This window comes from Erithacus rubecula (genome assembly GCF_903797595.1).
Source record: "Erithacus rubecula genome assembly, chromosome: 15".
Taxonomy (NCBI): Eukaryota; Metazoa; Chordata; class Aves; order Passeriformes; family Muscicapidae; genus Erithacus; species Erithacus rubecula.
Genome location: NC_136667.1, coordinates 14852088 through 15360000, shown reverse-complemented (window position 1 = coordinate 15360000; position 507913 = coordinate 14852088). Strand labels below are relative to the sequence as shown.

Here is a 507913-nt window from a genome sequence, read left to right as displayed (position 1 = left end):
GTGGGGGGTCCAGCCAGTTGGTGGGAAGGATGTCCCTGATTCCCAGAACTCCAGCTGTTCTCCATGCTGTGGCCAACCCCTACTGAACCACAAGCTGTAGCTGTGCAGTGCAATCTCTGGTGGAAAGCACATCCTGGGTTCATGTCTGCTGAATGAGACCTTTGCCTGCTCAATGGAAACAAGGTCAGCTACACTACTGTCTCTGGAGCCCAAAGGTGCTGAATCCATCCTGGTGAAGATTTCCATGAAAATTGGGCAACTTCTCCAGGAACACAAGTCCTGAGCCTTCCATCTTCTTCTCAGGTGGGTGTTGAAGGACCTTTGGTAGTGTGGGAAGCCCAAGCCGACCCCCATACAGAGCACCTAAAAGAGCTGTACTGAGCCCTCCTTAGCTCACTACCCTTTTTGTAAGGGGTTGGTACTCAAATCAGGTCAGGTCTCAGGTCATCTGAACTCTCTGAGGTTCCTGCTGGCCCACTCCTCCAGCCACTGAGGTCCCTCTGAATGGTGGCTCTGCCTCCCAGTCTGGTGCCATTCATATGCCAACAGGGCATGTCCCCAAGCCCCAAGGGTTAACCCATGGGCACTGCAGAGTCTGCAGGGCCACCTCAGCACTCCCTCTGGCTGAACTCCAACAACGGAGGGAGATTTATGGTTTTATAGGAAATGAGAACTTTCTACTCACCATGATGACATCCTGAACTTCTGCCCTGATGTAGGGCCCAAGGATGCCCAGGTGTTCATCCAGCTCTCCCCGCTGCACCGGCTGCATGAAAGAACCATCCAAGTACTCTCGGAAAACCACCTTGCGATACTGCCAGGAGTGCTTCCTCCTGCCTCTGCGGGGGTCCCTGCAGGGCATGCCACTTAGGTAAGTCAGGTGACTGTCCCATAGGGACAGGGTTCTTACAGGTCAGGGGGATACAGAGCCAGAGCATCCCACTTGCAAGGAAGCTCAAAGTTTCTGGAGGTTTAAACCCCAGAGGAGAGGAGAGATGCTGGGAGCATCCATCTCCTGGGCTGTTTGGCTGGGTTGTACTGGTACAGAGCTCTGATCCTGCCTGCCAGGATATGCCATCTCATGCATCATGCCATGCCATGCAGTGCAGGAGGAATACATGCAGGAAAATTACACTTACATTACTTTCAGGAAGTGCTGGGGCCTCTGGTCCCCATATTCCCACATCACCTCCACTGCTGCAATGAAGTATTGCCGGATCGCTCCCTGGAAGGAGCGTGGGTCCTGCTCCTCTTCCCCATACATGTCAAAATCCTCCATGGTCTGCTCTGTGTCAATGTACTCATCATAGTCTGTCTTGGCAGCCTTTGAGGGGCTGGAATGTGTCCCATTGTTCAGGGCTGGTTCCTCCCTGTCTGCTGGGATGTGGCTCCTCTCCCCAGCTGTGCTGTTGTTTTCCCCATCCTCCATAAGCTCTCCTAGGCTCTGGCCCTCTGTCTTCCCTGTTTCTCTGAGATCATCTTCCCTGCTGAGCACCTGACATCCATGAGGAGTGTCTTGCACGTTCTGTGCTGGCTTTTTGGTGCTGTTGTTGACAGAGGGACTACTTGGAGACAGTGAACAGTTCTCTCTGATGGCTGATTTCAGAGAAGTTCCTTCAGGGCTTTGTCCAGACATTGTCCTAGACACATGGTCCTCTGTGGCATTGGCCTTAAGCTGCTGAGGCTCAGGGCTGAACCTACCCAGCTGCTCCACAGAGTTTGTCTCCTCCTCCATCTGGCTTCTCCCCTGAGCTTGCTCCCTCCCAGGAGCCCCCCACACCACAGCTCTGCCTGGCTGCAGCTCGGCCAAAGCTGGGCTGTGCAAGTCCCCCTTGTTCACCAGAGCCCCTGTGGAGACTGGGTCCCAGTTTGAGGCCAGGTCTGCAGCCTCAGCAAGGACCTGCCTTTCTGAGCTGCTCACTGCTGCTCCCATCCCCAGTGCTCCCTGTGAGGGGAGGGAGCGTGTGCTGTGCTGAGCGCCCTCCCTGCTGCCCTGTGCCCCCCTGTCTGTGCTCAGCCTCTCCTCAGGATTCCTCTCACCAGCCTGTACAGCATCCCTGCCTGCCTGCAGCCTCCTCTCAACCATGTTGGATTTTTCTTCCAGGTTTTGTGGGGCCACCATCACCTCAGGCAAGGTGTCGCTTGATACCAAGGACCTCTTTTTGAAGTGAGTGATGCAAAATGGGGAATGAGGTCCACATGCCTCTGGGGCTTCCTTATTCACTCCTGTCTCAGGGGGAGGGCTGGCCAGATCCTGCTCTGCTGTCTTTCCATCAGAGAGGGGCTTCCTGCTGCTGGTGTTGGGAAGACCCAAACCTCTGCTCTCCAGTGACCTGGCTTGTTTCGGTCTCCAGTCAGAGCCACTGGTGCTTCTGGCTGCAATTCTATGTCTTGGAAACTGCTCAGAGCTCTTTAAGAAACCATTTGGGAATGGCCTGGTGTCATTGGTCACAACATTCGATTCAGAAAAGGCAATACTGTCCAGCTCTGCTAACTCCTTAGCATCCTGAAACACTTCTTTCAAAATTACTTCATCCCTCTCTTCTGTCATTACATAGCTGGATGGCTCAAGGTCATTAGTGTCCAGAAGGCTGGAGCCTTTGGCAAGTCCACTGGCTTTTTCTGTGCCACTTTTCACAGGCAAGGAGTTACTCTCATCTCTGAAGATTTCTCCTTGTACAGGTTTGTCTGACAAAGAAACATTTTGGTCTTCAAAAGTTTCATAAAAGCCTTGTGAAACCACTTTGTGAAGCCTTTTTTCCAGCCTGGCATCTAGGTCATTTGATGAATAATTACTTTCTATGGCGTGACTGTGAACCACAGCATGAGAAGTCCTATTATCTTCTGTCTCATCTGGAGATGCAAAAGGATTGTTCAATGTGGAGGAAGAGTTGTGATCAATACTTAAAGATGGTGCTGTACTGATTGTCTCCTCTGAATCATACAGGTTAAAGGATATTTTACCAGCTCCTTTTAGCAGCTTGTCCTCATTGCCCTGTGAAGACAAATCTTGACGTGCCAGGTTGTGCTCCAGATCATTCTGGTGAATTGAGCTCCTGTTCTCCTGAAGAGGGGCTTTGCCAGCAGCATAAGCAATAGAGTCCCACAAGCTTGTTGTGTGAGTAGCTGTCTTTTGAGACTCTGCTTCCAGGTTTTGTATCAAGCCACCAGACTGGACTGTCATTCCTTTTACTGGCTCCTGCAGCTCTGGGATTTTTGTCACTTTTGTTCCTGCCAGAGCATCTTCTGGAGCTGCCTTGGCTTGCAGCCATTGCTGATCTTCTTCTGAGCTCACAGTACCATGGGCCCTTCCACTGTCGCTCACTAAGTGTTCTCCAGGTGGGGTTGCTCCCAACCCTTCATCCTGGCTGATGATTTTCGACAACTCTTCATCTTCCAGGAAGGCCTCATAGGACACTGGCTCATAATTAGTCTCTGGCAGAGAAGACATGGAAATATCATGTGGATTTGGCATTGTTCCTAAAAATGATGTGCCATTGGAAGAGGGATCAGAAATCCTGCTGCTGCTCAGGACAGCCCCATGTTCCATCAGGCATCTTGTCTTCTCTGTCTCATTTCTGGAAGAGGTGATGCTGTTCAGTTGCTCATTCACACATGACTTCTTTCTTTTAGAGAAGCCTCTGGGTTGGAATTCAAAGGCAACCTCCTCATCATCAGGATACACATAATCTTCCCCATCAGTGTATTGCTCATACTGGCACTGTGAGACTGTGAACTTGGCATGCATCCCTCGGTCTCTGAAATCAGGATTTAGGCACCCCAGCGTCCACACACCTGTCTCAAGAGAGGGCAAAAGGACACCATCAGCCCACTTCAGTGGCAAACTGGAACAGATGTCATTCCCATGCTGCTCCCTTGCTACTGAAACCTATATTTTCAGGCATTCTCTGGCTCATGGTAGTGATTCCATGCTTTCATAGTCCCTAGAATGTCTTATAGCCAGATTCAGAGAGCTGCTGGCAATATGAGAGCCTTACAAGCACCATCAGCAGGGCTGGTGTTTCCTGGCAGAGCTTAGTGAGCTACACACACCAGTGAGGGCCCAAGAACAGCTAGGTGAGAGCAGTTAAGGCAGTGAGAACCCATGGAGCCTCCAGCAGCAGCAGTCACCATAACCCACCCCCAAAGACAGCCTGGTGCTGTCAAACACAGCTCTCTCCCAAAGACAGTCACCACATCTCTCCCACAGGAGGAAAAAGAAATGAGAGCTGCCTCTCACTCACATCTCCAGCCAGTGTGTTTGCTCCCAGCAGAGAGGGTGAGATGTGTGAATTCTGGGCTCTGCTGCTGGAGAGAGCTGCCACCTGCTGCCAGCTGAGCTGCTGCTCTGCTTCTGAGCAGCAGGCAGGAATCCAAGCTCAAACGGATGTGAGGCTTGGCTGGGTTGTAAAAAGCTTCCTGGGGTGTCTAGAAACGCTGACAGCTTGGCTCAGGTGCAGTGCTCATGACCATTATATCAGTGTTGCAACCACATGGTAAATCCTGTCTTCTCTGTGAGAGAGGAAATGGTTTGACAGCATTGCTTTTGCCAGAGCTAAGGAAAAAGTGCTGAGTGGGGGGAATATAACAACTCTGAAGCAAATATTTTCTAGGACTTTTCTGTGGCTGTGGTTTCTGTCCTTGCAAAAATCTGGAGATAAATGGCACGACAGCAGCTGAACCCACAGCAGGGACAGCACTGCCACTCCCCTTGACCTCTGAACTTGGAGCCAAGATTGCAAATGTCCACCAGGCTCATGTCACTGCAGCCAGCTTACTGGTTTGGCAGCATGCATGACCTTAACACACCCTACTAATTAAGTAAAATGCCCTAATTCCATTTATTTGATTTAAGCTTTGAAAGATTTAATCACTGCCTGTCACTATGCTGTTTTAGCAGGCTATGGATCCCTTTGTTCTCAGAGCTGTCAAAAAGAATTGGGCACCAGAGAACTGGCTGGAGGTGCTCACTGATCTCTGCTGGGATGCCAAGCCTGTTGTTTACAGGATAGCCCATGCTACTAACCTGGCTTTTCCAAACTCATGATGACTGTTTCTCCAGAAAATGGGAAAAGAGTAAGCACATCCTCGAAGACCATGTTGCGCTTGAAGGTGTTTCCAGAGAAGAAGATGGAGAGGAAATCTGTTTGGGCCCCAACACTCAGGACATACCAGTACACAACGTCGTTCAGGCAGAGTTTTGTTTGGAGGTTGTCAAATACAAAGCCATTAATAGCTGGAAGAGGGCAGGGGTGAAACATTTCAAGAACAAATTCCCCTCCATGGCTGCTGAGCTGCTGTGTATCCCCTGCTCCTTCCCTGGGGCAGGGGTGAGCCTGTGTCTGTTGGGGCTTTGCAGGGAGCCCCTGGCTCAGTACTCACTGTGCATCACATTGGAGGCATAAAACTGGAGGTCCTGGGTATCCACATGGGCTGCATCAGAGCAGAACCTCTTGATGTTCTCCTGCAGGTACCAGCTGTGGTTCTCATCAAAGACTGAAAACAGCACCAACTTCATGTTGTCTGACATTATCTGGAAAAGAGAGGAAATTATTCCTGGTCTGATCAGAGGGCCCTGGTGCCTAGTGTAGCTGTCAGGTCTAAGTCTGGGTGCATGGAGAAGTTTACTGCAATTTCACAGGAGCTAGGGTGCAGATTTGAGGAAAAGAGAGCTTTCAGGGGAGGATGGGGAAGGCAGAGGCATTAGGACTGCTGTTAGGGTTGAAGAGAAAAGGACAGACACATTTGGGTTTATTTAAATATTTCACCCACCATAGTTATGCCAGCCTTTCTGCCTAGAAGTTGAGGCAACAAAGGAAAGACCCACCTGATTCCCCCTCTGATCCATGGACTTCTTGGAGCAGATGAGGAGGGGCCCAATCAGGCCTGAGGCTGTGTCTCGGACTGGGTCGATGGAGCTGTAGTAGAAACGGGTGAGGCAGCGAGGATCTGCCTCTGTTGGGCCATCCTCAGTGGTGAGACTCCAGCTGTAGGTGAATGACTGCCCAGGGGGAATAGGAATATCCTTCACATCTTTCTCTGGCAACACACAACCCAAGAGCAGACCAGTTATGTCTGGGCTGCTCCTGCAAGGGGTGATCCCACTTTTTAAAAGAGCTCAGAAAGGTTTCCTAACCACGGAAGTTGCACCCATGACCATCCCAGGATTCTGGTGGGATGTGGGATGACTTTGCATAAGCCGTGGTCCTGGGAGCACAATAATAAGGGTGAAAGCAGTTCTAGGAATGAAACTTGGGGGAAAAAAGCCAACCCCAGAACAAAAACTACAAAGCTGCAAGAGGGAGAGTCTAAATCACAGTGAACCCTGACATGAATACAGGTCAGACAGAGCCTGGGGAACGAGGGCTGTAAATAAACTGCAAACACAGGCAGGATCACCAGGATGGTTCCTGCCTTATCAGAAAATGGAGGCCTTCAGGATGAACCAATTAACACAGTCCCAGCTCCCTGGTTAAGAATGCCCCTTCTCCAATTCATTGAAGCCCTCCTTAAAGACAGGGTTACATGGCACCAATGGGAACGTGAACCTAGAATCATCATAATTCCTGGGATTGTAGAGTTTGGGTGTTTGGATGAATGGACAACCAGTCTTTCCACAAGCTTCAGGAAACTCTCCTGGCCCAGAAAAATGGCAGTGGCCAGGTGATATCCCAAGTTGGCATGGCCTGCCTTACCTTGTGAGGGTCTCATGGCATAGTAGGGCCTGACACTGGTGAGGCCGTGAGGGTAAATGTTGTAGGGCCGGCTGGCCAGATTCCTGAACACGATCTGAAATGAGGACAGGCAGCAGGATTGCTTGGACTTTTCTGATCACTGTAAGCCCTTGAAGCTGCTCTCAGTGTCCTTGCAGAGAGGGAAACAATGGACAGCACTGCCCAGGGGTTAGCTACCTGCCAGTGGTCAACAGGAGGGACCCAGACATGTCTGGGACCACAAAGTCAGAATACAAGAAACTACAATTTCTCTGTGATGAGCCTATACTGTCCATTGTTCTGGGAGGTATCTGTTTTAAGGAGGGCATGAAAATATCTGATTTATTAAAGAGGAAATTGCTTTCTTCAGCCTTACTTTACATGAGTCAAAAGAGGGACATCAATCCAGAAACCAGGACAGCAATCAAGAGCTTTAAAGTGCTCCCCACTTCACTGGATGAAGCCCTTCCTTTATTTCTCTAAATAGCCCTGTCACATGCCCACAACTACACAGGGAACCCCAGGGAGGGAGCAGAAATGTGAAGCTGCTGGAAACCATCCCATTCCTCCCAGCTGCAAACAAGTCAAGTGGTCGGGAGAGGCACTTTGGGAGACAAAAGTGACAGTCCCCAGTGCTGTGAGGTAACAGCAAAGAGATGGAGAGGAGCAGAGGATGAGAGGACACTCGTGCCTCAGAGGAAGGTGCTGGATGTCATGTGTCTTGTACAAACTCACACAGTTCCCAAGACACCTGCAGCAAAGCCAAAATCAGTCTTGTGCATCTTACTGAGAGGATTTACTTTAGGCTGCCAGTAACATCTGCCTTTGCAGTGAACTTTGATCATTGCCAAACATGAGAGAGCACCTGAATGACTTAAGTCAGACCTTAGCCACAAGCCAAGATTAGTAGGAGCAGCATCAAGCTCTGAAGTTTCCACAGCGGAAAGCTGTGCTTCTCTTACCTTAAACTGATCTCCCACCTCCCCCTTGATGACAGGCCCCAGAATTCCCTTGTCCTGTGGGTTGGACACCTTGCGCTTCCTGAAGGTCGCATCCTCATACTCCACAAACACCACTTTCTTGTACTTTGAACCGATGCGCCGCGGGCCAGGCTCCAGGTACAGGCTCGCCGTGTTTCTGCAGGCAAAGGCAGAGAGAGAGCCAGTGGCCACAGGCAGGACACTGTCAGAAACAGAGCAGGACCTGCCATCGTCCAAGGACCTGGCAGATGGCTGAGAAAGTCATGAGGAGTTGTTGTCTGCTCAGAAGGGACTGATTCCAGAGGCCTTGGTGACAGAGACAAATTTGGTAAAATGGAGCAAAACCAGGCCTGACTTCCCATGGCCTCCCCAAGACCATTCTTGTCCTGCATCCATACTGTTAGTGTTAATAAAGAAGAACAAAACTGTCCAGGTTGGGCAGAATGAAAAGTAATTTCTGTGGAAAAGGGGAAGAGCTGGCAGGGCTGCCTTGAGGAGCAGCCTCGAGCACACATGCCCACTCTCACCTGTCCAGAGCCACTGGCTTCACAGGGGCATAGTCCCAGTCCATTTCCTCAGCTGCAATGTAGTAAGTCCAGGTCATGGGCTTGTCTTTGGCAAAAGAGCGCACTTGGATCACATGATAAATTTCCTCATCATCCTCAGGGTAATCTAGCTCCTCTGGCTCATTCAATGGCTTCCCCATCTTCATCAGGCGTTCCTCAGGACACTCCTCCACCTTCACAAAGGCCTCCATGCCAGCTGGGTTCAGACAAGCAGGCAGAGAGGGTCACACTGATGTACCAGTACAGGCAGGCACTCACCCAGGCCCTGCCTGGGAGAAATCTTCTCTACTACTGTTCCTATCAAATGGGCCAACATGGATCACCCATGCCATCTGGTATGGGCCAGACTGCAGGAGGATGTAACACCAGGGAGCAGGAGGAGCCTTGGAGCCACAGCACCACACAGAACCCTGAGCCCAGGCCATCCCCTGAACTGCTTTTCCCCCCAGCTCTTGGAAAATAAGGTTACCTTGCTGATGGGACAGTATCTGGCAGAACATCCGAAACCAGCCAGCAGTTCCTGGCGTGGTCTGGGCTGTGAGATATGTGGCAGGGGAGATTTCCAGGCTGCTCAGACGGTGGCTTCTCACCAGGAATGTGTGGCCTTCAAAGAAGATGGAGTGGACTTCTGGCCCAGAGCCCAAGCCGATCACATGCCAGTGGACCTGCTTCTTGAGGCACAGTGTGAGACCTGCCAGGACACAAGGAAAGCACCAGGAGTCAGCATTGTGTCCAGCCTTTGTTCCCACTCTTGGTGCCACAGACTCAGTGTTTACACATGCTGATAGCCTCCCCTGCTCCTGTGCTGGCTTCAAGCTGGGGAGATCACACATGGATGTGGAATGTCTGAGCAAAACAGAGGCACAGGTCACATCATCCCCCTGAGACAGGACTAGATTTACAGACTGGGGGACTTTGGGAGGGTTGCTGGTAGGAGCTCACAGTGGGATGCAGTGGCAAAAGAGAGAGACGTGCTCCTTGACTCTATAAACAGGAAAACTGGGCACCAGACAGGAGAGTCATTTGTCCGATTACAACACTGGCAAGCCTGATACTAAAGCATTGCATCTGGAGCAGGACTCCAGCACAACCTCAGCAGTAGCTGAAATACCACAAAGGGCAGAGGGGGGTCACCAGGATTATTTGAGTGCTGGAGAAAATTCCTTCCTCAGAGACACTCAAAGAGCTCAGTGTGCTTAGGAAATGGGAAAGAACTTGACTGAATTGTAAAAATACTTTCTTGGGGAGAAATTGATGTATGAAGGGCTCTGTAATCTAGCAGGGAAGTGAATAACAGGTTCCTGGAAACTGAAGCAAAACAAAGTCAAATACAGAGTCAAGAGCTTGGTTTTGGCAGAGTGCAAAGGTGGCTGGAACAGATCCCAAGGGTCTGGGAGGAAATTGGGTGGAGGTTCCACCCTGAGGGCCTCAGCTCTCCATTTCCAGCTCTCCATCAGACACCTCTCAGGCCAGGTCCTGCATCCAGGGAACGGGGATGCTGAGAGGAGGTGGATAACTTCTCCAGGAAAAACCCACTGTGCAGAGATAGCAGTTCACCATGAGGCTTCCTTGGCTCTTAATCTCTACGAACCCATCAGGACAGGGAATTTAGGGGAGTTTTGCTTTTGCCGTTTACTGGAGAATGGCCAGACCCAAGTGGGAGGTTTTAGGATGTGGTTAACCAAAGCTGTTGGTGGCAATGACTCTCCTGACAGTGTTTCCCAGTTTGCCCTGGAGATTCCTCAGGCAGCTCTGGATCTTTTCCTGGGACAACACCAGAAAACAGCAACTTTTGTGTTCACTGAGCTCAAACCCAGCTTTTTATTTTGATCTTCTGAAGAAGAGGAGTCTGAGAGAAGACCTTATCACTCTAGCTGCACTGGAGAAGTTTATGCCAGATATTGGGAAAAATTTTTTCACAGAAAGGGTTGTCAAACACTGGAACAGGGTGCCCAGGTATTTAAAAGACTTGTATATGTGACACTCATGGTTTAGATTTGTCAGTGTCAAGTTTACATTTGGACCCGATGATCTTAAGGGTCTTCTCCAACCTAAATGATTCCATGGTTCTATTCCCAAAATCCTATGAAGGTGTTTTAGTGAGACCTAAATGTTACTTCTATCCTTGTTCACAGGGCTAGAAAAGACAAAACTTTGCTACCAGCATTATTCTTGGAAACCTCCAAGGAAGTCAACTACACTTGGCAACACAGGCAGCTGGAAACAGGTCCTGCCCTGTTGTAAATGGGAAAGCCAGGTCAAGGAGCTGCAATATAAGACTCCCTCTGAGGTGAACACAGCCTAACAGATCCATCACCTGGAAACTCCTCTTGATCTCTTTTCTTACATCCTTTCCCAAGCTATCTCAAGTTTACAGATCTGGCTCCACCCCTGCTCCTAGCAGCTCCCCACCCCACTCCCTGTCCCAGCAGGACCCACCAGGCAGTGAGCCATTGATGTAGCCATTGATGGTGTGCAGCTCTGTCCTGTTGAGAGCCTGGGGCTGAGCAGTTGCTGGGGAACCCTGCTCAGAGTACCAGCTTTTCCCTGTGGAGAGAGGAGGGTGCAGTCAGCTTTCACTTGATAGCATTTCAGAGTAAAAGTGAACCTTCTCAGGGAGGTCACATGTGGGTGCCTGTGGAAATCCACAGCACACCTGGCCATGGCTCTGCATGGGTGTGGGGGTGACCAGCACACAGGACAGGGAATGGCTCCCCTCTTAACCTGTGTGATGGGAACAAGGCCAGGGCATGGGATGGCAGAGCTGGGAGGGCTGCAAGCTCCCTGCACCTGGGGAAGAGAAGGAGGGGCAGTACTGCACCAGGAGCACACTGGCTGGGGGGATTGCACAGGTTTAAATCCTTGGGGGGAGGTGTGGGTGCTGAGAAGCTGTGCTCACACATGGCAAAGCAAATGCCCCAGACCTGTCTGAACGCAGGGTCTGGCACCACTCAGCCAGCAATTACCTTCATCAAACACTGCAAAGAGCAGCACAAACTCTTTCTGCAGGCCTTCATTCCCATCGCTCGCCAGGGTCCCTGCAAGATGCAATGAGATGGATTTCTTTAAAGGTCAGCAAGCACCACCCAGAAAATTCCCTTTGTGCTCTTCAAGGACTGGTAAACCAAGGCCAGGCTGTGGTTTGCTTTTGTCATGTCTCACAATTGCAACAGCCGTGTTTCCAGTCTTGTGGTCCCCAAAAGTCCATGGTTGAGAGGCAGCTGCCCCTAGAAGGCATCAAAAGGTCAGTTTGTACTGCCTCCTCTTAGACCTTTGCTCAGTGGAGAAGCTGCTCCTGGTGAGTCACTGGAGCGTGCAGATGGTGCCCAGTAATTTCCAGTGACTACAGAGGGGTCTGGAGAACTACCTCCAGAATATGTCTCAGCCAGGGCCACAAATCCTACTCCAGTCACATCTTCTTGTACCTTGTGCCGTCAGGATTTCAAGACTGAACCCAGGAGTGCTTTCATTGAGCACAGCTCACTGACTCCACTGCCATGCTCTGCCTCAGGAAGGCATCTGTGATTACTCTGCTTTTCAATTAATGGTTGCATGTGGCCTGTCCCCACCCTGTGCTGTCCTTACCAGGTCGGCACACGAGCAGGGCTCCAATCAAACCAGAATTGATGTCCTTCACGCTGTTGGTGTTGGAGGAGTAGGAGTGGGTCAGGCACGTTGAGTCATCCTCTGTTGGGCCCTGGTTTTCCTGGATTTCCCAGACATATGTGTGTGTCTTCCCAGGATCAACCCTGTCACCCTCCTTCTCTGGCTGGCTGGTCTCATCCTCATACCCTGCTCCTAAAACCAAAAAAATGGCCAGATGTCACTGAGGGCTCACCCCCAGTGCACTGTGGCTACAGAAATGCCCCTTCCTCCAACCCAGTCCCTAAGCCCTAAGCATCCAACCTTAGGTTTAATCTGTGTATTATCTCTATAACTGATACAGATTTGCTCTGCACTGTTTGCTCAGCTCATTTGTGGGCTGGGCATATTGCTCCCCCAGGTGAGGTCATCTCTGTGACCATCTGTCCTCACAGAGGGACATGGATAGCAGGGTGAGGGAGGGATGCACACCTGGCAGGCAGGTGGCAGAGCAGGAGGTGCTACACAAGGACTTGCAGCACCTGATGATGCCCAGCTCACCTTCTGATGCCTTCCAGTAGGACACCCCGACAGCATGGAGGTTGTACGGGCGGGAGGCCAGGTTTTTAAACGTGATGACCACTGTGTCATAGACTTCTGCTCGGATGGTGGGGCCTAGAAGACCTGAAGGAGACAAGACAATAAGGTCAGGCAGGCGGGGTCAGGCAGCTCACACCCTGCCAGAAGCCCCAAAGGGTTCTGACTTTCCACAAGCCCAGTTAGTGCTTGTCCCTCATACAGCACAGCAGCATCAACTGCATCATCTCCAGCAAGGCTCTCTGCATCCCCAGGAGTTCTGCATCCCCAGGATCCACCCAGGTGCTTTTCTGCTCCTGGCTGAAGAGCATCCAATACCCAACCCAGGATGAGTTTGGTGGCTGTCAAGTATTCCTGGAGTTCCCCATACTGCAGGTGCTTCTTACCCATCCACGCTGGCTTGAGCTTGGGCTGTGTGAATGAGCCATCAGGGTACTCCACAAAAACAGCTTTCCTGTACCGGGGAGGGACACCAGCCGGAGGGGGACGTTGGCCTGCGTGCCCCAAAATGCTGCAGGAGGAAGGAAAAGCCAAGGCTGATTGCACAGATCCATGCATACATGGGCAACAGCCATCCTCTTCCTCCCCTTCCCTCCAGCTTGCTTACTGGAGCCCAGGGGATTGCTCACCCTGCTGTGTCCTTTGGATTTCCTGGCAGCTCCCAGGTATGACTGGAAATGTTTTGCTCAGCGTGCAGATGACAACAGGGCAGTGATTAGTGTTGTGGTGTTAGTCATGATGGAAGAAGACACAAGGCCATAGCCAAATGCAGTTGGGACAGGGCACAGCAGCAGGCATTGCTGCCTGTCTCCTGCCTCATGCCTTGTCCAGCTTCACGCTCCCCTGGCAGCAGAGACAGAGCTCTGGCAGTGCCATGGTGACCTCTGCCCTGCAGCCACCCCAACCCCAGCACCTTCAGGTGCGGCAGACAGACCACATCACATGCAACTCACATCCTCCCCAGCTGCCCCCCCAGGAAAGAGACTGTCAGCTGCTGGCAGGTAGGGGCTTTGTGTCTTGCTTTGTGTCTGAGCAACATGTTTCTTTTCTGCCCAAAATGGGATTTACACTTCACAGGAGGAAGATAAAGGAACCTTGAGTGTACTTCACACCCCACTTATCTCTGCTGGCCACTTTCTGTCTAAATTCATTTTCCAGAAGGAATCCAGCACATTTATCAGGATAACAAAGACATTAATTTCTTCAAGGATTTTAGAGGCCGACTTACCAGCCCCAGGACTAAGATCATTTCCAGTAACCAGACAGACCTTCCCAGCCTTGTTTTGTTTGGAGCAAAAGCCAGGTGTATTTTCTTCCCACTGAAGAAGCAGGGAAGGTTGCTGTCCTGCTCTGACTAAGCTGTGATTCGAGCAGCATTTCCCTTTGCAACTCTTCCTCAAGCGGAAGAGGAAGGAGACAGAGTGACTCAAATTTAGGAAAGGCAATACACACTCCCCCCCACAACACTGGCTGGAAGCCACCTGCAGCTGGAGGGTGCAGTGGGGAGAGCAGGGTCCTCTCTCCTCAAGGGCAGAGCAGGATGGGAGCCCATGAAAACCCCACAGCTCCTGTAATCCCATGTCCAGGCTGGCAGGCAGCCCTCAGCAGGCTGTGAGCAGTGTCACTGCATTCAGCTGGTTTTGCCCATGAACCATTATCATTCCTGGCTTGATAGCAGTGGGGTCCAGCCCCAGCTTTGCTCTCCAATGTGTCCCTACACTGGGAGGTAGCTGAGCTGCAGGGCTGCTGGCACTCAGATGTCCCCTCTCAGGAAGTTGGACCTTAATCTCTAGCTCACAGAAAACCCAAATTTGAGAATGCAGCCCTGAGATATGATGGTTGGGTCCTGCTAATTCTGCAGTAAACAAGGCAGAAATCCTCTGGAGCCCAAGGGATTTTGCTGGCTTACAGGGGCATGGCTGGGAGGGGACTTGGTGACAGCAGGGCTTAGTGCTGGGTCCCAGTCCTGGCAGAGCAGAGCCCACAGGAGACAAGCAGGCAGAGTTCAGCCCAGGGATGTCTGATCAAAGTTCTTCTGGCCAGTCCTCTGTAATTGGGGTCCCCGTGAACTTCCTTCCCCAATGGCAGCTGAAGCTGAGACAGGACAATAAGTTTCTGGCATCTGGGATCAGCATTGTTAGCCACACTATCAGTTCATCTCTTGGAGCTGGGAGACATCCTGCACTGCCAAAACACTCAGACATGGGCTGGGGCTACGTGTCCACCAGCTCCGTGTCCGAGCTGAGATCCCTGGGGCTATTGCAGGATGTTCTGGTCCTGGCTCTGACTCTGCTGGTGGGATTGTGTTTGGGAGGAAGAGAAACTGAAATCATGGGGAGGGTGGGAGCAGCTCTGGCCTGGTGTGTTGTAGCCCATTAATTTGACAGAGCTTTCTACAAACATGTCAGAGGAACCCCTGGATACATAGAAGGGGTTTGGAGGTCCTGCCTGGAGATGGTGGTACACTGAGGGAGAACATGTGGAGCAGAAGGGACCATGCACACAGCTCAGAGACAGCCCACCTCCAGGGGAAGCTCTGCCTGCCATGCCTTCCTGGCTCACTCCTGCATGCCCCTTATATCCAGCCTGGCTATTTTCCTGTGTGCTCCTCTGTTGCAGGGAACTGGGCTGAGGTTGCAGGGCCAGGGAAAAGGCACCATCATTCAGCTGGGAACAGCCAGGACAAGCAAGCCCTGGCTCCCATCACAGCTTCCCCAGGAGCTGCACTGCCTGGGAGTTCTCTGTCTTTCCAGGCTGGAGCACATCAGCAAGTCCCTCTGAGACAGCCAATGTTGTCTTCCCCCATTTTAGAGAAGGACAAGTGACCTCACATTGCCTGCCAATGCCCCACTCATCCCCAGGCAGGGTCAGGTCCCTGAGTCACTCCAGGGTCAGAAATAGTGCCCAAGTCCATCATAAAGCCAGTGCTGAAATGGAAAGCCACAGGGTTGAATTAACAGTGTGAGTCATCATCTCTACCATAGCCTAACATCTGAGGGCAACATCAGTGAAAGCAGTGCAGAGGGAATTAATAAAATGGAGGGTGCTGGATGCAATTTTCCTACTGAAGCAATCAGAAGGGGGAAAAGCAACGAAACAGGGATACAGTGACTACAGCAGCTGGTCAGGCTGATCTGGGTCATCTGTAGATCCCTGCTTCCATTTCCTGATCTCACTTCCTCGCTGTTCAGGCCACTGTGGGTCTGAGATGGGATCATGGGCTGATACCACCTCAACAAAGAGTCTGGGGAAGGGGATATGGAAACAGGGCAGAGGGAATGGGCACATCTTGATCCACAGGGGTGCAGCCATCCAGCTCCATTCTTCATGCTAACCTCAGAACATTCCAAATCATGCATGTCCAAGCCAGCTATGTCTTCAGACAACACCATCCTGGTGCCTGAGCAATGCAACTCCCATTTTTCCTTCCTACTTCAAAGCACAGAGGCAAAACCACCGTGCTTTCCTCCTTCTTGCCACTGTGCATGAATATCATTCTTTGCCCAAACACTACAAATTATTTTAGTTTCCTTAAGGAAAAATTCCAGCCCCAGCAATGCAATGTACATAAAGATATAAATAACTAAAGCTGGATTTTACCATGGGGGAGACACAGTGGGAAGCCTTTGCTGCTCAGTTATGTCAGGGGGGCACAGGCAACCTTCCTCTGCAGTGCCCAGGGAGTCACAGTTGCCTGTCTCCCCTCACACTTCCCCAAAGCCCCACGATGCAGAGCAAAAAAAGAAAGCACAGGTGGAAAATCAGCTCATGGCTCCTTAGCACAGAGTTTAAAGGGTCCTAAGCAAATGGCATTAAGATAAAGCAGTGCAGAACAGTGATGCAGAGCAGGTATGGATCTTTCTCTCTCAAACCACCTGTCCCTCATCAGGATTGCACTTTGTGACTCCCCATCACACCACCCCTTCCCAGCTGTGCCAGCAGCTCAGTGCACCCACCTCGCCAATTTGCCCCATGTACCTGCCTACCTGGAGCCAAGCTCACAGTGACACATGCCAGGGTGGGAGAGCAGCCAGGACAGGGTTCTAGAATTGCAAAAGGAAGAGCTTTACCCTGCAGGCGCTTGCAGCACGGACAGCAGGTCGCTGTGTGTGTAGTCCCAGGCGGTTTCCACTGCAGCAATGTAGTATCTTCTCACTTTGCCCATGCCCTCCTCAACCAGGCAGAGGAGCAGGAGGCTGCACAGGGCTCCCACCAGCACCATGCCTCCTGGCAGGGAACTGCTCCGACTTCAGGAGAAAAAGTGAAAAGGAAGAAATGAGAAAGGAAAGAGGAAGGAAAACCTTTATCTTCTCGTCCAGCCGCTGTAATCCACCGGAGATGGTGACTTAAAGCCAGCACCCACAGATGCACTCGGAGCACTGAAGAGTTTCTCAAAGATGTCAACAGGGGAATTGCTTGAGCAGGTCTGTGCAAAGAGCAGTGTGTGAATGATGGGCTCTCCTGCTCTTCCTCTGGCAGTGGCAGGAGGAGAGGAAAAAACAAAAGGAAAGGGAGGGCAAGCACAGCAGTAAGTTCCGCTGCAGGACCCAGCTGGCTCAGTGTCCTGGCTCCTGTCTGGGAGCAAGATGAGGAAAGGGAGGGTTTCAGAGGCAGCAGAATTTAGGTGTGGTCTTTGCCTGGTCTCACCTTCTCTATAACCTCTGAAGACGAGAGCAGGTTGTCAGGGATGCAGATGTACACACGCGACTTATCCCTGTCTCTGGGATGCCTGCACCCCCATGATGATTTGGCCACACAACCTTGCCTCAAGCCACATGGGAGGGAGTGGGTTGGGGTGATCCCTGGAGTCCCCTTCCCACCAGCTGCTCCTCTTCTCTCAGGGTCCTGCAGTAGAGCTCAGAAAAGATGCACTGAAAGGTTTTTGCAAGTTTCTTTCATTTTGCTCACAATTGTTCAATCTCTCTTTTTAAAAGCCCATGACATCACCCTCCCCTCATCAATGCACACACGTGTGCTCTGGCACACACACTACCACGTGGCTGTCCCTTGGCTCACGAAGGCAGGAAGATGAGGAGGAACGCCCTGCATGGTCCCAGCATCCCCTGGATGAGTGAGGTGGGAAATGTCCCACAAATCATCTCACAGGGCAGCAGGAGTACCACAGGGGCAGTGACCCCTTTGGTGACAGTCCCAGTGTGTGCAGAAGCATCCATGTGACAGGTTTTGTTGATTGGAAACAGAGGGACACAGTGGAGATGGTGGAGGGATGAGCTTTTGGGGTCTTTCACATGAATTCTCAGCACAGGGAACAAACTGATTGCTTCACACCATCCACCTTGCTCCTGGGGAGGCAAAGAGTGAGTGAGAAATGTTTTCTCCAGCTTGTACACCCACACTTGGCTCCATGACTAGCCTGGGGCTCTTTTTCTTTGTGAGCAACAACTCACCTCACTTTTTCCAGCAAATATTTTGGGGCGAAGCAAGTGATGTGTCATATTTGGGGATGCACCAGGGTTCTTTGCATCCTGCCCTACTGCAGTGAAGCAGAAGAGTACTCAATACTGGTAGGAAGAGAGTTTTTTGGGAAAGATACAGGAGTTCTGGGCTGTGCTTCAGGCACCAGTGTCCCCTGCTATGGATGTGACTTTTAGTCATCCCATCTGGGAATCTCCTGGTGCTGTGTGGCTCACCTGGAAAGGATTCCAGAAACAAGCAGATGGGGAAAACGTCGCCAAGCAGACAACATAACCACAAAGAGGGCAGCTGAGGGGTGGCAGCATGGGATGGACACGTGGGAGGGATGGGATAGGCTGCCAGGAGGGGTGCTCCAACTCTGGTGCTGGAGTTCTGCACAGGGAAACACAGAAGCTTCTTCACTCTAACCTTGGCAGGGATGCTCTGGGCATGCCAACATCTAGAGATCACAGAGGACAGTCAGGAAAAGCATCCCTTGGGGGCTGCAGTGGCAGAAGCTAGGACACAGTCAGAACTTAATGGTTGTGATACTGATAAGTGCTGAATTAACCAGCTTTCAGCTACTGGGAGGCAGCTCCAGGGTTCCTGACCCAGAGAAATAAGAGTAAACCTGGGAGACAAGGTCTAACCCAGAGGGTCAGAAAGAAAATAGTATTGAGATATTCAAGGCTGTGGGAAAGGGAATCCAGATGTGAAAACTGGAAGTAACTTGGGGAGGGGGCCCAGATCCTGGCCTTAGCTGCACACAGCAACAGCTTTGTGCAGACACATGAGAGCCAGTGTGGAGCAAATCAGGCCAAGGACAACTGGACATCAAGGGGGAGCCCAGCTCCTCCTTGGCCCAGCATGCCAAGCTGGACCCCACGTGCCCCAGCAAGAGCAAGCATGGTCCCAGCCCGTGGGTGCCATTAACAGCCATGGGGCTTCCAAGGGCTCTGCAAACCCATGTGGGAGCCCCTGCAAACTGTCAGTGTGACCCATGGCTGGGCCAGGCAGCAGCTGTGCCTTTGAGAAAGCTGCAGAGAGGCATTGGTATTCCATTCCTGCCTGGAGCTCATCTGCCCATCCCTAAGGACACTGTCCTCTGCAAATGTGATGGAAAAGCCACAACAGGCTCCTGCCATGGAGACTCCAAGAGAAACATATTTTGCCAGACCCAAGGACCCACATGCACGCAGCAATTGCTGGTTTTTTCCCTGAAATGTGCAGTTCTCAGAACAGTAACAGAATTTACCCAGAATAATTTGAACCGTATCTAATCTCTTCTGGAATTTTTTTTTTTTTGTGTGTGTGAGAGAACAAGTGGTTCATGACAGCTTCTCAGGAACACGGAGTATCTCGGAAGCAGCAGCCGTGCACAGGGCACTCACCTTTCCCAGCACCAGGAAAACAGCTGTGACACATGGCACAGATCTGTCTGGAGGACCAGCAGGCCCCTTATATCAGCACTTTGAAGCTACTGCAGCCCAGCAGCGATGGAGCCAAGAGGGGCTGCAGCTCAGTGCAGTTCTTGTATGGGCAAATTCACAGATACAGGGACCCCAGGGAACAGCAGTGCAGGGCTGATGCCATCAACACCCCTGAAATCCAGGAAATCCATCCCTGATGGATCTACCCTAGCATCAGAGTAGGAATACTGGCATGGAGGAAGTCCCAAACCTAAGCCTGCTTTCCTCTGCTGGATTTCCCTACAGTAAGTGGATCAGTGGAGCATTTCTGCTTTCTCTCTTGTTCCTCTCATTAGAGGCATCTCTGAACAAGTCAGGCACCAGAAGCACTCACTGGAAGCTCCCATGGGCTGGTGAATTCAGCCTGGCCATGGGGGCTGGAAAGTTCTGGTGGTGCCAGGAGGGAGAGAAAGCCTTTGAGGTGGTGAATGGTGTTTCATGCCTGTGCCTCCAAAGCTGAACATCAAGAAGGCACCTGGCAGGGAGCTGCAGTGGCTGTGGGCTATTGAGGTGCTACTGCTGGGTTTGCTCCTTGCCACCACCCCTGTGCCACCCACTGCACCAGGCTGTGCCTGACCCCACTGCACAGGAGCCCCCAAGCCTGAAGCACCTCCACCTTGTCAGCCCAGATTCTTCTGTCCTGCTGGAGGAAGCTAAGTGCCTGCACCAGATGAAGATGCACATGTGCTAGGAAAGATGAGGCCGTGTTGCAGGTGCCCAGGCCATCATGTGTGCAGGAGACCCACAGCTGGAGGTACTGAAGGAGACCTGCCTGGCCCCAGGGCATGAGGGCATCCCTTTGTCAGGGCAGGAGAGACAAAACCAGGGACATGTGCTGCACAGGAATGGAAGCCTGTCATGTATCAGACACGCAGGACACCCCAGTGCCACCTGACATTGCTGTTCAGTTTGGATTTCTAGGGGCCAACCTGCTTCCAGCCATCCCATCCCCAGCCACATCTTTTCCTCCCATGCCCAGGGAAGTGCTGTCCTATCACTTCAGTCTGTGTACACACTGCTCCAGCCAGTCCCCCTGATGAGGACAGTGCAGGAAATACGTGGGATATTGCTGCACTTCCCAACATGTCCCGACCTACGTGCAAGGGGCAACGAGGTGCTGGGATGTTTACTAGTGGGATGTCCTCACCAGTGCAGATAAATGCTGCTGTTAGTTCCTAGAAGAGTGTTTAGTTCCTAGAAGATTGTTTGTTCCCCTGCCTCCCCCATGCTGCCTACGTTCCTGCTCCCACTCACACACTGCTTTCCATTAAGTGCAAGTAAGGGTCAAGTCTCCTCTGTCACAATCTCTCCATGAGACTTTCTTTTTTTGCTTGTGTGTCAGAATTTCCGTATTTGCTACACCCTGGGCAGCTGCATCCCCAGTTGGGAAGTAGGTGGCATTTTTTCTACAGAAGCTCAAGTGAGTAATTGCCAAGAAATTAGAGGTGTCATTACTTCAGGGGAAACAGTAAAACGTCTTCCTACCAGGCAGCATGCCCAGGTTGCCCAAATCGGCTCCGGAGCAGAGGCACAAGAAGTCACCGTTGGGTGTTCTGGCTGAAATCGCAGCAGCATTCGGGACCCCCAGGCTGCTTCCAATACACCTGAGCTCCAGGTGTGCCAGGGTGCTCAGCTGCCCAGAACGCTGCTGGGTTTGGGGTGCTTTTAGCAAATGGCAGCTAATGACAGCTCGCAGCTGGAGCTCCCATGCCAGAGGAAGAAACCACCACAGGCTGTATGGACCCCTCTGTCCCTCCCTGAGTGCCGCTGTGCTGCACACCCGGCAGGGTGACCCGAGGGGCCGCTCCGGGCGGGCGGTGCTGCGGCAGCACAGGAGCCCTTCCCCAGGGGCAGCGGGGGCAGCGCTGAGGCCCGCCCGGGCTGCACCCCCGTTCCTCCCCTTGCGCCCCTTTCCCCTCGGGCCCGTCTCCCCTCAGGCCCCTCTTCCTTCTCGGCCCTCTCCCCGTGTCTGCCAGTCTCTCCGCCTCTGTACCCGTTCTCTCCCCTCGTCCTTCTGTCCCCTCGTCTTTCTCCCCCTTCATCCCTCTCTTCCCTCGTCCCTCTCTCTCCCCTCGTCTCTCTCTCCCCTCATCCCTCTCTCTCCTCATCTCCCTCTCCCCTCATCCCTCTCTCTCCTCATCTCCCTCTCCCCGTCCCTCTCTCCCCTCGTCCCTCTCCCCTCGCCGCCTCCCGGTGACGCGCGGTCCCCGCGCCTGCGCGGAGCGCAGCGGCGTCATGGCGGTGCCGGGCGGAGGTGGGCTGGGCTGGCCGGGCTGGCCGGGGATGGCTCGGAGCGCGGGTCCCCCCACCCCTCTCCCCTGGCAGCGGGTGCCTGGCTGCCCCAGCTCGGGCTCCCCCAGCTCGGCCTCCCCGCTGCAGAGCGCGGTGTCGTTCTCTCTGCGCCGCGCGGCAGCGGCTGCCGGGGCCTGGCGCCGCCTGAGGGCCCGAGGGGGCGGCTCCAGGCACGGGCCCCCAGCCGCCGCCGCTCTGCGAGGGGCGTCCCCGAGGGGGTGAGCGGGCACGGGGTCCCGGAGGCCCGGGGAGGGAGCTGAGGGCCCTGGGAATTGCCAGAGAGCGGGGAAGTGCCAGTCCCCGTGAGCTGCGTGTGTGGGCAGGGTGCTGTGCCCCTGGGGAGGCAGCGGGCAGCTGCAGGGGCTGCGCCACGGGAGTCCCAGCACTGAGCCTCTGCAGGTGCCTGCAGGTGCGAAGGACGACACGTTCAACGTGCTGGACCTGGCGGAGTACACCAAGAACCGGCCCTGGTGGCGCAAGATCTTCGCCCCCAACTCGGGGTCGAGCGCTGAGAAATACAATGTGGCCACGCAGCTGGTGATCGGAGGGGTCACGGGATGGTAAGATGTGCCGGGGTTGGCCTTGCTGCTCATGGCAGGCGCTGGCTGAGTCTTTGGGGACACGCTGACAGGTGCTGGGTCATGTGGCAGTCATTCAGAGAAGGCAGGTGCTCAGCCTGCTGTCCCCTGGCACCATCTGCTGAGGTCTGGGAGGTCTTAAGTGCTGTCTATAACTTGAAGAACTGAGACTGTCTTGAAGGGAAGAAAATTGCACCCGTCTTATTTTTAACTTCTGGCAAAAAGTAGTGCTGTTGAATTAGGACAGGCAAATATGAACCCCTTGAAACAAGGATGCCTTCCCCACTGGAGGTGGATCAGGAATCTGCATTAAAAACCTCTTGGGATCGCAGTTCCTGGGATTTCCTGTAACTTGTAGCTGGGATTGTGAGTTGCTCTATTTGCAACTTAATTCCCACAAGATTGTTTAAGATTTTGTGTAATCCCTGCTTTGCCTCTTACCATGCCCCTCATCTTCATCTGGATCAAGGTAATTATTTAACAGTGTATGGCAGAGCTTTGTCTCCTCACAGAAGTGTGACCTGGCCACCTCTCTCTTGTGTCTTCACTAAGTGTATTCAGAAATGGGCAAAGGCAGGTTGCTGTGTTGTTTGCAATGCTCATAAGGAAACCATGTTCCAAGGAAAGTGTGGTTTGGGTGGCACAACACACCAGCCCATGGCTGCATGACTGAGCAATGGGGTGGTGCTGGCTGCAGTTCTCGTGGCTGCAGGAATGTGTTTCATGTCAAAAGCAGGTAACCCATTTTGGAGACCAGAATAGCCTTAGATCACTGCTGTGCCTGTTCCATCATTTTTCTCTTCTGAGAAATGAAAATGTAAAGTAGGTAGTTGTTTACTGCTTACTTTACAAATAAGTAAGAAAGAGGCTTGTGATTTGTTCCCCATGCTCCAACATGAGGCTCCCTAATTTCCCCTCAGAGATGATACCAGTTTAAAAAAAACAATATCAAAACATAAAATCACTTGTTGATTTTGGTGAAATCACAGGTTTCTGGCTCCACTTTTGGGAGAAGGATGAGGTTGAAGAGATAAGAATCAAACTGAAAAATGCTGGAATGTGACAGCACAAAGTGAAAAGCCACAAAGCATCAATTTTGGGTGGCTATAAATCCTTCTCTCTGGTTGGACATGGGTTTCTTCTGCTGTTTGTCAGGCTGTCTCCAGTCTTGGGTAATTCCTGCCAAAGGCAGCCTTGCCTGTGGGAAGCATAATTAGTAGAGTGTGTGTGTTGTTTCATTCTCCTGACTGAATCCTGGTTGATTTGTAGGTGTACTGGATTCATCTTCCAGAAAGTTGGAAAGCTGGCAGCGACAGCAGTGGGAGGAGGCTTTTTCCTACTTCAGGTGTGTATGAAGAGCAGCCCAGGCTTTCTGAGAACTGTGCTGCTGGGGACAAAGGTCTCTCTGGGAAGCACTGCTTGTTGGGATATGTGGGGTCAGTCTGCCCCTCTGCTGGGGGCTTTGTGTTGCTGTGAATGTCAGAGGTGTATGTTCTCCAGGGCACGTGGATGTAACAGCAGAGCAGGGTCAGTGTGCATAAACTCCAGGGTTCCAGTGCACATCCACTGAGGATCCTCTACCAAAGGCCAGGCCAAAGGACAGGAGAGCTGCTACTGCAGGGGCAGCTGGGTGGAGTGTGAGACAGCCTTCAGCTGCAGTGAGCCATGCTGCTGCTGCAGGACAGGCTAACATACTGAGTCCTGTGGCTGTGGGCATAGTGTCCCTGGAGGAACAGCCCTGGATGTCAAGAAGGATTTATCTGTATCTGTGAAATGCTTCCTGCCCACCTGGCTTCCCTAGGAGTCCAGCCAGCACAAATGGGGCTTCCTGTAAAGCACTGGGGAAGAGGAGAGAAAGATCTCTCTCTTTCCTTTACCACTTCAGCTGGTTTCCAAGAGCCCTGGCATTGAGGGAAGCTGCTTGGACGTGTTCATGTATCTGGTGCATCCTGCAGGTAGAGCAGCTCTCAGGCCTTGTTCAGCTCTCACCTGTTTGCTCCTCAGGCAGACAGGTCTTGTGTGTGATTCATTCTCCCTCACTCTCCTGGTTCTGCTTGTTCTGATGAAAGTCAAAAGCTTGCTCTGGGCAGAGGGAGTTCCACAGTTGAATCACCCTGAGCAGATAAAACAGTTTGAGAGGAATGGGCTATTAATAGCTGTGTCCACCCACAGCAGCAGGAGAACTGCAGGGAGTCCCAACCATATCCATGACAGTTGTGTGGGGGAGGTAATTTACTCTGGGGAAGAGAGGCTGAAGCAGGCTAAGCTGCAGTGTGTGCCCAGCTGTTGGGGGATTACTGTGGGAGACAGATGTTCCAGGAGTGGTGTTCTGTCCAATTTTTAAGCCAGCTGGACCAATCGGTAGGAGGTGGCTGTGGTCAGGGAAGGTGGGTGATAAGGGGTCTGTTTAGCCATGGTCATGCAGGATTTCAGGAACTTTTTTCTAATCCTCAAAACTCTAGATTGCAAACCACACGGGATACATCAAGGTGGACTGGAATCTAGTACAACGGGACATGAACAAAGCCAAGCAGCAGCTGAAATTTCACAGCAGTGGTAATAAAATGCCTCCAGAAGTGAAAAGCAGAGTGGATGAGGTGAGACAGCTCTCTCAGGGCGTGTGCTGGAGGGACAGCAGAAAACAGGATTGATTCTTGAGTTGTTCTGGATGTTCAGTTGTGCAAATACAAGGAGGGAATTCTTGCTTGACAGCAAAATTGGAAAGATAGAAGAAGCTGTGGATGTTGTCTACCTAGAGTTTAGGAAGACATTTCCCATAGCTTTCTCCTGGAGGAGCTGGCTGCTCATGGCTGAGCAGGGTGAAGATCTGGCTGTGTGCTGGTGCAGTTGGGGAGGGGAGGTTGTTAGGTAGGAAGCCTTCCCAAATCTGAGCAGTGGCATCTCTGTGAGCATCACTTGCCTTGAAGAACAGCCTGAGGGATTTCTTCTTAGCAGGAGGGTCAGTGGGTGGTCTGATGTTGAACAGTGTTGTCTCTTCTCACTCTTACTTAGGTGGTCATATTTCTGAAGAAGAATGTTGTCCTGACTGGAGGGTTTGCCGGAGGATTCCTGCTTGGAATGGCATCCTAGAAACTGCACTCCTCTCATGCCTGACCTCCCCTCCCCTACTGCTGTCTCTCACTTAGAAGTCAAAGGATGTTGCCAACAGAGTCAGTTCCATCTGCTCACAGGTTCCAGCCTGTATTTCTTACAATAGTGCTTCTGACTTCCACGTTTTTCTTCTGTCTGGGCTGTTAGTGTGCTGGGGTTGGTCTGGAAGCTTAAAACTCCCAGTGTGTCGTGATTTCCCACCAAATACGCCCAGTCTCAAATTTTCTGATGAGTTTCAACTTCATAAAAATGTAGTGGCAGAGGAACCTCTTAAATGTGCTTCTTCCAGGTGCTCAGGACTGTTGGTGTACCTTTGTCTGCCAGTATATGTGTCAAACAGCTGTCAGCTCTTCACCACAATTTAGCTTTCAGTATTCCTGCCCTGGTACCTGGAAAACTTCTCTTCACCTCTCAGAGGTGATCTGTGCAATCCAAAATGTGGTTGACTGTCCTGGAGTGGATGCAGAAGTGTCAAAGGACAGCCTGAGGTGTGTCCAGGACAGGAGAATATGGATTTTCCTGCCCTTCCCCTGCTGATGCACTGCACATAGATGGCCATTTGGCTTTGTCTCTGCTGGTATCCTTCCCCATACTGGAATTGCAGCACTGGCACTGCTGATGGAAACTGCACTGAGGCTGACTCTCATCATGTGTTCTGAAAGTCACCAAGTTCTGTGCTGTACAGCCACCTGACTGCTCAGCCTTGAGGCTCTCTCCTGCTTCCAGCAGGCCCAACCTGGCTGCATCAGATGGGGCACTGTAAATCACCCTGGGCCTCTGGCTGGGGTTTCCACATCTACCACGACCTTCTCTGGTCGCTTTGGCGTTGCTGATGCTCTTTGAGCTGTAACCATGTGGGACAGGATTGCAGACAGGAAATGCATCCCTGCTTAGGGTATATTGTACTGGTCCAGGTCCCTGTTGCCAGCTGTACTGGAGAAAGTGGGATGATGTGAAATTTGGAGTGCAGTTGTTTACTTGCCTCTGAAGAGCACAAATTCCTTCTCCGTGGTCTTGGCAAGCAGCTGAAATGACAAAACTTGTGAAAATCAGACTGTGCTCTTGTGAGAGTGGTTCATTTGCATATCTGCCTCAGTTATGTTTCTTCCTGCTGTGTGTTTGCCATTTCTGCAAGAAAAGCTGTTTGCTTAATTCCATCAGCTGCAGCCCTTCTACTGCAGGAGGTGAAACAGCCCAGGTGCAGAGCTCAGCTGTTTTTGGACAATCTGACTCAGTGTAGTTGTGTGCAGTAAAAACAGACATACTCCAGAGCTGTTCTGCAAGCACAGGGACTTGCCTGATGGTCTTGCCAATGTGGTGATGTCCTCCAGCAGGTATAAGTAGGAGTTCTTGCTCAGAAGGGGGGGTTTTATGTGGAAGTTAGCTCATCCTTCAATGGGAAACATGGTAGAGAGCAATGACACTCATAGGTGGGTGGTTTGCAGCACCTGGCTCAGCAGCTGCACCCCATTTCCAGTACTGTGCAATAGCTTTGTGATCTGCTGCTCTCAGTATGGCTGGAAAGGGGATCTTCCCCTGAGAGCTGCTGGCAGAGCTGAAATGGTGGGTTCTTCCACCAGAAGGTTTGGAATGAGCACTTGCAGTTGATAATTTTGTTTCATCTCTGTTGGTTAAATGTTAAATTGATTAGGCTGAGGTTTTTCTCACCTTCAGAATCTGGAAAGATGGTGCAGGTGATCAAGAGATAGAAGTTGCTGCCTTTGCTCCTGTCCTGCCATACAAGGCCAAGGAGAATGAAGGAAAAGGTGGGCTCACATCCTTTTAACAATGGCCTTCCTAGGACTTCCTAGTCCACTTCCTGGACTGCAGGAGTGATGGGATGCAGCAAATAGGTCTTCAGTAAATTGGTGTTTAGCGGTGGAGTGACAGATGGTGGTGGTGGTTTTTTGGGATTTGGTTTGTTTTTCTGTAGGATCTGCAGACATGAACATGACTGAATTGATCCACTGGTCTTGCAGGGTATCTCTTATTCCTGCAGGACAACACCACTGCTATTTTTTGGCTGGGTGGGCTGTAAAACACAACTTCTGAGATGCACTGATCTCCACAAAGCTGTCTCCAACGACAAAGCTCAAAGCAAATCATTAACAGACCTTAGGGATATTTTTTAGGCTTGAGTAAGTCACTACTTCTGCCCAGCCCTAGGTGGGGTGAATTCTGCTCAAGTCCCAGCTTGCTGCTGCAGGGAGAAATGGCCCAGAGAGGGAGCTAAAATGCTTGTATTGCTGCTGAAAGGGGAAACAATTAGCAGAGTTATGCTGAGTTTGATGTGAATGTAGGCAGGGGATGGACAAGGACATCAGGATGTGGCAAATCTTTCTGCTGTGCTGGTGTTGGGCTCATGGCTGGCACTGTTTGATGCTGTGGGTCAACACTGGAAGCTTTGATGCTGAATCAGTTTCTGTGGAGATGCATTTTCATTGCTGCAGGTGCCAAGATGAGGTGTTCCTTCCCCTCCCCACTCCTGCTTCTTTTAGTCTTGTTTCAACAACTCTGACATCTGTTACAGTATGTAACTATCTGTTACACAAGATTTCAGACACATAAGGCTTTTAAAGTGGTTTTATATATTGTATGTAAATGCTTGTTGAGGTGATATTTTATTAAACAGTTTTGCTCTAAATGTGTCTCTGCGTGAGGTCTGTTGGCTTCTTGGGAACCAGCACATTCCTGTCTCAGTGTGACTGAGGAGAGCATCTACAGCCAGACCAGCAGCAGGAGTGTAGCAGGTAGCACTTGGGGACATGGGTTAGTGGCCAGCTTGGCACTGCTGAGGGAATGGTTGGGCTCAATCTTAAAGGATTGAAGGATTCTATGAGGGCACCAGCCTCCTCTCACTCATACAGGTAACCTGGGCTATCTTAATAAATCCCTCTCCCTGATCATCCTGGCACCAATCACCCGTGTTCCCAAGGAGCAGGAGGTGGGTTTGTAGCCAGCCTGGGTTGCCTTTGCTCAGCAAATTTGTTCCACCCCACTTCAAATGGACATGTAGACAAGGCCATTTCTTAAGTACGAGGCTATTTTCATAAGTGCAACAGAAGCCTACATATATATATATATATATATATATTATCATCTATTAATGACTTTTTTGCCACTGTTCATGCTCAGATAGGGCAAAAGAGAAAAATGAGCTATATGTCAGTGTTTGAGGTGTTTCACAACATTGTCATAATTTTTTCCTATTTTTCAGGGACACTAAACTCCCTATTTTCTCTTAAGGGTTTTTTCTTGGAGGGGGAGGACATTGGGAGGGGAAGACAAGCCCTAAATGATTCTGCTCTTCAGCCCCAGTTACAAAAATATCAAGCAGCTTCTATTTAAATATGACCACACGTGGTCCTGGGCTGTGAAGAGCAGCCAAGCCTGCCTGGCTTGCAGCTCAACAAACAACCAGAGACCACAATTTGTTCCAGTCGTTTATTTTGTACCATGGTATTTCAGAGCAGTGAATACAGATGGTTTGCTCTTCTAGGCTTCAGTACACACAACTATTGTGCCTAGACCTCAGTGGTTTATAGAAGCTCTATTTCATAAGTAAGTTGTACTTGATCACAGCACAAAAGTCCTTTACGGCTAGATCTAATACAGAGTTAGGGCTAGTGGGTTGGGAGCCTGGTATGTGGGTGCCTGGACTCCTGCTACAGGGGACAGCGAGACAGGCAGCTCTGAAGGGTGGTGCAGGAACCTGTCTATGAGCTCTTCCTACAGGTCACAGGAAATTCTGCTGCATGGCCGAGAGCTTCTGGAAAGCCATCTCACCTGGGGTCCAGACAAAGCCTGCTTGGGAGTGAGTCTGGAATGCTGTGTGGAAAATAACTGCCTACAACTGCTTGTTGAGTAAGCAGCACCTAAGTCAGTTCTTGGATCTAGCCCAGGGCTCTGTGACAGGCCTTTGGGTATCAGCAGTTTTAACTGGACTTAGATTGAAAGCATATTGCTTAAAGGTGTTCAATTAGACATAAATTTATAAATTTTGTATCAACAGTCAAATCTTTCAAATGAATATTGCTTTTTTAAAAAAATACTCTATCCCTGTAGCAATCCCTGAAATAATACTCCTGTAACATCTTTATCATGCAAATAGCAGCGTGTAGGCAATTCAAATATAAAAGAAACAACTCTGTCCAGTGGAAAAGTGAGGCACTTGGGCAAAGTGACTTATAGTCACTCATGGTCTATACAAGACTTACAAACAATCACCAGACCTGATTCTCATCCTTGAGCTTGAACCACTGGACAGGCAAATGTTGTCTTGAACTACTGCATGGTGGCAGCAATACCTTTGTTGTGTCAAGATGGGTTTGTTTCATGTTTAAACTCACTCTTCTGAGCTCATTTCCTGTACCTCTCACTCCAGAAGCCAGAATAACTCGGTTCCAATTCTCCATTTTTAGAGCAAGGATGGATTAGAGTAAGGTAAGCATCCTAAAAACATCAAGTTGACATTTCACAGGTGTGATGCAGAGGCAACATAGATCATGTTTTCATACGGAAAATAAAGTTTGTTAACCAGGCCATATGTTGGTACTGTGTAATGCTTTTTGGTGTGCTGAACGGTGTGTTCCAGGAGCAATCTGGCTTTTCTGAAAGTCTAAAGAAGGCTTGAAAAAACACACACGAGCTCTTCAAGTGAGTCCATGCTCCAGCATCTGCTGGAGCTGCATTGTGTTACTGAGGTGGTGGGGAAAATCCTTCTGCAGTCAACTTAACCTTTTCTCTCTCCCTTTCTTCTCTCTCAAACCCTGAACAACAGACGGATCTGCCCTTGGGGTACCGAGCGCAGCATTTCCGCATCTCCTGAAGCACAGCTTCACACCTGGACTCCAGGTAGTTGTTCTCTGGAAAATAAGGAGGAGACACCAGGTCTGCAGAGAAGGACAGGCTTTGTTCCCTGAGGGAGCACACCCAGCCCAGCTCTGCAGCTGCTTACAAACATTCCATCATTTTCTTGCTCACAAAAACCTCTCTTTAGTTCCAGCTATCTAAAGCTGTGGCCAGAGCTCTTGGAGAGGAGACCTGCAGAGACTGAGTCTGGTTTGAGTTTAGAACCATCTGCCTGTCTGCCCAGAAACACAGGGCATGCAGAGCCACCTGCTCTGCCTTGGATGAGCTCTGCAACCATTACACAGCTGTACTCACATCCACACTGACTTTTAAAAGGCTAAAAGCAGCAAGAGCAGCATAATGTGAGACACAGAACACCCATGGAGAGCCCAGAAAGCAGCAGCAAACATCTTCTGGTTAATAAGCAAACCACACTGCTGTGATCACTGGGCTATGAATTTCCTGACTGGGTTGGTGGGTGAGCTGCAACACAAACACAGAGATCACCCCTGAGAAGAAGGTTGTGGTGATGTCTGCAAGCTGGCAGCCCAGGAGGCATGGCAGGCCCTTGGAGAGGAGAGCTGATCTCTCCCTGCCATAACCTGCAGCTGATGAGTGCTCCAAGGCTCTCCTAACTGTCTCTCTGCCTTTGCAGCTTTATTTCTAAAACTGTAGCTATGTACAGGCACAACATTATCTGTCAAGAATGCATTCCTGAAAGTCACACACAGATAGGAAAATACAAAAGAGATTTACAGCAGGCATTCAGTCTCAGAGAGGAAGCAGCAAGATCTTTCGGAAAAATGACTTTTCAGAAGTCAGCATCTCTCAAAGGTCCAGTTCCTACCCTCCCACATCACACACTGGGTGCAGTGACTGTGCATTCCACAGTTAAGGCTCTGTACTTTAATTTTTACAGGGGAAAATTGCTTTGCTTTCTGTCAACTCAGCTGTTTCATCTGTGCACATCAGACAACTCCACAGCACCATACGTGAACAGCAGCTCATGAACTCCAAAATGACAGCTTGAGCAGCAGTGAGTGAAGTGTACATGCAGCAAAGAGCTTCTCTGCCAGCACTTAACCATTCAGATCAACACTGTACACAAATCTACACAGGCAGAACACTTGGAATAACTTTCACAAATGTTATAGTAAGTTATAAATGTTAAAAAAAGAACATTGTCACACCATCAGCTTAAAGTACAGTACTACAGGGAAAGTAGTCCTTTGTGTGAGAATGCTCCAAACCATGAGGACAATAAAAGTCTCTAGACAAATGCTGGGGACATGAAGACCATCTCATACCACCTCATAGATCATCTAACCTGTTTCTGACAGACTTCTGTCTCACCTGCTCTTGAAACACCTCTGGAGCAGCTCTGCAGTCTTCTCATACATTCCACCTACTCCCTCACAAACCACACTGTAACAGAGCTTATTATAATGTCTAGCTCTCCCTGCCCACAACTGAGTCCCAAAAATACACCTGGGATCTCACTGCCAGCATGGAGAACACTACAAGCACATTACTGTTACTAATGCTCTGCTTTATACTAAAGATGTCTCATTATTTACAATTAAGCACAGAGCTATTCTATTAAAATCAGAGATTATAATTTTGTTCATTTTGCAACCAGGCAATGCTAATGTGCTTCATTCCTTCTCAAGGTGAAGGAACAACAAGCTTAAGTCAAAAGAATTAAATTCCACCAAAAATCAAGACATAAAAGACAAAATGACATTTGGTACCTTGCAAGCATTTCTGTATTTCACAGGCTTGTTTCTGGCAGGGATCCTTCCGGGACATGTTGAAGAACTAAAATGATAGGAAAATGTTACTGTAGGTCAAGGTTCTTTTCAGGGGGTGGGGGAAAGACAATGTCCTACAGCCACATCTTTCAAGAGCCCCCAGTTTCCCCCACTGTCATAATTCAGGAAACATCTACTGCTGCTTGCAGGTGCCTGCCAACATACACAAGAACTCTCTGTGTCTGACTAAAAGATGATGATGAGGACAATGAATAGGGGAAGTTTTATGTCACTAAGTTTAAAAGCCTTTTTCTTTTCTCTAGTTAAAATGTGTCCTTTTCCCAAAGATTCCAGAAGATATTCAAATTAACATGGCTGACTAAATTTAAGAGTTTTCTATCTCTAGACCTTATACTCATGTTTATGTGAAATCCACCTCTGTGAGCTTTACACAATCAATGATTTGGTGGCAAGTCATAGAACTGCAGCTAGAGAAGGCATTTAAAAAAATAATCAACCAGACAACTCAGTTGTGTGCATGCTATAAAGCCAACAAGAAGGGCTTTTTTCATTGTGTTTCAGAAGAAAGTCTCTTGGAAACCATCTCCCTCTACCCAAAAAAACCCTCAACCAGATTGGAGGACAGCTCCATCTTGTTTAAATCCAATGGAAAAGGATTTCAGACACTCAAGCTGATTTTTCTGCAGCTGTGACACCTGTATCAGTGTAAGATTAAAAGCCAAGCAAAAGCTGGTGGTACCAGTAGTTGAATGGGAGACCTCTAAGGAAAAACCAGTGTCACTGAAAGTGGTGGTGAGACTGAACCCTCTGAGCCACAGTTCAGCCTCTGCTCAGAGCTGGGAGCTGCTGCCTTTCTAGTGTCTGCCAAGTCACCAGCTCACAGCAGTTTCCAGTATCACTAGGGCATTATTTGCAGGATCCTGGCCAAATTCCACTTGGGGCAATTACATTCTGCCTACCTAGAACTCCCCCTGATGTTTCACTTGGTCACAATACTCCTCTTCACTGCCTGTCCTAAACTCTTGTGTGATGTTGCTGTGTGTTGCTTAACTGCTTCCACCTCAAAAGGTGGCTGCATTTCAGTGGAGAGAGAACCTTTTATTGTACAAAACAGACAATGGCATCTTCCTAGAGCCACTGCTCCTGAAAGACAAAAATTCGTATTAAAGAAAGACTGGGAGTAAACCGTGCACAGTACAAAGCAGGGGTAATGTCTGCACGTACCAGATTAATCCCCAGGCACGAGTTTAAGCAGCAGTTCTTCAACACCACCAAGCTGTAAGTGACAAGGAAAAGTTCAATACGTCTACAGTTACCGTGGTTGAGCTAATGGACTTCAACAAAATAACAGTCCTCTGTCGTCCCTCAAGGATCTCAAATGACTTCACAAACAGGCATGACTATGGTCTATTGTTGCCACCATCCTTACCATGAGATGGTGCTCTATCTCCCAAACGCGAGAGTTACTATCCCTGTACTGCTCACCCTGGGACAGCTGCCACATGTGAGGCAGCCGGGATGGGGGGAGCTGGCTGGGTCGCAGCGCCTCACCCAGGGGAACCTGAACTCTTTGGATCCGAGCCCTCAGCATACCTTCCTCCTGGGGGAGAGTAACAAACAGAGCACGCAGTTACTGGCAGAGGCACCTGCAACAGCAATGCTACAAGCACGGGGAAGCTCAAAGCGCACACTTGCCTCTTCTGCAGCCACGAGCCAGGTTTTGCGGTGCTCATCGCAGTAAACCCCCACGCGCCGCACCCAGAGCCGCACGGGAGGAGCGCCAGCCTCCCCTCCCTGCGCCATCCCTCCGCGGCTCAGCTGCACGGCATCGGCCCGCGGGCTGCACGCCTGCTGCCTTGAGCTCCCAGCACATTCACCGAGCTCCCGGAGCCGGCAGACAGGTGGTGTCTGACTCCTCGGATGAGATGCTACGTGTGGAGATGTCCCTAAAAGTCAGCTCGGGAGGCTGAGGTGGTGCCTAAGCCAGAGGAAACGTCAGGCCACGTCGTACACGGGGACACGCGTGTTAGGTGGCATTGGTAAGGCATTCTGGGGCAAAGGTGCTATTGGTACAAAGTTAAACCCTGTGAGTATTGGCTTTGCTCATTCCACTAACAGTCCTATTAACAGTCTTTGTGTAAAACGGGGGGTAAAAGTGAGGTGGTTTAAATCCCAAAAGCAAAACTCGTGACCAGCAGCGAGGTGAGCTTAACAGGAACGAAGATCAGTCTGGAGACAAAGCATGGAACTCGGTGTGCAGGACTCTCATCTTTGGAGCTCGCAGAGCTGTCGGGGTGCAGGGTCCTTTGTCTCATCTCTCAGGGCTGGCAGCACTGTCCATTCACACCCAAACTCCTCGGGAGCAGCATTCAGGACTGCGTTGCTCAGCTTTTGGCTAGTCACAGAGAGCCACCAAGGCGGGCAGAGGAGCTTGGGGCATTGAGGTGGTTTCTGCTACTGTAACTTTTGTTTAACAGCACGTTTATCTGTGTGCCCCTTAGATCAAGCTGAGCCATTAGCAAATGGAGGTCAGGGGAAATTATTTTCTTTGAACCCTAGAAGAGGTAATCAAAATGGTATAGACAGTCTTCATCCTTTATCTAGGTGTAAAGTAGAACAAAGTTAAGCTGTAACACATACAACATCCTCCTGCTATGAAGCAGATGCAATATTCCTTATCCCAGTGAAACACAGTGGTCTTCTGAAAACTTGCAAGGTTATAAGGCATATTTCAAACAGGAGCAAGAAAATCTGGGTACAAAATAAAGGAGGGAAAGTCAGGGAGAGAAAAAAAAAACAAACTGTTATACACTGGGATGCATATATAACAGAAAATTCTCTTCCATGATGCCTTCCATATCTTACATCAGTGTTTCTCTACCTTTTGAGAACAAAACACCAACCACGGATCAGCCTGAACAACACCATCACAAAGAAAACTTTGAGTGTTCTTTTATTTCTTCTTCTTTTCACCCATTCTGTTTGTTTCCCCGCTTGACGTGCGGGGATGTGTATGTGCCCTACACAAAGCACCACTGTTCTGACAGGCATTCCAAGGAATGCCCCACCAGCTGGATCACTGGCATTTAGAGGAATGTGACAGCAGCCTGACAAGGCCTTTCTGCCATTCTTTTCCTTTCTGCTTTGCCCTAAGCTTCATTACAAATTTAAACCCCTGTGTGGAACTCTGCCCGACAGTGAAATGCAATTGCCACTGATCATTTGCAGTCAGCTGAATGTAATCACCCCAGGTGGAATTTGGCCAGGATACTCTCCTACTCTGCAGTAAACTGCAAAGTGTTCCATCATGATCAGAAATGCCCAAGAACTTGCTTTTACTCTGTTCAAAGCTGGAATTTCTATGGGTCATCATCCCCAGAACCAGAAGGCTCAAGACTGGTTCCAGTAATAGAAAAATACGTCTCAGTAAGTGAGCTGTAAGTAGACCCTCCTGGAAGGTCTCCTATCCAAATACTGACCTGGTTCAGCCTGGCTGAACTACAGGTAGGCAGACTAAAGCACAAAATGCACATTTGTGTTCATGGTTGAGTAGAGATTGCAGCGATGACAGGTCCAGGACAACAGAACAAGGTCTTGTGCAGAGGACACTGTGCAGAATGGGCAGAGGTTAATGTGTGTTTTCACTCTTTGCCCCAATGATTTGCCCCAAGCTTTCCCAGAACTGCAAAGCTGAAAGGCTCAGCCTGGCCTGTGGACATGCCCAGGCAGTGCCACATGGAAAATCCTGAGGTCAGGCAAAACCGTCGATTGGGTTTGGGGTGGGACAGGAAAGGGGTTTGAGTGGGACAGGAATGGGGTGTCTGCAGCACCCAAACACACCAAAGAAACCACAGAGATTCCACAAGCACACATTCAGACAGTGACCTGAAAACATACAGTGTCTATTTCTGCAGGTTTGATCAGAAAGCAAAAACAAAGCCTGAAGGAAGACATGGGTGGAAGGAGAAAAGAGCTTACTAATATTTTAAACAAGTTTTAAACCTGGATTCTTACACTGCTTGCTTCATGACTTATCAAAAACCCCACCACAACCAACAAAAACCCCAACAGCTCAAATTTGCAGGATTGCAGCATCATCCTTTGAGACTTTAACATTCCCATGAAAACAGCTGTAGAAGGCTGAGGTGTTCCAAGTGTTGTTTTGGGGAGATTCAAATACAAATTCCCACAGACAGGAATAATACTGCTAGATCTTCTGTCCATCTTAGCATCAATCTAAGAAGTTTAACACTGTTCTGGGACCTGGATAGATTTCTCAGCCATAATATATGGATAAATATCAAAATGGCCAGGAGGAGGAATGCAGCTTGTAGTGACGACAATTTATTTGGTTCTAAGTTGGGTACATTAAAATATTTTATGGAAACAGTGACAGAAATTGCTCCAGATGCTGCTTGGACCAGCCCAGAGCTGGAGGCCAGTGTACTGAACAAACTCCACCCTTTATCACCTTCTGTTCTAAAAAGCAACTGGAAGTTCAGCTGCCATTTAGGCACCAAGGAAAAGCTCAGCATTGCTGTGCTGCCACAGTTACAGCCCCCAGAGCAAGGCTGGCCTGTCGGGCCATGGCAGCTGCCTGCACACCTCAGCACGATGGTGCTGAGCCTTCCTGAAAAACCCAGCCCGGCTCAGGAACAGCTCAGGGATCTGATGATATGCTGACTTAAGGGCATGTGGAGACGCTCTAAAGATTCTTCTTGGGGGTTTAGACTCTACTCTGCCTGGAGCAAGCCCCTGTGACTCCACGCTCCGCTCTGCCCGACCTACTGAGGGGTAGCAGATGCTCACCGACCAGCCGGGCAGTCCAGCAGCGTGGGGAGGGCAGGCCGAGCTTTGGTGGGATCTAAAAAAACAGGAAGACAAAAAGACGGACATAATGCGGGGGGAGGCACGCAGAGGGGCGGGGAGAGCGAGGGAAAGGTGCAAGAGCCGGGGCGGGGAGCAGCGGGGCCGAGCGGGGCGGGAAGGGCCGGAGGGGAGGGGGTGTGGTGCGGGCAGGGGCCCGGATCGGCCATGGCGGGGCGGGAGGAGGGCACACGCCGAGCCGGGGCCGCGGGGCTGGCGAGCGGCCGCGGGCGTGAGGCGGCCCCGGGCCGGGCCCGCCATGACCTACCTGCACCCGCGCCGTGACCGCCGCGCCGCGTGCGCCGCGCAAAGCCGTCCCCCGCCCCCCGGACCCGCCGCCTCCCCGCGCCTGCCCGCGGGACCCGGCGGCCGGGCCGCGGGCCGAGCCGAGCCGAGCCGGGCCGGGTTAAGCCGGATCGGGCCGGGCCGTTCCGTTCAGGCCCGGCCCTGCCGCCCCCCGCCGCGCCGCCGCGGGCATCGGCCGCCGCGCGGACCGCGGGCGGAACCCCGGCGCTACCGCTCCCGTGGGCGGCACGGCCTTTCCGCCGCGCCGCACCGCTCGCCTCGGCGGAGGCTGCGGCGATTGGCTGGCGGGGCTCTCGAGCGCCGCTGCTATTGGTCCGTCCGCCGAGGGGGCGGGGCGGGAGCAGGCGGCCGGGATCGGCAAGATGGCGGTGCAGGCGGTGCACCTGGAGGCGGACGCGTTCCTGGTGTGCCTGAACCACGCGCTGAGCACCGAGAAAGAGGAGGTCATGGGGCTCTGCATCGGAGAGGTACCGCCCGCGGAGGGGCGGCCCCGGGGAGGGGCGCGTGGCGGCACCGCTGTCGTGTGCGGCCCAGGGTCGCTCCGGGGAGAGTCGGAGCCCAGAGTCAGGAAAGCGTCCCCTCCTCGTACCCGCGGCACCTTGTGATGCTCCGAGCAGCCGGCCGCGCCCTCGGGTGTTTCTCTAGCAGAGGAATGACTGATTTCCCCTCTGTGCCCTTAGGTTGACACCAGCCGGATCGTCCACATCCATTCTGTGATAATCCTGCGCCGCTCTGACAAGAGGAAAGACCGTGTGGAGATCTCGCCAGAGCAGCTCTCAGCTGCTTCCACTGAAGCAGAGATATCCTTTAGCAGAGAGCAGGCTCGCCAGGGAAGTGCTTTGCCTTAGAGCTCTTTTCACGGGCTGTATTTTAGGCTCTCAGCTGGGAGGGCTGGGCTGGCAGTTGCCTTTCCCTGGAGTCTTTGTTGGTTCCAGCGCTTGCAGAGGAATTGTGTTATAAATTTTTTATCATTGTTTTGTATTTGGTCACAGGTAAAACTGCACTGTGTTTGTGGAGGGGGGTGGCAGTTCAGCAGGGTGGAAGGTGAAAGGTCAGCAAGGCTCCAGGTGCTGCACTGGGGAGCCTCTTCTCCACACACACCCAGGGATGCTGGTTTGGGCAGCTGCTGAAATGTTGTTTGTTTCCACAAATGTTGTTTGTTGTGACTCCTGATGGTGCTGGAGAAGAGGCTCCTATCAGCTCCCTGCACTGTTTCTTATCATTTCTCCAAAGGGATCTGGAATTCTGTTAACTCACAGGGAGCCCTTTTAAAACTCTGGTGATTTCCCTTGTACATCCAGCTCCTTCCTTCGTCTGTTGTTTCCAAAAGCTCCTTGACCCCCACACAGGTTGGCTGAGATGACAGGACGCCCCATGAGGGTGGTGGGCTGGTACCACTCCCACCCCCACATCACTGTGTGGCCTTCACACGTTGGTAAGAGCAGCCCTGGGCTGGGCTCTGGGGAAACTCCCAGCTGTGATCCTGGGACTCAGTCACTGAGCTCCAGAGCTGCACATTCCAACAGTTCTGAGTCTGAAACATTCCCTGATAGGACCAGATTGTCTGGGTGGGCTTCAGGGGCCCCTGCCAGCTCCATTCCTGTGTGTGCTCTCCAAGGGCTCAAACATGACTCAGGAGTCACAGATCAGCTCCTGCTGGTACTGCTGTTCTTACAGATAGAAAAAACAGACCTTGGGTGTGGGGAATAGCAGAAAAAGCTGTGTGGATCCTAGGCTGCTGTGATGATTTCTGACTTCTATGAGTGTTAATGCTGAGCTGAAAACTTTCAAAAGAGCACATGAGTACCTTGTATGTGTTGGACTTCATGGTGACCTGTGGCACCAGGCTGGCTGTGAGATAATTTCTTGGTTTTGTGAGCTCATCTTTAAGATTTGCTCTTTAAGTACATTATAAATTGGATCAAGTTTTTTATTCAAATTCAAGTCACACAGAGTAAGGATGTAAACATAAAATTTGTGACATTTGTCACCAGGTCACCCTTCAGAAGGTGGCAGATCATTTCCCAGTCCTGCAGTGCAGCTCTCACTCCCATTTCTGTCCCTGCAGATGTCCGTACACAGGCCATGTATCAGATGATGGACCAAGGGTTTGTAGGGCTGATTTTTTCCTGCTTCATTGAGGACAAGAACACCAAGGTAGGCAATTTAAAAATGGCAACAGACCTTCCAGGGGGTCATGAGAAACATGAGGGCAGAGCTGAAGCCCTTGGTGCAGCCTGCAGGGAGGGCAGAGCTGTGCTGGGAGCACATGGAAAGCACAGTGGGAATGGTTTGGATGGTGATCCAAGGGCAGGAGAGCAAGTGATGGTTGCTCTGTGCTGTCCCACAGCCCAGGGGGGCTGCAGCTGCTGCAGAATGTGCTCTGAAATGGGCCAGGGCTCTTCCCTCAGGTGTCCAGCCCAGCACACACAGCTCTGCCCCTCTTCCTGCCTCTCCAGGAGCTGTAGCTGTCATGTGAGATAAGCTGACACTCAGGTCTAGGCTGTCCAGGCAGCTGCTGCTTAAGAGTTTTTTCATCAGTAAAGGGTTTATCAATGTGTGCTTTAAGCACCTCCAGCAAGAAAATCACAGGAAAACATCTGGAATTCTGTTGAAAGCTTCCTAAAGGAATGTGTGGTTTTAGATGTCTTTTGCCTTTGGAACCTGACTTTTGCTGTCTCTCTTAGACAGGCAGAATTCTCTATACCTGTTTCCAGTCTATTCAGGCCCAGAAGAGCTCAGAGTGAGTACAGCAGAAGAATATTATGTCTGATTGTATTTTGTCTTGTCTCTCCTTTCTCTGGCTCTCTCTAATAAGAGGAGCAAATGTACAGAGATGCCTGCACAGGGTTTCCTGACTTATGCTCATGCAGGCTGCTGGAAGAGAATTTAAAGATTAGGAGTGATTAGTTTAGCCTAGATAATTTATTCTTTAAAGATTTGCTGAGGTCAGGATGGGGATTTGTCCTGCAATTCATTGTGTAGCAGCACCATCTTTTTGCTTCCAGCTCTAGAGGTCGAGCCCTCAGGTTTGCACCTTACAATTAAAATTCAAGACAAGTATGTGGATATAAAATGCTTCCCTTTCCCTGTCAGCTCAGGCATGTGTTCCCAGAAGTGGATGTGCAGCACTGCCAGGCCTTGGGCAGACAGTTGCAAGGTTGTAGAAGTAATTTTTTTGTTCTCTGCTTTTAATTATATCTCATACCCTTCTAGATACGAAAGGATTGAAATTCCCATTCATGTTGTCCCTCATGAAACCATTGGGAAAGTGTGTCTGGAATCAGCTGTGGAGCTGCCCAAGATCCTTTGCCAAGAAGAGCAGGATGCCTACAGGAGAATTCACAGGTAACAGCCCTGGGGCTCTGCCCCTCTCCAGGGCTGTCTTTGCTGACATGTTCTACTGTTGCTGTTCTTGGACTACCAAACCCTTAGCAAAGCTGTAGAAATTAAGGACTAGCAGCTCCTGTGCCTCTCTAGAACTTACTGAAGTCTGTAGTCTGGGGTTAGCAGCAGAATGTTCAGGTTTTGTGATCACAGGTTGTTATCTCTGTGAATGTGCAGGGCTTCAGCAGGTGAAGAGGTTTAGGTGTACCTGTGGTCTGGGCAGTCATTCATGGGCAGGTGTTTTTACAGTCTGCGTTTAATACACAATTCCTGCTGTCTTGGCTCTAATCTGCTTTCTTTTCCTTCCCTTAGCCTCACCCATCTTGACTCTGTAACCAAGATCCATAATGGCTCAGGTAAGGATTCCATTCTTGCATGTGACAATCAAGGGTGCTGCTCCCAGAATCAAAACGGTGGAATTTTGTTACATAGGAACCAAATTATAACTAGGAACCTAAAATAAAAACTTCAAAAGCTGTAAAACACCCTAATCCTGGGGTTCATGAACATTAGGCTTTGTAGAATTGGTTTAGATTACGAAAAGACTTTGGGGTTTGGGGGCTTGGTTTGTTTAGGTTGTTTTTTCTATTGGAATAGGACAGGGGATTTGTTGAGTGTTAAAGAAGTGTCTGGCTGGCCTGCAGGCACACTTCTCTTTCCTGACACTTCATAGGTGTGACATGGGTGTGACATCTTTCCTTTTGCCACTGTGATGGGGTGAATCCTAATCCCACTTCTGTTCCAAGTTTATTACCCCATTGTCCATTCTCATACGTTTAGGGAATGAGGCATTCTGTGATGCTTCTAAATTTAGAAATCAATTAGCATCAGTGATTAGCTGTGTGCAGATTTTCATCATAGGTCTGTCACCCCTGCCTGAAATGGTGTTTCCTGCCTGTGCAGATCTGTGGTTGCCATGGCCAGGATGCTGGAAGGTTTCCTTGGCTTTGGGGGTGTTGCAACACACTTTGTGTGTTGCCCTGGCCTGATGTGTTGTTGCTTTTTGCAGTGTTCACAAAGAACCTCTGCAGCCAAATGTCTGCCATCAGTGGGCCCCTGCTGCAGTGGCTCGAGGACAGACTGGAGCAGAACAAACAGCGTGTGCAGGAGCTGCAGCAGGAGAAGGAGCAGCTGCTGGAGGAACTTGCTGCTTTAGAGTGAGGAGGAAATGCAGACCCTTCAGGAAAGTGACATGAAAAAATCTTCAAGAACTACTCCAGGCTGAAGGGTGGCCCTGTGTTGCCTCAGTGAAGGTACTGGCTGTGCCTCTTCTCTTGCAGCAAAGAGCACAGCTCCAGGATCAGGACTTTACCTGCCCCAGCTTGGTGCAAAGGTGTGCTGTGTCTGCAGTTGCTGCACTTCTGTCTCAGTGGTGGGGCTGGGCAGCACCTGGACTCCTGTTCTGGAAGACACACACCTAGGGAACCTGTTGTTTCTCCCTCTGTATTTTGACAGAAGTCCTACTGCTTTACTTTTATTCCAGGAGCCTGGAACACAAGGGTTAGAGGGGAAAAGTGTGTCCCTGCTGTCATACCTAATGCTGCCACCTTCTGCCTTCTCTTAGTAGCTATATTTGACCATGATCTTATATCTGGTAATGTTCTGGATTACTGGTCATTAACCCAGGCAGATTAGAGGTGGGAGGGAAGCCTGGGAACAGACCTGGAAGATCTTTGACATAGGACCTGTGTTCAGCATATGTCAAACCAAATAAAAAATTCCAAAGCTAGAGCTGTTTGGAATAGAAATGAAATGAATGCTAAAAAGTGCCAGTGCCTGCATTTTCTGGTCAGTCTGTGTTCTCTTACTCCATGCAGTGCTGGTGTGTGCCCAGCACTGAGGTTCTCTAGAAAATGACCTGTTTCTGCTGGCTCAGTGAGAGGACTGTGGTTTCTTCCCAGAGGAAGGAAGGTTAAGATGCTGGGCAGAGAACTCATAGATACTCAAGTCTGACATTCTTTCATGCTGAACTTAACTGCAGAAATTTCTTAAGACTGGAACAAAGCAGCTGTTGTCAAATTAATGCCTTTAAATGTTCTTGCTGTTGCATTTCACAGCATCTGCCATTGTGTACATCCTCATCTGTGGTGTGAATCTGTCTCATGTGAGCAAAGGATGGAACAATGACAGTGACAGAGCTGAGGCAGAGGCACTCCCTGCCAGTGCCAGCCAGTATTGATTAGCAGCTGTAAAGTGCTGTCAGATGTGGAAGCCCCATAACCCCATTGTTTTGTCTGACTTGACTTTTCAATCTTTCTACATTTCTACTGACAAATCCCCTTTGTAGAACTTCCTTGAAGTAAATTGCTCACTACTGTTTTCCTCAGAAGTGCTGTGAACAGTAATTAATCAGTTTTTGAATGGTCAGTGGTTTTGTGCTGTTGTTTTTGCTATTGGTTTCTAGTTCCAGTGCTCACCTTTCTCATTTCTAGAGAAGGGAGGGTGGTGCCTCAGTGCCCCTAGGCTTGATGAGGGCTCCTGGGAGATGACCCAACAGCCCTGGGTCTCCTGGAATGGGCATCCTTGGATTGCAATCCCTGTGACCAAAGGATGTTAAATGACTGTGCTGATCACAGCCAGGAGAGCTGGGTTGATACCAGGGTTCTGTATTCCTACACAGCCATGATTAAACTGAAACAAAGCAGCCTGGTTCATTGCAAGAGTTTGATACAAAATGGCATTTATTGATTATCAAATTTATTAAGCCCCTGAGCAATTTGCTTTCAGAAGACACAAATACTGTAACACATATTCAGTTGCATTTTACATGAAAGCCTTAAGCCACGACAAGATCTCCTCATTCTGTGGGGGCAAGTGAATCTGCTTTCCCCAACCTGACCACCTGCATCTATTTTAGTTTCTATTAAATCTCAGTGATAGAGGTATACTACATGCAAATTCAATCAAAGAGCTTCAATCTTACTGAGGACTAAAGGGCTTTGGAGAAACTCGCATATTCTGTTAATGGATTTAAGGCACCATCTAACTACCACTTAATTTTAATAAAAACAGCCAAGGATCACTCAGGTATGCCCCTTCTCCTGCCTTAGAGTTAGTTACTCAGAGTCAGGGGACTTGGGCTGGTGGGCCTGGACTTTCTTGCCTCTGGCAATCCCAGCCAGAGGCACACCAAGCAGTTCTTCAGCACACACAGAGTCTACAGCGTATCAGCTGCCCAGATGAAACAGTAAATCCCTTACTCATTAGAGTCACTGAAGACATGCTCTGTGTAAGTGCTGCTCAGAACTTTTACTACTCTCTATACAAAATTTAAGTGGCACCAAGAAAGGAGGTATATTGAGATATTAAAAGCAATCTTCCACCTTGGTTTTCAAAGCAAAATCAGCACTGAGCTTCCTCATGACCTCTGCATGACTCAGCCCGTGCTGCTCTCTCTTAGCAAGTCCATAGTTTTCCTTCACATACTTGGCAAAGGGAGTGAGCTGTGTCCTGGCAGGGGTGCCCCCCTTGGCCAGGGGCTGCCTGAGGAGCAGCTGCCCCCCGCAGAAGGCGCACACGAACCGCGCCGTGTCCAGGGACCGCGAGTGCCGCCCGATCCTGCAAGGCAAAAACAAACACCTGCATGGCACAGGACTCTCAGGAAAGGGCTCCTTTCTCTGCTGCTCGGGTCAGATTTCTCAGGCAGTATTTAGAACAGGGAGCAAACAGTACATCACACAATGGTACAATCAAATCTCTGTTATACTTCTCTACCCTGAACCTGTTCCACTTGGTTCCTTTGTGCCTTCTACTCTCAGCCTACCAGTATGAAGTGCTACATTTCCAAATACCTCCACAAGACATGTATCAACTGCCCCTTGGAGTTTCTCCTCAAACACATCAACTAAAAAAGGAAAAAAATCTTCTGAATGCTCTGTTGCATCTAAGCAACTACTGCATTGCACAGTCCTAATAAACATTTGAGGATATGTGGTATGTTTCCTTCCAGTACTTCTAGGAGTCATATACAATCCTGAGGTTAAAAAAAAGCCGTAAATTGTGTCATTACAGGCTGTGTCCTAGTGTCAATCCTTCCCATCAGAGTGCTGCTCACATCTGTGAGGTTGCAGTTATAATTTAAAGTCATTAAGAATTAAAGCTGGAAGCTTCCTCTAGTTTTATCTAGTATCTAATCACTATCAAGTATCCTATGCCCAGTTTTTATGGGGATTTGTTCCTTCAAAGCTTATGAATCTTACTGCTTCCCAAAGACCTTCCCTTATCACCAGTGGCCCTCAGATGACATTTCAGCCTGTCCTGACCTCTGAACTAGAAATGAAACTACCTGGAATCACATACTGAGGTCCCGTGGGCTCTGGAAAACATCAGAGTATCCAAACTGCTTTAAAATTTCAGAGAACCCTGATTTCCAGACACACAGACTGACAAGTTAGAAAATTAATACACAGTTACATGCAAGATGAAAACATCACTCACGTAGCTTTGCAGCGAACACACTCATAGGTGAATTTGTAATTAATTTCATAGCTGTGGCAGCGTGTCACCACTGGCAGCTCTGGATGAGTTAGAGCTGATTTGTTGGCATAGAACCGCCAGAAGCGGCCGTGGCCGTCCCGGACGCCGCTGATGAGCCAGGTGGCTGCGTGGCAAACCTCATGGATCAGCGTGTCCCGAAGGCGATCTGGTAAAGCAAAGACAAACAGCACTCAGGTGTGGGGAAAAACACACTCACCTTTGCTCACTGCTTTAGGCCTCTGGCATTCATTCTGTATTAAGGTACAAGTATTATTTGGAAGGTTAGAACTACCAATGTCTTGGTAAGATGAAAGGCTCCTAAACAAGGTTTTACTCGCTGCATTTCCAGTTTTGTGATCAGCCCCAATTCTGCATCCTAGTTATTCCCCCACACACCTCATCTGTTTGGGTTCTTTTGGTTGGTTGGTTGGTTGGTTGGTAAAGCTGCCCCATCCCTGGAAGTGTTTAAGGCCAGGTTGGGCAGAGCTTGGAGAAACCAGTTCTAGTGGAAGGTGTGCCTGCCCACTTCAGGGAGTTGGTACAAGATGGTTTTCAAGATCCCTGTCAGTCCAAACCATGTCACGATTCACTTTCCCATATTGGGAGGGGATGAGGGAGAAGTAAATCACAGTACCACATAATGGAACTTAATTTGGCACTGACCTGTCTTTATTCCAGCTTTAAATAATACCAACAAGGTGTCTTGCTGTGATGGAATAAAGTCAAATTTTAGACTGCCATTATAACACAGAATTAGAGTAACACCATGCCTATAGGTCTTCCAATAAAAAAATTAAAAAAAATACTGCAGTTAGTGTGACTACATCTCTATTCTCACATTTTGTATATTTGCCCAGCCTCTTAGAAGGGCTCTGGAATGTGGATAAATCCATTCATGTATTTATTTATTTATACAAGACAATATGAAATTTCAAAGCCAGCTTCAGTTCCAAATCTCTTAATCATCAGATTTATGTTTTTATCTCTAAAACTTGCTTCCTCAAAGAAGAATCAACACATCCTCAAAAACAATCCACACACCCTTTCTTTGACCTACCTGCAGAGTCACAGACTTTCTCAGAGAGTTCAATGCGAGCGTAACGTTTCCCTTCTTCCCTCTGCCCTGTTACACAATACCCTGCTGTCTTTCTCATTTTCTTATTCCAGATTATTTCCATGTTCTCTGGTAACTGAAAAACAAAACAGTGCATGTATTCTCCCCTCTCCTATCTCTCCTCTTACCTTCTGGCCCTCTGGCTTTCCCTTGTATCTACTGCAAAGCCAGTGCAGGATGTCTCTCTTGGTGCCCTTAACACTTCAGATGCCAACTCCCCTCCTTGGCTTCTTATTCCCACCATCAGTTTTTCTGTAACCAACAATGGGAGTTTCACAATGCAGGGTGAGACAAAAGTCCTTGGTTCCTCTATTCTACCTCCAAGTACCTCAAGGTACAGGGCTGAAGCACTGGGCAGTAAGATTTTCTGCTTCAGCAATACTGAGTCTGTTCAGTTCAGTTTCCTGTGAAATCATGACCTCAGCCTGTCAGCTCAACAGTGTTTTCTCCATAATAAAAACACTTTCCTTCCTGGGAAAAATCCCATTGGAATTACTGAGGGCAGTACCCTTCCTTTCAAGGATACTTCTCACCACAGGAGAGTCCCCAATATCCCAGATGATGATCCCAGGTCAAGACATCAGTTCTCTGAAACTGAACCTTGAATTTGAAACACAACTTGCAGCTTTATGCTCACCCTAAAGTGTGATTTGAAGGATCACCTTTTTAATCTCTTCCAAAAGGCAGACATGAACATCCAACAGGAAGGAATAAAGACTACATGCAGCATTTCCATTACATCTGGGAAAGCAAAGCCAAGCTGAAAAGTGCTGCTTCATGCTGGTGACCAACCCCTCTGGAAGAAATTGCTTGGAACTAATTCAAACATAACCCATTGCTAAAAAGCTTAATTTCTACAATCTGAAGAGGATAAAGAGCAATCACATCAAAAAGTGAAAACATATTAACCAACATTTTAGAATGTTAGTTCTTATTTTGAAACCAACCTTTTGTTCAAAGATGGTAGTATTAAACAGGTTGTAGAGCTTCTGGGCCAGCTCCTCTTTATTTCTCTTGAAATATTTCACATACTGGGAAGCTGGATTTGAAAGATCTTGCAAGAAACAACCAGGCACTGAGCATACCCTGACCCTGCAAGAAAAGCCATTAAGGAGTTTGCTGAAATACAGAGATATGGAAAAGTACAGGGAAAAAAAGTGGCCACCTGAAAGCCAATAAAGATCTCAGGGATGCTTCAAGTGGCATAAATCTCTCCTGACTCTTTCCATCAGCTTGCCCTCATGAGACCCATGACTGTCCCCTTCCCCCTCTGAGGACATGAAAGGGCAGAGCTCTTGCAACAGTCCTGCAGTTACTTCATTAATTGACAAAATTATGAGGACTCCTCAGACTTTGTGACACAGCAAGCCACACTATACCAAAATTTAATCAATGTATCAACAGCCCTAATGTGATCATCACAATAAAGGTGTATTTTCAGGTCTGTAGAAACAAAGGTAGTCCAAGAATGCTCAGGAATTATTTCAGGGAAAGCATATACTCCACCAGGATTACTAACTCCAATGCTCCAGCATTCTGACAAAGTCTCACCTTTAAAGATATCATTTAAAGGTTTGGTATTGCATACACCATTATAAAATCATTAAAGGAAACAGCATATGGCTAGAAGGCATAACAAGGGCAACTATTAAAAATGAAAACTGCATTATTTTGAAAACCCTAAGCTGCATCCACATAGAGAAGAAGAAACATGAATTCTCCAAGTTATAAGGATACAGATTTTTAAAAAATCAATACACTCTTGTTTAAAAGGCATTAATTACTAATAGAATTAGTTCTGATATCTTTTCAGAGGTAAGCAGCTGGTTATATACAATCTGTAGAACCAGCACATGCTGTACAAAACAAGGAATAGTGAGAGAGATAACATTTAGACAGAAGATTTGTATTTGTCAGATTTATTTGTCATCAATTCCCCTTGGCAGAGATCAGTCATACTGGAGACTGAAAACTCTGGTTTCCAGCTATTCAACCATTAACAAATGCTGAATTACCAGAAGTTTCTAGGTAGCAGAAGAATCACATGACCCTATGCAAAATACTCAGCATCTCTGTCCACCTGTAATTATCCTATGGGAGAAACACTCACCTTCTCTCTGTCTTTGCTGACTGTGAGCAACTGACTGATTCATTCCCAGTAATTCTTGCAGGAGTCCTTATCATGGAAGGTGTTTCTTGAAGTGAAATGGATCTGGGCTTTAGTGTCTTGCCTCCCTCCCCTTTCACAGGCTGTGCATCTTTGCAGGGTGGCTTGATGTTTTCTAGTTCAACAGGAAGAGTCATAGGATTACACAGCACACATTAAAAAAAGAAATCACAGAATCATTAGAAACCACCAAAGGATCCACCAGATTTGCTTTCAGAATAATTTTAAAAACAAAAAGTGCCTACAATGATAAAAACAAGCAACAGTGACAAACTCACATCTTGATAGCACAAGATTACTTTTCTGAATGCCCAAAGTAATTTTTGATTGTACCAAAATGCTCTGCAAGTTGCTGGGCTGTACCTCAGAGGCTGATGCCACACAAATGGAAAGGAGCAGGCAATTGCCACTGCAGGTTAGCTCAGGAGTGCTCACCTGTTGTGCTTGGCTCAAAGACACTTTTGCTGGTGCTTAAGGCTGGTTTTCGGGGTAGACTTCTCTTCTTTATCCGTTCCATTAAAGATTCAAAACTGTCATCTGAGCTATCTGATTCCACCCCTGTACCATGTGCTACTGCCACACTTGGCAATTTATTTTCTGTATTTTCACAGCTTCTTTCTTTCCTTCTAACAAGTAAATCTGGACTGCCTTTGAAAAGTGATCCTTTCTGATTTTGTGGAGGTGAAAGATTTATGCACTTCTGACTCCCTTTTAAGTCTTTCACTCCCTCTTTTTGGTGGTTATTGCATGGAGTTTCTACAAAGACAGAATCTTCAGTGTCACTTGAAGTATCTGGATATTGCAATTCTTGGCAGCAAGTGTTTCTCTTTCCAGGTGTCATCAGCTTTTTTGGGGTCTGAAGATCTTTCTGTGCTGCAATTCAAAAGAAAGAGCTTAAAGTTTTGGGAGTTGCATTTAGGAGACTTGCCTTTGTCTTAACACAGAAGAAAACCCTTGAAAAACAGGAAAGCACAAAGAACAGTAACTTATATATATATATTTTTTTTTTCATTATGGATGATTGCTTACCATTCTTAGTTGTCCTCTTTTTTACTTTCATGTCCAAGAAGAAATCATCTGAGTCATCAATGAAGTCTGTCAAACTAAAAAAAAAGGCAAATTGTGTGGAATAAAGGTAGGAGTAAGCAGAAAAATAGACAGTAAGTTTGCCTTACTAAAACAGCAATCCAAAAAAAGCCACCCAATATAACATTATCAACAGCTTGCAGCAAATGCCACCAACTGCATCCATGAATAGGAATGTCAAGAGCAGCTCCAAATATCCCATTTTACATTTGTCCTGAACATGACTGAAGATGCAACAGTTCTGTCTGCACTCTCTCCTAGCCTGGCCTTTGAATCAATACAACTTTAGATTGTTTTCCTGTATTCTGATTAGTCAATATGATACAGGAAACTACAATATGAAGACAGAAAATTCATTAATGACAGCACCCACCTTGTATCTGCCTTTTTAGAAACAGATTTGGGAGTTTTCAGTCTAGCTAAAACTGAAACAAAAGAAGACTCATTAAGGACAAGGTTTTGTGTCTCTTGTTATGCATTTTTAAAAGTTTGCAACTAGTAAAAATTTGGTCTAAAGTATTTTCAAAAAATAAACACATATAATTCCAACTCTCAATTCCTCATAGCTGGCAGCAGCTTCCTATTCTCTGGAGACTAAAAAGGAAGCAAGTGAGTGACAGGGAACAGACAAAACTGGGGCAGTAAGAAAAATGTAATGCAAGGCAAAAAGAGTCAAACTTGAGGCAATTCAAGAACACTCCCTGTGGCACAGAGACCAAGACTGCACTGCAAGGAGAGAATTACTCTGCAGCAGAAGCAAGGAAAGAAAGTAACATGTAAAAATGCTTCACTATAATTAGACAGAAATGTGTCCTTTTCATACTCCTTCATAACACAAACCAACATGTCATTACTTACAGTTTTCAAATTCATCATCACTGCTGGAAGAGAAGTACAGGGAACTGCTGCAAAAATGAAATGCAGAACTTTAGGTCACAGCAGGATCTGCATCCCCACTGGTCTGAAACACCCATGAATGCTGAGAACTAAAAACACACTGGGAAAAACACTTGAAAGTCCCAAATATGCTGAACTATTTTAACTCTTTATAAAAGCTTCTTTCTTGTTTTACACGTGGTCTATGATCTGTCAGAGAAGTGTGTTATAGTAAGGCTGAAACCTCAGCTCACGCAGCAATGAGTAAGAAGCTGCTTTTGCATAAAATGTGCTTTAATAGAGCTGCCATGAATGTTTAGTAAAACACAGCAGCTGTCATGAAGCTATTTCAAGAGGCAGAATGGAGGCATTACCACCTGGACTGCTATGCCCATGCAAATGTAGAGGCAGCCCACAATACCCAGAGCGAGTTATTTATTTCGTTTTATAGGAGCATGAACCAATCATTACCAACTTCAAAAATACGTTATGAGCTGCTTAAAAAAACAGGAAGATGGACGTCATTTAAACCTTAAAGACTGCAATTCTGTAAAACTATTTGCTAGTACCTAACAACCGCCATAAAACAAACGAGGCCGTAATCTAGAATTATAAATATATATATGTGTATGTACTACATGCCACGTAGTAAGACGTATTTATACATACACACGCACGTTATAAATATATATATATACACACACATACGTATGTATATATACATACATTAGTTTAGATTATACATTAGCTCTAAGTTTTAAAGCTCTCTAAATTAACAATTTAATAAAGATACGTCAGGACACGCGGCTTGGGGCGCTGTTTCCCTCCCCCGGCGCCCCCTCACCTGCCGCCCCGCCAGCGCTGGCTCCCCGCAGAGCCTCTCCCGGGGCTCCTCCCGCCCGAGGCCGGTTCCCCGCTCGCTGCCCGCCGTGCCCCGGGCCCCGGGCCCGCGCGGTGCCGCCACTCCCGCTGGCGGGGCCCCGGGCCTGCTCCGAGCGCGGGGCCCGAGCGCGGCGCCGCTCCCGCCATGGCGCTCGAACGGCCCGCGCACTTCCGGGGCACCGCGCATGCGCACGAGGCCGGAGCCGGCAGCGCGGAAACTCCGCCTGTTGCAACCCAAAATACCCATCTCTGCCCAAACAGCTCCTCGAAACATTACACTAACATAAAGGCCAGCAAGGTTTTCTTTCAGCAGCACAAAACGGGAAACACCAGTCAAATCAGTCAAACTGGCAAACCAAAGCTTTATTTTTTTTTTTTAAAGTCTTTGCTACAGTACCTAGGACTGCACCCCTATACATAATTAACAATCATTCCTGAAAGATCTGTATTTGGCACCAGTTTGTGTTCACCTCAAACACTTGTGGGGAGGATTAATTTCAAATCAAATTTGGTTTTTTAACAGAATAGGAGCTGCCATCATGAAGCCAATTAGCTGAGTTATTGGAGAAGCTTAAAAAACAAAAGAAAACAAAAAAAAATGAAAAGTCATTATCTTAACCAACACATTACAGAGAGCTCCAAAACAGAGGTCAAACATTAAAAGGCTGATATAGGCTCAAGTGGTTTATAAAACCTATAAAAAAAGACTACACCAGCACATACGCCCTTTCAGTCTGCACAGTTTAAAATTAACACAGGGAGCAACTCGCTAGCTGGAAATCTTGTCATGGGAGAACCACATATATACCAACAGGAGTACCCAAAATCAAATGTTAAAATGCTCCAATTCCCAATCCACATAAAAGGAGAGAGGTTTGTAGGAAGATTAAATCAATCCATGATATCATATAAACTGGTTGGGCAGTTCAAAACTGCCCCCAGCAACCACTTTGCCACTCATACACACAGGCTCACATGTACACGGCTCAATCCCATCCAAATTCCTCATGGAATAAAGGATCCCAGGCTCTACTGAGTCTTTCCCTATCATGCAAGAAGTCTGGCTGTGCTTTAATCACCATCATGTATTACTTCAGCCACAGAGTACCAGGCATATTAAGTAGAAATGCACAGTTTTTAGCTCATCATCTCTGCACAAGTGTTGGAGAGGCTCAGTTCCTGGAGAGTTCCTGGTGGCACACCCAGTCTCTCTTCATGCAGACTCGCTGGCCTCCACTGGTTTGATCATGTGGTCTGGTTTGTTGCCTGCAGCGTAGTGATCCCACATCTGGAGGTACAGCCGCTCCAGGTCCATCGTGTACTGCTTCGTGTTGAACAAAGGGCTGGATATTCTCTGCTTCCAGACTTTGCCACGGATTTTTTTCAGGCTACAAAAGAGAGTTAAAGCAGTCATGAGACGTTCTGAACACTGCACAATACTGTTTACCCTTGAAACCTGCTATTTTCAGCTAATCCAGAACCGCCTGTACAACTGTTTCAAAAACAACTGCCACCCCCAACTCCACCAAATTCCTGCTCTATCTCCTCTCATTTCTGATACAGACCAGCACCACCACTTCAAATGAGAAGAGCTGCAACATTAAGTTGCATTATCTGCAGTGCAGTAAAACTTTACAGCATCATTTTAATTTGAAGCGACAAACTGCTTAATCTTCAATTTAAAAAGAACAAAACGTGGACTGTATTGCACTTTTCCACATAAGCAGTTTCTTCAGAATTGTTACTCAATTAGGAGTGCTATTCAGTTAACATAAAAGCAGAAGCTGAATTAACTGCAACACCAGACACCTCTAGAAGAGGACTGTCCAGCTGTTTTACATATAAAGTATCTGCAGGATTAAAACTACTGCTGTCTCAGCACTGTGCCCAAACACAGTACTCTACATTCTTGATGTTCCCACATTACAGAGTTGAAGTTTGCTTACTATTCCAGGTCAGTTCCCAGTTTCACAGCAATATCCTCATACTCCTGTCTGCTTTTTGCAATGAGCTCAAGACAACCCAGGCAAGTGAGCTGTGAGGCAGCAACTCGTGAGGCAAGAGTCTCACCTGAAGGAAAGAGAAAATGCAAATCAAAACCAACAAAAACAACCAGGAATGAGTTTATCAAGTAATTAAACATACACTATGAGTTCAAAAAGCAAAGTCTGATGTGATTGCTGTTACTAAAAAATTTCTAATATTTCAACCCATGCACTCAATGAAAGTTCACTGCTGCATTACCTGGCATAGTGACCATTGGAGTCCCAGCCCAGAGCACATCCATGCCAGTTGTGTGCCCATTGCAAAGGGGAGTGTCCAGACAAACATCAGCCAACTGCCCTCTCCTCACGTGTTCTTCTTTGGGGGCAACAGGTGAAAAGATGATCCGGTTTTGGGCAAGACCCAAGTTTTGTGCGTACTGCTGGATATTGGGCTCTCCTACAGCTGGGAAACGTAGCAGCCACAGCACACTGTTGGGAACTCTTTTTAGGATCTGTAACAAAAGTAAGAAAATACAGAAAGTTCAGAAAGGAACATTTACTTTTCAGAACAGAAAATGTCACATACTAAAACGAAGTAGAAGGCATCACCACTCAGTACTTCTAGGTATAGAGCAGAAATTAAACAGATCATTACGAATGAGATCACTGGGATTGCATTTCTGATCCCACTGAAAGAGACAGCAACTTTGAGCCAGTTTACAGAGCAGTTCCTTAAGAGAGTAAGTCTTGAACTTTATGATCTCATTTACTTATTGGCCCATACTATGGAATATAAAAATATTACCCTCAAGTAGCTCTCAGCAATACACTGTAAGCTGGAACTGATACGTGTGCTCTCCACTCAGATTTATCAATGTATCAACTGCAAAGGCCAGTTATAACTCAATCCAAGAGACTAAGGAATTACAAAATTATTTCACAATGGAGAATCAGCATACTTAAGCTGTCCCAAACATAATTTTTCACTAGCTAGATACACAGATATTATTTGAAATACATCTAAAACTCTCTATATTCTACTAACACTAAGCCTTGCAACATAAGCATTGTAAGGATTCAAATGGCTCAAGGTCAGTGTTTTCTACAGAGAAGTCACAACTTAACTTGCATGAAGTTTCTGCTAACCTGAAGAGCCTTGCCAGAAGTCTGACCTTAGATTTCCTACTGGATACTCACATTAGCCCACATCTGCAAAGTGGAAGGATCAATCTTATAGAGCTGATTGAAGTTACAGTACACAACAGCATCCTCTGGTAAGCCGTACTGAGAACGTGTGGTAACAATTATAGTCCGTGGAACTTCTTCACCAGTTGCTGCTTTGTTGTTTATCTAAAAGGAAAAAAAAAAAACAAACTACTGAAACACTGAAACTGCAAGGAACAAGACTATGCCCTGTGGAATTGTCCTAAGACACGTGTTAGCATAACAAATTACTGTAAGCATATCTTTGGTTTTATGATACAAAACAAAATTGTCTACTTACCCACCGCAAGAATTTAACTGGTATGTGTACACGCTTGTGGATGCCACAATGTTGCAACCACCAAGGCAAAAAACACTGGGCATTTTCATGCCCTTCCTATATCTCCCCGAAATTCCAAGTAACTGGAATAATTGGAAAGAAGAATCATATAAAGAGGCATTACACATGGAATCCTATCCTCTTTAAGGTCACGTAATTTCCTTGAGACCAAAAAGGAAATTAAAACTGAAAGACAGAATAGAAAGGTATTTAGAAAGCAAAGGTGGGGTTTGGTTTGTTTGGATTTTTGTGGTTTATTTTTGACTGGGTTTTTTGTGTCTTTTTTCCTTTAAGATAGAACACAGTAAGCATAGAACAGATAATCAGGAGATGCAGACTCATATGTAACTGATAAGACTGTAATGAACGAGTTGACAAGGAAAATGATGAAAATGCTGAAAATAAGAAGAGTTAATGACAAACTTAAAAAAAAATTATCTTGCAGCCTTCACAAAGAATAGGAATATCCTAATAAAAAGCAGCAGAGGATGAAGTCGGAATAATCAAGTTACCATGCAAGAGTCTTGAGGATTAGTAAAATGGAAGCAGGATTTAAATTTTTTAAATAATGGCATGCAATGATGAGATCAAAACCACATAAACAGAGAGGGCAACACAGCCACTTAGAGCTTTTTTCTTACAGATATGTATTTTTACATACATAAGTATTTAAAATTTAGACAGTGGCATTGCAGCCAACCACTGATGACACACTTGATGTGAAATGACAATGACTCACTGTCACTGACTGTTGTAAGATGATCAACAGCTCAGCAGAAGTTGATAAATATACTAATCATCCAGGTCATTGAGACCTCAAAAAAAACACAATACTCAGTTCTTGTTGACCTATGCCCAAAAGTAGCTGATCTCAGCATAAAGAACTGCTATATTAGCATCACTGCAAGAGAAATCCTGTTTTAGGAGTGCACAGACAGAGCTGAGAGTGTTTCATCTCAGTGGTGGAGTGTTAAGACAAGAATTCTCTCTGATTCTCAGGAGGCAACTTCAGGAAGAATTGCTAACAGCCTTACCAACCAAACTATAACCAACTCAAAGAAAAGCCTCAGTTGTGAAAAAAGAACTCAAAAAATAAACTAAGATATGAGATTATGAACAGAGCAGGAGTACATCATTTTGATACATTTCATTAAAGGAGCCTCCCAAGGGACTGCAAACAGTAAAATTCACAAAATAATGAGTTATGCCAATGTCAGAATATGGCATTTCTAAAAGGGAAAAAAAATGTTCTGTAGTGGAAGAAGGATTAAACAACACCAGTAACTGTCACTAAAATCCCATGAACTGTTAAGCACTGAGAGGTGGTAATACAGTGCAAAATTCTGAAATTATGTAAGGATATGAATAAATATTGCTGAAATACAGCGGAATAACTTTGCCTCTATTGTATTACTCAGCAATTTTTTTCTAACACAAAAAACCACAACTGACACTGAGTAACAGGTCACAATCTTGGAAGGCTACAGGTAATAAGGAAATCTTGGCTTCAAATTCAGAACAAGTAAATATCTTCTTTATGCAACAAGAATTAATTTCTTTGGACTTTAGATACCTCTAGATACAATTCCTCTATCTTTTTTTGGGGGGGAGATCATCTTCCAGTACATCTGTGGCTTATAATGAGCTTCTTTCAGTATGACAACTAAACTAATCAATATGACAGAAAACACATTTGCTTGGAGGCTTTTCTTCATTGTCATGTTAAAACATACATATATAACATAAACACCAAGACAACAGTGTCATGAAGTGCCTCACCTGAGTAGTTGCTAATCCATTACTGATGTTGAAGCCATTGATAGTAATCTGAATTTGCCCACGGTTTATCATCTCAATCACAGCCTCTGCAATGGTGTTCATAGGGATCACTGGCATGCTGAGGGCAGCATTGCCATCAGCGTTGTCACAACTGTCAGGACACTTCATCTGAGACAAATCACACAGAGATCAGAGAGAGTACTACCTTCAGTCCTCAGGACAGTACAGAGGCAAGAGTAGCTCTCACCTTAACAATCTTGACATCAGGAAGGCTGTCAAGGAATGCCTTCAAGTCAATGCCATTCAAAACAATCCTGTTATCATAAATATGACCATTGGACTTGAAATCAATGACTGCTTTTTTCTGTCAAAAAAAAAAAAGTCAGGAAGTTACAAGATCCCTTACCAATACTGTAAGTGTCATTTCATAAAGACACTTGTGGAAAACACCTACTTTTCTTGCCCTATCTTCCAACGTACCTTCAGATGGGGAAACATGTTGGCGTGGTCGCCAATAAAGAATGTGTTTGGCATGTAAGCTAATTTCTCTGAATACTGCTCAGCCACCTCAACTGGTGAAGTTTCTTTATCTGTGATGATATAATCCATGAACAATGCCCCACTGGTTCCAGGATACCCTAGCCACATTGCCTAAAAACAAACAAACAAACAAAAAAAAAAGTAAGGCTTCATTTCCATGTGCATTGCAAAAATAAAGGCAGTTAAAAACCAACAAATTTTAAGCTACATTTACCACAGGTTCAAGTCCATTCTTCTGCTTTACCAACTGAAGATCAAACTCCAAACTTTCAATACCAAGACAGTGAACAGCTCAAAGATGTTCTAAAATTGATCTCTCAAGTGAATTTTCCTCACAATGTGCAGCTTGAAGCCAGAACACCAACCATCAGTGATAACACGTTCTTTCACCTACCACAACTCCTGTAGTCTAGACTCTGATTAAGGTTCCTCTCACTCTCTTTCCACAGGCATTCTAGAAAACCAAACCTCCCCTCCCAGAAAAAAAAAACCTCTGAAGAGCCCTGTAACTTAGTTACCTGAATAGGTGCTGGTCTCAGGGCAAACAATTCATTTCGGGCTCCTTTGGTGTAGCCATTCATATTAATGAGAATGTGAATCCCATCCTGATGGATGCGGTCTGCTGCTTTTCCATTACATGGTATCTAAGAATAAATAATAAATAAATACATAAATATATCTTCTTTTTGTTTTCAGTCTTCCAGTAATAAATGTGGTTAGTCATCAGTGTAACAATGGATAGATGCCAACTGCATAATTTAATTTACGTGAGACTTAAATCTTGTTATTGCTGGTTTTACAGAAGCAAAAATCATCAGCATTAGCAGTAAAGCTCAGTAGCAGTAAAACAAAAGCTAAAGGCTAGAAACTGAGGTAACACAAACCAGAACACCCTCCCCCACATCCACTTTTCTAAGGCTAATTAGAAATTAAAGCTCACATAAGGCAAGTGGCACATTCAGAAAATAAGGCAGTACAGAAGATTAAAATGAAGATCAAGAATAAGCCAGTTAACTACTTTACAGGGTTTTGCCTTGACTTCTGTGTATACTGAAATCCTGGTCAGTTTTCACACTGAACGTAAGGCAAGCTTAAACCTATTTGCTGTTGTGATATCTTGACTTCTCCACAACATTTAAACATGACTTATCTTGAAATCTAATGTGAGAGTTATAAAATATTGGTACTATTACTTTTTAATAATCAGAGGTCACAAGATAACCACCACATCCTATAATGCCAAGACATCTGCAAACTTCCAAATTCTCAAGACTAACATCAGCCAAATTCAAGAAATAACTGCAACAAAGAATCTCAAACTACAGGTCCATCTCTTTCTTCATTTAGAAAAATTTATGTTTGCTAAAAAGTCCATGCATAAAACAAGCTCACCTGAGATAAGTCAATGAAATGATTTGCTTCAGCCATCACTTTTACACGGAAGTTTGTCCCATCATCAGGACTCAGGGCGTAGCAGAATACCTAGAAAATGAGGAAACAAAAACTGAGCATCTGTGGTAGCTTGTCCAGAAAATAATTGCACTATATTGTGATTTTAAATTGCATCTAGTTTCACACAAAATATCTTTATTTACGTGGCATTTGTCAGTTGAGAAAGAAGTAAAAAAAAAAAAAAAAAGAGGCACTGGGCTATTTTTTACACCTTTGAACCAGACCTAGTTCTGGTGCCAGAGTATGGCACTGCACGCTGCACATATACCCAATGTTCTCATCAGTACAAGACAAAGTAACTTTAACAGACAGATCAGCATAAGAATTAAATCCCTAAGAATGCCTTCAAGTCACCTCTGACTTCATAATTAGTGAGAATCATAACTATGAATCAGTTTGAATAGACAAGCTAAGCCTCGCGGAAGCTTTTTAACAATGACTAGTTCTCCCAAGTACAAAACTGCAAGTGTATCTGAAAACAGCACTTCATACTGGTAAAGGAGGATGACTTGTTCTGAAGAACTCTTCAACCCATAAAAAAACATACCCAAAATTTGCTCTTTTCTTGTTAAATTGTCTGCAATTAAAAAAAAAGTGCCCCTTATAGGCATATTTAAAGCTTTAAACATGCCATTTTTATCTTTACCTCGAATTTGTCTGGGTTATGCATGCCTGGAATTGACTGCATTAGGTGTGAGGTTGGATGGTTTCCAAAATCAGAGCTCACATAGCCAATACGAAGTCGACCTTCACTGGCCTTCAAATCCTTGGGATGTTCATATGGTGGCTTGTGAAGAACATTAATCTGCCAAGAAAACACAAAAGTGTTTACAAATTCAGGAACTAAAATCTAAACAAAGGGACAAAAGGGAATTTGCAGAATTAACCTCATCCCACATTCATGCAAACAGTCAGGGACATGTGCTGTTCCAAACCTGCATTCTACATATTCCACTGGAGCCAAGTGCAGTGCCCACACACTGTGTCACAAGATGTGATGTCTCTGCTCTCAAATACAGACATCACTACTGCATTTTTGCTTTTTTAATAGCTTCAGTATTCCACCCTTTATTATTAAATATACTGATACAACACCACAATCTTCAAGTTCTCAAACCACAAGGCATTTGTGACCAGAACAGGACTGCTGTGAGGCACCACAGCATTTGTTCTGTTCTGTGCTCTCCATCTTGCCCAGGCATCAGCTTATAATCACTAACTCTGACAGGATTATCAGGCTACTCAGACAAGTCACTTTGACAAAGTGTTATCTTCCATTAGTTAACCAGACCCTCCCACCAGCTGACAGCACGTTTTCAATTATAAATGGCAACCTGCACAAGTAGTCTGTCTCAAAACTCACGAGCACTAACAGCCTTGAACATTACATCCCATCTCTTCACGTCAGTGACTCAGAAAGCTTACAAAGGCTAATACTGACAAACCTGAGGATTAGATTTTGAGTAGAAACAGGCAAAACCCCAAAGAACTTCAATCAATAATCAACAACTATATAGAACTTCCTACCTTGTCCAAACAGAGATTTCCATGTCTCTCAGCAATTGCCTTCCTAAAACTGTGAGAAAGGGGATACAGCATGCTATGATGTGGGTGTACAGAAGGCAGTCTGTTTTTCTCCAGCTGATCAGCTACAATGCTAACCAGCTTCTTCATTCTTTCATCATAGTCTGTCCAGTCACAGACAATCTATAAAAAAAGAAAAAATAAAATATATAAAAGAAAAAATAAAGTAAATAAATATTAGGAGAAAGGACAGCTTCCTTTGGCCTTATCACTGATTTCACAGGTTGAGATTAATGTTTCTTCCAAAAAAGGGAAGTGAGAACTTATGTAATTACTGTTGATGACTGTATAATCTATCTCCTGATTTAAGACTTAAGTCTAACTCTTTACATTTAAGTAAGTAATCTCCTGCAGAGGCATCTTAAGAATTACAATCAAAGCCTCATCTTCCTCACCTGCAAACAGTGGGCCAAGTTGCAATAGGCATCTGGGAAATCAGGTTTAAGTTTCAGAGCAGTGCGGTAAGAGGCAATGGCTTCTGGTATATTCCCTGAATCCTGTGAAGACACAGAAATGAGTCAGCAGGTAAAAATATCCTCAGGGTAACTACTCACAGTGCCCCACCACACTCTAAGAGTGAATCATTTGCACGTGTTACCTTGTGAATCGAGGCCAGGTTGCTGTGGGCATCAGCAAAAGCTGGGTTTATCTGAATGGCACGGGTGTAGCACTGCAGAGCTCCTTGAACATCCTGCATCTCCTTCAAAGTGTTTCCCATATTAGAATATGCATCTGCAAATGTGGGGCTGATTCTGAAAAATAAAGAGAACATGTCATGAACAAGAAAAGCTCCTCCTCCATACTCATACACAGACTTTTCCAATGTGAAGAGCAACTATGGAAATAACAATACAAGACTAAGCCATCTTCTGTACAAATCTAGGCACTTTCCTTTTAGCAAAGGCTGGGGACTTTTGCAGGGAGCATTCATTTACCTAATAGCCTCTTTGTAATGCATCAGAGCTTCCTGTAACTTTCCTTGCTGTTGCAGAACACTTGCTAAGTTTGAATGTGCTGCAGCAAACTCTGGAAACACCTGCAAGAAAAAGAAGTTTACGTGCATTTATTACTGTATTTTCTTACTTTTTTTTTTAGGGAGAGGGAAAAAAAACTTAGTCTTATTACATATTCCCAACTTGAACCAGCCAGCTCTCCCTCACACTGGACTGTACCTCAAGAGCTTTCCGATACAGACGCACAGCTTCCTCAATATTGCCCTGCTCCCGCTTGATGTTTGCCAGATTGTTGAGAGAATCTGCATGAGTGGGACAAAGTCGAAGGGCTGTGTTGTAGCATTCTTCTGCTTCTACCACCTTCAAAAAAAGGGGCACTGTTTTATTATAGTAACATTTATTGTAAAAGCACCGTTTATGAGAAGTAGTTATACAATCCCTTTTAAAAGGTTCAAGATGGAGATTTCATCCATCTTAACAACTTGCCCAACAATTGATCAAATTGGTGACGGCTGGTGTCTATTAAAAAAGCATTCACTGTAATTTTATGAAGAAAGAAGTGCTCCTTACACTGCCTTTCTCCTTCAAGGCATTGGCCAAGTTGCAGTAGGCATCAGGGAAGTGGGGCTGGAGCTCAATGGCCCTCCTGTAGGTGTCTATGGCCAGGTCTATCAGGCCCTGCTCATAGTACACACAGGCAAGGTTGCCGTGAACAACTGCGTGATTGGGGCTCAAACTCAAGGCTCGCAGGTAAGCTGCCACAGCTCTGTAAGAAAATAAAGGGGAAAAAAAGCAAAGGTAAACCAGAGAGCAGGAATTATTTACCTTGGTACAGTGGTACAGTGAACAGTGTTAAGTCTTCTGGTAAACAAGCAAAGCTTTTGGCTACTTTTTATAAATACTTATCATTACTAGAAAAAACACCTTTTTTCCTCACGTCATTTTCTGCCAATTTATTATTGAATTTTAACAAGATAAACAGTATCACATTATTCTCTCCACTAACCTACCATCATTTACTTAAGACTTAAATCATCACTTTGTGCAAAAGTGAAGTCTAATTATATGCTCCTATAGCACTATATAGATGGCTGATGTATTCAAATCCAGTTTCTAGAAAAACTATAACAGTATGCATAAGTAAATGTTTAAAAGGTCATTTAAAATCTGAAATTATGGAAAAACATGCCTCAATTTGTTTGGTCCACTAAGTGATGGTTAAACCAGACATCACTGAATCATTTAGACTGTGTGCAATGCAGATAATTAACCTGTTCCCTGCAAGCTTTTATTGAATTTGAGGCCACAAACCACAGCTATCAGAAATTAAAAACCAATTACCAGATGCAATATGGTACATTGCATGTAAACAACACAGCCTGGATCTTTTCCCAGAAACAGAACATCTGTGTATCAGATTAGAGGTCTCAGAACAGGTTAGTTCAACAACACAGCAACACTACTGCAACTCAAGGAAATAACACGAGGCAGACATGTCACAAATACAGAATATTCAATCAGATGTTCAGCTGAATTCCAGCCCAGTTTGTCTCACATAGAAGGGAAATTTTAGAAGAGACACACTTGCAAATTATATTCTGTATCACACAATGAAAACAGAGAATTCAAGCATTCGGGTATTTCTTGTGCATCTGATTTTCACCCTCCTCATCCTTAATTTTAAATCTATTTTCATCAGAAACTCTCGGCTTTGACAATGCATTAAGTACAAGTAAGCAACATGAAAGAAATACATTTCACTGGAACTTTTGATTTTTATTTAAACAGACCAGAAGCCTGGTCTATCTGCACTTCAAAGCCATTTGCTTGCCAAGCTTACAGCTGAGGTTTTTGCTACCCCTGTCCATAAACACTTTACAGAAGGAAGGTAATCTGTATGTTGATACATCTGATAAGCCACAGAGAGCAACAGTATTGATCTGCTTACCTGTCAAATATCCTTGCCTCCTTCAGAACATTTCCCAGATTGATATAAGCATCCAAAAAATTTGGGTCAAGTGTTACAGCCTGAAAATATTTTTGAAGCAGAAGTTTTGAGCATTAAATGCAAACACATTTTCTATGAAACTGAGTTGTTTGCTGCTTTTGAAAAATTTGATCAACATCAATAACCCAGTAAGGAAGGAAAACATACAAAGCCATCACAGAGCAAACTTACTTATCTGTAGAAATGACAGTATGTACTACCTTCAAATTTATCTGTCTGCTTACCTACTGAGTTGCAACTTCTGCAGAATAAAGTGTTAGGTTGATTATACTTAACACTTCTGTGTACTGATGCTATGTTATCTCTACCTTGTTTTTAATGAAGAAACCCTAAAAAACCTTACCTGTAACCGTAATCTACTGCAAAGTAAGACAGAATTTTAAAGCTTTACCAGTGCAGGAAAACAGGCTGTTCACAAGAACAAGGGAACAGCAAATGCATCATGTGAATGGGAAATCCAATATCCATGTAACTAAAACATCTTTGCTCCCTTCAAAACTAATAAAACACAAAAAAACCACTTAAACTGAAGTTATAAAACTTGCAGTACAAAGCTACTCAAGCTCCATTCTTACAGTCTCATGGGAACTATCAATTCCAATTTGAAATACTTCATCTATCACTAACTGCACACATGTATAAAAAAAAATAAAAAATAAAAAAAGCCTTGAGGAGCTAGACTCTTTTCTATAGATTTAAAGCCATGCATTTCAGGAAGAAAGTGCTGCCACATCTTAAATTCAGCTTTAGGGCACTCTAGAACTTTAGAGATGAGAACAAAATTAATTACGATGCCATTTAGACACTAATTGGAAGGTATCACACAACTATTTAATGACACTAATCTAGAGAAGTCTGAACAGTAGTGAAAAATAACCCTGGAGAAGTGGAATTAATGTGTCACTTAAAACTGCTCTCAGTTACTCAAAGGACAGTAATACCTGAAACAAAAATCACAACGCAAAATGATTTTAAGCGCCAAGTTGATTCTTTCTCTCACACACAGAACATGCAAAACAGTATTATCACATCAGATTTTTTAAAAATTTAGTCTGGGAAAGGACTGAAGAATAATTTAATTAATTTTCTCATAACTGGTATGTGTGAAGTCTTAGGAGAATTTTAAGTGTCTCTCATATAGGTAGTTTGAAACATCAGCAAATTTTAAAAAAACTATTAACATGAGTTGTTAACTAACAGGATCATACAAAGTTCTCCACTATCAAACTATTTTATCACCTGCAAGCACCCAATTGTATGTACACCCAAATCCAGCAGTGAAGCTGACCCCCTCAGGTAGTTACCTTTTCAAAGTGATGAATTGCAAGCCAAATTTCTCCTTGGGCATTGAAAACACAGCCAAGATTACTCCAAGCCACTGCAAAGTTTGGTTGAGTCTCAATTGCTTTTAAGTAACACGCCTTGGAATAGTTAAAGAAGAGAGATACAAGGGAAGGGGAATATTTGTAAAAAGAAAAAAATGAGAAAAAAAAATTGTTAGTATGCCTTCTCTAACCAGCCAAAAGTGACCCTGCAGTATAGGCTAGCTTGCGCCAAAACTAATGCGCTGCAAACTGTTGTTGATCCTGCGCCAGCGCAAACCAAAACCCAGGTGCAAGCCCACCATTTTTCAGTTATGCTGGTAACAGATTAACATTCCTTCAGACACCAGATTGCCACAGAAATCATCTTAGAAATAATTCAAGTAGTTCAACAGGAACATCTGCCGCCCTTAGGTGCGTAAAAATCAAAAAATTTCCGTGTGAGAACAACTTCAGTCTGAAACAAGATTTTCAAATATTCTAAATCAGATAGAAATTACTTAAAAAAAAAAAAAAGAAAAAAAGAAAAAAAAATCGACTGTAAAAAAAAAAAAGTCAATCCTCAGTTTCAAAAGTGCTTGTCAAATGAGACACACCCCATCCATATCCTGTTTCCCAGTTCCTTCAAATACAATTTAACCTCTCCTGCAGCTTCAAAACCTCAAATGACAGGATTGCATGAAGGTTTAGGTCCCTGTAATGCAAGCGCAAGAAATCGCTGCGCATCCTACCCAGCACGGCGCCACGCTATCGCTGCGAACTGCTTGGCTCTAGTGATTGCCCCAAGGTGCAGTGAACAGCCAACCAGAATCATTAATCTACCAGACAGGCCCACATAAAAAACTCGCATCTTAAATTTGATGTCTGGACTTTGCACAATGCGTTACAAGCCAATTTCATCCAAAAGGCTGCAGCCTGGAGCTCGGGCAGTCGCCCGATGAGAGATTAATCATCGAGTCAACTGTTCACGGGGGCTGTAATCGCACGCAATGCGCGTTACCGCTGCGCAGCCTTTGCGCTACTGCAGGATCACAGCGCATCATCAGAAGAGCAGAACGCTGCAATCCAAACAAAGAAGAAAAAAGGAAAAAAATGAACAACCGGAAGAGTTAGAAGCTTTTACTATTAACTATCTCCAATTATTTCTTTAAAAAATATTTTAATTTACTTTTACTTTATTTCTTTGAAAGAATTTGTGGCTAATAGTATAAAATATTCTTACATTACTTGCTTGTAATTAAATATTTTAAGCTGTTTCTGAAGCCACAAGACAGAAGATTCAGGCATGGAGGCAAATGGTTTTGCTGTGGCAGTTACAAACCCGTTACCATATTTCTCATCATGTGACTTTTCGGTGCGTTCCTTGCTGGAAGAGGAGGAGGAGGTGTGTGTCTGCCCTAGATCCAGGCCTCGAGCTCCCTTCAGCGAGGCACCTTACGCATGGAATAGGAGGTTTCACCCACCTGAAACCTTCTAAATACAATATCAGTGGTGAAAAACCAAAAACAAGAGAGAAAATAAAACAAGATCATTAGTAAGAGTTCAACAAAGCAATTGCATTTTTTTGGATATGTCTTAACACATGGGAATGAGGATAATCTGTCTGTAACAAGGGAGACATGCAGAAGGGAGAGGGTTAATCGGGCAATTGCATACAGCAGGGACTTTTTTTTTTTTTTTGGAAGAAAGGCTCTGAAACATCTACAAAGAAATTAAATTTTAGTTCAAACTGTAAGGAATCTGCTGGCTTGATCTTTCAAATGGACTGATAACCAAAGAAACACATTGCAATTTACTCAAGATGTTTTTCCTCGTTTATTAAGTTCTCACAAAACGGAATAACACTTTCAAACTAGGTGTCTCCAGAGCTCTGAAACAAAGAAGTCAGCAACCTAAGGCAGGCGCAGTGTCTTGGCCTATACCAGTCACACTAAAGCTGCAGTGAAGTGCAATTCGTGTTAGCTGTCCGCTTGGTGGGCTGAGAACCAAGTGTCTCAAAGACTGTTCAACACTGAATGCTGCTACACAATGTTTTCAACCTGGATCCGGCCAAATCAATCAGGCTGCCCTAGGGTGGTACACGCATCCAAGTTGTTACGAAAAACAAAGCAATATTGAATTTTGAACCTGCAGTTCCCCGTTACCCCACAGAGATCCCCACCCTCCCCAAATGGTGCTGCAGCCAAACAGACAGCTACGCTGTTCATACACTCCACTTGTGAGCATGCGCGTGGGGCTTGGAGCGACAGCCGTGGAGCCCAGAGTGGCTCTGGTTTCTCCACACTCCTCACCCCTGCAGCGCGGACGCGTAAGGTGGCTTGTAACAAGACAATTTCTTTCTGCAATCCAAATTTTAACGTGCCAAGAATTTTAAACTCATCTTGGTGTTCGAATTCTCAGTTTAGGAAATGCACGACTGCTAGAAGCCACCTTTCCACTACAGCAAGTTTTCTTTTGATCAGTTCATTTACCAAACAAACCAGCTTTGTCCTTCCGATTTCTTTATTTTGGGGGAGGGGAGAGGGAAGACATGAAGAAAAGATATTGGGGGATGGGGGTGGGGGGGTGGTGTATGTCGCATACTGCAGCTATTATTTACTAGCCTTTCTTCCACTATCAAGGGAAGGGAAAAGTTAAAAGAATAAAAATCTTTAAAAGCCAATATTACAAGGTAACATTTGGATAAGTTTCTTCTCCACTTACAAGCCACAAAGGACTTTAGAAGAGCAGCCTTTTCAATAGCACCTGCATCGTACAGGGATCTGGAGCTAACCACAGGCTCTCTGCTTGGCACCAGCAGGCAAGCCTCAGATCTGAAGGATTGTTACTTATTTCCAGATGGAAGCATGATGGAGCCCCTGCCCAATACTTCAGAATGGTATCAGATAGTCTAGTTCAGCAGGAAGGCTTGGTAACTTTCCATTTCTTGACTTAAAACAACTTTTTAAACATGGACATGCCATATCTTGCCCTGCAACTACTCTGGGGTGTTTCAGTGCCTTCAGTTTTCAGAAGTTTCTTGGACTGTCTGTAGATCAGCGCAGATTTGGAGACTTGGTGCAAAGTTCAAGTTTTCAAAACACTGACGTTTACATGTATTCTACCCAACACCTACCTTGGCTTCTTCCAAGCGACCCAGGGCTTTGAGCAGGTTCCCCAGGTCACTACGAACACAGTACAAGTCCTGAAAAATCAAAATCACACCATCAGCTTCAGGACTTCAGATTCCCCACAGGTCTTCGCAGAGAATTTGCAAGGAACAACCCAGTTTCATTCTTAATAGATACATCACAAATGTAAATTATTTTTCTTGACCTAAGATTACAAACAACAGATAAACCGAGTGAATTTAATACTCTATAAGTACAACTGTAGACAATTAAAAGGAAGTATTTAATACATTCCTATTATACAGAAATTTAAAGAAACTGAAAACAAATGCCCCCCCCCAGCAGCTTAAGTCACATGTAAGCATTTCAAGCCCCATTTACTTTTTTTTTTTTAAACCACAACTCTGAACCCGTATTCTTAAGATACACCATTGCCATTATGGCTTTTAAATACATATATAAAGTGATTTTGCTGCCTGTATCCCTAAAGAAGTTTTCCTCCCTGTTTTTCCCACTAGTCCATCCATTTCCAACAGCTTTAACACTTGTTCATATTCTTTTATTTGTTTGAAAAGAAAGCAAAGTCTGCAACACCATTATCCAGCAGTAAAGACCAGAGAGAATGTAGAGATTTTGTCAACACTAATGAAAAGATTTACTAACCTAAACAAAACTCAACTAGTGAAAAAAACCCCACCATCTCACATTATTCTAACCAGTGCATCCACTAGTCACACCACCAGGCATATTAAATTAGACACTGGCTTATAAACATAGAGAAATAAGGTACTGGGCTCCTGCTGGACTGGGTTTGCTTCTGCTTTTCCTACAGAAAAAGGATTTATGTACACGAGACCAATGCTGTACTTGAAGTACTTCTTATCAAAATGTGTGACCAAAGAGAAAGCAAATACCTTTATCATGCTGAGCAATACTATATAAACTTAATGAGCATGATGCAAAATAAACAGACTACAGCAGTCTGTTTACAAAAAATGTCCATATGAAAGTTACAACCGAAAATCCAAACACCAGCTCAATCAACCTTATAGGAGTCACTTACAGGTCAGTCCATTTCAGCCTATAAAACCTCAACTGATGGTCCTGTAAACCAGTCCACAGTGTAAATCTAACTCAGTCTACAGCAGAAATATTAGCTAGGCAACACTTATCACTATGAAATTTCTACTTCATGATAAAGTAATACCTGGTTCTTTTCCAAGATCTCTCATTCAAGTCTAAGCATCTATTCTCTCACCGTAGTAGGACCTTAAAGCACACAAAGCTAAACATGGGGCCACCCACTGAAGCTTCTACCTTCAGAAAAAAAGAGAACCAAACCTTGCTTTTCTTTTATCTAAAAAGGTATGTTACATATACAGAAAAGCAAACAACCAGTAGCCCTTACTGCAATATACAACTTTTTGTGACAAAAGCCTCTCAAGATCCTTAAAAACAGCATTAACTGCTTCATTAAGGTTATGGTGCACAAGTAGGAGAAGTTATCTTGTGTTCATTCTTTGCAAGCTGCTACTTTTGTGTCCTAAGGCAGTAATAAAGAATGGACTTTTATAAAACAAGGCATTACTCACAGGATTGTACTGAAGGGCAGACACATATGCCTGTACTGCTCCTTCCATATCACCTGCAGCTACGAGTGCAGCAGCCAAATTAATATATCCATCAATGAAATCTGGTTTGAGGCGCAGTGCGTGTCTGTAATGTTCAATTGCTTCCTGCAGCTGTCCACGCTCCTTGTACACATTGCCTAGATTTGAGTAGGCTTCGGCCAACAGTGGATTCTGTTTGATTGCCAAAGTGCTGAAATGAGCAGACCTGAAGAAAACATAGACAAGTTAGCAAATAAGAAACCACAACCCAAAACAAACAAACAAAAAAATCAAATAAACCCACCCTTCACATTCAGTGTTTGTCTGTTTATCTAGTTACTCTAGTGAATATTCATGCTTAGGTGAGCCAAACATACAGCCAGCAAATCTGGACTTACAGAGCTGTCCTGTATCTTTATGCTCCCACTTTAAACTCTGATCACCCTAGTTCCCATTTTAGGCTGTACTGAACCAAGACAGCTCTCATTTACAGCCAGAAGGGTTCAAGTTGCCTCACCAAACGTGAGCTCAACACAGTTGGAAAAACCACTGCAGGAATCCCTTTTCTAGCATCTGTACGCTTTAAGCAATGTTCCACTTGATAGTCTTTTCAAGAGGCAGGACATGACTTACATGTAAAATTCTCTTTATCCTGACTCATTTTATTTTTCCATATCTGAACTACTACAACTTCAATCAGAAGACTGTATCAAACATATCTAAGTCAAAAGTTCTTTCTTCCTTCACCAGCAAAAATGAATTTACAGCTAGAACAAGTGAAGCTCAAAATGCTACAGGCACAGAAAGCAAGATCAGGAACAAGCAAGCAGAAAAAACATAGAAACAACTTTCGTATCACAAAATTCCGTTAACTAAACATGCTGTTGGGCAGAAAAGAGTCTTACAACCTAAAGAAAAAAAACCCCAAAACCACAAATCCTTAGACAGTAGGTGAAATCAACATTACACACGCATATTCTGCCAGTACACACCAACGTGGCTGATGTTGCAACGTTAACACACAATAATAAAATAACACGACAATAACTGCAATGCCTCCTGCTTGTTGTAAAGCTGCTGAGTCCAATCAGTATTTCTCTTACCCCAGCAAAACTGCAGAGGGAAGAAAACCTACCTGTCCAGTCGGCGACACTGGAAGTGAATGGATGACAGTAACAAAAGCACACCAGTGTTATCAGGCTCCTGTCTCCAGAGCTGCATGCAGTGTCTCTCTGCTGCTTCAAAGTCTCCTGCCTGATACTCACGGTGAGCCAACTCCGCTAACCCTTGGAAGGAAAGCATACGTTTCGTTGGTTCTGGAGAATCACCAAAACATTTAAAGGGGGAAAACAAAAAGTTAGATGATGGGAAACAAACAAAACCAAAACAAAACAAAGAAAAAAAAATGTACACAACTAATGGATGATAATGGATTAAATGATAAGGAACACTACAGGTGGTGACAGTTGGACTCTAAGATCTGTACCAGTCCTTGACTCCATCAGCTAATAATGGCAAAAATGCAGACTGTAACGACTGCAAATATTTGCCAATCACTTTCCATTATCCTGAAAGAGACTCCTGTAACAATATGATATTTTGGTTCCTAACAGTGGAAGTGTTGTTAACAGAACAATGACTCTCTTCACTCTCCCACACAACTGAAAAATCCTATGCTTTGCTACATTAAAAAAAAGAGTTCTAACCATTTAATAGGGAAATGAAGGACAGGAGACAAAGACTTTATTAAAGGACAAACAAAACGAAGTTTTGATGTGCAAGTAGTGAGAGCCCTTAAAAAATACAAAAAAAATCACAATGGGTAAAATTCCTTGAACCCTGCATACTCCTATATTTTCTCTGAGGAGTCAAAATCCCTTCACAGAAAAAAAAAAAAAAGGTCTTGGAACAACAATATCTGAGAGACAAACACACACTTTAATGATTATGCAACTGGCCTACAGGAAGAACCATTAAGCAGACTGGGTAGAGGAAAGGAGTTACTGCTCCTGGAGGCTTAGCTGGAACAGGAGTGACAAAACAGTTTTAGTATTTAATACCCAACTGTGGAGAATAAAATACTTAAACGAAAACACCACCTGTTTTAGACAAAACAACCGGAAGTCAGAAAAGTGAGTAAAATCTCTTAACAAGTAATAAGCAAATGCAGCTTGGAAAAAACCTGCAAGTATTCATCCTACAAAAAAGTGCTGGCCTTCAAATGCTGCCTTTATATCAACAATTTTTACTATTAGAATGTTTGATTACCACAAATATCTCTCATTTTTCCTCCTGTACTCTGCAGTCCCTCAATTCCATTCACTAAACACTTCCCACTCCATCCTACACTTTTAAAATCTGGAATCTAAATGAAACAGATAAACCTTTCCTAATACAAGAAAACACGTCAATAGCTGAGCTTATGTTTTTGTAGTGAGGTAGTACAAAAGTCCAGAGTCTCTCATGCTTTTCTGAGAACTTAAAAGACATCCAAAATAATCATGAAGAGATTAGGTACAGATTCACTACCTAGTGTTTATTTTATGAAACTGGGATTGATGCAATGTATTTAAATTACTTTCAAATGTGGGGTTTTAGCACCAGTAGGTTTTAATATAAGACTGAGAGTCCTCTATAAGTACAGCAGTTTATCCAGATAGTGTATTGTCTCTGTCAGTGCCATAAACTCTTACACAGTAAATTGGAACTACTACTGCCCCTCATTTTCAGATAATGGACAAATTAATAACCAAGTATGTTCATCTAGATTAGATTCCTATTTTTCAAACCCTAAAGGCAAAGCGGACTTCAGGATCTGGTTAAACCTACTGGCGAAGATAAAAAGCTACAACCTTCATTCAACATAAGAATGTTGAACGGTGGCTGAAAACCACCCCACTAATAAATGGTGCTGACAGTCACACGGTGACAGCGCAGCACGGGCAGACTGCTCCCCACTTGGCCCCTGTGCTGTTAACAGGTTCTGCCCTTCTGGCAGTCACCGTATTTGCAAGTTCTGCTGATGGCAAAGAGAAACCAGAAAGAGGAAGAGCATGTTTCAGGAACTCAATTTCCTCTTCAAATGCATTCCCATTGTTTCAATAAATTTCAAAGCAAGAAAAAAACAAAAAGTACCCCAAAACAAAATAACTTGTAAGTTTACACTTGAATACTAGTGACTGTAGGGAAACAAGCTTTCAAGCATGATCTAAATAGTACATTTTGACTACTTAAAGCAAGAAGTCAAACTGAAGTTGCAAATTCCAGGGCAAGAGAACAGGCACTGCAGATTTAATACCTGGGAATGAGAACTTAACAAAAGCAACAAAAGAAGAAACGTTGACATTTTCTTTCGTTTAGCAAGTGTCTCTGTTTACAAAACAACCCACCCTTTGTCTCTAGAGAAAAGATAAACTCAGTGTAAAATTGCTAGTCATCTACCTTCAAACATTTATTTTATAAACGATTGTGAAGAAGTTCACTAAAAAGCAGGAAGTTGACAGCCATATCATAAAGTCCAGAACAAGTGAAACTTTTAATACAAAGTTGGCTGGAAGTTATGCAGTGCAAAATATCCCTAATACAGCCCACTAATAGATGCTCACTGAATCAATTCGTAAAGAAAATAATTGCAGTGAGGAGTCACAGCCAGGAAAATCCCTTATCAAGTCTTGCATAAATGAATTTCTGTACCTAGGCTAACTTGTGCTGCATGCTTCGACTATGACCTTGGAAAAGTCTAGTACAGTACTGTGACAATGACCTTCCCTGAGGCTTCTAGACAATATAAGCAAAACAAAAAGCTGCATAGCACCACCAGAAACATGCCCAAGGCCATTTTCCCCCCAAAAAATATCATCCTAAACATTTGCGATACACTCATGCTCAACCTTACATTCAGACACAACCTAGTTCCAGACAGCAGCAGTGGTTACCTCCAGCTGGGAGGTGCTGGATAGCACAGGACTTTCTCTCAGCGTGCACGTGGCTCTTTTTAGCCCCAGGGATCCAGGCTACAAGAAGATGCTGCAGCCTCGCTGACCACACACAGCTCTAGCTGAGAATGCCCAAAATACCGTACTGCAGCACTTTTCTCTATCACTACCGTTTCTCTTTACATCCCTATCTCCGCACTGCTAGTTTCTTTCTCCAAAAATCCTCCTTTTCCTAGGCATCATTTTCAGCTCTTCCTGCCCCTCTGGTTAAAGAAACCCCCAAAATCTGGGGGTATGGAGGTGTGTTTTCCTTTAATCCTTACAGTAACCATAACACTTGGTTCCCTTGCTCTACAGAGAAAGATTTCTCCTCCACTCCTCAAGTTCCGGATCTTCGAACTAAATTTAGGGTAGGAGCTTTTCTCCATACAACACGCTACCTTGCTGTTCATAAAACCGCTTTAGTGCTCGGCCATGCCATGGAATCACAGAACTATTTGGGTTGGAAGACCGTAAAGATAATCTCGTTCCAACTGCACCGCCATGGGCAGGTACACCTTCCATTCGACTAAACTGCTGAAATATAAAGTCCTCCCCAAGTGCAGCGAGCGATTCCAGGCAAACCAACACAATTTTTGGGTCAGGCTTTTACCCTACTTCGCCCTCTAACGCAGTCACCTGATAGTCTGATAAATATAGCAGCGATCCCGCCGCACTCACACCTCCCCGGCAGCGGCCCGGGGGCTGCCCACGGGCAGCGCCCACCGGAGCGCACCGGGACCGCGCTCGGGCCCGGGCGCACAGACCCCACAAAGGCGGCGGGGACAGCCCCGCTCTGCCGCGTCTGGAAACTTCCGCCGAGCGCGGGCCCGGCGAGCGGAGAGCGGCTCCGGGGGCGAGGGCACGGCCCGGGCCCCGCTATCCCCGGCCAGCCCATCCCCGGGGGTGCCGCAGCGCACGGTACCTGTGCTGTCCGCCACGTTCCCCACGGAGGTCGCCATCGGGACAGGGGTCGGGGAGGCTGTGGCGGCGACGGCAGAAGGTGCGCTCGGGCCGGGCCGCACCGAGCTACCCGCGGTCGCGGCGCGCTGAGGCGGCGCTCCCGAAATGGCGGCGGCGGCGGCGGCGGTACCGAATGGCCGCGGCCGGAACTATCTCCGTGGAAAAGAATCCGGGCGGCGCCGGGCGGCGCTGCTACACGGCAGGCGGAGGGACCTGCTGGAAGCGGTGCACTAGACCACCAAGGTTATCCTTCCGCGCGCAGCGCTGCGCCAAAGGCGGCGGGACTGCGCATGCGCCGCCACCTCCCGGTACCCCCGCACGTGGCCCCGCGGAACCGCCGCTCAAACAGCGGGACCGGAGCCCAAACAGCGAGACCGGGGGGCTCAAACACGGGGACAGCAGAGTTCACTGAGGAGTCGGAGCTCAAATATCGGGATAGTGGAGCTCTTAAGACCACGGCAGCGGAGCTCACTGGGGCATCACAGTTCAAACACCGGGACCGTGCAGCTCACTGGGGCATCAGAATTCGAGCACCGGGATAGCAGAGCTCAATAACCGGGACACCAGCGCTCTCATTGACGGAGCCCCAGCCACCGGCGCACGGAGAGAGCAGCAGAGGCGCCTGAGTCCCGTTCCTGCTGTGCTGCCGTGAGCTCCGGCAGCCACACGCCGGGACTCGGCACGGAGCCCCGGGGTCTGCACGGAGCTTCCCCGGGACACTGGAAATTAGCAGTGACCAGTGAATCGAGAGATGAAGTAATTGCAACTTATAGACAAAGTAGAGCAGATGTTTCTGAAGTATTGGTAGTAGACAGGCAGTTCCCAAAGCCACTCAGGGGTCAGACATCACTGTATTTGTGGTCCCAGAGAAAAAATTCCCCTTCACGAAAGGAAAATTTCCTTACAGTTGTTCATCAATAGCAAATACTTCGTTCTGAGCAAGTATTTTTTCCTCACAGACATGCACGTGTCCAACAGGCCAGTATTTCTGAGGAATTACTTGACATCTATAAAGACTGAACAACAAACCATTCAAATCTGTATCTGGATTCTGGAGCCAGTACAGGCTACAAGAACTCAAAGCTTCAGCAGGACACGCTTGTTTAAAGCTTATTTTTCACCATTTACTCATTCATATAACATGTTTTATCATCAATTAAAATATTGTATCTAAAAATAAAGAAAAAAAATCTTGTTAACACAGCCCACACTACACTGTTCCTTAAACCAAACTGGGACAAGAGAAATTCAGGAACCAAGAGTGGTGTAGGATGACCATCATCTCAGGGAAGGGAGTTCATTCATCTGAGTCCAGGTCACTGTCTCCTGCAATGGAGTGAAAGTCCTCACTGTCCTCCTCATCCTCAGACAGATGGACCTGACTCAACACACTTGGCCCAGAGCGCTGCTGTTCTTCCTCTTCCTCCTCCTCTGAGATCTCATACCCTCCAATGCTGCTGAAACTCGTGTCTCTTGTGTTGGACTTTGGGTCTGGTTCTTCATAGCTGCCATAACTAGAAGAAAGAAGAAGATAATTTCAAGTTATCTGCTGATACCAGCAATTTGGTATTTAAGTGCTGTAAGTGTTGGCTTAAAGTCCTGTGAACACTAGGAACCACTGTGCATTTCAATTCTGTCACTGGCCAGCTTTTTAAAACAGAAACTAAAGAAAAAACAGTTCCCCAATGAAACAATTCCAGTATCTTCACTCAACTCTGATACATTCCAGGCAGGAAAAACTGATTGCCCCAACAGCTTCTGTCACTTTCACTGCAGACAGAAAGTGCAGGACTTTTTTCAGCCCATTCTCAACTTCTCTAGCAATTCCTGCTGACTCTTGTCAAGGTCCTGGGCTGGACTGACCATTGCCTGCCAGCCCAGCTACCTATCAGTTCTGATGCCTGTGATTTATTAGGCAAATATCAAAAATGGCACCAAGGAACTGAATTCCACAAGTAGAAGAACAGAGAATCAAATACTTATACTCTAGAGAATGCCCAGAGAAGGGAGAGTAGGATACTGTTCTCTTGAATGCAAAAAAAAATAAAATTCATAGTGTTGTACTTTTAATTTTCTAATAATTGAACACTTTCCAAAATACAAAATATGCATATTCCTGTACTTCTGGACTCCAACTAAGCAATCGCATTTCAAGTCAGGACATGCTTGTTCTTAGCATGGGAAAAAAAAAAATTAATCTGCTAAATCACTTTTTAAATTCAAAGGCATCTTGTAGTTTGAGATAACTTGTAAAAACCATTATTTGTCCTGCCATCAAAAACCACTATGTACAAGAAATCATCCAACCTAAAAGAAGGAACTGGGTGGGTTTTTTGTAATTTAACTGATATTTTTATTAGTGAAAAATCTCACAGCAACCCCAAACTTCTGTCAGTAGGAATCACTGGTAATTATGGTTGCAAGAGCAAGAGCAGTCACAAGATAACTTTAAGAAAAATGTGAAATTTTCTTCAGGTTTATACAATGAACACTTAAAAAAATCTTTAAGAGAAGGGATTTAAAGAGGATTCCCAGCTCTAATTACCTGATATTGCTGTCCTCCATAACATGAGATGTCTCCCCACCATCCCCTTCATAGGACATCATGCTTTCTTCATTGTCCATGCCCATCCGTGTGTTCTCTTGAAGAACATGAGGCTGTTTGGGTCTCACTGCATTGGGCTCCACATCTGAGTCACTGCCACTCTCACTCAGCTGGATAGCTGTGAAATGAACCAATGCTTGGTCACCAATTGCCAGGTTTGTGCTGTCACTCACATGCCCACTGTCTGTGTTTAAAGGCTGCAGTATTGACTGGAAGGGATGTTTACAAAGTCCTGTCTCCACAAGGCAGCAGAAAAGGTGTCTGGGAGGTGACACCACCTACTGACTGCCCAATTCTGATGTTATTCCAAAGCAATCTCATTACCAACATTACTCAAAAAGGCCTTATGTCTTGTCTACTCTGAAAAATTCCCCCTTCTTCCCTCTTAATAATTTTCAAAAGTCATTGCTAAATATCACTATATGCATAAGTTTGTATTAAAACATAGAAACAGTCTGAATAACCTTTGTACACCTCTTCTTGTTTGTGATAACATTGTTTTAACATTAAGATTTTACATTTAATGTTGATAACCCTATTTCATATGAAAATAAATGCACTTTTACTAAACTACCCATTCCTGGCTCTGCATACCAAATCACACTTAGAACGTTTTCAGAATCATTGCAGTTTCACTTTATGAAATACAATCAACAAGATCTTAAGTTTGCTTGCTTTCATGTGTGAAATGAAGTACTTACAGCATTCCTATTCCACTTTTGTTTTCAATCCCATTTGTGTTCACCCAGTTCCCTCATCTTGTCCCTTGGTCTCTACTCTCTATGCATGTTTTTGTGATGGAAGCATGAGAGCAGCTGGGTTAATGGGCACTCAGAGAAGGACACTTACACGAGAATGGATTATCTCCCTCTTCATCACTCCCATCATCATCATCTTCTCCATCAGACATAAGCAAGTCTTCATAGAGGACACTGGCCTGGGGCTGCTGGGTTGATCCTTCTTCTTCATCAGCAAGGTCACCATCTGCATCTTCAACTTCCTGGGCCACACAAACAGGGATGGTGAAGATCCAGCAGCATGCTGCCTTTTCTATCACAGATTTCCCACTCTGAACATTCCCTCATTTCACAGTGCTAAATTTTCCAAACTGCATTTCAGAGCCTGTCTCAGGGCAGCAGACACAACAGACAACTCTGCAAGTCAGCACACACAATGTGGCTGGAATTTCTGTAGATATACTCACTGGGGCTGGGGTCTTAGGCTTCCCATCATCATCCTCATCAAATCCTTCAATGTCCACGTCAGAGTCCTCCTCGCCCAGCCGGCCCCGGCCCTGGCGCATCTGCACAGAACACAAAGAGCAGGGGCATCAGGAGGGCCCTGGACACCACCCAGGGCTGTGAGGGACACCTGGCCACAGAGCAGGAAGGAAAGACAGAAAGGAAAATATCCATGTGTCACTCTCAGAGCAAGGATCCTTTTTATTGCAAGATCAGAGAGCACAGTCTCCACACGCTTCTACTTGATGTGCTCATCCTTGAATTGGGAATCTCCAGCCCTGCAGCCCCAGAGTTCCTTGTTTAACTAGTTATTTCTGGAAAATAGCACTAGGTTGTAAAAAAAGTGCTTATTGTCATAATGTATTTTAAAAGCATACAACATTTTCCTCAAATCTTTTCCTGCTCCTAATTGTCATTGAATGCAACCATAATAATCTAAGCATGATCTTCTGATTCTGCAGAATATCCTTCACAATTTCCCTATTCAGAATTAACAAGGGATTGCATATTAACCCTCAGTAGCATGAGTCACCAGGTTTCTACTTCCAGAAGTAGTGAAGCAAACAAATACCTGGCCTTAGGCAGATTCTTTTGCAGCTTTTGATTCTCTATTCTTTGTTTTGCAGTGCCTCAATTCCCAGCTCTCCTTAATATATATATTTTTTTTACTTTTGCCTCAGAGCAATCAAAAGGAAGAAAAAAAAGAAAATGTTTGGAAGATATTCCCTTCTCTGCTTGAAAAACTTGATCTTTGTCACCTGTTTCCTACAAAGTCATTGCCTCCTTTTAGTAATTTGCTCATACAAGACAACTCCCCAACCAGATGAGAAAATGGAGGATTCTGACCTGAGTTCCTCGCTTCCCTGTGGTAGTGATGGGAGTGTCCATAGCAGACAAATTGCTTTCATCTTGATAGAATGAAGCACCATGGGACACACTGAGGGAAGTGCTGGTATCATACAAATCTGGTGGCTAAAGTATAGGTGGAAACAGGAGACAGAACATTCTCAGGCACTCAACTGAGACTGGAACAGTATCTTGAGAGGCAAGACTGGGATTTCAGGACTAAATGCATCTTTTTGGCATGGTGTTCATATTATTACACACTGTTTAATATAATTATTCTTAAAGAAAAATAGGGGTAAATGCAATGGCTCACAACCTCAGCTTTGAAGTTTGATTTGATTTGAACTGATTTTAAAACAGAAATCAGTACTTCTATACAGTGCTATTCTACAGGGGTCAAAATCATAAATGGGCTCCACAAGAATTAAATACATTTATAAAGAATAGACTTCTCTGCAGCTCATGAATACAATGTTCCAGGTGCAACACCAGTTTAAGGTGCCTGAACAACCAATTCCCAGAAGCAGAGGGTTTTGCTGTAAAAATTATTACTGCATGTTTGCATCCACCTACTTCTGTTCCCTGCCAGAGACAGGAGACTTGATTACATCAACCTTTGGTCTGACTCAGCATGGCCCTTTGCATTTACTTCCTACAATGGGAAGGGTGTTGCAGCCCCAAATGCTCCAATCAGAACTGGGAAAAGTGTAGCACATATGAAACAGCAAAGCTTCAGCTTCCAATCAGTCCTATGTAAATTACTGTCTCCACCCCTAAAGCTGACACAAGCAAGAAAAAGGGGATTTGGATAAAGTGTTTCAAAAGCCAACCTGCAGTTTGCATGCAGATTGACTGCTGAAGAGTTAATGAAGAGCTACATATTAGGATTTTTATAAAGTTGCTTTACAATGCACAGTTCACAGGTCATGACAATACTGAAAGTCTTAAGAACAACAGCAATAATTCTTAAATTAGGCAAAACAGGCTTCCTAAGAATTTAAACAGATGTGTAAAGCAGACAGGTCTCAGCTGTATTTGCTTTTTATATCCTGGAGGGCAACCTCTGAACACACATATGGGGAGATAAATGTTGGCTGTCCCATCTGCATTTAAAATAAAGGGGACTAAAGCCAAGCAATGTCCAGCAGACCTGCTGGCTGTGACAAGTTTGGCAGTGTGGGAAGTGGGACTGTGCCTAGGAGCAGAGGGAAAGGGTGGCCTTCAGGTGACAACTTCAAGGAGAAGCTCAGAGAGCTCTTTCCTCTTACCAAGGATAGTTCCCTGCTCAGGCCTCCTCCCCTCTCTTCTGATCACCAGCTTGGAATAAAACCAGCCCAAGTAACATTGCTCTTGGAAGGAACCATCAGGCCAGACAATGGCATTTTTGTCCCTTGCTCTGATGCATTGGGATCAGCACTGATGCCATTTAATTCTTGAAATATGCCAACAAATAGTTTCAGGAACTCATCTCCAAAGACTCTTGCAACCCAATACATCCTATTGGCAGGAAGGTCTTTTTCCATGATACTCAGTTTCAGTATTCCCAGTCTGCTGAATTTGATAATTCCTAGCAATCACTTTCTGCCTTCCTAAAATGCTACCAAATTTTTATTTTTGTGGGGAGAAATGGATGGGAGGGTGTTAAATATTATCCCAAACCCAACTGTGTCCTGCTATCCTGGCTCAGCCATGCAGTCTTTGTATACTTCTTGTCCAAACAAATTTTAAACTCATTTTTCTCTTAAAAATAATCTTCATAAAGTGTTCCTGAACATCACACCCTTTTCTGCTCTGACTTTACTAAAATTAAATGCAACTTTCCAGATGCAATTACATCAGACTTGCACAGAATCAAAAAATTATTGATCTACAACTGAGATGAACAATTGCAAAGAAAGCTTTGATTAGTCTTCCTATACCACAACATTTGCATTTTATCATTCAATTATTAACACAGAGATCTTTCCCAGGGCCTTTGAACTTTCCCAAATAAACAAAAGACACATCTCATACACTAGGATGACATTCCTTCCTTTCCTAGGCAAATTCCAAATATAATTTTAGTTTTCATGAATTAATTTGTCATTCCTGGTGAAAGTTTTTCACTGATGTTTTTAAAAACAACCAAACCATCCAAGATAAGATGAATTATTTTTTAAAAAGTCTAAGTAGCTTACAAGTCTTTGCCAAACTGTAAACAATGAAAAGAAGCCTGGCATGAACTTGCTGTGTAACACATAAAAAAAAACCTGAAACACACAATTGTCTGCTATAAAATAATGATAAAGGTTAAAAACCATTATTTTCCACTAGAACAGAGATGTAAAGGATCCCAGCCATGAGGGCACAGTCTGACTTTGCTGACCATATTAGGCAGTTTCTTTACCCACAGCAATGAGCCTTTCCAACAATATCACTACCAAACAGTTCCCTGGATTCCTCTCAGCACTACATCCATGTTTTGTCCTCATGTTCTCCTTACCTGTCCACTGCTTGACTTCTGAGGGTTTATAAATCTTACACCTGCACAGTCCTCAACCTTCCAACCAACACTCAGCTGTACCTGACTGTACACAGCTCATCTTTAGACCAGTTTTAATACTTGCTTGGGAAATGTCTCTTTGTCTTAGGTATCCCCACTCTCTGAAGCAGCAGAACTGCTTCTTACATTTATTCTTTAAAAGTAAGGGTTAGCACACCATCCAAACAAGATACTCTACTAAAAGACAAACTGCAGACAGATGGAGAACACAAAATAAAGAGGAAAATTGGGATCAAACACTCAGGAGATTGAAACTAAAAGAAAGTGAAAGCCTTGCTTGGTCACTTGCCTGTGGAGTGTAGGGACCAGGGGTCATAGGATCAAGACTTTCCAGATCTGCCTCCTCCAGTGCTGCTTCCTTAGCTGTAGAGATGTCTCTCTCGAGTTGAGTCAGGTGCTCATCATACTAAGAACAAAAAAGCTTGTTAAGGTTGCAGAACAGAAAATTCAAACTGTAAATATTCCAGTAAAGTTGTTCACATACCTCAGCTAAAGTCTGGTAACAGATGTTTACAATCTCCTGGGCTGTTTTTGTGTACTGGCTGTCTGACCCTACAGTAAGAAACAAATCTCTTTAGACGTTCTGATGTTTTTTCAATTCCAGATGTCAAGACAGCAAGACAGGTTTTGGTTACACAGGTCCCTAAATCCCAACTCCTGATGTGAGGAGAAATACAAAGCAGGGCTCACATTTGGCTAAAATAGCACAACCAGTTTGTTCTAGCATTGAAAGCATGGTATAGGACACAGGAAGGTTGTACCCTGTCTATCTCAAGGAAATTCCCAGAAACAAATCATTGGAGTACTGAGCAAGCAGAACATCCTCCCCAAATGTAACTGTCCCATTCTGCACCAGATAGTAATAAAGCTTCATGTGACAGTGAAAACAGCACTGTTTAAGCATCTCTATCCTCAGGAAAGGAAAACAATCATCAAGTCCATAATTCACAGCCTCAGGCTTCAACACACTTTGGCAGTACAGGTGCCCAGATGAATTAATTTAAGTACAAAAGGCACTGAAGCCTCATTTCCACCACCTACCATTGTACTTAATGCTGTTGGCAAGGATGAGGTTAACATCATCCAGGAAAGTCTCCCTGTTCTGGTATTTGTGTTTGGAGATATTCTGGAAGAGAATTGTCACCCTGTAAGTGATCAGGACTAAAGACCAAGTCTACACAAGAGACTGCTCAGGTCAAGCTACACACCTTACGGATGGTCTCCAGATCCATTGGATTAGCAATCACCTTGTAATAATCAGGAACAAACTTTTTGTTAACTGGATGGTGAAATGGCCAAGACTGAAAGAAAAAAAAAGAAAACAGAAAGTTTAGAAAGCATCTGTGTAGAATTTTCTACAGTTTGAGCTACAAATTTCATAAAACAAGTCTCCAGAACTGATTAACACTCCAAATGTATTTAAGGTATTTATAACAAGACCTCTTGAATCCAATCATCTAAGTTCAGGAGGGACACTGAGAAAAGATCTACCAGCTGGATTTTTAACAAGACCTGTTGATATCTATTCAGCAGTAGGAACATATAATACAAAATAATAATTTTACAGAGGACTTTTCTATTTAGTATCACTGTTTTCTCCTCAACAAGATCAGCACATTTTGCACATAATGCACACAGTCACTCAAGCTACATACATCTGGAACTGCCATCATCTTTTGAGTCACAATGTTATCCAAAATGAAGGAAAAGGCCACTTGATCATCATCATCCAGGAGAGGATTAATTGCTTTTTCTAATCGAGCCAGTTTATCTTCCTTCTGCAAAAGAAGTGGGGAACATCAGGGGCTGACCCTAAACTAATAACTGAACTATCATGATACTCTGTCCCACAGAGACTCCCATGCACCTTTTTATGAAAACACTTTTAACTAACAAGGGGTAATAGCCAATATATAAACCTATAGATAAGATAAAGGAACTAGAATAAGAAACAAGCATCTATTGTTTTCAGAAATGCTCCCATGGGAACTGTTTAAATGGTAAAAATTCAAATTCCTTCTAGGGTAGGAGGAAGAACACCCTTAATTTTCTACTACTCTCCCTAAACCCCTGTGTTTTGCCTATGCACATTATCTATTCTCAAAGTCTTCAACCACCCCTGACTACTCCTCCCCTTCCATTCTGACCACAACTCATTCACAGAACTTGCCTCTTTTAGCTTTTCATCACACAGGTCGAGCATGGACTGGGATATCTGTGTCAGTGAGTGCTTTGGCCCTGCAAACATACACAGCAAGTGCAGCTTGATTAAAAAGGCCCAATATGATTTAAAAAGTCACAATATGATTTAACTTTACTCCTAAAGCATCACTGATTATATTTCTGGCAGAGGTAGGAGTATAAACTTGAGTATATTCTCAATACATACAATTATTCAAGGTCAACATGCATTTTATATGAGAAAAAATTTCTTTGCAGTAAATAACATTCCTGGCACACATTCTGGTAAAGTTTGGAAAGCAGCTGTGCCTATGGCAGGCTGGCCTCCAAGCCCTCCACCTTTGCCAAATATTCACAGTATAAATCATGAAATTTCTGTTTCCTTCACTAAGTCCAGTCAGTGAAGCAGAACTGCTAAGGAAGGCAATATGGACATTTCATGAATATTCAAAAACCCACAGCTTTAAATAATTTCAGGATTCCTCAGACATGGAAACAAACATTTGCAAGAGAACTATGAAATAAAAGGATCTTACTTATTAGGATAGATCAGGGATTTAACTTTCAAAATAATAAAGGAAGCAGCAAACACACAAACCCCATGCTGCTGGTGTCACCCTCAATGCTGCACAGCCTAGATAGACTCAATGCAACTGGGAGGTTCTTCTGTCAAATTAGTATATTTTGGACAAAGACCTTTCTATCAGCAGTCAGACTAAAGCTCACCCCCAATGAATCAGCACTTTCCCCCAGCAGATACATGCACAGAATCTATGCCTTTATTTTAAACTAGTTTTCTTTCATTTTTTTAAAACTAATTTCCTGACCCTCCCAAATGGGAAAAAAGTTTATTACCACTAAGAATCAAATTATGCAAAATCATGACAGCAAACTCTTCTTAAGGCACTGGTTTCAGTGGTTGTTAACTATTCCTATTTGCATTGAAAGATTCATTCAATAAAGCACAACAGTGTAATCTACTGAAAACAATGTTTTGCTTAGCTATGAATGAGATAGGCAGGACTTGAAACACACAGAGGTTTTCAGTCATTGAGTCACCCCAAGACACAGACCCATAATTGAATTTCAATTACCACATTACAGTCATCATTTAGTTGTTGCTACATGCAGGAATTAATTTCTTTCTTATTTATTAATTAGTTCATCAACATTAATATAATCTTACAGGTATACCTGGAAAAATACACGTTCACTATTGTCATCTAGTAGTGAATTTGTTCTGCTTTTGTTGACTCTAAATGTTCCACACTATCCATGCACAATGTAATAGCAGAAAGAAGATTTCCCAGTGTTTTTACCATTGTATGTGGCACTGTTCTTCACAATGAGCTCCAGGTGCTCCCTGAACTCCTCCCGGGATGGGTACAGCCTCTTACGCACGTTCTCACGCAGCGTCTGCAAATCCATGGGCCGGGTAATGATCTTATAATAATCTTTGACAACTTTTGGATTTACAGGCGTGTGGAAGGGGTATGTCTGAGGAGGAAAAGAAATAAATGTTTATTAGCACAGTTCTGGTACAGCTCATCTCAGTGTAACCTCCACGACAGCAAATGCTTCGTTCTACAAAATATTCTCTTACACCATCATAAGAAAGAAAATCTCACAGAGAATTCTCAGATGGTATTTTTGATTGCAGCACAAAAGTCAAGAAACTGAACTTTAAAATTCTCATTTCAAGTCAATTCTTCCATTTAATCTTTTGATTTTGCAAATTTCTGGAAAAGTCTGGTGAGAAAAGAGTTAAGTACAGATCTTCTCCAGTGCCACATATATAAAAGCATATATGGCATACACTACTACATTTCATGCATCTTACCTGATTTTGTTAAAAAAAAAAATTAAAAATCACCTATGAGCTTTGAATATGTATCCACACAAAACTAGCCAAATTCTGGTGTCTACAACACATACCCTACTTCAACCATATTGCTTGAGATGCAGGATTTGGGTGTCATAGCCTAAACTTACATTGGGAAGATCCCTGATGTCGTTGATAATGCCCTCCAAGATGGATGAGAGTGTCACCATGGGATCTGTTCGCCGCCGGTGGATGGATTTATGGGGACGCTGAAGAAATGAGAGGCAGAAAAATGAAGACAGTTCCAAGATGCTAAACATTTACTCACAGAAATCTGGGCAGGCACAAGGAGGCAGTTAAGGGCCTGGCCAATTGGTACAAACAGAAAGGGAGGTGCTGCAATCAGTCACTCACATTGAGATAATCACAGTGCACCGTTGTCCCCACGCGGCGCTTCTTCTTCGGAGGAAGCTGCTGCTTAGGGAACTTCAGGACCAGGGATTTCCTGCGAACCTCATCAGCACTAGGCACAAACACAAAAGCACAATACTTCCTTCAGCCCTCATGTGAGCCAATGTCCCCCAGTAATAGCTCCATCAGTAGTTCCATTTGCCCTGATACCAAAAGCACAATTGAAATGTTGTAGTAACAGGTTTGTAAAGCCCTGTCACTTAATTCCTGTGACTAATATAAATATGAGTATTCTGCATTAAACTCTACATTGTTTATTTTTACTATCCCTACCTGTTGCTCTGTTTTTTCCCTTACCTCTCAATCAGTTGTTTGCCCAGTACAATTTTCGTTCCTTCAACTTTGATGAGTTCTTCATTGTCATTGTGAATGACTGTTTTTTCCAGCTCTTCCTCCTGCTCCTCTGTCATTGCAACAGGATTAGAAGGTGGGGCATTTGTTTGGTAGTAAAGAGGACAGAACTTATTAGTCCTCATGTGCCCAATTGCACCACATGCTCCACATTTCAGCTGCAAAAATAGAAGGTGACACATCAGAATTCATGTATGGGCTCCTAGTTTTGAAGCAAAGCATCATTAAAATCCCCCAGTGAGATCTTCAGTACATCACTAGAACTAAAAACTTCTCCAATAGCCAAAACCTGTATGGATCTGCTTACTTTCAAGTCTGGACGCTCTTTCATTTTCTTGGGCTTCTTTTCAGGAGGGCCCTTGAGTTTCTCTTTCTCTTGGTTCCGCTTTAGCCGCCGTAATTGCTCCTGGATCCTGCGCCGCTCCTTCCGCATCTCCTCGCGGTGCTGCTCGTCAAACAGAGCAAACTTCCGTCTGGGTGGGGGAAAAACAATGCAGAAGTTTTCCAGCCTAGTTCATGATTTACCAGGTACCCTTCTGGCAGGTCAACCACCACACAAAGTTTGTGACACCCTCCAAACGGACAGCCATTAAACCTCTCTTCCTCTCCACAATTACAGCGCCAGGCTCCTACTCTCCATTGCGCATTTCTTCGCTCTGCCAGTGGAATGGAATAAGCCTGTGGCAGAGTCACAAGGGGCAGGAGGAGCTGAGGAAGCCTTACATGAACTCCTCGTCCTTGGTGGTGCGGATGCGGCAGTAGGCGTCGATGACGGCGGCTTTCCGCACCGTCTCGCACCGCACGTATTCCTTCCCGTCCTCGTCCCTGAACGTGCGGTAGATCTTGAGGCGGCGGCCGGTGGCAGAGGAGTTCAGGCTGGTCACAGAGGCAGTGTCATCATCCTTGTGAGAGTTTGCTGAGGCTGCTGAAGCTGTCGCCACAAAAAAAAAATGCTTTATTTGCTTCTCGTTTTTTTCCAAGCTGTAGAAATATCATTGTTTAAATACAGCAGATAGTTTGGCTTAAAAACTTTCAACACACACACACACATTCAGGAAAATCTAATAGAAGTCTTTCCCTTGCTTGCTCATATTCTCTTATCATGGCATGAAATCGAGCTGAAACAAAGATATTGAATTATCCACACAGATTATAAAGCCAGAGGGAACAGCTACACTCAACGTGGACCCACAGGTGCCACCTGCAATGCAATTGCATTCTGGCCCTGAAGATGGATTAGTTACAGTGCTTTTTATCATAGCTGTGGTTATCTGGCAGAAACTGAGGGTCAAGAATTATCCAGTTTTTCAAGGAGTGCTCCAACCCGTGACCACAGAATGTTTTCAGCACCATTCATAACTCTGGTTGAGAGGTTTCGTACAAAGTAACACTGGATATCTTTTCATGAGATAATAATCCTCAAAAAATCTTCCACATATCCCTTATAGATGATTTGAGTAACTATTAATTGGTAATTTATTCCCAATTTGAGAATAGATGGCAACAATAACACTGATTAGGATGCAGAGCTCAGCTTTGCTCGCACATATTCAACAACTAACAGTGGTCATGGGCACCTCATGAAGTTCATTCACAGGTCAAACATTTTACCAGCCAGTCCAGGACATGTCAAGCTCTCTGTTGGAATGCACTTAAAATAAGCACATCTCCAGGAGAACCAAATCTGGCAGCTGCCCAATTTACCTCCACAGCACACAGTGTAACACACTGCTATCAGCCTGCAGACAGTGCCTGCTTCACACACACAGCTGTGTGTATGCAAAAGATCCAACTACACAACTATAAGAAGGTTGCAGGAACTGCGTATGAAAGCATCTTGAGAAAAATACTGAAAAAACAGTTCCCCTTACCCCACCTTCACTCAAAAAAAAAAAATAATTTAAAAAAAAACTTTAGCAGGAAGCAGGAAAGCAGCAGTGACTATCTAAAGAAATACCAGAGTAAGTTTATAGATCAAAATAAACAAAAGATATGAGGCAGAGAATACGCTTCACATGCACTTTCAGCCACTAAGTGCTCAAGAGAAGGAAGAACCCCTGGAGAGGGAAAAGCCCCAGATAAGCATGTTTATACATTCTCCCTGTAAAGAATCCACACTCTCTTGAGAGGCAGATCAGCGCACTTTGCAGCCTGACATAGACCCCTGCCTCCCTTCCCAGGCATAATTCTTGTGGTTGCAGTTACTTACACATTCCCTTTTTGTCTCTCCTGTCCTTTTTGCCCCTGTCTTTGTCATTGCCACTGTCTTCTCCCAGCAGCATCCTTTGCAATTCCTTCCGTTCCTGCTCTTCTCTTTCCCGAGAGAGTTGAGAACTAGTTTTCTTGTTCTGTAACATATTCTCAATGTTCTTTCCCATCTCTTCAAAGTCACTGTCTTCAGCTGAACTGCTATCTGTGTCTGTTGACAGGATCTCAGTGGATTCCAGAACCCTAAAATAGAAGGCATCCTGAAAGTCAGTGAGTGTTGCCCTCCCAACTAAAAAAAATAAAAAATCAGTCTGTCACCTTCCCAAAAATACAAAGTTAAAATGATGCAGAAGTTTGAGAACTAATGATACAAATCACTATTACAACAGGCATCATATATTCCCTTCTCAGCCCTTCTTTTAACCCTCATATCTAAAAGATCACCTACTTCTAGACAATCTTTTCCAAATCTCTTTCTCATTAGTAATACTTTATTCCCTCATCACTCTCAAGTCTCAGGCCAGAACAAGGAATAATGTATGAATTCTTCTGGCATTTCTGAAGTATAAGACATAGAATTGGTACCTGCTACCCAAGAGAGAGATGGCATATTGCTCATAACAGAACAAAACAAAACAAAAAAATGAAAGGAAATAAGGTGGTGAACTACTGATGTGTGGAACTGCAGAACATCTCATGTTGTGACTCTGCAACACATTCCACCTTTCCCAAAGGCCTGTGACAGCAAGACACTAAACCTGAGGGTTTCTATTAACAGCCAAAGGCCTGTTTCTTAGTGCTGTATTTCATGGGCTCAACAAGTTGAATCAACATCAACATCTGCACCATCACATATCAGCAACCCCAGGCATGCAGAGTGCTGGACTTTGGAGGTGGGGACAGGGTGGGGCTCAAGGCTGTGAACACGGGATAAGAACTGACTTATTTTGTAAGTCAAAGATGCGCTGGCACTCTTCTTTGTATCTCTCCTGGTGTTCTGCCACGGAGAAGCGAGAGCCACGGGCGAATTTGCTCATGGGCCCTTCCCCTGAGCGTGCCTGCTCCGTGGACATGGTCCGGACCACATCGATCACTTCCCACCGCGACAGCTTCTTGATCTGCCAGGAGGAACAGGGAGTGGCTTTAGAGACACACAGCTGAGGGAGCTGGCTATGGATCCCAAGTCCTCTCCACACGAGGTCAAAGTGGAAATGTATGTGTCCCTTCCACCATCAGCTGCTAGAGCCATCAATGAAGTGTGCAGCCTGCTCTGGGTTCACACTCACCTCCTCCTCAGGCACTCCAAATTTCCGCAGAAGCTGTTTGGCATTTTTCAGGGAAAGTCGGCGCAAATCCGCATCTGTGCCAGTCACTGTCTTCTTCACTGGCTGAGGTTCTTTATCGTCCTGTTCAGAGGAACATTCAGCCTTTTAATGTCATAATAGTCTTTCCTAGACTCATTGATATTTTCTCTTCCTTATGTCCCGTATTTAGTCCACTTCTCCCACATGCCTTCTCAGCTATTGCTCCTTTGGAACTATACCTTCTGCTGGGTTGGTTTGTTTGGAATCTTGACATAAGAAAATCCTTCCCCACAACCAGTGGGATCTGCAACACCAGTCACTTCTAGGAGGCACTTGCCCTTCATAGCAGCAATGAAGGCTCGTGTGGTGTTCCAGGGAGCCGTGCGCACCTGCCAGTGAGAAAATAAACAATCATAACCCTGATACAGTCCTGGCTTTTATTATGGAATTCTTCAAGTCATACTGAGAACTTTTCAACTGACACAATGAGGGTGAATTCCTTTCCTTGATCCTTCAGCTGCCCTGATAACACTTCAATGAATAATCAAAGTGCTAAGGAACTCACAAAAAGGCATTTAAGGTAAAAGAAGCCTAGTCCTGAAAGGACCTGCAAGAACAATCACCAAAGACAGGTATGAGCTGCCAGCAGAAGTACCCAGGAAAGCTGTGTGAACATGTGAACCACTGAATCTTACTTTAAATATGTCCTTTAAATATAAAGACCTCATTTTTCTCCTGCCATTCAAATTTATATACTGGTGTACACACTCATACAGCACTCTGATGATACCTCATCATCAATCTTCATTTGGAAATCCTCTTCATTCTCCTCTTCTGGAGCAAAGAAGGATTTCTCCCCATAACCTGCATCCTGCAGAGAAATATTAGGGAAAAAATGAGAAGCTGAAGTCTTATAAAGGTTACTAGAGAGAGAACTAGAAGTGTCTCTGTGGAGACTTGCCATGCAGAACGAGCAAACTTCCACAGACAGTTGTCTGCAAGATTCACAGATGTCAAACTGCCCAATATTTTGACAACCTCCATAACTAAACAGTGCGATCAACTTCAAAAAAATAATCAGAGTCTCTTACAGCCACCTGCTGGTTACTTTCTGCTGTAGACTCCAGGTATAAACAGAAGACCTTTCTTGGACCTTCCCTTTGGTACTTTTGAGCACAGCTAATTCAATATTCAGATAATAGGTGGGGAGAACACAGTGTTTCTCTCTTTAAAACCTAACTCCGTTTTCTGCAGCAGCAAACAGCAAGTGACACAACAGTCAAGGACCTAACTTGTCTACTTTATAGCAGAATTAACTTTAGCAGGAGGTGTTACCCCTCCCAGGGTATCAGCAATTTGCCTTGGAGCCAACCAGGATTTACCTTGAGCCTCTGCTCAGCAGCAATCATGCTGTAATAGGCACAGCACTGCTCTGGGGACACCATGGCTCTGATCTCCTCCTCTGTTGGCAACCTGAAATCCGGCTTCAAAACCCACCAGTTTGAGTCCATCCCTGAAAAATGCACAGGTCAAACACTGAGCAGCTTCCCACGTGTGCTGGATGACACCACAGTCCCAGCTTTCATTTGCATGTATTTGCTTGCAAAACACAACACAGCCACACACAGAGGGAAGGGAATATGTTTGTGTTGTGTCTTTAATGAGCAAATCACCGCTCAAAGGGTTATTAAAAATATCTAAACTGTAGGCACTTCTCACCATCAAGCACACTTATGCCAAAATAAAGTATGGTTTATCAGGGACTGTTGCCTCCTTCTGCTCTGTCTGGAGCTCCAGGAGTGTGGGAGCCCAGGGCGTTGCCCTGGCCTCCTTGGGGGTCTCAAAACCCCCCTGGCAAGGGTCTCAAAGACCTCTGAGTGAGACTCTGGTGTTACAGGTGCTGAATTCTAACCCCTGGGGGAAGTTGTCAGCACAAAGAGAATGGAAACAAGCTACCAAAATTAGTGAAGTGTAAATGAGATTGTTAGAATGTAGATAAATAGGTTTTTTTGAATGTTTATGAAAAGGGACACATGGCCAAGATGGAGAATTTGGGGGGTGGACACCTTTTCCTCCTCCTTCTCCATGTCATCCATGCTGGATGACACGTTGGCACTCTTGGATTGGATGGGGTCAGGGCTGGACCATTTAATAAAATTGTATTATATTGGGAAAATTTTGTAAACATGTAATACATAGTACAAACTATATAAGATAAGCCCTGCCTTCACCAGGCAGATCCCACCATGGATGCCAGGCTGAGCAGACCCTGCTGGCCAGGCAAAAAGTCCCCGAGATATTAAACAATAAACAATCCTTGGAAAAAGAGAAAACCGTCTCTGGCAATCTCTCTTTGGCCGCTTCAGAGAAAACCAGAGTTTGAACCACCTCATGTCCCTCTGGGGTGATCTTGGGGCAAAGGAGAAACCCCAGAGTGGGACACAAGAGCAGCAAGGGATGGCTGAGCAGCAGGCAGGAGCCCTGCAGTACCTGTGCGTTTGAAATCGGCGCAGAGCTTCAGGCGCTTGCGGATGCTGCTCTCGGAGTGGGAGGGAAAAGCCTTCTTGATGTCCTCCATGCGGATCCTGCGCGGACGGTCCCGGCTCTTCCAGAAGAGCCGGTAGATAAAAACCTACAAACAAACCCATTCGTCCAAAGAAACCACAAACCAACCTGCACACGCAGTATAGATGATGGTTCTGGTGACTGCTTCAGACTCACTACTCGAAAAACATTGTTTCTCATAAATTTATTGAGTGAGGTTTTCCAAGCCACGTGTCTGCTTCAGGTTCAGCTGTTTTTGAGAATGCGGTGGGGAAGAAATATTTGTCTTGAAAGGTTGTTTTATCCCATGAGAAATGTCTGTGCTTTGGCACAGAAATTCTGTGAACAGCAGGGATTTTCCTGCTCTGCAAATACCTCTGGAGTTATAATTTTAAGTTAAATTGACAGTAAATTACTAGAAATTTTCTCCAAAATCTGAACTTGGGGATAATTCCTGGAAGTTCACGGACTGTTCTAAAGCTTAACCATCACAAGATCTAGAAAATTAAGGAAGACCTATGGAACAATTCCAATCCCATACTGTTCAATAGCACTGTGATAAAATTCCTTAATTGTTTTTTAGTAAAACCCATCTAAGTGTCATTTTACACAGCACACATTACTTCAAAACTCACTCTATCTTCTTCAGTTTTGTACACTTATATATAAACTTGTAACCTGTTATTCTAATAATAAATATAATAACAATAGGAAGTAATAAAAAAACTGTTATCATTTACTTATCAGATAGGATGCCATTAAAACAGAAGACACGTTATAAATCTTTGGTTAAATGAAAATTAAAATAGTCTGCTGGTTAACATGCAACTCTTGCAGTGCTCTCACCTCACAAGAAAACAAACAAAAAGGAGTCACAGCAGGACAAAAGACCCTCCAGATCCCCAAATAATCTATCACATACCTGCAGGAAGTCTCTGATATGTGTGTTAGCTCGCTTGGAGTTGGGACCAGGTACTTCATAGAGTGGGCACTCCTGGCCAACCACAAAAATATCCACCAGTTCTCGAATGTAGTAGCCTTGTCGTGTCCTGATGATCAGGAAATCTGTTTCAGGCATCTTGTGTAAATAGATGGGAGCCCGGAAAAGATTGTTCTCAAATGCCTGTTAAAAGAAACAAATCAAAGTTCAAAAGTCAGGTTTTGATCACATCTCCTGTGATACAATCTACAAAAATGCTCTTAAAAAAACCCCAACACCCCAAGGTTCATTGCAATGGTATACCACCATTTTTATCACAGTATATGTAGATACGTAGGGAATAGTCAAGGATGAAGAGCAAAACCTTAAGAAACACTAGAACAAATGCAGGGATTGAAAGGCTCTTTGGACATTTGGAAGTACTTCAGGACCATTAAGGAGGTACTTTCAAAAAAAGACAGAAAGAACAGATCTGCAAAAGAGCACAACAACCACAGAAACCAGCCTAATACACAATTAATATTGTTAGTTCTGTGATGAATCTCTAGTATGAACCTTTACATTACCTTTCTCCTGTGGTACAGAATGAAAGAATTATTGCTGCAGCAAGAGCAGCTAGCATTAACTGAAATCCATTTATATTTACATTTATGGATTATTAGCCAGGTAGTCTTTGTAACACTCTTAGTTCCTCTTCCCATCTCAAATGTATATATTTTAACAACAGAGAGAGGCTCATGAAAGCAGAAGCCTGTACACCTGACTGGTATCCAAAAACCAGAAGTACAATCCCCAAAAGGTACATATAAAATACTAGACTATGAGAAATCCATGTTTTTTATCCCCTCCAGCACTATGCATTCAAGCAGCTTTGGTTTTCCCCTCAATCCTCTCTAACACTATTTCTATTTGCAAAACAGCAAAAATTCACAACTCTTGCAAACTCCTACAACAATTTTAAAAAGCATACAATAGAGATTAAAAAAAAAAAAGCAAGGAACTGAATTACTATCATCATTTAATTACTAACAGTAATTACTATTACTAGTAAGCAAAGAAACATAAACTGGAACTGAAAAGGAAGCCGTTGTTTTTTTTATTTGTGATTGAATAAATAGGGCTTGTAAAAAGTACTCTGCCTATTAAGCCACATCCAATTTATTTGTCTTTTAAATGCAAAAACGTCATTCCTCACCTGCAGTAACTGGCCTGGATGCAGAGAACCCAGGAAGGGAGAAGTGTGACAATAAACAGTCTCTCCATATTTACAGTCTGGAGCTCCTGGATCTTTGCCAGGTTTCTGGAAGGTGCAACGGAGGTGCTGTTAGCTCTCGGCGAGAGGCAGAGGGAAATCACCGTCCAGCAGCACAATCTGCATACTCACCCTTTTGTAGTAGTTTTTAATCTTTGTTGCCATGCCAACCTGCATCATCAGAGGGGCGTTCTCCTCACTGTACTCGGCCAGGATGAGATCTCCATCCTTGCCCGTGAGGTCCTGCGGCGTGCGCATGAAGAACATCTCCCCCCCTCCGGAGGCCTGGCGCTCCTGCTCCCTCATCTGCGCCGGGACAAGGGACAGCGTCACAACAGCCCACCCGCAGCCTGCAGCCACGGCACGCCCTGCAGCAACTGCACCTTGGCTTTCTTCTTGATGTGCTTCAGCAGGGGCTGCACGGCGTGGGGCCCGGGCTGCGACAAGGCACCAAAGGAGTATTTCTTCAGGGGAGGCCGATGGAACTGCCGGAGCTTCATGGGACCCATGTGGGTGGGGAAGAAGGGCTGGCGGAGCTCCACGGCTGGGATGGAGTGCTGATACACAACAACAGCTGGGTTAACAGGGAGTGCACCACCTCAAAGGTAAGAACATCTTCCTATCCTCTGAAACGTTAAAGAAGACAGCCCAGGGATATTTTTAGGTCTCCTAGCAGTAATTGCATTGGAATTTACTTGTCTTCATAAATGTTGCTTTTTGACAGAAAAGTGCTTACTTCTATATAAAGATCTTTCCTTTCTGTACAGAGATTACTTCAATTTTACTATTTCAAATGGTACCAAATGATGGGATCTTTTTACTAACTAGGAATTACATCTAAAGCCATTATCCCTATCAGTGGGAGAGAAATTCATTTTGAATTACATAGTTTTCCCATTACAGAAGATGCTGGAGTCAGATGAGGTTTTAGAAGTTACTGAATTCCACCAAGAAAGAAGAAAAAAAACATCACCTCCTCACCTAGGGCTAGTGAGGCAGTAATTCAAATTCATCAGTAACTAAATTAATTTTATAATATTCAGACTGGGACACACAGTAGCAGCAGAAGCACAAACTGCACCTCTTTCTCCCCTCCCACTATTGGTTTACAAAGAATACTACATAATAAGACACCAAACAAAGCATGGCAAGGACACAGCAAGATCAAGCAACTAAACCTCAGTTTGGTGGGGCAATCAGTAAAAAGTTCAAATTCCTAATTGTAATTGAACATTAAAAATATCTCTCATGAACACTTAATTGACCTGGTGTAATCTAAATTCTGTTTTTCTACAAATTCTAAGCCCCACTCTTAGCTAGAAACCTCCTACCAAGATGCTCAAGCTGTCTCATTCAGTGAAGACTATTGTGACTACCTGGATGATGTTGCCTCCAAAGGTTCCTCGAAGTCCCTGCTGTTTGGGGTAGTAAAACTCATCATTGGAGAGGTTCCAGGGATCCTTCACCTCTGGCTGAGACATGTTCTAATTCAATTTTAAACACAGGGAGAGAGGTGTCACAAAAAATAAAACTAAAAATAGAAACCTCACTCCTTCCTCACCATTCCTAACCCTGGAGATGATGCTAAAGCTTATGCTGACCTGCTGTGGTTCTTCCTTGATGACACCTGTTTTTCCCAAAAGGATTCTACTCTTCTTCAGAGAAGATTCCTTCTTGTTCTCCTTGGATGGAGAGTTCAAAGTCATCTCTTCCTTTTCATCAGGAATTTCTAAAAGCACAAGTTTACATCCCTACCTTCCCTCTTCAAACCAACATGCATGCAATTCAAATCAAGACAGTCATTCCTAAAACACATCAAGAGTCAGATTAATCACGTTAAATTTCACTTTCAATGCATCAATTTTTGCTTTCCTGCCAGTGCATTTAACTTGCAAGTTGAATATGTACACCACACCAATAAAGGTTATTAGCATTGCCACAAATTAACTTCAACAGCCAGAACAAAGGAAGGCTGCAAGTATTGCCCCAGTCCATTTATTTCCATTACAGTGTGATTATAAACCCTTGCTTTCATTTCCCCTTGTCTTTTCCCACTCAAGTCCAATTCCTGGGTGCCATAAACATACCTAGAATTATGTTTTCATCATTTGGATCAAGTGTTAAGACAGGGGGATCCAAGTATGTTTCCATTGCCTGATCATCCCAGATGATATTGTCTTCCCAACGGCCATACACTAACTCCTCATTATCAATTGGGAAAATGGAGTACCAGGGCTTGTCTTCATCCAGGGAAACTGCAACAATCATAAAGTAGAACCCTTGAGAATTTTATATACAGACTTGGCAGAAAACTATTTCAGAGTTCATCCCCACATCTTACTCCCTCTACCTTCCCCATCTTTCAGGCTTCCTGAGGCAGGACCTCTAAAAGGCAAAAGAAAACTAATCTTGAAAGCAGAGAAGTAAAGCCCCAAGTCTGAGCTTTACCAAAGCTGAGCAAATTTGCTCTACTGAAACACAGCCTCCAGAAAGTTTTAGAGCAAACAAATAACCATTCTACCTAGAAAATGTGTGTCACATCCTACTCATGGGCCATTACCTTGCTGTTCAGGAGCCTTTTCCTTGCACTTTGCTATGCCCAGGACTCCTGCTACGCTGGGTTTCTGTGCTAGAGGAATTGGTGAATTGAGCAAAGAACCACTGCGGTTCAAACCTAGAGAAAAGGAAAACAAAAGCACAGTCAGCTTGAGTGGGAGGGTCAGGGGACACTGCAGTACCTTAAACCAGGACTGGGGGGTTGCATGGAGAGTAAATTTCAGCCTGATGGACCTATTGCTCATATCCCAAAGAGTGACATGTGTCATTAGAACTGGGAAAGTTTAAAAAAACATACTTCACACAGAGATGACTGCTGGAGTCTGCAGCCTATTCAAAAAATTACAGTTCACCCACCCAACACCTCAGTGTCTTGTACTCACAGCTGAACACTAAGGAATTCACAAAGGTACCCCATAAAGATCTGACATTCCCATTAGTCTTTCCTTGTAGAAGCAGGATAAGATATAACAAACAGAAGGCAAACATTCATTCTATGTGAACAATTTCAATTTAAAACGCATCCATGTCTAAAAGAAGTCTGAGGCTTGTAAGAATTGTTATTTCCTATCTAGAAAAAAAATATCATTTTTAGTTGAGGAGAAACTTCTGAAGACTTTTACATAATTCTTCCAATTAAAAAAAAAAAGTAAACAAAATTCCACTAGCCTATAAAAAGAGAAAATCCTAAGGGTAGCTTCACTTGATATTAATATAGTTGGATCCAGCATCTGGTATTCCACAGGGAAAGAAGAAAGACTGAGCTGAGATGGAGGTTTTTCTAGCAGAAGTGACCTACTCTGTGTTTGGAAATAAACCAAGCTTCAGAATTCTCAGCGGAGCTGTGATTTTGCCAAAAAGCATTCCCTGACAGGGGGAATTATGTTCTACATTTGAGACATGCAACTATGTATGTACAATTTTACAAAGTGCTGCAGTTGAGCATGTAATGAGTCAGCTCAACTACAGCAAGTAAAGTTGGTGCCAGACCCCTGGTGACCTTGCTGGGCATTGTAGGCAGTGGCATTTCTGGTCATGCTGGATGGCAGCCAGCCCGCCAAGCTCGCACGCTGTGTCTTAGTCCCTTTGTGCTTGACATCCTCCCCATTCCAGATGACATCATCCTCCCACTGGAGCTGTGTCACCATGAGGAAGTGCTCATCAGCTAGCAGATCATCCTTCTCCTTCGTCGACTCTGCATCCTGGAAGGGAGCAATAATTGTTGGAAGACCTGACTTGCAAAACATCCTCTTTTAGCAACAGAGGAAAATTCAAAATCTCATTTTGCACAACAACCCACCAGCCCATCCCCAGACCCTCACTGTGCAGCAATGCCCACATCCATCTCCACACTTGGCCCCAGGTTCCCCTCTCACCCCCTCCTCTGAGTGTCCTCTAGCCTCCTGCTCGCCCTTCTCCCTCAGCTTGAAGCCGTAGTCGAAGCCGCTGCCGTCCTCGGGGATGCCCAGCATGTCGTACCAGAGCTGGGCGGGGCCGTAGCGCCACTCGGCCACCTTGGGCTTCGTGTCTGTCACCTTGTCTATGTCCCCAGTCGACTGGGAGAATTTCGACTCTACAGGTGCCATCATGGTAATCTGAAGCACAGCAATGGAGGGAATGCTTACACTGGTGGTTTATCTAAGTGTCACTAAGAGGTCTCTTCCTTCAGAGTTTCCCAGTTTATTCTCATAGAAGCGTTTCTAAGAAGTTATTTTCCATACTTACTGGCTCCCTCAAGATTGTTCTGCTATTAGACTTCCAAGAACACAGAGATTTCTTCTTGAAACAAAGAGGGTAAGCTCTCCTACTGATCCTGTACCATGGATGCAGCCTTCTCAGTAAGCAGCAATCACTGACTAGTATTTGGAGAAGAGCTGCTGCCCAGCTGGAATACAAGCCAACTCTGTTCTCCACTTTTCTTTTGAGGGAAAAGCTCCTTCCTCTAAAAGTCACTGTCCAATCCACTACTACCTCCAGCACTAGCTGGTGACCCTCTCTAAGTCTCAGATATCCCACCTCATCATCTGAAAGGCACTGCTCAGGAGGGGGAGGAGCAGCAAACTCATACTCCCAAGGAGATTTTCCTTCCACTCCACTCTCAACCACAACTTCACCCTCCTGCATCTGCACTTCCTGGGCCAGCTCCCGATGCTTCTTCTTGCGCTTCCTGCGGGCGCTGCGCCAGACGGACGGAACGTTCTTCCCTGGGCCGAAGAGACGCAGGAAACGCAGCACCTGCAGCAGGAAACACAGCAGGACCAGATCAAAACACACTGGGGAATGCTTGCCCTCACCTGAGGAACAGCAATGCAAGAGAGCGCTCTGAAATTTAGAAGATTGGCCTGTGGTACAATCCCAGTTCCCAATGCAATCAAGAATCCCTTGGTTATACTTGAAAAAAAGTTTCTGATCCTTCTGTTTGATGGATCCCTCCCTTTCAAAAGGACATATTCTTAATTTCAGACACAAAGTAAGTTAGAGAGAAGAAAGACTGCCTTTACATATCAGACATGTGGTTAGACAACAACTGGAAATAACTGATTTTAATTCTGAATGATCCACAATCTTCAGAAAGACAGATGGAGATTGAAGAAGAGTTAATAAAATTATCAGAAAGACATAAGCTAGAAGAAAGTTATATAGAGATTTCTTAAGCAAACAGACAAATAATATGGTCCAGAAATAATACACTTATTTTAATTTCCATTGTCATGTAATTCCCCTACACTGCATACTTCCAAAACCTGCACTAATGGTAATGATACATCTTCTCCCCTGTTCCTTCTATGGGTATGATTGCTTACTTTTTAAGCACTTAAATTTATTTTCTTCTAAGAACTCTTTTAAAGAGGTAAATAATTACTTCTAAATTAACTGACATATTTAGGAAACAGGAATTAGAACCAAAAATTTGCAGATACCCTATTAATGTTCTCTGTTAATTTGTTTCACTGATTCCCAAAGGAATTGTTTACATCACCACTCTGTCTACGTCTGCTTATATTCATGTAAACCTTTCCAAAACTCCCACAGATTATTTATGAACTTTTTATCCAGCTTCAATGACCTGTCATGAAGAGCAAAGGTCTCAGACATAGTTAAGCTGCTAACAGGTTAAATGGACACAAAGTCTGCTTCTGCCCATGCTATTTTAGGAGATTTCATCCAAAAATACAACGCTATATTAACATGCACACCAACCCATCCTCATAGCAGAATCTACAGGCCTTTAGGCTTTGCCAGCTCTATTGCTCATTAAGTAATCATGGAAAGTGCTCAGCATTAATTGCTTGCACTGATTTCTGCACCTACTGGGCACACCCAACACTGAGCCAGGCTCTGACATTACGTGTTGAACATTAAAGAAATGGACACACCAACTCATACACAGGAAACATCAAGTTTGCAAAACCCTAGAAAACATTGAGAAGGGAAACTTCTGTGCTAGAGTCTCACTACCAATAGACAATGGTTGGCTAAATCATTAAAACATTACATTTAATTACGTAAATTATTCAGCTCCTTACACAAATTCTCTGAGGCACACATAAAACCAAGCTGTCTCTGTCCATAACTGTTTGGCAACTATAAGCCCATCTTCATTGTCCTTCTCCTCCTACCTTTTCTCTCTTCTCAACAGCTTTAAAACTTCCAAATTAATTACTGAAATCCATAAACTGCATTTTCTATTTGGGAGCATTTAGAAAGAATTGTAATGAATTCTCTTTGTGCAAAACCCAACCATTCTTTGAACCAACTTGTTTTGAGGTGATTTCTAATCTATGTTCAGAGCAGCTTCAAGAGAGAAGTAAAGACAGACACCACAAATTGTTACAGGAAAAGCATGCCAAGTTCAGGACAGCATAAAAGGAGGAGCAAGTATTTACCAGAAAAGCCAGAAAACAGAGAGATTAGCACTGGTTTTTAATCATCTGGCAAAAGTAACAAACCAACAGGCCTTTGCTATGGTCAGCAAAACATTCGCACCCTCATTTATTCAACATTTTTAAAGAGATTCCTGCAAATGGCAGGAAAATTATTAGATAAAAAGCAATCTGAAAACAGCAGCACACAGAAACTAAAGAGAGTATTGAGTGAGCAAGAACATCTATGTGATTACTGAGTGACTGCATACCCTTAAACAATGTACAATGCATATTTAAAGGGCTTACATGACACAAATCTCTTCCACGTATCTCTCACAATACCTTGCCTGGTCGAAATTCTGGGAAGAGCTCTGTAACACTTGGCAACTGTTTGGTAGCATCTCGCTGCATGATTCCTGCAAGAGGAAGTGTGAGTTTGCCTTCCTTGGATTCTGCCTGCCTGGCTTCTTGAGGTCCCATCTCTGACTCAGAATCAGAGCTGCTGCTGAAATCCACCTTGTCGGAGGCAGCAGAGGAAGGAGCAATGATGGAGGGCAAAATGATACCGTCTCCATCTTCAGATACTACAATAGAACAAGCACCTCATAAACAAATAGGTCTCCTCCCTCTCCCCTAGAATAACCCCCTTAGTGACATATTTACTTTTTATACCGAGTTATGCAAGAATTAAGCCTGTGCAGATGTTTTAAGTACCATTCCTGTTTAACCTTCATTTTATCCTAAGCGCTCCAGGTGAGTTCCCCAGCCACAACTGAGAGGATGAGATAAAAAAGCAGTTTCATTGTCAATATAGGTATTTCAACAGTCACTGGAAATACAAAACTACACCCTAGATTGCAGGCAATCCTGCAACATCACACTCACCTTCAGATGCATCCTGCAGACCAAGCTTTGGTGAGGCGTGGTGCCGCAGAACTGCAGCGTTTGCTTCCTTCAGACATTCACATTGCCAGAGAGAAGAAGAAAGCCCTCACTCACCAGTGGCAGCTGCATCCTTTTCATCTTCTTTTTTCCCAGGTACTGGAGGAGGTGGTGGTGGTGGCATCAGCTTGGAATCAATGTCTTCACAGTCAGCATCGTAATCATCCTCATCTTCATCTAACCAGCAGGAGACAAAACCATGTGTTAACCACATAATAAAACAAAACCAGGCATCCTTCCCATTTATTCCATCTCAAACTTGATGGCATAGACATCATTCTCATCTTGTAACTAGATGAAAACTCTTACCAGTTCAACTTCCTGCACAACCTCATTTTTAAGATGTAAATTTTAAAAATAATGGGAAGGAAGGACAAAAAGAAACTGACAGAAAGATGACTGAAGCACTTAAAATCTATGTGTGTGTATATATTCTGATATGATCTCCTTTTATTCACAATTTGCCTATATGTTTATATATCCTGCTATCACATCCTTTGATTCACACTTCATAGAACAAATAAAGAAAATTTGGGTTCAAAAGTCCAAATCACCTTTATATCTCACTAACCACAGAAAGTCATCAGAAAGGTTAAGACACCTTTAAAGAATATGCCAAGATGTAACAGTTACACCAGCAGCTACTGAAATGGAAAAGCTGCTTATTTTTGAAAGCATATTCTAGGCCAGACAGAGACATCTGGGATGAACAAAAGAACCAAGGTGCAGAAAGTCTTTGAAAAAAAAAAAATAAAACAGGAGAGAGATACTAAGACTGACGTGACTCCAATGAGGAACTGATTCCTTAAAAGAGGAAAACAGCAAGCAGTGGCTTCATCCAGTGAAGACAGCTTCACAAAAGCTGATACTGGGCACTGGAAGCAAGGAGTGAAAAGCACAATGCCCAGGATCCCCTCCTACACTGCAGCTGTCTGCAATGCTGATCCCCTTACCTGGCCTTCGGGCTGGCTGCAGGCTGCCCATCGCCTGCTTGTACCGCCGGCTCTCATCTTCTGCCACTTCAGTGATGTCTGAATAATCAACGGCATCCTCTGTGCTCTTAACCCAGCCTAGGAAGGAAACAAAACTTTACCCTAATTTATATTAGTTACATCAGACTTCACTAAGTGCTTATGAAGCCTTTGCTATTTAAAGGGACAAAAGTACCTGATTAACACCTCCCACCAGAGTACTTTTCCTGTCATTCTCATCAAAAGCTCTCATTGCTCTAAATTTCCCCTAAAAGATTGATAACCAACCAACTTGAGCTCAAGGAATAACTCTCACTCATTAAACTGTTCAACAAGTTCAGAAAGAGGTATTGTAACACTGTGTGCTAAGTAGGCTTCTTTAATACAAACATAGACTAAATTTATTTATAAAGGAGAAGAGATGAGTAAAAGAAAAAATATTTATAAAAAAATCAAAGGGAACGAGTGCAAAATTGATCAGGAGCTACTGTGGGATTTTGTTCGGCAAGGTGGTGAAGGCATTTGACAGAGGGCTTCTGACTAGGGAACACTGCGATCCGTGTGCAGTTTATTCTCTCGGGCAGAGCTGTGTCCCTGCAGCCCCTGCCCATCCGTGTGCAGTTTATTCTCTCGGGCAGAGCTGTGTCCCTGCAGCCCCTGCCCATCCGTGTGCAGTTTATTCTCTCGGGCAGAGCTGTGTCCCTGCAGCCCCTGCCCATCCGTGTGCAGTTTATTCTCTCGGGCAGAGCTGTGTCCCTGCAGCCCCTGCCCATCCGTGTGCAGTTTATTCTCTCGGGCAGAGCTGTGTCCCTGCAGCCCCTCCGCGACCCGAGCCCGGTACGGCAGAGACGAACCTTCCTCGTCCAGGTGCGCTCCCTCGCTCTCGGCGCTCTCCTCCTCGCTGGCGGTGATCTCGGTGATGAGGTTGCCCAGCCCCAGCACGCCCAGCCCGGCCAGGTGCTTCTTGGATTCCTGGGGAGACCAGCGCTGGGAGGCTGCGAGCCCCTGCTGGGTGCTGCCCCAGAGCCCGCGCCGAGGATCCCCGGGACAGCCTGGGGCACCCCGGCAGAGCCCAGGATATCCCGGTAGAACCCGGGTCATCCTGCCTTCACCCCGCTATACCCCCGCCTTCCCGGAGCGACGCGGCCCTACCTTGTCGAGGACGCTGTCCCCTTCCAGCTGCCCCGCCTCATTGATGTTGCCGAAGAGGAAGCCGGCCAGGGAGAAGGGCTCGGCGCGGCCGCCATCCGCCTCCTCCTCGCTCTCCGAGTCCGACATCGCTGCCCCGACACCGAGGCGAGCCGGAAACGGCGGCGGGAGCGGCCCCGGGAGCGGCGGCGCCCACAGCGCCCCCGCGCGGCCCCGCCCCGCGGCGCAGCAAGGAAGCGCAGACGCTCCGCCCTTCCCAAAAATTCCTTTATTGCCTCGAGGAACCGGGTCTGGCTTTCCACAGGAAAGAGCTGCCTTCAGCACAGGTACGGTACAAACAGCAGGGCGAGTTAATGCGACAGCCAGAGTGGTGAGGAAAGGTTTATTACAATGTAATTATGTATAATTTATTTAAAAAAAAAGGAAAAAAATCCTTAAAAACTGTTAGATGCAATACAAATTATAGCATAAAATCAAGTTGCCAGTGTATGTATCAGTACCACACTTCAGAGTCTTGGGCTCCCACTGCTGATGGGTGGTCCTTGCTGCCCACTCGGGGGGTTGGGACCCGCTGAGATCCATCCACTCCTCGGGGTCAGCCCAAGCAGCACCAAGGTTTCTACAGCGAGGTTTTAGCACCCGGAGACAAAGCACAGGGAGGTTCTTCTAGTTTAAATTTCATAGAAATAGCTACAGCTGTAAACTGAAGAAAGCACTTCCACATCTAAGCACACCTCATGGATATCCTTTGGACATACAATTCCTGAACTGCTCAGCTTCAGCTGTATTTAAAAAAAAAAAAACTCCAAGTAGTTCAGAAATCATTCACAAAGCAAAGGTTAAAATCTGTGTCTTCACAGTGAGTCTCTTCTGTGAATTAAGACATACACATTGCATCTCTATTCAGTAACAAACCAAAGGATCTTGAACCGTTCAGGAAACCCACACTGAGTTTTCTGACCTCCCAAAACAAGACAAAATCCAGCCATGGGATTATGTGAAGTCTGTATTTGTCAGTTGCTCACAGAAGAAAAATAAAGCATGAGAGAAACAGAACTGATTGTAAACTGAAGCACTGGACTAATTACAAGAAAAGGCACCAAGAATTCCAGGGGGGGAAAAAAGGAAGGAGGATCATGAAAGGAGAATGCCCACTGAATGGAAAAGCTCACTGGATTTTCCTGAAGCTCACCCTCATGAAAAGCAGAGGCTGGAGGAAACCAGCTACCAGCCAGGACTTTTACTCCTGTCAGAGAACAACAGAAATACAAAGCATTTAAATAACCAGGTTCTCCAAAGTGAGTAACAAGTCTTTGATGGTTCAAAGTTCCCTCTGCTCATTTTCAGCTCTATCATGTTATTCTCCTCAGCACTGTTGTGCAATCCATTTACTAAGTAATCTAAGAGGGGATAAGGTGTTCTGGCATAATGTAATCAACAGTGTAGCCAAATCAAATAAATTGATTAAGCAGTTGAATTTTATCTCGCTATACTCTTCCAGTTCACTCCAGGATGGCTGCTTGAGCCTACAGAAATGGAGGGGTTGTGCAATAATACTTGCTCACAAGATTTCTTCTCCACAAAATGCTTGTAATTCAGTTAGGAATAACCACAAAAAGACGCAGGATTAAAAGATTTCAGTATGTAAAAAAGTAAAAACTTTTAAAAACAGTAGTAGCTTCAGTACAAAACTGCAAATACATGTAGCCAAAAAAAAAAAAAAAAAAAAAAGTAGACTTTCAATTTCAGGCACCTCTTAAGACTAGTTCAGGCATATCACAGACTTTAAAAAGTACATTTGTGAATAAAGCAAAGGTTATGGGCTTGCACCGGGGTCAATAGACAGTTGATTCAGGTCTGACCAGCATTAAAACAAACCATGTGCACTGGCTTAAATAAATACATTTTAAACATGATAAAGTCTATTTACTCAGTTACTGAAATTTACCTACAGAAAATAATCTTGAATTACAAGGCACAGAGTTAATTGTTGCCTGCAAGTCGAGCCCACACTAAAGGCCTACAGCTAAAGCAAAGGCAGAATGTGGTAAGTAGAGGTTATCTCAGTGAATTCTCAACACCCTCACAGCCTTCAGGTCAGGAACCACATCTGGAACAGCACTTCTCTGCAAGTGCAAGAGACACAAAGACACTCCAGGCAATGGCACTTGGTGAAGAAAAACGTGCAGGCTTCTGTAAATATCCTGCAGAAATGGTGTTTTGGTACTGCCTGTGCTCAGCATTTGGAACTCTCTGTTGGTTCCCTAACCACAGGTACCAGTATTTGGATTAATTGCAGTTTATAATCTGTGGGTTGCAATTGGCTAAAGCAGCATCAAAATGAGCATGCCTCAGATTGAAAAAACTGCAGTTAGTGTCAGCATCAGTTACACCAGCTGAAGAAAGGCACATCCTCTTCAAACAGTAGAATTAGGGCACAAATACCAACATTTCTATCCAAATAGTGGAATTAGGGCACAAATGCAAACATTTCTATCCACTTGGGACTTTTGCCAGCATCAGATAAAGCAAGGTCAAATTAACACGAGATCCCTAATAGCCTTGTTGATGTATTTTCTGTTATGTTGCTAAAATGAGGCACTTTTTTCTCTGACCAGGGTATACACCAGTGCAGTTTTGCATGTGTGGGAATCACAAGAAAAAGCAAGTTCTGAATGACCAATTGAGGCTGCAGCTAGACAAAGACAGCTCTGTCAACTTCAGACAACAAAGCCCAGTCCAGCACCAGTGGTTTCACACAAAGTATCTTTGAAGCATGCTGCTTTCATACCACGGAGCTGGAAGGTTGAGTCTAAGGAAGGGCTCATGTGCTCACTCCTCAGCTGGTCCCGGAACCACACATAAAGAACAGTGCACATCCTGAAAATAAAAGCCAGCTGCCACTTACTAGAGCTGCTAAAGAAGGTTAAAAAGTATGTAAATAGAACTGCAGTTAAAAAGAGTTTATAATAACTGAGCATCCAGGAGAGGAAAAAAACCACCCAGGTAATCCTATCCAGTGACTGGCTAACCATTACAGACTGAACTGAAAACAGGAAGGAGCACGGATTCCTGTAAACAGAACCTCCAAATTTTCTGTCAGTCTTCTCACAGAAAAACAACAAAGGAATTTGTCATGAAAATCTCAGATGGTGGCCCCGAGAATGTTAGGAATTGAAGCAATTCCTCAAGAGCAAACAGGCTGCTGTCAAGTCTCTGGAATTCATCAAAGGGATTACACTGAAAATCTCATTTTGTGAAGTGTCATCCCAAATACCTCAGTCAGCCTGACAAGGTAACTGTTAAAACTTTATGCTCAGGGTGGAAAGTCTCTTTGGACAGTGAAATAAAATCTCAGTTTGGAAGATTATGGAAGACTTGAATCCAAACTGCTCTTCCACTTCTCCACCTCAAAACTATGAAAATCACTCATTTGAGTGAGTCATCATTATTCTAAGTTCCTTATATAAGGAGAAATCAGCTCCTGCTTCTATTAATAAATCATTGCAGGTATTCCCTTGGTCTTGCTCATTGCATTAACCATGCCTAATGCTAACTCTTCATACAATCAATCACAGTTCACTAAAAGGTGAATCTCAGTAATAGTTCAGGCATTTTTGCAAGTAAACAAATTGTTTTCAAGCTTTAAATGGACAAAACAACTGGACAGCCAGACTTCTGTTTGAAAAACAAATTCAATCAGTAAATAAAGAATGAGAAAAGCAGCAGCTACACTTAAAGCAAAGTTATTAGAATTTGTGCTTTTCAGCAAATCTAGTAACTGGTGGCTATCTAGTAAAGAAGTGGCTTCAAAGAGGTCTCCTCTTTTATTTTCCTCCACTAAAATAATCATGTGATCCCTGGAGAAGCTGGAGACTGGAACTTTAGAAATAAAGTAGGTATTTGACCTCTCAGTTGAAAAAAAAAAAACCTGTCCTGTTTCAGTTTCCCTGAAGCAGTAAGACTGCAAGAATATTCATTGTAAAAACCATTTCTGCTTAGAGCTGTTAGTGCAAGATGCAAATCTTCAATTTAACTCGTTAAAAAGCCCTCCAAGATTCTAGTCAACTTCCAACACCCACCACCCAAGGCAACTACAATAAGACACATTTTCTTGTGTTCTTCTTTGTCACAGGATACAGAACTGCACGGACAGCTTCAGCAAACACCTCCCGAACACCCTCCTGATTCAATGCTGAGCACTCCAAATATTTGACTGCTCCAATTTGTTTAGCCAGTGAAGTCCCCTGCTGCGGGGTAGTGGGAGCCAAGCTCTGCTCTTTCAACTTTTTAACCGTTTCCAGGTCACTCCTCAAGTCTCTCTTCGTGCCCACTAGAAGGATGGGGACATTTGGACAGTGGTGAGAAACTTCAGGGTGCCATTTGTGCCTGACGTTGGCGTAGGAGGAGGGGCTGCCAATGGAGAAGCAGATGATGAAGACGTTGGTCTGGGGGTAGGAGAGCGTGCGCAGGCGGTCGTACTCCTCCTGGCCAGCAGTGTCCCAGAGATTCAGGCTGACTGTCCGCCCATCCACGGTCATCTGGGCACTGTAGTTGTCAAACACAGTGGGGATGTACTCCTCTGGGAAGGCATTGGTGGTGTAGCTGATGAGGAGACAAGTTTTTCCCACTGCGCCGTCTCCGACGACCACGCACTTTATGGTCTGCATCCTTCAGCCAGAAACAAAGTCCTGCACAGGGCAAGAAGAGAGGGGTTAGACAAAGCATACCCAGTGGTGGCCACTGTAAAGATAAGCTTTAGCAAGTGTTTTTAATATAGCTGAGGATTTCTTATCACATTCAGTGTCTCAAGCCACTCTGAAGGGCTCGGGCTAGAAAGACAATAGTGAAATGGAGATGCAATGAGTGGAGAGCTAAGTGACAACTGGCTGCATTCCAACCATGTAAGTACAAATTAGCCAAATTCCCACAGTCTTGCCTTACTGCCAGACTTTCCCACAGGCAAAAGGACAAGGCCTTAGAGGCACCTGCAAGTGGAAAGGGATTGTGACCCAGTAACAAGATACTCTGTCATTTGTAGGTTCACACATCCACCTCTGTAAATACACTCACACTTGCCTACACAGACTGCTACCTAATCAGTTTACCACAAAGAAAGGTCCAAAAGTTACAAACAAAATCAAGATATTAATTTCTGGGCTGCACTGCTACTGTTTACAATAATTCACTACACTCAGATCAATCAGTCCTGAATAAACTACATTATTTACAGGACACCAGATAAAAGGTTCAGAAAGTAGCACGTTCAAGAAAAGCTGTTCTTTGAAATCTAACTAGCCATAGTAACCCAGATTAGAATCTATAAAGAATTTTTCTAAAGAAGCCAAGAACAGATTACTCTCACTAATCACTGACAGAACAAATAGGACTTAATAGGCTTGAGTTACTTGGTGTCCTCTAAATAATGAGCATGAGAAAAATACATATCCTAAAAGACCAGCAGTCAAACAGCTTTCCTGGGGAATTGTCACTTTGGAGATACTTGACACTTAGAGGTTTTCCATATCCTTTTCCTGATATGTGAAGAGTAAGTTTGACAATCAAATAGCTACAGTGAAAAACAATCAATTTTAAACTTTCATCATATGAACAGCAAGAAGTTTGAAAAAAGCATGGAACTAACTACAAGCAGTCATTTGTTGTACATTTCTTGTGTGCTGGAGCTTCCACTGCTAGCCTGAACAAGAAGGAACTTGCATCTGCCTTCTCAGCCAAATGCCTTTGAGGTTCTATCAGTAATCCTCAACTTGCAACCAGCAGAAAAAAACCTGCTTCAAACAGAAGAAAATAGTGGGAAGAACTTTTTAGCAGGGCCTGTTATGATAGGACATGGGGTAATGGCTTAAAACTAGGATGAGATTGATTTAGATTAGATATAAGCTAGAAGTTATTTACAGTGAGGGTGGTGAAACACTGGCACAGGTTGCCCAGAGAAACTGTGGCTGCCCCATCCCTGGAAACATGGAAGGCCAGGCTGGATGGGGCCCTGAGCAACCTGATCTCACTGAAGATGTCCCCACTCACTGCAGGGTGCTTGAACCAGATTACACTCAAAGGTTTCTTCTAACCTAAACTACTTCGATTGCATATTCCAGAAAGATCTCAGCTCCATCACCATCAAAGTACCAAAGGGAATACAGAGCTTCAAGACCATCCAAACAAATCAACAATTCATTCCCATTTAAGCCTCAGATTTGTCCTTTTAGATGAATTCTTTATTTGCATCCACATTCTCACTGGGAGCACACGGTTCTTCTGAACTAAGTGAAAACAGGTTACCTGAAGCTTTGGCACAAAGCTGCAACAGGCAACTGGGGAGATACTGACTGGTCACTACACCACACAGTGCCTAAGGGAGTATCAGAGTACCTACACAGACACTACAGAAACCCCAAATGGTGAAATGGTAACCCCAAAATGAGAATCTGCATTTTATTCATGGTGGGAAGGAATCACCTTATGCTGCTACTGCTGCCAAAGCCTGGCTGGACTGCAGCATGCAGGGCAGGTTTTAAAGCCCACTTCTGCATTTACATCAAATCCCTGATGTACCACAACATGCTGTGCCAGAAACCTTATGGTGATCAAAACACTGTTTCCAGAGCAAAGGTTTTTTCCCAAATGAACTATCTGTGCAACAGACAACTCATTTTGACCAGTCAGTAACAGGTGACATCACAAGGCTGGCAGAGCTAAGTCAGCAACAAAAGTCTCATGAAGAATGAGATGATACACAAAGAGTTTTCTATGCCCAACCCTAGTTTCTAAAATAAACAAACTGCAAACAGATCTCTCTTTAAAACCCCAGGACCTACATCTCTTAAATCTCTGTGCACTTCTGTCCAGAGCTCTGCACAGAATGAGAGAATATCCCCAAAGTGCACAAGACTGGCACTGCCTGGAGGGCTCATCACACCAGCACTGTCAGGCAACACAGCTTCTAAAATTGATAAACACCAAACCACCTTTATCCAGGACCATCAGCAGCTCACACAGTCTGATTCAAAACGTCTAATGAAACTGTGTTACTCAAAGATTACCTTGTTGGTGTTTTATTTATGAGGTCATTAGAGATTTCAATTTGGAAATCCGTAATAAAGTAACAAAAAAACCATGAATGCTCTTTTCAGGGCACTAATACCTTGAATTACCTCGGATTTTAGAAAAGCAACATTTGCAAGGGGAAATAGCTCCATGCAAATCTGCCAAGGCATTGGGCAGAGTATTAACTACACAAACACAGCTAAAGAGCTTTTAGGCTTTAAGTATGATTCTCAGAAGGGCCCCTTTAAAGGAGGTTGCCTGAGCTGAAAGGAATCGTGTGTGGCATATGCAATACAGAAAAACAAACACACGCCAGGAGACACATTCTTTGTATTGGAACACAAAATTCAGATCAATTAATCAAAAAATAAAGGGTAGAAAGAAGCTACTTGACTCCAGAAAACTATGTTGTGAGCAAAGGTAGTTTGGTTGAAGATTTATATATGGAAGACAATGAGTTTTTTAATTTAAATCACAACCAAGCAAACTAATATTACCTCCATCAGGTCTTTTCTATTAAATCCATGTACTTAATGACTCATAATGTATAAAATCTCTAATTATTTTTTTCGTATACAATTTGCCTGCAATAAAACTCTCATAAGATAGTAAAAAGCAGGGGTTCAAATTTGCATGGAAATGTCCTAATTTTTAAGCACCCTTGAAGCTGGAACTACATGCTATCTAAATATAAATATACATTGAAAAAAGAAAAAAAAAAACACATACTCCAAAAACAAAATCACCAACAAATATTACCAAGAGGAGGAAAATTGGTTTAGGGTTGGTTTGAGAATTTTTTTTGTGACCACAAAAAGAATTTTTGGGGAAACTTTAGAAAAACTCCATATACAACAAGTCACAAGAACTGAAAGAGAGAAAAATAATGATTAACACGTCAACACATTAAAAAAACCAGTTTAGAAAAAGAAAGCTGGGCACAAGCTTCAAAGCCAAGTTGAAAGGTTACGGAGCAAGAGAAACAAGTGAACGGAAAATCCAAAGTACTGAGAGGTAATCCAGGTTCCTCAGTCCTTGCAGAGAAAGGACTTTTATTACAGTTGAGGTTCTAGCAGTTACAGCAAAATGGGAATAATTTTCAAATTAAATAATATATTTTTAAAAAGCAACAAAAAAAACAAACCACAAAACAAAACAAAAAAAAAAAAAACCCAATCACCCCACACAGAAGTGTTGTGCAAAAAATACTTAGATAAGAGTTATTTCTATCTTGTCCATCAATGACTTTGAATTTGAAAACTGGCATTCCCTGTTTGGCTTAGTTTCCTTCTCAGAAGATGCTGCTGAGTCTGACTTCACTGCCTGCACACCTGGCACTTTCTTCTGGAATGTGCAAGATTTCAATCAACATGTCAGGACATCATCTGAAGAGCTGCTCCTGTTCTGACCTAATTAAGTATTTTTTGGTATCATTAACACGGACAGTTTGCTCTCCAGAGGAACATTTGCTGGGGAAATTCACTACTTGGAACACACACACAGAGTAACTTCACGTTGCATCAAAATTTTTTTTGTGGTAGAGATCTTCCCTTCAATACTCCTGACGGGAAGTCCCTGTCTGCTGAGAGAAGGGAGAATATAGTAACAGAAAACAGAGAAAACAGGAACCCAGATCCTTTTGTAGTTTTCTAGATTTATGCTTTTTATACTTCCTACACTTCTAAAGCTTCTTTGCAGAACTACTACTTAGCAGGACACACCTCTGCCTTTTCTCTGTTAACATCACATGCTTCTTTGTTAGGTGGATTTTAGCTTTGATATTGCTCTTTGATAAACTCACTCTCACTGAGTTTGTCAGCCCTTGCTTCCTCCTCTTTGCAGTTTAGCTAGGGCCCCATTTTGGCCAAAACTGAGCAGAAAACTCTCTAGGAGTTCAGCTGAAATCAGCTGTACTGAGCTGGATCATTCTGCTCAGCCACCAGGTTTCATCAAGTCCTCACTGTTTTGGAGAACCAGATCCTGCTTTACCAGGGGCAGACAGGAGTTTAGAAATCTAAACAATTTAATTGCTCATCTTTCAGTAGCAAAAACTAGATCAGAGAGGATTAAACACAAAGTCAGGCAGGAACTTTCAACAAAGAACTGGGTGGATAGAGCCTTTCTAAATATATCACACCATCCTCACCCATGCAAAGGAGCTAATTCACATGTGCAGCTTACCCACCAGGCATAGCAGGGAAGAGAAAGGGGCTCTCAGCAATGTAATCAAGACTCTGCTACTATCCCACAACAGCTCAGCTTACTGGCCATTGTTTTAGGCAAGTGCCAAAGGGATGGAGAAGTGCCAGGCTTTCAGAATGTGTGCCAAGAAAGAGCAGAAAAAGTTAAATGGGAGACTTCATCCCTCATATCCTTCAGCAATGAATGACCTACTTGGACTTCTCAGTGCCTCTCAAAGTTTGCACACCACTTTCTGTCCTGCCATTTACCTGCAAGAGAAACAAAACTGCAAGAGTCTGAGTGGCTGCAGAGAGGGAAAAAAATCCACAAGGGAAGGCAGATTTCAGCAGCACAGCAGGAATTGTGCAGTCCATCAACCACAGGAACAACAGAACTGAGGAAGCTTGCTCTCTCCTAAGCTCTTTGACTACAAATTCAGCTCCCAAGCACATAACAGGAGTGCAATTCTCACTGGTTGTTCCTTCAAGCCAATGCTAGACAGCCCTTCATGCCTTTTGACACAAAAAGTTGTTTTCTAGGAAATAAAAGAAACCCCTCAAAACCTTCCGAATAGTATTTTAAAAACTTCTACCTCTGTCAAATATGAAACGCATATAAGCAATATTTCTTAGGAAAGTACAGTGAAAATGAAGTCTTCTGCATGAGGTATTTAGGCAACTCAGCTACACTCTTACTAGAGGCACTCCAAATTTTATAGCAGAACGATATTAGTGACCTAACATCAATCACCTTAAATACTATGAATCCAAGATACAGAATGGATAATTAATATTTCCAAAGAGCATTAGCTCATGAAAGAGCTGCACAGCTGATGAAATAACACAGTGACAAGGTGCAGCTGCACAGCCCACAGGAACTAAAACCCAAACTTCAGCAGATATCTGGATCCCCAGGATGCAAATGTGACACACATCCTGCCATAATCAAAAGCTGCAGAGTATTAAACTCTGCATTTTCCTCCTGTAACCACGTGCAGAGGCATGGGTTAATCAAGACAGGGACCCTTCACAGTTTATTTAAACACAAGAGACCCTTTGATGGAGAGCACAGCAAAGGTGAAAGAACAGGAGCCAGGGCTGCAGGGTGCTGTGCCCACACCCACTAACTCCTGGGTGACACAACTTGCACAGGTCCTGGGTGTCACAATCAGCTCACAAAAAGTTAATAACCATGTCCTTCCACCTTCCATAGATTCTGACAAGGCCTTAGTCACTGCTGTTGACTAAAAGAAACAAACAGTACCTCAGACATAAGGTTTTGTGGAGAGGCGTTTTAAGCACGTTGCAGGATGAATGACAAATCCAGTTTAAGCATTCTTGATTCCTATTTGAGGTAAAAAGAAAAACAAAAAAAAACTGTTAGTGTTTTCCTATCATCTCTTGTCACCTGGCATTTGCTGGCACTCTCAGTTACAACAAAGCCACTGTTGTACATGAAGGGCAATGTTACACCAGGAAAATCTAAGCTTCTTTCCGTTAGAAAAAAAACTTTTCATTGGATTTCACTTCTCTGATTCCTCCTCTTCCACCCCCAAATTTCACTGGAAGGCAGGAGGAGGGAGATTTAATAAAAAAATAAAAACACAAACAAGAATAAACAAAGAAAGAACCAAACAAAACTCAACCAAAAACAAAATCAAAACAATCTCAAACAAAAACTCCCAAATGAAAACAGAAAAACCCAAAACACAGAAACCAAAACAAACAAACAAACAAATAAAGCCCCAAACAAAAACAAACAAAAATGCACTTGCTCAATCAATACCAGTTTTTTCAGAGAGTTTTGGTATGACTAAGACAGGAGTTAATGCATGCACTCGGTGTGTATTTTATCATGGCTTGTGCACTACAATACTGCAACAATTGCCAAGTCTCATTTGCATCAAATATTGCAATTCTAAAATGTGAGCAAAAGTTACCAGAGTCAAGGAGTGTCTCAGCAGTTCATCAAATTTACCCATACAAGCATGCAAAGTAAAAAAATATTTCCTGCAAAGGTACAAATCTTTACCATGGCACCAGATTGTGTGAAAATACTTTGGACCCTAAAAGAATCACAGCATCACCAGATAAGCAAATCAAACCACACGTTCAGTTTCCTCCTACTAATTGCAAACCACATATTTAATTGCTTTCCCAGGATCTCTGTAAAGTTCCTTCTATGAATAACATTTAAAAGCTTTTTAAAATGGAAATACTAATCTAAAATATGTCTCATAATCTTAAATTCCATGCAGAAAAACCGCTGTGCTGGTGAATAGCGAACTGTCTCCAAAGTATGCCTTCAAGTGATGTATTTTACATCTAACAAGGAAGAGAACGTGAGCTTTTTAAAAATCAAAAAAGGAGCTTGGGGCAAAGAGCTAACGATGCTGCCACAAGAAGTACTGCACCCCAGCCCAGGACACACGTTGCAAGCATAAAGAACATTTAAATTAAAGCATTTAAAGCTTTTTTATAACACAGAGTAATTATGGTGGGAATCACATGTGTTTATAAAGAATAAACAGATACCGATTACTCACTGGTTCCTGAAAAAAAAAAAAACAACAAAAAAACACCAAAACCAAGACCAGAAAACAACACGGGGGAAAAAACAGAGAGAAGCCAGAACAAATAAAAAGCAGCATTGCTTCTCGGGGTTTGAGGTTAAGCAGGAGCTCAGTGCAGGTTGTTGTAAAACTGAAAGTTCACAGCGCTGCAGAAGAGAGCCGCTGAGCTGATATGGGGAACTCCGAGGCAGCTGCTGAAAGAGACAATACCTGGCACACCTCAGAGTGCTTTAGGTCACCACCTCGCACTGCTCTTCCCGAGACAGCACTTTGCCAGTTTCTAGAGAATAAATCCAACCTTCCTGTCCTCACGTATCCCTCACTCTCAGCAGCGAAGCAAGAGAACTTTCCAAAGGCTATCTTATCCTGTGCCAACTTTTTATGGCACTCGCAGGGGGCAGAGGTCGCCGTAAATGTGTGGCGGTGCTCCGGGTAGGGATCAGCACACAGCTACAACAGCGGGCCCACCCTCGGCACCGTGCGGGAGGGGAAGCGCGACCCGCCCTGCCCTGCACATCCCCGAGCGGACACCGGCCCGTTCAACACCCATCGCCGGGCCCCGAGCCGCACTCACCGCCCCGGCGCTGCGCAGACCCTGCGGGCACGGAGCAGCCAGCTCGCCACGCGGCTCTGGAGCCCCCGGTACTCCCGGTTCTGCCCCGCCCGCAGCCGGCGGGACAGGTGCCGCCACAGCCTCCCCCGGGCCGGCGGAGGCCGCGGGCCGCGCCCCGCTGTCAGCGCGGGTGGCGGGGCCGGCCCGGAGGATGTTCGGGCACGGCCGGGCGGGAACACACGCGGCCACGCGCGGGGCCCGCCGGGGCCGCTCCCCCGCCGCCCGCCGGGCCCGCCGCTCTCCCGCCCGCCCCGCGGGCTCTCCGGGCCCCGCCGCTCCGCTCCGCCCCGCCCGTCCCCGCCGCCCCCCGCGCTCACCGCCTGCGCGGCCCCGCGGCCGCCGCTGCTCCCCGCGCTCCCGCGGCCCCTCCACCCGGCCGCGCCCCGCGCCCGCCGCCGCCCGCCGCGCGCACGCGCGCTCCGCGCCGCCGCTCCCCGAGGGGCCGCCAGGGGGCGCCGCGGCAGGCGCGGCCGGGGCGGGCGGAGCGCGGGGAGCGGCCCCGGCCCCGGGCGGGAGGAGCGGAGCGGGGCATCCCCTCGGGCCCGGAGCGGGGCCGGGGCCGCCGCCGCAGTGCTCCGATGGTCCGATACAGCCCCGCCATCCGCCCCCTAAGATCCTGCTGGGGCTAAATTCGTTATTTTGTAATTGGGCGTTGTCCGAATATAGCTTGAGCGATGGTGTTTGGTCTGGTTTGGAATTTCTCAGTTGATTCACTTCAATACCCATGAGCAGAAAGCACGCAGTCACAAACATGTAACACGTATCCTTTAACAAGGACAATATATCCTTAATAAAGATAATGCTAGCAGAAGGAAAGAATGGCAAAACCCAACGATTGCTTTTGCCTTCTCTACACAAGACCGCCCGATTAAGTGGCTCTGTGGCAGAATAATTTTCACACGGGCGAACGCTCCGGTGCACGGCGTGCGCCGCCCCCGCCCCCGTTGCCGGCGCTGTGCCGCGTTACCCGCGGAGATCCCGCGGAGATCCCCCGCCCCCGCCCGGCCCGGGAGCGACCGGCAGCGCCCGCTGCTCCCCGGGCGGCCTCTCGCCTCTGCGGGGCTCTGCAGCAAACGCCGCGGCTCCGCTGGAGCTGCCGGCGGCGGTGACACCCCCGTGCCCGCGGTGACACCCCCGTGCCCGCGGTGACACCCCCGTGCCCGCGGTGACACCCCCGTGCCCGCGGTCACCGTCTCCCGACAAGCGCCGCAGGGCTCGGCTCCCCCCCGCGCCGGGAGAGGAGGAGGCAGGAGCTTACACCCAGCTCAGCCCGGGGCTCAGCACCCTCAGAAGCGGCAGGGAAGGTGTGCGCATCCCCAGAATGGCAGGGTCAGGGAGGATGCTGAGCTCTGACCACCCAGTCCGCAGGGACAAGGTGCAGGCACGGTGTCTCCTCCTGTTGTACTGCCCCAGGCACACAAGAGGAAGTGACAGAAGGCAGGGTTCGGCCCGCTGATGTTTCTCAAGCGCCCCTCGCGGGTTTCAGAGAACAACCTTTGCTCTGGGCGTTTATTAATTGTCCCTTCTGACCCAGGGAGAGGCCGTGCTGCAGCCTGCACACGGTTCTGGACTAGGTCTGCTCTTGTGGAGCTGGTGCCGAGGTGCCCAGCAGCTCAGGAACCGGCAGCACTCAGCTGCTGAAGCACTTGACCATCAGTTACTCGGTGCTATCATATCCGGTGTTCCCATCTCCAGCTCTTCGTATTCCTCCTCGGACCAGCTCAGGCTGTCATCAGAGTCCTCCTCCTGCACAGCCCCAGGCTCCTCTGTGTTTGCAGCTTCCTTCTCTTGCTCACCACAGGACTGTGACTTGCTCTGGGGGAGCTCCAGCCTGGCCCAGGAGCCAGGGCTGGCTTTGCAGAGAGTGATCTCCACCTTGGCTGGGACCATGCTCACAAAGCTCTTCTCTACGTCAATGGTCTAGGGAGAGGGAAAGGTGCAGTGAGCCGGGCAGGGGAAGGCAGGCAGCACACACTCAGCCTTCCCCTTACCAGCAAAGCCCTGCCAGACGAGAAACCTCCTCCTGTGCCAGGAGAAGCCTGGGCTGCAACTGAGCTGAGCTTCACATTGTTATGTCTCAACAGCAGCACGGCGCTTGTACCGAGCTCAGGAGAGCTCAGCTTACCTCAGCCACACTCGCAGCTGCAGCACAGCCTCTCCCCAGCAGCGAGCTGTGCTGAGACACAGCCATACCCACACCTGTCAGCCCTCTGCTGACAGAAATACAGACAAGAAATGCAGATTCCTCAGCCTCACTGCTGCTCCCCAGCCAGCAAGCAGCTGAAAAATCAGTCCCATGCTCAGCCCACAGCCTGCCTGCAGCTCACAGCAGGGTTGTGCGGGAGACAGGGACCTGCCGGGCCAAAGAACATTTGGGGCAGCCTGGGAGCAAACCCAGAGCACCCACAGGGCTGGCAGTGACCTCCAGCTCTGACCTTAGCCCTGCATCAGTCAGTGCAGGCACCTCAGCCTCCTCACAACCCCTAAGGCATTTCCCTGCAGAGATGGCCATAAATGCCTGTATCTGGGCAACCCAGCCCAGGATGAAAAGCTCAGGCTGCCTCAGAACTGCAGCCCAGCCCCGTGCAGACTGCTGGAACAGGGAAATCAAAGCAAACAGGATCTTACCCCCCAGAGCTCCAGTTCCGCCTGGAAAATCTTATTCCCTTCAAAGATGATATGAGCCTCAAGCTGAAAGGTAACAGAAAATTATCTGAGAGGGTAACACAGCACTGCCAGAGCTCTTTCCCCAGACATTGCAGCTGCCCTTCAGCACCACACTGCATCCCACATCCTGGCTCCAGTGAGGGTCCCCTCAGCACCTGGCAACATTTCACCCCTTTCAGAGCATGAGAGGTTCACCTCTGTCACAGGTCAAGGGACTCAAGGGCAGCAAATGTACCCCAGAGCTGCTGGGCAGATGCAGCAGTGAAGGCACGGGGCTGTCAGCTCAGGGATGGCAGGCTGGCAGTGTGTACTAACACGGAACATTTCTGTGCCACAGTGACATGTCTAAACAAGTCTAGGCTGTGGTCTGTATCGTATGCACCAGCCGAATTATATTTAGCTGGTTTTCTCCATATTTTGCTGCTTTGTTGTTTTTCTGCATCTTTTGCTGTTTCTTCACACACTTAATTGTTTTTCTGTATATTTCTTAGTTTAAACCAATGTTTATAATAAGTGCACAGATGAGCCATTTTTAAGTGTTTTTCTGCAACTTGTTGAGACCCTTCAAGACCACTGAAACATAAATTTTGCTAAACTGGGAGAGAAGGAGCTGAAAAACAGAATACCAAAATTAGGAAACCGAAAATAAAGATGGGCAGTAAAGTTCTAAACAACCACCAACCACCTAAAGGGCTCGTGCAAGGCACGTAAACAGCATAAAAGCACCAATCGAGAAATGTGTAATCACTTGCACAGTAGTCTTAAAATGTATAACTAAAGCTAAAAAGTAAACAATCAATCAGCTCCTGCATAATCATAGCAATTTGCTGTCCAGAAGTCCTGTTTCTCCCACAGCAGAGCCAGTCCTGCTTGTAGCAGCAGGGCAAACAGGCCCCCAAGGAGCACCAGGCACGCAGCTGGCTCCGGGGTGGGCAAGCTCAGGTGGGCAGTGCCCATCCCCACCCCACTCACCACGGTGTGATTGGCCTTCACACTGCTGAGGGCAGGCAGGGGGGTCTTGGCATAGACTGTCACCACCACCTGGCTGCTGGTTTGGTGCCAGTCCTGCCGGCACAGCACTGCCTTCTTGTCCTGCAGGGAGAGGAACCATCAGGCACAGCTGGGGCTCAGGCACCCCCCAAACGGAGGGGATGTCTGAGCCAGAGGATGCTCCCTTGCAAAGCTTTGGGATGCTTAGTTCAAGTTGGCAGCAGCTCAGCAAGAGCAAACTCTGCCTTTTGTGCAGGTTTTTGAGGGGAGATGGTTTGTGCAAAGGTGGGCAGCCTCTGCTGTCTGTCCCATGCAACATGGGGCATCTGCTGTGCTTGGGGGTGCTTCAGGACGCTCTAAGGTCAGAGACATCTCCTTCTAGTTCCAAGCTTCACAGTTGTTGAATTGCTATGGCCAAGCTCCTAAGTGCTGTGTACAGCCAGGAAACTCAGCCTGGAGGGCAATGCAGGGGCAGTTACTGGACATGGGTCATGCTGCATTTGGGAGTCAGATGAGACACAACTGGCCACATTTCACCTTTGTCCACCTTGCCAGCACCTCAGGCACTGACAGGCTGTGTCCCCACCAGGCTCATTTCTGACCATAACAAGGAGACAGAGCCCCTGAAGCCCCCCACACTGCCAGCCAAAAAAATGCTCCAGGAGGAGTCCTGGCCTCAGACTTAGGTGACAATTAGCACAAAATATCTGCACCACAACATCACAGCTCCTTCACTGCACCCTCTTTCACATTCAGAATATGTTATCTGCTCCAGAACCAAGAAGAGATTGGGCTCAGAGAGGATTGCTATGAGCAGTGCTGACTCAGAGGAACACAGTACACTTTCAGGGTTATCCTGGTCTGCTTTGGTGCAACTTTCCCAACTCAAGCTTGTTTCCAGTTGAAACTTAGAGAATTGGAATCTTGACCCCCACTTCCCTGCCACAACACCATGCTGGTATGTGAATGAAATCCCCCCTGAGAAGCAGCTACAGAGGGAAAGCCTCATTAAAACCAAATTCAGTCATCTGTCATCATTCAGACATTCACCTGTCAAAGCCATTGGGGTTTTTTGTAGGACTTTTCCTGTGTTCAGCCACCTGTCTCTGTGTGGCAGCCTGCAATGCTGGCTATGCTATGTCCAGGACCAGGTCCTGCCTCACTCAGCTTTCTATTGCACATCTGCCCATTGGGTGTGAGAGCTGACACATCTTGTGAATGCAGAGCAGCATCTTAAAGGGCAGATGGGTGAAGATTAGGCAGTCAAACCCTGTGCAGTCATCTGTCAGTAATTATTATTTGGACAAATGTGGAAACCTGTGTGAATGCAGAGTAAGGGAAGGAGCAGTCTCAAATGCCAATAATGCCAATTGCCCACATGAGTTGCCTCTGCTAAGAGCCCCCTTACCTTCTTTTCTGTCCAGCAGTGACACCCACGGCTGCAGCCTGGTTGCTCCATGAAGGCGCTGAAATCCGTGGTTTTGATTCCACAGCAGCTCCAGTACTTCATCCTGAGGACAGCAGGGTGACCTGAGTGGGGTCAGGAGCAGGGACCACAGCAGGGTGGGGAGGGAGGGGGGCTCACAACCCAGAGCTCCCCCTGCCACCTGTCCCCTTGTGGGACATGGTGACATGACCCATGTCACCCATGGCTGCAGTGGCCACGCTGCTGGGGCCACATGGCCTTGCCATGCAGCATTTTCAGCCCATGGCAGGGTCAGTTTGCTCTCTGTAAAGGATTGTTTTTTACCCTTCATGGAAGACAGGGACGCCAGGATGAAATGTACAAACTTCTGTGTTACTCTCTGGGCCCTGGTAGATCTGTGGAGAAAGAAGCAGAGGAAAATTCTGTCTGTGTCTCTGGCACAGGTGTCCATTCCTCAGTGCCCATCCATGTAGAGGGTGCAGCACAATGCCCAACATCACTCTTTTGGCAGGTCCAGCATCTGTGGAGACTCTGGGACCATGCCCAGCCAGCAACCCAGCCCTCATCCCTGCTCCCTGCTGGCAGGGCAGCCACCCTGACCCTGCCAGGACCACAGTGTCACCCCTGAGACCCTGTCAGCAGCCCTTCTGTACCCTTATCCCAAACACAGCCTGCTCCCAGCCCAGGGCTTGGCAACACAGGGACAGTTGTCAAGCTCCAACACTGCAGAAATTCACCCTGAGGTGCCAGAGGTTATCTGTCATTCCTGTCCTTTCCCCTCCTTCCCAGAGCATGTCAGTCTGATGTCCTCACCCTCCTCCTGCCTTTTTCTCCCCGCTCCCTCACTGCTGCTTTCCAAGCATTTATCCCTGCCACAGCTCAATCCCTCCCAATCATCCTCGAGGCAAGCAGCGCTCCACAAGGCAGCCTCGGGCAAGAGAGAAATTGGGCTGTGCTGCATCACTTCAATGCAGGTGGGAATTGGTCCACATGCATTTTGCCCACATGTCCAGCCCTGAATATGTGCTATACTTCACTGCAAGCAATCAGCAGCAGTGAAACACAAATGTACAAACACTAATCTGGAAGCCTCTTGCAGGAAGGTAGTTGGGAGGTGACAGAGGTGGTTGCTCCCAGGGCAGGATGAGAATATGGAGCAGGTGGGCACTGCCACCTTCCACCTGCCTGGTACCTGCCCTGAACCTGGACCTGTGATGCTCCTGGCCACAAGGCACAGGCTGGGTACAGATGCCAGGTACTCACCGCCTTGCAGGCTGCGTTCTTACACGTGGTGCCAGCTCTCACCTGGGCAGCCTCCTCACCTGCAAGAGCACCACAACTTCACCCAGGACCACACACTGCCCATGCCTGCCCCCAAATCCTCCCCCAGCCCTCTGCCAGCTCCCCAGCTGGGCACAGACCATCCCAAAGTGCCTCCAAGACACAGTTTTGCAGGTAGTTGGACACACAGCACTGAGCCTGCCATGCAAAACCCTGTGCTGAACTTGCCATGTGCAACCCTGGTGCCATCCATCAGCTCGTCCTTACCTGTACAACTGCTCTCCAGTGTCTTGTCCTCAGAGGACACGTTCAGTTTCTCCAGTGCCTGCTCCAGAGACCTGGATACTTTAATTGGCAGCAGCTGTCTTGGCTCATCAGAGCTGGGAAACAGCAGCAAAGGCCAAGTGGGTTTTTCTGTGATTTAAGTGCCATTGCTTCTCCTGAGAGAGCAGCAGGGCAGGACACACACAGAAGTGACACAGAAGGGCAAGACTTAGCTGAGCCTATCTCACCTTGGTCTTTCCCGCAGCATCTTCTCAGCGGATTTTGGTCCTTGGACAATGAGCTCCTTCACTGGTTTGGCCTTTGGTTCATCTGAGGTCTTCTCTTGGCTGGAAGGCTCAGGGGGCTTCTCCTTGCTGTGAAACCCCTTTGTGCATCCCTGAGCAGCAGAGACAAGCCTTATGACTGTTTTGTCCTCCTCTCCTGGTGGCTGCTCCCAAACCCTGTGAGTGTCCTGAAGAGATGGGCTCTGACCTTGCACTTTGGGAGCAGCACCCTTGCTTGGAGGGTTCTTGGAAGCAGATAGCAAATCCCTGGCTGGCAGGGCAAAAGGGACATCCCTGACACAGGACAGGGGTGGGACAGGACTGGGCAAGGGCCAGAAGGAAAGGATGGAGGAACAGTGGGTGCATTTGGGCTGGCAGGTGACTCACCTTTATGGAGAGGAACTCAGAGAAGTCTGTAGTGCGTTTCTTACAACAAGACCAGCCCTAGACACCAGGACATGAGAGGCTGGTCAGGTTTGAGCAGTTCTGTGGGCACAAGGTCACTCCCCACAGCTGCAGCCCCAGCTCCTGCCACACTCACCTTCAGGGCATCGTGGAAGATGGGAACACCAGGGTGATACAGGCAGGAATCTGAAAAGGGAAAACCAGGCAAAAGCTTTCAGGAGAAGCAAACCTGCAACAGCAGCAGCTCCAGAGCCAGCTCTGCCATATGGGCTGCCCATGCTGGGCTTAGCATTCCTGTGCTGGGCTCAGCAGCTTGGCTGCAGCGTGGCAACTGAGGCCACACTCTGGGAAAGCAGCACACCATTCCCATCCCCATTCCCATTCCCTCTGGTGCAAGGCACACAAATTCACTCACCCTCGGCGTTGTGCTCGGGATCAAACCTCTGCCCGCAGCCCTTGTTGTAGCACAGCAGTGCCATAGCTCAGGGGTGCTGCAGTGTCCTTCACTCCTTCCACAGAAATCTCATCAGTCTTCTTCCTGTCTGGATCTCTCCTCTGCCTCCCCACTGCCTGCAGCCCAGGCAGGGGAGGGAGGTGGCTTTGCCTGTCTTTGGAGCAGCTGTGGAGGTGGCCGGTAACCGGAGACCAGGCTAAAGATGGACAGGGCAGCTGCTGGGGCTTGGCGCCTGTGATATCTCCACAGGCATTCCTGTGCTGGCCCTGAGCCCAGCAGAGGGAATGGCCCCACCCCGGGGTGTGCAGGGTCCTGTCCCAGTGCTGCCACCCTGCCAGCCAGCACCCATCACACAGAGGCATCAGCATCGCCCCAGCGCTCACACAGCCTTTGAGCAGCCATGCTCAGAGATCCCTGAAACCACAGGGAATTCCCAGAGTCACAGGGCAAAACTGCTCATCTCCCCCAGCCCCAGAAGGCACAGCCACCTGCTAGACAGAGGCACCAGCAGACCAAGGCTGTGCATGTGGCCAAGACATCTTTTGATGCTGGTTTTGTGCAGCCCAGGAGTAACAGAGTGGTCAATGAAAGGTTCTTGGCCAGACATGAGAAGTAGGACACAGTGATTACATGGGTGATTATGATTAGATTTACGGCTAATAAATATTTTAAATATTGCCAGTGCAGTATCTAAACCAAAACTCTACCATCTATTAAAAAACATGGTATATACAGGAATGGTTCCTCCCATTGAGTCACAAGCTTAAGTGAGACCCCCTCAGTTTCTAAACTTCTCAGAGAAATCTCGGTGTGGCTCAGTCCATTTAGTCTCAGATTTGGTTAGAGTCTTGGTCTAAAGGATTATACTATTCACAGATTTGGCTAGAAACATAAAGAATTACAGTCTTTGACCTTGCAGAATTCACAATTACCAAGTAATCAGGCAACTTTTAGAATTGTACCTCTCTATGTGACCAGATCTTCTAGTCCTTCACTACTCCTCCAAAGTGAGTATTTTGTGTGTTCCTTGCATTCTGTCTGGATGTACCCTGCAGGTGTCCCCAAGAGGGGCAGGGATGACAAACACCATCCAGAAGCTGCCTGTGTCCTTGGGAGGGCAGTTTGCTTGGTTGGCCCAGACTCCAGCAGCATTTCACACACTTTTGCAGGTCGATGTGCACCACAGTCAATCACAAACAGCTCACCTGCCCTGTCTCTGGAATACATTAATCATGCAAGCATTTTGTGAGTTCCTCCTGCAAAACATACCTGATGTTTTCATCTTATCTTAGGACAAACCACATTGCCCAGCAGAGTGTGGAAAGGGAAGGGAGCACACACAGACTCAGATCTGACTATCTTCCCTTGTTGTCACATCACAGATAAAAATTGTTCCCTGGAATATCATTATAATCACAGAAGAACACAAAATGCTACTCAGGTCCCCTGTATACAGAAGGGGTTTTCTCAGACCCCTGCTCCTCTTCTGAGACCTAAGAGTTTTCATCTATGAACAGGAAACCCTCCTAAACCCTCCTGAGATCAAAGGTTTTACTTAGTTCCTTTAAGTGTCTCAATCAAATATTTTCTTTGTGCTGTTCCTGTTTGCAGGGACAGCTGTTTCCTGGGTGCTTCCCTGACCTCCTGGAGCACACAGCATCTGGGGACCATTTCTGTTCAGGAACTGTGGTGGATATAAGTCCTTGGCACTATCAGACAGTACAAAGAACAAGTCCTGCAGGCAGAAGGGAGTCTGCTCAGGAGGGGAGCCCACAGGGTCTGCCATGGCTGATGCAACCCTAACCCTGTCCTACAATATTTGTTTAACTTATTTAATCCCTCCACAAAGCCTGAAGAATTTTCTGTCATCTCAAGGGGATCTCCAGAGTTCGGAGTTAGGGTGAACTATTGCCAGAATTCTGGAGGTTATCAGGGAGAACACTCCAGATTATTTCACACTGTCCTGCTACTTCACCTCCAGCTCAGTTCTGCCACCCCCACCTTGAGATGGACCAGCCAGCAGCAACATCAGGCTTTTGCTTGTCAGCTCCTTAGCAAGGAGCCAGCCCTGCTGCAGGGCAGGACAGGTATCACTGTCACACCTCTTTATACCTGGGTCACCTCTGTACAAACCTGCATCCACCCAAAAGCTGGGAGGGAAACAGGAGGGCAGTGGGGCACTTGTCACATCAGCATGAGCCACATGGCTTCAAAGCACTGCCTCAGGTCACAGCTGACCCAACAGCCCCAAAGGTGGGTAATAAAAATGCTGCTGGCATCCAGAGCTCTGCTTTGGGGCCACAGGAGCTGGGCAGAGGCCTGTGACAGGGGAATTTGCCATCCTGGGGGCTGAGCAGAGCTATAGTGTTTCAGATCTGCCTGTTCTTTCCACGAGCTGTCAGCAAGGCTGCAGCTGTCACCAACCCTGTGCCAGTGAGAATGTGGAGCTCAGGTTACCCTGCACACCTCAGAGGAAACACCAGCAGGCTGATGTGGCTGACACACAGGGCAGAGACAAACAGCAGGTACCCAGGGGGACTGAGGCTGTGGCAACTCTGTACTCTGCACCTGAGACAGGAATCGAGCTCCCAGCTGCTAATTAAAAATAGAGCCTGTTTGCTTTGTGTACACTTAATTTCATACAGCAGATCAAAAAAGGAAGTAGAAAAAGACAGAATAAAGAATTCTCAAACCCAGGTTAATCTCTTTGCCCTTGAACAATTAGGGTAAAACAGTCCTGCAAGGTCCTGAGGAGAACATGCTGGATACCCCCAGGAAAACAAACCCAGCTCACCCCTGACCCTTCAGTCATTCAGGATGCCCTGTGGAACTGGAGTAGCAGCAACACACTGCATTTCTAAAGCACAGAGTAATTCCTCCATACAAAAGGCTTGTTAGGTGAAGGGATATCCCTGAAAAACATATTATGACTATGTATGCAGTAGGCAGGATTCATGTTTTATTTATTTGGGCAATAAAGTCTTTCTCAAAAGAGCATGTGTTGAGCAATTCTGCAACAATTCTGCCTGGCCACTCTTCAGATGGCACTGCTGAGGAATTATGTACCACCTGTCCAAGGGGTCTGCACTGCTTGTGCTCAACAGTTCAGAGAACAGGTTTGAAAAAGACCAGAAAACTATCAGAAATGGGGGTATGAGAAACCTCTCCATTCGAGACCACTGTTTTTCTGCAGCTTGGGTTATTACAGGACTATTGCTGCAGCACTTCAGTCTCATTGGATAATTACAACCTCAAACTGGAACCAGCTACCCAGCTGATAAGGATTTTCGCCCTGCAGTTCAGACATTGTCCTGCTCCAGAGACAGCTCAGTTTCTGTGGAGCTGAGTTGCTCTTTTAGGAGTCAATTATTCATTCTGGTGCTCACTCTGAAGGCACTTGCAATATTCCTCATCAAAAAGTGCACTTTAGTCCTCAGCTGGAACCAGTCCAAAAAGAAGAGTTCAGTCTACTCCTAAGAGTCAATCATGTGTCAGTAGCTGGCATCCTGAATCAAAAAATACCCTGAACTTGCACTGAGTATGGGCTTTTAGCAGTTTTCCTTTTGAGGGTCCTGTTGCCTTCATAGCAAGGTCACTGTAAGCTTAGTTAGGGCAGAGTGGCCAAACTGTAATGAGGGAAAGTGCCCCAAAACCAGTGCTGTGCCTGGCTGAGCTCCTTGCTTTCTTACTCTTTTTACTTACATCAGGTAGCCAAGTCATGACCAAGAGAAAAGAGAATGATGGTTCCTTTCAGCAAGGCCATAGAAAATCACATCTTCCTTCTTCCAGCCCCCAAAGGCAGCTCACTGGAAAAGTAGTTTAGCACATGCTATCACTTGCAGCTTTCTATGATATATTACAGCTGCTAGTAAGAGGCACTGTGCCAGGAAAACAAAATGAAATGTTTGTCTACTGCTTTGATATGACAAAATTATCCACATACCAGCTGCATTTTTCAGATTTATCTTTAATTCTTGCAAATACACTCACTACTGCTGAAGAGGAAGCTGCATAAAGCACAAGTTGTAACTTCTGAAGTCCACAGATGATGGGGGTTTAAAGTTAAGAGCAAAATGGTAAGAACCAAATTGCTCATCAGTCCTTGGTGTGATACAAACTGATACTGGAGAACTGCATTTTAAACCAGCTCATCAAATATGACAGCAAAAGGCAACTCTTATGAGGTTTCTCCTCATAAGAGCCAAAATATTTCATCAGTCTGCAATTACATAATAGCCAGCACTCTGGAAAGGCATGCAGAGGGAAGCACCCCCTTCTGCACAGTGGCTGAACCTCAGCACAACAGTGCTGTGAACAGCCCAGCCTCAGGAGCTGCATTTATTACCTGAAACAGGCACTGCAAGCACCAACACCAAACCCAAAGAGCTTCAGCAGAGCAAAGGATTGCTCTGGAGTGAGGCAGCCTTGCTTGCTCCTGTGCCCAGCTGTAAATGTTTCTGCACTACACTCAGTCTGCCCCTGACACACATCTCTCAAAATCTTAGTAAAGGTTTGCTTTGCAATTTCCTTACTCAGCCACAGGTTTTCAGTTTCCTCCTTTAAATTATGAATAGTTACCTAGCATTCATACCAGAATTCAGTTTTATTTCATTGCTGCCACTGGATCTTTAATTTAGATTTTTAAATCTTGTTAGATGGGTTTTGAGCAGTGCTAAATTCCTCCTTCCCTATGATTTTACACACCCTTTTCTCCCAGGGAAAAACAGTAACCAGACCCATCCTTATCTTACACTTGCTCAGGACTGAGGCAGCAGCAGAGTAATGCTGAACATGAGCTCTGCTGTTTCACTGGGACAGCAATTTCTCCTCTGACTGCTCAGGAGCACACAAGCCAGCTGAGCAGTGGACAGGTGAAGGAGATAATACAGACACCAGGATGCAACTTCATGGTTTCTTCCCCTCATATTCCACACTTCAGAATTCAACAATGTACTTACCCAAGAGCCGTGGCACTAGTGAATGCCTGCCAGCCTCATTCCAGACACAAGCCTAAAAGAACAGATCCATTTTCCACAAGGCAACAGAAAAGCTAATTAGCATTCTCACTTGAGATTTTGCAACAGCGAGCTGTTCTAGCAAATGAGCCAGATGAAAAACATCACCAAACTCTTCATACTTCACAATCAAGCTGATAACCACCACTAGATACCATATAATCTCAGCAAACCAGCTGCTGACGTTTTCAAATGTGGAAAACAAATTAAGAAACAAAGAGCATTGGCTGCAGCCTCTCTCCCATACATCTTATCATCCCATTCCAGATTAATTAAAAGCCATCGAAAGACGGGCAAACCAATCAAGGCTCCAGAGTAATTATTTCACCTTTCCCTATTTAAAGAGTACCTACAGGACCAAACCTTAATTTAAGGTTCTTGCTTAAAATGTTTTCATCTTTCCTATGATTTCACAATTCTTCAAGGCACCTTCTTATGCTTTTAGGGTGTAACTCTTTCTCCCTCCTCCCTTTCCCATCTAAATTTATTTCTAAACTTCTCCCTTTGCAGTCTCAACTCTGAGAGTCGGTATGAGAACACAACTCACAGAAGGCTCCTGTCCCTACAGAATCCCTCGTGTATTACACCAAATAAAGCATTACTGCTGCCATCAGTGAGTCCCCTCCTTCCTATCCCAGCACAGGAGTTCTGGAACGTCCCAGCCAGAGGCAACTGCAGCACAGAGCAGAGACAGACACCTCTGTACTCTGCACCTGAAAAAGAAACTGAGCTCCAGGCTCCCAGCGACACATGGACAAGTCTAGCACCTCACCCCTGCAACCACAACAGACACATCCAAGGTGTGTCAGCAGCCCCTTGCTGCATTCTAACCTGCTGACGTTGAAGGTCACATTCCATCACTGTTGGGGGTTAGGTTTCTTTTCTTTTGTTATTTCTTACCTGTAGAATTTTTCCCATGAGTTGCTGGGAAACACTGACTGCTGGTACTTATGGGTACTTGAGAAAACAAAAGGGAGGCTGGGCTCAGGTAAAAGGAGGGAAGGAAGCAGCTCCCGCGGCTTCTGAGAAAGGACAGAAAGGACACCGGCTCTTGGGGCTTGAGAAATTTGCCATAACCCTGCTCAGAACTTCTGTGGGGTGAGCCTCTGCTCGTGAGATCAGCAACTAACCTGGGACTTTATTACCACCTGCCCCACTAAAAGCGAGACCCATCCCCACCTGCTGGTGTTCCCGGAGTCCCGAGCCCCCTGTCCGTGCCCTGCTGGCAGCCAGGCTGTGGCTGTGGCTGTGGCAGTGGCTGTCGCTGTCCCAGCCCCGCCGCTCCTCCGGCGCTCTCTGGGTTTCTCTGCGCCGCAGCCCCGCAGCGCCTGCCCTGCCGGGACACCCCTCACTCCCGCTGCTGCCGCGGGCTCCTGATACACCCACCAGCCCGGGGTTTCTGCCCATTGCAGCCACTGCCGCAGGGTTCTGATACACCCACCAGCCCGGGGTTTCTGCCCATTGCAAACACTGCCGCAGGGTTCTGATACACCCACCAGCCCGGGGTTTCTGCCCATTGCTGCCACTGCCGCAGGGTTCTGATACACCCACCAGCCCGGGGTTTCTGCCCATTGCTGCCGTTCCAGCTCAGTGCTCCTCAGAGTCCTGCAGGAGCCAGGGATCGACAGCCCCGGGGCTTTGTGGAGCCTCTCCCTCCTTCCCCTTCTCAGTCAAGAAGGCTGTCACAGAGTCCTTGGTTCTGTTTGTTATTAATTCCACAGCTGTTGTTTTGTTTGCCATATTATACATACTAGTAAAGAACTGTCATTCACATCCCCTTATTTTCAAAATTACAATAATTCAGAGGGAGGGGGTTTACATTCTCCAATCCAAGGGAGGGTCCTGCCTTCCCTAGCAGCCAGCTGTGTTTCAAACTGAGACAAACACACAAATGAAAGTCATTCTGTGAGAAGGAAAACTGCTAGAAAATTTTTAGGGGTTGAATACCCTCTTCACAGAGCTGTGCAAGAAGAACTTTCATGCCATAACCTGAAGTATCATTAAATGCAATCCACATGTAGACATTTGTACTAAAAAAACAGAAGAGACAAGACACCAGATAAAAAAGGCTTAAAATCCACTTTAATAATGCATTCCTGTAACATTCCTCAGACAAACTCAAACTTTTTAGTGGGACAATTACAGTTTGTGTTCAAACAGTTTACACTAAATGAAAAATCTTGTAGTACTCCTACACAAAAGACAGGCAAGGTTAGGATTATACAAACATTTGTTTCAGTTAAATCTTCAGCATGAGATACAGTATCTTTATCCAATAGATTGTACTTTACTACCAGTAAAAATAAAGAGATACAACACGTTATCAAAAAAATCCATCCAAACAAGAACCTCCCAGCCATTCAGGCTGCACGACTGTCAACTACTTCAAAGAAACAAATGGTCCAGGTAAAAAGAGTAACTAACAAGTTAGGAGAAAAAAAAAAAAAGAAAAAAAAAGAAAAAGAAATAAAATCTCCCCCAAGTCACTACATGACAGATCATTTGGAGCTATATAAATTTACAAAATCATGGAAGCTGCAAAGTACCCAAATGCTGCCCTAAGTACTCCAGAGACCACCCCTGTGCTCTTAAGCAAGGTACACTACATCAAAAAAAATGCCAAGACATACTGAAGTTTTATCAAATTTAGTCTCATGATTTCATCTGCAAATAGGAAACCTGGAATGGTCAAGGCATTAGGATCCTTGCAAGATTTTACCATTACTGAACCATGGCAGCTTCCCAGAATCCATTTTTCACTTTGAAATTAGGAATGCACCACATGAAATTTTCTAAAACCTTTACCAGTCAGACTGCACTCCCCTTGTCCTAGAGTGGCTTTACCAAAACAGGCCCTAATTAACTATCTTTAAAATGTCCCCCCTCCCCCCCAGTTGAACCCTGTGTGGCCTGCCAAGATTTCTTTCTTTGGGGCGTGTACAGGGGATAGCTTAATCCTGTCAGTATCTGCGACGCTTGTTAGGGCCAAAATCTCCCCCTGGATTTCCTCTGTTGAAGGCAGGTGGGTTCCCTCCCATGGCTCCAAGGCCCTCCATGGCTCCACCCTGGCCAAAACGGTCTGGAGGTGGTGGTGGAGTCTTGGAATGAGGATAAGTGCAGAAGACACCAGAAGAAAAACAAAGAAGAACAAATGGCAGTTAAAACCCATTTGAGATGACTCAAATTCTACCAAGATGCCAAAATTCCAGCTGACCTTGCAGCAAACCTTCACCCCACCAACAACATTCCCATTATGTACAAAAGCTTTTAGACAAATAAAACTGCACTTCATGATAAAAAAAAAAAATCTGTCATAGCAGTCATGACAGAGCAAGAAGTCTGAGTAGGAATTTTTGCAGAAAAATTCCAGATTAGACAAATTCATAACAATCACTGAAGGAAGATGAACTTTCAGGACAAACTCTACTATGACTGCTGCTGTTTCTGCTGGTGACTGGAAGTTCTGACACTGTGGGAGGACCAATCCTCTATGTGACAGAGAGGAATGACAGATGCCACAAAAGACAGAGTCTACTGCAAAGCCCTGCAGTAAAGTTTAAAACTAAATCAAATACAGAAATCTTAAGAAGTCAAACAAATAATCCTGAACTCCACTGATTCCTCACTCTTGACCTCCTAAGCAAACTAGCTGAACTCATTCTGGCCTATAAGAACAGGAGATAACTGTTTTCAAAACTGGTGATGAACAGAACACTCCTGAAAGCTTGGCTTTTTGCCTGCAAGAATCTACTCCCAAAAACCTCTCAATTTAACAAAGTGCTTCCTATTAGGTCATTTTAAAACCACCATATATTACTGCTAAGATCTTTCTGACAAGCAATTTTGCACTAGCTCTCCTGGAAGTAAATTAAGCAGTTATTCGACTTGGCTCAATCTCCTGAAAATTATCAGTTAGTATCAAGGCAAGACTAAATTCTAAAGATTTCAGCAGAAGTGAAACAACAGCTCTGGGCAGACAAAGAATCTTCAACTTCAGCACCTAGTGCTTAATACTGGAAACAACATAACATGCATTTTAAAGGTGTGCATAAAAAGCAGATGGAGATACACTACCATTCCCATGGCTCCATCAGGGATCATAGCTCCAGGGCCAGCAGCAGGAGGTGCAGGAGCTGGGACATTGGTACCACCCATAGCTCCTCTATTGTTCATGCCAATGGTACCTGGAAAAGAAAACTGAGGAATAATCCTGGCACACACACATAGTGACTGGGGTCTGCTCATTACCCCAGAACCACAAAACACCATTCCATGCAGCTATTAACCAGCTTTGCACTATCAGCTCAAGATCAACTGATCTTCTTTTACATGATACTGTGTTTCCTGTCACATGAATACTTCCTCTTTCTAGCCTGGGAGATTAATTTGATTGAGTTTCTAAATAAGCAGCCAATTAAAAAAAGTGCAGATTTTGTAAGAAAGGAAATGAACATGCACAGGAACAAAGAATATTCTTACCTCCCATACCCATCTGTCCCATTCGCATGTCTGGTGGCTCCCTCTGGAAAGACAGACACTCATTTCAACTGATAATCAAGCTTTTAAAAATGTAATTATACAAAATCAATGAGCTCTGAGGATTTACTGCTGAACAATGTGTAGAAAAGTAATTCCCAGGGTAAATTTCAAAGAAAGGCAGAAGCAACCTTCACATGATAGCTGCTGAATGAACAGGTCTTATTTTAAATATCTTATTATAAAAGGTTGCTTTTCAGAATTATAATAAAACATTCAGCAGCAAAGCTGCACATGCAGACTTCAGCAAAGACATCTTGATGGAAAGATGTGCTGAGCAGTAGTGACACATTAGATAGAATTAGTTTTGCTACTCTTTCAGCATAGCTAAGAAGCTTTTCCTGTTGAAAGGAATGCAAGCTTACATAAAGACACAGTACTGGGTCACTTGCACTAAAGTAACATTTAGTGAGCTCAATTTCTCTTTTATTAACCAATCAGAAACACCTATCACAGATTTCTCTCACTGCAAAACCTCCTCACTTCAGTGAGGGCACTGCTTTTTTCACAGTGGTAAGTGAAGACAACTTTCACATAATCTGTAGTCTTAGTGCCATTATTTATCATATGAAGGCAGTATTTAGGAATCAGGGTATCTACTGCACAAGAAGAATATTCCCACATTTGGCTCTGTCATGCTCTTAGCCCTTTGGTTTCACACATATTTAGCTATTTTGCCCAGGGGCCAAGCTTCACTGGTAAGCATTAAACACTTATCTCCAGCTGCATTAATTCCTTTATACCACCTGAATAGCCCTACAGTTGTCTTCACTATAGAAAGTGGCTGGGACTGGAAACAAATTGTAAGGCATTTCTCTATAGAACTAGAGATACTTGTATTAAAATGCAGGTTACAAAAAAAAAAAAAATCTGACTAACTGACTTTTAAGTACAAGCATATACCACACCTGCAGTAATGCCTCCAGTTGGGACCATTTTATCATGACTAAGACAGACTGCAAGCTAGGGATATTGCCAGTCATATAATCAAAATAAGGTTCTGCTGCAGTGCTTCAGGACAGTGAGTGCTGCTGCAAGAACAGAATTAGTCAGCATACATTTTTCTATACAGCAAGACAGCTACAGAGAGTCCTACATAAAGAACTGGAACAGAACTAGGGGATTTACAGTTTCTAGGCTAAACTGCATTAAGATTGGAGGGAGTCAAGAATTCAGGGTAGAATGCACTACTGATGTACAGTCCTCCAACCAAGTTGAAAATTGACAAAGCTGTGCTGTGGAAGGGCAAAATCTGCTGTGAGTGTACAGATGTAATGGCAATGCAGAAGCACTCGTACCGCATCAGCAAAATTCCCTTTGAAGCCTTCCTGCTGGCGTCTCATCATCTCCTCCTGCTGCCTTCTCATCTCCTCCTCTCGGCGCCTGCGCTCCTCCTCTTGCCTGTTAACAAAGTCCAAGGATGCTCAGCACAACAAACACCAACCACCTGCATCACTGTGTTGCAGTGCTGCCTCATGGATCTTCACTGGAAACTTTACATGTCAAACTTTGTTTTGAGGAGCTCATTAAAAAAAACACACACTTGTGTGTTTGTCTCATGAGGAGCAGCTGAAGGAGCTGGAGTGGCTCACTCTGGAGAAAAGGAGGTTCAAGGAGAACATTATAACTCCCTACAACTGCCTGACAAGAGGGTGGAGCCAGGTGGGAATCAGTCTCTTCTCCAGATCAGAAGTGACAGGACAAGAGGAAATGGCCTACAAGTTGCACCAGGGAAAATTTAGATTTGATATCAGGGAAGATTTCTTGACCAAAAGGGTTACAAAGCATTGGCACAGGCTGCCCAGAAAGTGGTGGAATCACCATCCCCAGAAGGATTTAAAGGATATGTAGATGTGGTGCTTAGGGACATGGTGAGCTTGGCAGTGTTAGATTTACAGCTGAACTCACTGATCTTAGCAGTATTTTCCAAGCCTATGCACACAGCAGCTCCCAAATGCATACTAACTACATGTAGGATCATGCATCAAGCCTGACTGCTCTCAAGCCCCTTTCTATTACAGCCTGGTAATCTTTCTGGAGTTTCTCAAAACAACACCAAGACAAGGAAGTGCTACAATGGAGAGAAATGTCTCTTTGAGAGAATAAGTTACCACTCAAATCAAAATGCTTAATGGGATCTACTGATCTGCAGCACTGAAGCCACTAAATTACAGCAGAGATTCTGATTTTTCTACTTGCCCCATAAGGAAGCTTAACCGAGACACAGATGTGAAGAAACAAATACTAATCAATGCAAGAAACTCCTAACTCTTCCATCTTAAACTGGGTGTACACTCTTCCCTACAAACAAACAAAGCCCAAAGTAACAGCCACACTTCAGGCAGTAATTAAATTGTCACAATGAACAATTAGGTGGAGTGAAAAGGTGTTTTATCCTTCTATGGATTCACAGCATTTCACAACCTGTCCCTTTACCTGAGTTCCAACTGTTTACGTTTTTGTACTTCTTGGTTATGCAATTCCTCCATTCTCCTCAGCTCCTCCTGGCGTCTCATTAAATCTGTGTAAGACAACCATAAAAGACACAATCAGACTCATCTCCCATGCCACCTCTTATGAATTCCTGAACTAGAACTGTAACACAGAAGAGAAAAAGGTAACAGAGCCTTCATCAATACAGTGGTATTTCTCCACATTAGGTTCAACAAGATTCAATGTCAGGTCCTGCCCTGGGGTCATAACAACCCCTGCAGCTCCAGGCTGGGGCAGAGGGGCTGGAAAGTGCCTGAAGGGAAAGGCCCTGGGGGTGCTGGTCAACAGCAGCAGAACGTGAGCCAGGTGTGCCCAGGTGGGCAGGAGGCCACTGGCACCTGGCCTGTCCCAGCCATGGAGTGAGAGCAGGGCCAGGACAGTGACATGCCCCTGACTGGGCATTGGTGAGGCCACTCCTCAAATCCCGTGTCCAGCTCTGGGCCCCTCATGACAAGAAAGACACTGAGGGGCTGGAGCATGTCCAGAGAAGGGAACAGAGCTGGGAAGGGTCTGGAGCACAAGGCAGATGAGGAGCAGCTGGGGGGGCTCAGCCTGGAGAAAAGGAGGCTCGAGGAGACTCTTATTCTACAAGTACCTGAAATGAGGTTAATGGTTGCTGATTTCTTCTACCTACACAATTATATGATTCCATTTATTTGCTGCTACCATGCTTGGTTAGAAGACAAGCCACCAGCATGGCTCCCCTTCAGAGGTGTCTAGCAAGTCTGTTGAGCCACCCACTCCTGGATGGTGCATGGCCCTGACCCATGCAGTATTTATCCAATACCTTGCCTCATGAGCATCACTTGGTGCTCGTGGCGAGCTGCTTCCATTTCCATTTCCAGCTTCTCTCGAGCTTCCTTGATGTTGCGATCTACTTGTTCCTGCTGCTGCTTCTCCATCTCTATCAAAGCCTTCCAACGCATGGCATATTCATACTCAAAGCTGCCAGGCTGTGCAAACCGAGGAGGCTGCTCACGCTCCCTGCCAAACAATGAGGAGCTAGTGAATGCTTCAAGAGAGCAAGGAGGAACCCAGAAAACTCCATTTGTATGTCAAATGCAATAGCAGGTCCTTTCAACAGTTAACTGTGCCTGAGACACCAGTTTGTCTGCTCCTCATCATCTTATTCCTGCATGGAAGCTGTCCCCCTCCCTAACAATGACACTGCTTTCATAAGACACCAAAAGATTCTGGGTAAAGAGATTTAGAAATACCCTTGAAAGCAACAGCCTTTGCTCCTGCTGCACATCTTATAGACAGATGCACTCCAGAAACAAACACTGCCCCAAAGTTCAAATTATTATCACTCTGCACCTGCAGAACAGGACTATTTCTAATTCCACCTCCTAAAGCTCTCATCTTCCTTACTTGAAAAATTCATGAGCTGACATGGCTTGTTAATGCCAACTGCTCAGATCACAGGATTCCCATCTACACTGTGAAGCCTTCTAAGACTCTGGTCTTGTACCTGGATAGCTCTAGAATCTCCTAATGCTAGTCACATAATTCCTTAAATTTCTATTGTGGGCTCAAGTGTTTCCTAAACAGACTTTCTGTAATACTTCCCAGGGAATCTCATGTCATCTGTGTTATCTCAAATTGACCTAAATTTTTATTTCAACAACTGAAATGAACTTATACAAAATATGTGAAGGCTGCCAGTCTTATCCAGCAGTGTGGATTCAAAATCACTGTTTTCTTTTAGCCAGTCATGGCAAGAGAACAATGAATACAACTCTCCCCTCCAAAGTCAGGTCACATTTATGGAAAAAAAAAAAACAAAAAAAAAAAATGAGGACCTGATGAGCCACCCTTCTAAGACTGAGACACTAGCACATAGGCACTCTCCTATCCTGTTGCATGCCAGGCACATACTTGTGATATTGCTGGTTTTTGATGACTAGTTTCTCTGGTAGACCCTCCTCATCATCATACTGGTCCATGGGCTCCACAGTGACAGGGCGAGGGAATCTGTAAAGAACAAGTGAGGTGCTTTCAAGAAAATTCAAGAACAAGCTTGTAGTTTTGGACAACACAACTTATATTGCTTTTAGCACTGCTCAAAGAAACTCAGAGCAGGGGATCTCAACCAAAGTGAAACCACAAATCACTATGAATACTTTCTTCTTTCTTTCTAGAATAGGACTGTAACTGTTAATCAAAATCCTTGTTTAATCCAAACCAAAATTGTACTGAAAGAATAATATTTGTAGTTACTTGGTTCAAATTAACAGCTTAACTGGAATCCTGATATGCTCCAACAGGATCTACTCAGCATGAAGTCTTGTCTCTAGAGTGTCACAAGTCCATCTGTGCCTTTTTATGGCTGTCTAAAGCAAAGAGTCACTAGACACTGCTCACTGGAGGCTGCAGGCTGTACCATCCAGTCACACCCTCCTGCTGAGGCCACCATATGCTACTGTTGCTTGGCAACAGTGCTCTGGGAAGGTGCACTGGGCTCTCCTCTGAATTTCCACCCCCAGGGAATCCACTGGTGCACTTCACAACAGACACTGCAGATGTGTGCTTCTGTCTTGCTGGCTTCTGCATGCAGAAGGAAGTATTGACGTGGTCTCTGAATCAGCTCTCCCCCAGAGCTCTGACACTGCTCATCCCCAGCACACAGCAGCACCCCAGCTTCCCAAGAGCTCCTCAGTCCCATGTCAGGGCTGGGGAAATGGAGAGATAATCCTGTTGTGCCAAGGGGCAATGGGTACCCAGGCTCCAGCAGGACGTGGAAGACTAAAATCCCCTTCCTCAGCTGAAGATCCATAATGTAGCTTTTCACTTTGATGTGACATATTCCATTATTAATCATCTTATTTTCTAACATGAACCAATTTCAAACAGTTTATATAGCTTTCCTGGTTTGAACTAGGACAAACCAGAACAAGTTTAATGAAAACCAAACCACAACTGGAAAGAAATAACAGACTTGTTTGTGGTCTTATATATCAGAACCAAATGTACTGATAGTTATAAAGAGACTGAATGTCAATCTTAGTTATGAGTTGAAAGTGATTAGTTTTGCATGATCACTTTTAAAAATCTGTTTGCATGGTTCTTTCAGGTACAGACTTCTGAATGAGCAAAAGCTTTCTAACAGTAATCCTCCTGTATAGGACTATTCACTACACTGGTTATCCTCAAAGTGTCAGGGAGAAAAACAGGTATTAAAAAAGAAATAAGCAAAACCTGCTTTTTGAAAAGGAATGTGCTTGTACATTCAAGCTGTGCCACTGTACAGCTTGTGCCACTGTAGAGCCACAGGTGAGAAGTAGGCAGCTTAAAAAATATTACTTGAAAAATGAGCAATATAGCCCCATTTCAGGAAGTGCTCTAATGACAAATTCTAGGAGCATAATACAAAATAGAGTAATTTTTTTCCAAGAGGTCAGAAATGGCTCCCTCTTAACAGAGCAACAAACCACTTTGTGGAATGCAGCTGGAATTGGGCATTTGCTTGAGCAAATTCACATGATTATGGAAGAACAGGCTTCTCTGCTTTATTACATTCAAGCACAGGGAAAACAGTTTAAAATGGTGAAAACCCCAAACAATTCAATCTAACTGAGCAGCTTCTCCAACAGATCCCATGCCCAAAGTGGCATTCCACCCCAGCAGTGTATGCTACAAGTGGAATCCCATGCCAAGACTCTCTCCTCTAGTGACCCAGAGTGTACAATTAAAACACTTGCACTTGGTTTCCAAACAAGTTATGTGGATGGTCTCTGAAATAGGTCCTGTTCCTAAAGGTTGCTTTAATTGCCCTAAGGTTGTTTTATGGAGAAAGTTTATTTGGAAGTTCTATGCACTTACCCCACTAGCAGCTTCCCAGAAAAAAAATTTCAGACCCAGACTGTCTCTTGTTGGAACAAAGCTAAATTAAATTCTCCACAGGCCAATCCCCTAGCACCTCATGCCCCACTGTGGTGTTAAGAACCAGCATTCACCAGCCAATGCCACCCAACCAGCACATGGCAGCAGAGCACCTCTCCCTGCCCACACTTACGTGGTTAGCAGGAAAGAGCCATCACTACATCTATCCAGCGCCTTCCTAGCAGCAGGCTTCCCTGAGAACTCCACAATGCCTTTCCCAGAGGACCGTCCTCTGTCATCCACAATAACCACAGCCCTTTCCACCTGGCCAAACACTGAGAAGGCTTCCTCCAGGAGCTCATTGGACACAAACTGGGGCAGGTTCCTGACTGTCAGCGAGGCGCTGTGGCAGGCAAAGCGCACTCGGAGCTGCTTCCCACGGAGAGGCATGTTGTCCAGTTCCACCTTGGCAATCTCTGCCAGAGTGCGAGTTTCCTGCAGATAAAAACAGCCACCATCAAATCTCAGCAAAGCACGGGATTAGACATGAGCTTATTTCTCTGTAACAAGTGCTTCTGAGAGAAATAAATGATTCTCCCCAGCTTGGTAAGGAGAGTGCCAAAAAAAAAAAAAAATCACAGTATTCCTTATGACTGAACAGCCGGAGTTTGGGGACAGGAAGGGTGAGAAATATATAACAAATACCTAAGTTTAGTCCAATGGCTAGTATGACCTAAGCAAACATCAAAATTTTCATTATCATAAATAATTATATTAAGGCTACAAAGCACCTTTATTTTAAAAAAACAAACGGATTTTTAAAAAAATAACCAAGACTCATCTACTAACCAAGGAAATGCTGATAGTATGACAATCCATGAAAGACCACCTATGCCACTTTCACACCTTTTCACTCATTTAAGTCATCATCAAGCAGCTGCACTACATGAAAGCAGCCCAGATGTGGGTGTGGGAACCTCAATCACTCACCTCGGGGCTCTCAGGTGGTGCATGAGCCACAAAAATCTGAAAAGCACTCTATGGTGGTAGCTACTTTCCATCCAGACACACTTCAACGTGATCATCTAGAGATCCCCTATCCCAAGAGCGTTAATCACACCAGAAATACTGCATGACAAACTATGCCCATAGGAATTCCATATTCCAGAAATAGAGAAGTTCACTTTGTCTATAATAGCATCACATTCATGTGGGGCTTTTCTGCTTTCTACCAGCCGATTTCAAAATAAATTCATCAGGTCTCTTCGTAACTGCTGCCACAAGCTACCTAAATTCACATTTCTTTTCATGACAAGCTCTAGACAAACCACTTGGAAGATAATCCCATATTCCAGGTTACTAAAATCATCAGGAGGTGTAATCAGCAAGACAGCTGAACATCTACTTTCAATTAGCAATACTGCTCCAGTGTGAGCCATTACCACAAAAACTCCCCCAAAGGTGCCAAGTCACTCACCAGCCTGATAAAACCAAAGCCTTTGTCCTTGTGTATGAAGACTTCCCCTGCCTTGCCATACTTCTCAAACAACTTTCTCATCTCTTCCTCTGTAATATCTGGGGGCAGATTCCCCACAAAGAGGCGGCTTCTTTGGGTGAAGGTCTTTTCACCGGGTTTCCGGAAATTCTTCAGGTCAATAGTCAGGCCTTCATCTGAGGGGAATAAGGTACACAGCTGCTCTACAGTTGGGGGGATAAATTTTATTAGGTTTCATCACAATGACCACAGAGACACAGGATAATACAGCTAACACCACATATTAATTAATTCTGGTATTAAATCTCTCCAGCTATCTCTCCAGCAACATGGGGATTTTATTTCAGAATGGCCCCATAGGTTTTTTTAAAGAAAACTGAACCTCAATGCTCATTAACACTAGTGAATGACAGTCTTGAACTGGAGAAAACAATACACTGCAGCTTGAAATGACATGAGGTATTTCACTCAAACTTTTTGGTATCTGGTCAAGATAACTGGCCCACAAAAAAAAAAAAAAAATCAACTGTAGTCACAGCACAGGATTTTGCTATCACAACACGAATAATTACAGAAAAGCCACAGTTAGCCAGAAAACATATTTTTACTGAAAAACACACCAAAACAACTCCAGATTTCTAGAAAAACAGAGGAAATTTTGTTCAGAAAGATATAATTTCAGATAGCTGTCATTCTAGGAGATGGGTTCCAGAGTATGAGTTTCCAAGCTGAAGAGAAGGCTGGAATAGTGAAAATAGTGGGGAAAAATATCAACCCAAAATTAAAAAAAAAAACAACCCACACCAAAAACCAGACATATAGATGAGGCCTCAGAAAAATTACAAGATTAATTACAAAGGAAAAAATCCCTATTTACTAAGTTATCCCAGAAGGGATTTTTAAAGTTGGAAGAGACCTTGGAGATCAAGTCCAAGATTAAAATATCTTCTAAGCTATACAATAGAAACAAAGACAAACAGTAACATTCTCAAATCCCCACAGGCATATACAATCTTTAACCCTTAATTCAGCAGGAGTCCAGCATGATCCTGAAAGCTCTGTTATGTTCCAGACACAGGGGTGGATTTAGCATGACTTTATCTTATCTTCCCATGCCCCATTTCTTTAAACACACATGGAACTACACCACCCAGGACTACAGGGAACAGAAAGCAACAGAGGACACAAGTCATGGTCAAGCACATGAAATAAACTGTGAACATCAATGGCTTGATTCCAGCTACAAAGCAGGACACTAAATGAGAAAGACTCTGCATGCAAAGACAATTCACTGCAAGGACAACCCTTTGATAGGGGTAAGCACACCTCTATGGCAAACACTAAATAGTCAGACTGAGTGTGCCCAGAGAAGAGCAGTGAGAGTAAATTATCTACTTCACACAGTGAAGATGCAGGAGTGAAATGTTTTGCCTTGTTCGTAGCATTACTAGGAGTATTTGGAGATAATTGCAAGGCCTGTGGATACAACAGGAGGTGCTTGGAACAGTTACACTCAGGGGTGCACACAGTACCACTGTTCTGCCTCAGGAGATCCACCAAAGGAGTGAGACAGTCACTCACTACAAGCTGATCCCTGTGGGAATTCCCCAGTACAGCTGTTATTGTTTGCAACCTGACTGGAAACATCTGCTCTGCCACCCTTGTCTGTTATTGTCTGGGAACTGATAAAGAGCCTGTACAACTCGACCACCTAACAAAAGCATGCCAGATTTTTACCAACTCAGTATCCTTGACATAAAAAAAACCCCACTCAGAGGAATCCTGTGCAAAGGTGACTTCTACACACTTTTGTTTTAAACAGCCAAAGTATCCCAACTTAAACAATAAGAAAATCCACATGTAATAAAACTAAAGCACTTTCGCCCCCCATCCACGCCAAAAAAAAAAAAAAAAAAAAAAAAAAAAAAAAAAAAGCTAACGGCTTTTGCCTCCGTACTTCTAAACGATCAGGTTGGATCAGTTCAGGCCCCCGAAGCCACGATCGCGTCCTGTCCCAGCTCACAAGCACCCCCTCTAGAGCGCCAGTCCACACCGAGCAGGAAAACCCGGAAACCCGCTGGAGCAGAACGGCTTTCATCACTGTCCACTGGCATTGAACAGTAAGTAAAGCCTAGTTCCTCATTATAAAAAAAAAAAAAAAAATTAAAAAAAAAGCAGTCTTAAGGGGTGCCTGCAGATTGCTGTAACAACGTACTCACTACAACATAATCTTCACCGAGAGCAAACTTACTTCTGTATAACCTAGCAATTGCTCCAGCAATCAAGCTTCCTTCTAGTTTCCTAAGAAAACCTGTTTTGAAAAGCCGTCTGTTATGCCCGGGGAAAAAAAACAAGAACCAGACAATGAAAGACAAAGCTGGTTATATTCGCAACGCTTACAACCACATTGTCAAAAACGCATTGACTTCCAAATTGTAAGTGGTCTTTTCCTGAGATTTTTAAGGCAAAGGCAGAACCTCTACATCGTTGCCCTGGTTTTGGGAACGCACAAAACTTACGAACACAAGAAACTTAGGAAGAAACACCACAAGAGTCACGTGTACCTTCGAGCGGACTGAGCAAAACCAACAGAAATTCCACAAACACAACCTACACGCCATTTAAGCCGTGATTTCAACAACGGGGGGAAACTGATATAGCAGGACATGCTTGGGAATCCAAGGATTTATTGCTTTAACTTGGAAAGCCGGGTTCCTTTTGTTCCTGCCGAGACCTGTTGCGCCCCGAGGGCCGGAGCTAACGCGAGGTTTCCCGCGGCACCGAAGCGGTCGCTCAGCGCCTACCCAGAGCGGGGCCGGGCGGGCCCCCGCGGCGGGCCCGGGACTCACTCTGGCTGTTGGCCTGCTGCCCGTTCGCGGGGATGGACGGCGGCGGGTGCTGCTGGTGCTGCTTGCGCGGAGCGTGGTTCTGCTTCTCCATGTTGAAGCCCTTGTTGCCCTGCATCTTCCCCACCTAAAAGCAACACATGCACGGTCGGGAAGCGGGTCGGAGCTCGGACCTGGGTGGCTCCCGCCGGCCCGGCGTGCAGGGGCGGGGCGGGCCGCGCAGGCCGCGCCGGGCCCCGGAACAGCCTCGGCGGCGACAGAGCGGGGCCGAGCCGCGACCCTACCGCCCCCGCGACCTCACCTGGCGGCAACACCGGACAGGGACACGGACACCGGGACAGGAACCGGCCCCGGACACAGACACGGGCACCGGGACCGCGACGGCCCTGAGCGGAGAGCGCGCGGCCGGAACTCGCGCAGCCTAACACGGCGCCCCTCTCTCTGAGCTCCTATTGGCCACCCGGCGCCCGCCGCCGCGCCGCTAATTGGCGAATACCGCCATCACTCACAGAGGCCGCCGTAGAAGGGCGGGACCAAGAGGCCGTGCGCAGATCCCATTGGCCAACGGAGCGGCCGCGCGCGCTGCCAATCACGGCGCTGGGTACCAAGCTTGGGTGAGAGGCGAGCGGGGGACAAAGGGAGCGCCTCGAGCCGCCCCGCGCGCGGCGCGCAGGCGCAGTGCGGGCGCGCGGCGGCCGCGCGCTTTTAAAGGGCCAGCGGCGGCGCCGAGCGCGTGCCGCCCCGCCGCGCCCCCCGACGTGCGCCCGCGATGGCGCCGGGGCGGTTCCAGGGTGGTCTTCTCCACCCCGGCGGGTGAGCACCGAAGACCGGGGAGAGCCGGGGAGCCAGCGTGTGCCGATCCGGTCTCCTCCAGGTGTCCTCCAGCCCCGTGCCCGCTCCTTGCTGCGTCCAGCCGCGGGCGACCCCTCGTCGTCCGGACCCCATTCCCGTCGCTGCCCCGCTGCGGGAGGGAAGGCGGCTCGGTGCAACTCGGCAGAAGGGTCCCACCGTTCCCGCCCCTGGGAACGCACCGGGCGCTCTGGAAGCGCGGTCGCATCCCGCCTCGGGCGGGTTTAGTTTCACCGCCTTGCAATAAACGCTCCTGCTTCCTGCCGCCTCGGCGGTACAGGTGCCCGCGGCCAGCCCGGCCCCCGGGCGGCTCGCTGCCCTTGCCCGTTTTCCCCCAGCTCCGCCGCCCGCTCCCGGCCGTGCCCCCGGGTTCCAGCCCACGCTCAGCGCTGGCACCCCTGTGTGCTCGCAGCCTTGGGAACCGCAGCTTCCCGGGGGCGGGAACGACGGGAGAGCCCCCAGTGCAGTGGCGCGGCCAAGAGCAGGATGCTGCCTCGCTGAGACGGAGGGGGCCCGGGTCCCGCCGGCAGGGGAGCCCCCAGGGAGGACGGGGCCAAGCCCGGTGGGGCGGAGCAGCGCGGGGGGCACGGGTGGAGGCGGGAAGGGGTAGGGGTGCCGCGGGCGGCGAGGCCAGGTGGGCGCTGCCTTGGCTGGGGAAGGGCACTCCGGGCTGTGCGCGCTGGGGCGGGGGCGCAGCCCGGGCTCGGGAGGGGGATTCGCGTGAAGGCAGTGCCGGGAATGAGGGGCTCCGGCCCAGGCGGTCCCTCTCGGGGGCGGTGCCGCGTCCCGGGCCCCCGCGGAAGCCCCGCCCGGCCGCGCTGTCACTCACCGCCCCGGGGAGACGCTCCAGCTTCGGGGAGGCGGTGGCGGCACCCGGGCTCGGCCGGGTGGCTCTCGCCCTGTGCAGGTAGAGGTCGTGGTGGCGCGGCCGGACCGGACCCCCCGCGACGGCAGCGGGGCTGGGGCCGGGAGAGGCGGCAGCGAGAGGGTTAAAGGGGGGGCGGGGAGCGGGGTGGCGAACCCATTCCGTGCGATCCGCTCCGCGATTTGCGGGCGGACGCGCGGGCACCGGCGGGAACCGGGGCGCCCCGTTCCGGCCCGCGCCCCGAGCCGTGCTCCCCCCCCGCACCTCGCCGTGCCCCACCAGACCGCGGCCACCGCCCGCGCCCCGCTCCATGCTGCTCGCCCGCCTGGATCCGCTCCGCCAGGTGGATCCGCCCCAGGTTTTCCAGTTGCCCGCCGCGGTCCGGGCTGTCGCGCCGATCCCGCGCTCGGGGCTCCGTTCCGCGTTTCTTCGGCAGCCGCTCGTGAGCGAGTCTCGCGAGCCCAGGCCCCACCGCGGCCAATGAAAGCGCGTCCCTCGCTCCGCACAGCCAATAGGGCGCCGCCGCCGCCCCCCCGTCGGGTTGCAGCGCGTTGAGGGCTCCGAGCGGCGCCTCCATTTAAAGGGGCCGCGACCCGAATCCGGGTTCTGGGTAGAGCGGGCGGCGCAGCACGGGGAACGCCAGGTATGAGCGGTGGCGGCCGCGGGGCGTACCCGGCAGCGTCCGGGGAGGTGCGGATGGGGCCATGGGCCGGTCTTGGGGCTTCGCGAGGAGGGGGCGGGGCGGGCGCGTGCGGCGCGGGTACCGGGGGTGGGGGGGCGGTTGATCTCGGGGGGGGCGGGGGGGCATGGGGCGCCTTGCGGAGGGGCGTGGCTGATGCCCCACGAGGGGGCGTGGCCGGTGCCGCTCGCCCCCTCCCCGGGGCGGCCGCTTGGGGGCGCCCTGCGGCGGGTCCCGGGGGGCTGAGGGGGGAGCCCGACGCGACCCTCGCCCCTTATGGGGGATCTGGGCTATGGGGCCCCCAGGATGGATGGGGAGCCCCAGCCTGACCCCCGTGCAGCTCCAGTCCAATGGAGACCCCAGTGCGACTTGCGCCGCGATGCGGAGGAGGCGGTGGTCTCTGCACCCCTCCCTGTATGGCAGGGGAGCGCGTTTGTCTGGACCCCATCCCCGCCTCGGTTCCATGGAGATCCCCGTGCGGCCCTCGCTGTGCAGGGGGGTGGTCTCTGGAGTCACCTGGCATCGATGAGGACCCCCCCCCCCGATGTGATCCCCATCTCCGACCCGGTGCGGAGCGCACCCTGCACCCCTTGCGTTGGGGGAGGATCGTGCGACCCTTATGGCTTTCGGGGCGGGGGTCTGGGCTCTGGGTTCCCCTGCTGTGGCCTGACCCTCATTCCCACCCCGCTTCCATGGAGACCCAGTGAGATCCTTGCCCCTGATGCAGGAGGTGGTCTCTGGGCCCCCTGCGATGGAGGGGGAGCCCCAGCCTGGCCCCCATCCCTGGTGTGGGGGGCAGCCGTCGTGGGGGCGGTGGCCAGCTGTGCCCCCAGCCATATCACTGCTCATGCACAGGCTGGGCCCTGGATCCATGGCTCTGGGAGGCCCTGGAGCGCTCAGCACAGCGGGGCCCGTCCTTGCTGAGGGGCTGTGCTGAGCAGTGGCAGCAAACAGCCCTGGCACTCTCTGCCCCAAAGCTCTGCCCTAAAGCTCTGCCCTGGCACACACCCTGGCTCGGCTCTCCCTGTGTCCCCAGGGGGATCAGCCTTTATGGTGGTGTCACCACACACAGGAGCAAAGGGAGCAAAGTCTGTGGGGTTCAGCAGCTGCTGCTTTGTGAACTGGACAACCTTTCTGACATCCTCCTCCTGTGTGTGGGGGAGTCTGGAGCCTCCTCAAGGCCTGGTGGGTATGTGTATCCCTGGACACCATGTGCTGCTCTCGAGGATCTGTGTCCGTGAGAGAAAGGTGCAGCCCCACAGGGCTGAAGCTGCCTTGGGCTGCCGTGAGAGGCCCCAGTCTGCTGAAGCCTTCCCATGTGGGCAGTGTAGCTGTGGCTAGCAAGGTGCCCTGGGGAGCATCAGGTTCCTCCTGTGTGATTTGTAGAGGTGGAGGCAGGGAGCTGGCTGTGGTGTGTGCCTGGCATGGGAAAAGGCCCTGGCAGTCAGATACGCTTGTGTGGGCAGAGGCAGCACTGGACGTGCTCTGTGTCAGGTGATGGTGGGGGTAGGATTTTCATCTGAGTGCTGAGGGATGGTTCCTGGAGTCTCTTTTGATGAGGATGAGAGCTGCTTCATTTGTGCTCTCCTCTTCTCCTGCTGTGCTTCCAGGTATGGCTTTTGTTCTAGGCTGTAACTTCTTTCCCTTTCATTGCAGCTGCAATCCCCAAGAAAACTTTTAATCTGCATTTTCTCACCTAACCCTGCCTAGCCTGGGATCAAAGCTGGTTATAAGAGCATAGCCCTGTTGTTATTGTGAGCTCAGCCTTATGAAAGGAACATCCACAGCCTACAGAGCTGTAATGACTAACCTGAGCCTCACAGCTCCATAGTGCATATTTGCACAACCTCTTTTTCTCTCTGCACCTGCTCACATCCCTCTCACTGAGTGCCCTTGCTTTGGAGGATGACAGTAACGCCACATTCTTCCACATCTCTGCAGCCAGAGCAAGGGCCCAGGCTGAGCCCATGGCCAAAGCCCCTCGTATGGTACCTTTATGGATGTCTTGCAGTCAGTGATGCTGGGATGTTCAACTCTGATGGACACAGATGTGCTGGCAGAATCCTCATTGCAGAAGGGTTGTGGTCAAAGCCATCCAATGGAAATATGGAATAGGCTACAGCTGTGACAATGCATTTGTTAGCTTAGCGAAGGCAGTGCTAAGGATTTGACTGGATTTGTGTTTTAGTCTCAGTTTTATTAACTTCTTCCTCTGCTGATGGTACACATCAGAAAATGGCAGTGTTTGAGACCATCCTCACCAGTTCTGCTGGCCATGGGCTCTGGTGCTGTCTCCTGGGCACTTACTGTGAGCCTGCTCTGCTGGCCCAGCCCTGGGCAGCCCAAGGGGACAGGAGGTGGTCTCTAGACAGTGTGATATATTGCTCTGTTCAGTACAGCCTTACCCAGGGCCAGTTTGAACAGCTGCATGTGAGGTGAGCCCTCCCAGTGCTGAGATCCCTTTTCTAGTCCCTGGTGGCAGGCATCTTGCAGAGGGGTCTGGGACTGTCAGGGGAGCAGAGGAGACAGCTCACACTGTGTGTTTGGCTCTGCAAGGCCTCTTCAGGAAAATGACGTTTTGCCCTCAAAGATACATCCTCTCAGAGACTCTGCCCTTTTGTCTTCTCTCTCTTCCCTGTGCAGTAAGGTTTATTCACAGAACCACAGGCAGGTTTGCATTGTAAGTGACCTCAAGAAGTGTCTGGTCCAACTGACCTCCTCCTCACAGCAAGGCTGACTTGAGGCCTTGTTTGTTGTTCAAGGCTTTGTCCAGTTGGGTTTTGAGAACCTCCAGGCAGTGTGTGGCCTGTTCCCAGGCTGGAACACTCTTCAGAAGAGTCACCTGCTGTCCATGCAGCTGTCCTCTCCAGCTGTCTGTAGCTGTTTGTGGAATGTGCCAGAACACTTTGTCAGGTGTTCTGATGGCTCCCTGCAGCATTTGGGCAACAGGTAGAGGGACCTGATAACCATCTGTTTTTTACTACTTCCAGGTCTTCTATTTAATTTAAATCATTGTCTTGATATTATTAAGGCAGCTTGGACACACTCTGCTTTAACATGCTGTACCTCCAAACCTTTTTTTGTTGTGCTTCTGATAGTACTTCCAAAGCTTTTTTACCCACTCAACCCATTCCCCTGCATTTAACACTATTTTGGCTGTACAAACACCAGGAGAATTTTCTCTTGGACTTGATCACTGAGTGGAGTTGGTTCTTGAAGCTGAATTGCTCTCCAGATAGCATTGCTGCTAAGGGTGTACTTAGACTTGTTACTCCTTTCTGTGTTGCACAGACTTGACATTGCTTTGGGAGATCCTGGTCTTACAAGATGTGAGGGCATCCAAGCCATTTCAAACTGCTACCAGGATGGCATCTGGATGGATGAGGATGCTCCTGTTGCCTGTCTTAGCATTTACTGCTATGGTTAGCAACAGATAATGCTGAGATTGAGAAATGTTGTCAATTATATTTGAAGTGTTGCAGAGAGTCTCCTGGTAAACCTAATTCCAGGCAATTCTGTGAGATTTCTGAAATTTGTCCTTCCACTTTCTTGAAACTGAGGTGAAGTTTCTGGAATGTGAGCTCAAAATCCAGTTTGGTCATTCCTTTTAGGAATTTACAGGAGACTTATGGTTGTGTTTTGCACAGCAGCACCAGCTGCTCAGTGCTAGAGGATTTAGGCTTTCTGAGTTCAGGGTGATACTACATTTGAGGCCTGCAACCCTGAGCTGGGGCTCCCTCAATAGGAAAATCTAGTGGTGATCTTTTGCTGGATTTGTGACTATCAAAAAACAATTGTGGGAGTCTCGATGCTGCTGGTGAAATTCTGGAAAGACCCTTTTTTCTCCTCTGTACCAGTTACTGTTGTGTAGACAGTCCCAGTGCATGTGAAGACTGGCCTGAAGGGGATGTGGTGAAAGCTGCTGCAGTTTGCACTGATTGAGAGTGAATAAAAAAAAAAAAATATATATATATATATATATAATAAAATAGGTGAGAAATGTTCACCAAACCCTGCCTGCAAAGCACAAGGATTTGACCAGTGGCATCTGCAGGAGCTGTAACTGACTTGGAGTGAGTCATTGCATGTAAAACCTCCAAGTCACAGCAGGCTTACAGATCCTATGGTCAGTTGTTTAATCATGTGTTTATGAGATTTTTCAGCTTTGATTTCCAGCTTTTTGCATCCTTGTGTGCATCTGTCTGTATCTCTAAGGAGTTGTCTGCCATAGATCTTTTTATGATTTTTTTGAGATGGGTCATGTCTCCCTGTTTCTTTTCAGTGAACAAAATAGGTTTAGCACTGGAAAGTGTTTTCTAAACCATGGCTATAAAACAGTGGGATTCTTGTGACAGATTCTTTTTTTTTCATTTGAAATATCTCAGTTCTTCCAGTAAATGATATCAGTTGTAGACAGTAGCCAAGAACGTGACACTGACAGTGATGGTCTAACATGGCACTATGTGCAAGTAGCACTGTACTGAATGTCACCAAGTGGGCTCTGTGCTCTTTGAAGTCTGAGTCTGCAGCTCAAAGAGCTGCCTTTCCAAAAACACTAGTAAGTAACAAAATCTTTTCTGCTCCTTTCTGAAGAATTTCGACTGGACTGCAGCATGGTCCACAGTAGTGTGCTTAGTTTACTGGTGATTCTTTGTAAATTCATTTCAGTGGAAGTGAGTTAGCCAATACATAATAAAGGTTTGCAGTGCTTGAATTTAGAATGCTATCAGCTGTCCAGATAAACTCAGATAAGTCACAGCAGAGAGTTGGCTTCTGCTCAAAGTATAATATTGTTAATGTAAAATATGTTGACTAAAACTATGCTGGTAGGACATGACACTATTTTCTTAATGTTTTATTGATGGAACTATATATTGACACTGTTGTTTTTGTTGAGAAATACTAGGTGAAGTGTTACTGTTTTTTTAAAAATCTGGCACAAAAAACTAGAAGCTTCTTCCAGAGCTCTGCTTATGTCTTACAGACCTTGTAGATTGGAGGTGGCTGAAATGTTGATTAAAGTGTCTTTTGTAGTTACTAGTTAATTATTTTTATATTTCAAATGATCTCTAATAGTGAAAATCTGATTACCCATCCATGAACAGAAGTCCAGGACAGATACCCAAGCAGTTGCTGTTCCTTTGCTAGAGGAAAGCAGTAGCTGCATGGCTGTGGGATTTTTTTGTGGGCTGTAAAGACTTCTGAGATGTTCCCTTCATCAGAAGGGAGTAACAACAGCAGTTTTCTTGCTGTCTGTTTTTAATTAAATGTTTGATGGTAGATCCTCATTTCTGTAGGTAGGCCACATATTCCCCTGCTAATGGTTACCTGAGTTACAGCACCACTGATATCTTTAATAAGCTGGATAATGTCCCAGGTAGTCACTTGGATGTGCTTAAGTGGCCTGGCAGAGATGCTGCAGTTTGAGCTTCCAGATCTGAGAGAGGATCCCACGTGCCCCTTTTGGCAGGAAGAGCTGGGCAGGTCTGCTAGTCACAGGTACTGGGTTTGGCAATCAGTGTCTTGTTCTGTGCCAGTCCTGCACACCTGGGGAGGACCCTCAACTGTCTCATCACTTCTTTGGAAATGCTTACTTTCTACCTAAGGAGCATTCTGCTGCAGACTGATGTGCAAGAGACTTGGCTCCTTCTACTTGTTCTTCCCAAGAATATATCTCTTACTGAATACTCCAGGGAGTACTTACTCCTAAGTAAGGAATAAGTTCCCAAATGGAGCAGTTACATATGCTGCTAAGTGCAGGATTTCAGCACACTGCCTCCTGGTGGTCATGCTGCACTGTACTCTACTTGCTGCCATGGAAAAGAGGAAGATTTTGAGCAGACCAGTGACCAAACTGTGGTGACTGAGCTGTGCAGTTAGCTGGTCCTGGGATAAGAGGGGTGATGACTTGAGGTAGATAATTTCAGCACCTGCCAGAAACAATAAGCTATTCTCTTTCTGTTGTAGAAGGTGAGAAAAGACTTTATCAGAGATAAAGTGCAGCTTAACTCACTGTGGAGCTCAACAGAAGGCCCAGACAAATCTCACTGCCTATGGCAGACAGAAGTAGAGCTTCTTACCTTGCTGCAGTAGAGCAGCTCTAATTTCTTCAGGTTGAGCTTGTTTTCAGAGCAACCCACAGAACTGGAAAGTACCATTCTTTCCTGTTTTGAGAGCTGCCTTCCTCATCCTTATCAGCTGGTATTTGGAAGCCACTGTAAAGAATTCATTGTCAGGGACATTCCGTGCTTTCCCACTCAGACTGTTTGTCAGCATCACCTTGGGTCCAGCCTCAACTCTTAACTCCATCAGCTTCTGCAGATTCTTTTAAATATATCAGGAGTTGGCATTCATCTGCCTTGTATCACCTTGGAGTTCTGCTGCAGCAGGTTGAAAATAAACAAAAGGAAAATACTTCTAAAACTAAATGTTAAGCTGCAGGACTTAAAACCACTGGAATTTTAGGAGGTCCAAAGTTTAAATTGGTTCAAAGTCGGATTAGGCAGATTCACAAAGGATTTGCCTGGTACAAACTCTTAACAGGGACACTGGCAGTGCAGTTCAAGGCAAGTGGTTCTTCAGCAGCTGAGCCCTTGATTGGAGGATGTGCTGAAGAGGAACATCCTGTTAGTTGTGTTTCTTATTCACTCTCCCCAGGTATCCATTCTTGGTGTGAATAGGAGCAGGATATTTGAGAACATGGTCCTTTCATTGGACTGCAGCAGTCCTTAGCTTTGCACATCCTAAGAAGAAGTTTTGTTTCCTTTTCCAGAACGTGAGAGCTGTTCTGCTGGGAGGATTCAGACAGAGCTGATGAGAGGGGACAGGACCTCGAGCACAGGGGGCTGTGCTTCCAAACAGAGCGTGCGAGTGAGTGCTCTTACTGCAGCCTTGCCTCTGCAGGAAGGTCTGTCCCAGCCACATCCCAATAGTTTGGAGTTGCCTTAATCTGCAGAATTTTTGTTCTTTCAGACTTTTCTGTCGGTCCAGGATGTTGCCATTTAGTCAGAGTTTTGTCTTGCATTGTTTTACCCGAGGTTTGAAGGCAGTGTAAACCAGATACCTTTGGTCCACTTGTCGGGCACATGAGTTCCATGGATTGCTGCTTGCATTGTGCTCTGGGAGGGAATGCCCAAATGGATTTCCTAGGCTGCAAATGTTTCCAGGGTCTATTTCTACCAAGCAAAGACTAGGCCAGCTGAAAGTGGGAAATACTTTAGAAGCTTCACCTTAGTGGTTCATTGCAAACTTGTGCAGTGTCTGAGGTGATTCTGAGTGGTATGTTAGCTCTGTTAAGTATACCTATAAATAAATTCTCCTTCTTCATCTGGACACTTTGAGTTGGTTTTGCTTATTATTGTACCATCTGTGAAATTGGGTGGGGGATATCTTTGAGCAGGAGACATTGTTCCTATTCTGAGCAGCAGAAAAAAACCCCATGTTTATCATCTTGGGAGGATTCTCATCTGCTTCAAATCCTTAGAACCTTTCTTTCAGACATCTTTGTTTCTATTTCACTTTGTTCTTATTTCTGTCAACCAACCTAAATCATCTATTAGATCCTGTATTTCTCTGGAATTGGCTTATTCTAAAAGTTTTGTCTTATCTTGTAACTAAAAGTGAACAAAAACCAAAGTCTTTAGGGGTGAAAGTTGCTAAGCATTTCTAAAGATTACATTTGCTTTAGTTTCTGTTTGTGGTTGTGGGAACAGTGCTTTATCTGCCACCAGGAAACAGAAAACATCATTGTGTATTTAGATAAAATAGGGAGGCAGTGGCTTTGAAATCCAGTTGTTTGGTATGATTTCCTTAAATTTCTGCTCGTATAAGTTTCAGAAGTTGAGTACCTTCTCTGTCCAGGTATGTTCTGTTCAGTTCAGAGAAAACCATTTGTGAGGGAACTTGGTTGTCCTTTCAGAGGGTAGGATATAAAAAAAGAGTTAAAACAGCTATCATCAGTGAAATTATATCAGACTTCCTGCTTCACTGATATGGATGAATTATGCCCATTGTAAGTCCAAATATACAAAAGTACCATGTCTTCTCCTTCAGGTCTTAGAACAGTGCTAAATTTAGAATTTGAATTAGTCTGATAGGGAGGGATAGGTAGTTGCCACATAATTTGATTCTAGTGTCTTTTTTGTAGTGTCTACTTAGAGCCTGTTTGAGGACATGATGTTATTTCAAGTCTTACACTACCTTGCCACTTGCAGACTCCAGCTCCTTCTCTCTTCCTCTCTTTGGGTTTGTCAACCATTATCTCTTTGCAGGGGTATAATTCAGTTTTAGACCATATTCCTTGCCTCATCTCAAAGTCTTGACCTTTGTCTTATGATAATGTCAACCATGAGGTTCTGGGCTGTTAACTTTCCCTCTGAGGCTGGCAGTCTGCATCACACCTTCCTGTTCCAGTGCATTGTTTGTGCCCTGCAGAGTCACACTGGTCTTTTTTCCTGACTCTGCATTGCATGCTTGTGTCTATCTTGCTACTTGTTCTTCTTATGACTACTTTTAACATCAGAGTTTTACCACCTTTCTTCTTGCCACTCTCCAGAACTCCTCCTAGTTCTAACTTAAGCTTTTCCAGTTATTCCATGCCTGAATATTAGCCTACATAGTTTTGGGGCTATGCAGTAGGCGTAGTTATACTGTAATATTGTTTATATCTGTTGTCTGGCAAGATTAATGCTTGTTGTCATCCTGGATCTTGTTAAGACTCACACTTCGGGGCTTGAAAGGAGTTATTTCTACCTCTGTGTTTAAGAGGAAAAAAAAAAGGTATTTTAAAAATTAAAAGTGTGTTAGCTACATAAAAACAGATCACGAGAAAGGACAGACCAGATTACTGGGATAGAGAAGAAGGCAGGGCTGGGGATATTGCCACAGAACATCGGTGTGGAGCCTCCTGAATTGGTGTTTGACCCATTTCTGATACCCCTAATGTCTCATTTAGCATAAGCAAATTTCTTTGCTGTGCTGTGGTGAGGGCTATTGAGTTCCCAAAGGTCTGTTATACCAAACTACTGCATCCTGCTGCTGACCTTTGTACCCTCACAAGTAGAGGTGATTCACTTGCTGATGTCTTGGTATCCTGGTATAGCCTGGCAGCATTCATGAGCCTTTACTCCAGCAGTGTTCAGAAGAGTGGACATTCATATCCTATGTTAGACTGCTTTTCATTAACTTGCAAGTCTCTCTCTCATTTCCAGTTGCCATCTTCTAAATGGATTCCAGTGAATTTTCAGGATCTTTGGACCCCCTGTCCTTACCTGACAAACCACTCATTGGTGATCTCCCTGCTGACCTGGAGTTTGGTGAAGATCTCCTGGGCTCCCAAACAGCTTCTACTCAGGAAGCTTCAGTTCTTCAGCCCCCTGCCTGGGATCAGTCCAAGCAGATGACTGCAGATGAGGGCTTGGACCTTGTAGTGAAAGCAGACAGTGTGTCTGAGCTAAATAAATCAAATGACTGTGTTCTAGATAAACCTGGTGTCTTGGATATGCCGGAGAAACCTGGTGTCTTAGATGATTTGGGTAAAACTTCTGACTTGGTGGAACTGGATAAACCAGAGGATCTGGATGGGCTGTGTAAGGCACAACCTTCCCAGGATGTGGAGGGTGGACTGGCAGATTCCTCTGCCATGTCTAGAGAAACTGTTGATCCAGAAACAGGGAAAGAAGGAGAGAATGCACCAAAAAATCCTTCTGGGGATGCAAAGGAAGATGCTGCTGCTGCTATTCCCACACTGTCTGGTGACAATCCCCCTGAATCACCCCAACAGCCCATCCCTGACTCCAGGGACCTCAGCAGTGCCCCAGCCAGGGAAGAAACCACAGCACAGTCCTCGAGTCCCACAGTGCCCCCACCTCAACTCAGTCTTAAACAAACAAAGAAGATGAAGTTGAAAGCACCAAGGAAAAGCTCACCTGTGCAGAGGGAAGGGCTGGCACGGGAGGTAGAGGCACAACTGAGCCCAGACAAAAGAACTTCAGCTTTGCCCTCTGAGCCTGTGGAGGAAAAGCAGGCAGAGGATGGGGATGATAATAGGAAGAACTCACTTAAAGAAAACACTGTAGTCAAAGCACAGGAAGCCTTACCATCAACCGGTAAGTTGTTGGCTCAGCAGAACCTGGATTCCTTTTGCTCAGGAGGTCATCTAGCTACACACTGCTGAAGCTGGAATCTGCTTTGCATTCCAGCTCATCCCCTGCTATGGAAATAGCCAGCTCTTCTGAAGGTCTAGTTTTGGGCAAAGCCTCTCGTGTAAAGGGAGTAATGTTCTGGTGTGCACAAGCTCTTGCTCTGGCTTTCTTGGCTTTAACTGATTTTTGGTGCTTGTTGGTAGCAAGAAGCTTCCCCAGTAAAGCTGTGGCTGCACAACAACTTAGCTCATGCTCTTCATTGCTGGAGCCTTTACTGAGGGTCACCAGCAGGTGTTTCCAATAGGCAAAATTCCTCTGCCCAGGCTGGCCATCCCTAGGAGATGCTCAGTCTTGATCAGAAGCAGTTGGAGGTAACTGCCCAACCAGCCTGCCTCCCCCATACAGGGAAGTCTCCCCTTTACAGGGCTCCTCCCAAGCTGTGGGTTTGGATCTGCAGGTGGTGGATTTAGGAGCCTTCCACCACCAGAACTGTACTTGATAGCCAGGACAGGCTGAGGCTTCATGTGCTGACTGACCCAAAGGGTGGCTGAATTTGAAGAACACGTGTGCTCTTCTATTGGGGAAAAGCAAGATGTTAGATGCAAACTTCTTCTATGCTTCTGTTCCAGGAGAAAGCCTGTCTGGGAAGGGAAGCGAGCTGCCGACTGAGAAGGTGAGGAGCAGTCAAGTATGCATGGTACAGGAGCATAGAGCAAGGCTGGCTGTTGTCAGACTCTGAGGGACACTGGCTGTCTTGCCAGCCCTCTGGAAAGGAGTTTGCATGACTCCTGTCCACTGCCACTATGCTGTAATGTGGCTTCAGTGTGTCCCTGCTACCCTCAGCTGTTATAAGCCTACTTACCTCTCTCCTCTGTCTTGCCAGCTCTGATCAGGTACCCATGGAGTTTTATCCATTTTCAGCTAGGTTTTGGGAAGCCAAATCCCAGAAGTTGGAATTTCATCATAATCTGGTATATTTATCCATGGTTGTCCTAGCTGATAGTTAACCTAATTGTTTTCTGAATGTCTTCTAGGAGCAGAAAAGAAGCGAACGACCCAGAAGATCAGAAACTGCCAGGCCTGAAACTGTGAACTCCTCTGAGAGCAGTGAGTAACCAGGGCTGGGCAATCCCTGTTTTCAGCCAGAGAGAGGCCCAGATCCATTGTGAGCAGGTAGTTCGTGGTGTGAGTACAGTGGGAACTCTGGAACTTCCATACACACTTTCCTTCTACACAGGACAGATCATTTCATCCCACAAGTCTTCATCCTGGGGTACTTGCCTTGCCTGCTCAGGGCATTTAGGTCAAAACAGGGAGTGTTGTAGTATTTTTAGAGTGGTGTATGGGCACCAAGCACTAAGTAACAGGATGAAATTTGGGGGTGTTCCCAGGAAATCCATCTTCCATCTACTCACCCAGGAACTTTTTTCCTTTCTCTCTATGAGAGCAGGCTGTCTGAAGGAAGGTTGTATCTTGGAAATTTTTCTGGAGAAGTTCATGATAAGGGTTGTTCTTTGACATATTGAATGTCACCCTGCCATTACCTAGTATGTGTGTGTTGCTCCCTTATTGCCTGCCTGTGCTAGAATCTGGTGATCAGCACATTCCCTTTCAGGTCTAAGGTACATGTTCATGCTTTGGGCTTCTGTTCAACCTTGGCATATCATGACTTCCTAGATAGAAATTGTATTTAAACCTTGTTTATTTAAACAATTGATTCATTTCTAGTTACAACAGAATTTTTTTTAAGGGTCCCTTTATCATTCCTCTCAGACAGGAATAAAGTATAAAGAGGGACTCTAGAAAGGTGACTCAGAAAATCCCAGCATGTGTCTCATGGCAGAGTTTCTCAGTTCCTCTGCTGCTTTGCAGTTCCGGTCTCTGATGAGGACTCGGATGCGATGGTGGATGATCCCAACGACGAGGATTTTGTTCCTTTCCGTACGCGGCGCTCCACGCGGATGTCGCTGCGCGCGCAGATGGCGCAGCGAGCCGCCCGCTCCAGCTTCACCAAGATGACGTGTGCCAACTGCCGGACCCCGCTGCAGAAGGGCCAGACTGCCTACCAGCGAAAAGGGCTTCCTCAGCTCTTCTGCTCCAGCTCCTGCCTCACCACCTTCTCAAAGAAACCGCCTGGCAAGAAGATATGCACCTTCTGCAAAAAGTGTGTGTTCATTCCCCTTTCCTCAGTGCTCCCATGCTTGTGACCCCACTCACCTGCTCCACAGCTCTCCTGCCAGTCCCCTTCCTATGGCCCTCATTCACTCATGTCAGTCCTGCCCACTGCCAGCTGCTGCCCCATGTCTTCTTTCACACACTGCCTATCCCATGCTCCCTACACCCCCTTCACATTCTTGCTTTCCTTGCCTGTCCCCAGACTTAATGCCCCATATTCCAGCCTCCACTCAAAACAACCTCCTGCATGCTCTGTCTTCAGACACCACTCCCCTGTGCCAGGACAGAAGCTGCTGTGAGACAGCAGCCAACTTTTTGGGACAGCAGAAAGTCCTGTGCATTGCAGTGAGCCCTTTGTGACAGGACACACGTGTCCCTGCACTAACACATCTCCTCCTGATCCCCAGGGAGATCTGGAACACCAAGGACTCTGTGGTTGCCCAGATTGGTTCAGGTGGCTCTTTCCATGAGTTCTGCACCTCTGTCTGCCTTTCCCTCTACGAGGCCCAGCAGCACAGACCAGCACCTCAGTCTGCAGATGCCTCGGACACCAGCCGCTGCAGTGTTTGCCACAAACCTGGCGAGGTAAACAAATCTCTTGTCCTTCCCATGTCCTGGATGAAGTGTTTAGGACCTGTAGCACTTAGTCTTGGTCAAGACCATATATTTGCCAGGTGTGAGGCCTGAGTGAGCCAGCCCCTGAGCTGTCTTGAGCTTATTCCCAAGCTTTTCCTTGCCCTGAGGCTCACTGCTTTCTGCTACTCTGCTCAGCTGCTACTCTGACTTTTGGCAAGGAAAGCCACTCTTGAGTCCACACCAGCTTCCAGGATGGCACTTCCCAAAGTTTTAGTGCCTGTTATCCCAAGGGCTGTGCTTGTAGTGGTACATTGGAAGGAGGCTCATGGTGGTTTTGGGAGTGACAGCAGTGATGTCTCTGCAGATCCAGCACGAGGTCAGCAATGGGAACGTGGTTCACCGCATCTGCAGTGATGCCTGCTTCACCAAGTTCCGGGCCACCAAGGGGCTGAAAACGAACTGCTGTGACAACTGTGGACTTTATATCTACAACAAGGGCTTGCCCCTGGAGTACCTCTTCCATGAAGGCCAGCAAAAACGCTTTTGCAACTCTGCGTGTCTCAACAGTTACAAGAAGGTGTGTGGGGGCAGCTGCCTGGGGTGGGGAGGTTCTCTGTGGGCACACAGCAGCTGTGCTTGGTGTGACACAGGGCATTTTATTGAATAGCAGTTGACTCGAATCCCCTTGGTCTTTTATTGCTGACAAAGCAGTTTAAAGATTGCTATGAAGAAACTGAAGCAGGCAAACAGAATTGATTTATTCTGTGTGGGGCCTACCATGGACTCAAGCATGGGTCAGAAAGTCAGTGAGCTGATGGCAGTGACACTGGTATATGCAGTTAGCATGGAGTGGTTTCTGGATGTCTCCCTAAAGGTGGGCTGGACATGTTCCTCTGTCACCTGAGCAGTCTTCACTTAACTGTCTTGGAAGGGATTGCCAAACTCTCTATTCCTGCCAGGCTACCCTTGAAATGAGGAGTTGAAGTGCCAAAGGCACCTTTCTTTGCTACCACCACCTGAATCTGCAGACTGTGAGCCTGTCCCTGGCATCAGGTGTTCAGTGCAGGAGAGCCATCCTGTAGTGGATGCAGCAATGGGGTGGGATGTGGTAGCTGGACATTGCCAGCTGAGATGGTCTCTTGGAAGCTCTGTTCTGCTCTGTGTTTGCAGAAGAACACTCGGGTCTACCCCTGCATGTGGTGCAAGACGCTGTGCAAGAACTTTGACATGCTGCCCAACGTGGATCGCAGTGGCAAGATGGGCCTGTTCTGCTCCATTTGCTGCACTACATCCCACAAAGTGAAGCAGTCAGGCTTAGTTGGTAAGAGCACCGTGTAGAGGGAATCATCACCTCTCCACTCTAAATCCCTTCCTTAGTATTGTTTATTGCTTGTGGATGGGACTGAAAAGAAGGTAAAAGCCTGGGGGGAAGAATCCAGTGAGACAAGTGGAAGTACAGAGGGAGGAGCCCTTGCAGCATGTAGACATCTGAATACAGAGGGTAGTGTATATTGCTGTTCTTGAGAATGCAGGGAGCAGTTGTAGTGCTGGATTGTGCTGGTATTGCCCTTTCCATTACATGGAGTGCTGGGGTGTCCAGAATTGGGCCAAGTATTGCAGCCTGTTTTGTCCAAATTCCTGCAGAGCCAGGGTCACTTCCTTGAACCTCTCTGCTCTCCATCTGTTTAACATTTCTGTCCTAGCAGAATCTGGTGCTCTTAGTGTCCTGGTGTTCTTGTCCCTTCCTTTTTGATAATAGCTTGACAGAGGATGAGTGAGTAGTTTGCATGCCATTCTCAGAATCCAGTCCCACATCCTGTGCTGCTGTCCTCACCAGTTCCTCTCTGTTTCATCAGGTCCCCCTAGACCCTGCAGCTTCTGCAGAAAGAGTTTATCTGAACCCTGCTATTACAACAAGACAGACCGGGTTGTGTACCAGTTCTGCAGCCCCAGCTGCTGGACCAAATTCCAGGTACTGAAATATCTTTCATGCTGGGCTGGGCTGTGAAGCTCATGCCTCCTTTTACACTAAGGGGCTCCTCAGGGAACATTGCTAAGAAAGTCTCTTCTGGAGCACAGGAGTTGCAGAGACTGTAATTGCTGAAATACCAGCCTTGGCCCTATCTCCCCCATCCTCCATGGGGATAAGGATGGTAATTCACTCCTGTCTATGGTTATGCCCAGCAGGAGGGCAGTGCAGAGGTGTGCTGCACGAGGTTTGAGATAGAGTGGCCTTATGAGACCACAAGCAAATGCACAAGTAAGCTAGCAAAGCACAAGTGCACACCTGATAGTTGGGTGGAAAGGGGCAGAGCTGCCCTCTCAGCCAGGTGTCACTAAGAAAAGTAAATCTTCCAGGATGTGTTGTCTAAAAATTTACAACTAGCAGGCCTTGGATACCTCTTGTTTAATAATCCTCAAAGGCTTGACTGGTGATTTTTAATCTTCTGATGTTAAGTTTGAGCATATGTGAGATGTCTGTGGTATTCATAGGCAACTTCAAAGATACTAGTTTTGTACAGTTGTCAAAGAACAACCTAACAGCCAGGAAGACATGAGAAACTAATGCCAGGACAAATCTTGGGCAACTGAGAAAACATAGAGAATCTGGAGGTAAGAGTTAGTTACTGGCAGTTGCAGCATTTATTTCTGAGATTTGGGTTGTTTGGAGTTTGTAGGGTTTTTTTGGGGGAAGAGGGAGGCATTTGGTTGGTTGGGGTTTTTGGTGGGTTTATTTTTGTTTCTTTTTGTTTGTTTATTTGGGGTTTTTTTATGAATCCTTGATGTCATCCTTCACTGGGGTCACAAATAGTGTGAGTAGTGTAGCTATAGAGGTTTTAGCACTGTAGACTTCATAAGACTAGAATCATAGAACAGTTTGGTTTGAAAGGGGCCTTTAGATGTCACCTAGGCCAACCTCCTCTGCAGTGAGCAGGGATGTTTTCAAATAGATCAGGTTGCTCAGAGCCCTGTCCAATCTGACTGTGAATATTTCCAGGGTTGGGGTACCTACCTGTGCCAGTGTTTCACCATCCTCATTGTAACAAAAACTTCTTTATAGCTAATCTCAATATGCTCTCTTTTAGATTAAAGCAGTTACCCCTTGTCCTATCGCAGCAGGCTCTGCTAAAAATGTGTGTCCCCATCTTGCTTATAAGCCCCTTTTAAGTATTGAAAGGCCACAATAAGGTCTCCCCAGAGCCTTCTCCAAGCTGAATAATCCCCTCTCTCAGTCTTTCTTGATAAGAGAATTGTTCCAACCTTCTGGTCGTTTTCATGACCTGCTCTGGACTTACTCCAGCAGGTCCATGTCCTTCCTGTGCTGGGGACCCCAGAGCTGGAGGCAGCACTGCAGCTGGGCTCTGACCAGAGTGGAGCAGAGGGGCAGAATCCCCTCCCTCCCCTGCTGCCCTCAGGGCTTTTGCTGCAGCCCAGGACACACTTGGCTTTCTGGGCTGTGAGTGCACATGGCTGGTCATGTCCAGCCTCTCCTCCCCCACATCCCCAAGTCCTTCTCTGCAGGGCTGCTCTCCATCTGTTCATCCCCCATCCTGGATCAATACTGGGGTTGCCCTGCCCCAGGTGCAGCACCTTGTACTTGGCTTTGTTGAACCTCATGGGATTCCCATGGGCCACTGTTCGAGCTTGTCCAGGTCCCTCTGGATGTCACTCTGTCCCTCAGGCATTTCAACTGAACAACTCAGCTTGGTGTCATCTACAAACTTGCTGAGGGTGCTCTCAATCCACTGTGTCCTTGATGAAGACATGAAACTCCTGGTCCCAGTACAGGCCCTGAGATTCCCCACTTGTCACTGATCTTCATCTGGACATTGAACCTTTGGCCACTACCTTCTGGATGCAACCATCCAACCAAATTCCTCATCCACCAAACTGTCCAGCCATCAAATCATCCTTCTTCAGCTTAGAGAGAAGGGTGTTATAGGAAACTGTGCCTAAGGCTTTACAGAAGTCTGGAGAGATGACACCCACAGCTCTTTGCTTCTTCACTGATGTAGTCTCTCCATTGAGGAAGACAAGTAGCTTGGTCAGGCAGGACTTGCCCTTGGTGTAACTGTGCTGACTGTGATGGTGCTTCCTGCCCTCCATGCGCCTCAGGACAGCTTCTGGAAGGACCTGTTCCATGATCTTTGCAGGCACTCCTGCAAAGTTCAGTTGTTTCCAGGGTCTTCCTTTCTACCCATTTTAGAAATGGTTGGAACTTTCCTCCTTTTCCCAACTGGGACTTACATTAATTTACCATATAAAATCAGCATTGTAAACATATGAGTGAACCCATGCATCACCTGGATTAGGAACTGTCTTGCTGGCACATCTCAGAACACACTTGTCAAAGAAAAAACACTGAAGAGAATGTTTCAAGATGGCTTCTTGAGGATCAGTGTTAAGCTCAAGGACTTCAACATCTTCATCAATCATTTGGCAATAAAGTCAAAGTAAGCATGATGAAATTTAGCAGATGAAACAAAAACTGATGAAGTGTTAGCCCATGCTGCATTCAGGGTAGTCACAGAAAACAAAGCAATTGGATTCATTGACAAGGCTGGTTCTTCCTAATGTGTGCTTAAACACAGTTTGAGTCCAAGATCCGGGGAAAGTAAGGGTTTTGAAAATGCCATGGAATTACAGCAGATAAACTATTCAGTATGAGCATCTCAGTTTACAGCCACACAGAGAATTAATTTATTGCAAGTACAAGCAGGTGAACATAGAGTTACCATTGAGGGCCAGGGAGCAGAAGAGCTACCTAGAGTGATGCACATATAACAAGAATGTTCTCCAATGTCCACTTAATTTTCAATGCTGAAGAAAAGTTAGAAGTATTCTGAAAAAAAAAAACCAAAAATTAAATTTGGGCTTGGAAAACGCTTGTACTGAGGCACTTGCAGAGTGTCTTATCTGAGGTTATCAGAAAGAAAACCAGGAATGATTTTGTTAATAAATACTGCCTTTTGGATAAGACACGAAATGCTAAATGCATTATGGACAGGACATGAAATGCTGTTTAATCTAGCAGAAAATGGGATGAGAGACTGCTTGAATTTTTAAGTTGCATTATCTTGGAAATAGAAATCAGGCATCTGTGCATCAAGAACTTGTAGAGAAATCCTCATAAGAGGTAGCAGAGCCCTCATCATTTAAGTTTTCAAATCCAGCAGCATGGCAGCTTGAAAGCTTTCCTTCCTGGGAAGAGCTGGAGCCAGCACACTGGAAGCAAAGTGAAATTGCTCTCAGGAATTAGCAGCAGTGGTGGCAGTGTGAGGCAGGTGCCTGCTGCCCTCCAGGTGCTCTCCCCCCATGAGCTGTCTCTGTCTCCTGCAGCGCACCAGCCCGGAAGGGGGGATCCACCTCAACTGCCATTACTGTCACAATCTGTTCAGCGGCAAGCCGGAGATCCTGGACTGGCAGGTGAGGACTTCCCCCGGGGGGATGTTGAAGTAAAAGCCAACACTGCTGAGAACCTCTGTGGTACTTCCTCTCTCTGCTCTAAGCAGAGCTCCTCCTGTGCCTGTTCTCTGAATGCCTTAGCTGCAGAGATGTGCCTGGAGACTGTGCTGAGTGCTGCACTCCTGATGTTCAGCAGGATGTCAGAAGGGCAGGAGACCACTCCTGCCAAATCTTGTGCAGGAGAGTTGGGGACTTGATTGATTCAGCCCCATAGTCTTTCTCTTGCTTCCCTGAGAAATGTGGGAACCTCCTGCCAGCCTGGCTGACCTGGCTGTGGTCTCTTTGCCAGGACAAGGTGTATCAGTTTTGCTGCAAGGACTGCTGCGAGGACTTTAAGAGGCTGCGTGGGGTGGTGTCTCAGTGTGAACACTGCAAGCAGGAGAAGCTGCTGCATGAGAAGATCCGTTTCTCTGGAGTGGAGAAGAACTTCTGCAGTGAAGGTACTTGGGGAAGACGTGGGAGAAGTTGGCCCCCCCATGCCAGCCCATGCTGGGGGAGGAGAAGAGAGCATGGAGAGGAACAGAGGGGAGATTGTCTTAGCCAGGCCCTGGGGCAAGAGCCTTGCCATGCAGTGAAGGGAGGACTGTTGTGGGGATGGCTTGCTGTCCAGCCAGGCCCTAGGGCAAGATCTTTACCGTTCATTGTGTCCTTGGGGAGGGCTTTCTCACAGCTTTTCTCTCTCTGGGGGCTGGGGAGACAGCAGGTGGCAGCTCCGCTCCTCCTGTCATCATGCACTTCTACGCTCTTGCGTCTGGGCTGGCCTGACCTGGCCTTGCCCTGCCTGCTGGGTTCCTGCACACAGGAGGTTGGAGTCAGACTCTTCCTAGAAGCATGGAGGTGAGAGATGGCAAGTCCCCGTGAGGTCCCATCTTATCCCAGCCCCAGGGGCCAGTGCTGGATTGTTCCCTACAGTGTGTTGCGTGTGCTCTGTTGTCTCCGCAGACCTGGATTCTGGTCATGTTTGGGTCAGGGAGGCCCCCAGTTCATCCTGGGAAGGTTTCACTCCTATTGTTTCTCCGCAGGGTGTGTGCTTCTTTACAAACAGGATTTCACCAAGAACCTGGGCCTGTGCTGCATCACCTGCACCTACTGTTCTCAGACCTGCCAGCGGGCGGTCACCGAGCAGCTGGAGGGCAGCACCTGGGACTTCTGTAGTGAAGACTGCAAAAGCAAATACTTGCTCTGGTACTTCAAGGTCAGTATTGGTACTGGCAGCTTGTGCTAAGTGCTGTGGTGGGCACAGCACCCAGATAAGTGGGCATTGCACTGAGGAAGTTCGCACTGTTGGAGTCTGGCTGGCACTGCTGCGGAGAACCTGGCACTGCTGGAGTCCTGCCTGGCAATGACGGGACACTGCTGCGGGGAAGCTCACGTAGCTGGAGTCCCCAGCTGATCCTGCCAGACAGAGCACTGCACTGAGGAAGCTCACAGTGCTGGATCCGCGGCCAGTGCTGCTGTGAGAAGTTCGCACCGCTGGAGTCCCTGGCTGGCACTGGCAGGGCACTGCTGTGGGAAGCTCACTGCACCTTGCGATGTGCACCTTTCACTGGAGAGTTGTGTTGCACTCGGAGGGGGTGTGGTTAGTTACTCGTTGTTTCTCTCCTGCTGATGCGGGCTTTAGGCAGCTCGGTGCCATGCCTGCAAGCGTCAGGGGAAGCTGCTGGAAACCATCCACTGGCGGGGGCAAATCAAACACTTCTGCAACCAGCAGTGTCTGCTGCGATTTTACAATCAACAGAACCAGCCCAACCTGGACACGCAGAAGGGGCCCGAGAGCCTGCTGAACAGTGAGTAGGAGGGAGGGAGGGAACCTGCATAGCTCAGTCTGAGACTCAGGGAAGACTCAACAGCAGGGGGTGGAAGCTGCCTGCCCGGGACTGGAGGAGACGCTAGGGAACAATCCTGCACTGGCCCCTGGGGGGGAAAGGACGGAGTGGGACCTAATGGGCTTCTCCATCTCTAACATCTATGGTTCTATGACACACAGGGCCCAGACGGGAGGAGCCGGTGCCAGCGTGCTGCCTGTAGCTCACACTCTTAGCGAGGATACTCAGGGATTTAACATCCTCAAGTTGCCAGCGGAGAGCTCGATTTACAGGGTTAGGGGACAGCGTGGTTTGGCATGACAATCCACCTGCAGCCTCACACCACCTCCGAGCTGTGACCTTCTCAGATCTCATAAACTAATCTGGATTGGGCCAGGTCAGTGCTTGGATGGGAAACATTCAAGGACAAAGAAGGGTGCTGCAGGAAGTGGTGCTGGTGATGCTGTAGGTGGGCTCTCCTTCAGCCAGCGCTGAACCTAGAACGGTCTTGAGGGAGCACTGAGCTGCTGGAGGCACTGTGTCTTGTTAGATTGGAGTCCTACCACTTACCCAGAGTTCACCGCAGCTTGGGGGAGTTGCCAGCCCTGTGTCCCAGATAACCCCATTCTGCATCCATGGAGTTCCAGCTGGAGAGGAGAGTTTCGCTGCCTGTTGCCCCATTTCCCATCATTAACTCGAGCCAGTTCCTTATGGAAGATTGCAAAGTGCTTTGGGATCCCTCAGGATGGAAGGTGACAAGACACCGCTTGGCCCTCGGACACCTGCAGTCTGATTCTGCTTGGTCTTTCATAGGCCATGATCTTCTGGTGAACTGGGGGATATAGTTAAAGTGCTTGCAGCTTTTGGTGGGACTTGCTTCAGTGCATCAAGCTTCAACACATACCTGCATCAGAGGTTCAGGGCTTTGCTAGCCTCCCTGGGATTTCATGATGTGTAAAACCCTGGCTAGGGTGTGCCAAGGAGGGGAAACCAAGACAAGGACCTTCACATGAGAGGCCTCATCCTTCATCTCCAGACTCTTGAGGTTCCTCCCCTGACTGTCGTGCACTGATCATAGGACAGGGGAAGCTCCTGATGTTGTTGCTGCTTAGGCAGCAAAGCACAACAAAGCACAACTGCTCTGCCAGGAGCAGCAGGTTCCCCCAGCTAGGGGAAGCCCAACCTACCCTCAAAGAGCCACGCTCTGTAACAGGCTGTGTGAAGTGACAGCTCAAGTGGCAGCACAGTGGAGTGACATTGATAAGGAACTGTTGGTTTCTGCTGCCACAGGGGTGCCCATGGGAATTCTGCTTGGTTCACAGTGTTCTGCTGCCCAAGGGAAGAAGAGGTGTGTGATGTGCTGGTTCCTATAGCTCACCAAGTGATTCCACAGCCCTAGCCGTGCTGTTCCTTTTGTCCTCTGCTGTCAAAGCATGTCACTTTTGAGACATCTGTGACATGGCTTTTGGGACAGAGTGGGCAAGCTCTGCCTGCAGAGGGAAGCATGTTCCATACTGTTTAGCCGTTGTCTCCTTGGAGCCATGGACCACTGAGACTGAGAAGAACCTTCACTGCCAACAACAACCATGGGAGTCTCAGGCCTCCTCCACCACATCTCTGGAGGCCCTCTAGAACTCTGCTGCTTGGCATGTGGGGCATCACTCTTCACCATGCCACAGCTACATGTCTCTGCAACCCTTGAGGACTAAAGGGAGCCAAGGAAAAGCTCATCATCAGTTGTCAGTGCTCAGCTGAGCACAAGTTCCAGACTGCCCCAGCAGTTGCTGTGCTTACTGGATGCTGCTGGTGCAGTATGCTACCCCCAAATGTGGGGTAGCTGTGGACATCCTTGCCCCAGGACTGTAGCATACTGCTGAATTTGCAAAGGAAGGATGCTGATGCCAGGATCCACTTACACAGGGAGCTTTCCAGCCCAGCTGTGCTGTGCAGGGGATTTTGGGAGGATCAACTTTTGCATGGTCTCCTGTGGACCTGACAGCTGCGTTGCCAGCTTACAAGGGACTACCTGGATTTCAGGCTCATCTTGGACAGAGCTGCTTATTCTTGCTTACTCTCTTGCAGCCAGTGATTGCCTGAAACCATAAATTCCTGTGATCCAGTGGCTGCTTCCAGTCTGGTGATCCTGAGAGTTCTTGTCGCTGATCATACAAGGATCATTACCTTGTATGATCATTCCCTTAATTGGAACAGTTAATGTCATGTGGGATTGAGGGGCTTCTGCTTCAAAATTGTGCCCAAAGGCTTCCAAGAGGAGCTGGCTCTGCACTGGACTGTCCAGCTGGAGAGGGTAGTCGTGGCAGGCAGTACCTTGACAGTTCCTTGTTGGTGTTGGAATGAGAATCAAAACAAACTGCAGCTCTCCTGGAAACCTGGACACATAGCACATGACAGGAGAATCTTGTTTTCTTTATTCTTTAATATTTGGCCAGTGGGGCGATCATGTTTGCTTTAGATTCTGCTGCAGCAGAAATTCTGCTTATATGCCATAGCTTGTCTTTTCTCATTCAGGCCATTGGTGTTTCCTACCTGGACCTGCTGCCCATCCACTTTGGGTTGTCAGGGTGAGTTCTTGGCCCCTGAGACTGCTGCAGTTCCTATGGCTGAATGCTTAGCTGCAGACTAGGGAGCTTCCTCCAACTGGGATTTATCTGTTGTCCCCTGTGGAGGTCAGCAAATGGAGCCTGATGGGCCTCTAATTGTACAAGAATTATCCTGAATTTCCTTGGGTCAAAGGAAGTCTTCACAGTGTGAATGTCCTCGTGTTGGACCTTTAGGAATCTGGGTCTTTCCTGAAGGACCTGTCTATGTGTAGGAGTTGTGAATGGACCTGCCACTGCCTTTGGGTGCTGGGATCTGCTGTGGTCCTTGCAGGGGTCTCCTTTGTGCATGGCCCACTGGTAGAGGGCAATTCTTCTTGCCAGCCACGTGGGTAACTAGGGGTCACTGGAGGCTGGGATGAAGCTGCTCTGTTAGCTCACCAGCCTTTGGGTGCAGATTTTCTGCAGAGCACCTGATCTGGAATTACCATCCAAGGCAGGGTGATCCTGTCCCCATCTGAGACCAGTGTCTGCTGCATGCGCCTCTTACCTGCAGGTGATCCTCTCTTTCCTCAGGGGATGGAGTGCATCCCTAGGGCTGGGGCAAAGCTGTCTCTCTGCTTTCTGGGACTTCTCATAATGCTGCTACTAGCTCTGTCACCTTCTTCCTAGGGATCTCGAAGCACTTTGCCAAGATATTTGTTGCAGGGATATGGAGGCACAGGGAAGGGCCATGGCTCGGTACAGCAAGCCATTAGGCAGAGCTGGGATTATAGCCCTGGATTCCTCTCTCTACAAGGGGCTGGGATTTCTCCTGACCTGCTGTGATGGGGAAGGGGTGGACTGTAAGGAAGCACAAAATGACATGGGAATAACTTGATTTTGGAGTTTTAGTGTCTTCTGAGGTGTTAGGGCTAGAGATTGTGGAAACATTAACTGTTCCTGGAGTGGCCAGGAGCAGTTTCTGGGGAGCCTGTCCCTGCTCTCTGGCTGCTTGCACCTCCAGTCCCAGCAGTGGGACATGTTGGCCCAGGAGCTCTTGAACTTAAGAGTTGTTGCTTTCTCTTACAGGTCAGACTTCAGAGCCAAAACCAGCTGTCCCTTCCCCGAAGAAGGCAGAAACTAACTTGGTAAGACCCATGGGAGGTAGGAGCTTGCAAGACAAAGGGGCTGTCACTGAAGAGAGGACAGTTCTGCCATTGCTCAGGGAGATTTCATTCTTCTACAAGCAATGCATTTTGAGATGTCTGGGTAGTGGGACATGAAAAGAACTCTTAGGAAGGCAACATCAACATGTCTCCTGGAAGTGGAAAGAATAACTGTTCCCCAGGAATCAGTTATGAACTCCAGAATATCTTGGCACTCTTGACACTAGCTCCTCTTTGCTTTCCTGTGCCTGGGTATAGTTGCTGTCCCACTGTTCCCCTCTACCCCATGGGACAGGAGCCAGCATTGCCAGACTCCTCGCACAGCAGAGGCAGCACACAGGCTTGCTGCCTGCCAGGAGCAGCTTGGCAGTCCTTCATCACAGCCTGACCATGGGAGTGTCCATGTGCTGGGGACTGTCAGGCTCCAGGAGGTGCTTTGGGAGTCATTCCATCTGCACCTGTAGTAGGGAAGAGATTGTGCTGGCCTTAGGTGGACACCAACCTCCTGCTTTCTGCATTTCCCCAGCTGTCAGCAAAGGCCTCCTCAGCCCAAACGTCTCCAGCTGTGCCGCCTCCTGCCCCACCTCTGGTTCCAGCCACGCCTCGGAAAAACAAAGCTGCCATGTGTAAACCACTGATGCAGAACCGGGGTGTCTCCTGCAAGTTTGAAATGAAGTCCAAAGGATGTCAGACAGGTAGGAAAACAAGACTTAACTGTAGGATTACAAGGGCATTTTGGAAAGGCAAGTGGCACATCCTGCTCCAGACTAACTGTGAATCCAGCCCGAAATAGCGGGCTGGGTGTTTGGCACAGTGCTGAGGAGTCTCTTTGGAGGTGCAGGGCACACATGGCAGGGCTGGGGGTAGGGAGCCCATTTCCATCACCAGCAAAAGGAGAGAAGTAGAGAGCTCTGTAGCATGATCTTCCTCTTGTGGGACAGCTCCTGTTCCTCTGGAGATCATTAGCTTGTCTGAGGGCCGTCTGCTAAACGGGTTCCACTCTAGTCTCTGGGTGTGTGTATGGTCTGCAGCATATGCAAGGTAATTTAGACCTCTTAGCAGGGCTGTGTAAGAGCAGGATTTATACTTCTGGCTGAGGCAAGCATCTCTTGTTGCTGGCCCTGGATGGCTGGGGGCATGGCAGCATGCAGCAGGGCTGGGTGGAGGAACTTGTGGGATTAAGGTCACTGATGTATTTTTGCTCTTGTCAGAGGCTGACTGGAAGCCCCAGCTGGTTGTGTTGCCAATCCCTGTCCCGATCTTCGTGCCTGTGCCTATGCATATGTACTGCCAGAAAGTACCTGTGCCTTTCTCCATGCCTGTCCCGGTAAGCAACATGCTTCACCTGCTTGTGTTCTCCTACTATTGTAATCCTGCCTTGCTGAAGTCTCCCTGCTTCTCTGTTCATGCCCTTCTCCTGCCTCTGCTTTGATGTCAGTCTACTAAGTGTCAGTTTTCTGCCTGGTGTGCTGCTGTCCACAGGTGCCTGTGCCAATGTTCCTGCCCACCACACTGGAGAGCACAGAGAAGATTGTGGAAACCATTGAGGAACTGAAAGTGAAGATCCCCTCTAATCCCCTAGAGGCTGACATCCTGGCCATGGCTGAGATGATTGCAGAGGCTGAGGAACTGGACAAAGCCTCTTCAGATCTATGTGGTAGGTTCTGCCATGGCTTGGTCTGGTCCAACAGCTGGGGATCAAGGGTGGTTTGCCAGCTCTTGGAGCTAAAAGACCTGCCAAGATTGTGGCTCTCCCAAAGCCTTTGAAAAGGAAGCAAGGAAAAGGAAGTCCTCGACTTCTGCTGAGGAGGTACCAGAAGGGAAGAGCTGCAGCAAGGAGCAGTGTCTGATACTCTCCCTTTTGGGGGTGCCAGTCATGTGGCACATGAGCAGCTCTCTTAGTTTATTTCAGGTGGCTGTTCAGATTCTTCCCTGAAGCATCTTCCATGATACAAAGGGTAGCTTCATGCAGCCCTGGTCTTGAAGGTTTTTTCACTTGGGGGCTGCATTCCTACTAATTGCAGCAATGGGGGTTGTGGCTGGGGAGACAACAACTTTCCAATGTCTTTCTGTCCAGGGAAAGCTGGACAGCTCAGATGTCATGGGGCTGCTCTGAGTACAGGGACCCGGACTTCATTTTTCCACCTATCACAGGGATAACAGACAAAAGACTTTCAAGAAAGTTTGGCTTATGATGAATTTCTTCATTTCAGACCTGGTGAGTAACCAGAGTGCAGAGGGTCTTCTGGAGGACTGTGATCTGTTTGGACCAGCACGGGACGATGTGTTGGCTATGGCTGTCAAGATGGCAAACGTCCTCGATGAACCCGGCCAGGACCTGGAGGCTGACTTCCCTAAGAGTAAGGGCTGGGTGACACCGTGGTGCTGCAGGGCTGCTGAGGGTCCTCCCACACTGCCCTCAGCTGTGTGCACTTACTTCCCCATGCCCTCTGACCAGGTGTGAGAGTCCTGCAGGGACTGCTTGCAGCAGGGGTGGGGAGACCACAACTTCTTCAGAAGTGTATGTTTGTCCAGACTAAACTTTCCTGTAGTGAACATGAGACCTAGAGAAGAGGGTATGAAAAGCTGATTTTAACAACACAAAGAGCAGGGCAGCAGCAGTGGTGTGTTTATGAGTGGTGATTCCAGAGGATCCAGCAAGACGAGAAACCAACAAAAAACTGTCAGAGAGGAAAATGTGGAGTTCTGGTTATTCTGAGAAATTTTAGCATCGTGTGCCAGAGATGTATTTCCTTTGTTGGGCTAAAAGTTTGTGCTAGGCAGTGTTAGAGGATGTGAAGTGTTCTCTCTTCATTTTGGTGTAAAAATCAGATCAGCCCAGTGGGCAGGATGAGAAATCTCAGCTGAGCCCTTCTGCCTGTGTTTCCTTTCAGACCCTCTAGACATCAACCCCAGTGTGGATTTCCTCTTTGACTGTGGGCTAGTGGGACCAGATGATGTGTCCACAGAGCAAGATCTGCCTCGAGCTATCCGGAAGGTGAGTTCTCTGTGGGTACTGCCTGCCTAAAGCCCTTTGGGTTTGGAGTGGGAGCTGCCACCTGGGATGTATGAAGCAAAGTGTGCCAGAGTCTTTGGTGTGCTAGGGAGGTTATGCCCTCTCCCTTCAGGGCATGGTTGGCTTTTGGGCTGCTCCTTGACTGAAAACACTTGCTTGTCACTTCGGAGGAGCTTTGAATGCTACAAGTAATGGGACAGCTGGTCTCTTTTTCTTGCCTGTGACCCTCGTAATTAATGAGCTTTGTTGGCTTGGCTGCCAGCAGAACGGTGCCTGCTGCCATGGCACACTGTAGGGAGCTGTCAGTCAGCAGGTGTGAGGGCTGTCCAGGACTCATGCACCTGTCCCAGGTAGGTTTCCAGTCTCACAGAACACCTCTCTGCAGGGGCAGAAGCGCCTGGTGCTCTCTGAAAGCTGTTCCCGGGACTCGATGAGCAGCCAGCCCAGCTGTACAGTGCTCAACTACTCGTACGGTGTGAATGCCTGGAAGTCCTGGGTACAAGCCAAGTATGCAGGGGGAGAAAGCAGCAAGGGAGAGGAGCTGCGCTTCGGCCGTAAGTGCCTTGTCTGGATGCAGTGGAGTGGCAGAAACTGCCCAGAAGCTGGACCTTGGGGTGTTGAGGTGTTCCTGACCTTGTAGACTGTTGTCTGAGGCTGCTATGCTTGTCTCTGCAGCCAAGCCCATGAGAATCAAGGAAGACATCTTAGCCTGCTCAGCAGCTGAGCTCAACTATGGCCTGGCCCAGTTTGTCAAGGAGATAACCCGGCCCAATGGGGAGCGCTATGAACCAGACAGCATCTATTACCTCTGCCTTGGCATCCAGCAGGTGAGGGAGGTCTTGGTGCCCTCAAGTCTTCTACAGCCAGGGGGGTCAGATTTGGTGAGGGAAGTTCATACCCTTATTCTGCCTTCTGGGCAGAGAGGGTGTCTGGACTCTCCTTTAGTGCCTCATCCCAGGACAGCATGCCACCTGCTTTGGTCTTTGTTCCCAAGCTCAGAGGGTAGGGTGGCAACTATTCCCCAGCCTTGTACCCTCCTTGCACATCTCTGAGGAGGGCTGGGGGATCTCCCCAAACTCAGGCCCTTCTTTAGCACCAAGTCTGCTTTGTCATGCCCCAGGGTTTTCTTTGCAGCACTCAGAAGTGTCTGCCCAGCAGCTCTGGTGGTGCAAGAAGGGGTGCTCTGCATGTGTGCCCTGGGTTCTGGGGCGGATTTGCATTTCAGATGCTGCTGTGTTTCTCTTGACTGTGTGTTCTGTCCTTTCTAGTACCTGCTCGAGAACAATCGTATGGTGAATATATTTACAGACCTTTACTACCTGACCTTCGTGCAGGAGCTGAACAAGTCCCTGAGTGGCTGGCAACCCACAATCTTACCAAATAGTACGTGTCTACAGAGTACCTTCAGTTCCTGCATATATCCACTTTGTGCATGTGGCCTTGGATCCTCTGGCCTGATTATATTCCCCCAGCTTCAGGGGGAGGCATAGGCAGCACAGCCCTTCTGTGTGTTGAGGTCATACTGACCCAAAACAACTGCAGAGCCAGTGTGGTTTACGCTTCAGCAGCTTCTGTTGCCCACAGTCAGGGTAGCTGGGAGCTGAGTGCATGTGCTTTGTATCCTGGGAGGATTGGAATCTTTACAACACTTCACAGTGATGTCTCCTCCCTTTGGCAAGGAGGATGCCAAGCCAGGAAGCACACTGGTGCATATATTGGTGTTCCCAGCACATGGATGAGCCCTGCATAAGGTGCTAGACCTTGGCCAAGGTTGCTGTGCTGCTACCTTGTGAATGGACTAACCTGTAGCTCTGCAGAGGCTTTTCATGATGCTATGGTCTGGGCTGCTTTCCCTGTGGTCTTGTCAGTAGTTAGTGCATAGATTGTGCCTCATCTCTGCAGATTGGCTATCCCAGGCAGAGCCATTTGATTCCAGACCTGTATATCTACGCAGGAGCTGGCCAGATCTCTCCTGCCTGCTGCTTTTCCTTAATCTCTCACTGAGTGTGGTGGAGCACTGACCTGGAGTTTGCTTTTTGGCCATCTGTAGTGATGAGCAGTTAGGATTGATTTGGGTTCTCACCTGTGGTTTGGCTGTGATCTGGGGAGGCTTATGGATGGGCAGAGCTTTGCTGATGACACTGAAGAAATAACCTTGTGAAAAAAGAGATGCTGTGAAGCATCAGTCTTTTGCAGTGAGCTTTCCTGGGTAGGGTGAAGGATTGTCACAAAGCCACTGCTGATGTGACCTGCTTCTCCCTCTTTCTGTTGCAGACACAGTTTTCTCCCGTGTCGAGGAGGAGCATCTCTGGGAGTGCAAACAGCTGGGTGTTTACTCACCCTTTGTGCTTCTCAACACCCTCATGTTCTTCAACACTAAGTTCTTTGGGCTGCAGACAGCAGAGGAGCACATGCAGCTCTCCTTCACCAACGTGGTGCGCCAGTCCCGCAAGTGCACCACGGCCCGTGGCATGACAAAGGTGGTGAGCATCCGCTACTATGCTCCTGCCAAGCAGAAGAAAAGCCGAGGTGGGTCTGGGGGAATATCTCTGTTCCTCCCCTGCATCCCCCATCAGGATCCAGCCACCATCCAGCTCTCTTCCTCTCTGCAGATAGCGGCTCTGGAAAACGGAAGCGTGAGGAGGAGGTACCGATGCTGGAGCAGCGGGAGAACAGGATGAATCCCCTCCGATGCCCAGTCAAGTTTTATGAGTTTTATCTCTCCAAATGGTGAGGTTTTCTCTGGAGAAGAGGCATGTGCCATTTTGGGGCAACTTCTTGGTTTTGATGGAACCCTGTGGAGTGACTGCTGCTCTCCAGACATTTGTACATGAGCATGCAGTCTTGCCCAGGCTCTTCTGCTTGACTAAACCAAGTTTGAGAGAATGCTTCTCTCTGGCCTCTTCCAATTCTTGTCCTTCTCCAGTGTGGCAGGAATGTGCAGTAGGAGTCCAGTGTTTGTGTGGTTAGGGGTTTTGGCCTTGAACAAGGAGCTGTAGGCTGAGTTTGTGTCCTTATCCTACTGAATGATGAGAGGCTGTGATGAGCTGTGAACACCCCTTGCTAAACACATCATCAGGCCAGGCTGTCTGAGCCCCTGCAGCTGATGTGCCAGGTCTCACCCTCCTCTCTCTCTCTGTCTCTCCACAGCCCCGAGAGCCTGCGGAACCGCAGCGATGTGTTCTACCTGCAGCCCGAGCGCTCGTGCATCGCCGAGTCGCCGCTGTGGTACTCGGTGATCCCCATGGACCGGAGCATGCTGGAGAGCATGCTGAACCGCATCCTGGCCGTCAGGGAGATCTACGAGGAGCACAGCCGGCTCGGCAGCCTGGAGGATGACATGGACTAAGGGCGAGATGCTGCTGAACTGGCTGCACTCCAGCCCTGGACACCTCATCATGCTGCTTCCCATTGCAGGGCAGGGGCCGTGCAGCATAGGAAGGGATGGTGCTGCAGCAGTGCTGTCCCTGCATCATTACCAGACTTGGACCTCCCATCCTGCTCTTTACAGGCATCCCCTACATACGTGGCCCCCGCACTCAGCTCTGTCTCCAGTTTTGGCTGCTGGGTGAGCCATCTTCCCTAGGGCCCGTTGCCATGGCACAGGAGTGGCAGAGTCCCTGGGGCAGCTCCCCTTGCCCAGCCCTGTCCCTCCCCTACCCCAAGCCCTGCTGCTACCCCTCTGTTCCCAATTCCAGGGCAGGAATTGCACAAGATGGAGTGCACCGTTGGACCAGTGGCCCTCAGAGCTTTTACTTCCCTGTTCCTTTAGCATTCCCTCAGAAGGTTGGAGGTATCAAGGCAGGAACAGTAGCTCTGCTGCTGGGGCAGGATTGTGTTTTCAAGCCAGTGAGCATGGGTCACAGGTAACCTGGGAGTTGTTGAGTCAGGGGAAGAATTTTTGTCCTAGGGTGGGAGAGATTTGGGTTGGTTGCAGGGAGTGGATGGAGCTCGCACTGTAATTTGTGGGCAGAGATCTGGCCTTGCCACAGGGACACCTCCCTTGTGTGCAGCCAGGATGCCTCCCTCTCTTTGGTCAATGTTTTCTGACTCTCCTGAAAACTGATGGGGATGGGCCTATGCTAGTGTTGGTGCTGCCCCTCTCTCCCTTTGTTGTGGTGTAAGGATCCTCCCCTGTGCAAGGTGCCATCAGTGGCTCTGCTCCAGCCAGGGGCCCAGGCATTTGCTGGCAGAAGCAGGGAGCCCTGCCTGGCCTCCCCCTCCCTCCCACAGCCACAGGCTGCCAGGACTCTGCCCAGGGCAAGTCTGGCTCCAGCTGTGCCACTCCATGCTGCCTCCTGCCCCTTCTTGTGTTCTGGTCGGTTTTCTTGAGCTGTACACGGGTCTCCTGTTGAGCCTGTATATATTGTTCTGGGCCCTGGCCTGGAACCATCTGTTCTGTGTCCATGTGGAGAGTGAGCTGCTCACCAGTCTTGTTGTAGTGATGCCAGGGCAGTAGGACTAACCCTGTGTCTCTGGAAACCATTCATTTCAAATAAAGATGTGGAAAACTTTGGCAGCCCCTGGTTTTTCCCCCTGGGCAGGATGAGCACTGTAGGAGAACAGGGCCAGTGTTCCTTGTGCTGCTGTGCACCTCGCTGCTGGCCATCCCAGCCTGTGCTGCCTGCACTTCCTACCTTGCCTGGGCCCTGCTATCCTGCCAACTCTGGCAAGTGGTGGTGGCCCCTGCCCTAGTGCCTACTGGTGCCAGCATGGCATGCCCTGCCTGACCCTGCCCTGCAGCCACACCCAACCCAGCAGTGGCCTTGCCCTGGCCATGCAGTGTGTCCATAGGATGGAGCAGTTGGAGAGCAATGCCACAGTGCCTGTGAGCAGAGCAGGAGTCAAAGTGAGGCGCAGTAAGTGTTTTATTTTCTCCCAAGTTCTACTCGCAGCCCTGCTGCTCCCAGGAGTGCCAGGAGCATCTGAGCAGTGTCCCCAGGGCTCTGCCCAGCTCTCATGCTGGCCTTGGGCTCCAAGCCTTGGGCCTGGCAGAAACTGAAAACGCAGCCACCCATGCATTGCCCATCCCTGATCATCCCAGCAGGGCACATTCACACTGCCAGGTCTGCTGTTCTTGTGTCCCTATGGGACCCAGCAGCCACCCCTAGCCATGCACCTGCCTTCTTCAGTGGTGCCAGGCCATGGGGGGCTCTGCCAGCAGCTAGGGGGCTGCCACCCCTGGGCAGAGTGACATAGGTGCTGCCAGGCCCAACAGGCCCACCAGGAGTGGTTAGGATACGGGACTTGGAGCCTGGCCCCCGACGGCACTTGGTGAGACCCAGGTGGTAGATCTCCACCAGGTTGAGCAGCAGGGACACGCAGGCCACCCCCAGCATGAAGAGGATGAAGATGGTCTTCTCAGTGGGCCGGGAGATGTAGCAGTTGACGGTGTTGGGGCAGGGCCAGCGGCTGCAGGTGTAGAGGGGCTTCAGCTGGAACCCATACAAGGCGTACTGGCCCACAATGAAGCCCACTTCCAAGAGAGCCTTGAAGACGATGTTGCAGATGTATGTCCTCAGGATGGCCCCCCGCATGTACACCCGAGCCCTGGTGCTCCCTGCAGGGAGCTGGGGCTGCCTGGGGCGCTGCCGCCTGGCCCCGCTGCCAGCCCGTGCTGCCGCCTGCTGCTGTGCCTTCTCATCCAAGTGCACCAGGTGCAGGATGTGGCCCAAATACACAAGGCTGGGGGTGGAGACAAAGATGATCTGCAGGACCCAGAAGCGGAGGTGGGAGATGGGGAAGGTGCTGTCATAGCAGGCATTTTGGCAGCCGGGCTGCTGCGTGTCACAGGAGAAGCCAGACAGCTCATCACCCCAGACCCGCTCCGCGGCTGCCCCCAGCACCAGGATGCGGAAAACGAAGAGGACGGTGAGCCAGACCTTCCCCACCACTGTGGAGTGCTCCTGGGCATTCTCCAATAGCCGGCCCAGCAGGCTCCAATCCCCCATGGCACGTGCTGTGGTGCCCTGCAAGACAGCCACCCTCCAGATAGAGCCACCCCACAACCCACCAAAATGCCACCCCACTTCCCAGTCAAGCAGTCACAGACTCAATCCAAGGCTGTCCCTGGGGTGTCCCCATCCTGTATCCTAGGGGACCCCCTAGCCTGTCACAAGGAGGGCAGGGGGAGCAAAGATCTCCAGCAGAGAGCTGGGAGCACCACGGGGAACAACCGCGGTGGCGATCCGGCATGGGGACCTCTCACCGTAGATGGTGTGTGGGGCAGAGCCCAGGGCTCCCACGCTGGCTGCTCCTCAGTGGGGTGATGGGGGATGCTGCAAGGCCCCTTCCCAGCTGGGCCCCAGCTCCTCCGTAGGGTGCGGACAGGTTCTGCTGCTCCGTCTGTCCAGCCACCCAACAGCAAGCGTGGGGTTATTGGGGCATGAGGCAGCTGCGTGCCCCATTGGTTTTCATTGTGACTGGCACATGAAACAGCCACTGGGAAAACTTTTTCCCTCTATTTTTGGTCTGGGCACTTTTCTAATTATATTCGGGGCTGCAGGGGCTGGTGCTGGGTGAGTGCAAGCCCTTGGACACTGATCAATGCCACCCAGGGGTCACTGGTCGCTGCAGGCTGCCAGGGCAACACAGACTCAGCCCTGGCACTGCAGCCCCCACAGCCCCTTGTGGCACCCACGAGGGCTTGGGTGCAGGCATGGACACCCCACAGTGGCACCCCAGCTCCTGGCATATCCCAGCCAGAGCAGAAAGGAGGGAGGCAGCACCTGAGAATGGAGATTTAATGGCCCACGATGCCCTCCTGGCCATCAAGAAGAGCCAGACTCGCACCTGAGCGATGCCACCCTTAGGACAGAAACAGTAACATGGCCACGGGACAACTGTGGGGCCGGAACCCCTGCAGTGGTGGCCCTAGCAGGCAGAGCAGCGGTCACCCTTCTCCTGCAGCCCAGAGTTGCGGCGCAGCATGTCCTTGAGAGAACCGTCCTGCTCTGTCAGCAGCTGGTTGATCTCGTTCTGCTTGTACTCAGAGGAATGCTTGTGCCCATAGAAGGAGCTCTTCCCCGAGGAGGGGTTGGAGTGGTGCTGGCCTCGGCGGGCACAGGCCCGCACCACCAGGTAGACCAGCTCTGCCATGTTGAGGACGATGCAGACACTGGAGGTGACCAGCATGAAGACAGTGAAGATGGTCTTCTCGGTGGGCCGGGAGATGAAGCAGTCAACAGTGTTGGGGCAGGGGTAAGCCTCACACTTGACCAGCCGCATCATCTGGTAGCCTGGGTAGAGCAGGTAGAAGATGTACATGAACACAGCCTCAAAGAGCAGCCTGAAGACCACGCTGCAGACATATGTCCACCACAGCGACCCCGCTATGCGCATCTTGTGCTTCTTGACTTCTTCCATGTGCTTGGCATCCCCGTGCCCTGTCAGCATCAGCAGCTTCTTCTCCTGGTGCTGCTGGTAGGCCACGTGCATGGCCACGAGAAGGGCTGGTGTGGTGACGAGGATGAGCTGCAGGGCCCACAGACGAATATGGGAGATGGGGAAGAAGTGGTCGTAGCAGACGCTGTTGCAGCCAGGCTGCTGGGTGTTGCAGGTGAAGGCGGATTTCTCGTCCCCCCAGACACTCTCAGCTGCCACCACTAACACCATGATGCGGAAGATGAAGATGACGGAGAGCCAGATGCGCCCGATGGCAGTGGAGTGGCGGTTCACCCCGCTCAGCACCGTGTACAGGCCGGCCCAATTCATCGTTTCTCACGTCTGCAGGAGAGAGAGGTCAGAGATGGTGTTAGGAGCAGGACGGGCCCCTGGCTGAGAGCCAGCAGGTCCTGGCTCCAGTGGCAGCAGCCCCAGAAAAGACCTGGGAGCAATTGGGTGGCAGCCCTGGCTTGGGTGGACAGGAGGACTGACAGACGGGAGGTTGGCAGCATGGCTCCTGCTCCTGACACGGCTCAAGGCAGCATTTTGGCCAGAGCAGGCAGGAGACTGGCTGCCCCAGCAGTGCCAGATGCTCCACTCCTGCCACCCCACACTGGCACAGGGATCCTACAGCTGCCACAGAGAATGGGAGTGAAGCTCCCACAGCTCCGCAGGGATCCCCAGTACCCAGTGCTGAGCTCTTTGGCTGGGAATGGTCCCAAGGAGCTTTATGTGCTCCACTGCACCCGTGCCTCCCTCTGTCCTCCCATTATCTGCAGGAGCAGGGCCAGGGAGCCCTGAGCTGGGGGCTCCCTCCGTGCAGCCCTGCACTGCCACCGTCCCGGAGCCATCCTCGCCCAGGGAACCGAGGGCGAGCCCACACCCCAAGCACAGACCCCTGCCCCACCAGAGGCACCCACCGGCACTGCGCAGCCCCGGGAGCCGCTTCCCACCCCTGCGTGAGTCTGGGGGGCCGGACCAGCCACCCCCAGTGCGGAGGAGCCTGGTGACGCGTACCTGCCGGTGAGGAAGGGTCCTCGCAAGCTGCCCCCAGTGGCCCCTCTAAGATCTCATGCCTCCCGCAGGAGAGCTCTGCTCCGCCTGCCCTCGTCTCTCTCTGCCACTGCCCTGCACTGGAAGTCATATGCTGCTTTATAAACTATTTACATACAATGGGGCCTTTATCGGTCCATGAACAACACACTTTAGCATTCAGATCTAACGCCCTGACTTCCGCCCACCCTGGCCAAACAAAGTGCCTGTGTGCTGCATTCCCGCTGCTCGGCCCTGCACCCACCCCCCTCCGCACCACGCCCCGCACGACCACGGCCGCAGCCCCACCGCCGGGACCCACGGCACGCATCGCTGTGCCCGCCAGGCCACCCGCCGCGTCCGCAGGGCCTTTCCCCAGGGAGCCGAGCCCAGCTGCGTGCCCAGCCCGCATGGACGGCACAGGAGCAGGGCCACCGAGCACTCGGTGGGGCCGCCGGGGGCTGGGTGGCGCTGGGCACCGCTGCTGTGAGTCCTGCCATCTCCTCAAGGCTCCGGTGCCAGCAGAGCAACGTCTGTGAGGGCATCGGAGCTGCCCCGCGTGTGGCGTTGGAGACACGGGAGAAAGTCCGGAGCAGTGACGCTGGTGTGCACTGGGGCACAGCTCCTCCCCGAGAAGGACTCACTGTCGCTGCCCTACTGCTCGGACATGCTGCTGGGACAGCAATCCCTGTGCCCGCACAGCCCGTGCCCCTCAGGGCTGGTGTCCCAGCCACACCGTCACATTGCGCCCCATCCCTGCAGGGATGGCGCCATGTGCCTTGGGATCTGTCCCCAGCCTCAGGTGGGGAGCAGCATATCCACTAAATCCTACCAGCTGGGTGCCTGTAGGTTGGCTGGGCAATTAATGCCACCCCAATTGCCACCTCCTCCCCTTAGCCCAAGGTGCAAGCACCCGGAGCCGTGCAAACGGTGGCCAAAAACCGTCCAGCAAAACTGTGAGGCCGCCACTTCTGCCCCCATTCCCACCATGAGGGCCGCCTCTCCTCCCCCAGGCCCAGAGCCCTGCTGTGGCCCCCACTCCGGCCCCGCTGGTGCTCCCCAGCTGGGGGACATGCGGCCACCCCCGTAACGGTGCTGCGCACCCCAGGCTCTCACCTCAACACCAGGACAATCAGCGCTCTTTGGGATTGCAGCAGACAGCCTCCAACGCAACACCCCGGACTTTATACTGCCCTGCGGCACGTCCCCCGCCCCCTCCCAAAGCCTCGCTCCTTGCACGGCTCGCCAAGTAAACACCGCAGGTGTGTCCAGCCTGGCTCCCACCCACGGCATTCACCCCCCGGCTGAGCATCCCCCGGGGCCACTGCAGCACCAGGGCAGGGCCAGCCCCTCAGGATGGGCCCGGGGAGATTTCTGATCGCCGTGGCCCCGCTCCCCTGCTGTGAGCATCCTCCCCGCCGCATTCCTTGCAAGCCAGGCACATGCACCGTGGTGGAGCCCTGCTCTCCACCCGGAGGATGACCCCAGCTCCTGGGCACCTTGATCTGCTGCTGCAGGCTGCCGGCTGGTCCCTGGGGAGCCACCAACTTCCAGATTCAATGTGTAAAAGTGCAGCCGGGAGAAGGCAAACAGCCTGTCAACGATTAACTCGGCCGGCCCGCTTCAAGGTCCCGCCGCCCAGCACCCCGTGTGGGACATGGCGACCCTGCCGCTCATCCTGGACCCCTGGGCCGGGCTGCAGGGGCCCGAGAGGATGAGGTGGGCACCCAGTGGTGCCGGAGTCTCTCGCATGGGGACGGCGGGGTGGCACTGGAGAGTGGCTGGGGGTCGCTAGGGGTGCCCCGCAGCGGGACGGGAGGCGGTGGGCAGTGAGATACCGGCGGTGGCCGGTGGCGCAGGGCGGGTTGGGGCCATCGGGGCCACAATCTCAGTCTGTGAGATAAGCCACCGCCACCTGAGTCAGCAGCGCTCGGCGAGGATCGGGAGCGGCGGCACCGCCCAGGTCCCGCACCCCGGGCAGCTTCTGGGGGGTTAGCGGAGGGCATCCTGGGGGATACTGTGGGTCAGGGACTAGTGCGGGCAGGCTGGCGGGATGAGGCTGGGTGGGGGTCACTGGGGGGGATCAAGAGGAGGGCAGACTGGGCTGGGCTGAGCTAAGTGGGACAAAGCACAATGGGAGGTTGGCGCGGGGAGAGGGTCCCTGGGAGCCAGTCCAGGGGTCTGAACGGAGGGCGCTGGGACCCAGGGCGGTCACTGGGGGCTACTGGGAACCAGGATAGGGATGACTGGGGGGCGCTGGGATTACTGGGAGCCAGGTGAGCGGTCACTGGGGGTTACTGGGAGCTAGAATAGGGGTGACTGGGGGTTACTGGGAGCCAGGCAGGCGGTCACCGGGGGGCGCTGGGAGCCAGGTGAGGGTCGCGGGGGCTCGGGCCGGCGGGAACGGGGGGGGTGGTCGCCATCCGTGGCACCAGGTGGCGCTGCGGGGCCGGGCCGGGCCGCACCTGCCCGCGGCAGCGCCCGGCGGGGCTCGGCGTGGGAATAACCTGAAATATAGTAAAAATGGATTTAAAAAAACAACAGGAAAGAGGAGGAGGAAGCCGGGGCGTTGCTATCCAGCACGGTGCCCGCCCGCTGTCCTGGCAGGGAGGTGGCGGGGAGGAGCAAAGCCCCGAGGGTGGCCGGAGCGCGGGCAGCCCCCTCGCCTTGTTGGCAATAGGTTAAACTGCAAAAGCCATCGGTGAAGGACGGGCTGGACCAAAGAGCCGCTGCCTCCAGAGCCCAGAAAATGCCCCGCCCGCCACCACGTGGGCCAGTAACGGGCTCTTTGTTAATCACGATAATTGTTGCGTTAATTGATGTCTGAAGTAGCAGCGAAGAGGTCAAAGGCGTGGGCACGCCTAACGCAGACAAGCTGATGAGATGGGCAGGACTGAGGCAGCGTGCGGATGGTGGGACTGGGGTGACGCACTTGCTGGCACCCTGCTAGGGTCAGAGAAGTTGCAGCCTGTGTACGATGGATGAAATCAAGTTTGAACCATCACTCAAACATCTCCATTGTCAGGGGGACTGCGGAGGAGGCTTCCAGAGTCCCCTTTCCCAGGTCATTCTGCTCCAGGTCATTCTGCTCCTCTGTGAATGGCTCAACCTCGTCACTGGATGGCCACTGCAGTGCAGGGGCTGCTGGGCTTCCAGGCTTGGACTGGCAGCAGCACAGGCATCCCTGGATCCAGGCTGCTGTTCTCAGAGAGACAAAACCTTCTGCTCTGAGTCAACTGCCAGGAAGGTCACTGGCAGTGGGTGAGCACAGAAATCCTTTGTGTTGCTGCAGCATAGGCCAGAGGCTGTTGCAGCTTAAGGCTTAACAGCTTGTCCTGCCTGCCAGCCTGTCAGTCTGCTCTCCTGTGTCCTGGGTGCATCAGAGGTGTGGGTAGCAAGGCCAGGGTGCTAACCCAGTGATGTTTCTGTGAAGAGCAGCATCCCTCCCCTCCTGCTGGCTGTGGATCCTCGAGGAGCCAGAGGCCAGCCACAGGTCACTCAGTGCCTCTCATGCCAGGGACACCTTTGCAGTTGAGTTCCCTTATGGTTCTCTTTGCCAACAGCCCTAAATATGTCCCCTGAAGCAGAGGATGTCCCACAGTTGTCACGCAGTTGTTAACTGTTCATACCCTCTGGGATACAGTGTCCCTTGAGTTTTGCCATGTCTCCAAAGAAAAGCTGTTGATGGTCAAGGGCACCCTGGACAGATGGCAGCCTCAGGAGTTTTGCAAAGGCAATAGCATAATAGCAGTGGTTGTCTGTCACCAGCTTGCCTTGGGGTCCTAGCTGGGTTGGCCATGCTGGCACATGTGGCAGCATGCAGCTGGGGCCATGTGAGGATGAAGAGAGGGGACAGAAGGGCAGGGCAAGCTCCTAATCTGGGGCAGAAAGGGATCACCCCTTTGAGAGGGCTCTTGGCACCCTGTGGGATGCCACAATGGGCAGCACCAGGGCTTTTAGGGGGGTCCAGCCCAGGGTCTGGAGCACAGTGCTGAAAAGGGTAATGTGCCCATGGCACTGGAGCTACAAAGGTCCCCCGGGGGAAAAGAGCAGAGCCCCACACTCAGCTTCCTACACAGCCTGTGCCCCTGCCTGCCCCAGCTCCCCTGGCTCGGGGCCTCGGCTCTGGCTCCAGTGTTTGCACGCTGCCTGGTGGCAATTCAGCCCCCCCACTCCGTTCCTGGTTTCCATGGCAACTCCAGTTGAAATTACATTAAAAAGAAATGAAACCAGCAGCTTTTCTGTTTGGCAAGTAGGGGGAGGGGAGCTCAGCTGGGAAAGGCTGGGGAAGGGGTTTGAAGAAGTTTGGAGGGAGGGTACTGTGGGACAGGTGCATTCCCACATGGGGTCCCAGTGCTGGGAGCAGCAGGGCTGGGGGGATGTGGGGACACCCCCGCACTGTGGCACTTGGTGTTGGCAGTCCTGGATGGTATGGTGCCAGCTTGCTGCACTGGGGGTCCAGCACTCAGACATGGTGGGATGGTACCAGGCTGCTCCTGCTGCCTCTGTGGGGTGGATGCCAGGGACATGAGGGCCAGCACAGGGCACCCAACCTAGCCCTCATGCTCCAAGAAGAGGCGAGACACACTGCTATTAAAAATATCACTTCTGTTTTATTTGGAATTTGTTACTCTGCGCGGGTGACAGGGTATAAATACATTCTCCAACGAGCATCCTCACCCTCAGCCCTGCACGGGTGGGGGCTGGGGCAGGGTGCAGGGCGTTGTTGCACTGGCCCGGGGCAGTAGGGCCAGCAGGGCCATCGATGTGCTGGCCCCAGGCAGTAGGGCCAGCAGGGCCATCCATGTGCTGGCCCCAGGCAGTAGGGCCAGCCGGCACCGGTGCGTCACGGCCGCCAGCACAGGCAGCGTCTGCCAGCCGGACCGTCTTGCACAGGGACAAGATATGGTGTCCCCACAAGGACCTGTCCCTTTCTCCTGCCTCCCCAGGCCCCAGGTGCTAGTGCTCACCTTGGGGGCCTGAGATTGGGGTACCCCACGTGGGATCCCCTGCAGCTCCTTCTCCATGCCCGACCACACCAAAGCCACTTGCCTAGAGCCACATACGGCTCTGTGGCCACCGCAGCCCAACAGACGCCCCAGCACAGGTGCTCCCAGCCCCACACAGGCTGCATCACCCCCAGAGTCCCTACCCAGGCGTCTGTTCCAGCTGCATGTCCCGGATGCCAGAGCTGGGGTCACCCCACGATGGGGTAAAGGCCCCAGTGGAAGCAACCTAGGAGGCAGAGTTGATGGTGGTGAGCAGCTCACCCTGTTCCTGTCACCCCACTCCTGCCGAAGGCTGCAAACCACTGGCTCTGCTTTTGGGCGACAGCATGGGCAGGGAGGGCACAGCACGGCCCTGGGGCAGTGGTGAAGGGGTGTGGGATGCTCCTGGGGGGGCAGGGCAGGGTGGGGAGCATGGGGGCTGTCCTGGGTTCATGGGAGTGAACAGACAGTGCTCGGAGCAGGTGATGCCCACACGGGGCGGCGTGTGGCACTGGCCGGTGGTGGCAGTGAGGGGCGGGGGTGCTCGCAGGCAGGCCGTTGGATAGGCTTTTTGGCTGAGATACGTGGGCACGGGTGACAGAGGAGGGAGAATATCAAAAAATACAAAAGAGCGCAGCCCCACAGTGCAAGAGGCACTGCCCTGCCTGGTGCCCACCCATGGCAGGCGGGCGCCATGGGGGGCCGGCACCGTGCGCACACGCTGGCTTCTAACTGGCTTTTTATTTTATATCAAGAACACTTGGTTTTAAAATCTTTACAAAGGACAAAACGCGGCGACTCCGTTAGTGTGTAAAGAACTAAAGATCTGCTTAAAAAACGTCTCTGCAAAGAGAAATGACTGACACAAAAGAGATTCTCTGCAGCGCAAAGAGGGGCAGAGGTGCCGAGTCTCCGGCCCAGGATCCCACTCCAGGGTCCCTGAGCCCTGGCACCAGCCCCAGTGCCTGCATCCAGCACAAGGCCAGGTCCCTGGACCCTGCCCGTTCCCTCTGCCTATAGCACCATGGCCTGGGGCCACTTCTCAGCACAGTGAAGGAGCCTTTTCCAGGGCTGCCAAGATGCCTGGGGATGTCTGGACACTGGCCGAGAGGGATGCCCGGTCCCGCTCCTCATCAGTCCCAGGATGCTTGGTGGGCTCAGCACTGGGGATGTGATCGCCCCACTAGGAGGCACAGCCATGGCACTGGGAGCCCCGTGGCCATTGACAGTGGGGTACCCCTGCCCACCTGCACGGGTGGGCTGTGCAGGGTTACACAGTGTCCCTCCTGGACCCCACCGGCGTCCCGGGGCAACCCACGGGGCCCTGAGGCCAGGAGAGTCAAAGCACTTCTCAAAAGTTAGATAGGAACAAAAGAAAGCGCTGGGGCCGCTCTGGGACCCCACAGGTCTCTGAGCTGGGAGCTGCACCGTCCGTGGGCGCTGCCCCTCCATCCGGGGGCTCCGTGGGCCCCGCCGGTCCCTCTGCCAGTGTCTGCTGCGTGTGTGTGCGTGCGTGCATGCGTGTGCGCCGGCGGCGGGCGGCTATACCCTGGTGGTGGAGTGTGAGTGCGGAAGCCCCGTGCTGTTGAAGCCGGCGGTGAAGGTGTTGTAGGGGTGCAGGGTCTGCAGCCCCACCAGCGAGTTGGGGATCATGGTGATGGTGTTGGGGGTCATAAGCGGGATGTCGTCCGGAGAGCGGCGCAAGGTGAGGGTGTAGTCGGGCAGAGCGGCCAGGCGCAGGGTGTCGTGGGATGGCACAGCTTCGCACTCGTGGTGCCCCTGGCTCACCTGCAAGGAGGGCATCTCCTCATCAGGCGCGTGGGCGATGTCGTTGGAGGCGCCGCGCTGGGGGCTGGGCTGCCGGTGCGTGTCCTGCCGGCGCTTGTCCTTGCGGTAGTAGAGGGCGGCAAAGGCCAGCACGTTGAGGAAGAGGAGGGAGGCGCCCACGGCGATGGTGACGCTCAGTTCAGTGGAGTAGTCGCGGGGGCTCTCGAGCAGCGTGCCCGCCTCTTGCTCTGGGCTCCACTTCTCCTTCCCGTTCTCGCTGTTGTAGGCGGGAGAGATGGCGGGGCGCTTGGTGGTCCAGATCTTGCTGTTGGGCCGGCGGGTGATGTGGGAGTTCTGCGTCGTGTCGGGTGGTGGCACTTTGGTGGTGGTGGAGGTGTAGTGGAACATATCGTGCAGGTTGTACAGGTGGGGAACCAGGTGCTTCCAGAAAGCCACCTTGGTGGCCCGGTAGTGGTCGCGTACCCGTGGCTTCAGCCCGATGTGCAGGTACAGCTGGTCGCGGGGGTTGTACTTGGACCAGGCCACCTCCTCAAACCGGTTGGCCTTGGTGTGGATGAACTTGGTGTCCTGGGGAACAGGTTTGTTGGGGTCCCTGTGAAACACAGGCAGAACAGAACTAGCACTGGGAAAAGCCAAAGAAACAAAGAGGGACAGCGGGATGCAGAGACAGAAACTGAGGGGACCTTTGCCAGTGGTGGCACAGGGTAGGCTGGCAAAAGGTCTTGAATGACTGGGCAGCATCCAACCCTGGGTCAAGTCTCACCAATGATAACCAGAGACAACAAGGCTCCCCACCCCAGGCTTGGCTGTGTCCTGTCCCAGGGGCTGGCCATGATCTAAGCTTCTTGTTTTGTGGTTGATGCCATGGCTCCAGGGAAGGTGCAGCACATGGGGACCTCAGGGCACAGGGGTTCAGTGTCCCACACCAGGCGTGATAACCCCCCAACCACAGCACAGCCCCAGGGAGCACAGCTGCAGTGAGTACAGACCCCCAAGGTATGGCACCCATCCCCACTCACCCTGTCTTGGCAAAGTTGGTCCAGTAGGTCATCACCACAGCGCTGAGCATGACGTCGTTCTTGGAGAAGTTGCAGGGAAAGAGGTCTGTGGGGCCAATCATGGGGATCCCAAACACATAAGGCACCTCATCCCCGTGGGCTGCATCGGACCATGCAGGCTTCATCAGGCTCTGGCAGTGGTGGTAGAAGGCATAGAAGTAGGTGGGGGAGCCGTAGCGGGCGTGCAGGTCAGCTGTCACCACCGATGGCTCTACCCACTGGTGGTCAGTGAAGAGGGCCACCAGAGTCTTGCGCCGTGTCTCGGGGTTGTCCCGGTCGGCCCAGTCCGTGTACATGAACTTGATGGTCTCCCTCAAGGTGTCCTTGCCCTCGGGGTAGCCGTACAGGTTGTCTACAAAGTTGGAAACTGAGTAGTCAAAGTCACTGCCTGAGACGCCGTCCTCAGGGTCCACCACACCCTCCACAAACTTCAGCCCTTCACCCTGGTTGACCCCCAGCATGATGTCATAGTTGAGGAATTCGCCCTGCTCCATCAGGATCTCTGGGTCATCCGGGATCACATCCCCGTCAATGACTGGCCCGAAGGCCACATGGTAGCGAGCTGGCTGGATGTCCTGCTCTACCAGCTCCTTGGCACTCTTCTGCCGCAGGCAGTCCACCATGTCCACGGTGTCCAGCACATTGCAGCCCACCTTGTCAGCCAGCATGCTGGTGTACTTCACAGGCTGGTAGTTCACTGCCCAGCTGGAGAGCGCCGAGCCGCTCTGGATGATAGCTCTCTGGAAGAGACCTGCAATACAGGCAAGGAGTGGAGGATGCTCTCAGCAGGGTTCCAGCATCCCAGTACTGCAGTGCAGGATGCAGCATGCAGAAGGGATTGGATTGATGCTCTTGTACCCCTGCAAGGACCCAGCACTCCACAGCTGGCCTTGTCCCTGAGCTGTGCTGCCTGCTGAGCTGGGCTCACACAGGGGGCTCAGCTCAGGGCTGCTGTGGGGATGGCAGGATGGCAGCTGGGAATGCAAGTGGGTGGCCCTGGAAGCAACCAAGGGTTGCTATGTTCCCTGAGGATGACCCAGCATCCCTGTCCTGATGTGTGGAGAAGAGGTGGCCGTGGTTGCATCACAGCCTGGCCTTGCTGAGCAGCCCGTGCTACCCCAGCCACCCCAAGGATGTGTCACCTGAGCCCCTGAGGGACACATCTGCCCCTGGCTCAGCATCATCCTCCAGCCCAGGCTGACACCTGCTTCACTGAGGAACCAGGCTGTGGGCTGGCAGCAGTGGGAGAGTTAATGCCTGCTTGGGGACACTTAACCCTGCCGTGTCCCACCCCAGTGCTTTGTCAGAGTCCCCCTCGACCCCCTCCCTGCTGCTTCCTGCCCAGCTGGGGCTGCTCAGTGCCAACCCGGCCCCGCAGAAGCACGCTGCCAGATGCACAAAGAGGGCCTTTCTGCCACCAGGAACACAGAGGGAGTGGACTTTCGCCCTGGAAAACGAGGCCACAAAGGCCCTGGCCCAGGCAGAGAAATGCATGGCTTCGCTCCAGTCCCATGTCAATAGTGCTTGTGCTCAGAATACAAAGGGTGGTGAGGAAGCAGAGCCTCTGGGCCGTGAAAGGCAGCCAGTCCAGGGTGCACCCAGGGGTCCCTGCTCTCTGACCAGCCCTCTTTGCACCCCAAGTGCTGCCTGCACCCCTGCCAGACCCCAGCACTTGCTCGCTGTGAGGGACTGTTCCCTCACAGTGATTCAGGTGATCCCTGAACGGTGCTGGCACAGCAGTGGGGTGGCCATGGGCCTGCCCCTGACACCCTGAAACGCAGAGAACCCCTGTGCAACCAAAGCTGTGCCACTCTGCAGGGAAGCAGAGCAGCACCTTCCTGCAACACAAGTGTTCAGAGGCTCCTGGCTCCCAGCCACCCTGTCCAGAGCTTTTGTCTGCACACACAGTCCTCACTCTGCCAAGTACCTGACGTACAGTCCCATGCACTGGGACAAACAGAAGTCACAAGCTCTGTTTGTCACCTCCTGGTGCCCTAGAAAGCCATACCCAGCCTACCGGCTGGAGACTGGCCACAAGCTTGCTTGTTCTGCACCATCATCCACGTGCCAAGGAGCCAGGATGGGGTTTCCTGACTCTCTGGAGATGCTGTCCCAGCAGCAGCTATTGCGCCCTGCCAGCAGCATCACTTCCCAGACAGACCCACCAGGCTGGGCTCTGGCCCTGCCCACACTGCCTGGGGAAGTACAGGGCAGCTGATGTCACCAGTAGCTGGTCAAGTCCCTGATGGAGCCCCTTTGCCATGTCTCTGCACAGCCATATCCTGTGATCCAGGAGGACGCAGGACTCTGTGAGAGCCCAGACTCATCATCATGCCAGCACCTGACAAACACCCCAGGGAGGTTTCAGCACATCTCTCCAGCCTGCTGAGGCCTGGGCAAGAAGGTGAAGTTCTGCCTTTCCTTGCTGTTCCCCTCCAAGGTGAGGGTCCCAACACGCCCTGCCTCCTGCAGGACTGGCTGCCATGGCACAGTGGAATCAAGTGGTGAGGCCAGGGCTCTGCCAGAGGTGGCTGATGCTGCAGACTGCCAGCTGCTGCCAGCTCCTATTTCCTCTTTGCTTTGCCCAATAGTTGAGACTGGAAACACTTTTGGGGGTCTCTGGGAAAAGCCCTGATCAAAACAGGGTGCTGGGTGCCTTGTCCAACTGAGATCTGGAGAGATGGCAGCAAAGCACAGAAGCCCCCATGGAGACGGAGATGGGGCAAAGGAAGCACAAAAAGTTTTCCTGGCAGAGACTGCTGCTGCCCTGGTATGGCTGTCTGGGGAGAAAAACAGCACTTTGGTCACTGAGGAGGAATCAGAGTGACCCTACAAGGCCTGAAGCTGGCAGGGAGCTGTGGATTTCCCCAGCAGCCAGACCCAACATGTACCAATCCTCCAGTGTCTGCCTCTTGCAGCACATGGCAGAGCAGGCACAAATCAGCAGCTTCATTAATAGCATGTGATCACTAGAAATTTTATTTTGATGCAGTAAAAACAAACCCACCTGTTCTGCCAGGCTGCAGCTTAGCATTGCTCCCACACATGTTCCAGAGCCAGCTACCCATCCCTGGGGATATGGATGCTCTGGCACAGGGAATTTTTGGAGGTCATTTTAGGGCCATTTGGCTTTCTGAGACACTGGCTGCAGCACTGAGCACTTCCCTCCAGCCTCACAGCATTCACAGCCAGCAGCAGCTCCTCTGCCCCAGCAGTGAGGGTACCCAGCACCTCTGAGATGCAAGGAGGGCCACACCAGAGGCACTGGGGCTGGATGGGCAGCAAAGGATTCATCATGCAGGTGCAGGGCTTAGTGTAGCATCACCTGAGAAGTGCATATACTGGCAGGACTATATTTCAAGGCTGGAAAGTCATAAAGAGCAGCCCCTCCAATCCTCCCTCAACCTCTCTCCATGCTGCTCCATTCTGCAAGAGACTGGGGCCACCTGAGCAGCCAAGCACACTCTCCTGCACTCCTGTGATAGAAAGGACCACCCTTAGAAGCACTGAGAATAATGTTCCCTCCCCAGCCTTTCACACTCAATATGGGCAGAGAAAACACTTTTTCTTTCTGCAGGAGTTTCCAGCCTGTAAAAGACTCCCCATCATCAGCCATCAGCCCTGCTGAGGTTCTGGAGGTCTCCATTCCTGTGTGATTCCCAGGCTGTTGAGCAGGGCAGCAGCTCTTCACATCAGCTTCGAGTGCAATTTGCTGTGTCTCTGAAGGGCAGACTCATGCCCATGTCTGCTGCTCACACATGTTCTTTTCTCCTCAGCATCACACCTGGGGACACAGAACTGAAAGATGGCTGCACCCTCATGTAAAGCTCATGAGCAGGTCCCTGGCAGGCTGCTCCCCTGTGGACCATATCCACTTCAGGCTTTGCTCCTATAATTTCCTTTAGGAAGTTTCTAAAAAACACCTCTAGTCTCACAGTTATTTTTTTCCCTCTCAGTGCTTGATGTAAATGTCTTTGCAGGTGGTTTACATGCATTTGCTCTTATTCCAACACAATCTTTTAGCATAAATAATTCCCTTCTTTATTTAGAGTAAACACACTGCCTTATTTACAGATATTAATCACATTACTTCCACCTGTGTTTTGCTAAGCTCAGCACTTCCAGCTCTCCCAGTCTTACAACACAGAGACCCCCATCCCTCCCCAGACTCAGAAGGGATGTCTGGGGTGCTCTGTTTTCCTCCTATTCCAGTATGACTACATTTCCTAGCACTGAGATCCTTGTTCCCAGTGCCCTGCCCTACAACCCTTCCACATCTGCACTTGGAAAACCTGAGCACCAGGGCAGGGCACTGCAGGAGGGGTCCCCATGCCAAGGTGCTGGCCCTGGGCTGCACCTTGTGCACAGGGAGCACTCACTCCATCCCTGGCTCCCACACGCTCTGCCACTGGCCTCCTTCTGCCCATGATGAGAAGGTTTTGTTCCCCAGTCCTGGTCTAGGCTCTCACCAGTGACTGATTAGACAGCAGCCCTGGCTTTGTTAGGCTGGGAGCAGGACCCGGGTGGGCTCCCCTGCTGGGTTAGCACAGCACGGTGTCTGCTGGCACTGCAGCACCCTCGGGCGTGGCTGACACCTACCTTCAGAGTGGTGGGAGAGGGTGAGCAGGCTGACACAGGAGGCGCCGATGCCGGAGCCGAAGACAGTGATGCGCAGGGGGTCTCCCCCAAAGAAGGCGATGTTCTCGCTGACCCAGCGCAGCGCCTGGATCTGGTCCAGCAGCCCGTAATTGCCCTTGGCAGCCTGGTCCCCCGTGCTCAGGAACCCTGGGGGCCAAGGGGAGCCCGGTTAGGGATGAGGAAACAGGACAAATCCTGATTTCCCATCCCCCTTCCCCAGACATAGGGCAGCCTCTGTGAGACTCTATCCCACCGTGAGACCACGCTACGGAGAGAGTTTTGTGAGTTCTAAGCAGGGACACCACTGAGATCCAGCCACCCTCTGAACAGCACAGAGGGGTGAAATGCTGAGAGAGCAGCTGCAGAACTCGGGGAGCCTCTTTGGCCAACAACAAGCAGTGCCAGGGTAAAGAGCACAAAGGTTTGTCCTGCCCATACCACCACCTGTGCTAGAACAGCTCAAGACATCTCAGACAAGCCCAAGGAAAGCTCAGAAAGCATCAGTGGCTGCAGGCAGGGCGAGTGTGTGCACAGCCAAGGCTTTCCATGGACTAGTGTGGACTGGGGGAGGCTCTATAAATGTAAGGAGGTGGGCTGGGCAGAGAGGAACCGACTGCAGCTTAAAACACAAAGGCTCTCAGTGAGGAAGAAGGTGAGAAATGCTTTCAATAGCACAGGAAACACCCAAGATAAGTTATCACTCTTTCGTTTGCTTTGACTCTTTAAGCAGGAAGCCAAAACCATGGGCCTGAGCTAAAATCGAGGCAGGTAACCCCAGCACTCAGGGAGCGGCCCCAGGGCTGTGCTGGCACCTGGAGGTGGTCTGGCTGGGTGTGGTGCACCACCTCAATGGAAATGATGAACGCACCACTTAAGTCTAATGTCCTATTGTGACTCATGTGTCTTAATTTCGCACCTAATCATCTTAAAGGCCGGACTATTAGCATTAAAAGGTTTTGAATAGGTTAACTATCATCTTCCCCAAGAAACCGTGGGCTCAGGAGGCCAGTACAGGGATGTGCTGCCCCAGGAACCAGAGAGGGGCACACAGCTGCTAAGGGACAAGCACCACGCTGGCTGGATGGCGAGGAAGAGAGCCAAGGCTTGGCTGGAAAGCTTTCCCCAGACCTCTACACCCCTTGTTCTCATGCTGCTAAGGGAAGCAGCAGTGGTGTTCCTCACAAACCTCCTGTATCTCAGCCCCTGGGGGTTTCTGCTTCTTCAGCCTTTTGCACTGTCTTTTGACCCTCTGTCCTCATTTTGCCTAAGTCACCAGTGCTTTTGGAAACAGAACTGCCACCCTCCTCTGCATGGCACCCGACACCCTTCTGTGGTCCCCACTGCAGACAGCCACATCAGAGAGGGTTGTTGAGGGGGTCCCAGCAGTGCAACTGCCTTGGAGGCTGCGTGTGCCCAGGGAGGGAGAGCTGCCAGGTCCCCTGGACAGCCAGGCAGCACCCGCTGGCACCTCACTGCTCTGAGCCCTCTCAGGAGGAGATGCTGGGTAAACACATTTATTATTCATTTAACCACAAACCAATATTTGCTTTCAGTTGAGCCAGTTTGTGTAAATGAGCCGGGGGGGCTGGTGCCAGGACCCAGACTGGGCTGTGCCCGTGTGCTGGGGGCTCTGCCACGTGGCACCGCTGGGCTGCCAGGGCGGGAGGCAGGGCCAGCGCCCACAGCGCGTCCCGCCGGCCCCACGCCCCCTCCCACCCCCCTGGCTGCTCCAAGTCCGGTCAGACAGCAGCCCAGCCCAGCCAGCCAGCCCGTACCGAGCACTCCAACGCGGTAGTTCAGGGTGATGACAATCACGTTCCCGTAGCTGGCCAGGATGCTGCCGTCTATCATGTTGCCCGTGCCCTCCATGTAGGAGCCCCCGTGGATGTACACCATCACCGGCTTGGCCCCGCTGTCCCGGATGTCTGGAAGGAGAGGTGGTTAAACACAGCACTGCACTGCTGGCCGCAGCACCCTGCCCGACAGGCAGACCAAGTACAAGGGCAATGCCAGCTGCCAGGACCAGGGAGGGGGCTTAGGAGCCAAAGCCAGAGCTCTCCTGGCGGCCACAGCACGGACCCCCAAAGCCAAACACTACTGAACCAGCCCTGCCAGTCCCTCTCCAGGAGGTGGCTATTGCTGCACTGTCCCCACACTGCTGCCCCCTCAGGGGTCTGAGCACGTGAGGGAGGGACGCTGGCTGGACCCGCTGCTCTTCCCCAGAGCTGGGCTCTGGCATTGTGTGGGAGCCAGATCAGGTCTGCTGTGGGTGGGAGTTCAGAGTCCAGCCCCAGGATGCAGCCCCACGTCCTGCCTTTGGCTGGACCCAAGCACTCCGTGAGTCCTGGGAGCTGGCATTGCGGAGGGGGGCAGGGATGGGGGTGTGCAGGACCTAGAAGGGGGTGGGGGGGCACTGATGTGTGCTCCAATGTCTTACTCTCCCACTCCCCCTTCCCATTCCCCTGGGAAGGCAGAGACCTGCCTGTCTGGATGTAAACCCACGGCACCCCAGTGCCCAGACATAGACATGGTGATGAGGCAGACAGTGTATGCACGTGTGAGTGTCAGGGAGGTGAGCACGGCGTCTGGACGAGGACAGGGCATGAGGCATGGAGTGAGGATGGGGAATGGGACCCCGAGGGCCGCAGAGGAAACACTGTGGGAGCCTAGTGGACAGGGAGCAGCCACGCTCCCTCTCTCAACTTCTGTCCAGGAAACATCCTGCCCCTTCTGCCCCACGGGCTGGTGATCCCTCATGGACCATGGCCTCCCACAAGGGAATAACACCTGTGCTTGGGCTCCTGGTGCCTCTTGCCCATGTCACACAGAGGAGGCAGTCGCAGCCGCCCTGGAGACATTGCCAGGTCCCACATGCCTGCGCTGCCCAGCCCTGTCCTGGGCTGGCGATCCAGCACCGCTGGACTTTGTCCTGCCCTGTGCTCACTCACACCCAGCACCTTGCTCAGGTGGGCTGGCAGTGCCTGCTCGGCCTCAGCTGCCCCAGGCAGCTGCTGCTCCCTGCCTGCCTGGCTCAGCAGTGCACACAGCGTCCCACTAGGAGCGGGAACTCCTGGGGCACAGCGCACCAACGCCAGTGCCCGGCCGGGCTGTCCCTGCTCCTGCTCCCTCACACCACCTAACCCTGCCCACGTCCACTCCTCCCTGTGCCTAGCCCACTGCAGGGGGCTGCAGGCCAGGCTGATGGGGATCTGTGGCCATTCTCCCCACCAGCTGTGGCCCACAGCATGGCTAAAGGTGGCCTCCCATACAGAAAACCTCTTCCCTCCAGGAGAATGAGGCTATGCCAAACCCAACACCTGTGCTGGCTCTTTTCCTATGTAGCCAGACAAATGCACAGACCAGGGGAGCAAAAAGTGCTTGCAGCTCCTCCAGAACAGACATTGCCTGTGTGGCAGAGCTACATCAGGACAATTTTTTCCAGGACCACCTGCTTGAAATGTGAGGGGCAGGAACCTGTGCCTATGTCTTCTCCTCCATCCTGCACCCACTCCCTGACATCCAAAGGGCCTTCCTCACAGCAGAATGGCACAGTGTACAGAGATGTACCAGGAAACAAACAGCTCTGAACTGCTGCAGCACATTTTGGTGTGGTGGATTTAGCATAGTCCAGTCACTCAGGCTGAATGCCAGTTTACACCCTGGTACGAGAGATCATGGGGCACAGGTTAGCTGGAGTAAACAACAGGGTTTTAGTTATTGCCAAGGAAAAAATTTTTCATCTATTTCCCAGATCCTAAATGCCATCTGCCAGGCCTTGTTTGAGCTGCCCTAGGCCTTCTGCACATGAGGCTTTACTGTCCTCAGCACATGAGGGCTTGCACCCTGGCCAACCCTTCCTCCTACCTCCCCATCACATCTCTGCAGCCAAACACGCCGACTCCGTAACCTGCAGACAAACCACCCGGGTTTACTAAAAATAGCCTATTCTGCAGCTTGCTTTGTCCTGGCATACATCTAAAAGCACATCTGCTTGAAAGGCCACTTGCTCTGTCTTGGCTGGTGCTTGCAAGCAAGACCTCACTTCCACTGGGTGAGGAAGGAGAGAAGTTAACAGAAAGCAAGAGGACCCTGGGTCTCCTGTGCATGGCCAGATGCCCTTTGGGTGCCAGGTGTTCAGGCTGGCAGGGCACCAGGCAAGGGTGGATGGGGAGGTTGCTGGCTCCCAGATGCATGTCACTGACTCTGGAAGGATGAGGCTGGAGGTGGGATGTGACCAGGCTCAGGGTGAAATGGGCCCAGGTGCCCGAGGGCTTCTCTCCTCCCAAGCTGCCATGCTTCCTCCCTTGCCCCTCGCTCCAACTGAGCGGGAGCAAACTTGTCCTAAAGCGGAAAAACCCCACGAGCTTTCCCCGCCGTCAGGAGGAGGGGAAGGTGCTGGGTGCCCTGCACAGCCGGCCAGCCTGCCCCCCACCCCACACAGTGCCTGCAGGCAGGCAGACACACACAGGACTCCCTGGGGTGGCAGCGGGTGGCAAACGGAGCTGCTTGGCGTGTCATGCAGTGGCAGCCTCGAGCACACAAATACCTTCGTCTTCATCACCGTCATTATCCGCTAAGTCCTCGCCCTGTTTCTTAGCGCTGGCTCCTAGGGACCAAACACGAGGAGACAGAACAAAAAAGGAAAAAAAAAAAAAACAAAAGGAAATAGAAACAAAACAACAACAAAACAAAACAAAACAAAACAAAACAAAACAAAAAAAAAAAAAAAGAAGAAAGAAAAAAAAGAACACAACAAAAAAAAAAAAGAGAATTCAAAAATAGCATGATAGCAGAGGCAGTGGGGCCACACCTGTGCCCCACAGCACTGCTGGCTACTCACACTGCACCTCTCCCAGAGCCAGGGCAGTGCAGGGCATGGGCAGGACTGCCCCAGGAGTGTGCCAGGATGCTGCTTCACCTGGGCCCCTTCCCAGATCCTCCCTGGGGAAGGCTGGGGTGGCAGGGAAAACGCAAGTGGGGCTGTGGCAGCATCAGCACTGGCGGTGGATGAGTCTCTCAAAGCACTTGCTGATACTCCTGCATCCCAGCCGGGCCCCCACCTGGTCATGCACCCCCAGCTCCAGGCATCCAGGTGTGAACAGGAGCCCTGCTCCCAGCTCTGCTGCCCCTGGGGACAACTGTCCTCTGCAGAGCTCACACCAGGGGTTGCCTTGCATGGCCACTGACAGCCAGGCAGGGTCCTGCCCATCACCCCCACATGGTGTGTGGCTCCTTGTGCCTGGCCACAAACCACTTGTTCCACTGCATGAGACCACTACAGCACACAGGGATCCCTCATGACAGGTGCTCCCCTGAGCTGCCTGGCCCCATCCTGCACCAACTCCCTCCTTACAAGACGAGTTCCATGTTTCACTGAGGATTTCAAAGGCACCAATCAGCTTGACCTGACCAAGCCAGAATCCTAAACATATTAGTTTCTGTAACATCCTGAGTGCCTTACAGTTATTCTGTGTTCCTTCATCAACCTGCAGTGCGGGGTCATCCCAGCAGCCCCAGCTGGGCACTATGGAATGCTGCTTTGAATGGTTTGCAGTGAGCCTGGCACACCCCAAACTGCAGCCAGCAGGAGCCAGGAGGGGTGTCCCGTGGGCTGGCAGGGAACAGGGGTGATGGAAAACCTGTGCCAAAACCCCATCCTGCAAAGGACTGCATGCCAGTGTGAACACAAAGGCAAGTGGTGCCATCCCTGCTCTTGAGCTCTGAATTTCAGGATGAGGCTGGGTGTTCTCATCCCCTTAGAGCTGCAGAGCCCTCTGCTCCCTAATGCCTGCAACAAAAGGTTCCCCAGGTGATGGTGACCAATGGGGAAACAGCAGGACTTACCCACCCAGTGCCTGCACTGCCCAGTGACTTTCCCCTGAAACAAGGGGCTCTGACACCCTGCCAGGCACCTGGCTGATCCAGGGTCCTGCTGCCACCAATGGGCCCCATTGCCCCAGCAAGGGCTTTCACAGCCCTCAGCAAAGCTCCCACGAGCAAAGGGCAAGCCTGTGGCTGCATGGAACTGCAGGACTAAATGCACAAAACTGGTCAGAAAGACAAAACTGGGAGCCCTGTTCACTGTCAGGCTGGGAGTGGAATTTTGCAGGTGACAGAGGAGGTGGATAACAGAGACGGCAGCATGGCAGGATTTGAATTTAAAAGGAATCTGTGATGGGGAAGGAAGAGATCTGAAATGACTGTGAGGCAGCTCCATCAGGGTGAGAGGCTTGTAGAATGCCTTAAGCTGCCATGACCTGCTGGAGAAATCTGGAGGAGCAGCACCAGAAACCTCGAAAAATCCAGCAGGCATGAAAGCCTGCAGAAGGCTGGGTCACATGAATCCTGGGAGCAGGGGCACTGATGGGAACTACAGCAGCATCCCAACACATGAAAGACTCCTGTGAGGTGTGAGGTGGAAGAGCAAGTCCCTCTCAGGCTGCCCTGGGGCTATGAAAGGCAGGATGAGAAGAAAACCTTTCTGGCAGAAAGGGCAGGAAGCACTCCAAGAGGCACCTGGGGAAGTGTTTAAAACCAGGTGGGACACACTGCCAGAAGGAGGTGAGGTAGAGCTGTTCCTGCCAAGGGCAGGGATGGATCAGCTGTCTCCTGTGCTGTCCTGATTTTCTCCAACACAGAGTCTACCCCCTGACCTACCTCCACCTTGCTCCAGCCCCACCCAGCCATCCTCTGAACATCACACATCCTTCTCCTGTTTTCACCCAGCACCACCCCCATCCCTGTCATCTCCTGCCCCAGCACCTCAGCCCCAGCATCTCCCCTTCCTGCTGCATCCTCCCCCCACTGCCTGCCCAGCCCACCCCCAGCCACACGCTTGGCCTGGCGTGTGCAGCCACTCAGCCTCTTTGCAGGAGGCTGCAAGCTTGACCTACTGTGTCTTCATTAGGAAGAGCTGCAAGCCCAGAAAGCACTTAAATGACGAAGCACTCATGCAGCATTTGCTAACCAGTGTGATGCACCAACCTCTTGGTACTTCTAAGGGATAGGGATTTTTCTCTAATGAAGACCACAGCCAGCAAGCCTTGATCCACACTGTGCTGCAGAGTTGAGAAGCTAACCACAGGCAGCTGGAGATTATTTTCCACTGTCAAAGGCCCTGGTGCTGTTAAAGCCCTGGGACTGGCCAGGCTGCAGCCCTCCAGCCTGGTCTCCTTCAGGGGGCAAAAGTCTTTGTGCAGATGGGAATGGAAGAATCAGCTATGAGGGCTTATCAGGTTGTAAAAGAGGGCAGTGGACAACATCTCTGTGACCTGAGCAAGTGTCCTAGCTGGGCAGGGAGGGATCCAGCTGGAGACTGTTGCTGCAGAGCTTAGGGATGGCTGGGACAAGCCTCCAGCACCCTGAGCTTCAGGCACGGCAGAAGAGATGGCACAAAGCAGCACTTGGGAAGCTGAGCAAAGCAGGAGTGCAGTGATGCAGGCCAAGGGAAGGGGAACAGCAGTGGCATGTGTGTGTGGCAGATGCAGAGCACAAGCCTCACCCATCAGCAGGAAGGTGCCAGGGTGGTTATGGCCAACAGGCTGTTGTGACCATGTGAGCTTTTTGCCTCTTGCTGCAATGTTCACCTCCAGCACAACCCACCAATGCCCCACAGCTCTTGAGAGCAATCACAGCTTCATTTCCCTCACCCAGTAACACTTTCCACTGGCTACTGCCATGCTCAGGGACACCCAGCCCAGGAGATCTTCCTTTGCTCTAACAAAGGCCACCACACAGAGCCCTGCACCACCCACTCTCATGGTGGATAGGTTTAAGCCTGTGGATTCACAGTTAGAAAAACTAAAAGGGCTCATGGCTCTTATTCTCCTTACCCATCAAAAACACCCTCCACTAAATCAGGAGGTAAATGTCTGCTCTGCCACTTCACTTTAAGCTGACTGCAAAGTGACATTGTTCAGGCCGATAGGAAGGATGCATATGCTCTTATCTGAAGGCTCTAGGAAGATTTAAGTTCAAGTTTAGTAAAAAAATAACATAAAATCACTTTTCCTGAAACAGGGGCACCCATGCTGGATTTATGCTATCTTAAGTAAACCATACCAACAGCACTGACACCAGTGCAAACAGAGATAAAGCAGGGTAAGGAGCCTCAGTCCTTGGAGCCTTCTTTCTCTGCATGGTGTGGATAAGAGAAGAGCAGGAGCCTGAGATGACACTTTTCCAGATCCAAATGTCTGTTCAGGGCACCCATAGGCAGCTCCAGCACCCTCTCCTCAGTGCAAGCTCCCTGGGGCACCCATTCCTGCAAAGCAGCCACGATGCTGCAGGGAGCAGGAGCCTCTGATGGCTACATGCACCCAAAGTACACCTGCTGCTGGCCACAGCATCTCAGCTGCTTCTCTGGGAGTGACAAGGAACAGGAGCAGGAATGGTGCAGCTATTGAACCTGCTGCTGCACAGCCCCACCAGCAGGGACAGCTCAGCTGGGCCCTTCCAGCCATCAGCCCTTGCTCCAGGACTGCAGCACACCTTGGTGCTGCCCTGCCCCTCCCTGCCCCAGAATGATGCAGAGAAGTTATCTCCATCCCTGAGTGGACTCTAAAAGCACTGCATCTTCTCACGCTCTACTGCTCTGGCAGCACAAACACCGACCCTCACCTTTGCAAATTGCTCCCCGGAGTGCAAGCGGAGCACCAGGGCAGTGGTCTGCACACAGCCAGCTCTGCAGGCTTCCAGGGGGCTGGGAAGAAGCTTCCAGCAAGGGAGCACTGCAGAATTTGTGCAGCTGCAGGGAAGCCTCAGCTGGTACTTGGACAAGTCAGCTTCTTGGAGAGAAGCGGAGAAGCCACAAGGCTTTTCCTGCAGAGCTGCCAAAGTGCTTTCTGAGCCCAGGAGCTACTGGGAGCTCCAGCCACCCTCACACAGCAGAGGATAATGCTGGACCTGCAGATTTGTCTCTGCAATATCCCAGACTCTTCACAGTCCCAGCCAGAGAGATTTGGGTATTCACTAATGAAAACCAGGAAGAGCTGCTAAGTGCAGGGCAACCACATTTTTCCCCTCCAAAAATGACATCCACCTCCTCATGCCCTGCAGCAAGGCTTGCCCAGGCTGGTGATGAGGGGAAGGAAAAATCATCTTGGCATCTACCCCAGCCAAAAACAGGCTGGAAGTGTTGGCAGCATGAAGCATAGGGCAGAGCTGCATTTGCACATAGGTACTGTACTCTCAGGGTGGGTGTGTGTGTGTGTACACGGTCTTTGGGTGGGCAGCACTATTTTTGCAGCAAAATCTGAGCCTCAAATGAGCCTCAGTGCTGTCAGCTCCCTTGGCACCATGCATGGCTAGCTGCTCTCAAAGCACTGCTGCCCTGTATTGCCACCAGAGAAAGGGCCAATGTGTATGGAGGAGACTGGCATTTAGAAAATTTCCATATAGGAAATTACTGTGGGCAACTGGGCAGGGAAACACGGATGTTTTTCTGTCCCAGAGATAAACAAGCATGACTGATAAATTCTCAGTCCTTTGTCTGCTCTCAAATACACTGAGCTTAGGGGTGGCAGAAGTCATGAAAACTCCAGTAAAGGCAGGAGCTGAGGCGTTTTCAACCACCAAAATACTGTTCTGTGAGAGGAGAGCTTATCACTGCTCGTCTGTGGCCTTAGAAATAGTAATCATGATTGCTCCAGAACGAGTCAATGTTCAAATGTTCAACCTGAGGAAACCAGCACTGCAGGTACATTACCTTCTCCCCAAGCATTACTAACCTGGGATACATGATGAGGAGGGTGGGAGCTTCTGTGTTTCGTCACAAGTGACTCAATTAATTCAAGCCAACAGCTACCAGAGCCTGGCCAGAGCTGGAGGGAAGTGCCAGTGGCTGGGTGCTTAATTAAAGCTGGGTGCTTTAATTCTTGGCACGCCACACCTGGTTATCCAAATGACTGGCACTGGGGATCTGCTGGCCCATGAGTCAACAGAGTCCAGTGGGAGCAAAGGGAATGTTCCCCACCAGCTCCTTGGGAGGCAACCGCAGCTGGGCTGCAAAGAAACCCTGCCCGTGAGCAGAGCCAGCAGGGAGGGAAACCCAGGAGATGAGCACACCCAAGGTGATTTTTCATGCCTTATATCACCCCCTTCTCTGACAGTAGCCTGGAGCCTGCTTCCCTGGCCTGGCTGCAGGGCTGGGGGTGGCGTGGCAGGGGTCTGCCAGCCCTGGCAGCCGGTGGGAGGGCCGGGAGAGGAAGCGCTTTGAAGTGGCTGGTGATCACTGGCACAGCCGGCTCCGGAGGCAGCGTGCAGAGACTCCCTAATGCAGCAGCCCTTTCAGGGGCAGCCTTGGCACTCAGAGAGATGGCGTGTGAATAGCCAGGACAGCAACAGGAAAAGCAAAGCAAAGAAACCAAACAACAGAACTGGGGGAAACGGCTGCAAGGAAAGCGCTCCCCAAACCTCCAAGCCCAGCTGCACTGGCCCCGCCAAACCCAGGGGTGCAGGGAGACAGAGGCTGGGATGCAGGGATGCTGCTGCTGCAGGACACCCAGGACAGCAACCTGTGCCGGTCAGACACCCTGTACTGAGCCTTTCAGAAGAGCTTGGCTGCCTGACCATCCACACGTTCATCTTTGGGATGCACAGAGCAGCCAGCTCTCCCTGCCTGCAAGGGGGCTGTGGGGAGGGATGGGTGAGGCATTGTGTCTGACACAGGGCTCAGGCAGCTACCATTTGTACATCTCTACTCCCCTGTGCATGCCACTGGTTGGGAATCCAGGAACATTTAGGGGCAATGGGGGAAGGTCAGTGGAGGTAAGGCAAAGCAGAGATGTGTCTAAACTGGAGGTGCTCAGCTGCCCATGGGGCAGCTAGGGCTCAGGGAGGCTGCTGTGCCATGGGCTGGAGACCAAATCCTTACTGGCAGGACTGGCACTGGCATGAGGGTGTGAGCAGTGGGGTGCAGCCTTGGCAGGCACAAAGCTCAGGGCATAATCTGCAGCACTCACACAGTCAGGAGAGGCTTTATGCTTTTAACCGAGGAGCTCTGGATGCAAAATGATCAGAGAAGCAACGGGGGAAAAGCTCAGCCCAGGATGGACTGCAGTCCCCCATCACACAGGTCCTTCCCTGAGCACGTCTGTGCACCCTCAATGGGTGTAACATTAGGGATGGATGCATTTAAGTGCTACCTGCCATCAGAGGCTACCCCTCACACCCAGGGACCGGGAGGCTGTCAGTGCCAGTGGGATGAAGGTGGGAGTGCAGGCTCAGCCCAGGAGAAGCTGTTCTGAAAGGCCTGCAGCAACATGAGCATCCTCATGATCTGACCCCAGAGCTGTGCTCCCAGCTGGCTGGAGCATCCTGGGGCTCCTCCCAGTGGGAAGCAGGGAGTGGCAGGGTGGGCTGCTTGGAGGTCCACAGTCCAGGTGGCAGCACAGAGAGGTGCTGGAGGAGTGCTGCAGGCCGGGGGCCACCCAGGCACCCTCTCACTCTCTCACTCTCTCTCTCTTTCCTCTCTGTGCCTCTCTGCCGGTCGGCTTGCTACATACCTCCTTTCCTACATATTTTCTTGTTGGGCTTTCGGGTGCATTCCTTGGAAATCCGTTTTACTGTAAAATGAATAAAAGACTACAAAATAACAGGAGGCTCCACTGATGGGAGTGGGCATGCAATCACAACCACGCTGCTACCCTCCCACCGCCCCCGGGACCGCGGGAGGTGGGGAGGGAGCGTCGCCATGGGAGGAAAACTCTGGGCCGGCCGTGCTGGGCGAGAAGGAAGGCATGATGCATTCCGTGGGCCCCAGAGACAGAGGAGCGGAGCCAGCCAGCCTGGCAGAAGCCACTGCCCCACCAGGCTGCTCTGCTGTGTGCAGCAGACCCGCTGCGGGTCCTTTCCGGCCCGCTGAAAATCCCTGGGGGCTCCCGTTGCGGTGAGGCTGGGGCGGGCGTGCGGGCAGGCGCTGCCTCCTCTGCCCTCTACTTACAGTTCAGGTGGGATCCCCTACAAAGGAAAAGGTTAGACAAGGAGGCACCCAGCGCCGCTCAGCCTCACCCCAACAGGACCGTGCCCCAGCACCCCAGGCTCATCGCTCTGCCGCCGGCCCGCCAGCGGACGGAGGAGCAGCCAAGCGATGTGTCTGCCAGTGCACCCCAACCTCCCATCCGTACCAGGGCCCAGAAAAGGGCTCTGGGGTCCCTTTCTTGCCGGAGCATCTTCCCAGGGAGAGGCAGAGAGTGTTCCTCCCAGCCGCAGCCCATGCCCACAACTAGCGCATGGACCTGGGGAGGGTGGGAAGCAGGGAGGAAGGACGAACTCGAACCAACTCAAGACAGAACCTGGCACTCGGCGCCTGTGGGGAGCACAAATCAGCTTCACTCTGTGGATCTGCGGTCAGAGAGTTGGATTCAGATTTAGCAATACAAGAGAGGAACCCGTGACGATGCCATGGAGGTGGAGGGGTGGGACCAGGAGGCGTGGAGGAGCAGGAGCACGCGAGACAGAGATGGCAGCTGAGGGCAAGAGGGCAAGCTGCGTGGCCAGAGAAAGCTTTCCACAAACAGACAGCATGCTGCAGGGTCCACAACCACATGCTTCAAACACAACACCCAGGTAAGACCAACCACTGCTGGGGAGGGGTGGAGTGACCCCCCCACCTCGCTCTCCTGCAGTCACCCCAGTGGGGACTCACCATCCTCCGTGGGGATGTAGATGTTGAGGTACAGACAGTCCTCGTTGGGGTCCTGGATGTACGTGGCCACGATATCCAAATTGGAGGTAAACCAGATGGGCAGCATGATCTCGGGAACAGCGTTGTGGATGTTCTGGGGGCAGACTGGTGAGAAGTGGGTAGCGTTCCTGATGCCTGACCAGGATGGTGGTGGCTCGGGGGGCATGAATCTCTTCTCCCCGACGGGGGGAGCAGCATAAGGAACCCCCAGGTACTGGTCCACGGGCCCCAGGATCTCACTGGGCAATGGCACGCGCACCCCTCGTAACTTCCCATAGTGCGTGTTGACAGTGGGAGAGTAGACCTGGCCCTCCATCTGCACAACCATCGAGGCAAAGCTCAGCACCCAGAGGGTGAGACGCAGGTCCCAGCTGGCCACCAGCTCAGGCACTTGGAATATAGGGGGGAAGAGAGGGCTTCTCCAGAGTATCAGCCACATTGTCTGGGAGAAACAGCACCAACATCCAGGCCTGAAGCTCCTGGGGCGAGGTCTCAGAGCAGCCCCATCACACCAAGCTTCGGATTTGCCCACCAGGAAGAGATGGAGCAGAAGAGACCGGAGTCAGGAGTGCGCAGCCCAGCCACCCCTTCTGCTGGGGGAGTCGGGGGCACGGACGCAGGGGGATGTGGCACCAGCTCCTCACAGCCTCCCAGCTGCCTGCTGCTGACTGCCTGCCAGCGGCCCAGCCCGGAGGTGACTGCTGATACTGTGGAGAGATGGAGGGAATTAACAGCAGACTTGCTCTGGAAAAGTTGAAGACCTGCAGTGCAGAAGGAGCCAGGATCTCTGGCTGAGCCTCCCACCCATGGGTGCTCACTGCCCCTGCCACCACCCAGGCAGGCAAAAGTGGGCAGAACAAGCAGAGCATGAGCAGACACACACACACTGCCCATGCCTGCAGAGCCTGTCCCCAGTGCTCAGGGGCTGCCCAGAGTGTGGGTGCCAAGATAAAGAGACAGTGCTGTGTGCCTCCCCATGAGGAGCCTGTTGGACACCACTGGTGCCAAGCACAACCCCTGCACAAGACCCCACTGCACTGCACAAGACCTCCACTCTCCTGGCTGAGCCAGAGCTGCCTGTGTTACCACACCACAAGCAGCCTGTGCTCCTTGCCTGGGCTTCACCACGGCACTGCTCCCCTGTTCGGGTGCCACCACCCCTCATACACCAGCAATCTCGACCCACATGTCCTAGCCACCAACACAGCCCCCATCAGCTGGCCAAAGCTGAGACCCGGGCGCTGGGCGGGCACAGAGAGGAGAGGAACAGAGAGTCTGTCAGAGTCCCTGCCAGCCGCTCCCTGCCCGGCCAGCCCGGGAGGCAGAGCTGCAGCACCAGGAGCAGCAGCTGAGGCAAACCCCGCGGGGAAGGAGGGCGCTGCAGATGGGGACCCGCGGATGTGTGTCAGCGAGCGCAGCTCCTGTGCCAGCGAGCCCTCGCTGGGGGCTGCGAGCATTCTCAGCGCTCTGCCCTTCACCTTCCCGCACCGCCTGTCGCATCCAGGGCTTATGTAAGTGCCCCCCGCCTCGGCTCCCCCCGCCAGCACCGCAGCTCCCGGGGGAGCGGGGCACGGGCAGCCGGGGCTGCACCCCTCACCCGGCCGGCAGCGCCGCGTCAGCCCCGCATCTTCCGCCGGGGCCCCGCCAAAAGGCGGCGGGGCTCAGGGGATGCTCACTCGTCCTGTCTCAGCCACACGTCCTCACCCCGGGAGAGGCGGCAGCGCTGCTGAGGCACCTCCGTTTTACCCCAGGGCATCCTTACGTGCCCACCCGGTAGATCTCTCCCAGGCTCAAAGGGGAGCAGAGTTGCCTTGGAATTATTGGAGCACAAAATAAGGGCTGTATGCAGATGGGAGTTTGCAGCTCTGGTGGAGGTTCAGCTGGGCAGGGATTCCACAAATAGAGAACACCTCATCCAGTGAGGAAAATCCGCAGGAAAAAAAGCCACCACCACCAAAAAAAACCACCAAACCTCCCATACAGACGAACAGAAACCCACAAAAAAACCCCATCCAAACAAAACACAACCAAACCCCCCCACACAGAAGGTGTCTCAAATCTGTACTGCACATGTGCAGGCAACTCACTGCTGGTCATTAAGGAAATGGGCCCATGCTGTGTCTGCCCTCCTGATATGCCCAAAGAACCTGGCAGCCTCAGAAATCAGGGTAACAGAGTAAATAGAAACACTCATCTCAGAAAATGATGTTACTGCACTCAGCCCTCCCAAGCAGCAAGGCCTTGCAGGGCTGGGTAATGCAGGTCCTTCTCCAGAGCCTGCCAAGGGAATGCAGGTAATGCCAGGCAAGGAGGGCAGTACATCTCTGCACATCACTCCCCTTCAGCTCTTCTGCCCAACAAACAGCAACAGAAACACACCAGCAGGAGCACAACGCTGCTGAGTTATCCCCCAAACAGATGCCAGAGTCTAAGAAATAAAAGCTGAGTCAATGGCCAGAAAAACAGCTAAGGCACCCAAGCTCAGCTCTGCCCACCAGCACTGGAGCTGCCTCTGCAGGAGGGTGCCTTGGCTGCCCTGTTCTGCTTGCAGCTCTGGAAGAAAACCATCACTCATCTCATATTGCTTGCATCTCACATTGCCCCAATGCTCCTCCTTCAGCAGAGATGTGACCTTTGCTAACAGTGACATCCCAGGGGTGCAGTGCTGGCCTGGGACCCCCAAAGCTGTATTCCCAAAGGTGCTCCAGACCCACCACTCTGACATTGCTGGAAGGCAAACTGCCCAGTGTAAATCTTCTGCTCAGGTTCCTTCAGGTACCACAGGTTAGGATAAAGCTAATTACGAATGACTGTCATATCTAATTTGTATGACTGGAAGCTACAGGCAGCTTCCAGTCTTTATGATAGTGCATACAGTGCTCCCTGCAGAGCCATTTCAAGGGATCCATCATCATTTTCTGTCTGCAGGAACACCACAGCCCTGCCAGTGGTGGTTTACCAGCTGATTTCCCATCTCCAGAGCTTCCTCATGGCTGCAGCCACATACTGCCATGGGCACTGCTGCTCCACCAACTCCTCCAGGCAAGCAATTCCACAGCACCAGGCAGTGCCACTGCACAGCTGCCCAGCTGTGCTGCACACACCAGTCACAGGGCTGAATTCACAACCCACTTTGCATCTGAGGAGCTTCTGCACGCCCACTGTAACCATCCTGTCCTGACACAATGAGGAATCTCTTTTCACAAAGCACAGCCAAAAAACAGCTTCTTGCTACAGCTCCTCAGATTTATGCTATGATGATATTCCTCTGGGTTTTTGTTTAATCTTCATCCAGCTCTGAAAAAACATGGGAATCCGAAGACAAAAAAAAATAAGCTAAGATAGAATTAAGTACACCTTCTTAACTTAAACAAAATGGTGCTACAGGACTTAAAATTGTCTCCAATTATGAGTTTTACAAAGCATGAGGCACAGAGGTGAGCTACACTAGTGATAGCCAAATATGTCCAGATATGGAGATGCACAGTCAAGGCCCAGCAGCCCTAATGTTACCCTGGAGAGCCACAATGCCTTAACACTCAAACACAGCTCACGGTATTTTAACATTTGTAATTCCACACTTGGTTTCATCATTTTTTAAAGACCCTTTCCCTCCATCTGCCCATGTCCCCGCAGCACAGAATAAAGGCACCCAAACAACCTCAGTGACATGCTTCTAAGCCTTCCTATGTTTGGATTTTTTTCAATTACAAACCCGAAAAACGATGCAAACCCTATATCTGGAATTCCCTGGGTTTCAAATGCCTGATTTGGGATAATTACAATACCCCTGCAACACATCTGATACCCTCATATTGCTGTTCTGTGCTCTGTGCTTTCTGATGTAACTTCATGTTAACATAACATTTAGGATGGGAATTTAGCCTTAATTTAACGCTGACAAACTGCCATAAAAACCCAAGCTTAATCCCTTTCACTGTGGGCTGTTGCATGTGCCTTGCATTGCTGCCTGCTGCCTCAACAGCTCTTAAGCTTCTTGGTCTTTCAAAGCATGAGAAAGAACCGAGAGACCCAAGAAAAGACATTTCGTTCAGGGAAGCAATTCCCTTCACATCCCATGGGAGGTGGGAGCAAAACTTTCCCAGTTTTGCCGCCTACAGCGCTCTCTCTTCCCTCCAGCAGGACGCCAAACGTGTCCCCCAGTGAAGATGGGCTGCTGCCTGCCTGAGCCCCCGCCAGGAGCCGTGCCTGCCAGCCAGAAGCGAAAGCAGCCCGGGCTGGGCAGGCACAGCCAAACTGGGAATGTTCAGACGAGCACACAGTGAGAAACTGGGAGCATAAAGACACCACAGGCATCCCAGGTCGCTCTGCCAGGCCGCTGGTGGGTGAGCAGAGGAAGTGAGGCTGCTAAGCTGTTGGGGATGTTATTCATGTGCTTTGGAAAACAAATGCTCCATAGGTATTTCCATGGTCACACTGTCTGCCAGACGGCTTCCTCCTCAACAAAGAGACGCTCTCCATGGAAACCTGGGCGGGTGGATCCTCTGGAAGCCTCTCTCGCAGATGCACATTCAGGCATCTCAACAGCAGCCAGACGAGCTGGATCCACACCTCCTCTGGCAGATGGCAGAGGAGATGCCAGCACACAGCCTGCTCTCGTCCTGGACCCTCCACTGGGGTCCAGCCTCCTGCCCTGGAGCACCAACCCCACGTTCACCACGCCCATGTTGTGGCTCTGTGTCCCATGAGGTTCAGAGCCAGACACATGGGGACCTCAAAGCACCCAGCTGGCATGGAGAGATGATCTCTTTCCAACAGCAAGCACGCAGGATGTCCCACTGCACCCTCCAGCCACTGTGCCTCGTGCAGCTCTGCTCACCCTTTGACCCTGTTGTACTTTACTGAGGGCTAGCCCGTGCACCCCAGAACAAAACAGCATAAGAAACTTCTCCAGGTGAGCTCCAAACCTTTCCACCAGGAGCTCAGGCTGGTGCTCAGCTCTCAGGCAGCAGCACCTGCCAGACCCACTCGCCACCTGGCATCTTCTCTCCTCTGCTGGGCAGTAAGCTCAGCTCTCACCCTGCCTACAACACTGCAGAAAGCCCACAGGCTCCCCTGGGGAGCAGAGAAGCTGCAGCACAACTGGACTGATGTGCTTGTGTCCCTGTGTCCCAGCAGCCCCTCAACAGCATCCCTATACCTGCAGGTCTCATCCCAGGTTACCCATCCATGCCACAGGCAGATCTTTCCTGGTCCCACAACACTGTGGGGGCATTTTCCAGGTCCATCACAGAGCTGGTGAAAAATGATAGACAGCTCACAGTTACACTGAAAAGGACATGTAGGGTTTCAGAAAGGTCTGCCCTGCTGCTGCTGTTGCTCTGCTTTTCCATGAATGACCTAAATGACAGAACAGAGTATGTTTCAAAATCTGCACGTGACACCCCAGCACTTTGGAGGCCAGGATGGGAATCTGACATGCTCTTGACAGACTGGGAAAAGGGCTGAGAGATGATGGGCAGGACTGTAAGGCATTGGGAGGTAAAAAACTGCACAAACAGGCCACAGAAGAAAAGACAGCAGCAGTTCTGCCACAAGGGTCATGAGGGCTACAGGTGAGTACAACTGAACATGAGCCAGCATTCATATCATTGCCACAAAAAAAGGCAACTACAGGAGGATATGTGAAAGGCCAGCTTGCACACAAAGTAATTACTCTCCTTTCAGCTTATAAAGATACATCAAGTAATTTTACTGGTGTCCAAAGAGCCAGTTCATTCCCCAAAAGATTTGGACTGACTGAGAGAGGCCATGGGAGACTGGCAAGATCATCAAAAAGCTCTGGGAAAATGTCTGGAAGATTGAGATTAGTCTAGACAAGAAAAGTCACAGGGCATAGTTTTATAACATGCAAAGGCCATTGCAAAAAAGTTCAGAACACTCTGCCCTTTTGTGCTAGGTAGGAGACACATCCATATTAAGAAAGAAAAAGTTAAAGCACTCCATGGTTATCTGCAAAGGGTGCTATATGGCAGATGGTCAAGTGATTCCCAGCAGCCCCTCCAGCCCAGTATCCTACACTTCTCATTACCCTGGATGGCAGGTCTGCCCCACCAGACCCATTCATTCAGCATTTGTCACCATCTGGGTATACACAGCCACCTTGGCCACCAACCCTTCAGCATTTAGGGTACACAGCAGAGCACTTAGGAGGCTTCCCAGGAGCATGGAACCCAAAAAAAACGTCCATTCTCCACTCTGCAGAGGCCTCTTCTAGAGTCCAGTGTTCCCCACCTCACTCTTCTCCTGAGGCACATCTGGAGTATGGAGGCACCACAGTCACTCCAAGGGGACAGAAGGAAAACAGTTACAAACCTCATCCTTGTTTGCCTCAAGACACGTCCCTGTGCCTTGCCTTCCCCAGCTCCTACCCACAGTACCACCAATATTTAAAGCAAGCTGAACATGAGAAGCCTGTGAGACACTCCACTGCACATCCTTTGCCCTGGGGAGAGGATGAGGGACCACGTGAGAAGTGTCACTTAAGTTCCTCGGTGCTGCAAGAACATATGTGGGACAGAAGCTCTTTGACAACTCCCAGACACATGCCAAGATCCTCGAGAGCTTCCATTCATAACAGAAGAATGTTACTCAAATTCCCTAGAAACAGACAATTTCAAGAGCCACTTCTGCTGTGGTGCCAAAGGCCTCCTGCTGCAATATGGCCTGTCACCATTTGTGCCATGGCCTTTAACGAGTTCTTCATGAAGGAGCCAAGCCTGTCTTGGAAAGGACACCAGGGCAAAGCAAACCTTCCCTTCCCATGCCCATATTTCAGCCTTTCCAGACATTTTTGGTGTTAAATGACAGCACACTGCTCGATGCCCGGCTCCAGAAGACACGCTACCCAGCAGGTGAGAAAACCTGGATCATTTCCAACTCTTGTTTAACATCAAGAGCTCCAAAAATGCACGAGGTTTCTCAGTGTCACTGAGCTGTGACTGGTGATGCTGCTGAAGGACAGCAGTGTGAGCACTGCAGCAGGGACAGTGTTGGGGTCAGCACCCAATACTGCTGATGCAAGAAGAAGGTGACCACTATAGAGGATCCAAGGACAACCGTGCTTGAAAGCCTGGAGTCTTTTGGAGTGGGCTACATGCTCACCTTGAGTTAGTCTAGATTCTGACTGACCTTCCCACTCCTGCTTCCCAGGAGCCTGGTGGAAAGCTGAGACAGGCCACGTGCACAGCCGGCAGCTGCTGTGTGAGCAGGAGGCTCTGCCAGGACAGGCAGAGGGCAGTGGCAGCAGCCTCTCGATGGACTGGCAGGTTCCCACACGGCTCAGGGGTAGCTGCTGGAAGCAGCCTATTTATTCCCACGTTCTGGATAGAAATAATCTGGATAAACTCACATTATGGCTTTCCTGACCCCAGCATGAAGACACAGAGGCAGTTTCTCTCTCCCTCGCCTTGCTGTTTGCAGTTTCACCGCACAAACACCCGCCTGCAGTGGCGGAGGTTACGGAGAAGCACGGTCCGAGCAGAATGAAGCCACAGCCGCTCCCCAGCCCGAACCGCGGGCAGCGATGGAAGCGCCCGAGGACCTCAGAGCGCCGGGACTCCCCGCGGCTGGCGACACCGGCATGTGGCACGGCCCTGTGGCTCGGCCCTGTGGCACGGCTCTGTGGCACGGCCCTGTGGCTCGGCCCTGTGGCACGGCTCTGTGCCGGTCAGGGGGGACAGAGCGGTGCTGGGGACGGCTCCCGGAGCCCCGTGGGAGGCTGAGACTCGCCCGCAGCCCCGGGAGCTGTCCCGTCAGCACCGCCGGGTCCGGGACCGGGACCGGCCCCGCGAACCGCAGCGCCGGGACCAGCGCAGGGGGGACCTCGAGGCTCCCGACAGCTGCTGAGCAGAGAACGGAGGTGCTGGGCTCTTCTCCCTGGTAGCCAGCGATAGCACATGAGGGAACGGTTCAAAGCTGTGCCGGGGAAGGTTGACACTGGGCCTTAGGAAGCATTTGTTTAGCCAGAGGGTGGGCAAACACTGGAACAGGCTTCCTAGAGAGGTGCCTGCCAGTGTTTAAGAGGCATTTGGACAACGCCCTTAACCACATTTAATTTTAGGTCAGCCCTGAACGGGCCAGGCAGTTGGACTAGATATAGATAATCATTGTTAGTCCCTTCCAACTGAAATATTCTATTCTATTCTATTCTATTCTATTCTATTCTATTCTATTCTATTCTATTCTATTCTATTCTATTCTATTCTATTCTATTCTATTCTTTCTATTCTTTCTATTCCTATTCCTATTCCTATTCCTATTCCTATTCCTATTCCTATTCCTATTCCTATTCCTATTAGTACTTCACAAATAAATGTTAGAATTACCCCACCTCTGGCTTTGTGCAGGCAGGTGACTGACAATGCAAAAGTGCATCCACTGAATGCTGGAATTTCCAGACGAGTACTCAGGAGTGAGCTGACAGACAATCTGCTTTCAGCAAGCCCTTGGCACCAGCACAGAGTTCATGCCAAGACAACTTGCTCACTCTCCCACACATCACAAACAAGCACCAGGCACCTACTCTAAGGCAATATAATCTCCCTCAAATCTGTGATCAACACTCCACAGCTACCAGCCCAAGTGCAAATCTCACCCAGCAAAGACAGAGCTGGCTCCACCAGCAGCATTCCCCTCATTTCCTTCTCCAGCTTCAGGAAGCTGCACATTGACATTATCCCACCTGCTCAGCACCATCCCCCTCACATCTGCCAGAGTGATGCCTCCTCTCCTAAATAATTGCCCTGGAAACTACCATGGCTAACAGGGACCAGTTTTAAAGTTAACATGGATCATTATGACTGAACCACATTAGGGAACAATTACACAAGCACAAGGCTCTTATCAATAAGCTTCTAGAAGTCCAAGCCCAAAACATTCCTATTTCTTACCCTCAAAGCCTTCAAAAGCAGGTTTGAAATCTAATAAAGAAAGGAGATTTTGGCAACTCAAAGAGACTGGCTCAATGACACCCTCATTTCTGAAATGCCTGAAACTAAGAGGAAAACATGAAACCAAGTTGCTGATGCAAACCTTCCCCAAAACTCTCATAGCCCAGCCTCTCAAGCTCTTTTCTGGGCACCCAGCCATGCACAGGACATGAAGCTCCCACAACCAAGGGGCCATGGGCAATGTGCACAAAGGTCTGTCGTGCCCATACCACCACAGGTGCTAGAACAGCTCAAGGAAAGCTCAGAAAGCATCAGTGGCTGCAGGCAGGGCGAGTGTGTGCACAGCCAATGCTTTCCATGGACTAATGTGGACTGGGGGAGGCTCTATAAATGTAAGGAGGTGGGCTGGGCAGAGAGGAACCGACTGCAGCTTAAAATACTTGGACTTCCTGCAAATGTGATTAGGGAGGGTGGGCAACAAAATCCAAGAGTGTTCTGAATGGGAACAGCGACATGCAAAATAAGTTGTCAATGTTTCGTTTTTACTGACTCAAAGCAGAAAGCCAAATCCACTTAATCAAGGGTTGAAATCTAGATGGTGGCTTTGGAGTCTCTGGTTTCAGCAACAGAATCAGCAAAGGACTGCTTCTTTTACCAACAGTTGCCCCAACCACCCATTTCTGCCTAACATCACTCCACTCTTTATCAGCTCAGAAAGGTTTTTGCAGGGCAGAAAAAACAGGTCATGGCAGTAATCTGGGCTAAAGGTAATAAAACCCAGACAAAGAACAAAGATGAAGGAAATAGCTGGAGACAAGCAGCAACTAACTTTCACACGGAACTGAATTATGACACAATAAGTTTTCTTGTGAAAAGATAAGACTACAAGTTATCTGGCACCTTCTTTGTGCACCACATGTTGCCACCACCTTGTCTTGTACCATGAGACACCAAGCCTGTGGAGCAAGATGGCTTTATGGGGAGACCACATCCCTGTGCAAGGGTGGTATGGGCCATTCCAGCAGAGCCACCCCTGAGGGTCACAGCGCAGGCAGCAGAGCCACAAGTGCACCCTCAGGGTGCAAGAAACCCCAATCATTGCAGTCCAGCACCAAATTGTTTCCTCACTGCAGGGTCTTTGCACAGAAGGCCATTCCAGGAGATGTCTGACTGTCCACACCACCCCCACCTTGTTACAATAGTCCCTGCTGCCAGGTGAAACAGCAGACAGGCTCTGCACAGACACAGTGCCCAGGGCTGGGATGCAGGGCTGTGCCACCCCATGCTCCCCAGTTTCCCACAGCTGGGAGAGCTGCAGATCATCTCCTGTGCCGGAGAGATGCCCCAGCTGAACTGCAGCCCATCACTCTACTGTGTGCCCCAGCACACCTCACTGGACTCGAGATGCTGAGTTTTATGTTAGTGTGAGTGGCCCTGACCAAAGACCAGACATGATTTTCTGACCGTATTGTAAGTGTCCCTTTGAGCCTACTGGAATCAGCAGTGACCCACTGCTCCATGACACTGCAGCTTGCCTGGGGGCACAATTAGTCCCAGCTCTGCTGTAGCTGGCCTGGGAGACCACACTGCCCTCCTCACAGCACTGGACTCTTCATCTACAGCAGAGCTGCTCCCTGGGAAGCAGGGAGTGGGATACCCAGACCTGGACTGGGGCAGGAGATGGGGAGCAGTGACCACAGGTAGAACAGAGCATGGGTCAGTGCAAGCTGCATTTGAAACACTGTAATGCACATTCCCTCTGCTCCCACCAGCACGCGGGTTTCACTGGAAACATCGGAAAGATCCACATGTGGGGGTGGGAAAATGCCATCGTTGCTGGAGGCACCATGGACCCCTCCATCCACAGCACCACTCTGCCAGTGGCACATGGCAGCAGGTCCCCTCCATCCCAGGCCCCGCAGGGCAGGGGACGCCATCCCAGGGCAGCACCTTTTGGCAGAGCTCCTGCGGGAGCCGGGGCCGCTCACCCAGAGCCAAGATGACACAGCGGCAAGCAGCCACATCCTGCAGCAGCCACCGCTCCTCCAGGCTGACGTCAGCCTCTGCAAGAGCTGGCAGGCAGGACATGCTGTGCATGTCTGCTCCCAGACACCGCCTGGCTCCGGCACACACTGTGGCCTGTGTTCCCCACCAGCTACGACTTAGCTACAAATTGAATTTCACACTCGCACGCTCCAGAATAAAGCACAGGTGCCGGAGAAGCCGCCCTCCCCCTCGCCACATCTGCCTTCCCGCTCGCCCCACCCCGCTGCCGAGCGCCGGGATCACGGCTGGAGCTCTGGAGGAGCCCCTTGGCAAAGCCCCGACGGGCACAGGCGACATCGGCTCACGGCGGAGCTGCCGCGCTCGGGGCAGCATCAGGGCGAGGGGATGGAGCCCCTGGCACAAGGGCCATCCCCGTGTGCTGCTGGCACAGCGTCCAAAACCACCCATCTGCAGCTGAATGAGATAAAAGCCCATCCCAGAGCTACTGGTTTCCCCAGAAACCCTACAGGCTTTCCCAGGAATTCTGGAACGGCACAGATCTGGTATGTGCTCCAGTAAGCAACCTAAAGAGCTTGTACACTTGTCACAGCCCACCACTAGCACAGGTTGTGTGCACAGCTGGCAGCCCGGACAGACGTGGTGTCTGTCACTTTGGAAGGACCTCAGACAGCCCAAGCGAACAGTGCAGCCCAAGCCCACAACAGCCTCTACCCAACTAAGAGGAGCAGCTTCAGGGGAGCCTGCCCCCAACAAGGCCATCAGCTGCTCACGTTTCCAAACCAAAACCAAAGCTGGCGTGACTAAGCAGAAGACCATGGAAGCACCCTGGCCTGGCCTGGCCTGCAGCCACAGCAACTCCACAAAGTCTTGCCCATGCAGCCAAGGCTCACTAGAGACTGTGGGTCAGGCAAGCCACCAGCTAGAAAGAAAACCCATTCAAATGTAATCCGAAATGTATTTTCTATTTTCCCTTGTAAATTTATCCTCCCATATTTTTCTATCTTCAAGCACAAAAAAAGCAGAAAGTCTAAAACCTCTGGCAAAAAAATCCTTTAACATGTTTTACTGCAAATACCACCTCGTGTTAAGAAATAAGCAGGACCGGAGCAAATCAGGCAGCCTGGGGATGCCCTGCCTCTCCAGAGGGAACAGACCAGAATGAAGCAGGACAGACAGGCATGCTGCAAGGACCAACAATGCCAAGGAAAGTCAAGTTCAAGTGCCAAGACAGCTCTCATACTCCCTGCTGCTCCTCAGAGGTCCCTGAGCACAGCTCTGCCTCAGCAGATGCCCACTTGGAAGCATCATTCCCGGCGGACACAGGAGGAGTTTTTTGTTACAAAGAGTCCACAACCAATTGGCTTCTCTTAAAGTCATGAGCCCCAAAGTACAGCAGCTCCCTGCCCAAATCGTAATCTCAGATTCTCATCCAGACACCCCAGTGGCAACAGAGACTGAAAAGGCAGAACAGGAACAGAGACTGTTTCTTTCTTGAGGCACAGGACAGCTGCTATCCAAGGGAAATTTTGGTTTGTGGTTGCAAGGACACCCTTGTGCTGCTGGCTGGACACTTCCCTCAGTCCTCCTGGAATTCATAAGGATGAGAAACAGCATCCTCTTCATAAGCAACAACCTCACTTGACCTCATACTGCTGCCTGCCAGCCAAAACCCACTGGGGGACTGCAGGATCCCAGCTCATCCCTGCATCCTCCTCTCCAAGTCCACTTCTCCCATAAGAAGCCAACTGCTTCCAAGCCAAGGCTCGCATCTCCCTGTTGTCCTTGCATGTCTCTGGACTGCTCAGGAGCTGGGGAACAGCCTTTTGGCATCCCATATTTGCCAAGGTAAGACTGAACTGGACCTTCACAGGTAGCAGACATGAGTCTTTTCTCATTTGAGGATAAAACTAGGAACAAAACTGATACTGATTTCTTGATGTGTATGAGAACAGGCAGAGACAGGGGACTGGAGGAGGGGGAGGTGAAGATCAGAACCCAGGTGATCCCACAGTGCCTATCATGTGCAGAAAGTACAGGGAATTGGGACAGCTCTAAAATGAGACTCTAGCTCTGCTGCCAGCGTGTCCCTGTGCCCAGGGAACCAGGGGAAGCAGAGCTGTCAGGGAACACAGCAGGAAGGGATATTGCCATTCATTTTCAAACCAATATAATACCAATAATACCTGATCAGTAGACAAAAGCCTGTCAGAGGTCTCCAGCAAAAGGTCCTGTGAAGCAAAGGCTTGGTGCTCAGCACAGGTCCTGTATCTCCCAGCAGGTGCACTTCCACCATGTGGGGAAAGCATCCCACGCTCTCAGGAAGCAGGACTGAGCATGCATCTGTCACCCTGTGCCAAGCAACAGAAGTGGAAGGGGATAAACCCATCCTTCTCTACCAAAGCCCAGTGCTCCCACCTGGCTCCACACTCTCTGGTGGGCAGAATGTGATGAAAATAACAGAGCAGACCAAAAGTCCACCGTGCTCTGTGTACCTGCAAGCAGTCAGAAGCACAAGTGATTCACAGCTCAGCAGCTGCCCAAGCCAGAGGTGAATCTCAGTGTATTTATTGTTTCTGGGGGAACCTCCTGTCCTTCTCAAAATCATCCTATTTCTCCTGAAACTAACGGAAGGTTTTACTGTTCATGACACCTTGTCCTGAGGACTTCTGTGATTTGATAGCACATCTGCAAGAAGCAATGCCCCTCCTCCTGAGAGCTTAATTTGATTTGACCTTGTACTTGTATGAAAATAAACAATGAACAGTTAGCCTCTATTGCTTCTCTCCTGGCCTCCTGTAGACACATCTTATCCATCTTCTGTTGTTTCTTTTCCAGTCTGAAGAACCCTGCCTTATTTAGCCATTTTTTTTGCAGAGAGGCCACCAGACCTCTGACCAACTCTGCTGCAACTTCCAGGCATTTGACTCCACAATGATCTCAACACCCACACGTCTCTCCTGAGCTCCCTGTGGGCAGCTCTGGAGACAGAGACACAGAGCAACCCCTGTCCCCTTCTCCTGCATCACTGTCCCATGAGTCCTCAAGTTGCTCAGTGGTGCCTGGAGTTATGTGAGGGCAGAAGAAAGATACGAAGACAGCTGGACTCTCACAATCACCTTCACAACTCATTTAGCACTGGATGCCAGCACCAGGACATGGACAGGAGCAGCCCCATGGGGAGTGCCACGCAGACATTTTGGCCATGTTATAGACTTGGGCACCTTCTCCCACTCCTTTAGAGCAGCACCAACTGCTTGATATCCCTGCAACCAAGTCCCTGCAGCCCCTGATCATCACAAAATGGAATTCTCTGCAGTCCCCTCCCCAAGCCCATCTCAGAAGCCTTCTGACCAAACTTTCCTCAGCCATCCTTGCCCTCAGCAGCCCAGGCCCAGACCCAAAAAAGGTTCATGCACCATACATGCCCTGTAACACACTCTCTGCAACCTTTCCCAAACTTTACCACCTGCTCTGCTGGCACGGCCAGAGCATCTGGCCACCAGGCAAAGTTTCAGCTCTGCTTGCCAAGCACCTTACAGGATATGCTTGCACTGAAATGCAGCTTGAAAATAACAGATGTTACTCCACTGTTCTGCATTTTGCAGTGTCAGGAACGAGGCTTCTTTACCAACAATCCTCTGAACTCCTTGCCAAGGCGGTCTCATCCCAAACAGCACTCCCCAGCACAAAATCTTGCTCACAGACAGCCTCTGCCACGTGCTGACCCTGCTGCCAGGCAGACAACATGGCAAAAGGAATGTACTGCAAGAGCAGAGTTTCCACACAAAACTTCAAGACTTAGCAGGATCGCAGGTTTCATCAGGGACTGCAATACCACATCACTACTGAGCCCAGACAAGCCTCCAAATTGCCCATAACCTCCCATCAAGGAAAACTTCCAGGAGCTACACAAACCAGACAGGACCCAGCAGCTGCAGCCAGAAGCACCCATGTCTTTCCACTGCTCCCTCTTCATCCCCATTTCCTCTCAGCCAGACTTGCTCCAGGGTCTGAATGATGTGGGTTCAAACTGGCAGCTCTGGCAATTGCAGGACCATTTATTCATTCCCCTCACACCCACAGCAGAATCCTGCTGAGGCCAGCAGCACACAGCGCTGGTCACAGCCTGCTCCCTGCCCCCAGCTCTGGGGAGTGTCATGGGAGGAGACCACCAAAGCACTCAGTCCCCCATCCAGCACCACCCAGCTCAGCCCAGTCCTCAGACCCAGCTCTCCTCGAGTGCCCTGGTACCAGGATCCAGCCTGCCTCCTCCTGCTGACGTGCCCTGTGCTGCCTGCGACCACCTCCCCTCTGTGCCACAATGCCCTTGGCTGCCTTTCAAAGCACTGCCAGTGGCAGCCAATAACCACAGACCACCAGCAGAGCAATCTCTGTCTGGGATCCCACAGGGAGTTCCCTCCCAGTGGCACTGGGAGTTCTAAGGACAGAGCCAAGCTGTCCCTGCCCCATCCCTCTGCACTTGGTGCACAGCCCCAGGATGGCAGATACACAGTCCCTGTGTGCTCTGCTCTGAGATTCCACAGGCTCCTCTGCAGCTCCACAACTTGTTGCACAGACACATGCTCCACGTCCCCACACCCACCACTTCCCACGCCTCCACTTTTACTGCATCCCTCCCTCCGTCACCAGTGCAGCAAGGACACTTCCACACGGCTCTGTCTGAGACCACAGTAGCTTCTGGACAGCCAAGAGAGCTCCCTTTCTCCCCCACCTACTGCAAAGAAACAGCTTCTAGAAGGAAGGATACAGGAAGATGGCAGCAAATTGCTTGGGAGGCAGCAGACTTGCTGTGGCTGGGGAGGTTTAGGAGCTGGCTGAGCTGATGCTGTTTGGGAATTGTTTAGATAGAGCTTACAGACTTGATGACCTCAATGTCCCTTTCTTATCAGCTGATTAGGAGGTCCCAAAACACCTCCTCCCTTGACACAAAGGCCAACATGGACCTGCCAGAGGATTTTGGCAGTCACCATCTCCTTGCTCTTGCTGGCGGACGTGATTCTGATCAAAAGACACCTGGAACAATTCCCTGTCTGTGCTGGACGTGAGCACCCAGAGCAGCCCCACAGAGAGCCAGGAGAGACACAGCCACCACAGCTGGAGCCTCAGCACAGTGCTCTGCCAATTCTCACGCTGCCTTCTGAAGCTTTGGCAGGCCCCTGCCCCTGGGCAGCTCAGAAGCTCCACTCATGACTCCTAGGTTCTGGCTGCCCTCACCACCCTGCTCTTGAGCACCTTCCCTGCAGCCTTTTGGGACAAAAGCCTCTGCACAGGGTCTGGAAAAGAGACAGCCCCAGATGAACAGTGCAGGGCAACCCCCTTGGCATGGGCTCAATCTTCTTCTCAAACAAGGCTGCCCTAGATGCTCGCTGCTGTTGAGTGGGGGCAGTTGGAGGCTGTGCAAGGCAGCACCAGGCAGAGCCTGCCAAGACAGGCACTGCAGCTCCCATTTCCTCAGCACAGTGCTGTGCAGGCCCCTCACACCCATGCCCAAGGGCGGCCCTGCACCTTGGCAGCTTCTGCTTGTGCTCTGGAGGTTGAGAGCTGCGTGTTTGCAGGTGTCCAACCAAACTCCACATCCCGACTGCACATGTAACCATGGCAACTGCACATGTGAGTGGCAAAGCCTCGAGCCCGGCTAACTGCAAATGCAAATGAAGCAAACACATGCACAGTGCTAAAAGTGTGACCTCTAAATGTCAGCCTTTAACCATTTTGCAGACACCAGCTCTGGTGGTGGCCAGTGGCAGCCCGCAGAGCAGGAACAAGTCTGGCTCCAGTGTGGACCTCTGGGTGCCCAGCCCTGCACCAGGTGTTGGCACCTGGGTGTTGGTGCTTGGGTGCACACCTGGCACAGGCATTTCACAGAGCTAAGAGTGACTCCTGCCTTGGCAACCAGCAACTCCCTCTCTGAGGACACAGCCACTCCTTACCCATCTGGCAGATGCTCCCAGCTCCACAGAGGACCCTAGTTTGCAGAGGAAGGAAGGTCCCACCAGGCTGACACAAAGCATGGCCAGCAGAGGGGCTCGTGGGGAGCTGGCTCTGCCATCACCTGGGGCCGAGCCAGCAGCAGCATCAGATGAGGCACTCTCAAAGGACAGAAGGAAAATCCCAGCCTTTCAGGGATGTCATGTCACAGCCACCTCCCTAAGGGAGGTCTGTGGCCTTTGGAAAGGCTGACTGTAGAGGCATAAGCAGGTGTTACCATTTGGGAGAGAGTGGTCCAGAAACTGACTGGCCTCAGGTCCCTCATTTCTCTCCCTTGCTGCCGAGAGCACTGGAAGCAGACAGACCCCAGCAGTGACCATCGCCCACCACGCCTGTCCTGCTCCACGGCTTCCAGCACGACGGAGTCAAGCTCAGGTGAACGGTGCCAACTCCAGCCACAGCCACATCGCTGGGGCCACCAGCCACCCCCACAGCCTCCACCCCACTCAAGGACGGATGGGTAGGTGGATGAATGGGTGTCTGGCCTAATGCCCCATTCAGGGATGAGTATGGCCAGCTCCTTGACAGCAAGCCTGCCTCCTTCACTCCCTGGCCCCAGAGAGAAAGGGAATGTCCTTCCACTCCAGGAGCCCAATAGCTAATGTCATTCCTAATGCCATGCCAAATAAACTGAGCCAAGGGGATCTCCTGCCTGCCCTTGACCCAGGGATGGTCACGCCAGCAGCCTCACGCCTGTCAGCACCGGGAGCATCCTTGCACCCCAAATCACCCACTTCCCAGGACCTAGAGCAGTAGCCCCAGTACCGACACCGCACCACAGACACCGCACAGCCCCGAGGATCCCAATCCCTGGAGGGAGAGCGCTCCCCGCTCTGCGCTGGGTCTGACGGGCCGGACCGAGCGGGACCGGCGGGACCGGCGGATGCGGGGCGGGGGCCGGGCTGAGGCCGCGCAGCTGAGGCGGGCGCACAATCCCCCTTTCAGCACGTCGCCATGGTAACCCGCCGGCTCGCCGCGGCCGCTCATCCGGCCCCGTTAACCCTCGCCGTTACCCGCCGCGCTCGGCCCCACCCGTTAACCCCCGCCCCGCCGTGCCCCGCTCCGCCGCCCGACTCCGGGACCGCCACCCGAACCGGGACCGCCCCCCGCCCCGAGAGCCCCGCGGCCGGAGCGGCGGCCAGCCCCAGCCCCGCGCCGTGGGGCCGGTGCGGTGCCGTCCGGACGCCCTCCCCGTGGCGAGCCGCGGCGGGCCGGGCCGTGCCGGTGCGGGCGGGGCGGGGCGGGGCGGGCGCACTCACCGTCGGGGGCGGCGGCGCGGCTGGGCCATGCCGGTGGCGGCGGCGGCTGCCCCGCGCTCCGCTCAGACCGGCCCGACCCCGCACCGGGAGCGCGCGGCGCGTGCACGGCGGAGGCGGGCTGGGGAGGGGCCGTTCCGCAGCACCCCTTCGCTGCCGCCGCGCTGCCCGGCACTGGCACCAGGACCGGCACCGGCACCGACACCGGCAACGCCCCGATCGGACGTCCCCCGGCCCCGCCGCCGCTCCGGCCGGGCCCGGTACCGCTCGCCCCGGCACTCGCACCGCCCTGCTCGCTGCGCCAAGGGGATGCCGCACCCGGCGAGCGCCGCGCAGTCCGGTACCGCGCCCCCGGGTACCGGCACCAGCCCGGAATCCCCCAGGCCCCCCAAATCTGCCCTGCTGACGGCACCGGCACTGCCTTACGATGGGCCCTGGGCCGAGGGGTCGCCCCCACCTTCCCAATCCGCACACCCCGCACCACCCCAGTAAACGACCCCATCTGCGGGGGCATCCCGGCACGGCCCCGGGCATCCCGCGCTGTGCACACAGAATCCTGCCCGCCGCAGCCTGTGCCTGCCCCAGTCACTCTGCAAAGGTCTCTTTCCCCCTCATAGCCCCGGGCCGTGCTGCCCCGGCACACCACACAGCCGCTGAACACCCTTCGGCCGGGGGAGCGGTCCCCGCCTCTGTATTTCTCTGCAGTGCCCAGCGGGTCTAGGGAGGATGCAGCAGGTACTCAGTATGGGGTGCCCCATCCCAGCCTCAGCCTTGGGGCCCGGCCCAGCCCTGCCACGCACCGGGCTTCAGTGTCAGCAGCCACAGCCCCATGGGCTCCCAGCAGCACCGGCAGCAAGACCCAGCGCCTCTGTCATTCCCCTTCCCAGCGCGGGGGTATTTTCCCCTCCCACTCATGGCCTCCTGGCAGGAGCCGCCTCTCCTACAGCCTGCCGCTGCCCATAGCAGTGTTTCAGTCTTGCCTGATGGGATTACAGAAATCATTTGAAACAGGGCATGGATTTGGGTCTTGATGGATGTTATCTGATTGCTGCCTCTCTCTCCATTGCCAAGGTGGCATCAGCTGCCATGCCTCCACAGAGCAGGCAGCAGCCTTTCCTGTTTAAGATGTTTGCATGGCAGCGTCTGAAGGGCAGCAATTAATTTCGAGTCTCCCACACACTTCTGGCACCTGCACTGAATCTGTGAATGTGCAGTGGCAGGGAGATCCCTGTACTCCAGTGCAGGGTGAGCTTCAGCTGCCCCAGTGCCTTCCAGCTGCTGCTGCTGCATTTCTCCTTCTCCTGCCCTACTGCCTCTCCCAGGGACTGCTTATGGGTGGTCAGCAGCTTGACTGATTCTGTTACTAGCCTGTTATACACAAGATGTATATAGGGTATACCAATATAGCTCACATTATACACACACATATATATATATATATTTATATATATGTATATATATTTATATATACAGATATATATATATATATATATATAGCTGCCACCCACTATGCCATTGAGCAGACAACATGGTCCAGCTCTCCCTGGGATGGATGCACAAACCTGCCCTGTGCTTCCCAGGGTTCATTGGCTCTGAGAAACATCTCGAAGGGGGTGCTGGACCAATGCTGAGCTACCCTGCAGCAGGTGTAGCTCCCTAGGTCCCACTACCCAACAAAACCAGTCCAGGATGGGGTCATGAAGCACGGCTGCAGAGATGCCTTGTGGCCCACTCCCCAGCACGAGCACTGCAGGAGAGCTGGGTATTCACACTGCTGCTCCACACCCAACTTCAGCTGCTTGACTGAGCAGTGATCGATTTTCTTGCACAACACCAGTTCTGACAGTGCCTGACAAGCCACCTTTGCCCAGGGTATGGTCCATGGGGACCCTCTGTGCCAGGCTGCTGGGTGTGGTGGGTGTGTAGGGCAGAGCCTGCTTCAGCCCATCCATCCACCCCAACGCATCAAGATTTGTTGCAATCTCGGGCTTCTCCTCAGATGCTGTGGCAAGGCCTTTGGGGAGCCCAGCATCAAACAGGCACATCCCCGCACCACCCCCTCCCCGCACTGGTGGCCGCAGCAGGGCAGCTGTGTGCATTACTCCATGGGCAGTGTGTATTAAAATGCCCCCGGTTGCCTCTGGCTCAGGCACAAGCAGCGTTTAGCCACGACTCGGAGAAGGAGCAGAAGGGCTGGAAGCTGTCAGACCTGCTTAAAACGGCCGCGGCTCAGCGCTAATGTGCAGCACAACAGCTGCAAGGCACGCAGCCAGGCCAGGCAGAGCACAGCTCCCCACCCTGCCCTGTGCTGTGACCTGGTCTTGCACTGCTCCCCACGTCCCCCTGCAACCTCCTGCACCCACTGGAAATCTCTGGGCAGCCACCGAGAGTTGTGTGGGATCTTGGACGCCGTGGCAGCCTGGCGTCTGTCACCACAACAGAGCTCTGGAGTGCTGCTCATCCCACACAGACCTGGCCTGCCAAGCAGATGACACAGCTGGGGGAAGCCTTTTGCCAGAGGAAGAGCAGCAAGGAGCTGGGCCATGCAATAAAGGGTCCCGTGGCAGCAAGCACTTGGCTACAGGAAGGGACAAGTCATCCCCTTTCTCCCAGGAATGCAGGGTGTCTCCTGGGGTGCTTTCACAATCCCCCCAGGATCCCCCAGCAGGTCAGCACCCGGCTCGGTGCTCTCGCACTGCAGCACTCCAGTCTCACACAGCTGCCGTGCAAGGGCCACCCCAGCGCTGCCTGTGCAGGCACCAGGGCCGTGCTGCCTCCAGCCCGCTCCGGCTGCTGCAGAGCCGCCCCCTCCCACCGCCGGCGCGGCAGCGATGCAGAAGGAGCATCCAAGATGCCGCTTGGCGCAGGCTCAGCTGCCTCCCAGGGCCGGCAGAGGAGCGGGCTGTCGGCCATGACCGTATGCACCAGGAAAGGGGCAGGGTGTGGGCACAGACAGTGCCCAGTGTCCCCAGGCAGTGGCCCCTCCGTGTCGGGCAGGGTGAGGGGAATAGAATCCTCCTGTCGCAGCCACGGGTCCCTCGGAGCAGGGGCTGCCTGACACAGCCATGGCCAGGAGCAGGGATTCCATCTCCGGGTCATTGAGCACGGGCTGCCGGCAGGCAAGGAGATTCCCTGGCAAGAGCACCCTGGGGGCAAGGGGAAGACCGGGAATGCAACAGCCAGTCAGAGCTGTGACCCAGGCTGAGCCACAGGGAAGGGGACAAGCAGGGGTGCATCTCAGAGGGAGCAAGCCCCTGTCCTAATTAACAACTGAGTCCCCTCCATCAGGCCTGGCCAGCAACACCTTCACACGGTCCTGCAGCCACATGGCAAGAGCCTGACACAGGTGCAGGTGTTTGGGGACAAGCAGGGCAGAGAGGGTGTAGTGCCAAGCAAGCCCAAGAGAGCAACTTCACATGTGCTCCCAACAAGGAATGGGCTCAAGCTCCAGATCTTGAGCAGCAGACACAGGTCCATAAACAAGGACAAGGGACACAGCCCTGGGACACTGCCATGCTTCACAGTTCCCTCAGCTCACCTTCATGCAGTGGCCCACCCCCCAGAACTATCTGCCCTCAGATGAAGATGAGGTGCAGTTCCTTGCTGGGTCCTTGTGGCCTCACCTCATCCCACAGAGATGGAACAGAAGGAAGATGTTGATCAAGAAAAGCTACCACAGGGACCACAGGTCCAACTTCTCAGGAAGAATGCAAGAGAGAAGAAAGGTGCTGGTGGCTTTCAGGTTCAACAGAGAACAGGAATAGCAAACACCAAGATCAAATCTCATGCCAGCAGGATGCACGAGGCAGGGCAGAAGTTCAGAATGCACATCTCCCATGGAGAGAAAGTACCCTGGTTGTCAGGAAGGAGCTAACAGAGGAGCCTTGGTTCTTATCAGCCAACCTGGCTGTGATGAGAAGCAAGAAGCAGCACTGTGAGTGCACTCAGTCTGTAGCTCCTCCTAGACTGCAGAGGTAAGGAGCTTGAGCATCTCTGTAACTGCTGTGGTGGGGCAAGCTGGGCTTGAATTACCCTGCAATAGAAGTCCCTCTTTGCTTTATACCAGTGTCCTGGCAGAACATGCAACAGTAAAGTCCTTAATCAACATATAAATCCCACAGAGCTTGCACAGACCTTGGTAAGTATGTGAACACCAGCTTATGAAATAAACAGGGAAGAGCTTTCCTTCCCAAACACACTTGTTTAGTCTTCACAAAAGCTAAAAACACAGACATTAGTTCTTTTGAGGAAGAGGTGAAGACCATGTGTGAAGGGTGCTGCTGGGCTGTACTGGGAGGAGTGCTGAGGAAAGGCAGGCTCTGAATACACACTCAGTTTGCAAAGTAAGCTCTCTGTATTCATCCGAGAATGTCTGCAGTATGGAGTTCATCTGGTATAAATAAAGTACAAAATTTTACAATGTCTTAATCATTATTTTAACAAAAATACTAAAAACTGAGTAAAAACTGAAACCAAAGTGGGAAGGGAGACTATCAGCCACAAGGGATCTCCACAAACATTTGTAGAAATTGGATAGTAAAAACACTTTCTCTGTACAATAAAATGCTCTTCCTGGCATCTCCCTTTGAGACAGACAGCAGCAGCACTGGGGGCACAAGGACAGAGGCTGGGGGCTGCCCCAGAGTGTGGGTCAGGCTGAAGAGGCTGTATCCATCCACAGTGATGTCTCCCTCTTGAATCAGGCTGAAGTGCCAGAGGTCAGTAGCGTCCAAATGGGTTGTTGTTCTGCTGTGTCTGTGTATCTGTTGAGGTCAAGACAGAGTTAAACAGTCACCAGGTCTAGTTCAGCAAAGAGATTCCCCTCCCCACATCACCAGTGCAGTATGTGGAGTGTCACAGGCCATGAGAAGGAAAATATAACCACTGTGGTACTCCCTGTGCTACAGATATGCCTGAGCCAGGATCCCACATTCTTTCAGGAAGTGAGAGAGACATGTTCTAGTCCTGATCCTGAAGTTTCTAGGCAAAATCTCTCCATCCCTCAAGGTGGAATTGGAGGACCATAACAAAGCCCTGAAAGGTGACAAGTAGCTGGGAGTTTATAGATTAATGATTTCTGATTTTGAAAGAAAGTCAACTCTATACAATTATACAACTTCTGCAGCCATACAAGCTGCTGAGCTAGCAAGTGTCACTGATCTTAAAACACTCCCAGAAACCAAAGGTTTCAGAGAAAATTTCCCTGGCTTCTTGTCAGTATCTCCATACAGGCCCAAAGGACTTCCAGATGGCACGAAGGCAGGAAACATGGTAAAGATACATTCAAGAACCTCATGAACTTCCAAACTGCTGCGAGTGCTGTTTTATGATTTACATGATTTTTATGCTCACAGTATATATGAATACTGTCCAATCCATTAAATTCTGTAGTTCTTTTTTTTTCTGCCGCAACATCAGCATGTGTGATCCTAAGCCACTAAGCAAAAGGAGATGAGTATAACCTGGCTGGCCTACTGCCTTCTCAACCCTTCTGGACATTCAGGGATACCCTGCAGCCTCCTAAGGCAACCTATCCTGGACCCAAAACACCCTTGTCCCCTTCCTGCAGGCTGGTCTTGGTTTACTTCCTGCTTTCCACTCCATCCTTGACACTACAAATAAGAACCCCAGATGCTTCCAGGGGGAGGTGATGCAAATCCAAGGAGGAAGCATGGAAGCAGAATGCTGACACAAGGCTGCATGGGACCCACACATCTATTCCAGATACAACAGTTCCATTTGCTGAACAGAGAAGCTACAAGCATATGGCTGTTTTGCTATATTCAGATTCTTATACAAGGTCTTCCTATACTTGAATGTCCTGGCTGAGATCCTTTGGCACAGACTTATCATTTGTGAATCAGGCTAGTGGGAGGCTTAGCACATTAAAACCTGGTTTGGGGAGGTTTTTGGCCACAAGGACTAAGAATTTTTCATCTGGGAACAAGTATAAGCACAGCTTCCAAGTCCCCCACTCCACACATTACCAGATCTGGCACAGCCTCACTCTCAGTGCAAAACAAAACAAAAAAACTACCAACTGTACTGTCCATTTCTGAGCATTTTCACAGCATTTCTGCCATTTTTATAGCAGAAAAGCCAGTAAAGTGTCAGAAGACAATGACAGCAGGCAATTCAGAAGAGAACACCACAGACCCTGAATTCTGTATTGTGATCCTTCAGCTAGTAATTCAATACAGACTATAGGAATACAGTGCCAGACTGAACAACATCTATGCCATTACCTTGTTGCCACTATCACAAACACAGCAAGTCTGCAGCCACACTTGTCAGAGTACCCCTCCTACATCCAAGAAGTCTTGTCTGTCTCACAACACAACCACAGTGTCTCTGGGTCATCCACCAAGTGATTGCTCCAGGATTACTGCCTCCCTGTGCCCCTCAGAGGTCACCTGCAGCAGAGAAAATTCTCCCAGATGATTTTAAAGCTGCACACTGGATCCTTTCAGGAAAGCTGTGTGGCTGTCCCTACAAAGGCTCAGCTCCCTAGTCCCTCTGCAGGCAGCAGGAGGAAGGTCTGGAAGGTCGCTCAAAGCTGGCAAGCACTGCCCTCCCTGCTGCTGGGGCCCTCTTGGGCTGCTAGCTCTAAGTCCTGATGGCACCTCCCTGCCAGCATAATTTATGTCCTCAGACAGACAGTCTGGCTCAGCCTCACTTCTCTACACCAGAGTACCTGCAACAGAAAACAGCAAGAAGGAGACTAGCAACAGGATCAAGAACACTCAGGCTTACTGGAAAGCTGCTGCTGAAGCTGTCGAACCAGAGCAGCTGTTTGCTGCTGCTGCTGTGTCTGCTGAAGGCCCTGGCGCTGGAACTGTAAAGAGAGAAACACAGTTATAGCCACACCACCTGGCTGGCAGCCTCAGCATTCACACAGCCCCTGGGAAGCTCAGGGAGGGAGGAAGGGGGGATGCAGGTGGAGCACTGCTGGATCTGTGCTGGACTGTCACGTCCCTGTGGCTCTGCAGGAACACTCACAATGGGCTGCTGGGGGGGCAGAGCCTGCATCCCCAGCCCCGGGGGCTGGCCCTGCGCCTGTGGCTGAGGCACTGTGGACACCTGGGGCTGCTGCTGGGGCTGGGGCTGCGGTGGCTGGGGCTGCTGCTGCTGCTGTTGCTGCTGCTGTTGTTGTTGCTGCTGCTGTTGCTGCTGTTGCTGTGAAGACAAAAGAGAAGGGACCATCAGGGAACTGTCAGGGCAACGCACACAGCACCGGGGCACAGCAAGGGCTTAAGGAGGAACGATGCTCCATGCAGTAAAACATCCTCATACACCATTTTCTTTACAGGTACCTAAATTACTCAAATTGCACCACACTGCACCCCAGGCTGAGAAATGGCAAGAAATAAAGGGACAGCAACAAAGTTTCCTGCAAGATGAGGTATTGAGAGATGACAGGAAGAGAAGTCTGAGCCTACTGGTCATTACAAGGAGCAAACAAGGTGCAAGAATAGAAAATGAAGAACTCAAAAGGCTGGCCGATACATCTCTTGCCTTCTGGTTAAGATCAGCAATAATGAATAACGAGTATTTGCCTGACTCATTCTCAGATTCTTTTCAGAGGTAGCAACAGAGCTCCTATAATCTTCTTATACAATCCACTCCAGGTCAGCTACTCCTACTATTGCAGTTTTCCCTAATCTCTACCCTGAATTTCACATGTTGTGTTTTAAGGCCATTCCTGGTCCTACAGCCTAGGGACAAGAAGAGATAAGGGTTTATTTTCTTTCTTTTTAAATTAAAAAATTCAGAGATTTGTCTCTTCTGTTGTCTTTGTCTCTCTAATGCAACACATTCAGCTATTTCAGACTTTGCTTCTCAGTCATGTCCCCCAACTCTTCAATCTATCTTGCTGTCCTTCCCTGCCACTCATGACAGCTGGTGTTACAATTCAATAAAAGGATGTGGATAAAACTGAATTCAGTGCTCAAAACCAAATGTTTACAGATTTAGTTATGCTGAAAAGAATATTCAGTGTGTTGGAGTCAGAATATACCCAGAAATCTCAAGGTTTTTCATTTCTCCTAATTTTCAGACAATTCTCCCATCTGTCAATGCAGTTTTTAATTCTCTAGACAAAAAAAAATTATTCTAGTAGAAATAAAAAAATACTAATGCTATCATAAACCCAATATGGTAATTGTAGGTACACTTTCAATCACTGGCTCAAAAGGACAAGGTTCATACCTTGAACAGACTCAGAAAACAAACAAAACAGTCAGCAGAAGGAACAATGTCTTATGAAAGAAGGTTAGAAAAACCCGACCTTTGGAAGCTGCAAGTGCTTCCTAGGAATGTACATTGGGAAAATAACACTGAAAAAGAACAGCCAGTAAACAGGACATGGTGGACAATTAATAATTCATACAAGAACCAGTCACAAACACATTGGATCAAGGATTCAAGCCAAAGGGAATGAGTTTCTAGAACAGCCTTCCAACTTGTATCAGTTTGGTTACAGGTTCCTGACATGGATGCTGTGACCTGGGTACACAAGAAAGCACATGACTGACTAAATGAGCCAGGATGCCAGTTTCACGTCCTACCTTCTTGCAGCAGCTGTCTACTAACCCACATAAAACAAATCAAAAGTCATCCATCCTTTCCACAAGCCACTGCATCATGAAGCCAGCTCTAGCACCAGGCACACCTCAGGTAACACAGCAGAAGTCACACTAATGGCACAGCTTGGGCACTCCGCCTTTGTGGGTTTTTTAAGCAACCAAGCAAAGTCAGCTAAAAGCTGAAGGTATACATGAAGTTACTGAGGTAGTAGAAGTGTTAGCAATTTGTCTGAGGCATGTTCTTCTAAATATGAGTGATGGAGAATGCTAAAAGAAACTCAGAGTGAATAGTCAGGGGGTGCTACTTATCAAAAAGACTAAAAGCTGCTGACCATGCCAGAAGCACTTCTCTTGTCCAGTGCAAGGCAGCAATTCTCAGATACTGCTGACTGCAGCTCTCTGCAGGAGCCACTGTCTCACTCAGGCCACTCTCTGAACAAAAAGACTCAGCACTCTGTGCTATGTAAAGTCTCCCCACACTCCACAGGTTTGCTAGGCCTTGTTGTAAGGCATGGGATTCACCAATCAAACTGTGTTTCTCTGTCAATTCAATACATTTCTATAATTCCTAGAAATGTATCTTTATTTCATGTAAGAATTTAATATTCATAAGATCATAATACAAATCCATGGACTACTCATGTCTGTTGACTCATGCCTTGTGATCTTCTTTGAACCTAGAGAGCTGGGTCATACAGTTGGCTTTGGACAAATTTTTCACCATCTGCTGTAAGAAATGGAGTATGTGGACTGATTCATGCCAGATTTCTTGCCAATGGAAACTGTAACCAATATTTATTTTGATCTTGAGAAATACAGATATGCCCCTAAAGATGATCTTGAACAACTTTCCTGCTCTTTTGTGGACAGGTGGCTTTTCACATTGTTTCTAGCTTCTGCCACACTTGTACAATTAACTAACTTTCTGCACTATCTACTGGCTCAGCTGGAGCAGGAACAGCTCCAGGCCAGAGGACTGAACAGACTTTTAGCTCATGCTGGGTGACTGGCACAAGGCAGTGCAGCAGGAATCTCCATCAGGAGTGGCCAGCTCTAAGGAAAGGAGAACTGCCTAGCAAATTACTACAGACAGCCCCAAATAGAGTGACATCCTTCCTGGCACAGAGGGGCAGAGGTGAACAGCATTGGGCAAGCCTCCTCCAGCTCCAGCAGCCTTCCTCCTGTCAGCAAACACTCACCCTCAGCATCTGTTGCTGCTGCTGCTGCCTCAGGTACTGCTGCTGCTGTTGGTCAGGAAGGATCTGGTTGGGTCGAATTCCTGAGGGGACTCCCTGTGGACCCAAATGATTCATCCCACTCATCATGGGGGTCTGCTGTATTGACTGATGAGGAAACCTGCAAGAGAGAAGGACAAGCTCATGAAGGAAAGCATTCACAGGCAGGCAGCTTTCTTTAATCCAAACACAACTTCTGACAGCAGTGAGACAGCCCAAACAGCCCCCTGCAATCCATGCTATCTCTGCAGAAAGGTGAGGGGCACAAGGGCCTCTCAAGGGTTTAACACAACCTGTTTTTCTAGAAGCCCTAAGCAACAGTCATCATCCCACTGTTCTGCATGGCTCTCCTGTTGGATTTAACACAACCTGTTTTTCTAGAAGCCCTAAGCAACAGTCATCATCCCACTGTTCTGCATGGCTCTCCTGTTGGATTTATGCCTGCTCAGGAACAATGCAAATCTCAGATTTAGTCCTTTGCCTGCTGGTTAGATCTAAAACTAAAACTATGACTTTCCCAAGTAATTTTTTCTCATACTTTTCTATGCCATCTTTCTCTGGCTAGTAACAACACGGTTTCCTACCTACAACTAACATTTCCAAATTTCATCCTATCTCTTTGCTTCTTCTCTGGACAGAAAGCTGGATAAAGACATTTCTCTGAGGAAGCAAAGTACAGCATGGAGAATGGGGTTTTCACAGTTTGTTAAGAGTTGTGTGAGCAAAGCAGGGAAATCCTTATTGAAATAGAGTTTACTATAAACATCCCATAGGACAGGAGGTACCTACCTCTGTGTGTTACCCAAGGTGTGCCCATAGCCAGGGGCCTGCTGGTGCACATAGCCACTTGGTCTCTGCTGCATCTGTCTAACAGGATCCACGAGAGCAGGATTAGAGCTGGGGTGGGAATTCTGATAGGGCTGACCAGAATAGGTAGGAGGCACCATTGTGCCTGACTGGGAGGGGTGCTGCTGAAGGCCTATGTGGGAGACATAAGGAGTGTAACCCTGAAATGAAACAAAAAGGCCTTTTTTAGTCACAGGGTGAAAAGGAATACAGAACAGGACATCAGTCTCCTTAAATACTACCACAGGGAAGCCAATCAGGAAGAGCCAAGAGCTTTAAGGGTTTAGCAGCAAGAACAAAGTTGCTGGCCTGTGCTGGAGTCAGATTCCAGTCCTACCTGCAGACACTGCCACTCACCTGGGAGGGCTGCAGTGCTCCATAAGACGGGGTTGGAGCCATCTGGCGAACAGGCTGCTGGCCCATTATGCCCTGGCCCTGCTGGAAGGCAAGAGAGAAGCACTTTTTCCAACATCTCCAAAGGACAAGAACACTGCTGCTCTCTTCTCAGCAGCTCCCACTAAACCAGACAAGTGGCTTCACCTATGAGGTTCTGCAGAGCAGGCACATGCTCACGACTTTTGTCTTACCCTGACCTGGGACAAACAGGCCACTAAAAAACCTGCCATCTCCAGCCAGGACATGCCCCTCTCATTCCCCAGCAGCCACCCCGTGACAACCTCCTCCAACTGCTACTGACATGGGCCCTCAAAGCAGGTGGCACCAGAGGAACAGACACAAGAAATATCTTTCCAGAGCAGATACAGAGTTGGGCAGTTCTGGTTAAAAGGGACAGTACCGAACAGCCTGGCCATGCTAGAGTGTGGAGTCAGCAACTGCTCTGACTTACCAACTTTGCTTGCAGCTGCTGCCTCAGTATCTGTCCTTGGGACACTGGAGGCTGCTGCCTGTACACTGCTGGCTTGTAGGAGGGGTCAATGCCCATCATACTCCCCATCCCTGGAGGCAGCACACCACTGTAGGGAGGGCGACTCTGAACCAGTTTTCCCAGTGGCATGCGTACTGGTCTGTAGGATGTATCCAGGCGAGGGCCACCTGCCAAAGGAAGAGAAACAGGCAGAGCAGTCACAGCTACTGCTGCACACCTCATAGCTCCACAATGACTGCTCATCACTGTACCTAGACACGACAGGCAAAAAGAGAAGTGCAAGGACCTACATATGACCTTCTCACAGAAAAGGTTCCCAAAGAGGTAAAATATTTTTGGCTCTCCTGTGCACCTACCTGCTGGAAGAGGCTGATTCTGGGCATAGAGACTCACTGGTGACTGCCCATATGCCAGCCTTGACATGGTGCTTCCTGACTGGTGATGCAAGAGATCTGTAGGCATACCAACTCCATATGAAACCCCTCGGCTAGGGCCCAACACGAAGTCCTGCAAAGACAAAGCAGGAAGAAATGTGCACTGGGAATTCATGAATGGAGGGAGAATATAAAAGGGTTGAAAAGTCCACAGGAGGAAGCCAAGGGTGTTATCTGAGCTGGGCAGACTCCTTTCCTCCCATCAGGGATCAAGAAAGTGTTTGCCTTGCTCCAAGCTAGAGAGAGCAGGATAAAGCTCATATGAGTACTCTCAGATGAGGGGAAACACATCACATCTTCACCACACCACCACTCTCAGGCTCCTCAGGAAGACTCTAGGGAGTGTTCTGTGACTAGGAGTGGTGGACAAGGGACATCCACAGCTGCTGGACACTCCATTACCTCAGTTTTGCTGGCAGATTGGTTGCGCTTCTTGGTTTTGCTCTGTTTCTTCTTGCGTTCTTCAGTGGAGGTGGCAGGATTGGAGCTTGCTTTATCAGCCTTGGCTGGTTCTGCAGTTTTCTTCTCTGGCTCTAAAGCCACAGGTGTAGGAGGCTCTTCCTCTTCAGGGGGCAGTGGCAATGGCTCCAGGTAGTAACTGCGGGGCTTGGGTTTCAGGTGTGTGTGATAGAGAAGCAGCCTCTGCTGCTCCTCAAACCTGGACACCCTGCGATCCACCCGGACTGTCCCAAACCATCCCCAGGAGAGGGGGGCTGAGTGCTTCAAACCCTCAAAAAGATCCCAAGGAGAAATCTTCTGCTTTGTAGAGACTTGCAAACCCTTTAAAGCAAAAGAGATAAGAACCTTCAAGTCCCTGCTGTTGCTCCTACGAGGGTACAAGCAACTCTGTGCTTTCTCCAGGCTCTCATCCAGATCTCTCAGTAAACAGTCTGAGCCCTTGCTAATGGTCATTGCTCCTCCAGGTGGCAAAGCAGTCATTTCTAAAGGCCTTCATCAACAACTGTCTAGTCTCCTTCATTCCATCTCTGCCAGTCTCCTGCACAGTGGCTCTGCCCATTAGCTTACATGACAGAGACTACGCGTTTCTCTTTATGCTTCATAAAACCATAAATACAACCCCCAAATTTAGTTCACATTTCAGGCCATAGCAGCATGCTATCACCAAGCATTAACACCCCAGCTTTGCCCTTTTTGGACATGGTTATGTGCCAGCTTGTCTGCGTGCAGCCAGCCATTTCAAGCTCGTCAGGGAATGAGGCACTGCATACAGATGCCTCCCAAGCTGTGCAGACTTGAGGCATCAGAGGACAAGGTGACACCTGCACTCAGGAACTGTGATACAGACAAAAATGCTTCACTTACCTCCTTCTTGAAGATGGAATCAAAGCCAGCTATTTTATTGCCTTTAGTGTCAATGAGGGATCCCTGAGGTTCACAGGTGATGACATCTCGGGTCTGCTTGGGAAGCGGCAGTAGCTGTCGCACCTTCTCCAGGCTGTCAGACTGACGGTCCCCCAGCTCTTTCTGTACAAGTGCAACAGAGAGGACTTGAAGAAGTTTTCAGGAAAAACCATCCAAAGCCCACATATGCCTCTTCAGGTGTTGGCCTCTACCCCTGCATTACCTCTCACTTTTGCATCCTTCAGGCCTACAGAGTCATAGGGGCCACCCTCACGACTTCATATAAACAGCAGAAACAGGACAAGTACTTTTCATGACATACACAGGTAAATCTACATAGCTGGACAACCACAAGACAGCACACTCTGATTCCCATACACAGCCTGGTGCCCCTCACCCTGAGTTTCTTCACAAGATTCATGTATGCCCGCTTGTTCTCCTCCATGCTGCCCTGAGAGATGCTGGACATATCAGCAGCCAAGGTGCCATTGATGAGAACACTCAGCATGTCCAGCACGGTGGTGAAGAGCTCACTGTTGGTCAGAGCAGAAAGGTCAGTCACCTGAAAAGCTCATAAAAAAAACTCTGCCATCATTGCAACTCTAAACACTGTTAGACTTCCACCCACATTTAGAAGTGTCAGTCTTCAGAATAACCTCCCACACTAATTCTCCTTTTCCTTACACACCGCACTTGAGCTTTACTCCCACTTGAGTTAGGTGCAGTATCACAGATTAAAACTGGACTCCTCTGTATCCATTCAGCACCTCTAAAAAGCAAACTCAGCTCTCCCCTGCATATCTCTCTGCATCTGGAAAGCCAAGTTTGTTCTGAATATGGAAGAGTGCACTTGGCTATCAGGACCTAAGTTGTAGCCTGCTATTACTCTGAAGTCTCTTTCAGCTGTTACTTCTGACAGATCATCTACAGGAACAGCCAGCTCATATGAGAAAGAGGGCCATGTTAACAACTACCTCCCTTGGTAAGTGTATAGACCAGAAGTCAGTTACTTGTTTGACTGCATGTCCACAGTGCCACTGCTGATGATGTCCAGGAGAAGTACAGCCCATTCAGTTGTCTGTTGTGTGCTGCGTTGGACTGTGTCGAACATTCCTCCCACCTGGTGGAGAAAAGCAGTTTAGTCACAAGGACACCAAGAAACACTGAGATTTTGAAGTGACAAAGGAGCTTAAACCAGAGCTTAAAGGAGCTTAACTCCTACTGAGAGCTGAGGGCAGCCAAACCCCAGATGCAAGCAGTAGTGCTGTGGGCTGCAAAGGCATTCAAAGGGGAAGGCACATCTACAAAAGAGACCAAGTCTTTGGATTTCATCCTGATGAAACAGAGCAAGGGAGTTTATTCATGCATCCTGTCCCACTCAAGGCTCAAGACCTAGAAGCAGCACAAGTGTCTCTCCTACTTCTTTGCCTCAGGACATATATAGACCCTCCAGTGTGTGCTTGTTCCAAAGGAAAAAAAGGCAGACAACTCGTCACCCCAGATGGTTAAGATCTTTTTCTGCAACTGCTCACCAAATTCAGCCGCAGTTTCAAGGCCTCATGCATCAGCTGCTTGGCTTTGCAGTCATCTTGGTACTGATCTTCTCGCCAATTTGTAACAATCTAAGAAATACAGAAGAGAGGACAGACCTCACCAGCTGAAGCTTAGAGAGAGCAGCTTGTACCACTCACTGTCTGGTGACTCAGAAATGGTCAGTCCAAGCTCCCTATTCCCAACAGGGCAAGACAAGCAACATCCCGAGGCCATGCTCCACAGCCTGTCTGCTGGAGGGGTGAGCTCCTGAGGAAAGTGAGGGGAGAAACAAGATCCCTACCTGCTGGACCTGACTGTACAGAGAGGTGAGCAGGCCTTCCCGCTGTTCATCCTGACCTTTCAAGCATGTCAGCACCAGTGACAGAAATGGCTGCTGGCTCAGGAGGGACATACTGTGAGAGAACAGAGAAGGAGCTATACTGCCAGGCCGGGGGACCAGCACAGCAAACACTGCCTGCCCTTTCCCCTGGACTCACCTCTTCTGCTTCTGGCGGTCCCGCTCTTTGCGGGATGATGACCCTAAGTGTTGTCCTTTCTCCAATTCTTCTCCAGCAGCTTTCAGCACGTGGCCCTGCACTGATGTTGGAAGCTTGGCAATCAGAGGGGCCACCAGCCACACTCCTGATCTCTCCAGGGAGCTGTGACAACACGGGAGAGAAAACTGTTTACAACACAATTTAAGATTCAGACTTGTCTACAAGAGAGATGCATGCTGGCTCTACACCCACCTGAGGATGGGTTTGGATTTGTTGCTGGCAGGTGTAGTACTTGTCGAGCTACTGATATTGTTGACTCCGTTACCAGTACAGCTAGCAGAACTGGTCTCTGCTGACTGCTGGAATACCTCAATGGTGGCCTTGGCTATGTTTTCTAACAAGGAGTTCATCTCCTGAAGGAAGGGAAGAAAAAGACAGTCAAGTCCTATTCTGAGAGCATCTTACTGCTTCCATATTTCAATACAAACTCAGTCTGTCAACATCCCCATGGCCGCTGCTCCTGGGGTCTCAGACTCATTGTTTCCTTCTCATGCTTGGCTTTCACAGGTCTGACTCCCTCATTGTTTACTTCCTCCCTATACCCCCTTCTGCCAAACTACCTCCCCACCAACTCATAAGCAGCCACTTCATCCTCCCCTGTACAATCCCCTCTGAGCAGGAACTCACATTGCTTGCTGTCTGTTTAATCATGAGCTGCAGCTCCAGCGAGGACTGTCTCATAGTCCACTGGTCCAAATTCTGTAATGTACAAACATACTTCATGTAATTCCTTATCTCACTTCAGACTACACCAACTCACACCCTCAGGTTCCACCATAATGAGTGTCAGAACCATCAGAGGGCTGCATTTACATGAGACAATCACTAGGACACTCAGATTCTGCCAGCAGCCTGCACCTGTAAGATGCGTTTAATCCTCTGCCGCTGAGGATTTTCTCCCTCCTCATTGTCCAGGAGCCGGTGTGGGTAACAAATCAGCTGCATCAGCCTCTGGGCCTGTGTGCTGCTCAGGACAGGATCCTGCAAGTCATTGCTGTCTTCACAGAGGGACTTCAGACATCGTTCTCCTACCCACTCCTGCAAGACGAAGGCAGAGTCAGCACAGTCAAACTGATGTCTGATTCCAAACCAACGCCCCTGCTTTCAGTCTCAGAGAGATGCATGGAACACATCAAAATCATAAAAGCCTTATTAGTATGCAGTTATGCCTGATAATCATTTCTCTTCATGAACTGTACTATCCTGATTCAGCAGGCGTCAGGCACAGCACAGCAATCAGAACAGAGGAAGCAAACTTTGACAAGTCAGCAGTAATGAAACACAGTAGTTGCTCCTTCTTTTGAGAAAATATTGGAGTGATTTAACAGTACACAGTCACTACCATGTCCAGGCTCCCTCAACACTGCCACTCAGGCTCAGAAGATCAGAAGGGATCACTTAAAATTGTTTGGTCTATTTCCAGCACAACAAAGCTCTGGAGCTGTCCTAAGTTAGGTAATTCAAGGTTGTACTAAACCAGACCATGCTGGGAAAAGCACACACCTTAATTCTCAAATAGTGATGGAAAGCACACTGCCATACTTAGTAAAAATCAACTACATTATTTCTCAGATTCTGGAAAGGAAAATGACTGACTGAATGCAAGCCACTTATAAAGTCACACATTATGAGAAGGTAGACAGAAAACTATTATTGCCAGCCTTTTGATTTCAGTTGATGCTCCCTAAATGTATGATAATAATAAGGACATCAATTTCCAAACATGAGGGAGGTACTTCACTCAATTTAAGGTTGACTTGCAGCATTTGTTAGTGCAGAAATTTTTCATATTTAAAATTAGGCAAATTCATTAAATTAAAATCAACAGAGAACTGCTATATAAGCACTTCTGCATCTGCAGAGCAAGCCTGATCAGAGAATTGTTCCACTGAGAAGTGACAATAAAAGAAGAGATAAGGATCCAGTTTATTATGCACAGGTGTTGATGCTATGCCTAGAAAGCTGGAAAGGCCTTTCAGCAGTGGACAGCACTCTATGCTCTGAAGCACAAAGACTGAAAAGGTCAAAACTCTGGTTTGAAATCCTTGTGAAACCACAGCCTGGATCATTATCTTCATTCCAGACGAAGTTTGCACATGAGATGTGGTGACGTCTCTGCTGTCTATTTCCCCCCTTCAGGTTTGCTACATCACAATCTCTTGATAATCATCTTCTCTTTCTTGCCTAGGTAATACACATATCCTTGGGAGGACTCCTTATCATTTGCTCAGCTTCTTACAAGAACTCAGACTTCATTTCCAATCCACTTTATTGGTATGAAGAAAGAAAGACATGCTAGAGGGAAGTGATGCCATCCAGAGGGACTTGGGCAGGTTGGAGAGGTAGGCATTGGTACAGACTGCCCAGAGAAGCTGTGGATGCCCCATCCCTGGGAGTGTTTAAGGCCAAGCTGGATAGAGCCCTGAGCAACTTGGAATAGTGAAGGTGATCACTAAAAGATCTTTAAGGTCCATTCAACCCAAACTGTTCTATGAACCTATGAAGAAACCTTTAAATTAATTATAATCTGCTCCTTTTCTTCATTCCCTCACAATGAATTCCTATTATACCTGAACCTGAGACTGAGAAATCACAACCTACAATTTAAGGCATTGATAATGCAAGTTCACAGAAGAGGTGCTAATATTAAACACAGCATTTTACCAGCCCTTTGCAGCTGCAGGAAGCCTGCAGGAACTCTGGCACAATTTGGTGATAACTCATAGGTGTCTAGTAGAACACTCACTTCTACGTAACCAATGCTGCCAACAACTGGTATGAGCAGTGATACCTGACTCTGCTATTCCCTGCTGTACACTTCTACTTTGAGTCTATACAGAATTTGATCTGCAAGGGAATATCTACTACTGCAAATGCTACAGTCAGCTTTCAGTAATATCAAAAATATTGAATTTATATTTAAAAATAGGTGGTTCCAATTCCTTTTTGGTAAGCTGGTAACATAGCTATGCAGTCAGCCCATTAATAACAATAGCATGAGGACAACACACAGTACTAATGGTGGGTTTACACATTATTAATATAAAATACATGTTTTAGATTGTAACACCACATCTTTCCTGATGAGAGAATAAATTTATAACCAAGGTTGTTACCTTTCAACATCTATTTTCATACAGCATGGCCACTCTACTCTGCAACCTTATTAGCTAGGTTTCAGCTCCTCAAGTGTTGATTTTTCACAAATGAGTAGAACACTGGTGCTGTCACATTAGCAAAAGCAAAAGGCTTTTATTGCTGTTGTTTTAATTAACTTAACAGGGCAATGCAAAGCCCAGGGATACATTAACAGCCTAGCTGCAAGCAACACTTCGGCTGCATCCTGAAAGACACCATTTATCATTTTAATAAACCATCTGTCTGTCTTTCTTGTGCTGATCTTCTTTGCCTTCAGCACACATCTCAGCATACCACTCCCAGCACTCCTGTCCTTGGACAGGAGCCCTGTGCTGTTGCCAAAGCAAAGGGGATGCAGTCCCTGCATACTGCAACACCTAATTCTTGAGCACTGCTTGCCTCTATTTTTTAATAACAGTGAGCAATCCTCAGTACTGTCACATGACAGAAACATTGCAGGTTATTCACTGATCTTTCAAAGACATACCTGCCAAATCTAACCTGAAGAAAAGCATATGGGATATATCTGCTACACACCTGGAGATGGGACAGACTCACCTGTTGACATATACTCCTTAGTACATACTTGGCATAAATATCCAAGCTGGCTGTTTCTACAGTTACTACCCGACCACCAGCCTTCCTGGTGCCCAGCTCATCATCCATGAGATCATCAACACCTCCAGGGTGGGAAAAGCCAGAGCCTTTCAGTTCTGCATCTCCTAAAAGGAAAGCATAAATGCCACATAATCAACAACCCTAACCACAAAGCCTGACTCAGAAAACATCTTGAGATTTTTTAAACACTCCCAGTGATCAGTGACCTCCCTGCAGCCAACAGACTCAAAGCATGTTTACAGCTACAAACAAGCCACATATTCACCAGAAAAGATCTCCTGTGGCCTTCTGCACAGTAAGCACAAACAATGAAATGTGGTTTTCTCCCACTCCCCTGAAAAACACAGTTATAGGTTCAGGCTAACACAGGTACACACCCAGAACAAAGACAGCCTTCAGCACTGCAAAGACTGCTCCATCCACAATACGATTCTGGGAAGCTGCCAGTAAGTGACGGTCACAGGAAGAGCGGATTCCCACAGTGGGTTTGTCTGCAAAGAGGACAAAGGGGAGAGGCAATACTCAGCAAGAGAGAAAGGCACGAGCTCCAGAGCTGCCTGAATTATGTGCCAGCAAGTACCATAAAATCCAGCTCAGAGAATCCCAAGGCCAATTCCTTTCCTAACTGTAACATGGGGTCCATTTAATTAAGTTTCAAGAAGCATAGCGCCAATCACATTGTGACAACTGAACCATGAAATCCAAATGGGGTGCAGAGCCTGTGTCATGAACTCCAAGCTCCAACAGTACCCTAGACCTAAAATAGAGGCTGGATTTAGAAATCTGAGCTATCAGGATACTGGTGAGAAGCCAAGAACAGAGCTTCCTGGAATGTTTCCATCATCACACAAAAAAACGAGTGCTGTAAAACAGCAGCTTCTGGCACCAAGTTAAGAGGCTATACAAAGCTCAAGACACAAAAGAAGAAGTGATCATTACTCTAATGGCTTAGTGACAGCAAGGCCACCTCCACTGGCTGGTTTCCTGCCTCCAAGAACCTTCTCCCCAGTGCCTGGCTACCATGGAGTGACATAAATGGAAGGATACTGTTTTTTGTCCTATGAAGAAAGTGCATCAGACTTTGCCTGCTTTATTCAAAGCAAGCAGGTTATGATCTCTAACCATAAGGTCTTGTATCTCCTTTCTTGGGGTGCAAGAGTCTGAGTACTTTCACAATAAAGAAAGGCTCTAAGTTTATTCACTTACTGCCATCTTGCTGGCATGGGTTCAGCTGTGGAGTCTTAAACAGATGGAGTAAAATCCGGCAGGTCAGACGTGCTCCTGGTTCTGAGTCCTGTTCACTGCAGGCTATGTAAAGAAAAGAGATTTCTTAAGCACTAGGACAGCTGACTCTCAATCCAAAAGCTATTCACAGAGCACTGCCCTAGAGCAGCCAGCCTAGAAGCTGCAGCAGCCTTATTGTATTTACTAATATGGAGCATGTGCAGCAATTAACATGCAAGCAAGCAAATCCTTCACTGTTATCCCCAGTGCCATGCACTGACTGCATTCTGCTTGCTCCATCTTACTAACTTCACCCTGACAAGAGTCTGGATGCTGCAACCCCAGAGCAGAGACAGGAACACTGGTGGCAGAGTAAGGCAGTGGCACAGGTGCTGTAAGACCAGCTGGCTGCTCTAGCCAAAATGCTAAGGTGAACATTATTATCAGTGGGAGGCATACTGCTGGAGTTCAGAGCTGAGCACAATGGTCACACAGTGAGGCTGATAACAGCTCCCCATGTTCATTTCAGCTCACGCACAAACTCAAGAGAGCAGCGCAGTGAAAAATCTTAGCACAACCAGTTTTTGGTAGAAATCAGAAGGTTCAAATTTCTCTAACAGACCACATTCAGTCATTAAGTACAAAAGAAGCATTGGAGGTATGTTTGACAACTATAGAGTTCACCAAGTATGCACTAAGCACTGGCCTCTGGGCCAGAACTGAGAGTCAGACAGGTTTGTGCAGGGATGCACTTACCAGCATTGAGGAGTGAGGGGATGGCAGCACAGCGAATCAGGTCCTCCAGCAGCAAGCACTGCCGGGCAATGAGAATGGCAACAAAGGTGGCCAAGGAATCATGGAAAGATAAGTCACTGACCTGAAAGAGAGGAGATCAGCCAGTGATCCAAACAGCCTCTACCTCATTCTCTCTCTCAGCAATTCCTAGGAGCTGGGGGGCAGAAGGACCCATAACCCCTGGTCAATCTCCACGGTCTGCCCAGGCTGCAACAAACACTGGCAGCTCCCAGTATTCAAAGCCTTTTCCCTGCCCTCAGAAGACAAAGTCTCCATCCCTTGTTCACTTTTGCCTTCTCCCAAGGGATCCCTCCACTCCTGCTTCAATTCCTTTTCCCCTTTTGAATGTTTGCACTTGCATCAACATTGCAGAGGAGATCATTGAAGCCACAGGTCCCATTATTGGAGGAACAGCACAAAGCTTTGAGCACACCCAGCCACTCGGCACTTAGAGACTTGCAGTAGCCAGTTAGCTCAGCACACAGGATAGCAATGTCGTTCACCCTGTTAAATAAACAATGAAAAAGCAGAGGGTCAGCTTTGCTAATCATGCATGCCATCAGGTCAGCGATTTTCTAAGCAACCCCAGCCTTGGCTCCTCCTTCTTCACACCCCAAGATATGGCCACTGGCTTCCTTACCCTCATTGAAAGAATTCACTTCCTCAATAGAACCATGAAAGCTCTGCCTCTCACCTGTCTGGATCGTGGTGTCCCACACACACGTGCATTAGTGCATTACAGACGAAACTGTAGCGATTGGCTGGGTTTTCATTGAGGCTCTTGCCCAGGTTGGTGTATGTAAAGTTATGTGCAGATGGATTTTCAATAGTGTCAATCATGAACTCTGGTTCCCATAGCATGTTAGAGTCAGATGGCTCAACATTGCAATAGATTGTGTTCTTCACTTTGGAGCAGAAGTCACTAAATAGGACAGAAAAGTGATTAGGAATACAAAAAACTAAGTGGCCACTGAACTCTGATGAGTAAAGATAAGCCCTCTCTGGGCAAAAACACATTGAAAGTCAAGATCACTGTTTACCAACAAAGACCAATAAATTTATTATTTTCTATTAATTCCTTTCTGTGCTTACATTCTAAGACTTGTTGAACATTCAATTTATTTTCCACATCAACCAGAACTTCACAAAATTTCTATCAATACTCCTCTTCTGTGGGGAGGAGACTCAGTTCCTCAGAAGACATTTGAAACAACCTCTGGTATTTATCCACTCATCCTCCTTTAGGCCTAAATCCACTACATGCTTTTTGGAGTTTGCTGCCCTGAACCACAAGGCACAGTTGTACCATGACATAAACAGGGGCCTAATGATGCTCTTTGTTCTATTCTCTATTCCTTTCCAAACAATACTTAACATTTAATTTGCTTTATGACTGCTACTGTACACTATAATGACATTTTCAATTCTGTATCTGGAACAGCTCAAAAATAATTTATTCAACCAGTAGAACATATCCGCCACCACACAGAATTTAGAAAGGAACAAAGATAATCCTGTGTGCATTATTCTCTGTTTAACAACATTGAATTTTAGCTTAGTTTAGTTTAGTTAGTTAATCACTTGGTCACCATCAATGCACCCTACTACAACCTACAGCCAACTTCTACTATATGCCAAGTAACAGTTAAGTTTTGGTACCAGCACTCACACTTCTGAGGCATAGAACAGCACATGCATTAGCAAAGGCCTTTGGAACTCCTCAGTCACTCCTTGTTTTCATCCGTAACTTATTGTTTGCCTGCTAGAGGATATTTCCTTTTATCTGTGGCCATTTACTTTAAAGTTTTGGTGAACAGCTTTTGGGAATTCGGTTAGATTAGTATAAGGTTTCTCACTTCTATATGTATGACAAACTATGACAACAGCAATCCCTCCTGCTCTCAACTCAGTCCAGAGGCAAACTTCCAACACCCTCTGTAGCCAGTGGTTTGGCCAGCTGATATCAAGGCAATAGCCACTTTCACAGGCCCTCACTGGGGGGGTAACACCAAGGGTCAGATGTCCCCACAACACAACTGCACTGGAAACACTAATAGGGAGCAGGGACTGTGAAAGAAGACAAAGTGAAGCACTATACTGGGAAACAGGGCTGTCAGGAGAATTACCCCTTCATAGATCAGGTAAGCAAAAAGCCTGGGAGATCTGTGCACTCTGTTTCTGGGTGGCTAAGGGAGATAGTGGAGGGTCAGTTCCCAAAATAAGAACTACAAAGGATAGAAGGCCACAGCATAAAGTAAGCTCATGGGACAGAACTTGGGGGTAACATCAGCAAAGCAGAACCCAAACAGCTAAAAGGAGCAGAAAAAGGAATGTGAAGTAGCACAGGAACAAAACTCAGAATCAAGCAGAGGGGGCTCAGAAACAGCCCAAGGAGTATTAGAGAGCAGAGAACCACTTTTAAGACAAACTGCTCAGTCACCGGTTTAGCAAGAACTAAACTTTCTACATCTATCCTCCAGGAGAGGGGTAGGTACAGACCTGTGGAGATGCAGAGGACTACTGAGGTAATTTACTAAAATATGATGATTTAAGAGTCAAAATTATCCACTGAAACACAGAGAGGATCTCAAGAGCAATCTCATGAAACAAGATCAAAAGCAAATTTATGTCAAGGTGCTACAGTGGGCAGTACCCACTGCATCTCAACTGCATCAGACTCACCTAAAGAGCTCTCCAAATTTACTTTTGAGGTGACTGCAGGAGGTATACAGGTCGTAGAGATAGGCCAGGATACAGCGCTCTGCTGAGGAGCCATCCGAGCGGTTCATGCCATGTTTCACCACCCCACACAGACTGCAGAGAGACAAAAAAAAGTGAGCTGAACCCTCAGGCACCTCTGTGCTTCCTTATACACAGAGGGGGAGATGCTCTTACCCTTCAAAGACCTGAGCCATCTGGTCCTGGTTCAGGATAAGGCAGGAGTGGTAGTGCCGCAGCACAGCCACGATGCACAGGCACAAGCTGGTGGTATAGCTGCCAACAAGGTCGGAGGATTTCAACAGCAGTTCTGCCTCCACCACGCTCAGTTCATTCAGCAACTGCACCCAATGACAGAAAAACCCTTCAACAGCCACAGGGGTAAGGTATGGTCAGAAAGGGAGGAGGCACACCAAACCCACAGCCTACAGGACCTGCCAGGAAAGGCACTGCCAGGCACTTTCTGCTTAGGGATGCGCCCCAGAACAGCTGGCAAAATGTTTCAGACAGTACAAGGGGCTGTCAGGGCTTGGGTATCAGAGGGTAATTGTGATATGGCCACAGGCAGTTTTAAGCAGCTTGTTTGGTAGTTCTATCCTGCATAAGTCTCACTCTGATATCCTTTCCAGGCTAACAGCCACAATTCCATCAGCTAGGCTTCAAGACACACCTGGTACAGGCTGCAGAAACAGCAACAGGATTTTAGCAGGATCCAGAAGGCAGCTTGAGCTGCCATGTGCCAAGGATCTTTCCAGGGGAGCAAGGTAGGCAAGGTGCCAGGAACAGACAGACAATCTCCTTCTCACTCAGAACAAGGCCCTGCTGCAACCAGGGACAGAGATGCAATGCAAGTCCTTTGGAAACAAGCCCAAAACTTTTGGAAGAATAATCCTCAGAACAGAACATGCAAGACTATCTCCCACAGGCAACCTATTCCTAACAGCTGCACCCCAGAAGCATCACATTGACCATATAATGTGACCACTTCCATGACACAGGTCAGAGGGTCACCAATGATGACCAGAGCAGGCCAACTATCACAGCACAGACCTGCTGCCTCTCAGGTGAACAAATCCCTGCCTAGGGAGCACCTGAGCACACTGCCCTTACCTGGATGGCAAAGTCGATAAGACCACTGATATTGAGTGAATACTCCATCAAGTCAAATATGAACTGCACATGCTGTACCAGAGGCAGGTGATATGACATTCCCAAAGCAAAGCTGGTGATCTGTTCCAAGACATTACGAGATACCTGCAAGTGCAAGACAACACACAGTCTATCTCTCCTTCCAGTTCCTCAGCAGGCTCATCCCCTTCTAGGAATCTACTCTCAGTAATACAGAGACACAGCCAGGGCCCAAGAAGGACAGCAGCAAATTTTCATACCTGAGATGTGACTTGGTGCTGATCAAAGTGAGAAAGATGCTGGAACTTTGCAAAGATATCTTCAGCTGTTGGGAATGCTTCTGGCTTGCTCTTTTTCCTCTTCTGACCTTCCTCCCCACCTACCAAAGTTGAAAACATCAGAAAACACTATTAGGCTGCTTTCCTTACCAGAGGATTAAACATCAGCCACTAGCTTCTGACAGTTTCCCAGCAAGATCAGCCCCTGCCATGAAGCACAGCCAAAAGGCCTGAGTCCTAGGCCTTAAGTTGATAAGGACTATCTTTAATTAAAAAAAAAAAAAAAATTAAGAAATCCCTAATATAAGAATGACAGTAGGGCAAACATCAAGTTTATCCCAAATGAAAGTACTCCTTGGAGTATCCTTCTGTCTTGATTTGGAGATATACATATTCTCTGATGAGAACAGGCATTCTGGACTGGAGATGCTCAGCCACCAAAGTTTCTTTTGTCAAAGCACTTCCCATTTTAAAGCATCATCTTTTTACCACATTTTAAGCTGCCTTTCACACATCAGACTAAGAAAGAAAAATTGTAGCCAAATTCTCAGCTGTTGGACATCAGATGCTTTCTGTTGATTTTGACCCAGCTATCCAATTTTCCTATCCCACGCATTTAGCATGTGCCTGAAGTGTAACAGCATGATACATTTAGCAAAGTCTTTGCCAAATATGCATTGGCAAAGTATTTTCTGCTTCTTGTAAAAGGATCTAAATGCAAGAATAAATAAAATTAAATATGAAAAGCCAAAGTTTTGGCCAGGGGCTCACTCTGAACCTTGTATGACTCAATTCTCCTCTGAAGACAAGTTAATTAAATAGACATTGCCAGCAGGAAAACAATTGTCTTGCTTGCTGGTTAATATGTCTGAAAACAGAGCACCATGCCAGACTCATTCACTAGTACTTCTTTCCAGACACTGTAGATTGTATAAAATCCTTTCACTGTGAGACTCCAGACAAAGGAATCAGCCAACTAGAAAGATGCTCTTACTTCAGAAAGGAGTGTCTCAAGCTCTACCAACCTGTCTCTGCAGTGCTCTTTCTGTTTAGGACTTTTAGAATGTCTTTGGTTATTTTCTTGATTGTATGCCGAGCATCGTCCCGTTGTTTTCCAACCCCAAAAAGAACTACCAGCCTTTGGTTACACTCATGACTGCATGACTCCTCCTGGGGAACCAAAAGAGACAACTGCATTAGCAACTACAAGGCTGAATGTTTTAATCTTGTGTAACATCTGGATCTCTGAAAGAAAAAGAAAACCTTCATCTCAGAAGCTTCTTGGGGAATAAGCAAGGAGCCATCCAGAAAAGCAGGACTGCTCATTACCCAGCCACAGCAGGGAGAGACAAGGTCAGCAACAGGGGAACAGTTAGGAGCAGGTCTTGTACCTGAGGAATAGGGAAGTGTGTTGCATACTGGATGTGACGAGGCTGGTCGTACAGGGATGCTAGCATTCCTTCCACAGACTTATCCTTCAGCAGGGTCTTTGCTTCCTTTTCAGGATCTGGCTTTTCAGGGGAAGGGCTGGCTTTAGATTCACAATGCATTGGTGGAGAAAACATCTGGGGAGACATAAGAGGAAAAGGGAGTTAGGGAACATGGTTGTGCAATGGTAAAGATTGCTGAAGGAATGTACTTTTGCTCAGGCCTAAAAAGAAGTAGGAAAAGGAAGGGTTGCGAAAACAGCCAGTTCTTAAGGCAAAAAACCAAGGTAATGTGCTAAGAGACTATTCCCATTTCTTCTTCTGATCCATGTTGTATATTAAGTTAAACACCACTGGAAATAACACAATAGGAGCAACAAATTCACGGCTTAGAATTTTGGAAACAGCCCCTTCCACAGAAGTGAGGATCCTGGGAATGCATATAGCTTTTTATCACACTTGCTGACATGTACCTTGAAAGGTCAGAAATGGCTGGATACATGTAGCACTTGGGCATTTTTCAAACACCACAAGTTAATTCTACTACTAAATGCTTCAAAGTGCTCTGCATCCATGAACTGTGCCCACAGATATGAAGAACTGTAAACGTGAAGAAGTAAGGAAGGCCACACAGTAGGATGAAAACAGACTAGTGTCTTCTCCCAGGATCAAGAAAACCTCTGCAACTTGTCACTCCCAATCTGATGCCATAATGGTCATTCATTTCCCATGCAGCCCACTTCCTACCCTGCCCAAACACTGGGCTGGCAGTGCCAGAGTGTAAAAGGTCCCAGGAACAACTGGGATTCCCTCTGTTTTGGTGAACACCAAACTACATATACAGATTATATGGGCCTTTTAGAATGTGAACTGCCTTCCAACTCAGCCACTTCCAGCAGATACACAAAAGCAAGGCACATGCTGTTCCTGGGCTCACTATAACACACTGACCCTACTTACTGAGTAACAGGTAGGAAGTGCTGGGACGTACCGAAAAGTCTGTCTTTTCCATGTCATCAAAGAGCATGCTGGGGTTGTGGTCAATGTCCATGGGCTCTGAAAGACCTGTGTCCTGGGAACAGACAGAGCAGCTTTACATCTCAGTGATTCATCAGGGAACAAGAGAATATTTGTTGATTTCCATGGTAAAAACAGGCAAACACAACACAGAGATGTACAGGAGGGCCATGGTGCTTGTGTTCTCACCTCTAGCTTGATGCCACTGCTCCCTTCTGTCTCCTTCCTGTCATGCTCCTCAGCAGGGTCGTCAAAGGGTGAGGGAGGGCGAGGCCCATGAGAATCCATGGCGAGATCACCCCGGGAGATGAGCGTGCACATGTAGATGTTGTGGGAGAAGACATCATGTCGGATTAGCTCACAGAACAGCAGCACCAGATTAAAGAACTCCACCTTCTCATTTTCCTTCCCGGGATCAGCTGAAACAACAGACAGCCATGACTATCAGAGTAGTTCTGCACCACTATAAGCAACACCAGCTACCTAGCCTAGGTCAAGGGAAAGCATTTCCTGATATGTCAAGACAGTGACTGATACACAGTTCTGAGATTACAGCAGGGACTAAAAGCAAGTCCAGTTTCAAAAATCAGCAATTAATTAAGTCAAAAGCTCTCCAGTGTCACAGCCCAGATGCACAGGACTTCAGCCTTTAAGTGCTATACCTGGGTGTATAAACAGCTGCCTGCATCATTCAGACCTGTTATCCTATCCCACTTAACCTGTCTGCAGAACTTCCCATGAAAGCCAGAGCTCTGTCACCATTTAAAAACCTCCCTTCAGTTCTCAGCCTGAAGTAATTCCCAATTCAACTCATCCTTGGCCAATGCTCTGTCAACCCAAGTGCCTCTGTATCATCTTTCTGTCATCTGGCCCTGCAAGTTACTGCTTTTCCTCCCCCTCCATGATAAGCTCTGAATTGCAAGGAAGCCAGACAGATAATTTAGATACACCAAATACCTTCACACAAGAGAACTGCACACAAATTCAAAGTTTGCAAGAGAGGGAAAGCTAGAAACTGGGAGACCACAAGTTGTTATTTACTTACTTAGCATAGGAGCTTGAGTGTCAAGGAACTGCATAAGGACATCCTGAAAGACAGGAGCACTGGCTGCTGACAGAGAGCCTGAGGAGATGGAGCCCTTCTCATCCACGACTTCAGAGTCCCCACATCTCTGCAGAAACAGAAAAAAGTACCGACTGCTGACACAGAAATTTCCTATCCATATATCTCAAAAAAGAAGTCTTCAAAAAAATTTTTCCATCTTGCAAGCCATCACTCAGGTCTCCCAAGTATGTCAGCGCCTCTGCACTGTAATCAGCTGTCCTCAAATGTAGGCAAGAAATGGGATATGCACCATCCCACAGGTTCATTTATGACCTACATTGGGTCAGATGGAGCAACTGCCATAATTAGCAGCATCAGTAACAAGAGGCACTGTGCTGATCAGCCTTTGCCTGTTGGTGTAATCTGAGTTAGGTAACCTCTGCTCTCCTTTACTGTTCCCATCTTTCCAGGAATAAGGACCTACCTCAGCCTCGATCTCTGCTTGACGCTTCTCCAGGAGTTTGGCCACGACCATGGCCCTGTGGCGCCCAGCACGTTTGTAGCTGACAGCCCACTCACACAGTAAGGCCACCACTGCATCATCATCTGGGGAGATCTGGGGGACAGAAGCACTGCAGTGAGAACCTGAGCCAAGCAGAAGAGGGCAGCAGATAGAACATAGGGTCTACTCCCCACAAAACAGAGCCTGAAGACTGCTACATTCCCCTTCTCCTAACAGGGAGGACAGATGTCAAGCTAGAGCTCTCCTGCTTTGATTCCATTTTGCAACATGAGGTCCACAGCACCTGACAAATCTCTAGACTGACCACTTCAGAAAATCATCTCTCTTCCAGCAGCAAATCTATAGAGTACTTATCACAGCACTGAGTAAAACACAACTTCTTGACACCCTCATATAAAAGAATACAGCTAGTCCTGCAGCTCTTTTATGAATCAAAGCAGTAGTGGATGAACTATGGCCCTACACATCATAAATACATTACCTCCCAGGCTAAGAGGAACCTGAACAGTGAGCTCCCAGGAATCAGCAGCCAGCCCAAAATGTGACCAGGCTAGCACTGACATAACAAGTCCTTAGAACCAATCTGGTATGCAAACTGACATCTTTTATCAGTGAATTCCCTCATGCTTAAATGTATTTGTTAGACTTTGAGGAGCACACAACTCCCTATTTCTCATTTTAGTACCTCCCTAACAAAGCTGCATGGAATCCTTTTCAATGGAGATCATGTCTCTTGGCCAAGGGCCACTACCTAGTCAGCTCTCTGCAGACACAGGACAGTAACAGTGGGATGTAAACAAGAACACAGCCACATCCAAGACAAGGGCCCAGCAGCAAAGTCCCAGAGCACCTCATGACTGTCTTTGGTTGGACCCAGCCCAAATATCCTATTATACAAGGAGTCCAAAGAGTTGCTGAAGTCACTTCTTTCAAAGCTGTGACTGTCCAGAACTTCTAATGTATGCAAGACACGGCCAATAGTGAAACCTAGAAGAGAACAGAAAAGAAAAATGTGTATTTGGCACCTGGTACAACAGTCTCTAGAGCAATACCAGATATGCTGCCAAGGTCAGAATGGCCTACACCTCCAGTTCCACAAGGAAGAAAAGATGGGTTGTAGCTGTAGGTGATTCTCTCCTAAGTGGAACAGAGGGTTTGGACCCTTTATCCAAATTCCAGATGGACCCTTTTCTAAGGGAAGTCTGATGCACTCCTGGGGCCCAGTTTAAGGACATGAAATCATGAAACTTCCTATCTTGGTACAGCCCTCAGAATATTCCCAATTACTGGTTTCCCACACAGAAGGAGATGAAGTTGCAAGTTTAGTTCAAAGAAAATCGAAAGGGACTTCAGTACCTTCAGATTGACCATGAGCAAGGGATTCTGGAAGACAGGTTATTTTCTCTTGAATCCTTCCAGTTACAGGTAATGACAGTGGAAGAAACAGATGGGGCCAGTCTGTTAATGCATGGCTCCATGGCTGGTGTTGCCATCGAAGTACTGGTTTTTTTTCTGAGAATGGGAGAGCTTTACACAGCACCAGGCATGCTGGACTGCTCAGTGTATGAAACTGGCTGGACAGTCACATCCAGATGGTAGTGGTCAAAGGCTCAGAGTCCCAATGCACATCAGTGACAAGTGGTGACACAGACAAAGATTAAGTGCACCCTTAGCAAGTCTGTAGATGACACCAAGGTGAGTGGTTTGGTTAACAGTCCTGAAGGATGGATAGCATCCCCAGAGACCTGGACAAGCTTGAGCATGGGAATCCTATGAGGTTCAACAAAGCCAAGTACAAGGTGCTGCACCTGGGGCAGGGCAACCCCAGTACTGATCCAGGATGGGGGATGAACAGATGGAGAGCAGCCCTGCAGAGAAGGACTTGGGGATGTGGGGGAGGAGAGGCTGGACATGACCCAGCCATGTGCACTCACAGCCCAGAAAGCCAAGTGTGTCCTGGGCTGCAGCAAAAGCCCTGAGGGCAGCAGGGGAGGGAGGGGATTCTGCCCCTCTGCTCCACTCTGGTCAGAGCCCAGCTGCAGTGCTGCCTCCAGCTCTGGGGTCCCCAGCACAGAAAGGGCATGGACTTCTTGGAGTGAGTCCAGGGCCACCAAGTTGACCAGAGGGATGGAACACATCTCCTAGGAGGAAAGGCTGGAAGAGCTGGGATTGTTCAGCCTGAGGAAAAGGTTCTAGGGTGACCTAACTGTCACCTATCACACTAAGGAGGGCTTACAAGAAATCCTGAGAGAAACCTTTTACAAGGGCAGGATAAAAGGGAATGATTTTAAACTGAAATAGGATAGACACAGACTAGATGTTAAGAAGAGATTCTTCCCTGTGAAGGTGGTGAAGCAGTGAGACAAGTTGCCCAGAGAGGTTGTGGATGCTCCATTCCTGGAAGTGTTCAAGGCCAGGCTGGATTGATCCTGAGCAACCAGATCTAGGGGAAGGTGTCCCTTCCCATGGCAGGAGAATTGAGACCACTTGATTTTTAAGGTCCCTTCCAACCTGGACCATTCTACGATTCTATGAGAAGTTTCTGTGAGCTCATTGCTCAAGGAAAGCTGTACAAGTCAGGCAGAGGTCCACCCAGCTTAATATCTTGATTCTCACTGTGACAAACAGCAGATTTTAGGGAAAAGCATCAGAGCACAGCACACAGACCAGAGTATAGTTCCATGGTAAATATTTCCAGCTTCTAGCAATAGAAACTCCTCCTATACATGGAGAAATGGACCATTATAAGATTTTTGCTCTGCAAAGAAAAAAGCCATTTACTGCTGACAGTAAATACAAACAGTAGTAAATAGGAAAAAATCAAAAAGAATAGCCAGATAGCAGTTTTGTCAGAGGAGCACATGGATCAGGGGGAGAGAAGCTTTAACCTACAGCAAGTTACCTGCTGTGGTTTCTTGGCACTTGTCAAATGACCAGCGAACCTCCACAGCCTGGCCACGTTCCTTTATCTGCTGCTCAATTTCACGCAGCTTTGCCCGAACCTAGAAACAATGGACTGGTGTAAGCATACTGAAGGATGTCTTAAAAGTCCTGTGAACAAAATTATTAGAAAACAAAGAGATTGACAGCAATTCTACTGAAGGTTAGATTTTGCCCATCTTCCAAGGACATCACTGTCTAGCTTATAGCAGAATGAGAGCACTTAATTCCTAGGCAGTGAGACAGCACCTCCAGATCTGCTTATCACACAACATGAAAAGAAAATTCTGAAGGAGCGAAGATACAAACCACAACAGCTCCCTTTTCTGAAGGCTGCTCACCTGCTGGGTAAAGGCTGAATTCCCCCCTGGCATGGGCAAGTTGGATGGGGCTATAGGCAGGTGATCCAGTGGAGAGCCAGTCTTTATCCTGCTATCAGTCAAGGAATAATGCCACACAAGGGCACTAGGGCAACACAAAATTATACTCTGCAACAGATAAAACAGTCAGTATTGCTAAGCAAATTAAGGTCAAAACAATTAAGTTACATTTCTACAGAAATGACCACTACTTTATCCTATTGCCCAGGCACTCATTATCCTCTATATAGCATATTTACTATCTGGGTAGGTTTTTAGTTTGTTTTTTTTGGCCCTGAGCTCTGAAGAACCCTTTGGATCATACAAACTCTCATCTCCAATGCCCAATCCAACCCTTATGGTCGAGAAACAATATCTACATTAGTGACTTATAACTCTCATCAAGTGTAAAGTCTAAGAAATACGAGGTAACAGACCTAAATTAATTAAACCACTATGCTTGATAATCACAAGTCTGATTATTATAGCAACAATGCCATGCTATATGCATTTTCATTATTTTACAATCTTGTACACCCACAAACTTCACTAAACAATCCCTATGATATTCCCCTACAGTTTCTGCCTCACAAAGCTGTTTTAGACACTCAAACCTAAGAATCTGCTTATCTTGAAAACATTTCAGCAAAGGTATGGGAATTCTTAGAAATGCACCTGTTTCCACTGAGATATCCTGAAGACCAGACCCTCATTAACCAACATCAACTTTTTAAGCAGGTTGTGTCCAAACTCCAAGTCAGCCAAACCTTTGAGGTGCATATGCTCATCTATTTCCCCTAAAACAAGCTCCCCAAATACAATATTTTTATATTAAAGACATGTTTTATTACATAGAAAATAAAACTCCTCTAAATGTCTTCAAGAGAAAGCAAACAAGACTTAAGAACGCAAAGGTTTATTCGTAACTTTGCATTGCTCTCTAACCCTTGCTTCTAGAAAGATCCTTACTTCTAGCCAACTGTACTACAGGAATTTTCTCTCTCTCTCTCTTTGAGAGCTGGCTGGCTGCTTCTTGATCCTGACAGGGCTCCTTCATCTCAAGTGTCTCTTTTGAGCAGCAGGTTCCCAAATTTTGTGCTCTCTTCTTCTCCAACTCCTGCTCCATCCTGTATTCTCTGGAGCCTTCTCTGCTTTAACAAATCTCTTCTCCCCTGGAAGAAAATCTCCACTCCTTCTGCATGGGCCCACCTCACCTAAGTCACTCTCCTCTTGGAGGAGAAAAACACAATCAATCATGAGTGAATGCATACATCGAACAGAACATGCCTCTGACACAAGGGCAGTTAGGACTGAATCCCACAGTGTCACAATAGCACCTGTTCTTCAAACATTTATCAGAAAAGCTTTGGCAAACTTTCTCTTTTATTGCAACATAACTTTTAATCAATCCCACTTACAAAGATTATGAGTTTAGATTAGCTCCTTTTCACAGCATGCTACCACTCCTAAACCAGTACATTCTTCCATAAAGAGGGAGAGGCTGTTTCTTGTGTGTGCTGCTTGGTTGTGGTTTTTTTTTTGGTTTTTTGGGTTTTTTTGGGGGTTTGTTTTGTTCCATGGGAACTTTTTTTCTGATAAGGGGATGCTTGTTTTTCAGAGTTGACAAAATTACAAATCACTTTCATTTCGTAATTTCCTTTCCTGGACGACAACCCAATATTGATATACACAATGGGAAATAACCCTCTCTTTCTTTCTTATCCTTTCTTTTGCAAAGCCTTCCCAGCCATGTGAGGCACCTGTGAGTAGAGCAGAAGGCTCTATTCCAACCCATTTTTCTTACACAAGTCAGTCAAGGGCACTGCTACACCACTAACACCTGACGAAAGCTCTGTAACACATCAGCAAAGATAATAATGGTTCGATATTTCTGTACTTAAGAAGCTGCTGACTCAGACTGTAGTGATTTTTCTGTGATGGCACACAAATTGTCCCTGTTGACCCCAGAATGACCATCACCTAAACCTACCTGGAGGATGCAGCTGAGCCCATACACCACTGGCCGGTGCTGGGGGCACAGTAATAAGTCGCTGAAAGGGCTGGGAGGAGGATTCCCTGCAGCTGGCTGAGGGGTGGGAGTTGAAGGAAGAGCATTCCCTGTCTGGGCAGACAGGATGTGTGGTGGGTGCCCACCAGCACCATCCAGCTGCATAGCAAGCCTGCGGGTGCAGAAGTAGGCCAGACGTCTGGACAGGTACGCAGACTGCACAAACTCTCCAGAGTACTGCAGGAAGATGGAAGGAGGAGAAAACATCCTTGTCACAAGGAATACAAGGAAAAAATCCCGACCTACCCAAAGTACAACACTGTGTGACACTGCCTTGAAGAGCTAGTTTCTTTTTACAGAAAGCTCCTTAGCATCATGGATCACCCACTGGCTACTAAGCATCAGAAAAAACCTTTGAAATGCTCTCTGGCAATGACTTAATGTATAAAAAAGCACCCACACCCAGCCTTCCCAGAGCCTCAAAGGTTTGTCCAAAATCTGCTGCAAGAGAAAGAAAGAAAAAAGCAGTTTCCATATACTGGTGCACAATCACAGCTGTGGCACGGGCAGGGATTACCAAGCCCAGTGCAGGGAAAAGGCTAAAGGAAAATTAAAACCTGAAAATACCAGGACTAAACAGACATCCTTGTATGAGCTAAGAGGGATGCTCATAGGGACACTCCCTGCTGTTCTTGGTGCAAAGGAACTCATTATGCCCTTAGGCAATAAGAAGGGGATGGCCAAAGCAGAAGTCAGCACTCTCCTAAAGCAAGCTGAGAGTGCATTTCTCACCCGCAGCAGCAAAGGAAGGAGCATTTTCAGGAATTCATCTTCTCCTGACCGTATCTTCTCAAAGCACTCAAGGACCCATGTCAGGAATTCATGCCGGTCCAGCATGCCATCCTGCACACAGATAAATGCAGAGCAAATGGATGAAAGCTGAAATAACCTCCACTGAGGTAAGGCAGAGCAGCAGCAGCAGCTTGCACTCCAACAGTGGAAATAACTCTGGAAATCTTCACAGTTCTGTGCTACCCCTGTCCTATTACTGAGCTGAAAACTGCATCCAGTCCTAGTGGTCTATTCACAGAAAGAGCATTTAGCAGAAATAAATCACTTGGCATCCATTCCCCTTGCCCTCCTCTGCTCACACTGACCCAGCAGCCATCACCAGTCCCTCACCTGGAACATGAACATAGCCAGTTTCTCATTGTAGTCCCACTGCTTCAAAGCCTGTTCCACCTCTTGGGGCATTGGTCCTGATGGTGAACCACAGCCTTGCCCTGGGAGCTGTCTGTAGAACTCTGCAATTTTTTGCAGCTGCTCTGACAGGTACTTGGTGATGATCTGTGTCCATTCTGGAGAAAACAGGTTAGCAGTGAGCACTGTGGCAGAGGAGCAGGAAAGAACCAGGACAGTGCACAGGTAGGAAGCAAAAAAACCCAGAACATAGTCGGGGGAATTCTTCTAGACCACAGCAATCTGGAGCAGGCCAGGATGCAAAGGATGTTGGATCCAGTAATGCTTAATGAAATTGGAAATACAGACAGGGAGTAACATATCAAAATTCTCTGGGAGATGTATATACACACTTGGGAAGTAGCTAATCAGTCATTGCTAAATTGCAACTTTACAGCCTTTGTATGGTAAGAAAACACAGGTTAGGTAGCTAATGAGCTCAGCAGAACTTAACAGGGAGAAAGAAAAGTAAGGCTCCCAGGAAGCATTTATGGCTGTTATTTTTCAGTGTACTTTCACAGGTAGGCCTGTTGTTCAGACACTTACATCAGAACCCAAGGACTTATCAGCAGGAAAACACTTTATATGGATTTCCAGAGTATCTCTTACTAATCAAGAGCAGGCTTAGAAGGAAACAGCTGCAATGGACAAACCCAGTGCCGCACACAGAGTGCTTACCAATGAAGGGATCAATGACATGACGCTTCTTCACCTTTGTTTCTGTGATGGCAGCATAATAGGCACAAGTCATTTTAATGAGCCATGCTGCTCTCATTACTGGAACAGTGTATTTTGCCAAATAACCAAAGACCTCTTCCTTCTTGCTAAAGATGGGCACCTGTAATGAAATGGAGAGAGAAAGCTGAACCAAGCACTTAGAATAAGAACTGAGGCAGCTTAAGCAGCTATACCTGTTACAGGTGTGAGAAACGTAAAAAGGGAACAGAGCAACACTGTACCTCTGTCTCAAAAAAACCTACTGCCAAAATTCACCCATGGTCAGCAAGCAACAGCACCAGAGCTGCATTTCAGTATAAACAGAAACAAAACAAATTGAAAGAAGACAGAAAATGTAATTATGTCACTGTAAATCCATATGCCCTGAGTCCTGCAAATATCTTGGGCTCCAGAAGCAGGTACAGAGCTATGAAAGATACAGACTAAGGACTGAGTGAGTAACAGAGTATCTGCCATACTCCTGTGAAGACAGGATTCTTAACTTTGTATACAAAATCAAGTGGTTACAGAAGTCTCACAATATCATGAATACTCAACAGAAGACCGTAAGCAGGGAGCTGAGTACATAGTAGGAAGGAATGCATTTATGCAAGATTCAAAATTCAAGATACAACATAAGAGGATACCAGTGAAATAACCAGACTGCAGGACTATAAACCAGGAAGCAAGAACATATCACAGAGAAAAATACAACTGTGGGACTCATTTCCACACAATACTCTGGAGAGCAAAAGTATGTGTGTTTTCACAGAGAAATGAAAATAAAATCACAAAAACCAGGCCCATTTTGTGGATATCTTCAAGTCTCTGAACTACTGATGTTCATTTACCTGCTATGTTTCCCACATTCTTCCCAATTATTCTCTGATGTCTCAAAGTCAGCCTACATGACTACTAAAAGTGGCTCTTTCACACCTAAGTTCATGAAAATGGATGGAGCTCATTGCAGGAAAACCAGGGGAAAATCTTAAATGGTTCAAGCTTTCACCATGACCTCAGGAAACTGACAGCCAAAATGCAAAGAAGGACCAAGTTTATAAAGAGTCAGATTCTGGGAACATCTGATTATTTTCCCCCAGGCATGACTCAGACCATTTTGCAACTGGGAGTTATGTTTTTTCCCCACAGTGCATACCAGATTCTCAAGTACCTTGTTGGTAGGCCTCCCCTGAGAGAGAGAGCTCTCTCCCTTGCTATCAGGCCTGATAAAATGCCAGAGTGAGACCCTTCTTTCATACTCTACAGAATTCACAGCTATAAAGGAAATATCTACCCCTAGACAACAGGGCATAGAAATACTGAAGCCTGGCCAAGACCAAGTGATAGCACACATACTCTCCTCTGCTGAAAAGCAGAAAAGCCTCACTGCAATAAAAGACTGGGAAGTCATTTAGATGATTATTTTCAGTAATTCTCACTCTGACTTTTGAGAACTTGAGAAACCTTCCACAACAGAAATGCCCTAATATAAACAATAGACAAAAAGCAACAGTGGCAGCTCTTCTGAAAAACAACAGAACCTTAAATGAGTTGTGTCCTACAAGCCAAAAGGCAAAGGTGAACACACATATAAATAACAGACAAGAGACCAGTTCTCAATGTGTCGATGACTACAGTCAGGGCAAATCCTACAAACACTACATCCCCTCCTCAAGGTGAAAGCTTTACAAGATGCATAGATAAGAAACTTCTCCCAACAGTAAAGACCTTCAGAAAACATACAGAAAGAAGCACAGATTAAATTCTCTGCCCTGTCAGGCTGCCTCTCCTGTAACATACCTTCTTAGCAAGATGAGTGAGGGGCTTAGTTCCAGCCAGATCTGTGAACCAGTTGTTTATGGCACTCTGAGAACGTGCTGTCACCAGCCAGAAGTTATCCTTCTGATTGACCTGGGGTTTCCTTCTCCCCGTGTCAGGCAGGGTGTTGCACCGCAGCTTTTCTGCAATAATACTGCTAAAATTTGAGCTGATCTGGAGGAGGAAAACAAAAAATTAATTACATTTCAGAGGTCAAAGATCTGATTAGTGAGCTTAAAATATCATTTACCGTTCCTCAATGGTAGGGGACTCAAGTTGAGATGGACACAACTCTTTAAAAATACTTGTCAAACCAGACAGAAGGCTTCTCAGACAGAAGTCAGCCAAGAAAAACAAATATCCTGTGCTTATTGATTGCCTTCCAACCCAGGTCATTACTAGTTGTTTTGTCAGGAAGTCAACATCTTGATTTCAGAGACTGGAAAAATGGAGCTGAAGCCTATTATATAACTCCCATTTTTAAACTTCCAGACGCTTCAAGAAATTATACTTTCCTTTTACCATGGCCATAATGTAACCAAACCAATAAGGAGTTTCCCATTCCTACTATAATAGCCTTGTGCTTTAATTGCAGAATTTTAAGAGTCCTAGATACTGACTCAACGAAAACTGCAGGCACAGACGTGCCCCTAAGACGCAGTGAGACAGACAAGAACCCGCTCCCTCAAAGGTGGGACACAGTTCTAAACGACAGGAGAACTTGGATTCTACTGAAACAGAGGGTCAAGTCTTAAAAACACCCATGCAAAAGGGAAAGATCTCCTAGCTCTCGACACAGAGAACGAACGAGACCCAAGACAGTCAAAGATCCAAGATTTGGCTGCCCTGCCAAACCAGCCCCTCGACCGCAGGGACGTCTCTCACCTTCGCCGGGTTGAAATTGACATTTTTGGCACTGCCGTGCTCGTCCCCAGAGACCGCCGGCTGGTTATTGAAGCCTTGCTTGACATTCAGCGCAGTCAGCTCATCCTGCGGGGGAAGGACGGTCAGCAGGGCCCGGCACGGCCCCTCCGCGCCCACCACCGCAACCTCTGTCCCCACGACGGGGCCTGAACAAGAGGAGGCCCGGCTGCTCCGCCGACCTCCCCCAGCCCTCGCCACCAGGCACCGCCCAGGGCAGTGCTGGGACACGGGGCCCGCGGCTCCCCGGCCTGACCAGCGCCCCCCAACCCCGGGGGAGCCGGCGGGACGGGGCCCCTCGCCCAGCTCCCGGCCCTCGCGCCGCTAACTCGGCGCTTCCTCAGGTCCGGCCGCGGCACAGCAGTGCTGCGCCCCGGGTCCCCCCAATACCCCCCATACCTCCTTCTGCTTGGGGTCCTGCGGGTACACGTCGGGCGGGCCGAGGCGCGGGCGCTTGAGCGGGCGGTGCTCGTAGCTGAGGACGCCGAAGGCCGCCATGGCGGGCCGGCCGGGCGGGGGCGGCCGGGCCACAACAAGGGCCGCCGGGGCCGCCCGCGCCTGCGCGCTGCGCGCTGCGCCGGGGCAGGTGGGCGCCGCCGAACCCGGGCCGAAGGAGTCCGGAGAGGCTCGAGCGTTGCCGGAGAGGCCCGAATGTTGCCGAAGAGTGCCGAAAATTGACGGAGAGGCCCGAGTACTGCTGTGACTGCACCGAGGAAAGACGAAGAGCACCGAGCGCAGCCGGAGAGATCCGAGAGTAGCCGGAGAGAACCGAGCGTCACCGAAGCTGGGACGAGCGAGGACAAAAAGAGCTGAGTGCCGGGAGGGCCCGAGCCCGGACCGAGCAAAGCCGAAAAGTGCCGAGGAGGGACGGGGCAGCCCGAGGGGCGCGCGCGCGCCCCCCGGCGGAGGCAGCGCCGGTGGCGTGTCCGGACAGGATCACGTGACATGCCCGCCACCCCACTCACCCCCCGGCCCCGGTGCCGGGGCACCGCCAGGACCCCGGCCACCAACACCCAGGTGTGGCCATCACCGCACCGGCAACAGCCCCCGCGGGCACCGGCCGTACTGTCACACACACAAAGCCCCGTTGTGACTTTCTCCCTGCAGCGGCTCCCTCCCCTAATGCCCCCAGTGATGCTCCCTGTGATCCAGGCAGGCTGGGCATTGGGATCCCCATTCCAGCCATGCTCCGGGGGCAGCGCAGTGGCGGTGAGCCCTACAGCATGAGCCATGGGAACACGGCAGGATTATTTGCGGGGTCCAAGAGGTGTGAGGCTGGGAACTGACAAGAAGAGTAATGCAGTCCCGGTGGGACGAGCCGTGGGGTGCCAGTGGAATGCGCTGTGGGGTCCCAGTGGGTTAGCTGTGGTATCTTAGTGGGATGAGCCGTGGAGTTCCACTGGTATGAGCCATGGGGTCCCAGTGGGACGAGCTGTGGGGCCCCAGTGGGGTGAGGCAGGGTGCCCATAGGGGACAGCACGGAGGGGGGGCCGCGGTGCAGGCGGTGCCGTGGGGCAGGAAGTAGTGCGGTGCGGAAGCCGGCAGCCCTGGCTGAGGCTGTTCGCACGCGTCCGCGGTCAGCAGCCCCCATGGCAGCGCCTGGCACCTTCCTTGTGCCCGTCCTCCTGTTCCTCTGTGGGCCAGGTCCCCACCCTGCTGCTGCCCACGGCCACACAGGTAAGGGGGCACACGGGAAGGCCACGGGCCCCTTTTGTGGTTGGGGCTGGGGAATGGAGCTCCCAGTGATGGCGGGTGAGGACAGGATGTGGGGCTGTGTGGGCTGGCGCGCTGTCGTGGCACACACCGGGAACCCTGCAACCCCTGATGTGTCCCAGGACCTGTGGCACCTTTATGGCCCCTTGCAGTGGGGCTGCCAGGAGGGTCAGGCTCCCTGTTGGGGGTGTCCTTGGGCCCACTCTAGTGCTGGAGCATTTGTGAGCCCAGCAGCCCCTGGCTACTAGCCCGGCAGCACGCCTGCCCCATCACTCTACCAGCAGATCCTATTGCTCTGTGCTATGTGTGGGTGCTGGCCAGGATGGTCAGTGGGTCTGCACCAGCTGCCCTTTCCTTCCTGGTCACCTCAGTAGTGCTGTGCACAGGAAGGGGACAGGAAACAGGTTTTTCTTTCCACCTGGCACTCTCATCCCAGCCACTGTTTTCTGAGAAAAAATCCACTCCTTGTATGGTTGTCAGTAAAACAACAGCTTTCTGTGGAAAAAGCCCCTCTGTATCCCTGGACCTTTGGGCTGGTGGGAAGGTGCCCTCCATCTCCACATGTAGGAACAGCCTGTTTGCTCCATTGTGTTACATTACAACCCAGGAAAGCTGGACTCTGGCTTTCTCCTGCCCCTGCAGTGCTGGCTGATGAGTTTGTTTGGTTCACACGGAGAGAGGTTCATAGATCCCTGCACGTATGCAGGGATCTGGCATGTGCCATGTGTCTCCTGTGCACCCCTGGGTCCTGGCACAGCCACCCACCGCTGCCATGCCCAGCAGTGTCTGTTGCTTGCAGGAGTGGAGTGTGTTCTCTTCAACGAGGAGTACATGACCTGCATGTGGGGGAGCAGAGAGATGCCCACAGTCAACTACTCCCTCTTCTACTGGTAGGTGCCCCTGCCCCATGGCCAGTCCTGTGGCAGAGTGTCCAGCAGTGGGTCCCTGTGTAGGGCGGTTCCTGCCAGCATTGCTGGTCCTGGCATCAGGCTGCTCCTCCTCCCCAAGCCCAGGGTGGGGCAGCCTCTGTCTCTAGGGCAAGCAGCATGGGATGTGTCGTTGGATGGTGCTGGGAACCAAGGAAAAAGCAACCTTGAGGCCTTGCCTTTCTCAGGCCTTTACAAGGTCAAGAAATTATAACGATTGTGGACCTGCAGGGTATGTGAGAGACGTGATGTTTTGCAAAAGTATGCTTTTAAAGAGGTGTTCCCTTCTTGGACCAATGAGTCTTTTCTATTCTGTTTTGCACAAACTACCCTCTATATATGTGTAGTGTTTCTTTGAATAAAGCTCTCTTTTCTTTCTTGCCTCTCTATTACATGAGGAACTATGTTGCATTGTGCTGGGGAGAGGGGTCCTGGTGAGGGCTGGGTTATGTGAGGCCCTGGAGAGTCCTGGTAACGCACTGTGGCACAGGTACAAGAACGCGACCGACAAGGTGGTGGAGTGCAAGCACTACCTGCAGGACCAGGATGTCAGGACTGGCTGCTACTTTGAGCAGAACGAGCTCATCCAGTTCCAGCCCTTCCATGTTCTCATCAATGCCAGCATTGGCGGCAAGACCCTGGAGATCCCCAGCAAGCGCATGGAGCTGCAGGACCTGGGTACAGAGTGGTGGGGGGACCCTCTCTCCTCTGCAGGGCTGTGGGTTCTCAGAGCTCTCCTGTGAGCTGCCAGCTGGCAGCAGGGCCACTGGGGCATGCATAGGGCCAGCCCTCACTGGGCATTACCTGTCCCTGGCAGTGAAACCAGCGGCTCCTGTCAACCTGACCATCCGCAACATGAGCAACAATCAGCTGCAGCTGACCTGGGCCTCCCCATACCCCAGAGGCAAGTGCCTGGAGCATGCTGTCAAGTACAAGAGCAATAAGGACACCAGATGGACGGTGAGAGCCCTGGGCACAGCACCCTTGTGGCTGTGCTTGGGGGTGAGCTGTGCACCAGCCTTCAAGGTGGTCCCAGCCAGCAGCGCAGGGCTTATGTCTATGTCTCTCCAGGAGCTCACAGTGAATGGAGATGTCTTCTCCTTACCAAGTGTGGACTATGAGAAGTCCTACACCTTCTATGTGCGCAGCAAGATCAACAAATTCTGTGGCAGCACCCAGTTCTGGAGCGAGTGGAGCCTTCCTGTCATCTGGGGCAGCAACTCCACTAGCAAAGGTATGTTCTGAGGGCTGCAGTGGGATAGGATAGACTGGAGCACGGCAGGGCTCAAGAGGCAAGAGATGGCCAAGAAAGTACAGAATGGCCTGAGGCAGCAGCTGTAGGGCCAAGACCCATTTGGGCATCTGGGGTTCCAGCAGCAGCATCCTTTGTACTTCTGGGAGCAAAACACACAACACCAGTGGGACCTGCTGACTTTTGCCAGGGGCTTCTTAGCATTGGAGAACATTGCTGGGCCAGGACAGGGTCACCAGCTAGTTATGGTGGTAGGATGGTAGGGCTTGGGGACAGGCCCCTTCTCCATCCTCTGTTCCCAGCTGAGCCCTGCTATGAGCAATGCCACGGCCACCCACAAAGGGCCACCTGCAGGCCCACCCCACTGCCATGGTGGTGTGCTGTCTGGGGATCAGTGTCACCCCTGCCCTTTCCAGGCACGGTGGAGGAGCAGCTGTACTGGTTTGGGATCCGCACGGTCTTGGTCCCCATTGTCTCCTCCCTGCTCCTGCTGGTCCTTGTTATCCTGTTGGTGCGCATGGAAAGGTGAGTGTGGGGAGCTTATTGGGGACAGCAGCACTGGGGCTCTTCCCCTATAACACACCTCTCCTGCACAGAGTATGGGTCATCTTGATGCCCCGAATTCCCAACCCCAGCAAGAATTTTGATGAGCTGTTCATCACTCACAACGGCAATTTCCAGGTAAGGCGGTGCAGGCGGCCCTGCCCTGGGCTCACCCCGGCTGTGTGGGGTTGGGGCTGGGCTGGGTGGCAGCTCCTCTCACCCTGCTCTGCTCCCTGGAGGAATGGGCTGGAGTCCCCAAAGATGTCGTGGAGAGCTTCAAGCCCAACTACAGCGAGAACATCTGCTATGTGACTGAGCTGCCACCCAAGGACAGCCACGAGCCCCTCTGGGACAGCAGCAACCATGCACCACCTCCAATGCCTGGGCCCCCTGACACCCCCAGCGAGCACAGCCCCTACCAGAACAGCTATGGGAGACTGTGACACAACCCTGCACCCCTGCATCCCTCATTCTTCACAGCTTTGCTGCCCAAACCTTACTGCTCCCTGCTCCTGCCATGCCTCTGCCAAATATTCTGGATCCTGGTTTTGCTTCTTTCCAGCCTCTCCCTGTTCCAAGGTGCCCACAAGCACACCTAGGGACGTGTCCTGATGAGTGGGCAGATGCAGCTGAGCAGGCCAACTGATGGGGACACACAGAATGAGGAATCCTAGGGGGGGACAAGTGTAGAAAAATAAGGAAAGATAGGCAAGAAAGATTGTAAACCTGCTCAAGTGTCTTGCAGCTGATGCAGAAAAACATATACCATACCCATTGTTGTTTAGTTTTGTGTGTTCAGTAAGTAGAATCCTGTGTTTAGATAACACAGGCCTGTGATAGACTTAGTTGCACCTTATTTAACATGCTTTAGATTCCTGGCCTGCTATGGGAAAGATCAAATCACAGTGGCAAACCACAATTGCAGAAAACCTTGATAAACAGGCAAAACAGCAGGTTCAGTGATCCTCTAGGGTGGACCAAGATGCATAGTGCCTGCATCCCTGCTTTATGTGCCTCTGCCTGGGTGCTTCTTGGGGGATCCTCCAGTCGGTGAGGTAACGAAAATAAATTTTCTCTTTGGATTTCATCCATGGTTTTGTGGTTGTTCCTGTGTCCTGCCCATGCTGGCTCAGACAGCAAGGCAGTGTATCATCCTGGCAGTTCCCCCAGGGCCTCACTGCTCCTTCGCCTGTGTCTTCAGTTTCCAGTGGCAGTAAAGATCTGCCCACCAGGGTTTGCCCAGGCTCATCCTGCAGGGTCTGGGGAAAGCACCAGTGGAGCCTCAACTCCTGAACACCTCTGACTTCTCACACAAAGTGAGGCAGGGGCCATCCTACTGTCCCAGCCCTGCTTAGGGCAGGGACAGTAGGACTGTCCCAGGCAGGCTCACAGTGGCAGCATGTTCATCAATCAAAATCAACATCAAGATCAAGATGGATGAGTCCTCTCTTGGCTGTCTCACAGGGCTCCCTGTGCACTTGGGCGATGTGCTACGATCTCACTGGGCAGTGGGCTCTGCTCTGGGCTCTCTAAACAGTTCTGGGGCTTACCCGAAGTCCCCAGCCACTGCTGCTGTTCCTGAAGATGACCAGACCTTTCTGGCCAACACTGACTGCAGCCCTCTGCAGCTGCTCTTTCAGAATTCTAGATTCAATTATGTTGGAGAAGACATAGGAGATCACAGAGTCCAACCTCTGTCCAAACACCACCATGTCAATCAGACCACAGCACTGAGTGCCAGCTCCAGTCTTTCCTTAAAGACCTCTAGGGACAGTGACTCCACTACCTACCTGGGCAGTCTAATCCAATGTCTGATCACCCTTTCTGAGAAAAAATTCCTCTTGATGCCCAACCTCAACCTTCCCTGGCAGAAGGACATAAGACCACACCCCCTATCCTATCACTGTTTGCTTGGGAGAAGAATTGGACCCTCAGCTGGGCCCTGGCACAGCAGGACCCTTGGATAACCAGGCCCTGGCACAGCTGGGCCCTGGCACAACTGGACACTGGTACAGCAGGACCTTGGTACAGCTGGGCACTGTCACGCCTGGGCACTGGCACAGCAGGAGCTTGGCACAGCCGGGCACCGTCACGCCTGGGCACTGTCACAGCCGGGCCCTGGCAGAGCCGGTGCCAGCACAGCGCTCCCCGGCCTTGTTCCCGTCGCGTCCCGCGCTGCCCAGGAGAGGCGGCAGCGCCCCCCAGCGGCGGGGCAGCCGTGGCCCCGCCCACTCTGGCCGGGGGCGTGGCCTGCGCGCCCGGCACCGGTAACTTTCCAGCCCTGCCCACGTGGTGCGGCGGCGGCCGCCCCCTGGCGGCGGCGATTGGCGCAGCCGGGCCCGCCCCCCGTGCCTGCCGCGGTGCCGGCTCTGCGCTGCCGGCGGCCGCACCGGGCGGGGGCACCGGCACCGGGCACCGGGACTGCGCTCGGCTCGGCTCGGCTCGGCACGGCACGGCACGGCACGGCACGGCACGGCACGGGCTCACCATGATCGTGTGTCCCCAGAGCGTGGAGCACCCCCGAGGAAGCCGATGCCAGCGGCTACCGGGGCAGGTAGGACCCGCCCCGCCGCCACCACCGGAGCCCGTACAGGAGCACCGGGCTTCGCCCTGCTCGCCGCCACCGGGCCGGCACGGCTGCGGCACTAGCAGGCCGGGGCATTCCCGGGGCATCCCCGGTGGTGCGCGGGGCCGGCGAGGCTGCGCTGTCACCGTGCTGCGCCCGGCGGCTTGGGCTTGGGCTTGGTCCCGGTGCTGCTCCCGGTGCCGGTGCCGGTGCGGCGGTGCCGTCCCCGTCCCCTTTGTGCGGGATGCGGGAGGCGCCGTGGCTCCATCACTGCCAATCAAACTTGTTTTTCTCTCTCCGCCTGCACTGCCCGCGCCGTTCACCGGGGGCGCTGCCGCCGCCGCCGCCCGCACAATGGGGCCCCGGGTACCGGCCCGGGTACCGGCCGCCCGCAGCGCCGTAGGGGCCCCTGCCGCGGGCGCTCGTACTTCCCTGTCCCCTCGAATACCCGGGCACAAGGGCCGGCGAGAGGTGCTGCCGTGGCACCGTCTCCAGCGAACGTTACCGGAGGAACCGCCGGTACCGACGGAGCCGCGGTCTCATCGGACGAAGGGATGAGCCCTGGCCGGGCGGGGAGCGCGGCGGGATCCGCTGGCCCCTCTCCCGCACATCCCGGCGCTGTCCGGACTCCTTCAACCTCCTGCCTTTACGTGTTCACGGCTGCCGGCCGGGAGCGCTGGGTCTCCGCTCCCCCGGCTGCTCCGCCGGGCGGAGAGGGGGCGAGGTTGGTGGTGGGTACGCAGCTGGGGTGCCTGTTAGAGTTCAGGGGGCTCGCACACAGAAACATTCCCCTAGAGAGGGAGGCGATGCTCCTACAGCCCGGGAGTGCGTGTGGATGGAGGGGAGGAGGAGGAGGGCAGTGACCGAGGAGGATGAGGAAGGTGGCACTGGGGCCAATGCGAGAGGCTGGGGAGGCAGAACCGAGGGAATGTGGCAGGTGGTGCCGGTAGGAGACACCCTGGGCTGAGCTGGTGCCTTTGGGATGAGCAGTTCAGCCTGGCTGAGTGCCACGGAGGTGGCTCTTCTTCACCTTCATCCACCCCCCCCCCCCCGCTTCCTTCATCATCTCCAACGAAGACATATCTGCCTGGTTGCTTGCTTCATCATCACCTGGACAAGCAGAGTGAGGAGAGCTGGCAGCACCAGAGGCTGAGCCATGGGCTGGTTGCTCAGTTCCTTACTGGGGACTACCTTTCCCTGGGGGGAGTGGAAGGGCTGCTAGCTCTTCCACCTCAGCCCTCCAGGAGAATATCAGTGGCTGTAGCCCATTGGATGTCCTGGTGACATTTCCCCAGGCAGAGGGACTTTATAGGGGGCTTTTGCAGGTCACTTCTGGTTTTCATCTTTTCCTGTTGATCAGAGAAGCTGGTGCTTTTCATCTCTTTCGATTTGAATTTGAGTTTTGGGGTTTTGTGGACCCCTTTTACCAGAGGAAGTGAAGAGGACACTCCAAATGTCATCAAGTAAATCTCTTGACACTTGAGCAATGCTCTTTTCACCAGAAGTGCAGCATGGTGGAAAATAGCCTGGGCTGCTTCCTGCACTGCCTGTGTGGGTGCAACTGCTTTCTGCTGCCACGCAGCTCACCCCTGCTCTGTCTGCCCCTCATCCCTGGGTGCTCTGCCAAGCACCCTGTAGCTTTGGTGGTTTGCAGAAGTGCTCCTGGTTTTCTCCTATGCCACTATTGTTGCCCTGTTCCAGTCACCAGCCTTTGGGTGACTGCACTGGAGAGACACATGGAAGGAACAAGACAGTGGTATCAGCAGGGCCAGAATTTCCCAGGAGAGATTTCAGTTCAAGCCTGGGAGAAGAGATGCATCCTTTGCATCCAAGGGTGCTGCCTGGGCTCCCACATGCAAGCAGGAGCTGTGACTTTCTGTGTGACAAGGGTTAGCACCTGCTGGAGTGGGTGGGTGGGCAGGCTGCAGGTGCAGACCATGCTGCCAGGTGGGAATTGTGGCAACACAGTTGCTGGAGTACAGCAGCTGCCTGGGCATCTTTCCAACATCCCTGCCCTCTGTTCCCACTACCCTCTCAGGAGGGCATGGGCATTGCTGGGGGTGTCTGGGCCACCCTTGCCGAGTTGCCCATCTGCATTTTCTCTGGTGGGGACATCCAGTAACAGCTGTGCTCTGTGCTGCAGGACCCACTCCCATGCTGTCTGCTCGGGCAACATGTGAGGAGCTCTTCTGTCTGCTATCACATGGAAGGTACCAGGAGATGGTTTGTCTCTTGGCCTGCCAGGGCCTGGGAGCCCCTCTGCTGTTTCCACAGCTCTCTCTCATCTTGGTACTGGGCAGGAGGGCTCTGTGCTGGTGGTAAGGCAGATGGGCTGCTCCATTCTGAAATGTATTTTGTGTCATGTTTCTCCTGATCTGGCCTTGCACCACTACAAGAAACATCATTCCTGGTTTGCCCTCTGCTTCCACTCACCATGCAGAGCCTTCTCCCAGAGAGGGACCGACCTGTGTGTCTTGTAGCCCGTCCTCCGTGTGGCACTGAGCAGTGCTCTGCCTGATAGCCATGAGTGTCCCTCTGGCAGCACCAAGCTGGGAAAAGTCTCTCTGCCCCTTGCAGAGCCTGAGCTTGGCTGAGGTGTGCTGCTGCAGTGGGGGCTGCTCTGGGAAGAGCTAAGCAAAACGTGTTTCCTGCAGGTAGTGAAGATGTCCAGCAGCGACCCCGAGTGCCCTCAGTTCCTCTTTGTGAAGGTGCTGGCAAGCCGAGGGCGGCTGGAGGCGGTGACCCAGCAGATGGGCTACCACCCACAGTACCTTGACAGCTTCCTCAAGACGCAGCACTACCTGATGCACATGGATGGCCCCCTGCCCTTTGACTGCCGGCACTACATCGCCATCATGGTGAGCCCTGCTGGGAGTTGTCAAGGGAGCTCTGCTCAGCCCTATGAGGCTCTCCTTAACCTCCAGCAGATAGCCTGCACCGTGGGCTTCTCATCAGGGGCCAAAATCATGGCCTCCTGGAGGCTGAGCGAGAGGTGGGTGTAGGATGCCTGTCCTGCTGGGGCAGATGCTGATGTGCTGCTCTTGCAGGCAGCAGCCCGGCACCAGTGCCGGTACCTGGTGAACCTGCACGTGCTGCAGTTCCTGAGGGCAGGGGGTGACCCCCAGTGGCTGCGCGGCCTTGAATTCATCCCCCCAAAACTCCGCAATCTCAACGAGATCAACAAGATCTTGGCACACCGGCCATGGCTCATCACCAAGGAGCACATTGAGGTACTGGAAAGGGTGATCAGCCAGGGACCAGGATGGCAGTGGGGACAGCAGCGTCCCCCGGGGCTGCCAGCACCCTGTCTTCCTGCCTGTGTCACATTGCTGTGTGTCCATGTTCTGCAGAAGCTGCTGAAGATCAGCGAGTGGAGCTGGTCACTGGCAGAGCTGGTGCATGCTGTCGTCCTGCTGGCACACTGCCACGCACTCGCCAGCTTTGTCTTCGGCTGTGGCTGCGAGCAGGATGAGGGGCTGGGGGGCCGAGGCTCACTGAAGCCACTGTCACTTGGGAACCAGTGCTTCTGCGAGGCCACTGCCAGCAACAGCTACAGCCAGGAGCTGCTGCGCATCAACCGCAAGCGGGTGAGCCCCGGAGGGTGGGTCTGCAGGGGATGGGGGATGCTGCTGGGACACTGCCCTCACCCCCAGGCCTGTGTCTGTGCAGTCCCTGGACTCCTGCATGGAGCTGGATTCCCTCCGGGAACGCATGCAGCGCATCCATGTGGAGACTGAGGGCAGGGACGAGATGAGGCTGCTGCAGCAAGACCGAGATGAAGGTGAGGGGCAGGGAGCAGAGGTGGGTGTACAGGGAGGGAGTTCATATGGCACACTGGGTGTTGCTCCTCTGTGTTTTACATTTTCCATGGTGTGTGGTTCAGAGGGGCTCATGGGATGCATGTGGGGCAGAGCAAGGGCTGGCTTTCAATGCCTGATGTGGCTGGGAACAGGGCAACTGAACACTGCTCTGACCTGTTTGCAGGGCTCTCCCCTCTTGCAGATACTGATGGGGAAGTCACCGGTGCCACCAACCTTGCATGCTACATGCAGGACCCTGACTTTGGATACCAAGACTTTGCCCGGCGTGATGAGGATCAGACGCAGGTATTCAGAGTCCAGGTAAGTCTCCTGCTCCCCTCCCCTTCCCATTCCTCATGGAGCAGCAAACAGTGGCAGAGTTGCCCATGCAGACTGGCCCTACCCCTATAGGGTTGGGAAGAGGGACGTGACTTCTGTCCCCAGTGGCTGATGATTCTTTTCACATGGCCCTCTTGTAGGCAAGGGTCAAAACCATTCAAAAGCTGCTTGATAAGGGATGTTGTGATTTGGGCAGAGCCACCTCCAGAATATATTCACTGAATTCTTCTGCTTCCCAAGGTCTCCAGCCCTTTTTCCTGGGAACATGCTCCAAGCTCCTTTTTGCAATTGCAAAATTCTCTTGTTATGCTCAACAGGATTACTCCTGGGAAGACCATGGCTTCTCACTGGTCAACCGGCTCTACTCTGACATTGGGCATCTCCTGGATGAGAAGTTTAGGATGGTGGATGGTCTGCAAAGCAGTGCCATGGCCAAGCGGCAGGGCTGTGAACCCTCTGTTTTCAAGCGGGGCATCTGGAACTACATCCACTGCATGTTTGGCATTAGGTAGGGAATCCAACCTCACAGTCCAGGAGAGAAAACTCATCTGACCCAGGTGGGAGGAGGGCAGGGCACTCATCTGTCATGCAGATGAGCATGGAGAAGGGAGAGAGGTGAATCACCTGCCTGGATGTTGAGACAGGCAGGGAAGAGATACTGAACTGCTCTGGCTGGGGCAGGGGGATTTGGGGACAGAGTTTCAGTGCCTGGTGGCTGTTGCCGTGTGCCCCCCTGCCCTGTGGCTGTGCCATGCCCCAGGTAGACCACAGGCAAGGTGCTGGCCATGACTCGCCACTGTGCTCCCCACAGGTACGATGATTATGACTATGCAGAAGTGAATCAGCTCCTGGAGCGAATACTTAAAGTTTACATTAAAACTGTAACCTGCTACCCAGAGAAGACAAACTCAGAAATGTTTGACAGGTTCTGGAAGCAGTTCAAGCACAGTGAAAAGGTGGGAGAGCTGGCCCCTGGCTCTGGCTGTGGTGGTGCTGGGAGTGGGCAGGGGCTGCATGCTGGGATGCTTTGAGAGATGCATGGGAGATCTTTGAGCCACCAAACCAGTCTGAGACAGGTGGGGGGAAATGAAAACTGGCTGTAAGGAGTTGGGCTTAGTGTGGCATGGGGCTGCCCACTGTGATGAGACCAGGGGCACCAGCAGCACAGGCAGCTCCAGCAAGGTCATTACCCCAGTGGTGAGTGCTTCCTGGCGAGCCCTCTGTCAAGCTGTAACTCACAGGAACGGCTGCTGTGGGTGTCAGGGACTGTGCTGCTGCCAGCCTGGAATGCTGCTGCCAAGTATGCAGGGGACTCCCTGGCACGAAGCTCTGGGAAGCAGCCACAGCCTAGAGGACTGGGGGGAGGGGAAAAGGGAAGCTGCCTGAGCTGGAATAATTGATGACATTTTGATGACAAAAGACTTGCCCAGGTGGGCAGTTGCACTGCTGAGCACAGCACACTTCAGCTCCCTGAGCCTCTCTTGCTGTCCCCCAGGTCCACGTGAACCTGCTCATCCTGGAAGCCCGGATGCAGGCAGAGCTGCTGTACGCACTGCAGGCCATCACCCAGTACATGATCTCCTAGATGGTGGGAGCTGTGCTGCAGCAGGGCGGGGCAGCCTCCTGTCTCCCTGAACTCATGTGGGACCTGTCATGCTGGGACCGACGGCGAGGGATTTCTTGATTTAGTTTACTTGACTGTATTGTTCCTTTTTGTTGGTTCCCCTCGCCTTGTGGGGGTCACTGAGTGGCCCTGTTACGTGCAATTACCAAACTGTGAGGCAAATCCGTGCTGCTGAGATGCTGGAGACTTGAACGTGTCCAAGGAGGACTGCCAAAAACATGGGGGAGAGGGAAGTGGGAGGGGATTAGAGGGGGATGCTCCTTGCCTGGGTGCTGTGGGAGCCTCGGTGGCACAGGGAGGGCAGAAAGGAGAACTGGCTTCCTTCCCTGTGCTGCAGTGGCTGCTCTGCTTGCAAAGCCACCCTTGGGCACCTGTCCTCATCGGGGTGGTGTCTCTCACTTGGGAACAATGCGGGCAGCGTGTGGGAGTATTGCAATGTTCTGAGTTGCAGGGTTAGGCAGCAAGAAGCGCTGGCTCCTAGCAAGGGCCCTTCCCCAGGACAGCAAGGGGATGCACTTGTTGCCTGTGTGTTATGTCCTTTAGGTCTGTGTGCCAAACCCTTCTGGGATGGACAAGAGATGACCCAGCAAACTCCAAACTGTGAAGCTCTTGCTGGCAGAGCATCCTTGTGCTTTGCTTTCTCCGACAGCGGGATGACAAGGTCTTTGACAGTGTTCAGGCACTTGTGGTTTCTGCTGGGGACTTTGGCAGTCCTAAGCCCCTCCTCTGCTTGCCATAAGCAGAGAGGCAGAAGGAACAAGGGAGGCTTGTTAATGTGTTTGAGTTAATGTGATTTGTATCTTCTTACCACCATGAAAGGCCTGAGGTCCTGTGCTCTGTCACTTGCTTAACAGCATGGTGGAAGAACCTGTGGACAGCACAGGTAAGCTACAGGAAGCTTCTTCTTGAATGTGGGTTGGGGGGCACTTCTGGGACTGCTCATTTGAACAGAGGCAGCGTATCCACCAGCCTTGCCCTCTGCCTGGGGGCATACACCACCATTCCCCCATCTCCCTGGGCTGCTCCCTGCCTGTGCCACAACCCCAAGCTGGAGAGGTACAAGGGCACCAGTGCAGGCTCCAGAGAGCAGCCACAAAAGGGGAATGAAGTCACCCGTTGTAAGTGGGAGCCTGAAGCAAGGGCAGCTGTCGAGTCAGCCAGCGCACGCTGCTTCAGTCGACCTGTTTACTGCGTAAATATACGGGGAGAAAACCTTGTGTATGGAAGCTACAGAAAAAGCCTATTTTTGCTATAAATATATTATGTTTGACATGGATGTGTGCTTTATTTCTGCCAGATGTTGGGAAGTAGATCCAAACTTGCATGGTTGCTGTGAAGGCAGGACAGCAATACCTGGCTGACCACAGCCCTGAGATGGCCCAAGTGCCAGGAAACCAAACATCATGCACTGACAGCTCTGGTCCATGGCCAGCAGCTGGTCACTGAGGCACCTGTCCTGTTCAGCTCAGCTATGTCCTCTTGCCATGCTCAGATAAGCAACTGCTGCAGCATTGCATGCTTGATAGGAAAAGAGGGAAGCTTTTCAAGGGGCTGTGGCGTTCCAGCAAGGAGGAGTGGCGTGTGTTGAAGGAGCGGGCTGGTACCTGGTCACAGGTGGCCAAGGTCTGGGTGCTGCTTCTGCAGCTGAAGAATTATTTTGCTCACACTCCAAGCAACTGCTTAGTGAGCAAGGCCAGGAACCAAGACCAGCTTTTTTCTGATCCAAGCTGCTGGTGCTTTCCTTCTGCTGGGACTAGGCCAGCTTGTACTGGGCCAAGCTGGTGCCTGGGCAGTAAAATGCCAGGACAACTGGTGCTGGGTAGTACCAGCTGAGTCAGTACTGGTGCTGGAACAGTGACACCAGTGGAAGGATGACTGGTGCTGGGACAGCTGCCACCAGGCTTGGCTAGACAGTGCTGGGACTGACTGCTGTACTATCACTTTGTCCCAGTGAGGGCTGGGCAGGGATCAGGGTGTACTGCTCACTGTCAGGGGTAGCATTAGTTAACCATAACAGCCTAGCTGCCTGCCAGCCAGTTTGCCAGTCTCCCTGCTGTCCCTGAACAGCAGCTCTATCCCCTGAAGGCTGGGATGAACTACAGCAGCCAGTTCCCCACAGGGCTCACTCCTGAAGCTGGCAGTGCTGGGCAGCCTGGGCTGGCTCCCAGACTGCTGCCAGAGGCAGCATCCTCACCTCCCACCACCACCCAGTGCTGGCCAGGAAAGGGACAAGGCAGTGACAGCATGACTCTGGCTGGGCATGAGGGGCTGCCTCTCCCAAGTGATGCAAGGCTCCCTTTTACCTCATCTCTACACCTGCACTAAGGGCTGGCCTTGCAGGGCTGGGGCAGCTGCCACACACTCCAGCTCACAGACAAATACCAGCCACAGCAGTAAGATGAAGGGCTCCATGCTCTCTCAACTCTAACCAGAAACAAGCAGAGCTGCAGGCAAGGCCAGGAGAGACTGCAGGCAGTCACACACAGCATGTCACAAGTTTGGCAATTTCAACACTGGTGTCCCTGTCCTGGTGGCCCCTGCATCCTTCTGTGCTTGGGCCAGGATATTCCTCCCTATTGCTCTGTGGCTGGAAGAACTGCCAGTCCAGACTGCCTCACCTCCGCAGGAGCCTTCCAGGATATCCTGCACATGGGAGCTGGGATGCTGTGGCTGCAGATTACCGAGGGGAGGACGCAGGCACATGCCCAAAGCAGTAACTGAGTTTCCTGCAAAGCCTGTAGCAGAAAGAAGTGCTGGCAGCTGCAGCCAGGATTGGTTTTGTAACAGCTGAGCCATTCCCAAGCTGCATGGTGGGAGGAATGGTGTGTCCTAGCCCACAGACAACACCAAGTCACACTGCAACAATGGTACTGCCACAGCTCCTATAACCCATCCATTCAAAGTCAGGCCTCTGGCTGCTGCTCTAACCACAGCCATAAGGGGAAATAACAGTACACGAGCTGAGGACAGCTCAGGAGAAGGCACCATCTCCATGCCTCAGCCCCCCTTTCTCACACACCAGCTCCACCACAAAGGACACATGCCCTAGGGCAGCAGCCTCCCTGCTGTGCTTCCACACGTGGGCACATCACTGGTGGCACACAGGTATTCATCAACGAGCAGGGGCTGGAGGCAAAGCAGGACTCTGGCCAGAAACCCAGCTGAACAGTAAAGCTGTTTTTGCACTGGCTTCATGTACTGCTGCTCTGCAGGCAACTACCCATAGGTCAAAATACAGCAACGAGCTGGGAGAACTAAGAGGTCTCCAAGACTGCAAGAAAGGTGCAAACATGTGCCACAGGACACAGCAGGACTCTTGGTGACTACTGAAGATAGTGCCACACTCATCCAAAGCAAACCCTGAGCCAAGGCATGCAGGTTGCATTTTGTTCTCCTTGGCAATGGTTAAATGGCACAAGCCAATGCTCAGAGGTATAAGAAGTGCTAATGGCTGCTGGGCAAATGCATGGTCCCCTGTTGTGTGGCAAGTTTTGAACACATCCACTTTGATCCAATCAGCTGCAAAATCTTTGACATTTTGTGTCTCAAACAGCACCCATCATTATGTACCTGCAAGAAGTACCCAAAGAACAGATGAGGGGCAGACTGTTCCCCTAAGGATCTCCTCCTAATTCCCCGTTTTTGTAAACTGGGTTAAATCTTGAAGCAGGGCCCTTAAGAGCCCCTTAAGTTATTTAGTTACTTGTATTAACTATAGTGAAGAATAGAATTAAAAAATAATATAGTGAGTATCCAAAGCTTTGAATGAAAATTTCCTGGCTGTACACATATTGTACACTGTTTCACAATGAGTCTTTACCCTCAGCAGTGTTAGAACACCCCCAACTTCTCCCTGTGTTTAACTTGGCCAGTGGAATAATGATCTGTGCTCCTCCCTTGTTTCTCTCTCATCTCCTTATCTGCCACCACTGCTGCTGACAAATAAAGACACTAGAATGTAGCTATAAAAAACAGAGTCACCTTCAGCACTCAGGTCTAGAAAGGCAAGAAACAAAGGGGCTAAAACAACTCTAGACTAATCCTACAGGATTTAAAACTCCCCAGGATCAGTTTTAGGGCTTGGCACCCCATGGATCCCCATGCACTGCCAGCAAGCTGTAACGAGGGGCTCTACACACTGCAGAGCACACCAGAGACTGTGGGTGGTCACAGGGCAACCCTTCTGCCTCTGGCCAACTAAGGGGCATTCCACTGAGGGGGGGCCCTAACAGGTGAGAATGGCAGAGGAAAGAAGACAAGGGCAAGGAAAAACAGCTGACCCTTGCCATAAGAACAGAACAAACTGGATGAGACACAGAGCAGAGGATTACAGGTTTTTATTTTTCAAACATTCCCCCCTAGTCTAGTACATTCTACAGTCTTGCTAGCACAGATGGTAACAAAGCCTGTAATGGTTCAGAAGTTACACTGCTACAGAGAGCAAACAAAAGCAGAGGTTTATTTTCTAAAAAAAAAAAAATTGTGAGAAATGGGTGGAAGAGTGCACAGGGGATGTGGTAGAAACTATATCAGGTAGTGGTGCCTGCCCTGTGTGCAGCAGACATCTGTGCTAGCAATGCAGAAACCTTTCCTAGGATCGCACCAGGTGAAGACCCCACTGTGCTGGAAGCACCATTTCACAGAACCACCCCCACTGAGGGAGGAAGGTGGCTCCTTTCAGGAGAAGTAACCTATCTTCTAGCTAGCCAAACCTCCCAAGACACCCTGGGGAACCCCACACCACTGCCCTACTGAAAAGCAAGGAGGGCTCTGTTTTTGTGTGCCACAGCATCCCCTACTACCACACACCATAACACTGCCTCAGCAAAGAACCAGAAATACAACACTGTCAGCTCTTACACCTTCAGCTTCTGCTGCCTCTTCTCCCTGCTCTACACCACAGTATTAGCAGTGTTTTGATTCCCTCAGCTACTGCTTTCCATCAGCTACAGACACGTCAGGGTGCAGGGAGAGACATGCAGGTTAGTGAAGAGAGGAGATCCTTTTCCTGAAGGTCAGGCAGGTGTGGTGATGGGTTAGCACATGCTCCAAGCTTTCACACAGACAGATCTCTCAGGCTTCAGAAGTCACCTCTTGCTTGCTTTTCCCCACATTAATTAGAGCCTGTTTTTCATTAGACATGCAACTGAGGCAATCCCTAAGCTATTCCCTGTTCATGCTCATGTCCCAAAGTAGATTGATCTTGCTTTTTTCGTTGTTGTTGGGTTGGTTTTTGTTGTTTTTTTTTTTTTTTAATAATGGATCCAAACTTTCACATTTTGCTGGTAGTCCAGGACACAACTCCCAAGGCACTCCTACCCATGGCACCAGACACAGGTTACTTAATCCTGGAGCAAGACTAGCCCTGAAGCATTTTAATGTGGCTATAAATAAGCAACTAAGTAAGAAAATTAACAAGTTATCATCTACATAAAAACTTTCTAGGCATTTCCTTTGGAAAAGCTGATTAGTGCTACTTGCTTCTATTATGACTCTTGTTTATTAATACACCCAGGCTCTGGAATGCTTCATTCCTCTCATCAGGATGATCTGACTGCTGTTTTTAAAGCAGCACAGGATAGGGATGACAAGGTTTTAGACACACTAGCAAGGAAAACAAAGGGCTCCAAGAAGCTTCCAATTTTCCAAGCTCTCACATGAAGCTGGAAGTACATGTTTGGAAGAAAAATATGCTAAAATTATAAAGAAAGTTCAAGCAATTTGCTAAACCCAAGTGTAAATAAAAGCAACAAGTCTGCCTCCTACTAAGCTCCATGGGCTTAGTTACCTGAATCTTTTGTGACCATGAGCTGCATGGTGTCTTCAATGCTGTGTAAGGTGGCATTTGATCCTTTGAAGATGGAGAAACTTGTTGCCTGAGCTCAGTGAGGACAAGGAACACAGCATAAAGTAATGCTTCATGCCAAGAGTCCCCTGCCCACTCCCCTCAGGCTCTTATCCAGGAGCATCACTCCCCACGTCACTGGCCCCTTCCCTTCTTACCCCACTCACAGCTGCTCTCAAACTCCAAGTCCAAACCTACATTAGAGCAAAAATTAGCCCAAAGTGTGGGGCCTGTGGTGCTAATGCAGCATGAAGAGCCACCAAGGCATTATCCAGGCTCCAGCAGCAGCAAGTAGCAAATGCCTTGGGCAAGACTACAAAATATTGGACAAGTATTGAGCAACCCCCTGCCAGGTTACAGCCTTTCTGCAAGCAGCACTTTAGGAACTTTAGAGTCTCCTGTGTCCTATGAGGAAGTATCCCAGGCTAAAAAAGCCCAAGGTTTATGAAAATGAAGTGTCTGTATAACTCCCAGGTTGCCTGCATCTCTGCCCTCTGTGCCCACAATACAAGCATCCTGCTAAACATACAAAGAAGATTCTAAGTTGCTTGCTTGAGCCTGCAACATTACATTCATGGTTTATTGAGTACTTTACAAGTCTTCTGAACACCATTCTCAGCACTAGTGCACTCTGAAGCTTCTTCAACCACTGACAGTGCCTGCTGTGTTGAGGAGACACAAAGCACCTGCACAGACTGCTGTAAAGCAGAAATGTCACTGCCAGGAACCTGGTACAGCAGGACTCCAGACAGAGGTGCACCTATCTCCAGTGCTGTCTCTAAAAGTATGGCCCAGAAACATGGGAAAAAAAATAGGTATGCACTCTATTCCCTACTCAAAGGACAGAGTCTTTTCTGAACTCACACTGTAGAGCACTAACCATGATGAGCCTTGGTGTTGCACCTCCTTCAGCAAGATCAGGTGAAGGACATAAACCAGCTGAGATTGTGTCAGATCTCCCTCGGGTGCTACCTGAGTGTTCAGGGCCAGGCTCTCTGCAGACAGAGATCAGGCCAGCTCCAAAGTGCTGCCACAGTTAAGGGACACTTTGTAATAGCCTGAAGACAGCACCTCTTTCCCACAGACCAACCCAGCCAGAAACAGCTCACCATGGATTTCTGGTCTGAAGCACTGGTTACTGTCTTTTCTATTGTTTTGGGTTCTGTTTTCATGGGAAGTAAGCCAGAGACTCATATGTAACAAGACCACACATACTGGTGTCCTATCCTTTGATACATGACTGTGAATCACTGGCAGCCACTCAACTTACTCTGTACATCATTGGATCAAGTTCCCTCCAGGACCCAAGCTAAGAAGGTAGCATATTATGTGCCAAATAACATAAATCTCTCCAGCCTGCTCACTGCAGCTCAGATTTGCTGATTCTTATGTGGCACATGCCACCAGGTGCTGTGAAAGGGTCTCTCTCCATTTGTGTAATGAAATAACTCCAGTGAGAATGTTCACCCATGCCTCAAGTGTGCAAACTCTGGAATCCCAGCTTAGGAGCTGCCTTTTTATTTGTTACAATAAGGTGTGGCCAGACATGTAGATTGTGGGTAAATTTGAAACATCACTGGGAGGTCTGCCATGAAGGCAACCTTCAAAACAAAGGTTATCAAACTATTCAAAGGCTTTGAAGGCATAGCATGCTGTAGATAAGACATTTGAAGACTCCTTGTTGGAGGCAACCAGGCAATCACTCCTCTTCCAATCTCCACTCAAATGAAAATGAAAACAGAGCAGACAAGCTGGTAAAACAGTGTGGCTCACTGCACTGCATGATACAAACTTTCTGAACTGAAGCCACCTTCAAAAAGGACTGGAGAGTCTTTCTGCCAGACCAAACCTACCAGAACACCATGAAAGCACCATGTCTCCCACAGATCCTGCCACTGCAAACACCAAAAGTGTCAGCAACATGCCACTAATGTTCTGAATTTATCTTCTGACCCCTAATTTCTGTCCTGCAAGAATAAAGAGACAGAGCAGGATCCCAGGGGGACCCCTGAATGTGAGCCTACAGGCTTCAAGTTCTCCAGCAGTAGCAGAAGCTTCAGCAAGAAAACAAAAACCCTCAGAAACCAAAAGTGAGTTACTAAATACAACTGATCATGCCCTCCATAAGGGCTACTCGGAGTGTCAGCAGATCTAGCATGATCCAGTCCACACCATCTCCTTAGCAGAGTAGGGAATCTGTCCTGTGGATCAGCTGCAGGCCAGCCACTTAGGGGATTAGCTGAGAACCAGCACTGTTAATGATTAGCATTCCCTCCATTGTGCTCTTGGCTTGGCAGGAATGCCCAGCCTGAGCAGCTGTGGCTGAATTCCCTGCCAGACACCTTCCCTCCTCCTCTTCTGGGGAGAGCAGCCATTCCCCATTTATGCTGGGGTGCCCTTCCCACTCTTCCAACAGCATTTTCAGCTTCTTGGCCCAAAACCCCTTAGGCCTGCCCCCTCCCATACTGTAGTGTTATCTGGTATGAAGGGGACAGATGCAGCAATTGTGTTTTGTTTCTTTTTATCCAATAATCTCGTTTTTCAATTAAAATATATAATATATATTTAAAAAGGTTTAGAAAAGCTTCTATGTAATTTGCACCTACTTTTACATATAGATTACAATAATGTACAACTCTTCCCCACAGTGGTTTGAAACCACAGGGACCTACCAATTCCTTCCCCTCAATCATATACATCAAACATCAAATGTGTTTGTTCCTAATACAGATCTGCAAGAGTCTGTCACTGTTGCCTTCTCAGACAGAGAGATGCGTAATGGGGATACACATTACATTGGCTTCATACTCACTGTAGAAAGTTCCCAGATTAGTAAAAAAATATTTCATCTATAGAAAATGCCCTTCTGAAAAGCAACCAGGGCTCTGTTAAGGCCACACCCAGGCTTTCCATTTTGCTGCTGTAGCAAGACAGATCAAAAACAAACCCAGAACAATGTTTTTATGTCCCAGAAAGCAGCTACTAGCACCTGTGCTTATTTTACAGCAGCCTGGTGTATCAGGAAAGTGCTGAGAACAGCATAGGGACTTCTCAAAACATGCTTCTGATTCAATGGGGCTCAGTTGGCACAGTGAAAAACTCAGTGTCCTCCTGTTCCACCCAGGGGTACAACGGGAAGCCTTCTATACCACGACAACCACCCTTCCCTGCAGAATGATGATGGATGCTCCAGTGATGGGCACACTGAAACCAACCCCTGAAACAGCACAACCTTCTCCCACAGGGCTTCTACCAACAAGCTCCCACCAATTCCTCTGAGAGTCTGTGGGATACCAAGTGCACATCTGGTGGCTTATCAGAAAGTCCAACTACTTTGCCCCATGAGGCAAGCCAAGCAAGAGCAGAGCCAGCCCTCCTCCAGTCTGAGGCACTGGGAGACTTTCTGCCATAGCAGAGAGAGGACAGCCAGTGAGAGATTCCTCCAGCAAACCCAACTCATCACACAGGAAAACACTATTGCCTGGCACAGAGTCTTCTGGCCGAGGTTTTTACCAGGGCTCATCTTTGGACATGGGTTTCTCCAGATGGTCCAAGGCAGGGTCAGGTTTGTAGGAAGAGCCATGGCACATAACAGGATCACTATTTTTAAACTCTTCCTGTTGCAGCCAGATGCAGGTTGCCCCTTCTTCCCAGATGGGCAGCCCCTTCTGCCCAAGGCGTGATGTGCAGGGAAACTGAATCCAACATGCTCCATTCTCTTCTCTGCTGGGGTGGGAAGTGAAGTCAGAACCCAATGTTCAAAACCTGAAGGACACTAGAAGAAAAAGAAAAGTAAGAGTGACTGGTTAGAGCTCCACTTTAGTGGGAATCCTGGATGCATAGATAAGGAGTTAATTACTATCAATCTGCTCCTACAGAACAAACAGACCACAAAAGACCTTGATCAACAGAGAGTCAAGTGGAGGATGCAATTGCTCAGCTCCAAGCTTCAAAGTATGGCTGAGACAGAAAGGTCAACAGTAAGTATTCCTCCTGGAAGATGACAGCACCAACGAGACTCTGCAAGATAAGGAAGTTTAAAGGAGGACTTGAATAACACCAGAGGCATTGCAGGAAAGCAGCAAGGAAGATGAAAATCATTCTTCACCTTAAACAGCCACAAGTATCTATTGGTAGGGAAAAGACTAAAAAAGATAACTTTAAAGATCACACACAAACTGTTTATGCTCACCACTTAAAGAAATCCTGTTGCTACCTTCCAAATAATTAAACATTTTTAGATATCTCAATCCGCCAAAAGTCTGAAGATCTCTTCTCAGTTCTTCTGCCTCACCTCAATAAAGCTGTCACAACTCATTCAAACAAACCTTGGAATAAGTCTAAGCAGACTTAGAACACTGACATAAAACCACCACTGTAGGTATATGATCCACTTTGGAAGGCAAACCAGCGAGATAAATGTAGGGCATCCCATCAGCTGCATTCAGTAACAGTGAACATGAAATAAACCTGTGAAAAGGAAAAAAAAAACCTACAAGAGGGAATCAGCCCCGAACAAGACAGTAAGATAGAAGCCAGAGCAATGGGCTGTTTGGGAAATTGAAAGTTTATGAGGGTTTTATTAATTTATGTTCTTGTCAGACAAAAATCCAGTGTTTGGAGCAAAGGAAATTTAACAGAGCAAGAAAAGCATTAATCCAGACCAAACTGGGCAAGGGATAAGGAATTCTCCAGACTCTGAAGCTATAGGGAGTCTAAGTGAACAACTAACAATAATTAACTAATATCAATCAAAAGAGTAGAGGATTTTACACTCACCAGTGAGACCTAAACTATAGTACTTTACAAAAAAGGCAGTTCTATTTCTATGCACTCTGTCTTCCTCTGTGGCTAATAGCTCAGTTTGCGGGTGCTGCATCACTGCTGGGCAGAGACAAAGTTTCAATGTTTGATCTCTAATCTCCATGCAAAGAAACACAGGCAGGGTTCAAATAGACTCCTGGTGAAGCTGTGGACAAGCTCTTTGGCATTTAACTTGCAAGAAGAGGATAAAATCAAGGGAGCTTTGAGCACCAAGGGTAACATCAACTAGCTCATATCTTCCTAAGTGCTGTAGATAAGACTAAGTAGTCTTTCCTAAAGACATCCTCTTGTCTACAAAGAGAAATATTTCCCCAGTTCACTTTCATTCTGGCTGCTCAAATCAGACTGTGATCACTGTGATTAACTGATAAAGAGTTTCTGCTCAGCATTATACCCATAACTGACCCAGAAGGCCACGAGTTGAGCCCACAAGAACTACTCAGAATAGCTTTATGTTAGTGATCACTTAAGAATAGCTTTTGCCAATGTGAATTCAATACAGAGAAAAACACAGCAATAGAAAGGATACAAAAGGAAAAATGCCTGCCACACCAGAGCAATATACATCTTTCCCTGAATAGTGATTTCCAAACAGGGATCCTAGGAACTCACTGCAGTAAGGGAGAACTGACAGTCTTGACCTCCTCACAGACACTCATGTTTGCAGCTCACTTGGTTTTGTAACTCATTAATTTGAGAAAACATTCTGCCTTCTTTTCCCAAGAACACTCCTACTTCTCTCCACATGTGCCCTGCTCCCCACTTTGCAAGAAACCCGATCACCTCTCTGTCTGGGCAGCCTTTTGCAAAATACTTGTTCTCCTTTGGGGAAAAAGCTCCCCCTCATCCTACTCCATGGACTCCAGCATACAGACAAAACAGAAAAGCTCTGCAAAACTCAGAAAAGGCAAACATAATCTAAGGGCACAATAAAAGGCTTGAAGCAAAGCACACTGACAGGGTGTGGCCTCTCCTCCTGGGGCAGAACTGCTGTGAGCAGAACACCAAGAGACACGTGGGAGCTACGCTTTCTGCTCAAATACAATAGTGGTTCTGAACTTGTTCCAGATCTCACTCCTTCATGTCCAGCACATTTCCCAGAAAATATCACCTCAGCTTCAGATGTGGAACAAAGAAAATGTGGAACCTCCTCTGTTTTGATTAGGCAAGCCACACAGAATATAATATAGAACAAGAACATAAACATGCTTTTAAGAGCTCCTGTTCTCCCTCTTAAGCACTTGATTATATCCACATCTAAAACAGTACTAGACCCTGCCCTTTGATAAATAATTCCTCACCTTCTCTGCTTTACACTCTTAAAAAATAATCTATACCTGGTATGCTCTAAAAAGAGGTCTTGTCTACTTGGCCCAGGAGCACAAGACAGCTTGCATATGTTTTGAAAACATTTCTGTGAAGAATATTTCAACCCTGAAAAGGCTACAAATGGCCTGCCCTAGCATGGCATAAAAACAAAAAAGCAAACCCTAACAAACAAACAAAATCCACAACACAAAAGCTCAAAACAACATCCAGTGGAAACACTGCCCAAAAAGCTACAGCCTCTGTCACTAAGTTGCAAACACTCCTAAAGCAGAAGGATACCATAGTTTTGTCAACCAGATTTGTCTTTGAAATCAAAACTGAGTTTCTGTATTTCACCTGAAGATATTCAATTTAAGACAGTAATTCAGCAAATGCACAGTTAACACACATCACTATAAAAAGCCCCATAAGGAAACTGAAAAGTTTGACTGATCCTCCTTTCCCTACAATAAAGAGATGTGTTAGGTACAAACAGAAAAACACTACCAAGAAATGGCATCCTAAGCAGTGGGATGTGACTCGGAATAAGAGGGAGTTAAATTGTGTTTAAAACCTCAATATATGGTGATGCATCAATATGTTCACACAGTTTAAGTAACACCAGCATTTTACTCTGTCTAGACCCAAGACACTTGTAGAGAATGGCTTCACTGACAGAGATCACATGGTCCAAACCACCTCCAAGTTACTCAGATGCCTAGGAAAGAGTATTAAGGTCAAGTAGATGATAACTTCTGTCCTCATGATTTTGAAGGTGAAGGGCTTCCTACTATTGAAGCAGTATTTGCAGTCTGCCATTACTTCTGCCTGCTCAGCTGGACAGCATTAGCAGTTGATTTTGCAACACTAACAAAATACCATATCTGCCTCCTAAAAAGGAAATATTCTTGGCAAGGCTTCCACTTTCCAAACAACAACCAGCCTCTGCTCCTGTCTGTTCACTTTCCACCAGCTAACTGAGTTCCAAGTGTGAAGCAGGCCTTCAGCTTCAGTTCTCTAATTCTTCTACTACCTCTGGTTTAAGTGTTTCAAATTAGAGTGTCACTGTCTCAAAAAATATTTTTAAGTTTTGTTGTCATATACACAATTTGCCAAACTGAATCTATTTGTACAAATATGACAAATTGCTGAAGAGGTAGCTTTGTTGTGCTTGGGACAGCACTAACACATTCTTCTTCCTTCCACCTTCCACACTGCAGACTCCTGTTACCTATTCTAATAATGGGAAGCAATTCAGTAGTTAATGCTGGTGAGCCAACTTATGTGACTTTACAGACACTGTCCCAGGTAAAAGCAGGGCAGAAGGTGTGATTAGAGTGACTGTGACCTGGTGCACACAGACCAAAGCAGACAGTCATGACACGAACATGCTTTCCTACTACACATACTAGAGAATTCTGCAGGGATAATAATAACCTGGATAGAAACACAACATGTGCTTGGCTCACTTCAACCATTCTGTACATATTGGTGGATGTCTTTATATTGGAATCAGCACATGCTCTCATGTCAACTGTAGAGCTGTAGGCACTGCCTGATGTCCTGTGATGGAGTCATCTTGGGTGATAGGAGATAACAGGAGTTTCATAAAAGTTGCTGTTCTATTTCATAAAGGAGCTGACTACCTGGTAAGATAAATCTACCTACCTTTAAACAGCTTCTTCTCCTCCGAAAAAAGACCATGACTCTTCCAAAAGCTTTTTACTATGCTTTCAAAGAGGTTCCTTTAACTGCTGTAGAGCTGGGCACAGGAACTGTCCTAGACAGGGGTGTTTCCACAATTGAGCTGTAACATTTATACAACTACACCTACCTTTTTGTGCTCCTGAAGTTAACTTGGTACCCAGGTATGGTTGGAGGCCTGTGAGGTGCTGGGATAGCTGGGAGTAGGCAAAATAGGTTCAAAATTAAAGTCCAGTCCTCCATCCATGAGTTCACTGTTGATTATGTAATCCATATCACATTCAAGGTTCTCCATGTACATGTCAATATCCAGGTCAGTGGGCAGCCTGTCCTGGTTCAATCCCAAGGGAGCAGGGCTGGCAGATGAAAGGAGCACTGGACTACCCAGTTGGACTGACTGGGCAGTTGTTGCAGAAACTGGAGCCTTCAAACTGGTGCTGCTGGCAGTGTTTTGAGGAGATGTCACTATGGGAAGCGCTGATGGCAAAACACTGGCACCGACTGGTTCTGCCTGCTGCTCTGCAGGCTTTCCTCGTGGATTGCCTGAGCTCATCTTACTCTGGGCAGCTTGTCCACCCAGAAGCAGAAGAGTTCGGCTGCTCATCCTGTTACCAGTCTGTGGGAGAACTGGATCCACCTGAGTCATCATGACATCCCTTGGAGGCGGAGAGCTGGGTGTCAGAAGAGCTTCCAAGGTCTGAGGGGCAGAGAAATGGCTTACAGAACTTTGCAGTGAAATATCAACAGGGTTAAATAAAGAGTTGCCAAAAGTCTGACCAGCTGCATTTGAGCTCTGCAAGGAAAAGCTGGAATCTCTCTGGATCTGACCACTCGAGGCAGACTGCTGGGTAGATAGCACAGATGAGCTGGGAGACATCAAATTTAACCCATCAAGGAGCTCAAGCTCCTCAGTCACAGTTGGTGGAACATTGCTGGATGCACTGGAGTACACGAGAGAAGGAAGCAGCTCTTCCTCGTGGAGGTCATCCTGCTCTGTCAGGATAGGAGAAAGCCTGGCACTAATGGTGCTTGCATTGGAACTGGTTCGAGGCCGGAAGGTGTTCCACACATCAGAGTCCTCATTGCTTCTTGAGGATGGGCTCCCAGGCCACTTAGGAAATTGGGAGCCAGGACTGTCAGCAGAGGTTTCTGGTGCAGACTGGAGAGGAGGCTTCTTCCTGGATGCTTTACCTCTGACTTTTGCAAGTTTGCTGCTGTTGTCCATGGAGGCAGCTCGCCTCCTTGGTGCTTTTCCACTTTTGCCACCCTCAGGATTGAGCATCCACCAAGAGCTCTTCCCTGTGGCTTCATTATGGACTTTAATAAACTTGCTGTGCAGGGACAGGTTATGTCGAATAGAGTTCTGAAAAAAAAAAAAAAGAAACAATCCACAAAATGTAAAGACCTGGCAGATGACACACCTCCCACCTAGAAACCTCACAAGCTTAAACACATTCAGAGAGTATCCAGAGAAGAAAGTTATAATAAAAAGCTATCCATAAAAACCTGCTATTTCTGTCTGAGCATGCTTTGCAGCACTAGCAAGCAGTGCCATGTTTCACTGCAATATCAAGGCTGAAGCTACCATGACAACTAGCAGCTTTCAGCTAGCAAAATACTAACACAAAAGAACTTTAAAGAGCATACAGAATCTGCAAAAAATTAGGCATAACACAGAACAAGTAAACAACTTCTCATATACAACCTGCAATTTCAACATAAGCCTACCTGAATTTGAGCTATTGCAATTCCTATCCTTTTGCCAACCCCTCTACCCACCATAAGCCTGGCTAATTTTTTTAATGTTTATATGGCCAGTTTTCAGTCAGGTTCAACCAGAGCAAAACAGTGAATCCAACAGACTGGGTGAAGAGAAATAGCAAAACACTTCTATTCCGTGCACCCATTAACTTCACCACCCCAAAACTGGAGAAATGAGAGAGAAACCTTAAGGAACAAAACAGTCCTAAAATCCTGAAGACTGTCAGGCTCCCTCTGCAAGAAGGCTGTAAGCTTTCCTTGGAGCATGTTCCTGACAGGGTAAGATGTTCAGTGGATACTGCACTCCCACACAGTACATGCCAGTTTTAGCCTCTCCCATCTTTCTGCTGGGTAAGACACATTCCTTGCCTCTCCGAGCTCCCTCCTTTTAGTTGAGCTTTGCTGAAAACTGCAAGCTAACATGTCTGTATATCATCAAACTCAATTTTCATCCTGCAACTGATAAACTCCCCAGTATTTTAGAATCAGGAAGCAACAATCTCATTGTTTGAACAGATTCTCCATATACTCCCCTTGAGGCCTATGTATTTATTTGATATCTGCACTTAATTTACTCAGATGGCCAAATCACAGATCATTAAAAGGTGCTGCATTGGAAACACAACAGGGGTCCAAGCACAACATCTTTTTCATATAAACTAAAAGTTATATAACAACCTCCAGCTTTCATGCATACACTCTTAATTCTGAACAAATTAACTGTGCTTTTATCATTTTTTCCACCAACTCTCAACACAGTTCTTTCCTGTCTGCTGCTTTCCCTTTCCCCACCCGTTTCCTCTCGGAAAAGTCCTCCCCATGCTAATTTTGGCCACCCCACCAAAAGTACTATCCTAGAAAAAAGCAGACGTGGATAGATAAACGATACAGGCAAAGTGGAAAGTTTTAATGGAGATTGAAGGAGATCTGAGAATCATCCTGGCTTAGCTTTCATTTTAACCTTTGGCTGCTGAGGATTTGAGAACACTGGCTGCTTGCTGCAACTGGTATCAAAGAATATACATGTTCTTAATTGGAGAGTGACTGCAGAGCCAGACCTGATAGAACATGTGTCAGTCAATGCTCTTGTACAGTTTTATTATTTGAGCTGTTCACAGTAATAACTGTACAATAGTCCTGCCTGGCATCTTCTCTAAACAAAGCTTTCCTTTCCTTCAAGTGTTGAAACAAGTAATTCAGACTGGTGCACAGTCTCCTGCAAGGCTGCTGCTTTCATTTCCAAAGAATCCCCCCCTTTTCCCAGGTAAATGTGCCTAATTTTGAATGCACACTGCTGCAGCAGTAAGAACCACTAAGTTGTCACTAATTCTTCGTTTATTCTTCTGAAAGTAACCTGTGAATTCACGATGGCATCTTGGGTATCATAAGAGACAATTTGTACAACTCATTTTTGGCTGAAAAGCAGCTTGAAGTAAAACATCTTAGAATAAGAATAGGATTCACATGAACACAATGAAGCCTGGTACCTTTTGTGAAACAGCCTCAAAATTATTTTAAATGTTGCTGCTGAACTGACATAATGGGTAAGTTATAGAAACAGGTAATTGCTGTATCACTCCTTCCCTCCCCATCTTCAAACTCATCCTTCCATAACACAAACATCTGTGACCCTGTAAGCCAGTTCAGACAGCAAACCAAACTGAAAAGCAGCCTTACCCTTCCTTGAAAACTACTTTTCCTGCCTCTTATCTCTGTGTTTTGAAATACCTCACTGGGGAGTCAAGCACCAAAAACTAAAGAAGAGAACAGAATGTGTAGTTGGAGGCAGAGGAAAAAAAATGAGTATTTCTTTCAACAGGATTAACTGTTATCTAAACTGCAATGCCTACGTTATCATTTTTGCACCTCTCCTGCAGACTGTGGGAGGCAGCTCAGCACTGCACTGCAGCCCTGGCTCACCTGCAGGGCCCAGCTTGCTGAAAAGCTGCAGGCACAAGCCCAGAGTGTCCCAAACTCCAACTGAATCCACACACCTGCCAGCCTGGGTGCTGCAGGACAGCACCAGAATGCACCTGCTACAGTGATTCAATACACCTAATACATGGAGGGAGCCCTCAAATCTCACTGAGAAAGCCAGGGACAGATCAATTATGCTAAAATAATCACAGAACTGCAAGTCAGACCTGACAGAAGAGGAAATGACAGAGTTCAGTCACCCGGGCAACCCTGACATATTTCCTTTCTGATGTTAAGCAACCCACACCAGAAATATACAGATGACATTAACTTTTTAGATGCACAACTTCAGCAGTGTGGGAGGCTCACAGCTGGCCTAAGCACCTGCAAAACACAAAAGGTGTTGACTTTGCAACTCTTTGATCATAAAGCATGACCTGAAGGAAGAGGTGCAGGCATGAATCCTTCAAATCCTTAGGAACATCTTCAGCCACAAGATAGGGGAGGTTACTGCTATTTATTTAGGTATCTTATAGTGTACTTATGATTGCATGTTAAGCATTGCCATCAAAAAAATGCCAGCCTGTGTCTCTAAATCCATCACAGATCAAAGATGTTTCCTGCAAACCACATTCAGACAAAACCAGTCTGAAATTAAGGGCAGATAGTATGCAAAAAAATCAAGTTTGGCTAGAGACATTTATTGTACACCGAAGGGTGGACCATAACCACTGTCTTCAAACTAGGATATATGGACTAGCCACAGAAGTGTGGATAGCTTATGCAAACAATCTCCTAAATCTCAGTTACCAGAACATTAAGACTTCTTTGATAAAATCTCCTAGCCACAGTTAAAGGACAGCAATACTTGTCACCATCAAACCAGGCCTGTCCCTATACCAACATGAATGCTGCTGTGGATCCTGCCCAGCACCAAACAGTGCTTTGGTGTCATGTCAGGGAATCAGCCACAGCAGCTGGTAGCACAACCAAGCCATTCTCCCTGCCCAGTCCAGCCTCATGGGCAACTGCCTCAGATACCATGGAAAATGCCCAGGTGAAGTGAATATGGAAGGCTGAAGGCCACTAAGAACCTTTCCAGGGGACTGTACAGCACTGTAGGTACAGCTGAGGTTCTCTACCATAAAACTGAAGTTTACAGGAACAGAAGGAGGCTTTTGTGCCCTGCCCAGCAGAGCCCATCCATGCAGCAGTGCTTGGGCTGTGCTAGCAGAGCACTCAGGGCCAAGCACAAGCTTTGCTCAGAAAGACAAGACACAGAAGCTACCCTTCCAGCAGACACAGTGGCTCCCTTCCTCTTCTGGCCATTCTCCACGGAAACATCAAGTTTGAACTACAAACCACAGAGGATCAGATTTCTTAACAAAAAGTCTCTCTAAAGGATGAGTGACAGAAGAAAAAAAAGAAAAAGAAAATCTATGCAATCACTGCAGCTGCCTGTAATACACTCTCACTGCCTTGGAGGCATACAAAGAACTTGGTCTCATCCCAGTGCAGGGCCATGTTCCACGTGTTCCACTGCCAGGTCTATAATTGTGCTGAATTATCATTTGCCATGGCATTCCTGGGAGGCTGCAAGGGGAGAAAACTCTGCCTGCTGTATTTGTCAGTGCCTGTCTCAGTCACTTGGCTCTAAAGGCTTTAGGAAAAAGTCTTCCTTGTAGAGATTTTGCACCAGCAAGTAAACAACTGCTCCAGAGCCAGAGAGCTGAAACACTTCCACAGCAATCCCCTTCCAGAAGGCACACATGAGCACAGACGTCAAGCTCAGCAGACAAGGATCTCCATCTCAGGAAGAACATTTTCCTTTCTGTAATCTTTCAGTGGGAGGCCAGAAGAAGAAGATCACAGCTCTCTAAAAAGCAAAGACTGAGGCGATTTACAAGACAGGCAGGCACATACAACAAAAGCTGTTCAGGCTTAGACAGAGCAGAAGAAACTTGTTGGAACAAGTAATACCAGCAGCCCAGGAACAGCCTTCTCTGAAGACTGCCTGGAAAACTGAGCTATGCTGCAAGGAATAATCACTCAGCAAAGCAGCTTTCCTGAAAAAAATGCAAGGAACAGGAAAGAATAGCAGCAAAATCATAAAGTAACTTGACTAGCATTGTATGAAGTAGATGAATTTTCACTGAGCTTTTCAAACTTTTGAAGGGAACAATCATGGTCAACAAGGCTTAAAAAAAAATATTAAAATTCTCATATTTCATAGTTCTTCAGGGCATTACAAGAAGGGCCTATTAGTGTCACTTTAAGGAGGGTTAAGTAAGTGTATGTTGCTACATTGTGATGGTTGGCCCTCTTCACAGCAGAGTACTCCTCAGTTTTCTTCCAGCTACAATACAGGACCACCTGGTGACCCCACATTTGCACTACTGTCCTACTTCCATACACTCGCCACCAGCATCATTCTGCACACCCAGCACTCCATCATTCTCCCACCCCAACACCCTGCTGTGCCCAGCTGCCCGTCCTCCCACCTCACCTACACCAGACTACACGCTGTGGCCAGGACCATTCAAAGACTAATGGGATTAAAAGGTAAAATACTCTGTTAAGAGAAAGATGATGGACAACATCCACCTGTGTACAGCAGATTTCCATGCTGGACTCCTCAGTATGGCATCTGAACAACCCACATTTAGCTTCCTGTTCTTTATTTCCCCCCTGCTTTAAGGAAACCCTCTTAGGTTGTCAGCAGCCAGGACTAAGCACATCACTAATATCACATGAATGCCATTTGGGCCACATGAGGTAATGGCAAGGGCCCAGCAATTTCTACCCACCCTCAGCTACACTGGATTCAAACAGCCAGACCCCGCCGCCCCTTGCAAGGCAGAAACTTCCAAGAAACCAAAATAAACCAAAACTAACAGAGAACAGCACCTGCAACACCATTAAAGAGTAGATGGACTTAAATAAAGTACCAGCGATGACAGCAACCACATGGCTATTCCAACTCACATACTTGTTCATTTTTTTAGGTGTTGGAAGATTTAATGGGAATTGTATCCTGTCAGGCTTGTGAACTTAGGAATAAACACTACAGGCTTTCTCAGCACAGTCACAGAAAGCAGCCTTTCTTCCCAGACTGAGGTCAGGTGGCTCTGTGTAGCAGAGGCACCCCCAGACTCCACACTGTGCCTCACCTATGCACAAACCTGCACCAGCCTGAAGGCTGGGCAGAATTACACTTTGCTCAGAGCCAAGATGCTGAGCTGAAGTTTTATCTTGGTTTATGGCATCCATGCAGTTTTTGGGCTCAGTGAGGAACACACACAGAAATATTCTGAATGTCCTCTCCAACCATTTCAGCATTTCAGTACCCAAGGGGGCCTACAAGGAATCAGGAGAGGAACTGTTTACAACAGTGCAGAGTGATAGGACAAGGGGGAATGGCTTCAAACTGAGAGCAGGTTTAGAGTGGATATTAAGAAATTCTTCCCTGTGAGGGTGGTGATGCCCTGGCACAGGCTCCCCAGAGAAGCCATGGCTGCCCCATCCCTGGAAGTGTTCAAGGCCAGGCTGGATGTGTCTTGAAGCAAACCTGGTCTATTAGAAGGCATCCCTGCCCACAGCAGGGATGTAGAATGAGATGATCTAAGGTCTCTTCCAAACCATTTTGTAATCCTATATATTGAAATTATCATTATCAAAAGTCAAAGTAAACCCAGCATTGCCACCAGATGTTCACATCCAGGTAGGTTGCTTCTAGTGATAATGATCTGGCTCCTTACCAGTTCAAGTTAAGAACCTAGGGTTTTGGCAAATCTGAGAGAAAAAAAACAAATCTTAAAAGAATACAGGGACAATACACAAGTAGCTATAAAGAAACAGTGAATGTGCATACTTTAGGAACTTATCATTGCTTATTTGCAGATCTGACTACAGAAAAAAAACCCAAAAAGTTGTCTGACTGATAGTCAGCATGCCAATAAACAATAAACTTTTCAACCTTACCAAACTAGTGTTCACATGATTTTGTACCTACTGAACTGGAATTTATTTGCATGGCATAAAGACAGCCTGGTAGAATCTACCAGCCACAGCACAGTGAAAATAGTCCAGAAGATGGACAGGCTTGCTTTTGTCTGCTGGCCTCTTCTCTTTCATGGAGGAGCTTCAGAGGGCCACAGGATGAGCAGCTGCTCCAACCTGAGGGAGCTCTGCACATGCTCTGCCAGGAGATCAGATATCCACAGCTCTGGGAGGGGCTGGGGACCAGCAGAGCCAGCACTGAGGCACAGAAATCCAGTAAAGTGACTATGAGCCTTCAGCCAGGTCTCTTGATCCATCTGGTCAACTCTAATATCAGTTACATGCAATATGCACATAACACAAGAAATGGAAGGATTTTCAGGAAAATGCTGCCCACTCTAACAAAGATTAAGAGCTAGACATCTGCTTTAGATAAACAGAACACTTGGTAATTTTAAATTCATAATACAGCTCCTTGAGCTATTGCATATATATATATATATACACACACAGAGACATATATATGTGCATGAGCATAAATATGTTGTCTATATCCATGTACCCATTTGAAATAAATAGGGAGTCCCAGGATGCAGAGTGTGACATCAGTTTCCCATAATTAGTGTAATAGTGCAGAATCATTTGTTCTTTATGTTGCATACACAGGAGACATCTGATTTTTGTTTCAGTGACACACTTTTGGAGGGTGAAAAGGATGGCTTTAAAGTTTATTCTGTTCCCACAAATGAAAAGACAAGATCTTGGAGAGAATACAGTTTGTTTCACTAAAAATGAGTCCTTCATATTGTTCCTTACTGTGCCAAATTTGCTCATACTCATGAATGTAACAACCAGTGCAAACGGCTTCTCTGCAGGGTTTATGCACTTTACTCAAAAGCCTCAACACCTTCCTCTTGCAAATAATCTCAAAATGAAAACGAATTATCCTCTTATCCATAGATATCCAGACCATCCTGCAGAGCACCCAGGGAAGGATTATGAAGAAGCCCCACAACACACCCTGCAAGGACACTTCTGCCTTGCAGGCTGGTTAATTCTTAACTTCAGTCAAATTGCTGCAGGGAAAGCACAGACTGCACACACAGCAAATCTGTCCTTTACAAGGTGTTTGAAGCACTTCAAGAACAGCATACAGCATCTTCCTCGAAAACACAGATTCTTCCGGAATTCATGGAGGTTACACCCTGGCAGTCTGGAACAGCTGCACTTCCCCCAATTGTACAGTGGAGTAGGACAGCTCTAAATTCATTATGAAACAACAATGAGTTTATGGGGTTTATATTAACTAAAGTAGATTAAGAGTTTTTAAAGACATATTGCTTTTAATTACTTATTCAAAATTCTCTATTAAACTGCGTTACATACAAATAAAATGTATTATCAGTTTGGCTCTGTCCAAACAGGACAGAAATGTAAGAACTCTAGAGCTGTACCACCATCTTAACAGGCATCAAAATGCTACAGCTACCTTTAACAGAAGCTTCAATTAATTTCCTTTATGCAAAATTATTCACCTCAAAACTGAGAAATCACTAAAGCTAAGACAACTTAACACGTTTTTGTTTACTTTTCAGGTTAAAAAAATCCCAAAATATGCAAACAGAGCTTCACAGCTCTAAAAATAACAAGGAAGAATAAAACCAAAAAAGACAGATCCATTCCTCAAGTGAAGACACATCTTTTGTTTATCCAGTTTGTCTTAAATATGCACCTGTTCATTCACTCTAAGTCCACAAAAGTCAAATTGAACTGACTTGACTGACTCCCTGTCTGTAAAACTGTAAATGTCTGACGTCCCTTCACTTAAGGCATCTGAACGCAAACAGACGAAGGTCAGTAAAACAAACAAAACCTCTTGCAAACCCATATAACTGTGAGTTAACAGAAAGAAAGACTAGAAGTAAGTTCCATGGTCACACATCCTGCCAAGCTCTGCCAACAGGATTTTGTGAGTGAGCAGGAAAGAAAATGCATTGTATTTCTATCATAGTTTTCTGTTTGCTGGTTAAAGTCAAGAGCTTTAAACTGCCCTAATCATAAGACAGGCTAATTCACCCCACAGTTGTTGTTCTGCCTGCCCTCATCTTTCCTGGCAAAAAGTTTCTTTTTCTTTTCCTTCTGAAGCCAGAATTAGTCTGTTCCCAGGCTGAAAAAAACACACTAAAAAGTCTATCACAGAAAAGCTATGACAGCACCTAAGCAGAAATCTCACTCTCGTGCATGCACAAATTCTCATAGTGAACTTCTGGAACTTAAATCTACCTGTACATGTCCCAAAAGTGGCACATTATTAAAACACAGAGTAAAACCAAAGACTGATGGTCTCATTACATATGAATCAAGGTAACAAAAGAACAGCCATACTGAGCCAAGCCAAAAGTGTACTTATTCCAGCATCCAGACCAGCAGGACATCTCATTATATTTCACCTTCACCACAGTATCTAGGGAGCATTTCAGAAGCCACACTGAGCTTTAATCTCAGGCACTACTGCCAAACAGATACTCAGACATACTCCTCACAAGAAAATTCTTGACATAACCAGTTCTGTTGAATTAACATGATAACATGAAAGAGCAGCAGGACCAGGAGAGCAGCCCTAGCCTGAGGAAACAAGAAATATTCTCCAGTAAGAACATCAAAACAGAAGCATTCCTCAAATCAGAACTTACTATGCAGGATTCAATCTACACATAGGAATAACAGAAAACAATCTATATTAGTTAAACTAGATGCACTCTCTAGGAACTGTCAATGAGTGATAATTGGAAAAGGTGAAAAGTTTTGTCTTAGGATATGCCAGCCCAAGCTGTGACAGCTGCATCCCTCTCACCATGTTTCTACCCTCTGGAGCAAATGTTTGCACTCACACCACCACGTGGTGTGCCACTTCAGAGAGCTGAGCCAGCTGAAAGCCAACCTACCAGAAACAGACGTTTATTTATTAATTTATTGTCTGAAATTAACTCTCTGTCCTCACCTACTGCTCAGTCAAGACATGCAGTGGAACACGTGGCTGGAGTCACGGAAGCCCAAAGCTCCAAACCATGCTGGCTGAACCTCCTGCAGAACTGCAGCATGGATGAACTGCTAATAAATACTGCAAACAAGAGTGTAATTCCAGTCTGTAGTGAGAGCAATAGATCACACTCTTTAGAGTCCAGTCTCCATAGCATCCACCCTGATACATCAGGACAGGCTGAGGGGCTATTTTGCAAGCCAGCTCTCACATTTCCATTTCTCTTTGCTGGAGTTCTATAGACTAAAGATAAGGGAACACGAGGTCGCCACAAGCAGAGGACTGAAACAGTCTGGGGCACTTCTAACACAGCTCTACAAATGCCTATTTCCAGAATGAGAGAAGACACTGCTGAGCCTTTAGAGCAAAATATTGCTTTCCCTTTTCCAAACTCCAGCAGAGGTCCCCATCACGGTCCTGGAAACGGGACTCTTTTTCAAGGGACCTTCTTGAAAGCCAAGCACGCCTGCTATGACAGTTATTTATACTGAGCTCCAGCAGTCACGTGACAAAGAACTGCGGCCTTGTGATTAAAAACCCTTCAACCGAGGCTTCACCCTGCACAGAAATTTGGACGCAGCCTGTTAAATGACTCTCCTTTTTCTCCTGCAAAAGTTCCTAAACGCAAAGCGCAGCCTCGCAGGGCCACGCGATAACCACCCCCCAGCAGCTGCTCCAGCTGCACACAGCCGAAACCTGGGCTGGGTCTGAGAAGAGCCCGGAGCTTTCGGCAGAGCTAAAGCCCAGGCTCCGCACACTGGCACCGACGGCCGGAGCGCAGACGAGCAGCAGCAACAGGTGAGCACGGAGCGGGGCGGGCCGGGGCACCGGGGAGGCGCCGCCGCAGCCGCTCCTCGCCCGGCCTGTCCCTCCCGCCCCGGCCCGTCACGCACCTTCCAGCCAGCGGAGCTGTTGCTGTCACCCTTGTCCTTGAAGTAGGGGACGGAGCGCACCATCCACTCGTAGATCTGCGCCAGCGTGAGCCGCTTCTCGGGGGCGCTCTCGATAGCCTGGCTGATGAGCTCGGCGTAGGACTGGTTGCCCCAGGCATTGCGCCGGGAGCCGCCCTTCCGCGCCGCCGCGCCGCCAGCCCGCGCCCCCTCGGCCCGGCCGGGCCCCGCCGCCGCGCCGCCTGCGCCCCTCCTCCGCCGCGCCAGCCGCGCCGCCCGTCTCCGCCTCGGGCCGCGGCAACGGCCAGGTGCAGGAGCGGGGGCGGCTCTGCGGCTCAAAGTCAGGATCAATATCCGGCGACGCCGCGGCCCCAGCCGGCTCCGCCATGGACGCCGCCTCAGCCCCGCGGGGAGTGCCGGGCCCGCCACCCCTTTGTGCGCCCCGGGCCCGCCGCCGCCGCGCCGCTCTGTTTACCAGGGAGCAGCGCCGCTCCCCGCGCCTGCGCGCGCGGGGCACGCCGGGAACGGTAGTGCCGCCGGGGCGCTATCGGGCAGCTAGGCACGGGCGGCGGACTACAGAACCCAGCGTCCCCTGCAGCGGAAGGCGGGGCGTATCCCCCGAAGGGTGAGCGTGGCAGGCGGTGCCTTGATGTGACTACAACTCCCAGCGGGCACAGCGGTGGCTGCGCTTACATAACCCGCCAGGCCCAGTGCAGCCCTAGTCCCCCCTCGATAGCGGAGCGGTGATAGCGGCGTGGTGGCAGCAGTCCCGAAGTGATCGCAGCTCCTCCGCCCATCTCAGAGCGCGCCGCGGCACTCCGGGTCGGGTCGGGCCGGGAGCGCCACTCCCTCCGCCATCCCGTCACGGATAGGAGCCTATTTCCGGGACACGCCCTGGCGTAAGGCGTGATGGGTCTGCGTCCTGATCTGCCCGTCAGAGCCACGGCAACCATGTTCCGGGGCCTAGTCCACTTCCAGCGCTCTGCAGCGTCTGGGGCTGGCTAGGCTCCAGACGCTGTGTGACGCAGTCCCTATGTACGTTTCTTGGCCTCGCGCCCCGGTTTCCAGCCGGACGCTCAGCGCGGCCGCCTCAGCTTCGGGGGTCCGGCCGGGACAACTCAGGCAACGCCGGGAGCAAGCCTGCCATGCAGGTTCCGGGGTGCGCCGAGCGAGCCCCGCGGGCTGAATACCCTCTGTGCTTATTCTGGGGGCGGCCGCCTGGCGGCGCTGTCACGGCCGTGGCTAAGCGGCCCCGAACCCTGGATAACTAGAATTTTATGCAGGCACTCTGCGGGCGCCGTGCTGGGATGCGCGGGTGGGGCGGCGGCTGAGGGGCCCCAAACCCTGAATAGCTGTCAGTTTATGTAGGCGGCGGGCGGGCCCCGTGCAGCTATGCGCGGGCGGGGCGGGCTGCGGTAGCGGGCGGGGCGGACCGGGCGGGGCGGCGGCCGCACCACCATGTCGGAGGCGGCGGTGGCGGACACCCGGCGCCTCAACGCGAAGCCGCAGGATCTCACGGACGCGTACGGGCCGCCCAGCAACTTCCTCGAGATCGACATCTTCAACCCACAGACCGTGGGCATGGGTCGCGCCAGATACACCAGCTACGAGCTCCGCATGCGGGTGCGGCCCCCGTCAGGCCTGCGGGGCTGGGCTGCCCGGTGTGCGGCCCGGGGAGGGGCGGCAGCGCTCGGGACGCGGTGGCCGAGGGACGGCGGCCGGGTAGGGCCGGGGCGGTGCCGCTGTTGAGCGGCGGGGGACGGAGGAGGCGAATCCCTGGGCCGGGGCGAGCAGCGCGCCTGCGGGGCTCAAGGTCAGAGCCGATGGGTTCGGCCGGGCCGCTCGGCGTCCAGCGGGGACTGGCGCGCACAGGGACAGGAGGTGCTGCCTCAGCGGGCTCCTGCGCCCGTCCCCTCTGCAGAGCCCCGCTGGGTGCTTGCCGAGCAGGGCATGGCTGCACGTAGCTGCTTATCTCAAGCAGACGGAGCTGGGTGGCAGTATATTGGGTGATACTGCCGGTGCTGCTGGGTGAGCAGTATCCTGCTCACACTGTAGTCTGGCTGCCTTGCCATGGTCCAGGAGTGTGCATAGCAGGCTGAGCAGGGTTCTCTTCGTTGGGTCTTAAAAGAGCTGAATTGGGGAGCCCTTCACATCTCTGTGTCTGATAGATGGGGAAAGTAAAACTGAGCTTCCCTTAAACAAGCTCTTTTTAGCATATATTGTGGTGCTGGTTTGAGTTTTGGTTATAGCATAATTCAGCTGCTCATTTCCACTGCCTTTCAGAAGAATTGGTATTTGCTTTTTGCTGCTCCAGTGCTTGGCTCCCATCAGCCTGCAGGTGGCAATGGGAACCTCTTAGTCCTACTGAAACCAGCAGAGATGCTCTGAAAGCAGCTGGGTTCATTTCACAAACCTCATAAGAACATAGTTAATTGTCTTGCAGTAGTATCTGAATGCTGCTGAAGGTTTTACTGTGTCAGTTCCTGGAATGATTCAGGCTGTGTTGATGGGGTAAAGGTAAAGTTAATGCAGCTGTCATTTGTTTGACGCTAGTGGCAGAGGAGAAAGGTGAGGAATTGCTGCACATTTCTTGAGTGACAAAAGATGGGCATGAAAAGCCTGTTAGGGTAGGTGCTCTGTTTTGGAAGACTGTAGATGAGTCTGGCCTTGAACAGTTGCTGAGGCAGGATTTCCTCAGTTAGTTCTCCTGTGGAGATGCCAGTGTCACATCAGATGTTTTTTTTGCTGTGCAGGCTGCTGCGAAACTTGTAGATCACTTGAAAGTGGAGTAAATCTGGGAGGGAAAAAAAAAACCAAAAGCACTCTTCTGACAATCATATTGTCAGCACTGGTTCCAGTGTGTGCCCCTGGGAAGGAGGTGTGTTCCAGAAATAGTCCCACAAGGGAGAGGGAATGGCTGGTGCTGAGTAGACCAGCTTGCTTGGATCTGAAGGATTTTGGTGTTTGTGCTGTCCTGAGTAAGGAAGTTGAGTGTTCCCATCCCCTGTCCCTCTCAGGAGGTTTGATTTTCTCATTGCAGCTTCAGGTTTCAGTTACATGTGAATGTAACTGAATGTTACATGTTGAAATACTGTGTGGCTTCCAAAGGAACCTGCAAATTAACTGCTTTGCTTCATTACAGACAAACCTCCCCATCTTCAAATTGAAGGAGTCATGTGTGAGGAGACGATACAGTGACTTTGAGTGGCTGAAGAATGAGCTGGAACGAGACAGTAAGGTGAGGCCTGGCTCAGATATCCCTATTGCTTAAGCCAGGATGTGGGAACAGTTACTGCAATAATCTTGAGATTCCCAAAAGTGAGGCTGTGGTGGTGGATGTTGCACCCCAGACACTTAAATCCAGGAGATAAACTGAGGTTTCTTTACTCTAATTTGGTGCAAGGAGAAATCCCAACCAGATATTCTCCAGAGGTCACAAATGCACAAAAGTTTACAGGCAAAAATACAGAAAATTAGGGAATTTTTCAAAGGAGTAAATACACTTATAAAACACTTATTATAACATTACTTAGCATTAATATACTATTAAATTAGCATAAACTTATCCCACTTAACTTAGAAACCTTTAAAACCTTAAGTTGCTATGTTACCCAAAACGTTCCATGGAAAGAGGAGAAGGTAGAAGGAAGGAGAAGAGAGAAAGACAGAAATGGTACAGAAAAACTCACATAGCTACCAACTCCTAGGGTTCCAGTGTGAGTGAGGTGGAAACTCCAGGACAAGGCAGGGGCCAGACAAATAGGTCCCTCATGGGGGCTTTTAAGCCCGGGGCCTTTGTGGCCCCATCCCAAGGTGGAGCTTCTGGTCACCTTGCCAATGAGGGGCTGGGTTAGCACCGCCCACAGTGTGTGATTGATGAGCAGCTCTGCCGGGGCTGGGATGCTGGCTCTGTGCTGGGGGGTGGAGCATTTCACTGTCTTGCCTTCACAAGACCTAATCTGCTCCTCCCACCAAACACACAGGCATTTGCCAAGCATCCCAGAATGTTTTGAGACATGAAACTTATCCAGTCTCTAACAGTGAGCATCTTCTGGGGCTCTATCCATTTGATGGTACTAGAGATGAGCATCAGACAGCAAAGGATATCTGCTTGCAGGTGGCTGTTCTGCTCATGGGGTGATACTGTGCTTTCAGATTGTAGTGCCACCGCTGCCTGGAAAAGCTTTGAAACGACAGCTTCCCTTCCGAGGAGATGAAGGCATCTTTGAGGAGTCTTTCATTGAGGAGCGGAGACAGGGCCTAGAACAGTTTATTAACAAGTAAGCTTGATGTCCTGGCTTTGCTGTGTGCTGCCTCTTTCGCTGTTGCTGGGCCATGGGTTGACAGTGAGAGAGTCTTTAGTCTTGACCTGCTGCTGGCAGGAGGGGTGGTGCCTTCAGCCACGTAATGGAACTGGAGCAAGTCCTAAGTGGGGGTTGTGCTTTGTGCTCTCTTCTGAGAGTAGTATTAGCAGAACAGCTGTGCTACAGGGATCCACCAACACAGTATTGTTGATCAGGGCACAGTGTGGAAGGGAACAGCCTGTGTTTAAGCACCTCTTACTGGCCCTGTTGCAGAGCGACTCGTGACCTTGGGCTGAGCGTGGTGCAGGTGTGCTGAGCTGGCTGCCTGACTCCCTCCTACAGACATCAGAGGTGTGGGGGTCTTGGAGGCAGCTGTGCTAACCTCCACATCTGATTTTCTTCCAGAATTGCTGGACACCCACTGGCACAGAATGAGCGCTGCTTACATATGTTCCTGCAAGAGGAGACTATTGATAGGAATTACGTCCCAGGGAAAGTGCGCCAGTAGGAGCACCTGGCACTGTCTTCCTCCATTCCACCCTCCCTCCTGCAAAAATGACATTTATTTTTACACTAAATCTGTCTTCTCTGAACCAGCTTTTCCTCTCTTGAACCTCCCAGTTTGTTCAGTATTTTCCTCTTTTATAACTGGCAGCAGTTTGTTCTACTGGGCTGTGGTCGTGGCCTAAAGATGTGAAGATTTATGCAAGTGAGCGCATTGTCCCACATCTAGCAGCAGATGGGGATAGGTGTGGAGCAGGAACTTGCTAATGGCGTTCTGGTGTAGGAGCTGCCTCTCTCCCTGTACAGGAAGGTATGAGATGACCTTCACTCCCTTATCTGTGCAGCCCCAAGCATCTCTGCAGGAGACTTTGAAGAATAGCAGTTGTCATGTTGGTCAGTGATTATATCAGGTATTAGAGTTTTAGTAAGGTTTATCCAAATCAGTGAGTAGGTGCCTGGGTGTGTCAGTCTGTCATCCACCCCATTCATCCTGCATGAAACCCCCATTCTTCACTGTCTGGAAGTGCTGAGACCCAACACCTACTCAAATCCCGCTATCAGCCTCCTGCATTACAGACCTGTTTGGTGTATTTGTGCCCCCTCCTTTCTAAGGTGCTGCTGGCAGCTCGAGGGGTTTCCATCCTGTGTGCTCTCATGATGCTCTGTGTGGGCCATTTGGCACATGGAAGATGGGATAGTCTGGGCTGTAGCCACATGTGCTTTGATGCACTGGCTTAGAGTTTAAGAAACACCACAGCCTGCCGTAGCATGGGCTGCTGGGCTGGTGTTGCCTGCAGCACCCTGGGCTCGGCTGAGCCTAGTGACCTTACCCTGGGCTCCAGCTTCTGGGAGGAGCAGAGGGTCTGGCTGAGGAGGAGCAAGAGAAAGCTAGTGGGAGCAGTTGTAGGATGCATCCACAATGCCACAGGAGGAGCCCAGCAGTGGGGCCTGGAATGAGGCCACCTCTCCAGAAAAGGACAGCAGAAAATGGTCAGTCAGTCCTAGGTTAGACATTTGCTTACAAAGCAGAAGTAGCAATGGCTCTTTATGTGCTCTCCCCTGTTCTGCAGTGAGCTAGGCAGCTACTTGTGTGGAAGTGAGAACATACGACTGGTCAGGGAAGTGTTCAGAGCTTGAGGGGACAATGAGGCTATGGCTTGCTGCAGCAGAAGTGTGATTTGGAGGCTCCCCCAGCTGCCGCAGCTGTGATGAGTGAGGTTGGAGCTTCAGTTCCGGGGCTCCTCAGGTCAAAGCTGGGTGGTTTTATAAGTGCTTCGTCACTTTGCTGTGGCACAGTTGAGCCTTTCTTGGAGCACAGTCCTACAGTGGATGCCCTCCTGTTCCTGTCAGGCATATTCCTCGAGGCCTTCCCAACGTCTCCTCTGTTTTTTGGTGAGGAACTGGCACTGCTGGGCGAGAGGTGGCTCTTGGGGAGAAGTCGCTGAAAGCGCGAGGGAGCTGCTTCGGGGGCTGGCTCGGCCCGGAAGGGGCCGTGGGGCAGCGCGGAGCCTGGTGCCGGTGGAGGCGGCCGCGGCCTCGGAGGGGCTCGGTCCCTGCCTCCTGCTGCCGCCGATCGCGCTCGGGGCGGCTCCTCCCCTGCCCTGCGCGGGGCTGCCATCCATCCAGCTGTCTGCACCCTGTCCAGTGTAACGTCCCGGTGCCGTTCGCATTAAACCACTGTGAAGCCAATTGTCTGCTTGGTTCTGGGGGCTGCCTGGGGGAACGGCCGGCAGAGAGGGGGCACCGGCGAGGCTCGGTAGAGCTACCGAGACAGAGCGGGCACCGGCGGGGCGGGGCGGGGGAACAGTCCGGAGGATGGACACGGGCGGGGCGGGAGAGCGGCCGGAACAGAGCGGGCACGGGCGGGTCAGGCGCGGCGCGGGCACGGGCGGAGCTCCGCTGTTCTCCCTGGCTTTCCCGGCGGTGCCGAGGCGCGATGTGGCGGCCGGAGCCGGCCGAGCCGGACTGCCCTGACCTGCTGCAACACGTCCAGGCGCTGTGCTCGCCGTCCACCCCGCTCTACCTCAGCTTCTTCGAGGAGGAGTGTCGCGCCATCGCCGCCCGTCTGCAGCTAGGGGAGGCCGCGGAGCCCACGCCGGGCCAGGGGGAGCTCAACGCGCTGCAGCCCGAGCCCGCCGGACCCGCCACCTCCACGCCGTTGCCCTTCTCGAGCCACGGGCGGGTCCCGGACTTGAGCGCGGGCGATTGCGAGGCCGCTGCTGCCCCTGCCCTTGGCTTGAGCCCGGCCCCAAGGCAGCCCGGGTGCCTCCCACAGCCCGCGGCCGGCGGTGGTCCCGGCGCTCGCTCTCCCTCCCAGTCCCGGCGGGCGCGGCGCGGTTCCTCCGGCGGCGGTGCCGGCACCCCTGCGCGCTTCCCGGGCCGCGACCGCGCCAGGCTCGCTGTGTCCCGCGCACGGGCCTCGCTGGGGCTGCAGCTCCCCGCGGCCGGCACGGGGCGCGGCGCCTGGGAAACGCGGCTCCTCCGGCCCGCAGGTAAGCGGGGCCACGGCGGGGACCCCCGGCACGGCCCCCGCCCGCCCGCCCGGCGCTGCAGAACCCTCTCTTCTCCCCGCAGGGACCAGGCTGAAATTGACCTCGCCTGCCAGATCCAGGTTTCAACATGCCAGCGGGGCTTCGCAGCAGTCACAGCCTTCCAGGCTTCCCAAACCCGCCCCCCGCCGGAACAGAGAGATGAAAAGTAATTCTGCACCTGCCAGCAGCCTCACGCGAAGCCGGGAAGCACATGGGTTAGGGTGCTGCATGGAGAAGGGGAAGGGCTTGGGCTGCAGCTGGCTGGGGACAGGGCGTGAGGAGTGGAGAGTCCAAGGGAGCGGCACAGGTAGGAGCCTAGGAAACATTCTCATACCCCAAAGGATGTGTTAACACTGTCTGGCCTCCCGCCAGTGTGGGCTGGCAGCCTGCTGGCTTTGGAGCCTTTGTCCCGTGGTGGTGTGAGGTCACGGCTACGGGTGCCTGTGCACCTATTGCAGGCTGAGCTGCCTGGAGAGGGTGTGATGGAGCTGCTTGGGAATAGCGGCCTCTGTGCTTACTGTCCACTGCAGCTGTTCCCAAGGCTAGGAGCCGTAAACAGCCCTCCTCAAGGCTCTCTACAGCAATTCCTGCCGTGGCTTCCCGCTCCTCACTGCAGCCTCCAGGAAACGGGGTTCCGTCCAAGCGTTTTTGCCTCAATAAAGGTGAGTCTTGGCAGAAGCCTCAGAGGCTGCAGAGCTGTGGGAGGGGGGTGCTGCTGCCGTGGGAAGAATGCTCAGGTCTTGGCTGCAGGGTCAAAGCTGATCCTGGGGAAAGGACTGGGGGAAGACTCAGTGTGGTTTGGCTCAGAAGAGGGAAGGTGAAGTGCAGAGCAAACAAGGCCAAGTGAAGTCCTTTCCCTCTTTTGCTGGAGAGGCATCCAGGAGAGCCTGGGCAAATCTGATTCTCAAGGCTCATTCATAGGAGAGGGAGAGGCTGCGGTCAGTCAGGGCACTCTCTTAGCAGCGGTTGATGCTCTTTATTTTCCTTTCCTGGGTCTTACTTCAGGATCAACTACACAGGAGCTGGTGTGCAATAGGACCCAAGAGCTGCAGGAAAATGGTGAGAGCAAAAAATGCCTGGTTGCACCAAGGATTGTCTTGGGAGCAGGTGAACAGTATGGAGGTGTAGATTCTTGCCTTATGTTGGGGGGAGTGTGGAGAAACATGGGCAGGTGCCTGTTGGGCAGTGCTGCTCCCCAGATGGGCCCTGGCTGTCCAGCTGTGCTGAGGGTGCTCCAGCCTGTGCTGCAGGCACGGGGTGCTGCCTTCACAGGAACTGCAGCTGGGCAGCCTGCAGTCCTGAGCCCTGCAGGGGAAGGGGAGGGCTCTCCTCACTCTGCTGGGACAGCCCTGCCCAGGCAGCTGCCTACCCTCACTGTGAGAGCAAACTCTCCTGGCAGGAGCCCAGAGCTTCTGGGAGCAAGGCCACACAGGAGCACTTTCTCCCAGTAGCACCCATACAGGCCAAGCCAGCAGCAGCTATTGGGCTGGAAGTGCTGGGAGACTTCTGACTCTCTTGGACAGGTTCTGTCCTTCCCTGATCTGGAGCAGCTCTGTGGCCAGGTTGAAGAGTGGCTGAGGATGGCAGGTTTCTAGTGCTGACACCTCTCTTCACAGGTAAAAGTGACCAGACATGGGTATATGAGGAGTCCTCTTTGTCCAGACAGTTGGCCCCTGGCCTGACTTCAGGGTATGAAGATGCTGAGCAGGTAAGAGCCAGCTGTGTCTTGTCACCATGGAGCACTGTTCAGTCTCTGGCTTGAGCCAGCTATGCCAAAGGTGGGAGATGATGAGACCTGGACCTGCCAATTTCTGGCTGGCACTTGACTGTTTTAGCCTTTCCCTGGGGTTTACACAAGACCATGAGCATTTTTTTGCATTGCTTGACCACCTCTCCATGCTCAGGAGACTGCAGGCTTCTGTCCAATTAGATTTTTCTAAGGGCCTTTTGAATCATGCAAACTTCCTGTGGCTTGTGTTGTCACTTTTGTATGTCCTGACACGTAGGACATGGCTCCAGGATGGGGTGTGCAGAGCCTGCAAGATGCATCTCCAAATCTTCTACCTGCAAAATAAGTTTGTGCATTTTCCAGCAGTTTTAGGGCTCTTCACTCTGTGGCTGCAGCCACCCAAAGGCATTCTTGTTTCCCATGGGTGCTGGATGATGCTCATTGCAGCGGCTCCTTTGTCAGGCACAGCTCCTGTGATGGATGTGCCCTGGCAGTCGTCCCCAGGTGCTGGACTTGGAGTGTTGGATGGGCTGCAGTGCTCCTCCAGAGGATGGGCTGTGCTGTGGCTGTGTTGCAGTGGGAATGATTGTGAGAGATATTTTTTTCCTTCCCAACAGATGATACCTCCCTGCATCACACTTGCACCCTGCACTTGCCAGTCTGCAGGTGATCAGCTCTCCCAGGAACTGGAGCGTGTGAAGAAAGAGCTGGAGCAAGTGAAGGGCGAGCTTGGTATGTGGAACTGGCTGTTCTGAGAACTGCAGGACACCTGCAATCCAGGTGACATCCCCTGTGCTTGTACCTGGAGCCCAGGGCCTGCAGCTCCATGGGAGTGGGGCTGACTTCATGTTTAGGGGGTAGAGCAGGTTCTTAGCTGCTGCCCTAGAGAGTCTGAGTATGAGGTATTTAGGATGGGCTGAGCACACACCTTCTTGCCTCCTTGTCTGCAGCTCACAAGACTGCCCAGTGTGAAGCCTATGAGCAGACAATCTCCTCCTTGCAGGCTCATCTCAGAGCAGCAGGTATGTTCCCTCACCATGGTGAGCCCTCGCTTCTGGGCAGGCTGCAGGGATGCTCCAGTGATCCCTTGCTGCTGTAACTGAGGGCAGTGAGGTGGGAGGGATACAGTTCATGGCCTTTCTCAGGGGTAAGGTGCTGAGTGCCAGAAGCATTGATGCTTTGATGTTGCTGTTGTTTCCCAGGAATCTGTCTGAAAGATGCAGCAGTGTTCAACAGTGGTGATCTGGGGAGAGACTGACAGCTGGGACGTGGGGACAGACAGCAGCCATTGTCTGGCTGTGTGAGCCTCTGGGCCAGTGATATATGTGTGGAGCTCTTGAGTGAATTAATTTTATAACTCCTTGTATGTAAGTAAAATAAAGGTGTCTTTTGCAGTGGTGCTTGCTGTCTGCTTGGGTAGAGGCAGTGCCCAGTGCCAGTGATCCCCCAAAGCACTGGGCAAACAGGGCAGGTCTGTGCTTGGCTGCAGCTGGTTTTGCTCAGGCAGAGACTTGAGGTCTGTTACAAGGAGGAGCTGAATGCTGGTGGGTGGAGGTACAGTGTGGCTCTGGGGAAGCATTTCTGGACAAAACTGATGCTTCCAGGTGAGATGCTTGGATGTGTGGTGGTGGGCAGCTGTATGGGCAGGTTTCTTCCTTAGACCACCTTCACACTGGATGTGGAAAAAGTCAATGCTGACTGATGGCACATTAGGCTTTTTTGGCTATTTATTACTCTTCTGTTATCAGTGACTGGGGGCAGGTGGTGAGAAACAGCGCTTGGGACTCAGTCCAGTCCCTCACTGTTCCTGCTTATTGGCCCTGCTCTGCTGCTTTCTCTCTGTTGTCAGTTGATGCAGGCACCTTCTTGCACTGCCTTGTGTCTGGGTGAGGCACTGGAGAGTCCCGCTGTCTGGTGATGGCAGTGCCCTGAGGCTGGGCTGGGAAGGCCAGCCTGCTCCTCCTCCTCTGTTTTTTCTGACTGCTGTTCCTGGCTGCCTTGGAATGTGCATTTGCAGACAGCCCACATCCCTTCCTGGGACAGCTGCACAGGGAAGCTGTGTCAGCTGTCTCCCACCCCTGCTTAGAACTTGGTTGCTGGGGCAGCTCCAGTGCTGGCACAATCTGCAGCAGAGAGCCCTAACATGCTGTGTGTTTACCTGTATATGCATGATGAAGGTAACTTCTTGGTGCAGGTACTAAGGGAGTTAGTGAAAGATGCCTTTCTAGACTTATTATTTATAAACATAGAGGCACTTGATGGTCCTTATGGGTCCCTTCCAATCTGAAATACTCTAATGCTTCAGTCGTGGGAGGTGGTGGGGATATCCAGGGACTGATGTGGATCTGTTTCTGCAGGGCTTCTTGCTCCCTTTATGGGCTGAAGCCATCTCCTACCCTCCTTTGATGCTGGCTACATGTGCCTTGCTAGTGCTTGTCTTCCGGCTGTTCCTGTTGAGACACGCACTTAGCTTGTTCCATGCCTCTTCCTGCTCAGAGCCCTTGGCCTGTGCTGCTGGATCAGGGCTCTGATGAATGATGGGAGTGGAGAGTAATGACTGGGAGGTGACGGTGGGACACTGGGAAGACAAATGTGGAGTTGCATGTGAGGTCTGGGAGTTGTTCTGGTGTCTTGATGCTGCTCCCTTCTGGAAACTGTCTCCCAGCGCCTGATGTTGCAGGAAGGGTTCTGGCAATAGCCAAATCATGTAATCAGCCCCCTCACTGTTCTAGGTACCCAGTATCTTCTTGTCTGGGACAGGGTGACCCTGCTTGGAGTCCTGCTATGCCCGTGCTGCTGCCTACCCTGCGTGAGAGCATTTTCGGCGATGGTGCTGCCCAGCTGAGTCCTTGCCTGCAGCTGGCAGCCCCGGAAGGGAGAGGACGTTGTCTGAGCTTGAACGTCGTCATTGGGTAAGGGAGGAAAAGGGCGATGCTGACCGTAATTCGTCGACTCAGAGAAGCGGGGGCGAGCTGGCGTCATTACCAGCTAGAAGCATGAGTTGGTGTTTCCATCTCTTCATCTCTCCGGAGATAGCGGAGCATTCAGAGGTCGGGGCAGAGTCACCCCCCCGAGCCGCGGGCTGAGCTCCGCTCGCAGCCCCTCACTGCCAGCGGCAAGGTCGGGCAGGCTCTGTTCTCATGGCACATCTGGACTCGGGGGACCCTCGCCCGCCCCCTCCGTAGCCTTTCCCGAGGGAGCAAGGTCCCTTGCCCGCCGGCCAAGTCCCGCGCCCCTGCGCCCCTTGTTCCTGGAATTTTTATTTCCTAAAACGCGCGCGGCTCCCGCGCGCGGGAACGCCTCCTCCCAGCCCCACCCGCGCGGCTCCCGCTCTGCGCTTTCCTTCTCAGGTTGGGGGCGGCTTCCTGAGCGGTTGTTTCTGCCTCTCATACTAGTCCATCGCGGGCGAAACTCGTCCCTCTCTATGCTGTCAGCCGAACTGAGTTCGCCTAGAGTGGATCGCACCGCGGCAAAGCGAGCTGGTGAGTGCTGGCGAACCGGGAGGGTCTTGGCGGAACCGGTGCCGCTGTTGCATCATCTATTTCACCGCACGTGGCCGATCCTGCCCGCTCGGATTGTGTATGATCCGCGGCTCCGCGGCCGGACGGAGCCCGAGATGTCCCCGCGGGGGCTGAGGCTGCCGTCCCGAGCTAGCAGCTTCCCAGCGGGCAGCCAGAGGCTCCTGCTGCCGCCCGACACGTTGCTTCTCCTCTACCTATGGGATGCGGATCTCGAATCTGGAAATACTCCGAACAATTGAGCAGCGCTGGAGACGGCAGCTGGAGTTGTCCAGGCAGTGGTTGAGGGGGGTGCAAGTGCTGGGGCACTTGTTGCCCGTGGGGTGGAGGCTGAATGTGACATGTACCAGCTTGGGAGAAGGTTTATCAAGAAGCAGGATGGTTTGCTGGTTATGGGGAAACAGCCTAGCTGGTGGCTGCTGCTGCGGTCCTGATAATCCTCTATGGAAAAGGGTCACGAAGTTATCCTTGTGTAGTTAGGCTGATACATGTAGCCTGGCATGCAGTCCTGGGCGCCTGGATGAAGTCTCCTCGCTTTCCCGATGAAGGGAGAAACAGGGAGAAGACACGGATGGGTGGTTGAGTGTTGAGCAGAGGTGCTAGCTGTGGCCATGGCCTTTGGGACCTTTCCTTGCAGCTCCTCTGTGCTGGATGCCTGCTTCACAGGTTGCTCATCTTCCAAGCTTTTTGGAGATAGATGGCTGCTGTGAGCAAGAGGAGTGGGGCTGTCACACATTCGGGGTGATTACAGCCTGCAGAGCTTGCAGACTGTTCAGCAAGCACACTGTTAGCATGCCTATGAGCTCTATGGTTGAGACCACACAGGGCTTGAGCAATGAGTATTTTCCACCATGGACTGAGACTGGGTTCATCCTTGGCTCACTGTTCTGGTGCAAGGACTGTGCAGCACTGCCTACCTGAAGTGCCTATATGAAGTGCCACTCCTGCTGCTTGAAGGACCCTGAGCTTCACTTTTTCCTTTTTTTGCAGGAAATTCTTTTGATTCTTCACTAAGGAGAAGACAAGATGCTGGGGGGAAAAATGACCAGTTTTGGGAAGAAGCTGATCCGCCGACGCATGGTGGACTTGAGTTCTGAAACACATTTTGCTCGCTGTCTCTCCACACTTGACCTTGTGTCCCTGGGTGTGGGTAGTACACTAGGGGCTGGTGTGTATGTGATGGTTGGCGAAGTAGCCAAAGAAATGGCTGGTCCCTCCATTGTTCTCTCCTTTCTGGTGGCTGCTTTCTCATCTGTACTGGCCGGACTCTGCTATGCAGAATTTGGTGCTCGTGTGCCAAAGGCTGGCTCTGCCTATCTCTACAGCTACGTTACCGTTGGCGAGATCTGGGCATTTATAGCCGGATGGAACCTCATTCTGTCCTATGTGATAGGTACAAAGCCTATGGGGCATGCATGGGGCTCCTTCCAGCACCGTGCTGGCAGCATGGGGGGCGTCAGGGGGCAGTGTGTGGTGCTGTGGGGGCAGGGTGTGGGGTGGGATCAGCAGGAGGTGGGTGCTCAGGTGCGGGGGGCTGGTACCAGTCTGCCCTGTGCTCAGCCTAATGCACAGATTTGCCATCAACCAGGTACAGCCAGTGTGGCACGAGCCTGGAGTGCAGCATTTGACAACATCATCGGCAACCACATCTCCACTTTCTTTGCCAACAAGATCCCAATGCAGCTGCCAGGAGTGTTGGCCAAGCATCCAGACTTCTTTGCTTTAATCCTGATTTTGCTGCTTACTGGTGGGTGTGCAGGAGAGTGGCTCCATGGTACCATGGGTGATGGCATGAGAGCCTGACGGGTCCCCACTCACCTCTTCTGTCCCCACAGTACTGCTGGCTTTTGGTGTCAGCGAATCTGCCCTTGTGAACAAAATCTTCACAGCAGTGAACCTGTTGGTGCTGAGCTTTGTCATCATTGCTGGCATCATCAAGGGAGACATCAAGAACTGGCAGCTTTCAGAGAAGGACTATGTCAACTTCTCTCAGTCAGACTCACCGAATGACATGTAAGTAGAGCAAGTGTGCCAGGCCAGGATCTGGCATAGGGCAGGCATGGGCCCTGCTGTCCTTACACCTCATGACAGCTTCTCTACTGCATTTTTTCCAGGAAAAAAACTTTTGGTTCTGGTGGGTTTTTCCCCTTTGGACTGGAAGGGATGCTGACTGGTGCTGCCACCTGTTTCTATGCCTTTGTGGGCTTTGACTGTATTGCCACCACAGGTACTGCCTTGGGTGAGGGTGGTGTGGGCATTTCCCTTGCACAGCCAGCAGCTGGCCAGGAGCTGATGGGGGAGGATGCTACATGGTCTGGGAAAACAGCTGGTCTCACCACTCCTGGGAAGTTTCCCTGTGGAGTCTGTGTCTTCAGCTGGGCTAGACAAAAGGGCTCAGAGCCTGCCCTGCCCCAGGAAAAGTGGCTCATTACACCACATGGTGGGAGCAGGGCTGCACCTTGCCTGTGAAGGCAGCTCCCAGAGCAGCGGGGAGCCTTTTGACTGCTGAGCCGAGCCTGCGACAGTGCTGGGAATTGCTGGTGCCTCCTAGTTATTTCCCAGCCTCAAGCAGCCTATTTCCAAGTGACTGGGTTCATGCAAAACTGCTGCTTCCTGGAGCACAGGCAGCTCTCTTAATTTCCTCTCATTACCCCAGAAATCTACTTAGTGGGTGGCTGGTACAGGCTGTTCTGCCTGACCTCCCTGTCTCCAGGGGCTGCCCAGCAGCCTCCTCCTTTCCTGCTGCTGAGCCCCTTGCTGGAAGCATGGTGCAGCATACCTTTGCAAAGCTGAGGCACACATTCAAGGAGGACCTCTGTTCAACAGGCTTTGTAGGGAGAGGGAGCTGCTGGTGGGGGGAAGGGCTGGCATGGCCAGGGGGGCTGCAAACCCAGGCTACCAGCCAGCTCCATCCCTTCTCCCAGTGCAGCAGCATGGCTAGGGACCCCTCCTCTCCAACAACCCCTGCTTGCTGCTCCCCAGTCCTGTGCTGCCATGGAAAGTCCCTACTCTGGCTCATCCCTTGGGGGTACTTGCCTCATGCTGTGCACTAGAGTGGGGCACATGTGGCCTCTTGTGTCTGGACAGGGGAGGAAGCCAGGAACCCACAACGCTCGATTCCCATTGGCATCATTGTGTCCCTCCTCATCTGCTTTGTGGCTTATTTTGGGGTCTCTGCATCCCTGACTCTCATGGTGCCCTACTACCTCCTGGACAAGAGCAGCCCTCTGCCTGAGGCTTTCAAGGCAGTTGGCTGGGAACCAGCCCGCTACGCTGTTGCCGTTGGCTCACTCTGTGCCCTCTCCACCAGGTAGGACTCTATACCTGGCACTGCTTGGCACAGCATTTGTCCCAGCTGGGCTGGGGATTTGCTGTGTTCAGCTGCTATCCTGCTCCTGGCACAGAGCCGGTCCCTTCCCCTTCTGGGTGGTAGATGTGGGCAGCTTGCCTCATCTCTCTCCATGACAGCTTGCTGGGCTCCATGTTTCCCATGCCCCGAGTGATCCATGCCATGGCAGAGGACGGGCTGCTCTTCAAGTTCCTCTCACGGATCCACAGTGGCAGAAAGACCCCTCTGATTGCCACCTTTGTCTCGGGGTTCTTCGCAGGTAAGGCTCCTGGCCACATCCCCATCCCCAGCCCTGCAGTGGTTTGGAGCTGTGCTCATGCTGCATGTCCTCATTGCAGCCGTGTTTGCCCTCCTGCTTGAGCTGAAGGACCTGGTGGACCTCATGTCGATCGGCACGCTGCTGGCCTACACCCTGGTGGCCGTGTGCGTGCTCATCCTCCGGTGCGTCACTCCTCGTGTTTGGCAGTGCCCAGGGTGGATGCTCCTTGCATCGTCCTGGGGGCCTGTAGCCACAGTGTTTTTCCAGGGGCATGCAGCCTGGGGAAGTGTCAAGCCCCCAAGATGGAGGCTGCTGACCAGAGCCTGTGTATATCTCTGGGCATGTCCTTGGAGTGGCTGTTTTGGGGGCACTGCCAGAGCAGGAGGGATATGAAGGTGCTGCCCACTCTTCCCTTGGGCTAGGAAAGTTCCTTGGGCTCTGCTGCAAGCTTGTCTTTACTGCTCAGGTACCAGCCCAGACAGCTGAACTCCCCGAGGGCCATGGAAATGCTGGAGCTGAATGGGAACGAGGAGGACAGAGTGATCATGGACCCGACCATCACTGCTGCCAGTGCCCAGCACAAAGAGACATTGTCGCTGGTGATGCTCTTCAACCCACCTGGGGACACCCCCACTGTGCTCTCAGGGCGCATTGTCTATGTCTGTGTCGCAGCCATTGGTGAGTGAGTGGGAACTGGCAGCTGGTGTCCCCTCCTGCCAGGGGCTGAAGTGTTTTGGTGTGTCTCTGCAGAGCTGGAAGGGATGGAGACCATGCCAGGCAGAGGAGAGGGGCCTGGTTGCCAATTGCTGTTGGCAATGCCAGCAGGTGCTAAACCCTAAGCAGGGTGCCAAGTGCAGAGTACAGCTGTGGTTTGGGGTGCACAGGCATTGTTGGAGGATATGGGTGCTAAGCTGGGGATGTGCAGGTGTCATGGTAGATCCCTGTGATGAGCCTCAGCTACGCTGGTCACCAGCAAGGACAGTCCCAGCTCCTTCAGAGTGCTTGGGCTCAGCCAGCAAGGTTTGATCTGTCCCATTGTACAGCCAGAATGGGGTGGCTCAGCCAGGTCTGGGTAAGCACCAGAGCTGGGTCCAAGCGCAGGTTCCCTGCAGCTTACTGCTCTGGGAAGTGTCTCCAGCAAAGGACTTTCCTAAAGCTTTGGGGTGGGTGTTAGAGACAGCGAGTGCTGGACCTCACCAAGAGGAATGGGTGCTTCAGCCCAGCTGTTGGTGAGGCTCAGGGCTCCAGGAAGGCCATGTGCCATGCAGCCCACTGACTACCTCCTCTCTTGCAGCCGCACTGATCACAGTCACCTGCGTGATCCTGACCGTCAATATGGCTGCGCTGAAGGATGCCAGTGTGGGCTGTATTGTGGCTCTGGTGCTGCTCTTCGTGGCTCTGCTCATTCTCACCATCATCATTTGGAGGCAGCCTCAGAGCAATGCACGGTTGAACTTCAAAGTGAGTGCAGCCCCCTGCATCTTGCTGTCTGCACCCCCCTGGCACTCCGTCAGGATCTGGGCATTGCAGGGTCTGCCAGGGCTTGCTGCCAGGCAGTCAGGAGGAAAGGCCAGCACCTGGAATTGTGTCTCTGAGGTGCAATCCCAGTGTGGAAGTGGCCGCCGCTCTGTTCTGTGGCAGGGAGGGGGTCTTTCCATTGGCCAGTAGCATCCTCAAGCCCAGCCTGGTCCCTCAAGGCACAGCTCACACAGCACTTCTTGTCTCTTGCAGGTACCTTTCCTCCCACTCCTGCCAATCTTCAGCACCTTCATTAACATCCTGCTGATGGTCAAGCTGGATTCAGGCACCTGGGCGCGCTTTGCCGTCTGCATGGTTGTGGGTAGGTGTCCTGTGGTGGGGAGTGCAGTGCCCACAGGTCTCTCCTGGGGGTCTGTTAGTGCTGACAGCCAACTATTTCACATTTCATTATGGAAACTGTCCTGCAGGTTTTATTATTTACTTTGCCTATGGAATTTGGAACAGCGTGGAAGCGAAAAATGCAGCAAGAGCCTGTGCCACAGTAGAAAAGCCTCTGCACCATCCTGGACAGGACCTCAGCCCTGGGGCTGCTGCAGTCTGAGGGCCTGGGGACCAGTGCTCCGAGGACCTCTTTGCCACTTTGGGACAAGATCATGATTTAGAGAGTACATCCATCCCCTCTTCTGCAGAGAGTGAGTCCCAGAGTGAAGTACTGAGGCTCTGAGCCAAAGTTGACCTAGAATGAATATTCCAACCAAATGCTGTATGTTTCCGCTCATTAACGAAGTATTGTTATATGTGTTATTTATTGGCAAAACATGTTCACCTTCCTAGATCTAGAAACAGGATAAGGCCACATTGGGCCTAATTAGGGGATGTAGGATTAAAGACAACATCATCCTTGAGCCCTGGCCAGGCTTTGGGAGAAAGCTGGCAGGAAAATGAAATTAGAAATTAAGTCAACTTGTTTGTTTAGTCATGTAAAAGCTGGACTACTGTCACAGCAAATTGGAGGAGCCTCGTGGCCTGCAAAAGTGGAGGCACTGCAGGAATTCCTGTTACTGGAGTGGTTCTCCAGTCCTTGGCTGTGACAGCTTCACCCCACAGCTGATGTCTCTTAGACTTGGATGATGTACCTTCATGGGGGTAACTGGTGGTGTGTCTTTCTTAATCCCTGCAGGCATTCTTTCTCAGCAATGATTAGCCTTGCTTAGCTTATCCCTCTGTAATTCTTTGTTCATGGTTAGGTGCATTGCTTAGCTTATCCTTTTGTGATTCTTTGCAGTTTTCCATCATGGCAAATGCCACTGTTCCTTAAGCTGGTGTCTCTGTCTCTGACCCTACCCACCACCAAAACAAAACCAGCATAGTCAGCAGGGTCAGAACAAACTGTTGCTTTTAAAATCTAAAGGAATCAGTCCTGTCTGAAATTCCCAGATGGGAAGACCTTCTGTATAGTTCACTGGTCCTCAAGTGGGTTAAAGTTGGAGGACCATGTGAGAAAGCATATACTAAAAAAAGAAAGGAACCTGTGAGTTTGGGAAGGCAAGGATGGACTTTGTTAACAGTGTATCAAACAAAACACCAACAAAAGGAACAGTTGTTGAAATGGAGCAACAGATATGATTTGCAGAATCAAATTGCAATGCTAAAGGGCCAAATTAAGCCGCTTGCTGGTAAATTGAATTTCCCAGACTTGCTGAGAAGGCTGCAGTTAGAGTAGCTTGGTATAAGAAAAGGAGGGGGCAAGTGAATCACAAGAAAATGCATGCAGTAATTGCAGAGGCAGATCTTGATTAATTGAATGGAGATATTTGGGATTCTGTGGATTTTGATGAGGTTGCTTCCCCAGTGAATTTGTAGATGTGAGACCAGCATGGAGATGAAAGGTGGAATTAGATGCTAATGGTCAGCAGGTCTGGAGGAATACTCATAGGTGATTATACTCAACATAACATAGATGAAATATCTGAACAGTTTAAGCAAAGACCAGGGGAACCTCTTTTCTCTTAGATGGTGTGCTTGCATGGCCAGGGAGCACCAGGGATAACCCTAGACACAGGGGACTCTAAGCAGTTTATAGTTTTGTGCTTGGATTCTTTTGTGCAGGATGCATTTTGGAATGACATTCACAGTACTAAATTGTGAGTTTTGGCTGCTTTGGATGTAATATTAAATTCTCTTCAGAAAATTAGGGGCCAGGATCTGAAAGTCAGAGGTATACTTTTTGAGAATGTATACCGGATGCCTGAGAACCTCTTGTGATTTTCTATTTGTAGACAATGTTACAGAAGATACAAGTAGTCACTCCAATATTTGTGCCTGTAACTTTGTTGCAGTTACAGGATTTTAGTTATTTATTTTTTTATATATTTTTTACGAGAAGTCTTTTAGTTTTTTACCTCCTGTTAATTTTTGGAATCTAGCTATACCCTGATTTAAGACTTGCAGCCTTACTCCCACTGGTATTGACTGGTAGAGGAACTGTTACAACACACAGACCTGGGGCTTGCTGAAACAAGCCCAAGAGAATGGACAAAAGACTTTGATTGCTGTCCATCATGACATGGCAGAAATTCATCATGTGATGGAGTGGGTGAAGAAAGATGGAGAACATGGATAGTGGGAGACTCTTTTTGGATGGGTCCTATAGCTGCCAGAATTCTCAACTGAGTGCTTTACCCTATTGTCATTTAATTGATGCTAATCCTTATGCTTTTTGCTCTAATAATTGCATTGTATGTTAAGGTTTGGATCATTATGAAACAATTAGCTTACCAGCTACCTCCACTGACAGTAGACAACCCATGTGGTACCAAAGCATGAAATGTTCTCAAGCTCTATTTGGATACTGTGAAGCTTGAGTGACTATAGTCACAGAGTGTATTATGTGGGAAAATGACTGGGAACTCTGTGGACAGGTATTAGGGGGTACAATTAGAGAAAAGTGAGGACTTATAACAGTATAGAAATTATAGGGTGGGTGTTACAGTATTCCTTATTATGGTGTCTGTGTCTCTGACCCTACCCACTGGCAAAACACAGAGTCAAAACTGCAGAGCTGGGTCATGTACTGCCTCTTCCCCTCACAGGGAGGTCCCCTGGCTGGATGGGAGTGCTGGTGGTCTCTGCCCTCCTGCAGTCCCACAGAGGGGCAGTGACAACAGCACAGCCCTCAGCCCATGAAGTTGCTTTCCTCGTGCACGTGATGGTGCAGTTGTAGTCATCCCATCTGTCATGTGGCTGTGTTCACCCCCTCCTCCCTGATTTCCAAGTGCCAGACTTGTACATGGCAGCCATGGCTGGAGCTCTGCAATTTGTTCTGGTACTCGTGACACAGCCAGCAAACTGCCCTGACCATGCTGTTTGGTATAAATATATTGCTCAAGTGTCTGTGAGAGTCCTGTGAGTGTAGGTGTACTTGTGTCCAACCTCATCTGCCTTTCTATAATTTTAAAGCAATTTTTTAAAAAAATCTATTAAATGTAATGTTTTTAAGTGCTTTTTTATGTTGGTCTTGCTGCATCTGTTAATGGCCCGTGGTCGTGGACCCCTCAGCAGGACCCTCCATGCCTCTGGGCTGGGTGCCAGTGCAGAATAGTGCTTGGTCTCAGCCAGCTGTGCTGGGTGACATCCCTGCCCAAAACCTCCCAGTTGGAGCCAGCCAGTCCTCACTGTCCTCCCCTGGGACTGTGAGCCTGGAGCTGTGAAGCAGTGCTTCAACCAGCTCCAGCCAGTGCTGCTGGTACCTGGGGAGGCAGGACAGCAGCCTGTCATGGTCCTGCCTTTCAGGCCCTGTGCAGGGAGGGATTGTGTCACCAAGTTCCTGAGCAGTGGATACAGTAAAGGCCTTGGAAATGAAACCTCCTGGAGGTACCAGTAGTGGCCTGCAGAGGAAGCCTGACCACAAGCTGGGCTGCATCCATGAGAGATGATTTTCTAGATTTTGGTCTGGTCTAAATCAGACCTGACATAAGTATCCCAAAAAAACCTAATTTAAGGCAGATGGACTGTGCTTGGTTTTGGCATCTCTCGCTGCTTATTGGCAGTGGCACAGGGTCACTGCAGGGTCAGCAGCAAGGTACCCACACCAGGAGCTCTGCTTGGCCCCTGGCTGGAGCTATGAGCCCTGCCCCAGGGCTGTCCCTGCAGTAAAAGGGGGTGCTCTGGCCCCAGGACAGGCACTCACTGCCCCAGTGTCCCAGGCTGGGGCATCCTGCCAGAGCCTCAGGCCCAGCACCCAGGCACAGGTGACTCTTTGGGTGCTCACAGCCCTCCTAGTCAGGCTGATGCCTCAGTGTGCCATGCTGGTTTCACCACTACACCTCATGGGCATCTTCTGGCCAGGGGCAGCACATGGGTCCCTGCTGAGCCCTGAGCCTGCCATGTCCTTGTGCACCCAGTTTTGGGTGCTGTTGCCCATGGCTAGAGGACAATGGGCCTGTGATACAGCTGTCACCCCTGGCTTGGCACTGCTACAGGCCCCTGTGCCTTTGTTTGTGTTTGTGTCCCCCATACATGTGGGCACATCTGTGCCCATGTCCATTTGTGGGTCTGTTTGTGCCCGTGGGAAATCCCTGCCTGGTTATAGGCCATCCCCCTGAGCTCTGCCATCCCATCCCAGGCACCCATTGGGACTGGCAGTTTGGGGCATGGAGCAGGACTCTGGAAGCTCTGCCCAGCTCCCACCATGGCAGCTCAGCAGGGAGAGCAGCTGTCTGGCAGCCACCAGCCTGTGGTGGTGTGGTGGGTGGGGGAGCCAGTGCCACTCAACCATGGGTACAGCAGCACTGTTTGTCCCCAGGCTCTGGGGGCTGCCCCAGCTCTGCACACTCACTCTGGGGGGCCCCTGCCTCTGTCTCCATGCAAGCCAGCAGGGCTGGCACCACATCCTCTGCTGGGCAGCACCTCTGCCCTTCCCAGGCTGCACAGGTGTTACTGCACATTTCAGCACATCAGTTGGTGGGTGAACAACACCCAGCCAGAGCCTCAGTGTGTGTTTTCTACACAAACCATCTGTTCCCACTGCTGTACCCAGTGCCCCAGCAGCCTGCTCCAACAGCAGCCCAGGCTCCATGCTGCAGAGGTGCTGGGAGAGAAGTGTGTTGCTCCTGGTGAAGCCTTGGCAAGTGCTAGGATGGGCTTCCTCTCCTGTACCAGTCTGGAAGGGGCCATTTTGTGGTTTGAGAAAATCAGCAAAAAGCAGAGCCTGGTTTGCTGTTGAGAGGCCCATAATAATCCAGCCTTATGGGGAAGGAAGCAAGGAGCCCTAACACAGCTGCATGCACTTTGCCCTGACAGCTGGAGCATTTCCTCCCCAGGCTTGATTTGTGATTTCCTTGTTGCCATTCCCCCCTGGATTGAAAGGGGAGCTTGAGGGCTGCTGAGTCCCCTGTGTCTGGCCCAAGCCATGCTGAGCAGGGGCTGGGGTGCCATTGCAGTGGGGGCCTGGCTGTGGCCACTGGGATCATGCCAGGGATGCAGTGCTGGTGGGTTGGGGTGTTGGGGGTACAGAGAGTGGGGGACTCAGCCTCCCTCCCTGTCTGGCTTTACATGGGGCTTTCCTGTTGGACCCTTTGGAGCAGCTCTCTGGACACCAGATGCTGCCAAGAGGCCATGAGTGTGGCCATGCAAGCTGGGGGCAGGATGGAGATTGGGGCTGTGCTGCTGAGCCTCTGGAGGGAGAGCTGCAGCTGCAGAGCCTGCCCCTGCACTGCTCCCTGGCCAGAACAGGCCCTGGCAGGCAGAGATGTAGCAGCAGATTAAATTTTGAACCACTTGGGAATTAAAATAGGCTGGCAAGTCTGCTCTGCTCTGTGACACCAAATGCTTCAGTGTGAGGAGTTAATGTGCCATCTTCTTCCCTATACATCTGAGCACTGTCAGAACCCCTTCCCTGCTGGTGGAGTGGAGCTGCAGTGGCTGCTGAGTGGGACAAATCCATCAGCAGGGCCCGAGTCCTGGAATCCAGGGAATTGACTACAGGCAGATGGGGTCACTGGTGTAACAGAGCAAACTGATATCAGCTCCTGATATTTCTGTGGCAGCACTGGGTTATACTGCAAGCCTTCACAGTCCAGAAGGGCTCCAGGAAATGAAAGCCAGTGATGGGTGAGATTCTTATCACTCCTTACTCACCTGGCTCCAGGCAAGCCTCAACCCTTCTGTTCTCTGTGGTGAGCTTAAGCACACATGACCCAGTAGCTGTGAGGAGCCTGTGTGCATCCAGTAATCCTCTTTGCCCTGAGCTGTGGCAGGTGGCCAGCTCTAATCCCACAGGCTTAATGCTGGCCTTGCTTTGCCTTTGCAGGTCAGGCCTGATGACTTGCTGCCAGGTGCTTGCTCTTCCTTTGCTCTCCTTTCTTCCCAGTGCTGCAGCTGGTGCCCTGGTTCCTGCTCTTGTCCCCCAGTCCACCCTGTAACTAGCCAAAGGGTGGCTTCTCACAGCCTGTCCTGGAGGTGACCACATGCTGTGATGATGCCAGCACCCAGCAGGATGCCACCCTGGTGCCTCAGAGGAGAATCTCTCTTATGAGAGAGTTGTATCTCAATGGCACCCACACCTCAGTATGCTGGAAGCAAGCCTGAGTGGTGTGCAGAGGAGGTGGCAGAGGCAGCATGGGCAGTGCAAGTGGCACTTCCCTGGTGCAGATGGGTAGTTTTCCATCACTGTGGCCACTTCCTGATGAACTACCCCTTCACTGCCACCATCAGATTGCCAAAGGCTGCACAGGTGTGCTGCTCTCCTGACCTCATACACAAAAGATATCTTTGCTAATCATAGGGTTTTAAGGGTGTTACACCCCCATCCTCCTTAATATTTCCCATTTTCCTGCTGTGTTTATCCAAGCAATTATTCCATCTCTAATTCATATTCTGCACACAGGACCTCACACTGATGGTGCTTTTCAAGGCTGGACAGATGACTGCTTGTATTTTTCCAATTTTAAGTCAGTGTCTTGTTCCGTTTCACTGCATCTCGGGGGCAACCTGCATCACAGGCTAGTCAATGGTGTCATTGTTTAAACCCACTGAAGAATAAATATGCAATTCCTTCAAGACCTGTGTCAGTTGTGCAGGCACAGCAATCTGACTTGCAAAATAAACAGGTAGGAGATGTTTTGACAAACTAAATGTAACACCCCTCCTAGGCTCAGTTATCAAGACTTGGGGTAATGTGAGTGTTAAACTAATTTAACCACCTGGTCTGCATATGGATGTGCAAGTTTCTATCATCCTGGGCAAGATAATGCACGAAAAATCATGACACATTACTGGGCAGGGAGCAGCTGCTATTGTTTACATAATACAAACCCAATTTACAGACAGAATTTAACTTGTTCGATGGAATTTCTTGCCCTAGCTGAGAGTTTCTTGGGGACAGATCAGAAAGTTTCCATCTCTTCTCGTCTCTTGTTTGGCCCTAAGAACTGGCTAGAGAGTGCTGGCCATGCTCTTCTTAAAATAGGAGGAAACACAGGCAAGGGAGTTCTTGGTTTCCTCCTCTCTGAAGTGGCCACTGAGCATTGGTTATGTTTTATAGGCTACTCCAGTTGTGGGACAGAAAACAGGACAGGGAAAATTCTCCTAGAACTGCGGATGTGAAACATACGGACTGGTCTGATTTGGAGCAGAAGCAACTGGTTTCATCAGGCATGAGCTACTGCACAGCAGGAGAGGAAAAGCCAGCAAGATAGAAGTGGAGAGAACCATGGTGAGACACATGCACCCTCCTAGTGTCCAGCTTGACAGAAGCTTTAAGACACCAACAGGAGATGTGTGCCCCCCACCCAGTTTGTGTAACAGAGAAAGTGGTTCTGACACACAAACTGCAACTGGTGTGGGACTCACTGTTGGAGTGGGTTGACCTTGGCTGGATACCAGGTGCCCACCAAGTCACTCTTGTCATTTTGCTCCTCAGGGGTGTCCCTACCAATGGCAAGGTGCTTGGAACCAGCTGGTCTTTAAGGTAGGTCCCTTCCAACCCAACCCAACCCACTCTGTGATTCTGTGCTTTGTCCAGGTTACTCGATGGAGAGGGATCTCAAGCTAACATTAACCTGGAACGTGCACTTTCCCCAAAGCCAGGAAAGCTAGTGTCTCCTTCTTGTTAGCTGATGGAGACACAGTTGATATCTTGATTACATCCATAGGCACATGGTGATATCCCTTATTTTTTTTCCAAGAGTAGCTGTTGGGCTTCCCTATCTTCCTGCTGACTTTGGGCCCCATTATGCCAGCATAGGAGCAGCCAGTTCTATTCCACAGACCCAGTGGCTGTAATCTTTCCATGTCTCAAAGTTCTGATGAGTTCAGACTGGGTAGTTTCTACTTCTTGTCTGAATTCCCTCACTCCTTCCTGCATTTTCTTTTCTCAAGGACCACCTTCTTGATGGAACCCTTCTTCCTCCTCCCCTAATAACTGATGATATAGACCCACTGACTTCCACGTCCACTGTTTTTCCCACTACTGGGGCAACTGTAGTTGTTTTTGTTTGAGCCTCTATCTCTACTATCATCTCAAATGGAGTTTGTCCCCTTGTAACCTAAACTCAGTTGTTACCCTCAGAGGTGGCTTGGGTCCCTGAGTTAACCACAGCCCTCTGACAGCCCTCAACTGTGGCTTTGCCAATTGCACATGCCAAGGCCCAGAACAGTGCCAGAAGCTGCTGGTTTTCACTGCGGTAGGCACCTTCTGTCAGCTGGCATGTCAGTTTGCCAAGGTTACTTGCCTGTTCAGGTGTAGTCCCAGGCTATGGGATGTGATAACCAGCCCAGGCACTTGCCCAAATCCTTCCACACAGTCTGCCACCCACGGACCAGCCACCTCAGGGCACATTTCAGTATTGACTCACCCAAAAATTGTCTTTTCTTCCACCAGGAAGACACCAGATTACACAGACCCCATGATATGCCAACTGTGTTAATTAGTATTAAACATCTCACGTAAGGGTGAGCAGGAACAATGAAGCCACCCACACCAGGTGGGAGGGGGAAATGGCATCTCCACAAGGCAGCTCCTCCAGCAGAGCAAGGCCATCAGTGCCAGGGCAAAGCACAGAGCCATGGTTTGTACTAACATGTTCCCAAAGCTCAGAAAAGTAAAGAGATAAGAAATGCAGCCAACAGCAGCTGCCTACTTAGTATCCATTACGGCTAAAAAGCACTTAGCACAGAACTGCCATTGCCTCAGGCCCCGTGCTGGGCTGACCCTGCCTGCACACCAGGTACCCACCAAGCTGCTCTCTCACTCCCCTTCTCAGTGGGAGGAGGCAGGGAGAAAGGAAGATGGGAATGGAATTTGTGGGCCAAGATAAAGGCAGTTTAATAAAGCAAAAGCAAGGCTGCATGTGGGAGCAAAGGAAACTAAATATTTATTCTCTACTTTTGACCAGCAGGAGATATCTGGCCACTTCCTGGGAAGCACAGCTTCAGTACACAGAGCAGCTGCTCCAGAAGACAGATGTTTTACTAAGGAATGCCCCCCATCTCCTTTCTCTTAGCTATTATGCTGAGCAGATGCCTATGGTGTGGAATATCCCAAGATCTTGCCCCCACCCCAGCCTGCTGGTGAGGTGGGAATGTCCACAGCCTTGATGCTGTGGGAACATTGTTCAACAATAGCCAAAACAGTGGTGTGTTATCAACACCTTTCTAGCTATCAATACAAAACAGAGCTCTAGGAGTGCTGCTAGGGGTTAAAATTACCTTCATCTCAGTCAGACCCAATACAACTGTTTATTTAAAAAAATTAACAGAAACTTGTAACAAAATCACACCCAACAGTGAAGATCTGAAAAGCCAGGCAGCACTGGGGGCATCATAAACAGAAGTGCTCTGAAGGCCCTGACCAACCCAAGGGCTAGATATGCAGACAAGCACCTCCAAATGGATGATCAGACCTTGTCCACTTCTCTCATTCAAAGTGGTACTTTTTATTAAGCAGGTCAGGTTGTAAATTAGAAGCCTGGATCTCTTGTGCATCCTCATTAGGTGCCCAGGCACCTGGAGGGCTCCAATGGTGGCGAGCCTTTGAAAAAAAGTTCCATTTGAAAGCAACCACGGCTGCAGCTGCAGCTTGGAGGAAGCCACCTGCTTAAGTGCAACATGAAGAGTATGTCATAGCATAAGGTGTGTGTCACATGCTGCATTTCTTCTTGCCCAGAATCCTACAGAGTTGTCCATTTTTTTCCCCTTGTTGCCCTGTATCAGCACAGAACATCCTCTCTAGCTCAGAAAGAAGGGAGAATGAACACATGTATATCCACAGTCTAAGGAGAGTCACCGTTTGCTGCAACTTGGATCTCATTCCATACCCTGATCCCAATTGAGAGAACAGGGCTAGCTCTGGAAGGACAGAGCCCTCTATGAGCTAGGAATCACAAGGCAATTAATAGATTGCAGGCTGGTGATTTGCCTTCTGCATCTGAATGATCTTGCCAAAGCCACCTCTTCCCACATCGTAGTCTGTCCGGTATTCATCTCGCACCTGGGGCACAGCAACAACACACATATTAACAGCCAGCACTGCCTATCTCCTACAAGACTTGAGAATCATCATCCCCTCCTTGTTCAGTTGGTGGGGAACTGAAGTGCAGATTAGAAGTGCTTCAACTCATCTGAGATCTCTTCAACTAATCCACCAAAAAGGTGGTAATGGTAGTAAAAATGACAAAAAAGGATATATCTGATGGTTGAGAATTTTTCAGGTTAGAAGCAAAAAAAGACACCAAAGTATTTTCATTCAGATTTTCAGTACACTTTTCTGAATTGCCAAGCTTGGCCTTCCGAACACTTTATCTCATCTAAATCTCATCTTTGCCCTTGGGGAAACTGCTGTGTTATGAGACTGGCCTGGCAACCACCATCCCTCTACACAAATTCTGGATCATTTCAAGGATACTACCTTGGTTAGGGAACATTCTGCTTACACTGCAGGAAGTTTGGAGTCCTAGACAGAAATGGCCTTAAGTTCTACTTCCAGCCTTTAACACCAAGTATCAACTACTGAAACAGCCTGGGAGTGAGCAAACCTCAATACCTTAACAATCTGCACAGAGTCTTGCAGGATCAAACTCAGGGAAGAAGCCTTTACCTGCCCTCCAGTCTTCCCTCTCCCGTACTGGCGCCCCTCCTTGAAGCCTGCGTCCCAGTCCGTGCGGATGATGCGGTCGTCCAGCCGCGTGCCGTTGATGAACCGCATGGCGTGCTCGGCGTCTGCTCTCGTGTAGTACCTGAGGCACTCTGTAAGGACAACTGAGAGGGCTGCATTGTTGGGTACAGGGGAAAAAACAGGCAAGTGTTGTGTTTGAGAAGCAGAATTCCCCCCCCCCGTTGCCTTCCAGCCTTTTCTATTCTTCCCTATGGGATCAGAAACTGCACTCGTGTAAATCCGAGCTAAGACCAGCTAATGCTCAGACAGAATTTTGTACTTTAATGTTAATACCTGCACAGACAAGACAATGGAACAAAGACATTAAAGCCTTGCTAAGGGCAAAAAATCAGTAACATGCCTTTTTGTACTATGTAAAACTTGACTGAAATACAACAAGGAGCATGTTTCACAGGAGAGCTTTGCATAGACAGCTCCTGGCAGAACCTGCATAGGCGTGTACCCTCTGCTTGAAAATGCCCCCATGGCTTATCCTGCTACTTCCTTCAGGTGTGCAGTTGAGATGAGAAAGTAAATGTGATCTAGACATGGAAGACATCAGGCTGATGACTGTAACAGTCGCCATAAAATCATTAAAGAAATTAATGAACCAAAGGGGTTCACTGCCACCTCCAGAAACTACTGTTCTGGTGGCACTTGTCACCTATGAACCACTATACAATTAGTCTCAGGGTGCAGAGAGGAAGGTTCAAGGATGGACGGGACGTGCCTGGTAGGAAGCACTTGGCTATCACCTTTCCAGCAGCAGTACAGATACACTTGCTGTGCAGAGGAACTACAGGTGCCAACCACACACGTGCTCACAGAAGGGAACCAGAAAGGATACTCTACAAAGCAGAAGCCACAGGGGGTTTTCTTGATCTTGTCCAGACCCATGACAATCCTCTTGACATCTCCGCACTTGGAGAAGAGCTCCTGGATCTGCTCCTCGGTGGTGTAGAAGGACAGGTTGCCGACATACAGCGTGGAGGAAATCTTCAGGGATTTCTCCTGCAGCTGCCTGCTACCCTGCGGGCACAGAGGCGCACGCCGCGGGCTCAGCGCGTCCCGCTCCCACCGCCCCGAGCCCTCCCGCTGTCCGGCTCCGTGCACGGCCTGTCCCGGCCTCAGCCCTCCCCGCCCCGGCCGGGCCCCGCCACCCGCCGCACCCGGAAGTGCTGGTCCCGGTACTGGCTGATCTCGCAGTACGAGTCGCTGTTGAGCCCGCTGAGCGTGGTGTGCAGCAGCCCCGACATGGCTCGCTCGCGCCCGCCCGGGCCGCGCTGCCGGGCCCCGCTGCCGGGATCCTTCCAGAAGCGCCGCGCACCGGACGCGGCGAGCGGCGCGCGAGAGACGCCGCTCTGTCGCGCCGCGCGATTGGCCGAGCCGGCTGTCATTCGGGGCGGAAGGCGGGGCGGAACCGCCGGGCGGCCAATCGGCGGCGCGGGAGCCCGCCGGGAGCGCTGGGTCAGGGCGCGCGCAGGGTGCGCGGAGCGCACGCGCAGTGCGGGGGCGCTGCTCCCGCGGTTCCGCGCCCCTCACGGAGCTGCCCTCCCCCTGCGGGGCCATGGCGGGGCCGCGGGTGGCGGCTCTGGAAGGTGCTGCGGGCCGCGGGCTCTCCCTTCCCGATCAGCACCGCCACTGGCAGCTGGTGTTGGGCTGTGTGTCAGGCCCCGCTGTCCTCCTGTCTTACAGCGCTGGTGCGGGAGCTGCTGAAGGAAGAGACGCCGTCTCGCATTGCCGCCCTCAGCGAGGAGCTGTTCCAGGCGGCGGAGGGCATCTCTGAAGAGGATGGGAAGGTGGTGGAGGGAGAGCCTCCCGCTGCCAGCCTGTCTGGAGAAACGGGGGGTGCTTCACACCCCACAGCCCTGGCCCAGGTTGGTGCTGCAGCTTCCCACCCATTGCGTTGAAGCTAAACCTGTAGCACTGCTGAAATGTAAAGAAAAGAATTAATTTCTTCATCGTTCACCCCAATAGCGCGAAAGTCCAAAATAAAGTGGGAAATGTTGTTTTTAAAGGTCTGTGCGAAATAATGATCCTGAATGTAAAAGTGTGTGTGTCATTGACTTTGCACTCATTCAGCTCCACCTGGACACTGTGTCCAGGTGTGGGACCGCCATCAGAAGGATGTGGATGTGCTGGAGGAAGGCGTGAAGGGGATTGAAGGGCTGGAGAGCCTCTCCTGGGAAAGGCAAACTGAGTCCAGCCAGAAAACAAGGCTCTGGGGACACCTTACAGCACCTTCTGTGCTTAAGGGAGTTCCAAGAGAGCTGCAGAAAGGCTTTGGTCAAGGGCTTGAAGTGACAGGAAAGGAGGAAATGGCTTTACATTGAAAGAAGGTTGATTAAGATTAGATATTAGTAAGATACTGTAGGAGGGGGGAGGCCCTCGCACAGGTTGTCCAGAGGAGCTGTGGCTGCCCCATCCATGGAAGTGTCCAAGGGCAGGCTGGACAGGGCTTGGAGCAGCCTGGGCTAGTGAAAGGTGTCCCTGCCCATGGCAGGGGATTGGAACTGGGTGGTCTCCAATTCACTTTCAGCCCAAACCATTCTATGATAATAATGGGAAAAGTTACTGGTTATTGATGATGTTAAGATTTTTGTTATTTTAAATTACTAGTAGCATCTAGTTGTAATTTCTAGTAAAAATGCAAGCACTGATGCATTAAGGATTTGGTACTGGATCAGAGGAGAGGTCCTTCTCACCCTGTCTGTGAATTTCCATAATGACAGCAGATAACCCCACGAACTACACCATATTATATTGGAAGTACTCATTTTCAGTCCTTGTAAAAGTTTATCAGATGGTTGTTTATAATGTTTGGTTTCTCCTTCTGTTTATTTCTCCTAGAGGAGTACTTAGAAAATACTTAACATCTACTTTAAAAGTCCTTTTTTTCAAAGAGAAATATGAAATAAGGAAAAAAGACCAGCTGAGATACTGTCCAACTTCTTCCTCCAAATTTATGTTTTCAAGAGACATTTAATAAGTAGCAATTATCAGCTCAGGAACACTGATTTTGGAAGTCCTAAATTTGCAACAAGAAACAAGATAGATTAGTAAGTGTTGTAACAGAAAACATCATTAGTTCAGAATGTAAATAAATACAAGAGCATAAAAGTGGTATCCTTCAGTTCTTCATTAATCAGTTGGGCTAAATTATTTTTGAAGAAAGGAGAAATCATTAATTTGTAGTCTGCCACTTCAATAAGAGGGACTATGAACTCCCTCCTAGATAGGTGAGAGTGTATTTGTAGGCAAGATCTGTCATGAAAAGAATAGAGTGATGGAAAATACAGCCCCTCAGGGTAGGTTGCTAAAGCAGCTTATTGCCTTTATGTAGTGCTGTGTCTTTTTAACAAGAGTACATAGTCAGTAACCTTTGTTCTTTGTTTGCTAATATCAGAAGTTTTCTAGTATAAGTATTTAAAGTAATTAAGCTAGTGCTCTTTTTGATGTGCAAAAGAGGTGAAGCCTTACTGCAGATGGTTCTCAAACGTGGTAAGATTCTTAGAGTTCTTTTCCAACCCCTTCAGATTTTAGGTGAAGAAATGCTACATGGTCCATTCATGCCTGTTTTCAGGTCACTGTCCAACATGTCCCTGTGGAATTCTGTGACAGTTTTATGGAAAACTCACACCTTTGACTCCAGGGTAAAAGGGAGTTGTGTAAACATGTGGAGAGGCCATTCCTGTGTAACATACAAAGGATGTTTCTTTTTCCTGTAGTAAATTTCAGTAAGATCCATATCCAGGACAAAATTTAATGGAGTGGAATTCTCCTCTTTAGGTTGAAGAGAGTGCAGTCAACTTGTGGAACTGGACTGTGGCCAAACACACGGGTGCTGTTATCAATGATGAGCAAAGAGCCAAATGTATGTATGTTCTGTACCTTCCTAAATGTGTTCTGTACCTTCCTAAATGTGTTCTGTACCTTTCTAAATGTGTTCTGTGTGCTGTAGCATGGAAATGAAATTCTGCCTCTCTGCTGACAGGCACATAAGTAATGCTGTAGATTTGTTTGAGTCTTTGCAGACATGGGCTAGAAAGAGAAAAATGTACTGGTGGGCTTGTATAAACAGTTTAAGAAGAAGCATCCTGATATAATACTTTTCTTCTTGTGAAACAAAATCAATGTAGGCATTCTTATCACTCCCCTTTCCATGCCAGGGCACCAGTAAAAGGTGATGTGACCAAAGGAAGCTGTAATCTGCCTCCTAATGCTGTGGTTCAAATCTAAAAATGTATAGAAATAACATAGATGTAAATTTTAGACTGTTGGTCACTTAATTTATATCAAGTGAGATTGTTTTTTTTTTAATGTAACTATCTCATCCATGTTTACATACAAAAACATTCCTAGTCCTCTTTTCACTGATTTGCTTTAGCCAGGTGCACAGCTGTTTGGGTTCTCTTGGGCCAGGAGCAGCCCTGGGGAAAAGCAGAAGTGAGCTTTTGGTATTTTCTTTCAGCATCTTCTTTCTGTGGTTCTGTGGGATTGCAGTGTCAGGCCTGCATTCTTGTTTTAAGGGATTATAGTCAAAATGATGTATAATCTGCATCATATAAATTATACCAGGTAAAGGGAAAAGGGTAAATTGACACAAAGTAGAGTGTGATGTTCTCAGATCATAGCTGAAGGGCTAGGGAGAGGCTGTTTTAAATACATTAAGTAGTGTCTTTTCCATCCCTGATGTCTAAACGAAGGCCTGAAAATATTTTTGCTTTTTACTTTGAAACTGTAAAGATTATTAAACTTCATTTCCTTGTTTTGCTGAAGGCTATTTTGAGGCTTTCAAGACATGTTACTGTAAGCACCTGCAAAGTAATTAAGTCTGTGAATACCATGTATTTAACTTAAACTTTCTCTAAATTGTTTAATAGGTATTTTAATGAGAATATTTTTTTTCTTACTGCCTGAAAAGCAATTTTAAACATCTTGGCTAAAATTCGGATTGCTTTGACTCCTGAAGCTTTCAGATTTTTCTGTCTTATGATTTAAAATGCCAAATAATCTTTCAGATATGGCAGGGCTTGACTTTCTGTAAAAAAAAAAAAAAAGAGAAGTAGAGAAAAGGAAACTTCTGAATGTGTGCATTTTTTTCCTGCAGTGCGGTTTGCTGCTTGCAGACTGATTTGCCTTTGTGAAGGCAGCGATCCTCCGGAGGCAACCATTCGGAGGCAGATTCTGGTAAGGCTAATTGTGGGTGAGTAATGAAATACAGTTGATCCCTCAGGGAAGTCTTCAAATCTTATTACATTTGCTTTGGAAATGGAGTCAAGTGTATGTCTAGTTCTGGAAGGATAGCTGGTGTTTTGGCAGGAGTATTGCTGACTCTGTCTTCTCATCACTTAAGGAAAGATAAGATTGATGATCCCATTTTTTCCCTTTGAGGAAAGCAAAGTACATGCTGAAGTGAGACCTACATCTTACAGGGATACCTTGCTGAGCCATTGGAGTTAGGAATGCCTGGACAGTGTGGTTGGCATCACGTCTTCTCATAGTGTAAAATATGTTATGAGCAGGACATTCATTTATTTCAGTATCTTATAATGTTGTCTAGTAGGCCACCTTGAGTCTTGTGCTGCATCTGAGTGTTCGGGCTTCATTCAGAAATGAGAGCTGCAGGTCAGAAATTGCAGAGCTGAAATACCCTTGTCCTGTGTTAGATATGTGTGACAATGAGATGAGATCTTACATTGCCTTTCTTGAAAGTGACTGCATGTTCACAAATGACTTGCCATTTCCTCCTTCAGATGTCTATGAAAACTGGGAAAGGATGGATAGACATTGGAAAGGCTAGTCTTGCAGATGGATTTCTAGAGAATGCCGTGGATGTAAGTTCTTTCTCAGTTTTGATTTCCTACATACACACCTATTTGTAAGTTCCATGGGTGATGCCTGCACTTTGTTTTCCAGAGTATAGAAAAGTTGTATGCAAAGTTACGGAGTGGGAGCGAGGGTGAAGCTGATATTCAAGTGCACAGAGCTGATGTGGAGAAGAGCCTTTTCAAAGTATTCTCTTACCAAGCTGAATCAGTATGTGTTCTCAGTTTTCCTTATAAATCACGAGAGGCATAGAGGGAAACTCTATTACCCAAATGCTTGGCACTGAGGACTTGCTGAGGGATAGATTTCCTTCACTTAGATGTAAGATAGCAGATCTCATGTTTGCATTCAGTGTTGCAATCATTTAATGATTTTTAATTTCCTTCATTTATCACAGTCATTCTTGCAGTGGTGTTGATATCTTCTAGTTCAGATTTGTTGCTTTGTGATTTGGCTATCATGGCTGTTTATAAAATAAACGGCTGCCTGTATGAATCATAAATGGGTCAGTTCCAACAGTGTCCTGTGCTTGACTGGAGAACAAGGCAAAACAACTGTAATTTAAAGTATGTAATTTAGAAATTCTAAATTTTGAGAGGAATTGTTTTTCTTGTCTGATGTGTCTGAGAACTCTATCAATCCTACAGAATATAGCAAACACAGGAGCAAATACAAAGAATATAGTTTCCTGCATTTGTTGATCACACCACTAACCTCAGTATCTAGAAGGGAAATGCTGTCTCCAGAATTCTGAGGAGCTACTCTAAACAGGACAAAGCAATGGCCTGTATTTTTAACTTGATCATGGAGGCAAAAGGAGAGGTGGTATAAATTTTGCTGAGCTTTTGTATCATCTTAACATGTAAATGATCTTGTCCCATGTCTCTGCACACTACCTAAGGACTGCAGTGATTTTCTGGATCTCTTGATTTTCTGGTAATATGGAGAAATAGACAGAATCTTTATAGCACTGTAGGGACAGATACCTAATCCCAAACCTAGCTTTACTGCATGTGAAAAACCCGAGTCCTATTTTAAAGAATGAGGTTTTTCAGTGAATTTTAAAGACCAGTTGCACACTAACAGTTGGTTGGCATGCTGTGCTGCTTTCTCAGGCAGTTGCTCAAGGGGATTTTCAGAAAGCGGTGATGTGCGTGCAGCGCTGCAAAGATATGTTGATGAAATTGCCAAAAGAAGTAAGTGAAGTATTGCCTTCTTTATCATTCCAAATTTAACCTATTTTCCTCTCTATATGTAAAGGGATGACATATGCCATATAAAAAGTGCTCTGAACTGAAGATCTCTTCTGTGGTTGGTTGCCTCTTTGTGATTTTGTAGCTAAAATTTTTGCATGGAAACAGCAGAGGATTTTTCAAAATGCATTTTTATTGCTTCTCTTTGATTAAAATTTGAAATAGAATGATAAACTCTTCCTAAACAATGAGAAGGCAAATCAGCAAGCAAGGCAAAAAGATTTCTAAATTGAATATACCATCTACTCTCTACAGAACCAGCTGCATTTTACATCTTGATCTTATATATTGCATCTTGTACCCATGTGAACATTTGTCTGGGCACAGGTGGGACAAGGGAAGAGCTGAGTTTTTGATCTGCAAGTCTATCACTACCATCAGTACTAATCTTCATCTTCATGAAATTGTGGAGCTATGAATGGAAGCTTCCCATTGCACTAAACTGTAGTTCTTGTCTCACAGAGAAAACAAACTATCATTTGTAGATTAGTTTTTTGTTTGCAAAGATAAAAGTCTGTTATTGTTATATCAGAATAAACTTCCTGACATTTATTTTCATTTGCTTACATGTTCCCAGTATTTAGGAAACATTTTGTTCCTGTCTCTCTGGTAGAGATAATAAAATTCAAAGGGGCAGATGCAAATTCTTAAAGAAAAATGTGGGAATTATGTTTGGAGTTTATTTGTGTTTTTAACTAATTCAACTCAAACTGATTTTACATTGCTTTTTTGTCATCTGCAGACTTTATTGAAGTGCAATTGAGTGACTAAGTTGCAGGGGTCTAGCTTTGATTTGAATCATAAAAGCTGAACTTCTTACTGTTGAAAATGTTCACTGGAATCTTTACATTCCTGTTCCTCATTTAATTCTAAATTAATTTCATTCTTTCCACTTGAACTCCTTCATTAAACAATATTAAACTTCTTGAGATGAAAGCACTTCACAAAACAGGAGCACTGATGCAGACAAGGTAAAGGTTTCTGATCATGAGAGAGTAATACAATTTACTTCTGATTTAAAGAGTGGTATTTTAAAATGAGGAAAATGGAAAGGGCTAGTGATTGCTGAGTGAATCCAGAACTTTTGGACTGCTGGGTAGCTCTCAATCCTAAACTTTTCCAGGCTCCCATTGTACCAGGGCCTCCCTCCTCTCTCACAGGGAGATTATTGTGTTGTGATTATTGTGATACCAGAGATCAGCTGGAGAGGATTCTGATCATTGGTGGTCTATGAACCAGTGCTTGGAACAGAAAACTTTCTCTCCTATAAAGAAAACATTCACAAATGAACCAGTCAAAAGTAAGGTTTCACATCTGACAGTGATCTCTTTTGGGTTTGTGCATATACCTAGTCTGTGCTTTTTCCTCTGGATTGCAAAAAAAAAAAATTGAAGCAAAATGTTGTGCTACACTTCTCATATTTGTCTGAGAATTTGAAATCTACAGTCTCTTGCAAAAAGCATCATTCATATTTGGGAAAAAAAGATACTGCAGAGGCAAAATGGATGTAAATATTGGCAGCCTGCTAGCATATAAAATGACTTTTTTGTCTCTTCTTTGGATGACATATGACAGCTGCAAATCCTTTCAAAGGGAAGGCAAGTTGTTATGAACAGATGTTGTCAGGGCTGACTGATAAAGCCCTGAATAACCAAGCATTCAAAAGCAGTTTTCTTCTAAAACTTGTAATCCTTTTTAGACTCCAAAAAGAAAGGCTGGGAAGAAACCTACCATGAATCAGGTAGAGTCCTCTTCACTTAATTATGTAAAACTTTTTTGTTATTAAAATAAAAATGAAGTTATAGTATTACAGTTTTTTTCTCTCAAATATTACTTTTTATTGCTTAATTTACACAGTGCTAGTGCTTTCAATGTGCTTTATTGAGGAACTCTGTGTTCCTCATGTGTTTCAAAAATCCTGCTGTTTTATGTGTCCTGGATAGTTAATGATACTTCATTTTCCTATGCAATTAATGATTCCATTTTAGTCATCTTCAGTATCCCCTTGCAAAAGGCCTGAAGTGATAACAGTGATATATCTTGAAAGTAAATTGCATTTTAAAGAAATTGTGACTGGAGTGCCATACACCTAATGATGTTTTACAAGAACATTATAGAAGCAGGAGTCTTTTATTGCAGACCTGTTACCTATCAATCCTCTGTTACAATTTTGGAGTGGAAACCTATGAATGGAAGAGGTATGAACAGAGCTCCTTCTGGCTCAGGTAATGTGCAAAAATCAAATAAACAAACCCCTGCTTTTGAGATGTAAGAACATGTGAAGGAGAGGGGGGAACAAGGAAAAGTAGAGGCTTCATTAAAAATGTGAGAATAAAAGATTTTAGCTGAACCAAATATCTGAGCAGATACTTTGTTATGGTTGTACACTATTGCATAAAATGTATGTCTGTTTTCCCAAATGGGTTTTCATGCCATTAGAATGAAAGCCATCTTCCAATGGTTTTTGCCAGTTTTCTCCCTAGTACTTCCTCCAAACTGATTAGTTTTCTGGAGAGTCCTTGACTGATAAAAGGCACAAAGGTGAAAAAGGAATGGATAGAGATGGTCTGGATAGGATCCAAGTAACTATTGTGGTATTACTAAGGGTGAGGAAATACAGGCTGTCCCAAGGAGTATCCTTATGCCATGGTAACAGCCTCAGTGCAGAACATTTGTGTTTATGTCTTCTTGTTCTTTTAAATAGTTAGAAGAAAATGAAGGGCTGCAGATCAAATTCAAAATCATTATGGTCATAAACTTTGTCAAAGAGAATTTGTAGGAATGCTCAGAATTAGTAACAGCTGGTGCTTTGGAGATTATTTTATATTTTATTCTTGTAGAAAATGAAATACTGACTCCTGATGACAAAATTTGAGGAGGAAATAAGGCTTTGCAAAGTACAAATAATAATATGGAGAAAGAGTGTGGCTCCATCTAGTGGGTTAAGATTTCCCTGGTCTGAGAATAGATTAGAAAACAACAGCCCAGTTACTGTTTTTCTTTCTAACAGTTCTTCATTCACAGCATTTGTAATAAAATCTGGTTTTGTGGAATTATCACTGTGTTTTCTCCTGGGTGGTTCTTTGTTCTGCCATTTAACTTTTAGAAGAGGAATGGGGAATCACAAGTTACAGATTCTATCTTTGCTATTGATGTGCTGTGGTCTGGAGACCTGTCATGTACAGATTTTGTGCATTACCATGTTATATGTCAGGTGAGAATGGAAACATTTGCTTCTTCAAAATCTCTGTGGTTAAAATTGATAAAACCTACAGAAATGTTCGAATAGAAGATGTTACAGAATGTGCTCCAGCAGGTTGAAGAAAGTGATTGAGTACAATTTTTAATGTAATGGTAGAAAAAACCCAAATTTTTCTCTTCTCTAGTAAATGTTACTTCTGAGATTAGTTTGTGTGATTTATGTGGTTTTTAATTGCTTAGGAAGTGGGAAAGGATAGAAATTTTGCACATATCAAAAAACTGACTTAATTTATCTCTGTTATCCTGTTTAATTTTAACTTTCATTTATCATTGATAGCCAGAGTTATGACATTGGGAAGATGGACATGAAATATTCTGTTGGCAAAGAAATGCAGGTAAGAAGTGGAGACATTTCTATTTACAACTAGGAGGATTTTAACTGACTCCAGTGAATTATCTGCCTTTTCTGTGCAAACCTGCCCAGTGATTTTTGGTATCCTTTTTAGTAGTCTGCTATGAAATTTGGCAGAGTTTCAAGTTCAGTTGTTATGAGCCTCAGCCACTGATGAGTGCCCTTAAATCACATTTGATTCTACTATTTCACAGGAATAAAAATGTAGAAAGTAAGGGCCTGAAAGGCCTGAAAGGCCATCTCTTCCATTCCTCTTCTCTTTCAATGCATCATCAGTTGAGCTGTGTCATTTGTGATAGATGTTTCTCTGTCTCATTCAGATGTCAGTTAATTCTTTTACTTCTGACTGCGGATATGAAGATTTTAATCTCTTCCTTTTACTTAAATAGTTTATGCATTTGAAGTCAATCATCATGTAGGTCTTTGTTCTGCTGTTTTGTTTGTTTGCTTTTCTCTGTGAAGTGTGTACCTCCTCTTATTTCAATGCTTTCTTCAATTCTTTTTTTTTCAAGTTATCTGATTCACCTTGAAACCCTTTTGTTTTTCTCTGAATTCTAGTTGATTCGTGTCTTGTGTGTACTGCATTGCTTCAAGACTGGATATGTTTCAGAAATGAGAAATCATTTTATATGTCTGATAGAAGGCAGGAATTCTTTTGACTCAAAGAGTTTCTATTTTTCATGACCTTAAATTTAATTCTTTTATGTTGGTATTTATGTTTTTATTTTTGTATTTATTTTTTGGTTTCCAGGCTAAAGTGCTGCGATTGTTAGCCACGACCTATTTTGAGTGGGATTGCAGCCTGTACCTGGACAAGGCATTGAAAGCCATCAACTTGGCAAATCAGGTAGTAATTTTTGCTCTATTTAAAGATTGTAATAGATGAAACTCAAGCATTTATTGATATGATAATGTGGACCACATTAATCACTAGTATGTTATCCTTGACAACAGATTGAGGTATGTTTGCTTTATGTTTCCATGCTCCTATGGATGTTTTGATGTTCCCACCTTTTTTTTTTTTTTATTTTGTAGAGAAATATTTACTTACATGGAAATAGAAGTAGAGCTGTTCTCCTGCCTCCTATGTGTTAATAGTAAGGTCCTTTGATGATAGTGTGACTAAAATTTCTCAGACGTGTGAGCTGATACAGGCAGGCAGCTGGGACAACCACAAACCCACAGCTAAAGCACAAAGAGTAAAATTATTTCCGTTACCTCATTATCTGGGGGATCCCCAAAGCAACACCCAGGCAAAGGCGTGCAAGCAGACCTGAAAAATGAGGTGTATGAACATAACAGCCACCCTGGAGGAAGTTCATATATCTCAGCCATTACTGTGAGATCTCTTCATCCTGTATGAATTCTGTTTCCCATAGAGACTTGAATTAATTTTGTGTTTCTGTCTATTCAGGTCAGTGTGGAGTAAATGAAATCTGAAAAACTCCTGCTTGTATTTGGTTGATCATTTAAAAATTTTCAGTTTTCGTTTCGTACAAAACAAGTTTTAAGTATGAAATTTTGTTTTAAATGGAAGCTGAAATTCAGTTTCTGCATGCTGCCTGAATTTCCAGACAGATCATAATGCATATGCTCATGAGATCAGGATAAAAGGCAGTGTATTTTAGTCATGCAAATAATGTGCTACTACAGTATCTAAGCCTTTTGTCCTCTTCTATTGTTTACTTTTGCAAAGCTTTTTGAGCCAGAAAGAGTTTTTATCATAATTTTTGATTATGTACATTTTGATGCTTTGTGAGGGTATGCAAAACCAGAAGAAAATGTTGATTCTAGAACTTGAGATATGTACTGTTTTAGTGGGAGATTTAGTATGCAGTCCTCATTATTTCCAGTTGCTGCCACTGTTGTTGCCCCCTGAATTTCTTCTTTTTATAAACTACTTTGAATCTGTTCATATTAATTCTAGATTAATCCAGCCAATTCACACATAGAAAAGCAGAAAATGTTTCTATCATTCAGTAATGTTCAGCTTCTATTTAAAAGTGTCAAAAATGGGCCACAGCAAAATAAGAATTTTGCATCTTTTACTTTTGTTATCCTTGTGGTCTTTTGGCAGTGTAGGAAAAATTATAAAGATGCACATTGCATTTAGGGAGAAATTATTGCATAAGTTGCCTACCACTTGCTTCAGCCATTAAAATGGAACTGAAGATTACAGTGGGGAGTATGTGATTCCTTAACACTTGTCTGTATTATGAATGTGCTGTACTCTCACAGGATCTGTGTTCTACAAAGAGCTGTCCAAGTAATGTATTGTTTTTCATTGTGCAGGAGAATTTGCACCCAGCAGGGTTTTTTTTGAAAGTTAAAATTCTTCTTAAAAGTGGAGCATCAGATGAAGATATCAACTCAGGTATCACAGCTCTCCCTAGGTTTCATAGTGAGATCATATTAACCCATATCCAAGGAGACTGCCTGTGTCATGCATAGAAAAAGAATCCTTTGTTTTTGGCAGAATCTGCATTTGCTAAATGTTCTTTTGGTTTTGGAGTGTGAGACATAGTACTCAGTGTTCACAGAGGAGGTATCCAGATGCTAATTTCAATAGCCTTGCTGCAAATAAAGAAGGGGGAAGATTCTGGAGGCTGTAAGAATGAAGAGAGTGAAAATACAGCAATTTAAAGCTATATTCACCTTATATTCAGTTTATGTAGACATATGCATAAGGTTATGCAGAAGGGTGAAGGTGCATCAACTTACACAGTCAGCACACAATAAAGACTATTCTCTAGGTGGGATTTTGCATATTTTGATCAAGAGACATGATGTGCTGATCAGTGTGGGGTTATAAACCTGTATAACAAGAGTTTATTTAAGTCAAATAAACTCTTTTATCCTTATTCCTCACATTTATCATTTGAACAGAACTGATTCTGCAATGAAATGAGAGGGTAAGAAAGTTTTTGGAGAGGTTTTAATATAGAAAAGATAATTAATGTGCTAGAGAAATTTACTTTCATAAATAATGAGATCATAAGGAAGAGAGGCTTTGTACTCCTCATGGTTGGAAGGCATCGAAAGTGTAATGAATAATCTGAGAAATGTAGGATGTGATGAGGAATTTCTTTCAGAGAGCTGAGGGATTTGAATGCTGTCAGACTAGCAGAAATGGTAACTCCAAATTGCTCCTGGGGAAATTCAGCCAGATTTCAAGCAGCCAGTTATTTAAAACTTAGAGTTTCAAATAAACATACAGTAGCTGACTTGTGTTCTTTGTTTTGAATTGTGAAATCATAGAGTTGCCTATCAAAACACACTTGTCTGTTATTTAGTAACATCTAGCCTCCAGTCAGTTTTTCAAGAAAGTTTATTAATGAGTGGATGTCTCTTTTCTTGTATGTCTGGCAGAAAAGTTTTGTGTCCATGTACTGCAACTTTTCTGTCTTTTGAGTGAAGATTCTTGTTAAATTTTAGGCGTTTCACTAAAATCTTGTGTTGTGTACTTTCAACAGCTGCCTTCAAATGCTTCTTTTGACAACTGTTACAGTCATGTCCTTACTTATTCCTTCTCTGATCTCACCCAAGCTACAAATGTATCTATTTTGTTGTTAAGCATTCAGCACAGAGTAACAATTTTAAAACTTTATCTGAGTGGTGTAAAACTGATACCTGCTTATCAGCACCAGTCAGTCCAACAGCTGATGCTAAGGGCATTATGCTGAAGTAGTTCCCGTTGCAATAGGATACCACACAAAGCCTGAGCACTAACCTCAGTGCTGGGTTGTTGATAAAAGGCAGACTGAGGCAAAAAAAAAAAAAAAAAAAAAAAAAAAAGTTCTACTAAAGTTTGTGCTGTTCCTGTTTAAGGAGACAGAGGACTAGAATTCCAGGGCTATCAATCTGTCACCTTTCTGTAGTACTGCAGTGAAAGGAAAGTCAAAACAAAATAGACATTATTCTTCCATTTATTGTAGATCTGTTAACAGGGTTGCTGGGGTGGTTTTTTTTTCAGTTTTGTTTCTGTCTTTCAAAGGAGCTCTAAAAGGTAAGTGTAAATTGAGCAATTAAATGTCTAAGTTGATTATATAATCTCAAGTGCTTTGTGTTCTGTCTAGCTCTTGCAGAATTCACAAACTTTGAGATGTCTTTGGACTTCTGTTTGAATACTGCCAAGCTGCTGCTGGAGCATGGAAGGTATGAAAGCATCTCTTAGTGGGGTAAACACCATGTGTGGAGTTTTTGGGTGTTTCTTTATAAGCAAAGAACATCTATTATATTTATTTCACATAAAAGCTCATGGAGGTAAGGTAAAAGGTTCTGAGAGGGAGCCTGTTTTCTATAGCAAGGAGATACTGATTATGGCAGCAACAGAACACAGTGTGAAATAAGTGTAGTGGCAATTTGCAGTGCTGTAGAGCTACTTTGGACTGATGAAGATTCTTTATGTAGGTTTTATATGTGTCTGGAATCATCAGACTTACATCTGCCTTCTTACCAACCATCAGAATGACTTTGAAGCCCTAGAATCATTCTTGGGAAAAACAGCAGAAGGATAGCAAGTTACTGCAAAATAAATTGAAGCATGAAATTTTACCCTGTTATGTGCTCCATCATGATTATATATGTATATGCTTGTATCTTGATGCAAATGTGAAGAACTAACCCTTATGAATACAGTGGAAGAGTGGTGAGAGGAAGCTGCTGTTGAATAGATGAACTGTAACAAATTCATACCTTGATTCATTCTGTCAATGTGATTGAATGACAAACATGCTGTATGGTGTGAATATGTTAATTTCTAGAATGGAAAATTAACAGCTCTTCTGGTGCAGCCTCTTAAAAATGCATCTCTGTGAATAGGGAATCAGTTGGTTTTGATTTTCTGAAATCTGTTCCTGAACGATTTGAATCTTTACCTGACCTTGGGAAAATTACCCTGCTCCACATCGAGTTCCTGTTGCAGAATAAGAGGGAGCTGCTCGCTAAGCAAAAGATTGAAGAAGTTATTATAGGTCTGTATCCATCTTTTACTGCTGTTTACTGAAAGCTGGATGTAGTTGGCTAACGTTTTGCATTCTAATTTTCACTTTTTTGCTTATTCTCATTTTTCTTTCTCTCTGTCTGTTCTCCATTATGTTTCTTTTGCTTGACAACTCTCAACTTCCATATTGAACGAGTCACGATCAAGCTCAGGGTTAGATTCATTTGCTGGAGCAATTCCTCCTCCTTAGTGTAGACTGTGGGAGACTGATACATGTGGAGTTAGAAACATTAACTGGGAATTCTATGTAATGTTAGTATTTTGTCCATCCAGCCCAATTTATTTTTGTTTGTCAGTATAAGACAGGTTGCATATCCTTGTTTGAGCAGCTGGATAACAGTTTATTTTTCAGGTCTGTTGCACCTGTAGCACTGTAGTACTTTTTGGCTGTCAGGTCTACTGTAAAACAAATCCTAATTTGTGTTGCATCTAGCTAGGAGCAAGAGCTACATTTACATTGTTCAAGCATGAAAATATTTTTCTCTTACCCACTGGTTTTTTTAGGGGGGTTTTGCTTGGTTGGTTGGTTCGGGGTTTTTTTTTTTTTTTTTTTCATAAACAGGATATGAAACACTGGCTCCTAGCTGAAACTATTAATGTGTCCTTGTGTTTTGTTGCAAGCTGTAGAATAGTTCTTAGATGCTTCTCAGCGTGCTTCGTAAAGTTCTTGTAAAGTCATGATTTGCAGTATCTTTTCAGGTCATTATACTGGGAAACAGCTGTTGCCTGAAGCCTTGAATCAGCTGCACATCATCTTGTGGGACAGAGCTGCCAAACATTATGAGGTTTGGGACCAAATAATAGTGTTCTTATTTATATCAGTGAAAATGAAATCTCTTTCTGACCTCTTTGTTATGTCTATTTTTGGTTAGAGTGCAAACTGTTATTGAGCCTTGTTCCAGCTGGCTCTGGTTTTATTTTCATCCATCTGGGTGCTGTTTTCAATTACAAAATCAAGTTTCAGGTAGCCTCATCTTAAGGTTTGTACATGGGAACAGTTAATGCAAGATTTTCTGCTCCAGCTGGTTCCTATATGGCTATGGGGTCTGAAGGGATTTGTCCAAGAGTAGTCAAAAAATTGTGAGGCTTCTCAATGATTTTTGAATGGTCTGGGAAATCTGGAGAGGTCCCAGTTGGCTGCAAGCTGGCAAAAGTTATCCCAATTTTCAAGAAAGGCAAGAAGGACAACCCTGGAAACTACAGGCCTGTCAGTCTCACTTCAGTGCCTATAAAATTATGGAGATTATTCTGGGAGTTATTGAAAAACATCTAAAGGACAATGCAGCCATTGGTCACAACCAGTACTAGTCCATGAGAGGGAAGTCCTGCTTGTCAAACTTTAGGACAAGCAAACTTTTTAGAACAAGGTCATCTGCCTTGTTGGTCAGCAAAAGCCATTTGGTGTCATCTCTTTGGATTTCAGTAAAGCTTTGCATACTGTCTCTCACAGTGTCTAGACAAATTAGAGGGCTGGGCACTCATCAGCTGTATGAATCTAACAAAGGAAAGTGCTGGATTCTGCAACTGGGACAACCTGGAAGTTGCACTAGAATATACTTGACTTTCTAAATCTTTCATTTGCTATGATCTTTAAAAAAAAAATTGGGAAGACATAGGCAGTTTAGTCACCCAAATATGGCCATGATTGTTTGTGTTGTATTTTATTTTTATATTTTCTAGGAGAAAAACTATTCTGAAGCCCTTCACTGGTACAATTATTCTGTCAGCTTCTATACACCTGGGCAGATAGATCAGAACTTGGCCAAGCTTCAGAGGAACATGGCTTCTTGCTATTTTCATCTGAAACAAGTTGACAAGGTATATTTAATACATATGTAGACATACTTATGTCTTTATTTGCATTGCTTTTGTTTTTGAGGAATTGGCTCTTCCTTTTCTGGTCAGCATTTGGTGCTGTCTTCTGGTCTCATCACTTTTGTTTCAATGGCAGGTGTTGCCCTGTCAAACATCTTGACTTAGTCTATAAATATCAACAATGTAACCATTAACTTTTTGTGTTTCTTTCCTATTGCTAATTATATACTAATTTCAAGCTGATGTTGTACTGATTTCCTTTAATCTCTTCTGTGAATAGGCTAAGGAGGCAGTTAAACAAGCAGAGAGGTGTGATCCAAACAGCATCTTTACTAAATTCAGTGTCTATAAGATTGCAGTGATGGAGAATGATACTGATAAAGGTACAACTTGAAAGTTAAACAGTCCACTACAAGGAGAAGTGCAAAATATATTGAAAAATACTCAGCAGCTTTGGGCTGTTCATCTTGAGAAAGACACAATAGAGGGTAGCTAGAAGAAGGGTTCCTAAAGTAATTGAAAATGCCAGGCTGTAGATTTAACTTTTCCCCCACACCATATGTAAGAGGCAGACTCCATTGCTATGTTTGATTTTGTTTGGAAAGAGCCTTTGGCTAGGGAGGATAATCTTCCCATGGGCAGTTGCATCCCAGGGTAAGAATAATTCTATACTTTTTAGTATGCATATACAATATGAACCATAAGGGAACCATTATTGCTGCTCTTAACTTCTCTGGACAGATGGAGCCTGAAGTTACCAAAAAATACATGAATTATTGAGACAACTTACAGAATGTTGTATCTCTGTAGCCTCTTCCTTCTTTATAATGAGTTCTGCTGTTTCATATTTTAATGAGGATCTTAGCTCAAGTAATGGAAATTGAGACATACAGTCTATAGTTACTTAGAATACAGAGTAATGTGCAGAGCTTATTTTCCAATGAGTTCTCTGCCATTTAATTATTCTCTATACAACTTTTATTGACAGCATAATTTGTTCACATAATATAGAGTGGGAAACACAGCACAATGTGAACATAAAAGCAGTGGCACCCTTTGCATAAGCCAAGATGTGGGAGCTTGGAACGATGCCCAGACAATGTATTAGAGAAAGTCTTCTGTCTTTGGTAACAAACAGTTACTTAGCAGAACAAAATTAAGGATGTGGGATGAGTATCATTTGTTTCCTTAGATTAGAAGCTTGGAAAGCCTTTTGGCACCTCCCTAGGAAGAAGTGCATATTTGTGGAGAAGTGCTGGTATGGTCAGGTTTTCTTGTCTTGGCTTTTCATTTAAAAAAATAATTATAGCCTTTCATAAATCATTAAAACAGTAGAACTTTCTACCTTCCAATTGCTTCTATAAAAATGTTGGTTTTTCCTTCTGTCTCTTTCAGCTATGGAAGCAGTTATTGAAATGGGGAAGCTGGCAGAAAAGCCATCAGAACATGAAGACAAGCTGAGAGTGGATAAAAATACAGGCAGCAACCTCTTGAGTTTAGCTGCCCAAATTGCTTTAGAGGTAGAGCAGATAATGTTGTCTTTGCTTTATTGATATAAGTAGGACAACCTCTTTAACCTGGCCTAGTTTTAATACTTTTCTGTATTTAATGGATTTCTTAGTATTTCATGCTTCCACAACAATGGTGTCGCTCAAATGTATTGTGTAATGCAAAGTAGAAATTATTTCCATATAGAAAGAAATGGTATCTTTTAAAATTTTGACAGAAAAATAAAGAATTCTGAGTTATAAATGTTGGCATCTGAACATTACATTGTGTATTTCTGTAAAATTCTCTTTAGCAAAATGTTATGTCTTCTTCTGCCTCTGGGATTTGATCTTTGATGTGAGAGGGAGAGGCTGTGTGTAAAATACACATAAATCCATGATGAAAGTCCTTTGTCCCTCCTGTTTGCCTCTTGGCTGGTGACCTGAGCACTGTCTGAACTGGCTGATTGCATTTCAGGCTATCAGGGCTTTGTTCCCAGCCCTGTGAGGCATGGAAGACTTACCAACCTGTACTAGTCCTGCTCTTGCCACAGGCTCTTTGTGCAGGGAGTCATATGATCTCTCCTTAGAGCTTTCTCTGCACTCTCAGGCAATTTTGTACATAGTCCATTGTTCATTTTCCTGCTACTGGACTGCACAGACTTGGAATGTGTAGTTGCTTTGGGGTTTGCTTTTATTTGGGTTTTTGTTGTTGTTTTGGTTTGGGCTTTTTTGTGGTAACTGAGGCAGTGAAGTATATACAAAACATGTTTTAATTCTTTTCAGAATGATCAACAAATTGTGGCTATCAAAGCTTTGGAGTATTTGTCTGAACATTTACAAGACTGCCGACAGTTATTTACAGCCTTAAAGTAAGAATTCAATATATTTACGAGGAGAAGCATAAGGAAGAAAAGTGGGATCTTTTCAGGAAAATTAGGGCAGACTATACCATTGAAAAAAAAAATCTTGTTTCTTCATTGATTGTTTTTCTCATATTTAGATGTTTGGTCCGTCTGATGTTGTCAAAAGTCGTGGCAGAAAATGCAGAAAAAAGGTGGGTCTGTTTGAAAAACCATTTTCTTATGGTGGATAAATTGTGTAATATTTTCTTTCTGGGCTTTTTTTTCATGCAGAATAATCAAGAAATTATTTTTTATGCTAGTAAAAGTCCACCCAGATGACTTCTAGCTTGACCTAATGACATCATATAGGAATATACTTTCAACTTGTATAAACTTTTCTTTAAATATTTCCTCTTTGCCTTCTTTTATTAATGCATATGCCTGTCAGGTATTTTTAATGCAGGTTGTGAGCTAAGCAATCTCTGTAACTTTGACACTAGTGGCATATTTTTCCAAAGTTCTGAGTGGATCTATCCATAACTGGGAAAATATATTCCAACATAAATACTATGGTCTGTTGAAAAAAAATTAACCAGTTTTCTAGAACTAGATTTTTTCTCCATTCTAGAGATGAAGATATCAACTCAATACTGACGCACTTGAACTTGGGTATGTTTTGTTTTATTTGCATTTTCTGGAGTTCTTCCATATGAGAATGTTCTATGATATGATTAGATCCATACCAATGAAATGTTTAGACTCCTTATTTCAGTCCAGGCTTTCAACTTCCAGTGAAATCAATGTAAACTAAAACTGGAGATTCAATAGTATTGTGAAGTTGGATCTCAGTTCCACAGGTTTTTGCTGTCAAAAACTTGCTGCAAGTAGAAGAGATTTAAGAGCAGAATTAAATAAATAAAAAGTTCCTAGAAGAAAGGCCTCAAACTCATAATTAAATTTAAACCCCCTCCTTGTGGAATTAAGTAAAACTCCTCTGTATTAGACTTCAGTGTCAGTAAACTTAGAAGAGCAGTACTTGGCATCTTCTCTAAAATGCTGTTTGAGGCACCTTTTGCTGTTTTTTGTAGAAGAATATTAGATTTAAGTTGTGACAATAAGTCTTCATCAGGAATTACATGGGCATTTTGGAAACCTCTGTTTTGTAGTGTAGGGATTAGACTTGGAAATGTTTTTATTCTGTTCCAAAAGTGGCACTTTTGTATTGAATTATATGTTTTGTGCAGCTCACAAGAAACTTGCTGAGTCTTTCACAGAAGAGAAATTTACAGGGGACATGAGGATCCTTGAAGCTCACTGGTTTAGAAAAGTTGGTAGGTTGCTCTCTTAAAATCTAAACTGAATCTCCTATGTCTTTATTGGTCCTTTAAAACAGCATGAACTACAGACTGTGAAATCCAAACAGCAAATATTATCACAGATAAAGTGGTTTCTAGTGGGAAATGCAGCTCCCATGGGGCTGCCCTAAGCTTTATGCATAGTGTGGTCTCTGGATCCTTATTTTGTAGTATTTGTTACACTGTTTTGATAAAAGATTAGTGTATTTGCTGTCTACAAAAAAAAAAAAAAAAATACAAGCTTAGGGTAACGAGTTGAACCAATTTTTCAGATTCTTGTTTCTGTCAGAGCATGCAGGAGAGAAAATGGTTGCAATCAGTTTCAGAAGAGCTGGTTTTGCACACATCCTCACAATGTAATCCTGCCACAATAAAAAGTAGCAAGGGAGGGGGTGCAGCAGCAGAGGTTGAATACAGTGACATGAGCATGAGTGGGATCATGACCTCTCAAAAGCAGCATTCTCACTCACAGGATAAACAATCCAGAGACTACAAAAACATGTCCTATAGAATAAATTAATGTGAAAGTTGCTGTAGAATATAAACATTTAATTGGGTCAAGCTCTCATACATAAATAATTTGATTGCCTTTAGATGCTCATCCATTTATTACTCAGAATTGTGTGTTTAATTGCCATGTACTTGACCTTGCTGGGGTAAAATGAGGAATGGTTCAAGATGTGGGTTTTTTTCTGTTTCTTTTTTATTTGTCTGGGAATACTGTTCAACACTTCCACTCATGTGCTAGCTGTGTTAACTAATATAGAAAAATGCTTTTCCTAGTTCATGCTTTTGTTAGTAGGGTATGTGCTAGAATGAGTTCTTGGTTGTGGTGAAATTATCAAGGCAAAATTCAAAAGCATGAATTAGCTATTCTAACATATCACTAGTAACAGTATTTCTTGTTATTGATGACATATTGGTTCAGAAATAGAAATTGTAAGACATGAACTACTTATTGCTAGAGATTAGGTGGGCACACATGTAGCAGTGCAGATTTTTTTATTCTGTTCTCTATTTTTATGTCTTTGTTAGCTTGGAACTTAGCTGTGCAGTTCAAGGACAGCCCTAAAAAGATGAGGGATTTTTTTGTACTGTCTTTCAAGGTATTTACTCTTTGTAATAGTGTTTCTAATTGAAGAATATTTTAATCTGCCTAGTTCTTCTAGAAGTCACATCCATGGTTTGGGTATCTTTATGGAGACATTTTTATATTCTGAAGATGGAGCATTTTTGTCACAAGGAGATTGACTTGTAATATAAAATGTGTGCATTATTGTCATACTTTACATTCTGTTTCTTAAGAATGTAATAAACTTAAGACTTCAATGAGAAGTTTTTAAAATAAATGGATTCTGATATTTGTAAACTGTATCATTAATGCAAACATGTTAAGTACGTGAGTCCTAATCTTTATGCAGGACTTCTACCAATACCAATATGTAATTTAAATAATCCTCTTGTGTAATTGTACAAGTAAAATTACAATATGAATGTATACTACTCATGACTGATTCCTGCAAGTCATAGGGGAGGGTCAGCAATCATCTGTTCACAAGAAAATTGCTTTATATGGGTAAAATTCTCATTACCTTTTCCTATTTTTGGTGTCAGTTTTCCCAGTTTTGTCCCTCAGACAAAGCTGTTCTAATTGCTCAGAAGACATGCCTGTTAATGGCAGCTGCAATTGATCTGGAAATGGGGAGACAAGTTACACCTTCAGAACAGGTAGGGCAGAGCTTAGTTAACTATTTCTGAATATACCAGTGTAGCATTTTTTTCCTTTTGATTTTGAAGTCCTATTTTTTTCACTCAGAACAGGATATTGAGAGTGCAAGCAAGGGAATATTTCATAGTCACTTAGAATTGATGCACCTTTCCAGACAGTTGTAAATGTTGGATTTCTGTAAGTTAGCTCAGTGTGTTTGAATGGGTTTGTATCAATAAAGGGTCATGGCAGTATCTTCTGAGAGGAATTTCAATATACAAGGTATATATTGTAAGGAGTCTGCTGCTAAATGTGGGTTAGTTAGAAAGACAGTTACTGCTGTTGCTAAAAGTATCACTGTGGTTGTGATAAAACTTGCTTTTTTTTGTTTGTTTTACTTTTATGCCTACATCTATTTTTGGGAGGTGGGAGAAGGCATTGTGCTTACTGTGGTAAGAAGATTAAGAAATACACAGAAGTTATGAAGGAAGTCTGGTATAGAGTGATTGTAGAAAATTCTGTGGAGGGCAATGTCCAGCAACTTATGTTGTGGCTTTTAGTGGTTTGTCAGTCTCAACAGCACTATTTTGTGCTTGGGAGCTAAAACAGTTATGTCCATTCGGAACATGGATGGTTCTTTCTGGGCCAGTGAAACATTCACTGTGAAGTACCTTTGTCTGAGATGTGTAGGTCTTTGAAAAAGTGAAGAAAACTCCAAGAACCCAGTAACTTGTGTAGGTGGTTTACTAACTAGGCTGATCCTTAATTTATTTTGTAGTAAGTTCTGACAAAATTATTCTTTTTGCTTTTAAATCTAAGACAAAAATAACTTATTTAATTTTGTAAAATAGACGGAGCTATTTAGTCAGGCCCTTCGACATCTTCAGACATGCAAGGAGATATGGAAGGTGCTGAAATTAACAGGTAAGCTACAAAATGTGTGTTTGCAGCACATGTAACTCTTAGTCACAATATTAATGAAAAATACAGAGCATGTGGAATTGCTGTCTCAGATGGAGGTTATTGAAGTAGATAACATTATGATAAAAGCTGAGGTATTAAGTGGCTGTTAGTCTAGCAGATGCAGGGTTCACTTTTTTGGTAGGATATTGGTTTAAAATTTCCATTAGGTGCTCCTTGAATGGCAAATTCCACTTGCTCTGCTGATAAGGCTGAGTACCTTGATGGGTGCCTGGTGGAAGCAAAATTTACCTTATAGTACAATCTGTAGCTTTGAGAAAATTTATCATTCAATCCAGGCAATCCTGTCTCTTTTGTAGGAGATTTTGCTAAAGACCCAACAGACACATTGTTGTTGCTTTATGAATTTGAAGCAAGATCCAAACTGAATGATCCAACACTTCACAATTTTATGGAGTCAGTTTGGGAGCAACCACAAATAGAGATCAAGACACTTGAAATCATTGCAGGTAAGGACTTTTACAGATCTTCAAGATTATCATGTACTGTATAACATACAGAAAATGGGTCTAGGAGAGCTGTGTTTTGAAATGACAGATGACATTGATGATGAACCAGAAAGTTGTGATATCTTTCCATTTTTAGACCCTGAGACACTCATATAGCTTTTGAACCTGGAAAATGTTTTTCAGACTTTTACATGCTCCAAACTGGCAAAGGCCAGAGAATGACCCTCACTGATTCAATGCCCCAGTATAGAAGTTTTGGGCTGTGGACTTTAGATAGATACTTTAAGTATATTTAAGCCACTAAAATAACATGAAGTTTCAACTTAAAGTTTTTATAGTCATTTTGTAAATAGCTCTTCTCTACACTCTGCCATACTTTCATCACAAAGTCCTAGCAATGAAAACATGTTTGAGAATCTGGAGCAGGATCCAAGAAAGATGAGGAGCATTTAGAATTACCATGGCAAGTCTTTGGAAGGTGTCCTGTAGGACTGCATAAATACCTTCTGTTCTCCTAGCCCTGGGGGAGTACACTCCAATGCCTGGAGACACAATTCTGAAATCCTGCTCCTATAAGGTTTCCATCTGGATTTTCGTGTTCTAGGAGAGAAACAAAACTCTTCAGACAGTGCCTCCCACCAGAACTTTTTTGTATTTCTGCACTGGAGGTAAACAGCAGTGAGTTATGAAACTTTCTGTGCTTCTCCCTCATTGTCCTCCTTGATGATGTGCTTAGTAAGAAAGAGGGAGAGAAGCACCAGTTTGTGACCAGCCCATTCAGCAGATCTTTTTTCAGCTGCTTTTCACCAGGAATCTGGCAACATGCTGTAGTTTATTTTAGTGACCTATGAGATTGGAGTCTGATTTCAGTAATTTATCTTTCATTCTTCTCTATTTTCTTTTACATTGAAGCATTAGCAATGGAATCTCCAGCTCGGTATCCTGTACTGTGTAAGAAAGCTCTCAAGAGTGCACTAAACCTTCACAGAAAGCAGGCTGTCATTGATGCTGAGAAATTTAGGTTAGTGTTATCACATAGCTTTGCCATGAGCCTGTGACTGGAAATGATGACAGAGAATAAATCCTGCAGTTTGAAAAAATGTGGATTTTATTCTATATCCAATAGATAAATCCAATATATTTGATTATCCAGTATAATGTCCAATTTATATCCAAGGTTACACTTCTTGCTGGCCAACCAATGTACCTATGAAGGATGACTGCCTAATTGATGTTTTAACTGCAGTTTGTTTACATGGCATTTCTCCTGGCACAGTCCTGTTTCCAATAAATTAATCTATTGAGGAAGTAAAATGAAAATTGCATCCAGAAGAGGTCTCTGGTTGTTTCTTGTGAGGAAGGTGTTAATTTCAAATGTTACTCTGCAGTAGTGAACTGGGTATTTCAGACAAAGAAGAGAAATTAAGAGTTGAGAAGAAAGCTATGAGTTGTAAGGTGGTGATGCCACATAGTACATATGTGATTTATTTAGCATATTTCTGTGTTACTTATCCTTTCCAAGTTCCTTACAGTAAGCACTTGGCAAAGGCAACTGTTGATGTTGCCTTTCTCACTTCACACTGAAAAAGACAGAGCTGTTTTCAGAACCCTGTATTTGTTACTGGTTTTCTGAGGATGCTGCCTACATAGCTTTGTTGGTGAGGTTAGAAAAGGTACTTTTCCTTGCTGTCATGTGTAGCACCCTAGGAAGTACTGTGATTTTCCTTCTGTGTTACTGTAGAGACCAGCAATGAAAATAAATAAGTACTAATTGCTCTTGACTCTGTTTTTTCATAGTTTGTATGAATAAGATCTGATAGTATGAAAATGCATGTTTCTGCTACAAGAATATGAGTGTAGTAACCACCAAGGTAGACATGTCTGACAATCAGAGAAATAGCTCAGTGTGCTCCTGATACTAAAAACTGTTTGTGCACATGGTATTAAATGTTTCCTTTTTGCTCTCTTCCAATCCTCAGCAAATGCTTACACAGTTTGATTAACATTGCTCTGCCAACTGGATTGACAGACTTGGATACCTGTGTGCTGCAGGAGGTGTGGGATTATTTTGAAGATGCTCTGAGTGTAATCAGCAGCATAGTAAGTTGAGCAGAAAACCAAGATAATGGGAGATGATCCTGAGCATGTTTAAAAAAAATTTGCATTAGACTGAGAATCATTAGGAAAATGAACATTACGTAGTGTTATATGTATAGCTGCTATAATTTCTTCAGTAAAAGATACACTGAAATTACCTCAAAAAAAAAAAAAAAAAAAAAAAAAAAAAAAAAAAAAAAAAAAAAAAAAGAAGTCTTTTGGATATTTAGGACTGCATTAAAATTTTCCTTGGATTTTGTAAGGGATTTTTCTCCCTTTGCTTGGGAGGGAAAAACCCAACTGTTTTCTTACTCTAAAATTAAAGTCTTGTCAGTTTTGAAGGGAAGATTCTATTTTCTGATGAGGTGCTGCTGCTTCTTTGCTCCCTCAGGATTCTTACCCAGAGATGGAGATCCTTTGGTTGATGACAAGAGCCTGGAATACAGGAATATTTCAGTATACTGTTGGTAAATACAAGGAGGCTGAGCAGTGGTGTGGATTGGGAATGCGTTTCCTCAATCACTTAGGATCTCTGAAGAAAAGCTATGAAGGCCATGTAAGTGTACACAGGGGGATTTGAGGATATGGGATGTCTGGCCTGAATTTGAGATGTGGATCTGGGTGAAGAAACCACTGCTGATGGTCTTTAGAATTTCAGGAGAATCATACTGCCTAAATATTTTGGAGGAGTCTGGTTCTAAAAGATTTTTCCAAAGTGAGGCCAGAAAAGTTTTGATAGACAATAGGGAAAGTAATATAGCATTCCTTTACAGGAAGGATGATGTAAAGAGGTGACTGAAAACAAACTTCTGACTGTTTGTGGGAAAACCTTTGCCTGCCATAACTAAAGTCAAGTTGTTGTACCAGTTTACTTAAATCAGCTGTTACACTAAACAGGGTATAAGGCAGTATGAAGAAAATCACTAAAGCTCATCTTCTCAGGTGCAGCTTAGTCACTTCCTATGAGGGAGAAATTTCCAGGCTTGCACCTTTGTAGGTGACATTTTGCAATGACACTTTTTCTTACTCTGTCACAAGTAAGCTTGCTACAGCTTTTGGCTGGTGCTCCTGTCTAGATTGCAACTGGCTGGTGTCACCATTCATTCATTCTCTTGTGTGCAAGCTGAGCAATCAAGGGATTGGCTCTAACTCTTACTCCATTTTAAATGCATCAGTTAAGAAAATAAGAGCTGACAATAAGAAGTCTTTCCCACCCTCAACATCAACTCCCAGTGTCTGTGATTTGGTGAAAAGGTTTTTGTACTGATATAAGACTCAGATATAAGCTATGTTTTATGATGGTAAATAAAGCCACTTTTGTTAGGTTGCATTGATCTTTTTTGTTTTGAAAACCATTGTATTTAAACCTGTGCCAAAAATCTTTACATCAGCTTGAAATTTTAGGTGTAGAAGCTGGTGGTAGTTCCCACCTATTCCCTTGGTTCTGTTCATGTCACTTAGTTGAATATTGTATTTTTATCCATCCTTGTTGACAACTGTGCTACTCATGTTCTCCAGATGGTTGGCCTTTATAGTGAGGTTCTGGACAAGTTGGACAGAGCAAAAGAACTTATTCCAAATGAAGAATAGTGACAGCCACAACTACAAAAAAAAGGAAGGCAGTCTCTCTTGGAAGTGTTCTGCTGTGTGAGAGGCTGTTGGTTCGTGAAGGCACAGGGCCATGGGAACAGTGGAAAAGAAACCAGGATCTCCTTGTTGGCAAAGAAGTTATGTACTTTTTAGGAAGTGTTTATTCAATAAATGTAATTGTTTTCCTCTAGGGAATAATTTTCATTCTCTGGAGCTATTTAACAGTTAGAAATAAATATTTAACTTTTACATGAGATGCCTCTGCTGTTGTGTAACAGGTTGGTTTAAATATCTGGGTTTAGTAGCAAATGGCAGTGAGCATTATAAAAGTCTTTAAAAAGTATTCCATCTTCTCTGGTTGTCATAGCTGCCTTGCTGCATAAATATTTATCAGATTGTTTAGTTTCCAGTCCATTTCGGTGGAGACAAGAATTCAGAGCTGTTTGCTGGTTTCACAGTCCCTTGGAATAGAAAAACCAGCATGCTGAGCTCAGGGCAGAAGCTGCAGCTGTCAGTGCAGTGCTGTGAAGGCTGCACTCCTCCCTTCCAGCTCACTGAATCCTGGCCAGGCAGGTGCTCAGCAAGTCTTGGCTGTGGGAAATGTGGGATTGAGCCAGTAAGGAATCCTGTCTGTGTGAGTGTGGGGTGTGCAGGGAGCCAGACAAGGACCCACTGGGTCACTGGAGCTGCCACTGTGATGGAACTTTGGTCCCAGCAGGGACAGTCTGGGGTGGTGCCACTGTGACCCCAGGGGGGGACATCTGAAGGGATGCTCCTTAACAGGAGGATGGATCTGTTTAGTGTAAATTCTCTGCTTAATAGTGAACTTAAATCAGTTCACCAGACCTAACTGGGTCTCTGAAACTCTGCTTTCAGATCTCTAATGCACAGTGTGCTGCCTGTTTAACTAAGAAATACCTTTAAATCCAGGTCTCAAATGCCACAGAAATTTCTTCTGGAGTTTTGGAGATCCATGCTGCATCACAGCAGTGGGGGACTCTAAACAATGCCACAAACCCAAAGGGATCCATCCTGCCTGCAGTATCTCCTTGGAGCCTGCTGGGCTGGCTTTAATTACTGCTCAGTTCTGACTTGCACACACACATAAACATGCAGAGGTGTCACACTGTACCTGGTGAGAGCAGCCAACTTCTACAACCATAGAAGGCAGCAAGCACTACATGTGGGTTTGCCTACAGCCAGAATTTTGATTTTTTTTTCCTTGGAGATACTCAGTTTGATTTCTTTTATGCTAAATACAGCACTGAATAGCCAGGATCAGAGAAGTTTCAGACTCTGCTGATAGTACTCATCTCTTCCTGCACATTTTTACACAGTACATTTTATTCCAGGCTTAGTATTTACCAAAGGGCTTAAGTAGGGCAAGAATTCCTCTCCTAGCTGAATCAGACTGTAATTAGCTGCATTTCCAGTGGCTGTTCCCAGTAGTAATTTGTGTGCAATCACACCTTTGCAGGTGTTTGCTGGTGCAGATGCAGATGGTCCAGGTTGTTTTACCAGGCTAAATGATCCTTTACAGTTCAGTAGCCCATCGAGGGTGACTGTGGCTTATAAATCTTTTTAAACCAGCAACAGCTGATGTGAAGAAAAAAAAATAAAAATAGAGCTGCTCATTCCTCCCCCATTCTTATCTTTTCATTGATCCCTGTTTTCTTTCAGCTCAGAGAGCCTGTGCTCATCCCTGGATGTGCACAGATGGCTCCAGAGGGTGGCATTGCAGCAGCAGATTCCCATTTAAACATCACTGTGGAAGCTCCAGGGTGTGCTGGACACTGGTTCTGTACTGCAGAGTCCTCCCTGCTTCAGAGAGCATGAATGGATTGCCCAGGGCAGGAGGTCACAAACTTCCCCCCTTTTCCCCAGCTGGTGTTTCATGCCATTTGCCCCCCACTAATCTGGTAACTCCTTAACTATTTTGGGGAGAAACAGCAGTGCAGAGGAACAATGGAATTGCACTATGAAATGGAGAATGGATCCAGAGAGAGGGTGATTCTAAACCAACCACCTGGGATTGATGGGATTGTGGCTGCAGGGAGCCTGCCCTGGGAAAAACATCCTTGCTGAGAAGAGTCTGGGAATGGGGCAGGGCACAGAAGGTCCCAGGTGAGCTGCTGAGCCCCAGAGCCCCTCCTGCCACCTCTCACCCAGAGGCACCTGCAGCTGGAGCAGGGATTCTCCAGCAGCTCTCCACTGAGGGTGCACCTCCCACCAGACAGGGTGGGAAGAGCTTTGGTCCCACTGTTGTGGCTGCACTGAGTGTTTGGGACAGGCAGGAAAGGAAGAGGGGCTGGCCTGGCCACTAACACTTAGAAGTGGTCACAGTAATCATAAATCAAGGTAATTGGAAGAAGGCTGAAGCTCATTAGAGGATTGGGCAGAAGCTTTTGTCAGGCAGTGCACTGGAACTAGGAGAGGAAATTCCACAGTCGCCCCTGAGCTGAGTCAAGTGTGGCCCCAGCCAGGAATTGCAAGTCCCATAAATGCTCCCTCGTGCTTGTACCATTCACAGATGCTGCACTGATTGACTAACAATGTGTAATGTTTGCCCTAAAGGTAAACTAATGACCCTCATTTTGGAGGCAAGGGCTATACATAAACACTGAAGGTCAAGGTGTACCCAAGGATTCTTGAAGGAAACAGACACCTTTGACATGATGATAACTTTACCTGCTTTACAGCAGATGCTTCAGTGCCATGAATCCTGCTGTGACAGCCTGAGGAAAGCAGAGAACAGCAATTCTTGAAGATTATGCTGCCAAGCATCATTAGCAACAACAGGTTGCTAAGACAGCTCCATCAATGGGGGAAAAAAAAATTAGAAAATTATAATTACATTCCTTTAAAGCCCTTTTCCCAGTAGCCTCACAGCACAACCTGTGCTCTTCTGCTTAGCTTAGACAGCTAATTACCCAGGGCTGCAGACAGAAGACATGTTTCTCTAGAGCACAAGCAGCTTACAGTCTAATTTTCTAGAAGTGTCTTAGGGCAGATTAGTTTCATGGCTATTACAGGCAGCTGCAGCAGGACATCTTGTGACAGAAAAGAATCAGCTCCTACATTTCACAGCTAGACATCAGGACCATTATCACAACAATGCTCTGCTATTTTCTGGGCCAGGACTTTGTAAAACTGGTCCTGGTTGGCAGAACAACTTGTCCTTAGCCAGGCAAGTGGTGGTTACAGCTTTAACAGTGCAAGTTCCTTCTCCAAGCCACCCTCTCTCTTCCATTTCTATTCCAGAGGTTGTTCTGCCTTACAGGAGTGACAGGGTTCATTTGAGAGCATAACCCCATGTTCTTCTCCCCCCTGGAACCTGAAAGTTTCCCTGGCACAGCAGATGGAGGTGACACGAGCCCTGGACTCATCATGGTTTGCCACAGGAGGTGTTTGCAGCCCCACACTGGAGTGAACCCCGGGCTGGGCAGAGCAGCCTGGGGCAGCCAGCAGCAGACAATGCCTCTGTGCTGCTGCATCCACGGCTCCAAATCTGTCATTATGCAAGCAAACAGTTTGATTTTTGAGTGGTAATTCTGTCATCAGGTCTGCTCAGCAACTGCTTAATCTTCCAGTGTTTTGTGGACAACCACCACCACCAGGCTGTTGATCTGATCAGTTAAAGGAGTTTCTAAATGGTTTTCAATTTGTCCAGTGAGCTTCGCAAACTGAACAGTCAGCAAACTGTAGCCCATAATCAGTTGGTACAACATCCTTGTTCCCCTGAAACCTCCATTTGCTTTCTTCTGTGCAGTTTGAAAGTAAAAAAGAAATGTAGTATTTAAAAACCTAACCTTTTCACACTTCTTTCAGCTCAGCTAAATGACAAAGCAGATTCAGGAACAAAAGTACTGTGACACTCCTTTAACCACATTTGTCTTCCAGGGAATAGTCCTCTTCCTTGCATTTGAAGATAATAAAAATGATACTAGTTGTGTTACAATCTCTCTCTGATATTTAAACAGCATGTTGAAACTGTAAAAAGAAGCTCTGTATTAGCTGGACTATGTATTTACTTTGTTGTCTTTATATCCAATACAAGAACAATTATGTAGCAGCACATAAACCCTATTATTTGTAAAGCAACCTCCCCACAATTAAAGCCATGATCCAAAATACATTTATGGTGTTGTGTCATCAGGCCAGACTTTAACCTGGGTTAAAACAACCCAACCAAAAGCATTTTTCAGTGGCTGAGTTACAGCTCTAAATAAACCCACTTACTTTCTTTTATTCTCTTTTTTGTTAAATTTTCTTTTTCCACTAGACAAGTTCTCAGGCACCACGTTTTATACTAAATAAGTCATTTTTTTTTCCCTAAAACACTGTCAACACTTCAGTTTGCCATAGAGACAGCATATCAAGAGTTGCTAACATCAGCACCAAGAAAAAACAGATCTGGTACACAATGAAGGACTCTACAAGAAGGTCTCAAAGACAAGAGTTCTTTGCAACTCTCTGTTTATTAAAAATATATGTCTCCTTGGAAGAAACACTGTTAACCAACTACTGTTGTCATGATTGATTCGATACTGTCAGCTATGCCATGGAGTACATCATCTTTTTCTCCACCTGACTTGACAGAGGGAGACAGGCTATTAGGAAAAAAACAGAAAAAAAGAAAAAAAAGAGACAAAAAAAGATAGGAATGTGTGACTAGCACCTTAAGGACTTTTGTTTCACTTACTCCACTTCTCCAGGGACCGACACTGATAGCAGCTGGAGCAGGAGCAGCGGGGCTGGGGCCCGACAGGAATCCATTGCCAAAGTTCTCTGTGCTCCTTTAGGGTCGGTCCCACCCACAGCAGAATCCTCTGCCCTCCACTGTGCTCATGGCTGCATCTCTCCTGCAGCTCTGTCCTGGCCCCAGAAGCTGCTCAGTGCCTACAGGGCTCCTTGGGATGCAGGATGGGCAAAGGGAAACTCCTGCCCAGCAGCACATGGACAGTCCTAGAGCAGCTGTGGCTCACAGCTGTGTGACTGGCACACTGAGAACCATCACCTCGGGGAGAGGGGACCACAGCCTGTCCCTGCCAAACAGGGGGAGGAGGAGACTTACCTGGTGGTGCTTGGACAGTGACCTCCTGTGCTGGGGGTGTGCACTGTGTGAGGAACAGCACTCTGTAAGGGGGAGCCCTCAGACCTGAACTCTGAGTACTCAGCACACTCTCCTCAAAGGCCACATGAGTGTCCCCAGCTCCACACAAGGGTCTGCTCCCACACTGGAGCCCCACTCAGGCACAGAAGCCAAAGTGTCCTCAAAGACAAACACGTCTCAGCTTAGGGCCACGTGTCTCAGTGCCAAGTCACCTCTCTTGAAAAATGCCAGTGCCCAGTGGATGGGGCAGCTCTGCACCCCCTGCCCCTCTGCCTGCCAGCTGGGGCACCACTTCAGGGCTGTGGGGTGGCTTGGGGGAGGCAGCAGAACTCAGCTTCAGACACAGAGATGTCAGAGATAGAGCCAGGCAAGGTGGCCACACAGTCACCTTTGCTGGCAGGACAGGCCCTCCCCTGGGAGAGCCACCCCTGGCACTGCACACAGCAGGGCTGGGAACTCAGCATGGAGCAGGGAAGAGAGGAAATTTTACAATTCTGTTACTGATCTGGAAAATGTGAGTGTCCATCCAAGGCACAGCTGGGGGATTTTCCTGCCAGTGGCTAATGCAGAAGGGAATGCCAGTGTGCTGCCACAAGAATTGGTCATTCCACCTGCACCCACAGGTACAGGGCCAGTCCAACATCCCAGGTTTTTCACAGCAACACAGGACAGTGAGTACATTTGTTCCATGTGGCCAGTAAAGTATTTCTTAACTAAACACCACAGATCTAGATTCTATTTACAATAGAGCCAGCTTAAAAAATAAGTTAAAAAACAGGATTTTATACCCATTCAGTTCATCATTAACAAGAGAAAAATGGAATAATAATAATAATAATAATAATAATAATTAAAAAAGCCAACACAACAACACAATATGGTTTTGGTTTAAAATCAGCTTAAAAAAATAGAACCAAAAGGAAACCTCTCATGCAAACACATAAGGTGGTGTGTAAAACAATGTGCAATTTAATATGTAGTATCATCCATTCTCTTGCTCCGCAGCCTCCTGCTCAGTCTGTCTCCCAGCCTCTCTCAGCCAGCTGCTGCTCCCTGCTCTGGTCCATCCTGCACAGGCAGTACCAGTCTCTGTCCTGTCTCAGACCCAGGGTGGCTGCAGGGAACTGGCCTGGATGGGAGAAGTTTCCAAAGCCCCTGGTACCGTTTTGAGCTCTTCCTGCCCAAGTGGACTCCCTACGTCGAGTGGTTGGGACAGAGGAACTGAAAGAACCTTGGAATAACACAATACCTTTTCAGAGAGGTCCCCCAGATTTCCTAGTCCACATACATATATATATATAATATATATATAATATCTCTCCTCTATATTATATATAAATTACATATACAGATAAATAAAATGCTTTCTGCTGCCCATCTGTCGCACTGTTCAGAGCTGCTAGCTGGTCACACTTGGAAAATGCCCCTGGAGCTCTGATACCAGCTCATGTGTTCAGAGTCCATTGCTTCACTTGTTTTCTTACATTAGTCCTTAGCCGCCTCCTCCCATCTTGATTCTTTGTTTAGTTAATAATAATAATAATAATAATAATATAATAATAATAATAATAAAAAAACGACCTTGAATGGGTTCTCAACTGTCTCTAATGGAGCAGTGGGAAGGTCCATGCAGGAATGGTGGGAACAGTCACGCGATGAATGATATGAGTTCATCCCAACAAAAGAAACAGGACTAGAAAACTCAATTTTGCGACGATCTAAAAAAGGGAGCAGGAATAGTTTTCATATCCCTCCCCCTCGGGGCAGAGGGCTTGGTTGGGTGGGACTTCAGAGATCTTCTGCTCACAGGGAAGCAGGTGGGAGACATCTTCAGAGCTTCTCTGGGGACGGGACCCAGATGTAGTGCCCGGACTGGTCCTCAATGATCTGTTTGATTTTGCTGTAAATTTCTTCAAGAGAGTCTCCTTGTACGATGGCTGGAAGAGGAGAGAACAAGCAAGACCCTGAGCACCAGGCAGCACTGCCACGACTTATGGGAGAGCAAATGGGGCGGAGGGTTCAGACAGGAGGGACTGAACCAGGCGGTGCCAGAGGAGCTGCCGTGGCCCAGTGACACAGAGGGTTAAAGCAGCACCTCGGCAGGGATTAGCCAGCTCTGATCCCTGCTGGCAGAGCCCCTGCCTGTGTGCAGGGCTGGCTGGGCTCTCCACACCAGGCTGCTAATCAGCTTTGCAAACTGTGTCAGGCACCGCGCTGGGACTGGCACCGCCGCGGCTGCACCAAGAGAGAGAGGCAAGGCAGGGCTGGGGCAGCTCAGTGGTTGCACCAAGCACCTGCCCGAGGTGCAGCTGGGTCCCTTCCCTCTGGGTGCAGGTGCAGCTGGGTCCCTTCCCTCTGGGCTCCCTTCTGGCCAGCTGCTGAGGGCTCCTCCTGTTTGCAGCCTCCCCTGCTGCGGGTGGGAGCGCAGAGCTCTCAGGCTGGGAAGGGGCAGCTGCAGCCCCTGCTCAGTCCTGCTGCTTACACAGACACAGCACAAGGCACTTCACCGTGCTGCTGCATCACAGCAAGGTGTATGTGAAGGGCCAAGGCTTTCTGGTAATCCAGCCTGCCTCTGTAACCCAGCCAGCACCATCCTCTAACATCTCTGCTCCCTCATTCTAAGCTGCTGGCACAGAACCTGTGTCAGTGACCATCTCTCTGCCCATCACCCAGTTCTTTCAACACATTTCAGCCAACAGCATTCCTTTTTCACAGGTCAACATCAAACTGGCCCTCCAAGTGCACAGTGGCATGTTGAGGGCCTGCAAAACTGTGGCATTTTTCCTGGAGGAACACCCAGCAGCTCTGGAGCTGCTGCCCAGGACAGGAGTTCTGGGGAAAGCTCACAGTGTTCGTACCCAAATATTTGCCCAGCTGAAATCAATTTTTGGAAAACATCCTGCTTGGGGTTTTTCCCAGTAGCTATTAGGTGGGTAATACACACTTTTATAATACACATTATCATTCCTTAGCTTAAGAAGAAACAGCTATTGCACTGGAGAAAAGATGGAAGACCAGTTTCTCTGCCTCTTCACCTGCCTGTGGTTCTCCAGAATTAATCATGTTACAAACATTAGTTCCTTAATGCACAAGGATGCCTGTGTCATGAGCAGCTCCTCTCAGCAGGCACAAAGTGTCAGCAACCCCTGACAGGCTCTTGAGCAAAGACTACTTAGGAAACAAGCCAAACTTCCAGTCTTTTTCAGTAGATGTTTTGTAATAACTCAGGACTGTCTCCACCATTTAGGTCACTAATATTTTAGTGACTTTAGAAACTTTTCTTTTCTCTCTTTGAAAATGCTCCCCTTTTCTCCCATGCAAGGAGTTTACTTCCTGTAGTCTTGTAGCACTCTGAAATCCTGTGCTTCCCCTGCTTGGGGATTTTTAGATTTTTTTATTATTGTTGAAGTTGGCTATAAGATTTCACAAACTCAGAAAATCCTGCCTGACAACTTGTCTCCTCCTCTATGACTGGTTTACTCCTATCCACTGATCTTGGAGCAGTCCCCTTGCAGAGCCCTCCTGGCAAAGTGCCATTTCTCTTTTGCTTTGATGAAGCTGGATGTTTTCCCATGACCCTGTAGCAGGACAGTGCTGGTAGAGAGGTCACAGCTGCAGGATGGAAAAATGAAGTAAATCAGATACAAGCCTGCTCAGGACACTCACCTGTAAAATATTCTCCAAACTCTTGCTCAAGTTTCATGGCTTTGTCAAAGACCTTGTTGGCCTGTTCATATGTCTGTCTCCGGTTCATCTCCCTGCCATGCACAAAAAACCAGAAACTTTTTAGCTCTTTTTCTTAGCAATGAACAGAAGCAAAAATAGCCCACAGAGCCAGGGTGCCTGGGAACCCTCTGCTCACAGCAACAGAAGCTGTGCAGGACCCAGCTCCCAAAGGCAGGGCCCTTCCCCAGTCTCCAGGCTGCCTTGGCATTTCATCTCAACTTCCACCCAGTTCTTCCCATTGCCACCTACCCCACCCCCCTTCACCACAGCATGGAAGGGAATTCAAATTCAGACAACCCCTTAAATTTGTGAGATTGCTGCAGAAGTCTCTCTGCTTGCCTAGGTTTTCTAATCTTCATAAAACATAGAAATGAGCAATTTGACCCTTCTGACTCCCAGGCCCCTTGGTATCAGCAGAATTTCTTCTGATCCCAGGGTCAGTCTCAAGCTGTTGAACCTCCTCAAGATAATATTCTCTGCTGCTGCTGCTGCTGCTCAGAAGAATTGCAAGCTCAGCTCTCACATCCCTTCCAGCCTACACTACCCAGGGCCAGGAGCAGCAGGACAAGCAGCTGGAGGGGCACAGAACATGGTGCTGCACTTACATGAGGGCTTCAATGGATTTTGGTTTGATGAAAATGGCAATGGGATAAAGTTGTGCTTGTCGCAACCTCTTGATAGCATTGCCAGACACATCCAGGATGCAGTGCTTCCCCTGGAAAGGAGACAATCAGGATCAGACCTACCCACACAGTCTAATCTGTGTGGGAACAGCTTGCTCATACAGATGTGCTTGAAAAGGGAGGAGCCACAGAAATGAAACCCCACTCCTGAGACACAAGTCAGCTCCCAATGGCCTCCCATTCCTGCCTGCTCAGGGCAGGACAGCAACAATGCAAAGGGATTGAACCTTTGTCTGGACATGCAAAACTATTTACAAGCCCTGGGTAACTCCAGGAGTCCTCCAGAGGAACACTGCTGCTTTGAGGGCACCCAGGTATCTCCATCCTGTGAGCTCCTGAGCACAAGGCTGGGCCACCAGTGCCAGGCTTTTGGGTGGAGTTTGGATGACAGAGGTACCATGCTGAGAGGTAACACAGCTGAGAAAAGCAGCCACATGGCTTGGCAGGCTCTGGAGGGAGGAGAGGATCGTGCCATGCTCGCTTAATGTGGTTACAGCCCTTCATTAACACCGTGGGGGAAGGAGGGGAACTGCTGAACACGTGTGGGTTTGGGCTGGGAGCCATCCCAGGAATGCACCTGGCACTCACCCTCTCTGCCACTGCTCGCACTGACTGGATGCTGGTCCCATAGAGATTGTCATTGAACTGCCCAGCCTCTATGAACTTGTTGTCCTGGATGTCCTTCTCCATCTGCTCCCGGGACACCACAAAGTGATAGTCCTGCCCGTCCACCTCGTTCTCGCGCCGAGGCCTGGTGGTGTCTGCAGGAGAGCGGGCAGAGTGACCCCAGAGTGACACACGACAAACTGGGGGACAGAACCCACCTGTGCTCCCAGCCCCTCCCCAGGCCACGGGCAAGACCCTGCAAGGAGCAGAGCCACCAGTCCCCCCTCCCTCCAGCAAGGGCACTGAGCACAGGCTGGGACTTACGGGGCACGCAGGAACCAAACTTGTGTGGGAATTCAGAGATGAGGTCATCGTTGATTCGGTCCTTTGTCGGCCCCAGGATGATCACTGGCCTCGCATAGTGAACTGCAAACGAGAGCCAGACCTGAGCCCCCCTGTGCTGTGGGCAGCTGACCCTACTGCCACTCTTGGCATCCACCTGCCCTCTCCCTGCTGGCAGTGGGTGCTCTTGCTCACACGGCCACCCAAAGGTGCCTCCTCTGTGCCAGTTTATCTCCTCCTGGTCACGGTCAACGTGTCCTTCCCATCTGACCCAAACCATCTGCAGGGCCCCAGGGAAGGTTCTGCAGGTCTCCAAGATCATGGATCAGCAAATCTGCTCCCTCGCTGGGGCAGGAGCCAGGCAACCAGGACAGCTGGGCAAGGATGCCACAGAGCTGAGGAGTGATGGGAGCCCAAGAGCCAGATCCAGCTTCTGGCAAGGACAGACCACCAGGGCTGGGGCTATTCAGCCTGCAAAAGGGTCTGCAGGATTTGAGCATCAAGCAGGGTTAAAGGCTGTGGGTTGGGGGAGTATTGCTCTGCAGCAGGGACCTGGTCTAAGGCAGAAGGGATAATCTTGTCCCCAGCTGAGGACTAAAGCCCAGCTCAGTTTTAGCTCTGGATCTCTCCCTTGGTCTTGCAGACCACAACACAAATCTTTTCTGTTGATTGGAACTGGGCAGTCGAGGCCAGTGAAAGCCGTGCACACCTGGCTGCCCTGCTGCAACAACACACCAGACTCCACTTGCATCCGCCTAGAGCTGTGCTGGTATGGCAGGAGGGGACACAGACTGTGTCTGTGCTGGGGACACAGGTGGCCAAGCTGGAGTGGACATGGGGCAGTTCAGCTCAGGACTTACTTTCTTGCCGTGTCACTGGCTCATATGACAGGATGGTGTCCTCTTGTCCTTCTGCAACAGATAGGGGGATGCAGCTGAGCACCTGCAGCAGCTCTCCAGCTTTCTGCAGCTGGTGAGGGGCTGGATCCTGCCCCTTCATCCTCCCACAGCTCGGGGGACACTTCAGGCTGTCCCCATCACTCCACCCACGGATGTGAAGCATGACGGGCATGCAGCTCCAAGCCCTTCAGCCACTTTAATTATTCATGTCCCAGCTCTGGGTCAAGCTGCCTCTTTCCCTCCCCCACTGCTGCAGGCTTCCAGCCCATTGGGATACAGTGTCCTCCCTGCAGGTATTTAGAGGACTTCCTGGGGACAAAGGGAGCATCTATTGCAGCTGGATCCCAGGCTCTTGTACAGGCTGGGGCTCCAGGTGCCTGTGCTACAGGCCTGGCCTCTGGCCATTGATTCCTGTAGCAGACACAGAGGATGGGGAATGGGATGGGAACCCACCACCCTGGCTTGGAGCAGAGTCCTGCAGCCAGGAGAGAGCAGTGAGGCAGGCAGGTTCACCCCAGGCCCCAGCCCCTGCTCTCCCTGGCTCGAGGAGGGAGCTGGCCGCAGCATCTCCGTGTCACAGCAGGAAGGACCAGCCTCCGAACAGAACCACCACTGGGACAAGACAAGATGGAGGTGCCCAAACATGCACACTCATACAGGGACACACACGTACACGGGCCAGGAGAGCAGGTGACACACACTTACTGGAACTGCTCTCGCTGTCACTGGTGTTTGATGTCACGCCCTCTGCAAAGCAACCAGAGAGATCCCCTTCAGAAGGAGCATGGGCAGGAGGCACGGGGACTGTCACCCAGCACTGCTGACCGAGGGCAGGACAGCGCTGGCCTCCCGAAAAACCTGCAGCCCAGCACCCAGTGGGACGAGTCTGTGCCACAGGGGCAAGGGCGGCACCTTTCACCTTTGCTGGAGCCCGGGGACATGCAGGGGGAGCTTCCAGGAGGAGACAGGGAGGCAGGAGGGCCTGCCTGGCAGGTGTGCAGGCACTGGGCTTCCCAGGTGAGGGAAGGTGGAGTGCACAGGGAGGAGAAGGCTGGCAGGGGAGCAGGTGCAGCATGCACACAGCGGGCAGGGGAGGGCAGGGCTGTGCTGGCACAGGGAGGGGGAGCCTACCTCGGGATGGGGCTGGGACGCACAGAGACAAGACACTGACAGAATGGGACAGAGTTTGGGCTTTGCTTGCTCAGGCTGATCCTAGTGCTGCGACCACCCCACAGAGGCTTGCTGGCCGCTGCCTGCCCCAGTCAGGCTCTGCACTGGTTGGGGAGTGCAGAACTGGCAGGGAACTCAGCCCCAGCTGAGAAGACCATGGGGCTCCTGTCATTATTTTGCAGTTCTGCACATGTAGTAACCCAGAGAAAGGTGGGAACACCTCAAAATGTTGTCAGGCACCGCATTCTGAGCAGGCCCATCATGGCCACTTCCCACCCACACTGGCAGTGGCTCCGAGTGCTAAAGCAACAACCAACCCAGACAGGAGCAGGAGGAGGATGAGGAGGTGCAGCAGGCACTTAGGGCATGGCCAACACCCCCAGGCAGTCTCCCCAACCCGTCCCACGTGCAGCAGTGGCACCTCAAGCCCCGCAGGCTGCGCTGGCACACAGGGTCCCCGGCAGGGGAGCAGCAGCCAGGGCTCCTCCTGCCCCACACCCAGGGAAGCACAGCTGCCCCAGCCACTCCCCAGCACCACCAGCCACAGAAAGGGAATAATGTGCATCAGAATTCAACTTACTCAGGTTCTTTGCTCCATAATAATCGTCACTTAACCCAGGGAAGTCCTGATTTCACAGACAGCGAGAAGGGGGAGAGGGGGAGAGAAGACAGCGCAGGAAAGGGGAGTCAGAGGGATGGGGGAGACAGAGCCAGACCAGCATTAGTGACAGGAGTGCAGAACGGCCCAGAGCTGCAACTGCAAGTGAGGTTAAATATTTTCAGAGCTGACACCATCAGCCCCCTGCCAACATCTTGCCTTTTGTGGCTGGACCACCTCCGCCCCCCAAGCTCACCCTCACTGCCAAAGAGCCACCAGGGGCCACCCTGGGTCTGGGGAGGGCAGGGCAGCCACAGCAGCACCAGCTGGCACCAAGCAGTTGCAACCCTGAGCTGCTGGCACAGGGGTTGAAGTGTTTCCCCTTGTAGAGTGTACTGGCAGGGCACAGTGGCTCTGTGCTTCTCCAGCACAGCCTGGCCACTCTGGGGCCAGGCACAGCACACAATCCTGTAACATGTGGCAGGAGGACGCATTTTTCACCATCTGTGTGTGTCAGCTGCCCCATGCCACAGTGCTTGCACAGGCTGTGGAAATGTGAGGCAAAGACCTGCCCCCCACTGCAAACTGGGATGGACAGTGGCAGAGCACAGGGAGGGAGCTGGCTGTGTCTGAGATGCAGGCAGGTAAAGAGAGTGGCCTGCCCCATCCCCATGCTGTGTCATCTCACTGCAGGGCAGCCAAAAGCGAGCTCCCAGCTTCAGCATGGATCTCACTGGAGCCCAGCCACGTCCAGGCACTACTGCAGACAGGCAGACACACAGACAACCTTCATCACGGGCCAGAGGCTTGTGCTGTCATCTGCTAAAATCACCAAAAGCTGGCACCAGTTTGTCATGGGCAGCAGAGGGATGCAGGCAGCCCTTGGAGCAGTCCAGCAGCAACCTCCTGTCTCTGTGTGACCCTCAGGACAGCCCCAGAGGGGAAGGGATGTGTTTGCTGTGCTGGCACTGGAGCACAGACACAGCTCTGCTTGCCCACAGCCCCTTCCCAGAGATGTGGGCACTGCCAGGATGCTTGCCCAGGGAGTGGATGCAGCTCACCACTCAGAGGGGTTGGGTTTGGTGAGCAGCTCCAGTGCTGCCCACATCAGGATTTGGGGCCACAAGATAAACACCCTGCCTTTACTGGGAGTCCCGGGGTGGTGAGAGCTGTGGACCCCCAACATCTGCAGCCAACTACCAAAGATGTGCCTCAGCCACGGGCGGGCAGCTGGGGCACGGCTTCCCTGTGCCCACAGGGCTTAATCTGCTGGAAGAGCTCTCCAGTGGGAATGTGGAGCTGTAGGTCATTCTAGGGAAGATGGAGCTGGGACCTCCCCAGGCCCTGAGCAGGACAGGAGAAGCTCTGCAGGAGGCAGCCAGCCCCTCACTTGGAGGGAAGCAGGCAGAGGGAGGGAGCAGAGCCTGCAGCGAAGGGGGGAGAGCAGGGGGAGACAGAGCAGGGAGTTGGGTGGGTTTAAAGTTGGATGAAAAGATGAAGATGTTGAACATGAAAGAAAAGAAGAGTGTGCCAGACTGCAGCTGCTGTTTCATTTCAAACTCCAGCTTCTCCCTAGCTGCTGGCACGACTGTGGAGCACAGAGCTGAATTCAGGCAGCTGCCAGGACCCCTGGCTGTGGAAATGTGCTGAACCTTCCCTCAGGGCAGGGAAGCTGAGGGGTGCTTGCCCTCTCTGGCCTGCTGCTACTTACGTTCCTGTCCGCTGCTCTCCTGGGCCAGGTTCTCTTTGCTCTTGTAAAATGGGAACTTTCGAGAGAGGCGGAAACTCTTTTTACGTTTCGTTTTGATCGACTGAAGAACATGGAGATGGAAGGGAGGACAGAAAAAACAATGGTGTTTAACACATGTGGGGAAAATTAAAATGGAGAGACAATGAGGAGCTGTGTCAGGGCAGCCACCCTCAAATGAAATCATGGAGATTACATGAGAACTGTAATGCAGGAAAAAAATTAAGCATGGAGAAAAACACGTGGTAGGGATGCTGGGAAGCTGATGGGGCAATCAGCAGCTCTGCAGGGGTAGCCAGCCTGTTCTTCCTTGCTTGTTGGTGTGTTAGGGACTGCTTGTGAGGTGAGAGGGCAGCTACCTTCACCAGCTGCCTGCAGGCAGCTCCAAGCCATGAGCTCTGCCACCCCATCACTCCAAACACGGGTCCTTCCCCAGTACTTTCACACCATCTGTGCTCCTCTGCCCAATCACTGCATATTCATGGAGGGTTTGTGCCAAGCAGGTGAGGACCTGGGGCAGGTCCAGTCATATAACTCTTTGCCTTGGGATTGTTTGAGCTGCCCCATGAGGAGCTTTTGCTGCTGGGACTCATCCTGCCCTCACTAGTTACCAGTTCCAGGTGCCCCACTGAGCCCCAGATCAGCACTTACCCTGTTGGACTCAATCATTCCAGTCCTGGCGTGGAACTTCACTGTTTTCAACCGTGCTCTCTCCTTCTTTTCCACCCTGATCAAGAGAGAAAGCTGCTAGTCCCATCCATATGCCCTTCACCCTGACCACACAGCTCCTCAGGCAGCAAATGGAATTGCCCATTGGCAAATAGAAGCTCCTTCCCAGGGAGGGTCAGGTGTGGAGCTGCCTGCCCAGGGTCTCTCCTGCAGGAGCAGGAGAGGAGCCAAGCCAGCATTCCCAATACAGATAGAGGACAGACACAAGGCTGGTTTTGCAGACCTAAAGGCAGCAGCAGCCAGCTCCTCTGCTCTCTGTGACTTCCCCCTCACAACAGGACCTGGCTACAGAGCTAGGACTGACAGAGGACACAGGGAGCAGCTCTTGCTGCTGTGACTCTGCTCTCACACAGAGACCCAGACTGGCTCACACCAACTCCCCATCCCCACAGGGACCTGCACGGGGCAGGTGGACTGGGACCACAAGGAGACCCCAGCCTGAGCAGAGCCTGCAGGGCTTGCAGAGTCTGGGGGAATCCTGGGGACACCAAATGTGTGACAGCTCCTGCTGATGGCCACCCACCTCTTCTTGCTGGGGATGACCCCGATCTGCTCGCTCTCTCCGTGGGGTGTGACGAGCCTGGCTTGCCACCACTCATCGTCAGAGGCGTTGATGACGTGCAGGATGTCCCCATAGGAGAAACTGAGTCCCTGGCTGGGCAAGCAACTGTCCCGGGTCCGGTCATAGTCAAACAGGGCTCTGAGGAGGAGAGAGAGGAGTGATGCCTTCTCTGAGCATGGCCAGGCAGCCAGGCCAGCAGCACTGCCAACCTCCTGGGCCACTGAAACCTTCACACCTTAAAAAGTTTAAACCCAAACCCTGCCAAGGTGAGCAGTGCTACCAGCACATCCCTTGGCTGACAGGCTCAGCACAAGCCCTAGAGAGTGCAATGCAGGAACAGTGCTGGGCTGAGAGAACTCACTGCTGACCTCAACTGCAGGATGCACATGAGCCATAGATGCACTGAAAGTGTCTGTGATTAGTGAGCAGGCCAGGCACACAGCAGCAGCTGCTCCCCACATCCCTCTGTGGCTGTGGGGCCAAGGAATGGGATGGGGAACATCAGACCCCACTGCTGGTGGGTGGTTGCACAGGCAGAGACCACCAGACCACCAAGGCATTGAGCACAGCCTTTATTTATGTACAGAGCTCGTGAATGAGGAATGCATCTCAGAGTATATATATCTGCTTCCACAGCTGATCATTTTCCTAGACACTTTCCCTGAGAACACCTTATTTAGTTTAAAATTGTCTTCAAAATTATACTAACCAGCTACAGAAAAGACTTTCTTTTTTACTGAGCAGCACTAATACTTTTCCCACACACGTACATCACACACAGCACTGCAGCCTGTACCCATAAGCTGCTTTTGGTGGCTTCACCTACAGCTCTACTAATGTCAGATCACACAGACTGTGTCTGCTTTGATGCATTAACTTGCAAAAAGGCAAAGAAAGGGAAGAGTCACTAAATGTAGTGGCAGCACAACCTCTGTATTTGCTCCTGGGACACTGGCCCCACTGGCCCCCAGCCCAGCATGAGCCCAGGCACTGCAAGTACTGGTTTGCTGGTTTAATCCTGGCCCTAATAAACCTCCTTCAAGCAGGAGAGACAACCTCTGTTCTGCTCATTACCCCCTTCCACTGTGGGGACTCCAAAGAGGGTCTAAAAGCACACTGTGAGTGGAAGGGCTGAGGGATCATGTGGCATGTCCCTGTGGAGCAGCAGAGCATGGAGGGCATTTCTGCCAGGGGAGTGCTGAGCTATGAAACCTGTCAGGGCACCTGGAGCTGGGTCTTGAATGGGTAGAAGAAGGGCTGCCCCATGGGGAGGGCTCTCTAGGACAAGACCCAATCTGCCCTATGCATCCAGACACATTCAGCCACCAGATCTCTTCTTCTTGCCCAGCCTGCTCAGGGCTGGGGCAGCTCTTGTGCTTGTTCACTCTGCAGGGCAGCGTGGCTGCAGCCAGCAGCAGAGCACCAACCACCAACGGGTGCTTTGGCCAGGGGTAATCAAGCCTTGCAGGCAGCTCCAGGCTAAAAGATAAGGCTGCATGTGGCTGACAGGCTGCTGGGAGGTCAGTGCTGCTGTCCAGGGCCCTGGGGAACTGGTCAGGCCGGTTCCCAAAGCCAGGCAGGCTCTGAGGAGCCCTGCCCACTGCATGCACCCTGCCCTGCAGAGCAGCACAGGGCCCTTGCTCTTCCTGCAGCAGCCACTGGCATCCCAGAACAGGCACAGCGAGATCTCTGCAGGGGCAGGACACCTGCACAGCCAGCACGAGAGCACTGGCTGCCCCGAGGCACAATGCTCCAGGAGACTGGCCAAACCCAGGCTGTGCCTGCCTGCAGGAGCTTGAGCCCCTGGCTGTGCCTGCCTGCAGGAGCCTGAGCCCCTGGCTGTGCCTGCCTGCAGGAGCCATGGGCCCCTGGCTGTGCCTGCCTGCAGGAGCCACCCCTGGCTGTGCCTGCCTGCAGGACACATCATGGCTCAGCTCCTCGGGTGCACAGGGGCCAGACGGCAGCTCTGCTCTGTCCCCAGGCCAGCTCACAGCACTCACGGCCAGGAGAGCAGATGGTTTGGCTGGAGGGCAGAGAAGCAGTGCCAAGGACTCCCATGGCTTCCTCCTGGTGCCCAGGCACAATGCCTGCCTGACCTCCATCCCCACCCAGCACGGCCCCAGTGCTGGCAGACTTTGCCCTGCAGCAGTGCAGGGAGGTGACAGGCAGGACGTGAACCTGCCTTGCCCCTGCCTTTGCAGCACAAAACTCCAGCACTCCCAAATCGGCTCCAGCCCTTCAACAGCACACAGGATGCAATGCAGACATTCAGGGCTGACTCAAGCAGTTGGGTAGCAAGTCCTGTAATTGATGTCCTGTCCACAGTGCAGCAGCTCTGCTGGTTTCGGGTAAACTGCGCTTGAAACTGCCCCGCCCAGAAGGGCTGGGGCAGCCTGGGCACCCGGCAGCCCTTTCAAGGGCAGCTCTTTAAGCACGTTTGCAGGGCGTGTGTCAAGCAGTGCTCTGAAGGGCCACACTGGGGAACAGCTCTCCCCTGGGATCACCCTCTCAGCAAGGCACAGCCCAGCTCCACCTGGGTGTGAGGGGACACTGCTGTGGAGGCCTCCAAAGCCCCATGGGGGGATGCACCAAGAATCAAGAAATGCTATGAGCAGCATGGAGGCAGCTCTGGTTCACAAGGAATACTTTGATGCATGAGCAGCTTTCCAGGCAGAGAACAGGCTCAACTCAAGCTGGACACAGCCTAAACCCTCATCCATAGATGAGGGTGTCCACAGGACAACAGGGGAATGAGGGCAGGACTAACAAGACGATGTTTATTCAACACTGCACCCAGCTTGTCACACACTCCCAGGGAGTCCTGAGATGCTAAATCAAGCAAAATGCCTGCAGAGACTTGTGGGAAGGTGTGCACTGCAGGAACCCAGAGGTGCAGCTGTCCCCTCCACACCCACCATGCCTGAAGTCCCTCTGTATGGAGCAGCCATGCAGTGAGAGATGCAGGCTGAGGCTCATGCAGCCTGAGCCCTTGCCATCCTTCTCACAGGGAAGGAGGAACAGCATCCCTTGCTCCAGCCAGCCTCACCTGCAACAGGCTGTGCAGGATGAGGATTTACAGGATTATTTTAATTACCAAGTTAAAATTACTCATTAGCTCTCATCCCACTGGTGCTGTGGCAGGCAGGAGGTGACAGAGGTTGTCCTGTCCACACAGGACTTGCAGCAGTTTGAGCTGCATGGCTGTTTAACCCCTGCCTGCCTGTCCTGCACCTGGCTCCAGACCAAAAGTGCTTTGAGGGCTCAGAGCAATAATCCTCCTAAGAGCTCATCTCCCATCCAGCCAGATCCTGCCACAGGAATGGCAGAAGGAGACAAGGAGAAGCCTGTTAGCTGTTTGAGGAGAGTGTCCTGAAAGCTGCCACGAGCTGCCTGGGGCAGAAGCAGGGCTGGATGCTCACCATTTCCCTGTTTTCAAGAGCTCCTCAGTGTGCTGGGCTGCCCAGCAGCCACCCAGGCTCTGTAGAGCACTGCCTTCAAACTGGAGCTGTCCTTGGGAGAGGCATTGAGCACCCAGCCCTGACACGGCAGCGCAAGAGCCCCGCAGTCCCTGCTGACCCTCCAGGCTGGTGATGCACCCACAGCCCTCCCCTCCCTTGTCTGCAAGGCCAGGCTGAGCAGTGAGCAGCCCTGAGCCCGTGTGCTGGGGATGTGCCCGTGGGGCCTTACCGGACATAGAGCGATCTCTTCTCGCTGGTGCGGAGCGAGCCCGAGCCCGAGCTCATGCTGCTGTTCATCATCTGCTCCCGCAGGTCGTGGATCTTGGACTCGAAGCGGCTGTACTCTGTGGGGACAGGGCTGCTCAGTGCAGGCACAGCTCCCCCCACGCCCAGCCAGGCCTGTCCCCCAGGCACCTTGCCCACCAGCCTGTCTGTCCCCGCACACGAGGCAGGGCAAAGCTAAAGAGGTTACAGAGCTCTGCAGGAGCCCAGGCAGGGCATCTGGAGCAGGCAGGGCTCCAGCTGCTCCCAACCCCACCACAACTTCCCACACTGCAGCTCAGGCAAGGGCTGCTGTGACCTCCACTGCTGGCATGACTTGGCCAGCTGCTGACCTACAGAGCAGTTCAAAACACAGAGAGAGAATGAGAGCTCGTCCAGGAGACCAGTGCCCACCAGCTGGAGCACTGAGACACGACCACAGCCACTGGGGGAGTCCCCAGCCACCGCTCTGCTGGCAGCAAAGATCTCAGCAGGAATGGGGAAAGGCAGCCAAAACACAAAGTCCTTGCCCTTGGAAGAGGAGCAGAGAGGAGGAATTCACCTTTTGCTTCTACATCCCAGCAGCAGAAATGTACAGGAAGAGCTGAGGAACCCTCCAGAAGACACCAGCAGCTTGCTGGCAGGCAGCTGGGCTGGAGCAGCCGCCAGCCCGGCACCTGCACCGCGCCAGCACGACCTTCAGCCGGTGTAAAGGTCGGGCTGACACACAGAGGGTGGAGGCACCCGGCCTCCCTACCCAGGCCTGAGTGAGGAAAGTGCAGCTGTGGCTCCAGGAAAGCTGCTGGCACAGCCACAGCTGCCAGATCTCACCTCACACCCTTTATTTTGTCCCTTGAGCACATCCTGCAGTTACAGGTGAGAGAGGACCAGGCTCATCTGTCCTGTAAGACTTGCCTAGAAAGTCTTGTCCACAACCTAGTGGTTTAGACGTGGCTTGGGTTATAATTCTGGAGAGGGGAGCACAGCAGCTCAGCTGTGCTGGGCCTGTGGAGCCACATCACATGGGGACAGCAGCAACACTACCCAGAAATGCCCTGTGGGCTTTGTTCGGGACCCAGCCCCTCTCCCATGGACTGTCAGTGCAGACAAAAGCTGCGTTGGGGTTATGGGATGATGCAGCTGCACCTCAGCATTTCCTGACTCTCCAGCCCTACAGCTGGGGTATCCCCCTGCTACACCCAGTTGCCAAAGATAAACTTTTACTTAAGGGCGGGGGGGGGGGGGGGAGGAAGGCAGCATACACAAGAACTGCCAAGAGGCAAACAGAAACTTCATGTGAAGCCTCTTCTCCCACCATGCAACATCCAGAGTTGCTGCAACACAGGGCAGGGTCAGCTGCTTAATGTGGAGACCATGAGAACCCCCAGCTGCCCCATGCCAGGGGGCACCCACTGCCTCACCTGCCTTCCTGGCAGAGGGAAACACAGAAGCAGCAAGGCATTGACATCACTTATTTCACAGGAAAACTGAATTCTGCCACCAAAGCAGCACCAGGATTTTATGAAGGTCTCAGCAGAGGGAAGTGAGCTTCATCCCACCCTACATCTCTTGCCCCACACAGCTTATTCTGTCCTTGAATACCCATAAGCTCTTGAATCCTAGAGAAGCATCTGTCAGAAGTGGGTACAGCTTCTTCTTAAACCCTCTTTGGTACAGAAGGGTGGTTTCCCTCAGAAAGCACCCTACAACCCTGTGTCCCCAGCCAGGTCACCACAAACCCTGCTGGGGGCACAGATTCCTGAACATCCCACACTGATGGGACCACTGCTCCTGCTACACAGACTCACATTCCTCACACAACAGTTCTCCACAAGAAGTGTGGAGGATGCACTGCCTGGGATTGGACAAGAAACACAGGGAAAAAGGAGATTTTCCCACCTCTAGCATGAGGGTGGGGCTGTTGGAAGGGCAACTTGTGAGTGCCACAGCCCTGCCAGAAATGGTATATACATCCCCCTGCATGCAGCCCAAGGGTACAGTTCTGAAATGCCTCCATTTCAGATGAGGCACTCCATGGAAAGGGACTTTCCTAGTTTTGCTGGAGTGGCCAGCCTGCTGAGAGGGATGGGAAAAGCCCACTGACATAACAAGAAGCACAAACCAGGCTGGATGCAGCAAATTGAAGGACACAGGGGCTGCTCTGGCTCTAACCCCCAGAGAGCACACACAGTCCTGCCCTTGGAAGGGTCTTTCAAGGAGCCACCAACCCACATTTGCTGCAGCTGTGGGAGGGCAGAGCGGAGGAGCAGCCAGCCCCAAAGCAAACCTGCTGCCTCCCTCCCAGAGCAGGGGAGGCAAAGCTACCCCAGCACTGAGCACAGGGTACTCCCAGGTGCCACGGGCACCCTTTAAACTGCACATTTGAACAGTCTGAGGCAATCACCAGCAGATGACCCTCAGAAAGGAGCACTCCTGCCTTTGCTCCATGACTTACGGCCACCTCAGCTTTGCACCTTGACTCTCATAACATCTCCTGTGTAGCTCAAACCCTCCCAGAAGCTTGGCCAGGGTGCAGAGGGGAGGTGAGCCAGGGCTGATCCCCACAGTGTTCAACACGTTCAGGACATGCTTATCAAGACTGAAAAGTATGTAACAAACGAGCCGGCACCTCTTGCTGTGAGTGCCATCGCCCGCCAGGATGTTTGCTCTTCTCACTCAGCAGCTCGATACAAACACCACTGTACCCTCCCACTGCTTTTCCCTTTCCAGGGTGTGGGTGTTCCCAGAGCTGAGCCTGACTCTGTCCCTGGGGTGAGCTCCATGCTGGCAGTGTGCACATGCTATAGACCACAACCAACAGGCAGGATCCCCTGCCTGCCCCAAGGATCCAGAACCAGCACAGGCGTGTGACACACCTGCAAACACGCCCAGCAGAGCCAACAAAGCCGTGGGGCTGCATCTGGGCACCAGGAGACAGCACAAAGGAGAAGGCGTTGCCAGAGAGGAGAGCTACATTGGAAAGCAGCTCCTGAGTACACATAAAACCCTTTATCCAAACACTTCTGCCCAGAGCCCAGAAATGCTCAGTCACAGGTTTCAGCCCAGCCACTTGCAAAGACTACCAATAGTTTCAGCCCATTTTAGCACCCTGACCCCAGACACCTTCCCTCTGCACAGACACCTCCCTCCACAGGCCTAGGAAAGCAGAAGGAAGCACAGCCATAGGGAAAGCTCAGAAGCTTTTGAACTCATTGCACAGCTCTGGAACTTCCCTTTGAACAGACTGACTCAGAGAAAAGCCATAATGTGATTTTTGTTATTTTCAGGTGAGGAATGCCTAAGCTTTGTTGCATGGGGTGTGAGGAGGGGGAATTGCCAAATCCAAGCGCTGGAGATAGCAGCAGGCAAAGGTCAGGGGGAGAAGTGGTCAGAGGGAATGGACCTCACAAAAACATTGAGGAACCATCATTCCCCCCCTCGACAGCAGGCAGCAGAGGTCAAAGGTGCTGGTGCTCAGAAAAAAGGCAGGACAGCAGCTCCTCTTTCTAATCTTTCTTGGATTTGTCTTTGCTTCTTTTCCCTCCTGCTGTCTGGCAAGACAAAACAGGGAGGGCCCCTCATCCCCTGAGACCTGCACAAACAGCCTCTCTTTCCCCTGGAGCCCCAGCAGGGTCAGACACAGAGTACACTGTGCTCATCCAGCACCCCAAGGAAAGCCCTTCCCACGCTCAGGTATGAGAGACAGGTGCCATCCTCCACCTCTGCTAGCGGGGAAGAACTTCTCAAATCCCCTTTCCACCAGCATCTCCTCCTTTGGCCATCCCACAATTCAGCTCTCCTGCTCTTTCCACGTGACAAACATGGAAAAGGCAAACATTTGAGAGCATGCAGCCCATTGAGGGGGCCCAGCCTCACCCACACCGTGACTCCCAGCCCTTCAAGCCTCTGGAGAACTGATGGCAACTGTCAAGATCCAACAGCCTGTCCTCCACAGCCACAGCACTGCCCCCGGGATGGCTGCAGCCCCTGTGCTGGGTGCTGCTGCCCACAGGTGCCAGGAACCCTCACAGACGTGGAAAGTCACCAGTGACAACACAATAACATTTCCACCTCGGTTTAAGGGGGTTTTAAAACATCTTGTCCAGTTTGACATTTAAGAACCACTCTTGGTTGGTGTCTTTGCCAAATCTCAAGTGTCAAAGAGAGCCAGCAATACGAGAACATTAATCGCTTCCTGGAAAGAAAGAGAAAAAAAAAAAAGCCAAAACAAACAAACCCCACACCCACAGCACAACCCAGAGCAGCACCAGTGGCTCCACACCCCAACGGCCTCTGCCATGGGATGGAGGAACAGGAGACAGGGATCAACAGGACACTGCCCAGCGATGCCACAGGAGGCACAAGACGAAGGGACGTCTAGGGTGCACATCGGCCTCCTTGGAGAGAGCTGTAACAGCTGGTGGGGAACGCCAGTGGGGCCCGGCAGAGACACGTTTTCCAGACGGGAACGGCTGCATCCCAGCACGTGCACGGCGCCGTTCGGGGCACGGCCGCAGCCCCGGGACCGGCCCGGCCCCTCAATGGCTGGCACACAACAGGCTAGCCCTCCCAGCCCACGGGCCACGCTCCAGCGCTGCCGCCCAGGGAAGCTCTGTGCGGGCAGCTGCCCGCTCCCTTCCCGCTACCCGGCTCCTCACCCCGGGACCACCGGCCCCCGCCGCTGCCGCGGGAATCGGAACCCAACCGGAACGAAAGGCTCGGGGCGGCGCCGCAGGTGGGATGCTCGGAGGTGGGGACGAGCCCCAACGCAGCAGCGACGCCCCGGTTCCAGCCCCGCCCGCACCGTGGTCGCCCCGCAGGACCCCTGAGCTCTCCCGACCACGGGGTCCCTCCAGCAAAGCCCGCGGGACCCCACGGAGCCGGGCCTCGCGGCGACGCCCTCCGACAAGCAGAGCTCATTCCCCTCCCCCGAAGACGACCCCGTCCCGTCGAGCCCCGCTGCCGGAGGGGTCCCGGCGGGGCTGCCCGTGCGGCGGAGGGCGCTCACCTGCAGGCGGGGCGGCCGCGGCCCCGCACCCGCCGGGCCCGCACACAAAGCGGCGCAGCCACGGCCGGCGGGACGGTGCGGCCACGCCCCCCCCGCCCCGGCCAATCCCCGCCCGCCCCGCCCCGGGCCCCGCCCCGCCCCGGCCCCGCCCCCCGGCAGCGCCTCGCCCGCAGCCCCCTGCCCCGGCCTCCGGCCCGCGCGCCGGACACCGCCCCGCCCTCATCGGCATAGCCACGCCCATCGCCTCTATAGCCACGCCCCTCTCCTGCATAACACCCCACATGTACATACCAACACACATCATCTGCACAACCACTCATTTATCTACCCAGCCACGCCCCTCATCTACATAGCCACACCCGCCACCTGTATAGACGCACCCCTCATCTGCATAACAACACCTCACATCTACATAACAACACCCTCATCTGCACAACCACGCCCCTCATGTACATAACAACACTGCAGAACAACACTCCTCATCTGCATGCCCCGCCCGCCTCGGTCCCGGTCCCGGTCCCGGTCCCGGTCGCGGTGGCCCGTGGCGGTACCTTCGGGCCGGTACTGCGCGATGATGGTCACCGTCTGCCCCGCCCGCTTCAGCGCCGCCGCCGCCTGCTCGTGGGTGGCGTTGCGAAGGTTCACGCCGTTCACCTGCGGGACAGAGCGGCTCCGCTGAACCCGACCCGTGCGGGCGCCAATCGAGGGGGCTGCCCCGCCTCTACCGGCACCACGGTACCCACAGTCCCCCCGAGCCTCAGCACTCTGCCGCTGCATCCCCAGCACCGCGCCTGGAACTGGCACTTCCAATACCGGCATCCCGGTAGTAGCCAGCACCTGCCCCCAGGCATCAGGGCTGCCCCCGCCGCCGTGGATGACCCAGGGAACCGTGCGTCGGGTGGCAGGGGACAGTGCCCACCCGGGGCTGTGGGAGGCCGTGAAGGGGCAGTGGGTGTCCCGCCGACTCACCGAAAGGATGCGGTCTCCCCTCCGCAGCTCCCCGCTGAGGTCAGCAGGGCCTCCAGCCAGGATGAAGGACACAAAGATCCCCTCGCCATCTTCCCCTCCAACAATGTTGAAGCCCAGGCCGGTGGAGCCTTTGTGCAGGATGATTTTCCGGGGCTCCCTGGAAGGACACACGAGGGACAGGGAGACATCAGGGTGAGGAGCAGCAAAGCTGGTGACAGGCTTTTGTGTGCCCAGGGTTCATGGCACATTGGTGGGGCTGGAGTCACCTGAGTGCAGCCTGGTGTGACTCAGCCCTCAGCACTGTGGAGACTGATAAATCAGAGGAGGTGCAGTGGGTGTGACATGAGACACAGCATGGACAGACACAGAGCATCCACCGTGAAATGACACACAGAAACATTGAACTGCATGGTGGTATGAGATGCCATGAGCCAGAAGAGTGGGATCAAGCCCCTCCAGAGCATGGCAAGTGTGCCTACACACCCCCCATGCACCCCTCCAATCCCACAGACCCTGCACAGCTCAAGCGAAGTCCTAAACTTTTTGATGATTACTTAATTAAATCACAGCTCAAACAATAGGCAGACGAAAGCAGAAAGATGGCCTGGCATCGCAAACCTCCTGTGCCCATTTTTGTCTGGGAGAACAATGGCAGCTCCCAGCTCAAGCTCTGGATTGAAATAAAGAATAAATGATGCCAATTAGCATGGGCTGGTGGTGCCTGCCAGCCAACAAGATACTGCAGACCATCAGTGCATCTGCTGTGGCTGGATCCTGGGCACTTCCTTGGGTACCACAAGGACCATTGTGACATTTAGCTCAGCAGCCTGATTAACCACTCACCTGCCAGGTATCAGAGGGAAATCTCTGAGTTGTGTTAGAAGAGATGTTGGAGCCGAGGCATGGCACTGAGTGAGGGCACCCTAAAATCTTGGCAGACCTGTGCTAAGAGGACCTTGGAGCATTGGGGTGGGGGGGCTGAAAGACACCAGGACTGGGTGATGCAGGAAAACTGTGGACATGCTCAGTCAAAAGATGCCCAACCCCAAGCCCTCAAGATGTTACCAGTGCTTGGCTTAGGAGCAGTTGTGAGGGGGCAGGGAGTGCTGCAGCCATCCGTCCCTCTGCAGCAAAGCTGTGCCTAGGGCTAGAGTTCTCTCAGGGGAAGAAATAGGTCAGGTTTCTGGGTCTGCAAACCCTGCCTCCAACCAGGAGATGAACTTGCTCTGCCCCTTGGGTTTTGCTGCTGCCCAAGCAGTGTGCAGGAAGCACAAACTCCCCTCAATAGGGGGAAGCATCCTCAGCACCTGTGAGGACCAGACAGTTTTGTGGAAGGTAACAGACCCTACAAGAATAAGGAGAGGAAATGAAGCCCCAGACAGGTATGTCACAGGTCTCAGTCATGACATGCACTCTTGGCTTCCATCCTCCTCACAGGAGGCACAACACGGCTCCTCCAGGCAGATCCCATGCTGAATGTCACAGTGTTAACACTGGGACCTTGGCACAGAGCAGCTGAGGGGATCCTCAGGGGCTATGCTGGGTCTGGCTTGCAGTGATGGAGCTCACTGGAAAACAGATTCTTTGGTTCCCAGTCCTAGGTGCTACAGGACATGAGGGTCACTGGAGCCACATCCACATCTAAGCAGCACTTGTGCCCATGGGAGGGGGAGAGTCTGGATACTGGACCTCTGCTTTCCCTAAGGAATAGCTGGCAAGAGCTTTATGGGAGACAGCTTCTTTTTCAGGGCAGCTGCTGCCTTTGGACCACACTAGTCCCAGTGCATGATCTTGGTGCCAACAGACCTGCAGTGCTGACACTGTCCTGGGGGGTCAGATTTGCACTGTCCTGGGAAGCATGAGGGAAGTGCTGAGACCACTGCAGGCTGTGGATCTGTTGGGTAGCAAGGGGCTATGTCTGCAAACACAGACCCAGTGGTGCCACCTTGTCTGTAGTGGGGCTTTCCACAAGGCAGCACCATCCTCTAGTGGCCACCAGCACGTGCTGCACCAGGGCCACTGCCGAGCCATCACTGTGCCATTGCCACTGCCAAACCACCACTGAGCCACTGCAGTGCCATCACTGTGCCATTGCCACTGCCAAACCACCACTGAGCCACTGCAGTGCCATCACTGTGCCATTGCCATTGCCAAACCACCACTGAGCCACTGCAGTGCCATCACTGTGCCATTGCCACTGCAGTGCCATCACTGTGCCATTGCCACTGCCAAACCACCACTGAGCCACTGCAGTGCCATCACTGTGCCATTGCCACTGCAGTGCCATCACTGTGCCATTACCACTGCCAAACCACCACTGAGCCACTGCAGTGCCATCACTGTGCCATTGCCATTGCCAAACCACCACTGAGCCACTGCAGTGCCATCACTGTGCCATTGCCATTGCCAAACCACCACTGAGCCACTGCAGTGCCATCACTGTGCCATTGCCACTGGCTGTGGCCAGCCTAAGGTGGGTTGCAGTTTCTGCTCTCTAGTCCACAAATGGGAATACTGGCATGTGCAAGAAGGGACACCCTGCTGGGTCCAGAGTCTCTGGTGTGTTTTCCAAATACTGGAACTCAGCCCCTTCTGTGGTAGACTGTAATGGCAGACAGCACTGTTCCTGCCTGTGGCATCAACCCCCAGTGCCCTGACAGCACAGATGTTGCTACACTTGGTGAGGATGCAGTGCCAGAAAAAGGCTCTAGAACTGGCATCAGTGGTGCCAAGAGTAGTGTGAGAGGGGGGTGTGGGTGGAATGCAGTGCTGAACAGGTCATGGTGTGCAGGGACACCCAGCTGTGCCTGAGCACCAAGAAGTGAGTGCAGACTCTCCACCAGGAGGATGGCAGACCTGACAGCAGATGGCAAGTCAGGGTCTCCCACTCCAGCATCCACCACTGAGCTGCAGAATGGGAGAATCCTGGACAAAGCTACTGCATTTTCCACTGTAGACACACTTCCAAAGCTAGTCTGCAACCTTGTTTCAAACAGCAGAGCCAGCCCTAAGCCTAAATGGATTGTTTGTCCCTAGAAATCAGCCTAAGCCCCACAGTCCTGGCCCTGGAGATAGCACATTCAGAGAACTGGCCCCAGGGCTGTGACAAGAAGAGGATAAGCTGCAAGAATCAACTAGCAGAGCAGGACTTTCCAGGTCTTACTCTCAGCTTCAGGCTTTGGAGAAGTTTTGTGCCACACTTAGGCTCAGAGCAATGTTTTCTTTGTGCATCTCTTTTATTTCCTGGCTTCAGGAAACAAACCTGTTCAGGCAGCATAAAGGGGCAAAGGGGGCTGTGCCAGAGCTGGACAGGAGGCTCTGAGGCCAGGGGCTGGCAGTCAACGAAATTACACCTGAGTGCAGGTGGTTTGGGATGCCAGTGTCAGGGAGTGTGGGAAGGGCCCCACTTGTTTGCAAGGCTGTGCTCCCCCTGGCCCTTCACCCCTGGCACAACTCCACCTGGGGACATCCTGGGAGCCTGTGGCACTGCTGGATGGCACCATAAGAGCAGGGAACACCTTGTATTCCAGGTATTGTACTGAAATGCAGTTGTGTAAGGCTTGTGAAAGGGTGAGAGGGAATGGAGAGGGAGTGAATGCAGCAAGCCAGAGATTGACACAGCAGGGCTGGTCCCAGGGGAGCGAGCACAGAGCTCATTATGGGCACCTCAAGCGTTGCACCATACACTTACAAATGACCTTTTGAGGCTCTGCACTGGCAGTGGGGATGATGTCAAACCACCACAGATGAGAAGTGAGGGAATGAGAAGGAGCATGACGGGGATGCTCATGCCTGGTACTCACCTGGTGAAGTCATCGTCGCCGATCATGTGCCGAGGGACAGGCGAGTAGCGGGATGGAGTCACCTGGGGAGGGATGGGATAGGCAGGCTTGCTCTCCACGCTGCCCAGGTAGCCCAGACTGGAGTTATGGCTTATGTGGTTGTCAGCCAAGGCTGAGAAGGCTGCAGGGGAGGAGAGGGTCATCATCAGCAGAAAGCTATTTACAATAAGGACACGGAGACAGCCCAGCCCTGCTCCCCACCCCAAGACGCTGAGGTGCCCCATAGCCCCTGTGCCCAGGCAGTGGCCAGTGGCCAGCGGCGTACGTACTGCTGGCGTAGTCGGGGGGCGCGTACATGTCGTTGAGGTGGATGTTGCCAGGCTTGGCCACTTTCAGGTACACCATGTCAGAGGTGTTCTTCAGGGCAGCCACGGCCTCCTCATGCCGCACGTCCTGCAGGTTTGTGTTATTCACCTGCCAGAGGAAAAGGGCTGCTTGACACAGCTGAGCAGGAGGGCAGAGACCAGTGCAGCCCTGCAGGAGTGGTTTTCCATCGGGAAGGTGCCACAGTAGCTCCAGAGGCATGGTCCCATCCTTGGGTTTGGCCCTCCTGCCTGCAGCCATTACTGCGCCTGCCCACCCACAGCAACATGCCAGCAGGAGACCCAGGGAAGAGGGTGAAGCTGGTGACAGGATGGGTGCTGGAGTTCAGGATCAGCACTGCATCACAATGGAATGTGTTCAGCTTCACCTCCCAGCTGGCTGTGGCCATGGGGCTTACCGCAAGCAGCCGGTCCCCGATCTGCAGGCGCCCGTCCTTTTGGGCAGCACCTCCCTCGATGATCTTGGTGATGTAGATGCTGTTGTCCCCAGGGATGTGCTGGTTCCCAATGCCCCCTGCAATGCTGAACCCTAGGCCTGAGGGAGAGTGAGAATGCAGGTGAGGGACAGACAGATAGACAGAGTCCTGGGCTGGCACCACAGCCCCTGTACCTCACTGGGCTTGCACCCTGCCCAAACCCAGCAGGCAATGGGCCAGCCTGGCCACCGTGCACTGCACTGCAGGTCTGCCCCATACCCTGTGTCCCACAGCATTCCATGCTGCAGGGCCACCCTGCCCTGTGGGGAGTGAGGCACCCTGGCCAAGCGAGCAGAGTGAGGGGTTCACCTTTGGGGCCTTTCATCAGGTTGACCTCCATGATGGTCTCTGGTGGGGGCTGCCGGCGGCGCACCACGAGCCGCACCACGGGGCCTGCCTCCTTCAGGGCCTCCACAGCTTTGCTGTGCACAACCTCAGAGACGTCCACGTCGTTCACCCGCAGCACGCAGTCGTTCACCCTGCGGGCACAGCATGACCCTGAGCATGCCTGGGGAACTACCAGCCCACACCACGCTCCTCTGGTCACCCCTGCCACCCTCCTCCAGCCACACAAGTGAGGATTGCTCAAGCTGGCCAGATCACACCTTGCTGGGGTGAGAAAGGGGTCCCTCCCAAAGCAGGGGAGAGCAGAGCTGGTCCCTCTAGTGCAACCCCGAGGGAGATGGAAGATGAGAAGGAAGGCTGGATCCCTGCCCTGGGCTGTAGCAGGATGGATGGGAGCAGGAGCCTGAGACAGGGAGGGGAGGATGGGTGACTACAGGCAGGAGGCTGGTGGCCAGGGATGGTGGACATCTGAGGACGGAGGGGCCCTTGCTGTGGGGAAGAGACATATAGAGGCCAGGGACCATGTTGGGAAAAGGGGTAAGGCCTATGGGGTCCATGCAGAGATCCTGGGTGACTCCCTGGCTGCTCCCCGAGCCCCGTACTCTACTCACCCTAGACGGCCATCCATGGCTGCCGCTCCCCCGGGGATGATCTTGGTGATGAAGATACCTGGGTCATCTGGAACATGGGGGTTGTCGATGCCTCCCGCTATGCTGAAGCCGAGGCCAGAGTTACCCTGTGGGAAATCAAACGCTGCGTCTTTTCCCCATGGGCAACCGCTTGCTGCAAGCCCTCCTTCAATGGGACTGCCTGGGGCACAGGAGCCCTTACAGCATCTGTCACACCCCGGGGTGCCTGGCTCAGGGGGCAGAGGGATGCTGGCCAGAGGAGAGGCTGGCGTTCCTCAGCTGAGTGCTCGGCGCAGCAGCGTGGAGCACTGAACAGATGGAGTGGGAGAGTGGGAGCCGCCAGGACCTCCCTCAGCACCGCGTCTCCACGGAGAGACTAAGGCAGGCGGGGAGCTGGGGGAAGAGGAGGTGGTCCTTGGCGGAGAAAACCTCCCCTTGCTGGCTGCTCCCCAGGAGGAGACACCGATGCCGCAGCCTGAACAGACCAGCGGGGACTGTGCTAGTCACCAGCATCCCACTCCTGCCCCTCTGCACCCTGGGATGTAGCCCTGGCACGGAGCCAAGCTGGGGACCAGCATCACTGATGCCAGAATTTACAGGTTTGGGTGGAGGTGGCTATCAGGATGGAGTGGGCTCCCCAGTTCTGTCTCCTTTTCCTCACAGATGTGCTTGGAGCATCACTCGAGCTTCTCCTGCCGAATTACTCCTGTGGGAAATGCAGGGACCACAGCTCATCTCCAGCACCTCAGGACTGAGTGGCTCTGGCCCTGTGCCGCCTCTCCCACTTGCAGGATCCTCATTAGAGACACAGTCACAGGCGCTCCTTCCTGATCCATGCTTGATGCAAGTGGACAATTCCTGCTTTTTCGCTCTGCCTTGAAAATCAGACGGCTTCTCGCCTTGTTTCCTCATGTGGAAGAGCTGACACGCAGTCACACACTATTGTGCCTGCCTCTCTCGTACATGAGTGGGCTCAGGCCAAGCTCTCCTGGCTGCCCATGGCCCCTGTGCTCAGTGGGAGATGAGGGGGTGCTCTGCTGTTCCATGGGACCTGTGGCTAAGGAGGCCATGCTGGAACTCCATCTCCCCAGGATAATTTAGCACCTACAGTCAGCTGGGGCGTGCACTTCTCCCCAGCAATTTTGCCCCAGCATCAGCTCCTGCAGCGATGCAGAACTGGCTTTATGACACTCATGACACAGCACCAGGAGCCACCAATGCCTGTCACTGCACAGCGCTCCCGGGGCCTCTCTGGCCATCTGGGATTTGGCTGGCATGTGACACGAAGGCATTCAACAGTAAAGGGTCTGAGGCTGCTCTCTTTCCTCTGTGCTGGGTTCTGATTACCCTGTGCCTAGCTCAAAAAAGCTCCTCACTGCCACGGAGACCAAGCCAGCAGCAGCAAGGCGGGTGAGATTGCAAAATTATCTCCAGCCATTCCTTGTGCCTATGGAAGGTCCCTGGTTAGCTACTAAACCTGGGAGGTGTTATGATAAACCTCAAAAAGGAGTTAAAGGGGTTTCGAGGCTGACATCAGGGTTGATGCCAGGGAACTCCTGCTGTGGATATGTGTAGTGGCTAAACATAAAGCCACATCCCTTTGCAGATTGTGTTTCTGCTATTATTGTCCCCAAAACGCTGCTGCATTTATGCTTGTCTTTACAACAAAGACAAGGATTAATAACAGTGACTGACCAGCGATTTTGGGGTACACTGAGATCAATTCTGGAAGCCAAACACCCCAGCAAGGGGACAGTCTCACCTGCAGGCACCAGTGTTTCTCCTGTATTAAGACAGGATTGTTGGAACCCACCAGGGACCAGGTGAAGGGGAAGGACCTGGTAAGATCCATTCTAGCCCAGGCTGCTAAGCACTGAGATTCCTTCATGGCTTCTTGCTGTTGGAGAATGAATTGCTGCTTGGGGCTTTGAAATGGGAGCATCAATGAGTGTTGCCTCTCTGTGTGGTCCTGCCAGCTCTTCCCCTGTTCCCACTATGGGCTGAGGACAGAGGCTGCTCTGAATCCCTGAAGCAAGGCTTTTGCCTGTGGCTTGGGCCCTGAGCGAGAAACACTTAGCCCAAAAAGGAAGGAACCTCTGGGCTGGTTTCGTCAGGCACGCCGGGGAAGCGGTGGGTGAGGCGGCAGCCCCAGATAACCTTCCGTCCACCCACCTCCGTGATGCAGAGCCAAGGGAAGGAGGGAGATGACTAAAGGCAGAGAGGAACAGAATAATGAGCCATGCGTCTTCCCCTGCAATGCCGGCCACGCGCGAGGCTGAGCCGCCGGCACGGCAGCGAGGGGGAGGCAAGGTGTGCTGTGCAGAGCCAGGGCAGCCTCCACCACAGCCTTTCCCAGCCAGCAGGGCTGGGCCTGTCTCTCAGAGTAAACCCCAGGCCAGCTTTTCCCACTCCCTCTCCATCCCTCCTCCCCTGCTGCTTGGGCAACAAGAAAGCCCTTTGTGCCCTATGTGCTGCTGGCTTGCCCCTGGATAAACCCCACACATTGGGGAAGCTATTCTAGCCATGGCTGGTGTGGCACATGCCATCACCTCTGTGTTACCAACACGGAAAAGTCTTGAGCAGGAACTTCCTCTATTTTGGTTTGTTTTACTAAATAACCTGTTCTTGCAGCTTAGCATCCCAAGGCTGCTGTGTGCCCTAGAGTGGTGGGGAGCCTGGTGGCAGGGTGGTCCCCGTGCCCAGTTGTGGGGTGCACCCACCTGTGTCTGCACAAGCAGAGCTCCCCACACCTCTGTTTTCTGACAAAGGCAATGACAAAGAGCCTCCCCCCATGTTCTGCACTGATGGGTTTGTGGGGGAGAGGGTGTGAAAGAGGGAAGCAAGGGAGAAGCCCTCCTCCCTCCCTTCTGAGGGGGTGTGCAGGGGGAGAGGGCAGCAGCAAGCCCACCCTGGTGGCAGCCAGGCTGGCAAAGCAGGTGCAACAGCCGTGTAAGCTCCAGAGAGAGCAGGGAGCAGAGACCAACCTCTCTCTCCCCATCAGCTGTGCAGGGGTGTTTGGGGGCCCAGCTGTGCCGGGGTGGGCGAGTGGGAGGAGGCTGCTGGTGGGTGGGTGAGGAGCACTTACCCTTTCCAAGACGATCTCTTCATATTTGAACATCCCATCACTGCCATTCATCTGGAGAGAGGGAGACAGTGTGTTACGACTCTCTGCTGGTCCTGGGGGGATTTGTTTGTCCTCTCTGATAGCTGAACATGAAGAATTCAACCTACAAGCTGCACCATCACTGCTGAAAAAACCTTACATGCAACTGCTTGGGCCTGCCCTGGAATTAAACCATGTGCTGCTTTTCTCTCTGGGCATGAGCCAAAGCCCACTGACTTTAATGCACTTCTGTGCAAAGCCTTTATTCTCCCAGCTCATTTCTCCAGCCATGAAAAGGAACACAACCGAAGGCACAAAAAGAAATAACACCTTTGTTACGCAGCATATAATTAACCTCAGGAATTCACTGCTTGAGGAAAGGAAGAGAGGGGGTCGGTCCATTTAAAGGGAAAAAAATGTCTGTACATAATAACATAATAAACACCTTTAGCAGCTTATACTTTTTAAATCTTTTCGTAGCATGACTGTATTAACAGGAAATTCAGAATAATTTATTCTACAAAATTAGTTGGGTGCAAAGGAAATTAGTTGGTGTGAGAGAGTGGGGCACAGTAAGAGGTGAAAACATTGTGATGCCCTTATGTACAAAAATGGTGTAGCCTGTCTCAGTGCTGTACACCACACTGATCCCCACGCTTAAAAGTCTCCCATACTCAAAGTATCAAAGCTCTTGGAAACATAATGAATAGAAACAAGAAGGGATGCAATTGTAGGCTGCAGAATGGTAAATGTAGACTTAAAAAAAAAATAAATCCATTTTCCTCATAATCAACAATGCATGGGAAAAATGCAGCAGTTTCACTAAGATTATCGGGATCAGGTCAGAAACAGCTGCCAAGGTCTAAAATTTAGCAAGATTTACAATACAATTGGCTACTGAAACATCCAAGACTTTGCAGCAACAGTTTCAAAGAAAACTGAGGAGGAAGGGAACCCAAAGAGCCATGGAATCCAACTCCTGACCCTGCACAATCCCCCAACAGTCCCACCATGTGTTGTCCAAATGCTCCTTAGGTTCTGGCAGCCTTGGGGCCATGACCAATCCCTGGGGACCTGTTCAGAGCCCTGTCACTCTCTGAGTGAAAAACCTTGTCCTAATGTCCAACTTAACCTCCCCTAGCACAGCTTTATGCCCTTCCCTCAGAGCCTGTCACTGAGCACCACAGAGAAGAGATCAGTGCCTGCTCCTCTGATTCCCAACATGAGGAAGCTGCAGACTGAGGTCTCAGTCTCCTCCAGGCTGAATAAACCAAGTCACCTCACCTTTGCTCATAGGGCCTTCTCTAGACACTTCACTTACCTTTGTAACCTCCTTTGGATGCTCTCTAACAGCTTTATATCATTTTATTGTGGCCCCAGGACTCGAGGTGAGGCTGCCCAGTGGGAGCAGAGTTGGACAATCCCTCATTGCCTGTCAGGTGATGCTGTCCCCACTGCACCCCAGGCCCAGGTTGGCCTTTTTGGCTACCAGGGCACACTGTTGACTCAGATTTATTTCAGAGGGGAATGAACTCAACCTTATAATTCAAGTCATTCTGGGAAGCAAGGAATGGGACGTGGGTAGTTCTGTATGACAAGGCAGAGGCAGTGGAACCCTGAATTCAGCAGGAAAACACCTCTGACTGTGCAGTCCTGCCTCTGCCTGTGGCCTCTGAACAACATGCAGGGTTCCTCATCTGGATTTTACATCCACTATTAACTGATGGCTCAGAGATCATATGGACCCACTTTCAGTATATGCTCTGTATCCCAATGACATGCCTTTGTTTGGACACAATTCTAACAAACACTTCATGTGGGGCATGTGCACACTGGCTGTGTCCTGCTTTCTCAGCTCCTTGCTCTCTGCCCCTGAAAGGCACAGCTCTGCCATCCTCCACACCCCACAGTGCAGGGCCATCCCATAGAGGGGACAGCAACCATCACTTATGCTAAAACCATCTGACACCACAGAAGAAAACCCAGTGAGGCAAGGGTGAGGCTCTACTTATAGGTAGGAAGAGGAAATAGGAGTTTTTCTAGGTGGCAACCATCGAGAGCCCAGGCAGAGGAGCTGTACTGCAGGACAGGATGTGGGATAGGGCTGAGCCCCCTGTGGCACACACACCCTCATCCCCTGCCCTGGGAGGCCAAAGCAATCCCACACCCTATACTGCGTTCAAGGATGGGCAAAGAGATGGGAATGAGGCTCCAGGGAACACAGGCTGAGTGTGTTGTCCCTTCTTGGATGTGCTCTGTGCCTGCTACCACTCAGCTACAGGAAGATTTCAGGGGACAGTTCAGGGATGGGACATCCAGATACTCCAATAGTAGGATGCTCAGATCCTCCCAGCACAATGGGAGAGGCGTTGTCCTGCTCTTACAGGAACATCTTACAGCAGAAAAGAACTGGTGTGGTGGGATTAACCCCCAGCAGGGTCTGTGACAGCCTCAGAGGCTCAGGGACAAAAAGGCAGTGCCACTCTCTGCCTTACAGTGCCTGTGCTGTGCTCCTGTGGGCAGAGGGGCATTGCTTCCCTTGCCACAGCTTCCCCCTCTGGCACGGGCCAGCCTTCCCTCCTCTCATCTTCCTGTACTGAGTCAATCCTAAATGCAGCTGGCTCGCTGGCCCCTCTCAGTACAGCCCAGCTCAGTACAGCCCAACTCAGCACAGCTCAGCACAGCTCAGCTCAGTTCAGCACAGCCCAGCCCAGCAGAGCCCAGCTCAGTGCAGCCTCTGGCCCAGTACAGCCCAGCTCAGCACAGCCCCTCTCAGCACAGCCCCTCTCAGCACAGCCCAGCTCAGCACAGCCCAGCACAGCCCAGCCCAGCACAGCCCAGCTCAGCACAGCCCCTCTCAGCACAGCCCAGCTCAGCACAGCCCAGCTCAGCACAGCCCAGCCCAGCACAGCCCAGCTCAGCACAGCCCAGCCCAGCACAGCCCAGCTCAGCACAGCCCCTCTCAGCACAGCCCAGCCCAGCACAGCCCAGCCCAGCACAGCCCCTCTCAGCACAGCCCAGCTCAGCACAGCCCAGCTCAGCCCCTTCTCAGCACAGCCCAGCTCAGCACAGCCCCTCTCAGCACAGCCCAGCCCAGCACAGCCCAGCTCAGCACAGCCCCTCTCAGCACAGCCCAGCCCAGCCCAGCACAGCCCAGCTCAGCCCCTCTCAGCACAGCCCAGCTCAGTACAGCCCAGCTCAGTACAGCCCAGCTCAGCCCCTCTCAGCACAGCCCAGCCCAGCACAGCCCAGCTCAGTACAGCCTCTCTCAGCACAGCCCAGCTCAGTACAGCCCAGCCCAGCACAGCCCCTCTCAGCACAGCCCAGCTCAGTACAGCCCAGCCCAGCACAGCCCAGCCCAGCAGAGCCCAGCCCAGCAGAGCCCAGCTCAGTACAGCCCCTCTCAGCCCAGCACAGCCCAGCCCAGCAGAGCCCAGCCCAGCAGAGCCCAGCTCAGTACAGCCCCTCTCAGCCCAGCCCAGCTCAGCACAGCCCAGCCCAGCTCAGCACAGCCCAGCTCAGCCCAGCCCAGCCCAGCCCAGCAGAGCCCAGCTCAGCGCAGCCTCCGGCCCATCCCCTCCCTGCAGTTGGTTTCCCGGTGCGTGGGGCGCAGCGTCGCCTCTCCCCGGCTTTCCAGCAACTCAGATTCCTGGCACCCTTTGCTACTACACACATTGTCCTCTCTGCTTTGGCATTCAGCACAGTTGCCACACAGCCAGCCATATGCACACCCACGGCCGCAGAGGAACAGCGTACACATCCCTCCAGGATGGGATCTGCAGAAAGCTCTGACAATCTGTGAGCCGTGGTGAGAGCCAAGCGCGCCCCGCCGAGGAGCGGCCGCTGCCCGGGGCGCGACCCCCAGCACACAGAGCCCGCCGGGCCGGGACAGCCCCGCTCCCACATCCCGGGCTGCCAGCGCTCCTGGAAAACCGGCGCTGTGGGGGCTTGCTTGATGCTGGCTGCAGAGCCTGCACTGCCCAGGCAGGCTGGGGTCCGCCAGGCCTGACCGTGAAGTTTTAGCTCTGATTATGTTTTCGAAATTCACGCAATGGAACGCCAGTTAATTGTATAAGGAAGCCAAACGAAGAACCTAATATATACCACGTAACCAAGGGAACAAGCCAACAAAATGAACGTTCCAGTGTTGGAAAATCAAATACCAGTCACTCACTGACGGCAAAAACCTCCCCATGATACCCGCCAGAGCTGCCAGGACCTGGCTCTGCTGCAGCCTGTTCTCCTGTCCTTCGCCAGTGCCCTGTGCTCCTCCCCAGATCCTGGTTGGGGCAGCTCTGGTGGAAGATGCCTGGCTCCATCACCTCCAGGATGGGTGAGCACACCACACCCTGCTCTCCTCTCCTCGTGTAACACCTGCAGAGCTGACAGGAGTGTCAGGGGCTAATTAGCTGTTCCCAGCATATATTGATTCTAAGCATTACCTGGTTTCTCATGGAAAAGAGTTATGGGTATTTTTTCCAGGCCCTTCCCATGCAACAAGCCCACCTGTGGGCTCAGGAAGAGGCGCCTCTCCTCTTTAGAGCAGGAGGGAAATAGCTACTGATGACAGAATTTAGCTCAACAACAGAAGGCTGCAGAGTTAACATTCATTTGATAAACAGAAGAGCACACACCTTCCAGAGCTACTGCAAGCTGTCTGCAGGATCTGCTGTCCAACACTGCAATGGCCCACGTGGAAGACCCCTTGGATTTTGCTACAGTAAGGATCTGAGGTGGATTTTTTGTGGTGTGAAGTGGATTGACTGTTTTTTGTGGGTTTGCTTGTTTTATAAATTAAAAAAAAAAGGGCCAGATTTAGAAGACAAAGATCAAGTTCCTCAAATGCAACCCAGATAGCCAACCAGGCTGCAAGAGGAAATAATCTGCAGGAAGGATAACACTGTTCACAGCCCCTTTTGGTGCAGGATCCTTCCCATATCCTGTGCTTAGGATGTGATGAGGATGAGCACTGAGACCTGCTGGTGGAACAGCCATTTATCGAGGTAATGGAGAGGGTCTGAAGAGTGGAGAGCCAGCCCTTGTTTGTGCCAGCCAGGCCTGGGTGTGGAGAGCACCTGGCAATGCCCCACACCTGCCCCAGCACAGGGAAAGGGGAGCAGCCCCGTGCCAGGGCAGAGGGTGCAGTGGGCACCTCCCTGCTGGCACGGGCACCACCAGTGCTGGCACAGGAGAGCTTTCCCTGCCTGCACATGGCAGGGGGCCCAGGGAAAATAGGTCAAGAGTTCCCTCCCTTCACCTCCACGCATCCTACCGCAGCACTGAGACCACTGACTCGCTTCCAGCTTGCCCTGGCCTCAACCCCTGGTGTGCAGTGCCCAGGCTGCTGGCCTGGTGCACAGAATGAACAAATGCCCTATTTCTGGTCAGCCTTCTGCCAGAGGGTTGCAGGGACCAGCCTGCTGAGCTTGGGCAGAGTGAAGGGGTTTGCAGCCTGACTGCCCAGCAACAGCTGGGAGGACACTACAGCCACGCTGCCTGCAGGATGGCACTGGGATGTGCCCAGCCAGCAGCTGCCAAAGAGGGACTCAGTGGCTGAGATCAGGCCTGGAAAGCACTTATCTTCCTCACACCGGGCTTTTAAGCGACTGAAGGGGTGATTGCACCTCACTGCTGGACAATGAGGCACCAAATCAGGCTCCAAGGACCCAAACTCTGAAACCTTCAACTCCTCAAGGGCTTTGGAGTGACTTTCCCTGCTAATTTTGGGACTGCCTGGCAGGAAGAAGTTGTTTCAGCTTCAGAGAGGCAGCTCTGAAATGCGGAGACCTCATCTGCCATGGAAACTCTGTTTCTAATTCTTCACTTCTCTATTATGGACATGCTGGGCAGAATACACCAAGATGTGAAACTGAGAGCAAGGACCTGGAGCTGGCATGAGTGATGCCCTCCAGCACTCTCCTTACTGTTCAAGGGATGATTTTAATACTACAGGCATTTTATCATGGGTTATTTGGGTTTTTACACCCTGGGGGTGCTGGGCTCTGCTGAAGCCACACACTGAGCCCCAAACATCCCAGTTCTGCAGCTTCCACCTTACAGTGCTGCTGGTGCTACAAGCTCCTGGGGATGGAAGTGGGTGGATGGGGACATTGAAATGCAGAACAGACTTCTTGATAAACAGTCGGGCCAAATCCAGCCCAGCAGCCAGTCCAATGCAATCAATGGAGCTAGAACAGGAAGGAACTAGACTACATCCATCTGTTTATCATTAAGGAAAGCACTGAATAGTTAAGTAATTAAAGACTGGAAAATGTGACTTTAACCCTTCCACATACATGCTGTACCAACAAGCTTCAGATTTTGGGTTCGTAAAAAAAATCCCATGTTTCCAGATTTGGCATTTTGATGTTTGCAGCAAGCTCCTGATGTGGCTCCTTTGGGACCTGAGAATCTGCCGAGGTTTTGGGGAATTGTTTTCTCTGAAGCCTGAGGAATCCAGCACCCCAGAGAAGGAAAAGATGGAACACGGCCTGTTTCCTGGTGAAACATGAAGTAGAAGGCTAGAGGGTTTCCAGGCTGGATGCTGAGAGGAATCAAACTGAGGTGTCTCCCCTGCTCTGGGCATGGGCTGCTCCAGGCACCCCAGTGGTGACACACACAGAGCAGATCACAGCTCCAGCCTTCTGACCCCTGCAGGACAGCTGCTCCCAGCATGTTCTGCTGAGTTTGGATGGATGGGATCAGTGACTGTCACTCCTAGCATGATGCTGGCATATGTCTGGGGTGCAGAGCACCCCTGAAACCCAGCCAAAGTGCAAGGAGAAGGGTGGGCAGAGATCTGGAAGGGGAGGGAGAGGGAGGGATGTGAAGTTAATGAGCTGGAGTAGAGGGAGGCAGCTGGGAGGGCAGGAAAGCAGAGTGCACTGCAGTGGAAGGAGTGGTTGCTGCCCTGCATGAGGAACCTGTCCAGGGTGACAGAGGCTGTCCTTGGCCCCTGGGCTCACCCCTCATTGCCCTTGGGCACACAGGCAGAGAGGAGGGACGGGCATGGATGGAGTGTGGCACAAGATGCAATGCTGGTGCCTGCAAAGATGAGCAGGCAATGTTCCTCCAAAGATGTGACATTTTGTACTGAGGGAGAGTACAAAATGGATGTGAGAGCAGACTTTCCATCCTGGAATACCTCCCTGCCCTGCCCTGCCCTGCTCACAGCACCCTTCTCCCTTGCTCTGGCCCAGCATGATGGTGGTCCCTTCCCTCCAGGAGACATTGCCCTTTTCCCATTTCTCTGTAGAACAGCCAGGAGAGTGCAGACAGGAAGCTGCAACATGGCACTGCCCTGCAGCCAGGGTACCCAGCAGAGTGAGAGAACCTCCAACCCACAACCCCCCTGCCATGCCATGTGTTTGGGGAAGATAACCTTTGGGGACAGCAGCTCTCTGCCACATTCATACAAGGCTGCTGGACCCAGGACCATCATGCTGAGATACCCATTGCCTTCCTCCCCAATGTCAGGTGGCTTTAATTCAGGGTTAATTAAACCATACAGCCAGGGTTGGAAAGGTCTTAGCCAGGCATTCCTTCCTTTCTGTAGCACTTCTCAACCAGCCCAGTACAGCTCTGATGTGCACTGACCCCACCACAGGCTGTGGGCTGAGATCTGCAGTTTTCTACAGGGGAAATGCAACCCCCAGAAGTCATCTGTGGCTCACTACCCTAACTCCAAAGATGAACCCACCTCAGCTCTGAGTCCTGGTGCTGCTTCACTGCTGTGGAAGGCAGCTGAAGTTTGATACATCAGAAGCAAACCCGATGCAAAGCACCCAGCCCTAGCAAGCTGCTAACTGTGCTCCTTTGGGCAAAAAACAGAAGCACCCAACAAGCATGGAGCCAGTGCTGCTGACCAGAAACCCATGCTGGCCACCCTCCTCTTTTCATCCTCCCAGCAGGAATGAGTTACAAATGTTCTGGGGACAGATGCAGCAGGATGCAAACCCTGCCTGTAACAAACTGAGGATTATCTTATACTATGCCAGGAGTGCCAAAAGCACTGTGGCTGCAAACACCCAAGTATTGCTCAACTGCTGGCAGCCTTCAGTGGGAGAGGAGCAGCATCTGATGGGCCCTGCTGCCTTGGGGACTGGTGAGTGAGATGCCAGCAAGCACCCAGAGAGCTCTGTCCCCCTCCTGAGGGGCCAGGGCTGCCTAAGGGGGCTGAGGCAGTGCAGGAAGGTAAAGGATGCCCCAGCAGAGCCTCTCAACCCCCCTGCATGGGAGACAGAGGAAATGGCTGTGTGATTAGCCCTGAACACTTCCAGCCTGGATCCCCAGCTCCTCTGCTGAGGCCTTTTGCCTTGTGCCTCCCTGGGCTGGAGACTAGCATTGCCTGCTGCTGACCTCGGTTCTGCGCAGTGTCACCCAGCCCCAGAAAGGCTGAGGGGTGGGATGAGCTGTGGGGACATGCCGTGGGTATCAGGATCTTCTGCTGCCTTACCAGGGCCTCCTTGAGCTGGAAAAGTCTTTCCTGCATTGCTGAGCAGGGAAAATGCAGCACTTGATCAAAGGAAGCAAAACGAAACCGGGAGACTTACAGAGAGCCCTTGTTCCAGCGAGTCTGTATTCACGATAATGGGAGCGGGGTTGGCCTGTGAGGAGACAAAAGTGGGATGTCACCAAGCTGAGCGCTGAACCCAGCCCTTCACGGTGCACTGCCTCTGCCCTGGCCACGCCAGCACAGACCCTCCAGGCCAGGCAGCAGAGAGGTTCAGGAAGGGCTGTTTGTCCCTCCTCCAAGGCTCCGTTCGTCCCTCCAGTCCAACAGCCCTGGGACAGGAGCAGGGTCACAGCATGGCTTTGGGCATGAGTCCCATCCTCAGACCTGGTGTGTCCCAAACACCCTATAGCCTTGGCTGCTGGGAAGGAGAAAAGGAAGATTGGAAATTCTCTCAGGCTTGCGTTAGGCTCCCACCAGCACCAAAAGTTATGTGAAATTCACACTAGTGAGGGGTTAGGAGATATGAGGAATAGGGAAAGAAACCTTTCTGAGGGAGGAATTTACTGCCACCACACCAGGCTTTCAAGGACTCTCCAACAGCTGCTGTTCTTTCTAAGCACAGGGCCTCCATGCCCTGGGAGAGCTGACAGCATTTGGACCTTTATCTTCATGACTCCCAGGGTAAACCCTCTGCTCGGCAGCCTCGGCTCATCCTCCATAGCAGCACATCCTCCTGTCTTGAAGGGCTCCCCGTGAACCTGTCCCCGGGTCCCTGCTCCTGGGCTGCCCTGTCCCTCGGCTGGCTGCACATCGCAGGGCAGACACACGTGCGGAGGGCAGCCCGGGGAGACAGGGACGGAGGAATGAGGGCGGATCTCCCAGGAGAAAAGGATGGGCGAGGGTGCAGCGCCGGAGGGGCGGGTGAGGCCGGGGGAGGGTCGGGACGAGATGGGATGGGACGAGACGGTTGGAGATTGGGGGCGGCGAAGGAGGGACAGGACAGGACGGCCGGAGCGGCCGGAGGAGAGACGGGAAGGGAAGGGAAGGGAAGGGAAGGGAAGGGAAGGGAAGGGAAGGGAAGGGAAGGGAAGGGAAGGGAAGGGAAGGGAAGGGAAGGGAAGGGAAGGGAAGGGAAGGGAAGGGAAGGGAAGGGAAGGGAAGGGAAGGGAAGGGAAGGGAAGGGAAGGGAAGGGAAGGGAAGGGAAGGGAAGGGAAGGAACCTGGGTAAGACGGCCGGCGGGGTGGGATGGGACGGGAGGCCGGAGGAGGAGGGCCGTGGGTCGGGGTGCGGTGGAGGAGCCGGATGGGAGGGGAGCCCAGAGGAGGAGTATCCGGGCCGTGGGTCGGGAATGCGGGGCGATGCAGGAGCGGACGGGCCGTGGGTCGGGGGTGCGGGGCGATGCAGGAGCAGCCGGGCCGTGGGTCGGGGGTGCGGGGCGATGCAGGAGTAGCCGGGCCATGGGTCGGGAATGCGGGGCGATGCAGGAGTAGCCGGGCCATGGGTCGGGGTGCGGGGCGATGCAGCGATGCAGCGGCCGGGCCGTGGGTCGGGGTGCGGGGCGATGCAGCGATGCAGCGGCCGGGCCGTGGGTCGGGGTGCGGGGCGATGCAGCGATGCAGCGGCCGGGCCGGGGGTCGGGGTGCGGGGCGATGCAGCGATGCAGCGGCCGGGCCGTGGGTCGGGGTGCGGGGCGATGCAGCGATGCAGCGGCCGGGCCGTGGGTCGGGGTGCGGGGCGATGCAGCGATGCAGCGGCCGGGCCGTGGGTCGGGGTGCGGGGCGATGCAGCGATGCAGCAGCCGGGCCGGGGGTCGGGGTGCGGGGCGATGCAGCGATGCAGCGGCCGGGCCGCTCCCCCGCGGGGTCCCGCCCCCGGAGCTGTCCAGCGCCGCCGATGCTGAAGCGGGGGCTCCGCGGAGGGGGCGTGAGGGAGGGGCGGCCAAAAGCGAGAGGCAGAATCTCAAGGCTGACATTCCTCGCCGGCACACAGCGGAGTAGTGCAAAGCCTGGAATGTCAGCGGTGAGCTGGAACTCGCTTCATCATCCCAAGGCTCGTGAGGAGAGCAGCAGCCAGAGTGAGACACGGCGGAGATGAGAACTGCCGGGGGGAGGTGAAAGGAAGCGTCTGCCTTAGGGCATCATGAACGCCAGAGTCGGCAGCCAGCGAGGCAAGGTGTGGGCTAGTGAAGCAATTACCAGGGACCACTGCCTGTCCATTAACAGGGGTGTTGGACCACACGGCCCAACACCTCTGAGTCCGTGACATTTTCACAGGAGCCAGTCGCTCCTTATCGCCCTTGTCTGGGTTTACTCGTCCCTGACTGGGACCAGCCTCCCCCCACAACCCAGCACGGCAGTCCCCACCATGTCCTGTGTCAGTTGACCCTATTTCTAGACTATTCACTCTCTTCAATTAGTGGAAGGGCCAACCAGACTTTGTTTTAAATCCTGCCCTGGAAGGTTCTGCTCTCATATGGATGGAGCAGGAGGTAGTTAATTTGATTTATTCAGATGCTTTCTGATCTTTCCTGCAGCTGTAACTATTGGTTACAAAACCATAGTTTTTATGGCAATTAATTCTCTAACTCAGGGAAATATGACCACTCCCAAGCACTCCTGCCAAACCCCTCCCCCACACAAAAGAGAATCACAATTTTCAGGTCCAGTATCTTGGGATCTCCAAGGCCCAGAAGCAATGTTAAACAGGGAATATCCCCTCTCTGGCAGTACACAGTCCTTGTATTTAATCCAGATAATTTGAGAGATAGAATATATTAAACCTGGCAGTGGCTTTTATTAGTCCCCAGTGCAATTCTAGGAAGGGATTCCACATTTCAAGGCAAAAAAGCAGCACTTCTACTGCCAGCAATTAACAACTGGTAACACATCAAGGTTTGAACATCCAGAGGCCAGCTCTTATTAGATGAGTTTCCAGGAAGGATGCAGAAGAAGCAGCCTAAGTGAATGTAGCCCATCATGTGCCCCATGATTTATAAAAAGAATTCAACTCCACAAATGATGCTTTGGATCCCTCCCAGGGAGAAGTGCTCTATATAATAATGTGATAGAGGCTTTTGCAGGTCCAGCCTGAGTCCTCCACTGAGCCCTACTGCACTCTTTGTTGAATTAATAATAGCCCAAAAATCACACATCACATTGCCTAGCTCACACAGTGGTGAGCCCTAAGGACATATTTTGTTTAGCCTGCTCCCTGTGCACTGAGCATCCTTCGCAGCCATTCCACACTAGTGATTTTTTACATCTCAAAATACTGCTAGGAGCACAATTTCCCACTCAGGCTCCAGATGGGACCCAGGAGATACAGAATGTGAGTCGCTGCTCTAAAATAAAGTCACACATGGTCAGGAGGAACTCAGACCAGGAAATCCCCACTTGCTTCCTGTGGCCAGTTATTCCATCTACTGCAAGAAAGGTGTTTAGGCAGTAGTTCTGACTTCCACTTGCAAATATTTCAATATTTGCACTTTGCCTGTCCTACTGAAGAGGCAGACAAGGCCTACGACTCAGAAATAAGCAGAGGACCTGAAAATAAAAATATTTTCCCTCCTTTCACCAGTCAGGCAGAGGTACCAAGCAGCTCTGCTAGCCAGGGGAGGAAAGAGAGTGTCATAATTTTCTGCTGGGCAGCAGGAACGTGCTGGTGAATTAACCATGCCCTCAATTCTATAGGGAATGGTAAGTAATTTATGCCCTAAGGAGCAGGAGTTTGCTGCATGCAGGGAGGAGAGGGAACAGGGCTTTGCATTCAGATCACATTCAATGGGGGCTGTCAGATCTCTTCCATCTAAACCCCTTCATCACAATACTGTTTACCGAGCCCTGTTTGTGCTTGAGGGTGTTCACAAATGGAAAGAGTAGAGGCCCAAGTCCTACAGTGTTCACTCCATGGCAGCAGATCACCAAAGTCCAGTGGAGCTGGAGGTGCCCTGAACTCTCTCCATCAGGCAGAGGCACTTGCTCTCAGGGGATGGAGGCTGCAGGGACTCAAGGAGGACCTTGGGGAGTGAGGAGGGCACAGCACAGATGCAGAGAGATTGATCTGGGCACAAAGCCAGAGAGGCAGAGGACAGCTGCTGAGAAAATCTGAGCAGCAACAGGAGTCAAAGGGAGCCATGGTGAAGGCAGATGAGGTTTGAAGGTCAGGATTCAAGAGCTCTCTGGTCTCATAGGGGCTGAGATGCAGAGCCGTGCATCCACTGAGCTCTGCAAGACGTTCCTAGGTGCTGATGGAGGGAGCAGCAAGGTGCCCCAGGCAGCACCCAGAGAGGGACTGGCTGCTGTGGAGACCTTGGGAGAGCATCATGCCTGTTTGGGGCAGCTGCCTCTGTGGTTCAAGCCAGAAGGGATGTCTCCTCCTCTACAGGCTGGAGCAATATCACTATAGCACGTGCAGGGAGTAGCCAGGCAGGATAGAAGTGCTAGGAAAAAATCTCAGGATGAGGCCTTTGTGAAACACCCCTAGATATCCTCTCCAGGTAGTGGTCTGAGAGGGACTGCTGCTATATGGCCTCCACTTCCATGGCAGCCCAGGGACACTAACACAGTCACCTAGCATTAGCAATGCCCCAAATGTCAGCAGGTATCACCCCTCACCTCAGTTTCTCCTGCTATCAATTGCTGGCACTAAGGTAGGCATTGCAAAACATGATGATTTTCCAAAACTTCCAAGCAAAAGAAAGGCTGCAATTACATGAAAATGAGGAGGTTCACTAGTCTGCTGCTGAGAATTGGGTCCTGCCCTGTGGCATTTCCCCAAGGACTGCTCTCAGGGCTGGCACACAGGAGCTGGGCAGGGAGACTCTGAACTGAAAGTTCAAGATAATGTCTCCAGAATTAATATCCCAAAGCTTTGCCATAACTTCACATCCTCCACAGAACCAGCATGGGGGTCAGCCCACAGAGGTCAGGAGATATCTCCTGGAGGCAAAACACACATGCTACAGGTGTCCCAGGACAAGGGCAACTGGATTGTGGTCACATATAAACACATTTCCTTCTTAACCAGCAACAGGAATAACAGCAGCCTCCAGAGATGGCAAATGCCAGATAACACACAGAGCTGCCCTCTGCAGGAGGGTGGTGTGTACTATGTGCCATGCAAGAAGGAATGTGCAGGACAGAGTGGCTACTTGAGACACTGGGATAATACAAAGAAGCAAAGTACCATTTTAACTCCTTTGTTTCCCCAGACTGGATCAGAGTGAAAATTCAATTTGTCTTTTAATATCCTTTGTTTCATATCATCTGAGCTCTAATAGTAGCACTCAGAAGGAAATGGCTCTGGAGATAAGTGAAATTCAGTCTTTACATCTCTTTAAAAGCTCTCAGGGGCAGAGGTCACAAGTGGGGAAATGCCCAACAGAATTATCTAATCAGGGCTGACACTGAGCTGCTTGTAGTCCAGCTCCATCTGCTTTGATTTTTTTTTAAAAGGGTGTTAAACCATGGAGAAAGCTGTGCATTTACAGCTATGAAAGCAGCTGCTCTGTCTCAGGACCCCACCGTGTCGAATTCTGGCTGTGAACAAGCAGGTACTGGTTCAGGGATGCTGAGGGTGCTGCCACGGCAGGGGGGTCAGCTGCAGGATGCTCAGACACCCACAGGCTCCTGCTGCTGTGGGGAGTGGGTTTGCACCAAGCTGATGGATTAATTTCACAGGAACAAGCTCAGGTCCTGCCTGCACAGCACTCACAGACAGCCTGTGCTCACCACCACTCACCCTGATGAGCCCTGACACGCTCCTCTGCTTTGTGCCAGGCTCGCCTGCCCTGTGCCCAGGTGCTGGTTTTCCCAATGTTGGGCCACTTCCTGCACAAGTCAGAGCCCAACACGTGGCTGCCACTGCACCTGAGAGGATACAGCTCCTCCACAGCAACCTGTGGGTACTTCTGAGGTCGAGGCCACACAGAAACCCCTCCCTAAGACAAGAAGTCTCAGCTTTGCCCCTAAGAGAGCAGGAGAGCAGGTGTGTAGAGCAGAGAGGTGCTGGCATCTTCCCTCCAGGTTGCTCCTGGTCCTTCATAGACCCCTTGCTTTTCACCTGGCTGTGCCAAGGGAAGCCACCTTACAGCTCTTGTGTTAGGAGGCAATGCCTGGCATATCCCTTCCCAGACTGAACCCATGAGATATAGGGCGTTTTTGATATCTCAAGATGAAATCTATGCTTTGATCTAACACTTTCATGTTCAAGGAGAGAGGTACCACACTGCTGCCAGGGCTGGTCCCATCCTCACAGATCCCTGTGGTCATCTCTCTTTGCTTTCCTGGGCTTTACACTGGGTTCCCACAGGCTGGGAAAGGGAGACAATGAAAACAGAGGACGGACACTTTTGGAAGCTGAAATTCTTGGCCAGAGATGAACCATCCTTCCTTTTAACTGGGCTGGGTAAAGTAACTCCCCACTTTTTCTCTCCTCCTGCAAGAGCAACCTGTTGGCTGACATGGTTTGGGCAGGGGAAGGACATGACCCAACAGCGTCCCTGCATGAAGGGGAGTGACAGGCTGAGCCTGGCCCCTGCCCTCCTGCACAGCTCAAAATGTGGCATCAGTGATGTAGGGAGGGATGCTGGGCTGACTGTGGAGCTTGCAGGTGCCCGCACCTGCTGCGTCTGTCCATCCGGCCAGGTGCCAGCTGCTGCCTGTGTCCCTGTGCTCAGCTCCCAGCCAGCCTGGTGGCCTGCAAGCAAGAACAGCCCTTCTCTGCAGGCTGCCTCTGGGACCTGTCTGAGCTGGGCTGTTTTGGGGGCATGAGCAGAGCCCCTGCCCCACAGCTGCACCTCGGCACTGGCTCAAAGCACCGCGGCCATCCGGAAACAGGGAACATGGACTTGAAAGGTCCCTGGTCACAAGGATCTTTGGCAAAGCCACTGAAGTACCCAAAGTATAATGTGAACACAAGCAGCTACTGAAGGTTTAATCTTTGTTTTGGTGCTTTTTTTTTTTTTTTTTTTTTTTTAAAGAGGACTGGAAAAAGCCTTTACTCAGTAGTGAAGGAAGAAAGCTTCCCAAACAGAAGCTCTGTCGAATCTTAGTTTCCATTTAGAAACCATTAAGGCCAGGGTGTTCAAACTTGAAAGTTAGACATCCTGTTCCAGGCTCAGCCCACTAAAATAAGTGACCCAATTTGCAGGGCTGCTGGGCTTCAGTAGCTTCTCTTTGACCTGGCGGTACCAAATAAAATTGACTTGATTCTTTTTTACACAGGAAGAGTTGTTATTATTTGAAAGAGTCACATGCTTTTATCTTCCTCTCAGACAAATACATATCTATAGGGGAAAAAAAGGGAATAAGGAACAGTGTTAAAATAAAGATTTCTTTGATTCCTACGATTCAAATATCCTAATTTCTTCTTCTCACTAAGTTCCAGTGCACACCCAGTTAACAAGTGTTAAGAAAACCTGTTTCTCTGGGCAAAAAAGCAAACCAAGATCCATTAATAGAGATTCAAGAGAAATTCTAGTTAGTGCAAAGGTGACAAGAAGGTATCTAGGGCCTGGTCTGGGGTGCTCTGAAGCACTACATGTTCCCAAAAATAATTACACTCTCAGAGCAGTCCTTCCGCAAGCCTCATCAAGAGAGCTCTGCAAGCTAAACTGTGAAGTTCATTCCAAATTCAGGTATTCTGAACTTGTTAAATGCTGTATTAAAAGTTTTCATCTCTAAGTCCCTGACACATGCTCACAGCATATTGCTGGATTTGCAACGAGGGCCCTTGAGGACTCCCTACATCATCCCATCTTTGCATGTGTTAAAACCAGCTGTGAGCATTAACACAGCCCGCTGCACCCACAGTGCTGGCACAACCTCACAGCAAGGGTTACACCCATCCCTGAATCCCAGCTGCAGGCTCGCTGTCCCTCCTGCCAGCACGTGGGTTTGGGGTGGCAGGCAGAGCCCCTTCAGCCCCCACAGGGATCTCCTGAGCTGAGCTCCTCGTGGCCCAGCACAGAGCAGTGCAGGAGCTGCTGTCCCCTGGCAGCCAGAGTCCACGGTCCCCTTGGAGAGCATCCTGCACCGGGCTGTGCACAGCGGGCGCCAGCACATCAGCACGGCCCTGATTACGTCCTGATTAGTCTTAATGACTTCCCCTCTCTAAATGAGCATTCACAGCTCGGGAAGGAACGGAAGCTTCTCTCCTCCCATAATAGCACACGACGTGCCGAGGGGCTTACCCGAACAAGGCAACTCTCCAGGAACAGTGACAGCTTCTGCTTCCTCCCTCCTCCCACCCTCCTCTGCACCCAGGGTACCCAGATTGGGCCTCTGGGGCAGCTGTCCCCTGGGTTTCCCTCTCATGCAACCCCCCATGGGACTGTACACCCTGAGGATGGCCAGCAGATCCCTGCTGAGCCCCTGGCACTGCTCAGGACTGGGCTCAGTCATGGTGGGAGAGCTGGTGGAAAGTGCAGTCATGGGGGCACATCCCTTCAAAAGGAATGACATCAGGTGCTTCACAGTGGAGGCTGATGGGCTTCCTGCTGCCCCCAGATTCTTCACGAGGAACAACTTCCTCCACACTGCACACATCCCTGCTGAAACATGCCCATACTCAGCCCTGCATGCCTCACCAATGTGCTCTCCACCTCCTCCTCCTCCTCCAGCTGTGTGGCAGGGCCACATCTTCCCTTTTCTGGCAGGTACTTTGCTCTTCTTCCATGTGTTGCATTGATGGGGTCTCTCCCACCTATGTGGCTTCAGATACTGCCCTTAGAGCAGCATCTACACCTCTAGCACAGCCAGTTCAGACACCAGCTTCAGTACCTCTCCCTGTGCTGCTCCAGGTGTCCCTCCAACAGCTCCATACCCCAAACCCAGCAGCCAGGCACAGCTCTAGGGCTGCAGTCTGCACATCTGGGCTGGCTGGCAGGCAGCAGTCAGTAATCCAACTGAAGAGGAGCTAAGCTCAGTCCTTCAACTCACTTCTCTGATTCCAGCATTATCCCTTACTATATTAAAAGGATGACTCAGAAAAGCCAACAAATACAAGTGTACTGCCCCTGTGCAAGGGATTCACCTGCCCAAAGAAAGGAGGAAAGTCTTACAGATGTATAAATAAACTAAGGAGAAAAATGTCCTCAGCTGTCACCTCCTAAATGAATTCAACATGTTTTGTGAAGGAGCACTGAGAACATCTGACTCTCCTCAGTCCAGGGGATGGGTGACAGCAGGACACGGGACACGCCAGGGCAGGTGAGGAGAACCAGCTCACTCAGCATCTGTGTGTAAAGGTTTTCCCAAGAGAGGCACAGGGAAGGGGGATGAGTTTAAAAAGCATTATCGAGGCCTTTATTTCATTTGAGGGGCAGGAAAGGAACATCAAAACCATCAGAAAAATCAGCTTCTTCCCATGGGGCAAGGAGGCGAGGGTGGGTGCGAGGCTGGGTGTGAGGCTGGGCTTGGGGGAAGCAGAGCAGCTCAGTACCTGGTTATAGCAACTCAACTGGGTGATGACGGCAGGATCACCAGATGGAGATGCCCAAGAAACAAGCTGAGAGGTGAGATCAGATGGAGGGGGTTATATTAGGAACAGACACGCAGATTTACACATCGTGAGTGAGGAGGTGACGAACAGGTCTGTGGCAGGGGAACCAAACTCTCACGAGGGAGTGGAGTGTGATGAGGAGGGAGGGAGAGGGAAGACTCTGGGACTCCGGCTGGCAGGGGGACATGCTGGAAGAGATGCTGGAGGTGGAGGGAGGACAGGGACCACCAGTGACCACAGAGAAGGGGCTGAGCAGATGGATGGGGCCAGGAACAGGCAAGCACTGTGTTCAGCAATGGAGCCAGACGCAAAGGACAAGTTTCACTACAGTTGCATCTACATTTAGGTTGCCAAAAATACCTTTCACAGATTGGCTGTCTTTAATTAAAAGGATGTCTCCTGTGCTCCTGGCACGATACAGAACTCATCCTGCCATGTGGGGCTCTGTGTGGAAGCTCTGCAGGGGGGGCTTTCCCATGGGACAGCTCCTCTTTGCCTGCATCCTTCCACATCCTGCCAGTGCTGGGCAGCTCAGGCAGCGGTGCTTCCCTGAAATGCCCCTCCACAATGCAGGCACAGAGAAAAGAAGGTAAACTTCACCCCCTTCCTGTTTTGGCTTCTCTCCTTCCCTCCAAACACGGAGAACGCCGTCCTCCTCTCTCCTCCTCCACGTTTCAGTGCAAAGATTTAGCTAATTTCTTCTATGAATAGCACGGGAGTAGCCATAGCAACATCACCCTGCCAACCTCACCACCTCCACTGCCTCCATGTCCCCGGCACCCTGTTCCTCTCACCCTCCCTCGCACCTCCCCAGGGAACATCTGGGGCTTCAGCCATTCCCCACAAAGCAACCTGTACTGGGCTTCCTGCCTGCCCCCTTGGTGCTCTCCCTCCTTCCTTCCAGCCGCACCTGCTCATCACTCAGAAACCTGATCTGAACGCCCATGGTTTCTCCAAGGCTCTTTCCTCCCTGTGCCACCCATGCTCCAAGGGACAAGAGCCCCAAGTCCAACATCTGCAGGCTCAGCAAAGGCTGGTGCTTCTGCCAAGGTGTGCTGTCCTGTGCCTACCTACAGCAGTTAATTGCCCAGGGTATGGGAGGAATTCAACAAGCAACATTTGCACATAGAAAACCACCCCTGAAAATCAGTGAAACACTCACTGCTGAGGGTGGGCAGGGAGAATCTGTCCCACTCCCCCACCTGCCTGGCCATGAAACACTTCTGCCAGGAGTGGGGGCCACACAAGCCTGGAATGCTCTGGGCATTTGCAGGTGGTCAAGGTCTCATTGCAATGCTGCTCCAACTCCCCTCTGCACCCTTGTGACCACCCCAAGAGGGAGAAAGGGACCACAGAAAGGGGGGCAGCAGGACTTTGCATTCCTGGCCAAGCAGGGCCTGGGGCAGCCCTGGGGGCAGAGGGCACTTCCTCACCACATACCAGGGAACTGCACTGCCCTGTGCCCCTTCCCCAGCCCATGCCCCAGACACCCAAAATGCACATGAAAGTGCTGGTGACACCCTTGAGACCCTCATGTTGGGGTTTGCTCAGGTCATTGTGCCTGGCACCAGGGTCTTTAGAGTGAACTAAGACTCAGGGCTGGACATTCCCAGTGGGAAGGAAAGGTGCTGTTTCTGGACCCTCAGCTCTTGCAGCAGTGCTGGAGAAGGGGCTTGGGCATGGCCAGGCAGCTGAGCACCCCTCTCCTGAGAGGCCGTGGGCGTCACTGTGCAGGGGAGAGGAGGGGTTTGAGCAGTCTGCTCCTCTAGTGCTGCACATCAGGGATGCTTCCCTGGATCACACTGCTGTTCCTCCCCCAAGCCAGGAGTCCTCCTGTCACCTCAGTCTGGCAGGGGAAGAACTGAGTCCCCCATCAGCGAGCAAAGGGGGACAAGGAGGGCACAGGGCCAGCAGGAGGGACAGAGATGGAAACAATGGAGTGCAGCAACGAAATCAAGTGCAGGGACAGGGAGCTAATGAGCAGAGAACACAGATAGATAAGGGAAAACAAATGGAAGAGATCTCAGAGGGGAGAAGGAAAGTAAAGCAAAAAAGAAATGAGACACCTAGACCTCAGAGATTTCCTCCCTCCCTATGGTGAGGATTAGGGCTTCTCAGTTACTGGCATTGCCTGAGCAAGCTAAAATGTGTCCTAGAGAAGGGGAGAGGCAGGAGGAGAGAACAGACGGGGGCTGGAAGTGGGAGGAGGTGCAGGTTGACGTTGGGACTGTGCTGTGTGTTGGGCAGCACGTGTGGGCACGTCTCACATGCCGTGGAGCTGCACACAGGGTATGTGAGTATGCCATGATGTCAGAGAACATACACCACCGTATGCAACTGTGAGCACGTTTCTGCTGTCAGAGCACTAGCACACGCTTCTCTGCTTGCATGAAGAAGCAAGGGGAGAAAAAACACTTAAACGAGAGGTGGTGAAGCTCCCAGGAGGTTAACAGATCCCTGCTTACCTGGGAAAACCTCCTGGCCTCTGTACCCCTTCCCACCTCAGCTGCTGGAAATGCTTTCAGGGACAGTGAGCTCATTTAAAGGGGCAGCCCTGAAAAATGGCAGCCCTGCCTCCAGCCAAGGCTCTCCTGGACACAGAGGCAGCCTGTGAAGGAGACTGCTTCGCATCTGCAGCCTCCAGCCAAATCCACCCAGGGCCAAACATCTCCTGGCCTCACAGAGCCAACTGGACCTGCTTGCCTAGGTACAAGCCATGCCTAGATGCTTCCATGTTACCACCTTTTGTCCCCCTGCCCACCACTGGACTGGGAAGAACATGGATTCCTCGGGGCTCAGGCACTGTGCACCCTTGGATCAGGAGCAGAGTGTTACTGAGGCATTTGCTGTGAAGCTTTACTCACACTTGCTCCACACCAGGGAGCTGCTGCCTGCTCTGATACAGGCAGTGCACATACCACACACGTCATATTCTACATGCAGACCCTGCTATGCTCACATAGCCTCAAACACTGGCATCTTCTGCTGCTTGCAGTGCCGTGAGGAGCTTTTGATTTTCCCCCCCTTTTTTTTCATGTTCAGAAAGGCGAAGGCAGAGCACAGATTCCCAACGCGGACTTTCCGAGCAGCCCAAGCTCCATGGCAGCACCACAAAGAGACAATGATTTCTCTTCCACCATTGCAAAAACATGAAAGGCTCCCCTGCCCAGCCTGCCACGGCAGCAATGCAGCTGGCATCACTTCCTTCTCACACTGCTTGCATTCCTCCTACCAGGAATACTGGGCCAGACCTTTCATGCAAGCAGGAGTAAAAAGGAGGGAGCAAACATGCTTCAATTTTCTGCTCACCGAGCTTGCTGCTTTGGATGGAGGGAAGGAAAGAGATAGTGGAGAAAAGATGGAAGAATGCTTGCCAGGAATCAGCAGGCGAGAGAAGAGCTGAGGCTGATTTTGATGCAAAGAGTGGCAGTGAAAGAAAGAGAAAGCAGGACCGGGCTCATAGGAAGGTGGCTGGGGTTTTTGGTGCCTTCTGTAAATATCATCTGAGCTGTCAGCTATGAATCTAATTATTTCAACCAGAGCTACAGACTGAGACAGTAATGAAGAAAAAATAGAGGAAGGGAAGAAGAGGGTTGTGTTTGCCGAGAGCAGAGGAGGAGAGAATTCCCATTGATTCCCGTGTGTCTGCCTGCTACAGCATCTTGAAATAATAATTAGAAGGATCAATAAGAAATCATGTGAGGATTGAAGATAATGAATGAAAGAAGCAGAAGAAGCAAACTGAAATGCCTTTCTCCCAAGCTGGGTAAATTGTTTTTCAGGCAGGGTCTATCCTCCATTTTAATGCTTTGCAAAAAGATCCAACCATTTTCTAAGCTGGCTTATGGGTTCAAAACAAGACTGGTCTCTCCATTTGGAGGAGAGAGACACAGCCCGAGAACGGGTCCTGGAGAACACTAATAAAATGAATGTGTGTGGGAAGAAATGGAGGCAGTGAAATGGGGCAGAATGCACAGAGCACGCCAGCGACCAGAGCAGGGTTACGTAATAATCTCGGAGAGCAGGGACGTAGCAGCAGAGCGAGGAAACCACAACTCAATGGAGAGTGGGTGACAGTTTGGGAGCGCTGGCAAGCAACACCGCGAACCCACGAGGCTGCCCAGCGGGCACACACCATGCCTGCGAAACACACGATGATGGGATGCCCGTGATGCTGCCAGGGCTTCAGGCATCGCAAGCAGCGAGCACCTCGGGTGGGGTATCCAAAACACATCACGCCCGACGACCACCTTGCGCCAAGCAAGATCCATTTGGCCCCGTTCGGCCCTGGGAAGGCTGCTCCAACGCTGGGCTCCTACGCTGGGCAGGACCGCAGCATCCAGCCCGAACAACGCCAACGCCAACGCCAACTCGACCCTCTCCGACGGCCAACCCGAGCGACGGCGACGGCCACCCGCAACGCCGCCGGCATCCAGCGCCGGCAGCGGCAGCATCCCCGCCGGCTGCTCGCGACGCCCCCGGGGTGATGCTGCAGCGTGCCACAAACCCGCCGCGAACCCGGCGCTACCCCGACAGCCGCCCGCCCCGTCGCGTCCCGCACCGGGGAGCCGCTGCCCGCGGCCGGCCCGTACCTGCTCGTACCAGTCGCGGCTCGAACACGTGCACTCGGGCCACCAGCCCGGGCCGCTCCCGTTCACCTTGGCCGCGCTTTTCCCCGGAGCCGGCGGCGGCGGCTTCAGCGCGGCGGGGTCGCGGGCGGGGGGCCCCAGCTTGGCCTTGCCGCGGGCGGCGGGCGCGGCCCCCCCGGGTGCGGGCAGGGTCTGCGAGCCGTAGCCGCCGTAGCCGTATTGCTCGTGCTGCCACTCGCCGTAGGAGGGGGGGTCCATGCGCCGCAGGGCCGCCATCCGCGTTACCTCGTAGCACTCGGGGCACTTGCAGCAGTGGTGGTGCTTGTGCATCGCTGCCCTCACACCATCGAGCCGGCAGGGAGGGAGGGAGGGAGGCGGCGCGGAGGGGCGGAGGGAGGTAGGGAGGAGGGAGGGAGGGATGCTCAGGGGGCGGCAGCGGCCCCCGCCCCGCGCAAGGCGCGCCTGACGCCTCTTCGCCCGCTCGGCGCCCCCGCGGGAGGAGGAGGAGGAGAAGGAAGGGAGGGGGATGGTGTTACAGCGCGGTGATCTCCGCGGGGGCGCGCCGCGGCATCGTCCTCAACGCCACTCAGTCCCGGCGCCGCTCCCGGCGCGGGGCGCGGGGCAGCAGCTCCGAGCCGCTCCGCTGCATGGGGCGGCTCAGCCCGGTCCGGCTCAGCCCGGTCCGGCTCGGCTCGGTGCGGGACCGCGGCACCTGCGGCGGCGCCGAGCATCCCTCGCCCCCCCCTCCCCCGCAGCGGCCAATCCTCGTCGGCGGAACCTCCGCGCCCCGCCCCGGCGGCGGGGGGCACCGCTCCTCCATCCCCGCGCTCATTTATCCCCGTTCCTCCATCCCCGCGCTCATCCATCCCCGCGCTCATTTATCCCCGCTCCTCCATCCCCGCTCCTCCAGCCCCGCCGCTCCGGGCAGACCCGGCCGCGCCGCCCCCGCTGCCCCCTGCGCGGGCGGCATCCACAAGGAGCAGAATCCTTCGCTGCGCTGCCTCGCATCACCTTGCGGCTGCCCCCATCACCGGGCAGCCCTCGTGCAGCGCCGCTCCTCCAGCCCCGCGCGGCCGTGGCAGCCCTGCCAGCTTTCTGACTGACACCAAGAGGGGGTCACTTTGCTTCAGCTGTGGTCTCCACTGGAGTATGAAGTAATTTTTCCAGTTCTGAACTGGTCGTTAGGCTGGCAGCAGCACCTCAGTTGCATCTCTGTATCAGTTCTCACCTTGCTTTTTTGGAAATGTTACCACGTGCTCCATCAAGAACGGCACCCTGGGGATGCTGCCGCTGCCCTATGAGCCACAGGTGGTGCACTGGGGGTGTAGAAACCTCAGGCCCCCCAAAGGGCCTTTGCTGGGCTTCCACCTACTCCCATCATGGGGATGATAAAAGCAGAGCAAAAATGCCTGCTGGTGCAGCAGGGCAAGGTGCTGCTCTCAGTGCAGCTCAGGCTGTCCTTCACCTCTTGCATAGAAGTGCAGGACTAGAAGAACTTCAGAAGTCATCCAGACAAATTGATGGGGGGAGAGAAAAACCATTAGAAACCCCCAGAACATGGCCTTCTAATGCTTAAAGGTTGTAAAAAACACTAGGGTGGGCGAAAAATTATTTAAAGAAACGGTACATAAATACATAGAAGAACAAGGAAATGTTCACAGGATATGGCTAAGAGATGGAAATAAGAGTGGGCCACAAGCTGAGCCACAAGATATGGTGGTGCAACACCTCAATTCAGGTTCCAAGGTCTGCAAAGCTCCTCCTGGCCTCCTGCAGCTGGTGTAATGTGGCCCTGGGCACGAGCAGGGCTGTGGGAGGAGGAAGTGCATGATGGCTGGTCAGATAAATGTTCCTGCCCACTTGTTCCTTCAGCTCTTTAAACTGCAGTACAAAGTTACTTTTGCACTTCACCTCTGCACACAGAGGTGCTCCTGGCAGGGTTTGCTCCCGAGCAGGCAAGTGAAATGGTTGCTTCTGGGTGAAGGGGAGGGGGCAGAAGGCACCCCATAATCAGGACTGGCATTGCCCCTAAGTACCATGTTCCCCACTACACAGTGCAGCACTTGTCCCCTCCAGCACTGCCTGCACTTTGCTGTCTCTAGGCTGCTCAGGTCACCTCAATCACAAGGTGGTTTAATGCCACAGAATGGTGAAGTGGCTCAGACACTGAGATTTCCCTGCTGCAGGCTTGGGACAGTCATGATGTTCCTGGACAAGCAAGTCCAGAGCACCTGTCCTCACCATGGTGACCGAGCACAGCAGTGCTGCTGACCCCTCAGGAAAACTTCACAGGTAAGGGTCACCCTGTTGCTTCCCTGGGCTCTCTCTGGACAATTATAAGTCCCAGGGGCACTGTGGCACTGACCCCAAGAGATGCACCAAGATGAAGCCAATGGCTGCACACAGTGTTTCCCTGCAGAGCTCAGTGCCACAGGACATTGTAGACCCCAGAAGTTCACTAGGGCAGGATGGGATGCCTGCATGCAAAGCAAGCTTGTTCAGAATTAATCAATGAAAAACTGTGTTTGTGTGCATGGAGGAAAACCTGCAGTGTTTGCTTTAAGAGACAACTTTACACTTCAGGTTTTAAGAAATTAGGATCATCTCCACACCTTCTACTGCTCCTTGTGCCATCACAAGGGAATGACAGGAGGGACTGGGGCCAGACTGAAGCTGAGCTAGAGGACTGCTGCACCAAAGTAGAGCAAAAAGCTTTGTAAAAAATGGCAGGTGGCCAGAGCCTCTCCCATGAGAGCAAAAGGAAATTAATTCCTTGTTGGCTACCCACCTATCAGCACCTCTGAGATAACTTCATCAATGAGATGTGCTCAGTACCTGGGCATAACTAATTACTGCTCCACTCCAGCTTCAAACCTCCTTCCCACTGCAGTTCCCTGGGATGGCATGGTTAGTTTGCAGGGGTCATGCAGTGGTCACCCAGTGAGGTCTCTCCACTGCCATGGGCCTTCTCCAAAGCCATCTTCAGGCCAAGGTCAGCCAGAAGCCCTGTGTTTGGAAGAGGCTGACTTGGGTGGGAGGAAAGCACCAGGGAACTGCAGAAGCAGAGCTGTCACCCCAACTGCTCACACCTGCTCTGCTCCAGACACATCTTCTGTCACTCTGTTCTGGGGTGGGGGCAGGCAAGGACATGGGAATTCAGTCAGGGAGGAAGTGCAGAAGCAAAGGACAAGAGCTGTTAGGGACAAATGCTTTAATGAAGAACTGAGTGAACAACAAAGAGAAGCATTTAATTTGATTTTTTTCCCCCTTCCATTTTTTTCTTTTTTTGGTGCATCCTCCACAAGGAAGGTGTCTGGTCCTCTCTATGCTCAGTCTCTGGCAGCCTTCACAGCCATTCATGCAATGATCAGCCCCACAGGGGAAACACCCTCACTGACAGCCCTAGAGTGACAGTATTACAGCCTCCACCCCATGCCACTTCCCCCATCTCTCTTATCTGTTAGTGCCTCATTGCCAGTTGCAAACAGAGGGGTCTTGAGCCTCAGCTGGCGCAGCTCTTTAGAGTCCTTCCATACCTGCTTTCATCTCCCCTCCCCAAACCCCATATTTTCCATTTTAGCTGCCACAAGAGTTGTTTAATTCCTGTGCATTTGTAATGAACTGCATGTGACACCTGCTAGCCCAATTAAAAGGGAAAAAAGTAATCCATGGCTGCTGCTGCCTGCCTGCAACATTCCCTAATGTCACACAGGACTAGGGATACCTAATCAAGCCTAAGAGGAAGCAGGGCTAGTTGGCCAGGGGCATCCACATTCTGTACTTCTCCAGCTTGTTTTAGTGAGTAGTGGCATTTTGGCAACTGGGGGTGACTTTGCTGGGAGATCAAGTGATGTGGGCACCTGCACTGGGGTGCCCAGGCTTGTGTCTGGCAGGGCAGGCACAGTGCCCAGCACTTTGAGGCAGCTGTGGGCATCTTGCTGCAGTAATGGGATCTTCGAGCAGAGCTGAAGGAGATGAGAGCTGATTTCCAGGCAGGTGCCTTCCTGGAGGGAAGTGATTTAAGAGCTCTCATTCTCTACCCTCTTCCTACCAGTATTTGGCCTGTCTTATTGAAATTCAGCTTAGGCAGCTGCTCTTTTTACAGGTGTTAATTTCAGCAAAGTGTCAAGAAATCCCCAGAGATGATGCTATTTACAAGGCACGAAGATGGCACAGAGCTAGGTTTTATCTGGTGTCACCAGCATTTCAGCCCCTGCTGCCGCTTCCTTCCTCTCCCATGAAGTCCTGCAGGAAGAGGAAGGCAAGTGTGAGGCACCAGGCACTGCAGGTTTGTTGTACCTACAGCCCTTCTAGGAGCAGGGGATGAGAGGATGGGGCAGGCTGAAGGCAGCCAGTTCCTGGCAGAGACAGCAGCCATGTGAATGTTAGACTAACCCCCAAGAGGAGCTGGACCCTGCCAGGGGAACCAAAGCCACAGCTTGCTCTGAGCCTGGGTGCAGGCAGGGAATCTTTGTAACACTCAGGAGGAAGGGGAGCAGTTTTGCATGGGAGAGGTACCTTTTTCCATCACAATCACCTGCAAAAAGACAGCCCAAGGATGCAGTAGGGAAAATACATCTGGGTAGGCAAGCTAGAGAGAAATGAGCAGCAGAGAGGGACCAACTGAACTTGGCTCAGCCTGTCAGTCTGTTCCTTAACACAGGCCCCACCCAGCAAGAACTGTCATTAGCTGGGTCTGGGACTTCTCAACTGGAACTTGAAGAGGTGCACTGCAGAGCTGGCTGCACAGCTGCTGTAGGTACATAGGGCTGGAGGCTCCTGTGAGCACTGGAGGGTTTGTACAGTCACAGCTGAGTGGGAAGGGGCAGGGTAAGAAACATCTCACTCCATGGCTGTTCCTTCCTGCCACCAGCAGCAATTCATGCTGGGAAATGTGCAGCTGGGATAATAATAAGCAGGCATACCAAGGGACCAATAGCTCTCAGCACTCTCAGGGCGGATGCCCAACAAATTATTCTCCTCCAGGGCAAAACCAGCTATATTCTATTAATGATCCCTGATACATTGCCCAGTTGCTGCATCCTTGCTTGTGGCAGCAATGGCACGAGAGTCTTTAATAGACATCATTGTCGGGTTTCTGCAACTCCCATCATGGACAACTAAATGTCTTCTGTGTCTGTGCTGGGGGAAGGGACTGATGGAGACCTGAAGCAGGTCCCTACAGCAGAGCTCAGGCTCCCTCCCTGTAAAGGAGAGCCTGGAGGCGTTATTTAATAACAATCAAATGCAGCAGGCTTTATAGAATTCCTGACAGCCTCACAATGCCCACAGCTGCTCTCTCCCCATCACCTGGCAGGGATGCTCCTGCTTTGTGTTGGAGCACTTGAAGCATGGGCTGGCTGTAGGCTGCCTTAATGCATTTCCCTCCACAGTAGAGGGGAGCCTTGCTGCTGCAAGGGCATGGCAATTACAGCACTGACGTGTCCCATGGTCTGTGGGTGCCCACTCCCTGTGTGTGCCTCATTTCCTTTAGAAAAGGACAGAGCAGAGGGAAAGTCTGACAGTGTGACCAGGGCACAACTTCACCACTCCACACCAGGGTCACAGCAAGGTGTTTTGAAATCTCACTATCTTTCAGAGAATCGGTTGGTATTTTTTTGGTCCTGTACCCTGATGTCTGGCTTGTATTTCCCTGCATCCTTCACTAGCCCAGGCCACCCCTGGGTAAGCTCACACCCTTCAGCCTCGGTGGGAGCCAAACACACCCTGCCTGGGCTGTACGGGCCTGTGGGGATCTCCTGGCTGGCTCTGCTTAAGCTGGAATGACCTTGGGGCCACAGAGCCCCAAAGGTGACTCTCAGGGGCTCCTCCCCAGGAGCCATCCCTGCAGGAACAGGGGCTCTCCCCAGAGTGGGTCAACATGTGGCTCTGGAAGGGGGGCGAGGGCTCAGCAGCACCCTGCCCAGCCCTAGGGCTGCCCGGGCAGCACAGACCTGTCCTGAGGGACCTTCCCCACATCCAGGGCCCGGAGGTGTCCCTTCCTCCATTATTCCCACCCTGCTCGGGGAACAAGAAGGAGAACTCTGTGGGGAACACGCATTCTCCCTTTCCCCTGGCCAGCCCTGCTCTCATCTGCCCTTTCCAGATGGAGCGAAGCCCATTCTGCAACTCCCACCGCCCACAGCCAGTGACTCACAGGGATGCTGGTGCCTCATCCGGGCAGTGCTGCCCCAGAACGCACCTCCCGGCCGGGAAACCTGCCCAGCCGCGGGGAGAAAAAACCCAATCCCGGTGTTCCTCGGAGCCACGGGCAGCCGCGGTGGATGGGAGCTGCGCGCCTGGCTGGGCCGGCCCGGCCCCTTTAAGGGAGGGAGCGCTGCTCGGAAATTTGTGAATGGCTGTCCCCGCCCCCGCCGCGCGCGCCGCCCGCCCGGCCAATCAGCGCGCGTGCCGCAGGCCCGCAGGCGGCGCACCGGGACCTCTTAAAGGCGCACTGCCGGCACCCGCCCGTCCCCTCACGGCCGCTTCGGAAGCCCCGAGGTGACCTTCAAAGCGGGTCCCAGCCCGGAGGAGGAGCCGCCTCTGAGGCACAGGCACACCCATGCCTTCCTCAAGAGTGACAGGCTAGCAACACAAGCCCTGGAGGGTGGATGGTGCTGAGGGGTGATGGGCCAGTTTCCCTCACCCTGACTTCAGGCCTTGGACACGGGCTGGTTAGTTCACAGGGAAAGGATATCCACAGTGGCCAGAGCACACAGCTGGGCTGAGTTTCCCCCAAGGCCATGAGCTGCCAAGCCATGGTGTGAGGGAGAGCAGGCAGCTGGGAGAGCTGTTCCATCACCTTACTCTTGTTCTAGGCCAGATCAGCAGCACTGAGCGCTCCCACAGCGGCGGTGCATTAAGCTTACGAAATCTTCCTGCAGAAACACCCCACGAGCCTCAGCTGTGAAAAATCTACCCATGCACAGAGGGGAAATGGCTGTACAGCACATGCCAAGGGGAGGCAAGGAGGGAATGAACAATGGGATTGCAATAAACTCAGCTCCAGGTCCAGGTTCAGCCTGGCCTCTCCCTGCACTGCAGTGCAGTGCCCCCTCCTTGCTCTGCCACAGCTCCTCCCTCAGCCTGCTGTAGCCCAGGCTGTGGAATGATCTGGTCTAAAAATACCCCTCAAAAGGGGGGGACAGCCTGACAGGACATTGCTGTGTTTCCTGGACACGTGCAGGTGGGAAGCTGGTTGTGAGGCTGGGGAAGCGATGTTGGCCAGGCAGAATGGTCTCCATGCCAGTGCTTTGGGCACAGGCATTGGTGTACCTGAGCAGTGCCAGCCCCTACAGCTATCCAGGTCACAGACTGCAGGAGGCCTTTGCCTGAACCTCAATACTTGGAATCATTTTTAGGTTCGAAGGCAGCGAGACTCCTACAAGGTGCTTTATACCTGCAGGCTGCAAAGCTCTGGCAGGTGCTGCCCTGGGGGCAAATCCTTGCTTTCTGCAACAGGGCAGAGACTTGCTTGAAATGCTGCCACTGCTGCAGCCACACAGTTTAACCCTCCCAGAGCAATCATAGCAAGGCAAGAGGAGTCAGCATACAGCAGAGAGCACCTTTCCAAGGGCTCATGCTTGGATTCAAAAGAGGGATGATTTCCAAACCCACGCTCACTTACTGTCCTCCCCCTCTACTTCCCCTAGCTCCTACCAATGCAGAGGATAATACATCTCTCAGCATAGCTTGATACTGATCCTCCAAATCCTAAAGACCATAAACCTTCATGAGCAGTTATCATGGCTGCTCTATTTATAACAGTGCCAGTACTGCCTCTGCCACCAGAATCCTGATCTCTGTCCAGCCTGATGCCATTAAGATGCAGTGACATTCTCCCAGCTCCAGCACTCCAGATAGAAAGCTGGCCTGCCAGGCTCTGCCTTCAAGCTTGGTTTGTTTCTTTAAAAATGGCAAGGAATGCTGATTTGTTTTGTAGAAATGCACCTGAGGGATTTGTCCTTACCCTCCTGAGATGCTGGGGTGGCTGTGAGGGAGAGTGGAATGTGGATGGGTGTAGGAGAAGGTGGCATATCCCATACTCTGGCTCCACATTCCTGAGCCCCTGGTGGGTCTGTGCTACAGGAGACAGGCTCCAGAGCTTTGCTGTGGTTGCAGCAGGAATATGGTCAACCACCTGACAAGGCAAAGCAGGAAAGGAGGAACCTGGGTGCTGCTGTGTGGACCCTGCATCAGCACATTTGGGAAACTTGACGAGCAGAGCAGAGACCCAGCAGAGGCAGTGCAGTGGCTCACTGAGCTCCTGGCCAAAGCACTGATGATCGAGGCACTGATCAGGCCCCATCCTGCTGGAGACGGTTCTTGATTTCAGAGCTACACATGAAACCCATCAGTGTGAATCTCAGTGTGCAAGTTGCTCCAGCAGCTGTATTCCCTTGGGCAAAGGCAGACACAGACACTACATGGAGGCAAAGCTGAAGCACTGATCTGGAGGGAGGATGGATGGACTCCAAGCCTGTCTGAATGGCTCTGGATCACTCTCTGTTGCACTCCTCAGAGCCTCCCCCTCACTGTTCCCTTTCTGCCACTGCACAGGGAGAGCTGCATGCACTCACACCATCAAAATTCCTTTGAAACAGTGACAGTAACTTGGGAGAACGGAGACACTGCATCCATTAAGATTTTCCTATGGTGCACAGCCTTGTGTCTGCAAGTCTCTTCCTTTTGCTGCTGGTTTTAGACAAAAAGTCCCCAAATAGAGTAGAAATAGGTGACCATGCATGAGATTTTGGTTTTACAGCGTGGTGGCTCTACTGACTTCTTTATTCTTTGCTGAAGCTAGATATTGAACTGGGAGAACTGAAGTCAAAGCATGCTCATCTCTTCAGCAGGAATAGTAAGAGCCTCTAGTAAAGCTGAGGCCATTCAACCCCAAAATGTCCACTGAAGTGACAGCTCTTAGTGACACAGCCTTGCTGACACCCCCTTTGAGCAGCAGCATCCCTGGGACACAGGCAGCTGGCCCAGCTAGGTGCCCCTGCTGTGCAGGGCTGATGTGTGGTTCAATCTCTGCTTGTATCTACAGGCAGACACCCTCTTGAGTTCAGCATTTTGGCTTTTGAGCCAAAAATTGTGTTTGCAATGTCAAAACACAAAATTGCTGGAGAGCATCTGAATGCCCTGAAGTGACCTTTAGGCACAAAGAGGCTCAAGCAACACTAGCAGCAGCCTCTGGGCTGGGGGTCGCTGCTTTTCTCCTCTGCTTCTCCTAAAATGCTCTCCCTTTTGCATGGGGATGCAATGGCAAGGGGGGAGTTGCCCCAGGAGCTGGTTGCTTCTGTGATCCCATTGCTTGAGCTTCAGCCCCTTTCTGGGATTTTGGAGTTGCAGGGCCGATGCTGATGTGCTCAGGTAGAGATAAAGCAGTGGCCTGGCAGAGTCTGGCCTTCAGCAATGGCTTCAGCTGCCTGCACAGTCAGCCCACAGAGAGGCCATGGCATGGTGGGGACAGCAGGGCACACCAACCAAGCAACCTGACAGGGGCTTCTTGCCGGGGCTGCATTCATTGTCTGACATTCACCCGCATCTGAGATCTGCTTCATTTCCCTGACGCTCCACGCAACAGCAAACAGCTCCTTGGTGCTTCCCCTCGCCTGTATCGCAGAGAAAATGGAGAGCGTGAGGCTGCAGCCAAGCAGGGAGCGGGGAGTTCAGTCGGCATCTCTGCAGCTGCACATCTGCCACACGCCCAGCCCATGCTGACCCGCTGCTCTGGCAGGCAAAGGGGCACAGCACGGGAACGCCCTTGGGCCTGGCCAAAGGCACACCGGGAAAGAGGAAAAAACACTCGAGAGAAGGACGGGAGGAGCAGACAGCCGGTCGCCGCGCTGGCGGCACAGCTTGCCTTTCTCTGTGGGATGCCCCAGGGAGCTCCATGGACCTGTCTGGCACTTGAGCCGTGGATTACGGGACAGAGGGATGCATCTTCTTCCTCAGGAGGTGCAGCAGAGAGGGCTCCTAACACCCTGCCAGGGCGTTTCTGCCGGAGCTGTGTCCTCGCTGGGACGCAGGGAGGGGGACTGGGACATTTCTGGCCTCAGGGCTGAAGCACAGACTGTACCTGTCACGCTGCGGGCACGCTCTGAGGCACCGCACACACCGGGAGCCTGCCGGAGCAGCAGTGACCCCTGCCAGCGAGGTTTCTTATTCAGCGGCGATTTCAGAGCACGCATGGAATGCAGCCTTGCCTGCGCTCTCTATCGTATCAGGACCTGCTGCTGCTCCGTGTCAGCTGTCAGGCTGAGCAAGGGCAGAGCTGTGGCGCTGGCGTCGGGCAGCACAGCCTTGGCAGACGGGAGGGATGCGCGGGCTGCAGGAGGCGGAGGGCGGCGGTGACAGCGATGGAATCGGAGCGGCTGCAGAGCCGCGCTGGGAAGCAGGAGAGGGTGGCAGGGGAAGAGCAGCGCTTCCTCGCAGGCGCAAAGCTCTGCTCATCAGCGGCATTGTTCCTCTTTCATTTATCTTTACAGCTGGCTGCTCCCTGCACAGAGGATGAGAACGGCGTTTACAGAGAGCAGCAGCCTCCTTGGCAGCCTGGGAGCGCAGGCGAGTGGCACCGGCCACAGGAGCATCCTCTTCCCGCAGCACATGCACATAGCCCCGAGCAGCCCTGCTGAGGCAACCACAGGGCTCGGGAAACGGTTGAAATGAAGGAATCAGCAAATAAAACCCCACAAGCCCCAGAACGCAGGCAGGATTGTGCCTCTGTTAGCCTAAACAGGGCATTTTATCTGGCAAAGTCCCTTTGCTCTTGCCCCGTTGAGGGTTGAACATCCATTTTCCCACGGAGGGATGGTTTCAGCCCACTAAGCCTCAACAGGAAGCACATGTTGTTGATGTATTTACCAGCACCTCTTCCTTTGCAGCAGCCATTTGCACACTGCAAGGCTCCTCAGAGCACACCCATAACCTCGCCAGCAAGCAGAAATTTCCTGTTCCTGGAAGCATTTGTGTAGAGAGGCCATCTATTTGACATTCATCTTCCTGGCTGAAGCAGGTCATGGCAGCTTTTGCTCTGTTAACAATGCCGTGGAGAGCTGCAGGCAGAGGAGAGGACAGAGCCAGGGCAACAGGAAACTTATTTACATTGATGGATGCAGTAAGAGAATTGCACTTACTTCAGGTGGGAAAAGCCAGTTCATCATGTTGCCTGTTATCAGTGGCAGGGTGTCCACTAGAGCTCTTGTTCCTGGGCTGATGGTACCAGGGTGGCAGCTGGTGCTCCCCTGCCCTAGCATTAACTATCACCTATTATAAAATCTTCCCTGGTTCTTCCAAACGCAATTTGCCATCTCAGGTATTTTTTCTGAAACCCACTTTGGAAATGCCTGTGGCAAAAAAAGCACACACTGAAGGCTGGAAAGCAAGAAGTCCCCACGGAGTAGGGCAGGAGCTGGCTGTGTAGGTGCTGTCCAGCCCTGGTGCTGTCCTGCATGCTGTGGCTGTTGAGAACTGACACGGGATGTGATGCTGGCAGGACATGAGGTGTCCTCAGTGCCTTCATGCAGGAGTGAAGGATGAGAAACAGGGCCTGTGCTGAGGTCCAGCAGCACAGCCTGCCCCAGGCACCTGATCCTGTCTCATGGGGGACTGCTGGAAATGCTTCCCTCTGTCAGGGCAAGGCCTGTATTCAGCAGTGAAGGTGACATCCTGGGGAAAGGCTCACCACTGTGACAAAGGATTTTGCATCCCAGCACAGGGGCTGCTGCAGAGGAGCTCTGCTCAAGCCTGCAGCTTTCCAGCACTGCTTGGCTCCAGTTTTCAGGAAAGCTGCTGGGTTTCTGCAGAAAGCCAAGTTTCAGGCAGGACTACAGGCATGGCAATACCTGGCACTGAACACTACCATCCCCACAGCTTTTCACCTCCAGCTCCCTGCTCTGCCTGCAGCCATGCTGTGAAATGACCATCCTCTGGGATGAAGGAGGTTGCAGATGAGAGCCCTGCCAGGGCACAGCCCTTCCAGAATCCCAATCTGCCCACCCAGGTCCCCACTGTTCCTCCCTCTCAGGGCAGTGAGCCCCTGCTTGGGGCTGGCAGCTGCAGCCCCTGCAAATGGGTGACCCCTAAAGCTCCAGCACCTGGCACCAAGGACTGGCCCCAGGCTGACACAGGCTAGGAAAGATGGAGGCTGAAAAGAATGACAGGAATTATTTCAGGTCTGGAACAACCTGCCTCAACAGTGAGCGAGTGAAGAAGCCAATCTGTTTAGTTTATCTAAGGGAAAGTTAAGAGGGAACTTAGATGCATCTATAAATACCTACATGTTGGGAACATTTCTGATTGCCAAGGTCCTTCATCCTAGCAAACAAAGGCAGCAAAATTTCCTGGTGCTGGGAGCTAAACCAAGAGAAATACAGGCTAACAGTAAAATAGAGATTTTTAACGTGAAGGATAAATAACCATCAGGCAGGCCAGGCCAGGGACAGAGCAGATTCTCTATTGCATGAAGCCTTAAAATCAAAACTAGATGTCTGCTGCTAAAGGAGACATTGCAACTCAGCCAGACATTTGGGGCTGGATGCAAGAGCTGCTGTACTTCACAGCCTGGGACAGTTAGGAAGAAAATCCCTTAAAATCACAACAGAATCTGTTCCCAATTGCTCAGGCTCTCACCCCCTCATGGGTTTTGCCCTGTGACTCCCCTGTGGTGGTGGTTCCCACCCACTGGCAAATGGAAATCAGCAGCCAAGCTCATCTTCTTGTCATATTCAGAAAACCACTGTCTCGCCCTTCAAAAACTGCTAAAGATATGGTGAATGATTGAAAATGTAGAGAGAAACAAGAGAAGAGGAGAAATTAAACAGTAAGAGAAAAAAAAATGGGGTGTTACCCATTTTATTGCAGTCCAGAAAAAGAAGGCAAACATTTAAAAAAGGACAGAAAAGAGGCAGTGCAATTTTTGTATTTAAAATACTTTGGAAGAAGACTTAGACTTAGCAAACAAGCATTATTTCAAACTTTGCCAAGAAAAACAACATTTTCATATAATTTTAAATCTGTGGTGAGCTCCATTCTTTCTGGCCACTTCATCCTTCCCAAAAGTGCATTTTGCCCTTCACTCATCCCTGAAACTCCCCTCAAATGCGTAGCCCAAACGATTTTCTTTTACCAGGTGGCGGCTGAGCTTTACGATGCACATCCAAATAAATGGTGTTTCCAAGTAAATAAGACAGCAGAGAAAAGCTCCCGGGAAGCTGAGGAACGGACCTGCTATTTAAGAGCTCGGAGAAAAAAAAAATATGGAAATCTGCAACGTGGGAGCGTGCCAGCGCTGGGGGCGAGAGGGACGGGCCTGGGAGCACTTCCAGCTCCACGCAGCCTCTTTGTTCCTGCGCCACATCCACCTGCCCTCCGAGCCCTGGGGGCTGACACGGGGCCACGGCAAGTGCTAACGCAAGGGGATGCCTGCAGTGCCATCCAGCCCCTGGCACAGGTGAGCTCCACGTCCTGGTGTGAGCCAGGAGGATGCAGTGCCACACCAGGGGAGGGAGGTGCCATCCCCGCGGCGCTGTCCCCTCAGTGCCCGGCGCTGTCCCCTCAGTGCCCGGCGCCGGCAGGGCTGGAGGGGGCGTGGGGCGCACGCAGGCTCACCTGGGGCAGGGTGCAGAGCTGGGGGCTGTGAGAGCTGAGCACCAGGCTGCAGACACTGGCTGGTGCCTCTGTCCGCCGAGCTGTCACCCTCACCAGCCGTGGCGGTGTCCCTGCAGTGCTGTCCCCAGCTGCCGTGCCGAGCCTCTGCTCACGGGCCCAGGAGCAGTCCTGAAACGAGACAAGAGGGGGACATGTGGGTAGGGCAGCCCAGCTGCTTCCAGCCTCTCCACTGCTGCTGGAAGGGCCAAAATGAGCTTTTCCTCATGCAATGGGAATAGTGCCTTTGACAGACATCCCTCCTCTCACAGCCTGCCTGGCACTGGCCCCAGGGCCAGCAGGGTCACTGCAAGCAGTGGTGGAGGTTTGCTGGCCCGAGACTCTGGGACTGTGCCATTGCTGGGCTGCATTTCGTGTTTCAGCTCAAACACATTTTTTTTGAGAAAGGAGGAGGGTTGTGATGGTGTCAGTGGCTTGGGCCGTGTTCAGTGCAGTTCATTTGTGCTTTTTTCATCCCTCTTACAGACAGGGCACGGTGGAGGGAGCAGGGGGACCGCTCACACCAGCTGTGTAAGGCCCACAGTTGCTTCCCTGCTTGTTTCTACATCAATTTTTCAATGTCCTTATCCAATGTCACATCTCCTTGGAGATTCACAGACTGGCCTGGCTACAGAGACTGGTGGCTACTACCAGCAGAGTTCACTGTTGGCTGGATCAAGGCTACAGGACATCCAAAAAACCTAAAGCAGGATCCCACTGCTTATGGCATAACAGCACCAAAAATTTGTTCTTAAACACATACTAGAGTTTCAAGTTTGACTTTAGAGGGACTGACAATGTGAACAGGGTCAAGAAAAAATGGGACTAAAGCAGTTCCTGAGTCAGAGGAACACAAATATCTCCTGTAGTGATTGTGGGCTGTTTTGTCCTCCTTTTTCTTGATCCCCAAACTCCTTTAAAGTGTTCTTCCTTAGATGATATCATTCAGCTCCATCTTTCCTGTGTGACAGTTAAATTTGGAGTTCCCCCAGGTATATGATGGGAAGCCACTTCAATCTGTGAGGCAAAAAACAGTGTTTATCTGACAGGGTTATTTCACTGAAAGGAGGAACCCCTGATTTTTTTTCATTTTTGCACAAGTGTATCCCTAGATTAGGGAGATCTGACAGCATCCCATGGCAGGGCAGTGAGTGGGGGATGCTCAATTCCTGCCTCTCCACCTGGTGCTGTATCTTTTAGAAGGCTGCTGAAAATTTAAGAGAATGCAACTAAGAGAGATATAAGTTATCTGAAAGCTGGGAAAAAATCCTGAAAAGGGAAACTTGAAAAACTCAACCTACTTCACTTATCAAAAGTGGCTGGATCAGAGAGCTGAAATGCCTCCGTGTGAGACATTTGGGAGAAATCCCTCCATGGGAGCGTCAGACAGGAGCAACTAATCCAGCTGCAACTGCAGAGCAGGAGCCAGAGCTGGAGCTGGAGCTGTTCACATCACCAGTAATTCAATTAACACTTGTGAACCAGAGAGGTTGCCTCATTAATGAGACAAGCTATCACAGAGAATGTGTGGGAACAGCCTGGCTGTGAGCTGGGCAGGCTGTGGTGGCCAGCAGGCTGCTGTGCCCCTTGAATCCCTCTCAGCACAGGAGTGTGCAGGGTCTGGCCCTGCAGCAGAGGGTGGCTCTTACCTCAGGTATGTTTTGGGGCTCTCTGGGAGTGACTGTGGAGCTGGATTCACTGGCCCCAAGCTGCTGCCTGGCTGTGCCATGATGTGCATCCAGGCTCGGAGACTGCACGGGTGCAGAGCGCAGCGTGAAATCATAAAATTCATGGATATCTGCAAAACAGCAGGAGAAACATCCTCAGGATTGGGAGGCAGCCTCTGTGGGGTGCAGCACCTTCTACTTCCACTCTGCCCCCAGGGTCTGAGCCCTTTGTGAAAGGCTGGCACCCTGGGAGAGGGCTCTGCCCATCCTGCTCTCCTCCAGGCTGTGCCAGCCCCAGGCATGGTGGTCTGTCCCTTCTGCTCTGAAAAGCCTCCTGCACCAGGCAGCCCCTGCATGCCTGCCCTGATGCTGATGTGCTATTCCCTCCCCATCCCTGACCCCTGGCCTGTGAAGGGGCTCCCTTCCCAGGGGGACAGGCAGAGAAGCCACAGGGCACTCAGTGTACAAGCTCTAGAGCTGATGACTACAGCTCTGCTAACCCAGATCCCTCCCTGGTATCTCCCCTCCTCCCACCTAGCACAATGCAACCTGCACACTGCCACAAAAGATACTCTCATTCTGGGTTCCAAGAACCTGAGTTTGCTGCTGTAAACCACAGCTGGTCTGGAGAGAGGTATGAAAATGGGGTATCCCAGCCCTCACTACTCCAGAGACAGTTATGGGGTGAGAGTGGGACCTGAGAGCAGCTGCCCAGGTATAATTTCAGAGAGGCTCTCTGGAACTCCCAGACTCCCTCCTACCCCAGCCAGGAGAATTTTACCCTCTCCAGGTCACACACAGAGGATTCCAGGGAGCAGAAGGGCTGCAGTGGGCTCTGCTCCTCCCTAAGGAAGCTCCCACTGCTGCACACTCAGGCAGCTACTGGCCCCTGGCAGCCCCAAGTTATCTCCAGAGCCAGCACCTCCAGAGTGGTCAACATATCCACTGCAGAAGTGTTTAATTTCAAAAAGGAAACTACATCAGAAATGAGAACTTGATTTTATGAAAAAACTGAAATGGGTAACAAAAACTTCTGGGAAGCTTTGAGCCTACTTAGTGAGACCCACTGGGACATCAGAATAGACATGAAGTGCCTGGCTGGAGGATACTGTAAAGGCAAAAGGGAGGAAAGCAAGGCTTGACTGCAGAGGAAGAGAGGCTCTTGAAAATGAGAAGATATTAATCTAAACTGCTGAAGCTGCATCTAAATGAAAAAACCAGAATGGATGGTAAATGCTGACAGGTTAAAGGTAAAGTTCCAAGAGGTCGGCCAAAAAAGTTTGCTAAACGCCTTCCAAAAGCCATAAAAAGAGCAATAAATCCCTTCAAGCACCTGGGAAACAGGAAGCCTGGCAGAGCCGGCAGGGCCAAGAAGTCAAGGCAGCATAAATGAGCACTTGAAGCAGGAAAGGACACAGCAGGAACCTGAGTTCATTTTCTGTACCTGCATCTGCTGTGGAAAAAGCTGGAGTCCTCTTCCATGAGTGACTCGAGGGGCAAGCTGTGGGTCTCAGCTTGAGGGGGATGTGGCCATTCCCATGGCACTCCCTGGGAGCTCATGGATGAAGCACTTCCACTTGCCTTTCAGGCTGTTATTTCTCACCTGAAACTATGCCACACCATGGCACCAGGAGGGGTTAAATGCCCATGTCACAGAGATTTCAACAGGAAATCTGGTGAGCACTGGCAGTGTAAGCATGGACACACTGACCACTGTGCCTGAGGCTCTTCCCCAGGTATAGCAGCATACTCTGCCTAAGCAGAGATATAGCAGCTGGAAATTTTTCTTGCAAGCTCATCAGTGAGGGCCTGAGAGAGGAGGGTCTGCTGAGCAGTGATAAGGCCAAACGAGGAGGGTCTGCTGTTCTTAGTGTTGAAGAACACTGAGACCGACTTGACCAAACTCTCAGACTCCACCACAAGGATGTGCAAGACATGCTCCCTGACTGAGCTGGGAGCAGCAAGAATCATATGGACTCTGTGATATGGAAGTGGGAGTCAGAGTGGTGAGAAGAAGAAACTAAAGAGCTGCTCATGCCTTTTTCAGCACAAAGCATATTTTGCTGATTAAGTCTGATAACACATAATCTAAAAAATGTGTATGACTGATAGTCAATCACTTTATACTACAAAATGCCAGTCACACTTTTGCACAGTGAGGACTTCTATCATACCTCCCTAAGGTTTGTGAAGACCCTCCTCTTAAGTGGGGACACCCCTCAAGGTCACTCCTCAAGGATGAGTCAAAGAGATCTGCCCTTGGTCATTGGTATGGGTGAGTAACATCAATCTCTACTTAATAATTGTTTAGCTGGCTTTAAAATAATCACTTTAATATTGCTTCAAAAACAGTGCACTACACTAGTAGTTATAGCTATCCACACTGTTTAGTAAATAATTCTGATTAAGCTCTTTTTCTTCTCTAATCCTTATCTTTATTGTAATAAATTTAAACAAATCCTTTAATACATTTATATAAATACATTAGGTTTATCATCCTTAATCCTGTAGGACAAAGTTGTATGAAGGTTCAATTACACCTGTATAATCCTTTAGACATATACCATTGACAAAGTCTGGGGCTAAATTGGATCCAGCTGCACCCAAGCTCCTCTCTGAGGATGAGTTTAGAAAGGAAGGGTGTCCTTTCTTCACCTAGTGACTCAACAAGAGGGCTTTTATAATAAACTTTGTCTGAAGCTCCCACTCTGCCCATGACACCACGGATACTTTCAGAGAGCGGGGCTGCATGCCTAGGCACAATTCCCCATCCTCTCCCCCAGCACTTAATCACGTGTCCATGCACTGCAGCAGCACATCCCTGATGCAGATGGGATGAGAGCAGCTTCAACCCTCATCTTCCAGCTCCCAGGGGCTGCCTGGTCTGCTGACCTCCCAGCTGTAGGTGCAAAGCTGACATAAATCTCAGCTGCTGGCAGCCCAGCTGGGTGCCCAAGGGCAGCCCAGCCAGGCTCTGTGGCTGCCCGAGTGCAGGGAGCACCGTGCCACTGCCTGGCATCAGTGCCACCTTTGGAGCTGCTGTTTTGTGTGCACGGGCTCTGTCCTGTGCCCTGGGAGACATGTGGCAACTGGCAATGATAGGAAGAGTGGGAGACCCCAGATGTACCCACTGCACCTGGGGCACCCCTTCAACAGCCCCCTGGCTGCCAAACAGGCTGCTGGCAGCTCCTGATACCCTCCCAAATCAGACACGAGGTCACAGCCAGCACTCAGTTCACAGCCAGAGAAACTGGACTTTGTTTTCATGCTAAAACATCTCTCCCTCTGGTTATAAAAATAATAATTGCGTAACAGGATAGCAGCAGCTTCTGGCTGCATGGATTATGTTGGGAACACACAAAACTTTGCAAGAATGAAAACATGATTTGAACAGCCCCATTGTGGGGGTGTGCTGCTGCTGGCATCCCTGTTTGTCACCCATCTGCTGCAGGAACACAGCCTTGGGCAGCCAAGCTGGCAAGGCACCTGAAGGGCAGGAAACTTGTCCCCTGAAGCAGCCACTCTCCACCTCCAAAACCCTCAGCCCAGTTTAGGTGCTTGCCAAAAGAGAGAATTGTTGCTGGCACAAGGGATTAGAGGAGTTTCAGGATTGGTGGACAGGGTTCAGGCAGCAAAGGACAGAAGTACATTTTAGGACACATGCACGTGGCATTAAGATAATTTAAATATATGCTGGTTTCCCTAATTTCTTATAAACATCACAAATTTCACACAAGTCTGCCTCACCTGTGCACTTTAAGAGCAGCACTACCTGAAAAGCCTCCATAAGAGGACCTTGTGGTAGCAAAAGATGAAGCTGCAAGTTCTGTCTTACAGCCCAGTTTTTCTGTGTGATCACATGTAAATCTGTTCTGGATCTAATAAGGAAAAGTATCTCAAGATTTACAGAAATTAGGATTTTGTAAACAATTTTTTCCTGGTGTTAACATGTCAAAGAAATGTCATTAAATATTTCTATAGCAACAACATATTTGCACTAGTGCAGTGCCCTTGTGCCAGACAGCACATGCACTTCCAGAAAATGACATTTCTTCCCCAATGCATGCACTGTCACCAGCTGCAGCACCACAGATTTACCCCAAGCACAAATCCCAGCCTCACACAAGATCCCCAGCCATGGCCACACTGCCATGCACACCCATGGCTGCCACAGCAGATCTTTTTCAAGAAGGCTGCAAGTTTCCACCCTTGCTATGGGTAAATCTGCAAGAGGATGAGTCCTTAGAGTTGGGAAGTCTCCAGATTCCTCTAGTTTTCCACGCTGGCTCCTGCAGCCACCTGGTGAAGCCATTACCACCATCCCCAGCTGTGCTGTTAGCAAGCAGGTCTTGCTGGGGTTTTGCACCCAGAGAAGCACTACCTGCCCCTCCTTCTGCCTTTACCACATCAGGATGCTCATGAGAAATCTTTTAAAGGCTAAAAGGAGCTGCAGGGGAGGACTGGGGCCCCACAGAGGTCTGCACAGGCACAGGAGAGAAGCTGAGTCCCAGAGGATTTTTGGGAGGAGCTCAGGCCCTTGGGCTGCTGGCAGCTGGGATAGCTGGACATACACAAACCCTGCCTGTCCACCAGCTTCTCCTGCTGCAAAGGGCACAACAGCCCCTTTCAGCCCCAGCTCTGGGAAGGAAAGGTCAGGGAGCTGCTTTTGTGTGCAAGCCCCATCCTCCCCAGCAGCACAAGAGACCAAGCATCTCCCTGAGGGGCTCCACCAAGCAAAGGGAAAGCAGGGCCACCATCACCCCAAGCCAGGCTCCTGGAGCACCCCTTGGCTGATCTGCTTCCTTGCAAGTCACGCACTTGGCTCCAGCGCCTCAGACACAGGGAGAGAGGGGCCAGGAGAAGGGAGCCAGCACAGCCTGTTTTCCCTCTGCACAGCCAAGGAATTTCTTTTGTGCGGAGCAGGGTTTGGCACATTCCAGCGCAGAGCGGCTCCTGCACCGCTGTGCCGTGCCGAGCCAGCCGCAGAACCACGGGGACAGGAGCTGTCCTGGCACAGTGTGCCCCCTGCACAGGCAGCTCCAGCGACAGGGGGTGGTCACAAGAAAGGCTGGGCTGTGCTCAGAGGAGTCTGGCAGAGCATGGTGCATGTGCAGAGCAACACTGGCCACAATCGCAGTGATTGATACATTCAGCCCAACACCAACGCATCCTGGATACAACACAGATTGGGGCTTCTGGAGACCCCAAAGCAGCTTACTCTTGGAAAAAAAACCATGGAAAGTCATATCCCAAGCATTTTTCAGGTGGACTAACTTAGCAAACTCCATGGTGTTTGGCACTGCTGGTAGCTCTGCTATGGCCTGATGCATGTTGATGTTCAAACTCCAATCAGCCCATGTGTGCTCTTGGACAGCATTACCTGCAGGAGCAGGACTGAGGACAGAGATGCACCATACTCACATATTCATCTTCCCCAGGGGCTGGAAAAAAGCAGTGCTGTGTTGATGAAAGGTTGCAAGAGGAGGGACCTCTGCAGGCTAAGGCCTCTCCATAGCCAGAAGCATCTGGCATGGTGTGGGGCAGTGAGACAGCTCTTGCACTGAGCAGTGTCTGTGCTCTCCTGCAAATCCTTCTCCCACACTGAGCCAGCCCTGTGACTCGGAGCAGACTTCAGACACAGACATACTGCCCTCCTGGGAAAAGGAGGGGTGAAAATAAAAATGAAAATAGAAATATTCTGTCACCCTTGCAGTGTTGTTACTGTGCTCCAGTGGGTATGGGCCGTGGACACGAGGCAACCCAGTGTGTGCCAGAAGTGTGTGGCCACAGTGAGCACACAATGTCCATACTGGGACAGAAGAATTCACAAACCTACACTCCAAGGAGAAAGGGGGAGGGAGCCGAGAGGGGGGGCGGAAGTAATTAATGCAAATTCCTAGTTTAGGTAAACACATTGAGAGAAAGGCTTGCTCTGGCACGGGAATTAATATCCTGTTAAACCAGCTGAAAAGGTCACCAGTAAACAAGCGACACTCCCAACACTCCCTCGTGCCAGGGCTGATAGGACAGCAAAGACAAACGGCTGAGAGCAGGGAGCTGGGACTCTGCAGCACCCGCCTGCCAGCGTGCAGCTGCAGCCAGACGTGTTCTCTGCAGCCACTCTCTCTCCACTAACTCTGCACTAACAGCCCCGGGCCTTGGGAAAGCTGCTTTGCTGCCCTCACACAGCCCCAGGGAGCACTGGCCAGCACACAAAAGCAGCCAGGGGTGTTGGGCTAATGTCGGGTTGGTCAAGGTCGCAGCCCTGCTCGGGATCTCTTCCTCCAGGCTGGGGATCATTTAGAGAGCTGGTTGTATAAATTACGAGATAAGAAAGAAAATGTACACTGGCTCCTTCGGTGTGGTGGCCCACCTGCCCTGGGGAGTGCACCTTTGGAACATGTCTCTGCTGCTGCTGCTGACATAGACATTCCAGCACAAGGCCTTTAAAAGGACATGCTGGGACTGAAAGCCTCCAGGTGATGCTCCAACACAAAGAGAGAAAAAAGGATAGAATAAAATTGCTCAGGACACAGCACTCAACTTCATTTTCAGTGAAAAACCTGAAGCACAGAGGAGCTGCTGGCAACTCATGTCTGCAGGCACAGAAGTGGAACTCTGGCTGCAGAGGTGTGAAGAAAAGGTGAGAACTGCCAAGAGAACAGCAAGGGGGAGCACCAAGGCTGAGACAGCCTTGGATCAAAATGCACTGAGAGTGAGCCACAGATGTGGAGCTCTGCACCCTGCGGTCTGGGTCTTCCTCTAAGAGTGCAGAGCCTCTGGGGTGCTTTCCCTTCCTTCCCACCAGGGAAAATGAGCTCTTCTCCCAGGAGGTCCAGGAACAGAAACCACCAGGGCTGCATGGGTTTCCTGAGGCCCACAATGAACAGAATGTAAGGGAGAATAGCAGGACAGTTGAATGTCTTGCACAGAGAAGCTGCATAGTCCAGAAAGACTTCAGTTGCATTTGTCTCAGTCCACATGGAGAACTTTATATAGTGCTCAAAAATGTCATTTTCTTGTGTCCAGCCTCAAGATAAGACTTGCTGTTAAGTCTTGTGTGAAATGGAGCTGGTGGAACAGTGTGTTTCTTACAAGAGCTGGTGGGTTTAAGAACAAGAAAGACCAGAATACCCCAAAGGAGCTTGGGTACATGTTGACTCTTTCTTAAAGACAGAAAAAATTAGTTTTCCTTCCTGGACACACCAGGCCTGCACTGCACAGAGAGTACTCTCAGCCGGGCAAGATCCCTTAGCAGGTGCTGGATAGATCAGGCATGGCCTGATCAAGGTTTTACCCCTTGTCCTCAATCAGCCTGAGGAATGCTGCTCACTACACACGCCCAGTGATTGCAGCCCTGGTATCTCCTGCCTTAGCCCTGGAGGGGAAAGACAGCCCAGCTCCCTGGCATTACACACCATGTGTTTCCACAGAGTGCACTGGTCAGTGCCAGGCTCTGGTGTGGGATCAGGATCCCAGGAGACCCCACTCAACACAAGGCTGCAAGGAGTGCAAAGGACTGCAAGGCAGGGGCTTACCCAGCAGAGCCTGGAAGAGTTCACTTTGGAAGATGTGCGAGACTTTTCCAATGGAAGCTTTTAACTCCTGCTCCTCCGGGGACCGCAGGGTGCTTTGGTATCTGGTCAGAATTTCCACTGCCCGTTCAGTGTCTGCAGAGATGACACAGGAGTAACAAGGCATTAACATTGCAGGATGGAAAGGGAAGGCTCGAGTGCAGCCTAGGATAATGCCTCAAGCTGCCTTCCAGTCTGGATTTTTAAAAGTCAGACAGCCACAAAATCAGCCTCCTTCCACACAGCTGGGAAAGCTAACTCTGCTGAGAGGTACTGAGAGCCCACCGGGGCAGGGACTGGAGGAGAGAGTTCTGCCACCAACCCTGAAAATCAGGGGCTAGAGCCAGATTGACTCAACTCTGAACCCTGTGGCACTGGGCAGCCTGAACACCTCTGCCACCTCCCAGGCACAGGAGCTGTTCAGGAGCTGGACACATTCTGATTGCACAGGGCTATGAATACTACTGCAGGAACTGCAGCCTCCCACATAGGGCCAGATGGCTGCAGCAAAACTGAGCGTAGGCCCATTCACGTAGTGCAAACAGCTCAGCTGCAGGAGTGGCAAAACTTGGTATCTATAGGGTGAAGCATAAGAATTGCTCAAAACAGCAAGCAGCCATGGGTCAGCAGGAGACAAGTGGGAAATGAACATGATGCTTTGGGGCCAGAGGAGATGCTGGTGAGGAGGGGAGCTGGAGGCTGCCATGAAGCAACATTTTGGTTAATGACTAGGCTAGACATAGCTAGAGAAATTCCTGGACCTAAAATAGTGGAGCTGTGATCTCTCTGCCTGAACACCTCCACACTTTTCTGGGCAGCCAGCCAGAGCTACCAGTGCAGCCCCAACCTGAGATGTGACCTATGCCTCAGGCAGGTGGTGAGCTCCTGTGGACCTTGAGACCATCCCTGCCCCATCAGTGAGTATTTCCCTTTGTCACCCAGGCAGACTGCAGACAAAGAGTGTCTGTGTGAGAAGGCAGGGAAGCTGTCCCGCCACTGCTGGAGACTCATCTTTTAAGCCAGGAACTCATGCAGAAAGGATGACCCTGCTCATCACAGGGCTCTTGAGAATTCAGGTCATCAAACAAGGGCGCCTGTGTCTGCTCGGGTACGTGCCACCTGGTGTCCCAGCTCCCCAGCCTCCCAGCTTCTGCTTGGCCGAAAGGGAAAGGGGGTCCTCCTGCCTGTGTCACCAGCCCACACTGACTCACCGTGGGAGCAGAACAGGGAAAGGAGTCTGGGGAAGCGTGAACAGCTCTGACTTGGAGCTGGGCTTCACACTTGCTCCAGATAAGGCAGGGACTTCCTGGAGCTTTATGGCAATCCCCTGCGCTATTACTAAGAGCTTGCTTTTCTGCAAGATAAAACAGCGGCTCCAGACGCTGCCCAGCATACCATAAGCAGGGCTGAGATGTCATTGCTTGGTCATTCCTGACCTTATCGGTAGAACTAAAGAAGCAGATGGAGAGCTAGGGCTCCACTGGACACAAAGACTGCAAACCTGGTGTAAGCTCCCACCGCAGCCCAGGCTGTGCATGCACTGTGCTGACCCCTGCGCTGCTGGCCACTCGTACCTGTGACAGCCAGCTGGAGCAGGGCATTGCTGCCTCCCGATCTGGGGAATTGCTGTGCACCCAGAGCGGCAGAGAGACCACAGGACCCTCCCTACAGCCCGCAGGAAATAGCACATGGAGCGCAAGGCCCATCTCCACGTGCCTCAAGGTGCATACAAGCTTCACTTACAAGAAATCCCTCCTCGCAGAGCCCAAACCCCCATGCCCGCTCTCCTCCCCGCAGCACGCAGGGGAGCTGCGAGCAGAGCATCCCACGGCCACCCACTCTGAGCCTCGGCAGCACAACGTGTCCACGGCCCGAGGAGGGCGTGGAGCGAGGGCTCCCAGTCCTCGGGTCGTAACCCCGGGGTCGCACGGCCGCCCGCGGCGGGGAGCGAGGGCGGGAGCACCGGGCAGGAGCGCGGAGCACCGGGCGCGGTCCCGGCGGGGCAGACACTTGTTGAGCGCGGGGCCGCGGTGCCCCGGCGCGGCGGGCACGGCCGGGCAGTGCGCTCCTTACCTTCCCGGCGGATCATCGCTCCGCCGTGGCCGCCGGCCGCTCCGCTCCGTGCCAGCCCGCGAGCGGCCGAGCCGCCGCCCGCCCCACCCCGGCCCGCCCCGCCCGAGCCGGCCGGGAGCCGCCCCCCGGCGCCGGCACCGCCTCCGGGAGCGCCCCGCCACCGCCGCTGTGCCCCGCGGCAGGCTCGGCCTGCGCCCGCCCGGCAGCCGCCGGCAGGCTCGGCCCGGCCTCCCGTCCCTGCCCGTTGCGGAGGGCCCGGCTGCGGGCCCGGCTCCCCGCGCCGTCGGTAGGTGGCACGGAGGCGCCGCGGAGCGAGCCCGCCCCGGGCCGGTGCCGTCCGGGCTGCGCCGGCTCCTTCTCCGGGCCGGCAGCGCCGCCGGCAGGGAAAGGTGCGGAAGGGAGGACGCGGACGTGCCCACCGCACCCCTGCGGGCTCTGTCTGCTGCTCCTCTGCTTTATTGACATAAATAGACAGCAACAAGTCAAACGGACACGGTACCCCTCTCCCTGTTCAAGGCCCTGCTGCGACGTGACCGATGCGGAGTCCCACCGCTCCCTCTGCTGCCCTAGACCAGCAGCAGGAGCGCCGTCCTGCCAGCCCCCGACACCCACCACCCCCAGCCCTGCTCCTTTTTACCCAGCAACAGGCATTAACTGCTGCACGGAGTGACGGACCCTATCCCGTCAACATGAAGACTGCAGCAGTAGGGACAGGATTTCTGTCCAGAATGGGAGGGTGAAGAGCTCGGCTTCCCCTTTGTCTTGTGAAAAGCCACTCCACATCCTCCTTCCTAGTCCTCAAGCCATGGGACAGGGCAACCCCCAGTAGAGCAGCCCTTAAACCAGGTACCCCATCCCTGGCTGCAGAGCTGCTGACACCAGGCAGAGACAGCCCTTCCCCTGCACCAAACAGCCACCCAAATCCCCACTCCTGTCCAAACCCCAAGGGAGAGGTCTCAGCTCCAGCACTGCTGGATAAATATTCTGCCCCTAGGCACCCCTGCAAAGCTTTAGTTCCTCGCTGCCAGTGGGAAATGAGAATCCAGTTCCAAGTCTTTTCAGCTGAGGGCAGCTGTGCACCATGAAAGGAGCCAGGAAGGCCACGGTAGAAGGGCGGCTCGGAGGAAAGGAGCCTCGAAGCTGGCCTGAGGAGTGCTCCCCTCCTGGGCTGTGCAGGGCTCTGGCTGCCCCTCCCCACAGCTGACGCAGGCGTCACTCTTGCATCAAGCTGTTGATCTTTGTGAGCAGCACGTCCGTCTCAGACTCTGAGGAGACGGAGAAGAAACCAGTCATTGTGGGCAGCCACCATCCCGCAGAGACAGGCGGAGTAGCCTGAAAAGCAGGTTTGAGGGTATTTCGGTAATGTGGGATTCCCTAGTGCTGTCCCACAGGGCTGCTTGGCAAGGGCAGGACAGGAGGAACTCCCTGAGCTGGGATTCCCTTCCCTCCCCCAGCCATCCCAAACCACTCATCACATTTGCTGGAGAAAGCTGCCTGCCTGTGAGGGAGAGTCCCACAGGCAGAGCCCGGCTCCAAGGGAGGGAAGCTCCCATTCTGTGCACACTCACCCGCTGGCCGTCTTCTGTGGGAACATTTCCTAGGAGATGGAACAGGATCGATGTTAGCATGCAAGTCTGGTCTCACCATTCCCTCCCCTGAGCTGCCAGCTGGAGGCTGTGGGGCCCCACAGTCCCACAGGGAACTGCTCTCAGTGCTTGCAGCACTGGTAAAAAAGAGCAGGACCAGGATCCCCCAGCCTCAGACCACCAAGCCCTGGGCGCAGAGTGGGTTAGGAAGTGTGAACTAAGGCATCCAGCAGCTCGAGGCAGGGTCAGGGCAGACTTTTAGCTGCAGCTTGGAGATAAAAGTTGCCTCCACACACTTCTGTCTTAGTTAGCCAGACAGGAGAGAATCCCCCCAGGATCTGAGTCCAGAGAGGGGTGGCAGCAGGTTTGGGTCTGTCACCACCCACCCAGGGCACACTACAACCCCCCCAACATACCTGCCTTGGGAGGGGGAAAGGATCAAACCTACTTCATCAAGACAAAAGCCCAGATGATGATAAGGAAGGAAAAGCAGTCTACAACGATCCAGATCATGAAGTATGTGCTGCTGGGCTGCAAGACAATGAGACAAGCCATTGAACACCAGCTAGGAGTGGTGTGCTATGGCACAGCCCTGCCTGCTGTGTCACCAATCCCTTCTGCAGGGTGACATGTACATGTCAGCCTCCAGGCAGCTGCACAGGGCTGCTGCAGAAAGGGACCCACAAGTGCCTGGGACACAGGGCTGTGGGGCAGGAAGGATGGAGGGGTCACTTACAAGCAGCCAGATGGGGTGTTTCATCTCCTTCAGCACCTGGCAGGCGTTGGTGGTGACAGAGCTCACCCCTGAGCACCACAGCACAGAGAAGAGCCAGGGCTGGTTCACCACATACAAGTTGACAGAGATGTTGTCCTGGCGGTACTGCCTGCATGGGGACAACCGTGGTCAGAGTAGCAGCAGGGTGCCACCACACTGCACAGCCAGAGGGGGCTGTACACATGGGATATGATCCAGCATTTGCAGCCACATGGAGTGACTGTCTGGATTTCCAGGCCAAGGGCAGATTTGCTGAAGGGCAGAGGACTGCAGCCAGCTCCATCCTCTGCACCAGCCCTGCCTGATAGGAACACTTGTCCACAAGGCACACACCCAGCTCTTCCCAGAAGCACACCAGTGCTCAGCACCCTCACCTCTGCTAGGACAGTCCCCAGACCTCCACAGCTCCCAGGCACTTGGATGAAGTGTTCTCACCTGATCTCCTCAGAGCTCATGTCCTGGTAGGGCAGATTGACGTGCAGTACTGGCTCCTTCTCATTCTCCAGTCTCTTGCGGCCGTAGACGTGCTGGACACCTGGGGCCTGCTGCTTGACATCTTCCCTGAACCCATCTGGAAGCCAGAGGACCTAGGCAAGAGCCAGAGAGCACGTGCAGAGGAGAGGTGCTTCAGAGAGTTTGCTCTCTTCCAATATTCCCTCGCATGTCCAGACCCATGTGGCTGTCTTAGACAGTTGCTTCCTGCCCCCCATCTCCACTTCCAGCTGCTCCATGAGGATCTCAGCCAGGACAGTCTCCTGAGAGCTTGCCCCAGCCAAGAAATAAATACAGGTCCCACTGAAGGGAGAAAACAGTTCCAGCCTAGGAAACTCCAACAGTTAAGTCCTTTCTGGGTCCTTAAATGGCTCAAGAAGTGAGTCCATTTATCCCCAACTCTGCAGCAAGAATGCAGCTTGGATCAGCACTATAGTGAAGTCTTTTCTATGTCCCCTCCTGCTCTGCATTCCCAGAAGGCCAAGAAAGGTGATTTGAGTGCTGATTTGTCCCGAGGGCAGCACATATCCTGTGCTGCAGGGATTGGATGAAGCATAAAGGCAACGCAGGAGGGTGCAACAGGAGTCCAAGAGCTGCAGGGAGAGGTGTGGTGGAGTGTGGGGAGGTAGAAGCCTCAGCATTGTATTCCTGCTCATGCTGGCAGTGTTGGTTTCCTCCCTGGACTGAGTCATTGTTTACAGACCAGGGTGGCCAGTACTGGGAAACCAAAGTATTTGGGGGGGTATGAAGTATTTGGAGAGATAGTCTGAAACTGTAGACATTAAACCCTAATTACTGGCAACTTCTCCCAGCTAGAGAACCCCACACCTGGGCAGGGCTGCCCAGCAGAGATCACATGTGGGGATGTGGTGTATAGGGTGCCAGGGATGGTCATTGTGGCTGGCAGGGCACCTCCCACCATGGCAGGGGTGTGACAGAAGGGCAGGGTGACCAGCTCACCTGCTGCAGTGGGATGCCTGAGTGTAAAATCACTTCCAGTGTGACATTGACAAAGTTCTGGTAGTCACTGTGGTTCTCAGGCCGAAGGTCAAACATGATGGAGATGTTGCTCTCCTTGGCTGCCTCCAGGGCCTGTCCCAGGGACGGGATCCTCTGTTTAGCTGCCTCCCTGCGATCACCAGGGGAAAGGCTCTGCACAGTGCGAAATGGCCTCCGCTGCAAGGGTGAGAGAGGGGCAGTCACCACCTGTCAGCTTCCACAGCACAAACTGCTGCCTGTCCCAGGCTCTCAGTTTCCTACACTGCCCTCTCCATGTGCTCTCCAGTGCAGACAGGCACAGGGAACCTCCCCATGAACATCCATGGGCACCTCTACCCTTCTCCCCACTAACAACATAATTCAAGCAGCCCCAACACCTGTGGGCATTCAAAGCTGCTCAGCAGTAGTTAGTCATCTTTTGAGAAGAGCTTGGCCACAGCTGCCTTCAGGCCCAGGCAGGCTGTGCAGCTCAGAGCAAACACGAGACATCCCCTCTCAAAGAGCCTCCTCTATGACTCAGCTGAGGAGTCAGAACAAACCCCAGCTTGGGGCATAACCACACCCAAGGGATTTGTGCAGGCTTCTGCACCCTGTCCAGGTGTCTGCTAGGACCAGTGCTCCAGAGGAAAGGTCCTGCAGCCCCAGGGCAGGGATAATGCTTCACCCCAAAATGCACCCATTTCTCACCAGCCACCCTAAGGACATTCCTGACCTCCAGAAACCAGCTGCCAGCATTCAGCTGCTGCAGGTCTGTCCAGTTGAAGGCAGTGCTGTTCAGGGCAGCCCTCTCAGGGAACACAGCCTGCACGTTGGTAGTCCTGGTGAGTTCCTCGTCATGCATGAGGAATGGGACCCCATCAGCACTGGCAAAGGGGCACAGAGGAAAACTGCATGTTGTAAGATGTTAATTTCCTATCCCCACCTGGCATTTCTACCCCCTCCCAGACACCTGCTAGATTAACCCCCACCCTTATTCTACTTGTGGCTTTTTACAAAAAAATGTGCACCTAGAGACCAAGCCAGCAACCAAGTAGTTCCTTGCTCTCTGAAACAGCTGATCCAATAACAGGATTACATGAGATGAACTGCAGCCAGGGTCTGTTTTCCAAGCAGTACCCCTCCGCTGATGGAGCCTCCCTGCCTGGAAGGCAATCTGCATGGGGAGGACAGAAACCCAGCACCTCCTCCAAATCACTGGGACACCAAGCTGGAGCCAGTCCCATACTGGGAAGGTGGGAGTGGCAGAACCCTTTGAACAAAGCTGCCTCCAAATGCAGGCTCTATCAGTCCTCCAGGTGTCTTCCAGAATGCCCCCTGTGGGAGGTGACATCCCAAGATACACAGACCCTTCCTCCCTCTGAGCCCCTTTACCTCACCATGACGTCTGTCTCAAAGACTTCCACATCACAGTCCACTGCCTTGTGCAGTGACATGAGGGTGTTCTCAGGGGCCAGCTGGAAAAAGGAATGGTGTTAGTGCAGACAGCATGGGCAGGATGGGGCAGGAGGTAGGAACAAATTCTGCCTGGATGCACCCAGCAGCTTGGCTGGGCTCTAGGGCAACCACAATGAGACTGGGGTGACCTGGGCATGGTGGGGATGGAAAAGGACTGGAGATAGAGAGCCAGAGACTGCCTTGTTCCTGCTCCCCAACCCACACTTCACAGCCAAGCTTTCTGCTGAGAGTTGCATGCTCCTGGTCCAGCAGTGCTCAGGAATCAGCTCTGTCCTGCAGCTGCTGCAACCCCCTCCTCACCCTGTGCTCACCCATCCTCCAAGCCTGAGCTGCCCTGGCTGCTGTGGGGATACCACCTGTCCTGGGCTGGCCAGAGCTTGTCCAGGCCTGTGGCCACAAGGATCTGTGCCCCACAGCCAGGCACTGCCTGGCTCTTCCTGCCCCAGCACCCTGACCCATCCACCCTGACCACTGGCAGGGTGCTGGTCACTCACCATGGGTGCTCCTCGATGGCCAACTAGGGCTGGCTTGGGGGGCAGCTGTTCCTGCTCCATGATGCAAGGGGAGGTGATTCCCAAGGGAGCCAGGTACAGTGCAATCATTGCTGCACAGTACACAACCAGCAGAAACACCTTGAGACCTGCAGGAACAGACAGAAGTGAGAGGGGATGAGATACAGAGGAAGTATTTTGCAGGTCACTAGGAATAAACCAAGGCTGCTTCACCTGGCATTAACCTGTCATTGCCCTAGGTCAAACATTGCATCCCCAGCCTTGGGAACACTCTGGATTGATTCTTGGCCCACTACATGTCCTTGCCCAACTTCAGCACTCTGCCACCTGCAGCTCTCTTTCAGCTGCAAAGCAGGGAGGGCTGAAGCTGCAATAAGGGCTGGTCATGAGGAGCATCCAAGAGCAGGCATTACTATCACATTGCTCCCACTGCACTGATGCTCCCTGAGCACCCCTCTGCCAACAGTGCTGCTCAGCTGGGTGGCAGGAAGCAGGGCAGCAGCCAAGCTGACCAGAGGAGACCTTGGAGGGGGGTTACCTGTACTGCGGGTGCGGTAGATGAAGCTGGCCAGGGGCCAGGCAAGGAGCGTCATTCCCCCCACAGCTCCTATGTGCAGGAAGGGACCTGTTGCCTGGGGAGGCACAAAAAAACAGGGTGTCAGCCAGCACGAGTCCCTGTCCCCAAAATACACATGCTCCAATGCCAGGGATCTGCCCCTGCAGCCAGTACTGCTGGAAGATCCACAGGGCCAGGGAGGGAGGGAAAGGCTCCTGGAGGACAGAACATACTCCCTGCCCTGGTCCAGCCATTATTCATCAATCAGTCTGCTCCAGGCAGGACAGAAGGAGCACCTTGCCTGGCCAGGCAGCAGAAATCAAGGGCAGGGAATTAACCCTCAGTGCACAGCCATGCTGGGGCCTTCAGTCATCTCCCTTCAGCTCAACCCCACAGGCCAGGCACTGGGCACAGCTGGGAAGTCCCTGCTACTGGAGTGACTCACCTGCAGGGAGATACGTGCACTTTTCCACTCCTCTGCCCACTTTATTCCAAGCCCTGTGAAGGCTGCAGCCACAACAAGGGCAGTTAGGATCAGCAGGATCTGTGGGGCACACACAGGGCAGTTATAGGAGCACACAGCATCTTGCAAGCCAGGCAGAGTCTTCCTCATGCCTTATGAACCCCTGCAAGCCCTGATACCTCACCTTTCCTATCTGGGTTTGCAGCTGAGCTCTGTGCGCCATGCTTTGAGCACTGGGAATATTCCCATCCCACAGACATGTGGCCAAGGAACTGACAGCTGCAGCCCAGCTCAGCGGGGACACACAGCCACTTAGTGGGGTCACAGCAGCCATACACAGCCCCAGCAGGCTGGTCCCAGCCTCTGAAGGTGCAAGGGCAGCCAGGGCAGGCACCATGTCCCTGCACCCCCAGTCTCTCACCTTGTGCACCCAGTGTAGCTTCAAGGGATGGCCGCAGAGCTGCAAGCACAAAGCGAGGACCTGCAAGGGCAAGGAGCTGTCAGAGCTGGGCTGTGCCCACACCTCACCATCACAGGGAGGGACTCAGCCACACAAGCTCGGGCCCCCTGGCACAGGCAGGGTCTGGCTGTGCTCAGGCTGACCCCGCTCCAGATGCTGCAGGCTCCTCCCATCTCTCAGCACAGATCCATCCCCACAGCCCTGCAGGTCAGGGGCTCACCAGCAGCACAGACGAGTAGCTGATCAGCACAGCTGTAGCTATGAGCAGCACCAGGGACCAGTCTAGCCACAGCTTCCTCTGCCTGAAGATGAATCTGCCAGCAAAGGGAAGGGTCAGAGGGGCAGGGGTGATGTGGGGAGCAAGGCTGGATGTGGGATCCTACTCACTCGTTGAAGTTGTGGAAATCATTGAGGATGATGATGGCAAAGTAGAGCCACACCAATGTGAAGAGGAAAACGCAGAAGAGGAAGAAGAACCAGCTGCAGTCATACTGAAAGCCAGAGATGAGAGTTATACACATGGACTCAGGGCACCTAGCCCCCAACCAGGTTTCTGAGACCCCTGGATGTCACCCAGCCAGCAGCAGTGGGGAGCACAGGAGGTCACAGCAGAAACTGGCCCAGGGTCCAGGCACTGAGCTGCCCCATGGACAGGGTCCAGAGCTGCCCTGGCTGGACCCATGCTACAAAAAGATGGATCAGCATGTCCTACAGCAAACTAAAAATCTGCCTATGCCCGGCAGGGGAGGACAGCCCCTGTGTAAGACTGCTTTCTTTCCCATGCAGCACTCCATGGGAACAGGCAGGGACTTTGGACAGAAGAAGGGGCAGGGATTCAGCTCCCATTCCCTTCTCGCTGGATGATCCATGGGCTGGGCACAGAGGGGTGCAGGGCCTCAGAACTGCCCTTGTAGTGGTGAGTGTTCAGACTGGGTCCAGCTACACTGCCCACAGCCACTAGTGCCACATGTGGGGGGAGGTGAGGGATGCTACAGGTGCCAGAGGGACACCTAGCAACCCAGACTTATTTGTACATTCCAAGCAAGACAGGACAAGCAGCAGCAGAGCCACTCCCATGGGAGTCGGAGACCTCAGAGAATCCCAGGGCCTCACCACTCCCAGGTTACAAATTGCTGGGGACACCCTCCTGGTGGGGCCACACCCAGCTCAGGAACTGTGTCTCCCACGTGTCTGGCCAGGTGCCCCGGCCCCGCTGCCAGCTCAGCCCCAGGGCCCTGCTCTGCTCTGCTCCAGGCACGTGCAAGCCCCACTGCAGAGCACACTAATGCTGCTCTACCCTTCTTGTCACCCAGCAGGAGCACAGCTCACCCTCTCACTGCTGCCAGCTGGGGCAGTTCCTGGACAGTGAGGGTGCCAGGCAGCTCCCCAGCTACCTTCCCTGAGAAGCAGGAGCAGCAGCAAGAGGTCAGCAGCTCAGTGTCTGGGCTGAGCAACCCAGCCAGAGCCCTTCCCCACCCCACCACTCTGAGGCTCCCACAAAGGAGCTGGCGAGCCCCAGCTCAGCACAATTCAAGTATCACCTTGGTGGTTCTCAAGCCCTTCCTCTTCTCCTTCTTGGCAGTGATCCACTGGCAGCTGTAGGGGCAGAGCAGGCAGGTGGCACAGGCAGAGCAGCAGCCAGGGGGGTCTGCCATAGCAGCACTGTCCCAGAGCAAAGATCAGGTGTCCTGTGGGGCAAACACACAGCATATTGGCACAGACCTCCCAACACACTGCCCCCACCCCGTGGGGACAGAGCACAGAGGCATTTTGTGTCCGTGTACGCTGGCAGGTGGCCCAGAGTGCTGGGACATAGTGGTGGGGCTGCTGGCCTGTGTCCCCAGGCAAGGCATGGTGCCAGGGGAAGAACCAGCACAGGGTGCAGCCCAACCTGTTCAGCAGGCTGTGCTGGGACCCTTCACCAACAAGCTGGAGCAAGTCTGGAGCTGGCAGGGAGCAGGGCCTGCTCCCCAGCCCAAGGTTCAGCACCCTGCCTGGGAGCCAGGACCACTGTGCAGGCTCCAGGGGCAAGCAGCCTAGCCAGACAGCAGCACTGCATCCAGGCTTCCCCACCTACTGCCCAGTGCCATGTCACAGCCTGGGGGGTACATGCAACAGCCTGGGAAGTTCCCATTCTGACCCCTAAGTCCAGGTCCTTGCTGATGCAGCACCATCCTGGCAGCCCCTCAGCTCAATCTGCACACCAAGGAATCCCAAGAGTGGCTGGAGGAGCTGCAGCTGAGCAGGCACCCCAAGTACTTGGGGGGTGATGTGGGTGAGAGGCAGTTATGGGGGTAACCCATTTCTACAGTCAGAGAGACCCAGGCTGGGGACAGGGCCACCACTGAGTACCCCAAACACTGGGAAGGGGAAATAGCCAGGATGCTTTGCTGGGATCCCCAGATTCCTGGTGTTTGGCTGGAAGAAGCAGGGAGCCCAAAACAAGGTCTTCCTCAATCCATCTGAAGAAATACCATCTTTACTATGGCTTGTCCTGCTGTGAAGCTGCTCCTCCTCCTCACCCCAACCTCCCCAACAGGCCAGGCACACTATACAACACTATCACCCTGCAGATTAAGCCTGGCTTTCATTTCACTGTGACCTCTGAGCCAGGCAGGAGAGCCAGCTGACCACATCCTCCCCAAGGGCGTGCCTCACAGAGCTGTGTCCCATTCCAATCTGGGCTGTGGAGAGGGAGCAGAGCTAGCCAAGGTCATCCCTGGCCCAGAGCAGCTCTGCCATGCCCTAGCTGTGGCCAAGGGCAGCCTCCCCTGTAAGGGGGCAGCACCCCAGCCTGTCACCCTGCTCCTAAACACCACCACTGTGAGGGTGTCCAGGGTCGAGGTGTAGAGCCTGCCCCAGCACCCACACAGAGCACAGGGTCACGTACAGGCAGGTACCACCCTGAGAGCAGGACCCCATCCCTGGCCAGGCAGCTTCTGCAGGCTGGGGGATGTCTGGGGACTGCTATCAGCAGGTCCAGCCAGCCAAGGCACAGAGGATGATAAGCAGCAAAACAGAGCCCCACATCTGCTACCCCCCTCCACCTTCTAGGCACCAGACCAGCTGCTGTGACCTGCTCAGTGATGGCACTGAAGGAGTCAGCCTTCACACAGGAACCCATGGGTCCAGATATTTCCCATCCTGATGCCTAGGGGCTCTGGCTGTAGGCCCATACCCCTGCTGTCACCAGAAGCACAGTCACCACTTCCATCAGGGACCAGTGGGTTCAGCCAGCCTTCACTTAGAGTCACACTGTCCCCTGTCACTGGTCACACGGGAGAACACTGGTGTCAGCAGCTCCTGGTGTCAGGCTCCCACGCAGGGTACACAGTACAGGAGGAGTGGCTGTGGGCACCAGCTGCAATTCAGACTCAGCTGCTCCAGGGGACTGCTGCTGCCAAGACTGGAGCTTGGCAGAGAGTGGCACAGGACTGGTCACAAATCTGCCCCAGCAGTGCTGTCTGGAGCGTTTGGAGGGGAAATGCCACCCTGTTCTCCAGCTCAGAGTGCAACTGTAGCAGTAGCATGAGTGGTTAGGGCACAACATGACCAGACAGGGCACACATCCCAGACAGAGCAGGGATAGGAACACACCAGACCCTGCTCAGCCCCTGCTCCAGCTCCAGCGGGAGAGCAGCAGAGTGGGAGCTGGGGGTCCATCAGGGCTGGAAGGACCCCTCCTTCAGCTCCCACCAAACAACCCCACAGCACACACGGGCAAAGCACAAGGAATCTGAAGGGGTGACAAACCCATTGTCACAGTCACCCACACGGCAGTGTGTGCTGGTAGCCTCACAAAGACCTCTGTGCTCCAGAGGTGCTCACACAGGACAACCAGGTGGCCAAATGCAGATCAAAATCCCCTTGTCCTGGAGGAGCCGAGCTGAGCTAGCCCAGGCTCTGTGCCAGCCGGGAGGTCAGCAGGAGCCGCTGCCTAACCCCGCTGCTCCCTTTCCTCGTAGGACGGAGGACAGAACACGGGCACAGCGTAGGGTGACCCCGAAACAGCACAGCCTGGCCCAGATCCCCCACTCTCAGTCTCATACCCGGGCAGCCAGTCCTGCGCTCCCCGTTCCTGCTCTCCAGAGCGTGGGAACAACACGGGCAACCCCCTTCCTTCCCCGCAGAGCCGGGATGATCACCCCCTCCCCGTGCCGCCCTGGCAGCATCCCCACGGCCGGGACAGCCGCCCCGGGACAAAATACCTGCTCGCCGCGGATGCCGGGCTCCCGCAGCCGGGCCAGGTGAGCGCGGGGCTGGGCTCTGGCCGGGCCCATGCGTGCCAGCTCTGGGCTCCCGCTGCGCTCACACCCCGCTGGGTGTGCCCGCCCGGCGCGGCAGGTCCGCACAGGCCGGCAGAGGCGGGCAGACTGCGAGCGGAGCGGAGCGGGGGCCGGGCCGGGGTCAGGGCGGGCCCGCCGGAGCCGCGGCGAGAAGAGGGGGAAGGGGCCCGGGGCCGTCACGCGTCGCGGCGCTCAGGAGTTTGCAGGCAGCCCACGTCCAGGCAGAGCGAGACTCCAGGGAGAGCTCCCGGGAGATGGAGGCAGAGCTTCGTGCATCGCCGCGCCTTTGAGCGAGGGGCTGCGGGAGCCCCCCGGACAAAAGGGGACTTTACCCTTCCCGGCAGAGGAAGCCTGAACAGACACAGCGTTTGCTGCAGACACAGCCCAGGGCAGCGCGGCTGGCCCGGCGCACACACCGGGGCATGCTTTGAAGGCAGAAGCACAGAAGTAAAAGTGCTTTTCTTGCCTTGAGCTGAGAGAAATCTTTCCGAACCAGTGCATTAGAACTTTGCTAAAGCAGCAGATGAAAGGAGGCTCGGGACAGGCCTGATGCCACCTGCAGATGGATGGGCCGGTGCCTTCCATCTTCCCCCTCCCTTCCTCCCTGTGGCACAGCACAGCTGTGTCCCCCCACCCTCTGCTGCTGGCGACTCGGGATGCACCACGGGCACTCAGACTCTTCTGCGTCACTGAATTGATCCGTCATTGCCTGTGGTCTCAGGGGACCCATCTGATCTTCTGCCACTTTTTGCAACCGAGAAAGCTGATTTACAGGGAGGTGATGGCATTCTGCAGTGACATAGCACCTGCCAATTTAGGCAGAAGCCTCAGCACTTAGCTGATCCTGTTCCACACTACTATTAACAGCTTTGGCACAACTCATTGAACAGCTCCATGAAATGTGCTGATTAAGGCCTTATCAGTGGAGGGTCTGTTGTGCTGCAGGAGGGTTTGTGCAGGAACATCTGCACCCAAAGGAGTAAGCTGAAAGCATTGCAATCGCCAGGAATATCCTTCAGCCAAGCAAATGGCCCTGCACCCCAGATTCTGTCAGAAGTGAGCAGTTTGTCAGTGAGGTTCCCTTCCCGCATCCATGTGTCCTGCCGACTGACACAGATCAGCCGCGCTGCTACACGAAGAGCAAAGGCACGAGCCTTCCCAGCGGACCTGCACCCCAGCAAAGTCCCTGGGATGCAGAGAGCCCATTTTTTGGGGGGTAGAAGATTCACTGTTAGGGACTGGATTGCAGGTTTTGAGGAGATGATGAAGTGAGCACTGAGTGAGGTGAAGAATCACTTAAGCAAAGAAACACCTTAAGCAGTGTGTAGGGGAAAACCGAGCACGAATTAAGAGACCAAGAAGATATTGGAGGAGGGGAGGTTGCAGCAGATCTCCACGAGATCCAAAAGCTGTGGAATTCAGCTGTGTGAGGCAAACCTCATGGAATAGGCACCGCGGGCAGACAGAGCGGCGGCTCCCCGGGGGACTGGCCACCGTGTGACCGCGCGGGGACGGAGCCGGTTTGCACGGGAGCCCGTTTGCACGGGAGCCCGTTTGCACGGGAGCCCGTTTGCACGGAGCCCGGCCGTTCCCGCCCGGCGCCCGGGGGAGCCCCACGAGCCGCACGCGGGACCGCCCCGCCGCCTCTGCCCGCGCGAGGGCGCCAGCGCGGCGGGCAGCGCTCCCGCCCGGCACGGGGCTGAGGGGCCGAGCGGAGCCATTTCGCAATCCCCGCCCCGTGAGCAGCCCCGCCGAGCCAGGGAATCCCTGCCGAGCCGGGGCAGCGGCGGCTGCGAGGGGCGGGAGCCGTGCTGGGTACGGGCGGGCGAGAGACGCGCGGGCGCTGCCCCTGCGAGGCCACCAGGCGGCGACCTCGGCCCGCGCTGCTGCTGCGGGAGTGCCCGAGGTTCGGGCCTGTCCCTGAGGAGCGGGCTGAGCCCGAGGTGTGACCCAGAGGAGCGGGCTGAGGCCGGGGGCTGTGACCCAGAGGAGCGGGCTGAGGCCGAGCTGTGACCCAGAGGAGCGGGCTGAGCCCGAGGTGTGACCCAGAGGAGCGGGCTGAGGCCGGGGGCTGTGACCCAGAGGAGCGGGCTGAGGCCGAGCTGTGACCCAGAGGAGCGGGCTGAGGCCGGGGGCTGTGACCCAGAGGAGCGGGCTGAATTTATGGGTGTGACCCAAAGGTCACAGGCTGATCCTGAGGTATGACCCAAAGGACAGGGATGAGTTTATGGGCGCAATCCAAAGGACAAGAGATGATCCCGGGGGTGTGACCCAAAGGACAAGGCTGAGTTTATGGGTGCGATCCAAAGGACAAGGGTTGATCTTATAGATGCTACCCACAGGAAAGGGCTGAACCCGAGGTGCGACCCAAAGGACAAGGTTGAGCCTGGGGTGTGAGCCTATGAACAGAAGAACTGAGTTTATGGGTGCGACCCCAAGGACAGGGTGAGTTTATGAATGCGGCCCAAAGGACAAGAGCTGAGCCCAAATCTGCTACCCAAAAGACAGGGCTGAGCCCGGGATGCCACCCAAAGCACAGAGCCGAGCTCAGATTTGATAGCCAGAGGACAGAGCTCAACCTGGGGATGTGACACCACACCCAGCAGACCGACAGCAACACGAGCATCCTTGACATCCACTTCCCTGCCAGCTAAGACTGATCTCCAGAAGCCAAGTTGCAGATTAACAGTTATAGCTGACAACCAGAGTGTATAATCAAGCTGGCTTTGCTCTACCTGTCTCACCGTGAAGTCAGAGGCACCAGAATTAGTTGGGAAAAAGAAAATAACATTCCTGTCAACACAGTTGAATGAGCTCACATACAGCATCAAGTGTGGCATTGATGTAAATAGAGCTTGTGTCCTGCCTTCACTTGTGAAGGTGCATCTGCGAGTGTTCTTTCAGATTATGGCAAAGTGATAAAAATATGGAAAGAAATGGTCTAAGTAAGAAGAGAAAGTTATGTCAGTGTATTACAGTGCAGATGATGTTATCTCCCTAGACTCTGAACTTGGTGAGTAGAGCAGGATTTTCAGAACATGTAAGTGACTTTATAGCTTCCTGTTAGGTTCCCGTTTGTCCACTGAACTGGTCACAAACTATTTTTTTCAGGGAAAATAAAAGGCAAGGCATTGTTTCAGTTACTTCTGTGTTTCACTATACTGCCCAGAGTCTACAAGAAATACTGTTTTTAAAGATGGACTGGTTTAGGGAATGTTTTCCCTTCACAATCTCTTATAGGACCAGGAATAAAAGAAGGCAGTACAGGTTTGTGTAACATTATTTCACACTCTTTCAGCTTGTAATAGACAAAACCTCAAGAGTTTCACCATTTCTCTGCTGTTAACACTTCAAAATCCAGTGGCTAAAGTCACAGTGTGACTGTGCTTCCACCTCAGCTAGTAGCAGACCTACATGAAATGATCAACCAAGGCAATAATCTCCCTCATGAATCTAAAGTTATTGCTTCCCAGTAAGCTGCAGTAATATAGATTGTGCTACATTTTGAAGCTGTCCTGAATAGGCACATTCAGAAAATAAGTTGTTTGGAAGAACTAATCAGGCAATAAACTGCCTAAGGGGAAGGGGTATGATCATGGCACTAGTCTCAATTTTTTTTCCCTAAAGGCCAGAAGCTTATAAAGAATTAAAGTCTGTGGGGAAGAAGCTTTGAATATTTTTTTTTTCCCATCTAGAAGTGAGCTCAGGAATGCAGATTGTGAGAATATTACTCATCTTGAGGAGAAACCTGTGGATGACTGCATGTATTTCAGCTCTTACAGAGTTTGTATGGTACAAACACTTGACCCAAACTTTTCATGGGTGGTCCTTAAGGTTTTAATTTCCTGTGTACTTGGAAACAGCATGGAGCAGATTTTCAGGAGTGCTAATCATTAACTGAGGTGTAATTGAGATGAGTGATAGGAGCCCTGAGGATCAAATGCTAAGGAGTGTTAAGAGTTCAAGCTGTGCAGCAACAGCAGATCCCAGCTTGTGCACTGTACCAGTGCAGTGTTCAGCCTCACTGTTTCTGTAGGAATCCAACACCCCTCAAGGGTTTATGGAGATTAAGATACAGAGAACACATCAGATCATAGAATGGCATGAGTTGGAAGGGACCTTAAAGACCATCCAGTTCCAATCCTCCTGCCAGGGGCAGGGACACCTTCCACTTGACCAGGTTATTCAGAGCCCTGTTCAATCTGACAAGTTCTTCCAGGGATGGAACAGCCACAGCTTCTCTGGGCAACCTGCAAGTGCCTCACCCCTCTCAGACCAAAGAATTTCTTCCTGACATCTAATCTAAACCTGCTGTCTCTCAGTCTGAAGCCATTCACTCTGGTCCAGTCACTCCAGGATCTTGTGAAAAGTCCCTCTCCATGTTTCTTGTGGGCTCCCTTCAGATACTGGAAAGCCACAATAAAGTCACCCAGATGGCTTATTTTCTCTAGAAAAGTCTGGAAAATCCCAATTCTCTCAGCTTTTCCTCCTAGGAATGTGTTCCATCCCTCTGATCACCTTGGTGTTCTCCTCTGGACTTGCTCCAGCAGGTCCATGTCCTTCCTGTGCTGGGGACCCCAGAGCTGGAGGCAGCACTGCAGCTGGGCTCTGACCAGAGTGGAGCAGAGGGGCAGAATCCCCTCCCTCCCCTGCTGCCCTCAGGGCTTTTGCTGCAGCCCAGGACACACTTGGCTTTCTGGGCTGTGAGTGCACATGGCTGGGTCATGTCCAGCCTCTCCTCCCCCACATCCTTCTTGTCAGGTTAAGCAACAATATTTGGTAAGTTTTATACTACAAAATATAGTTCGGAAATAATTTTCGGCACAGTGTCATATCATATCTAAAGACAAAACCAAAAATAATTCAAACAGGCAGTTCCTGCTTTCATTAAAAGAAAAACTTAGTTTTCAGATTCTGATAGTTATGTCTGAGATGCCATGCTTCATTCATGATTTCAAGGACTAAAGTATTTAGTTTTGTTCACAAGCAGCTCTTTCTTTTTGGAACTCAAACTAGTTTAGAATTTGAAGATGTTTATAATTTGTCATTTCCTAATTGCCTTATTGCATACTTAACTGCAGTCACACAATAACAAACTGAAGGCAAATCTTAAGTATTAAATTTAGGATACAGCAGAAGGTATGCTCACAGGCTATACTTGCATGCAATTTTGCATCCCAACAGCATATCTTTGTGTTTTGTGTAATTTATACAAAGGAAGTCAGCTAATTTAATTATAGCACAACTGTTTTTTCTAGTAAGTGCATTTCCTTTATAGGGATAATTAACTTTTCTGGAAGTTAAATTGTAGGCATGAATTACTGAATGTGGCAACACTGATATTCTGTAGATCTGGTTTCACCTGCTCTGCATGGAAAAGCACTTGACTAGTGGTCCATTTTCGGATCAATATTTGTGGGTTTTTTTCCCAGGAAAAAATGCAAGATTTATGCTGTCAGTAAAACACCTTATGTGCCACTTACTGCCATTGCTCTACTACAAAAACATTTGTGTTTATGGTTTTTAATGCTTACTAACTTTTAAAGCATACCATTATTTTTGCACTGGGACAAGCCTTTATTGTGGAGTATTTTCTCCTACTACATGTCTAACTCCTGCTCAGAGTTATAGTTACTATAGAACAGCATTCCTCCCCCCCTTTCAGCATGTAAAAGCAGCTGCAAGATCATTGTGTTAAGTCATGCTGTGAAACACAAAATTGATTTGTTGCTTGAGCTGCCTCTCTCTCTCCTCACCGTTTCAGAAGCCTCCCATGAAGTCATTTCCACTCACTGATGTTACTGGGAAGCCACAAACTTTGTTAGAGCATTAGTGGGGAGCTAGCAGCTGTCTAGAGAGAATAAGACCCTGTAACAGCATTCCTGTCAAAAATGAGCTGAAATGCTTGACAAAGAAAAGCTCAACCCTCAAACTCTAACAAGAACCTGTTAGGATACAGCCCGGACTGCAGAGCACCTTAATCACTTGCTTTGTGTTAAAGTATTGACACAGACCCTGCTTGAGGTCAGTCCTTGCTCAAGGAGTGTCCCTTCAGATCCCCAGGAGCCTTTCCACTCATGGGATTCCATCCTCTGTAAATCCAGGCACAGAGAACAAAGCCCTCTTGCACACCTATTTTGCTGTCACTTTCTTGTTCTCAGCAAGCTCATTTGAGGGTAAGGAACAGTTCTGTGAGTCACAATGTGCTGCAGTCATTAATACTCCCACTGTACTTGCAGAGCTGCTGTGCTTTTTCTCTTAATACCCACAAGCTGTTGCTATTAGACAGCTTTGCAGAGCTATTAGAGCCTGTCCTGTAGCCTTTAGAGAAACAATTCACTATATTAGATGCTTCTATGAAAACTACTTTTGCCTGCATGTAACTACATTTTGTGCTTTATAGTATTTATAAGCTAGTAAATTAAATACTAAAAAAACCAAACCAAAACAAACCCAACAACAACCATAAAAAGAAGCCTCTGACACCAAGAAAAGGCCCAAAACAACCCCACTTACCAGGCAGAAGCAACTCCTCTTTTCACACTCACTCCTGTATAGAAGCAACAGCTGTTTGCCATTGCCAAATTTATAGGAGCAGCCTCCAGTACTGTGCTAAGGGTGGGTTTATATAAGGGCCCTGGCTAGGGAGTGGTCAGTGGTGGAATTGTGGGGTTTGCATGTCCTTAGGGGGTTGGTGGTATAGCTGTGTTGAAGAGAAGTCAGTATGTAGTGTTGCTAAAAGAGAGTTAGTTTTTATTTATAAGGATAATATTTTGGGTCTAGAATAGTTAGTTTATCTACTTTAAGTGTAATTCCCTTGCTGGTTTTGTTTATGATTTGTTACCTTGTACTTACTTAAGGTATTTTTCTAGCTGTAAGTATCTTTGGCTACATCCTCTTCTGTTTTATTAGATGTAGGTAAAATATTGTTCTTAAAGAAGAAAAGCTTTAGTACTGTTTGACATCTATTTTTTAAACTGTTCCAGATCTCTATTATGATTTTCTGTAATGGCTCTCTTAGTTACTACTGTGTGAATTTTCTTCTGACCCTTTAACTAGTGCAAAGGGTAATGGGGGATTTCTAGCTAGTGGTCTCATTTGTATTATTTTCCTTAGTATTTTTTCAGAGCTTCTGTGTAATCAGTGTCTCTGGGGCTTGGCTTTTGACTGCCTAAGGTTTCCAATGTTCAGTATTTATGGTCAAAGTACTTGCTTTGGGTGTCTGTCTCAGGTAGCTGAAGTTGTTTGTGCAGTTTTGAGCATAACACTTCCAAGTTTTTTAAGCTTAACCTTTTAAGGTTTGTGTCCTGTAAAAACTGCACTGCAAGGTATCCTTGCTGCTTTTTTGAGATGGAGTTGTTGGCAGCATGGAGAGGCTTGATGTTGTGTCTGAGCTGCTCTGATGAGGAATTACCACTACAGTATTCAGTAGAAAGGGGTTTTTTTTTTGTATTTGGTTTTCTGTAAGCTCACCAGCTTTTCCTCCTAAGTTTTAATTAATTATTTGAAATAATGATAGAAGAATAAAATCATGCTTCTAGGTAGTTTTGTTTTTGAGTCAGTAAAAGCTTCACAGATTCAGATGTTATTAAGACCAGTTAAATAGTAACTTTGGAGGTAGAGTACTTAAAACAGCACATCTGTGTCTTTAGTCTTTTTCTTCCCAGCTCTATTGTATTTCAAATTCAAGTTCATGCAGTTACAGCTTGTGCACTTAAAAATGTGCCAATTGCTTTTCCCCACAATGTAGCTTGTGACAAAATCTCCTTTTATGCTTTTTTCCAAGTTGTTTTTGGGTTTTCCTGTTAAGTATTTGATCCTGTGTCCAGAACAGAATGCATTTTGCATTGGGAAATAAAACCAGGCTTGTAGTTCTTGTGTTGCAGCACACATGCACTAATACTCACTGAGAACCTGTAGGCATCCCTGTGTAGTGTTTTCTGGATAAGATACTTGCACAGAATTCTAACAGCTATTTCTAGTGCTTACCTTATCTGAAGGAGGTGCTTGAGTGCCCAGAAGAAATTCTGTTCTGTGGTGGCAGAACTGGGCTGGTCTGTGGTTTACATGTGCACGGTGGGTTTAGAATCTGTGCAGCTGATGCAGAGGGGGGATCTCCCTTCTTGATCACTGCAGGATGATGCTGAAATAGGTTTTTTTTTTTTGCCTGAAATCCTGAACTCCAGCACTGTGAGAAAAAGAAGCACACTTGGAAAAAAATGATCTTACACAGCAAGCCCTTCAATGGCTGAAATAGTTGTTGAGATGAAAAATGCCACTCATAAACTTGCAGCTGTCACTGAAGCTACCACCACAACTGTACCTCATTGCATTAGAGCTGTAGGATGGGTACAGCTATGGGAGGAAGGTGATTGTTGCCTCAGGTACTTCACTTGTCAGGTGCAGTTACTGACAGATGGCTGTGAGGGGCTGAGAATATGCCTGGCTCAGCATGGAGGGCTTGTCTTGGCACTTGGGCTGATTTGTCACTGTCAGGCTTTATTTCTAGGTTCTGCAGGATTATACAGAAGTAGAGCAAGAACTGCATGTATTTGAGACAGCCCTTACATGTAAAGTCTGGCATGGAAGAAAGCAACATGCTGGTTGGCAAAACAAATTAAAAAAATGGTAGGGGGAGTATAGGGGGATGCATTCAGGATGCAACTGAAATGAATAAACCCCAACAGGAATACAGGGGAGGTTTAGTTGTGTGGTATCAGGAATAAAACTGCAAAACTTAGATGGGTGTTGCTGGGGCCCTGTGTCCAGGTGGAATTGCTTGGCACTGGTGTGTTTGGGGTGTTTGCCAAGGATGTTTTCACTTTTCAGATCAAGGCTCTTGGCTAATGAACACATAGTCAGCAGTTTAGGAGGATTTACTTAAGTAATAATGTATGTTTTACTACTTTGTGTGCATTATGTAGGTGTTTTATATTATGTTAAATTCAGAATGAGCCTGGGTGTTAGTCACTTGGTTAACAGAGCTAGGTAATGTGACCATTAATATTTCTGTGAAATATTCTAATTGTTTTTTTCTGAAGATTATTTCTGTTGTGTGAAGCCTAGATAAGTGTTATGTTTTCTGTTTCTATAAAACACGTGACAGAACAAACACCCCCACCAAACAACAAAACACAAACACACAAAACCCAAACTTGCTCTAAATCTGTTGTGACTTAAGCAGAGGTGGCAGGTAACAGCCTGACTGCAAATGCTAAATTAGGTGCTTTTGTCACTTCAAGAGTGTGGTTGCATTCAGTCACAGAGGGATGAAGGGTTTGGAGTAGCTCCCTAAATGGCAGGGATCTGGTAACCCAGATGGCTCCTTCTGGCTTTTTAAAATTTCCTACCCCAGTGTCTTGTGTTAATGAAGTTCCTGGGCTGTCCTTTCCTTTTCCTTTTAGATAAGTGCCTGCTTATCTCTTTTATAGACCATGGGGAATCCTTGAGGAGTGCAGGTGGGATTGAGAGCAAAGCTTTTTTTTTTTGTGTACAAGAGCACAGACCATTCCTGTTGGTTTTCCAAGTCAAGGGACTGTTTTTGCCAACCTGTGGTGCCAGTGAGTGCAGTGAAGTTCCCTTGCTGCCTCTCGAAGTGTGTGGTGTGGATCCTGCCTGTGCAGCAGGCACCTCACATCTGTCAGGTAGTTGGTTTTCACTTCTGTAAAAGAAGCTCTGTGTGTGCTTGAAAGGCAGGGCCCTAAAAATCCCTGACTTCTGCATCCTGAATTATATTCTGAGTATATAGGCAGAAACTTCTCTGAGATTAAATGGAATGTGAAATAATGTTTAGCTGGGAAGTATATGGATTTACTGCTGGTGATCAGAAGGAAAACAGTTTCTGATAATAAAAATAAAGCATTGTGTTGAGGAAACTTAAACAGATACTTAATGGTGCTTCTATATTCAATGTGAAACATGCAAATGAGGTTGCCAGATGGCACAAGAGAAACTCTCATTGATTCTATAGCAAAATAAATAACACTTCTTGCAGTGAAAGTCAACAATGAGCAGAAATACCCAAAATGCATTTTCTTTCAGTAGTAGGTTATTAATAACCAAATAATAGTTTTCAGGCTAATCTATCACTACTGGAGGGAGGTGCCAACATCTCAAGTATTGACAAAAGTTTTGTTATTGGGTTATTTAATTTTTCAATTCATCATTAAGCAGTAAAATTAATGACTCAATCCCCCATTTGAAGGAAGTTGTTACCTGAGATCACTCTACTTGAATAGAAGCCCTCAAATAAACATGAGTAGAAAATTTCAGACATATGTAACTAGAAAGAAATATAAGTAATCTTGGAAAGCAGCCAGGGTCTTAAAAAAACCAGACTGAGATACTCTGCATCAAAAAGCAGATCATACTGATGACTTTGAGAAAGCATTTGCTCTTAATGATGAAATGATTTTTTTTTTTTTTCTTATCCAAAACTTCTGTACTTCAAGGAGCAGCATGCATTATTGCTTGTATTATTACTTGATTGCACTTGCCTGGAAATTACCAGAATGAAGCCATTTAACTTCCTACACACTAAGCAGTATGTTTATTCAGCTCAATTTTTAATCTGTTAAGAAATGCAGTATTTAAAATTAAAACCAGTCTTATATATAGTTAATTTCCCCCCCCCCCCCGCCCCACAGTCTGTGATAGGCTGGTGTAGCTTTTTTAAAAATAAATATATCTGAGTAATTGCAGAGGTATTTGGTAGCTTTCTCAGACAAGTTTAAAGGTGTTCATTTATGTTCCTGTGCCATCCCTGTGTGTGAATGTGTTGTGCCACTGGAGGCAGCAGACTGGGCCTGGGGGAAGGCACTGCTAAACTCTGATATCTGTGTCCCAGCTGATGCTGCTGGAGAAACAAAAGACTGAAACTGTTCTCCAAAAATGCTGGAGTGGCCTTCATGCAGAGAAGAGAAGGCTCCTGGGGAAAGGTGTAAGAATGAGATTGTCTGACTGGCACCCCAGGGCTGGGGAGGCAAGAGAAGGAGCTCTGAGCCAAGCCCAGAACACAGGACAGAACTTGCTGCAGGCTCAGGTGGGTTCTTGTGCAGCCCAACTCGAGCTGATCATGCTCCTGCGTACTCTGAGTGTTTGTTAGCAACTTTGAGAGAGGCAATCTCTTTTGATTCATGGACATCATCACTCTGGGGATCTAACTCTCATAATTCTTGAAATAATCACAGTGCCTTAAGATTGAAGAGTTTCAATGAAAGGATCCCTGAACTAGAAATAGGTTTTGTGGTAGGGAGCTGCTGTGTTGAAGACCTTATCAGGCAATTTTTATTCAATGTGTTCTTTCTGAGAGTTGAAGCAAGAGGATCTTTAAGATCTCCTACAGCCCAAACAATTCTATGACAATTATCTCACCATTCAGGTGAGATGAGCCTCAGCAGCCTGTATTTAAATAAGAGTGCAGGCAGTCTCTGGGGGCTGCAGGGACCTTTCTGGGAGAACAAGCTGCTGCTGGTGGTGTGTCCATATGGGAGCTGCAGTGCCAGGGGGTGGCTTTTTGGGAAGAATGATACTGGCAGGTGCAGCCAAGGGCCCTGCTGCAGTGGGCAGATGGTCATGATTCACTTCAGCACTTGAAGTAACCATTCAGGATGCAGACATTATCTGGGATTTATGTGCCAGCAAATGACCAACCATCTGATCTTTAAATCTGTTTGAACACCTAAAGATTAGAGAAAATGCGCTTAAGAACAGTATGAATTTCTTAGTCACTGAAACCAATCAGATCAGCAGCTTTTGGTATCTTAGTCTAATCACTGCTTGTCACACAGTTCTGTGTTCCTTTCCCATGATCACTCTTTTATCATGGTTCTTCTTGATACTGTTCTCCTTGTCAAGTGCTGTCATATTTTTTTTTCCTCACAACACTGATTAGAGCATGAAAATCCAGATGAGCCAGAAACAGCTGAATGTTGCAGAGTGCCAGTCTGGCCAAGCACTGCAGCACTCTGAGAATGCTGTGCACTTAGCAGAGTGCACCCTCCTCCTCTGCACGTGCTGTGACAGGCACCTGTGCTACTGGCTGGGTGACTGGACTCAGACACATCAGGAGCTGGTGGATCAGCAAGGGGACCTCAGATTACCTGTGCACAAAGACTGTGAGAGTGTAAAAGCCAAGGGATTCCTTTGTTCAGGCTTCCTCCCTGGAAGCACCTGCTCAAGCTGGATTTGTGTTACTGTGCCATGAGCCAGTGAGGAATCCTGAGTGAATGGATGTGGGGTGGGCAGGGAGCCAGGTGGGGACCCACTGGGTCACTGGAGCTGCCACTGCAAAGGGGCTTCAGTCCCAGCAGGGACAGTCTGGGGTGGTGCCACTGTGACCCCAGGAATGGCACCTGAAGGGTCAGACAGGAAAGTTTCCTTAACATCTCGGAAATGTGAGGGCACAGGGCCAGAAATTAAAGCTGGCAGGTACGCTGTCTTGAGGGTGAGTTTTCCTGTTTTGCTCCATTTCTCTCCTTAGCTGTCTCTCCCATTTTCCTGGTTCCTGCAAAGTAGCATGTCCCTAGGATCAGGGCTTTCTTTGGGCTGTTTGCCTTTGGCTGAGCAGAGGTCCATAAGATCATTCTTATTGAGCCCTAAAGTGCAGATAGTTGCCAGCACTGCTTTCATACTAAAAATTTACCTTATACATGTGTTATGCAACAGGTATCACTTTTCTCTACAAATATGGCAGTGTTGAGGATAAAACCTCTAATGTCCTTAAGTTCCCTGTGTATCCCTGTTTATTGAGCCTATATTGTAGGCTCATGCAGAATTTTTCCTACAACATTCCTGGAGTGTAAACATTTCTGGTTTACCTGCTGCTCACACAAAAATATGAAGTGAATTATTAATGATATAAATGACTTTGAAAGTAGCTGAGTCATGAACCCAGGATAACAGTTTCTGTATTATTCCAGGGTAAGGACATAAGGGTGAAATACACTGTGTGATAATGTGGTGATAGTATAAAGATCAAAAGTACCTGCAATATCCTGGAGCTCATAAAGAGGCAGTAGCAGAAATGAAATAAAAAGTAAAAGGAGCAGGCCCTACTTGTTTCTCTCCTTGGATTTGCTGTCGGGTTTGTGATGAAGCACCAGGGCTGGAACTGTTTTGCCAGATATATCAGGCCTGAGATCCCCACTGTTTTATTTTGCTTGTTTTTGGTCTTTTACTTGATTTGGCTCTTAACCTTGCACATTACACCTGCCATTATGCACAGTTGCTAAACTGCTGTTCAATTTACCCCAAGTACAAGATGTTTTATGTTGAGATTTTTCAGCTAAACTCCTGTGTTTCTTAGCTTTCATCAGGGCAAGTTGCTCTCTGGTTTGCAGTGGGGAGCCAGTTTCAGAGCACTATTGATGTCTTTTCCCTGCTTGCAAGGCAGGAGAGACACAGTCAGGCATTTTAACCTCTCTTCAGTGAAGACATTGTAAAATATAAATAGACAATCTTCAAACACCACTGGTGAGTGTATCTTGAGAGTATCTGAATATATTATTCTTTCAGGAGTCTCTTGAGTAAATTGTGGAATAAATTGCATTCTTACACTGTGGTATTGGACTGCTGAATAAAACAACATAACTACATGCTGCTTTGATATTTTTATTAGTATTAGCAGGAGATTTGGAAGCATTTACTTATTTGTACTTTATTGTATGTTTGTGTTGCACCATGCTGTGCTAATTCAAAAATCCCAAAGTGAGTAAAACATAATGTACTACTTTTTGCCAGAAGTGTCATTGCATTAGGCACTGGACTAATCCCACCTGAGATGCTGAGTGGCTCTGAGTCATGAAATTAAAATGGAAATTTGATGAAAGGTGCTGAATTTACAGAATCCATTACAGTGTTTGCAACCATCATTTATAAGCCAGCCTTTTTTTTTTCTCTTGAAACGTATGGATGACAAATGGAGAGGTTTTCTTCAGCTCTTCCAACAACCAGTGATTAAATTTACAGAACTGCTTTTACATTTCTCAGCTCTAGCTGATATAATAAAACATTTTATCCCTGACTGGGTGGTCCCTATGGTACTGAGCTGTATGACAGTTTTCAGCATCAGGCCAGCTGTTGTTTTTATTTCAGACTAAATCTTATAAAGAAGAGTAGCATGTAAAATTAACAGTTTCTTGCCAGGGAAGTTTGGAAAGTAGTGTAGATTTTTGTTTTAGTCCTAGGGCAAGTCTGTAACTTGGAGTAGCTAGCCTGAGTGATAGATTATCATGCTCAATCATAGCTCTGCATTAAGAAGCCTGACATAACAGGGAATGTGCCTTCCCTGAGAGATGCTGCATTGGATGGGGAGGGATTTCAAGTGTGCATTTTATTTGTATTTGAAATGTTGCTCTTCAGAGTTTGTTGTTACTAGGAGGCATCTTCCAGTGGTTCAAGTTAGATCTCAGGATAAACAAATTCTGTCCTATTTATATTTTTCTTTTTTTTTTTTTTTTTCTCTAAATAAATTCTTGCTAATGAAAACCTTTCCCACCTCATAGTCATGTGCAAAGATGGAGCTTCTGAAGTGAGTGTCTAGAGGCTGGAAAGAATGGAGTGTGGCATGGCATAGCGTGCAGCATGATGTGTTCTCATGCCACAAACACAGAGATTCTTCAGGGAATGGCTGAGTCAGGAGCTGCTCACACGACACAGCAGGGAAATGGCACTTCCTGGACAGCGCAGGGGACATGGACATTCTTACCCTTGTTTATTCTAGTCTTTCTACTTGTATAAATTCTACTTAATGAAAAAACTGGAGTGGAGAGTGGCTGTATGAGCAGGTCAGAGCAAGGGCAGCTGTGGCCTGTGTAGCATCTTCTGGAAGCAGCTGGCCTGTGCTCTGCTCCTCCAGTCAATGGGTGACAGTCAGGTTCCTGAGATCTGCTGTGCCATGGCATCCTGGATGCTCACACTGGGGGACAGCCATGCTGCAGGCTACAGCTGCTCCTTCCTAAAGCCTTGCAGGCACTGCTGAACAGGCTCTGCTTCCTACATGGTGTAATACCAACAACTGACTGTTAAGCAATACTCTGCCTCGGGCTTAGAGCTCCATCTGGATGTGAACTTGTCAGAAACTTTGTGTCTCGGAGGATCTGGTCTCCGGAGAAGTAGCAGCTCCTTGCTGTGTCTGCTTCTTTCCCTGCCTAGAGAAGCTGACAAGGACAGGACTCTTGACTCTTTATTCAAGGACAGGGTTGGTGTCAATTTTAAGTTTTTAATTAAAGCATGCTTGCTCAGTTCTTAAGTTAATAGCAACAACCATGTGACCTCACAATGAGACATTCACAGTCAAATCTTTTTCTTACTGAAACTTGTTGTAAAACTGGGGATGTCGATTATTCCTCAAATCAAGGAATTCCTCAAATTGAGCCTGTGCTTTGGGCTGGCAATGTGCATAACTCAATTTTTATGTAGCATATGTGCCTGAGGGAGGCATTTTAAAAGCTGAGAGCACAGAATCCTTAACAGCTCCTTCCATTATGGAAATTCCTTAAGTGATATCCTGAACAGGATAGTGAGGTCTGGGTGCATTTATCAATAACAAGGTTTCTTTATTTAAGGGTGAAGTGGCTGCAGCTGCAGTCCTTCAAGTGAGATATTTCCTCTACACTGTACACAAGGGTAATGAACTCTAAACTTGAACAGGTATAGAGAAAGATGACCAAGAGAATGAATTGCCTATTCCTTGAGTGGCTGGAAAAGCCTGGCCTGTAAAACTTGCCAAAAAAGGTGAGGAGTATAGTTGCTTTCCTTGGTACAGCAAGGAGTTAAGTACCAGAGAGAAAGGAAAAAGTCACATTGGAGATGGCATTTCCACAAGTACAGATGGGTACAAATAAATCAGGCATAATTAAATCAGTTAATAATCAGTCTAAAAATAGATTGCCCCAAGAAGATCTGTAAAAGTCTTCTACTAAAGGCAAAGGGGACACAAGTGTTAACTGCCTTTGAGATGGTGTTTGGACAGTTCATGACAAGGAGGGTATGATATGCTGCCTGCAGTGGTGGGGGCTCATTCTCAAGGGCTGGGAAATTCTGCAGCTCTTCACTGTGACAGCCAGTATCTGGTGGAGATATTTAAGCTAAAATATTCTCTCTTGATCTTTGAATCAGAATTGAATTAAACTCCTCAGTGGGGGCTGGGAGAAAAATGTGAAAGTATAAGTGCTTTGCAAATGCTTCAGTTACTATTAAAACAGGCAGCAAAAGATTATCAACCACATCTGGCAACAGCAACTGTGGGGGATACTAATAGCTGTCCCATTCCTAGTAATTTTTTTGAAATACCAACACAGAATAACACTATTTAATAAAACTACATAATTCCTCTCCCTTTAAGCACAGCTGAAACCAGCTGAAGAATTGCTTTAGGAACAGTAAGTCTAGTTGTGTGGTGTCCCTTTCCAAAGTGAGACACAGTCCTGGGGTGGCTCACACCAGCACCATGGGGCTGTGAATGAAGGGGATTGCAGTGACCTGGCCAAGTGTGTTCATTGCAGCCTGGGGACCACCATGCTGCCATTGATGGCTTGTGGGCTCTGATATTGGAGCTGGCCTCTGAGTGAGATGGTGTGCCCCAGATTTAATGGTTGGGTGTTGAGATGATGGCATAAAAGCATTGGCTCATGCAGGAAAGGAAAGCCTGGAGCCTTCGTGGATGCTGGATAGAAATCAGCTCAGCATGCATAGAGGCAAAGGGAAATGGGCCAGGTGTCAAAAGCACTGGGTTGAAATGGCTGATTCTGGACTGGCTGATAATGTTTTCTTGGGCAGTGTGTTGATGGTGAAAGCTCCAGTGGCTCCTGACCAGTGTGGTTGTGCTTTCCAATAACATGGCTTTTTGGAGGGAGAGATGAAATATTGGAAATTTTAGCTTGCATCAGCCAGGGTGAGGAAACTGGTTTTTTAAGAATGGTTTTTGAATGCTGCCTACCCACTTTATCTCTGTGTGGCATTTAGACAAATAAGTAGTTATAGGGAGCATTCTTCATTGGGGATTTCCAGGTTAGTTCTACAGGAGTCCCCTGTTAGCCATGTTTGCTGCTGTCTAACTTATTCTTCAGAAGACAAAGACTCTCAGTCCTAGCCCAGATCTCTGAATTTCTTTATACCACAAAAATCAAGCAGGGACAGAGGTGCTTGAAGATGTCAACCAGGAAGTAATTTAAAAGGGAAAGCATCACTCTATGGGCTAGCAAAGCTTATACAGGATTCTACTTGATGACAAAAATAATTTGGCCTGATCCCATGGTCTCAGGTGGAGAAGCAGCTTTGTCCTGAAGTCACTTGCTGTGCTTAAGTTCAGTTTAGTCTGTAGGTGTGCTGGCAGGAATGCAGGAGCATTGGAAGATTGCTGTGGGGTGCAGGACAGGACCTTGATTACTCAGCAGAAGTTGGCTAGGACATGGTTCTTAAGATGCCTCTTAGTTACTCAGTGATAAACAGACAGCCACAAAGACCTTGGCTGGCTTAGGTCCCTAATTAAAAAATGGGGGGTTTGCAGTGGGGAGAAATATAGTCAATAAAAAAAGTTAAAAAGCATTCAAATGGTCCAAGCAGTGACTTCTACAGAGTGTGGACACCAGGAATGTGCCTACACAGAATGTGCTGCATGTTCTTAGAGGACAACCTCTTTTGGTCAGGCTGCTTTTGGGAGATGAGTTAATTATATTTTAATGAAAGACTTAGTAAGGTTTTAAATCTACTTATGGATGTATTTTTGATTAAATGAATTAATTCTATAAAGCTAGTAATCAAGGGCATATGTGTAAGTACATTTCTGGTTTTTGTAGCTCAAGTGCATCTCAGCCATTAGTTGCTTTTAAAACTGCAGGTCCTACTTTATTAATGAATTGGTTTTGATGTCTGCAAACATGCAGGTTCTTTGATTACAGTCTTATCTTCAAGACTGCTGTTTTTAAAAAGTTAAATTCACCTCATCCATTTCACAGCCAAAGCACCATCATGGAATCTGTTCAAACAAACACAGAGTGAATAGGGATAATGTCTTGATAAGTAAAATTTTGCTACCAGAGAACAGTGGGAAGACCCCAGTCTAAATATCACCTTGGAACAGGCACACAGACTGTGGGAGTCTAATGTTGTAACTCTCTAGATGTTGTGCAAAACAACTCTACATATTTGGTAAAAAAAAAAAATAGTGAAATAACAAGGAACAAAAATTCTGCACCAGAGGTGCAGGATTTGTGAACAGAACTGTAGGTAGAAATGGATGGATTCTTTTGGTTTGTTGCCACCCATCTAAATGAAAATCTGAAAAACCTGTTGAAGAAAGATATGTGATTTTTTGGCCTGAAAGTTGTGACAGACTAATGTAATAGCTTAAATGTGAGTGAAAAGAATATTTTCATGGGGTTTGTGTGAGACAGGGTGTTTTAGAAGCTTTGAGCTGCTGTACAAAGAGCTGGATTAATTTGGTTAAATAGATCCTAATGCTTTGAGCTGCCAGGTGTGAGCTGTAGAAGTCCTGCTGTGACATGGTGCTCTGTCATAGCTCCCAGTAATGATGCACCCCGTGGACAGTGGATGGGGGGTTTTCCCAACTGTTATTGGATAACTTCTGATTTAATAAAACAGCTTCAGTAGCAGCATAATATGATGGTTTTTGATCAGTGTACTGGAGGGTTTTTATTGCTTAAACAGACTAATATACTGTACTACAGGGCTACTAAAAGCAGCAGTTCTGCCTTAACCCTGAGCTTGCATTAATTCCAGATTTCTGGTCCTCTGTCTTCATGGGAGTATCATCTTGACATAGCTGATAGTTAAAACCATTGCAGTTGTCAAAGGAAACGGGATCAACAAATGAAGTGAAAAGCATGTCTACCCTTCTAGCTCATTTGGATTGTGCCATGTGGGACCATATGGCACTTGACCTTTATTTCCTTCAGCTAAATAGGACCAGTTCTAATGAAAACAATTTCAGAAAATAGATGAGATTGCAACACAGCTTTGGTTAAAAGAAAAAAAAATCAACCAACTTCTTGTTTCATCTCTGAAACATTTCTGTAATTGTATCTGTGCATTTTGGAACACCTTCATTTCTGTGGCTAGTTTTCTGCTTCATATACATGGAAATTTGAAGGTATAGGTGCATAAAGAAATACTCAGTTAAGTAACTTGAATTTTATGTGGGCAAAGTGGTTGAGCAGCACCCCATGGTTAAAACCCATGTATTTAGATTATTAAATATATTTATATTATGGATTCTGTTGTTCAAAAGTAAGTTCTAGAGCTTCCAACAGTTCCATAATTAAGTATACAAATTGCTGACTGCCCAAAGCTACAAGTGTGAAATGTGGCAGAGTTGTGACTTGTCTCCTGAAATGTAAGAATAGCAGAAAAATAGGCAGACTTTCCTGGGTTTAATACTCCAAAAGGGACTACATAGCTCTGAACTCCTGGATAAGCAGGATAAGTTCTGCCAACAAGTTTGGCCCAGTGGGAGAGATCTTGTGGTTCTTCTTGTGGAGAAGGATGGTATAAGACAAAATGGTGAATCCCACAGACACATCTGCAGAGGCTGCATTGCCTCCTGTCCGTAAAAAGCTGCTGTGGAATTCTTCACCTGTTCTTTGGAGTGCTGTTGAGTCCAGAACAATCATACTGTTTCTGAGGGGCAAAATCCAGCTTTTAAATGCTGTGTATGAGTGTCATTATCTGCCTTTAATACCCTGCTAAACTGCTGTGTTGTAGGTAATTATGTTCATGGGATGGAAGCTGTCACTAGTCATAAATACCTGCTGTTTTGGTGAAATGGATAATTCAAGTTTTTATGCAAAACAAAGATCTCAAAGATGTGTGTGATGTTTATGGGTTGCTCCTAAACTGATGGGAAGCAATCAAAATGTCAACAGCACTGTAATTAGTGGCATTGCCTTGACTCAGCAGTTGTCAGGTTAGAGTACAAAAAGGTGAAACTCACTTGTTATCTGGCTTGCAGAAAATGTAGTGCCTTTCAAAAAGCAGAATGATTCACAGCACAGTCTGAGCTGGTCTGGAAGAGTCGTGATGTACAGCAGGAAGCCCAGCTGGAGGCCAGTTACTCGTGGTGTCCCCAGGGGTCAGAGATGGGGCCAGTGCTGCTCTTCATTCCTGACCTGGGTGACAAGACAAAGTGACCCCTCTGCAGTTCTGCAAAGGATGCAAAGTAAAGAGGAGGGACTGGGGCAGGCTGAGAAATGGGCTGACAGGAATCTCATAACATTCAACAAGGGAAAATGCAAAGTCCTGCACCTAGGCAGGACTAATCCCATGTATCAGCACCAGCTGGAAAGCAGCTTTGCAGATAAAAGACACATTCTGGAGTATGGCAGGCTGACAGTGAGCAAGCAATTGTAGGAAAGAAGGCCAGCAGGCTCCTGGGCTGCTTTGGGAAGAGCACTACAGCAGACCATGGGAGCTGGCCCTTCCTCTTTGCCCTGCTCTGGTGAGTTTGCATCTGGAGCATTGTCCAGGACTGGGCTGCCCAGTACAAGAGACACACACTGTGTGAGCCCAGTGAGGAGCCATGGATGTGAAGGGATTGAAACAATTTATACACAAGGAGAGGCTGGGAGAGCTGGGACTATTCAGCCTGCAGAAGAGGAGGCTTGGAAGGCTTCTTATCCATGTAATGCCTGAGGGTTGGGGAAGTAAAGATGATGGAGGCAGACTCTTCTCATTTGTGTTCAGTGAGGCAATGAAATAAGCAGTAAACACAAATTGAAATACAGGAAATTAAGCATTAGAATTTTTTTTGGGGGGGGGCTTTTTTTTTTTTTTTCCCCTCTGGGAGTGATTGCACACTTGAGGTGGTGACTTAAAGAGGTGGTCAAGTGACCATTCTTTGAGCTATTCAAAATTCACCTGAACAAAGTGATCCATCAACTCTGTCTGACACTGCTCTGTGCAGAGGATCCAGAGGTAGCTCAGCCATTCTGTGATTCTGCCTGGATACAGCCATGTAAACCCTCCTGTGAAAGGTAGCAGTTGAGTAGGTGCACTAACAACCTGAATAATTCTCTATTACTGTGAGTAATCATCTCTACTTAGATTTACAAACAGCCCTTTATCTTCCTGAGTGACATTAGTCTATTATCCTATTGCTGATCACGCCATTTGTTAGGAAGAGATAAAACTTCGGATAAAACTTACTTCATTGGTTACCAGTTAACAGGCACTGCAATTAGAATCCTTCTAGCAGAAGGGAACACAGCTTTGTTGTACACAATGCACAAGTGCAGTGTCCATGTGAAATAAGAATTGCATGACATGGAGGGAACTGAAACCAGACCCCTTAGAGTTGTGATGTGAATGACAAATTACATTTGTTTTCTGTGTTCTGCAGCGTTTTCCCCTTGCTGCCTGCAGTCTGCTGAAGAGCCTGAAGAGAAGCAAGCACTTGTGCACTAATAGGTTATTTCTTATTAAATTAAGCTCAAGTGTTGCAGAAGCACTAGACTAGAGGAGATCTCTTGGATCTCTTAATTTTAGACCTGCAGTGGCTCACAACTGTTCTTGCAAGACTGCTTTGTAGAAAGTTGTGTTGCTGTGGTGGAACTCTTTGGTACTTTGGCACTTCCCCCTTACCTGTCTGGGGAACTCTACAGCTCTTAGGCTAAATCTGGCTAGTTTGTATTCACACAGTTGTCTCATATGCAGTTTCTTTCCTTGTGGTTGTTCCCTAATTAATTTAGAGGGGGAAGTGTATTGGATTTACAGGGCAAGATTTGCTAAAATGAACAGTTTAATATTTGCAGCTCCAGAAAAGCTCTTATGGGAGAGCTGTACAAAGGTCACCTTTAATCCTGTTTCATGGTCTTAATATCTTCTGAATTTTAGTATTTTGCTGTGGCTGGACTACTGCCCCTGTCATTTCTCTATTCAGATAAGGCCAGGTTGGGTGGGAGGTGTCCTGCCCATGGTAGGGGGGCTTGGAACTGGATGATTTTTCAGGTCCTTTCCAACCCAGGCTGTTCTGTGATTCTGTGATTTACTCAGCATGTGAAGTAAATTAAAATTCAGGTCTCACTGTTCATTTGTTAACTTCTTATTCTAAAAGAGTCAAGAGCACAAACCCCCAAAATCTTCTTGGTCTTAAATGTCAGGTTTGAATACAGTAATTCAGAGTTAGTATTTAAATATGTTAGAGGCTTAGTTATTTGTTCTCTGCATTATCTAGGAGAGACATGGAAGTAAAACATCTGAATCTCTATTCACTGCTCAGGCATTCATAGTCATCTGTGAGTTATTAATTTCATCTAGAAATTGCCTTCTCAATAGAACTTTTTAAAATAATGCTAATGAGATTGGTTTTACTGTGTGCTAACATAATTACAGATTTGAAAATTTGGCCTGAACTTTCTTTTTATTTTTCCCCCATTAAAAAGGACCCTTTCATTTCTCTCAAATGAGTTGCATTGCCACTATCTAAATTACACTGGCTTTTAATAATTATTTTTTAATATAGTGGCTAGATGAAAAGTGCCTTCTAATGCAAGAAAGAAATAACAAGGAAATGCATCAGAACTACATTTTTAATGTGCTCAGAAGTTTTTAGAGAGTCTGTAAGGTAATCTAGTTTGTATATTGTGAGCACATACATATACTCACTTTTTTGGCAGAATAGATTTTAACTGAACTTAGCAAAGAAAAGGCTCAAATAAAAAAAAGTCAGTGAACTTTAGTAGCTTTAGCTGAGTTGTTCTGGGACCTGAGTCTCTCCCTGTGCTTTTTTTTACAGCTGGGTGGCAGCATTTCTGCAGCAATTCATTTATCTCTAAATTAACTGCTCACAGATTTTTTTTATGATGGATCAGATGTTATGTGCTTTTTTCCTCTCAGCTGTGATTATTCTTTTTAGAGCAATGTAAAATTCACCAAATATTAGTTACTTGTCTGTGATAGTGAGTCCTAATTATGCTGCTATGAATATGGGTAGGGGCAAGATTTTACAAAATGAGCAGGACTTTATAAAGCAGCACAGCAGGGACTCATCTGCTGACCATTCTGTCTCCTGCTGCTTGGTGTCCTCCCTTACATTCTCAGGATTCCAGCTCAAACACTGGTTTGCTTCATTTATTCACACCTCTAAAGATTAATTCAAGCAGATTTCCTCAATGGTCTGAACTGATATAGTTTCCCCAATGCATTTTCTGTTTATATATGCCATTGTTCACCTCCATTGGTAAATTAAATCTTAATGTTCATGCTGAATTTTGCAAATCTCAACTTGAAGATTTTATTATTATTCGTGTCAGAAGGAAAATTTTCCCACCACCATATTTACTTCATTGTGAAATTACCATGGGGCAATCACATATCTTTTATATATGCTTTAAGCCTTTACTATAAAGTTTGCTTTTCTAGGTTATTTTTATATCTGTCCTTTGAATTCATTTTTGTGTTATTCTGCCCTTTGTTCAACTCCTTTTCTGAAAGGATGTGGTTTTCCAGCAACATTTTACTAGGGTAATATATATAATTACTGCCATTACCTAGATTTTAACAGTTATTCTGCATTTTATGAAGGGTGCTCCAGACATGCCCTTAGGTCACTCTAAGCAAGTTGCTGTGTCTGTGTGCTGTAATCCTCCCACCAATACCTGGAGCTTGGCTGTGTTAAAACAGGTTTAGATGGATTCTGACTAGTTGGCAGTTCACATTGTCCTGTGTCTTTTATTACCCATCTTCATTTTTATAGTACTGAACTTCATGTTAACTGCAAACTATATTAGCAAAAATTTCATACTCTCATAAAAATATTCAGCAGCATTTGATCAAGCCTGTTCCAGTGCCCACCCATCCTCTGGGTGAAAAAGCAACCCTGGCTCTGGCACCTGTCCTGTGACCATTTTTTGATTTGGCAGATTGGACTTCCCTTCCCTTTGACTGGAAGGAGTGATAAAAAGGCTACCTGCACTCCAGAGTAATTTACTGCTGCTCTCAGAGCTATGTAATCCTTCCTGATACCTCTCTGACTGTATCTGGTGCCAACATTATGTAGAATTAAATCTAACAGTTTGGAGAAATTAAAATATATGTCAAGATAGCTTGATCTATCAGATGAGTAATCCTGTCAGCTTCACAGGTTTGTTTGAGAAGATTTAGAAAGGTATGGAAAGATTATGAAACCATGTTGACTGTTATTAATTACATTTTAGCTTCTAATTCTTTTTTGTTATGAGATTCGCAGTATCTGTTCTGTAGACTAATACGTTACACAGATTTTAACTCCGTGAGTGTCATTGCCATTTTTACATCTTAAAACTACTCAGGGAGTCCTTCATGCCTTGTGAGATTCAATGGTTTATTGGATTTATTAAACACAGAATCACAGAATGTGCTGGGTTGGAAGGGACTCACAAAGATCATCGAGGGCAGCCCCGGGCCCTGCACAGGACAAAGCCAGAGTCACACCATGGCCCGAGAGCATTGTCCAAAGGCTCTGTCTGTGTCACCACTGCCCTCGCAGCCTATTCCAGCCTGACCACCCTCTGGGTGAGGAGCTGTTCCTCATATCCAGCCCAAACCTCTCCTGACACAGCTCCAGGCCGTTCCCTCGGCTCCTGGCGTGGGTCAGAGCAGGGATCAGAGCCTGCCCTGCTCACGAGCAGGGTGTGACTGCACTCAGGTCTGTGCTCAGTCTCTGCTCCAGGCTGCACTGACCAAGTCACCTCAGCTGCTCCTCACAAAGCTTCCCCTCAAGGCCCTTCACCATCCTTGTGGCCTCCTTTGGATGCTCTCTGACAGCTAAATGTCATTTTTTATATTGTGGCATCCCAAACTGCCCCAGAACTGGAGGTGAGGCCACCCTGATGAGAGCAGAGCAGGACAATCCCCCCATGGCCATGCTGTGCCTGGTGTACCCCAGGACACAGATGTCCCTCCTGGCTGCCAGGGCACTGCTGACTCGTATTCAGCTTAGAAGCTTTCTCTGTTTATCTGAGTGATGCTTTGCAGATTTGTAGATGCAAATCTTTTGGATGTGCAGTTGGAAAATGCAGAGTCTAAATGGGTTCATCCTTCTGTCACAGACAGTAATCTTTGTATTGTGTGTGTGATAGGCAGGAGACACACGTGCCTGTTTAAAAAAAAATAGCCCACAATTATTTACTGTACTTTTCCTTAATCTATATCCTTGGTTAGGATTTTATCAACTGCATTTAACAATAATCCATCTTACTTTAATTTTATTCTCACTATCTTTTAAAATGCTTCGTTTCCTTTAAATGCACCAGTTTTATTTTCTCTAACCATATTGGCTATTGATATCTTACTGCTTTGCTTTTATTTCCTTCTTTTAAAATCCTTTTATTGATCATCCATTTGAACTCTTAACTCTTGTTTGGCACTGCTAGTTTTTCTGTCCCATCATACTTACTGGGTTTTATGTTTGCTTTGCTATTTTAACATCCTCTGGCAGAAAGATGAAGTTGCCAGTTTCTCTTTACATTGGTGTGTTCATGGCTTTCTAATCCATTTGCTATTTTTGTTGTGTCTTTTTATGGCAAATAAATGACTATTAATGCACTGCAGAAAAATACTGAATATCCACAACAAAATTGCTCAGCTGTCCTAAAAAAATGTATTTCTCTTGCACAAAGACATGATTTATTTTTTCTTTTACTAATCCAGCAGGCTGGGATTGTGCTTTCAATTAAAATGGCTTAGCTGAAGTAATTAGGATTTGTTGCTGTCAGCATGGATAAACTTGATAAAGAAAGAGACTAAATTATCTCATAGGGTTTTGTCTTGACTGTTTTTGTTCACAAGTCTAGATAAATAGCTTGGAGCTGTTATTGCTGAAAAGTCAGTTAGTAGCTTCAAGTTACAGCTGAATGCTGGCACCATTTGTACAATATTTGATATGCTACAAGACACTCTCTTCTCTATAATACACTGGTCATCCCACAGCCTGTGGATCAAGACAGAATATTTTGAAAAATTGCCGACTTAAATGTCTTAGAGTGAACCTTTTCCTCTGTTCCCACACTGTGAATATGATTCTTTCTGTTTTGACAAGCTGAAATTTCTGTTGCCTTTTCCTCTGTCAGGCTGGCTGCTCAGGGATGCCCTCTGCTCCAGCTGCTTGCCAGTCACTCCACTGCAGAGCAGCCTTTCCTCTGTCAGATGGGAAACTCCTTTAATCCTCCTGACAGCACAAGGTGCTGGGCAGTCCCACCTGCAGGGCTTGCTGTGTCCAGACCTGCACCAGGTTCTGTGACCGTGATGGGACCCCCCACCACAGCAGCTGTGGGTTTCCCTGGCTGGGCTGTGTGTGGTTTGTGGATCAGTGTGTAAATTCATGGCATTGCATCAGGAAGATGCCTGGCACAGACTTGGAAAGGTGAGGGACTCCTGAGTAGAAGGCACTTGGTGTGGAATGGGCAGGAGAGTCCCATGGGAGCACTGGGCGTCGTGGCCAGACTGTGTTTGCAGGCCAGTGGGAACAGAGAGTGTGGAAAACTGCTCAGAGATTGATGTCCATGCTATGTGTATTTCAGGCTGTGTGGGATTTTTTGGTTTTATTTCTTTTTTAACTTCAGATTAGCTCTAGCCTGGGTTTGTGATGCAGCTGGAGAGAATTTCTAGGCCATGTGCAGCTGATTCAATTCCCATGCTCTGAGATGTTACAGTGTGCATCAGAGCACTCTGGAGGGGGGTTTTTCTGAGGTTCAGTTCAGAGTTGCACTCCTGTGTCTAATGAACTACAAAGGTGTTCCCAGTAAAGTTCCTTGGTGTGCTCCAGTGTGTGTGATTACCAGGACTCATTTCTCAGGCTCCAATAGATACCTCTAGTACCTCTGTGTGGCAATTACTGTGAAGTACTGAGACTGCTCTGAAGCTTTTTCTTTCATGTCCAAGTTAAATTGCAATTTGTATTTAGTTTTTTGTATTTGTATTGTTATTTGAGTTCATGAAACCAAATTGCAGGAATATAACATATCTGGTTTTTGGATGAAAGCTCCCCCAGTTTGTATTCTAAACCCATTGCAATTAATCTGCTTAAAACCATATATACTTCATAAATATCTTGTATAAATGTTGTCCTCAGGCCTACTACTATACAGCATCACATCCACCATTCTTTTATAATGCACCTTAGCTCCCAGACATTACACCAAATAATGCATTATTCACAGCAGACTAATTGTATGAGTGTATAACTGAAGATGCAATGGATCCTTTACACAAATGTTATTTCTTGTTTCTTTTTCCATAGCAAATTCTTGCCTTCAGGAATATGTGAGAACTGCAGGAGGCAGTCAGTGGTCATAGTGCAATAAATTGGCCTTAGAGTTCTCAATCCAAGACTGGCTCATACTTGCAATTGACCATCAGAGCTGCCATTGTGCTGTAAACAGGAGATCTGGGTTCTGAGCATGGATTAACCTTAACTGGCTGCCAGACACTCCCAGCCCCTTTCTCACTCCCCTGCCTCTGCAGGGCAGGGGTTAGAAAGAAAATGAAGCAGCTCTTGCTTAACAGGTTTATTTGAGAAGATTTAGGTGTGGAAAGATTATGTCAAGGTAAAAACAGGGAGGCACTCACCAGTTGCTGTAGTACCAGTTGCTATTTCTGCTTCTTCATTGAGGGAAATGATGGCATAGATTTAGAATATTTTGCTGAAGGATTGGATGCAGAAGCTATCAACATTCTCAATGGTCTGCAAATGTTTTAAGTTGACTACATCACGTAATCCTAACCCAAATAGGAAAAATCCAAAATCCTTTATTGAATAAAGGACTTCTTATCCATAAATTAAAGGACTTAATTAAAGTCCAAAAAAAGGACTGTTTATCCATAAATAGCAGGGCAGACTAGTGCTTCCTGCACCCTTTATGCAAGGGAGAATCTTCCTGAGGACAGGGCTCTGAATCAGTGATGCTGTTTTGCCTTTCAGAGTTGCTCAGTCATGAACTTGTGAAAAGTTTTTACGATAAATATATTTATTGTTTAAACTTTTTGTCCTGTTTTTGAGGGTACATCTATCACAGTTATCACAGGCTCTTTCTGCACTAACTTTTATTATGAGATGTCTCAGTGAAGTTTTGTAGATACCACTGGACAATCCCAGTTCTCAAACTGATCAGTTTAGTGGGAGATGCACTTTATCTCATCAACTTTCCAAATTTGTCTCAAATTTCAGGCTGCTACCAGATGTATTTGCATCTCTATATGAATAATTTCAAAGAAGTAAAAAGCAAGTAGGAGTTCCTCTTGCTGACAATTTAAAAATCAGGGCAGTAAATTTTATTTTAGTGGTTACAAAACTAGAATAAATTTACAGGGGGAAGAAAGGAATCAAACAAAAGCAGCTGTTCTGCAGAAAATATGCTTGTCATTAATCTGTTACCTTGCATTGTGTTTCTCTGCAGTGCCTTTTGGCAGCATCTCAGTCCTCTGCTTTTGGGGCTCTGTCTTTTAAAATGCATTCTGCTCTGGTCCCCCTCTCTAATTGCACTTGAACGTTATCAGGATGCTGTTGAGCACTAATGAGTCTTCAAAGAAGTATGAAGGGACTTTCACTTCCCTTTTGTTCATGCTAATTAAGTTAGGGAAATTTTATATTGTGCCTTGATTAATTCTGGGAATTTGTAAGAATGCAAATGAACATTGTTTATCTGGGGCTGAGTTATCTTTTGATATGCAAACACACTTTGATATGCTGATTTTCATTAACACTATTACCTTCCTCTTTGGGAAGGACTTTGAATTACAATTACAGTTCCATCCAGCTCTTCTCTGCACAGAAGTTGTGACTTCTGCTGCTCATGTCTTATAATTGGATACAAATTCTTTAGTGTAGAAGTTATCTGAACAAATTTCTTAGTCTAGCAATACCAGGAATTTAATTTTGTTTTCTCTAAGTCAAACTGTGACTAATTAATTATACTAATTAAACAGATGACAGCATGGTTCTGGATTCTTCCACAACTTTCATGGTCCTAGAATTTACAGAAATGACCTGCATTCTGCATGCCTTGATCTTGGCTGTTTTTACTTAATTTTGCCTAAATCTAAACCTTTTTTTAGTGGTATCCTTGACTAAAATAGTTTATATACCTATATAAGTGAATAAACAGTTTTATAAATGCTATATTTAGCATAGATTTATTTTTCTCATGAATTGTTGGGAGTTCCTAAGGGATCTGTTAACTGTTTTTTTCTGAACAGATAAACCATGAAAAATATGCAGTCAGTTTCTTTGCAGCTTCTTTGCATTTGCATGGTGCTTCTCACTGAAAACACATATGGAGGGCTGTTCATGATGCTACTTTTATTCTTGGTTTGTCTCTTATTATATGTTGAGTGTTCTATTATAGACCACAGAGCTAGATAATGTATTCAAGTATTGTGGATATAATAAAGAAGGATCACTTAAAGCTTTTACTTTCTAATTATACTCTGGTTTAGCCCACAATGTGTCCAGACATCTCTTCCTTACTCTGAAAGACACCCTAAACACTAGAAAGTGCCAAGTAAATTAAAGCACCCCATCTAAGTAAACAACCACGTGGCAGAGTCCATATGTTCTAAAATTAAGCATATCTATGTTTAAAACAATATATTAATTCTGGTGCTAGAAAGGGAAATCAAACTAATTCCCTTGGGTGGAAAGAGTCATCTTTCATTTTGCATGACTATTAGCATAATAATCACTTCTTGTGATATTGTTCAATTTGGTCTTTTGAAGCAAACTCTGAAAGAGTATTTGTCCTAAAATAATTGTATCACAGACTTTAAATACAAGCTGCTTTTAGTGATGTTCCTTTTAAGCTGCCTCAGGTTAATGCACTGCCCCTAAATGAACTCTGCATTTTGTATGAGAAAGTGAAATCCAAGCTTTGTGTGCTTTGTGGAGGTGACCTGCTGTGGATTATGCTCCAGGACATGTGTGATTCCCCAGGCATCCCTCTCTGCTGCCCTTTAGTCCTGCTGTTCTGTCCTTGCTGGTCCCAGGCAGGGTTTTCCTGCATTTATAGGGAGCAAAACTGCTGACCCAGGGACCCAAGGCAGAGGCTGAGTGTCCTGTGTTTCTGGGGCTTTGTGACAAGGCTCATGGAATTATGTCACTCACTGTGTGTTCCAGGTAAGGTGCTGCAACTTTTAAGAATTAAGGCTTAGTTACATCTGAGATGTGATTTCCCAGCAAATTAATCTGTGCCAAACCTCAAGGATTGGAACTCAAGGCAGTGAGAATTACTAATTTGCATAATTATTTTGGCCAGTTTTGGGGTTAGGAAAGATGTTACCTTTGGATTTAGTTTATTCTTATTCTTTAGGAAAGCAATTTTTTGGCTGTAGGACAGATGAATCCAGTGAAGAGCAAGGCAAGTTTGGTCAGAACAGCTGATGCCAGTGAACAAGATGTGTGTGCTGGATTCAATAAAAACCTGCCCAGTACTTGTATAAAACCTAAACATTCACCTGTATGTAAGCCTTAGCAAAATGTATGGAGAAATATTTTGTGAGGTCTTTTGTTTTTTTTTTTTTGACAAGTTCTATTTCTGTGACTTAAATGGACAGAATCTACCTTTCACAAGCAGGTGTTTTAGTGCCCTCCTACCCCTTGTCCTGTCTTGTGTTAGTATTAAACTTGTAGGTAGGAAAAGTCTTGAAAGGCTTAAATTTTTCAAAACACATATACCCTTGAAAGAAAATAGCCTATATATCTACTTGGCTGACTCAGTGCAAAGTGTTCTCACACTGAGCTGAGGATCTGTTGTCACTGCTGGCCAAGGTCAGGCAGCTCTGGTTGTGGTTCCAAGGTCTTTCCTCTGGCCTCTCTCAGCTTCAGTAGGAAATGTGACACTGAGCAGATGCAGCTGCTGGGCACACACCTAAGTAGCAGAGCAGTGGTTTATGCTGGGATAGCAGAGATAGGATTCAGAGAAGTGGTTAACTATAAAATCTCATGGAAATGGGGAAATAATGGTGTTGTGGTTTGTCCTCTGATGGCACTCAACACTCCAAACTGAGGGCTCTGCTCATTGTCCTGAGCTCCTGATACATTTGTGTATTGTATTTGTGTGGTGAGGATTTTTGGAAGTGGGGGAGTGGTTACAGGGGTGGCTTCTATAAGAAGCTGCTGGAAGCTTCCCATGTCTCATTCTCCCGTTTTTTTCTGTACTCTGCTCTGTGTATCAATTCAGGGCAAGTGAGGAATAACCCACTGGTGAGTTACTGAGTCTTACTTTTATGAGTAACTCCTGCCTTCCCCAGACTTTGGAAAGGAGTTGAGGGTCCTGTGCTTGGGGAGCAAACAGGGAAACATCAGCTCTGCTCTCTCAAATTGATGATGCTATAATGAAAATACCATTACAGAAATATTGGTCATACTCTGACACATCTCTGTTCAGAACTAAGTTTCTAAGATAATGACTCACAAAGAGTGCTACATTGCTACATGTTTGTACTTCAAGTATACCTTCTAAAATGAAATTGTTCCTGCAAACAAAGCCCTTCTTAACATGTTAAGGCATTATCTGTAAATGGACAGATTCACTGAGCTGGCAAAGCACTCACAGGGAGCAGCACAGAGGCACCCCAGTGTTCATTGTGCACCCAGTCACTTCAGTCATGCTGGTGCAAACCACAAGAATTGCTAGAAATAATGTAGAGCTGTTACTCAAAAGCAATTCATCCTACAACCAAATACCTCTCAAAATACTCTTTGGAAAAGCAATAGCATATTACAAAGCAAGAAATACTCACTGGAAAGCAATGAACTTTTTGATGTCAGTTTATTTTGAGCAAGCATTTCAGCTTCTGCCTAAGTATGTAAAAAATGACAGATTGTTTACTTCTATTTGACATACTGTATTTTTCATTTTAAGTTTGCTTTGTAGCACAACGTTATAAATGCAATGAATGACTCAGTCAACCTATACTTGCTAAAAGCTTTTTAGCATATTTAATCATTGTCTGTTTGGAGGTAGCACAATTTATGTACTAAAATGCTTGTGTTGTGATATAAATTATGCTAAGAAGGAGAGTACAGTGGTTGAAGCAATCAGACTAAAAGTTGGTCTGTGTAGTGAGTGCTCTGCAAAAAGTAAAAAGCCATTTGTTTGTTGAATATTTATGTGATCATGTCAAAATGATCCTTTCCCTTCTTGCTGAGAGCAGCCAGCAGTGTATTTGACTTCATTACCATGAGGTGATTTTCCAAGTACCCAGCAGATGATAGACACTGAAGTCCAGCTCTGTTTTCATTACCTCTTTCTTCCTGTGTATTTTGTTTCTTAGTTAGAAAAAAAGCACATTCAAATGCTAGTGGTAAGTTGGGATTGGCACTTAAAGCCAGCCAGGCAGAGCTGAGTTAGAGCTTGAGCAGGAGGTGAGTAAAGCATGCAGAGATGCTCCTGGTTCTGCCACTGCTCTGGTGGGAGGGAGTCACTCTGACCATTCTTTTTCTTCCCCATGTTTTAAGGTGCTGCAGCAAAGTGAGCATACAGTTACTGTGTGAGTAAAATCCTCTGAGGACTGGGTTCTTTTGCCTTGTGTTATCTTCTATAAAATGTGCCAGGAATCAAAATTAATCTAAGATATCTCATCTATTTATTCCTTAATTGGTCTAGCCTGCCAACTGGATGCTCAGCCACACTGGCAGCTTTTTTGACGAGCATGATTATCCACCAAGGGCTAGATAGAAATCGCCAAATAATTTAATAGAATTTGCTGATTAGCCACCTGCTTATCATGGCTTTCCTCACAATTGGAATTACTGTCATGTTGATGGTAATACACAAACTTCTGTGGAATAGTGAAGATCACTGCCAGAACTGCTTAGAGTTGATCTGCTGTGCAGTAGACAACAGCACTGACCAAAAAAATATGTGCTTGATGAATAGCACATATATGGAATTTTTGCCTCATAATGTTTACTACTTGTTTACCTTCACCTGAACTAAGTCAATAAAATTTGAACTGAAGAGAAAGTAGTATTTGAATTCAATTCTAAAGCCAGTGTAGGTGCTTCTGGGTTTGAATGAGTAATCCCTCTTGGTCATTGTAGTGGTTTTGGTTTGCCAATTTAGATTTCCAGGCCACTGCACCAACTTATGTGGTGGGTCTAGCGCTGGCCAAATCACCAGTGCACCCACTAGAATTATTTATTCATTTCCTGCTGTGAAATAGGATTAGAAGGAAGGCAAAGAAGACTCAAACTTTAAAGTGCATAAAGAGGAACTTTAATAACAAGACTAAAAGAAAAAAAAATCAGAATGAAACCTTTTGAACACTTCTCCTCTCCCCTACACCCTCTTTTCTTTCACACTGGCAACACAGACAAACAAATCAGTCAGTTTACCATCTCTAAAACAGTCTTTCTGCAGTTCACTTAGGGTCATGTCATGCTATGGAGACTTCTACAGTCCCCTTATGGCTTTTAATTTTCATCAATAGCAGCCACCCAGAAATCTGCTTTGGGAAGTCCCTCCCATTTTTACAACCTTCCCACAGCTGAGTTTATGGGCTGTGTTAACTTATGGGGTACTAATTTAAGGATGAGCTGTTCAAAAGCACAGGGTCTCTTCATGTGTCTCTGAGATCATTTTCATCTCTGGGAACAGAGGTCTTCTTCTTCCTCCCTGGGGGCAAAGGGTCTTCATCAGTCTTCTCTCTCTCTCTGTGTTCAAATTTCTCATGAGATCACAGCTACCTCAACATCTGCTTGCTTTAGCATAGATGCCTTTGCTCATATCTACAATGTGAACACTTTAACCACCCCGTGCTTTTCAATGAGTTACAGGGAAAAGTGTCTGTGTATCAATCATATTTTCACCACAGCCTTACAAGAGAATTTCAGCCCAAGCTAGCACATCTTCTCATCCTCCCATCTGGGATTTTACTCTTCCTTCTTTACTATCCTCTCTGTCTCCATGTTGTTTCTCTGTGTGTCTTCACTCTGTCCTTTCACTCAAAAGAGAGAAGCTGCCAAGATCCTTACAGGGAGCTATTTCCATAACTGGTTCCTTTCCTTCCTTACCAAAAAATTAGTTAATACAAAACCAGCACAGTCATCAAGAATTATGGAGGAGAAAAAAGTCTGTGGTCAAATATAGTGTTACAGTAAGCAGTGTTCTGACTTCACTTTCTTCTAGTTTGTCCCACAACAACCCTTAAGCATAATCATCCAAAAGTGTTTGTACACTTGCAAAAGTGTTTTGTATACTTTACAGGGAGTAAAGAAACAGATTTTCTTTTCTATTCTCTGCAAGAAGGTTAAGTATTTAAGGAAATATGATAAGGTTATGATAGTGAGTATACCAAATGGGGTTATTTAAAAAATGTTGTGATGATTGAGGAGCAGATAAGTGATACCACTTACACATTTATATCGGGGAATTCAGGTGAGATGAAGATTTGTTAGACTGGCAGGCTGTAATGGGTGCAAGGAAAAATCACATTTAATTGCACCACATCCTACATTTATTGAGTAAAGTGCTGGAGAGAAGTGTTTGTTCATTCCTTCTCTAATGGAAGTCGGCTGAGGGGGGTGCACTGATGTTTGGCTGGTTTGGGTTGGGTTTTTTTGTTCAGTTCTAAAACACTTCCTAGAGCTTTTCTGTAGGTTTGTCAGAGCAGTCAATGGCTTTAAAAATCTATGTGATGTCTCCCTGTGCCTTAGGGAGCCAAAGTGAGTTTTTTGTTAATACCTTCTGTCTGCATGCAGGAACTGATGCCGTTATCTCCAAAATCAAAGCAAGAGATTGCATTTATTTTCAAGGAAGCAGAATATGGTTCTGTTTTGTTTGGTTTTTAGTAATATGCAATGTCTGAAGCTAAATGCATGTGAAGTATCTTCTCATAGGCAAATGAGATTCAAATATAGATTACCCTGCAAACTGCACAGCTTTGATTAGGAGATGAAATACAGGTAAATATCTTTTTGCTTCCCCTGAAAACTGAAATTACTGTTCCCTACTTAAAAGGCATCAGCTCAAGAGCACTGGAACAAAAGAATTGTTATTCCTGTCTAAAATAGAGAGTTATTGTCAGGCTTTTCTTATCATTATAAGAATCTGTTTTATAGAACAGTACAGCTGTCTAGATGATACATAAAATTACTTCCTTTTTTCATTACCAGCTTTTTCTTTTTTACGGACAATATTTATTTTGTTTTTGCTTTTTGTCTGTCTTGCAGATGTTAATTATTTAATTCTGACCTCACTTAATCCATTTTCACACAATATTGAGTAGATTTGATCTCAGTTTACAGCTGAGATAGAAAGTCATTGTTTCTTTGGGTAAGAACGAGTGTGTTGGGATCTGTGATGAGCTGATTGAAAAATCTGAATGCAGAACCCTCCATTAAGGCAGCTGCAAAATTCATTCATCTTAATCTGTGAGAAGACCTGTCAGAGGCTTCAGTTGTCACTGAACTTGTTTGAATCACATCAGAAAGTCAGAAGCCTTTGAGTGCTGTGACAGAACTGCTGCTGCTGTAACTTAGAAACAAAGCAGAAACATAACCAGTCCACAATTGCAGTTTGTTTACTAAGGAAAACTTACTTTTTGATATTTTAAGTGAACATCTTGCTGCTGAGGTTTGGCTTGATTTAGTGAGTTGTAATTGTGCTCCTCAAGGGAATCTGATGTTCTACATGTTGAGTGATAAAAATGTTTTCAGAGAGCTTTTATGCCAGCACTGAAACTTTAATAGTTTATTCAGTCCTGGAAACAGGAGGGAACTACTGACACATGCAGTCATGTTCTCTGGAGCAGTATTTCACAGGAAAGCAAGAGTTTCTACTGACTTTTAGATGTGAAGTAGTTTAAACGTTGAAGAACTACAACAGTGCCTGCAAAACCTGCTTTTAACTTTATCCAGTTTCACAAAAGGGAGCATTGCCAACTGTCCCCACTTTGTGAAGTTTGGTTGAAAAGAAAATATTCTGTTAGTTTCCATAAAAGCCCAAAACAGTTTCTGAAAACCTGCCTGTCTTCCCTGTTCAGAGAGAGAATTCATCACTATTGACTCTGTTCCCAATGTGGCTAAAAATCAGTTCTCAAAGCTTTTGTGATTTGCCTTCAGACTCTGGAACTGCTGTTTGAGGCCCAGTGCTGCAGACTAAACAACATTTTCCTCTACTTTTCCCTCTCTCTCAGTGTTTGGTCCCCAAGTTTAGCCCTTGTGCCTTTTCACCTACAGATAAAATTTAAAAATTGGCATTAGTGTGAGCCAAGGACATTGACAGTGCTTGTTGTATAGTAGCCCAATCTTGCCTCCTCTGCTTATAAATTTTGAAAATATTTTGACTAGTAGATAATATCTGATCCTCTCAAAAGCCATAAATGCAGGATATTGTGGATTTTTCATTTCATTTTAAGAATTATGAGCAACACATGATGATTTTGGTTCTGAAACCTTGCCTGATGATCACTTGCAGACTGGGGTTCTTAGATACTCACACTGAAATTCTTTGCCAGTTTCATCTTTTCTCACACTACTGCTAATTTTTTCTTGATCATAAAAAGTCCTTTAAAATTTGGCAACAAATCTTCTTTGTTCCTGTTTCTGAGATTAAATCAAGCTCAGAAAGGTGATTTTTTTTTTTTTTTTTTATAATTATGGCCCTGGCATTAGTCTGTAAAAACTAATTGTTAAGGACTGATTTAACTTGATTTTTTCCTCCTTGCTTCTTCACCTGAAGCTCTGTTAAGGCAAACTCGTGTAACAAACATCCCATGGTGGAGGATAAGAGAGCATATCCAGGAATCATCACGGAATATACCCAAACCTGTCAATTATCTTAGTCATGCTATAGTGCAGTTTTTTGAAGGAAACAAAACCCAACTGTCTAGAACCTTAAAATGAATGACTTTTGATTTTTTTTTTCTTTAACTGCATCTGAGTTTGAAAGTTTCTCTGGTGTAATTTCAGGTCAGGTGTCAGCATAACACCATGAAATCTCCATAATACAACCTGAGTTAAAATGATGTCTAGATCAGCCCTCTAGATCTCTACATTGAGCAGGTACAGAGAAATCTGAATGACTGGGAAGGTTTCTGTGTATATTTTAGTGTAATCATTCTGGTTTTAGTTGAGGTGGTAAGTTCAAGTTTTTAAAATAAATTCTGGAAAATTCAGGGATGGAAAATAGATTTCCCCCAGGAATTTCATGGGAGTTAATGAATCATGCTATAAAAACAAATTGGAGTTCAAATCCTGTGTTAAAGCAACGTAATAAGGGGAATTTTGTTATAACTGTAAACTCTTGGTAGATGATTTTATCTTAGGGCACTGAGACTACTGATCTTTGCTGCAAAGTGACTTCAACAAAAATGCCCCAAACCAAAGGATAGCAAAGTATTTTATAGAATGAATGGTTTAATCCACTTACTCTAAAGCCTGTTTTAGGCCACTCTTGTGTGTTTTGTTTTTTTATGCATCTGAAATGTTACAGACCCATTTTCCCCCACTCAGCAGTTTTACCCCATACTTTGGATTTGCTGTTGGACTCTGAGAGCAGAGCAGTGGCACTGTGGGCCACCAGAGTGGTTAAGGCTGCTGCAGAATTTTCTCTCTGGTTGACTTTCCAGTGGATTTGCACATTTTTCTCTGCTGTGGATTTAATTTTCTCCCTATCATCATAACTTGCCTGTAGAGGATGACAGTGTTCAACTGGACTGGAAAAGCAAAAGGAAACACATCCTTTTACTGCCCTGATGTCACTTGAAGTGTTCACACCTCTGAATAAAATTTTGATGGATCTCTTTGTATCACCAGCTTAACGACTTTGTATTAGGTTATTAGTCTTCAGGTTTTGACAGGACTGTGAATATATTTTACAGTTCTCATTTGTGCTGAGGTCTCTGGGGTCCCATGTAATGTCCACAGAAATCAATAAAAAGACTTTTGTTAATTCTTCCTGTTGCATTTGGATTCCTGCACTTCAGGATACAAAGATTTTGTAGGCCTCAGGGTTTCTTGTTTTTAGGATTTTGTAATACAGGAGTTGTCACATGAGATAAAAGCAAGGTTCCTCTATCTCTGCACTCTGTCTCTAGTAATAGTCAGGACCAGTTTTTGAAGGGAGAACATGAGAAACATTGCTGAAGCAATACAAGAAGAGCTTCCCCCAGAGGATTTTGTTTCCTCCTTCCATCTGTGAAAAGCTGAATAAAGACTTGAAGCAGGAGAGTTTACACTCCTCAAAGTTTTAAATCTTATGACTAAAAATAATTTTTTCTCATCAAACTGGGGATATTTTGCCCTCCACTCTCCCCCTGCTGTTAATTAAATCCTCTTCATCTGTCAATAGAATGTGAGGTTTTTCTTAGTATCCCATATAAATGGCTAAATCTATTTATTTTATACAATGTCCTAAATTCTGCATCATTTGCATTTATATCTCACTTGTTTTGCTATGTGTGTTTTTCTTCTTTTTTTTTTTTTTTGGCTATGTATTTTTCATAAGCAGATTTTTTCTACCTTTTTAGTTAATATTTACAGAGCTTAGCAAATCACAACATGTTTCATGCAATCTGCCTCTGCTTTTGCTGAAGAACAGTTACTGATTTGATGAGAAGCCAGCACTTTTAAAGTGGGTGATAAAGTTGTGCTCTTAAATCTATATATAAATGGGATTTATATATACTTTTTATAGGTTGTCTAGTTTCTAAGATACTTGCACTATTCTGTTGGCTTAGTGGTAGCTCTTGATACATGGAAGTTGAAGTTCTTCCTGTATCTTGTGGAGCTCAATCTAGAACATCAGAACAGAAATGCTGCCCTTGATTTCCACATGGCTGTGCTTGGGAACACACATGGGGCATTCTCACAAGCAAAGGACAACTTGAGCTCAGTCTGTGCCAGGGCAATAGCTCTTCTTCTTGAACATAATTGATGAATTAGTGTCCTGCAAGGAAAAGGTAATTATGTGCTGCTTTGTTTTTCCAATAACTGATCTGTAAGAGTGAACTGAATCCCCTGTGTGTGCAATGGCTCAGTTTCACTGATAAACCCAGGGAAAGCTGACCAAGGTGTGATTCTCACTTGTCATTTTTATTCCTTAGAGGATGCTGATGGGAACCCAGTGGTGGAAGTGAGAAGAAGCAAACAGTGCATAACTCACTGTTGTGGCCCCTGTGGTGTTGAGCAGAGTTCCCTGCTCTCTGTCTGCCAGGGTGCTGCTCCTTTTTGCCCAGACCATCTCCTCTGAGGTGCTGGGGCCATGGGAATGTGCTGATCATCTCTGTTCCTCCTCCTGCTGTCTGTAGACCCTTCTGTGTGGCACTTGCTGCCTGTGCTGCCAGCTAGCAAGCAGCTGCCTGGGGATGGGCCAGTTCTTACATTACTGCAGGCTGTTATATATTCTGTGTGGATCCACTCTGTGCCTGCAGTGTCACAGAATCATGGAATAGTTTGGGTTGGAAGGAATCTTCAGGTGTCTCTAATGCACATCAAAGAGCTGACTTTTTAGTTTCATGTAAATTAAATAATATATGGATTAAGACTTAAGAAAATAGATCTTTTTTATTCATATAAAAATTGACCACACAAAATTGAACTGAATGTTGGTCTAGCCCAGTATCCCTCGTTTTTCTGCTGGGAGACAAAAAAAGATGCTTGGGAAAGAGTCTAAAAATGGGGCAGTGGTGTAGCGGGACTTCCTCAAGGATCCCTTCCCTGTCCCTAGAGATTTGTGGCACCTTAATGAGTGGCCTCTTTCTATTTAATTGGTGGGGAATTTGGTGAGGTGCCACCCACAGAAGTTCAGGGACTGAGCTTAACAGGGGACCTCATCATTGAGACTGATTGGGTGTACATCAATATTCTGGCACTGGTATTTCTTTCTATCACAGGAAGACCCTGTCTGATAGAACAAGGTGTGATTGCTTCATATACAGAAAATTGATTTCTGTCTCAGAGGAACACTGACTCATGTTTTTCAGCTTATTCAGAACACATACATAGTTACTTTCTTTTATCTTATATGCCATGCAATTAAAAAAAACATGGACTTTTCTGAAGGAGGAAAACATTGATCAGAAGAGCCTGAGAGTGCTGCTTCAAGACAGAAAACGATGCTCTGATCATGTTTTGACTTTTTTCACATTTGGACACTGAATTTAACAACCTCATGACCTTTTCTTCTTAATCAGGACTACATATAATTTTTTTGTTAAATTAATATAATGTCTTGGAGCTACATGGCTTCAGAAAGCTCCTGTTGTAGAGCCTTATGCAGAACAACTCTCAGTTGATTCTCCATTTATGAACTCTGCAGAAGGATGTTTTTCTTTTAAGATGAGAAGGAAATCAGTGGCACAAAGTTGTTTCTCTTGTCTTCTGATTCTATTTTTTTTTGTCCACAGTATTGCAGCTTGTAGTATTTTCTACATGCAATCTCTGTGACATGTTTATTTTTTTTTTCCTGTTTTCTGCCAGAAAAACTTTTCAGGTGAGTCTTGATACCTCCCTCACAAAGCTTTCTCCTTCAGCCCAAACTCCTTCAGCAGTTCATGTGCACTTCTAGGTCAGCACTAGACAAAGCATTCATGGTTTCAGGAGCAGCAACAAGGGACAAATATTTAGTCTACAACCCTTTTACAAGCACTTTCTTTTAAAAAACTGATTTACTAGGCTTTCTACAGGAATGTGAAACATGTCTTTTTCTTTCACCTCTGTTGGTCACAATTTTTTCATTATTAAACTAATTCACTTTAGAATCTTATAACATGGCAAAATAATGTATGATTAGAACATTCAGTTATCAAATTTAACTCTCATAGGGAATTAATGAGCAAAGGCCTCAGTGGAACTATGAATCTGTTTACTTTTGCAATGTAACAGGAAGAGCAGTCAATATTTTTGCTGTGCTTGTGCAATTTTGATTAGCAGCTTTCAGATGTGGATTACCTGGATGTGGTAATAATAGTTTCTCCCTTTCTGCCAAGTTTCTGCCAAGGTTAATTTGGTTATTTGGCTCTATCTCTGTAATCCAAAGCAAATGGAAATTTTAAAATACAAAACATGTCAGAGATCAAATCAATGGGAAAGATATAATTTTACATGAAGGAAAACCTGTTGTGACAAAAATCATCAGTAAAATGATATAAAATGGATAAAATGGTGTCAATATTGAAAATAACAGTATTTACTAAAATGCAATGGGTTGATATTCTTGGCTTGATTGCAAAAGTTTTTCGTAATAATTCCCTTGATTCAGTGCAATGAGGTGGTACATTTGACTAGACTATACATGTTTTATCACATTTATTTTCCACTTCTAGCAGCCGAAGATATCAGTGAAATTTAACTGACCTGGGTAAATCAATGAGAAATGTATCCTCTTCCAAGCAAATGGACACTGTATTTAGCAGAGATAAAATCCTCTCAAGTATGTGTTCTTAACTCACTGTATTTGCCCAGAGCTTTGGTGGTAAACTTGCAGGTTTAACATGATGGACCATTGCAGAATAGCATGTTTAATTTTCTGATTTATGTTTTATCACTTTTCTCATTTGTTGGTGTGGGGTTGAGCAAGTGGCTGTGTGGGGCAGAGTTTCAGGATGGGGTTAAACCCTGACACCAGTGCACAGAAATCCAGGAATTCTTGTCTTCCAGTACAAGGAGCAACTGGAGCCAGAGACTCTGCACTGCCTCCTGTGAATCCTTTGCACAGGGAGGAGAGGGACAAGACTCAGCTTTGGCAAGGGTCTCACCCCCTGTTCTAGACATAGCCCATAATAGAACAAATAGCCCTTTAAACATTTTGGTTTCATTGGATTCATTTTCTTCCCAAACCCAGAACATTTCTGACTCGTAGTCCCTACTACAAGCTCAGTTTGCTAACTTTGTGCAAAGGAAGTAGGAAACTGGATATCTACTGCAAATTACTTACCCTGGAATGTAATACAGTGTGTAGTGACATGAATTCGTATCTTAATGCTCTGCATTGCTGAAAAATGTTTCAGATGCCCAAATATAGCATTGCAGCAAGTTCTGATGGCAAAAAACATATTGCTCTTCTCATATTTAATGTAATGCTTGCTCTGTGACAGAAGGTTGCTTTTTCAAACTGTGAATCTTCCTGGTCTGGAAGATACAAAAATAATACTGTTACTGGTCTCCAGGAGCTGCCAATAAATCAATAATAATTGAATTTTTTTTTCTGATACATTTGATCAATGAAGTGAAAAAATTCACAAAGTTTCTGTTTAGAATAAATCATCTTTCCAAAAGCCATATAATTCACTAAGTTTCTGTTAAGAATAAACCATCTTTCCAAAAGCCTGACCTTTCTGATGAGAAGATATTTTATCCTATGAGATTTTTCTGGGTAAGTGCAGTCCAAGTGTTCTCAATCAATTGCAGTAGTTTTCTAATTTAATAGATGGTTGCTGGGTCAATGTCACATTTGTAACCATTGCCTGAAGATGTTTCTTCCTCTTGTCATCAGAGGAAGACGTTAACTTCATAATATTTACGTGGTTTAATATTTTAAATGCTGGATATTTTACTCCAAAAAAAAAACCTGGGAACATTATTTTCACTTCTGAGTGTGGAGGTCAGGACTAGAGTAGATCAAGTGTTTGAAAATTCTGTGCCAATTGCTACAATATGCCTTGGGGGTTTTTGTTTGTTCCTGCAGTCTCTTAATTTTAATAAATTGGATAAGATCTCTTGGAGCATGACTGGTAGAGTAGCTCCATCTGCAATGTATCTTGAAATCCCATTGCCTTGGGATCTCTTGTGGTTTACTAATACCAGTGGATTTGTCCTCGGAAACAGAAACTTAATATCTATCTTTAATACATGCTTGCATTGCTCTTCCAAATAATCCCCCACGTCCCCCCCCCCTTCATTTATTGATCTTATTTTTATTAAAAAAAAAAACAAACAAAAAAACACCAAACCCAGAATGTGTTTAACAATCCTTGTTATTGTTTTGTGCTGTTAATTCTCAGAAAAGCAATGTTTTTTCATAAGTCTCTGGAATGTTTGGTTGTATTCTGGGGTTTTGCTGAGAAGGGTCCAGCAAAGCACAGCCCCACATCCCCCGTGGGCTTTGCTGTGCCACGAGCTGTGTGAACGTGCTCTGAACATGCTGTGCCTGTCACCTGGCAGGTTGGCTCGGGTTAGTGGGACAAAACATCTCCTGGTCCTGCTGACTCAGAGCATGGCTGTGGCCTCAAACAACTTCAGTCTCTGTTTGCTGTCAAGAAATCCCATTGCAGATTTATTGTGGTCAGAAGATATGAGTGAACTTAAAAGCAGGTAAAGATGTGAAACCTGTTGGCAGATGGTGTGTGAAATATTTCTACCCCAGGCAGGGCAAAGCCATGTTTTAGGGTATAGAAGAAAATCGTGGCTATTCATTGCTACAAAAGCAACTATTTGGAATTTAAACCATTTCTTCCTCTCTATTCACCAGCCATGAAAATGCCATTGTCAGACCAAGATGCCTCAGGGATGTAGAGGGACAAATAAATCCAAATGAAGAGGAACAAATATTCATGGAGCTGGAGGATGTGGAAGGTCCTGATATATTGGTAGGAAGAGGTACAGTGTGAGATAAAGTGGAGTTTGATCAATCCTTGCAGGCAGAATCTGTTTAAGGCAGAGGAATCATCTGCAGCAAGCTGCCACCCCAGTAATTGTGTTTATAAAAGTCTTCCAGTTAATACAAGGTGCCAGAGTCCTTTAAACTTTGGAAATTGAGAGTCCTGGTTAATTTATATTTTCTGTTTTCTGTTTCTGAGGGCTGTGGGGTCAAAGTACATTATTTTCACAGAAGGACAGGGGAAAAAGTAGTAAAATTAATATTCAACATGCATATTCACAGTATGTGAGAGCAGATGATAGATGCTATGCATATGTGTGAAAGCTGGTGTCAAGAACTCGTGAATTTAAACTTAAGAAGGACAAGGCTTCATTCCAGCACACGAGTTTGTTCAGCTTTTTCCTCTGTGCTGAAGTAGTTGGGAGCAGACAACAATTATAATCAGTAAATCTCTCCTCTTTTAAATAAACAAAAAGGGATGAAAGCAGCTTCCAGTGCCCACCTCTCAAGTTTGCACTGAAAATTTAAATAGTCTTGAAGCATTGTTGAGCAAGGACATAAAAGAAAAATGCTTTTCCCCATTGTTTTACTATTTGGCTTTACAACAGAGAGTGTTTCATTTTGTTAGTAGTATAGATGGATTAGCTATTCATGCTAGAGTTTGATATTATTTATGATTAATTTATATATTTAATAGAAATATGAAAGTCAGCAGCTCTCAAAAAGAAGCAAATGGAATGCTAGGATTTATAAGGAGACAGAAAATGAAGCAGAAAGCCTTGTGGTCTTGGTTACCTGTATCCTGAATACTGTGCCTTGTACTCATCCCATCTCTGTGAAAAGGATATAAAAAAGAACCTGTCAACAGAACTTCTTCTCTAAAGAGGAAACTAGATAATGCTTGTCAGTAATGTTATAGGCTTGGGAAATGACAAGGGGAGAGAGATCATAATTTTCCCAAGGGTTTTTCTTCTACATGGATCCATAATTTATATTACCATTGCAGGGACTTCTCTTAGTCCCCTTAGTAACTGTGGGCTTGTTTGCCAATTACAGAATGTAAGGATAAACCAGTTTGATCACATTTTAAATCTTCCAGGTTGTCTTCTACAGCAATTTACTCAGCTTCTGTTGTCCAGCCTCAGGATTCCCCTTGAAAATCTATTTTCTCTTTAGAATTTGTAATCCATTAGTTCCATTGCTCTGCTGCATAAACAAATCTCACCCAGGACCTTGCCTAGAAAGAACTGAAAGGATGTACCAGTGTTAAATTCAATGTCTCATGACTAGCTAATTGGACTTCTTTTGAGTTTGGTGTATTGTTTTTGCCAAATGTTAAACTGAAACAAGTGCTTCCATGGAACAAACATTACTTATCAGACACAGCATTTGTTATTTTACATCAAGTTTTGAATTTAATGTGGTATGGGACTAATGTTCAAAAAGTGCTTTTATTTTATGGATTCCTTTCTTTAGATTGTTTTCCTGCATGTGAAAATGCTCTGTGTATCTTTTTACTACCAGGCACATATTAAGAGCCCTATTGCCTGTTTTACTGTTATATCAATGTAACCCCAAATATTAGTTTAAGAGCTTCTCTTACTATAAAAAGGGAAATATATGCAAATATGCAAATACAGAGGAAGTGAAGAATGTTGGAGAGCTGTGATAGCTCTATGGTAGGCTATAGAATCTCGTGGAGCTGTCACTGCCAGGGAGCCCATCCTTGTTCCTGAGATGGTGTTGGCAGCTGCCTTATGGGCTGTGACATTGGCACCTTGCAATAACCTGAGCCTGTTTGAAAAGTTCTGTCTGTAAGGGTTCTGGGAAAAGTCTGGGAACTCTTTTGGGCAGCTGGTTTCTGAGCTGCAGGCTGGGCTTCAAAGAACTGGCCAGCACAAAAAAAGAGAATGGGGGAGTTGTAGACCCTGAAATCTCTCAGCCTGGAACTTGCAGATGTAAGATAAGCCAAATTCTGCTTTGTTACACTGCACTAATGAACCGAGTGCTGCTGCTTCTATAAAATGAAGCTGTGATGTGTGTGTGATGGGAAACTAGTCCCCAGCCACTGCAGAATGCAGCCTCTCTCCTCTGCCAGGCGTGCAGAGCTTCCTGCTGTCATGCAGCTTGTAGGGATGCTTGCACCCCTTCCCTAGGGGCTGTTTTTGTGCCTGCCTCCTCTATTTCTGCCTTTGATGCAATTCTGTTAGACCTACATTGTGTCATTTGACAGTAGATCCAGCCACAAAGACTTCCTAGAAACCTGGAGTTGAGGAAAGTCCATTTTCAAAGTTGTAGATACAGGGTTATAGAGTCGTTTATGTTGGAAAAAACCTCCCAGCTCATCAAGTCCAACCATTAACCTGGAACTGCCAAGCCCTCCACTAAACCATGGCCTGAATACCACATCTACATCTCTTTTAAAGCCCTCCAGGGATGGTGACTCAACCATTTCCCTGGACAGCCAGTGCCAGTGTTTGACAACTCTTCTGCTGAATATGTGTCTTAGAGCAAACAAATTGCAATTTGTGATTCATTGGCAGCAGTGATAAGAAAGGAAGAAGCAGTAATAAATTGATAAAGCAGTAATAATCCTGGCTACCTCCAAAATAAGAAAAAGAAAAATGAGATTTTTTTCTCTGTTGTTTTATTTTGTTCCATTCTTGATGCTTTTGTGTCTGGCAGTAAATTGTCACTGCAGATCACACCTCTGACTGTATTTCAGTTGTAAGAAACCTGTACCTGAAAGAAGTGTGATTTTCTGGAGTACTGGAGTGACCTGACTGCAGAATGTGATAGCACTCTCTGTTCTCACTTCTGCAGTCAGACTTACTAGATTTGTGTGATGCCTTCAGGTATTACATGGACATTAAAGCCTTTTCCCACCGTTTGATAACTTTCCTGATGGGCAACATGAAGGACAAGCAGAACTAGCTTTGCCCCCAGGACTGCTATAAAATATTTGAAACTTTGCTGTACTTCTGCTCTCTGTGCTTGAGAAATCTTGTTTGGAGACCCCTTTGTAAAATAAAGTTGCAGTTGGGCTCTGAAATCTGAATTACTTATTGTTCAGTATCCCTGCACTCACTTTCTCCTGTTAGAGGCACATGATTCCTCTGTGTGGAAAAGATTGTAGCCAAAATGATTTTCTTAACTTCATCAAACTATTCATTTGAATTTTTTCTTATCTGCAAAGAGCAATTACTGTTTCAGTGGAAGGATCTAGAGATGAATCTTGGATTGAATCAAAGAGGAAGAGGAGAAAGGATTTGAAATGAGCTACAGCAAAAGACAAAATTCCATACAAAATGTTTGTACTGGGGGTAGGCCAGTCATATGTAAATACTTATATCTTCATAAATCCAAACAAATGTCTCTGGCCTCAGAAAGATTATCTATTAATTTCTTCAGTTAACAGTGAGGGAAAGCTGAGATGTAAGATAAGAGCTTTTAAATATAAGGCAGTTGATCTTGGGAACACCTCATCTCAGGGACAAATAAGGAATATTTTCTGCTGTTCATAGGGGTCATCCTGATAATGTGCCAGGGCTGCAAGAGGAACAACCTTATTGATTAAAGTGCAATTTTGTTGTAGTGAGTGCAAGCAAGAAGTGTCACTCTTGCAATAACAAGGTAAAGAACACAAACACAGCCCTGTTGAGGAACACACAGGGTAAATGGAGAGGTATTCAAGCATTGAAAGAAAGTGGAAACAGGAATGAGGAAAAAAAGCCACAGGGATATAGAAATGGGCTTAGTAACAGTAACAAGAAATGTCTGACCATGCTTCTCTTCTGGGCAAGAAGGGGAAGAAAGTGGGAGAGAAACATTAACATTAAAAAGCATTTAATGTTAGATTCTATTATAGAGGGGATTGATGGACTAATCTTCCCAAATGGACACTGATAGATGAAAGTGTCTCTGGACAAACCTTAGAGGTTTTTGTGCAAAAAGGCACTCTGACATTCCTTGTCAGGACTGTAGCAAATGGATTTCAGTGGTTTGTATTTGAAAAAAATGGGATACATGCTTGAATGGTGGCTTCCTTCAGAGCAGTTTTTTCTGCAGTATTTTAGAAAATCCAAGAACTGGAGTTGAGGAAAGTCCATTTTCAAAGTTGTTCATCAGATTTGAAAGCAAGTTTCAAATCTGAGTTCTTGGTGAGCTTGTCAAGAAAATGCTTTAAGGCTTTGGGTTTTGGTTTTTTGTTTCCCCCAAGTTTTTATTTTTATGTAAAGTTTATTAATCTCTAAAGGTCTTTTGCAGAAAAATTCCTTTGCTTGCACAAGCTTCTCATGAAATCCTGGCAGACTTACTTCAGCTTGTCTGGTGGGGCTGTGGGTCACTGTTGACAGCACTGTGGGCAATGTCCAGATCCTGATCCAGTGAAATAGAGTCAGGGCTCTGGGCACAGCAGAACTGGGAGATGAGGGATGCACGTGTTCCTGGGAGAGCAAAGTGCTTTATTTACTTCAAAAAGCTCCTACAGTTTCCAGAAGATTATTACTCACAATTTTGCTCCTGCAGGAAATAAGGCATCCTTAAGGCTTTATTCTGATTCAGAAATCTTTTGAAATATCAGGATTGCTCTCAGAAAAAAGTTATCAGCTTTGTCTGGAAGCCAGTGATATTTGTCTGTATGCTTTATCTCTCTGCATTTGGCATTGCTTTGAGCTGGATATATTACTTGGTTTTTAATCTTACTATTATATAAAACATTGCCTTAAAAACAGGATAACTTTCCAGTAGTTATTTCCAAACAGTACTTTGCTTAGGCTGGCTTTGTGCTTGTCACAGGATAACAGCTTGTACAAACTTATGTTGCCATAAAAAGCACCTTCCTACTGTTTAACCTTGCAGAGGTTAGGGTATGGTCTGTGGGAGAATCAGTGGAATAAAGGAATGGTTTAATCTGATGTAAAATCTTTGAGAGAGGTTATAAGGGGTGATGGAAGCACAAGAGGGGCTCTGTCCTGAAAATTTTCTCTGATTTGCCTTTTAAAAGGAAAAGTTCTAAATGCAAAAAATGCAGTTCCTTGTTCTCACGAACCTTTCCTTCCTTGGTAACTGTGTCCAAGCCGAATTGTTGATTAAAACCAAATCAAAACTCACTCTGGTCTTTGAAATCACTTGACAGCTTTCCCTCTCTTGTTTTACAGTCTGTATGGGTGGATTGATTGGTCTGGTTAATGCTTTTTCTCTAGTAACTCCAGTGGCAAGAGGTCTCTGCTGGGGTCAGTGGCCTGAATGTGGAGGGGCTTCCAGAGCAGGGGGAAACTTCTGCCAGAGACCAGACCCCAGGGAAATCAGGCTGTGCCCATTAATTCAAGTGTTTGCCTCCTGCTGCTCTGCTGTGCCAGTGTCAGCAGCACCAGAGGAGGTGTTGCACAAGCTCCCCAGCACTGGGACATTGGAGGGGTTTTATTTTTGCCTTGCCTGCTTCAGCTCCATCTGTGTTTCCTATTGGAGATCTGCAGCTGTATGGATGTTTGCAGAGAATTCCTTGGCAGCATGCAGTCAAACACCAGCCAGGGAAACACACTTGGGATGGAGGAATGATCCCATCTTTCTGAAATTACTTGTTTTCCTAATCTCATGTACTGAGTCCAGAAGGACACTCAGAAGGAGAAAAATTGGTGTCTAGTAATATTTCTGCTTTTGTTTAAGTGAAGAGGTTACTGAAAAAAAAAAAAAATTGTTTGGTTCTGGTGTTTTATTGCATTAAAGTATTTGCGTACATCTTTTATTTTTCCTATTTCCCAAATGCATGGAGAGCATTTTAAATTTAGTGCAAAAATCTATCTTTTTTGCTAATGTGCAGACATTAGCAAAGTGAGTGAAAGTGAGGTTTTTGATATTCTGGATGGTAAGGTGAGAGCATGTTAAAGAAACAGAAATTATATTTGACTGTGAGTGAGTGAATTTGTCTCAAAGTTATTGCATTGTTTTTAAAACAAATTCCCCTTTTCTTAAAGCTGTCTAGATTTTAAAAGCAACCTTTACCTTCTTCTTAGTCTAGTGATCCCAGTTTGCAGTCAGCTCAAAATTATTCCCAAAATTGACACTCATAAAACAGTCAACAGACCTTTGCAAATGGAAGTCAAGAACATTTCTGTCCAATTCAGGAATTTACTGTCTAGTACTTGAATTTACTGTTATTAATGGCACAGATACTAAGTGCCAGAGTTATGCAGTAGCAGAAATTTCTGACAGTGCCAATGCCATAGTAGAAGTCATGAGGACCTGCCTCAAAGATGATTGCACTTTTAACTTTTGACCAAAGATTTCTGGTGGATAGGGTGACCCTAAGTCTTGCATCTAGGAAAGTCTCCCATACAAAAAAAAAAAAAAAAAAAAAAAAAAAAAAAATTGGGAGAAATTAAGTTTACACTGATGGAAAGCTATAAATAATCATAATAAAAAAAATCTCAAACAGCAGAATTTGATTAAAAGTGAATGACACAAAGAAGTCTCAGTGTCTGTGTGCCCAGGGTCTCCTGGGAGCCAGGTTATGTGAGTTTCATTGCACACAGAGGGGAAGTTGCTGGTGTTTGAATTGTGCCATGGCCTCAGCTTTCAAGAAATGTGGGAGCAGGACTCAAGACAAGCAGTGCCTGGGGCAGGGAAATCTGACTTCTGCTCCACAAAAATTACCTGTTGCTACTCCTGACTGCAAATTCCAGGCACTCACAATTCAAAACTGCAGCAGGGCTGGTGCCCACTCTGCAGCCCAAATGTGTTGTCAGATTCACTGGGTAGTGTTTGATGTGATGTTCTACTATTCCCTGATAAAATCAAACGTGGAGTTCTGTATTTGCTGACTGTCCAGCTTCCCTGAGCTTAAACACTCAGCAGAGAAATCAGGCTTAAGTATTTGTTTGTAATTGTCTTTTTCTGCTGCATAATTGTGGAGATTAATTGAGACTTCTGTCCCACTGGGGACAATTCATCTGCTGCCTGTGGATGGCAGGGATGGGTGATGGGTCTCCCCACGATTGTTTCCTATGGTAAGAGAGCATGTGATGTCTGTTTCCCATCTATGAAAATCCACAAGGCTTTGAAGTTGTAGAGAACAAAGTATTCTGGGATGTCAGCAGTGAATTCAGGACACCAGGGACGTGCAAGAAATCCCAACCAGACTGGAGTTTTGCTGAAAGCTCCCCAGTGCTCCAAACTGAGACTTAAACTGACACCAACGTTTTGTTGTGTTTATTCCATTTGTTTTCCTTGGGATGGAAAATATATAAAACTGAGGATGCAAAGCACAGAGAAACAAGTATGATACTAAATATATTAATACCTACTATAGAAGAAGCTTTCCTTCTTCAGGATTAATTTTGCTGAGAAATGAATATGAAACAGTTGTGAAATGAGTCATTCAATTTGTCAGGCCTAAATTAGTTGGTTTAACTTAGGAAAGTACATTTTATGTTTACTAATGTGGCTGCAGCTATGAAGAACATGGCTAAAGAAGCTTCTGTGATGTTACTGGTGGCTAATTTGGAAAACATTTCTACATGTGACTTCCATACACATCTCTGCTGGGAGGGGAAATTAAAGCCTGATTGTGCAAGCCCTTCATTGTTTTGGGACACTTTTGAATGGACTGAGGAATATACTCAATTTTGAGAGGAAAAATCTCCCAGCTGTGCTGAGTAACCCTAATATACTTTCAGTAGTCTTCCAAAGTGCTATTCATGGGGGTTATTTAGAGGTACATCACTCATTCTTGCTTCCCAGGCAGAAGTGGCTGCTTGCACAGAAGCCAAACATAATTGTTTATATATAGTTTTATCTCTTCTGAGGTAATCATCAGTATTCAAGAGGCCCTGGCAATAAATACTGACCATTGCTGCAGAAGGCCAAGGTCTTCTTGCTCTTTGCACTTTGGAACTGGAGAACTTGATAAAGAGGAAAGGGTGAAGAGGGCAATAATGCTGCTGTAGTTTTCTGTTTTTCCTGGTCTGGAAGAAAGGCATCCAAGGTGCTTTCCTTATGGCTTTGGAGTCACAGAGGAAAGGCAGTTTGAACTGATAATTGATTTTTCTAGAGAACAGAAGGCCAAGTAGTGACTCATGGGCTAAATCCTGTTTGCAAAGCAGTCTTCTGACCTGAGAAAATGACAAATGGATGGTGGCTGTGTGACTTATAAGCTCCTCAGCATAGAGAAGCAGCATTGCTGCCAGTCCAGAGTGGTTCATGTTGCTTCTACTTCTGAAATAAAAACGGTCCAGTCTTGGCTAAGCAACCAATGTCACTTTCTGGGATGACTGGCAGCTACCATGGCATGGAAATAAGCTGCTCTGGCATGACTTCAGGTTTCAGTGCAGGTCCTGTAAGGACCTTGTCATTCACTGCCCTCAATTGTGCAGTAAAGAACAACATCAAACTAAAAAAAATCTATCTAAGTATTAGTATGTAAAATGGTTGCTCATAAAAATCAGTTAAGCACAGAAAGAGAAGCAACAAATCTGCTTTGTTGTGGTTAAAGTAACCCCCAAACCAAGGTGCTGATAGCTGCAGTGGTGGACAGAGCAGGAAGCTGAAGACTAAAAGAGGCCCAGTAGCAAAAGCTGCTTCAGGTAAGTTGTTTGCATGTGCCTCATTTTACAAGCTCAAGCTGTAAGCAACAAAAGCAAAAAAAGCTGTTTGTTATGAATCATTATTGACTAAATGATTTATAGTGTAAGTAGCTTGTACAAGTGACTGCAGATGCAGGTGGTTTTTATATTGCCTTTCTCACTGATTGGAATAAGGTCACTTTGTCTCCATGTGACATTGCTTTGGATTAATTAGAAAATTTTGTATAGTCCTCCATCCTTGAGGTGCAGCGTGGTAAGACTTTTGGAGGTGGAATGATTGACACTAAAGAATAGCAGGGTTAAATGCAGCTTTTTCATTTCCATTGACAGAATCACACCCTTCCTTGTTCTTCTGCTTGGCTAGTGCATGTGAGTGGCCCAGAGTTTGAGAAAACAATTTTAGAATTGAACAACATCTCAAATATTGGTTCTAAACCGGTGTGTTGCTGCTGTGTAATGCTGTGGTTGTTGGGCAGGTGACAGTGGTATTGCAGAATGTAGCAGGAAATGAGAGGCCAGGGAACTGGTGCACCAGATTGTCCATTGCTTCATCCATCTAAATAACTTTTCTTCAGGCCATCTCACCTCCTTACTACAGCAGTATTTTGAGAGTAGTAGAACTTTTGTCCCTTGAATTTTTTTCTTTCTAAGAAGGAAAAAGGAGCAGGTCCTTATTTTTGTTCCCGACAACAACAAAAAAAAATTGGATTTTTTTGAGATTAATAAATCTGGAGAAATCTGGAAAAATAAAACAATGCACTATAATAAAGCACTTCTTAGCAATGCTTCTGTCAAGTATTGTAGAATTGCAATATTTCATTATGTCCTTTCCAAAATAAAATTGTTATTTTTTTCAGGTTGGGTTCACTGTTATATGAAAATTGTTTAGCATCGATGCACCAAAAAATCCATGTAAGCCATTCAAGGTATCAGAACTTCTAGAAGGGAAAACTATTACTAATTGTGGACTTTTCCCAACCTACATAAATTCTATTTTTGAATATATTCAACATAATTGCTCATTATGTAAGTATGTTAAAATGTACAACACCCTTACCATGTCTTCCTTCATTGAATGTCATACTGTGAATTACAAATCTGTTAATGTAGAAGTGTAACTTGCACATTCCAAATGCAAAGATCTATTTTCTGTTCCAAGTCTGTTATGAGACCATCTGTGATTGCCAGTTTGTAAGAAGTGGATAGGAGCAATAAGAGCTTCATGCAGGTTGTACATAAACTCTGCACTCTCTCTAACTACTGTAGCGTGCAGTTTGTCAGCTCCAGAGAACATCGACCAACTTTTTGTCTTAAGTTATGAAAATTTATGCAGTATTTATGTTCCAAAGCTTTTTCATAACTGCTTTCTGACTAAGAAACCATTAAGAGCCCAAATTACAAAAATCATAATTAACTGGGTATGTGGTATTGCTGTCTAGCAGTGATCTCTTTATGCAAGAGATGTGGTCTGCCTTACAAATGAGGATTTAGTCATCATCTATACTGGGTTAATACAGGGGAGCTACCAGAACTTGCAGAGAAACTCTGGCGTTTCTCCTCCTTTGCAAGACAGAATTATTTTTTTTAGAGTGACTGTTTGCTTCTTTCACCTGTTATTTGGTGTATATTTTTTCCCCTTCCACCAAGTGACAAAGCTGCAATGATCCTATGGATTGGCTTGGATTTATGAAAGTCAAAGTACATGGCATATTTTAAAGCAAAGGATGGTGTAGGCTGTTGCCTGTGTGTTTCTTAGGTTTGATCAATGAGTTAACAACTCCAGTGCAGCTACATGAAAATATTTGAGTTAAAGTATATTTTTGCAGAAAGATAAAGTCAGGTGATCACAGAACACTTGCCTGACCTGCCAGCTGGTAGAAGCACTGTGTTTCTCTCCAGCATCTCCATTCAGCTGCAAGAGGTCTCCTGTTGCCTATCAGAGTTCTAATTTTGCTAGGGAAAAAATGAAAAATGTGCGTCAATGGTGCCATAGTCTAAACTATTATGAACTGCAGGGTTTTTTTAGCATTTCTTAGTCAGTGTGGGTTACCATGGATAATAATAGTATCCTCTGCACTGTGCAAGATTGCTCTCAAATTTTAATGGCTGTTTTGAGCTTATTGGGGGTTAGCAAAGAATCTCGGTGTAGGCTAAGTGAGGTAAAGATGAGTTTAGGTTACATTTTATTTGAACATTTCATCAAACTTCCACTAAACTTTTTTAAGGATGAAGACATCTGACCCACCATCCCCTAACTTATCTGTCCATCCAGCAATATTTGCTCTTCCTGCACCTCAGAAATCCACAAATGTTTGAAGCATTGATACATTTCCCCGATGTGTTAATTTATTTTTTTTAAGTCAAATTAACTCATGAGCTCTTCATTATAGCTTGATAGTGGCTCCATCTTCAGAAGCAATTATAAATTATGCATCTATTTTATCCTTTTTTCCTGAGGCAATTTGATTTTTTTTGGAGACATTGTCAGTCTGTCCTTCTATGCTCACCCTATAACTGGTTAACCTGTTGTCAGATTACTGTAAAACCTGACAGAGAGATGGATATTCAGCTTACAATATCTGGAGTAATTCCATGAAAACAGATGGCTAATTAAAGGAAAGCAACCCAATTAGTGTCCGTAAGGGAAATGTTTCATCGTGTGCTTAGCACTTTAGTTCTTCATGGAATTTACACGAAATATCCCAAATATAACAAAGGTTTCAT

General features: G+C 48.8%; 24 protein-coding genes, 1 long non-coding RNA gene and 1 pseudogene across 104 annotated transcripts in view; 10 read left to right on the top strand and 16 right to left on the bottom strand.

Moving 5' to 3' along the window:
• The window catches only part of F8 (coagulation factor VIII), a 24874-nt gene extending 7855 nt beyond the window's left edge, over positions 1–17019 (bottom strand). Inside the window, exons 1-16 of one of the 2 annotated variants that reach the window (XM_079318542.1) lie at positions 16810–17019; positions 16509–16685; positions 12825–12949; positions 12403–12525; positions 11845–12057; positions 11226–11297; positions 10699–10806; positions 8729–8950; positions 8221–8455; positions 7676–7850; positions 6696–6789; positions 5828–6039; positions 5383–5533; positions 5027–5236; positions 1140–3795; positions 686–851 (exon numbers count right to left, since the gene is read on the bottom strand). In XM_079318542.1, the coding sequence (XP_079174668.1) occupies positions 686–851; positions 1140–3795; positions 5027–5236; positions 5383–5533; positions 5828–6039; positions 6696–6789; positions 7676–7850; positions 8221–8455; positions 8729–8950; positions 10699–10806; positions 11226–11297; positions 11845–12057; positions 12403–12525; positions 12825–12949; positions 16509–16660 (4914 nt within the window). In that variant the 5' untranslated portion in view covers positions 16661–16685; positions 16810–17019. Of the gene's footprint in view, positions 1–685; positions 852–1139; positions 3796–5026; positions 5237–5382; positions 5534–5827; positions 6040–6695; positions 6790–7675; positions 7851–8220; positions 8456–8728; positions 8951–10698; positions 10807–11225; positions 11298–11844; positions 12058–12402; positions 12526–12824; positions 12950–16508 lie in introns of both variants that reach the window. The other variant, XM_079318543.1, reaches the window with a different exon arrangement.
• A 4435-nt stretch (positions 17020–21454) lies between these two features.
• FUNDC2 (FUN14 domain containing 2) lies at positions 21455–27947 on the top strand. The gene is made up of 5 exons (XM_079318819.1): positions 21455–21576; positions 22024–22174; positions 23462–23537; positions 24655–24789; positions 25205–27947. The coding sequence occupies exons 1-5, from the start codon at positions 21558–21560 to the stop codon at positions 25280–25282; spliced, it is 459 nt and encodes a 152-aa protein (XP_079174945.1). The 5' UTR covers positions 21455–21557; the 3' UTR covers positions 25283–27947.
• A 614-nt stretch (positions 27948–28561) lies between these two features.
• Positions 28562–37282, bottom strand: CMC4 (C-X9-C motif containing 4). Of its 19 annotated transcripts, XR_013775981.1 has the most exons (10): positions 37061–37282; positions 36736–36790; positions 35406–35534; positions 34567–34677; positions 33622–34481; positions 33356–33526; positions 33151–33202; positions 32886–33069; positions 31906–31972; positions 28562–30168 (listed from the first exon to the last, which is right to left on the bottom strand). XR_013775981.1 is itself a non-coding variant. In XM_079318829.1 (7 exons), exons 4-7 carry the CDS (start codon positions 33657–33659, stop codon positions 29999–30001), a joined length of 327 nt encoding a protein of 108 aa, XP_079174955.1. In that variant the 5' UTR covers positions 33660–34677; positions 35406–35534; positions 36736–36790; positions 37061–37282; the 3' UTR covers positions 28562–29998. The 19 variants fall into 19 exon arrangements, 11 of the variants coding, with proteins under 11 accessions (XP_079174955.1, XP_079174956.1, XP_079174946.1 ...); XR_013775979.1 differs by having other exon boundaries at positions 33622–34677; XR_013775982.1 differs by lacking the exon at positions 34567–34677 and having other exon boundaries at positions 33622–34526.
• A 131-nt stretch (positions 37283–37413) lies between these two features.
• BRCC3 (BRCA1/BRCA2-containing complex subunit 3) lies at positions 37414–45111 on the top strand. 2 transcript variants are annotated; one of them, XR_013775972.1, is made up of 9 exons: positions 37414–37565; positions 37779–37899; positions 38447–38533; positions 39167–39255; positions 39786–39841; positions 40315–40446; positions 40798–40841; positions 41495–41738; positions 44974–45111. XR_013775972.1 is itself a non-coding variant. In XM_079318811.1 (8 exons), the coding sequence occupies exons 1-8, from the start codon at positions 37461–37463 to the stop codon at positions 41644–41646; spliced, it is 786 nt and encodes a 261-aa protein (XP_079174937.1). In that variant the 5' UTR covers positions 37414–37460; the 3' UTR covers positions 41647–42323. The 2 variants fall into 2 exon arrangements, 1 of the variants encoding a protein (XP_079174937.1); XM_079318811.1 differs by lacking the exon at positions 44974–45111 and having other exon boundaries at positions 41495–42323.
• GCNA (germ cell nuclear acidic peptidase) lies at positions 42803–51288 on the bottom strand. 3 transcript variants are annotated; one of them, XM_079318778.1, is made up of 11 exons: positions 51049–51288; positions 50761–50807; positions 50187–50230; positions 49702–49753; positions 49272–49345; positions 48678–49115; positions 48186–48357; positions 47023–47167; positions 46019–46151; positions 44923–45127; positions 42803–44043 (listed from the first exon to the last, which is right to left on the bottom strand). In XM_079318778.1, the coding sequence occupies exons 1-11, from the start codon at positions 51271–51273 to the stop codon at positions 43791–43793; spliced, it is 1788 nt and encodes a 595-aa protein (XP_079174904.1). In that variant the 5' UTR covers positions 51274–51288; the 3' UTR covers positions 42803–43790. The 3 variants fall into 3 exon arrangements, with proteins under 3 accessions (XP_079174904.1, XP_079174905.1, XP_079174906.1); XM_079318779.1 differs by lacking the exon at positions 50761–50807 and having other exon boundaries at positions 50187–50233; positions 51049–51268; XM_079318780.1 differs by lacking the exon at positions 50761–50807 and having other exon boundaries at positions 51049–51268.
• Positions 51289–51424: 136 nt separating this feature from the next.
• Positions 51425–74054, bottom strand: OGT (O-linked N-acetylglucosamine (GlcNAc) transferase). 4 transcript variants are annotated; one of them, XR_013776038.1, is made up of 23 exons: positions 73872–74051; positions 70108–70288; positions 68955–69198; positions 67368–67436; positions 64235–64351; positions 62871–62950; positions 61493–61688; positions 61142–61282; positions 60905–61005; positions 60568–60721; positions 60365–60466; positions 59913–60092; positions 59032–59190; positions 58326–58415; positions 57452–57577; positions 56874–57044; positions 56641–56757; positions 56394–56561; positions 54576–54697; positions 54269–54421; positions 53331–53583; positions 53033–53156; positions 51425–52474 (listed from the first exon to the last, which is right to left on the bottom strand). XR_013776038.1 is itself a non-coding variant. In XM_079319047.1 (23 exons), exons 5-23 carry the CDS (start codon positions 65593–65595, stop codon positions 52300–52302), a joined length of 2622 nt encoding a protein of 873 aa, XP_079175173.1. In that variant the 5' UTR covers positions 65596–65725; positions 67368–67436; positions 68955–69198; positions 70108–70258; positions 73872–74049; the 3' UTR covers positions 51425–52299. The 4 variants fall into 4 exon arrangements, 3 of the variants coding, with proteins under 3 accessions (XP_079175173.1, XP_079175171.1, XP_079175172.1); XM_079319047.1 differs by lacking the exon at positions 54576–54697 and adding an exon at positions 65581–65725 and having other exon boundaries at positions 70108–70258; positions 73872–74049; XM_079319045.1 differs by lacking the exon at positions 54576–54697 and having other exon boundaries at positions 73872–74054.
• Positions 74055–74741: 687 nt separating this feature from the next.
• Positions 74742–103881, bottom strand: TAF1 (TATA-box binding protein associated factor 1). 2 transcript variants are annotated; one of them, XM_079318639.1, is made up of 40 exons: positions 103704–103881; positions 103406–103523; positions 102534–102650; positions 101638–101757; positions 100981–101054; positions 98789–99007; positions 98149–98367; positions 97773–97974; positions 96777–96890; positions 96304–96471; positions 95818–95945; positions 95593–95700; positions 94600–94773; positions 94349–94522; positions 94160–94264; positions 92947–93147; positions 91971–92112; positions 90863–90993; positions 90271–90351; positions 89720–89869; positions 89463–89582; positions 89119–89294; positions 88178–88419; positions 86692–86899; positions 86276–86441; positions 85915–86126; positions 85561–85669; positions 85317–85415; positions 84644–84821; positions 83314–83381; positions 82799–82921; positions 82352–82444; positions 82185–82269; positions 81628–81695; positions 81433–81549; positions 78602–78727; positions 77719–77817; positions 77364–77514; positions 76455–76632; positions 74742–75423 (listed from the first exon to the last, which is right to left on the bottom strand). In XM_079318639.1, the coding sequence occupies exons 1-40, from the start codon at positions 103827–103829 to the stop codon at positions 75207–75209; spliced, it is 5706 nt and encodes a 1901-aa protein (XP_079174765.1). In that variant the 5' UTR covers positions 103830–103881; the 3' UTR covers positions 74742–75206. The 2 variants fall into 2 exon arrangements, with proteins under 2 accessions (XP_079174765.1, XP_079174766.1); XM_079318640.1 differs by lacking the exon at positions 78602–78727 and having other exon boundaries at positions 103704–103867.
• A 72-nt stretch (positions 103882–103953) lies between these two features.
• LOC306808265 (rho-related GTP-binding protein RhoG pseudogene) lies at positions 103954–116558 on the bottom strand (annotated as a pseudogene). Of its 5 annotated transcripts, none has more exons than XR_013777960.1 (3): positions 116449–116558; positions 114210–114290; positions 104070–108391 (listed from the first exon to the last, which is right to left on the bottom strand). The product of XR_013777960.1 is annotated as a rho-related GTP-binding protein RhoG pseudogene (transcript). The 5 variants fall into 5 exon arrangements; XR_013777962.1 differs by lacking the exon at positions 116449–116558 and adding an exon at positions 116093–116195 and having other exon boundaries at positions 105163–108391; XR_013777963.1 differs by lacking the exon at positions 116449–116558 and adding an exon at positions 115729–115750 and having other exon boundaries at positions 105163–108391.
• A 1026-nt stretch (positions 116559–117584) lies between these two features.
• Positions 117585–124071, bottom strand: ITGB1BP2 (integrin subunit beta 1 binding protein 2). Its single transcript, XM_079319044.1, has 11 exons — positions 123864–124071; positions 123585–123634; positions 123431–123487; positions 123008–123156; positions 122763–122875; positions 122478–122536; positions 121539–121609; positions 121197–121299; positions 119771–119890; positions 118760–118822; positions 117585–118051 (listed from the first exon to the last, which is right to left on the bottom strand). The coding sequence occupies exons 1-11, from the start codon at positions 123925–123927 to the stop codon at positions 117785–117787; spliced, it is 1116 nt and encodes a 371-aa protein (XP_079175170.1). The 5' UTR covers positions 123928–124071; the 3' UTR covers positions 117585–117784.
• A 6908-nt stretch (positions 124072–130979) lies between these two features.
• On the bottom strand, positions 130980–146248 carry NONO (non-POU domain containing octamer binding). Of its 8 annotated transcripts, none has more exons than XM_079318715.1 (11): positions 145788–146248; positions 144068–144236; positions 141246–141466; positions 139962–140263; positions 137825–137920; positions 136734–136930; positions 135890–135974; positions 134752–134854; positions 133397–133439; positions 132992–133101; positions 130980–132015 (listed from the first exon to the last, which is right to left on the bottom strand). In XM_079318715.1, exons 1-11 carry the CDS (start codon positions 146133–146135, stop codon positions 131878–131880), a joined length of 1812 nt encoding a protein of 603 aa, XP_079174841.1. In that variant the 5' UTR covers positions 146136–146248; the 3' UTR covers positions 130980–131877. The 8 variants fall into 8 exon arrangements, with proteins under 8 accessions (XP_079174841.1, XP_079174842.1, XP_079174843.1 ...); XM_079318716.1 differs by having other exon boundaries at positions 141246–141439; positions 145788–146244; XM_079318717.1 differs by having other exon boundaries at positions 144113–144236; positions 145788–146244.
• ZMYM3 (zinc finger MYM-type containing 3) lies at positions 145568–177902 on the top strand. Of its 16 annotated transcripts, none has more exons than XM_079318712.1 (26): positions 145789–145865; positions 153275–153409; positions 155712–156608; positions 157274–157317; positions 157679–157751; positions 158517–158808; positions 159227–159404; positions 159760–159972; positions 160566–160716; positions 161252–161367; positions 164736–164822; positions 165151–165301; positions 165884–166056; positions 166483–166648; positions 170296–170354; positions 170899–171067; positions 171584–171699; positions 171855–172029; positions 172586–172732; positions 173267–173370; positions 173774–173942; positions 174064–174215; positions 174657–174771; positions 175663–175917; positions 176001–176118; positions 176539–177902. In XM_079318712.1, the coding sequence occupies exons 3-26, from the start codon at positions 155726–155728 to the stop codon at positions 176735–176737; spliced, it is 4305 nt and encodes a 1434-aa protein (XP_079174838.1). In that variant the 5' UTR covers positions 145789–145865; positions 153275–153409; positions 155712–155725; the 3' UTR covers positions 176738–177902. The 16 variants fall into 16 exon arrangements, with proteins under 16 accessions (XP_079174827.1, XP_079174836.1, XP_079174838.1 ...); XM_079318707.1 differs by having other exon boundaries at positions 145837–145946; positions 153275–153372; XM_079318703.1 differs by lacking the exon at positions 145789–145865 and adding an exon at positions 146332–146466 and having other exon boundaries at positions 153275–153372; positions 171855–172026.
• Positions 177903–178156: 254 nt separating this feature from the next.
• Positions 178157–179419, bottom strand: LOC306808288 (gap junction alpha-3 protein-like). The gene has a single exon (XM_079318727.1). The coding sequence runs from the start codon at positions 179337–179339 to the stop codon at positions 178443–178445; it is 897 nt and encodes a 298-aa protein (XP_079174853.1). The 5' UTR covers positions 179340–179419; the 3' UTR covers positions 178157–178442.
• Positions 179420–180117: 698 nt separating this feature from the next.
• Positions 180118–183424, bottom strand: GJB1 (gap junction protein beta 1). 4 transcript variants are annotated; one of them, XM_079318726.1, is made up of 3 exons: positions 183303–183384; positions 181789–181904; positions 180118–181113 (listed from the first exon to the last, which is right to left on the bottom strand). In XM_079318726.1, exon 3 carries the CDS (start codon positions 181099–181101, stop codon positions 180262–180264), a length of 840 nt encoding a protein of 279 aa, XP_079174852.1. In that variant the 5' UTR covers positions 181102–181113; positions 181789–181904; positions 183303–183384; the 3' UTR covers positions 180118–180261. The 4 variants fall into 4 exon arrangements, with proteins under 4 accessions (XP_079174852.1, XP_079174850.1, XP_079174851.1 ...); XM_079318724.1 differs by lacking the exon at positions 183303–183384 and adding an exon at positions 182920–183066; XM_079318725.1 differs by lacking the exon at positions 181789–181904 and having other exon boundaries at positions 183303–183424.
• A 2972-nt stretch (positions 183425–186396) lies between these two features.
• On the bottom strand, positions 186397–225613 carry NLGN3 (neuroligin 3). Of its 6 annotated transcripts, XM_079318642.1 has the most exons (8): positions 225148–225277; positions 206922–207667; positions 205780–205839; positions 198822–198881; positions 196051–196200; positions 194237–194422; positions 189599–190388; positions 186397–189171 (listed from the first exon to the last, which is right to left on the bottom strand). In XM_079318642.1, the coding sequence occupies exons 2-8, from the start codon at positions 207397–207399 to the stop codon at positions 188334–188336; spliced, it is 2562 nt and encodes an 853-aa protein (XP_079174768.1). In that variant the 5' UTR covers positions 207400–207667; positions 225148–225277; the 3' UTR covers positions 186397–188333. The 6 variants fall into 6 exon arrangements, with proteins under 6 accessions (XP_079174768.1, XP_079174769.1, XP_079174771.1 ...); XM_079318643.1 differs by lacking the exon at positions 205780–205839; XM_079318645.1 differs by lacking the exons at positions 198822–198881; positions 205780–205839 and having other exon boundaries at positions 206922–207402; positions 207493–207667.
• A 3862-nt stretch (positions 225614–229475) lies between these two features.
• Positions 229476–265086, bottom strand: MED12 (mediator complex subunit 12). 6 transcript variants are annotated; one of them, XM_079318634.1, is made up of 44 exons: positions 264895–265061; positions 264460–264564; positions 263557–263748; positions 261718–261877; positions 260983–261158; positions 260593–260703; positions 259783–260037; positions 257775–257921; positions 257396–257495; positions 255344–255480; positions 254455–254586; positions 253971–254097; positions 253115–253344; positions 252900–252980; positions 251873–252046; positions 251507–251651; positions 250464–250582; positions 250186–250329; positions 249253–249416; positions 249040–249171; positions 247052–247279; positions 246717–246861; positions 246319–246439; positions 245545–245646; positions 244716–244829; positions 244279–244442; positions 241441–241620; positions 241210–241281; positions 240775–240935; positions 240523–240684; positions 240327–240438; positions 240025–240114; positions 239503–239612; positions 238890–239025; positions 238454–238615; positions 237533–237910; positions 237053–237203; positions 236658–236863; positions 236168–236248; positions 235754–235971; positions 234929–235085; positions 232144–232320; positions 231898–231979; positions 229476–229907 (listed from the first exon to the last, which is right to left on the bottom strand). In XM_079318634.1, the coding sequence occupies exons 1-44, from the start codon at positions 264991–264993 to the stop codon at positions 229864–229866; spliced, it is 6483 nt and encodes a 2160-aa protein (XP_079174760.1). In that variant the 5' UTR covers positions 264994–265061; the 3' UTR covers positions 229476–229863. The 6 variants fall into 6 exon arrangements, with proteins under 6 accessions (XP_079174760.1, XP_079174764.1, XP_079174762.1 ...); XM_079318638.1 differs by having other exon boundaries at positions 229721–229907; positions 234923–235085; positions 264895–265086; XM_079318636.1 differs by having other exon boundaries at positions 229721–229907; positions 232144–232287; positions 234923–235085.
• Positions 265087–265997: 911 nt separating this feature from the next.
• Positions 265998–270016, top strand: IL2RG (interleukin 2 receptor subunit gamma). Its single transcript, XM_079319094.1, has 8 exons — positions 265998–266172; positions 267008–267098; positions 267625–267812; positions 267952–268094; positions 268206–268368; positions 268803–268911; positions 268983–269067; positions 269169–270016. The coding sequence occupies exons 1-8, from the start codon at positions 266085–266087 to the stop codon at positions 269370–269372; spliced, it is 1071 nt and encodes a 356-aa protein (XP_079175220.1). The 5' UTR covers positions 265998–266084; the 3' UTR covers positions 269373–270016.
• A 1256-nt stretch (positions 270017–271272) lies between these two features.
• On the top strand, positions 271273–278534 carry LOC306808609 (sestrin-3-like). 2 transcript variants are annotated; one of them, XM_079319322.1, is made up of 9 exons: positions 271273–271483; positions 274150–274353; positions 274543–274725; positions 274846–275082; positions 275165–275276; positions 275498–275616; positions 275952–276142; positions 276446–276590; positions 277130–278534. In XM_079319322.1, the coding sequence occupies exons 1-9, from the start codon at positions 271418–271420 to the stop codon at positions 277217–277219; spliced, it is 1347 nt and encodes a 448-aa protein (XP_079175448.1). In that variant the 5' UTR covers positions 271273–271417; the 3' UTR covers positions 277220–278534. The 2 variants fall into 2 exon arrangements, with proteins under 2 accessions (XP_079175448.1, XP_079175447.1); XM_079319321.1 differs by having other exon boundaries at positions 271274–271483; positions 275480–275616.
• Positions 278535–281580: 3046 nt separating this feature from the next.
• On the bottom strand, positions 281581–303573 carry FOXO4 (forkhead box O4). The gene is given in 4 exon segments (XM_079319284.1): positions 281581–286878; positions 291070–292302; positions 302550–302795; positions 302797–303573. Coding segments are annotated over 3 exon segments (1599 nt in total). The 5' UTR covers positions 302935–303573; the 3' UTR covers positions 281581–286878; positions 291070–291087.
• A 384-nt stretch (positions 303574–303957) lies between these two features.
• On the top strand, positions 303958–307448 carry SNX12 (sorting nexin 12). The gene is made up of 4 exons (XM_079319301.1): positions 303958–304169; positions 305689–305784; positions 306702–306826; positions 307256–307448. The coding sequence occupies exons 1-4, from the start codon at positions 304005–304007 to the stop codon at positions 307356–307358; spliced, it is 489 nt and encodes a 162-aa protein (XP_079175427.1). The 5' UTR covers positions 303958–304004; the 3' UTR covers positions 307359–307448.
• Positions 307449–309161: 1713 nt separating this feature from the next.
• On the top strand, positions 309162–312195 carry LOC306808590 (uncharacterized protein). Of its 2 annotated transcripts, XM_079319299.1 has the most exons (4): positions 309162–309846; positions 309929–310547; positions 310891–310992; positions 311502–312195. In XM_079319299.1, the coding sequence occupies exons 1-2, from the start codon at positions 309291–309293 to the stop codon at positions 310234–310236; spliced, it is 864 nt and encodes a 287-aa protein (XP_079175425.1). In that variant the 5' UTR covers positions 309162–309290; the 3' UTR covers positions 310237–310547; positions 310891–310992; positions 311502–312195. The 2 variants fall into 2 exon arrangements, with proteins under 2 accessions (XP_079175425.1, XP_079175426.1); XM_079319300.1 differs by having other exon boundaries at positions 309162–310547.
• Positions 312196–312236: 41 nt separating this feature from the next.
• LOC306808301 lies at positions 312237–314484 on the top strand. Of its 2 annotated transcripts, XR_013775958.1 has the most exons (4): positions 312237–312346; positions 312565–312636; positions 312817–312981; positions 314347–314484. It is a non-coding gene; the product is annotated as an uncharacterized lncRNA (long non-coding RNA). The 2 variants fall into 2 exon arrangements; XR_013775959.1 differs by lacking the exon at positions 314347–314484 and having other exon boundaries at positions 312817–313008.
• Positions 314485–315008: 524 nt separating this feature from the next.
• SLC7A3 (solute carrier family 7 member 3) lies at positions 315009–328752 on the top strand. 3 transcript variants are annotated; one of them, XR_013776019.1, is made up of 14 exons: positions 315230–315410; positions 316123–316525; positions 316721–316879; positions 316968–317145; positions 317247–317359; positions 318220–318442; positions 318601–318740; positions 318820–318922; positions 319207–319418; positions 320035–320201; positions 320472–320580; positions 320687–320911; positions 327106–327328; positions 327873–328752. XR_013776019.1 is itself a non-coding variant. In XM_079318942.1 (12 exons), the coding sequence occupies exons 2-12, from the start codon at positions 316159–316161 to the stop codon at positions 320818–320820; spliced, it is 1905 nt and encodes a 634-aa protein (XP_079175068.1). In that variant the 5' UTR covers positions 315009–315096; positions 316123–316158; the 3' UTR covers positions 320821–323731. The 3 variants fall into 3 exon arrangements, 2 of the variants coding, with proteins under 2 accessions (XP_079175068.1, XP_079175067.1); XM_079318942.1 differs by lacking the exons at positions 315230–315410; positions 327106–327328; positions 327873–328752 and adding an exon at positions 315009–315096 and having other exon boundaries at positions 320687–323731; XM_079318941.1 differs by lacking the exons at positions 327106–327328; positions 327873–328752 and having other exon boundaries at positions 320687–323731.
• Positions 328753–329938: 1186 nt separating this feature from the next.
• On the bottom strand, positions 329939–332783 carry LOC306808536 (nuclear cap-binding protein subunit 2). Its single transcript, XM_079319194.1, has 4 exons — positions 332541–332783; positions 332219–332400; positions 331315–331453; positions 329939–330708 (listed from the first exon to the last, which is right to left on the bottom strand). Exons 1-4 carry the CDS (start codon positions 332766–332768, stop codon positions 330610–330612), a joined length of 648 nt encoding a protein of 215 aa, XP_079175320.1. The 5' UTR covers positions 332769–332783; the 3' UTR covers positions 329939–330609.
• Positions 332784–332817: 34 nt separating this feature from the next.
• On the top strand, positions 332818–359646 carry TEX11 (testis expressed 11). Of its 3 annotated transcripts, XM_079319191.1 has the most exons (29): positions 332820–332969; positions 333067–333248; positions 335161–335245; positions 336482–336561; positions 337128–337208; positions 337291–337410; positions 338316–338396; positions 340593–340678; positions 341992–342049; positions 342818–342913; positions 344359–344440; positions 346143–346221; positions 346888–347039; positions 347768–347853; positions 348749–348886; positions 349164–349266; positions 350279–350403; positions 351157–351242; positions 351374–351427; positions 351844–351884; positions 352460–352546; positions 353606–353676; positions 354185–354298; positions 355130–355202; positions 355559–355708; positions 356621–356729; positions 357688–357808; positions 358197–358361; positions 359324–359646. In XM_079319191.1, exons 1-29 carry the CDS (start codon positions 332939–332941, stop codon positions 359393–359395), a joined length of 2808 nt encoding a protein of 935 aa, XP_079175317.1. In that variant the 5' UTR covers positions 332820–332938; the 3' UTR covers positions 359396–359646. The 3 variants fall into 3 exon arrangements, 2 of the variants coding, with proteins under 2 accessions (XP_079175318.1, XP_079175317.1); XM_079319192.1 differs by lacking the exon at positions 337291–337410 and having other exon boundaries at positions 332819–332969; XR_013776058.1 differs by lacking the exons at positions 356621–356729; positions 359324–359646 and having other exon boundaries at positions 332818–332969; positions 358197–358326.
• Positions 359647–365960: 6314 nt separating this feature from the next.
• On the bottom strand, positions 365961–441756 carry DLG3 (discs large MAGUK scaffold protein 3). 4 transcript variants are annotated; one of them, XM_079319281.1, is made up of 24 exons: positions 441495–441756; positions 439386–439517; positions 431830–431978; positions 430145–430312; positions 402537–402590; positions 393967–394017; positions 390864–390988; positions 390217–390386; positions 389830–389966; positions 389378–389522; positions 389070–389229; positions 385267–385423; positions 384849–384951; positions 379258–379372; positions 375532–375708; positions 374931–375006; positions 374244–374343; positions 371470–371511; positions 370726–370776; positions 369848–369949; positions 369506–369678; positions 368840–368949; positions 368175–368266; positions 365961–366445 (listed from the first exon to the last, which is right to left on the bottom strand). In XM_079319281.1, the coding sequence occupies exons 1-24, from the start codon at positions 441508–441510 to the stop codon at positions 366339–366341; spliced, it is 2712 nt and encodes a 903-aa protein (XP_079175407.1). In that variant the 5' UTR covers positions 441511–441756; the 3' UTR covers positions 365961–366338. The 4 variants fall into 4 exon arrangements, with proteins under 4 accessions (XP_079175407.1, XP_079175404.1, XP_079175406.1 ...); XM_079319278.1 differs by lacking the exons at positions 371470–371511; positions 430145–430312; positions 431830–431978; positions 439386–439517; positions 441495–441756 and having other exon boundaries at positions 402537–402587; XM_079319280.1 differs by lacking the exons at positions 384849–384951; positions 385267–385423; positions 389070–389229; ... (8 more) ...; positions 439386–439517; positions 441495–441756 and adding an exon at positions 384298–384406.
• Positions 441757–441932: 176 nt separating this feature from the next.
• GDPD2 (glycerophosphodiester phosphodiesterase domain containing 2) lies at positions 441933–453943 on the bottom strand. Of its 4 annotated transcripts, none has more exons than XR_013776072.1 (16): positions 453001–453940; positions 450334–450480; positions 449180–449283; positions 449013–449106; positions 448754–448813; positions 448315–448413; positions 447852–447945; positions 447296–447441; positions 446718–446800; positions 446059–446209; positions 445308–445523; positions 444291–444442; positions 443817–443964; positions 443501–443611; positions 443063–443091; positions 441933–442759 (listed from the first exon to the last, which is right to left on the bottom strand). XR_013776072.1 is itself a non-coding variant. In XM_079319282.1 (16 exons), exons 2-16 carry the CDS (start codon positions 450445–450447, stop codon positions 442753–442755), a joined length of 1650 nt encoding a protein of 549 aa, XP_079175408.1. In that variant the 5' UTR covers positions 450448–450480; positions 453001–453943; the 3' UTR covers positions 441933–442752. The 4 variants fall into 4 exon arrangements, 2 of the variants coding, with proteins under 2 accessions (XP_079175408.1, XP_079175409.1); XR_013776073.1 differs by having other exon boundaries at positions 443497–443611; positions 453001–453939; XM_079319282.1 differs by having other exon boundaries at positions 442993–443091; positions 443529–443611; positions 453001–453943.
• Positions 453944–507913: the final 53970 nt, after the last annotated feature.

Bases quoted from the DNA above. Each gene is read 5' to 3' on its own strand.
- NLGN3 (XM_079318642.1), bottom strand. From the start codon at position 207,399: ATGTGGCTGATACTCTGGAGAAGCCCTCTCTTCCCCCCTATATTCCAA. The intron at 205,840-206,921 runs GTGAGTCCCCAC...TTCATTTTACAG, and splicing joins CTACATCCCCACGGAGGATG to TAAAACGGATTTCCAAGGAA. The intron at 190,389-194,236 runs GTAGGTGTCAGC...CCTGTATTGCAG, and splicing joins CCTCTCCCACCACTCTGAAG to GTCTCTTCCAGAGAGCTATC.
- CMC4 (XM_079318829.1), bottom strand. From the start codon at position 33,659: ATGAGCACCGCAAAACCTGGCTCGTGGCTGCAGAAGAG. The intron at 33,203-33,621 runs GCAAGTGTGCGC...TGTCACTTACAG, and splicing joins GGCTCGTGGCTGCAGAAGAG to CTTGGTGGTGTTGAAGAACT. The intron at 30,169-31,905 runs GTACCAAATGTC...CTTATTTTCCAG, and splicing joins AATACAGAAATGCTTGCAAG to AGAACAACTACCTGGAGTCC.
- BRCC3 (XM_079318811.1), top strand. From the start codon at position 37,461: ATGGCGGTGCAGGCGGTGCACCTGGAGGCGGACGCGTTCCTGGTGTGC. The intron at 40,447-40,797 runs GTAACAGCCCTG...TCCTTCCCTTAG, and splicing joins GCCTACAGGAGAATTCACAG to CCTCACCCATCTTGACTCTG. The intron at 40,842-41,494 runs GTAAGGATTCCA...TGCTTTTTGCAG, and splicing joins CAAGATCCATAATGGCTCAG to TGTTCACAAAGAACCTCTGC.
- ZMYM3 (XM_079318701.1), top strand. From the start codon at position 155,726: ATGGATTCCAGTGAATTTTCAGGATCTTTGGACCCCCTGTCCTTACCT. The intron at 157,318-157,678 runs GTGAGGAGCAGT...AATGTCTTCTAG, and splicing joins GCGAGCTGCCGACTGAGAAG to GAGCAGAAAAGAAGCGAACG. The intron at 166,649-170,295 runs GTGAGTAGGAGG...TTTCTCTTACAG, and splicing joins GCCCGAGAGCCTGCTGAACA to GTCAGACTTCAGAGCCAAAA.
- OGT (XM_079319045.1), bottom strand. From the start codon at position 73,908: ATGGCGACCTCCGTGGGGAACGTGGCGGACAGCACAG. The intron at 69,199-70,107 runs GTAGGTTTTCTT...TGTTTTCTTCAG, and splicing joins CAGTGTCGCCGACTGGACAG to GTCTGCTCATTTCAGCACTT. The intron at 57,578-58,325 runs GTGAGCTTGTTT...ATTTATTCTTAG, and splicing joins ATTTCATTGACTTATCTCAG to ATACCATGTAATGGAAAAGC.
- GCNA (XM_079318778.1), bottom strand. From the start codon at position 51,273: ATGCGCGGTGCCCCGGAAGTGCGCGGGCCGTTCGAGCGCCATGGCGGG. The intron at 49,116-49,271 runs GTAAGCAATCAT...TTTGAATTGCAG, and splicing joins AAAGAGGACAACTAAGAATG to CACAGAAAGATCTTCAGACC. The intron at 45,128-46,018 runs GTAGGTCAAAGA...TTGCTTTACCAG, and splicing joins GAAAGTCTGTGACTCTGCAG to ATCGCCTTCGGGACACGCTG.
- ITGB1BP2 (XM_079319044.1), bottom strand. From the start codon at position 123,927: ATGGCACTGCTGTGCTACAACAAGGGCTGCGGGCAGAGGTTTGATCCC. The intron at 121,610-122,477 runs GTGAGTACCTGG...CTTTCTCCACAG, and splicing joins AGAACGCAGCCTGCAAGGCG to ATCTACCAGGGCCCAGAGAG. The intron at 121,300-121,538 runs GTAAAAAACAAT...TGCTGTCCTCAG, and splicing joins GTCCCTGTCTTCCATGAAGG to GATGAAGTACTGGAGCTGCT.
- LOC306808536 (XM_079319194.1), bottom strand. From the start codon at position 332,768: ATGACAGCCGGCTCGGCCAATCGCGCGGCGCGACAGAGCGGCGTCTCT. The intron at 332,401-332,540 runs GTGCGGCGGGTG...CTGTGCCCGCAG, and splicing joins ACCGGGACCAGCACTTCCGG to GGTAGCAGGCAGCTGCAGGA. The intron at 331,454-332,218 runs GTATCCTTTCTG...AGAGTGCCTCAG, and splicing joins TGTGGCTTCTGCTTTGTAGA to GTACTACACGAGAGCAGACG.
- LOC306808288 (XM_079318727.1), bottom strand. From the start codon at position 179,339: ATGGGGGATTGGAGCCTGCTGGGCCGGCTATTGGAGAATGCCCAGGAG.
- GJB1 (XM_079318725.1), bottom strand. From the start codon at position 181,101: ATGAATTGGGCCGGCCTGTACACGGTGCTGAGCGGGGTGAACCGCCAC.
- TAF1 (XM_079318639.1), bottom strand. From the start codon at position 103,829: ATGTCGGACTCGGAGAGCGAGGAGGAGGCGGATGGCGGCCGCGCCGAG. The intron at 97,975-98,148 runs GTGAGAGGGGAA...GCTCCCTTCCAG, and splicing joins GAGGACACTCAGAGGAGGGG to GATGCAGAGTCGACGAAGGA. The intron at 95,946-96,303 runs GTATGTTTATGG...TTGTGCTTTTAG, and splicing joins TGATGAAAACATAATTCTAG to AAATTCCTGATGAAAAGGAA.
- SLC7A3 (XM_079318942.1), top strand. From the start codon at position 316,159: ATGCTGGGGGGAAAAATGACCAGTTTTGGGAAGAAGCTGATCCGCCGA. The intron at 316,880-316,967 runs GTGGGTGTGCAG...CTGTCCCCACAG, and splicing joins CCTGATTTTGCTGCTTACTG to TACTGCTGGCTTTTGGTGTC. The intron at 317,146-317,246 runs GTAAGTAGAGCA...CATTTTTTCCAG, and splicing joins TCAGACTCACCGAATGACAT to GAAAAAAACTTTTGGTTCTG.
- FUNDC2 (XM_079318819.1), top strand. The intron at 22,175-23,461 runs GTAAGATGTGCC...GTTGATTTGTAG, and splicing joins ATCGGAGGGGTCACGGGATG to GTGTACTGGATTCATCTTCC. The intron at 23,538-24,654 runs GTGTGTATGAAG...TCAAAACTCTAG, and splicing joins GAGGCTTTTTCCTACTTCAG to ATTGCAAACCACACGGGATA.
- SNX12 (XM_079319301.1), top strand. From the start codon at position 304,005: ATGTCGGAGGCGGCGGTGGCGGACACCCGGCGCCTCAACGCGAAGCCG. The intron at 305,785-306,701 runs GTGAGGCCTGGC...CTGTGCTTTCAG, and splicing joins AGCTGGAACGAGACAGTAAG to ATTGTAGTGCCACCGCTGCC. The intron at 306,827-307,255 runs GTAAGCTTGATG...ATTTTCTTCCAG, and splicing joins CTAGAACAGTTTATTAACAA to AATTGCTGGACACCCACTGG.
- MED12 (XM_079318638.1), bottom strand. From the start codon at position 264,993: ATGGCGGCCTTCGGCGTCCTCAGCTACGAGCACCGCCCGCTCAAGCGC. The intron at 261,878-263,556 runs GTATGTTACAGG...ATTTCATTACAG, and splicing joins TCACTCATCTTGCTAAGAAG to GTGCCCATCTTTAGCAAGAA. The intron at 246,862-247,051 runs GTGAGAGGCAGA...TTTATTTAACAG, and splicing joins GGACACCACGATCCAGACAG to GGTGAACGACATTGCTATCC.
- LOC306808590 (XM_079319299.1), top strand. From the start codon at position 309,291: ATGTGGCGGCCGGAGCCGGCCGAGCCGGACTGCCCTGACCTGCTGCAA. The intron at 309,847-309,928 runs GTAAGCGGGGCC...TTCTCCCCGCAG, and splicing joins GCGGCTCCTCCGGCCCGCAG to GGACCAGGCTGAAATTGACC.
- NONO (XM_079318715.1), bottom strand. From the start codon at position 146,135: ATGGAGCGGGGCGCGGGCGGTGGCCGCGGTCTGGTGGGGCACGGCGAG. The intron at 137,921-139,961 runs GTAAGTGTGGGC...TGTTCTTTACAG, and splicing joins GGCTCTTTCCTGCTAACCAC to ATTCCCTCGCCCTGTCACTG. The intron at 133,440-134,751 runs GTACGAGTGCTT...CTGTCTTTCCAG, and splicing joins AAGGGAATTTTGCTGATGCG to AGGGAGCCACCAGACATGCG.
- IL2RG (XM_079319094.1), top strand. From the start codon at position 266,085: ATGGCAGCGCCTGGCACCTTCCTTGTGCCCGTCCTCCTGTTCCTCTGT. The intron at 268,095-268,205 runs GTGAGAGCCCTG...ATGTCTCTCCAG, and splicing joins ATAAGGACACCAGATGGACG to GAGCTCACAGTGAATGGAGA. The intron at 268,369-268,802 runs GTATGTTCTGAG...TGCCCTTTCCAG, and splicing joins CAGCAACTCCACTAGCAAAG to GCACGGTGGAGGAGCAGCTG.
- LOC306808609 (XM_079319321.1), top strand. From the start codon at position 271,418: ATGATCGTGTGTCCCCAGAGCGTGGAGCACCCCCGAGGAAGCCGATGC. The intron at 271,484-274,149 runs GTAGGACCCGCC...TGTTTCCTGCAG, and splicing joins GCCAGCGGCTACCGGGGCAG to GTAGTGAAGATGTCCAGCAG. The intron at 275,617-275,951 runs GTAAGTCTCCTG...TATGCTCAACAG, and splicing joins CGCAGGTATTCAGAGTCCAG to GATTACTCCTGGGAAGACCA.
- TEX11 (XM_079319191.1), top strand. From the start codon at position 332,939: ATGGCGGGGCCGCGGGTGGCGGCTCTGGAAG. The intron at 348,887-349,163 runs GTATATTTAATA...TTCTGTGAATAG, and splicing joins ATCTGAAACAAGTTGACAAG to GCTAAGGAGGCAGTTAAACA. The intron at 351,885-352,459 runs GTATGTTTTGTT...TGTTTTGTGCAG, and splicing joins ACTGACGCACTTGAACTTGG to CTCACAAGAAACTTGCTGAG.
- DLG3 (XM_079319281.1), bottom strand. The intron at 430,313-431,829 runs GTAAGAGCCACC...GTCTCGTTTCAG, and splicing joins AGCCCCAAAACATACCTGAG to GACTGCTCCTGGGCCCGTGA. The intron at 366,446-368,174 runs GTGAGTGTCCTG...CTCCTCTTCCAG, and splicing joins GTTTGGAGAATATTTTACAG to CCATCGTACAAGGAGACTCT.
- GDPD2 (XM_079319282.1), bottom strand. From the start codon at position 450,447: ATGGCAGACCCCCCTGGCTGCTGCTCTGCCTGTGCCACCTGCCTGCTC. The intron at 449,107-449,179 runs GTGAGTAGGATC...CTTTGCTGGCAG, and splicing joins GATTTCCACAACTTCAACGA to ATTCATCTTCAGGCAGAGGA. The intron at 443,965-444,290 runs GTGAGAACACTT...GTCCCCATGCAG, and splicing joins ATGAGCTCTGAGGAGATCAG to GCAGTACCGCCAGGACAACA.